General features: G+C 39.1%; 1 protein-coding gene and 1 pseudogene across 1 annotated transcript; one reads left to right on the top strand and one right to left on the bottom strand.

Annotated features, from left to right (window-relative positions):
• Positions 1 to 110,469: 110,469 nt before the first annotated feature.
• CA10 (carbonic anhydrase 10) lies at positions 110,470 to 488,104 on the top strand. The gene is made up of 10 exons (XM_060764005.2): positions 110,470 to 110,797; positions 111,796 to 112,448; positions 181,408 to 181,482; positions 269,312 to 269,454; positions 389,586 to 389,771; positions 445,255 to 445,350; positions 454,897 to 454,969; positions 478,463 to 478,617; positions 484,110 to 484,284; positions 487,330 to 488,104. Exons 2-10 carry the CDS (start codon positions 112,388 to 112,390, stop codon positions 487,350 to 487,352), a joined length of 987 nt encoding a protein of 328 aa, XP_060619988.1. The 5' UTR covers positions 110,470 to 110,797; positions 111,796 to 112,387; the 3' UTR covers positions 487,353 to 488,104.
• A 49,122-nt stretch (positions 488,105 to 537,226) lies between these two features.
• On the bottom strand, positions 537,227 to 537,583 carry LOC132766596 (protein yippee-like 1 pseudogene; annotated as a pseudogene).
• Between the last annotated feature and the right edge of the window lie 9,940 nt (positions 537,584 to 547,523).

Raw genomic sequence — 547,523 nt, 5'->3', positions numbered from 1 at the left:
ATAAGATGTGCCCACACCTGGTAAGATCTGGACATTACCTTAAGGTCCACATCTTTCCAGGTGTCTAATTACTGTGGAGTAAACTGGGAAACCCCAGTTTACTCTGCATTAATTCGCTTCATTTGGATGCCTCAGGTAAAAAGTGAGAAAGGTCCTGTCTGGAAGGGGCCTTAGTCAAATGCTGCAAAACAAAAAACAAACAAAAGCCATCCATAAGTTTGGACAAACAGAAGTAAGCAATGCAGGTTGAGCATCCCCTAGCCAGAAATCCCAAATGCTCCTAAATCCCAAATTGGGTGACTAAGGCAGTTGACACTTTTGCTTTCTGATGAGTCAGTGTACACAACCTTTGTTTCTTGCACACACACACAAATAAAATATTATATCAAATTACCTTCAGGCTATGTGTGTAAGGTATATATGAATTAGACTTGGATGCCATCTCCAAATGCAAATACAGGGACTCCAAAATCCATCAAAACTCCATATCCAAAGCATTTTGGATACCCAGCTTGTAATTGCAGTAATGAGAATGAGATAAATAAGAAGGTGCCCCAAATGTAAAAGTGCTGATGGCAGGTTTGTTGTAGTGTTTTTATCCATCTTAGAAGAGCTCAAAAGGTGAACAAGGTGACACTAACACTGTGAGGTGGCTTAGATCAAGGTACAATACAAACACACCACAAATCCTCCGAATCAGATATTGGAAAGCAGGTTTTCATTCTTTCAACGTTCTCTGGCTTCATAGAAAGAGAACTGTTGATATATTCATGTCTTATAAGGAACTTGTGACAGATAATAGGCTATTTGTTCTGAGATTGTTTTAGTAATAACTAAGGCATGACCACATTACACTACAATGTAAGCATTGTGGGATATAGCTTTACTTCTCTTTCAGTGTACTGTGACTGTTTCAGCTAGTTCTTAAAGTATAATATGGGGTCTCATATTTAAGAGTATTTTGTATCATAGCTAGTAGACTATAGCATTGTGATGTTCATTTCAAAACTGACTAAAACTCAGAATTGAAATACTTCTGGATGCGGGAAACTAATTGTGACAAACTATTTGGAAAGTTCAGAGTTGTACTTTATTTTTTTAAAGTTTCTTTTTCCATTGTTATACAGCCAAATAAAATAGATAGCGACAGTAGTGTTTAGAAAATTCAGGCACATATTTTCAAAGAGAGCTCTCTAGGCTAAGTTGCAAATTACTCTTTCAATTATTTCCATTTGCCATCTTTCTTAAAAACAATTAAATCAATACTGCCATTTGCTTGCAGCTTGAGTATTAAAAAATAACCAAAAACCTGAACAGGTCAGAGGTCTTTTTTTAAAGTTCCTAGTGGGATATCAGGTAGCTGAACATCATTAGCAATTCAGGAAGCTTCGCATATTAACTGGAAAAGCTGAATTATGGTACTTTTCTTAGGGTTATTAATCTTTATCAAGTAGTAGATGTTCTCACAAGGTTGAGTAAAAGAGAGGATAGAATAATTAATTGGATTTTAGATAAAGTAGCCTGATAGCATTGCTAATAATGGGGTTTGTATTGAACAGGAGCTGTGACTTTTTCCTTGATAGCACACATTGTATGTGGAGATTAGATATAAAAATTCTCTAGCAGTTAGATGAAAATATGATTTTTAAGATGGAATGGTAATATCAGCATTGGATTCTAATATTGAGACTGCATGTTAGGCTTCCCTGTGTTAACCATCACTTAAAATGGTATAAGGCAGGATAGGGATCTTTGGTCATTGAATTTTTCTTCAGCTACACTTTCCACCATCCCTTACCATTGTCCCTGCCAAGAAGAGATAACTGGGGTTCTAGGCCAAAAAGATATGGAGATCCAAAGGCTTTTCAGCCTTTGAAAAATTACTACATCAATGTATTCTTTCTATTTATATGGTACCTTGCAACATATTGGCTTGAGTACATCAATTGAAATGCAGAAAATATTTTCAAGGAAGACTATTTCTTTTTCTAGAAGGGGAAATTAGAACAACACTGCACATTATATTCACAAATGTGTGTTTCTGAACCAGTGGTTTAGTTTCTTTATATAACAGTGAAATCATTCAGGTAAAGGCAGATGATTAACCAGGTAAAAAGCTGAAGATGTCATTTAGGATGGGAAACAGATGGGTAGGAGAAGGTTTTGAAATGGTCACATCAAAAGACGTATAATCCCTCAGACAGTTGCCTTCGAGGCATTTCTGATTCACGGTGACCCAAAGATGAACCTATTATGATAAGAGGTTCTTTTTGGAAAGGTTTGTTTGGGGTAATGTTTGCTGTTGCCTTTCTCTGGGGCAGAAAAAAAACACAACTTGCACACATTGGGTTTGCATGCCAGAGTGGGGATTTGAACCCTGTTTTCCTAGAGTCCTCGTTCAGCATTCAAATCACTGTACTACAATGGCTCTAACTGGAGACAACTGCCTTATCCTTAGCACAGGCCCAGTGGACTGGAATCAATGGGAGAGAACTATTCAAGAAAGATGCAAACTAACATTTCAGAAGGGATGAAAAAGAAGGATCAAACCATCACTCCCTTCTTTCAGTCCCTCTACCAACAAGGAAAGAGAACCTAGGAAGTGATGGTTTCCAATCACATGTTTCATTCATTCATTCATTCGTTCATTCAATGTTTATCCAACCATTCTCATGATATAGATTATCAAGGCAGCTAATCCCTACCCAATACATAAAATTGTTTTTGTTCCAGTCTGGATCTACACTCGTTGACAGGACTAGATTAACATAACTTGTAAGTTGTGCTTTAGAGGCCCAAATCACTTAAAAATTTGAATACCCCCTACATGAACAATAAACCATAAAGTATTTTTTTAATTTTTCAAAATAGAACAAACTTAGGTAAAGGTAAAGGTAGTCACCTGACATTAAATCCAATCATGTCTGACTCTGGGGTGTGGTGCTCATCTCCATTTCTAAGCCGAAGAAAACTTAGTCATATGGAAAACAATGTTTATCTTTGTATAATTCCAAAAAATATTGAAATTTTCTCCTACTTTTTCTCATTGCAGTCTTTTTTTATTGTGAGAGCTTCTTTTTTTAACCTGCTTTAGCTGAACTAGTTGTAGTTTTGCACCATATGGTCCATGATAAATCCTACAGAAGTGAGTCCCATTGCATTTGTTAATGCTTACTTGCAAATCAGTAGGATGCTTTAACAAATTCAAATTCAAGTTACGTATTTTCCAAAGCACAGTAAGAGAGTAAAACACAGAAAAGAAAGAGCTTAAAGATCACATCCCCAGTTTATTTTTCATAAAGGGTGTCATGTAACTTATGGGCACTCAAGTTATGAAAATTGAAAAACAGTTCCTAAAGCATGTGATAGCATCAGATGTTTCCTGATTGATCCCCTGTTTCTACAGAATCTGTGCATTTCTAATCTATTCTGTAAGGCAAGTAAGTCAAAGTGTCTTTTATTCCATGAGCTTTACATTTCCCTCCCTGAAGGTTTTGCCTATATGTTCAAAAAGAGAGATGTGACTTTAGTTTAGAAAGAAATACCTTTGGGCTATGCACATGTACAGACCAGGAAATGGAAAAAGAAATCAATTACCCCAAAGGTCCAAGGAAATAGCAACTGCGCCAGGAATAATAAAAGTGCTTAGTCCTCAATTTATGAAAGCAATAGAATATGTGAATAGCCCAGACCTCATGATTCTGTCAAATGAGCAGGTCAAACTTCTCAGAGGGAGAGACATTCCTCGCAGCACTCAAGGTAGCTCTCTCCAAAAAGACAAAAAGAATCTGATTCAGCAGCAAAACTAGGAGCATCTGGGTAATTAAGATGAACTGTTTGGATCTCCAGAAACAGAATGACAGTTTTCAGTATTCATCCAGATGTGGACTTATTTCCAGTGTGTTGTACTTAAAGATGTCCTGGTTAATGAAATGTTACAATCTATAGTTTATATCAAACTATGGGAGCAAAAAGAATCACTCGTAATGTGTGCTTTCATGCAGAAATCTGTGAATTAGGTGCTTTGAAAGGGATTATAGCCTACAAAACCAAAGTTCATGCTCTGGAAAAACAAATTGCAGTTTTCCAAAGCCAGCACCCAAAACTGCCAAAAAGAAAACAGGTCATTTTGAATTCTCAGAACGAGCAAGGATTGTTTTTGAGGAAACCACATAAACTGGCAGGGAGAGAATTGTAGATCCTTTTGGGTTCAGAGCTAATCTGAGCTGAAGAAAAAAATGGGTGTGTGTGGCCCAGTTTACCTGTCCGAACTTATCTCCTACTATGAACCACCTAGGACCTTAAGATCATCCAGAGAGGCTCTGCTTGCTGTCCCCCCACCACCGCAATTGCAGTTGGTAGGTACAAGAGACAGAGCCTTCTCTGTGCTGGCCCTTCAGCTACGGAATTCCCTCCCAAGTGAAATCAGTTCAGCTCCTTCCCTCCTGACATTCCATGAAAAGGTGAAATCCAGACTGTGGGATCAGGCCTTTGCAGACTAGACCGACATGATGGTAGAGCTATGGTTTAATGGACTCTGATGGACTTGAATGGACTGTGTGTAGGATGACAATTTAATTCTGGTGATTGTTCTAATGTTTTAATGTTTTTATGATGTTTTTATAATGTTTTATATTGTTGTTATCTAAGATGTATGTTTATGCTTCTGTTGTCAGCCACCCTGAGTCCCTCTGCGGAGGTCGAGATAGGACAGGATATAAATGTCTGAAATACATACATAAATAAATAAATTTCTCCTTTGAGGGTGTGTTTCTGAGCACTCCAGATACATTTCTGCATCCAAACCCCAAGCATTTATGGCATTAGGCCTTCAAAACACATGAGACCTACAGGTTGAGACCCACTGATTTATGGTATCCCTAGATCACAAAGAGCACTGGCTGAGAAGATACCCTTGCAGTCCTGAGACTGACTTCCACTTCTGCAAAATTATTAATATTTAAGATATTCTTTTATGAACCACTGGATCTGGTTTACCATGTTTTCCTAATTTATTATATTCCTCACAGTTGAATGTAACACTCTACTACCAGAGTGCTACATTAACATCTATACTTAAGAATTCATGGAGGAGCCCTGACAGATTTTTTTTCCTGCTATTTGTGGATCTTTGGTATTCAAACTGATTTTTTTTTTTGAGAAACTCAAATTATTTTCATTCTTAGAATATCTGGAGGGAGCAGAGAAAAAAATTATAATGTTCTACCTCCCACCTTTCCGTTGCATTTTTATCTTTTACTAACTACTTCATTAAGTTCTGCATAAACTCCATTTACAGAATAATTGAAATGCCAAGTCTGTCTCCACTTGCATTTTTTAAACAAAGGTAAGAATTCAGAATCAGCTGTTTTAAAATTTATTAAAAAGAAACTGTAATCTATCTTGCAATGGCAGCAATTTTATTCCCATTTCATCTAATGGTTATGCTCGCATTTTAGTTATTAAAATTAATCTACTTCAATTATATTAGAATCAGTAGAACTGTGCTCTGGTATATTGATGGATAATAGCAATAAATGGGGGAAAGGATTTTGGAGTGTCGTGCCTGCTAGAAACAGCAACAGCACAGCGGTAATCATGTGATAACAGGAGAGGGAAGGAGAAACATAGACATCACCTTTTGGGAGATGGTATAATGAAATCACTGTCAATTACATTCCCCTAAAAGAGGATTACCACCTATATAACCCCCTCCCCCCATAGACATAAGTTTTAAGCAACCATGTTAAACAATAATTGCAATGGCTTCTAAATAGTAGAGCTGCACCGTAGGTCTCTCTTGAGCTATTCTGTCTCCCACTCACTGCCCAACTTTGCAGCACTCCATAATAGTATGTGTAATGATCTGCTCTAGAATCTTTCTTGAAAGTGATGTCTGGCTGGATATTATTTTGGTCTTGTCTTTTCTCTTTATGAGAATGGGGACAACACTTGCCCTTCTCCAGTTTGCAATTACAGCTTCCTTTCTCCAGGAATTCTCAAAGATTATGTGTCCTTGCACACAGCCCTATATCCCAGAATATCAAGGCAGAAAATCCCACAATATCTGATTTGAACTGTGTTATCTGAGTCTACACTCAGATTATGTGGGATTTTCTGCCTTGATATTCTGGGATATAGGAGTGTGTGGAAGGGCCCTTTGTTACTAGTTGTTCTGAGATTACTTCTTCAAGTGCTTTTAATACCCTTAGATGTAATTCATCTGATCTTTGAGATTTGGAATCATTTGCACTAGCTAGTCATGTATTTCTGTATCACCTCTTTACCTATTCTCTTCTGTATTCCCCCTGTGTGTGATGCTGAAGAACATCCAGTGTGCCATACCTAAACCAGCATTTAAACCCAGTGGATGAGCAGCATGTTGCCCCATTGTGCCTGTTACCACAATTGTTTTGAAGAAGGAGAATCTGTAACCCATGGGAATTGTAGTTTTACAAGACTGTCATCCTTTCTGCCAAAGAGTACTGGTTCCCCAGCAAACCATGACTGCCATGGAGCCATGGCAGTTAAAGTGGTTTAAATTTGCATTAATTCTACAGTGTAGATGTACTCCAGATTATGTAGAGAATAGGAAATATCAGAAAGCACTGGCTGAAAAATGACTTAATTATCTTTAAGCAACCTTCATTGATCTTATTTAGAAAGGGCTCACCTAGATCTCATTGTATTTTTGGCTAGGCACAAGGCAGAATAGTGGACAACCTCGTGGCTAATGGTTATGTAATGCTGCAGCATTCTAATCAATTACACTCCACCTGGTATTTATCAAAAGTGACTGTTTTCCTTTAGGTTATTTCAGATCCTTTTAGACATCCCAACACACAAAACACGCACGTGTTTCCTTTGCTGGTATTTTATAATTTTGCTCTTACTGAATTAACAGAAACCCTTCAGGATAGCTTAGATTGAAATTGCTTAGCAAGCACTTGTATAGCTGGGGTAGATCCAGAGCGCTACCTTTAAGTACCATCTGGCTAGATTTCTTCTTCTACTACTTTTTTGTACTATTAGAATGGATATAGGAAAGGACAAACAGAGGACATGGCATATCTGTGTGGTGAGAAAACCTGCTGCAGGAGCATTCCTATGCAGGAGGAACAGCTGATAAGACAAGGACACAACATGGGTCAGCAGCAAAAGTAACAGGGTGGGCAGAGAATTGTTTTGCTCACAGATTTCTTCATCTATAGATATCATATAAAGTCTCCTACCTTAAGCAGATTTACTTATAAGTAAGCACCACAGTTGAGTTTATTTCCCAGTAGAGTGTGCCTAAGACATTTAAACACTTGAGGAGGAATAGCAAATGGTGGCCCCATACCCATGCACTGAAGTTAAGCTTTATAGGACTTGGCATCAGCAAAGTAACATGGACTTCTGAGTCAAAACATCCTACAAGTTCCATTCCCATCCCTGTACATTAAAATAGAATAAAAAAATGAAAAGTGAAAGCATTATGTCTAAAATCAGTACTTGGGGCATCTGCCTTAGGACCTCATCACAAAAGCCAGGTGAAGCAGAGCTCTTTACCTGGCATCACCAAAAGGAGAGGGGCAACAGGGCAAATCTGTTCCCTATGCCGTAGCTCCCTTTTGGCAATGCTGTCCCCACCAGATGGAGAAAATTTCACTCTTCCGGAGAGGACCTGTGCTGACTTCATTGGAGCCTGCACAACACAGTGACGCTTTTACCCTGAGTGGGAGTAGGCCCTCCACCTGAAGTCACACAGCATCATGTGATGGCCAGAATGGGGTTCCATCCAGAAATCGGGGTGAAGGAGTCCAAGGAGGCTAAATTCCCCCCATCTGATGACGTCTTTAGATCAACCCTTCCTAATGATAGGGTTGATCTCACTTCTGAATAAACATAAGGGAACCAGACTGAATGAGCATAGACTTCAGAGCTAACCACTGTAACAGTCTTAAATTGACTTAAGACTGCTGGTTTCACATTTTATGAAGTTGCAATACTGAATCAAGAAAGGGCTATTCTTTAAATCAGACCAAAGCAGAGACAGTTTTTCCAAAATTGCATGCAAATTCAAAGGTTTGTAGGATATCAAGGCAAGGTGTCGAAGTCTTGAGAGGAAATCCTGATCATATGGGATTAAGAGTTAAACTCTTGAACTGGAGTTCTGCAAGATACTCTAACAAAGCCATACATACTGAAGCAGCACAATACTGCTGATAAGATATTTGGTATAGTTGATACCCTGCAGGATTATCTGAATAAGGCAGATGTTTTATTTTGTTTTTCAGCAGGGATTCCAAATGTAGCCTCTTTTGCACACTGGTCTTACCAGCCAGAACTGGCTGTCTCTCCTATATTTCAAGATTACAATTATAAAGAAGATGGATGCAGGTGTCAAGTAACTTTTTGATTTGCTAGCTCCTTCATGAGAGCTTGCTGAACCCTAAAGAATTTAAGTCTCACCTTGGGAGAAAGGCAGGATATAAATCAAATAAATAAATAATCTGAATAATATCCTGGATACGCTCTCCCCCATTAGACTTTCCTCTCTGCAATATTGTCGACAAGTAAAAGCCAAGGCTTGACTGCAGTAGATAATGTGTAAATATTTAAATCAGAGATCCTTACTGAATTTAAGATGCCATCAGAACAGAATCAGGAAGAATGAAACCCAGAGAGAGTTCCTGTACATTTAACATTTGTGTAGATTAAATTTCAGAAGGTGTTGTTAGTTATGCAACCAGGTAATTCATACCTTCTCAAATACCCTTTTCTACATGGCAAGTAAAGGTGTAGAAGCTGAACCCAGTTTTCTCTCTGAAAACCATAGGGCCTGATAGGCATTTGGAATGCAAACTGGCAGGGAATGTTGTATGTTGTAGGCTATATTCAGCGTAAAGCAAACATCTGAACAAATCTGGCCAGCAAGGATGTGATAGGATCACCACAGGTCAGAGTCAACTTGAAAGCACCAAGAATTGTTGCTTTCACTTTTCAGTTTCTTCCCAGCTAAACTCTTTTTAAAATCTAATTTGGAAAGTTGGCAGCATTACTTTCAAAGGGAATTTCTCACTAAACCTTCCTCTGAGAAGGGCTATGTGCCTGCAAAATAACTGCTAGTATTCTAGGTCTTTCACATGGGGTTTTGTTGTATGCTGCACTTCTGGGCTTTGGCAAGATAAACTAAATTACTTTTTTATTGTTTCTCAGAATGGTTCTGAAGTAGGGGAAACTCCTCAAGCAGCGACACAGGCTAGAGTATATCAGAGGTTCATCATATAGTTTTGATACTTCAGGAGAAAAACAAGATGGCATTATCTCCTAATCTATGCACATATGTGAAATGGACTGAGAACCGAAACTGAATTTGAATTCACTACTAGCAGAAGGAGAATGCTCTGTACACAATTAAGGCAAGAATTCTTAAACGTTTTCCACTCGCAACTCCTTTCCACCCAAGAAATGTTTATGTGACCCCAGGTATGTAGGCATATAAAATTGATATAAACATCAAACATTTATTGAAAATAAATCAGCAAGGCTTGCTAAACAGGCTGATTTTCCTTTTTTGTGGAGTACAGCTGAAGCATTTTCTGCGAAGTCCACAGTAAACATTGAATGCTGTTGCTAACAGATTCGTATGTATGGGTGGTGCTCAGAAACCTTTTACTATTGCCAATTTTTGTTACCCCAACATTGAGCTCTGGAGACCCCATTTGAGGTCTGGACCCACATTTTAAGAGGACAGAAAGCAAGTTTAATGACACAAGCCACATGATGAAGGGGATTGTGTGGAACAGCCTATGGACCATCAATACTGACCCAACGTATTCCACTTGGGTTGTCCCTTCGCTCTTGTGATTTTACTTTGATGACCTGGCTTTTGTAATTGTATGACCTGTATTTTAATGTATTAATGTATTACGATGCTATTATGTTTATCCTACTTGTGTATGAATTTCCTGCTGTTAGCTGGCCTGAGTCCCTCTTCGGAGGTCGAGAAGAACGGGTTATAAAAGCTCTAAATAATAATAATAATAATAATAATAATAATAATAATACCAAGCAGCCTGAAATAACGTAATTTGGCATTTTGTTCATTCTCACTCTATCTTCTTGAAAAATGTTTGGTTCCAGATTCTCCTGCCCCATGGATACCAAAAACTATGGATGCTTATTTCCCATTATAGACAATGACATATTAAAATGGTGTCCCTTATAGAAAATGGTGAAATCAAAGTTTGCTTTTTAAAAATAAATTAAAAATATTTTCAAGCCATGGATGCCTGAAACTATGGATAGGTTAGTCCAACTGTACTTTTCTTAGACAACTTGTGATAACCCTAAAACAAATGTATGGCATTCTACCAGGGCCTCCATAAATGACATGCTTTCCCATCTGGGTAGTTCAGGGAGTATATTGATTTATTTACTGTACTTAGACACCACCCTTCTCACCCCGAAAGGGGACTCAGGGTGGCTTACAAACTATAGTAATAATTCAATGCCAGATTCAGATAATAACAATATCAACAGAACACAATATTACAAAACTATAAAAAACATACATATTAATTAAAAGTGTTTCAAATGATTAAAACATAATAAAACATATTAAAACATATCAAACTTACATTGCATTGAAGCACAATTACAGATCTTACAATCCAGTGGCTTAAATGCCAAAACTCTGATAAATAACAGCTCAACACCCTCAAAACATGGTCACACACCACCCACCCCCACTTAAAATTATTCCAATCCATCCCACACTGAATGTCCTTAAGAAATGGCCAACGGGCTGATGAAAGATTTCCAAAAAGGCATCCAGCTGGTCCGGTCTATTTAACCCAGACCAGTCCATTTGGGGGTGGCATACTAATAAAAGTTCAAACTGAGTGATGGTAAGCCACAGCATCACTTCCAAGGGCAACAATGACAATAGTGGTTGAACAAGCCAGGGTGGAACACAGCAGCCAAGGGGGTGATGGTGGAGGAGGTCCCAAGACTGCATGTCTGATTTGAATGCTGCAGCAGCAATGCCAGAGGGGACGACAATAAAAAAGGTCCAATATTAGAGGCAGCCCAATGTAACCACTCAGCGGGGGTTCCTTTCTCAGCTGTTCTTATCAGTCTGTCCTGCAAGATTTTAAAGTGGCCAGCAGAATGGTGGAGAGTTGTAGAAGTTTATCTCTCAGCTGTACGCTAGGTATGTGTGATCCATTTTAAAAAATGGTTCAAAAGTCATTACAAAGCTGGGGGGCACTGGCACTATTTCTAAAGTCTTTCTAAAGTATACTTAGTAAAAAATTAATTTCTATAACAAGACTAATGAAATTTCATTAGAATTTCATTATAGTAATTGCACATAATTAAATGACTACAATTGGTGAAACTTCAGGCCTCCTATCTCCCTCATTTTTAAAGCTACTGAGGTGAAACTTGCTACAATGGCAGAACATGTTTACCACTGTTAGCCTACCAAATTTCAGGACATTTTACTTATCCACAGAATTTTGGAATTTTTTTCAATTTTTTTTTATAAAAAATATTTTAACAATAAAGAAAATATGTTGGTGCTGATTGGTGCTTTCTGATGCTGAGCGAAAATCTGAGAAATGCAGTTTAGGGCAGGGCCTTTTGAATTCTCTGGCATGGGGCTCCTCCCTTCCCAAACTACATTTCTCAGAGTTCTGTGCACTTCCCAAAATGCACTGCTCCCTCTTTTTCCCACTGCTAATGTTGAGAGGGCATTAATTTCAAAGAGGAATGGCAAGGCACTAATTCAGCTTTGGTTTTGTTTCCTCATCTTGCATTTAATGTGAAACTGTCTGACTTTGGGAGCCTTCTGAGATTTACAAAACAAAAATGAAAAAGTATGGGGTAAGTTTTGATTATAAAATATTTGATGTGGGCCATGCAAATGCTTTGAATATGGCTTCCGACATACAAAACTTCTGATTTTCTTATGATTTTCGATCCTTCTGATTTTTTTTCTGCACAAGTCTAATGTACACCTATCTTTACATCACCTTGCTTTTCTTTTATGAAACATCTTCTTTTATGAAACAAACTTCAGTTGGCTCTCACTTCCATGCTGCACCACACATTTTAAAGATGTTTCATGCTATAAACTCTCATTTAAGTCACAAGGTGAATGTGGGTTGAAGAACTGAACCCAAACCCAGCTCCATTTGTTGGGATATGTCAGGAATGGGCAATATTGTGCAGCTGTTTCCCATTGGAGTTCAGGTCCCATCAGTTCTGGACATTGCAATCAAGGTTAAGGAATGTTGTGAGCTACAATTCATCAACATCTGGAGAGCTACACAGTTTCCATCCCTGATGTACTTATATGAACTATACATTGGAAATATATATATATTATAGGTTCACAAATTATTATTTACATATTGGTCTGCTTATGCAATTTAAAAATACAATGTGGAAAAGCATCTTTTCAACAGTATTCAGGCATTTGAATGCTGGCAGTAGTAGCAAATTATATATTATGTATTAAATTGAGGGGAGGGATGTTTTTGTTTATGCACACATACACAAGCACACAGAATCAAAACGTGCAACAGCAGGCTTCTGACAGAATTTCAATAAAAGAAAATACCATAGTGCAATTGTCTCTGAAAGCAATGCAATATTTCAAATACAAAGGGCTCATAAATATGGAAGTTCTCTTAGAAAGAAACTCCAGTTCGTAAAGATGAAAAAGATATGCACGAGAATTCAAGAGGCTTCTTTGAAATGATCGTTCTAAGCTATCCAATATGATAAATTATACCAGCCTTAAAGTCTGCAGTTATTTTCCCTTGTTCTTTTCTCTCTTGCCTCTTTCTTCTTCATAACAGCTTGAGGAAAGTTCTATTTAGGGTTATGGGATTATATTATGAGTGAACGCAGGTCTTTACCACTATTGTCATTTGTCCCACCCACACATGATTTCTGTGATGTGGAATGGTCAAAGAATAAGTGGGGTCATCTTGCCAGCTGCACTGTGTGTTGTGCTAAACTGTGCATGGCATTCAATAGCTACTCTCTTCCTATTTTATTTCTTTCCCTTTCTCTTCTATCATCAGTCAAAACCAGGAAACAACTATAGCTGGTTGTTTGGGTCATACACTCTAAAGAAGCAAGAGATCTACTAAAATTAATCCATCTGTAAGACAATCTGTATTTTAATAAATTTTAAGACAAAGGTGACTGTGGATATTTATGCAAAGAATTTTATATACTGATCAAGATGGTATGTTGAGTAACACAGAACATACACCTGGTGCAAAAGAACATCTAAATGTCATTCCCACTGGTGGGAATGAAAACAGAAGAAGGGTGAATGTGCAATTATATTATATTGCATTATATTAAACTTAGATTTACAACTTACAATTTCTCCAAAGAGTTCAGTGATTTCTACTGAAGGGCAATTCCCTTTCCCAGGAACTCTAAGAGAAATAAAAAGACACTTGGTGAATATAAGGGCCAACTTCATTTTAAAAAATCGTATTAGCTTGGGGTCCCTGAGCTCAATCCATATTACTCTAATATGCTATCCTAAAAACTTTCAGGGTTTTTATCCATTTTCATATCATGCTATGAAGCCCTGGAATTTTTGGTTTGATGAGGCATCAGCATTCTTTACAAGATCCACAGTCTTTGGTAGAGAAGACTAAAGACCTTGTAAACCTATAGGTAAAGGTAAAGGTTTTCCCCTGATATTAAGTCCAGTTGTGTCTGACTCTGGGGGTTGGTGCTCATCTCCATTTCTAAGCCGAAGGGCCAGCATTGTCTGTAGACACCTCCAAGGTCATGTGGCCAGGGCTCATTGTAAAGCTATAGTTCCCATGATTTCATAGTATTAGGCCTGAACAGTTAAATTGATATCAAACTGCATTAATTCTACAGTGTAGATCCACCCTAAGGCATACAACTCTGTGCAACTCCAAGCCATTCACTCAAGTGAAACCTGTTAGCCCTTTCCTTGATTACATGACTCTCCCCTTACTCCTCATAATAACACTATGAAGGAAGTCAGGCTGAGAGAGAGTGACTGGTTCAAGGTCACCCATTGAATTTCAGGGGTGAATGTCAATAAAAGATTGTAGGATGGCTGAGGATGGAGCAGTTGAAGAAACAAAGAATACAGTACTAATTGTGTCTTAATTATTTAGCACCATTGTTATTAGTATGTTCTCTGAGACTGAATATCTGGGTCAGCTTTTCAGGGAACTGTAAAATGGCAGAAAGTGGGAAAGCAGAGGAGAAATGAACAAGCACAAAAACAGGAATGAGGCAACTTTCAAGGACAAAGGGCTACAAATAAAGCTTTGTTTAACCATTATCAACACCTCACGTGCTATTATGCATGGCCAACATCTGTCATGCCTTTGGCTTGTTGTTTCATTTAAATTTTATGATAAAAATTACACTTGATGTCTAGTTTGAGCTGTCCTAGTAATTCAAGCTTTAAATGAAGTTTGCCTGCGGGCCCACTGAATAGCGGCTAATGACAGCTTAATTAAGGCTGTAATTAGGCATTCATATTCTTATCACATATAGTGTATCTCATCCAAAGATCATTTGCTCACCTCCTACCACAGGTCACAGAAGATGGGTCTGTGTATGCAGTCTTTTGGATATTCCCTCCCATGCTGCAGTCTCCTTGATTGTACTTCTAAAGAATCTAGACACAAGTCCTTGGACAGCACAACTCACTCAACCATAAAGCTTTGTTTTCTTAATATACATCCCACCTTTCTCTGCCCCCCCCCCCATCAAAAGGGACTCAATGCAACTTACAATAAGAATGAATGAATCAAAAAGCCCACCTAGTAGAAACATTCCCAGGCAACTGGTCATAAATTAAAAGCCTGTCTAAATAAAATGTTCTTTGCCAATTGGTGGTAGAACTACAGGAGGAAAGTCAGTCTATCCTCTCTTGAAAGTAAGTTCCATAACCTAGGAGAGAAAAAATCAAGAAGAGTCTTGTATATATCTGCCCCAAACATGTCTCTGAGTGTGTTTCTACACAGGCCCTAAAATGTGGAAGAAACTGGGATAAAAGAGGGGATGGCTACATTGTGTTTGCTTAAAATCCTATTTTGTGCATATTCACATCACTGTATATTCCTCAAGAAAAACATGGGACTTTGTTGCTATATGCTTGTGTGGAATGTTCCAGTGCATCTGAACATTTTAAAATCCTGAAACAGCTGATGAGGGCTGTTAAAAAATGGTGCCACTGATACATAGGAGGCTACATAGAAGCACAGTTGGAAAGCAATTCCCATGAGAACTCTCTTCAGGTGTTCCTTTGTTCTCATGTTTATGAAACTAAACAGAGCTTGAATTTACACAGTGGGCACCAGCATGGCAAGCAAGTGACCCCAAAGTTTGACAGAGTTGAAGAGGGGAAAAGTCAGGAGGGTGAGGAGAGATAATGACAAGAAATCCGCTTGTGTGCACATTAGTATAGCTGCAATCTGTGCTTATGATGTCCAGCACATCTCAGAGTGCTAATTTGAAAAATATTAAAAGTAAACTTCCAGCAGATATCTCATGCAAACATCTTGCATATTTTTAAAAATTCACTACAGCTGAACCTGTTGGGATGCCAAGGGACCATTTGTTGGGACTGACAGCTTTGTGTCTGGACTCTCCTTAAGGTTCCATCGTTTTGAAACCGACTTCTTTGTCATGGATTATGAGGCTATGTGGAAAGACCCTGAAGGGATAGAGTGAAGGATCTTTCCTGAAGACTGAAAAGCCTGGATAACATGGCAAAACATAACTTAGAACAAAGTCAGGCAAGACTTTCTAGGTCACAATCAGCAGCAAACTGGGACCCAGTGAAGGGAACTGTTCAGCATTTGCCATATGCTGAAAATTTTGCATGGATAGGCTGTATGAGCATATAGACCAAATTTGTTTGCTTGTTTTTGCAAACATTGTCAGTGCACATGAACAATTGCACAATAATCCCAGCATATGGTCTGATTATTTCCAGGAGGCCTGTCAGGTTCTGTGAAGTCTTGCTGCTACTTGGTAAGGAACCAGCACAGTCCTGCTTCTGAAACCCTCAAAGGTTCCGGGATGAAAGTGTGATTTTGGGAACAGCCCAGATGCAGAAGGTTATGAACTAGTCATTCTTCATGGAATAAAGATAACACTTAGCATGCTTATCTACAACAGGGATGGCCACACATTTGCACACATTTGACCTGAAGAGTAAACTCTTGTTAAAGAAGCAGGATTCTGTTAAAAAAATGGCATCTACAACAAGTTTTGCAAAAAGATATTCTTCTTGTATGTATTCATTTAAAAGATCTTGGGTAGAACACCTCAGCATAAGACCAGGTGTCTGAGACAAGACCAACAGTAATATGCTAACAAGAGCAGGGAACAGAGGGGGACATCACATGTTTTGCAACTTGGGCTCATTTCTGGAAGGATATCAACATTGTTTAGGCTGACACGACTTGCAGAGAAGGGTGGCTTATTGTTTTCTTTTGAAGAGATTTCCTATTTCCTCTGTACACCTTTAATATATACAGTATGTCAATTCTGTTCTCCAAACAAAGCATGCTAGAGCAAAAGCAACATCCTTGAAGAGCCACAAGGATGATAAACTATAGGTGTTCTTAGTTTGAGCAATTTTCCATTCAAAAGAATGGGAGGTAGACAAGATTCCACTACTTCAACCTACAGATCTCTCACCACCATCACAGTGAGTTAAACCTGTTTTTTGGAAACATTTGCCATCTGACAAAGAAGGAATACATGAACCTGTGGTTATCCAGCAACTTTGCTTTTTTCTTGCTTGCTCTTCAATATCCTTATTGACGAAAGGAAACCCAAATGTGTTGGAAGGTAAAGGATACATGTTATCCTGAGACCTGTCTACTCTTCAGGTGGACAGGTCTTAGAGTTTCGTAATGAATCTCAGGTGCTGGTCCTTGTTCTCCAGTCCTCAGGGTGAGTAGAAAGAATCTTAAGTCCAAGAGAATTGCCATGAAAAGTCTGTACATCTATATGTGTTTTAGACTTGGTATCTTTTGTTTATCATCCCCATAATATGCTAGATATGATATGATAGAGCCTTCCCTTTGTGGCATTACAAGAGATAATCCTAAATATTAAGTTTTGACATGAAAATGTAAGGGTTTGTGGATCTGAATCTGGCATTGAATTATCTGAATCTGGCATTGAATTATTGCCATAGTTTGTACGCTGCCCTGAGTCCCCCTTCAGGGTGAGAAGGGTGTGGTATAAGTACAGTAAATAAATAAATTTGGGTTGTATCTGAGAACTGTAGTGTCTCACTCATTGTTTAAGGATGAGTTGGTCTCTGATGGCCACTGCCTCATTCTACTACACAACAAATTCAAGTGTAAATTCAAGTTCAAGTTCATGTTCATGCCCTTAAATTCGTTGGCTGATCACACAGAGATTGATTGGTAACATATATTAAAAGTTGCCCATGGTTAACCCCATACTGTTGTATTGTCTCATGATTTCACTGGTTGGAGAGCAATTCACTAACTTCAGTAGGAATTGGTTTTGAGCAGGCCCATTTCAAGCTGCCTCGTAGATTCCACAGAAATGAAGATGAAAGAGCAAGTAGACATGTTAAGCCATGCTGTTTCCAACTTAGCTCCAGAACAAGAACAGCCTGAGAAAAGAGATGGCACCACTAAAATTCTTCAAAGCATTAGAAGACAAAAACACTTTCTGAGGTGCATTGGCAGGCTCACATGCCCAAATCCCATGCAAATTAAGCAACAAGGAGGAGATGTATAAAACATGGCCTGAGTCATGCTTCAGCCATAGATCACTTCTCTTTTGAAGGAAGGAACTTTAAAGGTGTCACTAAGCCTAAATCCAGTTTTAGTCACAACTATTGTGGAAGTATTGTTTGTCAGCACCTACTTAACTCCAATTTATTTCACTGGAGTGACTCTCATTAGGACTAATTGTTTTACCAACCTCATTTCAACCTAATTGTTATGCCAAAAAGCAGTAAACCGGTTAAGCAAGCTTCTCAAAAACATAAAATGACTCTGCGTAGATAGAATTACCAATGTTGTTCTGGGAAAACAATGCAAGTTAATTCAGGACATAAGCCCCTTACTCACATTTGCTTAAATCCAATAAGAGTTTGCTGGTATACAGATCAAAATAAGTATGTTGAGGAAAACAGGTAGAGAAAATCAACATAGTCTTCAGCATTATGACTTTTAGATCTTTGCTGGATTGTGAACACTGTGAAGTCTTGTGGTACCCTAAGGACCAACAGATATATTATGGCTTAGGTTCTTGTAGAGTGCAAAGCACTTTATCCTCACAGTTTATGGCATGCCATTATAAATTAGTCATTAAACTGCCAAAAAATTCTTGGAGTATGCTGCAACAACTCAAACACTAAAATTAAAAAAACTCAATAGCCAAAATAGTCTCTTTCAAAGACCTCCTCATCCTGAGAGGTATCATTTGAGCAATTCTCTCATCCTAGAGGAACTTGGAAAGTGGAGAAGTTTTGCTTTGAACAATAATGGAAAATGCACTTTCCTAAGCATATAGAGCTATCTTACCAGTTTCTATGACAACTGATCCAACACAGACATGGACTGCCTTTTTATGTGATTGATTACAGAGTGGCATTTTTAACACTTACAAATTAGACATAAAAATAATGTAAGGATTTTTCAAAATATTATTTACAGAATTGCTCAAAATTTCAGCGTTTTCATTTCCTGGGCTTGAAAGGGTGGAAATCTGACGTTCTTTGCTTTAATAAATCTAGAGTTTAAGGTCCTCAAAGGGGTGAAACATCCCACTGTGCTATTTCAAAATGAGCTGAATGAGAAGAAGAACTCCTGATGGTAGCCAAAGATTACTGGCAGCAGCTCATAACATTGTTATCTATATAGTGCCATTGTCAGACACCGCAGCAACTGATAGACAACTGAAAGTGACAGGCTCTTGAGAATGAAAGCAAAAATGTGGAGCTAAATGGGGACAAGATGAGAAGGGATTTTAAAAGAGCCTAATAAATCTCTGTTGCAATATTGTGGCTGGTTCTAATATTGGAGCATTGCCTCTTCACAAACTAACTAGTCAGTGAAGCTATATGGATTGGCAGCATCAAAATGTCTCAGTATGGCATGCTCTTTTAGGGGACTAGTCAGCTATGACACTTGCTAGGCATTCTGCCTTCCTTTCAGGCATGTCATTCCTCTCTTCTAAGCAATCAGTCAGTATTCCATGGCCACAAAGTATTCTCAGACCCCATTAAAGTAGGTGATTTTTTTCCATTATTAGGAATAATATTGTTTTTGTAGAGCAGGAGGTTGCTGTAGACATGATAGAAATGATAGTAGTAATATTTTCCATTTTTATGGACTTAGGGAAACCTTAGAACTGTCTCCTAGCCTGCTGATGCCTCTCTTTTATGTACCGCTACACACAGTACTGATTTGGTTTTCAAGAGTCCCCACTCCAAAAATCATAGAATGACAGAGTTGAAAGAGACCTCATGGCCCATCTAGTCCAAGCCTTTGCCATGCAAAAAAGCACAATCATAGAATCCTAGAATCAAAAAGTTGGAAGAGACCTCATGGGCCATCCAGTCCAACCCCCTGCCAAGAAGCAGGAATATTGCATTTAAATCACCCCTGACAGATGGCCATCCAGCCTCTGTTTAAAAGCTTCTTCACTTTGAGGCAGAGAGTTCCACTGTTGAAAAGCTCTTACAGTTGGGAAGTTCTTCTTAATGTTCAGGTGGATTCTCCTCTCCTGTAATTTGAAACCAGGGTAGCAGATAACAAGTCTTCCTTAAGCCACCCTTTCACAAATTTATACATGGTGATCCTGTCTCCCCTCAACTTTCTCTTCTTTGGGCTAAATGTGCAGTTCTTTAAGACACTCCTCATAGGGCATTGTCTCCAGACCATTCATCATTTTAGTTGCCCTTCTTTGGACACCTTCCAGCTTGTCAATATCTCTTTTAAATTATGGTGCCCAGAAGTGTTATATATGCAACCATGTCTAACAATTTCCTCCTGGGATAGGATACAAAATAATACATAGACACAAATTTAACAATAGTAATTATTATTTTTAAAAGGGGGGGGGGGACTCAGCCTCTGAGAAAACCCCTTCAGTGACTTTAAAGTGGTCATTCTTGAACAAAATAACTTCAGAGATGGATCTCAATGTGAAATTGCTGGCATCACTTGTGGCTTGAATAGCAACAATGGTTTTAATAATATTGTAAGTGTTAATTCAGTACAAGTATATTTGTATTATCATTCAATTTTTTGTGAATAGCCACTATCAAGGAACAAGATGTACTCCCTTCATGTCAGTTCTCTCTGACATCATTGTACATTTTGTACATATCTATGAGTAGGTGTACAAGTTTATCAAGTTAATTCATTACTCACTACTACAGAGATAGGAAACTTCTGACTTTATAGACAGTTTGAACCACAATCCTCTGAACCTCATGTCATTGGCCATGGAGGCCATGTTAACTGGCAAACATATTCAAAGGACTTAAAAGATTTCCCATCTGTGCCTAAGTATTAGGGTTTGATAGGTTTGATTAGAAGAGCCGGAAAGTTGGAAAAAAACTTACAAATTTGGACTTCTGATGCAGTTTTGAACCATGCAGGAAAGGTGGGGGAAATCCAAATTTGAACCACCTTTTTGAAATATTATATAATGTTCAGATGTCTCTCAAGGTTATTTTAATTTTCACAACCATTAAGCAACTTTGGTAAAGCCTAAACGTTTAAAATCTCATGCTTTCTGCTGGCAATGCAAGGAGGGATGAGGTGGTCATGGCTAATCACAGCCATCTTTAACTGTGGTTTGTGAAGGCCAGGCCCCCAATGGTAGATTGCAAAAGGCCCTGCTGTTAAACTACATTTCCCACATTGCCTTGCTGCTCATTAGCCAAAATGACAGAAGGACCCAAAATAGCTGTCTGTAGCAGTCTTCGTCTAAATATAAAATAAATTGATTGAATCTACAAAGGTGTCTAAAGAAGGCAGAAAAGCAATAGGCAATGTTGGCAAAGTGAAGAGAACATAAACTGCTTAAAACACAATCATTTTACTTTTTCCTGATTGCCATGAACAAGGCACTGGGGTAGTCAGCCACAGCCAGCCAGCCCTTTACAGTCAGTAAGTAATGATAAAATAAAATGATTGATTGCATTTGCAAAAAGGAATAAACAGATGGATGTGTCTTGAGGGTCCCCTCCAACTCAATAGAGGATGGCACCTTTCTGCCCCAAAGAAGGGAGTCAGGTCAGTCTAGATGTCCCTGTACTATGATTTTTGTTCTCCACCAATTTAACACAGTTTGTGCCACACAAACAAAGTTTTTGGAGTAGAACAAATACTTTCAAAGTAAAGACCACACAATGAAACAGGAAACAACACTTTCAAATCAGGAACAGATGTTCTTTTTTATTTAAAAAAATTTATTTATAAAAACTTTGAAAATTTGCCAAAATACATGGAGAAGTCAAAGATTATGAAATTTGGTGAGCTAACAGTGGTCCATGTGTTCTACCACTGTAGCAAGTTTCATCAGGATTGGTCTAAAAATGAGGGAGGGAGAATCCCCTGAGGTTTTCCCAGTGCCAGTGCTATTTTTTCCTACTGCACATGCATTAAAAAGGTGATTCGGGAAAGTTTCAAAAGTTTTGATTTTTTTAAAAAAATTGAAAGTAATTTTAAAATAGAACCAACAGCACCCCCTACATCCAAAATGAGTTTTGGACTCTTTTTTTTTTTTTTGATCAACCAAACCCCATCTAGTCCATTCGCCCTTCAATAGTGTAGCTTCATGGAATCAATGGGGTTCACAGTGAGTATGACCTACCATCCTAGTTGGGATTATCAAAGAGGATTCGAGCTGTTGTTTGAAGCTTCCACATACCAGGTCAACTTTTCTCAAAATGGTCCATTTTGACTGGCAGCAGCTTTCCAGAGTTGCAGGCAGATAGTCCTTCGTGCTACTTGGTTTTCCTAACTCAGGATGTTACTGCATTATTTCTAGAAACTGTTCAGCTTCAATTCTCATAAGCCCTAGCCAGCAAAACCACAAGTCAAGGGATGGTGAGTATTTCAGTCCAAGAATGTCTGCAGGGCTGCATGTTCCCAACACTCATTCTTAGCTGCAGATCCCAGGGACTAAGTCAGAGACCTCCCGGATGCAGACTATAATCCACTAGTGGCCCAACCTCTGTTTAAAAGAGAGAATAGCCAAGGTCGGACTTCTTTGTCCTCCAGTCATTCCCTAGGGAGAAATCATAGTTTGAAGAATGTGATGCAAGAGGGAAGGAGGTTAATTGAGACAGCAGGAAATGTCATATACATTGGGCTTTTCCCATTTGCTTGAGCCTATCTGTTAAAATGTGCATATGGTGAAGAGTTAGCAAAAGGGCAGTAGAGGTTTTGATTGATTAGTTGACAGTATTTCCCTTTTCAAGACAAACATGTAATACATGCTCCACAGACACCTGAAGTTAATGATTTTTATTTGCTCCAGCTGCTTCCATTTTTACCAGTAAATGGTTAATAGATTATTTGATGTATAAAGAGATGCAGCAGGATGACTGTGATGATGCATGCAAGCAAACCTCTTTCCAAAATGAAAATGTTTTTGGAACCAATGCTCAAATGACTTGAGGAAGAGAGGGATGGAGAGGAGGGTCACAATTTGGATTCAGCACTCATAGATGGTGTTTGATGACCCTATCATTTTTTAATCAATGCGCATCCTTGAAAAACAGCAAGAGGGCTGTCATTTCTATAGAAGAAATTGCATAGGTTTTAAAGTAGTAAAAATTCAAGGTATTTCACAGTATGGCATTGCATCTTTCTTTGAATTTTGCTTGGAATACCCCCTGCCCCACAAAGCTGGGAAGCTTTCACTACAGGAGGAGGGTAAGAACCTCTAAATGTTGTTGAATGGCAACTCCTAAGATTCTTCCCCATTGGCTATGCTGGCTAAGGAGGTGCAGATTGGCAAAATCTAGACAGCCACAAACTTCCCACCACGATCCTACTGTAATCTTAAAGCTTGATGACAGTACTTTTTGGATTTTAATTCCCAGAATCCTTCAGCCAATATGCTGGGTGAACATCTTGACTTGGAGATTCTGGGAGTTGGAATTTAAACCTTTCCCGGGCTCTGCTGAAAGGTAAACCCACTTTATGACAAAGTCTAACAATCCATAAGAGTATCTGTTCATGAAGCAAGGTACATCCCTTGCCCATGGGCCAGTATGGAGAAAACAGATTAGGTCCCAGGAATATTGATGTCTATCTCTACCCAGAAATGATGAAGACAAATTGCTATGAAACAGGTTTATTTTTGTTATTGTTGCAGATTTTATTGTTGATGGTCATCTGTATATTCCCATATATCATCTATCATTATTATTATCAGCTTCACATGCATCGAGATATTACTTGCTAGAGTTTTGCACCATCAATGACTTGAAGTCTATTCAGCAATGAATCAATGAAATATATTCACATAATACAGGATGAATATCTCTTATCTAAAAAGCATAGGACCAGCAAACTGCAGACAGAAAAAAGTGTCACTGTCTCAGTCACCATGTGGACAATTTTGAATTTTGTGAGTACTTTGTATGCTGGAATTCCAGATAAGGGATGCTCTATCTGCATGTAATGTTTCAAGAAATTGCAGTGTTTCTAATTGTGCTGTTCTGATCTAATCTATAGAAATTTCATTCAGGCATGTTTCAGCCTGTTTTGGTATTGATGATAATGATTTATTTTACACACTGAGCATCATCATCATTGGATTCTTACATTTTTTGCCATAATGCATAACTTTCTGGTCCTCTCTGGCTTTGAAAGGATGTATATTATCAGGACCCGTGTTAAGTGTAGATTACATGGCGAGTGAGATCATATAGTCAGTAGTTCACTGAGATATATTCTCCTCATATAGTATTTAGTTTTATTTCCCATCATCACCAGTACACCAAAAGAGTCTGACTTTTTTGAGCCTTTAGAGTACTCCAGTTCACAGCTTAGAAACAATGGATGGGGACTTTTGAGAGCTGTAGTTCCAAAATGGTAATCTTCCCAGTCCCTCAGGGCATCCTGAACAGTATTTCCAAACTCAACAGGTTATAGTAGGACCATATTTCATTTGAAGAAAAAGAATAGCCATGCTAAGTGCTAAGTGCTGTTGTGTGTATTCAAGTTGTTTCTAACCTATGGTAACCCTCTCATGGAGTTTTCTTCATAAGAATTGTTCAAAGGAGATTTAATTTTGCTTTCCTTTGAAGTTTAAAGAGTGTAATTTTCTGATGGTAACCCAGTGAGTTTCCATGGCGGAACCTGGAATTCAGATCCTGGTTCCCATAATTATAGTCAAATGGCATTGCCACAAGACAGACACTTGTGGCAAGAGTCACTCCATGTCATCAGGTGGTGCGGGGAACCTGGCAGCCCATGCCCCACATCTCTTGACTCCTCTCCCAGCTGATACCATGGGGGGAAGTGTGGAGTGCACACAGAGCATAAGTGGAGCAAGCTACTTCCCCCATTGCTTGTAATGGCAACACAGGAAGCTGCTCTTGTTGACATGACAGCATGCACTGGCTTTGCTCTCCTTCACCCATGGAGCCACACTGGCATCATTTGATGGGAACCGGTAAACTCTGTTGGTGACCTGGGCTAAACTGGTACATGCCACCAAATTTAGTCGTTTGTGATAAGCTTGTAAGACTAAAATTGCTACACCATACTGGCTATCTATAAGTGTGATATCTCTATGCAATTGTCCTTACTTCATCATGATCCTGAATTATATTTCTCGCCATTGAAATGAGCTCACAATCACACAGCCTCCTTCTAGTCTTGCATATGTACTCTTTCTAATATATTTACTACTAGTCATCCCCTGCCATGTGTTACTGTGGCCCAGTCTGTGTTTTGTGTGCATATATATGTGCATATGTGTATATATGTGGTTTTGTGCATGCGTTGTAATGTATTTTTTATTTTTTGGATTTTATAAGTCACTCGTTGGCCTCATATGTGTATTGTGTCCAAATTTGGTGTGAATTCATCCAGTGGATTTTGAGTTATGTTAATCCTACAAAGGAACATTACATTTTTATTTATATAGATTGTAATTTGGAAAGTACCATAAGGTTCCTCCCCAATTATCCTCACAACATCCTTGTGAAGCAAGGCATTGTGATATCCATTTATCACATGGTTTATTGAAGCCAATAAAAGCTTTCACATATCCTGCCATTAACCAGAGCATCCAGAGCATCCAATCAGAGCATCCAGATCGACTCACTTATTACTAATACTGTATCATATTTCCTCCAACACTGATTATTCCCAGAAATAATTTGTTTTAAATCAACAACCTTCTTGAAGCACACCAAGAAATGTAAAAGTTATTCATAGGATACAAACTGAAATAAAACAAATTTAGTAGTAGTTGTTGTTGTTGTTGTTGTTGTTGTTTGTGTCTTCAAGTCATTTCTGAGTTATGGCAACCCGAAGATTAACCTATCACAGGTGTTCTTGGAGAAAATAAAATCTGAGGCTGTGAGAGTGTGACTAACCCAAAGATCCCCAATGGGTTTCCATTGCCAAGTGGGGATCTGAACCCTGGTTTCAAAGAGTCCCAGTTCAACACTGAAGCCATGTTAATCCATAAAACAGAATTTAGTATGCCATTTATTATGGTGGTGAAGACTCTGCTGTGTTCTTTCACCTAAACATGCTTGATGTGCAGAAAGTAGATCTTAATGCTGTAGGAAGAAAATGTCCCTTCTTGGTCATTTCTCTTTTTATTCCTGACACGGGGTTTCTGCATATTAATTTAATGGTGTTAAACAAACAAGCCATCAATTTATGGAAGATCAGAAGCAAAGCCCTTTTCAAATGTTTTAGCAAAATCTGTCACTAAAACTTTCATTGTACCATCCACCTTCAGCACCACCACCTACTTCAAATATTGATTTATTTAGTGAGGTCTGGCTTTGACTTATTCCCATAAGTGTCCTTCAGCCATAAAACAGTCTAACACTTCATCCACACCTAACTCAGCACCTTTATAAAGTCTGTTTTTCAATCTTCCTTCAGCCTGAATTATTGAGCTCAGGTAGGTTTGCATGGAAAATGTCAGTCCTGATTTTTTCTTTGTTTTAAAGCATGTTTTAATTAAACATTATGGCATGAAAAATGTCAAAACTGCCTTTCTGTAAATCCCCGAGACCCAGCTGTGATTAAACTGACAAGCATTTATTTATTTAAAACGTAGTCATCAGGGCTCTCTTGTGAGAGGCAAACCAGGAGGTTGGATGAAGAGTATTTCTGAAACTTAATGGTGCTTAGGCAACCAACACACATACAGGAGGCTGCAGAGTTGTGTTTCATAAGCTACATCTAGCCAACACCATCAATGTGTCCAAGGTCTATACTCCCACAAAGGCATGCCATTCCTGACCCATCCAAAATAGGTAAAGTCATTTTAGCTTCAGTCACCAGAGGCACAGCTGTCACATCCCGGCCAATGCCCATAGATTGCAACAAAGCCCCTGCAGATTTGTTTGTGGTTGAAACAGCATCTGAAACTGTTCCAATGAGTCATGATGGGAACATGGAACTATCCATGGTGCTAGCCCTTAGCTTGGATTTTTCTTCACAAAATCTGAGCTTGGCTTTACTAGATGGCTGCCTTGCTTCTTTCCTTGGATCTGTGCTAGAACCTAGATCTTTCCAGCTTAAATCACTGCTTCATGTCTTGGTGACAGGAGCTGGCCTGTCTGGTTTCAAACATCTCCTCACATTTTCATGACGTTTCATTGACAAGGATGTCATTAGAACCCTTTTCTATGTGTATCCATCTTTCAATTTTGAAAGAAGATCCTTTCAAATAAGGGTGGCAAAGATACAAGCAGCACGAAGACCACTGGTTAAAGTTTTATCAAGTCTAATTTGAAAATCCTTATGCACAGAGAGAGAGTTGTATGGAAATTGTTTCTTTGTGCAATGATTGCATACCACTGGGAAACTATTGATCTGATCAGTGGTTTTTATATTTAGACCAAATCTATGTCAGCATTGTGGAATGTCTATGAAATTATGAACATACCACTATGGATAATTCATATAATCAAAGACCAAGGCCAGAAACATCAACGCTCCCATAGTTACGGAGAACCACATAATGACACACAAGGATGTTTGTTTTCTATTGTGAAAGGCCTCTGTATGTGAAATCCCTCTTCCCTAAGTGAGAAGCTGTATCTCGCTTTCTGAAAGCATTTCAGCAATGACTCACAAATTACTAGGCAATTTCAGATTTTATTAAATGTTTTCCAAATGAGCCGATTCATGATTAATACCATTACCATGAATGCCAGAGGCATTAATAGTGATTAGAAGGAAAGTGTTTTTTTAAAAAAAACAAGCCATTTTAATAATAATAAAAACAAAAGCCAAACGTTATTTGGAGACACAGACATCCATCTATTAGTCAACATACTGTATTGCCACGTGATCAAAGCCTGTACATTGCAATATGAGAAATTCATTCCAGATAACAGAGTGCAATTGTATCACAGTCATACCATCATTTAAAAACAAATGAATGTTTAAAGTGCCACAGTGCCCCCAAATCCAAATGCTATCTAAATTATCCAAATATTTAAGGTGATAAAACATAAAATCATCTGTACATTATCTTCTTTTGGTGACCTACGTATCATTCTTAAATTGCACTCGTAAGCATGCAGGGTGGACTTGATATTTAAGGGAGCCTCTCGCCATGAACCCTTTGTTGCCCACTCATCCTAAAGAGTGCAGAGTGACTTATCTCTTTCATTAACCATTTTCCTCTCATCATCCTCATTCATAACATCTATAAGGAATGGAAAATTCATTTGTTTGTATACTGAAAATGAAGTCACTCGGTTTTGTACACATATGAACTGGAGCACCTTTGAACAACAGGACATGAATTTTCAAAAGTTGCAATATTTGGGCATTAATGTAAAGTGTCAAAAATTCATATACCATGACCCCATGGTATCTGCTGGCGTTTGATTTCAAGACTCCTGATGGATGCCAAAATCCATGGATGACTGACTCCTATTATGGTAAATGGTAAAATAACATCGCACTCTGTATATAAAATCCATGGCTACAGAATCTTTGGATATGGAGGGCCAAATATAAATTATAAAAATAAAATTATAAAAATATAAAAATATGCAAATTACAAGAAAGTGTATATAAATCTTCCTGCTACTATAGGAATAAATGCTTGCAAGAAACACATATGGAAATGTATATACAAAAATATGTAGAAATTATCATGCTAGACAGGGCAGGAATAATTTAATTTTTGGGAGGGGGCAGAGAAAAATGAGCCAAAGCACACTTGTCCAGGAAAAGTCTAAATAGCACAGGGCTTAGCATCAGAGGACGGTGGCAGTGGCACCCTGTAATGACCCTTTGATAAACACTGTCATGCTGCTCTGCCCAAAATGCTCTGAAGGAATGCAGTGCCACTCTGAACAGCATCTGGTTGTAGTGATGGTGCCTGCCTAATCTTCTTAGTAGGTGCACAAGAGAAAGAGGGCCCAGGCTAGTGGGATGTTTGTATTTTCCTCATTTGCAGGTGCCAAGCCTATAAACACAGTGGTGGCACTGAGCCTCAACTATATTACAGATATCCAAGGCCCCTCTGACCACAATGGTGAGAAAAACTCCCCAAAGTCTGGTTTGCAACATGGGATAGCAAAGGAACTGCCACACATTACAAACTGGAAAAAAAATCCTTCTTCATTTCATAAAGTCTTTACGCTTGGAAACTAAAATCTCCTGAAAACACACATTCAACTGAGTACATTCTACAGAAGTTGGAGTAAGTTACTTGTTACGTCCCATATAGGTTAGCAAGAATACTGTGTCAGAACATTAGGGCTGCCATTCTTATCTTAATCAACTACCAAACTCAGCATGTCGCTGTTGCTGCACTAAAATTCCCAAAGTTTCCCCCTTGTTTTTAGCCTCATTTTAAGTGTCTTAGAATGCCTTACTGTGTGCCTTTTGAGTTTACCATGCTGATACAAAGTGACAGAGGGTGGTCTTGCTTTGTGTGTATTCAATTAAACATGTTTCCATAGCTCTGTAGTACGTGCAGCTGATCTCACTTTCTGCAATGAAACTTCTCTACAGAAGAGCTACCTCATAGTATCTACCTGAGGGTTTCATTATACAAGTATGGGAACCCAAGGAGGCTGAAGGCCACCAGATGAGGGATCATGCAATGGCAGACAAGAGATACACATATCGCTCAGCAAGCTCATAACTATTGTGAGCAAAAGAACCGCACATCCCAGCCATGAGAATTGTATTCTATTTAAGTAGAATCTAATTTAACAGTGCTCAGGGAGAAGAGAACCTTTTTTTCCTAATCTGTTTTATCAAAATCCTACCCCAATAGACTAGCAATATTGCACCCTATACTGCCCTTTATCCCTAAGTTTGTCATCTAGTATTTGTACTTTATCCATTAGCCTTGTTCTCATAACTGATTTGCACCAGCCCACCCGCTCAAGGCCAGAATCTGCTACTATTTCAGGCCAATGTTGCTCAATGTTTGTTTTGTATTGTGTTATGTATCTGTTTGTTTTATATTGTTTATGATGCTGTTTTATGAATGTGTTATATTTTAACTATGTTGATCAGGCTTGTCCCCATGTAAGCTGCCCGAGTACGTTCGGGGAGATGGAGGTGGGAAACAAAAATAAAGTTATTATTATTATTATTATTATTATTATTATTACTATTTTACTGACACAAAAACACAGTATGTCACAGCAAACGAGATATATATGCTGGATTTCATATCGCAAAATCACAAGTCGAACGCTTCCCAATCGTCTAGGACTGTATGATGTATTTTTGAATGATGCGCACAGATCCAAGTAAGGTGACCTTTTGCAGCTGTCAGATTGTGATTTTGTCAATGTTTATTGTTTCCAAATGCCGACTGAGATCTTTTGGCACCGCATCCAGTGTGCTGATGTCCACAGGGACCACCTGTACTAGTTTATGCCAGAGCCTTTGCAGTTTGATTTTGAGGTCCTGATAATGGCTGAGTTTTTCCTGTTGTTTTTCCTCAATATGACTATCACCCGGTATGGCAACATTGATAATCCAAACTTTTTCTTTTCCACAATCATGATGTCTGGTGTATTGTGTTCCAAAACTTTGTCAGTCTGGATTTGATGCATCCCGCCCCCTCCCCCCAATGGGTGCCACCTTGTTGTGGTGGGGGGCTTAACTGCTCCAAGGATGCTGAGAGCTGTGCTGGCTGTAGTGTAACTACCAGCAGGTCCAACCAAGCCAGAGGGGCCTCAGCTGAGGAGTAGAACCAAGAGCACCTAACTCATTAGCCCTATGGAGAAGCAAACCAAAACAAAGTCTATACTGGCTCGGTCGATTCCCAGGATAAAAAGGACCGCGGTGGATGCTGCTGATTCTGGACATCCATCGACAAGTGGACTACAGAATCAAAATATAAATGAACAATCACCTAAAATACTCCATGATGGAGCTTCTTAAAGGAACATCAATTGCCTTCTGATATTGTTTTCCAGTGTGCTAGGCCATTATCATTGGAACCATCAAGTCCTGCAACCACTTCCTTTTCTGCAAGCAAGAAACAAATGAAGAGAAAGGGTGCAAAGCCTATGTGTAGGCAAGCTGTGTGCACACACATTATAGATGCATTAAGAAGAAATGGCGAATCATATATTTCTCTTTCTTTCTTTCTTTCTTTCTGTTATTTCATTTTGTATTATTTCTTTTGTTACAGCTTATAACAATACAGTAAACATTTTTTAAAAAAGAAAAAAGGAGAAAAGTTGACTTCCAATCTTCCTCTCAGCAGTTATATATACATACATATTAGTCATATCTTACTTAAGTCGATATCCTTTTCATGACAAATCCTTACTAATATCTTTCCCATATGTGTACACTAGAGTCACTAAAAAAATGGGTGGTGAATGCAGAAGTCTCAAAGTCAGTTTTTGCCTCCTCCATAAACTCTGTAGGTGGCTTTTAAGAAGCCACTGAGACTAATCTCCAGTTTGCCCACACACAGTATGGGAAGTATTTTTAAGCTTACAATTATTGTAATGCTGCATTCATTGTTATCATGCATGGAAGTATATACTCTGCGTACTGCAATGTGATATAATGTTATGGAGTATGCCATGGATGTTGACCTCCACAGAGTCCTTTGTCACCTGAAAGTTAGCTATCATGTGACAAAGCAGGCAAAGTAACTATGAATGCAAAAGTAATGTGAAACAGCAGCAATTGCCACAAAGTGTGAAAGAGTTTATTTATTTTGTATTGATGTTTATTTGTAATCTGTTTATTGCTGAAGGTTTTTAAGCAGAGGATAATTATAGAAAAACATATCTTATAAACAACATACACAATTTTTTAAAAAGTAATTAAGATACTGTGTGGGGAGAACTATAATCCACTCCCCACGTCCTATGAATTGTTCTATGTTTCAGCAACTTTCCTTCAGATGCAGTGTTCCCCAAACTCTGGTTTTTCAGGTATTTTTAGAGTTCAGGTCGTAGAAATCCTGATAGTTGGCCAAGACAGATAAAACTTCTGGGAGCATCCAAAACATGTAGAAGATGACAGTTTGGGAATCACTGCAGAACACATTGTTAGAGTCATCCCCTGGGGGAGTCAACACCTTCTTTGTTCAACACCTTATTTGCCTCAGTCTTCTCCCAAAGGGAGATTGGTGTTCAACCTGAGAAAAATGGAGCAGACCAAAGGAAATGCAACCCAAAATAAGTAAAGAAGTACCCCATCAATACCTGGCTACTATAAATGAATTCAGGTCTTCAGGTTAGATGAACTACATCCAAGAGTATTGAAGGAACTAGAAGAAGTCATTTCAGAACCACTGGCAATAATCTTTGAGAATTCTTGGAGAAAAGGAGAAGTCCCAGCAGACTGGATGAGGGAAAATGTTGTCCCTATCTTCAAGAAGGGAGAAAAAGAGGACCTGAACAATTACCATCTGGTCAGCCTTACATCAATACCAGGAATGATTCTGGAGCAGATCATTAAGGAAGCAGTCTGCAAATTGATTTCTTAAAAACACGTCATGCCAGACTAATCTTATCTCTTTTTTCAATAGAGTTACAAGCTTGGTAGGTGCGGGGAATGCTATGGATGCAGCAAATCTTGATTTCAGTAAGGCCTGCAACAAAGTCCCTCATGACCTTCTTGCAAACAAACTAGTCAAATGTGGGCTAGGCAATGCTACTATTAGTTGGATCTGTAATCCAACTAATTAGAAAGGGTGCTCACCAATGGTTCCATTTCATTCTGGAAAGAAGTGATTAGTGGAGTGCTGCAGAGTTCAGTCCTGGCCCAGTACTGTTCAACATCTTTATTAATGACTTGGATGAAGGTTTAGAGGCCTTGCTTATCAAGTTTGCAGATGACACCAAATTAGGAGGGATATACTCCAGAGGACAAGATCAGAATTCAAAATGATCTTAACACATTAGAGAGCTGAGCCAAAAGTAACAAAATTAATTTCAACAAGGATAAATGTAAAATGCTATACTTAGGCAGAAAAAAATGAAATGAAAAGATACAAGATGGGTGATGCATGGCTCGGCAACAGTCCATGTGGGAAAGATTTTGGAGTCTTCATGGACAACAAGTTTGAAAGACTGCATCTATTTGAAAGACTGCATTTCCATATTTGAAAGATTATCTGAAAGAGCGCATCTCTGTATATAAACCAACGTGAGCGCTGCGGTCAGCTGAAGGAGCACTCCTCTCAGTCCCATCCCCGTCTCAAGCACAGCTGGTGGGAAAGAGAGAGGGGGGGCTTTCTTTGTGATCACCCCCACCTCTGGAACTCCCTAAAGAATTAAGAATGGCCTCCTGCCTCCTCCTCTTCTTTAGAAAGCTATTAAAAACTCTAGCTTCACATGCAAGGACATGAGAGAAGCCTCCCACAGGATGATAAAACATCAAACATCTGGGCATCCCCTGAGCAACGTCATTGCAGATAGCCAATTCTCACATCAGAAGCAACTTGCAGTTTCTCAAGTTTCTCAAACAGTTCCAGCGCAGTTTATCTGTCCAACGTATCTCCCTCTATGAGCCATCAAGGATGTTAAGCTCATCCAGGGAGGCCCTCCTCTCAGTCCCACCCCCTTCGCAGTCATGACTGGTAGAAATGAGAGACAGCGCCTTCTCCCTGGTGGCCCCTTGACTGTGGAATCCCCTCCCCAATGACATTATATTTGCCCCCTCTCTCCTGATCTTTCACAAAAAAATGAAATCCTGGTTGTGGGATCAAGCGTTTGAACAATAGATGGATCAACCCAGAAGAGAATGTTTTTTAGTGGAATGCAATTGCATGGATCTGGATTATGATTTTGAACTGGCAAACTGATTTAATTTATTGTTTATAATTGTTTTAACTGTTTAATTGAATTTATTATTTTAAATTGTATTGTGTTGTCTTCTAATGGGGCCTGTTGTAAACCATTCTGAATCCCTCTTTGGAGGTTGAGGAGGACAGGATATAAATGCATGAAATAAATAAATAAATAAATAAATAAATAAATAAAATCACTCCTAACATGAAAAAAGCTTATGGAGAGGAGGAGGATTACGTACATCTATATGCACTCTCACCCAGCTGCTAAGATATGCTCTGTTAACCTACAGTTCATCATCCCTCCTTCCAACAATTTTAGCCCAATTTTAGAGCCTATTAATGACATTTTAAGGATTTAATAGGTTTGTAATTATGTGTATTGTGTCACATATGGGTTTTAAAGTTGTTTTATAATGTATTGAGTTGTTTTTTATTTGTTTGTATATTATTGGTGGCATTGAATGTTTGCCACTGTGTATTTGTTGTTAGCTGCCCTGAGTCCCTTTGGGAGATAGGCTATAAATAAAGTTTCATTCATCCATTCATTTAACAAGATGAACATGAGCCAATTACTATAGAATTGTAAATGTTACATAATGAGTCTTATTTTTGGTTTAAATATGGATCTGTAATGGTTTTTGGGTGGGATGGTTATTTTGTATGTTTGCTGACTTTGCTATTTTGTATGTTTGCTGACTTTGCTGTTCCCCACCCTGAGTCCCTTCAGGGAGATAGGACAATATATAAAGTTCTATTGTTATTCTATAACAGGGCCACCTGGAGGCACAGCAGATTAAACTGCTGAGCTACTGAACTTGCTGACAGAAAGGTTAGTGGTTCAAATCCGGGGAGCAGGGTGATCCCCCTCTATTAACCCCAACTTCTGCCAACCTAGCAGTTCAAAAACATGTGAATGCGAACAGATCAATAGGTACCATTTATGCTGGATGGTAACGGTGCTCCATGCAGTCATGCTGGCCACATGAACTTGAAGGACAATGCTGTCTTTTTGGCTTAGAAATGGAGATGAGTACCACTCCCCAGAGTCAGACACGACTAGACTTAACGTCAGGGGAAACCTTTATCTTTACTAAAAGCCAATGGCATTTTGAGCTGCATCAAAAAGAGTATAGTGTCCAAATTAAGGGCAGTTATAGTGCTTCTCTATTCTGCTTTGGTTAGACCTCAACTGGAATACTGTGTCCAATTCTGGGCACCACAATTTAAAAGAGATATTGACAAGCTGGAAGGTTTGTCCAGAGGAGGGCAACTAAAATGCTCAAAGATCTGGAGACCATGCCCTATGAGGAGTGTCTGGGTGTGTTTAGCCTGCAAAAGAGGTTGAAAGAAGACATGATAGCAATGTATAAATACATATGTGAAAGGATGTCATAAAAAGTGGCGGAACAGGCTTGTTTTCCACTGCCCTTGAAACTAGGACTCAGAGCAATGGGTCCAAATTACAGAAAATATACAGTTATGATTGGTGTAGGGCCACATGCATGAAAGAAATCACAGGTCTTTGCTAAATTATTACTTACAGGTAAGAGCTGTATGTCCAGGACCTTACTTTAGTGAGAGCAGTGTGGCAAGAATGGGAAGAGACTATAATTAAAGAGAGCAAATGGTAGAATTGTGAGCTTTTATTTGCACCATCGAACTGATAAGCCGTATGATTGTAAATTCCAAAGTGCATTAATATGAATAACTATGACCTGTGACTTTAGACTACTTGCTGTTGCTTCATCTGGGTCAAATAAACACCCTCAGCAGATACCTTGGTGATACACCTTACTGAGGCATTTTAGTCTTTTGTTCTGTTATTCTCTTCCCTGGTAATGATATGCAAGGTTTTAGTGCACATTTCTTATTCCACCAGGAGGGATATTAGCAAAGAACACATACTTGAGCTTGCATTGTCTTGCCCTACAAGTCGCTTTTATGAAAGTCGAATTTCCAAGTAATATTTTTCTGCTCAATGGAAGAAATTAAAAAAGAACAGTTTTATTCCTCTGATAAAAATAATGCTCTTACATCTTTCAGAAGCCTAGGAAACATCGTGTAGGGGTCAAAGTGTTTGACTGGGTCTGAGTCCAAGCAAGTCCTCTTTGAGTCACCCAATGACCTTGGGCCACTCTCAGTCTCACCTTCCCCAAAATAGGGAAAGTGAACAATATATTAAGATGTACAATACAGTACAATGCCTTCCTCCTGTTCTAAGAAAGGAAGGGTATGAGTGTAACTAAACAAACAAATGGACAAACAAATAAATCAACTTAAAAACAGGTTACAAACTGCTAGATCATGGAAAGCTCTCTCCAGTGGCACCCTGGTCTTCGTACAGAGATAATCATCATCCATACAGAACTATTATCATAGTCCGCTGACCAAGACTTATTTAAAAAGTAAAATGGCAATCACGCTCACATTAAAATTTGGTTGCACTTTGAAAAATGGTTGCTTCCATAAATTAATGTGTGTTTGTGGAGCATTACAATCATTGTTATTCCCATTAGCATGCAACATAAAAGGCTGCCATGTTTAATAAAAAGAGTTATGATTTTGATTATTTCTTGCTTTTCTTAACTAGCTTGTTATTGGGACTGCTTTTACACAGTATGTAGGTGGCAATGTGAATATTTTTATTTACTTATTTAATTTAACCTTGTACTTTATTTTACATATTACAACTGAAAGTTACTAAATCTTATTGTATTTTGTTGAATTTCATTAAAATTAATTTTTAAAAATAAAATAATAATAACTGTTGCTGCAGTTATTTCAGAAGGGAGCAATGGATGGGTGGCGTCTGTTGACATTCTTCATCTGGAAGTACATGCCTGGTTCTATGAAATAGTTCTTGGTTCAAACGAAACCTCTCAGATTAACTCCTCTGATTTAATTAAATAGTTTTCCTTCCAGGGCCCTTCCACACAGCAATATAACCCAGAATATAAAGGCCGAAAATCTCACAATATCTGCTTTGAATTTGGTTATCTGAGTCTACACTGCCTTATATTCCAGTTCAAGGCAGATAATGTGGAATTTTATTCCGCTGTGTGAAAGGGGCCCCAGTTGGGTGAGAGCTATTGAGGAAGAACTATAGCGATATGGGTTTCCCCCACAATGGGATTATTGGGCCCCAAAGAAATCAGATATTTTGGGCCTCTACTTCCACAGACATGCTATTTTCTCAACTGGACTGGAATTGTTCCAGCTGCTGAGGGAGAAAAAAAAACAGGCAGTTAATTCCAACCAACCATTCCTCTCATCCCAGAACATCAATTCCCAGGACAAAGAATATATATCAAGCAGAGTCAGCTACTGGTAAAGGGTTGCAGTCATGGGTCAAGCCATGTGGGGTGACATCAGAGAACATCACCTCATTGGGCCACCATTTCAGAGAGACACAGGGCAGACGTATCACCCTGTTCTTCGTGTTGTGATGGAAAACAAAGACAACGAGAGCCTTGTTTTGTTAAATAATGTCACCAAAAGTGAAAATGTAGGGTAGTCCTCTTAAGAGGCCACTTTAGACTTTCTAGATGAGAGGCAGAAATGACTAAGAAGAATATTCATGTGCTCATATGAGAGGTGAGCACCAGAGTAGATGTGACTGATGTGACTCTGAAGAGAGTGAAATCCTCTACTGAATTAAAGATACAGTAGAGTCTCGCTTATCCAACCTTCGCTCATCCAACTTTCTGTATTATCCAATGCATTCTACCTCCCATGTGGATCCACAGCTGTTTCAATACACTGCAATGTTTTGGTGCTAAATTTGTAAATACAGTAATTACTACATAATGTTACTATGTATTGAACTGCTTTTTGTGTTGATTTGGTTGGTTGAAATGCCTCTAGAACAGTGGTTCTCAACCTGGGGTTCCCAGATGTTTTTGGCCTACAACTCCCAGAAATCCCAGCTAGTTTACCAGCTGTTAGGAATTCTGGGAGTTGTAGGCCAAAAACATCTGGGGACCCCAGTTTGAGAACCACTGCTCTAGAACATGGCCCTATAGCCTGAAAAAACCCACAAGAACCTAAAGGAAATGTATTCTTGGGCATTACTTCCTGAACAGAAATTTCCATGTAATATCAAAAATAACACAGAAAGAATGAGGTTAAGCTCCTACAATGTGAAAAAGAAGAGCTCTTCAACATGTTTCAACAAACATTTTATTTGAAAAGGAACAATATGTGCATGTCAGGTGAACAAAAATAATTTGAACTTTCTAGAGCCCTCTTGAAAATGTCTTCCAAAACACATCAGGGATGAGGTGTCCTTTCATAACCTTTCCATTGTTTTATCATTTTCATTTTGTCTCTGTTTTGCTTAAGTAAAGTATTCTGGAAGTATTTGCCTTGCACCAGCCTCAGTTGGATTAGCTACAGCAGAATCCCGTTCTTTCCAACTGCAAGCTTTATTGCATCTTTTACTGGAAACAAGCTGCTACAACTCAGTATTGAAATCCTGTGTTTCTCCATCCCGCTTTTACCATTGCCTCCAAGCCAATGTTACTAAGAAGCTTCCAAATAGACAGGTGAAGGTACTAAACAACTGCAAAAAGGACCTTCGTTGTCAGCAGATTTGTTCAGTGAGGTATGCTTGTGTCTTCTTTCTTAATACCCACACCTAAGTATTGCAAAGCTAACTATCAATATGTGATCATTGCTGCATTGACCTCCCACACTAACTTCATGCCAGAGTTTGTTTGGATGTTGTTTACTGGCAGTGTGCATTTAACTGGATCCCATGGGGAGGGGACAAATAGAATGGCTCTATTGATATGGTCTTGGGTAGAGGAAGTTATGCCATGGGAGCACTGGAAGTGCCAGATAAAGTAGAGATTCTTGAGATCTATGTTGTGTTTTGTTTACACAATCTACAAACCCACCAAGAAAATCCAACAAACGCTACGTTCAGCAAAGGACAAGAGGGATCCTCTCACCTCTGCAGGAGTCTACCATATACCATGCAGTGTGGACAAGTCTACATAGGGACCACCAAACGCAGCATTGCCCAAACACGAATCAAGGAACATGAAAGGCACTGCAGACTACTTCAACCAGAGAAGTCAGCCATAGCAGAGCACCTGATGAACCAGCCTAGACACAGCATATTATTTGAGAACACAGAAATGCTGGACCACGCCAACAACCACCATGTCAGACTACACAGAGAAGCCATTGAAATCCACAAGCATGTGGACAATTTCAACAGAAAGAAGGAGACCATGAAAATGAACAAAATCTGGCTACCAGTATTAAAAAAAACGCTAAAATTACAACAGCAAAACAGCAGAGAGGAAACAACCAGGCACATCTTAACACTTCTCAACAGAACATTTTCCCAGGCTCAGGCAGGCGTTCAAATACTAATGAAGGTGGTCAGTTGAAACATTCACACCTAGCTTCAGCAGAGAGCTCTTTGCCCCACCCCAGTCATTCCACAGATATATGAACCCATTTTCCTATTTCCAACAGACCTCACTACCTCTGAGGATGCTTGCCATAGATGCAGGCGAAACGTCAGGAGAAATGCCTCTAGAACATGGCCCTATAGCCCGAAAAAACCTACAAGAACCTAGTGATTCCAGCCATGAAAGCCTTCGACAATACATTCATCCATTTGGACTTTCCTATATCTTACACACCACCTAGTGGCCCATTCAGGACTTGCAGTAATAATATGAAATAAGACATGTCTTAAGATCTGGATTCAAGGAAATTCTATATCATGATGGGGGAAAGGGACTTGGGGGATAAGAGAACAGTTTAGAAACTAATTTTTGAGAAGAAGGAATATTGGAACATGTCAAAATAATCCATAATTAATCAGCCATAGGATGATGCTCTGGATCCTTGAGCATCATCTCATCACTTCTCAGTTAGAAATGCCTTTATCATATTCCAAAATATTCATCATAGTCCATCACATTAACTTCTCTTCAAATTAAATTCTCAATATCTGGTTCAGAGAATGTGACATTTAAACAAAGCTAATGTCCTATGATAGAGTGTGCTTTCTTAGTCTTCTCTCAACAACTAGACATTGTGATTTATTTTGGTACCTGACAGTAATCTAATAATACATGTACACATTCAATATGATTTGAACTCAATATTCCAAGATAATTACTCTACCTGACTTGAGACTGATATATGCCAACATTAGAAACCTCTAACCACCTGAAAACAAGTCTCTAAGCAGAAAACCTTTGGGCCAACTCTCATCCTCATGGGTGATCTCTTGTGGCCAAGTATGATTATCTTCCAGGAGTAGAGTCTTGACAGTCCATAAGTGACTGTGGACACCAATTTGGTCTTTCACATTGAGGATACAGATTTCCAAATGGAAGATGCCAAATGGAAGGTACAATGGTCAACTACCAGAGCTTTCTGGTTCTTGGTATTTATACCTCATTTTTGTCGATTAGCTTTAAGCCCAACTTAAAATCTATTTTGTTGTCCACTGAAATTCCATTTTCCATTTGTAAGTTGAAATTAAAGTAATGCTTTGGGAGATAGTAATCTGACATTTGGACAACGTGGTCAGTTCAGTGAAGTTAATGGCAGAGAATCATTATCTCAATGCTGGGATTCTTTGCTTCTTCCAGAACACTGATGTTTGTCTGCCTGTCTTCCCAAGACAAAGACAATGCTAATGGGATTTTTCCAGAAGTCAAAAGTGACATTTGTAGATGATTTACTACCATCAAGAGAATACAAAAAGAGGTATTCCTCTTTTCCTTAGTGATCACTTCAACAACACTGCATATTCAAGTAAGGCAAGTAGCATATATATATTTATTTATTGATATCTGTATACTATTGTTCCTCAGAGATGCTCAGGGAGTGCACCTGGCTCCTGGATATTCATTTCACAACAATCCCATGTGGTTGGTTAGGCCTAAGGTTTCTGCTGCCTCCCCACTTAGAAAGAAAGCACTGTAAGAAAGGGCAGTATACATGAGAATTTCCAAGCATGCTGAATCAAAGCACAGATGGAGAGTTATCATGCTGTACTCTTTCTGAACCATCTATCAAAATGTTCATTGTTCATTTGTATGTTCAGGAACAAATTGATGATAAGCATGGAACAGAACAAACATCCCCCTGGAGCACTTTGATTCATTTGTCCAGTTCAGTTTTGTGCTGTCATACACATTTTTACATGCCATGCCAATTGTGCTGTGATATTCCATTAATTAGATGTCATAAAATCTGAAATGAATGTGAACTATCCAATGATGGCATGTAGAACAGGACTATTATGTTAATTTATTCATTTCTATATGCTGTGACTCTCAGCAAAGATGTGCCAGGCTAGTTCCATCAGTATTGGAAATGCAGGCATGCGGGCATACAAGCACATGAATGCATCCACACAGATTACTGTGTTCCTGAAACTTTGGGGTTTTTGTCTCTTGCCTTCATGATCCACAGTCTTTGTAGGATAAGAATTTTAAAATTGGTAAACTTAGTGGAATCCTAGATGGAAAAAGGGGGAATGTTTTTAATATTTATTCATTGAATGTATGGAATGGGATGAGATCCAAAGCCGCTTGAATTATGCTGATGATTTGCTCCCTTCCAGTATTATAAGTCCTCAGCATAGTGTACAAAACAAAATGAATGCAAAACAATGTTTAATAAATATTAATAGTCTAGCATTCCAAACCATTTGAAACATAGAGAGCCATATGACAACACTGAATTGGGCAAATACAAAATATTTTGATACTTGACACTGGACTGAAGACAGCTTCTGTCAGGCCTCCAAGGTGAGGGACTTTGGAAGGAATGTAACCCTATCAATGTAGGGAGCTTACTTGGTTCCAAATCAGGAACCCACTCCATTCACAGAATTGGCATAGAGTCAAAGTTCAGTTTCAGTGCCCAACACAGCTGTGTATTTTCTACTGCAGAATTTTTGTTGTTGTTGCTGCTGCTTTTAGCTTGTGGCTGGCTGTCGTCTGATTGGTCCACACATATCTGTGGAAGGACTTATGAATGAATGGTGAGAAAGAGGCGATCTTCTTTATCCTTTCCTAATCTTTCAATGTGTGGGGAGAGAAACTAAGATACAGGAAGTTCCCAAGTTACCAACAAGATAGGTTCTGTAGGTTTGTTCTTGAGTTTGTGTGTAAGTTGAAACAGGTACATTTTAAGTGTAACTCCAGCCATATATATATATATATAGAGAGAGAGAGAGAGAGAGAGAGAGAGAGAAAGGTTGGGGGGGAGGGAGGGAGGGGGGAGGGAGAGAGTGAGAGAGAGCACTCTCCTTGGGTAGCATAGGGAAGAGTTAACACCCCTGTGGTATTTGTTTTACTGTCTGTGCTCCTGTTCAGAAAATTTCACCTTAATTTCTATCCATGTGATGATTGGACTTTGAATAATTTGGCTTGTTGTGGAAACAAGGACTGGTGAGAAAACTTCAGTGGAAATGTCTTTTCCCCTTGATAACTCTTTCACGAGTGAATTTCCCTTCCGAGGGATAGATTTCTCTCACTTCCTGTTGTCTCAACCCCATTCTTAACTATGAGTTATTTGTAAATCAGATGTTTGTAACTCAAGGACTGGGAAAAATATTTCAAATTCTACCTTCCACAAAAACTGGGACATTTTTCTCAGGTCATATTTTCTTAGTTCATCTTAGTAATGAGATATAGATAGATGATAGACAATCTGAGATACACACACTGAAAAGCAAATCTAGAGTACTTCTCCAAAGTTTGGGTTGTTGTGAGTTTTCTGGGCTGTATGACCATGTTCAAGAAGCATTCTCTCCTGAAGTTTCACCTGTATCTATGGCAGGCATCCTCAGAGGTTGTGAGGTCTGTTGGAAACTAGGAAAATTGGGTTTATATTTCTGTGGAATGTCCAGGGTGGGAGAAAGAACTGTCTTCTATTTGAGGTAGGTGTGAATGTTTCAATTGGCCACCTTGATTAGCATTTAATGGGCAAACAGTTTCAAAGTCTGGCTTCTGACTATCTGAGGGAATCCTTTGTTGGGAGGTGATTAGCTGGCCCTACAAACTATCTTCAGACTCACTAAGAAAATCCAATAAATGCTACATTTAGCAAAGGACAAGAGAGATCCTCTCACCTCTGCAGGAGTCTACCGTATTCCATGCAGCTGTGGACAAGTCTACATAGGGACCACCAAATGCAGCATGGCCCAAACACGAATCAAGGAACATGAAAGGCACTGCAGACTACTTCAACCAGAGAAGTCAGCCATAGCAAAGCACCTGATGAACCAACCTGGACACAGCATGTTATTTGAGAACACAGAAATGCTGGACCACTCCAACAACCACCATGTCAGACTACACAGAGAAGCCATTGAAATCCACAAGCATGTAGACAATTTCAAGAGAAAGGAAGAAACCATGAAAATGAACAAATTCTGGCTACAACTATTTAAAAAAACCTTGGAAATCATAATAGTAAATAAAGAACAACACTCAAAAACAGGGAAATTCTGGACAAGGAACAATCGGGGACAGCTAATCACCTACCAACAAAGAATTCCCCCCAGGTAGTAAGAAGCCAGACCTTGAAACTGCTGAGCCATTAAATGCTAATCAAGGTGGCCAATTGAAACATTCACACCTACCTTGAACAGGCAAGAGTTCTTTTGCCCACCCTGGCTATTTCAAAGAAAAATAAACCCCATTTTCCTCGTTTCCAACAGACCTCACAACCTCTGAGGATGCCTACCATAGATGCAGGTGAAACGTCAGGGGAAAATGCTTCTTGAACATGGCTATTACAGCTCAGAAAACTCACAACAACCCAGTGATTCTGGTCATGAAAGCCTTAGACAATACATTCTCCAAAGTTTGCCCAGGATTTAATCTAATTTTCATTAATACATATATGTGAGAGAAGGCTTCAAGCATCCCAACCTTTTCCAATACATTCTGTCATTGACTTTCAGATAGTCAATTGTGGAGCACAGAAATGTCAAAGGGAGATCAGAGAGTGGGGAATGAGACCAACTGCTGAGTGACACTTCATTAGGAAGTTCCAGCTTATCACCAGGGGTTTGAGTCAGGATAACAGTTTCTTATCTTACTACATGTGTTAATTGGCGCACCTAGTGCTAGAATGGTTGTGTTTGTAGCAACCGGTTGGCAAATGGTCAAGGTTAATAATGTATTTGACACTCTCGGTACTTTATGTGTTTAATTTCCTTTTGGCCTCACTATTTATAGTCCTATGCTGAAGAGTTACACTGTACATATGCCTGCATTTTTGAATAACACCTTCATGTGTCTGATATGTGGGCTGTAGTTCACAAATGGTCATATTGCAATCAATCAATCAATCAATCAATTTATCAATGCTCTAACCAATGGTTATATGCATTTACACCAACAGAAACAACATCTAACAAACATCTATACAAACCACTGTAAAATCCAACAGTTAAAAGTACAAAGGTGTCCCTTATATAAAATGGTAAGATCAAGGTTTGCTTTTTGGATTTTTTCTTTGAATATTTTCTAGACATGGATGTAGTTTCCATGGATATAGAGGGCTGGTTGTACCCTGTACCCTGTTACTTCCCAGTAGTTTCTTATCTATGAGGCTAGAATCGGCGGCATATGCCAATCTAGCCCTGGTCACCCATGGAGTCAATTGGATCCCATCAGACGACGTTGTGCCAGCTCAGTGGGTGAATAAGGGTGAAAATGGCATGCCACCATGGCAACATGGGAGACTTCCTGTGCTGCCATAATCTTGGGGGGGGGGGGGTTGTTTCCACACACTCATGCTTTCCATGATGTGATGACAGACGTGGTGATGACAGACGTGGGTGCTGGATTCTCTATAACTCACAGCAGAGTGCCACCACCTCCTGCCTCAAGCCATCTGATGCAGTTGTGTGTTTCCTCTGAGCCACACTTCTAAAAAGTAATATATAGGGTGTTTTTTTGTTGGGGGTATATTCCCTTCAACCCTCCAAACGCCTGATACTACTACTGGGGCAGAAAAGGGTTGCAACATCACTGGAGGAAAAAGGGAAGTAGGGACAGGAAGTGACTTCTGGTCAATTCTCTTTTTTCTTTTTTTTTTCTTTTTCACATTATACAACATTACAAATATGCATCCCATGGGTGGGGATGTCAAACATTGCCCCCTGCCCGTTCAACAGTAGCCCACACATATTTTTGTCCAAGGGCAGTTGATTGTGCAGGCAAACAGTTTCTTTTTACCACAACCCATCAGACTTGGCTGTTAATATGAAATCATCCTGTTTCATGCTTCTGACTCCATTATGAACTAGGCAAGTGTGAGAGGTTTTTTTTTCTCTCCAAAAAGCTGAAGCACAATTTCAGAACAGAGTGATCTATACAAAATAATAGTCAGTAAGGGAAGAGGGGAAAATAAAGTTGCACATGGGAAAAACTCAAATCGAAGTGTAGAGCATGCTGGCTAGATGAACTCTGTTGCCTCTTAAATCAAAAAACTGCCACCTACGAAACAGCTATTATGCCACCTGAGATGTGTGGAATTGAAACCTTATCTGAAACAAAGCAGAAGGGGGGAAATGGCTGCATTGGCTGTGAGATGAAGCTGCTGAAAAGACTGGGAGAAAAACAATTTCCAGGGAGTAAGTAATGTCCAAATCATTATTAGAATCACGAGCTGGTAGAAAACACATGTGAAGCGAGCATGACTTACATTTACAGCAAAGGGGGGACCTATCTTGCAATAGGATGCTGCCATCAGTTTGTCATTTTTGTGGATCATGGGAAATTGTGTAAGAGAGTGATTCCATTTCATGATGTGAGAGTGAAGGAGGGGTGGCGTGTCATTTGTAGATCAGGATAGTGGGATATCCAGTAGATTTGTGCATGGATTCATTTTGGCTATTTGCCTTCGGCTTCTTCACTGCCATGGTTTTTTTCGACAGAGCCAGACCATGTGACTGCCGGTCGCAGCTCCTTCTGCTCGATTTGGGATCACGCGGCATGTAGAGAGGCAGTCATGTGCTCAAACAGGGTTTCCCTTTGAGCCCTACCTGTTGGGCCAATCAGAGTAGAACAATTTTTCTCAAACTGGGGGGCGGGGTCATGAGAGGCTGTTAGAGGGGTCACCAAAGGCCATCAGAAAACACAGTATTTTCAGTAGGTTGTGGTGGTTCTGTGTGGGAAGATTGGCCCAATTATATCATTGGTGAGGTTCAGAATGCTCTTTGATTGTAGGCGAACTATAAATCCCAGCAACTACAACTCCCAAATATCAATTCTATTTTCCTCAAATTCAACCAGTGTTTACATTTGGGCATATTGAGTATTTGTGCTAAGTTTGATCCAGATCCATTATTGTTTGAGTCCACAGTGCTCTCTGGGTATAGGTGAACTACAACTCCAAAACTAAAGGTCAATGCCCACTAAACCCTTCCAGTATTTTCTTTTGGTCATGGGAGTTCTTTGTGCCAATTTTGGTTCAATTCCATCATTAGTGAAGTTCAGAATGCTCTTTGATTGTAAGTGATCTATAAATCCCAACAAGTACAACTCCCAAATGAAAAAATCCATAACCCACCCACCCCACCCCCCTTCCAGGCCCACCAGTATTCAAATTTGGGCTTATTGGATTTTGTGCAAAATTTGGTCCATTGAAAGAAAAAAACATCCTGCATATCAGATATTTACATTACTATTCATAACAATAGCAAAATTACAGTTATAAAGTAGCAACAAAAATTATTTTATGGTTGGGGGTCACCACAACCTGAGGAACTATATTAAGAAGTCATGGGATTAGGAAGGATGAGAACCACTGGAATAGAAGTAAGCTATAAGATGCCTTACGTAAGCTGTGTCTATTTAATGGGGTGAGTGCCTCCATTGCTCAGTTGTGTCTTGGCTCTAGAGAGAGGTGCCTCGGCCTGATTGCCTTGCCGCCGCTCACTCTCAGCTTTCGCTTTTGGTTTGGCTTGACCTCTCTTTAGCATGTAATCTTTTTGATTTTCCTTTATTTTCTGGATACTTTATTTAGTGGGACTGGGAGCTGGAAAGTGTGGGTGGGTGTGCGGCATTTGTGGGTGGCTCTGAGTTTTGAGTCAGACTTTAGCCTTTACTAAAGCCTTTAGCTTCTTCTCTTATCTCTCCCCCGCTCCTCTGGCAGGCTTCATTCTGGCTACTTCCTGGAAGCATCAGAGGACAGAGCCAACAACAACAACAACAACAAACAGAAGTCCATATGATGAGATCATAACAGATTGTTCAAAGATCTTAGAAGCCTTTGTTTCTAAATGAACATGTTATCCATGGGGATTTCTGTTTAGAACCTATGATATTTCTATAGCAAGGGTATGTGTGTGATAAGCAGGAATTGACTGCATGTGATACTTATGGCATTTTTTTTTTTGGCCCAACAGCCCCTATATAAAAAAATTACTTTGAAATACTCTGAAGCCCAGAACTTTCCAGGGTATGTGTTCACAAGTGTGCTACCTGAGGGAGACCTATGCCTTGGGCTGGCAGCATTGTGCTTCACTGTGAAGGCTCAACTTCCCACAGGCCATTCCACTGCTGGCACCATTAGAAAAAGTTTGCCTCCCCTACCACTCTGGTCCTTGCCCTGACTTCCATAGAGCTGGCCCTGGCCCTGTAGCTGCTCCTCACTGTCACCCACCACTCGTCACTGCAGTCCTCTCCCCTCCCCGAGCCCTCATTGCTCAGGTCTGTGTTGAGGACTCTTCTCCATCTCCTGCTTGAGACAGAGGGGCCCTGGTCTGTGGGGGACCAAGACCAGCTGGGTGGAAGGAGAACAAGGGTGAGGCTTGGGAGCCTGAGAGGTATTCCTTCCTAGCCATCTTGGAAATCTGGGGTTTCCTTCCTATCCATGCTGGGGTCTGGAGTTCTTCCTTTCCTATCAATCTAGGGGTCTGGAGCTTTCCCTTCCTAGCCATCTTGGGTGTCTGGGGGTTTCCCTTCCTAGCCATCTTGGGGATCTGGGAGGGTTCCTTTCCTTTCCAAAGTGTATAGGTCTTTATAAATCAAAGCTAGCACCCTGAATTGAGCCCAGTAATTCATTAGCAACCAATGAGGATATTTCAGTGAAAGTGGAGCATACACGTAAAATGTTTGTGGGTGAGATCTGCATTAACATATATTTCAATGCAATCTTGAAAGGCATCTCCATATGCAGAACATTACAATAACCTAATCTAGAAATCACTAAAACATGACTGACAGCTAGATCAGAGCTTTCCATACTGTGTGTTGCAACTTGTTCATATGTTGGCTCCAGTGTGTCACATGAACACGACAACAAACATCTAGGTCTATATGAAATAAGCAATAAAACATATTTTTAAAAATATAAATGAACGTGTACATGAGATATGTTGTGTCCCATACATTTCATTACTACAATTTCTGTATGTGTCCATCTCTCTTATAAAGGATTGGTTTAAATCTCTGTTTTGCTAATAAACCTGAATTACCATAATGTGAAAGGATGCATGTCTAAAGAGCATATCAACAACATGAAAAGTTGTGAAAGCTGTACTATAGGTAGCATGCGAGGCATTATGCCACAACTTAACCCAAAGAATACAGACCAGCTAAAGCCTAGTATAGGGTATGAAAATACAGCTCAATTTCATACAGGATAGCAAGGGCAATTGCATAGTAAACAATAGTTCCTTAATGCAGAAGTTTCCCACATGCTAAAGTTCATTCCATGCTTAGATACAAGAAGGCCAATTATATGCAGGACACAAGCTATGTATCATTGGTAAAATATTATGAAGAATTGTACTGGCTGTACTATACGACTTCTTCTGAAAATGTGGAACTAATTTAATGAGTCTTCATCAATAGTTAGATGAAAATAGCAATTTCTATAGTTATCCAAAGGTCATAGATGAAAGATTCTGTACTCCAAAGATGCTGAATGGTATAGAAATTAATCTTATAAAACACAATGTAGCAAAAACTAAATATAAGAGAGATATGTAGTACAAATAAAGACATATATACAAGTATGTGGAAGGTGCCCATTTTGTATACGAATCAACTGGAGTTAATGAGGTGTCTTCATAAGAGAGCTGCTGAGTTTTTAGGAGGCTAATTAAAGACATAAGTCAGGTAAAGTGATGTGCACAATCATGGATAATGCAACGAACAGTGTAGGAGCTGATATATCCATGTGATCATTTAAGTAAATGTGGCAATAGATTGTAATAGATGTATCCAAAAGGCTTCTTTTTGAAAGAACCTATTCTGCAAGCAAATTCCTTCAAAAGGTGAGGCTGGATCCATTTGATAGGAAGCACCTTAAGGACTCAAGATAATGTTTATTCACTCAGTCCTTCACGTTTGCTGGAGTTATCGACACAGCACCCATGTGATAGTGAAGAACTGCAAATGTAAAAAAATTCCTATTTTTATGTGAGAGAACACCTGTCTAGAAATATCTGGCTCCTTCAGCAGAATTCAATGCCGTGGAAGTTGGCTATAGGGTCACATTGGAGGATCTAAAGATTCCTAGAGAATACATTTTCATCAAATCTGTTAATAATCAAATGTGTAAAAACACCCACACATGTACAGGACCAACTGCATTTTCAGAAAATATTCAGTAGGTGGATTATCTAAGTTATGATTTCCAATCTTCTTTGTCCACACACATATGAAACTAGTTAGAACCTAGATGCACCCCTAAAGCTGGTCACCCAGGACAAGGGACATTGAGCAAACTGGGACTCATACAATCCACTTCCTTAAATGACTGACTATAATCATGTGTGTTTATTATGGTGTATGGCCCATGTCAACAAACTGTTGTTTTCTGTACCCTGTTTCATTTTGACATCATCTTGCAACCATGAACACTGGGCATATATCCCTTGAAATCTAATATCATGCATATGTAAGGAAATGAACTGTAAACCATGAGATTCAATGCTAAAATAAATCTGCTGGTCGTAAAAGTTGCTACATGATTCTTTCCCCTGTTTCATGCAGAAAATTGAGCTGCATGCTTCTTCTTAAAATGCTTGTAATTTCCTGTGTAAGTTTCAATGTAAGGCTTATATTCAAGCAATTGGCAACTTGCCGGGAACACTATGCCAATTGCTCAAAAGAAGCCAGAGAGGCTTGTGGCAAACACACTTTCTGCCAGGTTTAAGTTGGGTTTTGTTTCATATGCCAATGGTAATTGCTTCCATCTTTAAAGACCCTCTGTTGACAAGCTTTAGGCAAGAATGAAAGTCATTAATATATTATTTTCCCTCTGAAGAACAATATATAGATACCAAACCATTGAGAACATGAATAATACTGGCAGTGCCAACAAATACCGTATAATTTTAGCATTCCTCTACCTTTTGCAATCAATCTGATCAATGTTTATTTCAGGCACAAAATAAAGAACAGTTTACTAAAGCTGAAGAAAAATGCACGATCCCATTTTGTGCCTCTCTGCTCCTCTGTTATGATGCTGGATTGCCACCTGAGCTATATATCCCCCCATTCTCGCCTCTGTTTTAATGTTCATTTTTTATTCTTCTCTGATAGTATCTGCTTCCTTGAAGCAATGATGAATGAGTTATGAACAGTGCTTTAATGTCACTCTGCACATCACAGCCAAAGAGACGGAGGAGATGCACTTCAAGGAAAGAATTACCTGCCACAGCAAAGCAATGCAAAGAGGCTCCTGACAAGTGAAATATTGCACAATTGGGATTAAATTCAAATCAAAATATCTGTGCATTATGAATACATGGCAGTGTCTGGGGGTGGAGGTGGAGGAGAGTGGAAAGGATAACATTCAAGATTTAGTTTACAGAATAAGTGCAATGTATTATACTATATAGGATGTGCTCCAAGGGAGGACTGGAGGGAGTAGAGCCAAAATTATGTAGTGCAAAAAGCAAAGCTGACTGTTGAGGCCTTTGAAGAAAGAGACAAAAAAACTATAGGACTATGTGATATTCAGTTCTACCCAAATAAAAAATATACTGTCGTGAAATACTTCTTCCTAGTATCTGGATACAACTCCAGATGGATGGAGTTTGGAATCTGATGGATGAATGTTCTTTAAATGGGAAAATCCTAATAGCTGCTTTTTTAAATTGGTTAAAATTACAATAAATAGATTCACAGAAGAAGTGAAGTGGTAGTTTAGAGAGGAAAGGGGATAATCTATGCAGTCCACCCTCCACATCCACTGGTGTAAGGGGCACAATACTCCCAGGAAAGTGAGAAAATGCAACTAAATAAATTACTATGTTTTTTCTTACCTGCAAGACCACATCTCTAAAAATTCCATCAACCTGGCTGCCATCACTTCTTTTATAAATTAAGAAATGTTAGTAATCAGTAATTCCCATGGACCTTAATAGGATATACTCCCATACAAGTATATAGGGATTTAACCCAGGTTTTTCCCCCTTGCTCCACTGCAATTTCTTGATCTAATAGGATTGCCAAGGCCTGACTTTTTTTACTTAAGATCAGAGACACAAAATTAGGCCCTGGTGATGTCATGGGAGAACACTCTAACAATATAACTGGGGTATGTCCTCCAACTGTCCAAATTTGACTGGGACCATCCCAGTTAATCTTCTGTCATCCTACTTTTTCAATAGTTTTTAATATGTCCCAGTTTCCCTCTCTTCCTCCTACCTTCTCCCTTTGTCCTCAGCTTACTTCTGTTACTGCAAAAAGCAACAATATTGTGCACTGAGCCGTAGAGGAGAGAAAGGATGATTGGCCACCTTATCACAAAGGTCATGCTTTGCCTGGCTTCTGGTGAGGAAATAGGAGCAGTAGGGCAAAACTGACACCCCATGCATGGTTCTCCCTTGCAACGCTTTCCCCATCACATGGGGAAAGTGTTGCCCTCGTGGGGAGGCCCTGAACTGGCTCCCCACAGGAAGAAACAGGAAGCCTCTCATGTTTCTGGGGAAAGCATCTAGCAATGCTTTTAACCCCTGGTTGGGGGTGGAGCCACAGGCAACATTGTCTGATGGCTGCTGTCTGGCTCCATCCCTGAAACTGACTCTAAGTATCCTAAGACACTTATTTTGAGCCATGTGAGGAGGTCATGAGGGAAAAGAAGAGAGAGGAGGGAGAGCAGACACAGGAAAAAACAAACTGCTGCAGTGTCTTCTACCTTATGTGTCCTTCCTCATTAATAGCATTTTAAATCGAGCAATTTAGAACAGTTCACACATAGTGAGATCCAGTCCACAGATAGAAAAACCCGATATGCAGATAATAATATCCAATAAGCAGATGAGATCAGATAGCAAGCCACTCACTGTCCATGCCTGGTGAGACTAGAAGCTAAAACACAATGTTCCCCAATCAAAGAAATCTCACCAGTTGAAGGATGACAGCTAGCAGTAAGCCACTCAAAGAAACTGACATGTTTTGCAAGAATAAAACATGCCTTCCCAGTGGGGGCCAGCTTTCTGCTGATTGAAGGAGCCGGCCTTGACATCACAAACAGCTAGGAGAGTTCCCTCCATGTGGAGGGGTGGCAGTCTCTGGCAGCCAATCAGAGAGCACTCCCTGCTTCCTATGCAGATTTCTGTTCCCCTATGGCTGACATGGGTCTGGTGAGCCATAGAACAAAAGGAGACATAGTTTTGGAGTGGATTACCATGTCTCAACCCTGAGACAAAGAAGGGCCCTCGCATCCCATGGGTTTTATTGTTTGTGTAATGGTCCTGTGCGTCCTTAACGAGTGAGTCTAGTACCCATGGCGCTAGTGTCCATTGTGTTCCATTTCTCCATATTGTCCAAGATGATAAGATTAGATGATCCGTGGGAAAGGGATATGGCAATTGAGAAAAAGAGTAGCAGAGCTCCCCCAAATTCACTCTATTGTTGGAGTGATGACCCAGAAGACACAGGAGGAAATGTAGGTCATAAAGTGTTGATGAAAGGTTACCAAGGTGGCTTCATACTCCAAAGAGTTATGTATATAAAATCATAAAACACAAAAAGATTAAACCCACACATAAGGACCTCACTATCTGCTGATCAGCAGATCCCAGGGGCAGCAATGGCTTTTGAGTGACTTGGGGTTAACCCAGGGGCTTGATAGTGAAAGGAAAAAAGAAGGAAAGGGGGGGGTTGTTTAGGAGCGGGGAGGCAGGGAACCTCAGCTGGGGGTGATGGGGTCCATAGGGGCAGGAGCCATCCACGGCAGCAGAGAGCGAGAAAGGAGAAAAGGCAAGTCAAAAAGATACAGAGAAGCAAGCATAAGTTAACTAGAGGTCTTTTTATTGGGTGGTACTTTTACAGTTCGAGGGAGAAAGGGGGTTTGAAACATTATCTCCTGAAGCTGGCTCAGCTGCAGGTACTCTCTGAGGCTTGTGCTGGTGATTCATCCAATTCATTATTTTTTACAGGGAAGGGGCTTGTTGCTCAACATCACTTTCATCATCTTAACTCCACACTGATATCGCTTAACCACACATGTCCCAGTTTTCATCTGCCTAATGTTGGAGGGCATGCTGGAGTACGTTATTAAGCATTATGCATTAGCATTGATCATGGCTGCTCATATCTTGTCATTCAAACATCCACATACTAGGTGTTATATGCTGTATTTTAGAAGAAATCAACAACAAACTACATCCGGATATTTTTCACCTAAGAAAATCCCATAAAATTCAGGGGATCGCCAGAAGTTGGCAAACAACTAGAGTGCAAATACATATTGCATCATTGACTTGTTTAGCCTCAACCTAAGGGAAGTCCTATTGATTTTGCTGGAGTGAATAACTAAATTAAAGTTACATTCTAATTTTAATTTCTACTTTGTGGTAAACAATTAGAATTGGTATTGAAAAGTACTTTTCCCAAAAGACACCCCAGGCATCCAACAACTGAAGAAGATGTACTGTACTTCTTTCCATTTGTAAAGCTCATCAGCCAAAAAATCTGTTTAGAAAAAGCAAAAGGATTACATTTGTATTACTAATTTTATGAGATTGTATCCCATTAGTGCCTGCAAGGAATAAGAGGGCATTTGGCACCTATTAAAGTACCAATACGTTTGCAGAAAATAAGGAATATATTTAAACATATCAAGTGTTTTGCTATTGTACAGCCTCTTGAAGTTAATTTTACTTCCACTGCACTTTAAGTGAATCTCTCTTTATTAAACACTAGTCTGTTTTGCTGATAGGAAATATCAGGGAAAGGGCAGGGATTGCATTTTTAAAAGTTGTATTGCCTGGTTACACCCTCTCGCTTTTCCTATGATTACCTAGAGGAAGAACAGAAATCACAGCATTCAAACTAACTGGCTCTATGAGCAATATGTAGTTTCCATAGCGTTACACTGCAACTCCCATCAGCTTTAGCCACCATAAACAATGGTGAGAGATGCTGAAAAGGACACATCAAATTTCAGTGTCCTACAAATTGCCCATCCCTGCTTTATGCCAATGATAGAAGCACACACACACAATTAACAACGGTGTCATCAAAATGACCACTATTTCTGGAAAACCATCACACCAGCAAGATCTCAAAATCAATAACAGCAGTTGGGCTGTTATTATATGCTTTCAGTCTCACTCTGACTTATGGTTGACCCTATCATAGGGCTTTCATGGTCAAAGGAAGTTTCTGGTTACTTTCCTTTGAAACTGAGAGAGAAGAATGTCATTTGCCCAAGGCCACCCAATTAGCTTTCAAGGCCAAACATAGATTCAAAACTCTAGGGGCTTGTCTGCATGACCAAAAAAAAATCTGTTTTGCACTGCTTTTTCCCAGTCTGTGTTGGCCCTGTCTTAACGGCAGACACATCACAATAAAATTGCCATGACAAACCACACATTTTTCCCTTCTGAAGTCACCTTGCTGTTACGAGGTGGTACACATTTCTAATCCTTGACATTCTTTGTGGCCACACAGCTATGGACATTACTTTTTTCTTTGCCATGCATTACAAGTACACATATTTTCTGTTAAGTAGGGGTGTGCTAATACTGATATACTGATATGCTATCAACGCAAACAAACCTTCTTTTTTAAAAAATAAAATTTAACCCAAGGAGGGACTACTTCCTGGCAGGAATGCTCACCTCCCACCAACCACTAAACCCTCTCCCTAACTAAACAGCAAAGTGATGCAACCTGGAGGAATGGCCACATGTCTAAAAGTCCAGGTTTTCTGTAAACTTTAGGGCAAAACGAAGGGTTCTTGAAATTGATTAAAGTCCAATGAAATGCCTTGCAACTGAATTCTAATGGACATCTTGCATCAGGAGCAGAACTTCTATGAAGTGAGTACAATGTTTAGTCAGTGTAGACAAGCCCCTAGTCAACAGCAGCAAAACCAAAATAGATTAGCTAGAAATAGATGGATAGAAGATAGAGAGACAGATGAGTGAGAAAACTTTTAAGCATGCACTGCCAATTCCCAAAGTTAAAATCCATTGATCACTTGAAGATCCTTTCTTAAGACTCTGGGGACAGCCTTTTTTGTGACCTTTCTGGATCTGGCGCAGTTTGGCTTTAGACAGGGGCATGGAACTGAGACAGTCTTGGTCGCCTTAGTTGATGATCTACGTCGGGAGCTAGACAAGGCGAGTGTGTCCCTGTTGGTTTTGCTGGACCTCTCAGTAGCCTTCGATACCGTCGACCATGGTATCCTTCTGGGACACCTTTCTGGAATGGGCCTTGGAGGTACTGTTTTACAGTGACTCCGGTCCTTTCTGGAGGGTTGCACCCAGAAGGTGTTGTTGGGGTTTCTCAAGGTTGTCTTGTGGGGTTTCTCAGGGTTCAGTACTGTCTCCCATGTTGTTTAACATCTACATGAAGCCACTGGGGGAGATCATCCAAAGTTTCAGGGTGCAGTATCATCTGTACACGGATGATGTCCAACTCTGTCACTCCTTCCCACTTGCTACTAAGGAGGCTGTTCAGGTCCTGAACTGGTGCTTGGTGACTGTGACAGTCTGGATGAGGGCGAACAAATTGAAATTGAATCCAGACAAGACTGGTCAGTCAGAAGGCCAAACAGGGCTTAGGGTTACAGCCTGTGTTGGATGAGGTTACACTCCCCCTGAAGACGCAGGTTAGCAGGTTGGGTGTGATCTTGGACTCATCGCTGAGCCTGGAACCCCAGGTTTCGGCGGTGACCAGGGGAGCATTCACACAGTTAAAACTTGTGCACCAGCTGTGCCCATACCTTGGGAAGTCTGACTTGGCCATGGTAGTCCATGCTCTGGTTACATCCCGTATAGACTATTACAATGCTCTCTATATGGGGTTGCCTTTGAAGATAGCCCAGAAGCTTCATATGGTCCAACGGACAGCAGCCAGGAGCGGTGCTCAGGGAGTATGCAACTCCTCTGTTGCGCCAGCTCCACTGGCTGCCAGTTTGCTACCAGGCACAATTCAAAGTGCTGGCTTTCGCCTATAAAGCCCTAAATGGTTATGGCCCAATTTACCTGTCCGAATGCATCTCCTCCTATGAACCAGCTAGGACATTAAGATCATCTGGGGAGGCCCTAATCTCGATCCCGCCTGCATCACAAGTGCATTTGGTGGGGACAAGAGACAGGGCCTTCTCAGTGGTGGCCTCTCAGCTGTGGAATGCTCTTGCTACAGACATTAGATCCCCCCCCTCCCTGTTAGCATTTCGGAGGAAAGTGAAGACCAGGTTGTTCAAGCAGGCATTTGAAAAGGCAGTGTAATGAACATAGGAATATGGAACAATTGGATGATGAAATTGGATCTTGATTTTAATTATGAGACGCTAATGAGATGTTTTATTGATTTATAATGATTGTTTATTATGCTACTGTTTTAATTGTTTTTAACTGTTTTATGATGTTTTGAGCATTGAATTGTGCTACTGTTAACTACTTTGAGTCACCTGAGAGCTAAGAAAAGTGGAATATAAATATCATAAATAAATAAATACTTTCAACTATCCAACTATCCAAGTCAGTGTCTTTTCTTCTGATTCTACCTTTTTCTCTGACCCTTCATCATAGTACCTATGGTATACCTTCCTTTGTTGGGAAAGTCTTAGGACCACAGGATGATTCCAAGTGAGGCTTCTACTGGAAAGTGAATTTGTCATCAGCAGGACAAAGAATCCACTCTTGTATTTACTTGCCCTCCTCCCACAGCAGCAGCTCCAAGCTAAACAGGTCTGTCAGTATGAAACTTCTGAAGCTAGGGGATCCAGAACCATCAGAGCTCCTGCTGAATTCAGAGCAGCTGCAAAAGGAATAAAATCAAGGCTGGAGTTGCCCTCCCCTTCACACTGTTGCAAATCTCTCAGATGTCCCTGATATTTTGTTTAGATGCCCTTCTACTCTATGGGGTGGAAGTTCAGGTGACAGCATATTTCATTTGGCCATCAAAAATCTGTTAATGAGGGAAGCATGGAATATCAGTGAAATGCTTTTTGTCTGTCTCAAAAGGAGCCATCCATCTGAAAGGATCACACAGTTGGCATCCTGTTAAGTCCAGTACCAGCTAGATTAGAAACCTATTCGATCAATAACGAGGTGACATCTAGGCCATTGATTGACTGGCATTGCTCTTGTCAGGGCTAATGACAGAATTTAGGCAAGTGTTAAACTATATAAATATAAAAATTATCAGAAAAGGAAGGGTTGGTTTTCACTGCATGCTCATAGTGAGGTACATACATTAGACTAGACAAATATAGCTGCATACTGCAGTATGAACATTTTTCCTTGTTATCCTCCAGCAAACCCCCAAGAAGGGGAAAGAGAAGCTGGGAAAGAGAAGCTGGGATTGCATATAATTTCATTCAACCATTTGTGAGAACCAAAGAGGTTTTCTTTTTCCATTTGAATGTATGTAAAGCAGCATATGGGCGCATGCAAGGATACTTTATGGTACACATCCAGGTGCTTTGGTTCCCATGGGTCCATGCAAGGGGCTTTCCCCATTATTGCTGGTCATCAAATTCCTGTTTTTATCATCATGGAATGTCAGTAAAAGAATATAATGAAGCAAGTTCATAAAGAGCCTGTTTCCTTCTTACTCATGTTACCTGCTTCCTATATCACTCATGCCCCCATTTATTTCCCTACTCTCTCATCCCAATTCACCTACCTTTTTTTCCTTTGCTTTCTTTATTTCAACTCCTCCCCATGAGATCAGAGTGAAAGATCTGGCTATTTGCCTGCAGCAAGCTGAACATTCAACAGATGAGGAAATGCCTGAGGAACTGCCTTCCCGGAGAAGGAGTCTCCAATTTCACAGAACTTCCACAGAACTTCACAAAAAAGAGAATACACCCTCCAGTTTGAACTTGGTTATTTGGATCTACAATAGTTATAAATTTAAAGGGGAGACAGAGACAACAACTGTGCAGAATCAAGTTCATCTTTGATGTATAAGAAATACAGTAGAGCTAAAATTGCAGAAGCATCTGTTTCTCTTTCTTTTGGAGGTTTTTTATATGTTTAACCCTTGGTAGCTCTCCATCCATCTTGTGTTTATAGGAAGAGAATTGTCCCTTTAAGGGAGAGAATCGTCCCAATTGGAGTTCTGCCTCCCTATCACACTCACATGTGAAAACTTAAGAGCTGGCAATTCATTCATCTTACATTCATCACAAGGTCAGTATTAATTTTTTCTAATCAGTGGAAGCAACAGTATCCAAAAACCAAGAGATCCCTTGCCTTGCCCAAAACCCCTTACATTAAAAGAGATGGACAGCAGTTTTAAGCCATCTCTTTCCATGGGATAAAATTATTCTGCCCCAAACCCCATATGATAAAAAAGACAGTGATCCAGGTTTAAACCGTTGTTTTCCATGGGATCCTATTGTTCTACACCAATCCCCATAGAATACAAGAGACAGTGATCCAGGTTAAAACGATCAAAGCCCATAGGATACAACAGACTGCTGACGGTTAGGAAATGAAACAGAATGAGAAACCCTTGATGGTTCCCATGCCACCAATTTTTAAGTTGTAAACATGGGATTGAAGTGTGATAAGAGGGAACTCTGAACATGATTGCTGGCCCATGTTCAGAGTTCTTTCCTTTCAGGACATCTCAGCCTCTTTTCAACCCTAGAACACATGATGAGCTCCATACCTCTCCATGCTAGAAAAGAGGCTGAAGTGTCCAACGAGGGGAAAATTTCTCAATGTAATGAGGTCATATTGCCAGAGTTCCCTCCTTTCAGGACACCTTTGCCTCTTTTTAACCATGGAGGGCTATTTATGACAACCAGAAGTAGTTTGACTCAAGTGATGAGCTCAGTGCCTCTCCATGATTGAAAAGAAGCTGAAGTGTCCTACGACTGGGAAATTTCCCAATGTGATAAGGTGGTAAGGCTTATGAATTAAATAAACCCATTAGATAATTATTGTACACTGGATAACTACTGAAGTCCTTATTGCGGTTTCGTTGTTTATAATTCTCTCCTGCAGTGCTTTGTGCCTTTATCCTGTCCACAATGTGTGTATTTTTCATAATAAAGTAACATCAATCAGAGCTTTAAAAGTTATTTTTTTAGTATTTATATATGGCAGACAGAACTGGGGTGTGGTAAGGAAGTGTTTTGGGACCCTGCACAGGTCTGGCCACTGATCAGCTATTGATGGCTTTGGCATAGCATTTAATTCATCTTCATCAAAGTAACTTGCTAAGCCCTGAAATAGCCCATCCAGGCTATAAAAAATCAGGAAATGGTGACAGGAGCCAGTCTGATAATATCTTATCTTGATTAAACATTCTGGAGCCAGGTTATCCAAAGATAGTAGGTGGCACAGTGTGGCATTAGCAGTAACCGTAATGTATGGACAGTGAGTGGTACTCATTCATTTAGTGGGAGAAAATTAAAAGTTGTCTATGGAGACATAATTCAGAAGGAAGTCTAAATCTTCTTGCTTTCCCATATGTGCTTAAATGTATCTCATTTTATTCTGCCTTGTCGAATGCAGTAAGATCCAGTGAGAAATGAGATTGCCCTTATCTGAATTGGCTAACTCTCATCTGCACATTGCCACTTTCATTAATTTTATCCATTTGTTTTTTTTAAAATGCCTTTATCAATAATAAAGAACCCAGCCAGAGGAGCTAGTTGCTCATGAATAAGACCTGAAGGCAAGTGAATAGAATTGCACCAGGTAACTAAGTGGAATATCAGAGACCAACTTAACTATTCTTGACAGTTGTGACTGATTAAATGCTTAACTCCCATATTTTTTTCTAATCTCATTCACAATGAATACAAAAAGGCTATCACAAGCCTGCCAACAATTAACAAGAGGGGAAGAGGTAAAGCACCTCCCCCACCTCTAGTGAAACAGTCTTTAAAACCATCCCCAGCAGACAATTCTCATGAATTACCAGCATCTCTAAAGCTCACGCAAGTGACATAGCTGACAGATGCAGGGAAGTGCCTGAAATGCCCTGAATTTTTTCAAGTCATGCTTCCATCCTGGGAACTGAGAGACAATTTGACAGCAGAATTCAAAGTCTTAATATTCTTAAATGGGGTTCTACAAATGAAAATTCAGAAAGATGGCTGAAATGTGTAAGAAAAATGACTGTAAATATTGTGCTCTTGATTTCAACTCTGAAATCCTTGCTGAGAGAGAAGATGGCAATGGAAAAGTATCCAGCATATGCAGTGTTGTTTCATGTATTGTCGAAGACTTTCATAGCCAAAATCGCAGTATTGCTATGAGTTTTTCAGGCTGTATGGCCATGTCCCAGCATTTTTCTGTCCTAATGTTTCACCTGCATCTGTGATTGGCATCTTCAGATATTCGGTTTACAATGAGGCAAGTGGAGCATATATATACCTGTGGAATGTCCAGGGTGGGAGAAAAAACCCTTGTCTGTTTAAAGCAAGAATGAAAGCTGCAGTTAGTAAGCTTGAATTAGCATTTGAGTAGCGATAAAGTTTGCAAAGTCAAACAATCACTGGCCAGCAATCCTAGGGCATGTCAAATCTTAGTTCCAGCTGGAAAAATGGAGGGATGGGGAGTGTCTAACTTGTCTGTCTCATTTTGTCATCATACAGTGGTGTTTTGAGGGATGCTCTGATGTTTGAGGAGGTGTCTTAAGATTGGATTTGAGAAGGAAAGGAGCCCATAGAAGTGGTGTCTTAAGAATGATGCCTTGTGTCTCCTCTAAGATTTTCCATTTTAAAAAGGTAAGACTGAGAGGGTGGATAAAATACTTTCTGTGTAATGACTGGAAACCTGGGCAGCAATGGGAGGGAAATGGAACAGGCAAACAGATGTGATAGAAAGACAGAACTTGAAATGGGACAATTGGCAATTGGAAGGAACTATTTCCTTTGCAGGACACTTGGACACCTACATGTCTCAACATTCATGTGATACACTTCTCGACATCCTTAGTCCAATAGTATGTAGCAAACACTGATATTTAATTCTATTACACGCATTGCATATCACTATACTTTAACTAAAAATAATAATACATATACCATAGCTGAAAACATTATAGAACTATTAGCAAGTCTTTACTTTTAAAACATGATTCTTACACCCTTTTTTCATAATAATTAAGAGTTGTATGCTTTTGACTGTGAAACTGAAAAGATTTTTTTTCTTACTATCTGACCCACTTTGGCTAATACCAAACATGTTTCTAATTATTTTAAAGAAAGGGATGAAAAATAATCAGAAGAAAACTGCTGCAGGTGTCTCTTATTATGCATAGCACAGAGTAAATAAACTAACGGTGTGTCTTGTGTTATTAATATTACTGGGGCGCTGCTAACCTTGGTGTCCTGGCCACGTTCCAGCTCTGGTAATTACATTTTGCAAGTAGAATTCCCTGTGCATTTAAAGGCAGGACCTCTAACTCCCAGGAAACCTGATATGACAAAAGAATTGTACTCACCTGCAAAGGAAAGAATGGCTAAATATTACTAGGCATGGCTGATTTCTAGTACAAAGCAATGATATACAGGTCAAAATGGGATGGCAATATATGTAAGGAAATGAGTCCATCTACATCAAAGGAGGGGAAACTACAATTCAGGTCTACATACAGGCTCTCTGACTCTCTCTGTCTTTTTTCTTTTCTTTTTTTCAACCTTTCAAAGCCAACATCCCCTCCTTTTTTATATTAAAAATGCACATTCATGAGACCTCCGAAGGCATCTGGTTGTCTGTGTCTGTTTTAATTAAACCCCCAAAATTCTCAAAATGACCCAGACAGGCTGCCAAGCACCAGAAATTTAAATTAAATTAACAAAATGACAACTAGATAGGTGCCTGTGGGAATCTGTTTTTCCAGCATGCTAAAATGAAGAGAAGACTCAGTTTTCAGGAGGAAGCGGGAAGAAGACAGGAAAAGGACATGGGATGGCTGGCCATTCACAAAAACAGACCTTACAGGAGGGAAATCAAGTCCACATTCTTCCCAATGCTTTTCTGCCCATCTGATGAAATCCTAAATAAAGAAAGATATATTATCAGAATAGTCTAAATCTCTTCTCCCTGATGTTGTAGTTTTCAACATATGCAGTACTTCAATTTTTTGCTGCCTTTCTTCCATAACAGAATTCCAAGGAGTAAATCGATACAATTGCTATTTAAATGTTTTCTTCCCTCCTATGCATGATAAAAACCAAACCTATTTGATGTGTTTTTGGCGGCTTTCATGGCCAGAATCACTGGGTTGCTGTGAGTTTTCTGGGCTGTATGGCCATGTTCTAGAAGCCTTCTCTTCTGATGTTTCACCCACATCTATGGCAGGCAAGAGGTTGTTGGAAACTAGACAAGTGAGGTTTGTATAAAAGTGGGCAAAACATCAGGAGAGAATGCTTCTGAAACATGGCCGTACAGCCTGGAAAACTCACAGCAACCCAAACCTCTTTACCTGCTGAAGGTTTGGAGGACCACCTGTGTTTGGCTCAACTTCCCCTACCTTGGCTCCTTCAGATGTTCTTACCCACCACTTTCATCTCCTCATCCATTGACCAAAGTTGCTGGACCTAATAAGAGTCACAACATCTGCTGAGATCCAAGTCGGAATGACTTCTGGCAACCACTTTGTGTATCGAATCTGCTTGATACTGCAACTTTCCCCAGCCCTGGGGATGACAAATGGCATTGGAGAATAAGAAAAAACAAAAAGACAACTCTATCATTTCTAGGCATTATTGTGGATATATAAAGTGGGTGAATTTTCTTTTCAACTACATACCAATCTCAGGCAGCGTGAGGCATCCAATTAAAAAACATTGCCAGTTCCTTTTGGACTTCCGGTGGACATGGCGACGGGATAGCCTCGTCGAGAGGGAGCTCCCGACGAGGACCAGCGTGGGTGGTTAGGTAGAGCTAAAAAAAGCTCCCCCCTTTGCCGGATTGAGTGCAAAGGTGTCGTGAACCCCAAGGACGCTTGAGGCCCCAAAGATCTCTCCCCCCTCAAGGAGGAGAAATCGAGAGGGTCCGAGCGGGAAGGGGAAGCGAGCCACCCCGCAAGGATCAAGCCGCGAGGCTTGTCTAACCGCCGCCAAAACCACTCAAAATAGAAGAAGAGGAAGACAGAAGAAACCCCGGCTGGGGAAAGGAAAAAAGAAAGACCCCAACCCCAGGTAACGGGAAGGTGTTCCCAAATTAATAATATTTGAAGGAAGGGAGGAACGGAGGGAAGAGAAAGACAAGGAAGGCTGAAGAAGGAACAAACAATAAGAATAAAGAATAAAGAACCAAAGAATAAAGACAATCAAGGAACATAAATTATATATAGGTGATTTGATAACTTGGGCAAATTGGACTGAATTGGATAAGAGGAAATTTGGCGAAAATAGATCAAATTAATGGAAAATAAGCTGATCTATGGAAATTAATTTTTATATATATACTATAATTTACTATAAAAGAAGTAAGGAGGATAAAGAGCCCCTCACGCAATCCTAGTGGAGGTTCCTTTTGGAACTAGAGATGGAAGAAAGAAAGATAAACAATACCGACCTTGACGCCATTATTGTTGAGTCTACTCCTGCCTTCTTTATAAACAATCTGGCTGCATGAAGCAAAGGAAGTGACGGAGCAGGAACAGGAAGGCAGGAGACTCTGGAGGACTAAGAAAAGAGAGGAATCAAGAGGGGTCGGAAAGGAGTGAAGGAGGAAGTGACGGGGCGGAAGGAGAGCTGGCGCCATTTTGGATCATAGAGAAAAAACGCTATAGACTGGCAGAGAAGGAATTTGTGCATTTGGAAGACAGGGAGAATTGGAGGAGCAAAGGAGTGGCGGTGCAAGCATAAGAGTCATAAATAGAAGTGACGGAGAGGAGATACGAGGACGAGAAGAAGACGACGACGGACCAGGAAGAGAAGAAGACGGCGACGGACTAGGAAGAGAAGAAGACGACGACGGACCAGGAAGAGAAGAAGATGACATCGGACCAGGAAGAGAAGTAGACGAAAATTACTATAATTGGGAGGAGAACTGGATGATAAATAACCATTGAAGGAACAAACATAAAGAGGATCAGATAAGTAAAGGACTAATCTAAAATTTTGGCGCTCCCAAGTGGAGGAAAAGAGTCTGTGCTTCCTATTAGAAAGTTTATATTTTAGAAATTTTATATTGGTGATAAATTGATAACCCATTGTAGTCAATATACTATTACATGAAATTGACTTTAGACAAGATAGTGTCATATCCTTTTTAAAAGGGGGAAAATTAGAATAAAATAAATAAAATTAATTAAAATTAGTGAAAGTATTAGATTTTAAATATTAGTGGGTAGATATATTATAAGTGAATGAATTAACTTTATAATTTGTTAATAATTGAATAATTGAAGACCTTTAAGAAGTAAGAAGTAAGAAATTGATTTATATCACAATTGGCTATGAAACTAAATTAAATTGATGGACTTTCGCTTTGAAAATCAATACTATAATTGATAATAGATGTAATTAGAATAAAGATTTTTGGGAAATAAGAGGCAATTGGGAAATGACAACTCCAGGTAAAGCAGAGTCAAGAAGAGGATCATTGGATATAAATCCTAAAATGGATAATCTTTTAAAAGAGATTAAAAAGATATCAGAGAAACAAGATACGTTGAAAACAGAATTGAAGGAGGAAATGAAGACTAAACATGAGGAGTATTATAAGAAACAAGAAGGAATAATTACTAAAATGACAGAAGAATTTAAAGTAATGAAAACAGAAATAAAAGAGGAATTTGGACAGATAAGGAAAGATATAACACAGCTGGATGGAGAAGTAAAGGAATTGAAAGCCTCTAAAGAGAAAATAGAAGGAACGCAAAAGGAGATGACACAAAAAATAAAAGGATTAGATAGACAAAGGGAAAAAATAGAACTAGAACAAGAAAGACTACTGCAAATGCAAATGGATTTTCAATTGAGACTCAGAAATATAATGGAAGATGACAAAGAAGATATAAGATTATTGATAATCAAAATTCTGGCAGATTGTTTGGAATGTGAGGGAGATGAATTAGAACAGGAAGTGGACCAAGTCTACAGGATATCATCATTTTATTCTAGAAGAAATAAGACAGATAGGGACGTGATAGTGAAATTTACAAGAAAGAAGGTACGAGATGATGTGCTCTATAATAATAATAAAAAACCAATCTTTTACAAAGGAAAGAAAATTGCGGTTCTGAAAGAATTCCCACAGGCAACCTTAGCAAGAAGAAGAAAATACTTTTTCTTAACAGAAGAATTGAAGAAAAGAATGATAAGGTTCAGGTGGGAAAGAAAAGAAGGGATAATGGTGACATACAAGGAAGAAAGATATTGGTTGACAACAGAACACAAGGCCAAGATTTTTTATGAAAAACTTATGAAAGAGAAGGAAGGAGATGAAGAGCAAGGAGAAGAGGAAGAAGAAGAAGAATTAGGAGAAGAAGAAGAGGAAGAGGAAGCAGAGGTAGAGGAAGGTGAAGAAAGAAGATTATCTACACCAAGGAAAGGAGTAAAGGCAAAAAAGGCAAGATATAAATCACCAAAGGATTATGGCTTTTTAGGAAAAGAACCAAAACCACAGAGAATGACACCACGGAAAAAGGAAGAAAAAGGAGGTCAGAGTTCGGAACAATCGGCAACTGAAACAATGGAATTGGCTTTTGGCGACACAGGATTGGGACCAGATAAGGATAAATAAAATGATGGAGAGACAAATAAAATGTTTTTCGAATAATATTAACGGTATGAATTCCCCCCAAAAACGGAAGAGAGTATGGAGGAGTCTGAAGAAACAGAATTTTGATGTAATAATGTTACAGGAAACGCACATCTGTGATAAACATGTGGCACACCTTCCGAATAAAAAATTAGGAAAGGAATATTATTCGGCCTACGAAAAAAAGAAAAGAGGAGTGGTTACGTATATAAAGGACTCAATAGATTCAGAATTGGCATTTAGAGATACAGAAGGGAGATGTGTGGCAGTGAAAACAATAATTGGAGATTCCAAAATATTGGTTTGTAATATATATGCTCCCAATGGACCGAAGAGAAAATTTGCTGAATTCTTAAATACTAAGTTAAAAGAAACAGAATTTGATGAACTGATTTTGGCAGGAGACTTTAATGGGGTCGTCGATTGTCAGATAGATAAAAGTTTGAAGAAAAAGAAGTTTAAGGGAGGGAAACTCCCCCAGAAATTCATGGATTTACAAAAAGACTTCGATCTTGAAGATGCATGGAGAATTAGAAATAAAGATAAAAGAGACTTTACCTTCTTCTCGAATAGACATCAATCCTGGTCAAGAATTGATATGGTTTGGATTACTAAGAATCTCTCTACTAAAGTGAAAGAGATTAATATTCTGCCACGAGACTTATCAGATCACTGCCCTCTGGAAATTGTCGTAAATCAAAAAAATTATCATAGAAAATGGAGATTAAATGAGAACTTAATAAAAATGGAAGATGACAAAGAATATTTCAAGAAGTTAATTCAGGACTACCTACAAACAAATAGACTAGATTCAATGGAGCCACGAGTGGTTTGGGATGCCTTTAAGGCAGTCATGAGAGGGCACTTTATTCAACAAGGAGCAAGAAGGAATAGAGAGAGAAATAAATGAATAAACGAGTTGAGGGCAGAAATAGCAGTAAAAGAAATGGAGTTAAAGAAAAACCCATCTAAACGAATAGAGAAACAATTGGCGACACTGAAACAGGAAAAAAATTACGTGGAGCTGGAATTCCAATCAAGACAGATGAAATTTCTAAAGCAACAGGCTTTTGAAAATGCTAACAAACCGGGTAAATGGTTGGCAAACCAGGTTAGAAAAAAGAGGCAACTCAACCATATTGCTAAAATAAGTACCAAGGACAAGGACTTGAAAACGGACAAAGAAATTTTGGAGGAGTTTCGGACTTTTTATACACAACTATATACAAAGGAGGATATAAAGAAAGAGGATATTATGGAATATATTGGACAAATGAAACTGGATAAAATAACAGATGAAGATAGAGAAGAACTGAACAAAGAAATAACAGAAGAGGAAATTGAGAAAGCCATTAGTAAAATGAATGCAGATAAAGCTCCGGGACCGGATGGATTTACGGCAGGATTTTATAAAACGTTTAAACAGCAGTTGATACCCATTTTTAAAGTTATAGCGAATGAAGCTTTAAAATCTCGAAAGGTCCCAGACTCCTGGAAGGAGGCAGAAATAACTGTGATACATAAAGAAGGATCACCGGAGAATGATATTAAAAATTATAGGCCGATCTCCTTGTTAAATACGGATTATAAACTGTTTGCAAATATCATGGCCACAAGATTAAAATTTTTTTTAAGTAAGTGGATTGGAGAAGAACAAACAGGTTTTCTTCCAAATAGACATATGAAAGAAAATATACGCAACGTTCTAGATCTTTTGGAATATTATGAGACCAATCATCAAAAAGAATTTGCCCTTTTGTCAATAGACGCCGAGAAAGCATTTGATAATTTGAATTGGGATTTCTTCAAGATTTTGATACAAGAGTTGGATATGGGAGAGAAATTTAATAATGCAATTAATGCTATTTATGAATTTCAAAAAGCTAAGGTTAAAGTGAATGGGCAAGTGACTCAAGAATTTGAAATTACGAAAGGCACGAGACAAGGTTGTCCACTCTCCCCATTAATTTTTGTTATGGCAGTGGAGATCCTGATGAAGAAAATCAGAGAAGATGAAAAGATCAAAGGAGCAAAAATTGGTAAATTTGAATATAAAATACGAGCGTTTGCAGATGATTTAATAGGTACAATTGAAAACCCGGAGAAAAATTTACAAAGTTGGATAAACAAAATAGAAGATTTTGGAAAGGTGGCAGGTTTTAAGATGAACATGAAGAAAACTAAACTTTTATTTAAGAATGTGAATAAGGAGAAACAAATAAAGATTCAACAACAGGTTGGAATTGAAGGTGTCAAGAAAATTAGATATCTAGGAGTCTGGATCACAGCCAGAAATGGACAACTTTTAAAGAATAACTATGAATTAGTTTGGAAGAAGGTCCAAAGGGATTTGCAGAACTGGGACCGGCTGAAACTATCTCTCCTGGGTAGAATATCCTTGATAAAAATGAATGTATTACCAAAACTCATGTTCTTGTTCCAGAATATACCGATAATAAGAAGTCAAACTCTGTTCAAACAGTGGAAGAAAGATTTAATGAAATTTGTTTGGAAAGGAAAAAGACCAAGAATTAATTATATGAATTTAATAGATAAGAAAACAAGAGGAGGATTGGGATTTCCCGATCTGAAGACCTATCATGAGGCCTGCGCACTGTCCTGGATTAGGGATTGGATGACTTTAGATAAAGAGAAGTGCCTAAATTTAGAAGGTCATGACTTAAGAGTGGGATGGCACGCGTATATATGGTATAATAGAGAGATGAAGGAGAAAAATTTCGGCAACCATTTCGTGCGAGCCTCCCTATTACGGACATGGATGAGGTATAAAGCTCTTTTCTATAAAACAACACCATTATGGATTTCAGCAATGGAGGCGCATCAAAGAAGACTACTAGGATGGAGGACATGGCCAAGATATAAGGATATATTAGTGAAGGGGACAACAGAGATGAAATCATTTGAACAATTAAAGACTTTATTTAGCAATATAACTTGGTTAAATTACCTACAAATTAAAGACTATTTTAAACAAGATCAAAAAACAGGTTTTGATTGGAACGAGAATATATGGGATAGAATACTAAAAACACAAAGGAAAACGGTTACAATACTATACAATAAATTGCTCCAGTGGATGACAGAAACAGAACAGGTGAAAACCTCTATGATTAAATGGGCGGAAAATATAAGAAGGCCCATCCACTTTGGGGAATGGGAAAGGATGTGGAATAAAAAATTGAAATACACATATGCTATGGACTTAAAAGAAAATTGGTATAAAATGTTTTATAGGTGGTATTTGACTCCGAGTAGACTGAGCCATATGTATCAAAATGTATCAGATAAGTGCTGGAAATGTAGTGAGCAAGTAGGCACCTTTTACCACATGTGGTGGACATGTAAAGAAACAACAAAGTTCTGGTCTATTATTCATGAGGAGTTACAAAAAATATTAAAGAAAAGCTTTAAGAAGAAACCTGAATATTATCTTCTGGGATTTACAGATGATGAGTGTAAACTGGATGAGAATGAAGATAAATTATTTACCTATTGCACAACGGCGGCTAGGATGGTTTTTGCCAAATACTGGAAGAATGGTGAGGTTCCGAGTATTGAAGACTGGTGGAAGAAAATTAAAGAAATAAGAGACATGGACGAACTAACTTTTTTGTTGAGAAGAAATGAAGGAAGAGTTTTGAGGAGGACAGATTGGTCCCTGATATATGATTATGAAAAGAAAGCTGAAAAAACAATGGGATGAGAATAGATATTAAGGTGAAGAAATATTTTGAAAAGATCCTGAGGTTGGAGTGGAAGTCATTTTAGAATAGTTTGAGTAGTTGTATTGTATGTATTAGATGGTAGTTAGATATGGTGGGTTTTTGTGTTTTTTTGTGTGTACCTCTCCCTTTCCTACTGTTCTATCTTCTTGTTTTTTGTTCCCCCTCTTTCCTTGTGTGGATTGTGAAAAACTTAATAAAAATCATTTCAAAAAAAAAAAAAACATTGCCAGTTCCTATAGCTCCTTTAAAAGCAACAGCAACAACAAATAGATTAACAAACAAAACAAACATATCCTCAAAAGTAAAGACCATGCTGTAAAAACCCACTCATCCATTGCAACCATGGAAGACAACAAAAAGTTCTTTCAGAACAACTCTGGTTCTTGTATTCAGCCACACACCATTATTTATCATTTCTGCTTACTTGGGGCATTGTTGAAATAGAAGATAGCACCATGATAAAGACAATAATGTTGAAATGAAGCACATGCTGAAAGCAAATAAAAAGTGGCTTTCTTTGCTAAGATAGTCCATAGCAAATAAAGAAGTGAAAACAGAGACTTCTTCCTCAGATAATGTTAGCTACTTAGCAGCAAGAAGACTTTTAAAAAAATATGTCTGTTCTATAATTATCTTTTTTATTTTGAACAAGGTCACTGGAAAATAAATGGAAAAGATTATTTTAATGAAGACAAAAATTGTAATTGATTTGCTTATAGCCAGCTTGAGGACAGTTTTAATCAACACAGGAGAAATGAAGCCATAAAGGTTAGAGAAAATGAGATTTATTTAAAGTTGTGTCAAGATGTTGACCATGAAATGCATAAAGATCCATTGCATTCTCTCTCTTTAAAATTCAGACTTTTTGAAGTTGTCTTGCCACATTCAAAATAACACAGCAAATTTCTTTTAGCATGAAACAAAAAGAGGACAATGAAGAATAACTCAGTGTCTTACTCCTGTAAGTCCTGATCCATCCAGTGGGACTTACTCCCAGATGTGTTGGACAGTATTGTAACTAAACAGCACAATACAAAATATGCTTTCTTGGTAGCAAGTTCCTCTGTGTTCTATGGGCTTACTCTATCTGAGACCTTTTTTCTTAAAAAGGCAAATTTTAGCCAGCTGGAAGAGTGTGATCATTTGCAAAAGTCATATTCAACTTGGCTAATGGCTACAGTTGTCTAAATCTCATTAAGGGGTGCATTCTGTACTATTTTCCAGTGGAGAAAATAGCACTTTCTAAACCTATGTGTGATAAATACAGAGAAGAAAGGATCTATTGCGCCAGAAGCATGCCTATTGGGAGTCTGTTGAAATGCAGATAAGTTGGCCTGCAATGAATCACTGTCCTTACAATGTGACTAGCTTGCTTAAAAACAGGTCATAGTTCAGACTATCACACTGTTTCTCCAGCAAAGATAGGAGACGCATCTGCTTTTTTTTCACTTTTGCCCAGGGCAAGTCTTGAACTGTAAAGAGCTTCCTCTCCTCCTTTCTTGTTGCTACTATATCTTATTTATATGTGACCATGATATTAACCTTTGTTCTCAGATCCTTTCCTCCATGTCCTACACAAGAGAATAGAATTCAAAATGAACAACATGAGGCCTTCGGGGCTTGCGTGCCCATTACATGCAGATGTCAATGTTGTATCTGCTCCAGGTTTTAGGCTGAGCTGTCTAAGGTGCTAAACCCTATGCCCAAAATAGGTTTAGCACCTTGAACAATCCTTTGAAGTTTGGACTGAAACTGAAAATAGGTTTAGCATGCCACTGACATCAGACCAACCAGCCTACACTGCATCAGACATGCAGAAGAGATCGCAACCACTACAATTGATTTATCTGACTTGCAAAGCCATGAGAGTTATTTTTCTCTGATAATGATCTGTTTACATGATGTGATGTTCTCAACTAGTGTGAGTTGGGAATAGTTTACTAGCTACAGTCTTGGAAGGAATCCCAAAAGAAAGTCAAATAACATCTCCATTAAGCTGCTTCTGCTTGGCTATCCTGCACTTTGGGGGGCGGGGGAGGGCTGAACTGTAACTTGGAAATCTAAGAGAAACAGGAAGTAAATTCCATGGTGGGATCATCAAAGTCACTTAAAAATGAATAAGACACCTGCTACCTGCATCTTCAGCTTCACATTTGGTCAACAGCTATTGTGTTGGCTTGTCTGCCTTCAAGTTACCTGTCAGCTTATGGTGATTCTATGGATTGCATGCAGTTTTTTGAAGCAAGAAATATTCAGAGGTGGTTTGCTAGTTTCTTCATCTGAGATATAGATTGAAATAATTCATACATTGATTAAAACTGCTTTATTAATTCTCCCTTATTTTAAAGATTGTGTAAGAATTATTGACAAACTCTTTGAAGTACTTTTAGCACTTGAAATACACTATATTGATGTCAGGAATTACTTTGATCTTTGTGAAAAGCATACAATTCAGCAAAGGAAGTTGAGCTCCCAGAGGCATGGAAGCAAGGGCAATGTGGCTTATTCTCAAAGCTTGGAGAGTCATTTTTTTAAGTGACCGATTGCCATTATGCAGTTCATCAAACCTCATTGATTGCTTTTACAGTCAGAGTTTCAAAAAGCAATTCTATACTTTCCTGTAATTAAATTACATGTTAGAAAGGGACATTAAAATCTGAATGCAACAAGAATTTGGGCCATGGTACAAAATGTATTTCCCACCTGTCCACCACATCATTACTGCAATATCAAAAACAGAACAAGCCAGAACTTGATGATAACATATTCCTCCTATACTATTCAGAGACCATATACCATTAACTAAAAAACACATTTTAAAAATGGTTATTCTATAGAAAGTGTGAAGTTGTGCCTTATTGATCACTGGTCAACACATATTTTGGTGTCTCAAATGTTAGACCCTTTTCTCAATATAGTTGACACCAGTTTTCCCCTATCAGCTCTAGTTTTTGAGAAACAAAATATATGCCACATACCAGTGGCCATCTGCTCACCCATAGAAAATCATGATAACCATATCTAAGAAAATAGAGCTGATGCAATCTATCCAATCCAATTTTCTGAATCAGCACCCCAGATAACTCCAGGAAAAGGCCTAAAAACCAAGATACCAAGAACTACTTGTTGGGCTGATGGAATATAACTGTATTTTGTGTGGTGGGGTTAGAATTAATGTGAAATAACTAGTCCCATTTTGCATTTTTTTTTCTTTTGCTGTCTCTGAATAAATAGCAGCCACTCATGCAAGTGCTTCTTGACATGGATATTCTCCAAACTAATGATGTTGCTTGTGGTCTTCAGGCATTACATTACCTTGGTGATGTGTCTAGCAGCTTCCACACTATTTTGGTCATATTAAAGAGTGCCCTGAGGTAACCTGTAGGTATATACACTGCTGTTTTCACTGGCCATAGTTCTGATTTGAAAAAAGGGTGTATCTGCAGTTAGTTTTACTCCTCTATCAAAATAACTCTATTACCAAATGTGACGTACTTGTTCCAAATCATGTCCATTTTTGTTAACCGTGAAACCATTACAAAATGGCAATCGCTGCTACTGAATTTCATTAACAGTAACAGAAAACTAATACACAAAGGATCTTGTAACACCTTTGAGACTAAGAAAAATACGTTTGTAGCATTAGGTATAAAATGAAGTAGAATGAGTTTACAAATACCTATGGTACAAATCTCTTTCAAATCTCTTGACACCAATTTTTCCCTATCAGCTCTAGTTTTTGAGAAACAAAATACATGCCATATACCAGTGGTCATCTGCTTACCCATAAACAAAATCATTATAACCATATCTATACTGATACAGATCAACATGGCTGTTACTGAACAGAAACTAAATTTAAATTGTGCAAGAAATTGCATGAGGTAGGAACAGAGGCTTCTGGTGTGAGTTCCTCAGAGTCACTAACAAACTTCAGAGGTCAGAATTCAGAACGGAATTTGAATCAAGACCGTGAAATTTTCCCATGTTATATGTATTGTCGAAGGCTTTCATGGCCAGAATCACTGGGTTGTTGTAGGTTTTTTCAGGCTATATAGCCATGGTCTAGAGGCATTCTCTCCTGACGTTTCGCCTGCATCTATGGCAAACATCCTCAGAGGTAGTGAGGTCTGTTTTCCCATGTTGTCAGTTCACATATTCCAACATTCCTCTTGTGATCCATTCTTAAGTTATGGGTAGTTTGGTAGAAATACTTAATCCAGCCCCTCCTTATAAATTCCATTCTAAGAACATTTATCATTTCTTCATGTTGATTAATGGAATCAGTTGTATAACAGAGAAAAGCAGGAACTGTTTAGACTTCAAGGCCATGTAAAATCAAGACAAGTGAAGAAGCAACTTTATACTGTCAGTCTTGCTTCCAGTTTATGCAAGTTGCTTTTTTTTTTTTTTTGTCTTTGCCCGTCTGGTTCATACACAAATGTCATGTACATTATTTGAATACAAAATTATGATTTCATCAGTAGAAAAAGTTCAAAAGGTCTTGCTTCTTGCTCTGCAGACTGTTGTGCTGAATAAAATATCAAACAGGCTCAGAAGCTATGGACATCTGAAGGAAGTCTGAGAGAAGGTCCTACAAACATCAATTCCTAATTAGGAGAGGGGGAAATACTGGATGAAATCCTCAGTTAAAATGATTTTAACAAAATTTGAAGAACAATCCATTCAGTTATTATTATATTACTGGTTTGAAACCCTCCACTGCATCAGCCAAACAATCACTAATAGTCCAAAGGATTGCTGGTATAAGTGTGGGATTATATCATCATTTATTCCACCATTCCCCTAAAATATATAGTTTCTGATAAGTTGTTTAATGATATTAATAGAATATTGGGTTCATGCAATTAAAATGTGGCCTAAATTAGGATTTCAATCTATGTAGGATCCAATAACGCATGTTGTGTGAAACTTTAATTCCTTGTATCTTGCAGTGAACTTAGAAAACATTGTAAAACTCCTGAACAACTTTTACTGTTAATGAAACAGTCAAGATTTTGTCTATGATGCTCAAAAATACATTTTACAAATGCAAAATTAGAAGAAAAAACTCAAAAACAAGTTTTATTGATTTTGGTATCAATATATTTCATTTTTGGACAATAATAGTAAATGTTTTCATCCAATGATATTAAAGATTTTTCTTCTTGCTGTTGTTAAATGTCCAGGTTCCACTGATTTGCTATTATGATGTGTGACCTTCTGTTGCTTTTTAACTACATTCCAGGACCCTGGGAATGTACACTTTTACATTTCAAAATTGAAATTAAAAAAAAAAAACAACTTCAGGCACCTGAAGTTCACAAGGAGGGCTTTCTCTTGAGTTAAGTCTTAACAATTAGTTTGCAACCAGGGCTGGATTGTACCAAGATGATGCCCTACAACAGTGGTTATTAACCTGTGGGTCCCCAGGTGTTTTGGCCTACAACTCCCAGAAATCCCAGCCAGTTTACCAGTTGTTAGAAATTCTAGGAATTGGAGATCAAAACATCTGGGGACCATAAGTTGAGAACCACTGTCCTACAGTATGTCAAGTTTGAGAGATTCCATAATATTATCCCACCAAAAGTTTATTGGTTTTATTTATTTTATAGTTATATAAAAGTTAGTTATATAAAAGTTGAATTTAGTCCACAAACACTCAGAGTCTCATAATTTGAAACCCTAATCTGTAATTTAAGTAGTTTGTAATCTCTAATACACTTTATTTATATTCTGCCCTTCTCCCCTAGGAGACTCAGAGTGGATTGCAGCATTTACATACATAGACAAACATTCAGTGCCTTTAGAATCACATGAGACACACAAATGTAAACAAAGGCAAGGCTTCTCCTTTCATTTCCGGCATCTGGAGGCGGTGTTCATCACTGGCTCTGTGAGGTGCTTTTCTCCATTTTCAAGCTGAAGAGACTGCATTGTCACCTCCTGGTCATGTGGCCAGCAAGATTGCTTGGAGTGTCTCTTTGCCTTTTCCCACCAAAGCAGTACCTATTAATCTACTCACATGTGCATGTTTTTGAACTACTAGGTTAGCCGGGAACTAGTGCTGACAGATGGGAGCTCACCCCATATCATGCATTTGAACTGCCAACCTTCAGGTCAAAGGTTCAGCAGTACAAGAATTTAACCTATTGTGCCACTGCTATGTTTGTATGGTATTTTGCTCAATATTGGCCAATGAAAATCAAGCTGTGTTCTAAAGCTTTTTCTCCTTGCCCTGCTGGTAAATTTTGGATTGGACTTTCAGAGAAAGGAAAACCAGATTCTGATTCTATTTGCTTGATATTTTTTTGAAAACCCTTGCTCCGCCTTCCAAAATAGGACACAAACAATGCTGCTACAACCCTAGACTGAATGTCAGTATTTCTTCAGACCTACTTTCTCATAAAAAACAAATATACAGCTAGACAGAGGACAAAAAAATTAGAGTGGACAGCCTTTTGTTTAAATAATACACTATTTTGTTTTGATATTATCCATTGCATAAACATGTCCTGTCCCTCAAATGCACACACACACACAAAAACCCAACTCGAATAAATCTCACTAAAATGCATGGCTGGAAGTTGGTCACCCTAGGGAAAATAACAAGGGTGTAGGATGCCATCTTTAACATTCAGGATTTTCAAACAAACCAAGTTATGATTTATATCAATATGAAAGAAATGGATGTTCTTATTCCATAGAAAAAGCAACTGCATTTTTTTTTACCTGCATGCTGCAAGTCAATTGTACAGTGATACAAGTAGTGTTCAACCAACCGATACATTTCAGTTCATTGATCATTTATTGGCAGCCCAAATGTACACATTTTTCAAGGTCACAGATGCTTGCCTGCAGCCTAAGGCAATGAGCCTGCAAACCCTCAGACCCCTTGGGCTTTCTTTTCTTTTTTTCCCTGTTGCCTTTATGATTTAAATTTTTTGGTTCAGTACAAGGCGACACCAAAAAGTGATCTGTATTCTCAAAGAAGGACTAGTCAAGTTGACCAATGGAAGCACAAACGTCTTCCTTGTCTTTATTCCCCCCTGAATCTTGTGGTGGCCATGAAGTTGATAATTTTATATAACACTCTTAATACACATAGCACTTTGCAAAATACAAGAGAAGCAGACTCATGACTGTTGGTGCCTAGTGTGTTATGGCTCTCATGTTTTATTCTTCAAGGCTACAATGGGGAACTTCCAGAAAAATGTAGGCCACATGGAACCTATTCCTTACTCATAAATACCACATGGCTGCATTTACTTACAATGCTATTGTTGCTGAGTGCCTTTAAGAGTTATTTCCCATTTAGTTGGCCCTAAGATAAACCTTTCCCATAGATTTGTTCAGAGGGGGGCTGCCTTTGCCTTCCTCTGAGCCTAAAAAAGTGTGACTTGTGCAAATTCACCCAATGGGTTTCTATGGCTGAGCAAGGATTTGAATCCTGGTCTCCAGAGTTATAGTCTAATGCTCAAACCACCACACCATGTTGGCTTTCCAATATCATGCTGTCCCACTGCCAAAAGCTATCTCATAGACTTTAGCTTTAAAACAAAACACATTCAACAAACATGTCTGATTTTGAAGCAAAGTTCTGCTTTAGGGCAAATTGAGGGGAATTTGGCAGCACAGTATCTAGCTGGGAAATGGCACTGAGAGTAGAAGGCAGTGCAAAAGAAGGTGGCATGCAGCCCGCAGGCTGTGTATTAATATGTGGTGACTTAAACAAGCTGAAAATCTAATGGACTGGGCTTCCATTCTTTGCTTTCCATTGTATAGCTGTTGGTCAACTTCTGCCTTGAGATGAAGTGAGACTGCTCTGACTATGCTACAAACAATCTGAATGTTCAGCTGAATGTTTAAAAAGCTTTGCATATGCATAAAGTTGGGAGCAATAATTTCATAAGATTCTGATTAGCACTGAGCTCCCTGTGAGACACTAGAACTATATTTATTCAGCCGAACACATTGAACTCAACATCCATGTGGGCATGATCCTGATTCTCCTAAGGTCTTGTAGAGTGGGCTAGAGTCCCCAAGAAAGTAGAAATAACTATCATCAGAGATCTCCCTATACATTGAAAAATGTGGCTCCTTCCATTCTCAGCAGCTAAAACTAATCTGTTTCCCCTGACCCATGATATTCCCATCTTGAGTAAGGAAAAAGAAGAGGAAGGGGAAAGGAGGCTGCGGATCGAGAAAGAACAACATACAACATTCATACAGTAAGACCATCACAAGACTTACTAATGAGAAATCCAACCTTCCATGTCACCATTATGCACTTATAGGCAGATCGGTGGTTTTCATTAACACCGTGTGAATGGAACCAACTACTGAGAGAAAATCTCAACAAAGGGGACACCACCAGCTTGATGCTCCAAAGCATTAAAAAACCATCTAGTACACAGGAGGGATAATTGAGACTGGGACAGCGCCTCCCCTGCTGAGAGCCATCTTTTTACAGCACTGCTTCACAGACCCTCCAAAGAACTAGATCATACTCTCCTTCCTTGCCCCCCCCCCCTTCTCTCCCTTCAAAGTTGTACCACACTGGTGAACATTTCTAGTGCTATTTTCCTGCAGGGGAAAAAGCAGCTCTCATTTGACAACATATGTATAGATTAACCTTTTCTTATTCTTGCAAAGCTTCAAAGACTTTTAGAGATTTACTTAAGAATATCTACTCAGACTTTGCCAACTCTTGGAATGAAGACTTATAAACTAGGCTTGAAGCCAGTAACACTTGGTGACTTCCAAGTCATGCCAGAGGGTTGATGAATTTGCTCTAAGTTTCTGTTTTCAGAAAGTATTCAAGTTGCTGAACATATTTGGGAGATAGGGTTCAGCACCTTGACCAGCTCCTTTAAACAAATTCAGGCTAAATCCCAAAGCAGGGTTAGCTACCCCAGTGGAAGTATTAAATCAAATAACTCTTGGTGGAGTTTCAAAGGCTGCAACAATGTGAATGGTATTTTCTCTTTTCCATTGAAAAGATGCAGATTATGTGTATCAAGATTTCCCTCAGGTTTGTCAATGATCCCAAAACCACGATGGAGGTTTAATGGCCCATTGCTCAGTTTTAATATAAATGTTTTGAATGTACAAGTTTCCAGTTTGCATCCCAACCATGTCCAATTAAAGGCTCTGTAGTGGCAAGACTGGAAATACCTTTAGCAAGAGATTTCTTGCCAGTCAAAATACAGAGAACACTGTGAGACATGGATCATTGGTCTGACTCAGGCATTTTCTTCAGTCCTCGAGAAAGCTTTTATGTAAACGAGAATATCAGATACGCTGATTTCATTCCCATGACAGCAACTTTGCCATGGTTTTATTTGTTCTCCCATTTCAGTTTATGTGTCCCTGCAGCTGTTTTTACATTATGCCTTTTCATTGAACATGCTGGAGAGGATTTTGCTTTATAATGCCTCTTCAATAAAAGATGAGCTGAAGATTTCTCGGTATGGACTTATACCTTATGTAATATGTACATCTTCTGCGCAGGATTCCCCCAGGGCCAACCCTACAGTTAGTAGAGTGAAATAGTCATCTCAGGTGACAGATGATGGGAAATGCAAAAGAGAGAGGAAAAGCCCACTGGCTCTTTCGCTCACTTTTTGGACAGTTATGTATCCCAGTGGCCTGTCCCATCCTAGCAAACTAACTTTCCTATCCTCTCATGAGGTCTGAAAGTGAGCTGCCAATCATCTATAGGTAGCATTGAAGCTCAACCTCAATTGATATTAATTGGTGTTCCTATTTTCACATCAGGGAGCAAACTCTTTTTGAGTCAAGCCTGAATTTTATGTCACCATAGGGCCAGGGAACAAGAAAATAAGTAATTGTTGTGATTCAACTCAACCATCAGAGTTGTCATTAGAGAAGCATGGGTATTTCCCTTAGTTTTATAAGAGGCATTTTATTATAACCCTTCTTGTTGTGTTTGTTGCTGCTGTTGTTGTTCTTCTTGTTGTTTGTCTTCAAATCATTTCCAACTTATAGAGACCCCAAGGTGAACTTCTCACCACCATTCTTTTGGAGCCCTCTGGTCATTTCTTATGCTCAGAGAATAGATCCGTGTGTGCCACTGACCTGTCCTCACTTCCAGCCTCATTTTTTATATGTGGTAAGGTGTGAAATTCAATTGCCAGTATTGAAATAACAGTCCACTACTAGTCCCATCACTTCCTGCATGTGGACTGCAGAATTATTCCAGGAAACAAAACACATGAAGGGAGAGCATGTTTGGGGGTAAAATCACTTAGAAGAGTGGTGGGAAATCTGTGTACTTACTTACACATTACAATTCTAATTATTGGTGGAGTTAATGGGAATTGGAGTCCAATAATATTTGGAAAGCCATAGGTTCCCCAGCTATAATCCAGATACCCTGTTTAACTGCTGTTGGAAAGAATTATAATGAAAAGGGATTACAGTCAATGAGTTGACACACCTTTCTTCAACTCATACTTTATTATGAGTGTGGGTACTTGTGTTTTCTAACCCAAGTGGTTTCCATAGACTTAGTCTATTTCATCAGATGCACACATTGTCCTAGTTTCTGGAGCAGCAGAAAATGAACTTGCTATATTTTCAATATGACATCTTTTTAAATATGTAGATATTGTTATCGTGATATCTTCTCCATGTGTTTCCTTACCTTCAAAGGCCATGGTTTCCAGATATTTTACCACTTTGGTTGCCTTTCTAGACATATTCCAACCTGTCAATATCTTTAAGTGTGCCCGGAACAGGACACAGTATTCCAGGTGAGGTCTGACCAAAGCAGAATAAAGTGGTTCTATTACTTCCGTCAATGTAGACACTGTATTTCTTTTGATACTGCCTAGAGTTGTGTTGACTTTTTAACTGCAATTTCACACAGCTGAATCATATTCCGCTTGTGTTCTACTAAGACTCTGTGATTCTTTTCACATGTACTGTTAAAACAGTTGTCTCCCAACCTTTATGGATGCATTTTATTTCTTATGCTCAAGTGCAGTACCTTACAATTCTCCCTAATGGTATTAATTTTGTTAGTGTTGGCCCAGCTTTCCAATTTGTTTAAGGTCATTTTGAATTCTGGTTTTGTCCTGTTCCTAATTTGCTGTCATCTGCAAATTTGATAGGCCTGCCTGTTCCATCATCCAAGTCATATATAGCACTGGATCCAGAACAGAACCCTGTAGCACCCATTAGTCACTTCTCTGCAAAGCAGTTGTTGCCAAACATCCTTTAGTTTCAGCTCATTCCAAATCCACCTAACACCAGCTCTGTCTAGCCCACATTTTACTGGCTTGTTTTCAAGAATATCATGGGGGACTTTATCAAAGGCCGTACTGAAATCAATGTGTGCTGTGTCCATAGCATTTCCTTCATCTGCCAAGCTTGTAATACTATCAAAAAGAGAGGGAAAGATAGGATTAGTCTGGCATGACTTGTTTTTGAGAAATCCATCTTTACTTTTAGTGATCACAGCATTCTGTTCTAAATGTTTACAGACCGCTCCATTTCACTAGCTTGAGTACTGTTTTCCTTCCAGGACAAGACTGAGGTTAAATAGTTATGCCCTTTCTTTGTCTCGTGTTAGTATTTTGTCATCATATACAGTGGCCCTGGCACTTCTTTTGTCCCTTTTGTTTTTGTTTTGCTATTGACATGACATAAACACCTTTTTATTGTATACTCTCAGTTAACCAGAACTCAAGTAAGTGGAACTCTCAAGCAAATGGCAACAAAAAAGTAACATTGCATACTGCTTTCACAAAGCTGTTTTTATAATACCATGAAAAAGTGGTACATTAAGGATTTTATCACACAGTCTCTGATGCCCTTGCAAACTGGTTTCTAAGGGTCCTATCACATAATGCAAGGTCCATTTTATATGTAACTGTTGGGCACCAGTAAGCACAGGATATGTTGCAAGTGTCTTTTGCTGAACTGAAAACAATCACTTGTCTTTCATTTTCCCACGTGCATCAGAGGCACAGAGTTTTTGCTTATGCAGGTCATCCATACCAGTGATGTGTCTTTTGAGACATGTTTTGCAGGTAGTCTTATCGTATTGTACTAAAGTTTTAGATCCAATCCAGCAATTTAGTCAAATACCTCCTATATATTCAGTTTGTTATATTTTCTCTTTCTCTAGATTAGTTTTTGATCACTATTTATATTTACAATTAGGTTACCATCCTGAACATTTCTGTATCAGTTTGGGACTGATTGACAAACCCTGAGGGTTTTTTTTCCCCTCGGGAAATTAGAAGATATGGTTCTTTTTTATATTAATCGAACTTTTGAAACACTACTCTTCAAAACATTTTCTTTCATCCAGTATATAAGAGAAATCATAAACATCAGCACTGGTTCAGTTTCTGTCTATAATTCCAACAGAAAAGAAGGATTAAAAAGGGAGATTTCTGGTGTTGAATGAGTATAGCTGTTCATGCCATGTGGTGTGTTTTGAATTCTTAAAAAAGATTTGCATAAAGTTTTTAATGCATTTTAATACTTTCAATCTTTTAAATTACACCATTTAATTGTTTCTAATCTCATATTTATATTTTATTCTGACTTTTGTGTTGTTTTTAACTTGTATTGTTTTTAATATGTTGTTAGTTGCCTTGAATCCCATTATTGGGGGAAAGATGGGATAGAAATTCATCATCATCATCATCTGAGTGTGAGCCATCTAAAGGTGGCTTCACCACAAGATTCCCAGATCTTTGAGTCTAATTAGTTTAAAATCAGTACAAAAATCCTACAATGTTTTTGTTTACTTTTGATAAGACACTTTCATTTGAAAGAGAATGCATTCATTCAGATTTAGTTTCCTTTGATGGAGAAGAACATTGCCTGATACTAGGCACTAATAGATTCCCTGTTGCATCCATAGACTTCTGAAAGCTGTATATATCTTTCAATATAGCTATTTGCTTGGAGATCTATACTCTTAGCCACAGTTTAATCTCCAAGTTGTGCATTTATTTTTCCTGTATTGCTCTCATCGATCTTCCCACAAGCTGCAGCACACATTCATAGAGGAAGGGAAGATAAATGAAGGATCAGAGGAGTTACTAGAAATATTGGAACATTAAAATTGCTGCATTATTGTTCTTTTCTCTTCCTTTGCACAGTACATCCCACTGCAAATATACACATTAAAGAAATCAACAACAAGGTTGGTGAATACTGAGCATCCCTGTGGCTTTTAGATTTATCTTTTCAGGTCACCATGTGAGACGACAGAGGAAAGGGAAAGCCAGAAGGAGAGGTCTGCTCTTGCCTCCATTTTCTGGACAGTGCTTAATGTATTTAAGACCACTTCCTACATTTCTCAGTTTTTAAACTATGTTGTATGTATTGCGGTCCACTATTCTGTTTGGTTTCTGCCTTTTAGAGCACTACTTTTAAATGTTACAGAGGCTTGAAAGGATTCAAAATTAAAAGCATGTACTTCAATGGAGTTATATGGTATATCTGATGGGTAATGAAAAAGAGAGAGAGGCGCAGCTAAATAGCAGCAGAATTTGTACAGAGTAACTGTGACCAAAGAGTGACTTGTGTGCTACAAAAAAGGGACATTTCTTTGCACTTGTAACAGTCCCTATGAGTCATCTACTCATCTGAGCAGCATAATCTATGATACCTGGAATATTGGAAGGAGATAGTAATCAACAATATATTAATCAAAAAATAAACTTATATGGTGGGAATTCATGTTGAATTGCGACCATATCTTCATAGAAGCTGATGCGTAACCGACTGACCTACTTAGGTGTGGTTGACCTGAGAATGTCCAAAATAGTTATTTCACAATCTTCAAATCTCAGAGCTCCATGGCATTAAGCCATGACAGTAAATGTTGTGTGAAATTGCATTAATTCAACACTGTAGATGCATCTACAACAATGTTTTGCATTTGTGATACACTAGAGAAATGTGAATATCCACCTTATCACATTGAGAAATTTCCCAGTCGTAGGATACTTCAGCCTCTTTTCAAACATGGAGAGGCACTGAGCTCATCACATGAGTTAAGCTACTTCTGGCAGTCATGTGTAGCCCTCTCTGGTTGAAAAGAGGCAGAAGTGTCCTGAAAGGAGGGAACTTCAGCAATCAGTCTCATCACATTGAGAAATTTCCCCCTCTGTAGGACATCTAAGCCTCTTTTCTAGTATAGAGAGGTACAAAGCTCATCACATGTTCTAGGGTTGCAAAGAGGCTGAAATGTCTTGAAAGGAAGGAACTCTGAACATGGGCCAACAATCATGTTCAGAGTTCCTACCTCTTATCACACTTTACTCCCATGTTTACAACTGAAAAACAGGTATGATAGGGACCATCAAAGTTTTACCATCCTGTTTCATTGCCTAACCATCAGCAGTCTGTTGCATCTTATATGCTTGATGCAGATCAATAGAACCCCATAGAAATCAACAATTTTAACCTGGATCACTGTCTCTTGTATCCTATGGGGTTTGATACAGAACCATAAGATCCCATGGAAAGCCATGGTTTTAACCTGTCTCTTGTATCCTCTGAGGTTTGGGCAGAACAATTTTTCCCACTGGAAGATAAGATTTTAAACTGGTATCAGTCTCCTTCGATGTAAAGGGCTTTGGGCAGGGCAAGGGATCTCTTGGTTTTTGGATATTGTTGTTTCTCCTGATTAAAAACAAAAAAGCAATACTGACCTTGTGGTGAATGTAAAAGAAGAATGTATTGCCAGCCTTAAGTTTCCATGTGTGAGTGTGAATGTGAAATAGGACTGCTGACGATATAAGAGGGGTGATTCTCTACTCTGAAAAGGATGGTCACCCATGCGTTCCCCTCTCAATGTGATAAGGTCATTAGATTACTCTAGGAGATGACATGGATAATAATGAGAATTGCTAAATCTCTAGGCTTTCACAACCCTAGCTACTTTTAGAACCCAAGTTTTAAAAACATGGTTCCAATCTTAACATAAAAAAGCATTTAGTCACTAAATAAGCATATTTTATTCATGCAAGTGCAAAAATTTAGACAGAAGTGTCTTTTTTTAAAAAAAAAGTAGAAGATTTATGGAAGCGGATGTAGTAGCGCATGTTAGGCACAGTGAAAGCACTTAAAACGCAATGCAGTGAGAATTCAGCAATGGCCTTGAGGCTATGAAAGGTGATTGTCAACCTTGAAATAAATAAGCTTGATGGGAAACATGTTGTGGTGGATTTGATTATAGAACAGGTTTGATTATAAAGCACGGAAGTGTTTGCTTATTTTAAAAAACTGTCCATACATGCATGTAGCTGTTTTCTAAAAAGGAATATACTGAGAGTACTGAAAATCCATTATAGCTCAGAGTTACAGGATGAGGTCGGGAAGGTGTGTTTTTGTTCCTAGAGGGATGAGTAAAGGATTGGCTGGGAGTTATTGATGAGTTCAGGGGCACAGAGCCAAAAGAAAAATCTGCTGAAAGTCAAAAGAGCAGGCTAAAGCATGGGATTTTGGTTAACAAATGCAAGAAAGAGTGTTAGAGAAATACTTTATCCATGGGTTTTCTAGGAGATTTCCCTGTCACTCCCTCTTAAAATCTCTTGAGCCACAGCTAGCAGTGGGCAGGGCTCCGTAGAGGGAACAGTCAGCACGGGAAAGATTGAACAGTCTCAGCATTTCTTATCTCAGAGCCATTGGATGTGGGTTGTTGTTTTGCGATTTTGCCTGTTACACTGCCTCCTCATTCTTCTCTAAATGCCTGAAGCTACACTGCATTTCCTTCCAGGGCCGTTGCAGTGTAGGGTGTCCTCCCACCGGCCATTATGTCCACAGGGCAGCTTCTTCGTCCCAGATGCCCCCTGTGTGGTGGGAAAGTTTCCCACCGTTTGGCTGGCAGGTCAATCGGTGGCAGGACCCACTCTGCCTCCGGATTGGCTAGGACTGGCTTCCCTCTTCACCCAGGCAGCCTACTTAAGGCTGCCCTGGGCCTTGACAGGAAGAATGCCTGCCCCTATTGTAAAGGGGGGGGGGGATGTCCAGTGGTTACCAAGGGTGATAAGTTAATGTTAACCCAGTATTGTGCCAGCAGCACCCTGATGTGTAAAGCGGTATCAGACAGCAGCGGTTGCTCGATTCTGATCCAGGACCTACACATGGCTGCCAACCCTTGTTCCTGTCATCAACAAACAAGTTGTGGCCACTTTTGATCTCAACCCTGTGTGAGCGTGTTCTTGGGTTCTGCTGTGGGAGGTGTATTGCCCATGCACACTCAAGTCTTTCTTCTTCCATTTTGTTTGATTTATTGCTCTCTTAATTCTTGGTTTCCCTTCTTTCTGTTTCTTCATTTCTCATTGCCCTTGCAACTCTTGGTTAAATATCATTTCCCCCTCTCCCACTCTCATTTTCTTCCTGCCGGCCCACAATTCCCAACTATGATCAGCTTCTCCATCATTCCCTAATTATCTTACTTATTGTTGTATTTCCCTCTCTCCTAATTCCCCACAAATTTTCTTCTCTCGTTTACTTTCTCATTCTCCCCATTCTTTATTTCTCCTACCTGCAAGTGGTAGTCAGAAGGTTGTCTTATATGTTGAGAAACTCTAATGAGAAATATCATGGGCTAATGAAAACTTTTTAAAGCAGAGAACCTGTTCACAGCCCCTTGGACTGTTGGGAGGCCAGACTATAGCTTGAAAAAATATGAATGAATTCCTATGGAGGCTGCACATAGCTTATTTGTCATGCATAAAATAGGAAAGAACAATACAATATTTAAAATGAAGAACAGTTTTAACCAACATCAACTTTCCAGTATTTCAATTGGAAGTGTAGGTCTGCTTTTGGCTGATGAGATAGTCAAGTTAATTAGGATTGATGTTAGTGTGTGCCTTCAAGTCATTTCAGACTTAGGGTGACCCTTAGTCTAAATTTTAGGAGGGGGCAGGTAAATGACCTTGGGTCGCATCCAGCCCATGGGCCTTAATTTGAGGTCTCCTGTTTCTGATCCTATTATTTAAAAATGTGCTTGGATTGTTTTGCACAGAAAACACAATTTTATGTGCAAGAGACAGCATTTTCTGTGTAGAAAATATATTGGGGGTTTTCTACAAAACAAATATATGATCATTTTCATACAATAAATTCCAACATGACAAATTGTGCAATTTTCAAAATCATTTTCAAGCAAGAAAAGGACTGCTAGGATTACTCCTTGCTTCCTTTGAAATGAAAATGGCAGAACAACTACATCTCTGCATTCCATGCTAACAGAGTCCTAAATCTGCTTGGGATTTCAGCCCAAACTTTAGAAGAGTTTTCTAAGGTAATAACTAGACTAAAGTAAAAAGATAAAGGTAGTCCCCTGACATTAAGTCCAGTCATGTCTGACTCTGGGGTGTGGTACTCATCTCCATTTCTAAGCCGAAGAGCCAGCATTGTCCATAGACACCTCCAAGGTCATGTGGCCGGCATGACTGCATGGAGCACCATTACCTTCCCGCTGGAGCGGTACCTATTGATCTACTCACATTTGCGTGTTTTTGAACTGCTAGGTTGGCAGAAGCTAGGGCTGACAGCGGAAGCTCACACTGCTCCCCGGAATTGAACCTGCGACCTTTCGATCAACAAGCTCAGCAGCTCAGTGATTTAACCCACTGCACCACCGGGGACTAAAGTAGCCCATCAAAATTGTTGGATTTGTATAAGACAAAAATTCAGTGATGGATCCACTGCATATGGGACTGGTAACTGGTTTTAGGTTTGAGAATCCTTTGACCTGCATGGCAACTAGCCATGTTGACTTGGGAACTCTGGATTTATCATCAAAAATAGTAGCTTTTCCAAACTCTTCCCACAGCAACTACATTGCAGGGCTTTATTCCAGTATCCTGTCCCTGACTATTCTCATCTATATTCATCACTGCATGCACATTCTGGGAATGCATATATGTATACATTTTCTTTCCCCCGGTCTGGACATCCTCTGTTACAGAGAGATTTCATGCCTCTTTAAAGTGTCTGGGTACAGACAGTTTAAAGAGGCATGAAATCTATCCTTAGCAGAGAATGTCCAGAACAGAGTGGGTGAAATGTACATACATAATGCATGCACGAAATTTAAAAAAGGCATACTTTAGAGAAAGATCTGTATAACTTAAAGCAATGGGCCAATGTGCCTTCTGTGTCACTTTAGGGCTAATGTCACACCATTCTGCTAAAGAATTATAGAAGTTGCTTCTCATTCTGGAAATGTTTTATCCAAATAGTACTTCTCCTTCTCAAATTGAGAAGTTGCCTGAGGTAGGAGTATGGGATTTGCTGCTATGAAAATTATTTCTCCCATTACAATGAAGATTTAAGATTAAAAGTGAAACCAAGGGATATGGAGAAATGGGTTTATTTTTCCCCCTGCCCAAGGGGACTGGAGCAACAGGTGATAATTCACTAAAAGGGGAAGACGTATTGCATATTGGTTATCATAGCACCAAACATTTCTCAACACTCATGAAATCCACCAGGAGTTGTTATATAATATGTATCAGTTCTTGATGTGACACACTGCAGAGATAACAAGGTACATTTTATATTCATGCCTTAAAACACTGCAATAAAATAATATACTTTGGAAATATGCAGACTTTTACCAGATAGCTAAAAAGCAAATATCTTTGCTTTACAGTGGCCTGTTTAAAAATGTATAGTTTCCTTTGTTTCCTCCTCCCTAAAAGTTTAGCTTTTAATGTTGTGGTTGAGAATGGTCTCTGCTCTTAAGACCAAATCTGATTCTTGTTCCAATATTAGTCCATGAACAGGTATAAAGAAAAACAGAAAAAAAGCATTTTATACATTGACATTATCAGAAACTACTAAGGTAGAGAGATCATGATGGTAGTATTGCCATACTGATACCATTTCATGCCCAAGAGCAAGAAAAATAATGATACCTAGACCTCAGATGATGCAGAATAATAATAAATCTATCTCTTTTTCTCAAGTGTCACCGAAATGCCCCTCATCTAAATGATCTTAAGACACACCATGCAGTTTAACAATATGTTGCTCCATGGTATGCCCACTGAGAAATCTGCTCTGTTTGCAACTTCCTAGTAGGAATAAGATTCAGCCAGGGGTAACATTAAGTTTTAGGAAAAAATAACTTTAAAAAATAAGTTCGGCAGTGTTTCATGGAAACATATATCTCCTCTCCAGTGAAAGTGCTTCTCCTACTTTAAGCAAGGCAAGACATCAAGCAGCAGATGTTCAGTATCATGAAAGAGCAGCAAAGCACATATATATTCATTTGGTTATTACTGCATTTTTCTGTCAAAGCTAGGGAGAGACAATTCTGTTATTTATTTATTTATTTATTTATCCTCAATCCAATGGATGACCAACTCTGAAATAATGAGGTCAGACAGAAATAATTGGGTACATTTAGGTCCCTTTATTTGACCTCTAACCATTTTATGATTCGTATCTGGGGGAAATGCTATTGAAAGGGAGGAGCAATTTGGTACAGATCTTAGCTGTGCAAGGTGTCTATTCATGACTACTTTTCCAACTATCCCTTGGGCAAAAACACTTGACCCTGAAGGCAATCCAAACTTCTGGGTTGTTCACTCAAGCTAGACATATTCTAGAAGGCAGACCCAGTGCATTCCCCCCCCACCCCACCCCCACCCCTTCAGCTTCAGGACTCTATAAGGTAGAGCAAAACCTCATGTCAGCCCTAAGGATAGGCTTATTTCCAGCTCCTGGACCCCAAGACTTCAGAAACCCAATCCAGAGCCCTTCGCTTCACCCAAATGGTGCCACGATATATGCCAAAATATGTAATTCTCTCCCCTCCCCTAATACCTGCCATATTAGACCTATTTAAAAACAATAGGTGCCGAATTCCATAGAAACAGTTTGAAGTAAGTAAAAAAAACTCTTCCATAAAAGGGGGGATTCTTACCTGACCTCAGCAAGCAACCAGATAAATGCACACAGCATTGAGGGCAGGAGGGTGGATTGACAGTAATGAGTAAAGAGGGTTCAAGAGCAGACAGGCAGGTTTTTAATAATCCCTCCCCCCCCCAAAAAAAAAAAAAAAGAAAAGAAGAAGAAGCTCATGCCTTGGTCAGCAGACATGTGCCCAGCCAATCTTTATCAGGCTTCTATTCAGGGAAGCTCTCCCTTTTCAGCCTCAACATCTCATACTGTGAACTCTAACTGGAGGAGACCACTGAATCAATTAATTATATATGGAATTAATATAGCTATCATAGTTAAGATTAACGAAGTCATGTAGATTTCTGCCTCACATGCAAAATAACTTAGTTGTCTTTGTGCACTGTAGTTTGATGTGGATAGGGAGAGGAGGATGACATACTCTGCTGTGACTCAGAGAGAGAGAGATCATGGAACATCCCTGACAGGATCTGAGTGCTCTTGACACTGGTGAGGAGCTGTATACCAGTGAGACCAGGACAGGATGAGCAGAGGACACACTTCTGCGTGTGTCTTCTGCTAATCCTGCCCTGGTCTCACTGGTCTACAGCTTCATCCTCCTTTAGTCTACTGCACCTCATTTTCTACAAAAACAAATTTCCAGCTACACAGAACCAAATGACAGCTTTCATAAGTGGAAGTGCTGTGAATGTAATCCCAGCCCATATTATCCATTTCAGGCTGAGAGTGAAAGCAAAGTGAACACTTCATTTGACCTCAGTAATACTGTCACATCTGATTGGCTGTGTGGCAATAAGATATCACCTTGATGGCATTCTTTCTTTTGATAGACTCCACCCAACCATTGTTATCCATAAGTGACAAAAGTATCATAGAACCATCGAATCATAAAGTTGGAAGAGATCGCAAGGGCCATCCAGTCCTATTCCCTGACATTCAGAGATTTGATAAGCAAGGAGGGAACAAAAATTGCACACATGCTCCCATTCAGGCTCACTTTGAATTCCTTCTCCTATGAATTATGGGTTGTACTTTGTAAAAAAAAATATCAAGAATAATATAATTTTATAGTGTGCATATATCATAGCACGTAAGAGTTTTTCCTCTGTGAGCCAGTACTTTAAAAACAGTTTATCAGTGGAAATGCGCCTCTGGCTATCCCTCTTCATCAAAAGAGAGGATAATCTATAAGGATAATTCACAGGATTTCATAGCAACCACATATGCTCAGCATTTCATGAAAAGACCGTAGAATAAAGGCAGGACTGGGGAATAAAAAAACAAGGCATGGGACTTTGTAGTTTTGACTGAAAAAAATGCCACTTTTAGAAATGTGTGTATATATTAAGCATAAGGACCAAAAAAGATGATGAGAGAGACCTGTAAAGGTTGCTCTTCATTGTTTCTGTCATCATCTGTTTTGGTCCGTATGCTGATCTTTATTCTGGCTCTTCTACCTTTAGTTGGAACGGCACAAGCAAAAACCAAAAATTGTGTGGCCAATAAGAATCCCAAGAGCTGGCGGGTCATTTGTGCCTCCCATGATACTTTACAGGACCACATGGGAATAAGAATGGGTGGAGCACAGGCAACTTGTGCTCCATATTACACCAAGTACAACAACAACTATGCATAACATTGACCTCTAGTCTGCCACTAACAGATACATGCACAAAGACATATCCTTGCAGGGACCACAGTCTCTAACATCCCATCTGCTCTTTCCCTTTAACCTTTCTGGGTGGCCCTGGAATTCTTGCCTCACTTCTTCACTAGTGGAAATCAAATATATTCTACCAAATAAACAAAAAGATTTATGCATGGTATTAATATAGTCTAGAATCAGACTTTCCTTGAAATGGACTGTGGTTCATCTTAGGTCAGAAGAGGAACTTTTCTTTCTTAATACACAGCCTTGACTTTTTTTAATGCCCTCTAGGCTATGAAGACCAGAGAGAGAATGCTATGTATTTACCATGCCCGAGGCTTATTTTGTTGATCAAAGGACTCACTTCTGAGATAAAGGCTTTGAAACAGATAATTATGGTGAGATTTGCAAGCAGAGCAGCTTGCAGTATTTCATGGAATTATGTTGGCATATAAATAGAAACCATATACACTGTCAGCTTATTGAGCGCATTGGTGCTGCTGTATTAATGATTGCAGCACTGAGCTGAAATATGGGCCTCCTTATGATACAATCTTTTGCTTGTCTGGAAAAGGTACACTCAGTTTCTTTGGTGAGGGCCATGCAAACACCCCGCCCCTCTCTTTCCTCCAGTTATAATAAATACTTTGCAGAAAGGAATTCCCTGTAGATGGCAATACAAATTCATTCCTTTACAGCACAATTCTAGCTGTCTCTATATCCTATTTAATTCAATAGGAGTTACACCAGATTATCAAATATCAGATTGCAGCCTCACATAGCAGTTCCTCGGGGATTTGGCACTATAAAGGAGGAAATCTACAACATAGCCTCCCACACTATTGGCAAAATACTTTCAAATTAATGGAGGGACAAAACTGTGGGTTATCTCCTTTAAGGGCTGGGCCCTGATATTTGTGACCATAAAAAAGATGGCACTTTTCTTCTATACTAGGTATAAAGTCTTGCAGGACTTACAGATGAATCCTTGGGCACAAATGATGCAACCATGTAATTTTAACAATCCCATGTGGATTGATGTGAAGCAGTTTACATGAATGACAACACTGTAAATGTTACAATTAAAATTTCATACTTTTTTGTTAGTGACCTTTCATTGCATTATCATGAAAGCTGCATCTTAGCCTTGCAATGAAGACTCTGCATTGTTTCCAGACAGCTACAGCAAAGAAATAACAGATCCTGGGGAAAACGTTAGCTAAGCTTCTAAATGTGACAAGGACAGATGACCTGGACAGAAGGACAGAATTTGCTGACTGAAGGAAAGAACATGGCTGCACATTGGTTCTAGTTGAAAGTAAAAATTGAAGCCTCTTTAAAAGGGTTTAAAGAGGCTTCTGTTTCTAAGAAGAGATTGCCAGACTTTTCAAACTCAAAGAGAGCAGAACTGTTTCTCCTATGTCTTAACTAAGACTGTATCCACACTGAAGATTTATGGGATTTTTCTAAAAATAATCTTTATTGAAAATTTTCCTTAAAAACAAATCTATCTATCTATCTTTGGATAGCGAAAGAAAAACAGATGATAGAGTAGAGGTAGGAAAGAAGAGAGAGAAAGGAAAGGAAGGAACAAAAGAAAAAGAAAAAATATATAGGAATTTTACACTACTCATTGCTATGGAACTCTGGAATTTGTAGTTTTGTGAGATTTACCTTTCTCTGCTAGAGAGTTTTGCTGCTACAACAAACTACAATGCCATAAGATGGAGCAATGACAATTAAAGTTGTGTCAGACTGCTGTAATTTGACAGTATTGATGTTCTCTAAGTTTCTCTGGGTGCCACTGAGAGTGAGGTTGCTGACACTGAGCTTAAATCCCAGGTAAACCTACTTCGCAGTATTTCTTACAATAACATGGTCTGTTCTCCTAAGTTGTTTAAGGCTTTAAAGCAAGGGTTAGAAATCTCTTCAATCTAAGAACTGAATTCATCTTCAGCAGCCACACTTCAGTAGATAGACCAAACAAAGGAATGATAAGCAACACGTGAAAAGAAACAGGCAAATAGGATTATTTGGATATAAAGACAACCACAGGCAAGGGGATCTAAGTAACGATAATCTGGAATTCTTGAACCAACTACATGTGATATCAGGTTTCAGAGCAAAAGAATATAAAGTAGATATATTTCTTTTCCACCTGGTGAGAGCAGTTTGTGATTACATAAGTCCAACCTATTTTAAACTTTGTTATGCCATACCAACATATGGATTTTTTCTTATTTATTCCCTTCTAATGTTCTTACAAGACCCAGCATAGTGTAGTAATATGAGCATTGGATTATGACTCTGGAGACCAAGGTTTGAATTTCTGCTCCTCTGTGAAGTCCACTGGGTGATCTTGAGCAAGTTATACTCTCTTAGCCTCAGGGGAAGACAATGGCAAATGTCTTCCAAACAAATATTGCCAAGAAAACCATTAGGGTCTCCATAGGTAGGAAAGAACTTCAAGGCATACAACAACAACAGCCTCTTGAATAAACTATTGTCTCAACACCCATGTAGTTCCTCATCTCCAATAACATATTAGAAGTCTGATTTGGGAATCTGCCATGATGCAGAGCTTGAAGACTTGGTGGTTTCAACAAGCCTTTGAGAATGACTAGTTCTAGCTCAGCCCTAGACACTCTTGAATATGGCCTTATTCTTCCTACCAATTACCCAGGTCACTTCTTCTAATAGGCCCTGGAAATGAACAGCCATAGACCCGTACCTATTATTGTTGTTGCCTGCTATAGCACTGCACTTAATTCCCGCCCCGTCCCCCAGAATTTTTGAGCTTGCACGAATCTCGGCCCAGCCTTTTAAATTGCCTTGAGCTTACTTTTAATATATGTGTGTTATGGTGACAATTTTTATGCTTATATTGTTTTGTTAATCTTATGGTTATGTTGTTTATTCTGTATGTATTGGTGATGTTACTTGGTCCCCTCAGGGAGATAGACCAGTATATAAATAAAGATTATTATTATTATTATTATTATTATTATTATTATTATTATTATTATTATCAGTACATAGAAGGCCCATGAGCCTGCTTTTGGCTATTGAGATAGTCAAGTTAATTAGGATTGTTTTTGTTGTGTGCCTTCAAGTCATTTCAGACTTAGAGTGACCCTATGTCTAAAGTTTAGGGTGGGGGCAGGTAAATGGCCTTGGAGGGCCTTAGTTTGGGGACCCATGCTATAGTTGTTTGCTAGTACTGGACCTTGAATTTAAGAACATCCAGTTGTGTATACATTAAAACACAGAAACAAAATGTTCTGGCTACTTCCTCTAACAGTTTCAATACAGGTGTCAAAAATATAGTAAGATGGAACCTTGGGTCCTTCCACATTAGACAATTATAGTGCAAGCCACTTCAGTTGCTATGACTTCATCCTTTGGAATCCTGAGATTTGTAGTATAGTGTGGGACATTTAGAATTCTCAGCGAGAAACTATACTGCTTCTTCAAATTACAAACCCAAGGATTTTATAGGACGTTGCCATCTCAATTAAGGTGGAATAAAGTGCTGCAATTTTGTTGTGTATGGGAACTTAGTAGGCTGAACAGCAATCACCCTGCATTATGTTCTAGAGGTCAGGCTAGAAATACTGAACAGCAGTATCTCGTACATTTACACGTGCCCCCGAAGGAAACAATGGTCAATGATATAGAACCCAGAAGGTAGTACTCCCTGCCCATCTAGTAAATCATACTTGAATGATTGCCTGTATTCCAAAACCTGACCTGAAACCAAAATAGATTAATAATAATTTCACTCATAAAAAATCCTGGAGCTGAGATGTCACAACACGCTTGAGCATCTTGCTAAGTCAGGAAAGACTGAATACGGGGTGATAGCTATTTATATCACCAGGGTCAAAAGTAAACTTTTTGAATCATGGATTCACAGCTATCTCCTTTAGAACCATGGGAACTACTCCCTCACTCAAAAAGGCATTGACTGCCTCTGAGACTCAATTACACATGTCCAATCTTGCCATTTTAAGCAGCTCAGATGCACAAAGTTCATCCATTCTTATGTCTGGTTTCACTTCTCCAAGGAGCTTGCCTTACCTTACCAGGTCCAACAATTCAAATGATAGGCAAAAAACTTGACAAGATAGCACTATAATATCCTTCAACTCTGATCTTGTTTCAAAAACGGAGTTCAAGTAAGAATGGAAAAATATTCTTTTATCTGCAAAATGTTTTGTAAATTAGCCACAGTGGGCTGCTGACTATTCCCTCACAGTTCTCCATCAATAGCTATATTGTAGAAAGTCTTTCACTACTGGATGAACTTCAGTGGATAATATTAAACCATGGTTATGGCAGTGAAGAAGCTTTCCCTCTTTCATTACAACCTTAATATTATCTCTCACGTTTTGTAAAGTTACTCCAGTCTTCCATGACCTTTTCCCTACACATCTTCCCTTTTGTTTATTAATTCTTCATTCCTGTCATGCCCCTATGGGAGGAATTCTCCTGCGGGAGAGTGCACCACAAAATAAGCTGCTACAAGTGAGCTAAGGGCAAGTCCAAAGGGAAGCAGCTCACTCCCACGTGAGAGCGTGCCAGAGGGGGAAAAACATGGGCTGAAAGGCAGGATTCCAAATAAGCACGGCCCTCCTCCTAAGAAAATTTGTTGATGATGTGCCAGCAGTTGAGTCTTGGATAAGAGTCAGCGAATTTCATGATGGACAGGGACAGCCAGTGGAAATACTATACCTTTTGCCAATTCTCTCCTGCAACTCTTGGCTTCTGCTGTCATGAGTTGCATTTTCCCATGAACTCCACTGTGTTCCCTTTGCATTTGGATGGCTTCCACATGAATCTACCTGTTCCATGGTAGAACTCTAACAACAACAACAACAACAACAACAACAACAACAACAACAACAACAACAACTTTATTTCTTAACCGCCTCTCCTCACATCTAGAAGCAGAACACAACATAGTTAAAAACATATTATCATAAAATATTCAGTAAAATAGGTATATTAAAATTTATTTCTATGAAATACACATATTAAAACACATAAAAAAGATTTAAATACAGTAGGTGCAGAGCATGAGTTTAAAATTCATCATTAAAATTGGTTGGGTAGATCTACCAGAAGGTATAGGTCTTCAATTGGCTCTTAAATTTCAACAGCTTATTTAGCTATTGGAGTTCTTAGGGCAAGTCATTACACAGTCAATGAAAAGGTCTGGGACAGTCAATGAAAAGGTCTTCTGGGTGATGGTTGCCAGTCAGATTCTGGCTAGTTGGAGTAGCCTGCCCAGAGAGGACCTAAGTGTTTAGGGCAGATTGTATGATGAAGGCAACCTTGTAGGTAGCCTGGACCCAAACCATGTTGTGCTTTAAAGGCAAAACCAACACTTTGTACTTCACCCAGGTACTAACTGGAAAGCAGTGGAGTAATTTTAGTATAGTTGTGATTTGTTCACTCCTAGATGTTCCTGTAACTAGGCTGACTGCCATGTTTTGAGCCAATTGGTGTTTCTGAACTTGGTACAGAGGTAGCCCAATGTAAAGCACAATGCAGAAGTCAAACTTTGAGGTTACCTGCATCTACACTACCATCTTTAGGTCTAGGAAGGGATGCAGCTAGTGTATCAGCCAAAGCTGGTAGTAAGGACTCCCGAGAAGACACCTTATCCATAGCTGAGGCTGTTTTTGAAGGCATGGAGAAATATATTTGGGTGTCATCGGCATACTGATAACATTCTGTCCCATTCCTATGATTGATCTCTCCCAGCAGTTTCATTTAAATATTAAAGAGTATTGGGGATAGAATGGCACCTTGTGGGATGCCACATAACAGGTCCTTTTTTGAGGAGCAGCTATCCCCAAGCACCACCTGAGATATATGACCAGAACCACTACAGTACAGTGCCTCCGATTCCCAACACTCCAGGCATTCCAGAAGGATACCATGGTCGATAGTATCAAAAGCTGCTGAGAGATATAGAAGCACCAACAGCGAAACACTCCCTCTGTCAGTGTGAAGACAGAGATCACCCACCAAGGTGACCATAGCAGTCTCAATTCCATATCCATGTTTTGGCTTTAAATGTTGACCCTCTCCTTAGAGAGACTTTTAGTAATGTCTGTTCTGTCATTGCACCCTGACATTTTGCAGTTTTGTCTATCTGAGCATTGCCCCTGGGGTTTTCTGGTCTTACACAAGGCAACCTTTAAAGGGAAAAAAAGAAAAGACATACATTAATTCTGCCAATACAGAATATTTATGAGTACTTATTCTATACTGTGATGTTTTCCTGTGCCAAATATTAACCAGGATTGACAAAACATCTGATATTAGTTGGAAAAGTCCTAAGAGATCTCTAGGGATACCTTAAACTAGAGATCCTTTTAGGAATGGAGCAAATTAATAGATGCCCCAGCCCTAGCCATGTTACAAATGTTCCAAATTGTTTTTTTACCATGGGCCCAATGAAAAGTTCTCATATGCATTTAGCACCACTGTAATCCTGACCTGAACAGATTGCTAAATTGAATGCATGGCCAGCTAAGTGTGTTGAACTAAATATCATTTAATATTCTCATAGTTACCATGGAGGTCATGAAGGTCTAAAATTCTCCAAATAAAAAGTCTCAGTTCCTCAGCACTATAAGTTGCAAAATCTTAACATGACCATTGCCAAGAACAATCTGCCAGGCATCATTATGGGCATATATGAGTCAAATTTCTTCACCATCTTGAGAGTCCAAAATTACAGGTAGACAATTGTACCTACAACATATTTGGCCAGTGTTTCTGGTCATTGTCATGGAATCTCAATGAATCTGGCAAGATGTCCTCCCTGTCTGTCAAGTTGATATTGATGCTGCACAATAATTTGGGTAAAGCTAGACAGTTCCCTCCCCAGGAATCTGTGGTAAGGACCAGGTTGAAATTCTCAACTAGAATTAAATTTTGGAAGTTTATTCTTTCACCCATCAGAAGTTCAGTGAAGTCTGACAGATTGCTGACATGTCTAGCAGCAACTGTAAGGTTGGAGGAAGGATGTAAGTTGCTATACCTCGCATATATCCAAATCAAGGGTGCAGTTCATGCAGTCTTCCAGATGAAGTTAAAATGTAACTCTTGCCTCCACTAGCTATTATATAAAATGACTAGCCATCCCCTGCCATGCACTGCTATGGCCAAGTCTGTGTATATGTGTATATATGTGGTTATGTGCATGTGTTGCAATGTATTTTTTTTAAAAAAATGGCTTCTTAAGTCTCTTCTGCTGTGTTTTCATGAGTGATGGTCACTCATTGGCCCGATAGGTGTATTGTGTCCAAATTTGGTGTCAATTCGTCCAGTGGTTTTTTGAGTTATGTTAATCCCACAACATTACATTACATTTTTATTTATATAGATAAGCAATACTAGACATTGCAGTCCAACAATATTGGAAGGGACAAATGATTCCCACTTCTGGTTTTATTTCTTCTTTATCTATCAGATTCCTTTTTTTCATGTCAGGAGCAACTTAAGAAACTGCATGTCATTTCTGGTGTGAGAGAATTGGCTGTCTGCAAGGACGTTGCCCAGGGGATGCCCGGATGTTTTACCATCCTGTGGGAGGTTTGTCTCATGAGAAGCTGGAGCTGAGAGATGGGAGCTCACCCTGCCCCCCAGAATTGAACCACCAACCTGTTGGTCAGCAGTCCTGCTGGCACAAGGGTTTAACCCATTGCACCACAAGGGGCTCCTATCAGACCCCATTATCATTGCTTTTTAAGCTGTAAGATGCTTTGGGTTTCAATCAATATAAAAACAGTGGGATATAAATAAATAGCAGGACAAGGAGGAAATATGACCCTCTTTGAACAGCTCTAGTAATGCATTAATTTGTGCAGAACTGATTGGTGTGAAGGAGTTGTAGGTCTGGCCTTGAATGAAACTGGGACAGCTTCTGTCAATATCTAATGTAATCAAACCTGGTCAGAATGAAGTTGGCAACTTTTATACAAGAGATTAAACTTCTGGAGAGAGGAATACTTGGTAACAAGACAATTGTGATCCATCACTTAGCTGCAGGTTTATGTGACATTTACAACAATTGTGTATATTTGGAGAAAGTTGGCAGTGACATCTTTATGTTTCAGTTATCAGCACTTCCATCTTACAAGCCCTTTTGGTACCTAGTAGCGTTAACAATGTTCCAGGGTTATGGCCATTTGTACCTTCCATTTTCTAAGTGTTACAATGATGGGAGAAGAACAAGGTTTTATTATTCCTTCAAGGTATTTGAAAACTACATAAACACTAAATTATGTACAGGAAATACATTTTTTAAAAATACAGACACTTGCTTTCATTTGAAGGGCTTTCTTTTTATTTTGCAGTCTTATCAACACTCTCCCGTTCACCCTTTTTCTGGGAGGAAAACAATACAGTACACTCAAGATTTCATTTCTATCACAGTTTCTGCTTATCTTACTGTGGGGAGTGGATTCTATTCTTAAATATCAGCAATTTCCAGCATTTAAACTTATTTTGTATTTCTATATCATTTTGCAAAAAGCCAAGGGTCCTATCCTTGCATTGCTTTGATAAATTACTACCTCTATTTGATTGTATCACTTTAGAGAAAAACAATGCTAGGAAGTAAAATGCAGACGCCCACCAGATAACTTTTGCTGGACAGAAGAGCTAGCTATTATGTATAAACATTAAATATATTTAATGGGTGTAAACATTTTAAAATGAATTTCAGTACTGTACAAAGTGAAGAGCCCTCAGTGTGTGATAAGAAATCCACACCAATAGAAATACATAAGGAGCCCCCGGTGGTGCAGTGAATTAAAGCACTGAGCTGCTGAACTTGTTGACCAAAAGGTCACAGGTTCAAACTCGAGGAGTGGTGTGAACTCCTGCTGTCAGCCCCAGCTTCTGCCAATCTAGCATTTAAAAAACATGCAAATGTAAGTAGATCAATAGGTACCGCTCTGGCAGGAAGGTAATGGTGCTCCATGCAGTCATGCTGGCCACATGACCTTGGAGGTGTCTACAGACAATGCCAGCTCTTTGGCTTAGAAATGGAGAGGAGCACCAACCCCCAGAGTCAGGCACGACTGGACTTAATGTCAGCAGAAAACCTTTACCTTAGAAATACATATATAAGAGTGAAATTTACAGTAAATATAATGAGATTAATTGGGGTGGGGGAGCATTTATGTCAGTACAAAATGTACTTCTCCATATCTTGGAACTTCCCAAAGGCAGGTGATATTTCCCTGTAGGTGGTGTCATTTTGGCTAGAAAAGACCACTGCTCAGAGAATAAATTCACTATTAACATATATAATTCAATACCAAATGCTGTTTGCAAGCTTTCTTTATTTTATAACATTTATTGTTGACCATCAGAAATGAAACTTGAATATACACATTTCCAAAGACAGAGATCTTTCCCAGTGAACTCTGACAGGCATGTAAACGAAACTGTCAGTATTTACTAGCATATGTCAGCGAATGCTGGCATTTACACAATGTATCTGGGTTTGTCATATTGGCATGTCATTTTTGCCAACTTTTGGATGTTCCCCATAACAAACACAGACTATTTGTAAGTTGTGTACAAAATCAGATTTGACATATATTTATTTTAGCTTCATCTTTCATGTGTATAATCCATCACCTTTCCAAGAAGCTCAGCATACCATGTATAGGGAGGGGCTAGTTGATTTTTTAAACTATTCATCAAAAAAAATTGGATTGTGATCAGTTTGTGTGTAAAAAAAACTGGCTCAGAATTACTGAGTTTTATGGTGACTCGAGATAGAAATCCTCATCTCTTGAGTTTCAACTAGAATTATGTTTAGAATACAAAAAAGTACCGGTAATAAGAAATAATATTTTTATCTTTTAATTTCTCACCTATAAAGAATAAAAGTTTTTTTGCTTTAATTTCTTTTTCTGTTAAAGAAATATCATTGCACACACATTTATACACACAGAGAGAGTTGATATCTTCACCATATTATAAATATAGAAAAATGAATTGGGGGATAAACAAGCTTTTACAACACTGACAACTTCCAAGAACAAACTCAGACTTGACGAGTAACTAAGACAATTAATCAGCATCTTTGTTCTTATTTTTAAAGGGCTTTTTGAGAACTCTAGTATACCGCACTGATATATTTTACTGAAAAGAGAAATGCAAATGACGTGCCTTTGATGCAACTATCAATAAAGAAAAAGATTTACCTTAGCATCCCTTGTACTGATGAATTCTCAGAAACTGTCTACGGTGATTATGTTAAATTTTTTATCAAATTTGGACTATTTACACAAACACTGAAGATAGTCTCAGAAAACATAACAATTTATGGTTTAAATAGTACGGGAATTTAAAGTGCCATAGATGAAACAGTAACAATTCTAATTACTAATATCTATGGAGTGTTTCTTATCTTAGAACTGCAGTACTTAGCGCTTATAATATTATGTTCTACAATGTGCCAGTGATTTAATAGCATTCCTTCATACTGCCTGTCCACTATCTTGCTTGGAACCTAAACTAAAATGGAACCCCATGTATCAATATGCAGTTGTTTCACACAGAGTTCAGAACTGATGCATGTTAGCTATCAAAATTTATAAGAAACATAAACAAAATAATAATGGGGAGGAATGTTTTATTGTGTCAGAAGTAACTTGAGAACCTACTGCAAGATGCTTCTGGTATGAGAGAACTGGCCATCTACAGAGACGTTGCCTAGGGGACACCTGGATGTGTTACCATCTTGCTGGGTGGCTTCTCTCATGTCCTGGAAACTAGAGTTGACAGATGGGAGCTTACCCCATCTCGCAGATTTTAACCAGCAACCTTCAGATCAGCAACCCAACCTTAAAAATCTTCAAAAGTAATGACTCTGGCTCTCAATAACTGGGATTTTCCTCCAAATAGCCATTAACTATTTTTGATTTAGCTCCTTATTTCCAAACACTGAACTCATAATTAAATAGACACCGATATTTGTGCTAAAAGAAGCAAGGGAGCAACCTAAAGTAGTGAACATCCATCATCTTGGCTCTTTAGTTAGGAGATGTTAGCAATATTCCTACTTCTTGGCAGGGGATTGGACTGGATGGCCCATGAGGTCTTTTCCAACTCTTTGATTCTATGATTCTATGATGTTAAAGAAAAAGGCAGAGGGGGGAATTCTAGATTCGAGAAGCAATTGGGAATTCTTCAAACATAGGTGGAACTGGCACTTATATCAATCTTGATCACCACATTTTCCATTTCAGAAGTGATCCAGAAGATATGGAAACATTGCTTTGAAATAGTTGATGAATCTTCCTTAAACTTCATCACCAATGTGGGAGCTTTTAAAAAAAGAAACCTAAAATGCTTATAGAGTCCCTTCTTTTAAGCATAATCTCTAGTTTAATGCTCACTTAATAATTCTAGACCTAATTTTAAAACAGTCTCAATTTCCAATTATTCTTCTTCACTCCCACCCCAATTGACATCTCATGGTTATGTTGGGTTATTTATTAGACTGCAAACTTTCAGACACCACCAGTTTTTAAAACAATAGTTTTGAGGAGCGAACATTAAGTCCAACTCGAGCATCAAGCTGAGATTCTACCTCTATGATAAATCCCTGTTGGGGTGTTTTATCTAGGGGCAAAGTGAGGAAAGTTATTCATGCCCAAAGTATTTTGGTCTGAAAATATTGGTTATTACAGATTTTTTTAAAGTGGGTATTATACAGTACCTCACTAACATAATCTGTTCTGCTTGTTTTTGTGAGTAGCTCTCAAATATGTGAAGAAAGTGGCTTTATTTTGAGTTTAAGTTTGATTAATATTAAGTGTATCATCTACCCTCTAGTTTCAGGAATACATGAAAGAGAAAGCTAATGCAAAGGTAAAATCAACCTTAGGCCAGTACAGCAGTGTTGCTTATATCAACAGTAAATTTTACTTATATTAGCTCAAAGGCAATTTTCAATACTTATTGAAAGCAGTGGGATTCTGCTGGCCTAAGCATGAGTGGAATTTAATCTTTAAATTTTGATTAGGTAGAAAGATGGTGCACACTTTCAAGCTACAATTTCCTATAATTTTCAAAAAGACGAAATCATCCTTTCACTAATCTCATCATAGTAAGTCTAAAAAGCTAAATTTGTATGAATCGCAGGTGTGGAGTATTTAAGTGGACTATTGAAAATCAGTGTTAAGTCAGAGAATGAAAAGTTTTTCTATCCCTTAAATTAGAGATCCCTCTTTCTGCACTCTGGATGGGCTATAAATAGGAGAAGAAGGCAAATCACTATTGAATCCAGAAAGCTCCTACTCACCAGCTGATGGATTAGAGCAGGCATGAGCAAAATTCAGCCCTCAAAGTGTTTTGGACTTCAACTCCTACACTTCTTAACAGCCAGTAGGCTATTAGGAATTGTAGGAGTTTGATGTCCAAAACATCTGGAGGACCAAATTTTGCCCATGCCTGTATTAGAAGAAGGAAGCAGATGTCATCATATGTGAAACCAAGCCTCAGAAAAGCATATTACTAGTAGTGGAGATACTAAGAATGAATGGGTCAGTTAAAAAGAGAATACTATTGTCCATAGTGGCCCAACAGGGCCTGCTCAAAATGCACATATAAACCAACTGTGTCTTCAATTTGGGACCAGCTACTATTAGGAAGAAAGGAATTGTTGCTGGTTTGAAAAGCACAATTGACATTTTATCCCATTTGCAAAGTATTTAAATAACATGCTGGATGGGAATGATGGACATGCAAAAATTGTGGAAGAGTCACTAGTTGACCCCCAGTGTGGAGGGCAGGATGAACGCAGACTGCCTACCTACTACTTAAATATGTACAACCACTCTGCTTGTGAAACAGACAGAAGAGGTCAGTATTTCCCTACCTTGTATAGCTGGAAAAGACTTTAACTTGGCTGAGGAGAGGATGATGAAAGGTCAAGAAGGAAGATGACTTAGAATGATGAAATCAAAGATTGGGACTTTAAAAAAAGATAATCAGATCCTCTGTTTCTTATAGATACTGATTGCAAGATCTGTTCTGGCTGCTTCACATTAAACCTAGAGACAAAGAAGAGATAACTTGATTTATTTTTAATATCAGCAGGTTCTCCCCAGGTGTATACTGTACTGCTAGAACTTTGGTTTGCTTTCTATCATCCTTATTTATCCTTGGCAATATAACAGGATGGGCTTAGCCTGACTTTGTACTAGCTGCATGCAGTATGCTCTCTGAGTTTGCTGTATGAACCTCAGGATCACACAGCTCAGACATTAGATTGTTTATCATAAACCCTAGGATAACAGGTTTTTATCCCATGTTCAGTACATCCTTCTTCTTTATTAAAATAATAGCCCACCTTTCTTCATAGGAGGTCAATGCAGCTTATGTGGCCCCCTCCTTACATTCACACAACCACATGAAATAGATTGTGCTGAGAGAGAAGAAATGGTTTGTGGTCTTGAGGTTAATGTCCAAGTGGGAATTTGAACCAGGTCTTTAGATTCCTGGCAGCATAAGTTGAACACTCTGTCACCTCTCTCCACACCACATACTTGGAAGTTACTCATGGTAATTTGTTCATACAGGTAAGACAGTAGGGGTGTACTCCAAAGGTACCCGCATCCTATCTAATGGTTTCTATAAAAGTAATGTTAACTTTCATCCCTTTGAACACATCCCATTAGGTTCAATGAGATTTAATTATGAGAAGACATGAATACTATAGGACTGCAGAATTTAAGCACCTGCCCCTGGTGGAGCAATGGGTTAAACTGCTGAGCTGCTGAACTTGCTGACCAAAAGATCGGCAGTACAAATCCAGGGAGCGGGGCAAGCTCTCACTGTTAGCCTCAGCTTCTGCCAACCTAGAAGTTTGAAAACATACAAATGTGAGTAGATCAATAGGTGCCTATTTGGTGGGAAGGTAACGATGCTCCCTAGAGTCATGCTGGCCATATGACCTTGGAGGCGTCTATGGACAATGCACCTCTTCGGCTTAGAAATGGAGTCAAGCATCAGAGTCAGACTTGACTAGACTTAATGTCAAGGGGAAACCTTTACATTTAATAAGAACCACTCATACCAAATGGAACAGTGTCATTGGTCATTGCAAAATTTCTGTTTATGTGTATTTATACACACATGCAGTCAGCCATCTATATTCACGAGGGTTAGGAGTGCAGGAGCCTTGTAAAAGTGGGGGGGGGGTGAAATAAACTTTCTTTTTACCCTAGAGAACACCTTTCTACATCGAAATGTCAGTGTGCTGGAAGAAACAAAGACCACCAGTATTGAAGCGATGGTCCTGGCCATGTTGTCTGGATGCCCGACCACCGTCTCCCAAAGCAGTTGCTCTATTTCAAACTCAAGAACAGAAAATTGAATGTTGGTGGGCAGGAAAAGAGATTTAAAGATGGGCTCAAAGCCAACCTTAAAAACTCTGGCATAGACACTGAGAACTGGGAAGCCCTGGCCCATGAGCACTTCAGCTGGAAGTCAACTGTGACCAGCAGTGCTGCAGAATTTGAAAGGGCACAAATGGAGGGCAAAAGAGAGAAACATGCCAAGGGGGAGGCGCATCAAGCCAACCTCGACAGGGACCACCTTCCACCTGGAAGCCGATGCCCTCACTGTGGGAGAAGATGCAGATCAAGAATAGGGCTATGGACCCACCGCCAGTACACCAATCTTGGAGGACCATCATCCTCGGACAATGAGGGATTGCCTAAGTAAGTAAGTACATCAAAGGGTCCTCCAATGCAACTCTATGATCACAGAGAATCACTATATTAATCAAAACTGTGAATAATCAAATATGCAAAAATCAAACCTGCAAATGTGAAGGGCCAACTGTGTGTGTGTGTGCTTTTATAATTTTACTCTATTTGTGTGTATGTGTGTTTGGAAGAAAGTAATAATTACACCGCATACTACAGTTTCTTGCCACTTAGTTTGATTGCCATGTTTTCAGGACTGTATGGAAGGAGATGTCTATTGGTGGAAGAGCAGGGATTCCAAATAACCTTTTCAGAGCAGTTACATGCTGCACCATTGGTTTTTTTTTTAATGCCAGGAGCTACTTGAGAAACTGCAAGTCGCTTCTGGTGTGTGTGATCTGGGAAATCGATGTGTCTCTGTGTTTAGCTGGTGCATTTTCTACAGCACCATGAGAAGCAGTTTTGAAAGATTTTAAAAAGTGAAGACAGGGAGAAAAGCGGGATCTAAGCATGTGTCTACACTATTCACTATTGAAACACCCTGAACTACCATGACACAGTGCTATGGAATCCTGGGAGATTTAGCTTGGCAGCCAACTACACTTCCTAGGATCTCATAGCATTGAGCCACAGCAGTTAAAGCAATTTCAAACTGCATTAATTCTACAGTGTAGAGCACGAATGGGCAAACCTTCAGCCCTCTGGGTGTTTTGGACTTCAACTTCCCCAATTCCTACCGGCCGTTAGCAATTGTGGGAGTTGAAGTCCAAAACACCTGGAGGGCCGAAGTTTGCCCATGCCTAGTGTAGAGGCCCCCCCCCCCCCTTAGAGGAGACAAGATGGGGAAGAGGCACCGCTCCTTCTTCAGCCCTGGACAGAGGCTCACAGGAGGCTGACTAGCAGGTGTTGGCGCTGCCGACGTTGGGCGACTCGAGTGTCGCTGTCCAGTCCGTTGGTGCTGAAGTCTCAGCCGGCGCTCAGTGCCTGGCCTCCTCCCTGCCTTTCCTCCGACTCCATCGGCTCAATCGAGAGAGAGAAGCTGGCGCCGGTCGCTGGGCGAGGCTGTCAATCAACCGACTTACAGACTCTTTCTGGTCAATGTCGCAACGAGGTTTGTCTGGGGTTCCCCAAATCACTAGACCTCTGCTCTGAGACATTCACAGAATCCTAGAGTTGGATGAGACACTCAAAGGTCACCCAGTCCAACCGAATTCTTCCGTGAAGGAACACACAAAACGTTGTCGAAGACTTTCATGGCCAGAATTACTGGGTTGCTGTGAATTTTCCGGGCTGTATGGCCATGCATTCTCTCTTGACGTTTCGACCACATCTATGGCAGGCATCCTCAGAGGTTGAGACGTCTGTTGGAAACTAAGCAAGTGGGTTTATATATCTGTGGAATGTCCAGGGTGGGAGAAAGAACTTTTGTGTGCTTGGGGCAAGTGTGAATGTTGCAATTGGCCACCTTGATTAGCATTGAATGGCCTTGCAGCTTCAAAGCCTGGCTGGTTGCTCCTTTTTGGGAGGTATTAGCTGGCCTTGATTGATTCTTGTATGAAATTTCCCTACTTTAGTGTTCCTCTTTATTTACTGTCCTGATTTTAGAGTTTTTAATACTGGTAGCCAGATTTTGTTCATTTTCGTGGTTTCTTTCTTTCTGCTGAAATTGTCCACATGCTTATGGATTTCAGTGGCCTCTCTGTGAAGTCTGACATGGCAATTAGAGTGGTCTAGCATTTCTGTCTTCTCAAATGATATGCTGTGTCCAGGTTGGTTCATCAGGTGCTTTGCTATGGCTGAGTTCTCTGGCTGAAGTAGTCTGCAGTGCCTTTCATGTTCCTTGATTCGTGTTTGGTCATTGCTGCATTTGGTGGTCCCTCTGTAGACTTGTCTACAGCTGCATGGTATATGGTAGACTCCTGCAGAGGCGAGAGGATCCCTCTAAAATTATGACAGTAAATAAAGAGCAACACTCAAAAACAGAAATTTCAGATGGCAGTCAAACAGAGCCAGCTAGCACCTGGGAAAAATGGAAGGAAAAAGGACAAGGGGCCAACCAAGGGCAAGGTGGATGGATGAGGGCAAGGTGGATGGATGGCATGCTTGAAGTGATGGGCTTGACCTTGAAGGAGCTGGGGGTGGTGAATGCCGACAGGGCTGGTTCATGAGGTCACAAAGAAGCGACTGACCAAATGTACAACAACACCTCCCAACAAGGATCCCCATGGCAACAACCAGCCGGGATTTGAAGCTTGAAGGCTATTAAATGCTAATCAAGGTGGCCAATTGCAACATTCACACTTGTCTCAAGCAGACAAGAGTGCTTTCTCTCGCCCTGAACATTATTCCACATATATATAAACCCCACTTTCCTAGTTTCCAACAGACCTCACAACCTCTGAGGATGCCTGCCATAAGTGTGGGGAAAAAGTCAGGAGAGAATGCTTCTGGAACATGGCCATACAGCCTGCAAAACTCACAGCATAGCCACACAAACAAAGCATTCCTGACAGGTGGACATCGAATCTCTGTTTAAAAAACCTCCAGAGAAGAGGTAGTGTTTATTTAATTTTTCGGGTGCAGTACACTGCCTTGAGTCCCTATATCGGGGAAAAAGGAGGGGTGAACATAAAGTGAATAAAACAAACGAATCCATTTACGCATGAGTAGTGCAGTGGTGGCAGGTTGGGAGAGGAGCGTGGGATTTCCCTTTGCGCTCTTGCTCGCTTGGAGAGCGAGATCAGGGATGCTAAAAACAAACAGAGGGAGAGAAAGAGAGATGTCCGCTATTGTTGTCGGAGGGTGGGCTTACTCTGCACATTGCGTAGATTCCGGAAAGTGTGCCAGACCTGTCTTTGACTAAACCTTACCACGAGCACCCCCAGAACCCAAGGGGATTTTCAAGAGGGAGAGAACGCCCCAGGCAACCCTTCCTCTTAACTGAGCACCGCTTCCCTCCCGCTTGGCTCCTCTTTGGTGGATCCGGGCATGAATGAGTCTTCCTTTTCGGTGCCTCAATGGGACTTCCTAACGCTGAAAGAGGAGGAGCCAAGGACTGGCTGTGGAAGCCTCCCCGATTGAATGACCGACCTCCGTGGCTCAAAGACAAGGTTCTCATCCTGACGGGCTTCCTGAAGTCCCGAAGCCCAGTCTGGGATCCCCTTTGCCAAGAGGGATTGATGGAGCCCTCCCCCCCCTCACCCGTGCAATGGGTTAAACCCTTGTGCTGGCAGGACTGAAGACCGACAGGTCGCAGATTCGAATCCGGGAAGAGTGTGGGTGAGCTCCCTCTGTCAGCTCCAGCTCACTATGCGGAGATATGACATGAGAGAAGCTTCCCACAAGGATGGTAAAACATCAAAACATCCAGGCGACCCCTGGGCAACGTCCTTGCAGACGGTCAATTCTCTCACACCAGAAGCAACTTGCAGTTTCTCAAGTTGCTCCTGACACGGAAAAAAAGAGAGGGATTGATGTCGGAAAGCTATCAATCCTGTTTGCCTTTGGTTGAAATCCTGCCACAACTCCGCCTGGCCACAGCCGCCCTTCTCTGGCACAAGAAAGCAAAACAAAAACACCTGACAGAGAAGGAAACCCAGCTATAGCCAGGCTAATATACTTTTGGGGAAATGCCCATTCTCTATTAGTAACATTTATCCGGGGGGGGGGGGTATTCCTAGGAAAATGGGTCTTACTTCACAAGGAAACACAACATAGTCTCGCCTCTCAAAACCTGGCTGTTTTCTGCCTGGGGGGAATCCTTTGTTGGGAGGTGTTCACAATGAAACACAACCTAGTCTTGCGCTTGAAAGTCTAGTATTTGAAACACTGCATCCTCATTTCATCTTCCTTTTCTCCTTTCCGCCTTTGATGCCCGAGAGGACGAGCGTGTGGACAGCCCTGGCACGTTCCCGTACATCGCACCCTACTTTTCTAATGCATCGACGCGCCTTCCACTTCCGGTTATCAAGTAGGGAGGGAGGGAGGGGCGGAGGACGCTTTCGGGGAAGAGCCCTGGTTCCCTGCTCAGAAGCCGGCTCCCTTGCTTCAGCTCAACGGAGCCTACTTTCCAGGAGACACAAAGAACTCTCCCTTCTTTGAAGTCCTCTCGTGCGGTTGTTGTTATTACCATGATATTGAGACCCCGCTTTTATGTCTTAGGGGAGAGACAAAACGTCAACGTTACCTGCATTCATTCAATGACTCAGTTCTCCCAGGAAAGCACAAACGGGATGCTAGGCATCAGGCTTGGGCTGGCAATTCCCTTCTCCTGCATCGGGTCGTCATCTCTACTCCCCAAAAGACAAAACACACACATACATAATCCAATGCAACTTTTTGGGGAGTCATGGGTGCGGATAAGTAAGCAAAACCAGCGGAGGAATCAAGCGGAAGGGAGGCTTTCCCGAGTTCTACAGACTCTTCCCAATGAGTTGAGGCGGAGTATAATGGTAGCCGGAGTATTAACCCGCCTGTGTTAACCTGAGTTCGCTCGCTTGAACTCCCCGAATATTTAGTGGGAGACGGCTATGGGGCGGGCAGGCTCTTTCCTTCCCACTCTCCCCTCCCTCTCCTCCTCCTCCTCCTCCACCATTCCTCCTTTCAGTCGGAAGATTCCGGACGGAGGGCCGCCCGCGCGCCGCTTGGGTCCCGGGCAGCACGCGCCGCCTCCCACGCGCCGCTCGCTCTCTCGCTCACTCACTCCTTTCCCTGGGCCCTCCGCCTCTGGCTCGCGCCTCTGCGCGCGCGGGGCTGCCTCGCGCCTCCCTCCCTCTTTCCCTCCCTCCCCTTTTCCTTACTGCCTGGCTCGGGCATCCCCTCAAGCGGCGCGTGCGATAATGGCGGCGGCCTGACCCTAACGAGGAACTTACCGCCAAGACGGAGTCTTTCCTTTTAAAGCAAACCACCCACCAACCCCCCGAGCTGAGCGGCCCCCTGGCTTCCCTTGTGGAAGAGGAGGAGGAGGAGGAGGAAGAGCCCTGAAGTGAAGGAGACCCAGGAGGGGGTAAGTAGGCGCGCTCGGCGCTTTAAAAAAGGCCCTCAGAAGCCTAGCCCTTCAGAGTGGCATGGGGCTGGCTCCCGGGTCAAAGCAAGTCGCCAACAAGGGCTTTCCTTTCCTGGGAGCAGCTCAGGCTGGGCTGGGAAGGGCTGGTTTTTGAGGAGAGATTAGAGGGAAAGGAGGCGAAGGGGGAGCGCGGCACCCATGCTGCAGAACTGATCCCACTCTGCCCCATCCCTCTTGGACCTTGTGAAACTATAGCACCCATTACTCCCCAGTCATGACAGTTCAAGCCGCATTCATTCGACAGTGCGGGCGCAAAGTGGATTCTATTTTACTCACACTGTGTGGTGTGGGGGGGGGGAGAAGGTGGGGGGGGGAGAAGGTAGAGCAACGTTGCCTCTGAGCATCCCTTGAGGTGCCTTCTTGGCAAAGGGAACAGTGAAAGAGACGCCTGTGGGAAAGAGAGATCTCTTCCTCAGGAGCAGCCGTCGTGATCCCTCCCTTGTCAATACCCCACCTTTCATTTGGGGGCGCCTCATGAACCCCCTTAAAGTGGCAGGCAAAGAGAGGCAAAAGGGACGCTTTGTTGGTTTGTTTGTTTTCTGGCCGCCCCGCGATGAATGGGCTCTCCCAGCCCCTTTGGGGGGGGAGAGAGAGAGGGAGAAGGGAAGAGGAAAGAGAGATAGTGTCGGCGAGGGGAGGAGGGGAAAATCCGTAGGTGAGGGAAGAACGACCCCTGCAGTTGCATTGCGGAAAACCTGCTTTGCTTTTGCCGAGGAATTAACGGGGAGGCTGAGCTGGCTTTTTGGCAAGGAGACCTGGCTTCGCGATTTCGTCCTCTTTCTCTCTCTCTCTCTCCACTCCTCTCTGTGTGTCCCCCCCCCCCCTTCTTTCCTGTGTAGACGTAGGTGAAAAACATCATGCCACAAAAGCAGGGGGGAGGAAAACAAGGGCTTAAATCGGTGGCGATGTTTATTAATCTCTTCGTGATCATTTTGTAGCGAGCGGAGAGGAAGAGGAGGAGGAAGAGGAAGAGGAGGAGGAAAACGCCACCGCCGGGATGGCGAAGCCCCAGTGAGGAGGAGGAGGAGGAGGAGGAAGAGGAAAAAGAAGAGGAAGAGGCCAAAGGAGTTTGGGGACAACTTGGCACTTCGGGTCCCCGGGAAGCGAGACTTTTCTGGAGAAGGAAGGGCTCGCTCCCTTGGCCCCCTTTTTCGATTCCTTTTCGGCCCGCGGTTTGCCTTGTTTTGGTTTTGGCTCCTTTTTTGTGGTCTATGTCTTGTTGGGAGATCTGGTGGATTTTTCTCGCTCTCCTGGAGGAAGGCGCCGGCGCTGGGGTTTGGCTCCTTGGTCTTGGCTGGAGGGCGAAGAAGGCAGAGGAGGAGAAGAAGAAGGAGAAGAAGGAGAAGAAGAAGGGATCTGGCTCGAGCTGCGCGGAGGAGAGAGAGCTCGGACATGTGTCAGCAGCACAGCCGGGGAATAATACAGGCTGCAAGTCCGGAAGGAGCCTTCCTGGGATTCGCATCCAAACTGCGATATTGATCTTTGTTGTTTTCTTCCGCCGAGGGAGGCACTTGGCATGAGAAGCAGAGGATGGAAATTGTTTGGGAGGTGCTTTTTCTTCTGCAAGCCAATTTCATCGTCTGCATTTCAGGTACGCACCAAAACATTGACATGCGGGAGGGGAAATGTGCTCCCTCTTGTCACTTCTTTTCCACCCTCCTCCCTCCCTCGCCCTCCCCCCCCCCCTTCCTTCCAAGCAGGATACCTTTTCAGACATGAACAACATTGCCTCCATTGCAGTGCGTGTGTATTTGACAAAAGCTGTCTTCCCAACGTCCTGTTTATTATTATTATTATTATTATTATTATTATTCAGACAACTGAATAGAGGCAGAGGCACCTTTGGAGACTTTTAAGCTGAGGCTGGATGGCCATCTGTTGGGGGTCCTTTGAATGTGATTTTCCTGCTTCTTGGAAGAATGGGGTTGGACTGGATGGCCCAGGAGGTCTCTTCCTGATTACCTGTGCAAAAAAATTCCTATCATGGTTTGTGGGAAGGAAGAGCAGTGGTGTGTTGTTCCCCCCCCCCCCGCCTTCTTTCCCTCTCATCCAGTATATTGGAAACCTGAGCTGGTTGCAGTACATTAACTGCTTGTTTCAGTACTCTTGGATATGACAGGGATTTTAAAGTTGCTCTAGTTCTTGCTCTTGGAAGGGCAGTTTCCTTTGATAGGGCATTTCAGTATTCCAAAAAGCAATGGTTTCTGCCTGGAGATGCAGCACCTGTCTCCCCGCCTCCCCCCCCCCCCACCACCACCACCACCACAGTCCTTACTCCAGGGGTGTCAGATCCAGATGGCAGGAGAAATTCTGTTGTGGTGCTCTTTGCCTTCCGACATTTCTCTTTCCTTGTTTTGCAAAAGACAGGTTGCCAGAAAGACCCTGTCCAATGAATGACTAGGCATGGCCTGGTGGTGTCTGGCCTTCAGGATTACAGCAATTTATTTTGAGAGAAAGCAGGCTGTTCTGCTTCAAAAGCCTTGGCTCCTTCACTAATTTGTTACATCACTCATGCTGGAATAATTGTGTGACAGCCAAAGAGCAACAGGGATGCCAGGATGCTAGTTTTAAAGTTTAGGGGCTGTCCCATGAGCCCTCATCCTAGCTGCTGCTTTCCTTCCTGACAGGATGGAGGATTCAGCTCCTTTTTAGCTTTCAAGGAACAAAAAAGGAGGACATCTGCAGATCAAAGTGGGGAAGTCCATCTGTGTCCCTCTCTCCCACCTGCCCCATTGCTTGTGTGCCTCTCAGAATTTTTGTCTTGAGTGGGACTTCTGCTTCTCACTGCATTTGGGAGCAGCAGCCATTCAGTTGCAATCCCTTCAGAGTGATCCTTCCTGCTGCACTCCAAGACAGCGGCAGCCTTTCAACTTTCCATCAATTTGGAGCTTTCCTTATTTGATCAGTAAAGCATGCTTCCCTCCCGCTGCCCCTGCTGACACCTCCTCATCCCTTCCCTAGAGTGGTGTCACTTCAGGTTACCCCTCACACAATTGATCTGTTGCTCCAATGACCATCTCTAAAATGTTGCCAAATTATTGGTTTGGCATTCTTGTACTGTAGGGACTCAGAATTGGAGGAAAGGAAGGAGAGGGTGAGAATACATTTTAACTTTCACTTTTTCTTTTTCTGATAGCATTGTAATACACCACTTCAGAAAGAAAAAAGTGTCATCACATTCCTCTGCAAATTTTCATCCTGGGCAGTGATAAATGCTGTCCTTCTCCTTTAACATTTAAGGACACAGCCTCCCCCTTCCTTTTTCTTTCCCGAAAAGTCCTGGCCTCTCTATTATTCTGACTGTTTCATGGGTAAAGTGGTGAGGTTTGCCCAGATCGGAATTTCCCATTGTGGTGGTGTAATTCCATTCAGATGTATTAATTCTGAAAGACCCCAGGTTGGTGGGAAGTCTTGGCTAGACACATGGGAGGCATGTGTCTCCTTTGTATTGTGTTCTTTTGTTGGTTTAGATTGCTTGTCATTGCAAAGGATGAGGGGTTACACTTATATACAACTCTGCCTGCTACTGGTTGGGGCAGGAACTGCATTAGGGGGGAGAATGGAAGGGATTTCAAGCTATCCAGAAGATGTGCATGTCTGTGCATGTTTATTTTTGTTTGAAATTTACTAATATATTAATTGTCCAAACCATTTGGCCCTGCTATTAGCCCTGCTTTTGTGCCAGCCTGAATTCTCAGGTATTACCAGTGAGGCATGCAAAGAGCCTCACTCATTGGAAGCCTCTCTCAATTCCTTAATTCTCATATACAGACAAGGACTACTGTGCGTCTGGCCAAGACTGTCATCTTCTGCGCTGCTGGGCATGATTGACACCACCTGTGCCCATGAGCTTCATCTGCAGGGCTTTGGGCTGTTACATCAGAGCCTGCGTAATCTTTGCTGGAAGGCTTCAGTCCCCAGCAGGTGGGGAAAGGAGGTGGTGACTAGCCTTCTTCTTACTCTTAGAATGAAGGCTTGCTTTGAAGGAATATTGGGTGGGAAGGAGACCACCCACTGCCCCATATGTTAAAAATGAGTGGCAAAAGAAGAAAAATACAAATTAGAATAAGGTAGTTGAAATAGCAACATAATATTTTAAGAAGAAAAATTGTTCATTGTGTAGGGGAGTTCTCTTTCAATTTGTCATTTTTACCAGGATTATTCAATCTTTCTGTAGAGTATAGAAAAATAAAAGTTGCAGTCTATTCCTTTTGCTTGTCTATACATGACAATTTTAATGTGCCAGCCAAATGAAGGGTGTTTGTTGTATGCATTTAACCTCCACCCCTCCCCTTTTCTTTCTTTTTGAGAACCCTTTATTTGCCCTTAGCACAGTCCTGCATATACTTACTCAGTAGTAAAACCCATGAACTCTGATGGGATGTACTTCAAGGAAAGTATGAGCACTGTATAGATTGCATACTTTTGTGTGTTAATAAAATAGCTTTATTTGTCATTGTACTATTGCACAACAAAATTGCATGCCTTCCCACACACACATGACAAAACAACACCTCTATCCTTCCACACACCTCCCCACCACCACACAGATCCCAGTGCAGGCCTGTAGCCAGGATTTCATTTCGGGGGGGGGGGGCTGATTTTTTTTCAGGGGGGTTTTAGGGGGGCTGTGAGTCAGAGTGAAAGAGGGTCTAGCCTAGCAAACCTTTTGTATCATTACCCCAATACCCCCATGCATATGGGATATATTGAGTATGGTGATCTGATCATGATATTAATAAACATAACTGTTTAAATAATGCACCAGTAAGGCCTTTTCGTGAACCACCATGAGAATTTCGGGGGGGGGGCTGAAGCCCCTCAAGCCCCCCCCCCCCCCCCCCCCGCTACATGCCTGTCCCAGTGCCACATCTCAGAATGTGATGGGCCACATCTCAAAATGCCCCTGTTCCTTCCTCTTTAGGTCTCTCTAAGGCTGGATCTACACTGCCATATAATCCCGTTTCTGGATCCAGATTATCTGATTTGAATTGGATTATATGAGACTACAGTACCATATAATCCAGTTCATAGCAGATAATCTGAATTTAGAGACTGGATTATATGGCAGTGTAGATGAGCCTGAGATGATTGTGTTTAGGATAGAATGTTTTCAAGTAGGTTTTCTTCTGAGATGTTCAGGTGATGAATAAGATGGTAAGACACCAAAATGAAGAGTCCTGCAATGTCTCTGTAGTTGACAACATAATGATGCCTTTTCTTTCAGAATATTTTTTTATAAAGGAAAGAGTTGGTATTGGTAATTCAGAGGAAATGGCTTTTTAGTAAGCGACAGAAATAATACCTTCCTCAGCAAGAATAAAAAAATAAGGAAAATATACCTTCATCAGCTGAATGTATATTGAAGTTAAAATGATGTCATGCTCCCCGGCATTCATTGGGTGTTTTTATAGGGTAGAGAAAATTATTTTTCTGACTGCTTTTGTGATTGTGATTTGGTATTAAATGGAAGGATCTGTGTCTTTTATCTCAAGGTTGTATAGATATATTAACGGGTAAAGGCAAGCTTGAAATGACTTTTGCCTATTTCTCTTCACTTCTTGCATACTGTTTGATCTCCAGAACAGAAATATTCCACCAGAGAGCCCAAGAATAGATTTGGAGAACATTTTTATTCAATATTATAGTCATTTAATCACAGCTTTCATGGCAAATAGCCTCTTACCTTGGCAAATATGCTTTTCATTCCATAATTGAAATTAGGATTGAAGAATATGCTGTTGCTAGTTTTCTATTATAACCTCTCGGTCTCCCTTAGGTTTGAGTAGGTTCTATTCAACTGAACAAACTGAGGCTTTACAATGTAAGTTAATAGCACCTGGAAAGATATAGGAGAGCACTTAAACTGTAAAGATGTATTAAGAGTTTTCCATATAGAGGAAGAGGGTAATCACATTATCATTTTCCCAGTCCTTGACTACTTATCATACCTCATTGATTCACACAGGCAATTTAGTCAGGGTTGTAGTTATCTCACTGAAATACTTGACTTGGTTGTATTGGTGAAAAATTTATTCAAGAGGGTTTTCTTAAATCCCTATATTATGTTAGAAATGTACCAACCTTTCTTTTAACCTATTTTCTGCTATCCTAAGAATGGGCATTTTCTATTTTCTATTCCTGGTTGCAAAAAGTGGACTTTTTTTAACTTTTACCTCTAGTTTTAAGAAAGCCGAATAACAACCAGAATAGGCCTATTGAATAAAATATCCATCTATGTGAAGCTGTGGCCATAATAATGCCTACTGAGGAAGAAATGTGTGCATTACTTTTAATACGGCATGAAACCTGATCTTTGATGATATTCTATGATTTCAGAGTCTCAGGCTCTAAAATGATGCTCTACAGTATGGCATTTGTGGTTGAACACACATAAAAGAAAGTGTCAAAATAAGAATGTTAAAGTGAGATGCCATCTGTCTGTGGCTCCTCAAGACCTTTAGATAATCGTGACACTGTGTAAAAGGCATATGGATTACCCTCTCTGCTTCTCTGGCCCAAATCCTTTTTGCGTGTAATGCCACAGCAAATTAATTAGCAGCAACACTCACAACTGTAGGTGGGATGTTCCTGATCACATAATGGCTGACACATTTCTTTGCACATTCATTTATTTTGCACAAGCTTTGAGTAATGTTTTCATAATGTTAAAAATGGATTGGCCAGGTGCAATAGAAAACATTAGCATCTCTTCTTAAACATTGACAGTAGGCAATATGGCTATACCACAGTTGTAGTCATTCCCATGAGTTATTTTTGCTTTGGACTGTAATCTCTCAGTACAACGGTCCCCAGATTCTTTACATTAAACTGGTGAATATAACAGTTAGTGTGACATGATGTGTGGGGTTCATACAAAGTTAAGTGTGATTTAGGTCTACTGAAATCATTGGGTATTAAGGATCATTAACAGTGCCTTTTAATTTCATAGTTTTTGAAGAGATACCTACTCAGTCAATGCCTTCTGGGTTACAACCAGAATTTGTCCTGGACATACAAGAACAGCATCCAGTTATTTTGCTGTGCTGATGGTACACAGATTTTAAAAATACCTCTATCTCACCATCAACTAAGAAGATCACAACCTTTTGGGGAGTCTTTATTGTCAAGGCTTGGTGAAAGTGAGGTCTTACTAAGACCTCTCTCTGACAAAAAAGGAAAGATTTCCCCTAGCCACATATGAGATTCAGAAAGGTTACAGGCTCAGTACCTCAGTTTCAGTAATTACCAAGTTCTTCTTGACTGTTTTATGACAATTTCATCAATCATTTTTCTGCCAGGGAGGAATTCACAGAGCTATGGTCTGAAGATGTATTGTTTCAGGAAGTCATAGTTCAAATGAACCAGGGTTTGCCCTTGTCAGAGGTAGTAACAGATACCTAGGATACATGAATCAATGCTTGAAATAGTACAAGCTACATGTTCAAAGCTTTGCCTTTTCCAGTCTCTAGAAAGTTCTCATTTTAAATATTCTAAAAATCATGACATAGGGAATGGGAATTTCTAGAGACATTCAAGGAAGTATTTATAGAATAATCCAAGGCTAATAACATATACAACAGTCCATTTCCCAAACACTATCATTTTACTGTCTTTATCTTCATTTTGGACATTTTACTGCAGCATCGTAAACAGCAAAAGGAATATCAGCAACAGCATATGATAAGGGCCACATTTCTGAAACTGCCTAGTGCAGTGGTTCTCAACCTGGGTCCTCAGATGTTTATGGCCTACAACTCCCAGAAATCCTAGACAGTTTACCAGCTGTTAGGATTTCTGGGAGCTGAAGGCCAAAAACATCTGGGGACCCCAGGTTGAGAACCACTGGCCTAGTGCTTCAGAATCAGTGCTAAACTCATTTCTTAGAAACTAGATCCGTACCTTTTGATGTCATCTGCTGATTTCAGTGGGACTTTCTACAAGAACATATGTTTAGAAGGTAGAGGAAAAAAGAAAAGAGGTTTAATATTCCATTATGTTAACCGGTGGTTTCACAACAGATATTGCTTCCTCAAAAATAAGGCATTGTCTTATATTTTTTTTACTCAGGAAGACACACTATGGCTTATTTTCAGGGGATGTCTTATTTTTATTAAGTATGGTACAACAATCTGCATTTATGGGATGATCTCTCTGAGCTTAGTAGCAGGCTGCTTGCTGAAGCTTTTCCCCTATCCCCTATCAGATACTCAAACGTTAGTCATGTAGGTAGGTCCATCAGAGATGGCAAGTTCTTGTAGCACTACATTGTATCCAGCAATGTGGAGGGAACATCCTCAGTTGTGTGTGTGTGTGTGAGGAGTGACTTGAGAAACTGCAAGTCACTTCTGGTGTGAGAGAATTGTCTGTCTGCAAGGACGTTGCCCAGGGAATGTCCGGAAGTTTTGATGTTTTACCATTCTTGTGGGAGGCTTCTCTCATGTTCTTGCATGGGGAGCTGGAGCTGACAGAGGGAGCTCATCCGCACTCTCCCTCGATTCGAACCTCCTACCTGACGGTCTTCAGTCCTACCAGCACAAGGGTTTCATCTATTGCACCACCAGGCACCATCTTAACTAGGCTGGAATTGATGCATTGCCAAATTTTAGTTGCAAACAATATACTTGAGTGATTTCTAGAGCTGGAAATAATCATGATGCCTGACCATTCAGGTATATCATTGGCTGGACAACACCTGTGATACAAGACCTTTAATTGCAGAAATCTCCATATTTTTAGCTTTTGGGAATATGTCACAGAAGTATAGTTTAATTATACTGCACAAGTGTATTGTAATTATTTTTATCAGACAATTAAACCTAAGGCAAGAGGCTATCTCAGCTGGTGTCTCACCAGACGGACAGATTAAAATCTGTTGCTTGTAACTATTTTTGAGTATTGTCTAGCTATCATGCTCTTAATTAAATTAGAACTTCAGACTTTAAAGGAAAAAAATTAAGAACACAGCTCACGAAAGCAACTGCTGAGTTCCTAATGGCAAAATTCCTTTATTCAACTAATAAGCAAGTACATTCACCTTAATAAAATAAAATAAAAAGTTTTATTTTTTAATGTCACCATTTTCATTTCATAGTATAAAACAGTTATTTATCTTAAACAAGAAGGAGCCCAGAATGGGAATCCTGAAACCCTCCATTAGTCACTTCATTCCATGATTTATTTATTTTGTGTCAAAAGCATTGCATAGAATCTTGTAAAGCAATGCTTTTGGGTTGGAAAGATTAGCCATTTACAAAAAACGTTGCCCAGGGGACGCTCAGCTGTGAGGAGGCTCTTTCCATGTCCCCATTCCATGATAATGAACAACCATTGATGAGAACTGTGTGGATTCAGTCTGTCAACCACCTCAATGTAATATTGTGTAGCATACATTTCACCAACCTGTCTGAAATTAGTTTGGCATGACTTGCAACATTGTTAGAAATCACTTGCCCATGAAACACATTTATTATTATATATCTGTTTCAGTTATGACTTGAAATAAGAAAAGAACTGGACTTTGCCAAACCCTCTTGGCTAATTCTGTGAAAAGTAGTCATATGTGAGCAGATGAGTGGTTATACAAGCTGGTGATAATAATTTTTGACATGGTGGGGGAAGCTGGATTTTTAAAATAAATGGTGATTTATTGAAATCATGAAGGAAGCACAGGGCAGGGCAGATCAGGGAAAAGACTGTCAATCACAGTTCAGGAAGTGCTGTGAAGGGGATTGCTGGTAAACAATGCAACAAAAACACAAATGTTGTCTATGAAAGCAGACAAGGTTCAGTTTGAATGAGAGAGGCCTTTTGAATTTCACAGAAAAAGAGCAGTCAGAAGGTTAAACTGAGGCCCCTTCTACACTGTCCTTATATTCCAGGATTTGATCCCAGATTATCTGCTTTGAACTGGATTATATAAGTCTCCACCGCCATATAATCTGGGATAAGCAGATCACCTGAGAAATCATAGATTATACCTGAGGTATAAGGATAGGGTAGAAGGTGGCTGACTCTGTTACGGAAAACCTTGAAAGAATAGAATATTCAGCAGTTAATGTGCTATTACTGAGTATAACAAATCTGCATGTTGTTGTTTTAATTGTATCTAGACATTTCAATCAATCTGGCTATGCCTACCATAAAAAACTCACACAACAACACAGCCATAGGTCAACATTTAAAGGGTCACTATGAGGCCCAGGAACCCAATCCAGAAAGGGATTAAAGTGGGGAAACAAGGGCAGACTGAGTGGCAGGACCTCAAGGGCTGGAACTACAGGACAAGCTTGGGAAAAGAGATTTATCAAAGAAGTTGTCAATGATTTCTGAAGTATTCAGTAAAAGAAAAACTAGTTTCCTTGAACATGCATGTTCAGTAGGCCCTCAATTTTTGTGGGTTATAGTTTTGCAAATTTGATTATTTATGAATTATTTGCTGCCCAGAGAAACAGAAAAATAAAGAGAAGGAGAATCTCAGTCATACAAAATGTTCTGGGTCATGTTCAGTGATCCAACAGCATGAGGTATGGTGGTGTGACAATATTTCCAAGGTGCCATCTTAAATCCTTGGTAGACTGGTGATTAACTTTTCAGAAATACTACTAACCTCATATTTGTTCTTGGCAAGATCGGAATTGTGCTGATGTTTGTCACATTCATAGACTCAAAAGAGATAGTTGGCCTCAGAGTTTAAAGTGCTTATCAGAAAGGAAAGGAAAGGAAAATCTGCAATGTATCTTTTTGCTTGTAGGGATCAGCAGGATCATATGAGGCTAAAGTCCCTGCTTTAGGAATTGCACACTAAGACTTCTTGTTCTTTGCTTGGTAATCTGAGCTGTGCTTTACTAGACCTTGGGAGTGTGGGGGTAGGGATCTTATGACACACCATGTTCATAGTTTTATTAGAAATGGCCTTAACAGTCATTATAGTGTTGAAGTCAATAATCTCTACTCTGGTTTCCCATCCCCTTCAATTTGGAACCATATAATTCAATAAGAATTACAAAAAATGAGAACAAACCATTTTTATGTGTGCATTGTGTAGAATGTGATCCTATTTCTTGAATAAGCTGCAGCAAAGATGGGCAGCATTTCATCAGTGAACTACATTTAACTCCCCGACCAATTGTGTGGCTCTTCCAAGCTACTCTCATTGACATCACATCTAATGGCACAGGTCATGTACACATTTTCCATTTAAGAACAAGGCATGTAGTAGGTTTTTGTGGAGGGGATTTGGGCCACAGTCTCACGTTCCCAATTTTTTGGGTTATTCTAATCATCATCTTTATTTATATCCTGCCACCATCTCCCTGAAGGGACTCAGAATGGCTTACAAAGGCACTTTAGGGTGCATATATAGCATACAACAGTTACAGATGGTACATAAGTATAAAACAAGTCACATCAAATCAAAACAATACAATTTTAAAAACAACAGTAGATAAAACTAGCTGCCATCAATTCACAAAGAATAAAGTTATACAATTATTTGATTTCTGGTTGTATTTTCTGTGTCTTATTTTGTATCTTATTTATTTTGTATTTTACTTGTCTTACTTTGTTATTTTGTGTCTTACTTTGTGGAATGTATCTTGGTATCTTTTAATAAGAAGATCAGAGTGAAGCCTCTTTTTCTACTCCAGGCCTAATCTGATATGTTGAAAGTCTGAAAAATGTTGATATTTGAGTTTTGAGACTAGAGTGGTCCTGCAATCCAAGTGATGGAGACCTTACCGCAAAATAGTGGTATGAGGTCCCCTACTCCGGCCAAACACAATTGTGGCTACCTATGTTAATAATACAGTACATTTCATTTAGTATATTTCTATCCTACTGTTCCTTCACAGAAATGTTGACCTACCTAGCATTTTCAGGTAATTTCCCACCTACTTCCCTCCATATGTGGAACTCCTTAACAGCCTTTCAACCTTTTTCTGAGCTCCAAAATAACTTAAACAGTTTAAACCTTCCCACAAACTGATCTCAATAGTTTGATGCTTTTGTAGTGATTCATGTAGGCATAGAGGCCTCCATTAGACCTTATTGCACTTTTGATATCAGTGAGCAGGGTAATTCCGGCGGCCCGTGTGAAAAGGTTGCTACTCAGGTTTCCTTAATTGAATAAATCCACTTGTATTGTAATCTTGCTCTTCTATTGCCTGTCAATTTACCAAGAGCTATTTTGGAACATATGTGCTAACTTGAAAAAAACCTAGAGAGCTGCATCATAAAACTCTTTTTCTCAAATCCTATAATGAAACTACTATATTATATTTCTTTGCTTTTTTAAAAATGCATACATTGCAACGTGGATTCATTGCTTTGTTCAGACCTCAAGCAAACAAACAAACAAACAAAAGAAATTGGGCTGAAGTGAATTTAAGACCAGAAAACAATCATAACCAGAACCAAGATTACAGAAGTTTTCCATTCCTATTGTTAATCTCTCTGCACTATTGTTCAACATTTGTCTGCATAACCCGAACCCATCACACACCATTATTATAAGGATGTAACAGTAGAAAGGAATATGTGAGCCTCCCTGAATTGCCTAAAGGAAGGCTAGAATAAAACATGCCATTCATTTGTACAAAGGTTGGAAATTCTATGGCCCTCCAGATGTTGATCAATTGTTGCAGCCTAGACTTCCTAGGGTTGGTGGTACTTAAGAGTCCAATGGCTGGAAAACTCACCATGACTTATGTTCTTCACTTACTCTGGAGTCACCACCTTCCATCATTACCTGAGAACTAATATAATAAGTAATTAAGATTTCTGCATGAGAGAATTTTTATTTATAGATTTTATACTATCTGAGATTATTCTGGTTCATACAATGCAACTGCCAGCAGTTGTTAGTAAGTGGTCACTTGGTATGGTGCTGACAAGTAGTAAATGGGATAAGAAAACCTGTGCATAGTGGTGAATCTATGATTTCCAGATTTGTATGTAGTCAGACAATAGCTGCAGTAGTCATATGATCTACATAAGTGTATGTGTTGGCCTTTAGTCATTGTTTTATACAGCAAACATTGCAGAGTTTTGTCCCATAGAAATAACTCTATATGTTACAGTAATCACAGCACGATGCCAGCAATGAAATAAACTGTTATCAAAAACAAATTATATTACTTCTCTTTCTCTTTCTTTCTTTTGATAGAATTATGAGCTTTTTAGATGAAGGGAATGTTGTGGGTGTAATATATCTTGGATTCAGTAACACTTTCAGCAAGGTCCCCTGTGATATTCTTACAAAGAATTTATAAAGTGCAGGCTAGACAGTAATTAAATTAGTAATTGATTGAACAGTCAAACCTAAAGGGTGTTACCAATGGCTCCTCTCCATCTGGGAGAGAGGTAACGAGTGAGGACCACAGGGTCTGTCCTAGGCCCAGTGCTATTCAGCATCTTTAGAAGTTACTTCAATGATGGGATAGAGGGCATGTTGATGATACCAAATTTACAGATGATACCAAATTGGGAGAGATGGGTAATATCCTAGAGGACAGAATCAGAATCTAAAATGACCTTAACAAATTAGAGTGTTGGGTCAAAACAAATAAAATTCTTTTTAACAGGAAGAAAACTAGGACACTCCACACTTAGGCAGAAAAAAGAAAATGTAATAATAAGTACCTGGCTTGACAATAATACATGCGGAAGGGACAAGCTGAATAGTGTGATGTGGCAGGTTTAAAAGCCAATGTAATTCTAGGCTGCAACAATAGAAGTATAGTATCTAGACCGGGAGTCCCCAAACTAAGGCCCTTGGACAAGATGCAACCCTCCAAGGTCATTTACCCATCCTCTGCCCTAATCTTTAGACTTAGGACTGCCCTAAGTCTGAAATGACTTGAAGGCACACAACAACAACAATCCGAATAAACTTGATTATTTCATCTGCCAAAAACAGGCACACACTTCCAGTTGAAATACTGGTAAGTTTATATTGATTAAAATTTTTGAATATTATATTGTTCTTTTGTGTTTTTTGCCTACAAATAAGGTATGTGCAGTGTGCATATGATTTTTTTCATGTTTTTTTTCAAACCACAAAAATCTGGGGGACCGTGAATCAGCCCCTCTGCTTTCTAGGCACCACAATTCAAGAAGAGTATAGACAAGCTGAAACATATCTAGAAAAGGGCAACCAAATTGTTAAAAGTTCTGGAAACAAAACCCTATAAGGAGCGGCTAGAGTGCTGGCTATGTTTAGCTTGGAGAATAGGTTGAGTGGAAGGAGTAAGCTTGTTTTCTGGAGCAGCAGATTTAAATGGTAGGAAAACAGATTCCGCCTAACATATTGGAGAAAACGTCTTGGTAAGAGTTGTTCCACAGTGCTACTCATTGCCTCATGGTCTGGTGGAGTCTCCTTTTTTAGAGATTTTTAAATAGAGGCTGGATGACCATCTGTCTAGCATGTTTTGGTTGATATTCCTGTATAGTAGGGTATTGAGCTGGATGGGTTGTGTGGTCTCCTCCTACCCCAAAATTCTAGGAAAATACATGACTGGATTCAGTTTCCATAAATAAAAGTACTCACATTTAATTTGTGCAATGAAAGCATCTGCTGAAAATGCTTTGAAGTAATAAAATGGATTTAGAACTCGAGGTTTGCTGTAGCAGAAATGGGGCATCTGTCTTCTAAAATAACATTTGAGGCAATGAGCAGAAAGGATGGGAAGAACAATAGATTCAGAATAAATGCTAACACTGTATGAATAAAACTATAATAACCCCTCTTGGTTTTGAGATGTATTTGAATACCAGTGCTGGGGTTTTTGAGGCCATGTGGTCACAATCCCCCCCAATCAAATTGGTCATACCAAGATAAAAAAAAGAAGAGGCAGTGATTATTGAACTGTTATTATTAAACCACTGTTTTCCTTGCCAACATTCTTCTTAAAAGTGACAAAGCACAGAGGTATGTTAAGAAACACCAGGTAAGTTTAGCTAGAGCTGATCCATTAAATCTTTGACTCAATGGGATCTACCTACGTATTTTTTAACATCCTCCACCTGCTTCAACATAGTTGTTGGAGATTTATGACTAGATCCCTATTTGCATTAAGAAATCCCACAAACCCATGAATGCAAAAAAGGTTTTTTTGACAAAGGTTTCCCTCCCCTCCTTCTCTCAAGTGGTCTGCTCTCAGTTTGTTTCTAGTTCTGTTTGTTTACCCCTCTTCCTTCAGTCTCCTCTCCTTCCAGCTCCATTTTTATTGCTTTTCCTTTGGCTTAATTAAGGACCCAGGGAAAAGCAGAGTTACATTTTCACTTTCAGAACATACCTAAGACAGTCTCTTTGAGCCTATTTTTCCATTGCAGATTACTTGCAAAACCCCAATGGCCCCAAATCCAGAATTCCTCAAAGAAATAGCCTTCATGATTCTTGTCTCTGATGTATGTAAAATATCTACATTCCACTTTTTCTAATTCCTTGCTTCCTAACAGTTCTTGTTGTTTTTCTCTTTAGAAACATAAGTATATAAAATTGTCTTCTACTGAATCATGTTATTAGACCATAAAGTACTTGTCAACTCTGACCTGTTTTACGCAGGATTCTTTCCTGGTACTACCTGGAGATTCTTGATGCAAATACCTACAATCTTGAAAGACTGGAGTCTGTGTGTCTCACATTTTGAGTTAGCCCAATTGTAACAAAGTCCCTGTGAACATTTGCAAGATCCTTTGTATACTCTTACTGTCTTTTTATAATTACTCTAGTCTTTTTCTTTTTCTTCCCACCTCCTCATGTATTTATTGATACTGTAATGCAGAGGTTCACAAACTTTTTAAACAGAGGGCCAGGTTACAGTTCCTCAAACTGTTGGAGGGCCGGATTATAATTTAAAAAAAATGAATGAATTCCTATGCACACCAAATATCTTATTTGTAGTGCAAAATCACTTAAAAACTATACAATAATTAAAATGAAGAACATTTTAACAAATATAAACTTATTAGTATTTCAATGGGAAGTGTGGGCCTGCTTTTGGCTCATGAGATGGAATTGTTGCCATTGTTGTTGTCAAGACCCAGGCAGACCAGCAATGCAACCGGCACAGTAAGAGTTAAATGAAGTCTTTTAATGTCTATTAACAAAACAAAAGGAGGCTCCTAAAGTCAGAGTTGTAAACACAAAAGGCTTGCAGTCAGCGGGAATGTAAACAAACTGGTCTCAGTCAGTCTTTGCTAGTAAAAGGAAAGCACGTTTAAACAGAAGCAGGCAGCTTGGATTCAGCAGTAAAACTCAGTCCGTTTCAAAGGCAAACAAAACAGCAAACAACAATCCGCTTGAAGAGCGGTCCAACGAAGGTTCCAGGGATTAGCAGAGGCGTAGTCAGGCAGTCCGAGGGTCAAGGCAAGGAAGACTCACGAGTCTGGTTCCGGCAGGGTTGTTCACACGATCAGGAAACACGAAGCTGCAAATAGAAGCTCACGGCAGGAGTTAAACACAAGGCACACGGTAATGCGACACTTTGAACTCTGCGATCAGTTTGTCCCCAAACTGCTCCTTAAATCTCGTCCGAGTTGCTGGAGTCACTTTCAGCTGCGTCTAATTCCACAGGTGAATCCCGGCTGCGCCATTGTTGCCAGTCAGTACTTCGGGTTCCATCCTGCAAGGTATTATCTGCAACCCAAGTATTATCAAAACCCTGGAATTCATCACTAGAGGTGGGAGCAGTAATCACATCCATTACTTCCTGAACTTTAGTCCAGTCCAGCTCTTCCTCTTTGCTGTCAAACTCCCCACAATCAGCTATGTCTCTAAGGCGTTTAGCAACAGATCCCACATCGCTATTCGAGCTGCTGGCTACTTTCTTTACACCTCTGTAATCTTCCAGCTCCATTTCCTCACAAGTAAAACCCTCAAAATCCTCCTCATCTGTAGTCTCTAAGAACAAGTCTCTAATCCGTTTCAGCTGTTGCTGAGCTTCTTCATCCTCTAAACCACGTTTCCTTCTACTACTAGTAGTAGGTGCATGAGACAGACGCTGAGTCTCAACAGTTGTTTTGTGCTTTCAAGTAATTTCAGACTTACGTTGACCCTAAGCAAGGCCCAGGTAAATGACCTTGGAGGGCCGTATCCGGCTCCCGGGCCTTAGTTTGAGGACCCCTGCTGTAATGGCATAAGCTGCTAGTCCAAATGGTGCTCTCTCTGCATTCAAACTAATTAGACATATTAATTAATAGGAAAATTGCTAAAATGACCTGTTGCTTCCTTCAAAAGCAAAATTACCAAATTGCAGCTCTACATCAAGGGACACCCACAGAGCAAAGTGTGCCCCTGTAATTTATTTAAGAGTGTGACACCATTACATCAAATCCTCATGTACATTCGAAGTTGGTATGTTGGAGATAGGACAGGCTAATTTGATGTGACATTTATAGAGGAAAAGTTTGCAACTATAGAAACATAGGACAAGATAGGGGCTCTGTGGGAAAAATGCTGCTGAATGGGTCACTATTATCATCAAGTGTCATTTTCAATCTGATGGAGTCCCATCAGATTGGCTCTTGGTTTATTCAAGAGTCATTTCAAAATTTATAATTTTGGCCAAAAAAAATTATACATGAGTTCAACATATACATTATATTACAGTACTTTTGGGCTCTATTTTATTTATGTTTGCATTACCACAAATGGGGGGAAGCTTCTCCCCCCCCCCCCCCCCCCTGGCTTTTCTCTCTATGGCTTTATTTGCCAAAACAACTTGACTGGTTTTGACTGTGGCCCTATATACGCTAACCATGTAATCCAGTTTCAAAATAGTATTAAAGAAAGTGATTTCACTCTGCAGATGATTAATAGAAAATCCTGAAATATGCGGCAGGGATGATTAGTACACAAACCACAGAGCACTGGTGTGTATTAAGTGTTTGGGTTTTTTTCACGTACTTTTGTAGGAGTTTGTTGTTTCCCTGCCACAGTTTGAAGCTAGCTTTAAACTGCATTCAATTTAGATAGGGTCTGTGATAGACTTGAGATGGGTGTGTGGGTGCCGTTTTGTACTCCAAAGCAACAAATGATTCCAACTTGCCCCACTTTCCCAAATGCCTGGATGGAAACAGGGATGGCAAAGAGAGGCAGCAAAAAGCAGATAATCATAGAGATAGATTACTTATCACTCTTTTTGCCTTTATAGTGAAAAGTGTTTTTTTTTTATAGAAATAGCATTAGATTCAATCCAGGTGCTGTACAATAAGGAAATACATTTAAGGTACACAATAAAGAATAATATGCTTGTGTAACAGTTGCCTACTATATTGTTTGTTTGTTTGTTTTACTATTTTGAAGATTTTGTCTAATTGTGTTTTTGCTGTTCCATTTTTAATCAGTTGTATTTTGGGGTTATTGATAATTTTTCATTTGTTTTTGTTGCATACATTTTCCCCAGAGCCTAGATTACAGACAACCAAATAATAAACAAATGCTGAGCAAATGGTGCATGGTTAAAAAAAATATCAACTAATGTGTAGGAGACAAAAAAAGAAAAAGTAAAAATTTAACATACCACAAACTGAGTCACTGACATGCTATGTATTTCCAAGCTATGTATTTCCAAGATGTTTCTATTCTGACTTACCAGCGATTGTTTTTCTTTGTCATAAAATTTGATGGGCTGAGGTTCAAATCCTAAGGATATGTTGCATTGAAGTCAAATTCTATTCATGCCCACAGAGGTTGGATCTACATTGCCAAATATTGCAGTTTCAGAATGTAGATTATATGAGTTTAAACTGGCATACAATCCAGTTTGATGCAATTAATCTGCGTTTTGAAACTGCATTATTTGGCAATGTAGATCCAACCTCTGTGGGCATGAATAGAATTTGACTTGTAGTTCAGTAATGATTTAATCAGTTCCAACAACAGAAACGCAATTCATGCATTTCTCTGTAACTTGGAAGGATTGTTGGGCTGGGTTTGTTGTTCACTAGTTCATTTAGCACTAAGTATTGAATAACAAATGTAGCTAATCCAAAGATTTCTCTTTGTGGGACACCTGAGATTGATTGGTGCCTAATATATTTAAAGTTGGATTTCCTGCATATGCTGTGGTTTCCAATTACAGACTCATCAAAACATTTAATGGTGCATTCTAGGAGTTGTTCAGCTGTCAACAATAGCCCTTTGAGATAAAGGCAGAGAGAAAAGAAGCAAAGCTTTGGCCATTTTTTCAAGTGAGTGCAATATAGAAGACTGTTATTAGAATGCTTAAGGAAGTTAGTCATGGAAGCATAAAATTGTGTGAGGTTTCCCTGACAGGTTTCTACCATTTATTCAGAAATATGATTCTAAGGCATTGGCATAATTAATGTGGCTGTACTGATATAAATATTTTTTATGATGGATAAGGGAAGCTTCGGGGGGTTGAAAAACCTAATAATGTCACCCCTATTAGTGACCTATTTTTGATAGACCAAATGCACAGTGCACAGTGGTGTACAACTGAGGAACTAAAGAGAGCTGCTAGTTACAGATCTGCAGGTGATTCTCAAAGGGAAAGAGTTATTTGTGGGTTTTATCTTGTTTCAGTCTTTTCGAGCATTGATGCCGTTCCCATATGTGATGGACTACAGATTCCATCATCCCCAGTCAGTATGGTTCTTCAGAGTAGAGTGAAATTCAGATTATTATTTTTTTGCTGGTTCCCATTTTCCGCCAGTCGATTGGCCTTTTGTCTCTCCAGATAATACTTACTTCATAGCTTAGCAGTTTTGTATATCGCCAGTGAATGGCCATTGTCACTTTGACTATATAAGCAACAGTGCTCTCCCTGGCTTATGAGAAGCAAAATGAATGTCAACACAGTGATTTGTAGGACTGGTCACTTACCATGTTTTTTATTACATGCAATACACCTCACTCTGCAAGGCTGTGGATTTGGGAAAACATGGATATTGTCTGGATACTTCTGCATAGATGAGAATAAATGGGAGCATTAATTTGAGTTCAGGCTGTAGAACTAGAATGGCTTTACCACATCTGAAAGCATAACATTATGAGATCCCAGGAGCTGCTTTTCTCCTCATACCCATTGCACATTCTGATGTTCTCCAGATGGACTACTTTTTTTAAAAAAAAAAAACCTTCATGTTCTTCAGGTGTAGGTTTTAACTATTCTTGAATGCTCTATTAACAGATGGTGCACTTGGCTCATTACGTTTCAACCTTGTGCTCTTGGGAAACTGCATAAATGCAAAGGAAATGGACTTGATAACAACCAAAGAAGTCTCTTTGGCTTCTAAAAGTATGACCATACACTTGCATCTTATTTGTTTGTTGTGTGTTTAGAATATTTATACTCTATTCTTCAGCCGCAAAGGTTCTCCGTATGGCTTACAAATTGTTAATTTGACAGTTCCCTGCCCTCAGGCTTACAGTCTAAATAGAATCCAACACACAAGGCAAAGGAAATGGCAATGTAGGAGAGAGGTATCTTGGTTTGTGTGACATGCTAAATATAAAACTTATCTATTTAAGGCTGCCTGTTCTCATCAGAATAACATTATTACTGCATGGTCTCTTCATTTAGGACATCCATGGATCTGAAGCATGGATGCTAAACTGACTGGGATATTTATGCAGATGGTAATCTCATAGCTTTTAGAGGTGCTCTTTTTCATGTTTCAATCAGTTTAACAAATTATATGGCGAAGTAGTGATGCCTATGCTTTGCAGCATCTTTTTGACCACATTGCTGGAAAGCCTGGCAATAGAATATGTACTCCTTGGCACACCTGAGTGCCTACTTATGTGACATTTCTCTGAAGGGCTCAAAATAATAATAATAATAATAATAATAATAATAATAATAATAAACTTTTTTTATACCCCACTCCATCTCCCCCAAGGGGACTCAGGGCGGCTTACATGAGGCCATGCCCATCAATACAGTAAACACAATATTACACAAAAGCATAACACAATATAACACAAAGCATAACAGAAATAAAAAACATAAAATGCAAAACCTAAATAATAAGCGAGATAGCAGTGGAAAATTGGACATTAAACACACAGAAATTGCACGGGCCAAATTTAAGGATAAAAATTTAGAATTTTAAAACACTGGGAGATTGGGCAATGGAAATTATTGGGAAGGGAGGTCCGGATTGAGGAAGGAATTAATTGCACAAACCATAAAATAAAGTGCTTCTGAGGTCATTTGTGCAAAATTTGGTCAGGGAGTATCTTACATTCAATCATTGAAGGCACATTGGAATCACCAGGTTTTCAGATTCCTCCTGAAGATTGCCAGCGCAGGGCTTGCCTAATGTCTCTGGGGAGTGAATTCCAGAGCTGGGGGGCCACCACAGAGAAGGCCCTTTCTCTCGTCCCCACAAGTCACACTTGTGATGCAGGCGGGAGCGAGAGAAGAGCCTCTCCGGAAGATCGAAGAGGACATGGGGGTTTGTAGACAGAAATGTGGTCACACAGGTAGGCGGGTTCCAAACAGTTCAGGGCTTTGAAGGTCAAAACCTGCACCTTGAATTGGGCCCGGAAGATAAATGGCAGCCAGTGGAGCTCCTTAAACAGGAGGGTTGACCGCTGTCTGTAATTCGCTCCAGTTAATAATCTGGCCGCCACCCGTTGGACAAGTTGAAATTTCCAGGCTGTCCTCAAGGGCAGCCCCATGTAGAGGGCATTGCAGCAGTCCAATCTAGAGGTAACTAAGGCGTGGACCACACCTTAGTTACCTCTAGATTGGACTATTGCAATGTAGAGAAGAGAAGAGCCTGTATTGCTCTTCTCTACTCTTGGTCACCAACAGCCCTGTAAGCAACTTGCATATATACATCCAGTTATTGAGGACTTGAACTCTCAAATCCTAGTTTGATTCTCTAACTACCATATCTGCCAGCAGAAGGATATACCTATCACACTTTATTTAGTTGAAAATGTCAAAAATTGGCTTGATACTTCATGGATGTTCTTTTTATGACTGCAAGATTTGCAGGACAAAGGACCTGAACATATTTTGAGGCAGAAGCCAAATGATGCACAAAGTTGGTGTTATTTTTAATAACTGTATCCCATCAGAATAGGCCTGACCATGTGATGTTGGAGATGGTGGACAGAACTGCCTCCACCATAGCATTGCCCAGTATAGGCTTTTCTTCTTAGAAACAAATGGCAGTTCCCTGAAGAGAGCAGAAAATGAAGGATGGAGGCTGAATCTTTCACTGATTTTCCCCTAAAGCCCCTTGTGACTTTCAGTGTGAACATCTAGGGGCAAGTTGCCTCTTTCCTTCAATCCTTGAAACTGAGCATGTATTTTGTCCTACAGAATCCAGTGGAAACTATTAAGAATAGAACCTTCTGCATTGCCCTGACTCTGTGTAAAAAGATCTGTCCAACATGGGGGCTGAGAAGCTTCTCTTTCCTGCCAGCATGCTCGCAGCATGGAGTCCCCATCATATGATGCAGGGCTACTGGTGGGGCTCCATTGGGCTCCATGCTGGCAGTGTGGCAGCAGCACAGAGGATCCCAGAGAAGTCAGGTGTACACAAAGCTGTAGGAGGTGAAGAGGAAGGAGGAGACTGTGGGAAAATGTCATGGGAAGGGATACCAAGACAAGTAGGGAATGCAGCATGATGCTGCCCCATGATTTCCCCCACTGTCCTCCACCCTTGTAAGGGGCATCTGATGAGGTTAGTTTGCATTGCAGGGGAACTCAGGAAGCAGATTTTGTATAATTGGATTGTTTTTGTATAATTAGGTTGTTTTTGTTTTTTTGACTGTCACAATCCCCTCCCTCAGCTGGAAATTTTGGAAGCTGTCATCCAAAAACAACATTTCCAAGCTGTGGTATATATTTGTTATATTATGAAGAAAGTCATTTAAATATATATGTCTATGTATCAACATGAGGACAAACTTACTGATTAAAGAAAAAGTCATACTCAAATACTAGAATTGACTGACATAATTCATTATCTCTGTTGTTCCTGAAAATTATATGTGAAATTTTAAAATTATATATTTTTTAAAAAATAAGCAGTTCTTATATACAATAATATCCCTTATTCGTGGGCTTGATGTTCATTGTTTTACTTAACCACACTGCAAAAACAAATTCCCTCCAGAAGTATTTGTGGGCCTCTCTATGTTTCCCAGTGCAGTTCTATGATATGCTTTTGTCCAAGAATAGTCAAAATATAGGGTTCGTTATTATCCATGGTTCAAGCATGGAAGGTGTGAGCACATATCCACCATGGATACTGGGGTCGTACTGTTTCTCATGACAATCCCAAACATCATTTTGATCCATGGAGGAAGAGAGAATTTGTTTCGTCACTGGCAACTATCTTCAGCTTCATCAACAAGAGCAAGCAAAACTTAAAAACATATATTGAAAATGACACCTGTAGTTATTTATTTATTTGTGAAGATGTGCCAGAGATTTATACATAAATAAATAATTTCTGCATGAATTGATACTTCAGAGGTATCTGCCATTTTACTCTTGAAGTGAGTGTCTTCCTTCTTTGGCTATGTTGACTGCTTTGCTCACTTTAGCCTGAGTGCCTCCAGAGATTTAGATTTCCAATCTTGCCAATTCTATCTGAATGCCACCTGGTTTATCGGAATCAAAGAGGCCATTAGAAACTCCATCCCTGCTATTCATGGCTCTTTGACAATTACAACAGATGGGTGCAATATATTGTAGCTAAAATGAACTTCTGATGCCCAGTGGGGACAGCAGCCCAAAAGGCATTACTCTTTTAAGATGAAACTCGAGTGCTTGTGCAGGACGTAAAATCAGAAGAACCACCAAAAGGCAGAGCACAAACAGATATTTGAAAATAATGATTTATTCTGTGGAAAATCCCCCCCCCCCCCCGCTCCCCTGGCGTGTCATTTCTATGTGCCAGGAGAGCTGGCCGAAGCCTGTAATTGAGGCTGGATAAGTTTTCATTCATTTTCTAAGGGGTCTGGGGGCTGAGGGGGAGGGGAGTAGAACCTCCAGAGAAAGTCTGGACACCCATCCAGAAAGCACACACTTTCTAGGGTGGGTGTGGACAGGCCCCCAGGAAAATTCGTGCTTTTAAAACTCCTGGGATAAAGGCTTGTCTGGATCCGCCCTAAAACACTGAAATAGAATTTGCTACCGATTCAGGTTGCATCTACATTGTATAATCAATGCAGTTTAACACCACTCTATTGCTATGACTCAGTGCTATGGAATCATGAAAGTTGTAGTTTTGCAGTCTTTACTTTTCTCTGCCAAATTGTGCTATGTCCTTACCAAACTATAACCACAAACCTCCCAGGCTTGAAAAGCATTGAACCATGGCAATTATTTGAGATTTAAGAGACTTAAATTACACACACATTAAAGGCACTTTTCACCAGTACCTGTAAAGAAATTTCATTGCTTGGCTGTTGAATATAGCTTTTTTCTTGATGTAAAAAAGGGAAAACTGGGACAACAATCACTGGTGGCATTTGCTAAAGTGCTCTTTTAGAGCAAATGAAGCTACAAACAGACCCCATTAAATTTCATATCTAAATATTTCAGAATAGGTAAAATAGTGATTTAAGCTAACGGCATGTTTTATATAGATCACATACAAGAAGCTAGCTACAGCAATTTCACAAAATACATTTTCTGAAATGAGTCTGAATATAATCATTATATGTTTGCAGTTACATTATAAAGCAACCCACTTGCTCAAAATGCTGTATTAAGACTTCAAAAACATAATTTTTGAGGAGCAGATTTGAAACTGTCCCATGTTGGAATGGAATCCAAAAAACTAGGGAACTGGATATTATCTCTGATATCTTAATTGACCATGGTCACCAACAATTCAGAGTCCAAAACTGTGTTAACTCACAGTTTAACCTACGTGAGTCCACACTTTGCCTTCATCTTTCATGTCCAAATTCAGTTTGGGATGATGGAAATTTATTGCCTTACTAAGTCTTCAAGTATTACCAAAGAAACTCTGTTGTGAGCTGTCAATGGCCATTTGTTCCTTATACAGGACAAGTAAACTGTAGTCATTATGCTAGGGTCCCAAGCCATAATGTACTACCCGACTTTGGGTGCATTATGCATTACACTGAAGAATTAATGCAGTATGACACCACTTTAATTGTTATGGCTTGCTGATATGGAGTCATGGGGATTGTAGTTTTACAAAGGACCTCATCACACTGGAGAATACTGGGGCTTGTAGTTTAGGGAGGGGCCTTTAAACTGCTCACTAAACTACAAACCCCAGAATTCTGTAGCAGGCAGAAACCGGATTTAAAGTGAATCCATCTTTAGTGTGATGAGGCTGAAGGTGTTTAGTCTTTGCCGCAAAAGAGTGCTGGTACCTCTCTAAACTCCCAAGTCCCAGTATTGTCTGAATTTGGTTCCATTCCTGACATGCAGGCTCCAACGGTTCTCAATGAAGACACACAGAAATGAGTACAGAATCAGTTGATCAAGGAAGGATGCCAGAGGGGAGAGAGAATCTGAGATCTGACATGTCTTTCTGTTAGTGGCTATCAGTATTATATGGTCTTTCAAAAATAATGGACTTTGCTCTAATTGACTTCAAGTTAAAATCCATTTTCTCATTGGTTTGCTGTACATTCATTACTGTCATGTTTTACAGCTGTGATTGGTGGGTTGTGTATGGCAGGAGTTTTAATAAAGTTTGACTGGAGAATCCTGAATTTTTTGCTGGCTGGTGTCCATCTCTCTTCTGCAGGCATGTTCTTTCCAGGCAAGGAAATGGATGTTACCTATGACAATGTCCCCTGATGGGTTATCTGGGTTAAATGGCCCCCAGGTGATGGGATTTCCTGTTCCCTCCTGAATTAGACACTAAGGAGCTGGAGTGTGGTGATGAGCTTTTGGATTATTTTAGATGAGATTTATTGTATCCCGGAATGATTGACTGCCAGCCAATATCTAATTCATTGTGCTAGCCTGGATATTTGCCTGGCGGATAGCTGATAAGGAAGTTCCTGTGTCATACTTGTGACCTATGCCCATAATGGTGTTTTGTAAAAAGGAGAAAGCCAGACAAGGATTCCCAGTGGGAATTTCCTGCTTCTGATCTCAGGTAGGGGCACAGAGAGATCATCCATCCAAGCTCCATTTCCAGGGTCTCTGACTTTTGGGTCTGGGTTTTCAGAAAACACCAGGATTCCATGATATTACACCATGGCAGTGTAAGAAAGTGGTGTCAAACTGCATTCATTCTACAGTGTAGATTCACCCTTTGTCAGCTATTCTGGAGCAGTGTTTGTTAAGATTTGAAGTGAAGCAAAGGGAGGAAAAATAGCTTCATGTTACACAGTGTTTGAGTTGAGACCATGCCTACATATATTAGACCCAAGACCTGCTTTTTAACATGTCATGGAAACTTTATTTGGCTGAAAACTTAGAAGTAAGGAGGTGCTTGTCTGATGTTGGGTTGGCTTTTGAAACAGCTCAACTCAACTGTGTTCATTACATGGCCTTGGTTTCAAATGTACGGAAGAGCATTCTTTCTGTTTCTAAAGTGTTTGAAAGGGCTATCTTTTCCTATGCTTCCTGAGCTGGTTGGCAAGTGACTTTTTGATGAATTATCTGGATAGAGAAGAGCAAAATGGCTATTTCTGACATGTGGTAGCAATTCCCATGTTCTCTGCTTTAAAATGATATGATGACTCAATCTGTGGGAGAAACAGAACTGCCCCTTTTGAGAACACATCTCTTCAGCTCTGCTATTATCCAGGAGGGAGGATTTACAGTGAGTTCTTTATGCTTTCAGTCTGCTAAAAGACCCGACTCTTCTATCCTCCTTCCCCCATTTCCCTGCGAACTCAAATGCCTATCTAGATATCCCTCCCTCCCTCTTTCCTTCTCTCCTTTTTATTTCCCTTCCCATCTTCCATTCTTACCACCCTCCTTCCTTCTTTCCACCCTACCTCTCCCTTTCCTCTCTTCTCCCTTATGTCCCTTCTTTCTTACCTAAGAGAGCCTCTACCCCCAGTCTTCTTTCCCCTCCAAAGCCCACCCAGCCACCCATCCAGATGTGATGGCAAAACAACTGAGAACTCCTGAATAAAACAGATAGTTTGCTTGTGTGCGATGGAGGTAGGAAAATTATCAATTTAATGTTAAACCTGAGTATGCCTGAGCTAAATAGTAAAGCTACTCTTTCAAACACTTGATCTGTTTAGTGGGATGAGGTCCTTGGTGCTAGATTGCAGTTAGAAGTAAACAATGGAATAAAACTTTACATCAGAAAGTATAGGATTTTATCCTAACTTATCCTAGTAAAGCTATACGTACCTTTTCTAACTGGTAAGGTAAACAGCTACTGCATCCTGAACCCCCTAATCCCCCAAAATTAACAGCAAAACATTGAAAAAAGGGGGAAATCTGAGAAGTCTGGCAAAACAGCTACCTCTAAAATAGCATACATATATAACCAATAATAAAAAGCATAAGCAGTGCAGAGACTGGTGAAATAAAAATAATTTGTCCCTTGATATATTTTGGAAGAATCTTGATATATTTTGGAAGGAGGTCTCTAAGGTGCCCATTGTTTCTTTGTTTATTTTTGAAATGCTTACTTGACCAAGTTTACATTTTACATTGTATGATGGTAGTTGTGAATAAAATATTTGCTGAAACGTGTTTTTAGTAAGGAAAATTATTTTGCCTGTATTATTTCTTCTTCTGGTTACAACTTTTCATTCAAAATAGAAATACGTAGGAACACACCTATGTTGGATGTTTGTAACTCAGGGATTACATGTATAGTGAAGACAATCCCTCTTAAATAGTTGCCTTGCAATATTTTTTCCAGTAAATTTATCTTAATAATAAAGGCAAGGAATATAACCTCCAAATCTTACATATTTACAACAAGACTTCAGTGTGATAAAATAGCACTCTTACAAGATACATGAAATACAATGATTTTAATATCTAAATTGCTGTAAAATATCTGACTACAGAACAGTTGACCTCTGAAAGGGAGTCTTGTTTATTGAGATTATTCCATTAGTGTTACTGTTTACACTGTGACCGTGTGCCAAACAGTCAGTCTGTTCTTCTCTTGCATGGTTTTGTCCATTTTGAAGGTCTTACAGCTGTGGAGTAAAATCTGTTATGTAACAAGGACAGAGTGAATCTGGAAATGTTCCAACAAAGCTTTCCACAATCTGTTGGACTACATAAGGTGTGTCCGCATTCCCTCCTGCCTCCCCATTTCTCCTGTGCACATACATGCACAAGCATACTTACACACTTTACTTTGCATCATTTTTCCACATCATTTTATGAGGCTAGATAACATTTGTCTTTCATTTGACAAAACCTTGTTTCTCCCTTTATAATTAATAGAATAATGTTATGAAGCATGCTTCCGTTTATATTTTTTGCGTAAACTTTTAAAATGCATAGAATTTCAATGTTAACTTTATTAGAAGGAGCATAAAGGGAAAATGGTATGATCCTTCTGACTTGTGCCATAAGCCTATCTCAGAAGTATAAGGTTTCCAATGTAGCTCATTGCTATTTCTTGCAAAATGTTACCTGGTTTGTGTTGTTAACAAGAGTTCCTGAGTATGACTGAGCCCAAATTAAAGGTTTGACACAACAGAACATTACTCAGGTATGAAGGCACAGAGAACACTGAACAAAACAGTTACATGGCATGGAATGAGCAGAATTCTTCTTTCTATAGGATGCAGAAATTACAGAGAAATCTCAGCCGTTTCATTGCTAGGGATCATCACCCCACGTTTGTGCTTAGGTCTCAAAATTAACTCTACAACCAAGATAACCTAAACCAATATATGGACTAAGTGCTGCAAAATTTTCAGAATGAATTAATTTTTAGATGCACACTTTCCGGTGAATAATTTGTTTAGCATCATTATCTCAACATGTATTGGCAATACAGAATTGTTTTCTGCTAAAAATGGTCTTATGAGAAAGATGTCATCTATCAAATGGTAAACTTACGCAAATGATCGACTATTTTCTGGTGCTAATCCCTCACTTTTCTTTACTCTTGTTCTCTCCCAGATGAATGCAGGTGTGTTAAAGACATGTTGAAGGTGTGCAGTAGTTTCTCTACCATATTTTTGTACCTGTAATGCTACTTGTCTTGAGGATGAACCTCTTTGATAGGGACACTTTTATATCTGTGACTCTCCATCTAATTTTGAATTTCCAGACTTCTTAATCAAAGGCTACAAAAAAAATATTCCGAGATTCTAGTGCAGGCTAAAAATTGCCTACCGGTGCTATGGAGAATTAAATACCCTAAGGGGTCCCAGATCCCATTTTATCTCAAAAGGTGAGCAGGATCAACCCTGGTTAGCACTTAAATAGGAGACTGCCATGAATCACAGGTGAAATCGACAATATTTCTGAAGAAGGAACTCCTCAATATTTCTTGTCTACGAAAGCTCATAGCTGTTGCCATTAGTTGACAGGCAACTTGAAGGCACACACATACACAAGGTTGAATATAGGGTTGTTGTTTTTTTTACTCTAGTTCCATTCTTGAAAAAAAGGTGCAATTATTAGCTTCCTTATATATGTTCTGCCAAATGTTTTATTGAACTGACAGGATTTTTTTCTGTGTTCTCAAGTTAGGATGCAAAAGATAACCTTTCCTTAGTATACCTGTCTGCTTTGTCTATGTTGCATTTTGACCCTAAATACTGTAACAGGAATACTGATCAAAACTGAATTTATCAAGCAAGCATCTATTGTCATTTATATAATAGTAATGCTGCCCAGGCAGAGATAATGAACTTAAGACGATTTGTAATTCAAGAACATTTTTCATGACTCGCTAATACAATAGAAGTTCTTGAAAATGAAACAGATGGAAATGTATTAAAGGGAAGACAAAACAAGAAAAAGAAAAGCTGTGCTTAATCAGTTTCTAGTGCTTTGCTATTATGCTATCTTAGACTTCAAAAAGATATACTTCCAAGTATGTGTTCTCCTCTCAGCTATTGAATATGCAGTGGCTCCAAGCTTTAACATTCTAATGACTTTAAGAAGCCTATAACTCTTACAAAGTTCCTTTCCCATCATCAGTCTTTCGTTTATTGAAAGGTTCTTTAAAAAATAAACTACAGCACCAAGTCTGTGTGCAATTAAATGAGAATTATTCATACTAAATGCAGTGCGATACAATTCTGAGCAAACCATATATAGAAGAAGTCCTCACAATACAGGCAATCCTTGAGTTACAAACATCCAACTTACAAACAACTCATAGTTAAGAACAGGGGTGAGACAAAAGAAAGTGAGAGATATCTCTACCCCTAGGAAGGGAAATCCACTCCTGGCACAGTTATTATGCGGAAAACGTATCTCCACTGAAGCTTTATCACCAATCTTTGTTTCCACAACAAGCCAAATTTTTCAAAATCCAATTATCACAGGGACAGAAAGGGGGGTGAAATCTTCTGAAGAGGTGTTCAGACAGCAAAACAAACTCCACAGGGTATTAACCCTTCCCTGCACTATCCAAAGCTTAAATATATATATTTTTGGCTGGAACAAAAATGTACCTGTTCCGACTTACATACAAATTCAGCTTAATAACAAACCTACAGAAGCTATCTTGCTTATAACTTGGGTGCTGACTGCGCTGAATACCACAAGTTATCAGATCACAAATTGTTTTCGTGGGATTATATTGACCATGTGGCAGAGTAAACACGTGTTCCACTGATTGCAGTACAAGTGATTCAAGCACATGCTTAGCTCTTTTACATCAAACTGAACTCAAATTACTTGAAATTAATATTGATGCTATGAATAAAGATGTAATTTCAAACATTTTCTAAGGCTAAATGGAAAGATAATGGTATGAAATTGGTTAATGACATCAAAATCTTGTTAGTTACAGTTTAGAAACACTGATAGTCAAATTAAGGCAGAAGTTGAATTGGCGATCAAAAATGAAACCATAGTCGATAGGAAGAACCTTTGTTACAACAATGAATGTTTTATAAAGGATGCTACTTTTAATCTATAACGCAATATAATGGGTTAGAACAGTGGTTCTCAACTTTGGGTCCTCCAGGGGTTTTGGACTTCAACTTCCAAAAGTTCCAGCCAGCTTACCAGCTGTTGGGAACTGTGGGAGCTGAAGTCCAAAACACCTGGAGGATCAAGGGTTAAGAGCTACTGGGTTAGAAGTTCAGACTAGAATGGTTAAAAGACAAGTTGAAATCCTTCTCATCCACCAAGCTCACTGGGTTATGTTAGGACTAGTCATACTCCCAGTACGATCTCTCTTATAAGATTATTGTGAAGAAAAAATGGTCAATGCATTTGAGAGAGAAATATTTACACATAGTAGGGCAAGGAAAACTGGGGAGAAAAAGCAAAATGGATAAACAATATTTTACAGTGACTTGAATGGTAAAAGGCATGGCTGGGTAGTTATTTAAGGCCATCATGGCAGTTTCTCCTAGATTCACAACCTAACCACCAGAATTGAACACAAAGGTGTCAGGCCATGGTTTCCACATTCCACCAGACAACCCTGAAGCCAGCTAGTCTTACATTAGACACAAACTCCAATGACACAATGAAAGAGAAATATGAAGTCCATAGTGTAGGTATGTCATACATGAAACTAGTTTTGTATTAAGTGTGCATCTGACCAGAATGCTCAGGAACACTGTCTCCTCAGGGTTAAAAAATTGCAACTGAATAGTTCAAGAATGGGAAGAGGATTATTTCTTCTGAAAATATGAGCTAGGCCACTGAGTGGAAAATGGGTAGAAATGGATCATCAGGATCCTTCCACTTTAAAGTGAAGTCAATCTATAGCCACCTTTGTAGAACTGGCAGACCTAAAGTTGGTAGAGCATGCACTGATAACCTCAAAGTTGGACTTCTTCCATGTACATTGGGCTACCTCTGTACCAAGTTTGGAAACTCCAGTAAGCTCAAAATATAGCAGCCAGATTTTTTACAGGTACAGGAGTGAGCACATCACATCAATATTAAAATCGCCTGACTGATTGTGAATTAGTTTCTGGGCAAAGTACAAAATGTTGGTTATTTCTTTAAAAGCCTTTCATTAGTGGCTCTCAATCTGTGGGTTCCCAGGTGTTTTGACCCACAACTAACAGAAATCCCAGCCAATTTAGGATTTCTGGGAGTTGAAGGCCAAAACATCTGGGGACCCACAGATTGAGAACCACTGCTTTACATAGTTTGGATCCAAGTTACTCACAAGATATCCTCCTCCCATACAGTTTACTCCACCCACGGGGGAACATTTACTTCAACCAGTCTGGATCAGACAGGCAACTGTGATGTAGAACATTATCACATAACCTTTTAAAGTGTCTTTAAAGCTGTTTGTCCTCTGGTGAAACTTTGTGTTACTGAATAACACAAGTCAAATCAGTAGTACTTGAAAGCATACTGAAATGCATTTTATATGTTGGCCGATCAGGACCAACACCTCAGAGGCAGGATCTCACTTCCAGTGGAGGGGGAAGTGGGGTGAGGAACCATTTGTGGATTGAGCTTCTGGGAAGAGAAGAAAAGCTTAACACTTTCTTTCTAGCTGCAAAAAAAAAAATACAGTTTGGAAATTTCTCATCACTTTAATTGCCATGGCTCAATGCTATGGAATTCTAGGAGCTGAAGTTTTATAAGGTCCTTAGCTTACTTTGCCAAAGGGTGTTGGCGCCTCCCCAAAGGCAGAAAAGGCTAAAGACCATGTGAAAAAACAAATCCTTTGATTCCATAGCAGTGAACGGTGGCAATTAAAATTGAATTGAATTGGTGAGAGATCCAACAAGGAAAGAGGTTTTTTTTTTTTTTTTTGGTTGGGCTTTTTGGAGGGCTTTTTTGGGGGGAGGTTTTTGTTTTTGTTTTGTTGTTGTTGTTTTTTTGTGTGTGTTTTTTTTTTTTTTTTTTGCAAATCCTCTATTCACCACCTCTTCCCCTGAATAGCAAAAAGAAATGAATTTGGCAGAATCATATTTTGGCAACATGGAAATGCATACTCACACTATTTAATAAACAGTGGTTTATAAAATACGATGCAATGTGGGGAGTGTCTATTCAACCTTCATCCAGCACTCATTGTGCAGGTTTATATGATGGGATGCATCATCTAGAAAGCATTTCCTAACATGTGTGATAAAATGTCCTTAGTTTTAGATTACCTTTTTGTTGGCTGCCCTTAAACTATGGAATCATGTGCCATAAAAGATTCAGCAGCTGAATTTTTAAAAACATTACAACATTAAAATGCATTTAATTCTCTTCCAGCAGGCCTAACCAGTCAATTATAACTTATTAATTTTAAATTGATATTTTAAGTTCATGTATGGATGATTGTAATATGTAATGCTTGATGTTTTAAATTTGTTTTTATGTATTTTTAATTGATGTGTTTTAAATGGTTTTATGTGTTTTAGTTATATATTGTTTTTTAATTTGTGTTGTACATCTCCTTGAGCTTTGAGGGGAGGTGGGTAAGAAATAAAAAAAGGTTGTCACCCTTGTCCGTATCATCATCATCATTGTCACTTTATCAAGCTATATGACAGCAAGTCTCTTTGTTCTGAGCCCTAGGGGAAGAAAAATTGGATATGAGTGCATCATCTATAAAAAGTATGGCAATCTCATACTTTGGGGACCAGAAGTATTTTGAATTTTGGAATACTTGCATTTACAAATTGAAATATTTTGGAGATGGGACCCAATTCTAAATGTGAATTTCATGTATGCCCCATAAACTCTTTATCCAAATAGCTTGAAGTTAATTTTATAGACAATATTTTAAATATATTTGTGCATGAAACAAAGTTTGTGTACATTGTACCATCGGAAATCAAAGATGTCACTATCTCAGCTTTCCACATGGGCAATTTTGGATTTTGGAATATTTTGGATTTCAGAATTTTTTGATAAGAAATACTCAGCCTGCATAGCCTATATTATTCATTAATCATCTCCAAACCAAGTACTAACCGTGGCTGACCCTTCTTAGCTTTCAAGTTGAGATGGGATCTATGTAAATTGTTGGATATCGGGTACTTAAATTCAAGGGTCGTCATAATGTATGTTTGTATGTGGCTGAACCTTAGTATAAGAAATGCTAGAAAGATTTCTTGATATGGTCATTACAGACAAAAACTTGCAATACTATTATGGTAAAGCTTACAAAAGTATTTGGAAATACTAGCATTATACATTGGGTATAAGATGGCATAGAAGCCAGTTTCTTACACATATCGGCAGGATTGTAAAATAATCAAGTCTTATTGGATAAAGATCATCAAGGCCATTCAAGCAATTACAGGAAACAAATTCAATTTGACTCCAAAAGAGGCCCTCTTGAATTATGCTCAATTCTGTGAAAGAAGAAAGAATGAAAATTTGACTGGCAATTTGTTAAGAGCTGCAGAAATGAAAATAGCAGGAAAGAATGACTGAGCCATCAATAGAAAATTGGTCCCAAAAATCTGATGTTGTAGTATTCATGTCAAAATTACTATCATACATGTGCATTTGGGGTGAGGTAATAACCATTGAAATGTTGCTGAAGAAATTGCAGTGATCTGTGGAATTTTGGAATTGGAAGCATAGAACTAAAATACAAATGTTCAAATTTTGTTATGTATTGAATGCCTTGTAGTCATGTAATGTTATGTTGAAATGGCAACTGTGGAATTCATTTTTAAATATTATCTATGTGTTTATATGGAGCAAGCAAATCGGCTAGAATGATTCGTTGTGTCCATTGTGATCGATTTTGTGCCAAGCAAACCAATATTCTGAACATTGCTTTCTTGGAATATCTTTTAAGTAAATTATTCCATGTCTCTAGTTTCCTTGACCTTAGTAAAGAAATGCCAGCTTCCTGCTTACTGGAAGCTCCTGTTTGGTCTTTCAAAATGGTACACAACAGCAACAGGGATCCTTCTAGAAGTTGACAGCTGTGGGACAGTGGGAGGATATGGAACTCCATGTGGTTTGTACATATGTAGGATTTACACGATCTGAAGAGAAACCAGAGTTGTAGTTGCACATTCATTTAGGAGTGGCTGACAGGCCAATAGGCCGGGATGCCTTGTATTCATATATGGTTTTACTGTATGAATGGGCAAGTGTGTGTGCTTTGTATGTTTTGATACAGTCAAAATTGACTAATCAATAAAAAATTGTTGTTGTTGTACATATGTAGAATCCTTGTCTAGGTTCAGAAGACAACATGAAATGAAAAAAGGACAGCTTTAACATGCTTATTCTTTGAAAAGATGCTTAATGAAATGATTTATCAGATTTTATTTTTGCAGTCCAAACTGAATGTTCTGATAATTTGGGGATAAGCCTCAGCACACTTCTTGTAATGGTCTCAGAAATACAGAGAAGAAGCCTACTTTGCATATAAGAGCCAGTTTGAGTGTTGGACTAGGACGCTAGAGACCATAGGTGACAGTTAGCAAGTCACACCATCTTAGTCTCAGAGAAAGGCAAAGGCAATCTCCTTCAAACAAATTCTGCCATAAAAATCGTGCGATACGAGGGGCTGCTAATAAGTCTTTGGCTTTACTCAGAAAGAAATTAGATAGAAAGATGAAACTTTACATTTATTCCACATACTCTCCACTGATATCAACACACTTCTTACATCGGTATTCCAAGTTCTGTAAGCCTTGCAAAAAGCAGGATTTTGGTTGTGCCTCAAAGCCGTCATCTGTAGCAGCCATGGCATCAGAAATGGTGTGAAATTTTGTACTATGTGGTTATGTAATTTTAATATCACTGCTTAATTGTTATGTAATGGATTTTATATCGCTGTTTTATATTGTTGTTTTGATACTGTTGGCATTGAATAGTTGCCTGTGTTAGCTGCCCTGAGTCCCCCCTCGGGGGTGAGAAGGGCAGGGTAGAAATGGTCTAAATACATACATACATACATACATACATACATACATACATAATACCCTTGAGGTGTTTCTTCAGGTTTGGAAACAGATGATAGTCGGAGGGAGCTAGATTTAGTGAATAAGGTGGGTGGTCAACCAGCTGGAAGCCTAGCTCCACCAGTTTTCCATGGTCGCTTGTGCAGTGTGAGCGGAGGCATTGTCTTGCAGGAACAAGATTCCTTTGGACAGCTTCCTGCACCTTTTGGCCTTCAGAACTGCCTTCAGTTGGTCCAAAAGTTCAGTGTAATACTTTGCATTGTTGATGGAACCATTTTGAAGGTAGTCCACTAGGAGCACACCCTCCTTATCCCAGAACACAGATGCCATTACCTTAGTGGTTGATTTTTGCACCCTGAACTTCTTTGGATGAGGAGAACTACTGTGCCTCCACTCTTTTGACTGCTCCTTGGTTTCATGGTCATACAAATAAATCAAGGTCTCATCCATAGTGACCAGTCAATCCAGGAAGTTCTTATCAGTCCGGAAACTCTGACAAATGGACCCAGAAGTTTTCACTTGCATTCTTTTCTGATCTGTTGTCAAACATTTGGGGACCAACTTTGCAGATAGCTTCTTCATGTTCAAATGTTCATGGATAATGTCACAAACACATTCATGAGAAATCCCCGTTATGTCTGCTATTCCTTTACTTGAAATTCGCCAATTCTCCAGTATGAGGTTGTGCACAGCATCGACGATCTCTGGAACAACAACCACTCTCGGTCGTACAGAACGTTCCTCATCATTGGTGCTGAAGTGGCCCATTTTAAATTTGGCAACCCAGTTCTTAACTGTAGAATATGAAAGGCATTGATCTTCCAATGTCTGCGACATATCACCATGAATATCCTTCATGGACTTTCCTTGCAGAAACAAGAATTTTATCAATCCTCTGCTCTCATTTGCTGTGAATATCGCCTTAGACTCCGCCATTTTGTTTTCCTGCATGCCTAGATCACTGTTGCCATAAGCTACGATCACAAAATTTTGCATATATTAGACACATAAGGCTTTCATGTGATGTAACATTTGTTTCCATAGAAACAAAACAAGAACACAAAGCCAAAGACTTATCAGCAGCCCCTCGTATAAGTTACTATAAGTTGGAAATGACTCGAAGGTTCACAACAACAACAACAACAACTGCATTTCATCTGGATGTAAGTCTGCAGGGAAAACAAGTGAATTCAGAAGAATCTGTGTACTAATTCCCCTCAAGGTAGACAAAGCAATTTTCTTTCTCAACCAAGGATATTGCCAGATTGTCAGGGATGGGATTCTTTTGGCATGGAAAATGCATTCTCCTCGAATAACAGAATAGCATCACAGGAACACAACTGTCTCAGATAACAAATACAGACAGGAGGGAAGGCATGAATATTTTCAAGCTCAGTGGATAAATACAACTGTGGACAGATGGGCGAGAAAAATAATCTCTGGGGAATAGTTAACAAAACTGCAAGACAGAAATGGGAGAAAATGTAAGGCAACGGGATGATCTCTCGGATCATCTTCTTATGACCTCTAGCCAGGGTGGATAAAGCTTGATTGTTTGTAGGGTGGGGGGTAAGGGACACCAAGCAGACATCAACAGTTTGAATTGGATATTTAACTCTTAAAAATAAATGTGTTTTCCCCTTTTAGAATGAGTTGGTTAAAATTAAATAAGCATGTTTAACCTGTCTTTGTAATTTCTTGAAACTAAACCAATCTCTCTCTCTCTTGAACACATCAAAACAACCTTGTTCTATTATTCGTTTGTGGTATTAACATAACAAAAAACCACTGGACGAATTTACATGAAATTTGGACACAGTACACCTAGCAGGCCAACGAGTGACCATCACTCATAAAACACAAAAACACAGTGGAAGGGGCTTTAAAAGCCATATATATATATATATATATATATATATATATATTATAACGCATGTGCAAAACCACATATATACACATATACTTACACAAATATATACACACATATACACATATATACACACACAAAACACACATATATATACAGACTGGGTCACAGCAACGTGTGGCAGGGGACGGCTAGTATATATATATATAGAGAGAGAGAGAGAGAGAGAGAACAATAGGTACATCACAATAGGCCCTTTACAATTACAGCATGTGTGCTGGGGTTTAGTTGCAGGAGCATTACCCCACCCTACCTTGCATGTACAGAATACCCCTTTATATATAATAGTGAAATCAAGATTTGTTCATGCTCTCTCTCGCTTTGATTTTAAAAAATATTTTCAAACCGTAGCAGGCTGAATCTGTGGATACAGAATCTGTGGATATGGTGCGTCAATTGCACTATATTATTATGAACTCAGGTTTGGTGTGTTGGTATGTTATAGATAGCAGGTTCCTATATATCTGCAAGAGAATCAAATATGTTCTCTTTCCTGTGTCCACCGTTTGCCCAGTTTTCATATTATAAATCTTTTATTAGCAGTTTTATACCTTGATGTGGTTAACATAGATCCCTTCTACACCGCCATATAATCTAGATTATCAAAGCAGATAATTTGGATTTTATATGGCAGCGTAGAAGGGGCCATAAGCTGTCCATGACATCTTCCTTCACTCCTGCTGAGTTAACTGAGGCTCCATGTACACAGTCATATAGTGCAGTGTTGCTTCTGTACTGGCCTGAAGCATCCAAATGATACACCCAGGCTAATGTGGGTGAATCCATGGTAGGCCTTTTAATCCAGTTTATACCAGGTTAAAAACACCTGCAAAGATCCTGATCTTCCATGAAGATCCGAATCTTGGTGGATGCAATGGCAGTGCCATCTAGGATTGCCATGCCCTGTCCCAAGCGCCATCCCCACAGTCATCCTGTGCTCCCCAGGCTCAGGCAATCCAGGGAAGTGGGATAGCAGTGCCTCCCTATCTTCCTACCCCTTGTTTCCTAACCAACATAAAGCAAAAGCCCGCTTACTGTTCAGGAGGCTTTCCAATCTTTGGATTGCCCTCAATAATAATGTGGCGTAACTTTGGAGAAAGAAGCCCCCCTACCCTCTCCAAAGCTCCATTGCTTCATCACTGAGTGTAATCTGGGGCACAGAAAGCCTCCTACTACAGTAAGAGGGTGTTCACTTCATTGAGGGTGGGCGGGGACAGGGAGGGTAAGGAGGCACTCCCCATGCCCAGCCATAATGTACAGGTGTTAGCACAGCTGAGCTTTATGGTCGGTCCCACACCAATGAAGTGGGCTTTTGCACACATGTGTGGCCAAGAGAGGTGTCTAACTGGCATTTTAAATGCCTGTTCATCCTGCTTTTTGTACCAGTGTGGAAGGGCTCTAAGAATGGAGACAACTTTTGCATTTTGAACTCAATTTGCAGGCATTTATGTAAACTGAGGACAAGGAAAAATGGAGGTGGGGGGAGAAAAACTGGGACAGGAAAAAGTGGGATGACAGAGCAGTGTCTTTGTCAAATCAGGAACAGTTGGAGGATATGATATATGAGTCTATAGATGAGAAATAAATAGAATAGAAAAGCAAATAAAGGAGGAACACAGAAAGGAAACCTAACTACCTGTCTGTATCTCTGTTTTTCCTTATCGGGTGTGGTTACTTATACAAATGGTTGCAACTTTCTATACTTCCAACAGGATTTATGCTTACATACGACTGTATGAATATAGGAATACTAGTTAGTGCTCGTGAAAGTTTTAATAGTAGTCTAGGATAATCAGCACACCATAAACATGAGAAGGTAATGTGAGGCTGTTAATGAAATTCAGTTTAATAAAAATATATATACTATTTGTGAGTGATTTATTTTTAATTAAGGTCTCTAATGTGTTCCAGTTTTATACCCATAATGAGTAAAGTTTAATAATCAATAATGAGCAAAGTTATTCACTAAATTAGCCCCATACCATGTAATGTTTGCTTAAATTAGCAAACATATCAAGATGTACAATGTATGTATAAAACTGTATAAAATAGTTCCTTGAATTATAAGTGCTCTCTTTGATAATAAATGAACCTGTTCTACTGGTTAGATTAACCAATTAATATGTTTAGTATGTTTACTTATGATCTAGCCATGAAAATTTTGCTTCAAATCATTCAATTCAATAGGCCTGTGGTTCTCAACCTTCCTAGTGCTGCGACCCCACATGTTGTGGTGACCCCCCAAACATAAAATTATTTTGTTGCTACCCCATAACTCTCATTTTGCTGCTGTTATGAATCATAATGTAAATACCTGATATGCAGAATGTATTTTAATTCACTGGACCAAATTTTACACAAATACCCGCTACATCCAAATTTTAATACTGGTTGAGGTTTTTTTTTGGGGGGGGGGGTGATTTTGTCATTTGGGAGTTGTAGTTGCTGGGATTTATAGTTCACCTACAATTAAAGAGCATTCTGAACTCCACCAATGATAGAATTGAGCCAAATGTGGCACACAGAATTCCCACGACCAACAGAAAATACTGGAAGGGTTTGGTGGGCATTGACCTTGAGTTTGGGAGTTGTAGTTCACCTACGTCCAGAGTATTGTGGACTCAAACAATGATGGATCTGGACCAAAATTGCCACAAATACTCAATATGCCCAAATGTGAACACTGGTGGAGTTTGGGGGGGAAATCAACCTTGACATTTGGGAGTTGTAGTTGCTGGGATTTATAGTTCATCTACAATCAGAGCGCATTCTGAACCCCACCAATGATAGAATTGGACCAAACTTCCCACACAGAACCCCCATGACCAACAGAAAGTACAGTGTTTTCTGGTGGTCTTTGGTGACTCCTCTGACACCCCTTTGCGATCCCTCCAGGGGTCCCAACCTCCAGGTTGAGAGGCTTTTCCCCTTTCAGGGAGATAAATTGTGATTAAGGTTGCCCTGGTGAGTCATCAGGGGAGTTTTTCTTCTTCCTCCACTCTGAGTGCAGATAGTAGGCATCTTCTCATGACTTTATAGCTACAACCTGTTAAGGGCTCATCACAAAGACCAGGCAAAGTGTCAATGAAAAAGGAGAGGGTCAGCGGGGCGAATCCGTCACCCCTTGCACAACTCCCTCTCAGTGACACTTTCCCCATCACATGGGAGAAGCATCACCCCTTCTGGTGAGGCCCTATGCTGGCTCCATTGGAGGCCACACATCACAGGAAGTTTCCTGTGTTGTGCGGAATGTGTCCAACATTGGTTTAATCCTAGTTAGGGGTGAGACCTTTTCCGGAAATCATAAGACATTGTGTGAGGGCCAGTAAGGGACTCCATCTATTAGATGGAGTGAAAGCATCCTGGGACACTAAATCGCCCCCGTCTGATGAGGTTGTAAGATTAGATTATTAGATTAGGTTGTTGAATTAGACCATTTCCATATTTGACTCCCAAACTGACCAGCCAAATGTCCATGGCAAAACCACAAAACAGCTCTAGACCTCAAAAAGAATGCTTTTGGAGTCTGCAATGACCAGAATTCTGTAGTAAAGGCTGTTGGGGTTTTGTGGGAGCTCTATACCAAAATATAAGTTTTCCGAGTTCTGAGCAGATCACAAGCAAAGGTAATAGTCTCCTGTTGATAATCTCCAAAATGTTATTGAGGGGCATGCTGACTGATACTGAAAAAAGCCATAGTGATAGTAGCCACCAGCATCCTTTTCATTCAAGGATTTGTCCAATCCTCTTTTAAATTTACTGGATAGATGGCCATTGCTCCATCGTGTAGTACAGAAATACTCATATTTTATCTGTCCTAAATTGCTTATGACTCAGCTTTATTGAATAACCCCAAGTTCTGCCATTATATGAAAGGTAAGAAGTTACCCTAACAAATTTCTTTACAATATCCTTAATTCATATATTTCTATGATTCCCTGCCTCAGTTGTCCTTTACAGAACAGCCCCTGTGGCCTTGGGGCCATGTTACTGGTCTGTGCATAGATAATACAAAAGCACAGATTATAGTGACTCCTATGGAAGTTAAAGATCTTTTCCCCAAGAATACCCCAAGATTAGGGGTGGCATATTTTGTTGAATATGGATAAATTAAACTGTGGATATCATTTACGCAGTTATGGTGATCTTATTATATTAATTAATACCATAAATTAAAAACTTTATATTTTGTAACATTTGCAAACCACTAAGTGGTTTCACAGCTCCCTGAGAATTTGCATGATTATTTTGTTTGGGACCTGCCTATCTTCATGACTGCATCTTCCCTTATGAACCTGCTCATTCTCTGAGATCTTCTGGGGAGGCTCTTCTCTCGCTCCCACCTCCATCACAGGCATGGTTGGTGGGGAAGAGGGAGAAGGCCTTCTTGGTGGCAACCACCTGACTCTGGAATTCCCTTCCCAGGGAGATTAGGCTAGCACCCACCCTGTTCATCTTCCACAAAGATCTAAAGACGTGAATGTTACACTGTGCTTTTGACTAGACAACTCCACAGATAACTTTGCCCAGCTAGGACCCAAAATCACATCCTCATACTTTACTACTATTATGTAGCCAAAACTATAATGCTTCTCTTTACATTGCCCCTATTCCTACTGTTGTCATTTGACTTTACACTTTATCCATCAGCCCTATCCTCACAATTGATTTCACTAATCCATTGCCCACCCATGCCCAGAAATTGATTATTAATTGCAGGTTTATTGGTTGTTGGTTTGATGATTACTTTCATAATCTGTTATAATGTTGTTTTATTTTGTTTTATGATGTTGTTTATGTATTTTGTATTTTAGTGTCCTATATTTCAATATGTTGATTGGGCTTGTTCCCATGTAAGTCACCCTGAGTCCCTCCAGGGAGATGGAGGCAGGGTACAAATTATTATTATTATTATTATTATTATTATTATTATTATTGCATGTTTGCCAGTTCTTCATGTATTCTAGAGCAGGGCTTCATAAACTTTTCCACTTGGGACCCCTTTTGGCCTGAAATAGATAGGTAGGTAGGTAGGTAGGTAGGTAGATATACATGCATATAAAATAGTTATAATAATAAAACATTTTACTCATAACAAATTAGCATTTGTAAGCCTTGCTAAACAGGCTTATTTTCCTTTTTATGAAGTACAGCCGAAGCATTTTCTGCAGAGTCCACTATAGACACTGCTTAACAGGTTCATGAAACTGTCTAAAAATTGAAGTTCAGAAAACTTTTGCTGTTGTCAATTTTTTCAGAACTCTGACATTGAGCTCCAATTCCATTTAGGGTCAAGACTCACAGTTCTATAGATGCTATGAACTGTACACAGTACTCTTGTATGGTTATATCACTAATATGTATAAAGGAATTATGGAAGCAGCAATTTAATCTTATATTCCTTTCCTAATAGACTACAATTGGGGCGTCCCTGGTTCACAACTGCCAAGTACTGTAATAGTGTCATCATCAGACTCTCCATAATCCATTTCTTTCCTGGTCAGTCACCACCCACTCAAAACCCATCAGTGATTGCAAGGGGTGGCACACTGGGAGTGCCACTGTGATCTCGCCCTCAACAAGACTCTTCTACTTCTATTTTCCACCTTCCAGTTTATCTGCATGCTTTTGAGCAAACAAAAAGAAGCTGCCAGTTAATAGATCTAGAAGGAATTCTACTTCACTGTTCAGGCTCTCAGTTCCAGGTTTCATTGTACTCGTCATTCATAAACTGTTTATTCAGTCATTCAGCTATTTTAGTATCTCTGTCACAGCATATCCATTGCAAGTATTAGAGTCTATAGACCAGATCTATGCCAAGAGGCTGTGTCATCCAGCTCTCCAAAGAAAGGATTCCCTAAAATACCTAGATTGTGCTCACATTGCTATCCCAGTTTACAGGTTGGCAAGTTCACCATATGTGCCGAGTCACAGGAGGGGTCTACATTATCTGTTTTTGCTGTAATTGCTTTTATTCCCAATATTACCCTTGTATATGTGCTAGGGCGTGAATTGGCTCATACACTGTCTGACAGCTGGATCCATGCCTCTACACCATGTCAGATTCTGTCAACTGTAAACAATAAAATAAGGGCATTTATAACTCATTACTGGGTGTGAATATGTGAATGCATGTGCAAATACAACCTCCCACTTCCCTGTTCCCAGTTTGTACTGCTGGCATAAGATGCAGTTTTTAATAATTGATATTCTGGACATTGTGTAATTAAGATAATTGTTCATTGAACTTCTGGTATTTCTCATGTCTTTCATGTGTGTGTGTCATGGATTTATAAAAAAAAATCCTGCAAACCTGCTACTTGCTGGGAATGTTTATGTGAAATTAATTATAATTTTATGCTTTAGGAAAATCATGAATATACTGTATACAGCATTTATTTTGTATATGTGCTTTTGAGGCCGGAATACTACAGAAAACTACTGCATAGTTATATTACACTGTATACAAGCAGTCCTCGAGTTACAAAAATCAAACTTACAAATGATTCATAGTTAAGAATGAGGGTGAGACAACAGGAAGTGAGAGAAATGTACACCGGGAAGGGATATTCACTCCTAAAAGGATTATAATTTTTTCAAAATCCAGTTTACACAGGGATAGAAAATGAGGTGAAATCTTCTGAACAGGGGCACAGATATAAGCTATGGATAGCATGGGGAAGTGTTAACACTTCTTTGGTGTTTGTTTTGCTGTCTGTGTTTGTATGTGCATATGTGCTCACATGTATGGAGTTACACTTCAAAATGTGTGGTGTTTGTTTTGCTGTGTGTGTATGTGTGGATAGATAGATAGATAGATAGATAGATAGATAGATAGACAGACAGACAGACAGACAGACAGTCTGGAGTTATACTTCAAAAATGTACCTGTTTCAACATAAATACAAATTCAGTTAAGGAATAAACCTACAGAACCTATCTTGTTTGTAACTTGGGGACTATCCGTACTATAATTATGAGTTGTACTTGTGTCCATGGAAAAAGCACTGAGTTTGAGGTATGTGTATCCTCCAATATATTACAGATTTAAAACTGTGCCATCAACATAAGACTGTGGTCAAGTTGGCAAAAGCTACGCTAATGTGGCTTTCTTGCCACAGATTGTTCAGAAGAGGTTTGCCATTGCCTTCTTCTCAAGGTGAGAAAATGTGACTTGCTGAAGGTCACCCAGCAGGTTTCATGGCCCAGTAGGGATTTGATCCCTTGTTCCCATTTTTGCCACCTCTCCCCTCCCCAATTCCTTATGTGTAACCACTGCATAGCAGAAAAGTACAGCATTATCCTCTCCAGGTTGGGAGTCACCATCATAGGCTATCACTCATGGCCGAGTATGATTGTTTTCCAAATGTAGAGCTTGGTGGTGAGTACGCAAATGACTGTAGAAATTGTAGAGGGTGGGAGCAGATGTCCAATGTAGTTATCAAGTGCTGAATCTTCCTGTGAGAACCTACCCTGAGTAATTGTTGACCAGAGCCTTAATGTTTGGTAGATAGCAGCGTCCTTCTTTGTTAGAATAGGTTGCTCAGATTGAAGAAATGCCTTTCATAGATGTTTGATCAGCCTGCTATGCCATCATTATCTTTCAAGTTCAGTTAATGGTCTTTAGGCCTTGACATCACCTAGTAATTCTTTGGGTAATGCAGCAGTCTAGAGGTTGTCATTTCTCAATAATGCCAAACCAGTCTCCTTGGGGGAACAAAACCGTGGTAGCATAGTAGGCAATGCTAGAGGTTGTCTTCTGGAAGTCCTGTATTATGATACATAGTTTTTGATTGCACTACGCTGTTCTGTTTATACATGATTGACTTCAGCACATTTTATTGCATGATCTGGAATTTTGGGGGATTTGTTTTTAAAACACATGGTTTCTGGTTAGATGTGGATTAGAGGTCACATTTGGAGGTGTATGTTTTTTAGACACCCCAACCTTGAGATAGTTTCCAGACAAATTATTGTGTCTATGTGGATGGTGCCTAAATTTCTGTGAAAAACTTGCATCAAATCTCTGCTACAACTATGGTCAAATATTTCCCTCTGTCTTCAGAGATGAGCTTGAGAGCCAAGTGCATGCTGTCAAAGGACAGTTAAAATGTCATGGGATAGATCACCTCCTTACTTTGGAAAGAACTGCATTGATGCCAGGGAAACTGTTCATGGTTTAATCTGTGACTCAATACAATTGTGAGTATTGGAACCTGGCCTAAAGAAAAGAGATTTTTACCAGCAAAGCTATCTTTTCTGCTCCATTAAAAGTATGTCTGCAAAACCTTGCAGTAAGAAACTGATTGGCATTACAAAGCTCTACAGCTGGAGGGAAGAAATAGCTTCATCAGCTTTGTGACTTTTTATGGCCTACTTTTCTGCTTTTATATTTGTGCTTGAACTCTACCTTTAGCTCACTGTATGTGCTGAAATTAGAATACCTTAGAAATGGGATCTGTAGCCAAGCTTCCATTAAGATGATAGACTATTTTATAAAGATCTGGAAATTGTTCTGGTTAGTATCTGTGCTATTTGTAGACTCCATCTGCTGCCATGAAATTTGACCATGGGTAATTGTGCTAGGTAAGAGATTATCAGGTTAAACTGAATAGCAAGTAGGAGTGTTAGGGAAGGTCTATCATTTTCCCCTACAGACCAACATAACAAATGGCCACAAAATTTAATGGGCCTGAATTAAACTTTTCTACCCAGTTGCTCACATCAATACGTATTCTAAGAAATTTCAAATTCTGACACAAGACCCAGGATTCTTTGATCACAAGAAAAAGTAGCCAGAGCAGTGGCGGGGTTGAGAGGGAGGAGAAAACCCTTATTTGAAGAGACACTTTACACTTAGCCATTTTCAAATGCCTGCTTCCAGAGCCATGCTTTTAACTGCTTCATAAAGATTATTAAAGTGGGGGCCAGTATGATCTCCTTGGGGAGGGTGTTCCAGAGCCAGGGAGCCACCATTGAGAAGGTCCTCTCCCTTGTCCCCACCAGCCGCACTTGTGACAACGGTGGGGTCAAGATGAGGGCCTCCCTGGTGGACCTCAGGGCCTGTGCGGTCACACAAATAGGGTAGATCCAAGCTGTGTATGCTTTATTCAGTCTTTATTGTTGTTATTATTCCTGTAATTACTAATATATACATATTGCCATAGTCCCCTTTCCTTGTAGCAGCCTCTGAAGAAGACCATAAAATATATTGTGACCAAGCCACTTTGGCTATTTGGAGAACTAAAATCTGATGTTATATGCACCAAGATACTCTCATTTACATCCAATTTGTTTGATATTTTCAAAATTCTTTTTTTTACAGAATTGCAGGATAAAAACTATCTTTCAGTTATTTTAATGTAAATGAATGGATTTCTTCATGGTCATTGGCTGCTGTTTGTTCCAAAGCACTAGAATTGTCAGGTCATACTGACCAGCTGGAGTTGAAGACAAAAATCAGTGCTCTGCTTATATGCATGTAAAAAGAAAAGCAATTTTATAATTCCAAATGGAGCCAACTAAGAAGAGTGCAATCTGTTATTCAGCAGCTTGGCAAGAAGAAAGCTGGTAGGCTATAAATGTATGCTGTTGTTTTAGGGCAGGAGTGGTCAACTTGTGTGCTGCTGTTCAACAACATCTGGATGGCCACATGCTCTCTAAGCATGTTTTAGGAGAAATTATGTGGCCTGACTGGTTCCTGTTGGCTCTACTTGTATATTTGGTTTTACTTTGTGTATTTGTAAATGAAACAAGGATACAGTATATGAAATGTCACAATATTCTTCCTAAATGGACTCTTATTAGGTTTTAGGTAGAGCTACAGTGACTCCTCTTACCACATTTCATTTTTTTATGATCACATCCCAGGTTATCTGTTCTGAATTGGATTGAGTGTCCACTGCCATATAATCTGAGATAAGCAGATAATCTAAGATCAGAACCTGGGATATAAGGACAGTGAATAAGGGGTCTGAGCTATCTGCTGAAAACATTTTTAAACAGCACAGGCACCTGCTAACTCCTTATATATTACCTACTTTTTCAGACATTACTGCAGAATATGAAAATGCCGTGGTTTTTCCTTGCTGTCCCTTTCTTATGTTTGTTACTTTGTTGGCAAACTCCAAAGCTCACTTTTGTATTAATCTTCAGAATTATACCTTTCTTGCAATGAGTTTCCTTTTACAGCACATCATCCATGCTTACACATTTCCTAAATGAAAGTGTTTTCATTCCCTTGTGGCAGGGTGGTTTTGCTCCCAGTAATATATATTAGGGGAAGTGAGAGAACTAAATGCTCATGAAACCTTAGATGATCAATCCTTGCTTGAGTAGTACATAAAGTATCCTAGGAGGATAGACACTGAGCTGATTCAAATATAGTAAACCATGATTCAGCATTGTGGTAAAAACGTCCAGCTTAGCATGGCTGCCTGTCTTTCTCTTCCGAAGTGGCAACAAAAATGAGAACAGAAGGTTTTGTATCCATATTTGTATTAGGTCCAGATTCCTAAATTATAATGGTATTAGAATTAGGTATTGTTTGTTTGAAACAAGCTGGTTCCATAAGCTGTATTTTGAAGTTGATAGTTAATATTAATCATGGTTGTCTGGTTAATTCCTTGTAATTAATAATAATGGGGAAAAATTTAGCCTTGTTCTCATAGCTGGGAAGCATCCCTGATCATTAATTTCCTATAACTGTTCCTCTCTACCTCTGTCTTTATATCTTAGTCACATGTATGTGCATTTGAAGCAGAAGTAATAGCTATGGGAGAATCTAAAAAGCATGATGAGGTCTGCAGTATCAAGAGCAAACAATTCTCCAGTTAGTGCTGAGGGCCATTTTATGCTCAAGACAGAATGGGAATCCTGCAGCATGTCCAAACAGAAGAAATCTGTATTGAGTCACAGCTTTTACCCATTCCTAATGTATTGATGTGGATGTGTGCATGTAATGCATAAAACAATTATGTGCATGGCTCATTTGCAGTTCAATGGGTTAAACTCTTGTGCCAGCAGGACTGCTGACAGAAAGGTTGCCAGTTCAAATCTGGGGATAGGGGTGAGCCCCTTTCTGTCAGCTCCAGTTTCTCATGCAGGGATATGAGAGAAGCCTCCCACAGGATGGCAAAACATCAAGCCATCCTCTGGGTAACGTCCTTGCAGACGGCCAGTTCTCTCACACCAGAAGTGACTTACAGTTTCTAAAGTTGCTCCTGACACACACAAAAAAATGCTAATCCTTTAAAAGATAGTTGTGATACCTTTAATTTTCAATGGATTTTCATATGAAAACAAATGTGAAGTACAACTTACAAGACGGAATAAAGAAATTGTCCTGAATATAGTGTAGTAAGATACTATCATATATATACTCATGTTTAATTTGACCCCATATACAAGTCAAGGGCAAGTTTTAGGGCCAAATTGTGGATTTTGATTTGACCTGTGGATAAGTTGAGGTTCATCCCTCAGGAAGGGGGAAATACCAGTGGTGCCTCGGGGTGGGGGGGGGGGGGGGAGAGAAAACATCCCTGGCCATTACTACCATTGTCCAGGTAATCAAAACACCAGAAGCTTTCATTATATGTCAATCGTCCATTGATTGATATATAATGAAAACAATTTACAACCGTTCTTCATGAAGAGAGAGAAAGAGGATCGGCGGACAAGATTGATGATCTCAAGAAGAGTATACCTGAAGCAAAGATGATTGGAAGCCTGAAACACTCCCCAACCCACCTCCCCTATGACCCCACCCTCTGTTCCCCATCTTAAAGACTCCCCCACCCCCACCCCACCCCCTTCAATACCTTGGATTTACCTCCCCTTTCCATTTTCCTTGCTCCCCAGTATTTTAAATCTTTATTTGTAATCAACCTCAATAAAATATTTTTTAAAAACACCAGAAGCTGTGATACAGCAAAGAGTTGATTGGTGCTATTTTTAGGTTCTCCTAGGACAGACTAAACTCTGATACAGTACTACTCACACTCACCTATAGAAGTCAATGCAGGGTTTTGGGTTGATTTTTTAATTAAAATTTCTCGACTTCTAAAACAGTATATAGGGCAATAACCACTAAAAATTAGGCTCTGTTGCACATTCATTATATTAAATTTATTCTCAGAAATTACTCCACCAGAATTTCTAGTTTGAATCTGATTGAAGTACAACCATAATCTTCAGCACTATAGTATCTTTAGCACCCTGTCCAAAGAACATATAATTAAAGATAGTGTCTAGATGATGAGCTTTCCATACTTCAGGAATTTAGACCTGATTTTATATTAGTTTCAGTAGTGGAACTGAAATCCAGGATTCAAATGTCTTCTTGGCCGTCAAAACTCACTGGTTAGCCCTGAGCAAGTATCTTATCCTCAGAGGAGGGCTTAAGCAACCCCCTCTAAACAAAACAACATATTTCAGGGCTACTATCAGTCCAAAACAACATGAAGGCACACAAGAACAAAGGAGTACAACAAACAATGGACCCTGATCTGCAGTGACAATTGATGCAATTGATGCAATTCATAGACAATTTTAAAGGCATCTAATTTATACCTTAGAAGAAATTCTTCTTGGGTTCTCCTGAGCAAGATGTAGAATAGATTGTATAAGTAACATTTTAATTGTTGGGTGCATGCATGGTAGTATCGCTGAGTTTAAATTTAATTAATGTCTTTGCCTACAATAGATTGGTTGGGTTTGAGTTCAGCTTGTGAAAGGTGACACTGAGAGTTTAGAGTATTAATCTTTGAGACCCATGAATATTTGAGGAAGGGACAGCTAACTCACTTTAATTGCAAGGAATGACAGTCAGGCTATCAACATTTTCTAGTTTTAAGCCATCATATGATGGAACATGCCTGTTCCTTCAAAGACAAAGGAGCTTTTCTAACCTTTGCCTTCAGGTATAGGAAAAAGTTAATTATAGACTCCAAAAGCATTTTTTAAAAGACAACAGTGAACATATTTCCCCCCTACACACAAACACTTTATCCAGAATCCAAAACTTTCATGGGGGAGCTCCTTTTCACTTCGCCCCTGTGAAAAGGAGCTCCCCCTATGAAAGGTTTTGGTTCTGGATAAAGTGTTTGTGTGTAGGGGGGAAATATGTTCACTACCCAAATGAGAATGTGGTATAAATGTCATCAGCAAAAAAAGCTAGTCACAGAGGTCAAATGTCTATCGGGGAAGCTGTGAATGTCAAAGCTGTCTGGAGAAGAACACATTGTATAGATATTTCTCTGCTTATGCTAGAAACCTTTGGCATACATTTGTGTTCAGTTTAAAAGGGAACATAGTTATAGTGAACATTTGAAAAAATGGTGGAATAGAAAGAAATCAGTGGAATAGAGCTTTCTAGATACAAACTCTATTGGAAGGATAGGGAATGGCATATTGGATGGGATGTTGCTCTGAATGTCATGCAAACTAGAAATGTCAAAGGGGACAGTCTTAGGACCTCATCATATGTGCCACCAGAATCACCACAAATCATGACAAATCCAGCGGTGCCTGATGTGGAAAAGCCATAACCCAATGGCCAGCATCGCCCAACTTACCCCAGGCCTTTTTGTGCAAAATCCTACACGCAAAAAACCCACAATTCTGGCTACAGAGGTAGTTGGACTGTTAGATGAAAGAGTATCTAACTAAAAGAGTATGGAGGTTGATTATGTTGGTGCAAAGAAAGTGAATGAATTTCTAGTGGCTCTACTTTGAGGCAAAGACACATGGAAGAGAGGTGTGTCTGAACTAATCCTTTAACAAAGAATCTGAGAAATAAAAGTTTCTTAATTGTTCATAAATTACCTGTAATTGAGAATGACCCATAAACAGACAGACCACAATCTTATTGATATTTTGGTCAGAAGACTTCAGGCAGCAAATAAAATTACAAACAGTAAAATAATAATGTTGCCAGAACTGGGGTGAGGAATGAGACATGTGCCATCACAATCTACTTGCCTATTGGACCGTACTCTGATCTGAAGTAGCAACAACCTGCTGCTGTAGGTTGTAGATGGTCAAATGGTGGAATGGGTAATTATTGCTGGTACCCAAAGACAAATCAACTTGCAAAATAAGAGCTTATCATCAGTTATTAAGGCATATTTTCTATAAGTAGTGGTAACCATTCATCAACTATGCTAATCACATGGAATAGGATATACAATCTCCAGGTGTGGGGATTAGTTCAGATAGTTGGTGTGATAAAGTACAGGGTGTTTCAAAAAGACATTTCCAATTTGAAATGGCTTTACAACCATGAATCACCCTTGAATTAAACAGTTACCCCTTGAAAGAGTAGGGCATCGAGTTTCAACGGATTCCTGCCAGATGTCTCCCCCAGTGTACAAACAGCCCTCAGTTGTTCACAAAATGGTGACCCCGCAACATGAGATCTAATAAGACATTGTCCATTTGCAGAGGGTTTTTTTATGTTTGTATCTGGCTTAAAATTGTTAGTAAAAGTTGATAATTTGGCTACTTTGTGTATAATTGTAAATTGTTGCCATTGTGAAATATACTGCTTTGAAATTGGGTCTATCATTTTGAAACACCTTGTGTTAGGATTTGCATTGATGCTATTATATATCATTGCCACCCACAAATACCAGATTTTGATATACAGCCTGTTCTATAGTATTATGGTTAATAATCTGAAATTTTGTAATTTTTTTAAAAAAAATGATATAAAGAAGTCCAAAGGGAAAATACTTTATTGTCAGTTTTTGTGCCAATATTTGTTAATGATGAAAAAAACTGGTTCATGATAGCTTATCTACCAGCAAATGAGGACAATGGATTTTGTGGCATCATTATCCAAGCCTCCCAAACTACCAGGAACCATGTCCTACTCAAAATCTTTTTGGAGAGAGGATTTGTTGGTTTGTTGTGAGATAGCTGAAAATATACCATTATGTTGATCTCTGTTGTTTTTTAAATTAATTTTAGTAACAGCTGCTACAGCCTTACTCATCTCAATTTTTCTTTTTAAAAAAAGGCATGCCAAAAAGCAACACTGATAAACATTTATCATGGTAGAACTAAAGCTACCTACAAGGGTCTGCTTTTTCACATATTTTCACACACTTCTCCAAACATAGTAAGGTTGTAGAGTGTGAGAGCTTGAACACAAGCTGGTGACTGCTAATCAAATGGAAAACAGACAAGATGTTAGCCAATGAGGGATGTGAAGCTAGTTTGTTGTGTATTTTGCACTACATGATGGAATACAAAGCAGCTACCAGCAATGTCTGCAACCTGCTGCTTCTCAAAATGTGAATGCCGTTTCAAGGTTTTTTCCAGTTTAGAGAGTAATAGGTGTGTAGATAGGTTAGTCTCTGTCCTGCTGCTGTCAATGCAGGACCTAGACATCCCACCGTTATTGAGGGGGAAGGTAGCACTAAGGTAATTTCTCCCTCCGTATTTTTGTGTTAAATGTTTTATAAGTGCCACAGTATGATAATATTTCAAATTACTATAGACATAGAAAGATCATGCTTGCCCTTCACTTCTAAACGTTTCTCACAGAATAATAATTTTCGGTTTCATTAGGTAACCCCCTTTGATTCACAGCCAATTTGTTGGGAAGAAAGGACACATTTTTGCTTCAGATGTACCTATGACAATGGACTCTTAGATACTGGCTAGGTAGTGTTGCAATGTCAGTGTTATAGCAAAGTAGGCAACCAAATCTAATTCAATTAATCACTTACATCTGAAACATTGTTAATCGCATATCAAGCCATACATGATAATTTAACAATAATCAGTGGCAGAAGATCCTTTACACGCTTGGGCTAACACAATGTGTAACTTTGTGTAACTGTCGGAAGTCTTGTTTTTCAAAAAAGAGAGGAAGAAGCAGCGTGATAAAGACTGCTTTTTGCACAGCTGATTCTCTATATCCATGGATTCAACCATCCACAGCTTGAAAATATTCTTTTCAAAAATCCAAAAAGGAAACCTTGATTTTGTTTTTTTATATAAAGGGCACCATTGTATTGTGCTATTATTTATAATGGTTTGTATCCATCAGTGATCCTGGAACCAAACCCTGGCAAATACCAAGGATCCATTCTATTATGAATTCTGTCCTTCAGGATGATGGCTTTTTCAGACCTTAGCTGATGTGAACCTTGCTTCCTCTTATCAAAGCCTAGTCTTTTCTAAATGCTAAAGATTGCTCAAACCTCCATACAGTGGTCCTTATTTCTCATGCCAGTAAGGTAATGCTCAAGATCCTGCAAGGAAGACTCCAGCAATACATGGAGCGAGAGTTGCCAGATGTACAAGCTGGGTTTAGAAAAGGCAGAGAAATGAGAGACCAAATTGCCAATATCCGCTGGATAATAGAGACAGGCAGGGAGTTTCAGAAAAACATCTATTTCTGTTTCATTGACTATTCTAAAGCCTTTGACTGTGTGGATCATAATAAATTGTGGCAAGTTCTTGGCAGTATGGGCATACCAAAACACCTTATCACTCTTCTGAGGAATCTGTATAAGGACCAAGTAGCAACAGCAATAACTGACCAGTGACCATGGAACAACAGACTGGTTCAAGATTGGGAAAGGCATATGGCAGGGATGTATACTCTCACCCAACCTATTCAATTTGTATGCAAAACACATCATGCGATGTGCGGGGCTTGACAAATGCAAGGCTGGAGTGAAAATTGCTCAAAGATACATTAACAATCTTAGATATGCAGATGACACCACTTTGATGGCCAAAAGCGAGGAGGAGCTGAGGAGCCTTCTAATCAAGGTGAAAGAAGAAAGCACAAAAGCTGGGTTGCAAATACAAACCATTGGTATGATTGCTTCCCCCCTTCCAAAATCTACACACACACACACATACACACACATACTTCATAACAGTGCCTACAATAATTGTTCCCCATTACACTGTTTCCTTCATGAGGAAACCATGATCAATAGAAGAAGAAAAAAGTCATCTGGTCTGAGCGATGAAAGTTTTGATTGTATATATACTCAAGTATAAGCCTAGTTTTTCAGGACATTTTTATGCTGAAAAAGCCCCCCTCGGCTTATACTCAAGTGAGGGTACCGGGAGGAAGGCATGGGGCTGAAAGAAGCCTTTCTAGCAACTGCATGCCTCTTCCTCTTTCAGCACAGCAACCCAGCTGGATCTCTGTGCTGAGAGAGGGAGGTTTGCGGCCTCTCCTCTGGGCACAGCAACCCAACTGGGTTGCTGTGCCAAGAAGAGAGAAGATGTATGCGTCAATTTATGTAATTTTATTAGTATCTATTTTTATTTTGAAATTTACCAGTAGCTTCTACTTTTCCCACCCTCGGCTTATACTCGAGTCAATAAGTTTTCCCAGGTTTTGCGGGTTTTTTTGTAAAATTAGGTCCCTCGGCTTATATTCAAGTTGGCCTAAACTCAAGTATATACGGATAAATCATTGAGAGAGAATAGTAATGCCCTTCATAATTCCTTGCTTATACTTCCTCCTGTCTTCCCCTTCCATCTACTTTATTCTCCAGTGTTCAGTTTTACAAGGCAAGCTGTAGTGAAAACTACCTTTAAGGCGGCCAGGCCGAAGCCTGATTGTCAGTAGCTGTCGTCTTGAAAGGCGGGCAGAGGCAGGAGGAGGAGTCAAGCCGACTCCTGATTGGTCAAAGCAATTGGGGAGGAGTTGGTTGAGAGAGGGAAAGAGGCTGTCAGCTCTTGACAGAGAGAGAGAAGTGTCTTGACATCGGACACAGAAGGAAGGGATTTTTAGGAGAGGAAGCTAAATAGTGTTCTGACAGGGAAGAAGAGTTTTTTTAGTGAGCCTTAAGGATAGGGAATAAGGTTGAGACAAAGGCTAGGGTTTTACTGTGTTGAGAGGACCAGTAAAAAGAGAGCTTTGTCTGCTTAGACTTAGGAGAAGTTTAAGTGAGCTTATTGCCCTATGTGTGAGACAGATAGGAGTCTGTTCTCTAAGTGATACTGTTTCTAAGAATAGAACAGTGTGTTTAAGGAACTCACAGTTAATAAAAGCTTTATTGTTAGTAGAACTAACTATTTAACCCAACTAAGTCTCTACAACTGAATCAAGTTTCTGTACCACTCATCCTATGAGTTGAAATACTCTTTAAGTTTAATAAACCTTTTCTAGTTCACTTTTAACTGGTGTCAGCTTCAGTCTGTCAAACACTTTTAGAGTCCAGTCAATCAGTAAAGGAGTTACAGAAGAACCAAGGGCAAACACACCTTACCTAAAACACATTCATACCTTTGGTTCCTCAGACCAATAAAGCTGAGGTGGTGGCGGCTAATTCTACCAATAACATCGGTCATTTATAATACTTTATCATCCCTTGCTTTGGTGGCAGAGGTGGGATTGTTTGACCACCCTGCCCAAGCTGTGTGGCCGCTTGATTGCTTTATACTGGTGGCAGCGGTGGGATTGTTTGACCACCCTGCCCAAGCTGTGTGGCCGCTTGATTTCTTTATACTGGTGGCAGCGGTGGGATTCTTTGTTCCCCCCTGCCTCAGATATCCTTTAAACCTCAATTTTAGTTGCAATGTGTTCAGATTCCCAGTGGAATCAGCAGAGGAATCACCATATCAAGATGCAGGAGACCATTGGGGAGTGATTATACCTTCATGCAATTTCCCTTGCTTCATGCATAGCTATGATATAATGAGTTTTCATGCACATGTTCCCTTTATACATATTTACTTGGATTTGGGTTTGTAAAACTGCACTGCAAAATTGTAAATATGGAAATGCTAAGTGTACAACAGTTTTGGCTTATATATTGATTCGGAAAGTATGAATTATCTGAGTTCACATTAAAATACAAACCCAACTAATTTCTCACGCATGCTGTAGAAGGTACCATGGTCACCCAGTGTAGAAGTATAAACTATGGGATGTTTTTACATATATTAAGAAAAATTGTACAAAGTAAAATTGCATTCAAAAAGCCAGATACTGATGAGGGGAGTTTCCATTGTCACATATTTTTCTATGTGCAGGGATATTTAATTTATTGATTGAAGGACCATTTCATCATATAACTATATTACTGAAATTTCTCTGTTTTAACCCATCTTGAGTCCCAGTTTGACAAAAAGGACAGGATATAAATTAATGGAGGTAGAGAAGGGTAAACCTGTCCCAGCAGCGGTAATAGCTACCTCGCAGTCATAAATTTACTACATACTGACTCCTAGTTGTAGAGGTCTGGCTCTGGCTGTTATCTTATAAATTGCCAGGAAAGTCTGAAATGTATTGTCTAATATAATAATGCATTTTATTTGAAGACATTTTAAAAGAGAAAAACTAATTATATGGTTTTGATTTATGGCACCACTTTAGATTCTCATAGGAAATGACTAGATGAATCATACTACTGAAGGCTTATGATTCTTATCTTTCTCTATTCCCTGCTTTTTTCCCATGTATCTGACTGTGCTTTATTCTAAATAATACATTGTATTTTTATTAAAGAGATAAAGACTAACAGATTTTGTTTACCAAGACAAGATGTAAATTCACCACAAGGAAAAAAAAAGATTAGCTTACTTTGTCTAGAGAATCCTTTGCAGTGGGGAGATTGGAAATGCAAATACTGTGTAAAATACTGAGCAGTCTAATCTGGGGTGCTACATCACTGTTTACATTGCTAACAGTAACCAGAAGTAGGAATGGCTGAAAATCCAGTTGGTAAAAGCCATCAACAGTTCAAAGCTGGACATTACAGTATTTTCATACTATGGAAAGAGTGACATAACAGAAGTGAACACAATTGCAGTTCAGTTGTGTGTGAGTTTACCTCACACACAACTCCATATTTAAGTGGACATATGGAGAAAGCATGCAAGGTAAAGTCAGGCTGGCAATTATGGGAGGGGGGTTGATTTGGTCTACAAATAGTTTATCTGCTTTTGGTCCAAAGTTCCTCATTTATTTCATGTCTCTCATAGAAGATGGCTTGCAAAGTTGCCAGTTTGAAAGGAATGGTTCTGTGGGAAAGTAGATGCAATTTGTGAGGAAACCTAATTTGAAAGAGGACCAAAATGAGTGGAAACTGAAACCGAAAGGAGCAATCACAGTAGCAAAGAAGCAGGAAGCAACCTTGCCTTCTGAGCAAGAGAGCCACAACACAGGGTTGTACAATAGAAAGGGGTCTCTGTCCTACTGCCAAGCTCTTCAATTCAGAGGAAGATCTATTGCTTGGTACATGATTATTGAGAGATCTTCCTTCAAGAATGTAAGAGTGAGCATAGGGACCAGTGATAGAAGAGAGCCCTGAAAGCATTCCCTTAAAAGTTTCCAAGTGTAAAAGACTATAGGTCCTGTGAAGATAGGGGCATTTTGGTTATGTAATCAACCATAACCTTTGTGGTTCCTTACATTATTATTATATATCATGAACAAATATGTTTGCAGATTTTGGAATGGCAGAACCCCGGAATTATTGTCATGGCTCTAAAGAAAATGGATCTGAAAATATATGCCAGGAACATCTGAATGTACACAATCTGTTTTTCTTTATATCTCCTCCTAAATAAAAGAATGACTCAACAAAGAAAAAACTGGTGGTCGAAAGAGAAATTTCAAACTGTCATGTTCAAGGAGGAAATGTGTTATCTATATATCTACATATGTATCCATCCACTGACTCCTTAAAAATAGTTTTTGTCTTAGTTATAGTACTCTCTGTGTGTGTTTATAGAAAACATACAGATATATGTGATTGGTTGTCCTGGTTGGATTCTTTATAATACTATTGGCTTCTTTCCATTTAAATGTTAAATGTTCCAAAGGAAGAAAAAGGAAAAGAAAAAGTCATGCTCATTAAGCAATTTCCTGAACTGAGATTCTAAATAATTACATTAATACTAAACTTCAAATTAGATGTCTGCATCTGTGGCAGACAGATGCCTGAGGGGTGATGCCTCCTTAGCATTAGTCTTGCTATATTTCATAACATTGGATGATTGTTCTGTAGAAGTTGACAGCCTTGTAAATTGTGCTGGTGTTGTGCTTATTCCTGTCTACTATCCTGACCTGCTGTTATATGCTTTTTGAATAGATTTGTGCCTCTTGAAATAAGTATGCCGTATCTGAAATGCTACCTTTTAGTGGAACTAAGGACCAATTGCAATCTGTGTGAGTCTTTTTGTTATGCAGGTCATGTTCTCACAGTTAGCTCTTTGATTCTCTTTTATTCCCAATCTTAGTTTGCCACTTTTCTAGTGTAGAGTCTTCAGGCAGCTCAAAACTAAAACCCAATAAAGTAACAATAAAAGATTCAAGTTAAAATCAATAAAATGAAAAAAGTGAAACAAAGAATTGAATTAAAGCCCACAAAAGAAATAGACATACAGAACAGCCCTACCTGCAGAATGTGGCAATCAAATGGCCAGAGCACGACTAGGCTTACATTGATGGGAGAGAAATGCAGGAAGGATTGCTTCTTCCTCCTCCTCCTTGTCACGCCATTCTTTTACAAATTCCAACCTTTCTTGGCACAGACCAGCTGCAAGTAGGGGGTTTATCTTGGGAATGACATCACATACAAAGTACCATCATGAAGGAGGAGGGAAAAGTCCTCTTCCCAATCCATACTCATTTCATCTTTGATAGCATGTACTCACAAAGTTGGGCTTCTTAAACAGATCTTAATTTTAGGGCAGGCTTATAAAAAATAAGAGACCCCAGCAGGTTTTTTTTTTTTTGTTACCTTTGCCCACTCTTTACAATGATGGTATATATTCCAAGCTTATTTGAGGAGATAATCTGTAATTATTTGCTTAGGAAATCCAGTCTAGCTTAGTGTTCAACAAGATGGGAATCCTTTATTCAAAGTTGTTGGGAACCAAAAGTGTTTTGGATCCACAGTTTTTTTTTTTTTTGGATTTTGGAAAACCTGTATTTGCAAAAAAAAATGTACATAAAAAGATATCTTGGAAATGGGAACCACGTCTAAACATAAAATGTATCCATATTTCATATATGTCTGAGACACATAGACTGAAGATTATTTTATACACAATTTTTAATGATTTGATGAATGGAACAAAGTTTGTGTATACAGTATTGAACCACCAGAAATGTAAGGTATATTAGCCACCCATATGGACAATTGCTTGTTTTGGAGTATTTTAGATTTTAGAATTCTATATAACTGGTGCTCAACCTGTATTTTTCCTTTGATTGGCTATGAAAAATGAACACCCAGTTTAAGACAGAAGTCTGTGTGACCTGGAATCTTATGTATAAGCTTTGAACGATAAAGTGAGGAGACACATTGAAATCCTTTATTGCACCAGAGACTTGGGTTGGTTGGAAATATTATTTGAAAAACGCACATACAAAGTTTTAAGAAGTTTGCAAACGATTTTTGTTTCTCTCTTTTCTGTCTAATAAGAGAGACTTACTGTTGCTACTGTGAGAAATAAAAGAGTGGGGGGCGGAGAGCCATGCCTTGCTGAACAGGCTGCCCAAAGCAGCAGGCTGGTGCAACTGATTCTGCATAGCATGGGTATCCTTTATCCAGTATTCTGAAATTTGAAATACTCTAAAATTCAAAATTGTCTGTCTAAGATAGTCAGATTTTCTTTCTGATAGTTCAGTGTATATACACTATGTTCCATAGGTAGTATGTATTAATGTCTGTGTGTGTTTAGACTTGGGTACCATCGCCAGTATGTATGATTATATACTTACTGTATATGCAAATACAAGTATTCAAAAATCTGGAAGAAAAATCTGAACTTAAAAAACACTTTGGGTCCCAAGAGTTTCAGATAATGGGTATTCTACTTTTATTTTAGAGAAATGGAAATCATTTCTTCAATTGTATTTTGTGAAGGAGTTGTAGTCCAAAACATCTGGATAGGAAGATAGTTCTTAAAAAGAAGTATTGTGTAATGTCTTTGGTACTTTTCACAGAATTTCCAAGATACAGTATCTCAATTGGTTATGTTGGTAAACTAGAAAACCTATTTTTATATTTATGATGAAGCTAAAGCAACTTGTTAGCAATGAGTAACTTTATGGGGTACTTTTCTGGATTGCAGTGACAGTAAGAAATAATTATCCTGTTACGTTAGTAATGAATAAAGCAAGTCCTTTTAAATAAGGTACACATGTTTTTCCAGTAAGCCCTTATTAAAAATGGCCACCACAATGTCTTTGCAGAGAAGCTTATCGAGAAAGCTGTTATGGCTTCCAATCCACTCCAGTTCAGATGCCCAAAATAGTTTGAGCTGATGTACTCTGCTCACACTGAAAAAGAAAATGAGGAAGGAAGGAGGGCTGCCTTTCTTTCTCAGGTTTGGGCAAGGGAAGGGTGATGTGGTGTGAGCATTCCTCACCACTGCCTCTTTTCACTGCCTTCAAACTATGCCCCTATTCCAGCATTGGTCTCTGTATGCATCAATCCAGAGATTTTTTTGGGGGGAATTGTCCATTCCCCTCAGCCCCAACATATACACAAGTATATATACAGAAGGCTGAATTCTTGTTCATATGTACTAATTTTCCAAGCTTCAATGAAACCCAAGAGGATCTGTGTAACATTCGGCAGACTTGGTCTCTTTGCATGCAGTAACCTAATATAATCAAGTTGTTGCACCCTAGAGCAGGAACAGGGCCCTCTAATCATTAATCACACCGCACCTTGAATGGAGGAAGAGTCCTTTTTTATTGAAGAATAACTGGAGCCAATAAAAGAGATGATTATAAAATAGGTAGAAGTCCAAAAGCAAAAAACCAAATAAAGCAGCAATATAAGCAGTGTCCAAACATAGGAATGATAACAATGACCAAAAAGCTTGCAGAAATAATCCCAATGCAGTGAATAACCAAAAGCCTTCAATAGAAAACCATGACTAGACTAGCCACTGCTAATCCACTTGAAAAACTAGATATATCCTTAGAGACGAGGCCACTTTAAACAGGAATTTCCAGGCGACTTGAGCTTCAGATGCCTGATCTGAAGAAGATTCTCTAAGGGCCCAATTTAAGTCCCAAAAACTGGTTTCTACCCCCCCCCCCCCCAGTTTTTGGCCTTAACTGCTGAATTCTTTCTGACCTGCATAAACATTGGGCCTCTCGACAGTTCTGGCTGATTTCCAGATGGTGACTGGTCTTATCTATCTCTTCATTAACTCCACCAGGTGTCAAGCTATCTTGCAAACTCAAGCCTGGAGAAGGGAGTAAACTTTCTTCCCTTGCTCTGACAGAAACTTTCTCATGAGAACTTAGCCTTTCCCCTGACCCCTCTTGGTCAGTGTCTGCAGTAACATTATTGTCCAAAGTGTCTCCATTTTGCACCTCATCCTCATTGATCACATCAGGCTCACTAACCAAATCAGACCCAGAAACATTAGGAGGGGAAAACACAATCACAGATTCAGGCTCAAACACTGGCTGAGTCCCAACGCAAGTGCCATAATTAGAGCAGATTACTTCCTATCTACTGAAATAAGGCCTGAGACCTGCCCCCCTTCTAAGATGGTGCCACTCAGAGACTACACTGAAATGAACAAGGGGTTTTACTTGTTTTTTTAAGTAACATCATACAACCACACTGCAAAATCCTTGATAGAAAAGCTGCTTCACTTTTGTTTGCTATTTTGCGTGCGTAGGAGCTGCCTGACTGATGGTCCCTCTAATCAACAACATACTCAATCTTCCATGGATAGCCGAAGCACAGAGTGACAGGACAAAATCCTGACATGGCAAATAAACAATCTTGTGCTTGTAGAAAAATTGATAGAGTTGGTACAGCCGCTTTAACAAAATTAATTTTTTTACTGAATTTTAGGAATTCTGACTGATCCACCATGTGTTCAGGGAAAGGCATACTGTTATGCAAGACTGTTTCTTTCAAATGTTGGTGAATTAGTCCTGTATTTTGATATTTGAAAGAAAATAATACACATTCCTGGTGATGAGTTCCATTTTTTAGTTCACATATTTCTTAATAATTTGGATGGAAAGAGCATGGGGTTTTTTGAAAACTGCAGGAGGAAGCAGAAGTGGTGGAATTTTCCATTTTGGCAGAGGATTAAAGTGCTTAGATTTTCAAAGCCTAGCTTTATACCTTTGTTTTATACATTTATATTTGTGCAGTTTAGAGCTTACTATCCCTTCTCCCCATGCTCATCTTTACAATTGTATGACAAGTGAATACACCATGGTCCTCTCAATTTTGAATGCTGAAGCACATGCTGAACTCGTAGAACAGATGGTTGAGAGTTTGGATTGGTTTAGTTTGGATAAATGCTTACCAGAATTTGTACATATCTTGATACATTTCACAGAAAAACTTGACATTTAAAAATTCATAATGAGAAGAAAGCAAAACTAGCAGATTTGTCTCTCCCTGTCTTACTCATTACACATTAATTTGTTTTTGATGGATTTTTGCCAGTAGATGGTATAATCTTGGAATACTCTTTTTTTGAAAATAGAAGCCTTACATATTTTTGCTGCCTGATCCATATTTTCTCCCTCCTTTAGCATATCGTTTAGGGCTGTGCAAAATTTCATTTGTAACTAGTTTGTCATATCTATTTCATAAGATTCGTACATACGAAGCGATATTAATAAACGCAGGCAGTGCCCATGCAAAAAATTGACCTATGACTTTTGGAAGATTTTTATAAGTCTCATAAACTGCTCCAGATCTCTGTCACCAATGCCATTCTCCCCCAAAAGGGCTGGGTTTGGTTCCCCTAAAGGGCCCCAATGAGGATGTAGAGGCCTGGAATGGAGGAAGAAGTGTATCTGTGGATGTTGTAAAAGGCCTCAAGACCATGTTTTGAGGCCTATTTTTAGCTCTGCTGCACCTAACACATTTTGCTGGCTGAAGCAGAGCAGAAACTGCATACCTTCCCTCCCAAGTCAGAGTGCCCAGGTCCATCCATACTATTTGGGCATGTCCTGCAAATTCATTTCCAGTATGGAAACATACTGTCCCTTTCCAAGACAGTGCAAATAAGTTAGCCGTAAATTAAACAATTTAAATAATTTAAATTTATTGTCCCTTTTATGACAACCAAAACCTGCTGCCTGAGGTGGCTGCATACAAATGGATTGAGGCATGGACTATGTTTTAGACTTTCTGTTTTGAAAAAGCCTTTCTCAGCAGTAGATATCAGTAGTGTAGTGTATCAGATATTCTTTAGACGAAGCAGACAGGCATCTTGCCATCCTATGAGATAGATATGAGATTAAATGCCATGGCCCCACTGTGCTGTGTGTGCATACATGAAACAGGATACTTAGTGAGGAATATTTCTCTGCCTGTTTCATTTTGATTTGACAGCGCTCTGTTTCAGGGGACATCTCCTACAAATACCTGGCTTCCTTGGTCCTTTTACAAGATCTTTTCCATCAAATCCATGGAAGAAGTACCACAGGCCATACTTCCAACTCCCCTTTGTTTGGAAAGCCATAAAACAATTCCTTTTCTTTCATTGAGAATGTCATGTCCTCATTGGTGACATTATGTCACCAATTCATGTCAGCCATGTTGTTTATTCATGGTTTTCTCCAGGAGTCAAATGTGAAGATGCCAAAACTAAAACAAGAATATCTCCCTGGGAACTAGCTTCCCAGTTTGCCTGCTTGATAGCATAGCTGATCCCTTTGCTCCTGTAGTTTAGGATTGGGCCTTATGGAACATTTATCTTTCTTCGATTATTTTAAACCTTTTTTAAAAAATTCATTAATTTAAGTCTCTTGAATTTAGGATCTCTTGCATCCTCTGGCATATTTGCTCTAACTTCTCTAGCTAGCTCAGTTACATTCCTAAGAGACTGTTAGCTTTGTTGTGTGTGAGTCCGCCTGGACTTCACAGTTGCTGGCACAGCATATTTAAGATTTGGTTGTTAGTGTTTTTCCATGTGAATTTTTCTTTTAGTATGTTTACTTTGATGCTTGTTGACCTGATAAGGGTTTTATAAATATAGAGTACCCACAGTATTGCTAGGTCACTGCCTCCTTTCTGATACAGCTGCACTGTGTCAGCCAGTTATTTAGCACAGACCATGATAATCTGGCTTTCCTGTTCAGTGGAAAAGCTCATAAGCAGATGAAAACAGATAGTTTCTCACTTCGTTTCCCAGGCAGTTGCCAGGGGAAAAAATTGAAGGTGAAACCTGCTTATAGATTTTGGTACACTATCTGTTAAAAATCTAATTGCCACCAAAAAAAGAAGCAAAATGTTTTGTTATTTTTATTCTTTTGCTTGCTTCTGCCTACCAGCTGTCAGAAGTGTTCAGGCATAGTGCAAATCAATTACAGACCACAAATGTTTCAGCACACAATTGGTGGATAGCTGAAGGATTTCCATAATGCTTTCAGGAAAGGATGTGTGAAAGGTCATCATGGCAATAATCCTAACCCCATCATACTAAAAAAAGACGGTTTCATCCTGACAAAAATACCCTCTTTAGGTATTTTTACACAAGAGGTACACTGTCTCCCTTTCCATCTCCACTGCCATCACCCTCTGTTTATAGATGCTTTCCATATAGGAGATGCAAAGACAAGTTTTAGGACCTTCCTAGAACATTTCTGTAAATTTTATTTTTTATTACGAGACATTCCAGGGATACTCCAAACAAGGTGGAAATTCATTCAATACCCCCTAGAGATAATTTTAAGGCATTTGGAATTGGAAAATGTTTTGACCCTGGGGGTGGAGGGGCACTGCAAAATGTGACCTGCAGATATTTCCTCCCTGTACTTTCTGACAATGCTTTAAATCCATATCAGGTCTAGGGCATGTACAGAATGCAAAATGGCAGCCACATTGCTAACACAGTTGCAGCGGCAGTGAGAATGTATGTGGGAAAGCAAATGAAACTGTGATGCCATTGCTAGTAATTGTGAAACTCTCCCCTAGGAATCTATTGGACATTTTTTCCTCTTTCTGGAGAAACATTATAAAGTAATCTTCAAATGTCTCCATCCACAAATAAGATGGATATGACTGAGGAACATTTGTGCAGTTAGTCGTGTGCATTCAGGGTAAAACTTGATGTGTTTCATGTCGTGGCTTTGGGTGGGCCCCCCAATCCGTTTCTACTGAACCTCTTGAAATTGAGAGGGCAGATATTTGTTTTTGGTTTTCAGGTGCCGAAAGATTTGTTTTCTTTAGGCCCATTATTTGGTACCTCACTTTCATCTGGGGAGTTGAAGGGTTCCCTGGCTGAGGCTGAAGACCCATCATGTTTGATGCCAGTGGTCTTGCTCCACAACCCAAAGCGTATGCCCAAAGCACCCGGGCCTGCCAGGACTTGCAGCTGAGCACCAAGTAAGCAGCGTTCCTTACTCAGCGCTCAACTGCAGGCCCTGTCCAAAGTGCCCAGGCCTGCAAGGGCCTGCACCTGAATGCTGAGTAAGCAGCACTCCTTGGCTGCAGGCCCTGGCAGGCCCAGGTGCTTTGGACCTATGCCTGTGGCAATCGAACTGAAAAGCATGTTCGGAGCTGGTACCCACTTCCACCTGTCTGTCGTATTGAGTTTATATTTATTCTAAGAGGGACCTTTCCATTGAATGGATGGAATGAAATGAAAACACAAATCAAATGAATGATGCAGATACCGGGCCCATGACTAACAGCTATAGCTTTTCATGTGCATTCTCCCTTGTATTCCTACCTGATTAAATTTTACATGCCCCTCAAGCAAAAGTGACGCAAGGCTTCTTAGATGAGATGTACATTATCGTGGACTTTGACAAAATGGTTGTAATTGTAGAGGTTTCTTCCCAATAATGTTGTTTGATTTTTAGTCTGCTCATTCTTATGATTTAGGACATAAGAGTCAACAATTGTTTAATATCACATACTCAGGTTTGAACTCTGTTTGCTGTAAAAGATACAGCATCTTGGTAATGTGAAATTGGTGCCTTTCGAAGATGTTATCAGTATGTGAGGGTTTCAACTCTTTGTTCCTATCACTAATGATTTAAATGTGTCCTTTGTTGTTAATTATTATCTGAAACTTTTTGAAATCTCCTAATACTTAAAATATGTGAGTGATGAAAGGTGAGGATGAGCCATTAGAGCACAGATGGGAAACCTGTAGGCCCCCACATGCTGTTTGATTCTGCCTTCTCAGTCCTAGCCAACATAACCAATGGAAAGAAATTCTAAGAGTGATGCTTTGGCAACATCTGGAGAGCCACAGGTTCCTCAGCCCTGCTGTAGAAGTTATTAAATTAATGAATTCCCATCATACATTGCATGCTCACATTTGGAAACATACTGTCCATTTTAAAAAACTTTACATTAATTTCAGCTCTGAATTTCAGTTCAAAACTGCATACACACAAAAAACCCACAATGATGGCATGATGCTAGTATTGGTACAGTGTTACATTAATAAAGATTTTCTTTTAAAAATAGGAGGACACTATGTTCTTTAACCCTTATGCCAGTGTTTCTGAACCTTCCTAATGCCCTGGCCACTTAATACAGTTCCTCATATTGTGATGACCCCCAACCATAAAATTATTTTTGTTGCTACTTCATAACTCTAATTTTGCTACTGTTATGAATTGTCATGTAAATATTTATTTATTTATTTATTTATTTATGACATTTCTATTCTGCCTTTCTCACCCTGGAGGGGACTCAAAGGACTCAAATATCTGATATGCAGGATGTATTTTCATTCACTGGACCAAATTTGGCACAAATACCCAATACACCCAAAAGTGAATACTGGTGAAGTTAGGGGGCATTGATGTTGTCATTTGGGAGTTATACTTGCTTAGAGTTATAGTTAACCTACAATCAAAGAGCATTCTGAACTCCACCAATGATGGAATTAAACCAAACTAGGCACACAGATTTCCCATGACGAACACAAAATACTGAAAGGGTTTGGTAAGCATTGACCTCGAGCTTTGGCATTGTAGTTCACCTACATCCAGAGAGCATTGTGGACTAAAACAATGATAGATCGTGACCAAACTTGGCATGAGTACTCAATATTCCCAAAGGGGAACACTGATGGAGTTTGAGGAAAATAGACCTTGATATTTGGGAATTGTAGGTGATGGGATTTATAGTTCACCTACAGTCTAAGAGCATTCTGAACCCTACCAACGATAGAATTAGGCCAACCGTCCACACAGAACCCCCAAGCCTTGAAAAGACTCATTGGCATGAGCCTCCCTCCAGCCTCTCACACACTCTCTTGCATGCACATGTGCACCAAGCAGCCATGTGCCAAGTATGCCTGTTGTCCCCTTGCTTCTTGGAGTCACAGAAACAGCCCTCCCCTTGGCTGATAGGCCAGCCAATTACAGTGGAGGGAGGCTTTTGGTGGGAGGATTTATCATGTTTCCAAAAAGGAAGAGAAGGACAGGTGGAGAGATCTTCACCCTTCTCTGTCAAAGGGGTTCCTAAGACCATCAGAAATATATGTTTTCTGATGGTCTTGGCAACCACTCTGAAACCCCCTTGTGACACCCCCCCCCAGGGGTTCCAAACCCCAGGTTGAGAAACACTGCCTTATGCCAATTACTAGAATTGTAGTAGCATTCTCCCTGGCCATAACTTACACATTGGAAAAAATCTGCATAGAACAACTCAGAGTTTGTTGTTGTTTGTACATTTATTTATTTATTTATTTACTTACTTTATTTGTATACCGCTGTTCTCAGCCCTTAGGTGACTCACAGCGGTTAACAACAGCAGCAGCAAAAAATCAATGCTAACAACCACAGGATATTTAAAAACAATTAACACAATAACAGATTAAGCAATTAACACAATAACCATTCACTGGCATCTCATAACTGAAAACATGATCCAAACTCGTCATCCATTGTTCCGTTCCTATATACATGCAATTTCAGGATTTATTTACTTATTTATTTAGAATATGTATACCCTGATCTTCAGCCACTGCTTTCCAATTGAATGGACTCAACCACTGAAGCCCTGAACCAGCAAGGCCCAAACAGGGCTGTTGGTGATAGGGTCTCTAGGAGGTTTCTTGTTCATAGGGTCACTTATGTTATTGTCCATCATAGTAGTTAACAACATAATGGTAGTTAACAACAACTTCATCCACAAAGGCTCTCAGAGCTGCTAACAAATTGTTAATTTGACAGTTGTCTGCCCTCAGGCTTTCCATCTACATAATTTGTTGTGCTTCAGTTGGAACATTACTAAGCACTTTCAGAAGTATTTAAATATAAGTATTAAACAAGCCATTTTAGACCATGCCTGGGAATTATGCAATTATCTAAGTGTTACTGAACTGCAATTTTCAATATTTCTAATCATTGGTGATGTTGGTAAAAGAGATTTTAGGAATAACATCTGATGGACCATATGATTCCTCCTAAGAGAAACCAGAATTGCCCCATTCCTGGAATGGCCTTCCACAAGCAGGTCAAGACCTTCCTCTGCCAACAGGCTTTTGGAGAAGGGTAAAGGGGGGAGGGGTCTGGGATTATAATTCCAATCCAGTATTCATGTAGATATGCCACTTTCCTCCAACAAAGGGATCCAAAGTGGCTTCCAACTTGTTAAAATACAATACAAAATCAACAGCATTTAAAACCATATTCTCTATTGGGCTGCCTTAGCACATCTTATTACACTTAGCACTGCCCAGTAAGGATTCAGTCTTCTCATCTCTTCAGCCTAAGGTTTATTCACGGAAGACTTGCTTGAATAGAAACATTTTCATCTGTTGCTTGAATGATGGTAGGAAGGGTGCCATTTTGATCTCCCTGAGGAGGGTGTTCCAGAGCCTCAGGACGACCACCAAAAAGTTCCTCTCTCTTGTTGCTGCCAACCATATTTGGGATGTTGGGGAAAGTGAGACCAGGGCCTCTCCTGATGATCTTAGGGTTCAGGTAGGTTGGTATGAAGATATGCAGTTAGATAAGTAAGTTGGATCTGAACTGTTTAGGGCTTTAAAGGTCAAAACTCACTAGTTTCATGCATATGATCAAGGGAAGAAACCTGCAGAAGCAACATAAGATGTTGTTCTTCCATTCATTTAGGTGCTAAAAATTAAGGAGTCATGTTATGGAGTTTTTGTTTTTTTGGTTTTGTTTTTTTTTTGTCGTGTCAGGAGCAATTTGAGAAACTGCAAGTCACTTCTGGTGTGAGAGAATTGGCCGTCTGCAAGGACGTTGCCCAGGGGACGCCCAGATGATTTGATGTTTTTATCATCCTTGTGGGAGGCTTCTTTCATGTCCCTGCATGAGAAGCTGGAGTTGATAGAGGGAGCTCATCCGCCTCTCCCCGGATTTGAACCTGTGACCTGTCGGTCTTCAGTCCTGCCGGCACTGGGGTTTAACCCACTGCGCCACCGGGGACTCCACACGGAGTTATTGTAAGAGGGAGGGAAGGAGTGCAACCCATAATTGACTCTACCTACTAGGGGTTGTTATCCCCTTGCTCTTCCAGTCTAGATGGACAGCAGCCAATGTCAAAGTTGGTTTCATTAACAGGAGCAAAGTTTAAAGTTTTCTTCGAAAACAGGAGCATGGTCTTTCTAATTTAGTTCCTCTGGGTTCTGTGTAAGACCATGATGAACCTTTTTTCCCTATCATCTGTCAGTTATGAGTGCAATGTCAAACACAAGGGATGCTGCTGTGGTCCTGTCTTTATTGCTGCTTTTTTTTTCTTCCTGTAGCTCAACAGAATTCACCAAAAATCCATGAAGGCTGGTGGGCTTATAAAGAAGTGGTCCAAGGAAGCTTTGTTCCAGGTAAGCATTATATTTCCAATCCAGTATTCATGTAGATTGTTATTTGTTTTCTCTTGGTGTATGTGGTAATTACTAAGATGTACTACCTTCTCTTATATTGAAAAGTACTGCTCTGTATAGTCCTATATGCTTTAGCAACAATGAGAAGATTGCACATTCATTGAATCATCACCATATTTGGATCACTGACAATATTTGGAAAGTCTTGTGGTTTTTCTAACTTGACATTGTAAGCCTTTGTCATATTGAGTCAGGGGAGAGATAAGAAACCCTGCTGCTGGCTTTAGCTATAGTTGTGTTCATCCAACCTGCACTGGAATCACTATTTAATAAAGGTAGAAGAGAAATTAGTTTTGACTAATCTACATTGATTATTCCAAGTCAAAGCATTGAATAGTTTATTGCTTCAGCTCAGGCTTTCCTTAGAAAGTATTTTGATTAAGTGTGAATTCTGCTTTCCTAAACAAGAGGGGAAGGATCTCTGAAATGGAATAACTTTGGAGGCATGTGCAATGTGCTGAATGCTGTAAATCTAGAAAGTAAGATACACAATCCCATTGTTCATCAGCTGTTTGGAGATGTATATCTCCATAGCTTATCATCTCCAGCAAAGTCAGCACCAAATAAAAGCTGGCTTGCATGTCAGAAACATACATTTGAGCCAATCAGAACATTTATGTTGCACATGATTTTTATATGGATATTTGCTTATACCAAATTGGAAAAGGGTTATTTCATTTCATTTTGGTCATGCTGATGAAGGGCTTACTACCTAATTATTTAGGAATATCACATCAGTGTCTGATTTGTTTAAATGACTCTGGAATCAAAGATAGACCAAAGACATAAAAAGGTCCACAACTAGCATAAGTGAAGATTTCATTCCAGAACTGATAGTTAAATGAAAGACAGCAGAGTTCAGTGGGCATTTTGTAATGAATAGAAATGATCCATGAATACATTACTCACTGAGATAGCTAGTTTTAACATCTGGAAATCTCTGTTTCTCTGTTAATCCACCCTCTGAAAAGGAACCCTGCAGATGTCAGACATTGAACCTGGGAATTCATCTTCCCATGGAGCAATGGCCTCCTTTCCACTGCACAGGATGTGTGCACTGTATTCACCATCCATTTCTCAACAGACTTAAAAGCCACAATTTTAAAATGTCTGTGAATAATATTGGTCCTATGAAAGCACATTGGAAAGCACTTTAATTGAACAAAAATACCAAAAAAAAATCCCCAACAATTTTTTGCAAGGGTACAGAGTAATCACAAATCTGTCTCATCAGTTTCAGACTGGAAAGCTCAGCAAACTAAAAGCTGTTCTCCAAATGTCTAGATGCATAAATAGAGTAGAAAGTGGAACATGCTAAAGCAATTCTGCATTCATGCTTCAGGTCCTGCAGAGATTTGTCTTTGACAAATACGTCATAAAATGCAACCATATGCTCCTTTCTGTTTTGTTATTGCTCCAGAGACTGACAGGCCACTCAGGCAATGTGTTCAGGGGTTTACTTGTTGTTGTTTATTGTTCCCCTTAAACCTCTGAAAATATCTCATGGATTTGCAAGAATATGCCCAAAGCGGACATTTCTCCTGGTCTCATGTTCATGTCACCAAACAGATTTAAAACTGTAATAATGGAAAAACGTTGTCTTTTGGTTAATTATTATTTAATCAACTGAAAGACTTGGATGTTTGCAATTGATTATGTAAATCTCCAAAGCTTTCAAATGGAGTGTTATATGCAAAGCTTCTAGCATTGCTTTATATGGGTTTGTGCTTTTGTTGCTCTTGCAAATGTCTCTGTTTCTATATTGCCATTTTTATTAATTGCTTTGTAATATTTTCTTTGGGATAAATTATCTTCTTCATGTCTGGATTTAGAAAAAGATATGAGTATAAACATGACAGAACACAGATATCTCTGGCTAAGTCCCTTATCTGAATGAAATATATGGCTAACTTGGTACATTACTAAGATCTGGTATAATGAAGGTATTTTCTTGATCTAGGAATAGCCTGGCCCTCTTTGGTCACATGGATTGGGGAATATAATGTATGGAATGTGTGCTTCAATGTCTTTGATTATGGATGTTCTTTGTCTGTTCACAACATTCATGGCCATGGCAGTTGGCTTAATTCTTTTAGCTTAATTCAGCCATAATTCTTTTTTACATCATGGTCCATTTAATGCTAAATCACAGCTTTAGTGCAGGGCTGGGGAATCTACAGCTTGTGAGCCAAATACAGACTTCCAGGCCACTCAGTCCAGACCTCCAGACATCCTGTGGTCCTACCTCCTTAACAATCCTATACTGGGTAATAGATATATTTTCTACTTTTTGTATGGAATGGAAGAAACATTCTCAACATTGGGGAAGATAAGAGCTTCAATACAAATATCTGCTCATCCCCTATTGCATATTGAACAAAGTTAAGAATCAGATCTGTCCCATAATTGTCATGGGCTCTATCCATTGCTGAAGTGCAGCTCCTGAATAGATTTCAGCTAGGGCAGTCAAGGAAAAGGGGCCCTACTTTGATGCTGTCTACTCTTTAACCAGCATGAATTTGGACTTTTTGATCCCCACCCCACTCTATTCTTTCTTAATCTTCTGAAAATATCTACTTCTGTTTTCCATAATAGCCATATTTTATTTGTTCTGCAAGTAATTTTTTTTAACAATGGTTCATTTTAAAAGCACAAGATTATTATCCATAGCATGAAGTCTGGTTGTTTCCATAAACTATTGGATGACCTCTTTGGGACTTAAAAAAAACGATCTGTGATGATAAAAGAAAAGCAGTGTTTCCAGTCTTCAATGAGTTTCAAATCTTCAACATGAGGAAAGCACACAATCTTGTGCATGTCATATGTAGTATGGAATACAGATGAAAAGAATACAATGAGACCTTGGTAATCATTGGGGTTTGGCTCTAGTGCTTCCCATGGATGCCAAAATCCATGGATGTTCAAATCTTATTATATACAATGTAGTAGTAAAATGATGTCAGTTATATAAAATAGCAAACAGCAAGATTTGTACTATGCTTTATGGGGGGGGGTCATATTTTCAAGTCATGGATGGTGGAAACTGGGGGTGCAGAATCTGTGGATATGGAGGACAAAGTGAATTCAGAACTGGTGACTAATGATTATTAAAAGCATGTCTCTCTATTGTTGAGGAACCATTAGGAGAAGAATCCTGTATTGCTAAGAATCCTTGCCATTCCAGACTTTTCCTGTGAAAAATCTACCCTTGATTGTTGTGCACAGAAAACGCTGTTTCCTGTGATGGAAACAACATTTTCTGCATATAAAAGTGTAGTAAATGCTTTTTTTCTTAAAAAAACAAAGTTTTTATTGGAAATTGTGCAAAATTATCACATGATACTGTGCAGAAAGAAATATTTTTTGTGGGAAAATATTTTCTGTACAGAAACTGCAGTTATATGCCAAAAATGATGTTGTCTGCATAAAACAAGCATGTGTGAAGGATAACACAATAAAGATAACATTTCCTCAATAATTTAATTGGATTTTTCAAGCCATTTTGGCTACTGCAAATATTTCAGAGTTGTTTCTCAAAATTCGCTGTTTCTTTTTTTTCATATGCACTTTAATATTAGCACTCCTTTTTAAAAAGTTCAATAAAATAGTACAAAAATGACTACAAAAACTGAACTTAAACATTGTAAACCCATTTTGTAGAGGTCAACAAAACATGTGTAAAGAGCAAAGGAGTCCATTCCATTGGAACGTGGCTAAATAAGATGTTGCATGCCTTGTTAAAAATCTTGTGGTCATTAAAATCTGTTATCATCCGGGACAGGATAATAAGAAATAAAAGTGGAGAGACTAGTCAGTGAGGAAAAAATGAAGTCCAAGTTGAGTAACACCTTTTTAAAGACTGAGAAATTTTCAAGTTCTCTAGGAACATGACTTCATGAGGCATTAAATTTGGGACCTGATGTTGCTTGAGAGTGGGAGCTTAGCAGAATAGCAGCTCTTGTTATTGGACCAATCCTTTCTGCAATTTGTTGTTGTTGTTGTTGTTGTTTATACCCTGCTATATCTCCCCAAAGAGGACTCAAGCAATTTGAGAAAACTGAACATGCCTTTAGCTTACCACAGATGCTATGACTTCACTCTTCTCAACTTGTGGATTGCCCCTCTTCACCCATGCCCCATACTTTATTTTTATTTTTTCTGGAAGAATTTTGCAACTCTAAGAATTTTGAATGTTGTGAGACTGGGCCTTTATCTCTGTGTGAGTTTGTAGTTGCACTTTTGATTATTTCTGCATTTTCATCATACATAAGCACGACCTCTGCAAACATTCATTTTGCAATTCCCAGACATTTTATATTTTGAGTATTCCTCAAAGGGAAGATGTATTTTTGATTGGCAAACTTTGTTTAAAGCTCCATGGGTATACATGAGCTTGAACTTTTGCAAAACAAAGGAAATATTGCAAACAGTAAATAAATGCTTAATTAAGAAGGAACATCTCTATCAGTGCCAGAAATTACCTGTGAAATTGGGCAATTCTTTGAATTAAAAATAAAATAAAAGAACCTAATGAGGTGAAAGTAGGAAGTTATGGCTTTGCAACCTGAGATCCCCTTGGGCTGCTCACTAGAAGTGGAATGGCAAGCAATTTGGAAGTGAAACGTTTGAAAGTGTTGTCGCGACAATCAAAGTCACTGCCCCCCAAGTTGCTGCCGATATGCTTTTAAATTATTGTACCAGCTCAACACATTTTAATACAACATCAAAGTGCTCTCAGCTATCTACAAACAGATCTTACCTATATTTAAAATGAGTTGAAAACTGGTTTGGAGTGAGTTTAGAATGACATTGTGCGATGATGAGCACTTTTACTTGTGATTATGGATCTTCAAATACATGATACAGATCTCAAGTAATAGTCCCCTTGATCTCATCATCCAACTAGATGGTACACAGTTAGGGGCGTGAGAAGAAACAGGAAAGAATAAAAATGGGATCAGATGCCACAATTAGTTCTGCATTTGAATTGAGATCCAAGATGGAAATTTCAGACTGAATAAATCATATCCGTATGTGTGTATTGTGTTACATTCTGCTATGTATGCTGGGACCCAGAAGCAATATGATTTCAAAACAGGAAAGCAGGCCGCAACTCATTGTTTTAGTGAAACACATAGGTTTCCCTTTGGCAGTGTTAGACTATATATGCATGTATCTCTTTTCTCTGTGTGCAGAGAACTTACTCATAGCTTAAAGTACCATTATTCCGTGGACAAACTGGGAAAATATACTGCTATAAATATATTTAATTTAATAGCTTCAGCAACTCAAAGTTGGATAATAGCACTTCATTCATTTTGGGTCCTGGATGGGTTTTGGTTTCTATGACAGTCTGCTCAGTCATATAACCAGATCTTACAACCGCATGGGAAGTAATGATGTTACCTATAACACATTACAATTAAAGATAATAAAGGCATTACAGTTCCCTTTTTTTTTTGGAAAAAAGATGGTTGTCACGATTACATTTTTACTGTGGTTAGAACCATTTATTCATTTATTCTAAAACTTTGGGAAGGTTTCAGTTTAAGTGGATTTGGGGACATTTTTTTTTTACTTTGAAAAATGTTTTTGTTTAAAAAACAGAATAAAAAGAACTTGTTGTTGTTGTTTATTCACTCAGTCGCTTCCAACTCTTTGTGACCCCATGGAACAGCCCACGCCAGAGCTCCCTGTTGACCATGGCCACCCCCAGTTCCTTCAAGGTCAAGCCAGTCATTTCAAGGATACCATCCATCCATCTTGCCCTTGGTCTGCCCAACATGTTTCTAATATATTATTCTTTAAGTAATGAGTAATGTGTTTCTTTTGCAAAGTATCAGTTAATACTCATGCTGAAATTTTAAAAATTCATGTTCTAAGCTCTGTGTATATTCCCTGAAGTAACTTACATTAGCATATCCAGCCTCACTCTTCTTTTCTGTATGTAGTAGAGGATTGCAGGCATTCTGGGGTTTTTTTTTCATACAAAAGTGCTATGTTGCTTTCTTTTCCAGTACTGAATTTCCTCTGGCAAATGCACACAAGTTTCTCATTCTCTGTATATTTAACCTCGGGCCATAAGAAGTCATATGAGTCCCATTGTTTGTAACTTGTTTGTGAGTCAGGTATGTGATTGTTGAAGCCATTACCTCACAAAGCCTGGCCTTCTGGCCTCTTTTTTGTGAAATGCTGACAGTTGACCTAAAATCATTTTTGTGAAGTGTATCAAAATACCTTTGAAAAGCAAATGCCACTCATGGAGTGCTTGACAGAAGTCTCTTTATTTACAAGCGAACTCAGGAGGTAGAGGGAATTGCAGTGATTTTCTTAGACTTGAGCAAAAAGCATGAATGTCACCTTCACATAAAAGTTATTTGGGAAGCACATGATCAGTTCCATCATTTGTTGTAATAGGGAAATCTAATCTATAAACAGTTGCATTTCCTCATTTTATATCCTATTTTTCCTCCTAAGGAAAGAATACATGGCAGCTTACGTGGTAAACCATTTTGTCTACAGAGCAGCCCCATCTGAGAAGCATATTCAGGAGTAGTCATGTTTGTCATGTAGCAAAATGCAACACAATGTAAAATCCACAAAAGGGTGATACTGTTATTTGTTAACCAAAACTACAAAATATAAACAATTGCATTTTCTCATACATAATATATGCATTACACAAACTTTCACTGGCTTCATCAACAGACAAAGGTGTTAAAAACCTATAGAAGAAAATGACAATGTTAAAGGCACAGGCTTACATTTCACTTTAGAGTTATACAGAGAGACTATAACTGGCCTTTGGTTCATCCAATTAGCTTCATTTATTGCCTTTTTTATGACTTCAGGTCATTTATGATGTACAGCAAAGCTAAATTCAACCTATTATGAGGTTTTCTTGGCAAAATTTGTTCATTGCTATTGAGAGAACTTACCTAGTGTCCCCTAGTGGGTTTCCATGATGGAGCAGAAGTTTTCATAATAATTGATATAAGTTTTCTTTCCTAGGCCATAGAGATGTCAACTGATGAAGTCAGATGAAGTACTATCATTATATGTTATTTGTAGTTGATATTGTGTTGTCAAAAGCTTTCGTGGCTGGAATCATTGGGTTACTCTGAGTTTTTGATGGTGTATGGCCATATTCCAGAAGCATTCTCTCCTGATGTTTTGCCAACAGCTTTGGCACAACCCCTGAGGATGTCTGCCATAGATGTGGGTGAAATATCAGGAAAGAATGCTTCTGGAATATGGCCATACAGCCCAAAAAACTCAAAGCAACTCTATAGATATTTTCCAATTTGCCTATGCATAAGAAAGATCCCTGCAAATACAATTTCTGTATCCTGTAGTTGTAATTCTGTATGTATATATGTGTGTCATTTAACTATGCAGATGCTAAAGCTATTTAGGGAATAGGGTTTAGCACCTTTGATATCAATATTATCTCCTGTAACCCCCCGCCCCCCGTGGAATCACAACACCAAAGTAATGGAACCACTAATTACAGTTGGGTCCCATATTAGCATAGGAGCATTTGAAATGTACGAGCAAGTTGGGTAGGTCTTTTAAATATAGGCTCAATCCAATGTTCCTGCTTATAGGAGTAGTAAAGGTAAAGGTAAAGGTTTTCCTCTGACTTTAAGTCCAGAGTGTCCGAATCTGGAGGTTGGTGCTCATCTCCATTTCTAAGCCGAAGAGTCAGTGTTGTCCAAAGACACCTCCATGGTCATGTGGCCAGCATGACTGTATGGAACGCTGTTACCTTCCCGCCGGAGCAGTACCTATTGATCTACTTACATTTGCATGTTTTCGAACTGCTAAGTTGGCAAAAGCTGGGGCTGACTTTGGAAGCTCATGCTGCTCCCCAGATTTGAGCCTGCAACCTTTCAGTCAACAAGTTTAGTAGCTCAGTGGTTTAACCCACTATACCATTGCGGGCTCCCGTTTATAGGAGTATGATGAGCTAAATAGAAAATTTTAAAAGTCCTCTGAATTTTTTAAAAAATATATACTAGCTACCAAAAGTCAACAGGATTGGGAGCCTGTTTAGCTAGTTTTTGAAATACTTTGAGCATAAAAAAAATCATATTTCAATACAGCAACCAGTATATTGTGCAGATACAAAACTGCATTATATTATATCAGACTCTTTACAGGACATGTTTCAATGCACTTTCTATTAAAATATCATTCAAAAGATTAGTCTTTTAAAATGCTTTTAAAATGCATATTCTTAATTAATTGCACCATTCATCTCTCTATCGTATCACTCTATCTTTCTTAAAATGCATGCATAATGATTATATATTAGGCATGCATGATCATAATCTGTGTGATTTAACAGCTGACTCAAGAAATATACTATAGCTGGGACCAAGAATTGGATCAATTTTATTTACTCAACAGTAAGAGATTGAGAAGGAAGACTTGAAGATGGAGCAAACTTGTTTTCTGCTGTTCCAGATTATAGGAAAAGAGATGCCTCCTAAACATTAAGAAGAAGTTCCTGATAATAAAAGATGTTGGATTGGATAATATGCTGCAGCAGAGTATGAGGGAGTCTCCTTAGGAGGTTTTTAAGTACAGGCTGAATGGCTATCTGTCGGGAGTGTTTTGATTGGATGTTCCTGCATGACAGGGGGTTGCACTGAATGGCTTTTGTGGTCTCTTTCCACTCTGTGATTCTGTAATTCTATTGTTCCAACTATGTTGGAATAGCTTCTTGTTTGAGACATGAGGCAGTCGTTATGGTTCATATATCTTCATTACAGACTCAAAATAAATGCATTAGTATTGTTTGTAAAGGTGAAATGTATAAGAAAACTTCTCTGGCTGTGCTATTATTACTGTTGTACAGTGTCCTAAAGAGAATGGCATCTGATTTGGCTTAACATTTGGAAACAAAACTTAAATTGATTACATTTGAAGCAAGTCTCACTAAATATATGTTTTTAAATACATATTTTATTTGTTAAATATGTAAACGTTGTTGAACTAAAAACAGTATTTGGTTACAGGGAAGAATAATGTATTTGATATTGATATTGCATTTAGATTATCTGAAAGACCATATCTTCTGATACAAGCCTGTCAGAGCATTAAGATACTCAGGGGAAGCCTTTCTCTTAGTTCTGCCACCATCACAGGCTCATGTGGTGAGGCCACAGAACAGCCTTCCTTGTCAGTGGCTCTTCCCACCTTCTGGAATGCCTTTCTGTTCGTAGCTGCCCCTTCTCTGCTGTCCTTTTTTCAGCAGACAAAGATGGTTTTCTTTTGTTTTGCGTTTAACATGTAAGCAGGGAAGCTTTTATGGGAATATCATATTAATCTTTTTTTTAAAAAATTAAATGATGTCTATGTCTTAGGTATAGAAAGATACAAACATTGGGTTGAATAAGGACCACTTCATTTAGCCTATGTTCTATTTACTTATCTGGAGCTGAAAGGAGCAAGAAGGAGGGAGCAACCTGATGTAAGGGCAGGAACCTACCTCGAGACAGCCCCCTGCAGCCTTCCCTTGGGTCAAGACTCTAGTTCTGAGGGAAGTTGAAAACTTTAGGTTGCTCCCCAGTCCATCACTTACTGAAATGTACACCTCCTGCACTCACACCAAAGCTGCATAACTTCTCAGAATGAAACCCTAAGGTTTGCCTTCAGGGTACTGTGTACTTCTTCCCAACACCTCCAAACTACATAATCTGCAGAGGTTGTTCCATATCCATAACTTACACCAAAATGGGTGTTAAGGTGAACAGTAAATTCTTGAGCTCTCCCCCAGTACTTGCTAGATGACAAGTGATCTATGCTTCTTGGCAGGGCATTGGACTGGATGACCCAGGAGATCTCTTCCAACTCTTATGATTCTGTGATTCTATTATTCTGTGACAACCTGTTTATAGGTGCCATCCTATGCAATTGTCAAAGTCCCCAGATACAGCAGAGGTAGGTGAAAGTAACAATGTAAAAGGAGAGAAGATTCCTAAACAGCCTTGAAGTGACCAGAGAAGCTTACAAAGGAAGGAGTGTGGTTCCCATTCAGAATTTGGAGAGGCAAGTGAGGATGAGGTGGTCAGGTTCTAAATAGTCTTCAAACCTCACCGTAAACATTTGCAGCATTTTGGAATTTGGTGCCTTTTTGCAAGGCCTTCTGGTTGCTGACCATAAAGGCCATGAAACAGGTTTCTTTCCTGCAGTGTCTTTGTCTCGCTGTGTGAAAACACATTGAATTTTAATTTTATTGTAAATATTTTGAATTGAGTAATTTTTAAAAATTGATTTTTATTAACAATATCTAGATGAAAAACAATAGTGAAAAAATGTTTTCTTTTACATAAAAAGTGAGGAAACAAAATATTTTTGAGAAAGTAGGAAATAAAGATAGAAGGAAAATGTTGAAGATGGAGTAATTAATAAAGTGTTTTTTTAAAAAAAGAAGAAGAAAATATTTGTTGACTTCTATCTAATCTTCGGTAGTCATTTAATCTTTTTTCTGATAAAATCACAAGTCTTTGTACTCCCCAGTTTCTCATATATCGTTTTGTGATCATCTTTCTTCAAATTATGAGGTTTATTTTCAATTGTTTGAAGTGATCTTTGGCAAGGTCTCAATTTGTTTGTTTTTTCAGTATTCCTTGGTTTGGGGATAGCCAGTAAGTTAATTTGTCGATGTTCATTATCTCTAGAACCTTATTTAGCCATTCTTCTCTTTTTGGTATTTCTTTTGATCTTCAATTCTTTGCACATATTATTCTGGCTGCAATCACCCAATAGTTGAATAATATCTCTTTATTTTTGTCTTTATCTAGGTCTAGCATTCCTAATAAAACGTATTCTGGCTCTTTTTAGATGTTTATTTTTAAAATCTTTTGCCTGTCTCCATGTATCTCATTTCAGAATTTTTTTTAGCTTTTGAGCAAGTCTACCAGGTATGAAAAAGGTACCTACTTGTTGTTTGCATTTCCAACATTTGTTTGAAGCATTTTTATAGCATTTTTATATTTTTGTGGTGTAATATACCATCTGTATATGAGCCAGTTTTCTCTTAAGTCATATGCATAGATATGTTTAAGTTTCTAGTTCCAGATTTTTTTCCCATTTTTCTAGTTTTATTGGGTGGCCTATATTTTCCACCCATTTGATAATACAATCTTTTATCTGTTCTGGATCTGTGGTCCATTCTAAAAGCTTTTTGTAGATTTTTGTGATTGTTTTGTTTTCTGGTTTCATAATTTTATCCCAAAAATAGTCTCTTTCTGCGAATCCTTTCTCGTTACCTTTCTTAAAAAGTTCTCTAGTTTGCCTAGATTGAAACCATGTAAAATTAATGTTGAAAGCCATCTTGGGTCCCACTCTGGGAGTTGTATTGAGATGTAATCTTTCCAAAGGTATGACATATCAATACTATGCAAAGTTTTTTGTTTAAATGTTGACTGCTGAGGCACTCTAAGCATTGCATAGTACAGTTGGGATTAAGAAAAACACAAATCATAACAAAGAAGCTGTAATGTGGAAACAGGAATAAAAGTAAGGCAAGATTAGTTCTTATCTATAAGGTGTGTATAAATGAAATGCTTCCTACACATGTGATTGCTGTAGTATGAAAAGTTTTTTCCTATTAGGCTACCCCTCCTATCTCAATTTGGAGAATCATATTTGTGCATTTCATGCTTATACCTATCAACACCATGGATTGTTTTGCAAAATGCCACAGGTGGTACTAAGTCAGTATTTTATTAGCGGGTTATCCAAGTGAGCTTGTTTGTAGCAAGTATATAAAAAGTAGAGGCATTTAGGAAGATACTGTCCTTTCTGAGGGAATTGCACTCATTTCTTCCGCTGGGAAGTGCATACTTTTGCTCACATCCGGTTTAATTGTCCTTTTCCAGAAGTTTTCTTCCAATGTTGAAGTGGTCAGTCCTATTGTGAAATCATTCCTGGTTCTTGAGGTCTGTCCATGGTGCTGAAATGATTTTTCCGCAGGGATTGCCCTCCATTTTTGTATATGTTAATAAAGAGCACCCAAAAGGAATGATTTATTATGAAGACATCTTTGCTAGAAAGCAAATATTGCTGCCTTTGGAATTATTTTCCTGAAGCAGTACCTTCACATTCATTATTAAGTAGTTTTAGAAATGCAGTCAAAACATTTGGCAACATGAATGCCATTCCTTGCATTTTGTTCTCAGTTACAAAAGATATCTCAATTGAGAACAAGCTGCAGATCCATTACCATCATTATGGTGGTTTCATGCCATGCTGATTATTATAATTTATGACCACATAGTACATGAAATGTTTTCCTTCAAAAGCACAAAGAAGGAGTGCCATTTTAAAACTTCCCTGATCTGAAGTCGATCTTCACTGGAATTGGAAGGCTGTTGAGAAGGACATGTGGTTTTGCCTTCTGTTGCTTGCTTCCTGCATAGACAGACTGATCATGGGGGGCTGCTATATGGATCACTACGCTTTGCTTTGATTCTGCTGTCTTGTCTCAAAGGCCCTAGCAAGCTTTTCTATGCTAATATCCAAACATGAACTTCAATCAGGGCATCTGCCATCATTCGGCATGTGGGACGAGAACTTTATTTGAATTAATTATCTTAAGATCAGTGCTCTGCTGCTGTGACACCTCTTCTTATAACGTGGAGTTTTCCATAAGATGGATGGTGGTAGCAGTAATTGCTCCCCTGGTGCTGTGATATGCCCTTCTGTAGTTAATTTTGAATTATGTACAGAAGCCAGAACCACGGGGCATGAATTTCACCCAGAGAGAGGAGCTCTCGAGAAAATGCAAAACAATATCTTGAGATAGAATGTCTATATTGCTTTCTCTCAGCTTCCTCAAAGGCACATACCTATTATGCCAAGGTCCATAATATGTCACCCAAGGGTTCATTTGGTTATGTAATTCACTCTACTCTTCCTTTGAGTGATACTGAATTTAATGAGTTCATAGGGTTGTGTGGTTTCTTGGAAGACAAATGGCTTCCTCTTATGCAACCCATATTTGCTTTTAACATTTCTAGATATTTACTGCCTACTTTTTCCCTAGCTTGAGATTTTAGCAAACAAGATGATTTGGTACATGTGTTGGCATGGGAAGGAACAGCATCTGGAATTGTATTAATGATTTACACTGGTATAAATACTATTGCAGAATAGGAGATTGTACATGGGTGGTATCCTAATCTGCATTGTTGCAAAAGTATTATGCTGACATAACTGTTGCGGAAGTAGCCATATATTCTAGATATCTCAATTTATCTTTGTGATTGGAGGATATCCTCACATTGAACAACTGGTGAGTGTAAGGCATTGCTTCTTGTTGCACATTGTGATCAATTTTGGCGTGTATATGCTAGTGTTTAACAGGATGTTAGCAAAATTTTATTGTCCTTCCCTGCTGTGGAAGAGGAATTATGTAAAGGCTGAATATGACTCATGGGACCTTACTTTGTAGCTACTGAAGACTCAGTACACCTCAAATTTAATTCTTTTAGCCAAATATTCTGTTTAAAAACTCACCAAAATAACTAAAACCTTCATAGGAATATGGCAGCTTGGATTCCCTGGACTCCAGCATTCCTCCCCCAGAACACCCAAATCCTCAAAAAGAATCATATTTGGGGCTATCCCCAGAATGGAAGAGGCTTGACTGCAGAGGGAGCAAGGCAGAGGGCGGGGAGTGCAAAGGATAAATGGTCTCCCACTACTCTGCAGTTGACCAGCTCTGGTTGATAGGATGGTTAACAATTGTTCTAGATTGGGAAAAAATGTGCACACAAATGAAGACAATATGTAGGTATGACCTAGGCCATCACTTCTCCATTTGATTCTTGTCTTTCATACCCAGTGATATCTAGTAGAAGGGGACTGGTTGACTGCATTCAGGAAGTGCTTATTTTATGAACAGATTGCCCTGGTTTCCTTAAGGGAAGTAGTAATGAGGCTGCTTCTAAGAAACCATTTTTGGATTCCTCTGTGGGATCACTGTATCTTTCAGGCTTCTCTTCCTTTCCTTGGGTATCATTTTGTTGGCTTCATTGATAGATTCACTCCATAAATTTCTTCTTTTGCACTAAGTAATTTATTGGCACTGGGGGCTAGATGTAGTTATTGCATGAATTGTTGCAAACCTATATGGTACTGAAAGTATAGAACTATTTTAACTCTGAGCACTGGTCTGTATCTGCATGTGGTTGTCTACCTGTGTGAAAAGAGCTTAATGTGTGATTAATGTCATGATCTTCACATCAATATGCAAAACAAATGTTTGTTGTTATAGGCTAAGGCATTACTGAGAAACAATTATAGTGGATTACTTACATATAAAATAATAGGATTTTTACTGCATGTCGTGCTTCTTGTTTGCTATGAGCTTTGTATCCTCTTAATTATATTTTACCAAATTTGGGATTTAGTGGAGCATTATGGCCTGCTACTGCTCATTTATGTGTAAAGAACAAAGCAGAATTACAGATTTGCATCTCTTCATTGAAGTGATGATTCCATATTAAACATTTATATAACCTAGACCATATTGGTACTAATTCTTGAAAATGTGGTTATTATTTTTTTTGGCATTATCTCGATATATTCCTACAATGATCCCTTATGTCACCCAAAGTGCCAACTTTCCTTGAATCCCATTAACATTACTGAAAGACATCAACATTCTAGGCACACTTACCTTAGATATTCCTTTGCTTGATTAGCAGGTTATTAAACCAAGATCTCCTTTTCAGCTGAGACTATGTTCTGACTACTATGACTTCTTTTTGGACCATGGCATGTTTGGATAAAAGTTGGACCATGATAGTCCCTACTATTGCTGCTGAATCTGAACCAGTGATAAGCCCTGCACAGATAGATGAGATTCATTTCTGGCTCCATTTTACCTCCCCAAGAACATGGAACCTCATTTATGTCTCTACCCAGCCCTTATTTGGGTAGGGGGGGAAGGGTAAAGGGAGAGGACACTGAGGACACTTATGCATGCCTACTTGCAGTTATTATCTGGTAGGCCCTTGTATGAGGGATATTGAGGACACATGCCACCAAAGAAATCCTGAATCACTTAATCACACCAGCAGTTGTGCAGGGGGTGTGGGGACCCACCTCTTCATGCTCCATTCTGTTGCAGCTTTCCCTGTTCTTCATCACATAGGGGGGGGGGGGGGGAGCTCTTGCTCAATGACTTGGCCAATCTTATGGAAAGTTTGGGAGCCTGCTTTTGTCTTCCATCGCCATTTTTTGGTGGTAACAGCACTCCAGCCACGGAGCTGCCCTGGAAGTAGTTGACTGGAGTGTGATGGGAGCCATGGGACTCCTTGGCTGAAGAATAAAAATCCAGCTGCCACTGACAAAAAAGGTATATGTGAAAAGGTCACCAGTCAAATAGGTCCCACTCAAACCTGAATTTTTTAACCTGTATAGATATCAAAGTCTATAGCAGCTCCTCATTCTCCATCATAACAAGGGGTGAAGAGGACTAGTGATCTTTGTTCTCTGTTTATCTATCTTTTGGCATTTTTCTATGTTATGTAGTCATTTGTCCTTGTCATCTAGCTATTTTTTATTTGTTAAATTTTAATGTTCAGGCCAGTTGGGCTAAACACAAAGGACATCAAAAGAACGCTGTGCTCTGCTATTAGTAGACAGTCTGCTGAACTGTTGAAGTGTTTAGAATTCTCTAGGGGGAGTCACGCTGCTAGGACATTTAATGTACTCTTTAAATGGCTTAACTGGGATATAAATTAAAATGAAGTAATAAAGGCAATGGGACCCCTGGAGAGAGTTCTCGCTTCTAGAAATGTTATGCTTTATATTTGCATTGGTGGGTGGTGGGATCTGAAGCAAGAAAGTCTGTCTATGATGTGATGAAGGGCTTGATCTAAAGACAAATGCAGTCAAATGGATAATTGTCTGCAGATATAAGGTGATTTTGCAAACAGAAATAAGCCAAAACTTGTTTAATTCAACATGAACTGAATTCTTGATTTAAGTGATTTGATTTACCAACAAACACAAATATGTATATAGACAGACAGATTTGATTTCAGTTTCCAATTTAAATATTCCACACTGTATATTTTATTAACAAGCATGTGTGCTATTTGGTTAACATAGAAAATGAAGCATAGTGGTTGACAACAACTAAATAGAAGCCTTTATTCAGCTTGGGTACATCATTTAAAACTAGTGAAGCAGGAATTCATTTTACATAGATTTTAATTTGCTGGTATCTGTACATTGTACAAAACCAATTCTTGGAACTCAATCCCTTTAAATAAGCCTACCAAGGATGACCTGTAAGTCTTGGGGGGTTTTCAGAATCAAGAATGGGTCAATACTGCTACTCCTTTATTTTCAAAGCATTTCTTCCACATATTGTTTGATTTGTAGAGGTATAGATGTACGTGGTTTGAAACAACACATTTTAGAGCACAAAGGATTGAGGGCATACAATTTATTTACAGTATTTAATACCGCTTTTCTCACCCCTAGGGGGACTCAATGAGAATGCATGACCCTTTTGTGGTGTAATTGCACCTTCCCTATTTCCAGGTCACTGTCTTAGGGCAAAGTAGTGATTGCAGTATATGACTTCAACTACAGTGTGCTGCCCACTTATTTGATGTGCCATTAGACTAAGTAGGATTTATGTCTAAGCAGATATAGTGGGTTCCTTGGTGCCCCCATGAATACAAAAAAATCACAAATGCTTAAGTTTCATCATATATAATGGCATAGTAATGGCAAAATCAAGGCTTGATATTTTTTTGGAAAATATTTTTAAGACATGGATGACTGGAATCCTTGAATACAAAATCCATGGTTATAGAGGACCAACAGTATGTATGCATAAGATTGCATAATCAGAGGGCAATCCTAGATATGCAAAATGTAAGGGGTTTAGGAGCAGAGGTGCCTGTCTGCCATCAGACACACCAGGAGTTCTTATGTGTGCCTCCAGAAAGTTCTACTACTGGTGTCATTTCCTCTGGGTTTAGACGAAATGACAGAGCAGGTCAGAAGAAGCCTTAAATCTGATGGATCAAAATCCATTGGTTCCTCTAAGACAGAGTTTCTCAAACTGTGCTCCTCCTGATGTTTTAGACTTCAGTTCTCACCATTCCTAACAGCTGGTAAGATGATTGAGATTTCTGGGAACTGAATTTGAAAACACTTGAAGGAGCATAGTTTGAGAAACATTGCCCTAAGGAAACCCAGGATTGTGTATCTGAACTATGCCACTGGGATCAAAAGGGATCATCTTCCACTACCAAATTTCAGTAAGAATTCCCTTAATATATCACTTGGAGGATGTAACATTCATAATCTGATATATTATATGAACCTAGGCTTTGTTGTTGTTTTTTAAAACCATTTTTAAAAAAACGTGTTCAAACGTGCTGTTTGATGTTGGTATCACATTGATTAATTGCATTTTTATAGGATGAATCTTTCAATGATTCCTATTGTTCCTAAACAATTGTATTGGTATCAGTTGCTACAAACACAAAACTGCAATGTCTGTGAATCCACACTAAAGACAGAATTTTTAAGTATTTGGTATTTTGGACATTAAGATTCAATGCTATGCAATATTGTAGGAATCACAGTATCCATTTATAAATTTATAAATTAAGACCTGTGCATAAATGATGTGTATTTCTATGACTTCAGTCCTTGAGATAGGCATAGTGTTTTGTAACAGAGTTTGGAGAACTTGTAACAAAATTAATAGTAGAGAATGAATGTTTGCAAATTATTTGTGCAGTACATTAGTTTTCTGGTCATTCTCGTCTATCTTTGAAGTTGCAGAATTAGCTATGGCAAAGCTATGGTTATTTGGAGGTCTGATTGTATCAAATTAAAGAACAGAAAATACAGATTTGCTAAATTCAATTGTGGTTCCTTAATTTGTTCTTGTCCCCAAATGAAAAACAATAACCTTGCAGGAAACTCAGGCCACATTATATAAAATAACAACTTGCCATAAGACTTTCACTTTAGCTTATTAACTGAAACTTTCCATTGGTTTAGCTGCTCAGGTATTTTTATGCACATTTCAAGGACTCAAGCTAAAAAGCTATTAACTCACAAAAACTGAAAGCTATAGAAAATAATATGGGAAAACGTTCTGCTCTTGGTGGCTGTGGGCTGACTGGAGTGGAATCTGCTGGGATTTAGTTCCAGGATCCCTCGTGGATACCAAAATCTATACATGCTCAATGTCATAGTAAAATGGTATCCGTTATACAACATGACAAAATCAAGATTTGCTTTTGGAATCTTTTTAAAAAATATTTTAAAGCTGTGGGTGGTTGAAACTGTTGATGAAGATGGATATGGAGAGCAGTCGTATATTCTATACTCTATAGCAACATAGTTTCAACCTTAGTCACCCTGTCATTAAAGCAGAATAAGACATTACCATCACCCCTTTGAACCACTGACTGCTGGTGGTTTCAACCAATCTTTCTGTCCTTTCTGTGAGGGAGGTTGGCTGAGAGAGAGTCACTTGCCTTACTTAACTGAGAATCAGGGTCTAGCAACATCTGTCAGCAACATTACCCTAGTTTATTATGGATGGGACCCTTTCTATATTGCAATGCTTTTCTTGAAATATATTACTGAAAAGGTGCTTATTTTTCCTAAATTAATGTGTTCATTGGTAATAAAATTATCCGGGTCACATGGTGAAAAGATGATGCAGAAGACATCATCTACCTTTGGTCAAAATTTAGTGTCATAGCTCTTCTGGGGGGGGGGGGGCAAAAAAGGAGGGGGAGAAAGATATATTATTCTTTATGAGAAACCATAATTCAGTTTCTTTTTATGACTCAAGAAGATGGGAAAGCTGCATTGTGAATGATAAAGGTTGCTTCTCCATCAAGATGTAGAAATAAATCAACATGGGGAGTTATGACTTATTTATGTTCCATAGGAAGAACCCTCATTGTTCTGGCAAAAGACAGTTACCTTATTTATGTTTGGATTTTTCTAATGTTTATTTTTTTTCCATAACAACTATTGTGATTTTTTTTAACCTTGGAAGGATGTAGATTAATGTCAAAGCAGTTACTAAAAGAAAGCCACAAGAAAATAGTATACAGATGAATGCTTCTGTTGGGTACTGTGTCTGCAGGGCAGCCAGTTTCTTTTTTGTTCTGGGAAATGCAATGAATGAATCATGAAGCTGAGTGTATTAGCAGAAAAGAGAATACACTGATTGTGTATTAGCAGGAAAGCAAACTGGACAGACCATGCTCACATTCTCTGCATGTGCATTGGAGGTAAGTGGAATGAAGTCAGTGGATGTGAGCAAGTTGGTACTGAAAACATATGCATACAAAATAGTTCTATCACAGAATTACTTGTCCTTATGACAAGTATATCATGTTATATTGTGGTATTTCAAATCTATTCATATACTTCTTTTGACCCTCATGATTATTGTATTACTTGTGGTAACTCTATTACCCATTATACAGTCCCAGGGCCTTTCAACACAGCCATATAACCCAGAATATCAAGGTAGAAAATCCCACAAGGTCTGCTTTGAACTGGGTTATCTGGGTCCACATTGCTATATATTCCAGTTCAAAGCAGATAATGTGGGATTTTATTCAGCTGTGTGGAAGGAGCCTCAGACTACTCCTTCCATCTCTCCTTACTTGTGTGACTTCTGTTGTGCTCTTTAAAATGAATCTGGTCAATTCTCCATTTGCTCTTGTCATTACTGGTGTTGCTTCCATCACCCCACCTTTTCTCAAAAACCCACAGGGTTGACTCTAATTTGACTCATTTTTTAATCTTTGTGATTAGTTAGTGCTGAATGGAAGTTGTTAGTCTCCAGTCAAATAGAATTGATGAATAATGATTTTGAATGCAGATAAATATCATATTACAAATTGATGGGCCTTACTTGCTTACTTTTTTTTAAAAAAAAAACTACCTTTCTCACAATATGATACCTAAGGTGATTCAGAAAAAGAACGCTGTTAGGACTTGCCTATGGGATTTAGACCAGTAAATTTCCTGGGGTCTCCTAGTGATCACCATAGCTCAGTATGGTGTCATGGTCTGGAATCTGACTGGCCTGGCTCAGGTACTGGTAAGGTAAGCCTTCAATAGAAGTGGACACTCTCCAGTATTTGGAGTAAGTTTGGAAGGGTTTCATCTGACATCATCCTCAAGGATAGCATCACGCTTTTGTGATTACCTGTGAAGCCTTGCTGAAATGGCAGCTGAGGCCTGAAGATAAAGGGGCTTGGAGAAGAATGGCTCTTGGTAGCAGGCAACTTTTGTGTTCTGGTTTCGGATACTGCTTCTGCTGATACCCTTTGTTTGGCTCATGATTTCCTGGCATTTCTATCTCATGGATATTAACCTTGGCTTCATTGTATCCTTGTTCTGGAACCTGTCTCTGTTCCCCCTTGATTTGTCTCCAAGAACTCCCAGTATTCCTGACTTTGGACTCTGACTTTGGTTCCTGTAATCTTGTTTAGGCCCCTGTTACTATCTTGAATCTTCAGCCTTGACTTCCAGACTGACTACCTGGTGTGGAATTTATGGACTCTGATTTCAGTTTGTGGAAAGAAACTCTAGCGTTTAACCTTGGAACCCAGACTATGAATCCTCAATTATTGTTTTTAGACTTTGGCTCATGTTTGTTTAAAGTATTCCTGGCAATTGAGTTTTGGACTTTGGTATTAGCTCATCCCTCTCTGTTTGAGGTTTCTATTTATGGTTTCCAGCAGATCTTTAAAGGACTTGATAGTTGCTGATCTGCTACAGAGTTACAAGGAAATTCCAAAGCAGGCTAGCAAAACCTGTGACCCTCCAGGTGTTTTGGACTTCAGCACCCAGAATTCCTGGCGATTTAAACATCGGGCTACAGCTTCTGGAAGTTGGAGGCCCACATACCTGGACAGATGCAGGGTATGCAGGCCTGCTCCGGGACTTCTCTGAAACTCTGTAGTGGACCAGAACTTCAGGGTTAGTGTGGACAGCTGAATCCATTCTAATTCAAACTGGTCCAGCTGTCCACATGAGCCAACAATACCATCCATTTTATTCTACAGAGAAAAGGAAATGGAAGCTACTGGGACTGCCTTTTATCACTGTGACAAAAGCTCTGGAGAACTTCTGGCCATCACTGGGTACCTTTATGAAGAAAAGAGGGAACACAGAGAAATATATTTATATGTCATCAATATAATAATAATAATAATAATAATAATAATAATAATAATAATACCCCACCCCATACCTCAGTATAATGTCTCCCAGGGGTTTAACGTAAATGTTAAAAAATATTTTAAAGGAACAGCTTATTCCCAAGCATCACCATCTGGAACCTTCCTGAGAGATACCAAAGCCACCGCTGCACAGTGCCTCCAATTCACAAAGGTCCTTTCAGGCATTCCAGAAGGAAGCCATGGTTGATGGTATTAAAAGCAGCTGAAAGATCTAGAAGCACCAACAGGGACACACACCCCTTGTCAGTGTTAAGAGGGAGATCATCCACTAAGGTGACCACAACAGTTTCAACTCCATATCCTGCTCTGAAGCCGGTTTGAAATGGATCAAGAATGTGTGTGTCATCCAAGACTGCCTGGAGTTTGCTGAGCCATTGCTTTCTCTATCACCTTGCCTGAAAAAAGGGAAGTTATTAAGGTCCAATGGATTCAGGTAAGGAGAGAAAGAAATAGGTTAGGTAACCTACCTACCTCTCAGCTGTTTTGTGAAGATCCACCCACACTAAACATGGCTTTCCCCTTTTTACAACCATGCCATTCAATTTGGGCCTCAGGATGCAAACTTTCATTCAGGCATACAACTGAGATGACTAGAACATTTAACAATTGTTTCACAACTTAATATAGCACTCATATTCTGTTTAAATGTCAGCTTGAGCTTGTTGTTAAACACCAGCACATTGAAGAAGTACATGTTCTTCAGTTTTTGGCATGTCTCATAATGGTGATTTGAAAAGCAGACAGACAGTTTCATAAGTGACTGTGTCAGTTTCAGACACAGGAACTATTTGCAGGTACAGTCTTGAGATGTAAAATAATAGCAGAGGAAGCATACAAAGTGGAGAAAAAAGAACCTTGCATTGAGCTGTTTTTGTTGAAGTTATCAGTAGATAACTGCAAAAGCACATCAGACTCATAGTGATGTTAAGCCACAGTTAATGAGATTGGGGTACATGTGAATTGGAAAAAGAAAGCTCAAAATTTCTGAGAATTGGGACCAAATAAAATGTTCATAGACTGTCCCTTGGAATTAGATTCTTGCATGTTCTGATTACTGTACTCTACAGAAATATTGTATATGTTTTTGCAAGGACGAAAGAGACCAAAGAGGACTATTACTATCTAATGACACATTGGTTCATAAGTCATAAATAATATTGTTTAAATTGAAGACAGTTGCTCAATATAATTCTGAAATGATAAAATCATAAGGTTAGAAGAAACTATAAGGGCCATCCAGTCCAACCCTGCCATGCAGAAGCACACATTCAAAGCCCTCCTGACAGATGACCATCTAACTGCTGTTTAAAGACCTCCAGAGAAGATGACTCCATGACGCTCTGAGGCATCTTAACAGCTCTTACCAACAAGGTTTTTCCCCCTGATTTTAGGTAGAATCTCTTTTCTTTTAATTTAAATCATCCTCTTACACAAATAAATTATTTAATCTAAGAAATTATGTTTAACAAGAATAATGAAATAGGTGGAATCTATCTGTCTGTCTAGGAGAATCATAGCTCTATGACCGAATTGTAGAGAGTCACAGCTTGTGCACGGTGTTAATTTCAAATTATTAATTTAAATATGTCTGTGTAAACAGTGTTTGAAGCCTACAGGACTATCATCAGTTACAAAGTAGCAGATGCCACTAACACATATGCTTACTGTCAATTGGTTGAAAGCTGAGAGTTTGCCCCTCTTTCCAGCTGTAGGAATGGAGTATCCAGAGCCCATACTGAAGCAGTTGCACAGGTGCCCTGTGGTAATGGCTCTGCATGCAAGTAGCTGTGTTCTTACGTATTCTCACTCCACTCACAAACAATAGATGCAGTGCCATTAATTCCAGCCCCCATTGTTTCTCTTGGCTTGAAGGCTGCTGCCCCACCTCCCTCTGTACTCTTTTGAAAGTTATCTGTAGCTAAGAATATATTCTGCATACAACTCATATGTCATTGTTGTGCACAGAAAAAAACATTTTCTGCTTAAACAATGCAAAGATTCTGTCCTGGTGCTCAAAGAACACATTTTTATCATTGAAATGATTTTTTAAATATTCTCCCATCTCTAAAGGTAAATAAAGTATAAGAAATTGAAGAATTGGAGAAATGCAAAAACCATCAAAGATTTATTTTTAGTCCTTGAAGAAAGAATTCCCTGATACAATGTTTTAAAAAATCAATACAGTGTTCACTTTATGGATGATGCTTTAAGGGAGATGGCATTGGGCCATTTATGCTCCTTCTTTCTAAGAACTGATACTCCATTAATTGGAGCATCAAAGCAGAAAGAAGATGCGGAGATTACAGGCAATATGCAGTCAGTTACTTAGTTTTTCAAAGTACACAAGTTATTAACTCAAAAAGTTGCTGAGGTCCTTTTTGTGACTAGTTTACATGGTAAGAATCTTCAGCACCTATTTGGAAGTCTGGAAAGAAAACACCAAGCCAGAAACATGACCTTTGATATTACTTTTACTAATATATGTTGATATCAGTTTTTCACATGGATCTTAGTGAGTAAAGAAAGCAATATATAAGGTTGACACCTGTCTATGGGATAGGATTTAAATTTTTCACCTGTAAACTCTAAAGAAACACCTGAACCATTAAGAGAGATTTCTTTGAGATGAATGGTAGGAGAACTTTGCTTACTGTCAAAAAGCACTGAAGGAAAGCAATTGCAACCATAAAGTTGGTCCTCTGTATGTATGGCTTCAATCACCCCAGGCCTTAAAATATATATTTTTAAATAACCAAATGGCAAAACTTGATTTTGTCACTTTGTATACAATTTTATTATATCATTGTATATAGTGAGATTTCAGCACCTACAAATTTGGGTATTCAAACCCCAGGGGATAACACAAGGCCATCATGCACCTGAAATACAGTTTTTATTTATAGATATAAGAAAGGATTAACATGGTCTGACAAATTACAGTATTTTCTCTTATTAAGGATATAAAAATCTATCATTCCCATTAAATTTCTCAGATTGTGCATTTTTATTCTGAACATGAGGAAGAACTTCCTGACTGTGAGAGCTGTTCAGCAGTGGAACTCTCTGCCCCGGAGTGTGGTGGAGGCTCCTTCTTTGGAAGCTTTTAAACAGAGGCTGGATGGCCATCTGTCAAGGGTGATTTGAATGCAATATTCCTGCTTCTTGGCAGGGGGTTGGACTGGAGGGCCCATGAGGTCTCTTCCAACTCTATGATTCTATGATTCTCTCCCAGATTTGTGTCAGGTTTTTCTTACACGGGAATTAATGACTGCTGTGGAGAATATTGTTTCCAGTGTACTGCTTTCTTGTGAATTTATAATGGATACATCTTTCTATGGATTTTTTGAAAGGTATGTCTTTTGAGTCATTTTACATTTTAAAAAATATGTTCACAGTTTTTTTTGTGTTTTCTTCTCTGAAATGCATTGAAAGACAAAGAAATGTGCTAACTTCCAAAGAAAACTGTTTACCATTAATGATCCATGGTAACTGTGTATATCAGCTTATGAATACTTGGGGTTTTTAAAAAATTATATGCTTAGAGAACTTACCTGTTGGGGACAAGTTGACATTACTAACCAGGAAAATATGTATATGGAAAGAACAGGCTTGGTTTTTGGCAAAGAAAAGTGAGTAATTCATTCATGTCCTTTTTACCTTTTTATTAGGATACTAGCTGTGCCCTGCCACGCGTTGCTGTGGCCTTTAGTAAGAGTTTTGAAGTCTCTGCCTGGCCTCTCTTCCTTCCTTCCCTCGCTCTCTTTCCCTCTCTCTCTCTCACACACTCCTTCCTTTCCCCTCTTTCTCTCTTTCCCCCTTTCTCTCTCTCACACTCCTTCCTTTCCCCTCTTTCTCTCTCTCTCTCCCTCTTTCTCTCTCTCTCACTCCTTCCTTTCCCCTCTTTCTCTCTCTTTCCCTCTTTCTCTCTCTCTCACTCCTTCCTTTCCCCTCTTTCTCTCTCTCTTTCCCTCTTTCTCTCTCACACTCCTTCCTTTCCCCTCTTTCTCTCTCTCTTTCCCTCTTTCTCTCTCTCACACTCCTTCCTTTCCCCTCTTTCTCTCTCTCTTTCCCTCTTTCTCTCTCTCACACTCCTTCCTTTCCCCTCTTTCTCTCTCTCTTTCCCTCTTTCTCTCTCTCTCACACTCCTTCCTTTCCCCTCTTTCTCTCTCTCTTTCCCTCTTTCTCTCTCTCTCACACTCCTTCCTTTCCCCTCTTTCCCTCTCTCTTTCTGTCTCTGGCATCCCTCCTTCCTCCCCCTTCTTTATGCTTGTGTGTAAACTTGAGTATTTTGGCCATAGTTGGCCATAGGGGTTCAGTGTGGCATGTTTGCCCTAATTCTGTCATTGGTGGGGTTCACGATGCTCTTTGAGTGTTGGTGAACTGTGAATTCCAGTGACTACAACTCCCAAATGTCAAGGTCTATTTTCCCCAAACTTCATCTGTGTTCATATTTGGGCGTATTGAATGCTTATGCTAAGTTTGGTCCGGATCCATCATTGTTTGAGTCCACAGTGCTGTCTGGATGTAGGTGAACTACAACTCCCAAACTCAAGGTCAATGCCCTCCAATCTTTTCCAGTGCTTTCTGTTGGTCATGGGAGTTCTGTGTGCCAAGTTTGGTTCATTTCCATCATTGGTGGAGTCCAGAATGCTCTTTGATTGTAGGTGAACTGTAAATCCCAGGAACTACATCTCGCAAATGACAAAATCATAATTGTTTGAGTGATGGTCACTCCTTCTGTTGTGAGACGTTGTGTTGTGTTGTGGAGCCTCCCCTTCCTCTCCCCCCCCCCGCCTTTCCCTTCCCTTCCCTTCCCAGCACTCGCCTCTTTTGCTGTTCTTCCGTCGTCCCTCCCTCTGGCCGGAGTCGTCCAAAAAGGCAAGAAGGAAGCGGGCGGCAGGGGCGCGGCTTAGGCAACAGAGGCTTTGTGCGGGGCCTAGCTTTGCACGAAGCCTCTCTCGCCTTGAGGGGAGGGGAGGAAGAAGGAGGGGGAGGAGGTGAGATTGGGGAAGAAGAAGGAGGAGGTAAGAAGGAGAAGGGAGGGGTGGTGAGTTAGCGGCGTGTGTGATTGTGTGGAAGGCAGGGGGGTTTGTTACCGGCGTTTGGTTGTGTTGCGGGGAAGGGATGGTGTGTGTGTTAGCGGCGTGTGTGTTTGTGTGTGGCAGGGAAGGCAGGGGGGTTTGTTACCGCCGTTTGGTTGTGTTGCGGGGAAGGGAGGGGGTGTGTGTTAGGGGCGTGTGTGTTTGTGTGTTGCAGGGAAGGGAGGGGTGGTGAGTTAGCGGCGTGTGTGTTTGTGTAGAAGGCAGGGGGGTTTGTTACCGGCGTTTGGTTGTGTTGCGGGGAAGGGAGGAGGTGTGCGTTAGCGGCGTGTGTGTTTGTGTGTTGCGGGGAAGGGAGGTGTGGTGAGTTAGCGGGGGGAGGGGTTGTTACCGGCGTTTGGTTGTGTTGCGGGGAAGGGAGGGGGCGTGTTTTACCAGAGCTGCGTTGGAGGAGGGAAGGAGTGTTTCAGGGCCGGAAGGGGTGGGAGGAAGTTGCGATGCGTGTGTGTGTGTTTGTGGCGGCGACGTGTTCGTGCTGGGCGAGGGAGGGAGGGAAGTGCCGTTCGGCCGTTCGGCCATGTGTGCGCGCGCGCTGGGGACTTTGCGGCAGTGCGCATGCTCAGTTGTTTTGCCACTTTGTGAGTGTGTTGTTGTGTTGTTTGTAATTGTGAGTGGATTAGTTTGTACCGAGTGGGTTGTCCTAGGGCCATGGCAATTTTGGTGCAGTTTCGTTGGGGGGGTTTAGAGTTTACCTGTCCGGTTGAACCAACCTAACAGATTTATATATATAGATTTTGAACTGTCATGAATACTGGCAGAGAGATCCACAAACCATATGCCAGATATATAGTGCGTGGGCTTAGCATTTCCACACACTTCTAATAATAACCCCACTTTTTGTATGTTTTCAGAAGATGGTTTCAACATTCTGGATAAGTCTAAATGTTTGAAGAAGGAACATTCAAAAACAGGAAATTACTACGTATTTTCAATCTCCAAGGAATGTCTCAGTGAAATTGGTCTTATATGGATTTCCTTCATCTGGACTTCTCCCATCCAATTTGTGGGTCAAGTTCCATGGAAATTCATTAATGATAATAGAGAACTCCCTTGTTTTCGGCCTTTTAACTGTAGAGAGAACAGGGGCAATTTTATGCCCTTTGTGTTATTTTATTCGGGGGGGGGGGTCTGTGGGAGAATTGAAGTTGTGATAGCAACACTGCTGCCTTTCTACTGGTTTTGACCTATATCTGAGTTTTCATTGGTGGAAGACAGCAAGGAAACATTGACAGTATTTGAACACCCTGTAATAAAGAAGTCATAAGAAGGAATGTAACATGATAACTATGCGGAGACATGAAGGCAAGTGTTATCATTGAAGAATTGGAAGAACAAGGAAGTACATTTGGGTAGGATCCAGAACAGACATGAAGTCAATGAAAATGTATAAGAGTCACAATGAGAGATATGAAAATGATACCACTCAGGTTCAATTCTAACATTGTACTGAGAGAACAAGTCTGGCTATGAGTGAGCTGGCTCCAGTTTAATCAGAAAATAAACAAAGGGAGCCTTTGTTCCATTTATAATCTGTTTCAAATTCCATATAAGAAGCTGTACAGTTGTTGACACAGAATCCAGGGAATGCATTTCCCTCTTTTCTTTCTACATGATTAGCATGATTTGGGATTTGCATAAGCATCCTTTCTCAAAACCTCTGAAAATGTACCTCATTAAGTCAAAACAAGTTATTAAGGCAACACTGTATAACCTCTCTCTGGACACTGTCAGCAGAGCATATACTGTTCAATAAAACATGGGCAGAGTTCGTTAAGACAACAGCTACCTTTTAACCCATTTGTGTGTTTGTGGCAATTAATATCAAGTCTGAGAAATGAAATATTTAATTTCCCCTATAAAATAATTATGGAATAATGAATTTTCACAGTATAGAGTACTTTTAAACGAATGACTCACTATCAGTGAAAATAAAAGCCAAGTCATGATTCTAAAATGGAAACTATCTATACTAATTCAACAATTACCAAAAGTGAGCTTAGTTGTTCGAAGAGTTTTAGATGCCAAAGGAGATGGGCTGTTTCATTTTTTGTTTTGTTTTCTTAGGTGTGGGGGAGGGGGTTACAATGCCACAATCTTTCAGCAGATTGAATTGCCATCAAGAAATTCTTCTTAATGTTTAGGTGGATTTTTTTTCTTGTAATTGGAATCTGTTGGGTTTGAGTTCTAATCTTTCAAAGTATAGGAAACAAGCTCACTTTATAGTCTACATGAAATTCTTTTAGACATTTTAAATAACTATTGTATCAGTTTTCATGTATGGATAGAAAGACATGTTGAAAATATTTTAAAAATATTGAACATTGTATTTTTCTAGTATCAGGAAATTTAGACAAGAAGGATCCTGGGCTAAGTAGAATTTTTGCAGTTTGGGATTGCAGTGTAAATTTAGCATGGGTTATTTTAAAATACAGTATATTCCGGGGTGTTGTGTGGTTTCTGGGCTGTATAGCCAAATTTCCTCCTGACATTTTGCCTTCATCTGTGGCAGGCATCTTCAGAGGATCTGCATTGGAAAGATATTTTTCTGTGTAGAAAATAATGTTTTATGTTCATCAAAAACTGTTTCATGTGCAGACAATGCTACAGTTAGGAGACCTTGGCTGCACAATATGCATGTTGTTGATCTGCACTGAAAATGGAATATTCTGCATAGGAAAAAGCACTTATTTGCGCATTCATTCATTCATTCATTCATTCATTGAATTTACGGTCCACCTCTTAACATGTAGTTGATTTGCACTGAAAACAGCTTTTTCTACACAGAAATGCATTCTGCTCAGAGAGACCTGATTTCTGTCCAAAACAACCACCTGTGAATTTTGCATAAATTAAGTCCTGGATTGTGATGAGACTTTGAGAAATGTTGTGGGTTTTGAAGTCTTTCTAGCACCAAAATTACATAAATTATTTGTTACTTAAATTGAGAAGAAAATTAGGGACAAATTGCATCTCTCCTCTCAATCTTTCCCATATATCCAAATCCAAATCTCTCAGCTGTTCAATGCTTGGTTTTTGCATCTTTTTACAATTTTTGTTGCCATCCTCAAGATGCATTCTAACATGTCTATGTCTTCCTTAAACTCTAATATTCCAAAATGGACATTGTATTCCAGGTGAGATCTGATCAAAGCTGAATCTAGTCTTACTATTACTTTCATCAAATTGAACATTATAATCATGTTGATGCAATATAATCTTGCAGACTAAGACTGGTCAAGTGAAGAAAATTTAAAAATGTAAAAGAATTTCTAAAAATTTGGAATCCATTCCATTTTGGGAAAGAAGAAAACAGACAATTTCAGAAAAAATGGGGAAATGCTATGTTTCCATACTTCACTAATTGGTAATCATTTTGTTACTTTAGGAACATTAAAAACATTGTGTATAACATTGTTTGGCATAAAACTATGATGTATGGAATATTTAAAGTAACATTTATTCAGGTAATAATTACAAAACTGAATCCTTCTTGTTTTAATTTTGTTGGAAATGGAGCTAAATTATCCTGAACAGGAAAGAACACATGAACAGTAATAAATGTCTTCAGTTTTGCCAATTTATGAGGAACAGAAAAAAAGAAAAAGAAAATAAACCATATCTACTTATCAAAGAAAACCATTTTGATTGTTTCAGTCCTTCATAATGTCAAAAACTCATAATGTAATAATTCATATCACAAGAATTGGGCAGGGGGGGGGGAGGAAACCAACATCGGGAATTGCAATGATCTGATGTTACATAAAAATATTTCTGCTACATTGCTGTTAGAAGTGATTTTGGGGGAGCAAGTAATATAAGAACATTTTGTCTCAAACATTTCATCATTCTATAAGGAAATTATTTTATCATTTAAAAAAAAATCTGGAAAGAACAGGAAGGACACAATTTTGGAGAAAGCATTTGATCTTTATAGTCTTCCTGTCCTGGGAAGGCACATGGCATTCTCTAAGGACTCTAATATCTACTGACCTTCTTAGATGTGAGTAATATATGCCCCATGGAAGCCCTGTAGTCCTCTCTCTGTGGGCTGCTATTGACTGATTGCCTGCCTGGTAGCCAAAGCAGCTAGGCGTCTGTCAGTGTCCAGGACTGTTATTTACTTATCCTTAGGGCTAAGCACTTGACACTAATGCCTCTAATTCTCCAGTCCTTGCTAGGTTTTCCTTTCAACATGCAGGAGTCTCTTCTCATCTCTCTTTTCCTCATCTGCATTACAGGTTGAGTATCCATTGTTCAAAATGTTTGAGGAGAGAACTGTTTTCGATTTTGGATTTTTTTGTGAATTTGGAAAACTTGTATTTGCATATATTTCATTTATGAGATATATTGTAGTCAAAGCCCAAGCGTAAGCATGAAATTCATTTATGTTTTATATGCACCTTATACATGTAACCTGAAGATAATTTTATACAACATTTTAAATAACTGTGCATGAAAGAGTTTGCACACACTGAACCATCAGAAAGCAATGCTATCACTATTTCAGCCACCCACGTAGATATCAGTCTTGTGAATTTTGGAAATTCCAGATAACAGTTGCTCAGCTTGCACTGTTTTAAATAATTTTCCATTGTGTTTAATAAAAGGTAAATCAGACAAGACTTTTTTGTGTTTTAAAAAATCTCTATTAATATAGGATGTTAATTTAACTTACCCGCTTTGAACTGGAGTATATGAGTCTACACTGCCATATAATCCAGTTCAAAGTAGATAATCTAGATTTTATATGGCAATATAGAAGGTGCTACACACAAAGAGGAACTGGTAGCCTGTCTTTCTATCAAGAAATATGGAGAAAATAGATATTCATGATGCTTGCATTTTACTATCTATATTCAGTACTTTCTCCTTAGCAAGTTCTCTTGACTATTTGGATGGATCTGTGGAATTATTTGCTTGAATGCTGTTCTTTTTCTCTTTTATTTATGCTCTGCTTCAGAGGAAAGGAATTTGAACCATTTTCTTCATTAAGTTTGCCAATAAAGGCATTTAAAACCAATTATAAGAATGCTACATAAATCCTAGATAAATTCATGGAAAACAGGACCATGAGGTCAGTTTGACAGCCTGCCAGTGGAAATAAAGCATGATCTATTTTAGAGCATATTTTAATTACAACCTAATTCAGTGTAATGCTGACCATCTTTCAGCTTCATTAAGTTCAGCGATACTTGTTGCCATTCCACTGTGATGAAGTATTAAATTCTGTCTTATGTGCTAAACTATTGATCAGCTGGAATGCATGAAAAGCCCTGTTACTATCCCTGGAAACAACTAACAAGTCTGTAAGTGACTTACAAAGGATCCAAGCTGAATCCCAGGCATCTAGTTTAAGATCCATCTGGGTGAGATGAAATGGATAAACTTTTAACTCCTCTTAACACTTGGTTTATCCAAGTTGCTGTCATTGAATGTTTTATTTGTCTTCAGCCAGATTTACTTCTCCTTCAGAAAAAAATGCTACAAAATATAGAGGAACTGAAATATTTCTAGAATCATATATATATCAAGGTATATGTAGTTTAAATTTCTAATTCTGGATTTGAAAACCCAGTTCAAGACTCCCTATATGCAGCAAGTATTGAATTTCTCCTGGAATATTTTTCATCAAAGCTTCTTCCAGTGTCAGGGCCAGCTTTTGCCTTCTAAGGCTCCTTCTCCACTGCCTGATATAATCCAGATTATCTGCTTTGAACTGGATTATCTGCCAGTATAGACGCATGATCTAGTTTAAAGCAGATAATGTGGATAATCTACTTTGATAACCTGGATTATATGGTAGCATAGAAGGGGCCTCAGTCACTACTTATGACCAGACCTTGGACAACCTCATATAATCCATGTTCTCAACATTTCATGGATAAAAACTGGAACAAGCAACATCAGAATGTGGTCAAGATGGCAAACATTATTAATGAAGAGAAAGCAGACATGCTAGGAGATACTGGAGCTGATGGCTTTTGTTTGAGCCTACTGGGAAGTTTTTGCTCCCTCCTTTTTTTTCCACCCTGCTGAGTTGAGTGCAAATTCGTTTTGCATTTTGAACTCATTTCACAGCCAAAGAAATATAATCTGAGAACATAAGGGAAAAGTTGGGGGAAAGTGAAAGAAAGATATTATAAAAGCAGCCCAAAAAGTGACAACACAGAAAATTATTATAACTGGCCCTGTTGGATTCTGGGAGTTCTTATTAAAAGGTAGCCTTTCAAAGCTCTGTAGTGGCAGCGGAAAGGATTCTCAGCAACCATAGAATTCAGGATTTCTACATTTGTGGTGTATCTAGCTGTTGCCATGCACACTCATGAAAGTGATACATTTCAATGGTTTGCATTTGTCAGCCATTCCCATTTCAGCAAATTTGAGAAAAGATGTGGATGGGCGATTGGAGGCTTCACTGGAAATGAGAAAATACTCACTTTGTAATATGGCAAATGGCATATGTTTTTTCCTATCCAGGCACCATTCTTCATAATATAATTCTCATTAACACATTCTGAATCAGGACAGGGATTCCATGGGGTGAGGTTTATACAACTCTATAGGCAAGTATTTTTTATGTGAAGATAACTGGCAAGAAATGATCACCCATTTGGAATGAATTCCTTTCCCCAATGCCAAGATATAAATGTATTGCAGTAAAATTTACTTTTAAGGTGAGATAATGCTGTGTAGCTATTATGGTTTGAGTTACTTTTATAATTATGGAAATGCAAAATCATCAGATAACAGAGAGAGAATACCACAAGGTTCAAATGATTACTTACGCTGCCATCTCATGCTTTTTTATGTGTGCTGATGTGATGTCCAACATGCAGAAATAAAATATATTTTGCACTAGGATGCTGTAGCAACCAAGTGGTGTTGTTGTTGTTACTGATATCATCTAATTTATCTATATAACATCATCACTGTACATGGTGTTTTAGGTAAAAGTAAAGGTTTTCTCCTGACATTAAGTCCAATAATGTGTGACTCTGGGTTGCAGCGCTCATCTCCATTTCTATGTTGAAGAGCCGGTGTTGTCTATAGACACCTCCAAGGCCATATGGCCAGCATGATTGCATGAAGCCCATTACCTTCTTGCCGGAGTGGTTCCTACTGATCTACACACATTTGCATGTTTTCGAACTGCTACATTGGCAGAAGCTGGGGCTGACAGTGGAAGCTCACACCACTTCCAGGATTCGAACCTGCAACCTTTCGGTCAACAAGTTTAGCAGCTCAGTGGTTTAACCCACTGTGCCACCGGGAGCTCCACTAGTAAAACATGGTGTTTTACTAGTTTTTAAAAAGCAACCAAACAGTTCCCTGCTCTCAGGTTTACACAATATAATTCAGACAAGACACAAAAGAGCAAAAAGATGGCAGTGTTGAAGAGGAAGTCCAGAAAATTTTAATTGCCCAATATCAGATGGCTAATGATGATTCTAAAAGGGCCAGTGAGATCCAGCATGCAATAAAAATGTCTGATGGTTAAAAAATTAGCAGAACAGATGGTTAAAAATTAAAGGACATGGTTGAAGGAAAAGGTCTCTGTGACATTTAGAGTTAAAAGACAACAGTAGCCATGAATACAACAGAGCTAATTCTGTAGCAAGGAGTAAAATATTATTTAATCAGCAGTACTTCATACATAACTCAATTAACTACTTTCACTCATCAGTATTAATGAGACCTAGTGCTTGGATTAATGTGCAAACGCTTCATAAAAGAGCTCCCAGTCTCCCAGAATTCTGTCAAAAACTTAATAAAATCCTGCCAATCAAATTCTTGTCTACATCCGGTGCTTTTGCACGCTGATATCACAAATCATCCTATACTCTCATCATTGTTTGCTAATTCTCTAATTATGCTGCTCTCTGCATTAAAAACTAATTAGTGCACAGTGTTCAAGGTGCATCATATCATATTTCTTCCAAAACAGAGGATGCAGATTCTTCAAGTAAGATACACCATTGTTTTGCAACAGAGGAAGGAACCTCCCCTTTCTTTTTGGTTTTTTAGTCTCACTTGTTACCTGCATGTCGACTTTCAGAGAAAATGATAATGAAGCAAGTCCCTAACAATATCAGAGTTCTGTCAGCTCAGTGCAGATTTTACTGATGTACTGTGTCACATTTTCTACAAATAATACACCACACCTTTGGGTCAAGACACATAGCATGTCATTTGACATTTGTTTCAAAAACATGCATACACTATCTTTAATTCTCCATGATAGATCTTGTCTTCGGCCAAATGTGCTTTCTCTCCTCCCTCTTCTCATTCTTCTTTAGCTCCTTCTGTTCCTTCACTTTTTCCTTGTTCTGTTTCCTGATATTTTACATTATAATTTCTGCTTATATATTTTGTCATGCCAAATGCTGGTTAAGAAGAAGGGGAGAAATATTGGAGAATATTACTTCAACATTTCTTTCCCATTCCTTCTGTTGTTTTTGTCATTTTGCTAGAGAAAAATAAAGATGGATGATCATGATGATAGTTGTGATGACGATAATTATAATAATTTTTCTCATGCTCAAATTAGCAACCAAACTTAAAGTAAAACTAACTTAGAAAGTGTTTTTCTGCCTTTAAGGAAGTATTTGCATCTTATTATGTACAGGGCTTCCGCTGAAAATATGTGGATTTGCAGAAATGTTTGATATTCTTGGCCTTAAGGACTTCTTCCAGCACCAAATGGGAGGTTGGGCATAACTTGCCTATGCAAGCCCACACTTGCCAGTGACAGTGTGAAGACATGCATCCTGGAAGTCACACTGCTGAGGGCTATATGCTTGATTTGGGGCCCTTCTACATTGCCATATAACCCAGTATCTGATCCCAGATTAGCTGCTTTGAACTGGATTATATGAGTCTGCTTCCATATAATCCAGTTCAAAACAGATAATCTGGGATCAGAAACTGGATTATATGGCAATGTAGATGGGGCCTTGGTCTCTCATCTCTCAATAATTTTGTAAGTACATCTTGTAACCGCTCAAAACCCATCCAAATACCTGAACTGCCAAGAAAAGTGAACAGGATCCTACTAGCTCTGGTGGCCTTCCAGGAATGACTGAAGTATGTGTGGTCTCAAGGTTGTCTTGAACATTGAGAGGAAGAGGGCAGCCATGCACCTCTTCTTTGTTACATTTTATTGTATATGTCTTCCAGTTAACTGTGGGCAGCTTTTCAACCTCACACCAATCTATGTGGTGAATTGGACTGAGACACAGGGACTTGCCCCAAACCAACTAAGCAGGTCTTGCTCAAGACTGCAGATATGTGTCCAGTTGTCATATCAGGACCTGATTACAGTGGTTATTAAATGACACAGAGCCAGCCACAGCAAAGCAGTAATTGGAGAAGTCCAAGCTTTCTAGAAGCTATATGTGAGCACTGAAGCATCCACAAAAATTTGGACCATATGCAGTATTCTTTGAAATCATCCATGAGCATTTTTTCCTGTTGTTTGGTAAGACTGTTAAGAGTTCAACTCTGTCTCAGAAGCTCAGATCCTAATTTTATGGTACGATTAGGTCCCAATGAAGAACTTCAACCAGCAAAACCAATAGAGAATAACCCTTTCTGTGTTCCTGCAGAGTCTGTGGATTGTCTGAACAGGAAAGAGTTCTGAAGCTAGTGTTCAGTACCATGGAACTCTGGAGTGAGAGAGAAATCAAGTCCTGAAGTGAGCATTGGCTTCAGAGGCATATGTCCATTCCTGTGTTTCTCTTTCATCATGACTTTTAAAATCAATTGGAGATAAATAGATGGAAGAAAAATATGTAGTAAGCTATTCTGCAAGGCTATCATTCCAAGAGAAAAGACCTGTCCAATTCACTTTTGAGTTATTTATGGTTCACATACATTTACAAATTCAACATAGGGCAGTGCTTTACAGCATTTCATAGTAATGTTGAGTTAGATAGCTTTCAGAAAGACTTGTTACATTGCAGAAGACTGATCAACAAAACTGAAATGTACAGTCTGGAAATATTAGCATGACATATTTAATTTCACATTCCTGTAGAAAGCCAAAATAGAGCTGTCACCGCAAAGTAACAGAAGATGAGAGCAGGAAAGAAAGAAAATAACCTGGAGTTTTGACTACGTGGCTAATTGTGCCTTTTAAAATGTGCTGATGATACAGGGGTTTAGCTGCAACTATGTTCACATTACAAACAGTCTAGATGTGTTTTGCTATAAAAACTGTACAAAATGAATATTTTAGCTGACTAACAAAACAGAACACAATGTATGGAAAGTAATTTTAAAAATACAAATCTTTTTTAAAGTGTAGTGTGTGAGAGAAAGATCACATTTTATATTGCTTGCATCTTCTCATTTTGACTGAACTGTTATTTCAGTCTTGACTGAACAATTATTTAACTTTAACTTTTATATAAATAGTTATATTACTCTATGGTACTTTGCCCCCTGTACAAGGAGAAAGGTAGGATAGGCATAAAATAAAATATTTTCATTTTAGACCAAAATGATGTGATTGACTTACCCAAATTCACCCAATCAGCTCCCATGGCTGAGCGGGGGTCTGAGTCATGGGACTCATTCACTTAGATTTACCATTCCTCAGTTTTTGTGCAGATCACAACATCTTCCCTAATTGCCTCCATTCATATGTATTTCAAGAACAAGTTGGCCAGTGTACCACTGTACAACCATGTTCCTCTCTCACATTATATGCCATATGGAATGAATCAGACCATTGGGTGGGGGGACAAGCAAGATATCTCATGCATCTCTGCAAGTACAGTGTTATTGTGGCATTGCTCTAGCGCCCATCTGTTCTGTGCATCACATGACCTGGAAAATGGAGTTTGAGTTGGGCAATGTGGCGTAGAGGATCTTTCACTTTTAATATTTTTGAACATCCTCGTTGTGCAGTCTGCATTTTTTCTGAGTTCAGAGAGTTATCCCAACAAGCTGTCTTTTGAGGGAGGCATGCACAACCTGTAGTTGTTCCACGAGAGCCTTCATCATTGTCTTCACCATAGCATAGGGCATGCAGCAGGGTCGAGTCAAACAATTGAGCTCATAGAGATGTACTTCTGGTTGAGTCTGAGAGGTTTTAATAGAATTGTAAGTGGCCCATCCTGGTTTCTTACATTTGTTCAGCTCGGGCTTCAGCTCATTCCTTTGTGTTAACAGCCTTCCAAGGTAGACATATTCTGAACAGTCTGAGGGAGCAAAGAGTACAGGCAGAGTACATCAACATCATCCAAGCATGCTATAGTGGATGTACAACAATGCTAATGCCTTTCAAACAAGAAGGTGATCCCATTCCACCTAACCTTTTTTCTGCTATTCCGTAAAAGGAGGCTGTAATTGGTTGGGCAAAGGTATACTCATCAATGGGCACAGATTTAATCACCTATTCTTCACCAATGATGTAATTTAAATCATGCACAGAGCCTCGGAACCCTCCAGCTTGCTTGGTGAGCTTTGTAGCAGAAGTTGGTCAATTGGATTAAAGATGAACACGCGAAAGATGAAGGTACTCTCAAACAACTTTGCAGATAGTGCTGCAGTAACAGTAGATGACGTTGACCTTGAAAATGTAGAAGAATATGTCTACCTCAGGATTCATTCGCAATGCTGTGATTACAGTTTAAATACCAAAACAACATCCTATGGAACCTTGTGATTGGCAATTTAGAGAGCAGTGTTATGTGTTAACTGCTCACCTTGCAGGAGCATTAGAATTCTCAGCCATAGAACTGTAGTGTCTCTCAAAATTATAAGCCTCAGGTTTCCATAAGATGTTTCTATGACAGTTAAAAGTAGAATTTATTTTTGAAATGTGAATTCATCCTTGGTTTTCTAGAATTCTAGCCTAATGCTGAAATCATACTAGCTCTACCTCATAGGCTATCCAGTCCAACCCCCTGTTAAATACAGAACCACTCCTCTACAGAATTACTGTGAATGGCAATGTGCATGTATGTGCTTTCAAGTTACCTGCTAATTTATTGTGAACCCATAGATTTCATACAGTTTTGTTAGGCAGGAATATTCAGAGGTATTTTTGCCAGTTCCTTCCTCTGAAATAAAGCCTATGGCACTTGGTATTCATCAGCAGTCATCACTACTAGCCAGGGCCAATCTTGCCTAATTTCCAGGATCAGATATGATCTGTTGTGTATAGCATGTTAGGCAGTGAATATCAATATCAAGAACCAAAAGTTGGGGCATTTTATTGTCTCTCCAGCCAAATTATTACTAATTGGCTACCAGCTCTCACCTGTCTAGATTTTCAAAAGCCTTTGGTAAACTTCTCAAACTGTGGCCCTCCAGCTGCTTGAGCCTCCAACTCCCAGAAGACCTAACGAGCTTGTTCAATTGTCAGTTGAAGGTCCAAACAGCTGGAGGGTCACAGTTTGAGGATACCTGTCTTAGACTCCTGAACAAAGTTTATCAGGGAAGAAGCATTTCTACATTAAACTGTGGGTCTCAATAATACAAGATATATCATTGCATGCTTAATCGGATAGATTTAAATGAGGGACAGATGAATCATGGAAGATAGGGCCATCAATGGTGACTAAGCAGGATGACTATATATCAAAAGCAGTATGCTTCTACATAATTTACTAAGGAGATATGGTTGAGATTGATGATACAGTGGTGGCCTGCCATTGGACATCCCATAAGAAATTGTCCAATATCTGCATATTGTTTTGGAGTATAGAAACATTTATTCTGATCTCACATGTCTCTTATGCTCCTATGGCTCAAAATCTGTGTATTCAATTGTAGCTAACCCAAAATTGAGACAATGCAGCAAACCTTTGGCATTATTGCACAAAGCTATTAGCATGAGTTTGCGGCTGCCTGGAAGTACTTACCAACCATCATATGACATTGTTTCATGCCCACCTCAAACCCATGTCAAATGAGTACCTTTCAAAAACAGTTTTGGGGGCAGTTTTTTAGATAGCTGAAAGTGCTTTGAATATGTGTTCAAAGTGTTTTCAGGTAGTACACTGATCCAAAAATGTTTCAGCAGTGAATTTGGGAACCGGTGTGTCATTATGGATGTGTTTGGGCATCACTTTGAACTGCTTCACTTTCCCATGGCCATGGTGCTAGTCGTTTTACTTCTGGTGATCAGACTGAGAGGAACTCTGGCAGCAAAGCCACAATTGTACTCTTTTGACCTATCAACTATCTTTAAAAAATTAATTCACAAAACCGATTGATTTTATTTCTAATTCCAGACACTGATTGGAATTTCCCTCTTTAATTGGGCATTTCTGTACTGTTTATTAACTTTCCTTTGTTCTCAAGTACATAAATGTTCAAGCAATATGTTGAAAGCAAACTGCTGCAAACTTCATCCTGAGCTGGTTTGGCAATGAGAAGGTGACCTGGGCTTTGCAGAATAAACAAACCAGGGAAGGGCTTGCAAGTGCAAAATGCATCTTTCCTCCTTTTTTTTAATTTGACATCATCAGTTCTGCAAAACAACTAAGTATCGCAAACACCAGACTTTACAGGTTTGCCAATAAGAAGTAGACATTCCCCTTTGGAATACACAAAACAGATAAAGCCTAGTACAGGCAGTCCAAAAGTTACAAACATCTGACTTGCAAATTACTCATAGTTAAGAACAGGGTTGAGACAACAGGAAGTGAGAGATATATCTACCTCTAGGAAGGGAAATCCACTCCTGTCAGAGTTATTATGGGGAAAAGGTATTTCCCACTGAAGCTTTATCACCAATCCTTGTTTCTACAAGCCAAATTTTTCAAAATCCAGTTATCACAGAGATGGAAAAATGAGGTGAAATCTTCTAAACAGGGACATGGACAGCAAAACAAGCACCACAGGGGTGTTAACCTTTTTCTATACTATCCAAAGTGTGTGTGTGTGTGTGGCTGGAGTTACACAAGTTCCAACTTACATACAAATTCAACTTAATAACAAACCTACAGAACCTATGTTGTTTGTAACTTGAGGATTGCCTGTAATTGAAAAATGTATTTCTCATTTTTAATAATATTTAAAGTTTTAAAAAAGGACAGTATTTGTGAACCTGTAAAAGTATTTAATCCCAAGTCTTGCAAGATTTTGAATTTATTAATATGTGCAGTTCTTTCAGAAATAAAAAAGGCAAATGGGGCAATACAGAAATTGAAAAAAAGACAAGCCGTGAGCTAAAACTTGCATATATATTTCTGTTGTTTAGGGGGCAAATAGGTGCAATAAGATGAGTGTCTATCCTGGCATGCTCCCACTCAAACTTTGATGGGTTTCCAATGCCAGACACATTTTAAGAGTCTTGATGATAATGCCCAGTTAATGAAATGTGTTTTTAAGGTGAGCTGCTAAAGTAATTGAATGTTATGAACAGAACTCTACCTAAGGCAGCTGTGTTTGACCTTTCAGGCTGTATTGGTACATTGAAAAGACCATTTAGTTGTCAATCAGAAAATGACCCACTATTATGCCTAGTCTACTTTTCTGGTCTCAAAGTGATGTGTAATATTTGTGTATTATGCACTAATGAAATTGAATAGCATACTTCTGGTTCCAATTATTATATTGATGGCACGCCTTGCCACCTATTCCAATTAGCTCCTCACCAATTGGGGCATTTGTAAAATTGTAGTCCCTATGGCTTTTTTTTTTTACTGCTGGCAAGAGACTGTTAGTCTCCTGCCTAGTTGAAGAAAACGGGAATTGAGAAAAGGACTAAATATTTTATCATTAGAAATGTTGCCATTTTCATTATTTGGTCTGTTATATTAATTAAAACACAGACAAAGAAAATAAAGATAAGAAGTATGTAAGTGATATTTACTGAATTCCCCCCAACAGCTATATATAATATAGTGCTGTATATTTTGTTTTGGTAAAAAACTATTTATTTATTCTGAGCAGGCTTTTACAAAACAGCTCTGAGAAAAGATGAGAAATGGGATTTAAACTGCCAGGAACTGTAGAGAAGTAAATAAGCTGTTTATTGTTATTAGTTTCCTGGTGTATTAACACCAAAAATGGCCGAATTTGCTGACATGATATGCTATTCCAATTACATTCTGATATGACCACCTAAATATGAACAAAGGAAACAGATCTTTTCTATGGAATGTGGGATCCAATGCTACAGATTAATTTTTAGCATTTGCTGGTGTTGCTTTTCACATTACTATTTTCATTTTTACTCTCTCAATAGCTCTTAAAATTTCCTCCTATGAGAAAAAGATTTAAAGTTGCTCACAAACTCTGGCAATATTCCCAAGGGTTCTGAATTACTTTGGTCCTCAGTGTATAAGAAAGACATGTCAATAGTGTTCTCACTGACCAAACTTTAGCTGTGGTGAGACACATAGGGGGGTCTTTGTTGTCATTAATTGCCATCAAGTTGACTTCGATTTTTAGTGGCCATATGAATGAGATCTCTCCATTATCAACAGCCCTGCTCAGGTCTTGAGTGTATCCTTCTGAAAAGTAGTTTACATCTTTTTCGTACTACAGGGTGCAGCAGCATAACTTCCTTTTTTCAAAACTTAATAAAACCCATTGTATGAATCAGGCATTTTGTTGGTAATTTCTTCCTGGATGTTGGTTTTCAAATCTTGTATGGGGTTTTTTGAAATCCCGTATTTATGTGAACCTTCCAAGGACCCTACAAGATTTGAAGACCAACATCCAGGAAGAAATTGCCAACATAACGGCTGCTATGCTGGCAAGAGTCATGACAAATGCCAGAAATTCATTTACTCAGTGTATGGAGAATGGGGAACGTCACCTACCTAATTTGATCTTCAAAACTATGCAAAACAAAACTTTAGGTATGCACCTACATTAAAAAAAAATCTGATTCATACAATGGGTTTTTTTAAGTGTTGAAAAAAGGAAGTTATGCTGCTGCACCCTGTATTATTGTCTTTTCTAGTGAGACATGTCTTTTCATAACATGGCCAAAGTATGACAGTCATAATTTAGTCATTCTAGGAAGAGTTCAGGCTTGATTTGCCCTAGGACTAGTCCACAGTATCTGTAGAACTGTTTTCCAATGCATTTCAAATGAGTTGATTTTCTTCTTATCTGTTTTTATTGTCAGGTTTCACAATTATACAAAGACAGTGACAATACAATATAACTGACAATTCTAACTTTGGTATTCAGTAATATGTTAGGATTATGTCCTTCATAGTTGCTTTTCCAAGTCCGAGGGGCACATCTACATGAAGCACTTATTGTGAAGATCTGGCAAATCAGCTTCTGTGGTAGCTAAACAATGCACAGAGCTGATCTAGGTTAATGCAAGCCAAAGCTGCTTAACCTGGCCTTGAACTGTGTTACTCAAAGTCATGGTTTGAGGACATGGGATGGCATTCACTGTCCTCTCTCATTCTCATTGCAACTGCCAGGAGGCATGATATAATGGTAGTTAGAGTCCCTCACTTATCACCTTAAATGACACTAGCCAGAGCAATGAGGCAATCTCTCACCCCTTTCCTCATTAATCTGGCACCCCAGTTAATGTCACTTTAAGTGACGCGTGAGTGCCACAACCCATGTTCTGTCTGCTGGCCACCATGACAAGGGGAATGGAAGGGAACGGTAAAATTGGCTATCTGCTGACACCAAACCAGGAGCTGCTGTACAATCAGGATTCCCACTCACCTCCCTAATGTCTGGGGTAGGGGGCAGGGGCAGTCTAAGCCATCCCTGGAATAATTGGCAATTGACCCCAGAGTAAGTGCTTTGTGTAGATACTACCCTAGTCGTCTTCTGATTTCTTGCCTGTAATTGCCATTCTGATTAATAATGCTGCCACCTCTCATGTTTTCTGCTGCTACTGTTCTAAAAATGTTAAAAACCTTTTCCAGGGTTCTCCTTTCTTTCCTGATGTAAAGCCCTAGAGACAAGTCCATAGATAAAAATAATCGAGGAGGAAGTTTTGAAGTCTTCCATCATAACCAAGAATCCTTGAGGGGAAGGGAGTGAGATGTTCAGCACAACATCCCAGCAAGGAAAAGCTGATTAATCTTTTGCACAGATTTCTTTCTGTTGCCTCCAGCTAGTCAGATGGAGTCAAAGAAAGCACACAGTGTCATCCACCTGTTGTGCAGCTTTTCCCAGTCCTATTTTCCCACAATCACAACTAGAGCTGAGAGTTAGAAATGAAGTTCTGGAGGAAATGGGGGTTACAATTCATAATTCAACTGAATAGTATAAGAAATAGAAACATTTGTATACTGAACCACATAATTACAAACTTCAATGCCATTACAAGTCAAAATGCCCAGGGAACTGAGAAATGAGTTTTTATGTCTCTCCTGGAATACAGTTCTATGCTCAAACCCAGAAGTGATTTAAATAGGAAATAAAGAGTATTCTTTCTTATGACCTTGGGGAACATAATTTAAAAACTAGGGGAAATCTGTGGCTATTGGAAATAGACAAAGGATTTCTGCTGTTCTGTGGATTGAAAATGGAAATATGACTTTCCTTCTTAAACTTGGCTTTAAAATAAATAGCCATACAGGCTGAGCAGAATGTAGCCATTGAGCATAGTTTATATTACTAAGCTACTCCAGGCATTTTCTCTGAAGTTAGATAAAAACTGATTTTAAGAAACAAGTGTAGTGTTACATTCACAGCACACAGCTTAAGCACAAACAATTTTCCATGGTGCTTTCACGGGCAAACTAAAGACAAAATTGTTTTGATTGCTGAATTGCCTTTCTTGAAGGCAGACACAAAGCCATTCCATATATATTGTTGATGGCTCAAGAAAGAACTTTTGAGTCCCCCCCCCCCACACACACACACACACACCTCAAAAGCTTTGTATTTGCTGTGCTGAGTCATAAAAGTTCATTCAATTTTGTGTATATTGGGGGAGGGGGAGTATCTTCTTTCTATAGAGAAGAAAAAGGGGGAGAAACAAGACTGACTAAGGCTGGTATTGTCTTTTTTTTCAGTCATCTTGAAGATGGCCAAATCCAGTTGAAAGGAAAACACTTGATATATTGTGAAGAGGAATTTGTGGCATTAATATGATTACTGACTTAGCTTTGGAAGCTTTGCATTAGCAGAAGTTTAAACAGAGTGGATAACACTAAAGAGAGCTAATCTTTACTTAATAAATCTTCAATGAACTATCTGTACAAAATTGTGTATGCAGTATTAAGGCAATTACTGTGTATTTAGGATATGTTCATATTTTACAGTTAACCATAAGGTACAAAAATCATATTCTCAGCTGAAGCAGAGTGGAAGAGGAAATGAGGTGTCGAGTTGTGTTCTTGTCATTGATGTGACAATTCCTTTTTTGGAAGTGATTGGAATTGTTTAAATGACTTTTTCTAGAGCTGATTGGAATTGTATAATGGATTTATGTGTCTGAATGTGGAAGAAACAAATGCACATTGATCTGAATTTACTGAATGCCATAGATCTTTAGAACAGAGTTCACAAACACTGAGGATAATAAATTGTTCCATTAAAATAAGTAGTGATCTCATTCTTTTTAATGGAGCTCAAAGGCCCATAACAGTATGCACAGTATGATAATCACTTTGTATCTATGCAGTATTAAATAGTTCAATATTTGAAGCTGGATAGCATTATCACGGAGCCTGACTGGAAATACAAACCTCTTTTTTTCATGTCAGGAGCAACTTGAGAAACTGCAAGTCGCTTCTGGTGCTAGAGAATTGGCTGCCTGCACGGATGTTGCCCAAGGAATGCCCGAATGTTTTAATGTTTAACCAGCCTTATGGGAGGCTTTTCTCATGTCGCCGCATGGGGAGCTGGAGCTGACAGAAGGAGCTCATCCGCACTCTCTCTGGATTCAAACCTGCAACCTGTCAGTCTTCAGTCCTGCCGGCACAAGGGTTTAACCCATTGCGCCACTGGGGGCTCCTAATACAAACCTTTGTATGCATAGATAAGCAATAACACAGACATCTCTTTTATTATTTCTGAGGCCTCTTCTACACTGTCATATAATCAAGATTATCAAAGCCCATAACCCACATTATCCACTTTGAACTGGATTATATTAGCCTACACTGTCATATAATCCAGTTTAAAACAGATAATCGGATTTTACAATATATGGCAGTGTAGGAGGGGCCTGAAGATGCCCAACCTGTCTATTCTTGCCCTCCTAGGCTGTTTTGCTTTTTAAAAAATATTTTTATTAGAGTATATTTTTTACAGTATCGCTAAAAGCTGTTTTGCTCTTAATAGTAGAGTTTGATACTTTCTCTGAGAGAGAGGAGATGATAATGCTGAAAAACAACAAAGACAATCTTAAGAACACAGAACAATGGATGAGAATCCCAACATGACTGTCCCATGCAAGCATCTTTCACAGCCCAGGAAACTGGGGCAGCCCTGATTTTGGAGCAACATTTGTAGAGTCTTCCCTTATGTGCCAGCCATTCTGATTCAATCTGAGTGGTATCAGAGAATGCTCTACAGGAATTCCCACATTGTGGAAATAAGAGGACTCAACCCTTTCAGTCACCCTACTTACTCACTGGTGGATTGATGGAGTAGTTAGTTGAAGAGGAAAAAGTATGTTTAGTGATTTTGATGTTGTTGTTGAAATGATCTATTTTGTACCTCTCAAGGAATGGAACAGTGTAAAGTCTGGCTTGCTTCAGAAAGCTTTCGATCATGAAATTATATATAGATGTTTAAAATCTGAGTGGCTAAAATGCATTCATTTGGAAAAAATGTATGCCAGAATAGTTTATTCAGTGGGGAAAATACAATTGACTTTTCACATTTGCAGAGTCACTTTTGCAGGTTTGACTATTGGCAGATTTGATTAATATGTTCTATCTAGGAATCTCTAGGTGCTCCAGCATAAGTCAATAGCCAGCTTCCACCATGGAGTTCTGCTGGAAAACCTAAAGATTCCTGGAGATTCCTGGATGAATTATTGGGATGATTTGGCAGGTTTGGAAGGAGAATAAGATGGAAGTCTTTGATTTCCATTGAACTATCACCTCTGAAATGTGTGCCTCTCAATCCAAGCCATCAAGGTTAGGGAACTAAAACTCAAGTGTTGGACCATCTTACCCTTTTCCCTACCATCTTTCCCAATCTTTTGGGATGGCCAACCATCCTACATTCTTTCCCCATCTTTCCATCTTTTAACTGCTTTTCCCCAACTTTCTCAGCTTTCTCCTGAAGACGGACTTCTGGCTCTATGGAATCCCACTGGAAATGGCCTTACCTTATGAGATAGGCTCCATGGGACTCATAAGCACATGGAAACAGAGCCAGAAGTCCATCTGACGAAATCCATAATATATCTAAAGTGACAAGGGTGGGTGGATGCAGAATGTTGCCCTTCTTGGTGGGCTTAGCCTCTCCTAGCTTGGTTTTTCTTCCACATCCATAACGTTTGCCATCTTGACCATGACCTGATGCTGCTTGGCCACACATGTCCCACTTTTCACATGGAAAAATGTAGTATATGCCGCTATGTACCTGCTTCTGGAAAAACATAGCTGAGCTTATGATGAAGAAGATACAAATCACAATTATTTGGCCCCATTTCTGTTTATTCTGTTAAAATAATGTTTGAAGGAGGTACAGGTCTGCTTTCGCTTGTTCTCCACTGAATGCTGGGGCCAAGAGAAACAACAACTGTTAGCTGTATCTTGGTATCATTATGCCAATCCCATTATTTGCTGTGTTTTTTATTTCCATGTCTTTACAAGCCACCTGTGCACAGTCCTTATCAAACACAAACAAAAGTTGTTCAGCTTTGAATAGACCAGGATTAACTTCAATTAAAACAATTACTCTAATGTTTGCAAAGAGCTTTGTACATGAAAAGTGCTGTAAAAGTGCCGAAGTGGAGTTTATTTATTAGACATCAGCTGGATTCTGGCACTGTGCAGCTATCAGCCTTTCCATAAAATGTTCTGTTGATAGTGTGTATGTGTTTATTTTATAATTGAGATCAATGGTGTAATTGAGATCAATGAAAAGCTTTTTCTAGGGGACTTGCAGGTTGTAATAAACCTAATCATCTGTAATTGCCAAAGCTACAAATCAGTACAGTGCATGCTTGGGATCACATTTTCATGTTTTGATTGGACCAGAGCCCACCATTTCATTGAAGGATTTTTCTCTTATTACTTTGTTGGCATGGGACTATCCACAACATAACCCAAGCCATGCCTACCTCCTCCACAGGAAAGAAACATTGCCCTTGCCTCAAGGAGAGGTCATAGCAGTGCAATTGAAGTGTTTAACTCTTCCTGTGTGCTTTTGGCTTGGCATATTATTCAAGCTGCACAAGAAGAGGCTATGCTACAAAGATTTCCAAACCATCCGTGTAACACTGAGAGGACATAGTGGCAAAATGGTAACACACTGGTCATTCCCTTTCATTTTGTTGAGAGTAAAGCCATATTCACACATTCCCTAATTAGTAAATAGGGCAATGAAGAAAGCATACTACATGCTCCTTTGTTATTGTTATCCAAAATCTTGGTATTTGTCCCGATGTGCTAGCTCCAATTAATTTGTTGGTCAAAAAAGGAGGGGAATTCACCCAGAACTGCCATACTCAACCTTTACAGACATTGACATTTTGTAAACATTTTGAAATAATGGACATGGCTCTGATTGGTACGTACTATGATTGGCTCACAGTGCATTCATTGCTGAAATAATATCATTCTGATTGGTACAAATTATGTCCACAGTCTTATTGGTGCAAAGTGTGTCATTGGAAACATAATAAAGCCCTGCATTGGAGGAGTTCTGGAGTCTGCTTTCTGTATCCAGACCACCCCTTTTTGTCTGTAGTTACTGTTTCAGACAGGCCCGTAGCCAGGATTTTGATTCGGGGGGGGGGGGCTGAGTCTGAGTGAAAGAGGGTCTACCCTAGCAAACCTTTTGTATTGTTACCCCAATACTCCCATGCATATGAGATATATTGAGCATGGTGATCAGATAATGATATTAATAAACATAACAGTTTAAATAATGTACCAGTAAGGCCTTTTCGCAGACCACCATGAGAATTGGGGGGGGGGGGGCTGAAGCCCCCCAAGCCCCCCCCCCCCCAGCTACATGCCTGGTTTCAGGAGAAAAGTTGTTTGTTGATACATTAGCAATATAATGCATTTTATATTGAGAGGCATTGAATTTTGCTATTTGCTTTGTTGTGAACCACTTTGAGTCCACCTAGGGATTGAGAAAATCAGTATATAAATGATACAAATAAATATCAGGGCTAGGAAAGGTAAGACTCTTTAATTAAACAATAATATCAATTCTGATCCCAGGGATGAGGCTGAAGTGGAAATTCTGGTTTATTGAGCCCATTAAATCAAGGTGGAGGAAAAGAAGTTGGCAGTGTTGCTCAGCAGGAGGGCTTTCCTACTTCTCAGCAAAGTAACCAGAGGTCATTTATTTGAAACTTCACTTTTTGAGATTACAGTTTCATATAACATATTCACTCTCCTCATATGCTTAATAGTGGCATGCATGGAGATCATGTCTCTGTATAGACACTCTCAAATTGTATGGAGAGCCACCATGGCTAGAGAAATCTTTCTCTTCCTGTAAGGAAAAATGTGATGAGGGAAAGGTGTTAGTTCTCATCCATTCAGGGAATTCCCTGGCAGAATGAATATTTCCAGTCCTTTCATCTGCTCTTTGTCAGAAATTAGGTACTGCGATAAAACATTAAATTAAATTTGAATTCCCATTTTCAGTTTTTCTTGCATTCGAAATGTTTCAATCTCACATCCTATGAAAATGAACTGAAAGAGAACACTGCCCTGTACCTACCCAGATTGAATCTCTGGAGACTTAAAGCTGTCTTAAAACCTGTTTGCAGTACATTGGCACATTCTGGCATACTGTCCCAAATGCATTCTATAGCAATTTGAGAGTGGAACTAAATCTAACCTGAGGCTCAGCCTCAGACTTTGAGCAGAGTGAATATTTAGCTTCCATTCCACTGCCAAAAAATGAAGAGGTCAGCATATTCACATGCAAAGTGAGATGAAGAAGAATAGGTAGGAACATGTGGCTGCTCATATGTTTAGAAGAAGAAGACGTTTGTCTATTTCATTCTGAAGTTCAAAAAATGCATATGTAAGTAGAAATGTGGTAAGCAGAGACATAATGGCCAAGCTACAGTGGGTCAGTATATAAAAAAAGCTCTTTTATGAGTTAGGATGAGAAGTGAGAAAGGGTGCAGTACAGAATCAGAGCATAAGAAAAAGGTACCCCAGCACTGAAAAACTCACATGATGTCTTGTTACATTAAAAATTATAGGTATTTAAATATTACAGTTATAGGATTCCACTTTTAACTGTTATGACTGTTTCCTATAGAATCTTGGGATTTATTTATTTATTTTCTATATTTATATACCACCCTCTCAGCCCAGAGGCAACTCGAGATGCTTTACAGTTGGTACCAAGACCATAAAATACAATTTCAATACAATAAACAATTGAATAATAACACCATAGCAGAATCAATACAATAGGTTTGTTCATGTGTACCAAAGGAGAAATATATTTCTGTATGTTTACATTCAGATATGCCAGCCTTTGAAGCACAGACTCTGCTGACATCCTCTTTGGCAAAGAGAATAAAAGCCTCTGATTTTGCTTTCAACCCATCTATGTCCTTTGGAAGCTAGACCTCTGAGCTCCAAACCTGCAATTTTAGCAGAAATGAAATTATCACACTGACCACATCAAGTATTCTAGGATGTTTCTAGCCTGCTTCAGAGACAGAGCCCCATGCCTGCCATAACACAACACTGTGTGACTTCCAAACATGGAAGCCTTCCTGTCTTGTCCTGGTTCCAGTGTCTGGTTCTGCCCAGTTTAGGTGATGCTTCCCCTATGTGATGGGATAAGCTGTACCACACCAGAGTGCCTGCCTTATCACCATGCTTGCTAGCGAAATGGCACACAAAGCACTTCCCCTGGTGATAGGGTCACATGCCACAGGACAACTATACTTCAGCTTTCCACATTCATGGGAAATCGGGGCAGAAGACCCCTGCATAATGTTTTTTTAAAGCAAGTATTGGCCTGTTTTTTTCCTGGTTGGAAATTGAGCATAGAATTGTACTGGAGGACCTATAAATGTTTAGAGCAGTGATTCTCAATCTTTCGTCCTCAGGTGTTTTGGACTTCAATTCCCATAAATACCAGATGTTAGAAATTGTGGTAGCTGAAGTCCAAAACACCTGAAATAGCAAAGGTTGAGAACCACTGATTTAAAGAGAACACTTCTCTAGTGCAATTATAAGGTCAATAGCTACTGGAGGTTGATGATGGGATCATTCTGATGAAACTACAGATGACTAATGAGAGGGCAGTAATCCAAAAATAATTAAATCCAGGAATGCTTAACCTGCAGATGTGGATAACTGTACTTCAGTGTAACTATTGTCTTTTGAGACAGTCCCAATGACAGAAGAGTTATAAATACTTAAACTGTAATCTATGATTTATCGGTTATATCTTTGAGTTTGAACTGTCAACATGTCTATTGTCTCATTGTAAGAACAACTGTGTGTTTGAAAAAAGCAAAGGTGGATTCTTACCTGTTGTTGTTATTCTTCTCAATTCAAGGCGCATGGGGTAGCTCTTGGCACCCTCCCTCATCCTCTCATCATATGAATAGGATGGGAGAAGGTGCTTTGGTACCCTTTCCTTTCTCTCATCAGATGGCAGAAAGGGTGGCAAATCGGAGCAACGCCACTCTTTCTGCAATCACATAGCAGAAATTAAGAACAGCAAAACAGGGCAAAAATGCCCCGTGTGAAGAGGGCCTTAATTGTACAAGGGTAGCTACTTCACTATTCTGGCCATTTTGAATATGTTGAAAAAAACATTTAAATTATCTCAGTTCACTTCCCTTCTTGATCTACCTTTCTGTTCTCTTTAGACATCAATCACTTTTTTGCTTTGGCCTACTTAAAACCTGACTCATATCATATCAATAAATAAATATTAATTTAAGCAGATATATACAAATATGCTTCTTTGGGCACAATGTATTCAAAATTCTGGTCACAGATGCTATATTTAGAGCATGTGAATACAAAATACAAAATATAGCCTGTTTTAGGAGAGTGCCACCTATGGCTCTCAAATCAGATTGAATTTGCTCAGATGCTCTGACTTTTTACTGGCTGAGTTTATGATTGAGCACCAATTACTAGTCACTAAAAATATATGTGCAGCCTATTGACAAAGACGCCTCTCCTTCCACAACAGATTAATCTAAAACATGTGTTCTGCAATACATTTCCCGCTCCATCTGAACCAAGCATTTTATTCTTTTCTACTTAATCTTTTGTGATCCTAAGAGGAACAATTTTATTATTGGCGTCTATAAGAAGGTCAATGAGTGATGTCACCGTGTTGTAGAATAATTCTGAAAATAAGATGTATTTTGTTATGTTTGAAGGTCACAAGTAATAAAGCCTCTGAGGTACTCCCTTCCTGGTGAGTCTTGCCTACAAAAGACTTTCCTTATATTTTACAAGTTCCCCACCCCCAAGAGTATTGCTGTTTGTTTCTATTGAGCTATAGCAGAATTTCCAAGTAAAGAAAGAGGAGCATTTTGAGAGTTTGAGAGCTGCAATCCAGCACTGCAACAATGCAAGACGCCAAGACACCAAGGTTTCCTTAAGTGTTTCATATTTAGCTAAGGTGTGGTGTACAGATAGCTTTATATCTTGTAGAGAAAACCTTGGCTTCCGTTTTGTTCATGTGGAATGTGTTTATGTGGAAGATAAATGAGAGCCATGTTATAATGGAATGGTAGGTAACAATCAAGGGCATTGTTGCTTACAGTGAATAAAATACAGGCACAATAACAAATAAACTAAATAAAGAAGGGTGTTTTCCTTGGGAAATTGTTCGGCCCAGGGATCCTAGTTGTTTGAGCTCCTTTTAAGTCAGAATTGTAAACAACAGTTTATTCTTGATATACAAAACTTGGCTTGTTTGGAAGCAATGAGTTATGAACTCTGTTTTGGTTGACATGTTAAATAAATCAGCAAACCCCATTCTGGCTAGGGTTTTTTTGTTTTGTTTTTGATGGTATACCACAAGAAAAATGTGTGGAGGAGTGCTTCTCTCCTTCCCAGAATTTTCCTTTGGAGCACTGGCCTGTTTCACTGCCTCAGGATGACAGAAGAGCAAACAGGGTTATGTTCCCTTCTTATTATGAAAGTCCTGCTGAGACAGGATGAGAAACCAGGGCCAGCAAAACATTGAGGCCCTCAGGCCTAGTTGGAAAGTGGAAAAATACAAATATGTTATTTTTGTTGAGAAAGATCCCACAAACACAGTACAGCAGGTGCAACATGGTTTAGAGCCAAAATATAGTAATGTTGGTGTAACATCAAAATGTACTTTAAAAATAGGGTTCAAATCCTCAATCAGCTAGGAAAACATGGAATGCCATTGAGCAAACCACACTCTCTCAGCTTCAGAGGAAGAAAATGGTAACTGCCTCTGAATAACACTTGCTAAGGAAACCCTCGGATAGTGTTGTCTTGAGCTAGAGTTGACTTGGAGCAGATAACAGCAACAAGAGATGAAGAGTTTTTGCAAAATTCTTGTTCTTATTGAGAGAGAACAAAAATATGTCAAAGACATGTCAAGAACAGGAACATGTCGAAACACCTTGTCAAAAAACATCTCCACCTTCCAGAAGAGTTTTTGACCCCAATAAAAGAACAAGTCAAAGACTGCTTCCCTCTCTTACCGACATTTCTGTAAATGTGGACAAAATGTCTCTATACAAAACTGCCATCTTCTTGTAAAGCTAAACAAAGAAGGATTGGCTGTTGGAAGAAAAAGGTGAAAGCAAACCATTCAATGCATCTAATTTTTAAAAGTGCTCAAAGCAAGCTTTATTTTTTATGTAGCTAGCATATTTTTGTACATCTCTGTAATGGCACACTTTAAAAAAAAAAACAAGACAAAAATGGCCAGGACAGAAATTCCCAATCAAATCAAATGTTGATTCATACCACTGGGCATTACATTTGTCTCATTATAAATAACAATGATGATGATGATGATTTTTTAAAAATTTCTTACCCACCTCTTCACGTAGCTTGAGGCAGGTAAGCTCATGATCTTAAAAAGGATGCAAAGACATTGACATGAAGTGCCCTGCTGTCTGATAGATTGGTATGAACCTTGATCTATCGTTGATCTATCAGTGGCAAGTTTTGAGTTTTTCCCTCCATTTTGGTAAAGAAATGTCCAGTGATATAAGTGCCCCACACTGTTTCTTATATAGTTGTGTTTTTTTCTCTATTGTCTGTCTTTGAATGGACTTTTTTCATGGAAACATGAATGCTCTTTGCATTTTGGATTGGTTTTCTACCCTTTGGTGTACTGGCATTAAGGGTGAGATGATCTATAATACCATTACTACAAAGACTTTGTTCATGCCATAGGATGAAGGTAGCCTTCTTTTCAATTAATTGTTCCAGCATAGCTGTCTCAAAGATACAGTGCAACTGGAATTCTACATCCCCCCCCCCCAGTCCCAACCCACCTGAAAAATCCAGCAAATCTCTTTCTAATATATATAGAGACCTTCAACAAATCTTATTTTGTTCTGTAGGGCAGCAGAATCAATTGAATAGGCCTTGTACTGTATATCTTTTTAGTAGGTGATGAGGCAGGAAATCCCCCCAACCCTTCTGAGATCAGTTATGTCAATCTGTGTAAACTTATTTTGTCTTCTCTGATATCACTGTTAATGTTTTTGCCAATTGGAAACTCTTGCAAATTAAAAAAGAATTGTGTAGCATCCAGGGAGTGTAATATCTAGGGAATCCAAACAGGTAACAAGCAATACTTGCCTAATTTTCCCTTCAACTTAACTGCTTACAGGAGTTCTGAGCCATATTTTCATCTGGGATACCCTCATCAGTCTTTGAATAAGATCAAGCACATAAAAGAAAAACAGTGGTTAGCAGTCTGTTAGTGACACATAAAATTGTACCTGAAAATGTGGCTTACATATGTACTTCTTTGGTCATAATGGATGGTAAAATTCAGCTTCTCTATCCTCTACAAGTCCCTCCTCAAGCTACCTGCTTATCCTCAATGCTGGGGGATAATGTGATGAGAATGGGGGGCAGCCAAGCAACCAGCCAGCTCTGTTTCTGCTAACACCTATAAGAAAGAAAAGACATAGCCTTGAACTTCCCAGGGGTCCTCCAGCGGTACAGGAGGATGATACCATTTTCCTGTAGCTGACTGTAGATATCTAGCCCACTTGTCTGGCTGTTGCTCTTCCTTGCCATGCTCTCTCCTGGCCACTGAATGGAGCCCAGGCAGCAAATAAGTAGGCTGAACATGTTGGATGGAGCAGGGAATTGTATCTATCCTTTGCAGAACTTTATCATCCACCAGTGCTATGCAGTATCTTGACCATAACCTTGAGAGGCATATACATATATTTTTGGGTTTATTTCCATTGTCCTCCTATCTTGATGGATATTTTAGTGACGCATTGGCAAGGCTTGAACTGAAAACCTGTTTCTTCTTTGCAACAGAAATTTTGTTAGTTTACAAGTTACAGCAAGGAAATCAACCTATGTGTTTCCCTAACTGAATCAAATCAGTAGGAAAATATATACATTTGAAATAAATAATTAAAGTGGTAGTTAATTACAGTAGCAGATTCTTTATAAATCACTGTCTTTTTCTTTCCAATTTAGTATTAATTTACTTCCTTCTTAATGCATTAAACATATTTCTTACAGTGCAATTAACATTTTAAGCTCAAACAAAATAAGTGTTTGCTTGTTAAGTATCTAGAAATATTTTTCAGATACATGCACACTTTATAATATGTCCTGAGCATATTGAGCATATTTTATCTTTAGCTCAGGGGTGTCAAACTAATTTTTACTGAGGACCACAACAGCGTTATGATTTTGTTCAAAGGGCCAGTTGTAATTATAAGACTGCATAAATGTAACTATGTTGCCCTATCATTGAAAGATTAATGGGCCACATAAAATAGTGAGTTAGGCCATATTCAGTTCACGGGCGTTGTATTTGACACATGTACCTTATCTGAAAATCTGAAATACTCCAAAATTGTCCACATGGGTGTCTGAGATGGTGAAGTCCTTACATTCTGATGACTCAATAGGCACACTTTGTTTCAGCACAAAACTATTAAAATATTGTGTATAAAATTGCTTTCAGGCTATATGGATACAGGGAATATAAACTATAAATGAATATCATCTATAGACTTGGGTCCCATCCAAGATATGTCATTGTCTTAGAAATGAGACCCAATTCTACGTATGAAATTATGTATGTATATCCAAATATTGTTATTTCAATATCCCATTATGTACTCATATACCCATACTAGTATTTCAAAATCTGAGAAAAATGCAATATCCAAAATACATTTCTGGTCCCAAACATTCCAGATAAGGGATGGTTAGCCAGTAGTTACCTGCAACCATTATATTAGGTCACCCTATGCTAATATGCAAAGTGGAACAATCAATCATGTTCAGTGTATTTAAATTTCTTACATGGATTAGAAATTTATTCATTGGCTATGTGGGCTGAACCAGTTTCTCAATCTTAAGTTGGCCTGAATTTGCAGCAAACTAGTATTACTTCAAGGTCAGTTTACATGGACAACAACATTTTATTCATCTTATAGTTGTCTCAATCCTGACATGTGAAATATGCTCCCTTCAGCAATGAAAGCACTTCTTCTAGGCTTCAATGTGATATACCAAAAATCGTTTCTTGCTCTGCAGATTTTTGACTGTTCCTATGTTTTGTTACATGTGTACAATCTTGGTTGGGGTGGCTTTGGCAGCAACGGTGGTTGGAGAGGTTGCTGCAATATCATTTTAAAAACATGTCCACTTCTTAAAGATCTTTAACCTGCAAAGTGGTGGGCAGTGGGAGAAGGCAATGGCAAATTACCTCCTCAGAGAAGAACTGGTGGACCCAAGCAGAAATAAAAAGTCAGATACCTCCATTTCCTAGAAAGTGATGGATGGAGGAGAGGTCCTTGACTCTTCCTCTCTGCCACTGCTTCCTTCATGGCCAAATAGCTTTCCAGCACAGCCCCACAAGGAAACTCTCTTCCTCAGAACAAGGTGCCAACACCATCTGGGCTAACTCTTCCTTCCTCATTGATCGCATGGTTGGCCACTTCATTCTGATGCCCAAGCATGCAACTTCCTCAGTGGGGCTCTTGGCCAAACCGAACCTGTTTGGCCAAGAAGGCAGCAGTAGGCAAATTACTTCAGAGGAAAAGTCAAAATAAAAAAGAGTGCAGATTCAAATTTGATGTGTGCACAATATAATTTCATTGATGCTAACAGGGTGAATCCAGGGTAGCTCCAGGACTAAGGGCCCATTTACGCAGCCATATAATGTGACATTGAAACAACACAGTAGGCTAATGAGAGTTAACCCAGAATAAACCTGTGATTTCAGGTTTATTCTGAATTAAAAAGTAACACCAGCAAAGGTCCAGATCTTCTAGGAAGATCAGAACATTTGCTGGTGCCATGGTTGTGGAGGCTGCTATTGGGGATTGGCTTGCACAATACCCAGTGGCAGTCTCCACAGCCATTCTCCACTCCCCAGGCTCAGCCAGCCCAGGAAGGCATTTTTAATGCTGGTTTGTATTGCATTTTGGCCAGTGTAAAAGGGCCCTGAATAATCTCTATTCCAGGTGGATTATTTTGATTGTGTAGACAAGTCCTCAGTTGTATCTGAACCTATGCCAAATACAACCTCTCAACAAGAACAAGTGCAAAAGTTTTCTTTTAACTCCCTGAGAAGATTATTGTTGGTAACACAGTGAATGGGATTGGAAATTCTAGAATGTTTCTGGACAGAATAGAGCAGCTAATGTTGAAAGTGTTTCTTTTTCTTTTTGTATGCTTTTGGTCCAAGGATAAATCAGCAAGAGCCAAGTAAATCTGAATCTTTCTACAGAACCTTTACGTTATTTACTTGAACGTCTTATTTCCTGCAGTTCCTAAAGTTAACTTTGTACAGGATGAAGTGATGAACTAACATTTCTATATTATTGCTGTCAATTCCCCCTGAGAGGCAAATGGCAAGTCTGCAGAGTCAGGCAATTGATGCATGGCTTGCTGTCAGGATTTCTAAGGCTCTGATGGGGAAATTGAAACAGCATGCGTCAAGGAATGAATCTCATGAGGACTCAACTAACTTTGCCTACAAAATATCCTTCAGAATAAAATGTGAAAATATGTATACTCCCTCTGCAATCTGGACAGAGACTAAAGGTGCTGTTCCCGTAAAAATGCCACAAAAATGACCACCTTCTATCTTTAATGAAAGCTTATATGGCTTTTTTACTTCAGAAGATGTATTTAAAGGGATCACCTGGGGTGAGAAGTACATGACCTAGTTTATATGGTAGATTTGAAGGAACCAAATCCATATTTCAATGTTAACTGGTCATCTGAGGCTTTCTTTTTGTTGTTAATTGCCAGAATTGCAACAGCAAACTCCAGCCTTGAAATGTGTAGTTTTGCTAACAAGTTTTTATTGATAGTAGATGTCATTCATTAAACAGCTCCTAAAAACCTTTCCTGTTACCACTGCGCTGTTAAGAATGTAGATTGAGGTTTTCAAGCCCAGTCATGCCATGCCAACAACAACTTTTATCAGCAAAATTGCATGGCTCTGCACTTCCCCAATGAGGAAGGTGACCCAGGTAGATGGTCTTTTTATGATAACAAATTATTGAAGGTGATTTCTTCATCACCAATTGAATGCAAAAGTCTTCTGAGAAATTCCATTCCCAAATAGATATTTTGATATTGTTGGCATTTTCTGTAATGTAACAATATGTCCACATTTTCAAATATCATATTTACTGAATTTTAGTGCTCACCATTTTAGACTAAATTACCTTCCCAAAATTAGGGTGTGCATCAGATTTGCATACTATGGTAAATACTTTTTTGGGTTCCAGGGTTTTGAAAACGTGCGCATTAGATGGTATATACAGTATTTGCATTGATGTCATGTAGTGTACTGTGCACATTATTTAAGCATGTTCATTAATAAGTTACAACCACTGTTTAAAAAGGACAGATTTTGGATAGGGCTGGTAAATCTGAGTTTTTCAAAGTCCTGACAGATGTTGAGAACAGTTAAATAATTTTTCATTCTGTATCTTTGAAACACTTGCAATGAAATGTGTCCCAAACTGAGATGCTTTTCCATGAAAACTGTCCAACTTTCTCATAAAACTGTTCAGTTTTCTAGAAGATACTTAATTTAATCTGAGAACTGAACTGAAACTATGCAGCTTCAGTATGGACAGACAATTGTGCAACATTCAGATTGTGTAGCTTGCATTGAGATACTGTTTCCAGATGTGTGTGTTTTGTGCGACAATGCTGTTGTTCAGTTCTTGTGGGTTTTTTGGGCTATATGGCCATGTTCTAGAGACATTTCTCCTGACGTTTCGCCTGCATCTATGGCAAGCATCCTCAGAGGTGAGGTCTCACCTCTGAGGATGCTTGCCATAGATGCAGGCGAAACGTCAGGAGAAATGCCTCTAGAACATGGCCATATAGCCCAAAAAACCCACAAGAACTGAGTGATTCCAGCCATGAAAGCCTTCGACAATACAATGCTGTTGTTGGTTTTTTTTAAGGAAAGCAGCAATGTTCAATAAAAAAGTGAATGATATGTTACTCCTCCCCAAAAAACTGCAATCTTTTGCACATAGTTACAAGACTTCAAGTGTAGATTTTGTAATGCAAAGCAGTGCAGTTTCTCAAATTGTGTACATTATGTTGTACCAGGAACAAACAAAAAAACCTGGTTTTACCTCTATTTTAATTATTTGAGGTGTTAGGAACTCCAAATTCACCCCACTTGGGGAATTATAGCACAATGAAGCATTAGGAAAAAGATTAATCTTTCTGATGAGAAAAAATGTCACATTTCCTGCATCACATTTTGTTTATTTTATTCAGTTACGTACTTCCTGGTATCATTAAACCTTTTAGCCACTAAGCCACAGCTTGGAAACATTTCAAAAGGATGTAGCTTCTCCTCTTGCCACAAAATTTTTAAACCTTGAGATTCTCTCTGGCAAACCTGTAATGAATGAAACAGAATCAACTCAAGCTTTTGTTGGTATTCTTTGAAGATACATTCTTCATCCTTTTCCAAAAAGCAGAATGATCTCTGCATATGAGGATTGCCCCAGGAGTCCACAAAATTAACTATCTGTGGGGATGGCTATCACTGTCCCATTACTACAGTGCTGTAGATGACGTAACTCTCCATATGTTGATGAATTGTAAGCCCTACCAACAGCCCTAGGCAGCACATTTCATTGTGTCAATCGGTGGTTCTCAACCTCTGGCCTTCAACTTTCAGAAATCCTAACAGATGGTAAACTGGCTGGGATTTTTGGGAGTTGTAGGCCAAAACACCTGGGGACCCACAGGTTGAGAACCACTGGTGTAGACTGTTGGGAGTTGCAGTCAACCAACATCTAGAGAGCTAAATATTTCCTACCCTTGCCTTAAATGCTTTATAATATAAACATTTGGTTCCTTACATTTAAAACCTTATTGTGTCTAGTGATATTACTTCTTCTAAGGTGCAGATTTCCTTTCAGAAATGTTCCTGTGCACATTATTGTAATTCATAACTCCTATGCTATTGGCCTTGTAAAATTAATGGGGAAATACATAATAAGAACATATAACATCCCATTCAGGTCAAACTTAAGATTGATGTAGACCATATAGTTAGGCAAGATATTATCTCCAAAATGTTGTGGGACTGCAGACAAAACATCACCAAATAATGATAGAAATTTTAGCCAGAGGTAATCAGAGTTGCAGCTCAGCAATATTGAGAAGGATAGAGCACACATTCATTATCTTTCTGTTCATATGATGCCCATTGCCCAGGTATGGCAATACATGAATGCCACTAAAGGGGGAGGTCCTCTACGGACCACATGAATTAGTTGGCTTTGCTCCTACTCCAAAAAAGAATGGTAGGGATGGTAATAATAATCAAAAATACACCCAAAAGTTAAAAAAAAATTTCTTGAGTGACAAAAAAGACTGATGAGGACAATGCTGGCCTGACCAGAATATTTTAAGTTTGGGACTAACTGCACAAAATGCACATGCTAGTTTTATTTTATTTGTTCTGGATGATAAGCTGTTTAAAATAATATTTCTGAATAGAAATATTATTTTGTGGTCAAAGATATTGTTTTAAACATTGAAAATGCTGTTTTCAGTGCGATAAATAAATAAATATACATTTTGTGTAGAATAAATTCCCAACTACAGCATTTTCTGCACAGCAACAACATATTTTCAGCAAAGAAAAACACAGACCGAGCCCCTAAATTAGCTTCCAGATAGCTCCAGCCAGTGTTGGCAAATGACAGACAGATTCTCACTCTCCTTTTTTACCCAACATTGAGGTGGGAGGGTAAAATGTGTGAGTTTGTGGAGAGTCATTTTGGAGAGGCATTTAATGACCCCATGAGGCATGCCACATGAATGATTTTTTTTCCCTTGAAACTCTATCTGATGGATCTTATCAGCCTGCAGTGGGGTCTTCCTCTTTTCCAACTGCTTTCTACTTTACCAAGCATTAGTATCTTTTCTGGTGAGGGGTGTTTTAGAATCATACAGCTGGAAGAGAGCAACTCGATGGTTCTTCTTATGAAGTGTCCAAAGTATGACAGTCTCAGTTTAATCATTTTGGTATCTAGGGCAAGTTTGGGTTTGGTTTGCTCAAGGACTTATTTATTTGTTTTTTAGCAGCCCACAATATATGTAGAACTCTTCTCCAGTATTACATTTCCATTAGTTTTATCCATATCCATTTTCTTTATTGTCTAGCTTTCATAACCATGCTTAATCATGATAAATACTATATTTTACCTAATCTACACACATTTCCAATTGTGAAAAGTTTCAAAGGTCATAATTTTAAAATGCATGAATTGTTTTGTGCACTCTCAGGTCTCCCAAACATCCGGTAACATCCCAAATGTGTGAATGCTTGAGGCGAGGTGCTTGCAACAAATAATAGGAAAGCAAAAAGGCTGATTTCATTAATACTGTCAAATCCAACAATTTTCCCCCTGCTATCAATATCCTCTAATGTGTATTTTCATTTCACCTCAGTCAGCCCTCTTTTTTTCCTGTCTGTGCCTCTTATTCATAGAACCACCCTCAAGAGTTTCAGAGTGAAGAGAGAACCTATAACATGATCTAACATGGTTCTTGCATGCTAGATAGTCTCTGTACATTTAAACAATTCACCCTCTCTTGGGGTATTCCATTAAGGAATACCAGCAAATAAATTTAGATGGTAACGCTCCTTTGTTCAAGCCACAAAAGTAGAATCCAGCATCTTTTCAGATTAAGCCCACAGTGAAAACTTCATTCTGAGTACTCAGATTGCTGTTTCATAACAATAAAATGCCTGCCTAAGGAGGTAATAGCATGCTGTTCAAGTAACTATGCTCTAGTTTGACCATACTGTAGTAATTACATTTTAGGTGGCCAGTCAGCATTATTTTTAGGATAACTGCAGGCAGATCAGATCTGGGTGTTCATATAAGTAGCATTCAAATGAATCTCCTAAGAAAGTGTTTCCTTGGCTTTGTATGTTTCTCTACAGTACAATAAATTGGGTTAAAAGCTTAATAGGTTAGTACAGAGGGCCCCAGACTGAGATGCAAATCACTGGGTTTATTTGCTTGATTAAGTTTCAATAAAAAGTAAACTCACTCCAATAGTCTGACCAATGTCCTCCATCTAGCTGAATATTGTCTATACCAGGAGAAAGACTCATATTGCCATTGCACCAGTTTTTAGTAAGCCAATGTTGAAATCAATTTGAGAAAATAGACAAAAGTGTCTAGAAAACAAATTTACATAGTTAATTTTAATTGTCCTTGTTGAGAGACTCGGTTGCTGTCAGTATTTGATGTACTGTCCTCAACACTACTCATGGCAGATGTTTCTGGTCCCCATCACTCTCCCACAGAGCATCCTTCTGATCCATACAATGCACTAGAAATGCCAATTTTATTAAAGCTTTTCACAACAGTGTCTTCTGTGATAAGGTCCCAACTCTTAATTACTCATGAGCACATCACTTCTAAGGTCAGTCTATTCGCATTTCCAGTGGGTGTCAATTGATGATCATCACTCATCATCCACTCATTATACAAATAGTTCAAGTGGTCTTCAAAGGGCTTGTTGACTGATACATCCAGTAACTACAGGATAGAGGTTAAGCCAATAGGAATCACTACCTCTGTGTCTTACTATCATGGAGAAGTTCAATGTATTGTCGAAGGCTTTCATGACCGGAATCACTGGGTTGTTGTAGGTTTTTTCGGGCTGTATGGCCATGTAATGCTTCTAGACCATGGCCATACAGCCTGAAAAAACCTACAACAACCATGGAGAAGTTGCTTCACTTCCTTGATAGAAAACTGTCCAAAACTAGCAGACCCTACTGTTTCTGTAGCTGAGTCTGCTCGTTTTGGACAGTCTTCTGTTCCACAAAGTTTTAACCCAATCCACTATGAGTTATAAGTTCATCCTACTCTTTTCCTGCATGTGTACTCCCTTAGGCATTGTTTTCCCTTTAAAATGATGCAAGGCACTAACTTCCTTCCATCAGCTGTAATGGCAAGCATTATGGTGCACTGCAGTTTGTCATGACCACTGGTTCTTATGGTCACACTGGATAACTCTTTCTGTGCAATAGTGCTGCTGTAGGTCATATCAAAGAATACAGCTGTCTAGTCAGCATTTCCAATTTGAACAAGGGGGTATGGTGTTTCTTTGAACATACACAAGACAAATTGATGAAAGCTTTCCACCTTCTCAGTGTAATCAGGTAGGACCTTTTGGCATAGTGTGGTTCTCCTTCACACAGACAGGTTATGTTGTCACATGAACTTTATAACCCAATTACGACTTGTCTTAAACGGAGTTGGGGGCAATGTTGTTTTGTGTTTCCCTCACATACACAAATACTTCCTCATCAATTTGTGGAAACTTGGCTGTTTTAGGACCTCTTGATGCACACTGAGTAAGCATAGTGTTCTGCAGCTTCTCTTTAATTTTCTACCAGTCATGCACCAACTTCTCATTTGCAGAAAACTGCCTCCCTGCAGTGCTATTTCCATGCTTCTCAGCAAAAATAATGACTCTCAGCTTCAACCCGGCTATATATTTGCCCCATTTCATGGTCAGCAGTAGTTCTGATGAGCACTTAGTGTGGAGGAAGGCAGCCTCCATGATGTAAAAAGGCCAACGTTCCCTCCATATGTCTTGTTGCCCTGCCCTATAGAACTTTACCACTCACTGGCCCCTTTTAGCAAGGATTCATAACTTACGTGGCGTTCCTGGAAGGGAGGTGGGAGACTGGATAGAAGTGGGCAGGAGTAAGTGAGTGCATGAGTGATTGAATGAATGTGTGTGAGAGTGAGTGCATGAGTGGGTGGATGGTCAGGCTTCGGACTAGCGGGTGAGTAAATGAATGAGCGAGGGAAGGGTGGATGGGTGGTTGAGCAGATGGACATTTTCAGTGGGGAAGCTGCCTAAATCAATGGTGCAACTATTATTTGAGGAATCCACTGCTCCATTGGTAACTTCTGACCTCCAGTTAGAATGCTCAAGTGTCAGGGCTTCATAGTTCTTAGTGTTTATTCCACATTTGAATCCCACCCATGGGAGCAAAGCGGGATAAAAATGAATAAATAATAATAATAATAATAATAATAAGTGATCAAATACAAAAGCCAGCATAGTGATCTTGTTTGTTGTATATTAATCTTGTTGTGTATCAAATAATAATTTTTAGGTTAGTTTTAAGCCCCATCTTTGAATCTCTTTTGTTGCCTACTGACATTCCATTTTCTGTTCTTAAGATGAGAATAAAGTAATTGCTTTGAGAAATAGTAATTGCACATTTTACTAGAGTAACATGTATGTTACTTTTCCTTCTCCTAGTACTAAAAGTTAGCTTTTGAATCTTTGCCATTCCGGGGGGGGGGGGGTGAGGACAACTCTATTCCATTATCTTGCTTTTTATGTTGGTAGAATTACTGTGGCCAATTATCTCTATATGACTAATTTATAGGATAAAGAGCAAGTTAGATGTGGTGTCATTTGATTTTTAGGCCTTTGATTCTTATATGTGACACCCTAGATAAAACGATATGTTCAGAAGCATGTTTGTTCCAGGCTTTAAAAAACACAAAGTGTCTACTGAGTCCTCCATTGTTGTCCTCTAGTAGATTCCTTAAAAGCGCTTTCTAAAAATGTTATTTCATTGAATATTTTCTGAGAATCATGCATGGTCTGTTTAGCCCAATTGCACAGCTTGTTCATAAGTCTCAAATTATTTCATATCAGCATTACTTATGGTCTTCACTGTATGCACCATTTCCAGCATAAGACATTTACGTACTCTACATGGGGTTGCTTTGAAGACCGTTCAGAAACTTCAAGTGGTCCAAAAGGCGGCAGCCAGTCTGCTCATCAGAGCAGCGTACAGGGAGCACACAACTCTTCTGTTGTGTCAGCTCCACTGGCTACCAGTCTGCTACCGAGCATTGAATTTTTGCCATTGAATTATGCATCATTTAGATTTTGCCATTTGTAAGCCACTCTGAGTTTCCCTTTGGGGTGAGAAGAGTGGGGTATAAATATAGTAAATAAATAAATTCTACAGGACATGGAAAATCAGTGTGCATGGAAGTGTGCCTTGTATTGTAATCAGGCAAAAAAAAGTGAAGTTAGTTTGTAGTCACTTTCTCAAAAAAGTTGGAAATCTTTCTTATTGCTTTGGTTAGTTTAATACTAATTCTAATTGTTTTGACTGTAAAAAAAACTATTTACACAAAATGTTGTGGATATTACCTTCTTAGCTTGCCACTTCCCTATCCATATCACAATTGACAAAATTGAATTAGTCAAGGGTACATCATGATAATGGAAATATGTTCTTCTTTCTTTTTTTTACATTCTGGTGTTGCCTTTCTGTGTGGATGAAAATAAAATAAATGGACAGCAAAGGCCAAAGGCTGCTCATTGTGATTTCTGTGTATATTTTCCACAGTTAATAATCTTAACTGGAGAGAAGAAACCTTAAAATTAAATGTTCTTATCAAAAGGGCATTCTAAGGACACTCTCATTTTCCAAACACAGCAGAATGTTTGGACCAGAGAGACTTTTTATCTTCTGTAATTCTGCAGTTTTTGCATACAGAAAATAACTGGAAAAGCCCCTCCCCCAAACCTCCAAAACCTTTAATTGTTTCCAAAACAGTCCCCTTAAACTGGCCTTATACTCATTTATGCAAACCCAGATGACATCGTTCTATGAGTAGAAAAAAGTTTGGAAGAGCAAATCACTCCAGAAGTATCAAGCACAAAAAAAAAAAAAAAAAAACCAGACCTAAACACATGGTGTAGGATAACAAGCCAAATGGAAACTTATATAAACAGTCACTAGCTATTCATACACATACACATAATAATAATGTTTATTCCTTACCTGCCTCTTCTAACAACTTAAGGTGGAGTCCAACACACTCAAAAGGTAAAATGCATACAACAAAACACATATATCAAAACACACCACAATATAATACATACACCAAAATACATAGCGTAATGATCAAAATACAGCGGCAAAAAAATTCAAATCTAAAACCCATGGTTCACAGTTGACTGGGTAGGCCTGTTGAAAGAGATGGGTATTACTGCGAGAAGATCCAAACCACGAGAAGATCCAACCAGTCCATACTTCAGGAAATAAAGCCCCACTGCTCACTGGGGGGAAGGATATCTCGCTGAAAGAGATGGGTATTCAGTTGTGTCTTAAATTCTGACAGCTGAATTAGCTGTTGAAGCTCTTCTGGTTGGTCATTCCACTGTCTTGGGGCAGCCAATGAAAAGCTCCAATGAGTGGTGGTTGCCAGTTGAGTTGTGACTGGTTGGAGTAAGCATCCCCCTAAGGGATTGATTGTATGGCAGAAGGGGATCCTATAGGTAACCTGGACCCAAACCATATGTGGCTTTAAAGGTCAAAACCAATATTTTCTACTTTGCCCAGAAACTAACTGGCAACCAATGGAGTAACTTTAGAATAGATGCAACATGCCACACAAACACACACAACTCTTCCTGAAATACAGCTAAGCCTTTGTGAGTATGAACCAAAAGAGCCTGTGTTTTTTAAACAATTAAAGTGGTTTTTTTAAAGTGCAACTACTGGGGAGTAGGGTTGTTCTCCCTGTCAATTCCCTGCCACACTTAAAATGACAGCAAGCCTATGAAGCAAGTATTTGCTTCAAGGGCTTTCTATTTGAAAATACCATCTTCAGCAAGTGGGTGAGGGCATTTTTCTTAGCAAAATGGCACCCTCTTTTGATGCTCCAATACCAGACTGGATTTTCTTCACAGCCTGACACTCTCACTTTACTACAACAGGAACTGAGCCTATATCCTAAGCAGTTATACCATTCATTGGAAAGAGTTCCATCATGTTAGGAAACTTTAAAAGTAACACAAAAACATGTGCCTCTACTTGTAAAGCACTAAAAATCTAATCCTTGCTTTAGGCACTAATGTTTGGAGCCATAAACCATCTTTATTCAAAATATTTTTTAAAATCCCATCTGTCTTTGTGAGCTCTTGTGGCACCTGATTTATAACTAGGAAGGAATGTGTAATTTCATCAGTGAAATCCTCATGTTGTTTTATAGCTGACAAAAGAACTCTTAACAGCCTTCCTTAATGTGATGCCCCAGAATCAACCATTGGTTTGCAACTGCAGCACTTCATATATTACCTTTAAAAATAAATGTGTGTGAGAAAAAAATGTTTGGAAGCATGTAAATCCTAGATTATCACTCATCACACAATCTTCACTGAACATAGCTCTGTTTTGGATGTGAATTTGGTGGCAAATCTAAGTTCACTGCTGCTTAATGTCAGCTCTGAAATAATTGGTGTGCTGAGTCACAGGTACCTGCATACAGAATTTATTGATACCTTTTGCATCCAAGTGAATAGCATACAACACTTATCAAAATGGCCAATTTACTTGAGCAAGTTGATATAAGTAGACACTAGCTCTTTCACATGTTCATGCCTTGCCCTATGGATCTTTTGCATTTGTTGTGGTGGAAAACAGTTTATTATTTTTAAGTTCCACTTGCTATTTAAATTAAAGTGGCATATAATAAGGAAAATAAAAGTCTAAGCACATTTTTTCCTTTTTTTTGTCATGTCAGGAGTGACTTGAGAAACTGTCCTAGGGAAATGAGATAAAGTGAGGACACTGAATAGGCAGAATCAGTGGGCAAGGTGACAGGGACAAGGCGTTCCTTATTCTCTTAACTGTTGATTCTGGGATTTGTAGTTTGGTGAGGCACCAGAACCCTTTGGCCGAAAAGACCTTATAAAACTACACTAGCATTGAGCTATGCACTTAAAGTGGTGTCAAACTGCATTAATTCTACAATGCAGATACTCCCTTTGAGTTGAGATTTCTGGATTTGTGTCAGTCATAAACTCAGTGTGTGTACTTGGGACTGCTCAGTCAATATCTTGGTGCTCTAACCTATAAAATACTAATGCTGATCTATCCCCAAGTGGTTTTTTTCTGTGACAAAAATAAGATAGGAATTGCGAAATGCTTTCCTATATAAGCAATTAATAGTGATTGATATGTTTTGTAAGACAGCTGAGAAGCCTTTTATAATATTTATGTGACTGTCATTTTTATCAGCATATCTCAGACATGAATCTACATCTAGACATGTTATTGAGAGAAGCAATATTAAGCCGACAAATATTTTCAGTCCTTTCAAGCAGCAAACATTGATGCAACAAAGCTTAATAATGAAAGTAATAATTACTGTGGCTGTTATTACCAAACACAATGCAAGAATGTAGCAACAGCTAAAATTGCTTTTAGAAAATTGGTAATCTATATTTTGTATTAAATATATACTTGCCACAGAGATCTATATTTCTGCCATTTGATATGGGGAAAACTCAGTCGGGGGAAAAAGTTATGAAAATAGTTGTACAGGGTATGGGTAATAGTTACTACAACAGTATAGTAAGAGTATTCCAGGAATGAAGAAGACTCAGTATGTGCAGCAGAACTATTGCATCAATGACACTTTTGTTCTGATGCAGGAAAGAGTAATCATAAAGTCACAAGACAGTATGTCTGGAAGAGAAGGGCATTCTATTGAAAGTGTCATGTGGCATTTTGTTCAAGGTGTTATACAGAATCATCACTCTGTATGTACTGAGACAGCCCCCTTGTACAGGCTATTCTGACAGTTTATTCCAACCTACCCCACTGACCATTCTGCAGAGGCATCAGGAACTTGAAGTACAACCCATCTAGATAGCACTAGGTTGGTGAAGCTGGTGTAGATTAGTTAAACATACATAGTAATGTAGGGACACACGAAGTGGTATAGTATCACCTCAGAAGTTAATAATAGAGTAGAATATATTGAACTGAAAATTGCATTCCATAAAAGATTGAAGCCTGTGTACTGATGATTCCCATTTCCATTGCCAACCATGGCATCCCGGTGTCAGAGCTTCTTAAGACTAGAATTATCAGGATTCTCCAACTAATATGGTCAATGACAGGGGATTCTGGGTCTATAATCTCAAAAGCGACTTTTCCAAGCTTTTCTATGTACCAATGAACTCTAGAGGTCAATGCCACACTCCTGATTGAATAATGTGCTCAAATAAGTATGTTGACTTGATTGATGTTTCCAAGTAAGAATTTTAATCTCATTCAGGACAAACAATGGTTTGGTTTATTTGTTTGTTCTTGTTTTGAAGAGATAACAGGCACCTATGTCTTCCCCATTCCTTTTACCCCTAATCAAGCACATTTTAGATCTAATCAGGTGCTTTAACATCCCTTTGATGTTACCTATTCAAATTATCCTACCTTTGCAAATGGTTGTTGCCCAGACTTGTATTAATTTGTTTGAACCTCTCACTTTGGTGAAATGTGAATGTCAGGTATGGGCTCCTAATCCATATTTACATAGATCCAGATTATACTACATGCACATAATTTGGTATATTGATTTGATAGTCATATTAGGACTCCTGGATTCAATATTCAATTCTCTACCTAACCATAGAAACCCACTAGTTTCATGCACAAAATTATAATAAATTAACATTAGTCTTTTGTATAAGATGTATGTGAAACATAAATGAATTTTCTGTTTAGCTTTGAGTTCTATCCCCAAGGTATCTCATTGTGTATGTATATGTAAATAAGGGTATTCTAGATTTTTAAAAATCCAAAAATGAAAACACTTCCAAGCATTTTAGATGATGGAACCCAAAATGCCTTTTTTGCTCAGTTTTTTAAAAAATCTCAGACAAAGATAGGAGCAGATAGAGCCCTTCAGATGTTGCTAACCAGTACATCATTCTTAGCCTTGACTAGTCTTTGAAGGTGTGCTGGGATTTAGATGGAGGGCTGCATGATTTTCTCTGCACTCCAGAATAACAAGGCAGCCTACCCATTTGAAAGCTTCAATACATTCACAACAAATTGCTTCTGAGAAAACATGTGTATAATTAGACAACACAACATCCTTGTAACCTTTCATGTAATGAAAGCAACCTTTCACATGCTCACAAACAGAGCATTAGCTGTGGAAGCCTTCAAATATAAAGATGCAAATAAAGTCGCTAGAATTGCACGTTTGGAGAAAACTGGGACTGCTTGGTGGAGGGGCCAACAAAGCCCAGTGAAGACAGTTTTCCAGATAATCAAGGCTGGGCAAAGTGACTAGGTTTTCACCTTGAAAAACCTAAAATGGAACTGTGAAAAAAAAATATAAAGGTGAAGAAAATATAACTGCAAAGAGCCATCTGCTTCTTCCTGTGTTCTGCCAGGTGCCCACTTAAGGGCCAATTCAGTTCTTCATTTTGCTCAGCTATATCCCTGTATTTTCATAAATATATAGTACAGTCAAAGGCTCCTTCTATACATATGTATAAAATCCACATTATCTGCTTTGTACTGGATTATATGGCAGTATAGACTAAGATAATCCAGTTCAAATCAGATATAATGTGGATTTTCTGCTTTGATAACCTGGATTATCTGGCAGTGTGGAAAGGGCCAAAGTTAATCCAAAATCAAATTTATTTTTTCCTAAAGGTTTTAGAGCTAACAATTTAAGTATTTAATGTTGAATTATTTAGAAACAGAGTAGTGGCAATCTGATTTTTAAAAGACTGCTTTAGCTGATATAAGAACAGTAATACACATATCCAACACAGGAATAGTACATGAATCCAAAATTTTAGTGTAGTCTGTTTCACAGGCAATATGCAGCATGAAAGCAGTTTTAGCTCTTCCTAGTCGATTAGCAGCTTTCAGCCCTCTCATTTCAGCTCTTTTTGTCCCTGCGGTCTAGGTCTAGTGCTACTATGCTAGCTTTTTTTATTCCTGATCTTAACTTTTCATTCTCCAGTAGCAGTTTATCTCAACATCTCTGTGCACTAGTTGTATGAACACTGTATCCATGGGGTGGATACATTTCAAGAACCTTGGGTTCTAAATTTTGATCATACAGTCAGCCTTCCACAGTGGTTGGAGTTAGGGGCAGGACTCCCATGAAAGTGAAAAAAGATAAATTTTTAAAAATGCGATTTGTAATTGAGTTTATTGTCTATTGGTATTATATACATCTCATATATATATATATATATATATATATATATATATATATATATATATATATCTCCCCTGAAAGAACACCTAGGTGTCTAGTCTGGAGACCATGCTCTATGACCTACAGAAGGGAAGGCTGAGAGGAGAAATGATAGCCATGTATAAATGTCAAAGGGTGTCATAAGAAAGAGGGAGCAGGCTTGTTTTTGCTGCCCCGGAAACTAGGACTTGGAGCAATGGATTCAAATGACGGCAAAGAACATTCCACCTGAACATTAGGAAGAACCTGACTGTAAGAGCTATTCAGAAGTGGAACTCTCTGTCTCAGCATCTGGTGGAGGCTCCTTCCTTGGAGGCTTTTAAACAGAGGCTGTTTGACCATCTGTTAGGGGTGCTTTGATTGTGCTTTTCCTGCACAAAGCACTTGTTTGATTGGTCACATGCTGCTTGAAAGACCCTCCTTCCCTCCTAACTGCCACTGCCCTGACCACAGAGGGAAAGAAGAGGGAAAGCCTGCTGGACTTAATCCCCTCTATACCTTTTACCTTTTTGTCCTATCTAAATTTGATTATAATATTGAGTGGATACAACTGCCAAATTAGCAACATGTAAGCAATTCTGCAAGGCTTTGTGGTTAAATGATAGGGCATAAATACTATAACAAATCAATCAAAATTGGAGGAGTGTGTATATAGCATTCATGATTGTTTCTCTGTCTGTCTCCTCTCCCTTTCCCTCTTCTTCTCTTCCCAAAATTTCCCCCTACATGCATGCAAAAAGAGAAAGGGCAAGAGATAGAGTGATTTCCATGACCCTATATCTCTGGGGATGTGTGAATTAGCAAATAATATGAATAAGGCTAATTATATGAGTCTTAGTCACCACATGCTGTCTCATTATGAAATGTTGGGGCATGAAATACCTACACAATAGATGCTGTACGCAAGAGTGTTCCTCCCTATGAGTCACCTTGTGAAAGCAGCTCCTGTACTACTCTGAGGGCACGTTATGTAGAGCAGGGACCGTCAAACTTTTTAAGCAGAGAGCCAGTTCACAGTCCCTCACTGTTGTAGTAGATCCTGTAAGTAACATTGCAAGCAGTAGTATAGTGCCAGAAGGGGAAAAATGGGTACTCGTGAGCAGGAGTCAGATGAGGAACAACAAAGAAAAAGGATCCGGGATGTACTTATGGCACCCACTGATGAGGACTCATTCGAGGGATTCTCTGGAGACGAAGGGTCAATGAGTAAGGGAGAGGAAGAAGATACACTGGATGGGAATAGGGGAACAAAGAGGGTTACTCGGGAGCAAGAATCGGATGAGGAGCAACAGAGGAAAAGGATATACTTACTCTCCCACAGATGAAGAATCATTTGTGGGTTTCTCTGGGAGTGATGGGTCAGGGAGTGATGAAGAGGGGGATGACACAGTGGACTGGACTAAGGTAAAAGAGATACAAGCTGTATGTGGGGAGCCAACGTCTAGTGATACATTTGTGGGGTTTTCTGGTAATGAGGATTGGCAATTGGGTAATACTTCTGAGTCTTGGGGGGATCTAAGTCTTGACAGAAGATGGAGAAGTTGCAGAGGTGGGAGTAGGAGTTCATGTGTGGAATCAAGAACAGCTGCAAGGGATAATGACGGGGCAGAGGTCAGCTCATCTTCTGATGATAATGTGTAAGATAAAAGTAGGCTCTGAAATGGGGAACCTTTGCAGAAGGCAAGGTGTTGGTACATTCATGCATTGGGTTCTTCTCGCTGCTTGTTTTCGTGTTGGCATTGGGTCCTGGATCTGCAGGTTGCTGTTACTATTCATGTGTGCTTTTGACTCGACTTGGATTCTCGTGAGTGTGGATTTCCCTTTCCTTGACTTTGGACCGGTTTGACGATGACGCTGCATTCGTGGACTTTGGAACTTCACTACTTCAGATTCTGTTTGCCATGACCCTGGACTTCGTTTGACCATGCTCTCTTCCTTGCGGCTTTCGTGTTTTGCTACCGTATGCATGCTGAGCTGTTTTGTGTGACTTTCGGAGCATTTTTGTTTAATCCGAATCTTTTCTACAGATTATTTCTGTAGTTTCCTATTTTGAACCAAGACTGTTTTTTTTTTTCCTTTGAGTGTCTCTGAGTCTTTTTTGTTGTTGAATAAACTCTGTTTTGGAACCAACTCTGAGTCTGGCCCTTTAAGGTTTCTGTGTCCCGACACTCACACTGGTTTTTTTTTTGGGGGGGGGGGGGGGGGGGCAGACTATAGTTTGAGAAAAAAATTAATGAATACCTATGCACACTGCAGTTATCTTATTTGTAGTGCAAACAAACCCATTACAGAACAATACAATATTTAAAATGAAGAAGAATTTTAACCAACATAAAGTTACCAGTATTTTAATGAAAGTGTGGACCTGCTTTTGGCTGATGAGATAGTCAAGATAATTAGGGTTGTTGTTGTTGTTTGCTTTCAAGTTGTTTCAGACTTAGGATGACACTAAGTCTAAAGTTTAGGACAGGAGCTGGGTAAGTGACCTTGAAGAGCATCTGGCCTGCCAACCCCTGGTTTAGAGAGATGTAGGCAGGAATTTTGAGCAGATAAGAGATGGGTTGATATAATGTCTACTTGGTCTTCTTCTCTGAGTTGATTTTCATATATTTAAGCTTGAAAATGAAGCCCAGCCATAATATAAAAGCCAATCAGGTTGTATTTGTGCAGCAATTATTCTTGGCTTCCATAATTACTGGTGCCTAAGATAAAATCTGACGCTAGTTTATTTAAAGTGGGAATTGAAACCACAGGGGGGGGGGGGGGGACAGCTCTGTGTACATCATTAAAGCAGACCATTCATTACTTCCACCTACTCGGCTTGAAGAGAATCATGATGCTAATGCTGCCAGATAACCACATGACCTTCTCAGCTTTTACATAAAAGTTAAATGTAACAACATAATGGCTCTGAGAGGCATACATCTTGAAGATCAACAGACATGGCAGGATGTAGTTTGGTATTCAAAAATGTGACTGGTCACAGAAAACTGTATCTGCTAATTGCTGCCTAATATGAGGCAGTATCATTGCAATGAGAACGAGAGACTGAACTTACTTGGGATCAAGGATCACCCAACTAAGTCTGCACTTTGTCTATCTTGAAGCTTGGGATGTCAGAGTGAACCTGCCAAAATGCTCATAGAGGGACAGATGGCATCATCTTGGACACAGCTATTGGTTGTGGAGCAATTGGGACCCCCTTATAGTCAGCAGCATCTGGGGTAGAAGCTATACTGGTGGAAGAGAAGCATACTAACAGAAAGAAGAGAGAGACAGAAAGAAAATTAAAGGGGGATACTGAGCAATAATAAGCAGCTGGATTGGAATGTCCAACTGCTTTTATAAGGGTGAGAAAGGAGGGAAGGAAGGGTGTCAACTGAGTGCTGTTCCAGTGCGCATACTTCAGTCCCTATCCAGTGGGAAAAAGAGGGACCACACTGGTTCTGAGTAGAAATACTCCTTCACTTTACACTCTGCATTGGAAAGGGAATTGTGCATGTGCACTGTGTGATGGCCGTTGCACCTGATCCATGTATTCATCTTGTAATCAAGAAAGGCAAATGGGCTCATTACTATTTCACTAACCCTGATTTAAAGTGCCAGAGGAAAAGGTCCTTGCAGATAGTCACAGCTGATAGTCCTGAAGTCATTGTAAATTCTAGGTTTTAACACAAACTTCAGCCCCCTTGGTGGTGCAACGGGTTAAACCACTGAGCTGCTGAACTTGCTGACCAAAAGGTTGGTGGTTTGAATCCAGGGAGTGGGGTGAGCTCCCATTGTTAGCCCCGGCTTCTGCCAACCTAGCAGTTCAAAAACATCCGAATGTGAGTAGATCAATAGGTATCGCTTCAACAGAAAGCTAATGGCGCTCCATGCAATTATTCCGGCGACAACGCCGACTCTTTGACTTAGAACTGGAAGAGAGCACCACCTCTCAGAGTCGGACCCAATTAGACTTAGGGGAAACCTTTACTTTTACTTTTTAAATGGATTGTCCATTGCCTTGAATATGTTTGGAGGAGAGAGTCTTTTAGATAGCCTCTTTATGTTTGAACTGAAACACAATGGATATATTGCCTGACTGATATGAACCTCACCAGCTGACACTGTCTTCATACATGTGGGAGATTTTCCTTTTTTCATTTAGGGAAGGAGCAGCCTGTCCACACTACCCCAGACAGCACATGCTTTCTGGGGTGGGTGACCAGATGTTCTTCTGGGACTGGCCCGGCAGAACATCTGGTGACCATATCCCCCTCCCCCAAAGGCCCCAAACTTACCCAGCCTCCAGTAGAGTGTTGTTGCAGATTCCCTCCTCCGCCCCCCCTCTCCTGGTGCATCATTTCTACATGCCGGGAGAGCTCCAGCAACACTCTACTGGAGGCCAGGTAAGTTTATTTTTCTTTTTAAAGGGGTTTGGGGGTTTTGAGGGAGAGGGTTGGGATTCCCACAGTTTTCCGGACTAATTTAGTCTGGAAAACTGTGGGAATGGTGTCTGTACTGCAGTCCAGACACAGGAAGTAGTGGGTTGATCCCACGCCTTCTAAGAAGACACGGAATAAACCTACTACAGGGTTTACCTGGTTTGTGGCAAATTAATTCGGATTGTCCAAAATGTTGTTTGGACTGCCCCTTTTTACTGCAGAAGTTTCCGCAATAAAGGGGCTGTCTATATCCACCTTCAGATTCAGCCAATATTGATTCAATGTGTTTTAGGTTGTAGCCCAGATTTTAAAGAGACTATTCAAGATGCAGAACCTTATCCCCCAGATAGGCCCACCACTTGAAATAACAACTTTAATGTCTGGATTAAACCCAGAGTGTAATTACCCCTTCTGCAGACACTGAAGTCACTAGATGACAATGAAGATTAATATTATTTATTTAATTATTTATTTGCTGTATTTATATATCCCCCCTCTCAGCCCGCAGGCAACTCAGGGCGGTTTACAGTCAACATCAAAGCATAGAAATACAGTAAAACAATTAAGATAATATAATACTATGTATACTATTCACATATGACCAAGGGGAAGGGAGACGTAGTAGACAGTTGTTACTGTTATACTTTGCAACAAATGTTGCCTTCATACTTTATTTGGGAGCCATAAACTGATTCTAATTTGCATATTTTTTTTCAATTTATGCATCTACAAAATTTCTCTCTCCCTCCCTGTCCCAGTCTCTCTCCCATCCTGTATGTTAAAATAGATAACTAACTCTGACGTTGCTTGTTTAGTCCACCATTTCCCTCCGTGATCTTGGCCCCACCAGCTGCAGCAGGAATGAGTCACCACTATATGTGTAAAAACATATGATTTTGATGGCAAATGTCTTTGCATGCACACGTCTACTCAGAAGTAAAAAACATAGAAAATAAAGATTTTCAGGCAACATTAGGATTTGGCATTCATGATACTGTTTCCTAGCACTCACAGTGCATTTTATGGAGTGGGTGGGATTACAAGTCAGTAGAATTTCAGTGGGAAGGAGGGAGGGAAGAGCTAGGAGAGAATAGAAAAGTATATAGCTGGTAAGGCAATAATAGATGAGAAACTCCATATAAAGACACAGATTCCTCCAGCTTTTCTAATTTAGACATATAGCTCTGCATCACCGAACATGTCACCATTTGTAGTCCTTATGCTATATATTGCTGCTAGTGACTTTTTATCAGGTTATGGACATACCAAATGGATGGAATAGCCGTTATTGCAGGAGTGGCTATATTGATGTTCTTCCCATTCTTGGTAATCTGTACTAAATCTGGGGGCCCATCAACACAGGTCTGAAAATCTGATAGACAGTGGGATAAGGGGGTGGGTTGTCTATAAAACACATACCTATAATGCACACTTGGTTGTGGAACTGCATGAAAAACATAATTAAAAGGATCACAGAAAATCCAATATCATGCAAAAATGTGCTGTTGCTGTATATCCCAGCGCTCCCAAAAAATTAGAGTTCCTTGCAGTAAGCTAGTGTAGATTATTCCAGTGTGTATCCTCATTTTAAAATCCTGAAACAGCTGATGGAGGGATGTAAACAGATGGAGCCACACACACGAGAGGAAAGCAATTCCCACGAGAACTCTATCCAACCATTCCTTTCTTCTCCTTTCCTGTGTATTACTGAATGAAACTGATCTTGAAATTATGCAGTGGGCAGCAGCATGCCACAGGAAAGTAACCCCAAGAGGCAACAGCTTTCAAGAGAGCAAACCTGAAGGCACCAGGAGTGAGGAGAAATAAAATAATTCAGCTTGTGCACACTTTATTATATCTGCATTACCACTCAACTTTGACAAAATGCTTATGAGGTGCAACACATCTCAGAGTCATTGGGGGAGGGGGGATAAAAGAAAACTTTTGAAAGATTTCCCAGGGTACCTTTTCAGTTCTCTTCAATTCACATTAACCAAACCTTTCTGGGCACCATGGGACCATTTCCCAGGACTAATAACTCAGTGTGTGGGCTTTCCTTAAGATAGCAGGATTTTTAATCCAACCTCCTTACTGGCTTTCTGGAAGGACCCTGAGTCTTTGTCAAAATTGCATGCCAACAAGGCTTTGAGCTGGAGGAAAAGAGTGTCCACCATTGCCTATGGTATTTCCACTTGTTTTCTTCTTTAGATTAATCATCAAAGATATAAAATCTTTCATGCCAGAGGGATATCTGAAGTTCCATAAGTGTAATGTAGCTTCCAGCATACCCTGTAACATCTCAGACAACATATTAAGATATCACTGACATTTTCCTCGATGACCTAAGACTGTGTATGTGGCATTGTAGCCAGAGTTGGAAGGGAGTCATTTTAAAAAAATATCATAATCTGCCCCTAAAGTAGTGGGTCAATTCTTACTGCCACCCTCTCCCTTCCAAAAAACACCCCCCATTTCACATCCATAACTTACACAAGGGTCCTACTGGCAGTACAGGCCCCTCTGAGGAGTCGCCCTGACACTTGGAAATGATGTATCAGGAGGTGGGGAGAAGGGGAGAAGTGGACGGATTTTCCTCCTCCCCCTCCTGAGGCATCATTTCCAAGCATCAGAAGGCCTCTCTGGAGCAGCCTCTACTGCCAGCAGGCCCCTGGAATGAGTTTTGAGAGAGGAATAGGGGGCTGATTGATCTGGAATAGCATCTAGCCACCCACTAAAGGAAAGCCTAGGGCGGTGGAAGGGGGTGGGATTCAAATCCAGAAGGAAGTAGGTTACTATAGTGTAGAAGGCCCCTCAGACTGGAGCTACACTGCTGAATATCCTAGGATTTGATCCCAGATTATCTGCTTATCCCATATTATCTGACAGTGTAGACTCATATAATCCAGTTCAAAGCAGATAATCTGGGATCAGATCCTGGGATACAGGGCAGTGTAGATCCAGCCTCAAAGGGATTCTTGGCAACTCTAAGCCAGGATGCAACAACCTTAACAGGTAATTCTGTTCTTACGTTGATCAGTTTTCATGCTCAGGAAGGCTTTTCTTTCCTGAGTACATAATCTACATCTGCAGACCTGAAATATTGCTTTTTGTGTTATTATCCCTAGATACAGCAAACAATTGTCATTTCAAAAGAGAGAAAAATGTCACATTGACACCACAAAGAAAAGAGAAAAATATATTCCAGATCTTATCTGACCACTGAATAGATTTTGAAGTGAGATAGAGAGTTTTGTTTACTCAGAATGAAACATTTCTTAAGGGATTTATCTCTCTATCTATCTTAAAAGAGCCATCCAAGAGGGTAGTTATGATATTCTGTCGCAGCAAAAACAAAAAAGTCCTTCACCAGTTTTTTAAAAAGATGGCAGAAGAAACTCAAATGTAATAGTACTATACAAATAGTGTTTATTGCATTAATAGTTATTATTAACAAATATAAGAACAGATTGTACAGTTCATGTTTATGCATCCCTGCATTTGTTAAAACAATTACAAAAAAAATCTTTTGAACATCCCTACCTTGTTCCACCTCTCTACAAAAAAAGAAAGAGCAATAACCCAGGGCACTTCCAGACAGCAATAAATTGCGGGTTTTAATTGGGGGCAAAAAATCCCAGGACTTCAAAAGAGGTCCACACACAGATCTGTTGGTCCCAGGATTTCTGCCTCTGTTGTCCACACTTGCTACTTTGTTGTGGGATTTAGAGGCTCCCAATATGGCAACCATGGGACTTGGGCTGGAAATTTCAGTGGATTGTTCTAAAAAGAAAACTTAAGATGCGAACATGCAAAGATGCAAATCTTTGTATAAATTCTGTTTCTGGGTTATGTAAACTGGAGGGCCATCTGTGTAGACAGGGTGTTGTTCCTGGATTATACATGTCTGTTACTGATTGCTCTTACTGTGAAAAGATGTACAACATTGACTAGGGGGGTACAACTTTGTCCGGGCCAGACAAAATGTGCCCTCCACGTGTTTCATGAAGTTTCTGGCATACCAACAAAGTTTTTGCATTCAACTCAACTGTCACCTTCTTTTTAGGAACTGTCCAATCAGGAACAAACATCTAAAACCCAAGAACAAACCTAGATTTAAAAATCCTGTGATTTCCGAGTGCGAGGACATACAAACATTGGAAGATTTTCAGCTCAAAACCTGAATATTCCCGCATTTAAAAATCTTGCAGTTTTTGCTGTTTGTAGCTATTGCTTCCATGTTTAGAGGCAACATCATCTGACCACCCTCCTGTTTGCTGCAGAAGCTCCTGGGATAAAGGTGTTGTCTGGGTGAGCCCCCATCTGAAAACATTTATGCACTTCATCCCACCTTTGCAACCAAAGGATATTCTATTGTAATGTTCTGACTACACAGGAGATATCTTTAAAAATGAAACCACGCATGGGTGATTGGAAATCTGAAAGAACCAATTAGCAGTGCAAATTAAGTGAAATGCTTCCATGAATTTGGTTTTACTCCCCCCCCCCCCCTTATATTCGACCCCAATATAGTCAACCCTCTGTTTCCATGGATTCTGGATCCACAACTTGAACATATTTTTTAATTCAAAAAGTAAACCTTTTGCCATTGTATATAAGGGACATCGTTTTACTATGCCATGGTGTATTAAGTGTCTTGAGCATCCAGGGTTTTTAGTATTGTGGAGGAGAGCTGTGTCCTTGGGGGAAAAAAACATTGATATTAACTCAGTATAGAAAACAAATGCCTTTACTTATGAGGTGGTTTTGAAACTTCCCTCATTTCCAACAGTATAATTGATGGAGAACACACATATACATTTTTAAACCTGATGCAACAACCATGGCTTCACCTATGCTCTCCTCCCTCAAATATTGCCTTCCTCCTCCTGCTTCTTGACCTGTAGCAGAGAAAACAGTGGCTACCCTACTATATATCTTTTCAATCTGATGTTCACATATTGACTGTAGTTGGAAGGTCTTTCTTCTCCTTTTTGGTGGTTCTTCGTCTTTAAACACACCTTTCAGAAAGAAGATAATTTCAAATCGTACAGTACCCTCAATAGAGTAGGATACTGTACAAAGAAAGCACATTCTTTATCAATGTGAAAATGCCACAACATGTATCCGTGTGGAGCTCTTGTTGTCACTCTGCTATCAAATATAAGCAGCACAACAGCAATACACCTGGGTTGGGGTGAAAGTGGGAGTCAAAGCCTCTTATGTCCTGCAGACCTTGTGGTTTCTACACTATTATCTATAGTTACATTTTGTAGTACCTTATGCTCAGATATTTTTCTTTCCTTACATAAAATATTTTCAGTTTGCAGAATGGGGGAAGGAGACTAAGTGGTTAACCAGTTTTTTCTTTCTTTCTTATTCTAATCTACAAGTTTTGCCCTTGTTATGCACTGTGAACCAATTTATTTCACTAATGGCACTCATTGTTTAATTGGCTTGCAAAGCCCACTCTCTTCTATTATTGGTAAGTGTGTTTGTTTGTGCTAAATCCAAATTGGATACATGCTGTTCAGATCTCTTTGAAAAATCATTAATTCCTCAGATTGCGGTAATGACAAAGGACAGCAAAATGGATTCTGATAAAAGTTTGTTTGTAAATGTGACTTGTTTACTTGCCATCTGGAACATTACAAAAATATAGAAATAAAATAAATTATTTATTTTCAATATTTTTGTGATGTTTCAAATGGCAAGTAAATAACTTAACATTTATGAACAATTATATTTTTTTGGAATCCATTTTGCTATCAATTGTTTTCAAATCATCAGTAGACAGAAAGCCTTCTTGTGCTCTTCAAAATGCTGCTAGGGAATTATAAAATTTTCAGTTTTAAGATATCAGGTAATAAGGCCATATTGTCAAGGATTAAAATGCAGAAGACAGTACGTTTACAGATTCGATCAAAGTGTTATCTCTATGAGTCTCTCGGTCCAGTACAGACATTGAGCATCAATGCTGAAAGAGCTGGAAATTCACAGAAAGGTGTACACCCAAGTAAAAATATAGTATTTTTTTTAAAAAAAACTGTTTTTTTATCTTCACTGTGCCCCTAATCCTAATGAATTTGGATGGCAGACTATACATTTAAAAACTTTTCAAAATAACAGTATAAAATCTTTAAAGCTTCTTTCTAAATTTGACAAAATACAACTTACATAGGTAGAAACAGAACTGGCCAAAGATTTTCTGCCCACACCCATTCCATAGTGTGAAAACCAGCATTTTTGCTTGCCAGCCCTGTCCTGGAGAGTGAGAAATGGCTTGACATATCTGCAGAAGGACAGCAGAGAAGAAAAAAGGAAAAACAAGTAGGAGACATTGCTGTTGACTGCCACAGCACTGACCAGACTTCATTTGTCATCTGAGAATGAGGAGAAATTGGCTGTGTGCCTGCCCAATGCCAAATTCCAGTTTCCACAAAGTTGGTTGTTTCAATAATGCCTGCCCACCCCCACCCCCCAAGGATCCTCAATGAGGATGTGTTTTTTTTCCTCCTTTAATTGCTGAGACATGAACATCAAGACACTTAGTCAAAAATCTTCAACTGCTGCAAGATGTTTTTGCATTTCAGGAGCTGTGAAATTTTAATCTACATCAAAAGGACTGTTTTGTTTGAAAAAAATGAAATAGAAATCAAACTATTTTATAAGTGCATTGATTATCATTTTGTAGTTCCTTCTTTAAGTGTCTTCTCAAATATATGCTTCCAGATTTATGCAATTCTTGTTTTTAATCACCCCCCCCCCCCCAATAAAAAGGTTTGGGGATAATGTTTTAAAAAATTCCAAGCTCTGACTGTTTCTGTCCCAGAATCTTTGAAAGACCGCTTATTAATCTTCATTTTAACAATGACTGGATATGTGGAGTGAGGAACAGTAAACTGCACCAAATACCATGCTTTTATTCTAATGCTCAAATATATTCCTATGTTATTTTTTTCAATCAATCAATGTTATTTGTATTAGAGGATAGTAATAGTGCAGAGGGATTTAATACAGGTACCAAATCCTATCTAATCTTGGAAACCAAGGAAGGTCAGTTCTTGATTAGTTCTTGAATAGGAGACTGCTAACAAATAACAGGAACTAAGGTTATTTTTCAGAACTGGCAAAACCAAGTATTTCTTACCTCCCAAGTATTTCTTACCTAAGAAAACCCAATGAAATTAATGGGAGTTATCTTAGGTTGACAGGCAATATAGGTTTACAGGTATATACACAAAAATAGTGCAAACCTTTCAAACTCCTTTGATTGTACTCATCCCATTTCCAGTTGTTGACTCTAATGTATTTTGGATTATCATTGAACTAACCTTTATGTGCCTGATAGATGTAGGGTGCTGCAGTATAATTTATCCTGATTCTCAATATTGTATATCCTCATCATTCATAGCTCTGCCTTACTATAAACCTAGTATAATCTTTCCTTCTTCTCCCCACAGAAAGGATGGTGAATAATGTCATTTATTTGAAAAATGTGGCAGTCCACTTTGTTGCTAGGTCTTGGTTACTAACCATACCTACTTTTTGGGTTGGGGTTTAGCACAGCTGGTAAAATCATCAGTAATTATAACCTCTACCAACTGAAAGGTTGCTAGTTCGAAGCCCCAGGTCAGCATGAGCTGCCAACTATCAAGCCCAACTTACGGTTGACCTAAGCAGTTCGAAAACAGGTTGTACTGTAATTAGAGAAATTAGGTACCACTAAAACAAGCTGGGAAAATGTTTTACGACACCATAAAAAGAAAAAAGACCAGAAAATGCCAATGATCAAAAAGGAAGGAGAAAGTCCTGATGGCTCTTCATTATAGAGGATGGAGCAACAGCACCCCTCTGTGGCTGGATTTCGAGCACAACCTTCCAAGGAGCTGAAGTCAACACAACACAATACGCCTCCTTTCTGTCTGTTCTGTCATGTCTGTCCAAATGGCACTGAATGTTTGCCATGTATGTGTACTGTGATCCGTCCTGAATCCCCTTGTGGAGAAACGGTGAAATATAAATAAAGTGTTAATATTATTTAGACCTACTTTTAGACTACTTTTAGATGATGAATCATCAGATTTTTAAGGGGGAACTTGAACCTGTGTCATGGTAATTTATTTTTATGTGGGCATCTGTACCTCACAAACATATCTGAGGATAAAAAAGTGGTGAGGCCACGTGGTCACTTGTAACACCCTTTATCTATTACTTTTTTCCTTGAGATCATGATATTCCTTAAGCCAAAATATTACTGTTAATAATAGTGACACTTTCACCTTTGTCATTTCTCTGCTACTTCAGCAAGCAGAGTGAGTTTCTATGCTCACCTTCTGCTTCTGCATTCAGAGGAAAGAGAAAGAGAAGGCCCAGCAAGGCAACGCAAGGGAAAGGAAGTGAAGCTACAAATTAAATTTGCAAGGGTTATTGCAAGAAGAGGAAAAATCCAAAGCAAATGAATGTATGCATGAGTGATATATTTCATAGCACATAGCTCATCTTTATTTGAATATCAACAAAACATCTCTTCTGTATATCTGTGGCTCAGGCTAGTTTGATATACCCTGTTCCAATTGTCTGTGGCTATTTTTTAAAAACTTACCACTCTGTTGATTGGACTTGGCCCCACGTAAGCCGCCTCGAGTCCCTTCGGGGAGATGGAGGCGGGGTATAAAAATAAAGTAGTTATTATTATTATTATTATTATTATTATTATTATTATTATTATGTGTTTTGTGACTAACATGTTTACATTTATTTTGCAATCATGAGCCTAATTACAAAGGTGACAGATAAACAGTTGTTGTAAGTATTTAGCAGGGCAAACACAGTAAACTATTGCAGAGAGGTAGTTTCGCATATTCAGTTCACAAGTAAGTGGCATAACCAATAGAACTAATTGGTGGTTGACTTTTTTGGCTGCATCATTGTCCTTTAAAAGATCATAGTGGGGTGTCAGGTTGTTGTTTCACAAGTTGCCACCTCAGGGACCCCAGATCCTGCTCTCGAACCTGCTGTAGTAGCCCCTACACCTTCACAGAGTTAGATGTCTAACTCTTTATTAATTTTAAGGTCCTCCAGTGTGTCTCTAAGGTGAGCCTCTGGTGGAAGTTGACTATAGAGTCATCTTAAAGGAGGTAGAGATTCCTAGAGAGAACATATTAATCAAATCCCCAAACGTGAACATGCAAAGGGTTGACTTGGGAGTGCATTTTTTTCTCTCTTCTCTCTTTATTCACTCATTATTTCCTACTGTCTATCTTCTTTTAAATATTCACCCTCTTTTGCTGTAATTCATAATATTTCAATAAAAAACTACTTTTTTAAAAAAGGGTTGACTTGGGAGTAAGGGACTTGAACACTTATTCCTCTTTGTGGTTTCATTTATATCAAGCAATCCATGCTTTCAGCACACCTTGGAAGTTAATTCAAAGAATGTATTGAGATGCTTTTTATTTTGAACAGGAACATGATAGTTTTATCATTTATTATAATTAAGGTTACTGGTTCTGCAAATGGAATGTATTATGTGGAGATCACCACACCTTCCCACACATGCATGTCATTAATTACAAGGAACAGGTTTCATTTTATCATGTTACTTACAAACTCTGAACTTGTATCACCACCACCCCTCCAAAAAGGGCTTCTTTTTACAATGGAAATTGCAAGCAGAAAGTTGCATGGTTTTAACTGTTGTTTTAATAATTGATATTTTAATTGGATTTTAATTGGATTTGTTTATTTTCGGATTGATATGTGTTGGCATCAAATCGTTGCCTGATTTAAGGCTGCTCTAAGGGGCGAGAAGGTCCGGATACAAATGTGGGAAACAAACAAACAAATAGTCTGGGACTTCTGCAGTGGACATAGGATTAACTTGTTACCACCAGCAGCTAGGGGTGCATTGTGCATCTACGTTAAAGAATTGTTGCAGTTTGACACCATTTTAACTGCCATGGCTCAATATAATGGAATAATGGATGCTGATGCTTGGTGAGACAGTAATTCTTTTTGACATGGAAGGCTAAAGACCTCATAAAATTACAGTTCCTGTGATTCCACAGCAATGGACCATGGCAGTTAAAGGGGAGGCAAACTGCATTCATTCTACATTATACATGAACCCTTGATCCCATGCTCACAGTCAATGGAAGTCAACTTGCAAATGGGGAAATATGTGATTAGGCCACAAATAATTTGATTCTGATACTCCCTACCCTGAGAAGCTGAGGAAGGAAGAAAGGTTAGATGGGTGCTTCTATGCAGATAGACTGCTCCCTCTCTCATCACAGGGACATTGGATACCAATTTTCCTGTGGGAAAGAAATAAGGTGCTAGTTGGGCACAGGCACATCTGATTTATTCTGTTTTGTTTTAAATTTGAGTTCTTCTAAGCTGTGCAAGCCTGCCCAAGTCATCCTATATGGACCGATGTGGCCTTACAACCTTTGAGGAAAGCCTGCCCTTCAGCCCTGTTCTGTGTAATGCAGGAATGAGAGGGGCTTTTTCAGACCACAGCTACACTGGGCAGGATACTCTGGTGCAAATCTGGTCTAGAACAGCTCTAGATACAGCATGGACTGTCACTGCGTTCTTCATGTTGCTGCTGTGCAAGTGCCTGTATGTTGCCTGTTGTGTCTGCTTATGTCAGAATAGGGTGCAGCATGGTCAGCAAGAAGGAGGTTGAATTGTAGTTGTGCAGATACAACCGGCAATGCCCAGATGCTTGCACACATAACTCTGTGGTAAGCAGTGGAGGCAACATGGAGGATCGGACATCCCATGTACTGATCATCACAGGCAAAGGCTGACTCTGTGGCCTGCACCTGGAAAGGGAGTCACGCCAAAATAGACCTGATCCAGCTCTCTGGACTGCTACCAAGCCCTGGGATCCTCTGGAATTTCCCGCAAACTCCAGAATTTTCCCCAACTTTGCCAATAATGGGCAGAGTCAGATTAAACAAAGAAGTCCTGGGAAACTCATCTGAACTTGCTATGTGTTGTGGAGACAGACAGCAGTGGATTAACAATGGGTCTGGGGTTTGGAGCCATTGTAGAGACCCTTGAGTGGCTGTTCTCATGCTCTAGAACTCCCTGCCTAGAGAGATAGCGATAAATCCCTCTCACTTGTCATTTTACTTGCAGGGAAACACCTCTTTATTTAAGCAGTTTTTTGACAACTGACTTCGCTTGCGACATTTGAAGCTTTTAACTAGATGGGGCTTTATTTTGCTTGCTATTTTTTTGTTTTAAAAATTGCATTTATGGTTTTCTTTGCTTCATGTTTTTGTATTATTTAAGATACTTCCTTGAATCACACTGTAGGCTAAAAGTGAGATTCAAATTGAATAAATATAACTAAGCTAAACTTAACTGTGATCTCAGTAGAAGATTATATTAAGAAAATCATGTGTATTGTTAAATAAATAATAAGGTGCTACAAGTACCTGAGCTGAAATTCCTCCTTCTGTGCATCTGTCTGTGCCTACTTAGAGGCCTGTCTTCCAGTCCCTGTGTCAAATATTTGTGTTGATTGCTGCTATTACAGTCACTCAGAGTGCTCTGCTCAAATACATGATGACTGGGTCAGGTTTTGGTGCAAACCGAACAGCACATCCCTGTTTTGTCTTCGTACCTAATAAACAGTATTAAGGGTTTTTTTTTCTAAGATCTGGTTTATGTCTGTACCAATTGCACATTTTTTAAAAAAGCAAAAGTAGTACAATGGTGCCCTTTTCTTTAGAAAAATACACACGCCATGAAATTGCATGAGATCCTCTTAGAGCTCTTTGTGATTCTGCTTTCTAATGTACAAGCAACCACAGTTTTTCTAGTCATTAGAGGCACTCTGGGGAAAGAAGAGAGGAAACATTCACTCAGGCAAATGGTGAAGGAGTTGGTGTATTATTTCTTTTTTTAAAGGAGAGACTGTATTCTTGGGCCTTCCTTCTTTTAACACTTCTCACCTACTGTCTCAGACTAAGTGTCTATCACACAATGCCAGTCTCTGTACTTATTGCATTTCTTCTTCTTCCTAAAAAAATCCTCTCATTCAGTAATGTCTCTCTCTCTCCTTTTCCATTACAGTTCCTTCCTTTTGGGGCTTGGTGAATTCAGCCTGGAATCTTTGTTCTGTTGGAAAACGGCAATCACCAGTTAATATAGAAACCAGCCATATGATCTTTGACCCCTTCCTTACCCCTCTTCGCATAAACACTGGGGGCAGAAAGGTAAGGTTTCAAATATTACTTTGATTATCGACATAATTGAAAGAGGTATCAACTTCTTCCCACATGTATGATGATGCCCTCCTCAGCATCGGTTTATATCTCTCCACATCATCTTTTCAGTGCTTCACCTTATAACCTTCCTGTTAGCAGAACCATGCTGCATTTTCTTCTGTGACTTTTTAATCATTGGCCCTGATTTGTCTCATGTCCTCTCCTTAACAGGGTGTATTCAGTATTAATATGTGTAAATTCTTACATAAAGCAGGTTGTAATTGTAGCTTATCCCTGTCGTCTAAATTTGTGTGCAAAAATTCCTGTCTCCCAAATTTGTTGTTCTGCAGAAAAATACTAAATCATGTAAAAAGTTTAAATTATACCTTAATATTCCTTCTTGAGATCATATGCATTTCTTTATATATATTTTCCTATGGTGGGCTTATTTGGAGAATTTTTTGAACAGTTTAGGTAACTAGCAGTATGTTTTCTTCTTTGTATTGTGTTCTGATTATTCAGATATTTAATTAATTAGGGACAGCTGCAACTGAAATGGCAAACTAACTTTCTTATATTTTTTGTGGACCTAACTTTCAGTTATGCTGGGTGGAAAGGACAAATGAACACAAGCAATATGTTTTCCTTTCATGTGTCTGAGGTGTCAAGTTTGGCAATAAAATGAAAATTGATCTCTTCCGTTTTGTGGGTTACAAGGAATAGATAGTGAAACCAATCACTGGAAAAGTAGAAATGTGTCTTCCTTTCCCTTGGCAATATTCCCTCCCCTCTCACCAGCATATAACAAGTCTGATTGGCTGCAAAGTGGTATGATGCATGCTCATTCACTACCTGATCCCATATTGGCCAGTAATATCACACTATTGGTGGAAATACAAAGGCTGTTTTGTTTTTTGTTGGACTAGTTACACCTCCTTCAAATTTTTTCTCACCTTCAAAATTTAGACAGTCGTTCAGCTCATATAATAACAACTAAATAAGAATGCATTTCATGATTATAATACCAGGCACTAACATTTCCAACAGACTCCAGAGATCACAGAACATAATGTTCTGATTTCATCTGACACTTTTAACCAGAGCATTTCATTGAAAGTCATTCATATATTCTGTTTGAAATCACTGAGCTGTGGGAGTCCAAGTGCTATATGTTTATGCTTGAATCTGTTTAATATCAGTGGACATTTATATGAGAAGCATTCTATCATGTGGATGCTGAGAAGAAATGGATTAACAAAACTGCAAGACAAGTTTCAACTGTGTTACTGCAATGTATGAGAAGTAAGATAAAATTCAATTCAGAGATAATTCTTATCACAATCATTTATTTCTTACTCACCTCTTTTTGTGGCTCAAGGAAAAGCACAACATAGTTAAAACACATAATCATAAAACATTATGTAAAATACATCTATTAAAATCTAGATATTGTTAATAAAAATCAATGTAAAAATTAATAAATCAAATACATATATTAAAATGTTGAAAATTCAAAGAGAAAAAATGGGAAGGCCTGCCAAAAGAGTTAGGTGTTCAATTGTCTCTTAAATTCCTCTTCTGGTTAGGCCATTCGACAGTCATGGGGCAGCTGATGAAAAGTTCCTTTGGATGATAGTCATCAGTTGGGTTCTGGGTAGCTGGAGTAGCCACTTCCCAGAGGACTCAAGTGCCTGGGGCAGATTGTACAGGAGAAGGTGATCTTGGACTCAGACCATAGTAGGTAATCTGGACTCAAACCATATAGTGTTTTAAAGGTCAAAACAATGAAAGTATATTGTACATGCTTTGGAAGAAAGTTGCAACTTAATCTCTTTCAGTATTTTTAAAAAGTAGTTAAATGTATAATTTAAAGAAGTCAGAGGAGAAGACAAAAGTAATTTAATATTATTTGTGTTTAAAAGGCAAGGCATGTGGGAGGTTGGGACTGCTGTGAAAGCTGAGTCATTTGGCATCAAGAATCATGAATCATGTCATCTGATTTCACCAAACAAATGGATCATTTACAATTTGGTGGTTAGTAGAGATGGGAAGGGCTGGAAAAAAAGCAGAAACACTGGGGGGCAGGGGTTTGGGGGTTTATTTCAGGGTGTTTTCTGGGTTTTTTTCATACTGGTATATCTACTAATTAAAATGTCACTAATGTGATTTCTATCAATTGTGCATATTGTGCTTTCGCTGTCCATTGCTGGAGCTGTTCAGATACCCACGTGGGCTACTTTAAAGTTATAGTACTAAATCTGAAATTGGTAAAAGGCACTCCAAATAAATAGCACTGGGTAACTATAGAGAGGTCAACAGTGAAATCGTATTTTACAGTGAGATCTGCACTTCAAATTTGGAACAAAAATGAAAATGAAATGTTTCATGAAATTCATATATTTAATTATATTTTATAGTAATAGTATATATTTCATGAACTTCACTGCCAAGACTCCACCTCTGGAAGACCACCATACTTGACCACAAGTGATCACCCATGATAGATAGATAGATAGATAGATAGATAGATAGATAGATAGATGATAGAGAGATAGATAGATAGATAGATAGATAGATAGATAGATAGATGAAAACCCTTTGAGGATTTAATTTATTATTTTAGAAGATGCTATTAAAAATTAACATCTTAATTAGTCACATCTGCTTGTCAGGGCACACCAAAGATCTTGTTGGTGCCTTGCGATAGCTGTGCATAGCCTCAGTCTTCTAAGATATCAAAAGGGAATTCAAAACTATAGCTAATATTGGTTGGTATGTTGAAAATGGGAGGGACCATTAACAAATTCATAGCAAGCAGCATTTAGTTGGAGATGCTACATTCAATTTAATGAAGGAAAGCATTTTGCAAATCTGATCTACAACCAAAACAAGGCTGCATTTGGCTACTTGGTGAGCTCAAAAAATTTCCTCACCCATCTCCTCATTTGTAGCCCTAGTGAAAATATTAACACCGAGATGGTATTTGAGCCCCTGATAGGCTGCTATCGGTTGTATGCAGTTTTCAATGTGTTTTATAATATTAGGTTTGGTCCAGATAGAATGGCATAGTGATCAAAAATTATTTCTTCAAAATCTGATCTTAAGAGGAGGGGGTGTACAAACACCAGAACTGTGTAGCTCAAACAGTAACATCTTTGTCAGCTGTAATAAATTAAAACAAAGACTTTAATATAGGACTAGGAAACTCCTGACCAAATGCTGTTGGAGTCTGACCGTAAGTTCCTCACAGCAATCTTAATGCATAGCATACTGTGTGAAGGAGGGATTTCTCATGTTCCCTCATTGTGGAAGGATTTTGAGATGAAACTGTGGAATCATTTCTCCCTTGTTTATTCTAAGGCTTCCTCTTATTACAAACAGGCTCTCCAGCTCAACAAGACTGTATGTTGCTGCTGGCACACCTAATTGGATTCCAAGATCTAAATATCAGCTTGAGATGCTTAATGAGTTTGCATGCAGATGAATGCCCCCAGAAGGAATACAGATATCGAAGAAAATCCACATGTTGCAATCCTTTTATAACAATGCCACCTTTTGTTTTTTTTATTATATGCACTTGAATATATATATATCAACATGATGTCTATTTGCTGATAAATTATCTCTTTTAATACAACCTCAGACTTTTGATAATATACACAACACATTCCCTTCTTCCTCAGAAGCAAGGAAAAGGAAAATAATACCACACTCTTTATTTTTCCCTCTCAACATGGTAGCAGCCATAAGTACCCTGAGAATAAGTAAAATCATTTCTTAAGAGACAAGTGCAGACCCATGCCAATCAAACAATAAATACTTTGTACTCACTTACTGGATTTGATAGGATTCTACAGGGTTTGTAATAGATTTTAGTCAAATGCAATAAAAGATTGACTGAGTGAATAAATGCCATGGGTCCCATATTCAGAATCATTTAAATGCCTGAAAAGGCTTTTCATAGAATCGTATTCAGAAGGGACTAAAAGGACCAACTATTACAATCACCTGCCCTGCAGGAGTCCATGTCTAAAGCACTCCAAAGAGATGGTCACCCAATGTCTGTTTAAAGTTTCCCACTGCCAAATAATCCATGGTCCTCTGAGGCAGTCTGTTCCACTGTTGAACTGCACTGCTTACTCATGAAAAAGTTTCCATGATATGTAGGTGGAATCTATTTTCCTGTAGTCTCTGAAGAAGCAGAAAAGAAGCCTGCTCTATCTTCAACATGATATCCCTTTAGATAGTGAAAGATAGTTATCACATTACTTACTGGGCTTATTTAGCCTGGTAAACTGTGAAAATACTGTCTGGACTGCAGTATTCTGCAGTCCAGACACCAGAAATAGTGGATTTATCTCACGCCTTCCAAGAAGATGCGGAAGAAATCCACTATCAAATTAATTTGCTACAAACCAGGGTTTTCCTGGCAAATTAATCTGGGACTGCCCAGAATGTTGTCTGGACAGCCCCTACTTTATTGTGGGAGTTACCGCAATAAAGCTACTGTCTGAATGGGCCCTCAGTGATAAAGTACATGCTTTGTAGAGGTGGAGCCCTATTAGAGACAACTTGGGGAGCTAGGTATATTTACCCTGGAGAAGAGAAGACTGAGATACTGTGGGAATACCCATCCCCCTCCCCCCAAGACCCCTTAGAAAAATAAAATAAGCTTACCTGGCCTCCAGTGCATTCTCATAGCAGCTCCCCCAGCATGTAGAAATGACACACCAGGAGAGCGAGAGAGGGAGAAGGAAAATCGCTCATCTCCCCCCCCCCCCCCGCTCTCCTGGCATGTCATTTCTATGCACTGGGAGAGCTGCTATAAGAGTACACTGGAGGCCAGTTAAGTTTATTTTACTTTCCCAAGGGGCCTGGGGGCTTTGGGGGAGGGAGGAGGGCCTCCAGACATTCTCTCAGGCTAGTCCCGAGATAATATCTGGACACCCACCCCAGAAAGTGTGCGCTTTCTGGGGTGTGTAGACAGCCTCCCAGAAATGTCAGCGTTTTTTAAATGTGCATGCTTCTGGGATAAAAGGATGTCTGGATCCACCCTGAGTCATAGGTTTTTGCTTGTTCATATGTAATACTCCTTTTGTACAACCATAATTATTCCAATTTTGCTCCACAATAGGTGTTGTATGCCTCTAAATCAATTTCTGACTTATGAAAATCCTATCACAGGGTTTCCTTGGCAAGATTTGCTCAGAAAGGGTGTGTGTGTTTTTGCTCTTCCTCTGAGGTTAAGAGAAAGAGAAACTTGCCCAAAGAAAGCCAGTGGGTTTCCGTGACTGAATGGGAATTCAAAGCCTGGTCTCCAGAGTCATAGTTCAACACTCAAACCATCACACCACACTTGAAGGGGAGATATGTGGGTAGAGGGTAAAGTGCAGGTGTATCACATTCAACATGAAAGGGCTTGTTTTGCCATTGGAGATATATCAACACAATTTCCCTCTGTGAAAATGAAAATGTAACCGATATAAGGTTTCTGCAAGCATTTAATCCTTGAAACTTCTATTTTTAATGAAGTGGAACTGAACATGGTCTGTAAAACTAGAGTCTGTTCTGTGTCAAATACATAAGATTTGCATACTGGGTTTGCATAGGGCAGAATAACCTAACGGGTTTTAAAAGAAATATCCTTGGTTTACTGAATTGAGTTTTATCTTATCACTAAAAATCAACTGCTTCAAGCATAACTGCAGTGCATAATATGAATTCACTTCACCTGCAGTTTTATACCCTATTAGCCTTTCATGGTTTTTCTTTCAAAAATATATATTGATATTATAATCTGTTGCTCTGCCAATATATGTTATTAATGGCTGTTAAACAGAACTCTTTTGGGGGGGGGGGACGTACTTTGCTGTTTACTGAAATTGGTGATATCACTGAAGTTTGCAATTGCATCTACGTGGTCTGAAATATAAGTTTGCCCTTCTTGTTGCAGGTTGTAGGTAGCCCAGGTGGTGTGCCTATGTGTTTTTTGTTTGGGGCATCAGCTCTTCATTCCACAAGAATGCGGTCAATGAAAGTCCCCAACAAGGGCAGAAAAGAGTTACAACTCATGTCTTTGTCTCTAAGTGTGTGTCTGTACACACATGAAACAACACAGCTTGAACAAGATAATCCTTTGCAATATGTCTAGAAAATCATATGCAAAAAAATGTTTTCTTCCACACAGGGGAGAAAACTATAGAAATTATTCATCCTTTTATGCAAGGTCAAAAAAATTGAGAAATTACACACCAATACAGAATAAATAAGCTTTTTTGGGTGGGTGGGAATGAATTCTCAATTTATATCAGCCAAAGGTAATATTGTTATCTAAGTTGCGTTTCTCTTGCTGGTAATGTTTTATGTTTTTAAGCAATGTGTGTATATATCTGTCTCACACCCTAATTTGACTAATCATAAAAATTCAATATTTTTGGTAAAACCTGTTATTTGATTTTAACCTGCTATGACCCAAACTTCAATGTAATAAAAGTTTGGGCCATTGGATAGTTTCTGCTTTAAAATTAACGTGATCATTAGGCTTGGGTAACCACGGAAAAATTTGGTTCTAAACTCGTTTTGTTTTTAGGGGGCCCTTGCGTTTCGTTTTTTTTAATAATTCCGAAATTTTCCTTTTAAAAATTTTGAAATATACGAAATTTCGTATAATTACGAATCGATTTGTTAATGGCGGACGCGATTGCGCAATATGCTAAAAAAATCCTCCAAATGGGACAGGGGGAACTTCTGAAGCTTCCCTCTCCCTCTGTTGTTGACTGTTGGTGTGATAAAACAAACAACAACTATAAAACTTGCACCAGACATGCGAAAATAATTACAAAATAATTACAAAATAATTACGAAATAATTACAAAATAATTACGAAATAAATTGAAAAAAATTGTTTCGAATCTAATTTACTCCTCACACTATTCCTGCATGGCTCAATATTGGATCGTAAGCTAATTTAAATACGAATTAATAACTAATTACGAAATTAACGAACGAAACCGCCCAAGCCTAGTGATCATGCTATCCACTAAGATTTAAATCATGTCTTGTTCCTGAGTGTGTTTATTTGGGGATGAGTGGCTGCCAGCCCCATTTTTGCTTGGAAACACAGTTCCCAGTCTCATACTCATGAATAGTGAAAATCACATGCTAATGTTGTGGACCAGAAAAGAATCTGGAAAAACAGACAACTCTTTTTAATGTGTTTTCCAAAAATGTTCACTGATACTGAGACCATTGTAAACTGATCTGAGAGTAATTCACTATTCACTAATTGGTTTTTTGTAAAAGAGGAGGAGGAGGAGGAGGAAACTACTCACCATTGCACTCTTTTTTATTTATGGTTTGCTTAAATACAGCATTTAACCTTTTTAGTTATATATGATTCTTTCTGTGCACATTTTTCGTCTTTAACTTTTCATGTCATAGATGCCAAACCATTTCATAGGATTCTGGGCATATTTGGGGGAGTTTGCAGAGTTCTTATACATCATCCCCTTGACCTCTTTGGTCTTCACTGTGTATATTAAGAATCTATTTATGTCCTGTGGCTATCCCCTGTGCTAGTACTTTCATAAAAGCTGAAGTGTGCATATATACACATACTTAATATGCAGTGCAAGTGTATGGCCTCTGTTTTCATCTCTTTCTCCACATCACGTTTCTCCTGAAATTCTGCATTGTAAAGAATGTGACTCACTTACCCTACTACCCAATTGGCTCACAGAATAATTAATTTCCTATCTGGCTGGGAAGACAACCACTCCTTCCCATTCATAGGACAAGAGACCCATTTTAAGTGGAGAATATCTTGATGAGACCCAAGGAGCAAGTGGATATTAGCTTTTCCCTCCCCATCCATTGCTTTGCGCTTTTCTTAGCATAATGAATAATCTAGCCCTTGGCTTAACATTAGTTGGAAGGCACCCACAGTTTGATTGAAAAGCCGTCTTCTTTTTGTCATCACAAAGAGCCATTCCACCTGATGTTGATGTTTCAGGGCTGAATAAATCAGTTTGCACTAGCCACAGGCTATTATTTAAACTCCATAATGTTGTGTGGGTAAATGAAAATTATTCAATTGTATCCTTTATAGCCTTCTTTTGAAAGAGCACATTCAAAAATGCAATTGCACAGTCATTTAAAATAATGCTTTTATAAATAATTGGTTCATCCAGCATATGTTGGCACAAAATAATTGCAATACTAGAAGTCTTCTGACTTAAAAGTAGAGATAGGGATAGACGGAGAGATCCGTCAAATGGATTCTCTTGACAGCTAGTTTCGATTCCATGCTGTTCAATCAATTCAGAGTATTACTGGCATTTTTTTTCTTTGAGAGTGTAATTTATGACAACTTGCCAAGCTTTGCTTTGGTGATTACTAAAAGGACAGATACTAGCATGAGCCATATTTCAACACTGCAGGAATATAAAATGAACTGTTAGAAATGGTCCAGGAGGAATGAATAGCAATAAGACATCAGTGTCATCTGAAAACTGATTTGTGATTGATTTTCAGAGAACTTAATAATATGCGGTTTTGATGTATAGTGTTGTGGAAAGTTAATATATTTGATACAAATGTCTAAAAGTTTAACAAATAAACATGCAAATGATAGATTCATGGTGTAACCTAAGTGTTATTCCAAGTCAATTTAAGTGTTCAACCTTTTAAACGGGAGCTGTCTTTTAGGAAGTTTCATTTAAGTTATCAGTTTAGTTCTCTATTCTAGCTATGGGATCATACTTTATCAACCTTTCTCTCCTTTTTTCCTGAATAACCCCAGTCCAAAATGAAATGGTAGTAGTTGTTAATATTCATGATATCCCAAGATACAAATAAGTTCTACCTATTTCACCACAGTTAGGTTTTGGGTTTTGTGTGTATGTGCATCAGGAGTGACTCAGAAACTGCAAGTTGCTTCAGGTGTGAGAGAATTGGCCGTCTGCAAGGACGTTGCCCATGGGATGTCCAGATGTTTTCAATGTTTTACCATCCTTGTGGGAGGCTTCACTCATGTCCCCGCATGGGGAGCTGGAGCCGACAGAGGAAACCCATCCGCACTCTCCCGGGATTCAAAACTCCGACCTGTCGGTCTTCAGTCCTTCTGGCACAAGGGTTTAACCCATTACGCCACTGGTGGATCCACCACCACAGCCCTCCTTTCTGCAAAGATCATAGGCTGATCCATGTACTTGTGTATGCATTTATATTTCCTTACTGCTCTAGTTGCTATGAAATAACATTTTCGAATCTTACATTTGTGCAGCAGATTATAGTCATCAGGGATGTTCCTCACAGGCATAATGAAAGAAAAGTAACAACAGCAGATACTTCTCTGTATTGAAAACTGTCAAAAAAAGTGAAATATGTATACATACTGGTGAAGTCAGTGTGATGAGCACACAGATAAACATGTGTTCTCCAGCATCCAGTGGTACAAGCTGAGCATCATCTCAAATTTCTTAATATGCCAAAATCCAAAATTGTCTACATGGGTGGCTGAGATAGTGACATCTTTGCTTTCTTGTGGCTCAATGTACACACGTTTTTCTTCATGCCCAAAAATATTTAAAATATTATATAAAACCACTACCATGCTACTATATATGTTTAAGGTGTATTAGGAAACTGAAATGATTTTTGTGTTTAGACTAGTCCCATCTCCAAGATATCTCATTATGAACATATGCAAATATAGGTAGTTCAAATATGAAAAATTCAAAAAACAATCAAAGCATACCTAACAGATGGCCATAAAGCCTCTGTTTAAAAGCCTCCAAAAAGGAGCCTCCACCACACTCCAAGGCAGAGATTTCCACCGCTGAACAGCTCTTACAGTCAGGAAGTTCTTCCTAATGTTCAGGTGGAATGTCCTTTCCTGTCATTTGAACCCATTGCTCCAAGTCCTAGTTTCCAGGGCAGCAGAAGACAAGCCTGTTCCCTCTTCCTTATGCCATCCTTTCACATATTTATACATGACTAACATATCTCCTCTCAGCCTTCTGTTCTGCATACTAAATATACCCAGCTCTTTAAGATGCTCCTCAGAGGGCATGGTTGTTGTACCTCAGCAGGAGTTCACCTTGCTCAAAACACTCACCAGGAAACCAGATGTGGGAATAAACAGTTTATTGATAAAACACATAGAAGAAAGGGCCAAAGGCACCTTAAGCAAACCAATAGAGTAAAAATCCAAATGTATATATATAAAAAGCAAATCCCAATAGGCAAAAGATAAATCCCCAAACAAGGGTTAAAACTTGGACATTAATCCAGAAAACAAGGAACAAAACAAGAGTTTGAATCCATACTCAGCACAGGTAGCAAAACTTGATTAGAAATCTTGGGCCTTAAGCTAGAGCATAACCAGGAACAAGGCAGGAGTTTCTCACCCAATAGCGTTGTTGCTTGATCTAAAAATCCTAACAGCTCTCTCCCTAATTTAAGGGCTGTAATCCATGAAGGCATTCTATTGATCTTGAGAGGGCTGTTTCTGCAACTCCTTCCCATTGCTTTGCTTGCACCTGGATTTCTTCCCATGCAGGAGTAGTCTTGTTTCTCTGTCTAAGTCCGCTTCTTTAGATGAGCTCATGTTATCCTCCCTTCCCTGCCTATCAGCTTCCAAAGCAGTTTCATTTTCACAAAGAGGAACAACAGCTTTCTCTAAAAGCCCCTCTGTTCTCCCAACCAGAGAACCATCCTGCTCCAACATCCCCTTTGTCTAGGCACCCACAAAACCATCAGGCCCTGCACCCCCACACCCTTCATCATTATCAGCTGGTTGAACTACAACAGTGGTCTCCAGACTTCTGATCATTTCAGTTGCCCTCCTTCAGACGCCTTCCAGCCTGTCAATATCTCTTTTAAATTATGGTGCCCAGAATTGGACACAGTATTTCATGTGAGGTGTGACCAAAGCAGAATAGAGGGGCACCATTGCTTTCTTTAATCTAGACAATATACTCCTTTTGACACAGCCCCAAATCCCACTGGCTTTTTTAGCTGCTGCATCACACTGTTGGATCATATTCAACTTGTCAACTAAGGACCTCATGAGACTGATGCCTCCTTTTCACCATCATTTATATGCAAACCGGATGGTATGCATGATGCCTCAACAACAACAACAACAACAACAAAACTTTATTTATATACCGTTCTATCTCCCTGAGGGGACTCAGAGCAGTTTCCAAATAACATAATCCATACATACAAGGAAAACAGCATAAACATAAAATTAACAAGACAATATAAGCATTAAAAACTACAATAGCACATATATATTTAAAATAATCCTACCTGTTCAAAGCAATTTAAAAGGCCAGGCCAAGGCTAGTGCAATTTTAGAGGGCCCAGGAAATTAGGTAGAGTCTATGGCTGTACATTTCCAGGGCCTAATAGAAGAAAGTAACCTGGGTAATTGGTAGAAAAAGATGTGGCCAATTTCAAAAGTATCTGGGGCTAAGCTAGAACTAGTCATTCTCAAAGGTTTGTTTAAACCACCAGGTCTTCAAGCTCTTACGAAAGGAGGAGAGGGTTTTATGTCTCTGAAATACATACATCTACATACATTTCTAACCCTAAATGCTCTGAAATTTGTACAATTGAAAACAGACTTCAGGCAGTGAGAAAATGCATACAAACATGAACATCAGGAAAAGTACATAAATAAATGTACATTATGGGAAATCTAAATGGAAATCCATATAAATATAGGTGTGAGAAGAAAAAACGTTTTACCAATCTGATATGAGCAAAATAATAGAAACCAGCAACAATGAAATCAATTGATCAGTTTTCACATGCCTCCAAGAAACAAGAAAATTCAAACCAAGTAATGGTTAAATTAGGTGTTACCTCACAGCATATTTTGAGGAAGGAAAAGTTTTTTTAAATATCCTGGCCTTCTCAGAGGCTGCAAAGGGCATCAGCATGAATATAATGGTGATGGTAGTAATAGTACAGTCCATTTTCCACATTTGCAGATTTCACTTTTGCAGATTTGATTACGTGTTAATATAATCTCTCTCTTGGAACAACTAAGTCCACCAGATCAATACTCTGGTCAACCTCTGGCAGAAGTTAACCATAAAATTGAGAGATTCATAGACAGAACACTTCTCTGGGCATTTTAGGTCTTCTGAAACAATTCTGTTAGAAGTTGACCTTAAACTCAGGCTAGACATCCAAGATATTCCTTAAAAAGTGCACTCTCGGGTAAGAAAATAGTGTTTTTTGTTCACAGTTTTTCCACTTTCACAGGGGAGCTGGCATCCCTAACAGCAGCAAATATGGAGGGAAAACTGTATAGCAGAGAACTAAGGAATTGTTTTTCATCTTTTCCTCCCTGCACTGTGCCATCACTCAAAAGCAAACCAGGAATTCTTTATTTGTTAAAAAAGAAGTTTTCAACATGAAGGCTATGCCAATGAAAAAGGTCTATTGTGAGATTGGGTGAGGTGAGAAGTTACAATGTGTCAAAATGTATATCTTTTCCCATGCATTAGTTATGCAGGGAGAGCCCGTTTGGTATAGATGTTTAAGGGATGGACTAGGAATCTGGGAGATCAGGATTTAAATCCTAATTTGGTCATGGAAATCCACTGGGTGACTCTGGGTACAATCTTCACCACATCAAAGGAAGGCAATGGCGAACCCTCTCTGAACTCATATTGCCAAGAAAACCCCATGGTGAGGTCACCTTAAGAACATCATTGGAAAATATCTGAACAACAGCCTATACATACTTATTCTTTGTTGCCTTGCAGTAACCGGAGATGATGATACTTGAGAAAATTGTGAATTCCTTCGTTTATCTAATTCTGATTATAATAATTTTCTAGGATCTTAGTAGAACAGAGAGGAGAAAACATTCAGAGATTAAGAGGCAGGAGACAAAATACCGGAGAAATGAATGATGATTAAATATTCAATGTTGCAGCTGTTCAAACAGACATTCTTCTGGTGTGATCGGTGTTATGTGTACTCTTTTGTGCATTGTGCTTCATAAAGAAAAATCGGTGCATAACAAACTGGAATACAAAAGGTTCTTACATCACTGTGTGTATTTTTCTTTAACCTAGAATAATCTAAATGTTTTTGCTTTACTTCATACACATACATTTTTATGTGTTGAAGACTACTGGTGCAAGACTTCTAGCCATTCCAGAAAATCTATGTTTCAAAACGGAAATGGGCTCTATAACTGCAATAGCTGGGGAAAATAACCATATTTTACTATCTGATTGAACTTGGCCACAATTTTGCTTCTTCTGTACTCTGTGGATATAATATCATGTCAGAAGATATGGTGTTTTCTACACCAAAAAACCTTAGATAATTTGTTATGCATTTCAGCTTACTTCTTCATCTAAAGAATTGACATAATAGAAGACTTAATACCAGTGAGTTATAGGATCTTCTGATGACACTAGATAAGGCACTGTAGTACAAAAAGAGAAACATGAGTAAGACCTAAAATAAAGCCATGACAAACAATTGTTTTTCCAACTATGTAAAAGCTATATAAGGCTTGAGCATTACACTTACATTTTCCTCATCCCATCTACCTCAGTGCTTGTGTATGGTCTTGTCATTTGTCTACTCAGTGAGGGAGCAGGTACTGTATGAGAACGGCAAGCAAGACTGAAGGGCTTTCTTTGCTTTGATAGTCTTAGGACCTCATCGGATGGGAGGGATTTAGCGTCCTATGATGCTTTCACCTCATCTTCTGAAAGGAGCACCACACTGACCATCACATGACATTGTGTGACTTCCAGCAGATGTCCCACCCCCAATTGAGGTGAAAGCATCACCAGAGGCTTCCCCCACAACACAAGAGGCTTCCTGTGGGAGGGCCACACTTCCCCCATGCGATGGGGAAAGCGTTGACGAGAGGGAGCTGTGCATGGAGTAACAGATTCACCCCACTGCTCCTCTACTTTTACTGCAATGCCAGATGAAGTGGGATGAGGTCCTTATAGACTTTTGAGGTTTCTTCTACTTCCTGATGTTGTGTGCCTTCAAGTCATTTCTGACTTATGGCAACGCTAAGGCAAAACTATCACAGGGTTTTCTTAGCAAGATTTATTGAGAAGGGTCCTGCCTTTTCTTTCTCTGAGAAATTGTGATTTATCTAAGTCACTCATTTAGATGGCTGTAGTCTCCAGAGTTTTCAAGTGCATCTGCACTATAGAATGAACACAGTTTGATATCACTTTAACTCCCATGGCTATGGAACCTTGAGAATTGTAGTTTGGTGAGGCAATAACACTCTTTAGGTTCTTGTAGGTTTTTTCGGGCTATAGGGCCATGTTCTAGAGGCATTTCTCCTGACGTTTCACCTGCATCTATGGCAAGCATCCTCAGAGGTAGTGAGGTCTGTTGGAAATAGGAAAATGGGTTTATATATCTGTGCAATGACTGGGGTGGGGCAAAGAGCTCTCTGCTGAAGCTAAGTGTGAATGTTTCAGCTGACCACCTTCATTAGCATTTGAAGGCTTGGCTAAGCCTGGGAAAATGTTCTGTTGAGAGGTGTTAAGATGTGCCTGGTTGTTTCCTCTCTGCTGTTTTGCTGTAGTAATTTTAGAGTTTTTTTAATACTGGTAGCCAGATTTTGTTCATTTTCATGGTCTCCTCCTTTCTGTTGAAATTGTCCACATGCTTGTCGATTTCAATGGCTTCTCTGTGTAGTCTGACATGGTGGTTGTTGGAGTGGTCCAGCATTGCAGATGCACTCCACTTGCAATTTGAGCCAAGGCCTACAAAATGTTTATCTATCAAACATTGCTACTGTCCATATCTTTGATGACTATTTTTCTAGCATTATGAGATAGATCTTTAATAAAAGCAGTGAGGGAGCCCTATCAGGCATCTTCTTCCTTTTGGTGTACAGCCTCCAGTTTTTTTTAAGGACATTGACTATTGTACTTGTGCTGTGGATCCTTCCTAGTTCTAGTTGTTTCTTCTTGTGATATTGTGTGGTGTGAAGTTTTGCTTGCTTATCCTCTACACAATGGGTGAATAGAAGCCAGTTCCATGTGGTAGAGAATATTGAAAAATATCAAAAATACAAATCAAGGATAAAGACTTCTGAAGTTTAGTGGCCTCAGAGGAAAACAGAAATTTCATAACTAAATCTCTTCTAGCAGCAAGGAACTGTCAGAATGACAAATAGGTTAGTGTTTAATATTAGTTTACATAGCAGGGCAGGGGAGAAAGAGAAGTTTGGGAGGGGAAAAACAAACAATAATTCATATTGGAATGTCTGTTTGTATAACAGCTTCCGACTTTCAAGATGACAAAAGTAAAGGAATCTACAGATAAGTCTGAAAGTATATCCAGTATCATAGATAACATTGTCTTGAAATCAATAGTGCTTTTAAAGCCCCAGAATCAATTCTGTCCTTCATCTTAACAGTAACTAGATATATGTCTGGTCAACTGAATGGCTACTGGTTGATGTTCTTATCTTGCATTGTAGGATTTTGTAGTATGCCACTGAATGTCACATTATTTTTGTGGTATCCACTTGATGACCAGATGAGAGATAGACGTTCAGAAAAGCATTGTGAGAGCTGTGCAAGGAAATAGTAACTGGTCCAAGGTCACTTCATGCATTAAAGCTAAGTCTCTTTGTTCTAGGTCTACCACTGTATACATGATTAGACCATCCCATGCGCTAGATCAGGCTTGGGGCCACAATTAGACAGGTTAAGCTTCTTGAGGCTAGTAATAGGTTTTTAGCACCTCACTTTCCTTCCAGGTAAGGTTTAATAAATTACTAATTAGGATTATGTTGTTTTTGTGTGCCTTCAAGTTATTTCAGACTTAGAACGAACCTAAGTTGACCCTATAACAGAGTGTTCTTGTCAAAATTTATTCAAGGAGGATTTATCTTTGTTTTCCATTTCTCCGAATGGGGGAAGAAAAAAATGTCATCCTGTTGGATCGATTCTACATGAGGGGGGGTTTGTGGACACCACAGGAACTTTTTCACAGTTTCTGGAAGATGTGGGTGGAGACTCTTCAAGGGGAACTGTATTTCTTTAATCTGCATTCTGATCTCGGCAGCCTTAGTTTTATGTTACAAAGATCCAAATCTTAGACCTGGACTCTTGATTACCTTCAACCTTCTTTCTCAGTTAAAGTGCAAGGAGCAAATCAGAGGTTTCCATTTCTGCTTCAGATTAACCAAGGTTTAGCCTTTTGTCCAAATCTTATTGAGTACTTAATTTGAAGTGTGTTCATATTTACAAGCCGTGGCTTCCTTTTTAACAAGATGAACTTCTTACAATATCATTATGCATTGGTTCAAATAAGCAAGGTTATGATTTGCCAGTATTTCTGTTGTTTGGAAATCATGGCAAGTTTTTCTGACTGTTTATTGTGGGAGGAAGAGAGGAAGTACACCTATCAACCTTCTTCTTGATGGCTGTAATAGAAATCCTATAATTTCCTATAATGTGTGCAATTGCGCACTAGTGTCACCATTTCTATAACACAGGGTGAAGTTTTCAGTGGATACTCCCACTTCGTGAGATTTCATAAAAATAAAACCATCCACCCATCCATTACATTGGAGGAGGGTGGTTTACTTGGATAGTTATGCTTTTGACTTGTTGCTGTTAACAAAATATCATTACTTGTTGTAGGCTTTTTTCCAATTATGTTGAAAGGGTTGCTATGAGTTTTCCAGGCTGTATGGCCAGGTTCCAGAAGCATTCTCTTCTGACATTTCACCCACATCTGTGGCAGACATTCTCAGAGGTTGTGAAGTTTGTTGGAGACTAGGCCAGTGGGTTTTATAATAATCATCATCATCATCATCTTTACTTATACCCCGCCACCATCTCCCCAAAGGGGACTCGAGACAGCTAACATGAGACCAAGCCCGAAAATGCAACACAAAAAATGAAATACAAAGCAATGAAAAATTACATCACAATAAGATACACAAAGTAACAAAATAAAATAAAATAAACAGTTGCAAAATAATATAATGAAAAAATAGAACACAATGGGTGGGCTAAATTCTGAAGATAAAAATGCTAAAACCCTGGATGAGATAGTAGTGAAAAATGTATTTGTGAGGGAGGAGGTCATAAGGGAGGATCATTGAGGTTAGGCTTACATTAAGGAGGGGGGGCGTGCATTATGAGGACAAAACTATAGATGGCACTGGCAGAAAAAGGATATATTGTCACTCTCCATAGATATTGCCTACCATAGATGTGGGTGAAAACGTCAGGAGATAATGCTTCTGGAACATGGCCATACAACCTGGAAAACTCACAGCAACCCAGTGATTCAGGCCACGAAAGCCTTCAACAGCACATTATACACTGAAAGGCTTGATTATTGGAAAAATATTTACAATAAAAGGGACTTTCATTAGAAACAAATAGATATATAAAAAGAGTCAATAGAGTGATGAATATGAATGATACTTAAGGGTCCTTCTACACAGGTCCAAACCCTGTGATAGGTTGTGGGTTAAACTGAGGCATCCAAGATTAATCTGGAGTAAACTGGGATTTCCACCTCCCCTTTCTAAAGCTCCTGACGTGTTCTCTTTACACATCACAAGCTTTCTCCAAAGGGCCTGAAGATGCAGCTGGACCCCTCTGGTCAGTTTGTAGGAAAAAAGGGGGCAGGGGGCTAAATAAAAGTCTTTAGAGATCTGAACTTATTCTGTGCAGAATTCACATGTTGTTTTCTATAAAAAACAGAATTTTCTTAGCAAAAAAAAGCTTTTCAGCAGAGAGAATAAAATTTCCAAACAAAAAGAATGCTTCTTGCACACACACAAAACCCATTTCATGTGCAGAAAATGCTATTTCCTGTGCAGAATAACCACATCCAAACTCCACACAGAACAAGCCCCAAATTATGAATAAGGTTTGAAAATGGCATAGTTTTCAAAAAAAATCTCACTACAGGAAAAAATGTGATAAAATTACTCATTGTTTCTCTCAAGAAGAACATTTGTGATAAATTACACTCATTTCATTCACTTTTTAAAATATTAGCTTTACCCCAGTCAATATGTCTCAAAACCCAGGTCCTCTTGTGGCTGGCTTGGGATAACGTAGCCATCAACTCTCTTGTCATTTCACACTGCACTTGGGCAATTGTGCAGTATTTAGTGAGTGAAATTGTAATGTCTTAGGAAAAACCTGTCCTTCCTATGTGTGGCATAATTGCTTTCAGCTTATTCAGCGTTTATTGAATTAGTATTGAAAAGATCATTTCATGCTTGGTTAAGTGGTAAATCCAATTCATTTGCTACTGAGACAAAGTAACAAATCTGACTTTAGCTGTTAATTGTAAGCAAAGGAGAAATTGAAAGGAGATGGCAAACAATGGTAAATTAACCTGTTCTTTTTTATCGATATCTGATCTTTCACCTGCCACATGTCGGCCAATGAGACCATTTTGTTTATTTGGTTTGTTGAACAATAAAGTTTAAGGACTAATCATGCCCAAGTTAAGGTTTGGGTATAGTTTTGATATCAGTGAGAAAGAGCTGTGCTTTTTTCTTCTACTAAAGAGAGAGTAGAAGTTGTTCAGGGATCATATTTATTTATTTATTATTATTATTATTATTATTATTATTATTATTATTATTATTTCATGTCAGGAGCGACTTGAGAAACTGCAAGTCACTTCTGGTGTGAGAGAATTGGCCATCTGCAAGAATGTTACCCAGGGGACACCCAGATGTTTTGATGTTTTACAATACTTGTGGGAGGCTTCTCTCATGTCCCCGCATGGGGAGCCGGAGCTGACAGAGGAAGCTCATCCCCGCTCTCCCCAGATTTGAACCTGTGACCTGTCGGTCTTCAGTCCTGCTGGCACAAGGGTTTAACCCATTGCGCCACCGGGAGCTCCATACCTATTATTAAAATAAGGAGATATATAATACCAATATAATCATACCATACAGAGCTATTTTTAATATGTAAACTGCACAGACTTTATCAATAAAAATACAATCCTGTTAGAATAATAGAATAATAGAGTTGGAAGAGACCTTGTGAGCCATCCAGTCCAACCCCCTGCCAAGAAGCAGGAAAATCACATTCAAAGCACCCCCAACAAATGGCCATTCAGCCAGGCCTGTAGCTGGAGGGGTGTTAGGGGTTGACCCCCCCTCCCCGAAATTTTTCAGGGGTTTACTCATGAATTTTAACTGGTAACCAAATCCCCATGCTAAGTCTATGAGATGCAAAAAATTAAGAGCCCCTCCAGAACTGCAAGCACTATCTCAAGCAAATATTGACAATTTATTCACACTGTCATTACTTGCAGCAATAGCCAAATTGTGTGTGTGGGGGGGTGTAGAATGCTCTCATTAAGGAGGCCAGACTTGGTGGAGGTGCTTGACAGGGGAGGAGCTGCAGGTTATTGAAGGCTACTGTGCCCCTTGCTGTGCTCTTTGCTTCAGCGTGAGCTAGGAGGCAGGTTTCAACGCCCCCCCTGAAATTTTCAACCCCCCCCCCCCAAATCACCAACCCCCACCCCCCTCCCCCCAAATTTTTTTTCTGGCTACGGCCCTGCATCCAGCCTCTGTTTAAAAGCCTCCAAAGAAGGAGCCTCCACCACACTCCAGGGCAAAGAGTTCCACTGCTGAACAACTCTCACAGTCAAGAAGTTCTTCCTGATGTTCAGGTGGAATCTCCTTTCCTGTGGTTTGAAGCAATTGTTTTGCGTCCTAGTCTCCAGGCCAGCGAAAAGCAAGCTTGCTCCCTCCTCCCTATGACTTCCCCTCACATATTTATACATGGCCATCATCATGTCTCCTCTCAGCCTTCTCTTCTTCAGACTGTTCTTGCCCATAGCTCATATTCTCAATTTTATAAACTTACCCCCTCAAACTTGAAACATGTTGTAAGACTGTCTCTCTCCTCTAAACCACATCAGATTTATTAATGTAATTAACTTTTTCCCAGCATTTTACAATCCAGTTCTCTAATGGCAGCATGTTCAGGAATTTTCATATCTTAATTCTTTCAATCTTTGCAGCAGTAATTGAATTAAAAGCCATTTCCACCTCTGATTTTCTAGCACAGATTCTGTGTCCTACAACACTGGACAATTGAAAGCAGGCAATTCTTTTGTGATATTTATATAACTACATTCCAAAATGAGTACAAAACACATTATCTTTTCTTATGCTGACCACACAGTCTAAAACAAGATCTATGTTTTTAAGCGTCATAGCTGTGCAATATACAACTTAATGCTTAATTGTGTAATGACTACACTTGGAACTGGACGATTTAAATTCAAACTTCTCCTGGAGAACTAATTCCCTGAATCTTGCTCCCAAATTCTTTTAATTTTGTCTTTTTGTAAAATATGGAAGATTACAGGTTATTTTTATAATCCAATGTTATTTTTATAAGTCTATTGTACAAGCAAGATCCTTTAACATCAAAAGTTCTCTCTACCTGTTGTAAAAATGGTGTTTTGTCCACAAGGGAGAAGACCAAAAGAAAAATAGATCATGCATTATACCCCCTCTGAGTCATAGCCTGATAAAAGATTATTCTGACTGATAAAGTCAAGGAATTTTGACAGGCTGTATTATTCACATTTAGATCACATTGTTCTTTTTTGTGACAGGCCTTGAAAATTCCCAGTTCTGTATTCCAGGAAAAGCTTCCATGTGCAAACAAAGAAATGAATGGTGAAATATTTGGAACAAATTTACATTTATAGTTCTCCCAGATCTTAGGGTCTGTAGACAAATGTGATTTTCCCAATATTTTCCTCCAATTCCCTTTTTAAATAACAGGTTAGCTGTTCCTCTTAACATTAGGACAGAAAACAGAGTGCAGACCTTAGACAGTAATATTAGTTCTAATGTTTTAATCTGCAAACACTAAAGTCAATTAATTCAGTATTCATAGTTATCTTTGAACATTAAATTCTTCGCTTTTATTTGGAAGTTTTTGTGCTCTAACCCCACCTACGTTCACTCAGACATAATTTTGGTGGTTAAATTGTACTTAAACTTATGTAAATCCCAATCTTAGACATGAAAGGTAAAAACACAACTGTAGTTATGACTCAGTGATGGGTTTGAGGTAAAAAAAAAACTGTTTCCTATTACTTAAAAAAAAAATCCACATTCACTTAATCCACACTTCCCAAAACTATCTACAAACAGAACTGAGTCTGGATACTGAAATCAACACTTTCCAGGATTCTACAATGTCGTTTGCAATTCAAAACAACTGCACGAAAATGAATATATTATAGGAAAGTAAAGAGAAATGACATCCAAAGTGAGCTTGTATTAGGAAACAATGTGCATGTTGGCAAATATGTATAAACTCTTGTGTCGTAGGAGATATGCTCATGAAAGCGCTGAATCCAGACTGATACAGAAATGGACTGTAAATTTGGGAAACATGTGAAACTGTTGAAACATTAAGTGGAAGATTAGCCATTCCTATTTGCAAGCAAAGTACAGAGATTTCAATCATTTCTTTTTTCTTTTTTCCCATTATTCTGTTTCAGTGGTGCCTTCCTTGATCTGAGTGCGGATAGCAATGAGTTTTAAATTGACATGTTGGTGTACCTGGGAGGATGAGTTATGCCCTTTGATGGTCTGCAGAATGTGGCTTAAATTTAATTGGTAATATCAATTAAAGTAGACCACTTGAATTCGCTGGATTGAGGCCTATAAAAACCGTATCTCTTGAATAACAGTTAAGTGTATCCTACCATTATTTATCTCTGTTTCTGTGAGAAATGAAAATTGAGTTTTGTGGTTTGCCCTGGAAGAAGAGCTTGTTTTATATCATTGCTTTCATACACCCATCTCTTGTGAACCCTTGCAGTATTTTGTTTCTCTGCACATCCCATAATGCTACTGTACTTAAGGGAGATTGTTCACAGCGGGGGAGTATGCCTGGCAATAAAGAGCTTTCACCCGTGATTAAAACCAGCAAAGCAAAGCTGAGAAACATGAAAGCTGTTTATTGTTAAGTACATCTCAGCATTACAACAGAAGACTTACTTGCCAAACCGAAAGATTTTCTTAAAATAAAATAGACAGAGATGGCTAGTTCCTATCAAAACTGAAGTTGCTCCAAGCCCCATCCCCTAATGCCCCTACCAGCTCAGCCTGTGGAATACCATCCTATCAGTCATGATAGATAGGAACAGCCTCTGTGTTCAATAGAACTAACCAAAAACATTATATTGACTGAAACCAAGGATCAAATCATGAACCTCCCCCGCCCCCAATACTCACACCCAAACAAATCAGGATACGTAGCAAGATCAAGACTGTCGAATTATCTTGACACGAAACAAGAAGTCCCTACAAACAATCTCCCGAGCAGTAAAAAAAAAATCAGTGATATCAAAGTAAATTACTTACAATTTGCTGTCTTGTCATAGTACCCAAATCTGCTGCTTGGGGCAACCATGTCACTTTTCCTAATGGCAACACTAGCTGTATTTGGGGCTGCTACACTCTTGATTTTGGAGTTCTGGAAACAAAGGAAGACAAAATATAGTTGGCTTCCTTCAAAGCCTCCCAGCACTGTATGTGACCAGCCATTACTAAGGAGAGAATCATGGACCCCAGGATCGTGAAGAAGAAGAAGAAGTTCTGTTGTTGTTAGTGAATCAGGAACCCCAGGATCATGAAGAAGAAGATGAAGAAGAAAAAGAAGTTGTTGTTGTTGTTGTTGTTGTTGTTGTTGTTGTTGTTAGTGGAGTGGGTATTTCATTTAACAGATATATATATGAGGGAAATGTTCAAGTATACAGGTTCCAAATACTAAAAGGGATAGAATAATTTCTTCTAGAATATGATTCTTTGCTCCTGTTATTTCAGCTCTTCTTTTTATTATCTCATTCTTCCCATTCTTCCCCTATCAGACTTGTTCTTTTGGTTCTTCACGTTTATTTGTTGTTGCACCATGTTTGTTATTGCTGTTGCTAAAGGTGGATTGTGCTGGTTTCTTCAATCACCATGGGGTAAACATCTTGAGATGGTAGACATTTTTTATGAAGGTCTCAGCACTGCATGACATAGTTTGCCATCAAGGACAATAAGAATAATGTTCTTTCCATCCCTATTCTACATATAGTCTTCAGATTTGAGAGAGCTTGGATGTATCTTAGGCATGCGAAAATCTATTTTGAGTTCCTCCAAACTCCATTTTCATTTTTTCGTATCCTTTTTTTCATAGTGGGTTATATTATTATTATTATTATTATTATTATTATTATTATTATTATTATTTATACTCCACTTTATCTATCCTGAAGAAGACTCAAAGCAGCTTAACATAAAAGCATCAGCATAGCTATTTATAATATACAATAATTAAAACAGGATTAAATATAAATAAGATTTTAAAATTCCCTGTTAAAAATCATTAAAACAAATTCAAAGTTAAAAACCACAGCACCCCCTGAATTGATCTTAAACACCTTCATCTTTAAAAGCCTGCCTAAATGAAAAGGTTTTAGCTTGCCACTGGAAGGACAGTAAGAAGGGGTCTATTCTGGCTTCCCTGGGAAGAAGGGAGTTCCAGAGGAAGGCCCGCTCTCTCATTCTCACCAAACAAGCTTCAGTTGGAGGCAAGACCGAGAGAAGGACCGCTTCTGAAGATCTCAGGGCCCAGGGAGGCTTGTACAAGGGGATGCAGCCAAATAACCTGGGCCTGAACCATCTAGAGCAGGCATCTTCAAACTCCAGGTGTTTGGGCCTCCAATTCCCAGAAGCCCTAACGACCTTGTTCAATTGCCAGGAATTCTGGGAGTTGAAGGCCCAAACAGCTGGAGAGCTGCAGTTTGAGGATGCCTGGGCTAGAGCTTTAAAGGTCATAACCAGCACTTTGAATGGTGCCTGGTAACAGACTGACAACCAGTGGAGCTTCTGCAACAGGGAAATTGACCCAGTAGCCAGCCTCAGTGCGCAAACTTTGGGGTTTCTCCCATTTTGGAATTAATGCAAATATTATGTAAACATGCAACAGGAAGATTTGCTTGGTTTTAACAACGTTCACCCATAGGCAATTCTCACCCACTTGCTCAAGCTGTATTTTCTGCAAACCCCCCCCCCCAAAAAAAGTCTGGATAATCAGGACTATGTCCCTTGTATGTTTTTAAATGTTTAAAATGTTTTTATGGTGTTGTTGGGCATTGAATTGGTGCCTCTAAACCGCCTTGAGTCGCCTGCGGGCTGAGAAAGGTGGTATGCAAATATAGTAAAATAAATAAATAAATAAATGTTTCCCTTGCATTTCTCCATCATTTTTTTATCTTTCACTTTTCTCCAGTTTCTTTTATCCTCCCCAAATAAACAACAACCAAACGTATCTGGTTGTAAGCCACAGTGATTTTATAGATGTGTTTGGATTCTGCAAAGGAAATTTGTTAATCACTACTGAAGCTTAGCAATGGCTAAAGCATCTTCAATCTTTCCCAGGCTTTCATGTCACACTACTAACATTTTAATTAGGCGTTTCTTTCCCTTTCTGTCCCCCATTTTGACTGACACTTCTAGAGAAGAGAAAAAAGATTTTTATTCTGTTCTGTTATCTGATGTTAACTAAGTGTGACAGCGCTGAGGTGTTTGTCTTTGTTGTTATTCCTGGCAATGGTTGCTTTGGGAGTATGGCACGAGAAGGTGTCTTTAAATGTAGATACCGTTCTAAGGATATTACTACTCTCGACAGATTTGCTGACACATCATTTATTCCAAAAATAATTGACAGAGTTTGTTCATTATTCATTTGTGACTCCATTTTCTTGAAGTTATGATCTGGGGGAAAAGACCTCTACATGTTGTGAGTAGGCACTGTGAACTATGCCCCAAGATATAGCTGGATAAACATCCCTTGCTATGCTCCCATGCCTCTGGGATTTAGTTTGAGCTTTAAAAAGAACAATTCAAGATGCTGAATGTATTTTATGGACAGAGTTCAACCTTGGATAGATCCTTAAAAGTCAGGATTAAAAATCAAAACATATTCACCACCTGACTGACAAGGAGGTCAACTTCCATCACTATGTGGATTCAGTTCTAGATATTGTTATCTAGGTACTGACCCCTTCACAATAGCTTTGTTTAGATGTTAACTGAGTATACCTGTGCCCCCAAGCTGCACCATCTTGTCATATTATTGGGAAAATCTAGGGTGGAAATGTGATTGCAATAACATTTCCCTTTTGGACTTTCCCAGTAAACACAGGCAGATCACATAGCAGGGGAAAGTCACAGCAACCCATTTCCACAGTCTTTTCAGCAAATGCAATTACTGAATGTCTGGAGAGGGTTTCACCATCATTCCTTCTCCTCCTCCTCCTCCTCCTTGAGTAACTAGAGGATAAATCAACAGGAAAGAGTTCATATGAGATTACATACCCACTTCCAAGAAACTTTACAAATTCCATACAACTCGGTTTGCCTCTCCTGAGATTCTTCAGAAATTCAAATGACGATAAATGTGTTTTGAGCCTTGGTTCAACTTCCACTTAAGTTGAAAATATAAAAGGCAACTCTAAGGCTAACATGATATTTTCCCATTGAGACAGGGAAGCTTCATGCCTCTGATTAAAATAACACTCCTAGAACTGCCTATCTTTGTTATTTATTGGTTGTGCTTCAGGGAAGCTCCCAAAGTTCCCTGTTGAAACCTTGTAGATTGAAGAATCAACTATCAACATGAACATGTTATGCATGCTGGAAAGGAAATACACTACTTACTTCAAGTGTAATACATAGTAGATACCTGTGAACATTTGATATCGCTCATGAAAACTTCACTTGCCTTAGGCAAATAACATTATTTCAGCATCAGAGGAAGGACAAGGCAAACCCCCTCACAACAAATCTTGCCAGCAAAATCCCATGATAGGTCCACTTTAGGGTCATCTTGAGTCAGAAATGGCTTGAAGGCACAGAAGGAGGAGGAAGAAGAAGAGGAGGAAGAAGAAGAAGAAATGTGACAGTGATAGTGATGATGATGGGAAGTTGTTGCTAGGCTGAGAGAAAAGGACTGATCCAAAGTTACCCGTTCATTTTCATGGCAGAGTGGACACTTTATCTGGGGGCTCATATCTACAATGACCACTTAATGAAGTTTAAAGGCAGCTTGAGAGTGCAATGTTTAAATGATGCATATTGCAAATGCATGCAGCAATACACATTAACGGCTTTAACCTGAGATAAGCAAAGTCGAGGATTCTCCAAACTAAAGCTTGTAATGTGCATCAGTGAACTTCAGTGTAAACCACATTGCATGAGAAAATCAATTAAAGGATGGGTGCTCCAGTGATCTGTACATGTGCAATGGGGTGAAGGGAGTTGGGGAAAAACCTGGAATCCTCCACTGCAGTGAAGATGCAGATACTGCAGATCCTGGAGCTGAAGCCAACCTCTGTGGTGTGTATAAACACTATCCAGATTTCCAACCAGTTCCAGGATTTCCCATGCAAACTTCTACATATAGAAAACACTTCCTCCTCTGCCGGTTTCACACCAAGCTAAGAAGTAAGTGTAAATGTGCCCTGGGTCTCCCAAATTCTAGTGTAACATTTTCATAGCTAACACATATTTCCACTTTTACTACTGGAAATTACTTCTGTTGTATTGGTTTGATTGGTTTAGGGATACCCGTAATGCAGATATTGATTAAAATGAGTAGGAACAATGGTGGAGACGTAATTACAGTTTTATTTTATTCCTACGGGCAATCCTTGTTGACCTATCTTAGATTCATTTTGCTAGTCTAAGAAAATGATGTTCTTATTCTCTTGTTTTGCTTTGTGCTTGAGAGTAATTTGGTTGGGAACCTGTACTTACTGTTGTAAGTCTGTAGGGCAGAAACCTTTCTTTAGAAGTCTCTTTTTAATTATTAGACAAATGTTCCAGCAATCAGCTATGCTAATAAAGCTCCCCATTTATATACTTTCAGAAGAACCCGTGTAGAGACAAATGAATTCATAAATAAATTTGAAAGTTAAGAGCTCTAATCAGCTACACCTACAGCCCTAATATTATCATCACTGGGACAAGCTCCTAATGGTTCAAGTAAAGAGCATGACAGAATACATGGAAAGGCAAAGGAAGAAATAAAGAGCTTCAACAGTTTCACTAATCAGATCTGCTTTAGTGCTAATTACAGTGTGCAGAAACAGTACAGTCATTCTGGATTGTAAATACTGCAGGTGGAGAGGGGTTGCTTGCTTTAATGCTCTCCAATACAAAATAGAAACTTGATATGCGCAGAAAACTAAAATTTCACAGAAGAGTCTTTTACCTTAGCCTCTGAATGTTATGGAAGCATTCTTACATGATCTACCACCTGCTGCTTAGAATGATGCAATTCAGGAAGTGCTGTACATGCGCTTCCTTTTTCAACAAGTTTAGATTAGCCTTAAGATATCTTCAGAAAACGCAAAAGCCTATCGTGGGCCTGAAAATGTATTAAGGGAAATTGTAATAGAGATAGCAAAGATCTAGATGAATGGTTCTGAATAGAGCTATCACTGTTAATGCAAAACCCTTACTGAAACACTTGCAACTTCAGTCTTAATGAGTCTGAACAACCATTATGCAGCGGTGACTACATTTCACACATATAAGTCAGTTATTTATGGTGTTACAATACAGAAAAGGTAGCGTTGATAGGCCAGGAGAAAAGTAATGGCAATGGAGCTGAAATGTATTGTGCTCAGTGGGTGCTGCATTCTAAAGGAAGCCCATTAGAGTTCAAGCCATCCTTTTTTAAAATTGTGAAAATTCTCTCCAGTCTTATCCAGAACGTGTGTTACAAAATGAGTACAAATTACCCAAGGAACCTGTTCAAAATGTTTCATAATAAGCATATATGCATAGCTGAAAACATCTGGCCATAGCCCTTCTCTACTGTGTTAAAGCCCTATCCAGCTGTTGATTTTTTTATGTATATAGAAGGAGCCTGAGACACATACTTCATTCCCTCCACCTTCGGTCCTGGCCTCCCCAAATTGACACAGCAGATTTGCCAAAAATGTATGGCTCTGTTCAAATGGATGCAGTTACAAAGCTACAATCAGTTCAGAATGCTGCCACAGAAAGGCTGCATTTCAGCTGCATGGAGCTCTGCAATTCTGATCAGACAAATGCAGTTACCATTCTTTTGCAAATGCAGAAGCAGAGGCTCAAACTCATGTCTCTTGCCGCTTCCACGCACTTACAAAAAGGAATGCCAGGACATAATTTAGGCTAATCCATTTAATCAGTAATCCAAAAGCAGAAGTTTTTATATCAGGAACACACAAATATAAACACATCTATGAAGGGGCATTGTTTGCCTCTCAGTGAAAAAACAAGGAAACATGTTCACTGTCTACTAAAATCAGTAGTGTATATACTTGCAAAGCCTTAACCTGTGTGCATTTCTCCCCATACATTCAATTTGTACAAAATATTGCTCAATATACACTTTTGATAAACAATTTTCACATTTAGATTTAGTTTTGTGTGTGCTTTCCTCTTAATATATTGTTTATCTGTTTTCTGTCCCGGTGGTGGCCTCTTGTCATGAATACAGATTATACTTCAGGGCAACTCAATGGTGAAGCAGATCCATTTCTTTAAGAAATTATATCAATTTTTTAAACGCTATTCCATATTTCCTCTTGCATACATGAACCCAGCATGGACATCTGGCAGCTCTCATTCCACATAAATAAAAATGTGTATTGTAGAAGTTTCAAAATCACTTTCCTTCCATAGTTAATTAATGAAATTATCCTGTGGTTCCTGCAATCCCCCGTGTCTCCTTTCTTAGGGATTAGAATGTATATGAAGTGTTTCCAATTTGTAGGCCATTGTTTTCTTTTCATATTTGTTGATATATTTTGGTTAGGACTAGAATATACTGTGTCTATAGGCTAAAGCCATTCTATTGATGTGCCATCTGTTCTTGGTAATTTATTTCTCCCATGTTTTCTGAATACAGCTTCAACTTCAGTTTTTAAAACTGTAGGTTAATCTTCAATTGGTTCTTCCTTGAATTAATCTGCCATCCTTTAATCTCTTTTATCTAGTTGTTCAGTGGATTTTTTCCATTGTCTTTTTATTTCTACTTGGTTGTATAATATGTTCTTCTGCTTAGTGTAGTGCATCCCATTCTTTGTTTAAGTTTCCCTTTGTTTTCTTAGATCTTGTGGAAGATATCCCATCTTCTTCCTTTGTATTATTTTTATACTGCTTGAAAACCTTAATCTGTAGCCATTGAGGCTTCTTGTTCTTCTTGGCTACATACAGTATCCTTGACAATGTGCCTGACTTCAGTTCCAAGTTGTTCTGGTTCCCAATCAAATAGTGAAAATCTGTTTCTTATATTATCTTAAAATTCTGTGAAGAATTTCTTCAATATGCATTTTGGCATAAGACTTGATTTAGTGTTCTTCTTCATCTATTCTCTATTTTTTTAATTAGGAATTTATGATCTGTGCCACAATCTACTGATGTTGCTTTTGGAGAGAGAATGAAACTTCTCTACCTTCTTTGTTTAATTACAAACTCTGTTTTGATGTTTGTATTGGCCATCAAGTGACGTCCATGTACATAGCCACTTCTCCAGTTGCTTTAAGAATGTGGTTGCAATGAACTAACCGTTGAACTTGCAAAGTTCAACCAGTCACTCTCCTGCTTCATTTCTTAATTTTAGGCCATTTTCCCCACAATTTTTGATTCTGATTTCTTTTTCACTCTTGTATTCCAGTCACATGTGATTAACAAAAAAAGTTCTGCGATCAATTTCCTCTTGACTTCAGTACAGAATCTTTCAAATTCTTCTTTTTCTGCCAATGTAGTTTGAGCATAAACTTAGATTATGGTCATAGTGATAGATTGTTCATGTTATTCCATTATATTTATATCCTTTAACTCACAAACAATGCCACCCCATTTATTCATATATTGTTATCGTTTAAGTAAAATACTGTGCAATTTTCTGACTCAAAATGTCCCCTTCCCATCCACTTTACTGTTCAACTGAAGTGTTTTTATATTCCATTTCTTATTTTACAATGTCTTATGCCATGCTTCTCTTAAAGAAATGGATCTGCTTCACCATTTGTCACTTCCAGAATGGTATTTAATCTGACCGCATACAGACATTTCATATGAAAGTTCTGATTTATACAATAAACACACCAATATGAACCCGACCTGGTAGTGCTGCTGCTGTTGGCTCAATCTACTACTAATTGTTTGAGGGCCACCCCGTGACTTAGCCAGCTATCAGTGCTATTTTTTTGCTTATTACTGATGTTTATATTAACTTATCTTTTACCAGTGTAAAAGGATTCAGTCTGAACCCTGTGTGAGCCAGACTTTCAATTAAGACCCGTACTGGAGAGTGAAAGAACATGTCCTATTCCGTTAACACTGAACTCATGCGTCAGAATGGGGGAAACCAGATTTTTTGCATGTCATTTTTTGTTAATGGAGGGCTAGTTAACATTCATGGTAGGCTCTGACAGCACTGAGCAGTGAGGACCCCTGATTTCACCTGGATTATGAGGCCAAATTTTAATGAAAACGAGGCCATATGGTAACTGACACTAGAGTTTTCTGTATGCTACTAATTGTCTATACAGCTTGGTACCTGGCAGATAACAGTTAAAGTAATTTTGGCATTGGGGAAAAATGAGTAGTGATTCTGATGTTTTCTATATAAACCTTCAAATTCCCATTTCATTAAAATTCGCCCTATGCAGCTGGAAGCACAGATTAGGATGTTTTGCCATCTGTGCAGATTAATGTTGACTAAAAGAGAGTGAGTGCAACAGATGAGAGAGCGCAGGGTTGCTGGGAGTAGGGGAGGGACTCCCCCCCCCCTAAAAAAAATCCTCAAATGTCTTTGACTGCCTTCTGCATCTTAACACCTGTTTCATTTCATTATCCTGGTGGTTCGATTGTTGTCATTGTTGTTGACATTGTTTGAGGCACATACAACCTTCTCTCTCTTTTTGAAAGGGCTTTGCATTGTTTTTCCAATATACCCAGCTTTTGCAGCTTGTAATTGTGCAGAATTAACACTGGATTTTGTTCAGAAGCAGCTGAACTGGTCTCTGATCGGTTCTGTCCCTTTCTGGGCAAAGTTTCTTCACTCCATCATGTTGCCAATCTATGGTAAGGGGGAGGAGAATGCCAGATGTGCCACATGCAGGAAATACTGGTCTTCCAGTTCCCTTATTCTTGATTAGCCTTTCATAATCATTCCAGGGGAGGCAACATCCTTGTTTATTGAAATTAAATTTTTAATCAAACCTATGTCACTACCGTGTCCTACAGTGTTCTAATTATCCAATTACATTAGACTCTTGTAGGGAAGAGAACAAAGGGAATACGCCATGGCACTCTGTGCACAGAAGCCAAATAAAGCAGCCATGGGCAACAATTGCTGAGGCTGGGACTCAGCGTTAAAATTGATGGATTTTTCCAAGCCTGCTAGAAAATTTGATGATAATGTTGATTATTTCTGGAGAGCCATTGAAAAGCAACCAGGTTGAGCCCAAGCCTTAGAATTATGCTATCTGTAGACTCAAGAGTCAAAATACATGATCAGCAACATGGTGCAATATTTCTGTTGCATCACTGTGCTACTTTTCGCAACAGAGAGGGAAAGGAAAAGCAATCCTGTATACTAATTATGCTCTGGGGAAAGTGGGGAAGAGATTCTGCTGATGCAGATACTGCATCGTTGGAATGGCTGCTCCTCTCTGTGCTTGCTCAGCCCAGGCAGGGAGGCTGAGAACATGCAACTGGGGGTTCAGTTAATATTGTCCAAGCCTTAGCACCACCTTGTCTAAAACCTTCCTATGTCTTTAAGAGCCATCTCATGCACAGATACAGATTTTACGGATGTGGTGCTGGTTCCATGGAATGATGAAGAGACTAAACTGGAAGGCAGTCAATGCATTCTTTGAATCTTATCTCCATCGTGGATGGGGAAGCAAAAGGGACACCCTCTTTCTGCCTAGGCCAAGAAAAGAGCCTTTTTTGATTGCAATGTGGAAGTAATAACACTCTGGAAGTAATGGAAGTAATCAACACAAAGCAGTGTTTCTGAAAAACACTGGAAAAACTGTAAATAACTACATAAATGTTTCTTGATTCTTATATATATACATTTGTGACTGTGAATCAGTGGCCCATTCATCTATGGAATAAGATAATCCCTTTTGAATTTCCATTTATTAGAATGAAACAGAAGAGTGTGTCTTTATATTTGGGTCTACCATTTTAGATAAAAGTATGACATCAATTTTTCATTTCTCATTTAAATTACCCCTTGGAAAGAGTGTTGTGTAAGGATGTAGGGAAAAATATATCTAGAATAAGCAAATAATATGTAAAATGAAATATTTGGCTACGTGCAAATGATCCCAAGCTTTTCGACTCTGATGCCAAATATAATGCCAGATAGTAGAGTCACAAAGAGACAGTACATGTGTAATTTCCCATTGACCAAGGATGGCAATCGTAAGCCTGTGGAATTCAAGTAGTCTTGGAATCCCTGGACTTTCCATCACACCCTAGAAATCCCCAATAATTTCTCCAAATTTTGAGCAATAATTTTCTTTGATAATTCTTAAAACATTGCAAATATGAGTGTAGGGAGTGTTTCTTATCCCAAAAGAAAACATCTCCCTTCTACTGACCCACCCACAAAAACTGACTGGGAAAGTCATAGTGTAGCTATGATCGTCTTGAACTACAGGAGCCAAAACATGGCAAATTGATTTTTGGTCTCCAGAGTTTGCCTCCTTTTGTTGTATCCAAGCAGCCCTACATTTGCTCCTCACTTTTCTTGGACATCCTTTCCTCGCCTGCTAAAATCTGGTGATGGGACTGCTGGGGAAGAATTGGATTTTAAAGACTGCCTTCAGCAATGAGGAAACACACATCTCTGCATTTAGGATTATTGGGAAAGGGGGTAATTTTGCCAGAGTTCTTCTGCTCAAGATTGCAACCCTGGCACCAATATTAGTACCACCAGAAAAGCGAGCTTTTCTCCATCATCCATCTGAAACTAGACCATAGCTTGGGAGGCAGTGAGAATTAGGCAGGTCTAGGAGGGAAAGAGAAGAGAGCGTTGGAAGGTTTTGGGTTTTGGAAAGTTGTATTTTTCCTCAAAACTTAATAAATGAATGGTAGTTAAATAAGAAATATTGTGATTATTCATGCACATTTGCTCACATCCTCATTTGACATAACTTTGGGCATGCAAGTATAGAAATATTATTTATACCCATCTGGGGAAAAACATGATCTGTAGCTATCTTGTTCTTCTTCCTTTGTGTCTCCAGTCCTGTAATGGTGGAGCATTTTGGGGAAATGAGAGGTTCCTTTTGTTCCCGCTAAGCTACCAAACCCACTTATATCTATTAGCATGGGGTAAGTAATAGAACTCTTCTCCCATTGTTAGAAGTAATTCTTCCAGAGGCTTCCGCAGTAACAGAAAAGAACTTTTGAAGTATAGTGTGTCTGCATTTGATGCATTCTTTGCATACAGTTAATTATTTTTATGAGGGTCGGGGTTTTTTTTAAGCCACAAAACTTTCTGCTAAGTAGATTGTTTATGAAGCTCATTAAAACGCTTTCAGAAGAATTGGACTTAAAACTTTCCTTGAACAGCAGGGGGAAATAATTTCTTTTCGCACAAATTCTAGACTTGTTCATTGTTCCAATCTAGTCTGCCTGAAATGATTAGTAGCATGCTGCATATGTGTGCGGAACGTTTCGAAGTGATCGCTTTATTTATTTATATAGTGCCTTTATGTTCATTCTTATTCAGATTTATTTTTTTCTGAAGTTGTTTTTTTCCACTTTAAAGGGGGTGGGTGGGTGGGAATTACCACTTTTTAATTGACCCACATTTGTGTATATGTTCAATTTCATTTTTAATTATTCCTTTTGCTATGTTTTTAAAGGCCTTTGAAAAGAAACCAGAAGAAATATCTAATTAAGCCTGCATCCCACACCCTTCCTTCAACAGTATTCATGAAGGCTGGGGAAAGTCATTGATGGTGCTGGGGTTATATATACTTGTCATTCTAAGTCCAGCTTGGAAAGGGAAATTATGTAACCTGAGCAAAATCTACATGCTCTGAAATGGGCTAGATCTACACTGTTACATTATGGTCAGTGTAGAGATATATGTGATACAGTTGGAGTATAGACTGTGAGTATAAAACACCTCTGTGTTTGCAGCCCAAGTTAGAGGGTGATCTGACTCCACTGAATTTCTGGCCCAGCTGGCTCTCCTTTCCCAACTTCTGATCTGCTATGGACAGACCTCACCTGGAATAGCTCAGTGTCCAGCTCTGGGCACCATAATTCGAGAAGGATATTGATAAACTGGAATGTATCCAGAGGAAGACAGCCAAAATGATCAGAGGTCTAGAAGTCAAGCCCTATGACGAGCAACTTAGGGACTTGGGTATGTTTAGCTTGGAGAAGAAAAGGCTGAGAGGGGACATGGCAACCATGTTTACATATTTGAAGGGATGTCACAGTGAGGAGGGGCAAACTTGTTTTCTGCTGCCCTGGAGATTAGGACACGGAGCAATGGATTCAAATTGCAAGAAAAGAGATTCCACCTTTAGCCAAACCAGAAACAATGAGCACGTGCACCCCAGTAGAGATGGATTAATACTGCTGCTTATTCAGTATCTAGGGTCATCTGAGTCAGATACCACAACAAACAGCAGTTGTTCATTGTGAAAATAGGGTAAGCAATGGATAATTATATTTCCTCCACTGTAGCCTGCATTATTTTTGGTGTCAGGAAATCAAAAAATCATCAAAATTATAAAAGAACAACGAGAACCATGTAGTCCAACTCTATACCATGCAGGAATACACAACAAAAGCACCCCCAGGAGATGGCCATCCAAATTCTATTTATAAACCTCACACAAAAGAGAATTCATTATCCTGCGTGACAGTCTGTTTCACTCTTAAACATCTCTTACCATGATGAAGTTCTCCCTAATGTCTAGGTGCAATCTTTTTCTTTGTAATTCAGATTCACTGGTTCATGCCTTTATTTCTGCACCAACAGACAAGAAGCTTGACCTAACTTCTATGTGACATCCCTTAAAGTATTTAAAGATGGCTATCATATCACCTCTCTGGGTGCATCTATAGTGCAGAATCATAGAATTAATGCAATGTACATCATTATAACTGCCCATGTCTCAATGCTATAGAATCATGGAAGTTGTAGTTTTACAAGGTGAATTTTTAATACTGTTTATATTTAATTCTATTTTAATATTAGCATATTTGTATATTTAAAATTGTATGCTAATGTTTTTATGTTAAGCTGCTTTGAGTCTGCTTTGGGAGAGATAAAGCAGGGAATAAATAAATATAATAAGAATAATAACCATGTCTTTAGCCTTCACTGCCAAAGAGTGCTGTTGCCGTACCAAAATACAACTCCCATGATTCCATGGCAGTTAAAGTGACGTCAAACCACATTAATTCCACAGTATACCTCTGTTCTGTGTATTTGTGTGGCACTCTTATTTCACTGTATTAAAGGCAATGAATGTTTGCCTATCCGTGTATGTTGTGATCCATGCTGAGTTTCCCCAGGGAGATAGAGTTGAATATAAATAAAGTGATTATTATTATTATTATTATTATTATTATTGTAGAAGTAGTTTCAGGCTGGGATAAACCATGCAGAATATGAAATAGATAAGCATGTGAACAGTTAACTGGTTAGAACAACCAACTGGGATCCAATTGCCAAGTTGTCCTATTTTCTTTCTGGGGAGAATCTACACCCAGTCCACTGCATAGCCAAATTTATTATAAAAGCTGCCCACCTGAGAGATATCTTTCTCTCACAAAACAGCGTCTCTTGTCATGTCAATGGACTTATTTAAAATAATTTTGTAATTTAATTTAATCTAAATTTATTATTCAATCAAGTTTTAAGTGTTAGGATAGGGATTTGTGTTTATTGTATCTTTGTGTATTTGTCTATTGTCTATTGTCTTTTACTGAGGACTAATCAATAAAGAAATCTATCTATCTATCTGGATGTTCCTCTCAGCCCTATTTTGCTGTGCTGCATACCCTGATCAAAGTATTTTTGCTCCACTGCATGCAAGAGTCAGTTGACACAAATTAAGTACCTTTACTGGCTTTTTAATATAAGATGGCTCGGGCTTTCAACAGCCCTTCAGCCTTATTTTCATGTGAGAATAAAATCAATAATTGTGCTGTCAGTAGAGGGTAAATATAAATGAATTACTTCGGAATAAATTATGTTATATTTCGCTCTAATGCTCTATAAACTGAGGAAGTGAATTGCACAGGAATAATAACCTGTTGTAAGGAATGGCTGATTCTTGGCCGGGAAGTAAACATGACAGGACATGCATGAATCTAGTTAAAATAGCATCCCTACGTTACATCTCCCTTTTCGGGTACTGTCTACTAATATAAAACGCAGGATATGAGCACAATGTCATCAGATCTCACATTTATGCTTTCCCACAAACAGGAGCCAAGGATATTTAGGTGAGGAGGTTTACAGAATAATGATGGAACACTTGGAAACTAATCAGTACTTGCATATATTCTTCTCCTCCAATTTTAAAAATGTGTGTAGGCGCCCCATTTTAAAATGCCTGTCACACGCCACATATTTTTCATCCTTGAGTGGGAATGAAAAAACCAAAAGGGTTCTTTTGTCCATTTTTTTCACACGTTATGGAAAATACAGTGTTTTCTGCATACATTTTTCTGTAGGTAAAATAAATCAATGTGCAAAAGGTAGTTGGGGGGGGGGGTTGTTCTTGCTCATGTGAAAAGGAAAGGGACCAAAGTTGGTGAAGGAGAAATATAGGGATATATTTCCCTCCCTAGATGACTCTACCGGAAATGAGTGCAGGGAGTCGGAAGATGAAGAAGAGAATGAAAAGCAGGATTACACAATTTATTATCAAATCTAGCCCTCACCTTCTGCACAGATAATTGTTCATGCATAAGGCTTCAGACCTATGTACACATTGTCAGAGGTGAACGCCATTTGACTCATGGGATTTAACTTCTGAACAGATGTACAAACTGCACAATAAAATTCAGCAAGGTTTTATCTCAGCATTTGAAAAATGCACATCCCCTTAATGATTTAGAGCAAGTTACATAATGACACATGAAGAACTGTCAAAATGCTATAGCAGAGACTGTGCCCTGTATTATTTATCTTCAGAAAATAGTGGGGAAATTCGCATCATACCTTGAATAGCTGTTGCAACACAACCACTTCTACCTTTTCTTAAAAAGAAGAATTATCCTTTTGAAAAGAAACGACCATTTCATATTATATGAAGGAACTAAAATATGCCAGACATGGAATTTTGTATTCCACATCCAAAATGTAATGAAACATAAAATCAAGAGAAAGTATTTCTCAAAAGCAAAGCCCAGTGTTGTGCATTGTTATGTGTGTTGGACTAAGGCTATGAGAGGTTAGAGTCCAAATACCAATGCAGCCATGGAGACCCGCTAGGCAAATCATACCTGGCCTTAGAAAGAGGCAGTGGCAAACCTCCTCTGAATTACTGTATATACTCGAGTATAAGCCTAGTTTTTCAGTCCTTTTTTTAGGCTGAAAAAGTCCTAAAATAATGTAAAATATTATTATTATTATTATTATTATTATTATTATTATTATTATTATTACATTTATCATTTTACTCTATTATTATTACATTAATTACTTTATTATTACTGTACTGCTATTAATACATTTCCATTATTTTACTCTATTATTATTATTATTATTACATTTATTATTTTACACTCTTTATTATTATTGGAAGGATACATAAGCACATTTACATTGAAGAAGGTTAGAATAGAAGATTATTAAACAGAGTTGGGCAGTCTTTCCTCAAATTACAGTTTTGTGTAAATATTCAAAAATATTTAACCTACTTATGCCTCAATTAATGTAATTTTAATGATATCCATTTTTATTTTGAAACTAGCCATCCCCTGCCATGCGTTGCTGTGGCTCAGTCTGTGTATATATGTATATATGTGTGTGTATATTTGTGTATATGTGCATATATATGTGTTTGTGTATATATGTGGTTTTGCGCATGCGTTGTAATGTGGTTTTTTGCTTTTTAAGTCCCTTACGCTGTGTTTTTCAGTGTTTTTATGAGTGATGGTCACTTGTTGGCCTTATAAGTGTATTGTGTCCAAATTCTGTGTCAATTTGTCCAGTGGGTTTTGAGTTACGTTAATCCCACAAATGAAAATTACATTTTTATTTATATAGATTTTCCAGTAACTGCTGCATTTCCCACCCTCGGCTTATACTCGAGTCATATAATAGTATATATTAGTCATATACTAAAACTGTTTTCTCAGGGTTTTTTTGTGGTAAAATTAGGTGCCTCAGATTATATTCAGGTCACTTATACTTGAGTATATTCCATATTCTTGCCATTAAAACACCAAGGTAAACTGGAGTCAACATCAAAGCACATAACAACAATACATAAGTTTGAGGGAGAATAAGCATCAGCTTAATTTTGCTTACTTGAATTTTGTGCCATAATATTTTTTAAAGATATTTGTTTATTCGTTATTTAAAGTATTTCTGTATTGCCTCCCAAGATTATGAATAAATAAAACACTGCCAAGATAAAAAAATTAAAGCACATTGAAATATACTTTATAAACTGAACCTCAAAGAAGAAGGCATTCTACAAACGGAGCCACAGCTGAAAGGTTTTGCAGGCTGAGTTATTCAGCTGCAAACTCTATGACTTGGGAACATAATGCTACAGAACAGAAAGTAAGATAGTGTAACCGAGACTATGAGATACATAATGTAAGGCCTAATATAGACACTTCTGTCTGTGAGAATCTGTGTGTATACCCTTGGAAAACCAGATATGGTATAACTAGTATAAGGGAAATATTCTGTACATAAGTAGGACTTTATGAATTATCTATATAAACCTTTAACAGATACTATGAAAAATATAAATGGTTACAGTGGATAGATGGCTAAATTCTAGTGTTTCAGATGATAATGTTTACCACCACAATGCAACACCTGTTAAAGAAATGCAGAAATAAAGACTCTTATGAAAGTCTTTATGAAAGTATAGTCTTAATAGACCTATTCTTGGATGTAATAAATGTATGGCCACTTATATGGAATGGAATGTACTGAAAATGCAGACCATGCAAAAGATTCCCTCTTATTTCCTCTAAACGTATATTGGTGCTATTATTAGTTTCCATTTTGACACTTATTCTGAATATGATGGATTTGAGGGCCAAACTGTCATATGCTGAGTGAGTTGGCTAATGAATACAAAGCTTTTTAAAAAGACTGCATGTATTAGGTATGTCTTACATGATTTGTCAGACCAGGATCAATGGGTTCTTATCATCTTCCATTGAAAAGTTTTACAATTTCTACATTTCAGCTATGGTGGACACATTAAATGCTTCCATCATGAAAACAATCCTCAGATATTCTTCAATTAGGACCAGCATGGATGGCAGAAGGAAACTCTCGAAACACTAAAGTGCCATTCATATGCATAGATTGCGCTACAGTGATGCATTTTTCTCCATATTTTTCTGTTTAGTTGTTTCATTTTTTTACCTCCGATAGCAATATAATTGCAACCGTTTCACAATTACCCTCTCTAGTCTACTAGTTTTCGTTTGCATTGATCTTTCCACATAGCAGCAGAGGAACAATGAACAATTTGATAGAAATGTAATTTAAATGCAATTATAATAAACTCAAATGGCTAGGGGAACACAGGAATAGAGGCTGGTACTGGAAATGATTTTAATTGTCTTTTTAATGAAACTCTGAGATTTAAATTGATGGTGTGACTTTACGGGAGACCAGTTCTCAAACCCCTTTCACATATTTTTAGTGGAGTAGCTGTCAAACTTTCTCTCTTCAGGGAACTATTTGCACAATTTTCTTCCTTGCATCTACTATGGAACTATGGCACACACCGGACCTTTCTGCAGCATGTTTTGGGCTACAGCCCTGCAAGGCAGTGGCCTGTCCTTTTCAACCTCACCATCACCATGCATGATTACAATGAGGACTTTGTAGAACTGTTGGTAGTTTGAGCTGCAGAGGCTTGTTTATTCATCTATTTTTTTTTCCTGCCGGCTTGTGGGCGAATCAGGTGGCAAACTACTTCCTGTTTTGTATTTCCTGATCTGGAAATGTTTCAAATTAATAGGAACTTGCCAGAGTTCTTTATAACCCCAATTGAGGGAAAGCAGCCATTTCCCACAGAATGATCTGTTCCCATAGTTACTTATCACAAATTTACCATTTATTAAAAGTATGTATGAATTGCTTTTCTGTCCATCAGAAATCCCAAAATCTGTTGTTTTTTTAAAAGTGCAAAATTATTTGTACAACAATATTGAAAGCTGGAAAAGACATGGAATTGTTTTATTTATTGAAATATTTCAAGACGGTCTAGGGATTCTTGGGTAGTAGCAAAGTGGGAGGAATGGTAATTTTGAGGTTCTGGAGCTCCTTTCCTTTCCCCATTTTTTTAGGCTTTCTCAGGAGGATGTATGTGTGTATATTTAAAAAGTATTGAATACTTCCTTCAATCTAAGAGCCATGTTTTCCCCATTTCTGATGTAAATGGTTTGACAAAAGTGATTTAGAACACTTCTCAGCCAAAATGTCTACACACAACAACAACTTATTAAAAGCTGATAATAGAACATCAGCAGTAGTGGGTGTAAGATTGACAAGGAGGCTTATCTGCCATAACAGTTTGAGTAACCCTTACCTAAAATGCTTGGGACCAGAAGTGTTCCATTTTTAAAGCTTTTTCCCCTGATTTTGGAATAGTTGTATGTACAGGATGAAATATTCTGGAAATGAGACATGTGTACAAAGTTACCTTTAGACAATGTATAGAAGGTACATTGTCTATACATTGTCTAAAGGTAACTTTGTACGCAATCTATATAAATAAAAATTTAATGTTCGTTTGTGGGATTATCATAACTCATATCATCACTCATAAACACCTCCCAAAAAGAAAACAGCGGAAAGGACTCAAAAACCCAAAAAAGCTAAATGATGATACAGTGCATGCATGAAAACAACAGCTCTCAGCATCCCCTAGACCAGGCCCTTTAGAGGAGGAGGATGCTCCAAATGCACTGCTTCCGAGCTACAAGCTTGCTTCTCCTTGGGTTTCTTTGAGAGTATCCCAATCCATACATATTTCCTACTTCCTATTCCTGGATGACAACTCCCAGCAATCCTCCAGATAGATAAGATATATAGATTAGATAGCGATAGATAGTAGGTAGGCAGATAAATCAGGAGGACTGCTGGGAGTTACAGTCCAAGAATAGGTAGAGAAGGAAGAAAGGAGAGAAAGAAAAAGGGAGGGGAAGGAAAGAAAGAGGTAGAGCAGGAAGGAAAGAATGAAGGAAGGGGTGAAGGAAAAAAAGAAAAGGAAGGAAGGAAAGAGGGAGGGGGAAAGGAAGGAAGGAGAGAAAGAAAGAAAGAAAGAAAGAAAGAAAGAAAGAAAGAAAGAAAGAAAGAAAGAGACAAAGAGGGAGGGAAGGTTGGCCAGAGCAACGCGTGTCAGGTACAGCTAGTAGTTTTAATATTTTTGTGCATGAAACAAAGTTTATGTATTATTTATTTATTTATTGTCTTACTATATTTGCACGATTGTACCTTAGACAAAGGCTTTCTGAAGTAACTGTCATTTCTTACAACTGGATCATGGGCATCTACATTACATTATTCCTTCTAGAGTCCTATCTTCAGAGCATGAGGATAGTACAATGCAGTGTAACCAAGTATAGACTTCTGCTGATTAAGATCAGCAATGTAGATGAGATGCTTTACAGAGCCAGATTGCTTTTCTGAGCTTTGTCCACATCTTAGAGAACTGTTTCCATTACCACGACCATATTTTTAAAATTTGGCAAGAAACAGCACCAGTGATCTATTGTCCTGGTTTGGGGGGGGGGGGGCTTTATAAAAATGCTACTTATTATCATTCCTTTATCTTACAACCAGGTTTTCTTATTTAATATTCACTGTATGCTAGTCCTTGAAGAACAATTAAGCATTGAGAAGGCTCCAAAAAACTGTCTCCCTTGTAAAGGTATTCCCCAAGCAAAACAAGGGATTGTAGTAGGTTTCATTTGATCATATTATACTTATGTGGCTTTAAGAGATTTTCCAATTTTATCTATTTATAAAATTACTTGGAGCTGAGGATTAAAGAGGAAGGTTTAATGCAGGAAAGCTGATTTAAGACTGAGAATCTTTCTTAGCAGCATCCATTTAAAAGTTAATCTTTGATCATCTGTGAAGCTGATTACCTAACATGTAAAACCTATAAATGGGCTTCTTTTTATTATGCAACCTAGAATAATTTTGTTTATCTACATGTGATCAATCATATCAGGATATAGGTTGGATTTGACCATAAAGCAGTGTTGTTTTATTAAAGACTCTACCCTAAAACAATGTTTTTATTTATTACTTAAATATCTCGGTATCACCCAAGGTGATGAAAAACAAAAAGAAGAGAAAGGATGAAATTACTTCATAATTTCTCTGAGTAGTGAAACAGGATCACAGTATCTTGAAGTCAAATATGGAACTCTTGAACCCAACCCTTCACAAGGATAGTATATATCCCACCCAAGAGGGATGATCATCCCACCCAGGGGCATTAAGTGATACTTTTGATCTTGGCCCAGAGGCTTACTATTTAAAGATTTCTGACACAGCATGTATGGGTGTTTTTTCATTCCTCTGCTTTAAAAACTTCAAATTGCTTCACAGTCAATTGTGTGCCTTTTCCTATCTCTTCTTCATAGGTATCATCATTATTCTAGGATATCTCAGCCTCCCAGCACACAGAACATGCATCTTATTTTGCAGAACACTCCCAGAGCCACTTCCTATCCCCTGTGGGGGGAAATCACACTGTATGCTATTTTTCCTCTTCTTCCTTTTGAACAAATCTCACAAGATCACTTACAGAGCCTGGCTGTCCAACCTGCCTGCGGGGCAGAACACTTGAAATGTTCTGGCTTATTACAGTGTGAAACAGTACCTCATGTTCTCCAACTATACGGACTGATGCTCTGCCATCCCACTTTGTCAGCTGTCCCAGTTTTTTCTCCTCCTCTCATTTCCCCTTTTGTCTTCAGCAAATTGAGATCAAAGTGCAAAAGTAGTTTGCATTCAATTAACTCAATGGAGGAGAGGAGGGGCAGAATCTTTTCCATTCCCAGTAGACTCATTTTGTGACAGCCTCTCTTGGCTTGCCTGTTCTTCCTCATTAATTACTTCTGCCACATTGACCATATTCTGATGTTGCTTGGTTGGAAGTGTCCCAGATTTCACCTGTGAAATGTTAACGTGTACAGGAATATGAGCTCTTCTTACAAAGTAGATTGGAAGCAGCATGCTGGTCTCTAAGCTGGCCTGACACTTCAAAGTAACACCTCCAAAATTACTTAAGGCAGGGGTGATCCTCCATAAGTTTTGGGGCTGCATTTCCCATCCATTGTAGGCATCGCAGCTGGTGGAAAATGGTGAGAGTTGTAGTTCAGCATCTGCAGAGCCACCTCTTGGCCAGTCCTGTCCATAGAGTATCCCCTAATGATGAATGAGAAGCACATTCCCATGTCCTCCTGTAGTGGATCTCACCTCCTGTGCCTGCACTGAGAACTAATGACAAAAATGCCATATCTCTAGAGGAAGCATTGCTATGAGAAAGACAAAATTGCTATGAGAAAGGCAATCATGAATTAGTTTCTTGGCTGAACATTATCTATGAAATAACACCTAACATCTTTTGGTGAGGGCAGATGGTCAGGAAAGTTACTGAGACTGAGGCATGAGCATGTGCACTCCAATATAAAAGTCTCTGAGCACAATGTTCTTTTCAGTGCAGATGATAGGTTCCTGGGACAAAGTTCAACTGATCATCAAAGGCTCAAACACCTGCTGGCCACCTATGAAAGAAGATATTCATCCTTTGCTTCTGCTACATAATGAACCAATAAATGTGGGCATAGCATAGGTAGCTTATTAAGCAAGACCAGCCATCCCCAACTCAGCCCTCTCAGGATGTATTGTACTACAACTTTCATCTTCCTTAGATAACATGACAAACAATCCCTGACTGCAAATGCTGGCGATTTTAGTTTAATACTTCTGGGAAGTACCAAGTTAATATAAGCTGAGATCATATCTGTGAATTTTTGGTTCAAGTTGCAAAATCCTTAGGGTAAAAGGATATAAGTGAAAAATAAGAGGACATATCTCTATTTCATACCATCTCTTTGTCTGCACAAACGACTATCTGAAATGCTATCTGGCTCAGGATACAATCTCACTCCTCTTGATGTCAACAGCAAAATTCCTGTTTGTTTTAATTGAGCTGGATTTCATCCTAAGCCTCCAGCTTTATCTACTGTTGTTTATTTAGCTATTGTAAGTTCTTCTTTCTGCTTAAAAAACAACCACAGAAGGATTGGAAGGATGGGAGAGAAGCCATATTCTTTAAATAAATCTCTGTCATTTAGTCTTAAGATTGTCTTTTCACGTGTCCTCTTAATATCCTGGCAGGGATTCATGTCAAGAATTCATTTTGACTGAGATTTGTAATCAAAGACACGCTTGGCTTATGAAAAATTGATGCCTTGTGTCTTGTTGTTTTCCCAAACAGGGAAGTCCGTGACGAGGGGTGCGGAGCTTAGTTACGACTCAGTACTTGCTTGCACAGTTTTGCTTCTCTAGGGACTGGAAGCAGATGCAATCTGGTAAAGCATAAAAGACGTAGAAGAAAATTTTCAAATTAAGTAGAACTTCAAACAGCTATTAAAAATTCATTTTAAAATACCAGTCTGACAACAATGTACCCTCTAGAATTCATTAATAAATTTCAAGATACTTAAATCTTTCCAAATCAGAGGAGCCTTTCCTTACTGTCCTCATTATGATAGGGGCCACATTATATTATCACTATCTCACAGTCAAGTCCAGTAAAGCAACTTTAGTTTCCTCTTTATTCTTTCTGTTGTTCCTGTTCTTTAATAGATCCTTCTATCTAGCACTCTGTTACTTCCCAATATTCATTAACTTTAATAACAACAACAAAATCAGCGGGCTTCCTTCTTTCAGTCCTTCCTTCTTTCATCTTTTATGGACTTTTCTTTCCCAGTGTTTGTTCTTATAATAGCATTTAAGACCACAAGATACTATTTTTATCTTCTCATTCGCAGAGCACCAATTGCTTTTGTTGCTGTATAAATAGAAAACAAAAATTATAGACACTGATGAATGGACAAGAAAACAGACCTCTGGATAGAGTTTTGGAATCTATCTCTACCAGCTCAACATAGAACAAATCCCAGTAGATTTTTTGTGTGTAGTACAGACACCTCCAGTGTGTAAGTGAAGCAGAGTTTGGAATCTGTATCAATTTTCCACTTGATATCTGCAACATACATTCAAAATTTCCAGAAGCTTCATATAATTCTAATTATAGACATCTAAGCCCTAAACCCATTAATGCTAGTGAGGTGAGTTTAAAAACCTCATGAGTTTCAAGAACCGCAGGTCAAATCTGACCCACCATGCCATTTTAGGTAGACCATGAGGCTTTCAGTGGCATGGCAACATAGTTATATTTATGCAATCTCACAGTTACAATGAACCCTTTTGAAGGCAATCATAAGGCTGATGTGGCGCTTGAGGAAAATGAGTTTGACACCCCTGAACAAAGGTCTCATGGCTGAGCTATGAGTAGTGCAAACACTGCAATATTGCCTGTTCAAAAGATACCTGCACAAAGGTTGAAACTAGTACAGTTATCAGAGTAAAACTGTAGGAGAAGTAGCCAGGTCGTAGGACTCTGAAAGAAAGCAATGGATACAGAAGTGTTAAAGCAATCTTTCTACCGATTGTGGGTGCATCTGTGCTGTTGACTTAATGCAGCTGGACATCACTTTTACTGCCAGGGCTCAGTGCTATGGAATCATGGGTGTTGACATTTTGCAAGGTCTTTAGCCTTCCATGCCAAAAGTACTGCACCTACTCAAACTGTATTAGTTCTACAGTGTAGATCAACCTTGTGATTTTCTTGTAAAGTATATTTCATGTCAAAAACAATACATAGGACCGGGAATCCTGTTATTGCCACAACACATTTGGTTGAACACTTAGAGATTTACATAAAACAGGAGTGGGCTCCACATGTGATTGGGACAATTAGGAGTGTAGCATAACAGATGTTTGGATAATGTGCAACATCCTGCATTCTGGGAGCCTCAAACAAGCATATGGCTGATATTAAATCTTTTGCTTTCTAACCCTTTCCCAATATCAATTTTCTTGTTGTTTTTGAAAAAAGCAACACATAGTTCATAATTCTAGCTAGAGGTCAATATGAAAGGCTTTCAATATGTTTTCAGATCCCTTTATCTCTAAGTTTTATTTACATGCAAAATAAGACATAATACGTGAACCCAGGCTAATGTTTCCTTTAGCTGGAAAAGTCTTGCTTTTGAGAAATAAAGACTTTGAATTATCTAGCCATGAAACCTTTTCAGCATATTTGGCTTAAGAGGGGCTTGTTATGGTCTTGGTCACAAGACATTTCTGTTCATTGGACTGAATCTTTGGATTTATATTGTAACTTTCCATTTTCCCTATTCAGGAGAGAGAGGGATGTTTAATATGTTCTGAACAATTATAAATAATTGTTCTGAAGAAATCTATGTGTTGATGTGGTCTCTCCCCACTTTATGCAAGACACATTAACCTTCCCAGGCAAACCACATTAAGGCTTATCTCTTATTCCAGGGCTAAACACACATTTTTGGAGTCTAAGTTCCCCTTTTGTTTGTACTACATTGCTACCTTTTCCCCCCAAATACAGTTTTGTTCCATCTGAAGTTTCTTGTTGTGTGCCTTCAAGCCATTTTATATTTATGGTGACCCAAAGAAAACTATCTCGAGGCTTATTTGCAAGATTTGTTCACAGGGGGTTGGCTTTCTCTTCCTCTATTACAGCTCTTTCCTGTGCTGTATACCAGTTTTCCCACTATCTTTCTGTAAACAATTTCAATATAAAATCACAGCTTTCTTTTCAATTCAGGTTTATTGCTTTAGCAATAAATAGCAAAATAAAAGTTTCAATAGTAAGTGAAAGCACATTCTATCTTTATTAAATATATTAAACAATATATAGAAACAATTAAAAGACATCAATGTGGAAATAAAGGCTTAGCTGAAAGATCAATGATTCAGTATCTAATAAATTGCAACCTTATTACACACAGAGAATGTGACATGACCAAGGTCATTCAGTCAGTTTCCATGACCAAGCGAGGCTCCAGAATCATCATTCTATGGTCAAAACACTACACTTTTAGACAACATTAATCTCTGTGCTTCTGCTCACTCAAAATGAAATCCTAATTGCCTTCTTGAAATATTTGAAGGAACTTCCATTTTCTGCATATGGGCAAGGGATATGATTCAGTATGATTTGGGGTTGTCAGGCTTGAAACAGCAAGGGGGAGTCTTGAATGTAATAACTGAGCAAATAGGATGACCATTAGGAATTGTTGGTTTCAAACTCCATAGTACACCTCTCCTGTGGCCAAACTAAGGTTGAATCTCCACTGCCATATATATGGTAATTCAGTTTCTAAATTCAAATTATCTGCTTTGAATGGGATTATATGAGTCTACACTGCCATATAATCCTGTTCAAAGGAGATAATATGGCTTCAGAAACTGGATTATATGGCAGTGAAAGATGAGGCCTTAGAAACAAAAGCATTGTTGGATACCAAACTGAACACCATTTTGGGTTCGGATTGTCCATATTGCTCCATGCCATTCATTGTAAGTTTCCTACTCTTCCCCTTTTCTCCCAGTGCTGTTACTTCTTCTTTCTTATTTCCTTTTATTACTTAAAATCTTCTCAAAACTTTGCTTTTATTACCACTTTCATGTTGAGTTTAAGAATCTAACTTCTTTTTTACTATATGGAACTCCTAAAACATCATAGACTACTAATGGTTCTCCATCTTTGTCTCTGAAACAATTCTTTGGGCTGTTTCTAAGCAGTAAGAATTGTGTCAACACTAGGGTGGCTTTCATTATGTCAATGGGAAGTAAGTTTTCCCTTTGATAAATAGGTTTGCTATCTACCATTTTGCTGCAACCCTTCCTACACTTCGTTTGGCAAAACTGAATTGTTTGTCTATATTTTTGGTTGTTCTGCATTCACTTCATAAAGTTATTCATCAAGGTGATTCATAAGGGGCTATTTATAACTTTTATGAATAACTTGCCAGTTCACTGCTAAGCGTGATATTCTTTCCAACAACATTTGTACCCCATCCTTCTCAACCCCCGAAGGGGGACTCAGGGTGGCTTGAGTCCACCCAGCAACAATTCAATGCCAACACATACTGAATACATACATAATACAGGGTTAGTCAAAATGCATAGGCCAATAAGCCATTCAATTGAATGGCTTATTGGCCTATTCATTTTGACTAACCCTGTATATCACAACATTACACATTAAATTAAAACCATTAAGTTAAAATCTATTTTAAATTATTATTAAAAGCCATGTAGCCAAATCCAATCCAATTCAGCATTCCAAGACTTTGTCAGAGCCTGTCCTAAAGCCAGCATCACATGAGAGCTATCATACCACAGCAGCAGGCATATACTGCCCTCAGAGCTGCCCAAAACCCTGCTCCATAGAGGTTGACGAGGTTTATATGGTGCCTGGGGAGAATTGCTTCCATTCCCTATTCAATGAATAGAAATCATCTCCTCATGATACTCTCTTTCTATAACTATGGAGGTAGGACAACAATTACTGTGTGTCCTTTTCACCTAAATTTTGCCTATATTTCTAAGTCAGGGCCCCCACTGGATCAATTACAGCACAAAACTTGAGATCCTTGCATTTCTGTTTTTATTATACAATGCACATGCACATAGATATGTACTTTCATGCAGTTGTGACCAAAGGCATTTCATAACACTGACAAAGTGAAGCAACAAAAAGAGAGTGAAAGGAAGGCAGAACAATGAAGATGAATAGGCAAACATTTTCTCAAGGTTATGTTGCCATTAGGAAAACCTTTGTATCATCAGTCAGATTTAAAGACAATTTATGTTCTGACAATGTTTTTGTGTTTTTCTGAGATATACTAAGGTAGCAAGGAAGACCTTGGTTTCCTTTTATGCCTTTGTTTGTGTAAGTGAAGGTAAGGCATGGAATAAATCAGCTTTTCTTCCTCATCATCCCTTGACATGTGGTATTTTCATTAGTTTGTGAATTTAATGTTAGTCATACCTGCATTATCTTCATGTGTCACAGCGATCAGTCACGAATCATTCCATATATTGCTTTGTACCAATCTAGAGTTTTTCAAAGTTGACACTAAGGACAGTGTATCTGTCAGTTTCCCTTTCTCCCTCACTTAGATTTCGCTTTCTATAAAACCCTGAGGAGAAACTGAGATTTTGATCACCAGTCAAAATTATATTATTTCAAACATTTCACTACAGTAGCGATGCGGAAACAGAATTCATACAATGCCACATGCTGCTGTTACCTTTGCCACTGAACACATCTGTATTCACCTTCACTTTATTCCTGTTCTCACACACACACACACACACACACACACAAACTGATCAGTCATCCAGTAATTTGGAGATCATTAACTTCTACAAGTCTGAGGGTCAGTTTAGAATGTTGTTTACTCACATGCAAGTGAGGAGAAATGAGGGAAACTGAAGCTGAAGGAAAATTGTCTTCTGAGCTCCTGATACACCTGGAAATGGGATAAAGTGCTTAAACACACATGGGATGGAATCTGTCAGATTCGCCCATGTTGAATTGTTGCAGTGACATGGAGGAATGGGCGTTCCTTTGAGCAGCCTCCTGTGCTCTGCTTCTTTGACAATTTTTTTTCTGCATGAGCCGGGAATAGTATTTTTTTCAAAAAAAATGAATGTAATCCTAAGGAATTGTAAAATATCACCACTTTGCTTCCACTGCATTTTCTCCTTCATAGTAATCCATGCTTTTGCTAGCTTTGTAACTTTTTAATAACTTTTTTTTGCCTACTATAGGAAATTAGAACAGTGCTTTGGGTCTCCTCTAGAGTAATGGGATTGAGAGGGAAAGTAAAGGAGCCCATAGAAGTAGTGTGTATCTTAAGAACAGTGCCTTGTGTTTCCTCTAAGTGAATCGCTAAATAGTTGGAGGAGGTGATCTTGTTTAAAAGACAAAATACCATGCAACGAAGATGATTTCTCCTGCTTTTCCTCATTTTCTTCAGCTCACATAGATAGATAGATAGATAGATAGATAGATAGATAGATAGCAGGCATGTAGCCGGTGGGGGGGGGGGCTTGAGGGGCTTCACCCCCCCCCCCCGAAATTCTCATGGTGGTTCGCGAAAAGGCCTTACTGGTGCATTATTTAAACTGTTTTTATTCATATCATGATCTGATCACCATACTCAATATATCCCATATGCATGGGGGTATTGGGGTAACGATACAAAAGGTTTGCTAAGGTAGACCCTATTTCACTCAGACTCAGCCCCCCCCCCCCCCGAAACAAACTCGCCCCCCCCCCTCCGAATCGAAATCCTGGCTATGGGCCTGATAGATAGATAGATCTTTGAGTAGCATAGGGAAGGGTTAACACTCCTGTGGCATTTGTTTTGCCATCTACTCAGAAGATTTCACCTCACTTCCTGTCCCTGTGATCACTGCATTTTGGAAAAAAAAAATGCATGTTGTGGAAACAAGAATAGGTGATAAAGTTTCAGTGGAGACATCTTTTACCCACGATAACTCTTCCAGGAGAGACTTTCCCTTCCGAAGGGTCAATTTCTCTCACTTCTTTGTGCTTCACCCCCATTCTTACTTATGAGTCATATGTAAGGACCTCATGATATGGCAAGACATGGAATCAGTCATTTAATGGCAAGACATGGAGTCAGTCATTTTGCCTCACTTCATTTTGCTTTGCTGGCCAGACGGCGATCCCATGGAGGGAAGTGAGGAGCACACGCAGTGCGCACAGCTTCCCTCCACCACCCAAGCCTGGACCTGGCAACACAGGAAGCCTCCCATGTTGCCTATGCACACTGCACGTGCACCTCACTTTCCCTCCATGGGATCGCTGACCAGCGAAGCAAGGCAAAATGAAGTGAGGCAAAATGACTGACTCCGTGTCTTGCTATTAAGAACAGCGCCGCCGCTGGCCACCACCCATATGACGAGGTCCTAAGTCAAATGTTTGTAACTCGAGAACTGCCTTTAGTTGTCCAGGTACATTTCAAATATTGGGAAGGAGGCATTTGATTCTATTCTTGTTGCTTTGTAAAATCATTGCTGGTGTAGATTTCCCTAACCAGAAAATGAAAAATTGGTAAAAATAATATGGAATGAGGGAAGTTCCATGTGGCCCAGAAAAGGACTGGGGTTTTAAAAACAGCCTTTGCTCTGCATTTGGACTATCAGCTGCATTTTGCCAATTACTATATGGATTAAATGAAATTAATATATGCAGTATCAAATTACACTATATGTGTCCTAACATACAAGCTAGAAACTTCTCCTTAGAAAAACCAGCTACAATATTATCTGTTTCTCTCTCATGTAATAGCTTCTTAAATAAACAAATGTACACTTTGCTCCCCATCTTCTCCAGAAAAAAATTGCACTTATGATCAAAATATGGTGTTCGCAAGTAAATCAATACATTGGTTAAACAATTAATACTTCCTTCCCCAGTAAAAAGACATTGATATTAGTTGTCCCACAGGAAGCCCCCTTCTCCCCCACAACATTTATTTCAGCCAACAATTAGAAAGCTGTATGAGACCTTCCTATTTGAGAAAAGCCTTTATTGCCAAGAGTGGATTAAATGCCATGTAGCAATCTCTGTAATTTTCACAAGGGATGTTTAAATTGGTCTGTAATTCAAATGGAAATTCTACATAGGCTAGAACAGTGTCTTTCAAACTGTGATTCTAAGAACTTTGGAAAGGGTACTGTGAGGTCCTCAATTAGAAAATCTGTAATGGCAGCAGGCAAGCTTCCCTAAAACAGGCATTGTCTTCCATTCTCATTTGCCGATAAAATGTGCAATCACATTTAAGTCCTGTCAATTCTCCACACCCAAACTTGCTGTCCATGTACACTAAGAATACTGATTAGGATGTGACTTATAACCTTTTGTAATTTTTAAAAGTTCTTCAAGCAATAAAACAGTCTGGAAAAGAGAGCCTCACCTTAACATTGGCTATATCTAGCCTCCTCCCAAACATCCTTCGGTAAGCTGGTAAGATCCTGCCTTTGAAGAGAGGCATCCCAGCTGTTAATGGTTATTTAATATTTGGTTTTTAACACCTCTGCTTTTTAAAGAACTTTAGGGGGCAAGAATTTATTCTTTGCTGGTGTTAAATTATATATTTTTATATATATTAGAAATATACTGCTTTGAATTATATAACAGAAAGATAAGGCCATGAATATTTTTATTAAAAGTAAACATTCTGGCTAAATACTGGGGTCACATGTGGCTTGCACTTACTTGCATAGCCCATGTAACCCCCCTTTTGTTAAACAATTCAGCTGCAGTTGGAGAGTGGGAACTAAACCTGCAAAATCTCCATTTGAATGCCGTTGCCCCCACTCTTTATTTAGGCTCTACATAAACCTTTTCTTAGACATGCAATGACCTTCTAGTTACTTCTGCTTTCATAAAAATATGTAGGTCCAACTTACAGATATATGACAATATGTAGTTGAAAATTGGTCAGGGTTGCCCTGGTCCCTGCATAGACGGGCTTCCCTGACTAGAATTTTCATTCAGTTTACAGCTGCATTTCTCAACCTGGGAGTCAGAACCCCTGGGGGGGGGGAGGGGTTGCGAGAGGGTGTCAGAGGGGTCACCAAAGACCATCAGAAAGCACAGTATTTTCTGTTGGTCATGGGAGTTCTGTGTGGGAAGTTTGACCCAATTCTATCATTGGTGGGGTTCAGAATATTCTTTGATTTTAGGTGAACTGTAGATCCCAGCAATGACAACTCCCAGATATCAAGGTCTATTTTCCCCATACTCCACCAGTGTTCACATTTGGGCGTATTGAGTATTTGTGCCAAGTTTATTTATTTATTTATTTATTTACTTTACTTTACTTGTATACTGCAGTTTCTCAGCCTAACAGGCGACTCAACGCTGTTTACAACAAAGGTACAACAGTCAACAATATACAATTTAAAACCATAAAAGCATAATACACAATACTGACACAACAATAACAACCCAATGCATCTCATGACAAAAATCGTGATCCAGTTTCGTCGTCCATATTACCATTCCTGTAATCATCACATTCATTGCACCGATTAATCAAATGCCTGTTCGAACATCCAGGTTTTTAATCTTCTTCGGAACACCTTCAGCGAGGGGGCTGATCTTACCTCCATGGGAAGGGCGTTTAGTCTGGATCCTTCATTGTTTGAGTCCTGGTGCTCTCTGGATGTAGGTGTATTGAGTATTTGTGCCAAGTTTAGTCCGGATCCATCATTGTTTGAGTCCACGGTGCTCTCTGGATGTAGGTGAACTACAACTCCAAAACTCAAGGTCAATGAGGAAGAACTTCCTGACTGTGAGAGCCGTTCAGCAGTGGAACTCTCTGCCCAGAGTGTGGTGGAGGCTCCTTCTTTGGAAGCTTTTAAACAGAGGCTGGATGGCCATCTGTCGGGGGTGATTTGAATGCAATATTCCTGCTTCTTGGCAGGGGGGTTCTACTGGATGGCCCATGAGGTCTCTTTGATGCTATGATTCTATGATTCTAATGCCCACCAAACTCTTCCAGTATTTTCTGTTGGTTATAGGAGATCTATGTTCCAAGTTTGGTTCAATTCTATCATTGTTGGAGTTCAGAATGCTCTTTGATTGCAGGTGAACTATAAATCCCAGCAACTACAACTCGCAAATGACAAAATCAATCCCTCCCAACCCTACCAATATTCAAATTTGAGTGTATTGGATATTTGTGTCAATTTTGGTCCAGTGAATGCAAATACATCCTGCATATCAGTTATTTATATTATGATTAATAACAGTAACAACATTAAAGTTATGAAATAGCAATGAAAATAATTTGATGGTTGGGGATCATCACAACATGAAGAACTGTATCAATTGGTCACAGCATTAGGAAGGTTGAGAACCACTGGTTTAGGGACAATTCTCTTCTTCCCTCTGTACAGCATTCGTGGTATCCACATGTGCCAACAAAAACTGATAGGGCTACCAAGTGAAAACTGGAGATATTTGTCTTTAATGGTTATGCCGAAAGGTACAGGAGCGTTTGTCCCATTTTCAATTTGGCAACCCTACATGAATGTAAGAGAGGCTTGAAGAAGGGCCTGGAATCACAAGTGATGCCCTTTCCACCGCTCAGATTGGATTATTTGGATGAAATGCCTGTCTTTGAAAATTGGAGCCCCACAAAGCTGTTGAGTGATGATTCCCCCGGCTGAAATATTTTTCTTTCACTTAACATAGTGTACAAAGTGAAACTGTGTGTAATGTTTGTACCTTATGAAACTGAAGCATATTAAAAATAAATCACTCATGGATCATATGCTACTTTTTAAAGGCAGAAATATGCATTTAAAAGATTTGTGCTCAATCTTAAGCCTGCCTTCCAGCATCAAAGATCAATGTGTCGTCTGATTAAATTGTGCTCTATAGATTTCTCCAGTCAAGTTCATCAAAGAACACATTTCTCTTCTTCTAATGATGCTGAACCTAAAGTTCTTCTCTGAAGTACTTTAATTTTCACTTGGTCATTACAAGAAGACAGTGACTTAATGAACTGCAAATAGAAGAAGAAAGTAGCATAAATCATTTTTGTATCCCTTTTTCTGTTGTATTAGCATAGCTGCTCTTTCATCATTAGAGTGTCTACAGTGATTTCTCCATGCATGATGGTGAGAATTAAATTATACTATATATTCTGCAACCCAGTGTGCCAATAAACACTTAAAATCATTACAAAGAAAGCAATCGTGATAAATTAATGTCATGGAAGTGTAATATTTTATAAACTGCTGAAACAGGTAACAATGGCAATCCTATTATGATAAATCAGGAGATGAAGAATCAGTTGGAAATATGTAGGAGCAGCAAGTTGTTACAAACTGCCGGAGGGCTTCCCAAGCCAATTGACAAAGTTACTCCCAAAATGAATAAATCTCTTATAGGACGTTAATACACTGAACAGATTTCAGAGTCTCAGAGTGTTAGTCTCCTGCAAGATATCTGGAACTCAAATATCGGTAGAGTAGAGTCTTGCTTATCCAATCTTCGCTCATCAAACGTTCTGCATTATCCAACACAGTCTGCCTCCCACCCGGATCCACAGCTGTTTCAATACATTGCAATGTTTTGGTGCTAAATTCATAAATACAGTTATTACTAGATAACGTTACCATGTATTGAACTGCTTTTCTTTCCATTTATTGTAAAACATGATGTTTTGGTGCTTAATTTGTAAAATCATAATGTAATTTGATGTTTAATAGGCTTTTCCTTAATCCCTCCTTATTATCCAGCCTTTTCACTTATCCAATATTCAGCCATTTGCAGTTCATAAGTCTCTACACATACTACATTTTATTCCCTTGTTTGCTTTTTTTTTTAAAAAGCCTGCAATTAACTATAGGGCACTGCAAATATATCTCTATGCAGTGGCTAAATATGAACTGTGAGTAAATAATTGAAGATTAAGTGAGAGTTGATCTTGGGATAACAACTCACTCCAGTCATGCAAGCCAGGCAAGAGACTACTGAGATATGGATAGCAGTAACTTTCCTATATTTCACAAGTGGTTCTGACACTCCTACAAGAAGTAAAGTGTGAGTACCAAGTGATAAGAACTACTGATTTTGTGGAACAGTGGGGCCTAGCCTTCCTTCATCACTATGATAGGGGTCATGGCAAGGAATCGTGATTTAATGGGAGAAGCTATGTCCAACCTGAGTTTTCTTAATTACAGCATGCCCCTGCATCTGCGGGGATACATTCTTGAACTTACCACAAAAACAGGAAAGTGTGGGTTATATCAAACCCTATAGAAATGAATGACTTCCACGAGAAGTGACTATAGAAATGCCCTGGAGTACCTAGCAAATTCCTAGAGAAACATCCTTGTAGAAATTTGTTAGGTGCTTTAGGATGATTCTACGCTAACTTTCAGCAGAAACATAGGGCAAAACTGCCTGGATAACTTAGACTATTTCTAGATATGATATATTTTGTCTGATGAAGGTACGTGAAACCACGTCCAGCAGGGTACTAGTCCAGCAGGTGTGGGGGTTGTACTATACTAAATAGACTTTGCTTCCATTCATTTCATTGAAATGTTATAAAACCAGCTTCACTGGATTAGGTATCTACTAGAATACTACTGAGCTGTTCTATGGATATGGTCTATGTGAACATTCCCATTGAACAACTGCAAATCGGGACTCCTGCAGTATTGAGATTTTGCACACATATAAAACCGTAGGCTTCTTTGAACAGGAAGAAAGACAGACAAACCATGAATGTGCTGGGGAGAGATGCAATGCTATCCATATTTAAAATCATGGGATTCTTTGCATGGAATGAATACCAACAGGATGTTGAATGTTATTTATTTTGCAAGCATAGCTTTCTGTTCACAATATTACAAACATAAAATGCAACACAATGTTCTGAAGATAAAGTCATGCTTTAGGCAAAGCTGCTCTGTACGTCCTGTGAATTTTCAAATAGAATTTTTTTTAAAAAAAAAGTCATCAGGCTCACTTCCATAAAATAGACACAACATGAAGGAAATATGAACATAGCTAGCTCAGTCCTCATTTTTAAGTTATCAGGAAGTTGCAATATAGCTAGATTCGCAACACAGTTTTACTAGAGCATTTGGAAGTAATCCAGTTTAGCCCTATGGATGTCATCCAGTTCAACTGGCAGCAATCCAGATATTTCACTTGGCCTTGGTCCTAGATTTAGTTTTGTTTATATTTCAGTCTATGGGAGACATGATATGCCATCATTCAATCTGAAAGCCATCATGCATGAGTTAACTTTCCTGTGTATGCTTTAAACTGGCAGAGCCTACTACACATGCTTCAAGATCTCCCTGCTTATAACCAGCCAGAATTAACTTCAAATTAGCAAAAAGAGTAACCGTATGAATGTCCTGTGCCTGAAGGCAGCAAGTGATAGAGAAGGCAAGCTATAATGGGAGATCCATTACATGTAAATCCAATCACTCCAGGTCATTTGCCAGTAATCAAGGAAGCTCACCAAAGCTAGAAGGCAGGATAGAAAGATTTCAACCATTCCAGAATCCATCATGAGAAGCCAGCATCCAAGTCAAAAAAGAAATAGAAAGAGATATGAAATTAAGTTAATGTAGAGGTCAAGAATCCAAAATACCAGTAAATCCATGAGCACAAAGAGTATTGAAAGCTTAGTAGAACAAATGGTTGCAAACTACAAGAACTCCTAAAAGCTTTAGAGGCATTTCTTCCTGACCTTGAGCCACCAGGTGGTTCACTGTTCAGCAATTCTAATTTAGGCTTCTGTCAGATAGCAGCAAGATTTCAGCCACTCCAGAATCCATCAAGAGAAGCCAGCAGTCATAATAACAAAAGCAGAAAGGGAAACAGATAATCTCCTGATACTCCTTCTGTTCCTACTGTCATGCTGTAAAGAATGGAGGTCCCCAAATATGGGAGCTGGGGACTACCTTTCTGAAGTCCCTAGTCAACTACATGTGTCACTAACTGCTTAGATTTGGTGTGTGTGTGTGGGGGGGGGGGGTGTCATCATCTGAAGGCAGAGACATTTCAAGGAATCTGCTCCAGATTCCTGAGATTAAATGCAAAGAGTTTTGATGTAAAGGTGTTTTACAACCCATATGTGAAGACTTTGGAATAGTCTGATTTATCCATTATGAATTTTTCAGTGGTAATATTTCTTAAGGCATTTGGCCCATCATTGCAGCAAAGTTGCATCATTTGAATATTCCATTTTGCTGAAGAAAGCAGGCAGAAAGGCGCGGTAGTATCTTAGCTGTACTACAAAAATTACACATTAAATATATTTATGATAATATGAGTCAAGGTTCCATCACCAATATTACATTGGAAGCATAATAGGGAAGGTCTGGTGTATCCTGTAGAGGGTATAGCTGACTAGAGGTTCCCTACCCATAAAATAAAAAACCAGGACTATGGGTTTGGGGGAAAACAGGACTCTGTGTTGAGTCTATTTCCTTGTAGACCCAGGCCTAAACGTTGGGATGCAGTAGTTGCAACCACCGTATATCACCCACCTCATCTGTAACAGATAGAATCTGTGGTTTGTTGTTGTTCATTCTTTCAGTTGTTTCCGACTCTTCATGACTTCATGGACCAGTCCATGCCAGAGCTCCCTGTTGGTCGTCACCACCCCCAGCTCCTTCAAGGTCAATCCAGTCACTTCAAGGATACCATCCATCCATCTTGCCCTTGGTCGGCCCCTCTTCCTTTTTCCTTCCATTTTCCCCAGCATCATACTCTTCTCTAAGCTTTCCTTTCTTCTCTTGATGTGGCCAAAATACTTCATCTTGGCCTCTACTATTCTTCCTTCCAATGAGCAGTCAGACTTTATTTCTTGAAGTATGGACTGGTTGGATCTTCTCGCTGTCCAAGGCACTCTCAGCACTTTCCTCCAGCACCACAGTTCAAAAGCATCTATCTTCCTTCGCTCAGCCTTCCCTATGGCCCACCTCTCACATCCGTAGGTGACTATGGGGAATACCATTGCTTTAAATATGCGGATCTTCGTTGCCAGTGTGATTCTCTACTCTTCACTATTTTATCAAAATTGTTCATTGCTCTCCTCCCAAGAAGTGTCTCCTGATTTCCTGGCTGCAGTCTGCGTCTGCAGTAATCTTTGCACCTGGAAATACAAAGTCTGTCACTGCCTCCACGTTTTCTCCCTCTATTTCCCAGTTGTCAATCATTCTTGTTGCCATAATCTTGGTTTTTTGATATTTAACTGCAACCAAGCTTTTGCACTTTCTTCTTTCACCTTGATTAGAAGGCTCCTCAGCTCCTCACTTTCGGCCATCAAAGTGGTGTCATCTGCATATCTAAGATTGTTAATGTTTCTTCCAGCAATTTTTACCCCAGCCTTGAATTCCTCCAGCCCCGCACATCGCATGATGTGTTCTGCATACAAGTTGAATAGGTTGGGTGAGAGTATACAACCCTGTCATACAACTTTCCCAATCTTGAACCAGTCTGTTGTTCCATGGTAAGTTCTTACTGTTACTACCTGGTCCTTATACAGATTCCTCAGGAGAGAGATAAGGTGATTTGGGATGCCCATACTCCCAAGAACTTGCCACAATTGATTATGCTCCACACAGTCAAAGGCTTTAGAATGGTCAATAAAACAGAAATAGATGTTTTTCTAAAACTCCCTGCCTTTCTCCATTATCCAGCAAATATTGGCAATTTGGTAAGTTTGGTAAGAATCTGAGTTAAGTGGCAAATAAAATCAGGAATCATTCCAAAACATTATAAATTGAAAGTATGCCCCTCAAAAACATCTACGCAGGGGGAGCTATGAAGACCAAGTACTACATCCTACTGCTTGAGCTGGCTGAACCTGTGGTATTTCTTTACAACATTCTGCCTTCTTGAAAATCCAGATAAATAAGCTGGGTCTCAGGAGTTACTGCCAGCAAATGCTACTTTTTTTTTTTGGCGTGTCAGGAGTGACTAGAGAAATTGCAAGTCGCTTCTGCACATGCAGCAGAGAAAAGCATGTGTCTTTTGGGCATGGGCCCAATGCCAGAGACATTGCCTCTGAAGGGAGTGACATCAGTGTAAGGAGAGGTCACCGCTTTGGAAAATACAAGGGCAAGGGCCTCTTTTGCTGCTCAAATGAAGGGAGGGGATTGTCAACCTTTAATAGTTTATTACAAAGGTGCCAACATTTATCCTCTTCAAAGTTATTGTCCGAAAGATGCATTTCAAGAGAGGATAAAAGATGATGGATCCCAGAGAGCTGTGATCATGGACCTCATCATATTGACACACCCCCTCTCCGTTTTTTTCCATTTCACCGGCAATCATCAGCAAAACAAAGGCACACATGATGCTTCGCAGTGACCCATGCACCCTCAATATGATGAGATAGTCAAACCCAGCCTTTTCTCAAGTGGAGCCCCACTTGACTTGAAAGTATACAAAACAGAGGCTTGGATTTAAGAGAAGCTGTAATAAGTTTATTGAAGTATAGAAGTTTAATGGTTTCAATGTTTCTTAACTCCTAGAGGTACATTCCTTTAGTGGTTACATTTATAATCTTTCATATAACAACTCTTAAGAGGACTATTCTTTCCATTAGACAGGTTTTAAACTTATTTCCTTAACAAATCACTCCAGGTACTAGCCTATTCTTTCCCTCTGTTATCTCTGTTACGGTAAAGATTCTTACAGGGGTTCTCTTCCCTTTTTCCTTTTCCCAAACTCTAACTACTAATCTAAATAAGTCAACTTGTCCTATCTAAACTACACAGGTTAAAAGCCTAAACCTTCCTGATTCTCCACACAGTAGAACCAGCTTTCCCTGCAGTTCTCTGACCACAGACTGCCTATTTAAAATGCCTGCTCTTGCCAAGTGGCAGTTGGCTCCTCCCCTTTTAACATGGCAACCCATCTCAGAGTGAGCTAAGCTGACCACTATCCCCTCTGTTATGCTATTTTAAATACTTACCCCTTTAAACACCTACTTATAATTATACATGACTGTAGGTTAAAATTCACACTTCACCACAGGGAGCATGCATTGTCATTTCCTCCATCAGATGGGGGGGGGGGAGCCCAAAACCACAGGTAACTCCATCAGAGCTACCCAAAACTCTGTTTATCTTTCTTGGTTGGCAAAGAAGGTTCTTGAGATGATTACTTGCCACTTCAGTCATCAATGGGACAGGGCCATGGTCTGTGTTATGTGACAGCACCCGTCAGGATTCATGACAAGTTGATCAAGCTGGTTAGGGCTTCTGGAAATTGGAGGTCTAAACAAGCTGGAGGCCACAGTTTGAAGATGCCTGAACTAGAAGTTTCTACAGGATAATTGAGACCCTAAAGTGTATTATTTCAAGACCAGAGTCTACACCAGACATGGGCAAACTTTGGCCCTCCGGGTGTTTTGAACTTCAACTCCCACAATTCCCAACAGCCAGTAGTCCAAAACTCCTGGAGGGCCAAAGTTTGCCCATGCCAAAGGAGACTACTTTTGCTCCTCACCAGGTCCTGAGACTGAATGAGGAAGGAGCATGTTGTTTGATCAGTATGAGCCTCTTCAGTAGAACTGGCCAGTAAGTGTGCCTACTTACTTTTACATTATTTACTTCCTTGGGTTTGTGTCTACACATTTACAAAAGCAATGGGGCCAGGCACTGAACTTGAGCCTGGAGGAAGCACACAGGTCAATGATTGTGGTCCAAATGAAAGTAAACAATACATCATTAGCATAGCAGCCTTGCTGTGTGTGACAAGTAGAAATGAACTCAAATGATTTCATGAAACTTATGAAATAAGATGTTATTGCAAATGACCTAGTTCCTCTCCCCACTCCCACACAACATAACACTTTCTAAAAATAATTCTGTAAATTATTGACTGTGCTAGGATGGAGGATGGAGCCAAAATCTGGAATTAATTAGATTCCAGCACTCCTGTGTACTCTTCCCACAAATTCTCAAAATTGTCCCCAAGGGTATTCTTTAGTGCCACAACTAACTCATTTGATCAAGACACATCCTCCTTTATTCTATCACTGCAAGATAAGGTCCAGGTTATTTATCTTTTGTTGTTGTGCATTTTCAAGTCATTTCTGACTTATGGTGATCACAAGGTTTTCAGAGGCAGAGAGGGTGTGTTGTGCCCAAGGTCACTCAGTTGTTTTCATGTTTGAGTGGTTTTTTGAACTCTGGTTTCTAGAGTCATAACCCTCTCACCTCATTGGGGTTAAGAAGATGGTGATCATTATCACTGATAGTCCAATGCAGGCACCATTTCCAGAAATCATTTCAGATGGTTACACTGTGGCCAGGGTCCAACTCTGCCGAGTGAAGCCTGGAACTGCTGTTCTCTCCACAGCTGACAAACATTTAATCTAGGACTGGGGTTCTCTTGTTGGGCTTTTAATAGTTTGTAATTAGACATTTCTCTATATGGGGTAGTCACTGCTTCGCTGAAAGAAAGGTATTAAAATCACATTTAATAATGATAATCCAAAGTATTTAAAATCTCAGTGATTTACTCTCATGCCATTTTTTAATCGTAGGAACTGGGCAGATAGCCATCATTGCTCTGTCATGAGAGATTTAGGATGTAATGCATGTTTGCATTTCATGGATCTTCATGTACAGTGTATAAGGGCATATTAAAATTTGTTGAAAAGGCACTAAAAATAGAACCAACTAATCCCCACTTTATAAGCCCTTGTGATGCTTTATCTCTCCCCCCCCCCCCCACTTTCCTCCTTCAAACACAAATGTTGTCATTTTATGCCGTTATAACAACAGCTTCCCAGTGAATGCTGATTGAGATTGGCAGAATCAAGAGATGAGACGAGAGGGCCATTTTTCACTTAACCTTTTCTCTCAATAGCAATGCCATTTAGAGAGGGCAGAAGGATGGGGGAGAGATGTTTCAGTTGATGTATGATGACTCCTCTACAGTGTCTATCACTTGGATCCATACATCTTCTTAGGAAATCTACTGCCACTTATCACAAGGGCTGGAGGACCAATTTACTTCCTCTTTCCTCCAGCTGCACTCCCTTATAGTATCTCAAATAAAACACTAAGAGTACCCTCTTGAAGAGTATCTTTTCAGGAAGTGCAAGGAAGAACAGAGTGATAGAGCAGGCAGAAAAATGAATTATCTGCATGGTCTCTATGATCCAAGCCTTCTTCCCCTGCGATTGTAGCCAATAGTTCCCAATCTTTGGTCCTCCAGGTGTTTGGTACTTCAGTTCTCAGAAATCCCAACCAGTTTGGCCAACTTTCAAGAGTTCTGGTAGCTGAGGTCAAAAATGCTTGGCAAACCAAAGACTGGGAAGTATCAATGAGGACTGAGGGTGCTGACCATGGCTGGATGTGACCAAATTATTATTATTAAATGAAATTAAGAAGGCAGAGAGATTGCAAGGGATAGGATTGATAGATGAAGGCTGGTAGAACTTAGGTTTATTTATTTATTTACTTCATTTTTACCCTGCCTTTCTTACCCAAAGGGACTCTTACCCAAAGGGACTCACAACCCCGGCAAGGATTTGGAGTAAAAACCAACAATAAACAGTAAAAAATATCCCACAGTTAAAACGATTAACAGTTTTTTTTTTATTGATTTATCACAATTATTACATACTGTTGCATTTTATACATCAACCTCTTTAACATGTTGTTTTGTTGTTTTGCTTTGACATTTCCTCCCCTTTTCTCTCTTTTTTTTTTCCCCCTATTTTCACCTCAGTGCTCCCCTCCACCCGTCTCAAGCCACATTTTTTACATTTCATCTGTCCAAAATTTCATTTCTTCTTGTGACGGTAATTTTCCTTCCTTATTTTTTAATCCATTTACCACAAATTTTCCCCATATAGCATCAAAATCACTTTGTTTCCATATACCTTTTTTAACCTTTAATATACATGTCAGTTTGTCATTTAATGCTATTTTCCATGCTTCCTTGTACCACTCCTCTATTCGTATATTCATTTCTTTTTTCCAATTCCTTGCTATGAGCAGTCTTGCTATAATTAGTAAGTTTGTTATCGCTTCTTTATCCTCCTTTTTCAGTTGCTTATTGGTATATAATGATAATAAGGCTATACTAGGACTTTTGTCTATTTTCATATTCATTATACTTTCTATTTCTCTAAATACTTTCTCCCAAAAATTATTTACATATTTACATTGCCACCACATATGTATATATGTTCCTGGTTCTTTACATCCTCTCCAACAATTTGTTGAATTGTTTTTATTCATATATGCTATTCTTACCGGTGTTAAGTACCACTTCCATATTAACTTGTAATAATTTTCTTTAACACGTATCGATAGGTTTTTTAAATGTCTTTGTCCCCATAACTGTTGCCACTCTATTTCACTTATTTTTATCCCTAAATCCTCTTCCCAAATCTCCTTAAGGGTACTCTTTTTCATTTTCCCATCCTTCATTTCAATTAGTATCTTATAGATTTTGCTAATTATACCTCTCAAGTTTTCGTGTTCTTCTACTGCCCTTCCCTTCTGTATTATTTGTTCAAATTGATTGAGTTGGCTTCCGTTTCTATTATTTTTTTTCCAGTTTATTAACCATTGTTCTAGTTGTATACAATGAAACCATGATAATTTTATTTCTTTAAACTCTTCCAACATCCTTTCCCTCTTCATTTCCGCCTTCATCCAATCCCCTATTCTATCTAAATTTATTTCCCTTACCTTTTTATCCATTGCTTTTTTTAAATTTTTTGGGAATTTCTTTTCCATCACTATTGGGGTTATAATTGATCCTTCCTTTATTAACCTCCCCTTGTATTTATTCCATACTTTCAGTATGTTGCTCAGCATTGGGTTTCTAATTTCCCTCAGTTCTTTTCTAGTAAGCTGTTTAAAAAATATATTCCAAGTTTCATCTTCCACTTTTCCTGATTCATTACTAAGCCAATCTATTCCCTCTTTTTTAACCATTCCTTCTATAACCAAATTTAATCTACTTGCTTCATAATATTTTTTTATATTAGGTAGTGCTAGTCCACCCTCCTTTTGCGATCTGTACCATAACTGTTTGTTTAGCCTGTTTCTTTTACTTCCATTGCAGTACTTATTAATCATTTGTTGCCATCTAATTAGCTCTTCTTCTGTGATTTGAAGTGGTAACATTCTAAATATAAAATTTATCTTTGGAAGTATTTTCATTTTTACTAATGCTATTCTTCCAAACCAGGATAAATGTATACCTTCGTACTCTATTAACTTTTTCTGAACTTCTTTTCTTAAAGTTACTACATTTACTTCCTCTATCTCTTTTAAATCCTTAGTTATTATTACTCCCAAGTATTTTAATTTATTCTTAATTCTTATTCCCATTTTTCTCTGTTCTATAAATTTTTTTTCTTCTTCTCTTGTATAATTGAGTAGCATCATTTCTGACTTGTTCCAATTAACTTGTAATCCCGTTGCTTTCCCAAATATCTCCAAATGTTCTTTTATTCTATCTATTTTCTCCACTATATTTTCTATAAATAACAATGTATCGTCAGCGAATAAGCTCACCTTCTGTTTCTCCTTTTTTCCTAATCCTTCTAAATTTTTATCGTTCCTTATATTATTAGCAAAAAGTTCTATCACCATAGCAAATAATATCGGGGACAAAGGGCACCCTTGTCTAGTTCCTCTAGTCACTTTTATTTCGTTTGTCACTCCATCATTTATAGTTATCACTGCTGAATTCTTTGAATAAAATTGTTTTAGTACTCCTTTTATTTTATTTCCCATTCCAAATTTATTCACTATTTCCCCTAGTGTCTCCCATTCCACACAATCGAACGCTTTAAAAATGTCTAATGATAGTATCCCTGCTTTTCCCTTCCCCTCTTTAACCCAATGAATTTTATTTAGTGCTCTCCCTATCAAATTTGACATTTGTCTTCCTTTTATAAACCCACACTGATCTTCTTTTATGTACTTATACATACATTTATTCATTCTATTAGCTAATATCGCGGACAATATCTTTGCATCCTGGTTTATTAATGATATGGGCCTGTATGACCCTGGGTCTGTTAAGTCTTTGTCAGGTTTGGGTATTAATATTATTAATGATCTCCTCCATGAATCGGGTATTTTATCTCCCTTCATTATTCCATTATACAATTCCAATAATTTTGGGGTTAAAACTTCTCTAAAGCTTTTATAATACTCTGTCCCTAGACCATCCAGGCCTGGGGCTTTTCCTACTTTTAATTTATTAATGACTTCCTCTATTTCTTTTTTCTTAATAGGTTGGTCCAATAGCTCTTTATCTTTCTCCTCCAGCTTACTCTCCCAATTTTCTTCCACGTATTTCCTGATTGCCTCTATGGGACATGCTTTAGTTTGATATAGATTTTTATAAAATTCCTCAAATACTTTCAATTTCTCTTTCATAGCTCTACATAATTTACCTGTTTTATCTTTTATCGTGTTTATCATTCCTTCCATTTTCTTTTTCTGTGTTGATTTGGCTAGGATCTTTGAATTCCTATCACTAAACTCAAAATATTCCCTCCTTAAATAAATTAAATTTTCTTGTACTTCGTCTATTTCCATTTTATCCAATTCCTCTTTTTTTGCTCTTAACCTAGCATAAATTCGTGTATCTCTCTTTATTACATATGCTTTTTCAATCTCTTCTATTTCTCTTTCTAGATTCCTTTTCCTTTCTTCTTGCCTTCTTTTTAAGTTAATTGTCTCTTTTATACATAACCCTCTAGTCACTGCTTTCATAGTATCCCATAGGACTCCTTTTGTCACCCCCTTTTCGTTGAAGCCCCATATTTCTTGCCATTCTGCTTGCACTTTATCTACTATCTCTTTATGATTTAGTATTCTTGTGTTTAACCTCCACCTTTTCATTTTATCATAATCACATTTCAACGCAATCTCAATTGAAACCAAAGCGTGATCCGAAATCTTAATCATACCTATATCAGCATTTAGCACTTTACTTGTCATGTTCTTGGAGACAAAAATATAATCAATTCTTGTATACACCTTGTGTACCGATGAATAATATGTATATCTACTTTCATTCCCTTTTACCAATCTCCACACATCCTTTAATTGCCATTTATTCATTACTCTGCTTAAATCCGTTGTTTCAATATTTCTAGCTTTTGATGCTATCGTAGTTTTATCCTTCTTCAAATCCATACAGCATGCTGTATGCTGTATAAAACGATTAACAGTTAATCAGTAAAACACATTAAACAGTATATGAATTAAAAACATATAAGGTGAATAATTCCATTCGTCCGATAAAATCTGATAATCCTTGGGTTGGTGGTATTTTGCAGGTACTGTTCTTATGATTAGTACAAACAGTAATAACAACAATCTTTTATATCCTGATGGAAGTTGGCGTTAGAGATTATTAAATTAAATTAAGAAGGCAGAGAACACAGAGAAAAATATAATACAATACAGAAAATTTGTTATGAGATTGCAAAGGAAAGAAATTATTAGGTATTGGTGAGTAGATTGGTAGTTTTTGACAATAAGACTTTGCTGTTTGCTGGAATTCTGAAAGAGAAGAGGGAGAAGAGATAAGATAAGAAGCTAAAGGCTTTAGTAGAGGCTTAAGGGTGACTCAAAGCTCAGAGCCACCCTAAAAGAAAAGCACACCCACAAATGCCACACGCCCGCCCACCCGTACTTTCCAACAACCAGTCCCACTAAATAAAGAATCAGAAAAATAAAGGAAAATCCAAAAGATTCAATATTAGAAGCCAGGTGAAGCCAAAAGTTAAAACTGGGAGTGAGCAGCAAGGCAATCGGACTGAAGCACCTCTCTCTAGAGACAGGATGCAACTGAGAAAATGGAGGCGCTCGCTCCATTAAATAGACACAGCTTGCGTAAGACACACCACAGCTTTCTTCTATTCTGACTGACCAATAGGCAGGGCTCACAGGAAAACCCTGTGCAAGCATGTAGCAGCCTCTCTGTGTGCCATGTGATCTCAAGTAGACCCGAAGGTAGCTGCTACCGGAAGCCAGTGGTCTGACTCGGTAAAAAAAAAGTGGCAGCAGAAACCTTGCCATTACGGTGTCCGAAGAAGCCAAAGGCAAACAGTCAAAACAAATCTATGCACAAGTTTAATGATTACCTTCAAAATAGCATGTACATACACAATTGAACTCATTTTAGAAGAGATGAAAATGCAGAGAGCTACATTTTCCTCCATCAGCCAAAACCTTTGGGAATCAGGCTGAAAACCCAAGTCTGATTATTTCTGTAGTCACCTAAATTTTGCAAACTTAGAAACAGCTAATGTTCAGAATGAGGGCAGGGCGAACCTTTTGCATGGGCAACAGATTGGGAAGGTCAATATATTATATACACCTAAAACCACTGGGAAGTGGTCCACCTTTCTGCTGCTACTACCAGGCATCAGAACATTCAGGATCTCCACGCTTTCCCCTGCTATTTTAGCAGGGGAAAGCATGGCTGCCTCAGCAATGCTGTCTGGAGGTGAATCAGAATCATATTCCAACATATATAGAAAATCCTAGGTTGGGGAAGGTTGCCCTAGACCAGAGAAAGGGTTAGATAGGTTGGATCAATGGAGAGAGAGAGATGTTGGTATGCCTTGAACCTGGCACTGCTACGGTTTGATAAATTGTTGAGTTTGGCAGGGAGAGGCCACAGTACTTACTCTGTATGACAATGACTGCATGATTTCATAGAATATGTAACATTTTTATTTGAGGATTGTGTTTTTAAGATAAATAGAATATGTTCTTTTTATCCATCCTATAGTGCTAAATATTCTTACCTAAACATGACCATTGAAGTTTTAAAGCTTGAGTGAATTGCTTTTATAGATGTTTAGATTCCATGCCTGTGCTTTCTTAGTCACTTTACCTCTATGCCTATTTGTCTCTTTTAGCTATTTCCTTTAAATAATAATAATAATAATAATAATAATAATAATAATAATAGTTCTTATCAGCCTCTCCTTGTGGTTCTATGTGGGTTACAACATCAATCCAGCTATCTATTTTCTTTTCATATAGATCACAATCTGATAAGTTCAAGAACATTTTGAACATAGAATGCCATTAAAAATAACTTGGGATGAAGTGATGGAAATAGGTGTTTTCTAAGACTATAGAGGGAATTGTTTACTTGCAATTGGTGCAACTTCATTTGGACACAGGAGAAGTTTAAAATTAAATTATGGGAAACTATCCATCTTTATGATGGCTGTATGCATATTTGAAGAAATGGCATTCTATTGGTAAGCAAGTATGAACATAAATGCAGCATTCCCAAAGATTTGCAAAGACCCATCTGTAAATTATTATTACTGGAGGTAAACCTAACCAGTGGAGATCGCGTTTCCTGAGCACTCCTTTTATTTTTCTCCATAGGAATGTATGGCAACCATTCATGTATGTGGATGGAAAGGGGAGTATTCCAATTCAAGCAGAACCAAAAGTGGGTGCCATGACCCAGAAATCCCTTGCTTTATATTACTATCTGCCAGCTCTCAACCAGGTGTCAGATGTGTAGGAGAGACTCCAGTGAAAGAGGCAGGGTTTATAGGGACACTCATAGACAGCATTTTTGTGAAGCCCAGGCTTCTTTTATGCTCTTGATGAATCCAACACTGAAAATCCAAAACCTATCTACAAAGCACCGTCTCAGGTAATTTATTGCTTAAGCTGCTAGACAGTGACAAGATGGTGCAAAGCAGTTATATGTAAATGTGTACAGGTACATTTCTGATACACCATTTAAAAACAACGAAGTAGGTTGTACACCTCAAAGGATTGAAGAAATGATGTATGAAAAGGAAACATAGAAGTAGGAGGAACTTGAATAAAAACCATTCATTCTGACTCAAATGGCTAATGATAGCTATCAGAGGAAAAGAATCGGTGATCTGGCCCCATACAAAGGGTGCATCCTTTGGATGAGATGCCCCACTATCATTACAGTTGATTTCCGTGACTAGAAAAGAGCTCTGCTGTCAGTCATTGTTATAAGCATTGCCCTAGATTGACAGATAGAATATCCTGTAAAGGAAATGCTGTCTGCTTGCTAATTTCCAGTTTAGCATATCAATTTGCACATGATTCTTTAGGACTTTTATCTGCATTTCACAAAAGGGAAAACATATTAATATTCTGATGATCTTTTTTGACATCAGAATTAGAATGCATTTGACATGTGATTTCCCAAGCATAGTTTCCAGAGTTCTTAACTTACAATAAGAACTCGTTTCTAAAGCTGTGACAAATTTTGAATACATTGCCTCCTCCCTTTCTCCTGTTCTCATGCTTTTAATGAAAAACAGATGACAAACAGCATGGTACAGTTGACTATAACTCTAGAGAGACTAATACCCACTTGGCCATGGAAACCTACTGGATAATCTTGCGTGAGTCACACATTCTCAGCCTTAGAGGAAGGCAAAGACAAAGACAATTTTATTTATAGAGCACCTTCTCTCCCCAAGGGGAGTCGGGGCAGTTTACACATAAGAAAGGCAGACATTCAATGCCCATCTCAAATACAAACATTTCAAAAATAAATGAAACAATGCAAAAGTAATGACCATCAACTTATGCCAGAAGAGAAATTAACAACAAAATGAAAACCCAGTATGAATAATTGAATAAACACAATTATAGTAGTAATATAAATTAATCATTAATACATAAATCCTGAAAATGGCAATTAAAATACATAAAAATGACTATCATGGTAGTTCTTTCTCATGTATCATAGTAGCAGTGGAATACAAATTAGTTAGCCAGCATTCCGGTGGAATGCCATTTTCATTTCTTTAGGAAGTGAGTTCCAGAGATGGAAAGGGATCACAGAGAAGGCCCTCTCTCGTTCCCACCAACTGAGCTTGTGATAGGGGTGGGACCGAGAACAGGGCCTCCTCTGTTGGCCGCAGATCATGGGATAGTCTGTATAGGTAAATGCGATTAGACAAATAGCCTGGACCCGACTGTTTAGAGCTTTAGAGGTAATGACCAGCACTTTGTATTTAGCTCCAAAGCGGAGTGGCAACCAGTGAAGCTGCTGCATCATGGGAGTCGTGATCTCATGATACAACACTCCAGTTGGCAATCTGGCTGCCGATCTCTGCACCAATTGCAGCTTCTGAACTTTCTTCAAAGGCAGCCCTGCATAGAGAGCTTTGCAGTAGTCCAAACAGGATGTGACCAAGGCATGGATTACCATGACCAATCAAATGTCCCATACATTTGTTTGAATGGCCCTTAGCCCTGATACCCCATGTCCCAATTCTTCTTTTTTTTTTACAAAAAACCCCCAATTTTCTTTCCCAATCAAAGCCAAAAACTGCAGTTTTAAAATGAACCAACCCAGAAGCCCATTCTCTTAGTTTTTACCCAACCCCAGTCAATATGCAGTCATTTCCAATTTGACCCCCCCCCCCCACACACACACACACACAAACCTACCTTTATTTATTTATTTATTTACTATATTTATACCCCACCTTTCTCACCCCGAAGGGGACTCAGACCTTTGCCTGAATGTTCAGGTTTTGCCATCTCTCACAATCAATACACACAAATTTAAGGATTTCTTAATCAACTTGTCATTTTGGATGTGAATTATAACTGAATCCAAAGATCTCGCTCCAGTGGATTTGAACATTTACATTGTATGAATACAAATGTTTCTCTGGGGAATATGCATTTTTCCAAAAAGAAAACTGCATCAAACTTTTGAAGTAAAAGCAATAAAAAGATTTGTAGCACTTAGGGCTAAGGCTAGGGCGCAGTTGCTCTTCAGTGGACTAAGGAGAAAGTGAATGTCCTTTATGGTTTCATTATCTGTTCCATAGCACTAGAAACTCAACATCTGCAGTAGAGTTACAATATTAGTCAATAGTAGTGGTGATAAATAATTCCACTTAATTCCTCTGTACAAAAACTTGAGTCCCTGTTACACATCCCATCTTTCTGGTTGTTTCATCACCTAGTTAAGACATTTCTTTTGGAATGTTTTTCAGAGAAAACCATTTTACCTACTAACCCTCCTGCCATTGTGAATGAACACATGCTTCTTTTTGCTCATTGCTGCACCATCTTTTATTTTGGAGTTATCCCTCCACTGAATATGGTTCATTTATTATTACTAACATTTCCCCCATTCTTGTTCTACCATGACCTCAGGGAAGAGTTTTGAAGCTTTGCTTTCCATTTCAGAATACCTTCAGTATGCTATATTTTTTATTTATTTATTTATTTATTTCAAGCATTTGCACCCTATCCTTCTCACCCCTGAGGGGGAACTCAGGGCGGCTTTACAACCTGTATATATTGTATATACTGAAACCTGTGACTAATCCTTATCATAGCTAATGAACTTCTCATAGCTAATGAATGTCCACAAAGTCCACCTCTGCCATCTTATCATAGTGTAAAGATAACCCTCTACTTTCAAAGGGTCTACTATCATACCACCAGCTCTGGCAGGCTTTACCAAGCTTGTAAGTATTGTTCTGATGCATATCTGTAGTGTAAAAATAGCCTTCGGGCTGAGAGTGGCGGTCAACAAATGCAAATAATAATAATAATAATAATAATAATAAAAAAGAACTCTTGGTAAGTAAGAAGGTGCCTGTCACTACAAGGTGGGTGATCAGGAGATTAGCTGAGTACTAAACACAGAAACAGAGTAGAATATGCCTAAACCAATGAACTCATGGGTTTTCAGTGTGCAGTTAGTGAAAACAAGCCACTTCAGAGGGAGAGGAAACCCATCCTTGAACCTATCACTTATTGCTATGTACTTACTTACTTAGGTGATTCCTCATTGTCCGAGTATGATGGCCTTCCAAGTGTCAATACACAGCCTTCACAGAGTGAGGGTCCCAAACAGTGGCATGGTTAACATGATGATGGTGGCTTCTCAATCCGTTGCAGCCCTCTTCTGCCTTCACAGCCATTATAACATGTACCATGTTATCTTCTGCCTGATCTGCCATTGCGGTCCTCAGATTGTGCTTGGTCTGGAACCTCCCTTGTGGCCCCTCCTGGGAGTGCATGACTTTGACAGTTAAGCCTGCAAGTTCATTGGAACACGTAAGCCCCCTCACCATGACAAGGTGACAATCCATCTATTGTAAAACCAGTCCATTATAAGATCCTTTGTATTTGAAGAAAAATGAAAACTACATTTAATAAACATGTACCCATAATAAGTATTATCATCACCTACTGGACTAGGAGCATGACTAAGAGTGAGAGGGAAAGCAATCCAGATATGTGTCAAGATAGAACAGAAGTCCAAGATGACCTCCTTCTGAAGGACATGACTTAATATCTACAGTGAAAATATCTCTTTCTCTTACTATTCCTCCTTTCATCCCCCTCCCTTCACACACACACAGCATTGTTCAGCAACCTCTTGCCAAATACAAATACTAGAAGGCTCATGGCAGCCTGCAGTCTAGCAGATTTATTGTGGCATGAGCCCTTGCAGACAAGACACTATTTTATTTGGTGCATGAAGTAGATGATCTTGATGTGATTCCATTTTAAAAAAACAACACAGGCAAAGTATGAGATTTGTGAGCTGTCCTGTCCTTGAAGTAAATCCAGAGTGCTGCCGTTTAAATCAGCGCTGTTCGGAATTCACACAAGTGCGAAGTCATCTGCTGCACACCTTGCATGCCAAAGTATTCTGGAATCTGAAGCAAAATACTGTACATGAAAAGGGGGCCTTGTTCAATACCAAAAGGATTTCTTTGCCATAAATTATGAGACATTGCATTTCTATTTTAGTCTTAGAGGCGTGTCAGGAGACTATGTAGCTGTCTGTACTGTATTGACAGGTTCATGTAAAATTCAGCACTGCCTGTTACCCCTTGGCAGCTATTCTCTGCAAGGAAGGCTGTGTCAACCCTCATCAGCGCAAGCACCAGCCAATGAAACACGTGCTTTGGTGCTCCTGCAATTTCCTCTTGTGCTGGCTTGCTGTGTGGGCACTTCAACCTCCCACTCAGACAGATAGGCAGCTGTTGCAGGAGGGGGGAGCCTTCCCACTGGTACTAAAAGTGGCAGATGTTTTCTGTACTCTGTGCAGAGCAGTGACAGTTTACTGAAAACAAAGCTGTGAGACAAGAGGAGGCATGGATTCCCAAACACGTCCTGCATGGGTGATCTTGTGCTGCTGTGAGTTGCCTGCCATCAGCAGCATAGTTTGGGACAAGATCAGTGGCCCTCTGTTCAGAACAGAGAAGAGGATATATAAAAGAGAAATGCTAATTTTTACCAAAGCCATCCCTGCCCACTTATCACTCTGAGATGACAGTTGTGTGTGTGTGTCTTGCAGGTTGCTTTTAGGAGGTATTCCAGTGGTTGTGAACATTATTGTTGGAACCCAGTAACAGATATTCTTATTTTTTGATGCTAAAAATGGGCGGATCTACTAAGTTATCTGCTAAATCATAAGGATTTGCTCCCAATACCCACAATTTCATGACCAACTGTTTCAGATGGCAAATGTAACAGGCTGAAAGATGTAATCAACTAAGACAAGTCTTATAGTTCAATATTGTCTCCATAGAGTAGCCGGAAATATGTCTCCCTAACAGAAGACTGAACCTGGGGCCATTGATCTACCACTGAGTTATATGCTTCCATTCTTCTCAAGTTAGAAAGTACTTCCTGGGCTAGTTACAGTACCTTCAAGAATCAATCCTTTGGCAGTGAAGTGGAGCATAATATGGCTATGTCTAACAAGCCAAAGTCATCTTCACAGGGTAAAAGTGTATTGGCCAAAATTAGGAGACTTTTTTTCCTCAGTAAATAGTACTGATTTGTCGGTACATGAGCATGAAAGTCACAATACAGGTATGTGGCATTAGGTATGAACATTTGTGTCTTGAGCATTTCCACTTTCAGCTTTATTTTTATTAATTTAAAGTAGATTCCCATTTCTATATCCATTTATTTATTTATTTGCCATATTTATACCCTGCCTTTCTCTACTCCAGCAGGAGGACTCAAGGAGACTTACAATGGCATATACACAGTGACTCAAAACAACAAATACACCTTTAAATGTATTTAAAATTGTTAAAATACATTCAAAGTAAAAAACACACCATCCAGAGCTCAAGGTCTAAGGCCATTCCAAGGTCAAATTGCATATAATTCTGTATTTGTCATACTGCATTGCCCTAATTTTCAAAAACCTGCTCCCAGAGCCAGGTTTTGACTTTCTTCCTGAAGGATAGTAGGAAGAGGACTGATCTGATGTTGCTAGGAAGGGAGTTCCACAACCGAGGGGCCACCACTGAGAAGGCCCTGTCTCTTGTCCCCGCCAGCCGTACTTGTGAGGCAGGCGGGACTGAAAGCAAGCCCTCCCCAAATGATCTTAGTCTCCGGGCTTGTTCATAGGAAAATATACATTTGGAAAGGAAACCTGGGCTAGAACCATTTAGGCTTTATAGGCTAAAGCCAGAACTTTGAATTGTGCTGGCTTTTGCTTATAAAGCCCTATTATTGTATGCCTATTTTAACATAGGCATACAGTGTGTGTGTGTGTGTGTGTGTGTTGCATACAATGTTATATTTTCACTAACATTTCTTATACAGCCTCTGACTTCTGTTTGAGTAGGGCATTTATTTAGTTCTGAGGATGAGTTTTGGTTTGGCCCATAAGCTTCAACATGTTATGCAGTGTTTGTAAAGCATTATATTCCATTTCTTCACCCTCTGCTTCCTTGTTCCATGACTAGCAAAAGCAGAATCAACTATGCAGACTGATATAATTGGAGAATGAAGTCTGCAAAATTCAGCTATACCAATTACTTGTGGACTTTATGTAGGCTACAATTTTCAGTATTCTTAGTATAAATTCCTACTGAAGAACATGCACATGTACACACATTTATTTAATCCAACTTTTTCAAAATTAGCAGTGAAACATTCTAAATGGCTACTTAGAAGTAAGCCTTTTTAATCTTTATTCCTGATCAATGTGAAATCCTATTCATGTCTACTTACATATGAACACCATTGAGTTCAGTGAGAATTTCTCCAGGTAAATGGGGATAGAATTTCAGCCCGATTTTTTTTATTTAACCTTTAGACAAAATTCTCTCTGGTGTTCCCACCACAATTCTGATTTGATCCATGCCTGCCTTAGTTTCAGTACCTTTCTCAAACTATTTTGAGTTTGCTTTTATGTTCACCATGTTTCAGCAGAAACACTTCCTGGATTCTATGCTGACTTTGCCCTGTCCCCCTCCCCACTATTAAAGTCTGTTTTGACGAACTATAAACAAGTAAGTCTTGAATGGCAGACTGAAGACTGGTAATACAAATATTATTTCTCTGGCATATAATCACCTGGATGAGATGGCAGGCTGGCAAATGCTATTCCTGTAGTGCTCTCCCAGCACTCTTCCCTTATGAGACACTTGGATAAATGAGCATCCTGTTTATATCACAATGCAATGACATAGGTCAGCACACAATTCAGAGGCTAGAGTCTACCAATGAGACCCCTGTGCAACCAGGGCATTCCCAGTGGTGGCAACAATGACAGATAAAAGAGCTGATGATGGATCGGAGAGCTCGGTCATCCATAGCGGAAAATGAGCGCTTATCATGTGCACATAGCATAGATCAATGAAATGTTGACAGTCGAGTGCTATGCATGTTTGCTTAGAGATGCCACTAAGCTAAATGGGGTTTGCTCCCAAGTTTGCAGCAGATAGTGACCTTAGACTTTTCTTCTTCCTGTCCCCACAAGTGAAAGTATAGGGATTCTGTTCTATAATCATATGCTTCAAAGTTTAGAAATGGAAAACCTCTGAGAATCTCCCAGCCAGAACCAAACACATTGGTTTTCCTGTCTTAGAAAATAATCATTCTATGCAGTAATAAAAATCCTAAAGTTTAGTCAATATACTGAATATTCTGCCACACCCACTCATATCTCATCCTATATATTAATAATACACTTGTTTTTTAATGCCACGTGTAATCAAAATGGCACTGTCCAACTTCTCAACCGACATGGTTGTCATTAATACCAGCAAATCAAATGTTACTGAGTCATGTGTCTTTTCCACTTGCATGTGTTTGCAGCAGAATCTTTTTAAACATTTTTGATCCTACATAAATATTCACATATTATTTTTAAGGGAAACTTTCTGTAAAGTTCAATATTATACCAATGAGGCAGAATTTCTGTGACATCTCGGCACATGTCATGGCTGGTGGCACAGTGGGTTAAAACCCTGTGCTGGCAGGAGTGAAGACTAACAGGTTGCAGGTTCAAATCCGGGGAGAGCGCGGATGAGCTCCCTCTATCAGCTCCAGCTCCCCATGCGGGGACATGAGAGAAGCCTCCCAGAAGGATGATAAAACATCAAAACATCTGGGCGTCCCCTAGGCAAGGTCCTTGCAGATGGCCAATTCTCTCACACCAGAAGTGACTTGAAGTTTCTCACGACAAAAAAAATGGCCGAGCATCGGGAACTCTTGAAGAAAGAAAGCTTCAAAGACTGTAACTTTTGATGAGATGTCAATAATAATAATAATAATACTTCATTAATATCCCGCCATCATCTCCCCAAAGGGACTCAGGGCTGCTTACAAAGCTCTCCAGGGTGCGCATATAACATACAACCAGTAAAAAGAAGTCACATAAAATTATAAAAACAACCCCCCTCCGTCAACACATGTTAAAATCAAAACAATACAATTTTAAAACAACAGTAGTTAAAACTAACTATTGTCAATTCACAAGTGTCAAGTGTCAAGTGTCAGTGTCATATTGGCCCATTCAGCCTACTCAAGGTCAAAGGCCTGTCTGAACATCCATGTTTTCAGGTTGGAATGGAAGGATTGAAGGGTGGGGGCTAATCTAATCTCTTTTGGGAGGGTATTCCAGATGCCCAGTCCTGTGAATTAGTGGCTTCTGCCTCAGATTTCATATCCCCAGAAGACCCCAATCCTTACATAATAAGGTCATGTAATAGAAAAAGCACTGGAAAAGCTGAAAAGGAGCTTCCAGGCAGTCTCACTAAAAGTACTCCTTGCTCTTCCTTGATCAATATTTGGATGATTTCTTGATATTCAAACAGCAAGATAAGTTCTGTAGGCTCGTTATTAAGTGGAATTTGTTTGTAAGTAACTCCAGCCATACACACACACATATTTTGGATAGAACAGGGAAGGGTTAACACCCTGTGGAGTTTGTTTTGTTGTCTGTACCCCTGTTAAGAAGATTTCCACTCACTTGCTATCCCTTGATAACTGGATTTTGACTTGTTGTAGAAACGGTGATTGCAGATAAAGCTCCAGTGGCAACACCTTTTCTGCATGATAATTGTTGCAGGAGTGGATTTCCCTTCCTAGGGGTAAATTTCTCTCATTTTCTGTTGTCTCAACCCTGTTCTTAATGATGAGTTGTTTGTAACTCGAGGACTGCCTGTATTTGCTGCAGGGTTGCTCTCCATGGCTCCTGAACTATACCCACCACCTCTGACTGCTGCTTGCAGTACTGCCCATTGTCCTGAATCTGCTTAGTTCTGGTTCAGTTTCTGCAGACTGGCTCATGTTTGCCCCCTCACTTAAGCTGTTCTTTACAGCAGATGATGGAGCAGAGTAACAGGAAGGAAAAGTAATATTTTGACTGACAGTGTTTCCAGAGACAACTGATTGCTCTGAATAAGCTATCCCATTTCAGTGAGGATGCTCCCACTTTCCACATGGCATTCTGGATTTAAAACATGTATGGTGTTTGGTTTTAAAAATTCTGAGTATTTATTTACTTACTAGCTTGGGGACCCGGCGTTGCCCGGGTTATTAGAGAAAGTGGGTATTGATGGTTCTGTATGCCAAGTTTGGTCTTTATTGGTCTTTGGATAACGGCTGCATTATTTTCAGGAAGTGAGTGAAGGTACTTGAAGTCCCATCATCCATGGGCCATCCTCCAACAAACAGCAGCAGGATACAGAGTGGGTCATGGGGGCTCTGTGTGCCAAGTTTGGTCTTTATCAGTCATTAGATGAGGGTGGCAGTGGTGTCCGTAAGTGAGTGAAGGTACTGCAAGTCCCATCACCCAAAGTCCATCCCCTTTCAAACTGCAGCAGGACGTAAAGTGGGTCATGGGGGCTCTGTGTGCTAAGTTTGGTCTTGATCAGTCATTGGATGAGGATCACAGCAGTCTCAGAGCATGAGTTAAGGTACTGCAAGTTCCATAATCCATAGTCTCCCTCAAACATCACCAGAATGTTGAGTTGGCCATGGGGGCTCCCTGTGCCAAGTTTGGTCTTTCTTGGTATTTGGATGAGTGTCACTGTGGTTTCAGGAAGTGAGTGAAGGTACTGCAAGTCCCATCATCCATTGTCCGTCCTCCTCCAAACAGCACCAGGATGTAGAGTCGCTCATGGGGGCTCTGTGTGCCAAGTTTGGTTTTGATTGGTCATTAGATGAGGGTTGCACCAGTCTTGGGAAGTGAGTGGATTTACTTGAAGTCCCATCATCCATAGTCTGTTCTCTCCCAAACCTCACCAGAATGTTGAGTTGGCCATGGGGGCTCTGTGTGCCAAGTTTGGTCTTCATCAGTCATTGGTTGAGGGTCTCAGTGGTTTCACTGAGTGAAGGTACTCTAAGTCCCATCGTCCATGGTGCATCATCCTCCAAACTGTACCAGGATGTAGAGTGCATCATGGAGACCCGGTGTGCCAAGTTTGGTCCTTATCGGAAATTGGATGATGTTTTGCAGTGGTCTCAGGAATTGAGCAAAGGTACTTCAAGTCCCAAAATCCATGCACGATCCACAGTCAAACCTCACCAGGGCATAAAGTGGGTCATGAGAGGTCTATGTGCCAAGTTTGGTGTTGTTCAGTCATTGTTGAGGGTCGCAGCAGTCTCGGAAAGCGAGTAGAGGTACTTCAAGTCCCATCATCCATGGCATGCCCTACTCCAAACCGTATTAGGATGTAGAGTGGGTCATGGGGGCTCTGTGTGCCAAGTTTGGTTTTGTTTGGACATTAGATGAGGGTTGCAGCAGTCTTGGGAAGGGAGTGGAGGTACTTCAAGTCCCATCATCCATGGTCTGTCCTCCTCGAAAGTGCACCAGGATGTAGAGTGGGTCATGGGGACTCTGTTTGCCAAGTGTGGTCTTGATCAGTCATTGGCGTGGGTCGCAGTGATCTCAGGAAGTGAGTGAAATGATTGCAAGTCCCATCATCCATTGCCAAATTCTTCCAAACCAGAGTGGGTGATGGGGGCTCTGTGTGCCTATTTCGGTCTGTATTGGGAGTGTTCTGACCCAGGCCCCGGCCTTTCCTTTCCTCTCTTTCTCATCTCGGAATGTTGGAAATGAGGCTGGCCAATCAGAGACCATATGCAAATTTCCTTCTGTCATGCCCCGTTTCTGCCATGAATCCTCTTCTCCACCAGGGGCTCCTATTGAATGGCCAATCAGAGACCATATGCAAATAGCACCACAGCGGCAGCCAATCAGAACGCTGGCACATACATTTCCGCCCTCCCTCCACAATTCCTCTGTCCTATCCAAACAAACACTCTTCTTTATTATATACTAGCTTGGGGACCCGGCGTTGCCCGGGTTATTAGAGAAAGTGGGTAATGGCGGTTCTGTATGCCAAGTTTGGTCTTTATTGGTCTTTGGATAATGGCTGCATTATTTTCAGGAAGTGAGTGAAGGTGCTTGAAGTCCCATCATCCACGGGCCATCCTCCTACAAACAGCAGCAGGATATAGAGTGGGTCGTGGGGGCTCTGTGTGCCAAGTTTGGTCTTTATCAGTCATTAGATGAGGGTGGCAGTGGTGTCAGTAAATGAGTGAAGGTACTGCAAGTCCCATCATCCAAAGTCCATCCCCTTTCAAACTGCAGCAGGATGTAGAGTGGATCATGGGGGCTCTGTGTGCCAAGTGTGGTCTTGATTGGTCATTAGAAGAGGGTTGCAGCAATCTTCGGAAGGGAGTGGAGGTACTTGAAGTCCCATCATCCATGGTCTGTCCTCCTCCAAACTGCACCAGGATGTAGAGTGGGCCATTGGAGCTCCATGTGCCAAGTGTAGTCTTGATTAGTCATTGGCGAGGGTCTCAGTGGTCTCAGGAAGTGAGCAAAGATACTGCAAGTCCCATCATCCATCTCCAAAGTTTTCCAAACAACACCAGGACGTAACGTGGGTCATGAGAGGTCTATGTGCCAAGTTTGGTCTTGATCCGTCATTGGATGAGGTTTGCAGAGGTCTCAGAATGTGAGTGAATGTACTGGAAGTCCCATCATCCATGGTCCACCCTTCTCCAAAACTGCAGCAGGATGTAGAGTGGGTCATGGGGGCTCTGTGTGCCAACTTTGGTCTTGATTGGTCATTAGATGAGTTTTGCAGCAGTCTTGGGAAGTGTAGGTACTTGAAGTCCCATCATCCATGGTCTGTCGTCCTCCAAACTGCTCCAGGATGTAGAGTGGGTCATTGAAGCTCCATGTGCCAAGTTTGGTCTTGATCAGTCATTGGCGAAGGTCTCAGTGGTCTCAGGAAGTGAGTGAAGTGACTGCAAGTCCCATCATCCATTGTTAAATTCTTCCAAACCGCACCAGGATGTAGAGTGGGTCATGCTGGGTCTCTGTGTAAATTGTGGTCCTGATCCATCATCGTTGGCAGTTGTAATGGGCTTAGGAAGGGAATGCAGGTATTGCAAGGCCCATCATCCATGGTGCATCCTCCTTCAAACTGCACCTGGATGTAGAGTGCGTCATGGAGACGTGCCAAGTTTGGTATTTATTGGTAATTGGATGAGGGTTGCAGTGGTCTGAGGAATTGAGCAATGGTACTGCAAGTCCCATAACCCACGGTCCATCTCCGGCCAAACCACACCAGGATGTAAAGTGGGTCATGAGAGGTCTCTGTGTGAAGTGTGGTCCTGATCAGTCATTGGATGAGGTTAACAGCGGTCTCAGAATGTGAGTGATGGTACCGCAAGTCCCATCATCCATGGTTCATCCTCCTCCAAACTGCAGTAGGATGTAGAGTGGGTGATGGGGGCTCTGTGTGCCTATTTCGGTCTGTATTGGGAGTGTTCTGACCCAGCCCCCGGCCTTTCCTTTCCTCTCTTTCTCATCTCGGAATGTTGGATTTGAGGCTGGCCAATCAGAAACCATATGCAAATTTCCTTCTGTCATGCCCCGTTTCTGCCATGAACCCTCTTCTCCACCAGGGGCTCCTATTGAAGCTGGCCAATCAGAGACCATATGCAAATAGCACCACAGCGGCAGCCAATCAGAACGCTGCCACATACACTTCCGCCCTCCACAATTCCTCTGTCCTATACAAACACTCTTCTTTATTATATATACAGATATAGTTTGTATTTGCCATATTTATATCCTGCCCTTCTCACCCCAAAGGTGCATTAAAAATAACCACTAAAACAATTCAACATTAAAATTATGAAAATCACATAATCCAATATCCAAATCCAAGGTCGTTCCTGTTATCATTATAAGTACATTAAATCATTGCACCATTTCGCATTTTCACTTATTGCATTAGTAGATTATCCAAAAGTTTGATCCCACATCCATGCTTTCAGTTTTTTTCCTGAAGGCCAGGAAGGAGGGGGCTCATCTAATATCGCTACAGAGGGAGTTCCACAATCAAGGGGCCATCACTGAGAAGGCCATGTCTCTTGTCCCCACCAGCCTCCCCAGAAGATCTCAATCTCCTAAATGGTTCGTAGAGGGAGAAACATTTAGATAGGTAACCTGGGCCAGAGTATGTCCCTTGAAAAATAGAACCAGGCAGTGATAACACATGGTGTGTAAGAAATTCATTCAATTTGGATTTCAATATATAGGTTTCTAGGTTTGCAGTTCAGTTTGGAATCACATCCCTCATATTAAAATTGGTATATGTGGCAAAATATGCACAAACATGTTTCAAGTAGAAACTCTTATCTGTTTCAAGTAGAAACTCTAACGATGCATTTGGAAGAGTGTACACAAAAATGTATACATCTGAAAAATGTGTAAGAAATGTACATATCTCAAAAAATGTGAAAGGAAACATATAAGTAAGCCATAAGCTGCCTGTGTGAAGAACACCCCTTCATGGGGTTTTGTTATCTATCAGTTTTTTTATTGTGTCTGCACTATTTTTTATTTAACACTAATGACCAAACTCTAAACTGAACATTTGAGGTGAGGCCAGACTTTAAACAATTAAGTGAAAAGACACTGTAATCTTAGTACACTTTTTACTCTATAGTTGAATAGCCATCAATCTCACATCTCTCTAGCAAATGTGTCATTGTAATTAAAATCCCGTAGGACAACTGTTAAGATCAACTGACTTTCTTTCTCTCCTTACTTTGTTGAAATTAGATCTTAGACTTCAATGCAATGTATTTTAAAATTAAAGACACGTCATTGCTGGACTTCTCTTTAAACAAAAAAAAAGTTGTCCTATTTTTCTGCTGTGTATACAAGTAATGCTACATTGCAAATCCAGTTCGACTGATGTCTGACTGATTATGCTGACTACACCATAATTTGTTCATTGCACTTGCATCTTAATGAGTTTGCAAGAGCTTTACTATCCATTTAGCTGAAGTGCTGAATTGAGATGTCTATGTGTGCACATTTAACAACATATATTTCAACCTTGTTAATAAAATCTATCTGTTAATCAGTTAATCTTACATTAGTCTGATACAGCAAGTGCCGGATGGAGAATGGGGGAGGGTACATGGAGGGATCATCAGGAAAGGAGCTTAGCATTTCTGAGCACAGTTGGGAAAGTCTGAAACTCTACCCTTATAATGACCTTATAAGTGTCTGCCTCATGCACTTGTCTTCTATAAATTGTGCCTTGCTGTGTCCTTGATGCCAAGAAGCTTGTATGTAGCAAGACATTTCATAGATTGAGTATTCTGTATAAGGGAAAAGAAGCCCAATGTGTTGGATCTAGATTTAGGGACATGCAACTGAAATGGCAGAAGGAGAAAACACCTCCACTTGATTTTCTAAGAAGCACCCTTTTCATCCTTCCAAGAATATATCCCATGCATTCATTGTCCTCTATTTCTCTATTTAGTACTATTTATTTATCGTGTCAGGAGCGAACCAAAACAGTTGTATTGTGTTAAAAAAACAAACAAAACACAAAGTTTGCAGGCTTAGTATTCTATTAAATGTCCTTTGACCAGTAGTTGGCCACTTGGACTGCCTCTGGTGTTTCTGCAAGAAGGTCCTCCATTGTGCATGTGGCAGGGCTCAGGTTGCATTGCAGCAGGTGGTCTGTAGTTTGCTCTTCTCCACACTCGCATGTTGTGGATTCCACTTTGTGGCCCCATTTCTTAAGTTTGGCTCTGCATCTTGTGGCACCAGAGCGCAGTCTGTTCAGCGCCTTCCAAGTCGCCCAGTTTTCTGTGTGCCCAAGATGGAGTCTCTCATTTGGTATCAGCCATTGATTGAGGTTCTGGGTTTGAGCTTGCCACTTTTGGATTCTTGCTTGCTGAGGTGTTCCAGCAAGTATCTCTGTAGATCTTAGAAAACTATTTCTTGATTTAAGTCATTGGCATGCTGGCTGATACCCAAACAGGGGGCGGGCTGCAGATGTCACTTCCTTGGTCCTTTCACTATTGGTTGCTACTCCCCGGCGGATGTCAGGTGGTGCAATACTGGCTAAACAGTGTAATTTCTCCAGTGGTGTAGGACGCAGGCACTGAAGAAGGGGCTCAAGGGACTACTAGGTGGAAGAAAAACCATGGCAAAGTCTACTGCTTACCAACCAAGTTACATATTGCTAATTCTGGAGCCAACTTCTTGTCAAGGTTTGAGGGTTTGATAGACGTTTTTATCTTCATTGTGAGATCTACACTGTGAGATCAGTTTGAAGTTTTATGTTTATCTGACCTCCAAACTTCATATTTGAATACAGAAAATATTTTTATTGTTAATGTCAAAATGGATGAGTGAATGCAATAACAACATATACAATACATAGCCTGATCCACCAATCTCTAGCTTAAGTTACATTTCTGCATGATTCATTCATAAAACTGGATTTGGGTACTTGTGGGAATATGTTCTGAATAAAATTGTATAAGCCAGATCAATGGCTGTTTTAAGCAGAGTACACTCTTGCTTACTTTGCATTGCTCTTTACATGTATACATGAAGATGGATCAGAGTAACCATCCTCAACCTGCTGCCTTATGTTGTGAGACTGTAACTTTCATCATTCTCAACAGAATAGAATCAGGGCTCATAGATGCTATTGTCCAAACTATCTGGAGTTCAAAATATTAGCTTTAAAAAACTGGATGGAACTTCAATACCTCACCCCACCACCCTGCATATTGTACTAAACATCTATTTGAAAATGAAGCTTGATTCTCCTTTGTAAGAATTAGTAATCAAATAGAACACAAAAACCCTCTCTCGCATTAAAGTCTTTCTTGGAGAAATAAGAATGATTTGCTGATTGCACTGGCTCTATATATAACATGAATTCCTGAACATGTTGCTCTCTCTGTTCCACCGCCACATCTCACTAAATATATCCACCCAAATTGTAGAAACACATGCATATTTATAGACAGCAATAATTTTTGTTTCCTTTCTTTTATTCCTATGCACACTGGTATAATTAACAGCTATCAGTCAATTTGCTGTGAATCTGATCATAATTAGCAATTTGCTTTATAATAACGATGTTGCATATTGCTAATAACTGCAGCCAAAATTGTCAAACTATTGCTCCCATTAATTCCGTGTTTGTTTTTAAGGAAAATTATATTATACGAATTTAGTTAGTTCTGCAGACATATGTTAGGTTTTTTCTTCTTCTTCTGGCACCTGAATGTTTCTGCGCTGTTTAGTGGGATTTGTTGCCTGCTACAGTAATTTGTTGCCTAGGGAGAATGTAACCAGTATACAATTCCCACTTTAATTATCATTTGTTTGCCATCATTTCATGAACAGCTCCACAATTTGGAACAATTTGTAGTGATTTTTGCAAATGGCAGTAGCAATATTTACATAGTTGCTTGCATGAAACTTTCCTCCTTCTGCAACATTATATTGAAAAAACAGAGACCTAGTTTTAAATAAGCTATTGTTAAGTATTGTATTTGTTTTCATTTGTAAGCCTCCTTGAGCCATAGTTCTGGTGAAGAGATGGGTTATAAATAAAATTCACCACCAGCACCAGTGTCATCATCACCATCCTCATGCTTTTGCACAATCCCAAAAATTACAACCACTACCTTTCCTTTTCCTGATACCAAGGTAGCACCATGAGTGACCTACATACCAGGAACCCGCAGAGAAGCACAGCAAAATAGAACTTTCTGGGCCAAGTGCCGAGGAATCTCGCATATCATGACAACATACAGGGCAGCTTCCACAATCATCTTTCTTCCAAATGTGTCAACCAAATATTTTGCCATTATTGGTTTGAATGATGGGAACTTTATGGCAGCACATCTGGAGAGCACCTATCCTTTACACTACTCCCTATATTACACTGTTTTCAAATGAATGAAAATGGTGTAATATAAAGGGTATTGTGGAAATAAAGGTTTTATGGAAAAATCACACCCATGGATCCCACTCTTGTAGAAGGTGGTGGATCATATTGTCACTATTTGGAGCCCAAACTATTATAAAATAAAGCCCTTCAAAATCCTTCTGATTTCTGGGGGGGGGGGGTGCATATGCACGCCTTCAAGTAGCATGTCAGCTTATTGTGACCTCATGAATTTTACAGGGTTTCTTCAGCAACGAACACTCAAAGATGCCAGTTCTTCCCCCTGAAAATACCAGAATTTGATATTCATAGACCATTTTTCATCCATGTATTAACAAGGCTGACCCTGACTACCTTCTAAGACTAGGTAAAATGTGATGCATCATCTGTTTCCACACATTCAGTATTGGATTAGTTGACCATTTATTCAAGGGCTGAGTAGGATTTTTTTTTTACTGTCCAAAAAAACCACAACCCTGATTGGTATGTACATTTACCCACTTCTGCTGAGCTTTGGGGGCAGAAGTTTTAGATGGCGTCATTGTAAATAGATTAATGGGTCACTTGACAGGGATGTTTATGAAATTTGTAAAGAAGATGTGTTGGGCATCCCAAGCTAATATTGTGGTGATTGGCAAGCCATGAGGCTTGAACTTAGGGTTGAGGACCCACAGGGAGGAGAAGAAGGATTGCTATGTGGGGTAGCTTGCATCACTTCCCCGAAATTGCACAACATGATGAGGGTGTAGTTCCATGAAAAATCTTACACTTTTTGTGGTTTAGGAGGGATGGGCGAGAGGTCTAATTCCTCCTTGTGCCCAGAAAAGGCTGGAGTTCACCAGAATTACACCTGCCAGCTATCTCCAGAACCTCTAGGATTAGTCCCACAATGTCATGATAGTCTGTTTTCTTGGTAAAGTGACCTTTGTTTATTCAAGCAGTGGTGTCTGCCTCTTTCTTCAGTCTCTGCTCACAATCTTCCACCTCCTACTGGGAAGTCATAATCAGGCTGCCTTTGTTTGTCCTTACTACAATCTAGGTCACCTACACAATAAAGAAAGGAATAATCCTGTGTAGTAAGAGGCTGCCAGGCTTACAAATGTTCTCCTCCCATATTTTCTCACCCCAGTTCCTCACTAATTCCAGGCACATAACCAAGTAAACAATTAAAATAAACTGTGTTTGGTCAAATGTGACTACATCCTGTAATGTAAGGCCGACCCCTTCAATTCCATCCAGAAAGGAAAAAAGAAAGAAGCCAGATAATTTTACCAACTGTTTCAAATGGAAAGGAATCTCCCTTTTTTCCACTAACAAACTCAGTCATTTTAAGAAGAAGAAATGAAATGAAAGTGGAAAATATCACTATCATTCTTTCCAAAAATTATGGGGGATAAGGATTATTGAAAAACAATAAATGTAGTTCTGTGGTTTGACACAAGAAGGAACAGCATAGTCCTTTACCCTATTTTTGAGGAATGTTCACCCTCATCCCTGTGAGCTTTGGAGGAGTGCCTTTGTTCAGGAAAAGTGTGCCTTTCCTCTACAGCAGAGTAATCACTGCCAACTCTTAGTCCCTCTCATGCAGTGATCTGAAATCTAAATAAATAGGCTGATAATAGCCACCTGCTACATAGCATGTGATTGAAAAGATTTTGAGGGATATGGCAACTGAAATCGGCTGTGTAATGAAGGTCATGCACATTTCTAGAGATGGTGAGCTGTTAAATAGTAGTTAAGGATATACGAGGAATTTTATTCTGAGGTTTGACAGGCTTGTCTGCAAATATGCACTCTGGCCTGTCCAGTATTTTCACTCTGGAATCCTCGTTGTTGCCAAGTGGCTACAGCTTCATCTGAGAAAGTAAGCAAAGATAGAGGTAGCCCCCATTTTAAAAAGAAAAGATCATAGAACAAATGCATGGGCCAATCATGGAGGCAGAAAATAGAGACATCCACTGCTGCAGTTTTTATAAATCTTTAGGAACAGTTGGAGGCTGGTTTAACAAGATCTAGAGTGCACCTAGAGAGCCAATGTTTGCACTCATAATTTCATAAACTAGTGCTGGTACTTGAATACTCAGAAATAATTTTCACCAAAATCGAGCTGTCTAGGGGCCCCTTCTTTACTGCCCTATAACCCAGGATTGTATTCCAGATTATATGGCATTAAATACTCATATAATCCAGTTCAAAGCAGATAATCTAGGATTAGATCCTGGAATATAGGGTAGTGTAGATCCAGTTTTATGTAACAGCCCACCAGTGGCATCCAAACTGATCCACTATGAGGCTTAACCTTTAGACCAGTGAAGATAAGCAATTGCCCATTATTTTAATGGCTTGCCAGGATTTAGAGATATTAAAATCAATATAAAGGATGTCCTCCTAATTTTAGGCATGGCAGTCCCACTTATTTATTTATTTATTTCATAGGCTTCTGTCCTGCCCTTCTCCATACAAGGGGGACTCAGGGCAGCCTGAGAAGAGTAGGAACCGGCTATCTGAAAGGAGAGGTTTGCCACAATATTGATCTGACCTAAAATAAAAGACACACATAAAACAAGGAGGGGATTGCCTTAAGAGAAGGAAGTTCTGAAGTTATAGGATTCTGATACTCATGAATGGGATATGTCCCATGAGCTGCTATCTAAATCCTAAAATATCTCAGGGCTGTAGAAGCAAGGAGCAAGATAGATACTTTTGCACTTATTACAGGCATGTCTTTGATATGTGCTTCGCTGCAAGTGGCTTTCCGATTTCCACGAGAATAGAAGGCAGAACAAGGGGTGGGAGAGAGGGAAAGATGACAAGAAACCAAGAAGAGATGGTTCCCAAAAAAAGAAAAGCTTTAAAAAGACAAAAATAAAATGAGGATTGGGGGGTGGGAGAGGGAGGGAGGGAAAAACCATCAGGGAGCCTGATTATAATAGAATTAGGATATGGTTTTGAGGTATAGTAAGAAAGATAACTGAGCACAGATTATTTTGAAGAACCCAGTGCTTTCTAGGATAGACTATAAATTTAGTCTTCAGAAAGATCCCTGCCTATTAAAAAAGCAGATTATAATTCTAAAACAACACTTTGTAAATTTTGTCTTGTTTCATTTCTGAACTGTTCTTGCAAAAATGGCGTTGGACAAAGCCACCTCATTTAAAACAATGAACTGGATCTTAAGAAAGGGCTAAGACTGATCCATTAATCAGGGATGGATGGCTGTCCGTTGGTCCACAACCAACTTGAGGTCACTTCCACACCACTACTGATGTGGCACTCAATTTCTTTTCAGTGTTGACCTTCATTGTCCTTTGTACTTCACAATTTGCAAGCCAATGTATGTTTTAGAATTCTTATTTGCACAATTCCACCCATACTTACGCCAATAAAGTTGATGTAGTGGGGCAAAGTGCCTGAGTCCTGGAACTGCAAAATACTTCAGTTACTCTAGCTGCAGAAAATTAATTGAAAAAGAGAAATAGTCACAAAAGGTGTACAGTGATTGAATGCTCAGGACAAAGAAAGGTCAGAACAAAAGCCATGAAACTGAAAAACGGAGTTGTGCTGCAGGTTCTCTCAATTTTCTGTAGTAGACTGAACAAAAATGTAAAAACAAAAAGAGTATTTGACCTATTTTATATTCTACAGACTCATTCCACTAAAATTACAAAATGTGAATAAATGTATAGCCAATGTAATTCTTCTCTTGAATGGATACCATGGCCTCAATCCAGCTTCTGGCCCCAAATAGAGCTGATCCTTTAAATCAATGGGAATGTAGTAAGTCAGAACTTTGGTCAATCCATGTGTCTACTGTAGTTGGGACTACTAGTTAGATTTAAGCCTTGGTGATTCCAGTTTAAATAAGATGAGCTAGGCATTCACTCCTTACAACAAGGTGAGGCCACTGCCATGGGACCCACATTTCATCCCAGCAGTGGCCTACACCTCCTTTTTTTCCTGTCAGGAGCAACTTGAGAAACTGCAAGTAGCTTCTGGTGTTGGTTGTCTGCAAGTGGCTGTCTGCAAGGACATTACCCAGGGGATGCCTGGATGTTTTACCATTCTGTGGGAGGCTTCTCTCATGTCCCCACATAAGAAGCTGGATCTGACAAATGGGAGCTCACCCTATTCCCCAGATTTGAACTGCCGGCTTTTTGGTATAACCCCAATGTGCCATTCGCAGCGGGCTGCACCTCCTGATTTTGCAGTTAAAATGATGTCAAAATCACCCCTAGATGTAACTGGGTCTACTTGTAGTTTGGCCTCCTAGGGGTTTCAGTTGATTTTCAGCCAGAAAGGGAGGTTATGAGGTTACCCAGGCAACTAAACCACAGTATTCCCCAAAAGATACCATTTTAATACATTTGTCAGCTTGTGGGTCTGCTGAAAACTTTACATACTTGTTCCACTGAATGTGTGTGGCTTACCGACTGTTCAACCCAGGCCTTTGATTTAGACAATGGCCAGTTCCAAGGATGCTGTGTTTTGCTTCTCCCATTGCTTTTTTGGATCCTGTTTCAGCATCAATGATTGAAATGGCCAAACGCCAATTAATCTTGCTCAGTTTCAGAGTCGAGCTAGGGTTGCCAAAGGATGAACTACACATTAATTACCTTCCTGCCAATATGCAAACACCGTACAGAACTGCAAAGCTCACTCTTTGGGGAATAATCCTTTAATCACACTCTGTGTCTGCACATTTTACTTCTGATTTGTGATGGAATCAGTGACTTCAGTTCCAGACGTACTAAGAAGCACTGCAGCACATAATTGCATATATGTGTGCATATACATATGCATGTTCCCACCAGCTAATAAAAATGCTTTCATGATTCCTTTTATTTTACTTGTCATCTGTCCACAAAAAAACTTCAGTGAAGTTTGTCTTTTTGTTAAAAATTTATGGAGGAAAAGACAGAAAATTTTATCCAAATGTTGCCAACAGTCTGCAAATTCAAATGGGTCTGATTATGCATTTCAATGCCCTTGCAATAGACTAACATGCTCATAATAAAAGACCAAATCTCTAGGAAATGCAAGATGGGTGCATTTGAGTTTGTCCTGTAGAGATGGAAAATTATTTCAAAACCATTTACGTGGATTTACCATTTCATCCATTCCATGCCAGTTCTCCATTGTTGTTCATATGGAAGAGGTATCCTGTTCACTCTTTAAGGGGGGCACATATAATCATTATATCATGTGTGTGTGTGTGTGTGTGTGTGCGTGTGTGTGTATCAACATCTATGTACATGGTGTTTGACGTGTTGTTTCTGATGGTTAATTTAACAGTTCCCTGCCCTCAGGCATACAGTTGAAAAAGACACCACACACAAGGAAAAGGAATTGCCATTGGGGGAAGAGATTAAGTTCAGCATATGTTTGCTTGCTTAATTCATTGCCAGTATGAGATTTGAAGCAGGGATGTTTAGTCACAACCCATTGTTTATTCATTTTATTCATTTTATATTTCAATCCAGCAATAGGGTTGGCCTTTGTGGATGGGAGAGCTGGGAGAGGACTCTCAGCATCAAGCTGAAGGGACTCTGAGCTGAACTCATAGATTTGGCATTTGCTGAATGTGCCATCAACCATGTGCTAGTTTTTTCCCATTTCTTTTCAAAATTCCATTTGATAATTTACCACAAAATTGAATTCTAGCAGTTAGGTATAAAGGGTGATTCTTTTTTCAATAACTATTTTGATGCCATTCATCTTATATAAACATAAACAGGCAAAATAATTTACTTGGAGGAGACACTATGGAGCATATTAAACATGACAAAAACAGGTTGTAACCAAAAGTGCTTTAGATTTGTAATACATGTGCTTGCATCTACAGCAGTGTCTCACCTATCCAACATAAATAAGCTGGCAAAACGTTGGACAAGCAAAAATGTTGGATAATAAAGAGGGATGAAGGAGAAGCCTATTGAACATCAAATTATGTTATTATTTTACAAATTAAGCACCAAAACATCATGTTTTAAAACAAATCAACAGAAAAAGCAGTTCAATATACAGTAACATTTTGTAGTAATTACTGTATTTATGAATTTAGCACCAAAACGTTGCAATGTATTGAAACAGCTGTAGATCCGGGTGGGAGGCAGACTGTGTTGGATAATACAGAACATTGGGTAAGCAAAGATTGGATAAGCGAGACTCTACTGTATGTATATAATGAGATTGCTTGGAGATGAGAACCCATCTAAATATGAAATTCATATAGCCAAAACAAAATTATTGATTGGGAGAAAGGAAGAGGAAGAGGAGGAGCACAGCTGATGCAACTCTTGGCTGGTCTACTGAGTGCCAGGAATAAGCTCCTAAGCCAATCTTCCCCAGGAAGAGGGTTCCACAAAGAAGGATGCTGCTGCAGAAGAGGCACCTGGACATCAGGTAGTGCACATGCTTCCAGGTAATCTTCCTGGAGATTTTTGGATATACAAGGGGTGGTAAATAGAAAAGGAAGCACCTCATTAGCTCTCTAGGAGCCAGACCACAATCTTTAAAAGATAATACTATTGTTTTGAATCGGGGTTCAAAACCTTCAAGTAAGCTACTACAGCTGCTAGAAAGCTAGCCATGTGCTTTACCCTTGAAAGGCCTCTGGTTGTCAACCAAGCATTTTTTCGCTTTGCTGTCTCTTCTACTTTTATCTTGTACCTGTCTCATGGAGGCAGCTTTGCTGTAATTAACAGGTGCTCGGAGTGCTCTGTCGGCATGCCTTCTGCCATTCCCAGCAGGTGAATAAGATTCCCATTTCTCTTACTTCCAGCTTGTGTACAAATAAAAAGCACACATCTTTTCTGTGTTTGCTCCATTTGGCAGAAGTTACTTGACAAATAACTGTGTAATGAACCCTTTTCCAGATGTGTAATTTTTAGCCTTATGTTTATGAGGCAATTACTGGAAGCTGGTTTAGTGCATGAAACATGAACTGCAGCCATCTATCTGGAGATACAAGAAGAGGAAGCACGGTACACATTGACAGGGAAACATTGACAGCTTGGTGTGTTTTTTCTAGAGGTAAACTTAAACAGCTTGTGTGTAGAAACTCCCAACAGCACACTGCTGAACCTCACCACTTCCATTGCAACATTGATATGTTCCATACATCGACCTGGAGCATGCACATGAAGGAATTGTTTTCACTGACATATTGAGTCAAAACAAAGATCCAAAAAGAATTAAGGCTAAAGTTACATAAAAGACGTGGCCCTGAATGCAGAGGTAGCAAGATCATGCCCATTCACCTTGCTACTGAGCTCTGCAGATGCAAAGCGGAAAACATGCTTGAAACCTTATAAAACTGTATTTGTAGCATCTATTAGTATCCATCTAGCTCTGTGTTGTCCACTTTATATCTCTCTTATCTGGAGATGCCAAGCCTGGGGCGTTTGTGACAAAGCTTGTGCTCTACAATGGAGAAGGGGTTGACCAGGATATTTTGCTGACTGATGCAAAGACGTTGGCTTTCTTTCCTGATTACATGTAGATAAGCTGGCTGGAATGGGAGCCAAATGTTACAGCAATGCTGTTCATTAAATATCTGCTTCATCACACCTGAAGTAACCCAGATTCTTGTAGGCGCCAATAATAGATTGTATTGTTGAAGGCTTTCATGGCAAGAATAACTGGGTTGTTGTAGGTTTTTCGGGCTGTATGGCCATGTTCTAGAAGCACCACCTTGGCCATACAGCCCAAAAAACCTACAACAACCCAAGGATAGATTCCTATAATGGCCCCACAGATTCGTGTGGGTGCCATCACATACAGCTGTTCACCAACAGAGGGAAATGACTGAAGAGACGACAGCATATGCTGCCTGAAACAATTGTCTCACTCTGTCTCTGCTATTGGCCTAAAGCCAGGATAGGATCTGGGTTTTAGTTGTGCCCAATACTGCATAATCTGTTCTTAATAGCTTCTTTTCCAAAATTGAACGTTCTTTTTCTGGAATTTGTCAACAGCATGACAGTCTTTTAGAAAATGAGAAAGTTCAGCTGTATTGTATTTTTTTAAAAGCACACACACACAAAGTTTGAAAACTTGGCATTATATTAAATGTCCTTTGACAGTACCTGGCCACTTGGAGTGGCTCTGGTGTTGCTATAAGAAAGTCCTCCATTGTGCATGTGGCAGGGCTCCGACTGCATTGTAATAGGTGGTCTGTAGTTTGCTCTTCTCCACATTCGCATGTTGTGGACTCCACTTTGTAGCCCAATTTCTTAAGATTGGCTCTGCAGTGCCTTCCATGTCGCCCAGTCTTCTGTGTTCCCAGAAGGAAGTCTCTTTTTCAGTACCAGCCATGACTTGAGATTCTGGGTTTGAGACCGCCACTTTTGGACTCTCCTTGCTGAGGTGTTCCAGCAAATACCTCTATAGATCTTAGAAAACTATTTCTTGATTTAAGGCATTGGCATGTTGGCTGATATCCGAACAGGAGATGGGTCGGAGATGTCAGTGCCTTGGTCCTTCCACTATTGGTTGCTACTTCCCGTCAGATGTCAGGTGGAGCAATACCGGCTAAGCAGTGTAATTTCTACAGTGGTGTAGGGCGCAGACACCCTGTGATAATGCGGCATGTTTCATTAAGAGCCACGTCCGCTGTTTTAAGGTGGTGAGGTTTGTTCCACACTGGGCATGCGTGTTCAGCTGCAGAGTAGCAAAGTGCAAAGGCAGATGTCTTCACTGTATCTGGTTGTGATCCCCAGATTGTAGTCAGCTTTCATATAATATTATTTCCCCTTCTTTAAGGCCATCTGGTGTTAGAAAGCTTTGCTTCCTTGTCCTACTCCTTAACCTAGTCACTCCCCAAATCGTATTTCAAAATCATTCATCTTTTTTTCAGCTGGTACAGTGTTCTGCCCAGATCTCTTCTCAATATACTTATGGTCCCAATTGGAAAGACCCCATTTGCCTGCAATAACAAACTGTGGTTATCTCCAAGTGGTGATCAGAGATAACTATGTGATTTCCCTAGGAAAAGGCACCCCCAAGATTAAGTATCTCCACAGGTCTGATTAGACCTGGGAGTGGAGATATCTTTTGATTTCATTTGAGGATCCAACATAATATATGTGCAATCTAGTCATTACATATAATCAATGTAAATAAATAATATTGGTTTCTCTCTTTGTGGCTCTTTGACTTTTTATTTCTGCAAATGCATTGTCATTATCTGGAAAACCCACCACATTTTGCTTGCTTTGAAAGCAGGAAAGATATGTTTTCTCTCTTTCAGCTACTTTTGTTGACTGTTTTTAAAAATTCTGTATAACTCTGTTCTTTCTATTTATCGCCTTTATATGAGATACCCTCAGCATCATCAAAGTCTTCTCACAGTTGTAGGCCTGTGAAGGAGATAAAATACATTTACTTTTCCTTACAAATAGCCCAAGGGTCTTGTTTGTAAATATCCTTTTATAGCTAAGCAGCATGGATTCCATTTTTCTGCAGGTTAAACTATGAATGTCAAATACTCTTTCCACAAAGTAGGATTATGCTAACGTTGGGCCAAAACCAGCCTCCTTTTTATTTCCTCACAACAGGAAGAGAGAACATTTGGTACTTTGGGGGGGGGGGGTAGAAATAAAAAAAATGGATATGGAGTGAACTCACAGTAAAGACAAGGTGGGCTTAGGATACTTGTGGCAGGTGGGGATCCACACTGTAGAGCAAACTCATCTGTTCCACATCTTCCAAATAAATATGTGGATTAGAAAGAAATATGCATGTTTGTCTACTCACAAAGCTGTCCAGGAGCTACCTGTTGATCAAGCTATCATTAGTCCTCATTTCAATAACTGTGTTTGTAGCTAGATAAATATCTCAACATTTCAGTCACTCAGTAGTGACATAGCTAGACTGACATACAGACTGATAAGGGATAGTAGATAAAATAGTTGCCTTTCTTCAAGCCGCCAGACCCCATTACTCAGACTGCCACTGAATCTAATGTGGCATTGCTTTTGTAGCTGTAAAGGGTACACACTCTCAATGGGCCCTAAAATGGAGATCACACTGGATACCATAAAAATGTAGAGGATGCTGGCCTCTTTATATTTGTTTAAGTTTATACTCTCTGCCACCCATTATATTACTTCCAAAGGCCACCTTCTTTATTGAAATGTATGAAAGGCACACGGAGACATCAGTTGGTTCAAAACAGGAAAATGTTGAGTTGTTGAAGGTTTTTCAGGCTATATGACCATGTTCTAGAAGCATTCTCTCCTGACGTTTCCCCTGCATTTATTGCAGGCATCCTCAGAGGTTGTGAGTTCAGTTCCAACAGACTTCACAACCTCTGAGGATGCCTGCCATAGATGCAAGCAAATGTCAGGAGAGAATGCTTATAACCTGAAAAACCTTCAACAACCCAGTGATTCCAGCCACGGAAGCCTTCGACAATACAGGAAAATGGCTTATTTATTTACTTAAACAAGCAAAATAATCTTAATGACTGCAGTAATGTGCTAGGCTCTTCTTGGTTACAGAGATGGTGATTCAAACTTGAATTGCTTTAGAACAGATTCCACACTTAAACTTTAAACAGAAATCTTTTTAAATCCTTCTTAAAAGTTCCCTTCCTACTCAGCACTCTAAACTTTAGAGTCTGATTAACTATAGTTCCTTAAAGAGGAAACTATTTAAAAACCACAAGCCGTTCCCGTCACCATTACACGTCCTTCCTCTCCACTCTCCACAACCCTCACTAACTTAAAATGGCTTCTGTTTTCTTCTTGCTTTAGCTTTGGCTCCAGCCATCTTCTTCCACTGAGCTTTTTCCCTCCAATTTTTAACAGTCAATCAGCTGTACCTCTGGCTTTAGAGACTGTCTGGTAGCTCCATTCCCTCAGCTATGCTCCAACAACATGGCTGGGGCCTGGTTTCTGCCTTTTAAACCAACCTTTATGCAGCAACCCTTTCACACCAACCCTTCAGAGTAGGATAATCTGTTATAGAAGCATGGGATTTAGCCGTGTTGAAGAATCTCTTCTGGTAGTGTCATGGTCTCCTAACTATAAAGGCTTTCATTGGATTATGCTAAGCTGCCAGTCATCCACGCCATTCCTCACAGTGCTCTCTGGACCATCCTCCAAAAATTCGGGTGCCCAAACAAATTTGTTAACATCCTGCGGCTCCTCCATGATGACATGATGGCAGCAGTCTTGGACAGCAATGGCTCCCAAAGTGACCCATTTAAGGTGGAATCAGGTGTCAAACAGGGATGTGTTATTGCCCCAACCTTATTTTCCATCTTCATCGCTATACTTCACCTTGTTGATGGGAGTGGAAATAATCTATCGGACAGATGGCAAGCTGTTTAACCTCAGCAGACTGAAAGCCAAAACCAAGGTTACAACAACGTCTGTTATAGAACTCCAGTATGCAGATGACAATGTTGTCAGTGCACATTCAGAAGAAGACCTACAAGCCACTCTAAACACCTTCACAGAAGTATACGAGAAGCTCGGCCTGTCATTGAACATCGAGAAAACCAAAGTGCTCTTCCATCAGTCACCAGCCAATCCTTCTCCAATGCCAGAAATACAGCTTAATTGTGTAACATTAGAAAATGTTGATCATTTCCGCTACCTTGGGAGCCACTTTTCCACAAAAGTCAACATTGACACCGAAATACAACACCGCCTGAGCTCTGCGAGTGCAGCTTTTTCCGAATGAAGCAGAGAGTGTTTGAGGACCGGGACATCTGTAGGGATGCCAAGGTGCTTGTTTATAAAGCTATTGTCCTCCCAACCCTGCTATATGCCTGTGAGACGTGGACTGTCTACAGACGGAACATGAACTCCTGGAATGATTTTATCAGCACTGCCTCCGGAACATCCTGCAAATCTCTTGGGAAGACAAGCGGACAAATGTCAGCGTGCTGGAAGAAGGAAAGGCCACCAGCATTGAAGCACTGGTCCTCTACCAGGCACGTAGCCGGGGGGGGGGGGGGCTTGAGGGGCTTCAGCCCCCCCCCCCCAGAAATTCTCAGGGTGGTCCACCAGAAGGCCTTACTGGTACATTATTTAAACTGTTATGTTTATTCATATCATGATCTGATCACCATGCTCAATATGTATCATATGCATGGGGGTATTGGGATAATGATACATAAGGTTTGCTAGGGTAGATCCTCTCTCACTCAGACTCACCCCCCCCCCCCCCGAATCAAACTCAGCCCCCTCCCCCAATCAAAATCCTGGCTCCGGGCATGTGCTCCGCCATCAACTCCACTGGACCGGCCACATTTGTCCGGATGCCCTGCATCTCCCAAAGCAGTTGCTCTACTCTGAACTCAAGAATAGAAAACGGAATGTTGGAGGACAGGAAAAGAAATTCAAAGATGGGCTCAAAGCCAACCTTAAAAACTCTGGCATAAACACTGAGAACTGGGAAGCCCTGGCCCTTGAGTGCTCCAGCTCGGGGTCAGCTGTGACCAGCAACTCTGTAGAATTTGAAGAGGCACGAGTGGAGGGCGAAAGAGAGAAACGTGCCAAGAGGAAGGTGCGTCAAGCCAACCCCGACTGGGACCACCTTCCAAACCAATGCCCTCACTGCAGGAAAAGATGCAATTCAAGAATAGGGCTCCATAGTCACCTACGGACCCACTGCCAGTACACCAATCTTGGAAGACAATCCTACTCGGACAACAAGGGATCGCCTAAGTAAAAGTCCTCACATCGAGTGCCCAACTAGTCATTTACATTAAAAGTTTGTAAGAAGCATGAAGAGCAATAAGCCTGTATAGAATTTGCAGCTCAAGAGATCCCTGAACCACCAGCAGTATAGTTACTGAGAGAGTCCGGTAACAGATCAAAGAAGATATTGAGAAACATGACGGAACTTCTTAATTAATTTCTAATCCTTTCCCAGCCTTAATCTTTCTTCTCATAGGAAGATCTGGCCTTATATGTTCCTTGTGCACATGTTTTTTTATAGGCAGCGTGTGCTGCTTAGATCTGTGATTACTTAGAAGCAGAAAGCCAGAAGGTCAGCTGTTTATCAGAGGCTGATACTGAAATACTTGCCTTTTGTGCAGAATACAAGATGACTTCTCAGACCTTAGTATTAATAATGCAGCCACCTCTAGAGGGGAAAGGGGAGATTTGGCCCACTAGTCTATGTTTGTTTGATTTTTGTTGTTAAAAATGCAATGTGATTTTTAAAGAAAAAAGACTTTCAGTAATATGCAAATGTCTTATTTATTTCATAAAGTTATTTTATTTGGCAGCATAATTTGTGCAGATTGATCCTTAGTGTACAGTGACCACCAGTATAACAGGTAAGGTCAGTACGTACCTTTCCATGCATTGTAATGAGGATCTTTATTAAGATTTGAGACTCCTAAATATGTTCATAAAATACATAGAGTTAGAAGTGAACAGTGAGCGAGATTGCTAAATTTGCTGGTGGCACCAAATTTCAAAGGGTAGGATCATGTCTGATTGGGGTAGCAGGCATCAAAATGACAAAGGAAGTTCAATGAAAATGAAGCATGCTCTCACAATGTTTAGTTTTGCATACATGTGGAAACCCTATTTTGTGAGCTTTCTGTCTAAAAGTACCATATATTTCCTACAGAATGTAGATACTGTATTTTAGTGCTGTATACAGGGAACCATGAACAGGCCCTTTCTCACTGCATCAATTATAGCAGTTTCATACCTTTAACCGCCATGGCTGCATCCCAAGAAATGCTGAGATTTGTAGTTTGGAGATGCACAGGAGTAACTCCCTGAATAGGAATTCCAAATACCTCTCCCTCAAAAGCAAATGTCATGAATGCATAGGTTATTGCCATTACTAAAGTGGAATCAGAGTTTTACAAGTGTGAATAGTAAGTATGACTAGACCCCGGGTAAACCAGTATCATAACACTCAGTAAGGAATTACGGGTCAGCGTATTTCAGAATTGTCTCTTTTTTGGTCTTACCAATTTTGTTTTACCAAATTACACCCCACCTCTCTTTTTGGGGATTAGTTTATTTTCTAGTTTAGGCATTCTTTGAACACCAGTCTTTATCCTTTGAATATCCAAGGTACAGAAGACAAAATGTCAGTCTGTTACTATTATAACATCATTTATGTTAAAATATTGTTGACAGGTTCATTTACTGTTTGGAAAGCAGACACACACATTTGATTATTATAAAAATTCCTTCCCATTTAATTAAGCACACAGTGATCTAAAGAGAATGCCAGTGATTCAGGTTTTCTGTTTTCTTTTGAGTCACTTCTGCAAGGAATGTGAACAGATGGTGGATGAAGATGCTTTCTCATTTAGAATCCAAAAAAAACACATAAATTTCTTATGTACCAGGAGAAAAGCAAAGAAAATGAAAAATTCTTCACCATCATCATCATGCATGTAGTACTTAAGCACTGTACAAAACAAGCAACTGTCTGAAGGGAAATATCAGTTACTTCCCATTTCAGGCAGGATGACAGGATGGCAGACTATGGCTGCAATTTTATATTTGGGTTGCATGGCATAAATCTGCACATGCAGAGTCATGCATTGATTCTGCTATCTGTGCCTTGTGAGAAACAGCAACATTGCACAACCAAATATTCAAATGTACGTGTAACTGTGAGAATACTATCAAGAAACAGTGTGCTGTAGTGGTTTGAGAATAGGACTAATGACCTCATCACACAAGCAAAATTGCCCATCCTATGACAGTTTCACAGTTCAAGGATGGATCCCGATGGATCTCATTAGACAATGTAGATCTACTTCTGGCAGGGTTCTGCCCCTGAACTGAGGTGAAACTGTCTTAAAAGAGAGCAACAAGAACATGAAAGGCTTCCCGTGTGCTCATTGTGAAGAATGAGGGGAAACCAGGAGGCAGCGCTTCTTCCATAGGATGAGGTAAGGGGTGACACAGGGTGACAGGTTCCCACGTCCCATGCTGGATTTGCTACAATCTATGGTGAACCCCCCCCCCCCCCAATATTGCCCACAATTTCTTTTCTTTTCTTTTCTTTTTTATTATTATTATTTTAATTTTTTCCACAATGTATAGTAGGTATGTGGGGCGGGGGGGGGGGGGGGGAGAGAGAGCTAGGATTTATTCATGTTATTGTTAGTAATTTAATCAATTAGTTTCATAGATTTAAACTAATGTCTGAGAATTCAAAAAAAAGGGGGATGATGAAGGGAACAGGTAAGGGACCTTTTAAGACATTATGTTGCATTACATTCTGTTTTTGGTCTCTATTACCCTATCATTCATTATATACACTACTAAAATTTTGGGAAAGTTTATGTTTCTTCTAAGTCCTTTAAACCTAAAAATCATGTCTTCTTATGCTGGATCTTTGTTTCCAATTGGTTATCTTCTTTCCTTTCCTGCTTAAAGATTCCTCTTAGTTATTTCTGTTTGGTTTTTCTTTTTATTGTCAAACTGTTTTTAGAAAAGTATTACCTAACCTATTTGTTAGTAATTTAGTATTATATATACTTATATTGTATATATTTAATCTACTATGTATCTGTTTCTTTCATCCCCACGGCACAATCTAGACTCACTACAATCTATGGTGAATTCCCCCCACTATCATCCACAATTTTGACTCCAAAGTGATGTCCTTTGACTCCAAGAGATCAAGGTTCAAATTCTTGCTTGACCATCAACATGTAATAGAGTAAGCATAAGTCAGAAATGACTTGAAGACATTTGCCAACAACAAAGAATATTATTATCAAATCTAGCAGGAGCAAAGGGGTAGGCATTGTCAAAGAATGCACATCTGTATGTGCAGCAGTACCACATATACACCTCCACTTCTGCAACCTTGAACCAAATATGGACAGAGGAAAAATAGTTGGGTCTGTCTAATTTTCACTTGTGTACCATCTGTCATCCTACTGCGCAGATATAGATTATGTGGGTATCCTGGGAACCATTTCAGACATATAAGTGTAGAAAAAGTACAATATATTCTTCCTGTTCCACACACTTCTGCATTGGGGAATATATGCAAGATCGATTTCATATAAGATGGAAACCCTGAATTAAAGGGAAAGCAACCCTTTCCCTTTCTTCTGTAGAATTTCTGATTGTAGTGAATAGAGAAAAACTCAGCAGGCTGTGTATATGTAATTAAATTAACCCCCTTTCCTCAAAGGTGAAAGTGGCAGTAGAAACAAAGGGTTTGGGTTCTTTTAGATTTTGGTTTACCAGAAAATGCAGACTCAACTTTTTCCACTTGTTGCTCATCTGTAGCTAGAAACCTATTGATATGTGATTTGGTTCCAGGACCTCCCATTGATATCAAAATCCGGGAACATTCAAACTAAAGTCCCATTATATACTATGGTCTAGTAAAATGGTGTCCCTTATATAAAATATCAAAGTTTGCTTTTTAGAATAGTAGGAGAAGAATATTTTCAAGTCCATGGATGGCTGAATCTGTAAATACAGAATATAGTCACCAAACGGTGGGCTAGAGGAAACATCTTCTGAATTAGTTGTAGCCACTAACCACTAACCGCATTGCTTGTTAATTTTTTGTTTAAATAACCCCTTCTATTGGTTTCACAACATCCTTTTTAGCCCTTGGCAATTAAAACTACTGTGGCAATAACACCCAGCAGATTTAGGTGCAAACAGTGCTATCCACCCCATGGACATCTCTTTTTCTGCATCCTGACCATGCTCTCTACAACAATTTTCCTCAGCTGAAAGTATGTCATTAGCAAGGCTATAATACTGCATAGCAAAATATAATATTGCAGAACATAGTGTTATATTCCCCAGATTCTCCCGGAGTGAATATCTAGAAAAGAACAATAGATTACACAGTGGTATAAACTAAATGCATGAACTCAGTTGCTTGCTGAGGCAGTTTGTGTCCTACTTACCAAGACTTTCATAGCAAGCAATTCTGTATTGTCTCTGCTTATTAAAAACATAGTGCCAGGATCAATACAGCAATATTTTTGCAGAAGCAAATTGAATTTATTAAACTGGTTTGGCATTTTAAAGATGATTAAGTGCTTTGTTTATTGGTTATCTCTGAAAGTTCAAGAATATTTGGCATGGGGAAAAAAGAGAGAATAAGCTCTAAGTAAAATTAGAAAATTGATTTTTATTTTTATTTTTTGCCATCACAAAAATGAAAACTTGTCCCTGTTTCACAATGTAGATTAAAGTAGTTAAACAGTCCACAAGGTTTCTTTTTATTATCAAATCACTTTATGAAAAACTTGAAACTCCTCTATGGTGTAGCAAAGAAATATGAAGGCCAAGCTATATTCTAAACCACCCAAATTGGGCAGAAAACAGGGATAGTGAAGGAATTAGGAATAGAATACAAGGTGAGATAAGGTGGTAGCAGGAGCGGGAAGAACTGATTTGACACGGGGGCATTTGACAGGAAGAAATAAAAGGATAAGAGGCCAAAAACTAATCAGAATTATATAGCTGTCTGTGGAATAAGAGGCTGTCCTAGAAAAATTAACTTAATTTGTACAGGATGCAGCAGCATAACTTCCTTTTTTCAAAACTTAATAAAACCCATTGTATGAATCAGAATTTTTTTTATAATGTAGGCACATACCTAAAGTTTTGTTTTACATAGTTTTGAAGATCAAATTAAGTAGGTGACGTCCCCCATTCTCCATACACTGAGTAAACCAATTTCTGGCATTTGTCATTACTCTTGCCAGCATAGCAGCCGTTATGTTGGCAATTTCTTCCTGGATGTTGGTCTTCAAATCTTGTAGGGTCCTTGGACGGTTCACATAAACACAGGATTTCAAAAACCCCATACAAGATGCGGTTCCTTCAACACCAGATAAGATACAAGGGGTGTAAGAGATGTATGGAAATTAAATATCTGTAACCAAGGGAGTATAACAGTGGTACTCAGCCTGTGGACCCCCAGGTGTTTTAGCATACAACTCCCAGAAATCCCAGCCAGTTTACTAGCTGTTAGGATTTCTGGGCATTGAAGGCCAAAACATCTGGGGAATCACAGGTTGAGCACCACTGGAGTATAAGATATTGTTCCAGATATGGGTGCTGTTCAAAATATGGATGCTGAATTCATTAGGCAGATGAAAGGGGATACAGATAGAGCAAGAAATTTGAAAGAAAGAACCACATACAAATATTTTCAGTATCAATAAAATGTGTACTCTTGTCAAGCATACCTCTCCCAGGTGGATTCTGCAGAAAATTGGGCCATGTTATATTCTTTGCACTTCTCTTTCTTTAAAGATAAGGTTTTGAAAACTGATTTACATCTTTTCAAAGTGATGTTTTAGGAAAGTTTAAAGCCTCACTGGTACCAAGCTGAGAATAGATGAGCTCTCCAAGGTTCTATTTCTGCCTGCTCTGGTATTCTTAGAATAGAAAAAGAAGAAAGGCAGAAGAAGAAAAGCACCAGCCCTTGATTGAGATACACACACACACACATGCACGCACACAAAGTGTGACTGCTGTTGGATTTCACACTTAGGAGTCAAATGTAGTAAGAGCAATCACATTGCTCCACTGAGGACAGAATTTAGTGTATATGCTTTATCCCCGGCTCGGTTTCTTCACCCTGATAAAGCATGAGGGTTGGGTTTGAAACAAGGTTATAATGGATCCACAGCTGCTTTCTCTTTGATATCTGCTAAATATACATCTCAGAAAAGTTAAATTGCAGCTCTGTGAATCCCCAACCACTTATGGTCAACTATTACACCAGAATAGCAACTTTCCTGGGATCTGATTAAAGACAGTGATGAAGAAAAGATTATTAAACAGCCCAAAATGTCATCTTGTGCAAAAAAAAGTCGAGTTCAACTTCATAGGAACCTCAATTGCAGACCTGTGATGAGAAAAACATAAGAAACAAGGATTTAAGGACATAAGAACGGTTTATACACAGGTGAATTGAATCTAGTACAATGTTCTGTCCCCACTACTTGCCATCATGATCATTTGGGCCACTTTCTTTACAAATTGAAGCACTGACTTCTTAAATATATTTGCTTTGGAGTGGGGAGGATTTCACTTAGCTTCTGTAGCTAATTATTGACAGCAGACACATCCTTAACAAATTAATGGTGTTCTGTGTACCAGGAAATCAGTTTAATAGATTTCTAGGGCACCTAGTCAAGTGTGGGTTTAAAAAAAAATGAATAAAAATAATTCATAATCCTACTTTCATGTAGGCACACTCTCACACATAAAGATCATACGTGGAAAATAAACATGTAAACCTATGTTCATATACCCAGAAATGTACTCTTAAGAGGTTTAATAAGACTTACTCCCAAATGGTTTCATAAGGCATCTAGTATATTTGGCAACCCCTCGCCTCACGAAATTTTATCTATAATCCCCAATTTCTAGCTTGCAATAGTTTAGAAATTTAGATGAGCATTTAAAACAACAGTACAGGTTAAAAATGCCTTTTCATTATTCAGGTTTTTTTTCACTTTCATGGAGATCCTAGATACCAGCAAATCTGAAGGGCTGACTGTACTGATAAATCATCTTTAATGTCTCTTACAAACCAGTCAAAAGGAATGTTTCATCTGTACTGCCTTTGCCATTCACAAATGATTACAAGTTTGAAAGAACAGAAAGTGATATTCTGTAACCATGTATCATCCATCATGTTTGTTGTGGTTGTGGGGTCTTCTAACTGAAGCGGGGAGACCTGTAAGTTGTACTAATCATCTATACAGTCTTGTCCTAATGATATGAACCTACAGAAAGTAGGATGCCATTCACTTGGAAAAGTATTAGGAATAACTACTGCAGGCTCCACTAGATCTGTTCTGCTCTTCAATGTAGCAAATAATAATAATAATAATAATAATAATAATAATAATAATAATAATGCTAGATTAATTTGGTAAATATGAATATAATAAAGAACTTTATTGTCTCTGAAAGACAGGATGTGGCATATAAACCTTACAATGCAACAGGACACATTTCATGTCTTTAATTGCTTATGGAACATAATTATCTGTTGACTGGCATGACCCCATGATCCCACTATTAGGATTCTGTTTCTTTCCCTCTCTTCTCCCTCCCCCAACTTTCAGCATGGCGTATGCATTATTGAAGCCCATTGTTTTGATCACAGGCAATTGACATAATGTGCTCATTAGCCAGGAAAGTTCGGCTTCACAATTTCCAAGTTTTCTTTCTCCAGGTATATCATGGATTAGTAATCGGGCAAAGTAAAAACCCAGATGCTTCTTGCAGTGGCAATTAGGATCAGGAGTAAAAAAGGCTTGCAGAAACCTTTTGCTTCCAGAGTGGTTGGAAGCGCATCATGCTTATGAAACTGGGATACATTACATGGGAATAGCTTACCTTCTGCTAATTAACAGAATTCCTCTTTCAAATCCTTCAGTCTCAGTGAGATGAAAAGATTATTTAAATTCCGCCATTTATCATTCTTATTTGATCGGTTTCACACAGTCTCCTCTCTCTCCCTCTTTTTTTTCTCTTTTTAATCAAACACGGATGGTGCTGTTAGCACTGTTCCCTGTTGTTCTTCAAAGCTAAGCAATTACGTGGCAGCTCTTTGCCCAGTTAGTGGCAGATTATCAACAACTCCCATTATTTCATTTCCAGTCCCATTCTTGTTTAAATTCAGTATTGTATTTTAAAAACAAAAAAATGTGTTGTGCCAAAAAGCATCACTAGTAAAATACTATTCCTCTGGTAGCATTCAAAAAAGTCAAAGAGGTAGGCGAGGATTATTCAGGAGTCTAGGGAGCAAATTCACAATTGTTTCAGATTGCTGATACTACTGCCTTTGCAACTGCAAGTCACAGATTATAGAGGGATCACTTACCCAAAAGATTATGTTTCCTCCTCTCCTTCTTGGCACAAGGAAGTAAACAGCAAATGTAATAACAAGAATGCAATGTGCTCACAGTGCTCTCTGCTGGATGTAACCAAGCACTACAAGTTTAATAAAATGGTATTTTGAAGTGTAGATTACATACCACGGGCACTACCTTTCCTTGGCGGTGGGATTACATGCTCCTGTAAAGCAGAAGGTTGTGCTGATGGAAGCAATGCTGCTCAAAGGGACCCCCATGTTAGACAAACTTTTACTGAGGGATTAGACTAAAAAGTGACAAACAGCTATACTGCACAGGAGCAATAGTGGTGGGTGACACTAGCAGAGGATCTGTCAGAGACAATGGCAGTGGCGCCATAGCTTGTTAGTACTGCATAGAAGTATGCATGGCAATCCCCTTTTGAAGATCTTTTAACCAGGAAAATCCCACAATGAAACAGTCCCAATGAATCAGAAAATCATAAAAGTTGGAAGAAACCACAAGGGCCATCCAGTTCAAGATGATATTCGCAGGTCAGATGGTGCTCAATAACCTACTGGTAACAGCAGAAGACAACTACAAATATCCCTGTGGCTAATGATACAATTAAACTCAAACTGAAGGAATGTTCAGCTGTTGACATGATCAAAGGTGAAAGGAAAGCTTATAACTGGACAGCAAATTTTAGGGTGAAGCATAAATCAGGGAAAACTAAATGCAGCTAAACAAGAAATGGAACATATAAACATTGCAATACTTGGGGTGAGCAAGCTAAAGTCAACAGGAATTGGATGTTTTGATTCAGATAATGACACAGGTTTTTACTCAGAAAATGTAAATCTAATAAGAAATTGAGTGGTATTTATAGTCAGGAGGAATGTAGCAAAAGCAGTCAAAGGATATAATGCAAAGTCTGGCATAATAATGTCAAAATGATTCCAGGAAAAGCCCAACATAATAATTTTAACCTAAGTTTATGCTCAATTCCCAAAGGCAAAAGAAGAAAAAGAAATTGAAAGATTCTATGCTGGAGACTAGAAGGACATTGATCACACACCAAAACAGGAATTCCTGGTAATCATAGTTGACTGAAATGCTAAAACTGGAAACAGATTAGAATCAACGATTAAAGGAAAAATTGGCCTATGAGAAAGAAATGGAGCAAGAGACTTACTGGCTGAATTTCATGAGGCCAACAGGTTTTTTTTAATCACAAACACATTCTACAAGTAACCAAAAGAGGTGACGATATACATGGACCTCACCTGATTGACAATATAGAAATATTTTTAAATGCCCAAAAAAGTATTTAAAAAACAAGATAAAAATAGATTTTGAAATAGCCAAATGGCAGATTCTTTAGTATAATGATAAGGACATTTTTGTTAGGTACTAGTTCCATATGGTGTGGTGTTGGAAGTTATAGGTGGTAGTTCACGGTTGGGAATGGAGAGGTGGCCTGACAGGGGAAATAATGCTTGTGTTTTGATTGCTGAATCTATAAGATTGTATGTTGTTGTTGTTTTCTCATATATCACAATAAAAATGTATACCAAAAAAGACAATATAGAAATCAAATAGACAACATAGTTGGAAGCTGAATATGGAGAAGTTTCATTCTCTCTGCAAAAACAAGCAAGGAGCACATTGTGACACAGGCCATGAAAAGAACACAAAACCAATGTTCATGCTGAAATACAACCTGAAGAACATTCCTGTAAATAATTAAAATAATGTGAAAAATCGATTTGCATTATTAACCCTAATTTACTGGAAGCCAGAAGAATTGAAGACGACAGACACATTGTCAGGGAGGAATGCAAAAAGACACTATCTACAACTAAAAAGAAAAAGACGGATTAAACTTTTCCTGCAATTACAGACAGATGCAAAGCAAAAGTTAAAAGGGCCAGAAATAGTCAGATCCTTGAGAAACAGTCAGATCTAATGGTCTGTGTGCACGGACAGAAAAGCTACTCTAAAATCATCAGTGCAGAGAAATAGAAGGTGACAAAAAAAAAAGAAAGAATAAGAGACCTCTTCCACAAGATTTTAAAAAATCAAAGGGAAATCCACATCAAAAGTGGGAATGCTCTATGACTTGCGAGGAAACAAGTTACACAGACAAGTAGAAACAGCTATACTAAAATATGTCAAAACTATCAAACTTTATGCCAACATTATGCTTTAAAAAATTCAAATACAATCAAATAGATGCTTCTGGGTCCTATTTCTTAAGGATTGGAATGAATATTTGTGGACCATTTGTCTATTTTTCATATTAGTTGACAGATTTTAGAACTAAAATAGATTCTGTCTCTCTAGAATGAAGCAGCTTTAATGATATGACATCTGTTCCTGGTGACGTATTTCTCCCAAGTACTCTAAAATTGAAGGTTCATCTTCATATAGTTCTTTTTTAATGAATATGTTACTCTTTCATATCTCTTATACAGTTCTTCCATGTATTATTGCTATTATCTTTTTATACGTACATTCATAGTAGTGTCACTGATACCAAACAATTAGACAGTAATTCAGCCAAAATGAAAATATTTGTTGAAAGCAGAGACAGATAAAAAAATGATCTAAAAATGATCTAAAAATGATCTAAATTATGAAGCTGCTAAGGCATTGCCCATTTTTCTATAAGTTTGGACTCCTTGCTCATCCTGTACTTTTCTTATTCTATGGATTACTACAAAGGCATCACCTCACTGTCAGTGGTCATCTCTGAGACTGGAAGGAAGGGGATGTGTGACATAATATCATGTTAAGCAAAGTAAACGAAGCGATCACATTTACAGTAGAAAAAGAAGGGATAATCGGGGGGGGGGGAGAGAGAAATAGTAGTCAAGAGCCGAATAAAATACTGAACTCGCCAATCTTGAAAAAGAGTCTGGACTAAGTTCTGGAGGCAATTCATTTGCTTATTTTGGATAAGAAGGTTTTTGTTCCAACCTACTGGACTTTGTTCATCATTTCATCAAAATGCTAGATCGTCATGATGTTTTGTTTCATATTGTTGAAACAATAGAATCCAAAATGTTGCCCCAGTTTTAATAGAAAGCTTTTTTTCATCAGAGAGACAAGTCTCACAGGAAAAAGAGAAGTCCTCGTATTTGCATTTAGTCTATGAGCTTCATTACTGACAAACTTAAAGAGCTCTCACGCTGAGGGACTGGCACCAGAAGAAAGATCCTTCAAAGTGTTCACGTACACAGTGCAGTACCGAGCTAAATAAGGTATGAAATCCAAAGGGCAGAGAGCAGTCCCGTATTTTTTGCTAATAGTTGCTCCTGCATTATTCCTGTTTTAATCTACAGTATGAATTTTAATGAGAACAGAATAGCAGCAGTTAATGTCATTCAGTAGCCTGCTTTTTTAAAATAAATAGGAACATTTTTGCAGATTGCATTTAGCCAGCATTGCAACGTTGTATGAATAACCTGTACTCTTTCAGTGCATGTAGTAAACAGAGAATAATTATGTAAATAGATGTGGGCTGAGAAGTTAGACACAATTATAGTATTCTAAAGGTGGAAGAAACCCTCAAGACTTATTTAATGCTTATGTTCAAGGCTTTATAGAAGCTAGGCATAATGGCCATGATGTAGGGCTAGTTATTACATTGTTGTGTGAATCAAGTTACCTCCTCCCAGTGAATATGTGGTTTATAACAAGTTTGCTATGAGCCTGATTATCCTCACAATATATGTCCATATTTGCCCCCAAACAATATGTTGGATTGCAGCATGCATGCTATTTCACTTATCTGGCATGCCACAGACTCAAATCCATCAAAAGTGGGGTTCTTGCAGGCAACTCAATGGAGCTAGCAAGTGAAGACCTTGCAGGGTTCTCATCTGCTGCTGAGCTTGGTTCCTATTCTTCATGGACAAGATTCATGTCCCCATTCTGAAATTTCTGTGTAGTGGTAATTGTACCAAACAGTGGCTGTCCTGTATTTTCCAAGGCAGATACTGCCTTCACCATGGCAGGAGCATTGATTGATATATTTGGTGTTTCTGAGTATATAACCCACTTTCACATATATAGTGAACTTGATAATTGTTGTCAAATGTTGAAGAGAAGAGGACAGAGAGAGAGAAATGATATTTTTCTTTGATTGCTTCCCCCATTTTATCTTAGACCAGGGGTCCCCAAACTTTTTAAGTGGAGAGCCAGTTTACAGTCCCTCAGATTGTTTGGAGGGGGGGCACTTTCATTGTGTGAGGGTGTGTGTGTTGGCTGTGCCACAAGCTTGCTACCACACACATGTTCTCACCACCACTGCCACTGCCCATGCCACCGCCCTCAGGTCCTTGCCACTATCATATGCATCCACAAACATGCCACTGCCCATGCTCATGGACCCGTGCCACCACTGCACATGCGCACTTGCTGCCACCACTGTGTGCCTGTGAACACTGGCTGTGCAGTGTGCATGCATGTGTGAGCACAAGGCGGTTGTGGCAGGGGTGGGGGGGAAGACTTTGGGGGGGGCAGATTGAAGGGCAGTGTGAGCACTTGGAGGGCCGTCTCAGGACATGACCTTAGTTTGTAGGTAGGTCTGTGCAAAAGCAGATATTCCTCGTGGAACCCCTACATTAAGATATGTACAGTCAGTCCTCCACATTCACAAGCTAGACATCTATGGATCTGATTATTCACAAGTTTGCCACTACCCCTCTGTCTGCCTCCTTCCCATATCTACATACAGTTATATATCATATTTACACAACAAGCTTAGGCTTTGGAAGAAGGAAGCAAGAGCGATTGCAACGACTGCCAGCAAATGCCTCAGACATCAGCTGCTCTGTAGGCTTTGGGAAGTGCTGAGCTTGAGAGACCACTGGCCCTACTTTCCCCAAGCCTGACATAGCTGTGCAAATGGGAAGAAAGCCATGTGAAGAGAATGAAGAAGCAATTTGTCACTTTTGGCTTTCCCGCTTGCTCCAGCTCCCTCCCTCAACTGCCCTGGTGCCTCCATGTATGCCCTGGTTGCAAGGGAAAGAACTGGGGAGATTGGGTGAGCGGAGAACTCAAAATCTTATCTGAAGCTACATTTGAAATGTACACTTCCATTTTGCAGTCCTTGCGTCTTGGTTAGCTGTGTGACTTTTTGCCATGCCAATTTTTTTAAGAAACTGTCTCTCTAGTTAGCATGCCTATTTGAATAAGTAGCCCTGCAGATCCATGTATTTCAGTTTTAAAGCATTTCTGTAGCTTTCCAATTTAGCCCTGCTATTGTTATTTTGCAAAATAGTGTAAAGGATATCATTGATGGCCTGCAGTAGGAAATATGTGCTGGTTTGCTTAGATTTTTGCTGACACTTATGCCGCTGATTTAGAATAATACAATCTGTGCAGATGAAGGCACTAACAGCACAGCAGAATGTGCCAACACAGGAGAACATGATTACCCATCCATCCTAACCATAACAAATCTCAGTTATATTTCACAGGGAATCTTCTTAGATGGTCAAGAAATTTAAGGAATGCATTAGTTCACATCTTTAAACTCAAATGTTGATGCTTATTTCAAATATGAATTATAAGCTTTGCTTCATCTCCAGAGAAATCCCAATGACTTTATGAATGACTTCGTGTATTACTCATGGTCCCACCATCCTCACAGGGTAATTTGGTGGGAATTCAAAGGAAGGCCTGCTCGGTGAATTCTCCCTACTTCTGGAACTCTTTTCCCAATAAGGCTTCACTGTCCGCCGTCTCAGTGACCTTCCATACACAAGTGGGGATTTCTCTATTCAGACAAGCTTTCAGAAGTTTTTAAAACAATATTATTATGCTGAAAACAAACTATACAATATGGCCATTTATATACTAGAGATCCAGGGCAATAACCCACATCCAGTTTACAGAATCTGAAGGCAACATTCCCCAAGATGACCAATTAATTAATACTTTGTTGTGAAAAGGCAGGTAAAGTCTGGCATGTGGAGTTCAAATAGTTTTTTGTGACTCCAAGTCCTGCAAAAACATCTGCCCCCAAATGCCCTCTAGGAAATACTATAACATTTTATTTACATTCCTTCGCAGGACAGTTTACGCTCATAAGAGGCTTTTTCCTCAAACAGAAAGTGACTAATGTTTACATCCTATTGTTTACAAAATGGTATCTCCTGGGCCTAATATAGCCTGGGGCCTACAAACCTAACAAATTCTCCCACACCCCTAAGAAAATGTTTAGCACACTTTAGAGGCAAAAGCTGGTTTGTTTTTTAATTGTAGTGATGGGGTCCAGCCTTTTAAGGTCTTTTGATAGACTCATGTGACATTTTAGCCTTCCGTAATTGCCCATCCCTGCTTTAAAGTTATGTGGCAAAAAACATAATGAAGTAATGTTTAATATTATACTGTCCTTTTATACATTAACATTAAATTTTTCATTTGAATAGTTAAGTTTTCAGTCATTTTAATTCTATAGTTGGTTGAAATTCACAAGGTGGTATGTTTTTATATGTGTGTGTTTTAGATCTCAATTCATTCTAATTTCTATAAGCCACATAAACTCCAACTTTTGGAGAAAAGGCAAGGCGTCAGTATATGTGATGATGATAATAATGATCAGGCATGTTGTGCAAAATGTGTTTTCAGAAAACACAGGTGTGCATTTATGAGTTGGAGGCTGTTCATAAAAAAATGTGGGGTACATCCATTTGGCAGCATTTTGTGCTCTCAAGTTGGAACTGGAAACATTTAGCACATAAAAGCAAGCAATCTGTTCACCATGAGATAAAAACCTATTTTTGCCATGTAGAGTGCACAGCCTGCATTCCTACTGTCCTGACCCCGTTCTGTGTTGCCACTCTGTTGATGTCCTTCAGAGCCACATTCAGCATCTCTGAATACAAGTAGAAACTTGGCTTTCTTAAAGATGCAGAGATATTTTACCCTTATTTCTTCCCTGGGCAATTTCTGACAGCACCAGAAGGATGTGAAAGTAAAGGAAGAAAAAGAACAATATTGAATACAGAGCACTGGCAAACCTTTTTATGCATGCTGGAGAATCATTTGTGCAGCATAGAATACTGAAATTACACAGTTTCAGCTCTCAAACACTCAATAATGAATAAAGCCAGCAGTTGGAGAATCAGTTGGAAGCCCAAGACCTTTCCTTAATAATAGCTTAGAAAGCAATATTTATAGAATCAGCATATCCTAAAGGTGTATTACTGGCCAAATTCCAGCAACCCAGTGGCAGACAATTGCTGCCTTGTGGGGACATACTTCCCCTTTGCTCTCTCCACCCCACCATTGCCCTCACCATCCAAATGCTGCATAGGAATCTTCAGAACCTTTGAAGAAAATGCTATGGGCAAATGCGTAGTAGTGATGAGAAACAATATTAGAAAAATGCTTGCTGTGGCTAAAAAAATTGAGGAATGTCAAGAAAACCTTGCGACATCAATTCTGGACTGATTATGTAACCTCTGTTGCTTGGCATGTGTTCTGACCAAAATTCATGTGCTGTTGTTTTTGTACACAAGACAGCATTCTCCTCAGCATTTTTATACCGCAAGTAATATTCTTGTGATGCTTCCTAAATAGAAAATCCTGTTTTCTATAGAAAACAGCCACACATGTGTATTTTGCGAAGAATGACTGCCAATTTGAGAACAGACTTTGAAATCTGAATGGTTTGTGAAATACTTGCTGTGTGAAGAAAATTGCAAAAACAACTCAATACCTTCTTGAAGAACACAGCTAGTAAAGAATGAGGATGAAGGGGCAGGAAGTCCTTATAGGGAAGGTGGAGATAGATAGCAGAGAGAGAGAAAAAGAGAGAGAGAGAGAGAGAGAGATCAGGTCTGAAGGTTGCTAAAGAGGAAAGCATTTTCCTTGCAAGAAACCCCTGGATTTTGAAGGGTGCTTGCTAAACTGACCCAGGGTGGATCTACACTGTAGAATTAATGCAGTTCAACACTACTGTAAGTGCCATATCACAATGCTATGGAATTATGGGAATTGCAGTTTTACAAGGTCTTCGACCTTCTCTTCTAGACTTCTGAGGCCTCGCTAAACTACAATTCCCAGAACTCCATAGCTTGGAGCCCTAGCAGTGAAAATGGTGTGAGATTTCCAAAACAAATGCATTACTTTGCACAGAAACTATTTTCTAGAAACAATGGATTTTGTTCAATTTGCATTTTTTTGCATGAAAACAAACATTTCCTGAAACACTTCAGGTTGTTGAAACACTAGTTGTAATCCCCACCCCACCCCCCCACCCTATCCCCACTGTCAGGGGGGAAAAAACCCTGCATAAGGCTCTCACCTCCATGTTATTCTTCCTGGCCAGATTTCTTGAGTACAAATTATTTTGGAGCCAGGAAGTGAACAGCAGAAAATAGTTCAATCATCCTAATTAACAGAGCATCTTCACAAGAATTTTTCTGACTTTCGTTTATCATCCATTCAAAATTATTACAATTCCAGCTGAGTCATTTTTCACCTCAAGAGAAAAAAACAGGGGTGGTCTAATGCAAGATTTGCATCCAACAGAGTAAAAATGGATTTTGAATATCTTTCAGAAGCAAATGGTATGTTTAGTAACATGTGCCATTTAAAAAAAACAACAAAATGTCTGCTCAAACAGGTCATACATTGTCTACATTTTTTCTAATTAATTTACAAGGAATAGTTAACAAAAGTAAAAGCAACCCCTCATTGAAATATTACAGCAAATTTTAAAGGCTAATACTAAGAAAAGAAACTAGAGAACAAAAGCAAAATTGTTCTCCTTTCCCTACCTCATCCCAGGTCTGGGCATGAATAAATCATTTTGTATGACATATACAAAATCTCTTAGGCTGGATCAACACTACCATATGATGCAGTTTGAATCTGCATTGTATGGTTTGACTGCATTGAACTGCATTATGCGGGTCTGCACTGACCATATAATGCAGATTCAAATGGTAGATCCAGCTTTATTATGATCTGAAATATAAAAGAAACCATCAAACACCTGTGACATAAAAATGAAGCAAATTTTTGGTGATTGGCTTCAACTTCTGTCACAATGTCTCTATGATGTGACTTTTCTTACAGGGAAATGTGCAGCAAAACAAGACATGACGGAAAAGATGACACTGCAGCAATGTTAGTGATTACAGTGCCAATGTGCTACTATAGGATATAATACGTATGTAATTGCCAAGGCGCTCCCTTCAAATTAAAACTCAACAAAGCATGCCCTTGCTATCCTTTCCTCTAATTGATACAAATTGTCCCAATTTACTTTTACTGTTTGGATACAACTTGTAGGTTTTTTTAAAAAAAAAATACTGGGGAAATAGGATTCAGTTTTACTTTTTTCTCAAAAAGAAATGTCTCTTTGGTCAAAAGTCACCTCGAATAAAGGAAGATCTCCTTTCTTGATTGCCAGACTTCAACATAGCAGCAATAGAGGTTTCCTAATGCTACTCCACTTTAGCTTTTTAAAAATGGGGATTCCTTTCCACAACAGAACATTAAATCTATTTGGCCAGAATGTTGTTGCAATACTACACTATCAGTGACACTTTTTCTAGGGTTGTGCAGAAGTGGTAACATAAAGCGGACCATATTTGCTGGCTCCAAGCACTTCTCCAGTATCTTCATAGATTCTCTCAAGAGAATATAAAAACCCAAGAAGAGCTATATTGGATCAAATCAAAAGTGTATCTAATTTCATATTTTGGTTCATATTGACCAACCAGATGCCTTAGTCTGTATCTGCATTGCTATGTAATGCAGATTGAATCACTTGTATATGGCAGTGTTGATCCAACCTAAATGGGAAACAGGTGTATGGGTATACTAGAGGTTATCTATAACCTTTGTGACTGGTAGCCAGTGATAGTGCTATCCTCTATGAATTTGTATTTTAAAAGTAATCCAAGTTGAGATGTAGTTGCTATGCTATACAGCCTGGTGCAAAATTTCCTCATAGAGAAATTGCTCTAACCTTTTTATAATTTTAGTTGTCATAAGTCAAAGACATTTTGATCTCACATACAAAGCGCCAAGCAACTTCCTATACTTGTCTCTTTTTTGTCAAGAAAATTAGTACCTTGGGTATGAAAGGAATCCAGATACCTCTTTCAACAATAGGGGATCAATATTCTGAGGTTCACAAAATAGATACTTTCATTTCTGCATGACTCTGTGCTGTTGACTTCTGACCTTCATTTCCCCCCCCCCCACCACCACCACCACCACAAATGGAAATGCTAGAACAGTGGGGTCAAACTTGTGGCCCTCCAGGTGTTTTGGACTTCAGCTTCAAGAATTCCTATCCATAAGACAAGCTGTCTAGTGCTTCTGGGAGTTGGAGGCCAAAACATCTGGGGGGCCACAAGTTTGACTCCTCTGCACTAAAAGGATGTGTGATTGCACTACTTCTTATCTGATGGACCTCCTTTCCATTTCCAATTAAAATTGTGCCTGCTCTTCTAAGAGACAATAGCTTCTTAGGAAGCGTTATTAATCTCATAACTCCTCTGTTACACCAGCTCCACTGGCTGCCGACCTGCTACCGAGCACAATTCAAAGTGTTTGTTTTAACCTTTAAAGCCCGAAATGGTTCTGGCCTGGACTATCTGTGTGAACGTTTCTCCTGCTACGAACCATCATGAAATTTGAGATCATCTGGAGAGGCCCTGCTCTCGATCCCACCACCATCGCAAACACAATTGGTGGGAATGAGAGCCAGGGCCTTCTCAGCAGTGGCCATCCCTGTCTGTGGAATTACCTCCCCAGAGACATCTGATTGGCCACTTTCCTCCTATCCTTCAGAAGGAAACTCAAGGTTTGGTTGTGGGACCTTGCGTTTGACCATTGAATAGCAGCTAATGAAAAGAAGACATAAGCAACTTGAAGTGACAATGAATTGACCTGGACTCTGATTTTAACTGGCGCGTTTTAACAACTGTTTATTTAATGTTCCATTTTTAATGAATTTGTTGATTGTTTTTATTATTGTGATGGCACCGAATGGTGCTTGCTGTGAAGCCGCCCCAAGTCCCCCTTTGGGGGTGAGAAGGGCAGGGTACAAGTATATGAAATAAATAAATAACCCCAACTTTACATTCATGTTCTGCCTCCAGTGAAATCATTTTGTATCAAAAGTTAGGATCAGGATTAGAGTTTTATATACACTTCTTTTATTTCCTGATCATAATGATAATTACAGTGCCCCCTAAAAATCATTTTTCCTAAAAAGGGCCACAATACTATCAACCAGAATATAAATCATTTCTGAGTACAGCAAATTGCTATGAGTTAAAATCGACCCGAAGGCATGCAACAACAGCATCATCTACCTTTTCTCAGAGTAGCCTCCCTTTTATTGCTGGTATAATATGAGTGTGAATACAACACAATTGTACAGCTAGGTTTTACAATACAAAAACTTAATCCTAATGAATCCCAGTGGTTGGGGCCCTCGATGATAGGAAAACAACTGTAGGATCTTCTATCCAAGATCAGGGTTGATAATAACTAGCAAAAGTTGATTTTTTGTAATTATATTGCAATTATGCCTCTTGAGAAAAGACGGCAGACAATTCATGTAAAACAACAATTTCAGACAGGTTTTGTTGGCAGAATCCCTCTGTTAATCCCAATTATACCAAATCAAGGAAATAAAGAAAATCATTTTTTTCAGTGTTCTCAATGGCAAGGGTGCTATAAAATTCCGTATCTTATGAACAACCCTGATGCAGTCTTTTCTGATACTTGCAGATTTTATCCTTAAACCACTGAGCTGCTGAGCTTGCTGATTGAAAGGTCGGCAGTTCAAATCTGGGAAACGGGGTGAGCTCCCATTGTTAATCCAGCTCCTGCCAACCTAGCAGTTCAAAAACATGTGAATGTGAGCAGATCAGTTGGTACCACTTCTGTGGGAAGGTAACAGCGCACCATGGAGTCATGTTGGCCACATGACCTTGGAGTTGTCTACAGACAACAGCAGCTCTTCAGCTTAGAAATAGAGATGAGCACACCCCACAGAGTTGCACATGAATTGACTTAATGTCAGGATAAACCTTTACCTTTCGCCTCTTGTTGTATATACCTGTGTTGTGATTTTGTTGTTATATGCCAATAAAGACTATGTGTGTGAAAGTGTTTTGATATACCAAATCCATTGAATGTAAAGAACTTGTTAGGTTAACACTGGTGAAAGTCCTATAGATTCAATTGATCTATTATTGTAGTCAGTAAAATGGGTGTACTCAGTAATCTCAAGAGGATCCCTCTATTTTTTAATCTTGACTTCTGTACTACTTGTTTTTATATATTTTTTCCCAGTGAGAATAAAGAAGTTGAATTTTTGATATGTTTAAATACAGTGTAAATAATTTATCCTTTCATTGAAATATTCTCCTTTCTTAGACCTGGAATTTAGTAATGAAGCCATTTTTTAAGTCTCATATAAGGAACACCTCCCCACTCTTACTTATTTAGAGAGAAACTAATCACATTTATTGGGTTCTTTCCATACTTGTGCGTAAAATGAGTATATGTCACATATATTACATGAAATATGTATAGTTTTAAAAACAATCCAATATATAATACAGTGCTCAAAGCAGAAAAAATGAAGCCCTTAAGGGTTTGTGAATTTCCTCTAGATCAACTAGAGAGATTTAAAGGTATGTGGCTGAAACTGAAACAAGGTAATATTTTTCAACTTCATGCTGTTTTTCTAAATTCTGTTTTGTTTAGGTCAGTGGGACAATGTATAATACAGGGAGGCATGTTTCTCTACGTCTGGACAAAGAACACTTGGTCAACATCTCTGGAGGGCCCATGACATACAGTCATCGCTTGGAAGAAATACGGTTACACTTCGGCAGCGAAGACAGCCAAGGGTCAGAACACCTACTGAATGGACAAGCTTTCTCTGGGGAGGTAAGTCAAATATGTTTAATACATTAAAAAGAGAAAAAGAAAATGAAAAGATACAGAGTAGAGGAGAAGAATGGGTTTTAAAAATATTTGTTATTCAATGTGTGGTTGAAGTGTTGTTGAAGGCTTTCATGGCTGGAATCACTGGGTTGCTGTGAGTTTTCCGGGCTGTATGGCCATGTTCCAGAAGCATTCTCTCCTGTTATTTCACCCACATCTATGGCAGGCATCCTCAGAGGTTGTAGGGTCTGTTAGAAAATAGGCAAGTGAGGTGTCTATCTATCCATCCAAACCTACACCCATGCTTTGGATTAAAGGCTTACCCAACAATATCAGTTGATTTACATTGTAATGCCAAAGACCTGTCTTTTAGGCCTGGGTAACAACGGAAAAATTTGTTTCTAAAATTGATTTGTATTTGGGGGGTTTTTTTGTTTCGATATTTAAAATAATTACAAAATTTTCCTTTTAAAAAGTTCGATATTTACGAAATTTTGTAAATGGTAAAAAATTAACGAATCGATTTCCGAAACAATAACGAATCGATTCGTTAATGGCAGACGCGACCGCGAAATACGCTAAAAAACCTCCAAAACCTTCTGAAGCTTCCCTCTCCCTCTGTTGTTGACTGTTGGTGTGATATTATAATTTTTTTTCACTAATTAAACCATAAAACTGGCCCAGACATGCGGAAATAATAACGAAACGACCTCAAAACAATAACGAAACGAATACAATATCGAAATACGAAGCATTTACAAAACGTTTTTGAAAATTCGTTTTTTTTAATAATTGCTCCAGAATGGTTCGTTATCGTTTTGTAATTGAAAAAAATTAACGAATTATTAACGAATTACGAATTAATGAAACGAAACCGCCCAGCCCTACTATCTATCTATCTGTGGAATGTCCAGAGTGGGAGAAAGAACTCTTGTCTGTTTGGAACAAGTGTGGATGTTGCAACTGGCCATCTTGATTAGCATTTAATGACCTTGCAGCTTCAAAGCCTGGCTGCTTCCTGCCTGGGGGAATCCTTTGTTGAATGGTATTAGCTGGCCCTGATTGTTTCCTGTCTGGAATACTCCTGCTTTTTTAGTGTTATTCCTGGTTCTTGTTGGTTTTTTAAAAAGATTTATAATTCCTTCATTAATCAAATGAAAAGGACTTGGAAAATTAAAAACTCAAAAGTGCTAAAACGAACTAATTTCGTCTTAAATTTGGTGGGAAGAATTTTTAGAAAATGAAATGAATACAGATGAAAGCATTCAAACACTTCAAATACTTCTAAGAGATGTTCATATTTTTGGTCAAAATATTTTTTAAAAACCCCAAATTCTAAATTTTGTAACTGTTGTGATGGCACGCCCGAGCCTTTGGGAAAACTATAGTGTCTGGTTTTACTTGGGGGCTACCTGTATACCTTCTGATAAGATCATGACCCTTAGCACATAGAGGCACTTTAGGCAAGGTGAAAAGATAACCAAAACAAGTTTACTGAAAACAAGATGAATAAAGAGTTAACTCCACCCGGGGCTATTATAAGATAACTTGAAACAATACATTACAAAAGGAGATTTTGCTGGTTGCTGTCATCTCTCTGGAGTCTTTGAAAGTTTCCTGCCTCTGGTGCAAAGCAATGGTTATAAACTGTCTCGATCTTCTTTCCTGTGAAGCTTAAGCTGGTCCAAAGCTTCTGTTGTCCCTAGGACTGATAGTATATGGATACTGCTGAATGCAGGTGCTAAGGATGCCTGTTTTGAATTGCTAGGGCCTAGGATTACCAGACAATTTCCAAGCCTCTATTCCCTGTAGCTCTGTTGCAAAAAAAAGAGGAGTCCAACAAGAGAGCTCTGCATAGGCAAATGGAATAGACCAACTAACGCTGGCCTTTAGGGGTTTTTATGCTCCACCCAAAACGAATACAAAGGAAGATATCAACACTATTGGGAAAACCTATAAGCAGGAAGAACTGAAGCAAAGGAGAGGAAAGGGCAGAGCTAAGACTTCACAACTGTAGTACACTGGATATATTCTATATATTTGCTGGATATTGGAATTTTACTTGATATAATATTTACTTTGACATTTTTAGGGAGAAAAATCACCCTTTTATCCTTGCCTGGCAGTGGGACAGGCATGTAGCCGGGGGCGGGGGGGGGGGGGTTGAGGGGCTTCAGCCCCCCCCCCCCCACCAAATTCTCAGGGTGGTCCACAAGAAGGCCTTACTGGTACATTATTTAAACGGTTGTGTTTATTCATATCATGATCTGATCACCATACTCAATATATCCCATATGCATGGGGGTATTGGGATAATGATACAAAAGGTTTGCTAGAGTAGATTCCCCCCCCCCCCCCATAAACTCAGCCCCTCCCCCTCCAAATCAAAATCCTGGCTACGGGCCTGAGTGGGACTATGTCTGGAATGTAAGACTCAGGAAGGAAAAAATCATTTAAAAATAGAGCACTTCTGTATTATTTGGAAACCTGAGATTCTTTGAAATCATATTAGGGTTCCTTAGTAAGAAGATGCAATGATGATTTAGGAGACAAGCATCTTTGAGAGTCAGCTTGCTCACCACTACAAATCTCTCCCTACAATCACAATTAGAGGAACATGTCTATTCTTACTGTCATTCCCACATCCATTAAGAATATGCCCAATTGGCCTGTCCACTGCATCAACTGAGCATGTAACCTTTAATATATTCCAGTATCCTCTACGGAATCCAGCAGACACTTCTGTGCAGGCAAGCTGATGTAAAAAGGTTTCCAAAAGAGAGAATTATTTAAAACCTCATTAAGATAAAGACCCAAGGATAAGCTTTATCCTGCTGTACAGCAAGGGACCTCTCTGACTTCAGAGGTCCCTCATTTTTGACCACAAAAAAAATCTCCATAATATCTAAATATTTAATAGGTGTGTCTATCAGTTTATAGGCTTTTCTTCACAAACACATACATAGGACCAAAAATAAAATAAGCAGGCATGGACATCTCTCACTTGAAAGTCAGAGAAATGAATAGGAATATTTATTTATTTATTTTTATTTCCTATATTTATACCCCACCCTTCTCTCCCCTAAGTGGCACTCAATAGAGATTAGATCTGTAAAAATATTGCTAAGATTAGGTCCATTTGGGAGGGAAAGGCAAGTTTTTGGTGGAGATAGTCATATAATGTAACCAGTGGTTTTCAACCTATGTGTCCCCAGATGTTTTGGCCTTCAACTCCCAGAAATCCTAACAGCTGTTAAACTGGGTGGAATTTCAGGGAGTTGTACACTAAAACACCTGGGAACCCACAGGTTGAGAACCACTGATCTAGAAAGTATCAAAGGCAGGGGTATTGAGAAATCCTGACTGCTAAGCTGTAGAGGTACAAAGTTGCATCTACAACCGTGATGGTGAACCTATGACACTCGTGTCAGCACTGACACGCATGGCTATTTTTGATGACACGCAGACATAGAGAAGTACACCTTATAAGAGCCAAACTCATTCCATCCTTAAATTTGAAAAAGGCTCTACAAATTTAATATCTGAATATTTGAGTATTGTTCACTCTATAACTCAGCATGGATTATACATTTTTCTTATTTAAACTATAAATATTGCCATTTTTTTCTTGAAGTGACACTCCACCCAAGTTATGCTCAGATTTTTGGCGAATTTTGACACACCAACCGCAAAAGCTTGTCCATCACTGATCTACAATGTAGAATAAATACACTTTGACTTGAAACTGCCATGGCTCAAAGCTATGGAATCCTGGCATTTGTAGTTTGGTGGTCATGATCATGGTGATCACTCATGACCAAATATGATGGTCTTCCAGAGGTAGAGTCTTTGTGATGGGTCCGTAAATGACTGTGAATACTTATTCTGGATCCACGTGGTCTTTCACACTGAAGACATAGATTTCCAGATGGAAGATGATCATGACAAGGGTTTACTTGACGCACCTTCCTCTTGACACATTTCTCCCTTTCACCCTTTATTCATGCCCCTATAAAATTCAGTTATAATGCTCAAGTGCCAGGGCTTCCTCGTTCTTGGTGTTTACACCACATTTTTAAAGATTAACTTTAAACCTTTCTTTAAAACTCTTTATGGAATCCTGGGAGTAAGAGCATACTGTTAGCTCCTTGTCCAAAAGATTATAGAGATCATTTAGGTCATCCAGGTTTATTTATTTATTATTTACTATATTTATATATCACCATTCTCAGCCCTTAGCCCTTAGGCGACTCAGGGCTGATTCGATGCCCAAAAATACCATAAAACATTTTAAAACATTAACACACAATATAAAAACATAACAAGAATACTAAAAGCATACATCATTTGCCTCTCCTAATAAAAACATTGTCCCATCCAGTCATTCCAATTTCTATGTCTTTTACCTTGCATTTTCAAACGCTTGCTCAAACAACCAAGTCTTGACTTTCTTCTGAAATGTTAAGAGGGAGGGGGCTGATCTAATGTCCCCAGAAAGGGTGTTCCATAGCCGAGGGGCCACCACTGAGAAGGCCGTCTCTCATCCCCACCAAACATGTTTATGACGCGAGTTAGGCCTCCCCAGACAATCTTAAAGTCCTAGCAGATTCATAAGGGAAGATGCATTCAGACAGGTAACTTCTTTCCTCTCCAACAGACTTCTTTCTGACTGACTCAGATTATTGTATTCTGCTCCCCTCTGCCTTCTGTTGAGGACTTGTACATATCAGAATCCATTATTTGGGCCCACAACCTGCCTTCATGGTAGGCTAGGGTGAATGAGATCCTGACATTGCTAGGGCAATAATTATTGCATAATTATTGCAACTCTCAATAACTTACATTTGAGGAAAGCATCATGATAGCATTTGTAACTATAATTGCAAATATAGTAACTACTTTACTGTAATTCACTGATATAATAATAATAATAATAATAATAATAATAATAATAATAATGTGACATACTGTGCTTTTGTGTCAGTAAAAATAATAATAATGTTATTTCTTGCTTCATGGCTCAAGGCGGATTACAGAATAATTAAAACACATAAACATTGCAAAACAGTATAAATACACATATTAAAACATCTTTCTATAAAATGCATATTAAAATACACAGAGATTAAACAAAGGACATGTACAATGGACGGCCCAACCTCTGACCATCCACTGTACCAATGCCACCAATTTACACCGGTCAGCCTGACTGACCACCGGAGTTAGCCCTCAGAGCCACTCAAAATTGGAGGGAAAGCTCTGATATAAAGAGAGTTCAATCAGGCCCCCTTATTATATTTGTACACAGAAAGACACACTAACTGTGGTGAAGTAAATAAAATGGATTTATAACATTTATTTAGACTGGAACATGAAGGTTTCTCATATGTTATGAGAGGTACAAACACGTATTGGTTACAGCAGGTTGTCAAGTTGTTTCTTTACAGTAAATGGTTCCTTCACAAAACAATATTCACTCACAGGGCTTTTCAGAACTCTCAGTTCTCCCGATTAGAGGATCACAAAACACCAGCACTCTGTCTCCCAGAGGCTATTTTCAAAACTCAGCACTTCTCCCCGAAGGCTGCTTCTAAGTTTTAAATCCTTCCTCCTGCCTAAAAACACTTCCATCCTCTCCTACAGACTTCTCCCTGACTGACTCAGATTACTGCACTCTGGCCCCCTCTACCTTCTGTTGCTATGCAAATCTCTCCAATCTCTCTACCAATCAGGCACCACTACCATATAGAGAGGAGGGCGCGCACACATATAAGGAGTGTGCGCGCCCTTCTCTCTTCTGGCTTAGATAAGACTTATCCTTAAGGCCTAGAAATCCTAACACACCAGCCCTTCAAGGTAGGCCCAATCCATTACAACATGCATTTAAACTTTCCAAGCCATAGTTTGAAAGATGGAAACCTACAGAACAAGCTACATTTCCTTCATTAGCTGGAATCCACAGTATGCAGAATTCCAGCAATTTACACATTTTAGCAAGTATTCCTCCTTCAAACCTTCCTCCAGTGCTTGATCATTATGGGTGTTTATCTGACAAGGGACTTGGGAGTAGGCCATTTCTAATTCTCACTTTGTCTCCGTGGGATGCTAACTGAACAAAATACTTCCTAGATAAGACTCTGTATGAGGAAAATAGTGCTATGCATGAGACCCCTGTCACTTTCTAGAAGCCAGAGCTTCATATCCAGAAACTCAGTCAAATAATACGTGTTAGTGCTCAGTTATATATTTGTGAGCAAGAATATTGATTCAACACACATTACTCTCTGAATCTGATCATCACTACTGTCAACAACTATCTTGCTACACATTATGCATTTGATGAAGTGGGATCAAGTCCAAAAAAAAACTTTTGCCAAATAAGACTTGTTAGTCTTTAAGATGCCAAAAGACTCTTGTTGTTTTATCTGACTGGGGCTATATAGACATATAATAAGATGGAGGCTGTCTTTGAATTTAATTTCTGGTTAGCTGTAACTGGATATGTGCCAGCTTTAGTAATCGAATTCCTTTATTGAACAAGTCTGTGATGTCTCTCCATTGAAGGATAATGACCACAAACAACTCTATAGAACTTTAAGTGGGATTGGAAACTTCATGACCTTTTCCATTGTTGGCTATGAGATAGGAGCATAGTCACAAGACTTCTCTAGAGAAAAAAGCTTGGGAAGTTATAATTTGTTACCAAAATAATATATAAATAGTCTCCCAATTGTCATGAGTAGATTCTCTCTTCTCTCTCTCTCTCTCTCTCTCTCTCTCTCTCTCTCTCTTAAACCAGGCATTGAGTTGGGCTTCTAACTATGGACTTCTGAGGATTCTCAAACAGCCGTTAACCAACGTTAGAATAACTAATAGGGAAAACAAATAATTATATAGACAAGCCCTTGGAGCTTGTTTTATTCCCAGGTTGCCATTGATGCCTTGCATGTGAAAAATAAAAGAAGAAGGGATGAATGAATGAGTGAATGAAGTCCAGGTTTCCTCTTATTGAAGTTGAGATATGCAAATAGCCACTGGCTCTCAGCTTTACATTCTGGAAGTTCTGCTGCAAAACAGCACAGGTCATTTTAAAGTATTTTAGCTCAAAGATAGGTTTACTATACTTCACTGCTTATTAATGTAGAAAATTAAATATTGAAGGAAAAACATAATAAAGGGAATATATGTCTCATGTAAGAGCAAATCCTCTGCAAAGTAAAGATAAATGTTCTGTCCCAGCAATGGAAGTCAACATGGCAATGCATTAAATAAATAGAGTACAAATCAAGACACACCAGCATTATGTTAGGAAACAGATGGGCTTAATTCAAGAATGGCTCATTTTTAGACAGCTTTATGGTACTGGAAACCTTTCTGAAATATGTTTACCCTTAAATATATCTATCTGTTGATACAGTGGTTACTCTAGCACTTCTGTGGTGGTGTATTTCATAGTCTTGTTACACAAATACACATTCACTGGGGTTAGGGGCACAGGACTCCCGTGAAAGTGAAAAACCATGAATAAAGACATTGCTATTGTTTTCACCTGAAAGAATACAATATTTACTAGAATCTAATGGTCACATTTTGGCTAAATTATATAGCTAAAACTGGTGTGTGCATTAGATTTGATGGTGCGTCAGAATTGCATATGTAAACTCATCTGTGCCCCTCTGTCGGGCTGAGGCTGATGAACTTGTCAGCCCCAAACAGCGAGGCATGGCTTCCCAACTGGTCTCATTCTCCAGGCCTTCAAAACTTCCCCCTCAGTTTTGCAGTTGGAAAGTCTCTGCCTGCCTGTCAAGCCAATAAGGGGGCATTAGATAACAAATCTCTTTCTTTTGCTTTTTTGCAATGCACACCTTCAAAACTGAGGTGAGCATTATAATTGATGGTGCATTAGAATCAAGTAAATATGGTACCTCTCTAGGAATTTCTAGGTCTTCCAACATGACTCCATGGCTGTGATCTAAGCTGGAAAATGACCATAGACTTGCACCTAAGGGTATAGAGATTCCAAGAGGCACCAAAATATGTGCTGGTCAGTGCAGTTAGCCAGCTAGGTCACAAAATAGTTTGTACACAGCAGGTATGTGATCATGTGTGAACTAGTGTCAGTTTTAACAACTACCGTAATAGCAAAGTATAGATTAATGTAAGCAATTTTTCAAATACTTAACAAATTACATGTGATATGTAATTGATTGCGTATACTCATAAGTGAAGGAAACATTAGATTTCAGTTAGAGGTCAGAGAAAATAAATAAAATAAGTTGATTTTTTTCCAATTCAAGCTTTCACACCCCTTGCAATCTTTTCACTGACCCCCAAAGGGTCCATAGACTTTTGGTTAAGAACTCTGCTCTAGAGTTTGGACGCAGGTCAAGAATACGAATACTCCCAAACACAGTCTGTCCTAACCAACATGCAAGCATCAGAGCATGTCCAAGATCCATGTCATCTTAGAAGGATATTATCTCTGAGAAGTGTAGGAACTGAGTTCCTTTCTAAATCATTAGCATCCATTGCTTTTGTCTTCATTTTTGCCTCAACAAAATGCAGTGGGCAGCTTGAATTTACATCCATTTAAATACATCTGTTCATGCATATTCAGTTCAAATATAGTGAATAACTATGTATGAATACATGTATAAAATTAGGCAGGGCAAGAAGTTTGAATCAATTAGTTGGTGGAGTCAATGAGTTAAATCATATTTGCACATTCTAAATAATATTATTTTACTTACTAGTGACTTACTTGTATATTGTAGTGATTTTATCACCCATTCCAAGAGCAACATTTTCCAGTTAATTAGGCAAAATGCAAACAGGAAAGACAACATTACAATTGTTAGCTTCCAAAAAAAAATAAGGTGGACCTATGCTATAAGGTAGACTTATGCCTCTGTATGACGCTAATAGGGTTTAAGGACCTCATCACATTAAGGTCGAGAAGCATGTCAGCACACAGCCGACACAAAGTCCCCTGGAGCCCATCAGATGACACAGAGCTATTTCCAGTGGGGCTCCATTGGACTCCATGCTGGCAGCATGCTAGCAGCAGAGAGAAGCGGAGCCCAGAGAAATCAGGTGTACACCCGACTCCTCATAGAAGAAACAGAGAGGAAGCCAGGGACAGCAGGGAAACATCATGGGAAGGGATCACATGATGGTAAGGAAACACAGCATTATGCTGCCCCACAGTTTCCTTTGCTGCCCCCCGGCTTTTCAGCATCAATATGGTCTTCAGACATAATATGGCACTTCCAGATATGTTGAAGACTGAAATCATGCTGAGTGACAGCTAGGTAGTAGTGGGCATACTAAATTGAAAATGAGGTAGGTTCTCAAAAATCTTTGCTTCACTGGTGAGTCAGGAGGTGGGATTTGAATGGATAGCAGGAAATAAGTGGGAGTAAGAGACTGTTTTAGGTGTATGTGGCAGCATAGGATTAAGTATGGAAGAGGCAGAATGAGTTTCTGTCAAAACTTTGCCTTCACATCTCTGAAACCTCTTTTGTCTAAAAGAACACTGAGCATTCATGTTACACGGCTTAATTGTTAATCTTTTGATAGGTGATTAAAAGGGGTGCAAATGCAAATATGAACTAATTACTGTGCTCGGTTCCATTTACTTGATTTCATCTTCCATTAAAAATTAGTATTTCAGGGGCCAAGTACCCTAGAATTAGATATGCCCACTCGCAGATATAAAATGAGTGCCTCGTTGTGTTTGTATGAGTGCAGAAGGGGGAGGACAAAACAGAACTCTTCTATTCAAAAGTGTGTGGAACAGACCTCAGTAAACAAACCTGCTAAACTTGAAAAATCTGGGGGAAGAATAAAAGTGTTTCTCTATAGTCACTATAGTTTCTCTTTATAAGATTCCTGTTTACAGTCAATACCATCTCTCTGTTGAGCTGAGTTATAGAACTGAGCATTAAACTTCAGATTGAAACACAAATACACCTCTGCCTACATATATTTGAATAGGATATGACCCTTATTTTGCGATATCTTTGAATATTTATATTTATTTAAAAAAATAAGAAAAAGGCTGAGGGTATATATAGTTAAATGCAACAGTCTGAAAAAAGGCAAAGACAGGCATGCAATCTTGTCAAGAAACAGTAAGACTGATGTGCAATATTCACTGTGTTAGGAGACATGTCTAGTGTGCAAACTAGGAAACTGGGCTTACACCATGAGTGAAAGCTTCTATTTAAGTGGCTTCTCTCTCTTCCTTATGCATTCAAGCAATTAACAACAACCCCTGACATCTGTTAGTTGGCATGAATAATTTCGCAATATGAACCAACTGTGGCCTTGAATGGGCTTCCTACTGTGTCCTCTAATGGGTTTCAGAGGAAGAAAATGAACAGTTACTACATCTTGGTCCTCTGAAATATTAGCTAAGTTCTAAAGAGCCACTTCAGGCACACTGCATGATTTGGGCATGACCCGTTGGATTTTAAAAAGTATGTAATAGGGATCTTTCTTCCTTCCTGTAGTCATCTTTCGTCCCTTCTTTTAGCTGCAGTTGTCTTTGTTATATTACAATCTGCTCTTGATGATGGCTTCACTAGTTGAGATTAATATGCCCCTCATCCTCTTAGAAATTATTGAGAAAAGAAGGGCAGTTCCTCCAATTATTCTCAATTACTTTGTGAAAATACTGGTTTTGATTACAATATAATGAGATGAGGGAGTGCAAACCTGTGACCTTTAATTTTTGATCACAAGAATTTAAGCAAAGGAATAGCACAAGATTTCCTGCCATTGGACCTGGGAACACAATTGGATCCATGTATGCATCACAACTTCTGCTAATGTAGTTGATACACAAAATAATGGTGCCTTATGGACTAAATAGCAGCTGCATCTGTGCCAAAAATACTATAGGAAATGCTTATTGATTACTTCATTATCCTCTTGTGCCCCCAAGCCTCCCCCCTCTTATTCAAGGTTGTGGTTATGATGCAAGGGTGGCTCAACCCATTACACAAAGTAAGCACTTGCAGTATAGTTGATTTTGCCCAGGGGCGCTCTTGAGGTGCTCTTTGGGGAAAATAGACCTTGACATATGCGAGTTGTAGTTACTGGGATGTATAGTTCACCTACAATCAAAGAGCATTCTGAACTCCACCAATGATTAAATTGAACCAAATATGGCACTCAGAACTCCCACGATGAACAGAAAATATATATCAATGATTGGTGGGGGAGGGGGGGGCGCCAAAATACTGTTTGCTTACTGTTGAAAATTACCTAGGGCCACCTCTGTTATGATGTGTGTGGTTTTGGGAGGGGAAGAGAAAACAGGGCATTGTCCCCATATGAAAATTTTCCTCCCCCATGAAATGTTCCTTTAATTCCCAAATTTCTAGTATTACAGTGACTTAAAACATTAGTTGAGCATACACAAGTACAGTTTAGGCATTGAAAGAGGCGGGCTAGGCAAAACTAAAAAGAAAATGTGAACACAGCAAATTCAAGAGGTTTGGGTGCATCCAATTTTCAATGCCTTCCGCTCTGGAGTCCTAGAATTTTCAGGTGATTAAGGAAAGATTCATGGAAAGGGAATAATTTTCATTTGGCAAGGCAGTGCCTCCTACAGTTTCATCCTAGGTTTTAATTATTTCCAAGTGCATCCCACTGACATTCCTCAAGACATTGGTGCAGCTATCCAAAGACTGTCAAGAGCCTGTGTAGCTAGTTTTTGTGTCACCCAAATGGTGGCCAGTGAGATTCTCCAGGGCAATAGCAAAAAGGAACATAGTCCTCCGTCCCTTGCATTGTACCACCTGCCTGCATAGAAAATCAGTATTCATCCTGGCAGGTATACATTAGTATAAGCTTACTATATTTCCAAAAACACCTTTTAAAAAGTTGACTTCTATAAAATAGATTTGGCTAAATCAGTGAAATCTGCAGACCCATTAAGCAATTGAATGTTTATCTTTTATACCATGGAGTATAAGGGGCTTCCCCTTATAATAGTAACCCTGATACTGTATTTTCTTTATGAAAGCTCTGTGGGAAAGGATTGGTATGTATTTTTTCTAGTATGCATTTGCAAGCTGTTGAAATCAGGGACTGGGTTGACACTAGGACCTCTTCACACGGCCCGGGAAGGGGGGGAGGTGCCATTGCGCCGACAGTCACCTGTAAAAGGTAAGGAGTGCAGGGTTATTTGTGGCACCCCACATGTCCTTCCTCCTTCTCCCATCATATAGTGGGGATGGAACAAGGCGTACCGGCAAGGCGTTATTCTATCATATGGGAGAAAGGGCAGCAATGGGCAGCAACAGGAGTTGCCTTGCCACCCTTTCCACCATCATATGGGGGAAAGGAGAGGAAGGACACTTTCCTCCCCATGGTGGAGGAGGAAGCACCTTCTGATGCTTCCCCTCCACTTTGGAAAGAATGTGGGCAGGGTCTGCTGGGCTTTGTCAAATGACACTCGGCAGTACCTGTCCAGGCTCTGGCCAAAAGTGCCAAAACAGGGCTATTTATCCCCATGTGCAGAGGTCCTAAATGCATCTCAGATGGAAGGAATTCATCTTTAAAAAAAAATCCTTGCCTAGAATTGATATTTCACACCATTATCCTGATTCATGGCATGGGGAGGGGATGTTGATATAAAAAAAACACTAACTGAATCTTTTGATGCACCGCACTCACCATGTTCTTGTCTGCTTTTCCATTTCGTTGATACTGTAGTTATACATCTTTTTAAATATTGGCTTTATATGTCAAGTAATAAGATGAATGTCATGGTGGAGCCCAGAGTCCTGCTGTTGTTATCACAGTGGTGATTGAGAAGAAAAATTAGATTTCATGTAAAGGTTTCATTGTGCAAATAGAATTATGGGATAGCTAAGCTCCTGCGGACATGAAGCAATTCTGCATCACGTACAGGCAGCTTTCATAATACAGATATTTGTGTTTTCATTCCCTTGAATTACAAGGGATGGTGAACCAAAGTTAGTGGCTTTTAGGGAAAGATATATGTTTCATATTTGAGGATTAAGTGCGCTTTTTATGAGAGAACTGATGAAACTAGAAAACCTGGCTCTTGCAGTCATAGCAAAATGGAAATATCTTCATTGCTCATTTCTTCATAGAAGCATATTTCCTGATTACATTTTCCAAGTTTGGGAAAAAATATTTCAAATTCCTAAGAATCAGAAGCACACCATTAGTTTTTACTTGTACACTGAGCTGGAAATGTATTTCTTGAAGTCAACAGTACAGTCAGATGAGAATGTGGAACCAATGTGCGATAAATTTGTTTTTCGAATAAGTAAAAATGAATTTAAATGTAACATGCTGAGCTGGAGGTATGTTGACCACATTGGCTGACTGCTAATTAGTGACATTTGTTTGAAAAAATATTCAGTAGATCAAACTTTAATTTTAGTAACCAAAACAATTTCAGTGATAAAGAATTTAAGATATATCATGTGTATTTCAGATTGTAAGAGTTCATGAAAATATGTAAATTTGAACTCTGTAGGTGTAAAGGTATATTGTGCATAGGAATGCAATAGCTTCCTTTCTCAATAGGATGACTTTACTAAGGCACCAAAGAAGCCATTGGCACCATTACAATAGTGTTAAGATGCTTCTCAAAGGGCAGTGATCTAAGTCCTATTCAGGCTTTTTTCATCCATGGAAACTCAGTGAAAGAGAGAGATACAGAAGAGAGTCAGATAAATGCCTTTCCCCCAGTGTTGTAGCTTGCACCAGCCCCTCTTAAAAGCTGTCCATTTATTGCGGAACAGCTTGAAGAGGGACTTAATTCAAGGATTGAACACCAGTAAATGAAAAGAATCATAGAGTTGGAAGAGACCTTGTGGGCCATCCAGTCCAGCCCCCTGCCAAGAAGCAGGAAAATCGCATTCAAAGCACCCCCCAACAGATGAGTTTTAATTCCTGGGAAAGAGATAGTATGTGTTCTGCAGACCTTCCCATAATGTCAGAGTAGCGTTGAGGAGGACCTAGGTTAGACTCAAAGCATAGGGCAAGGCAGCCCTAAATATCTGCTTTATCTCTTTCTCTCTATATATGGAGAGACAAGGCTAAATCTCCAGAAGAGTGAGTTTTAACAGACCAACAATCTGAGTGAGATTAATGCCATGAGTAACAATTATTTCAATGATACCCCTCCAATAATTGTTCACATATTCCCTGTGATATGTGTATGTGGACTCAAGAAAGGGCAACTACAGTCCACATTTGTGGCTTCAGCTTTTGTGAATTTTAGTTTTCATGGATTCAGTTAAAATGTTATCTCTAGGAATTTTTACGACCATCAATGTAACTCCTCCAGAAGTTCACCATAGAGCAGTCCTGCATAATCTGTGCCCCTCCAGATGTTTGGGATTCTAACTCCGAGAAGCCTTAGCCAGCTTGTCCAATGGTCAGGAATTCTGGGAGCTGAAGTCCAAAACACCTGCAGGGCTACAGGTGGTGTAGGTTTGCCATAGAGTCTTGCTAGAAGACCTGGAGATTCCTAGAAAAGGGTCAGAAGTCTTTCAGTGGCAACGCCAACTCTTGGGGAAAGTTGGGTGTCAGCCGTGCTGCCTGCAATTTCTACCTTCCTCACCTCACACTTTTCCTAGCACCGCTTGAAGCCATTCTCTTTTAGCAAGTCTTTGTTGTATAGTCTGTGAAAGGAAATTGTATTGCTACATTAAAAAGCTAGTGAAATGGTTTGAAATAGCATGCTGTCATTTAGCAGAGTGACTCCAGAACTACACCTTCCTAAATTGCTTAAGTAGAGAATCAAGGAGATCACAAATTGATGTGCGGTCTTTGGGGTCAGCATATTTTTCTCCGGGTTCTCTGTATGAAGCAGCTTCAGCAAAATCCTTCAAGCAAGAGCCCTGCCACTGCAGGGGAGATGAATCTGACATGACACTTCAGAGACCAGGAGGTACTATCTGACACTTTAGAATTAAAATTCTAAGAAAAGACAGTACTTACCATTTAGATTGAATGTTCCTATATTCTCAAAGAGCTTCAAATGCATTTTCTGAGTAATCCCTACCAGTTTAAGTTGCAACAAGAGGAACAAGTGGCAGTTCATATCACTTTGGCAAATTTGCAGAAACTGATAACAGGTGTGAGATTATTTAGCTCCTGCGGTGCAAAATCTCAAGTGACTGTCTAACTGATAATAGTCAGTTTGATAAGACATTTGTATGAGAGCATTTGGAGAATTTAGATTTCAACTTCAATATAACTACAGGGACTTTAACGAAAAACATTTTCTTCTATGTGATCCTTTTCTTCTGATTACAGAAAGCACGTCCGGAATAGCAAAAGCAGATTTAGACTTGGCTTTACAGTTGTGAGCAAAACTAGAGAAAACTCAGTAAGGAGTACTGGGTTGTCTCCAAAATCTCTAAATGTGTTCACAATTGATGTCATCCTATGAACTCAAAACCCCAGTACCCAGGCCTGCAGCTATACTTGCACAAAATTTCATTTGTGTTGAGAATCTTAATGATGAAAGCATCCATTTCCTGACATTGTTCTGAGAAACGATGTACCTTGCTACAGAAATTCACACAATTTGCAAGGTTTGAAATAAGAGAATGCACAAAAAAGTATAGACTTCCTACAAAAGAGACAAAACTTCAGTTTCTGAATGTACTAAAGTAACAAAATATTTGAGAGATTGGGGAAGGCAAACGCTTGCAGCACAAGATTTACAGACCTTTTATTTCCACACATTGTTTTCCTCCTTCATATTCTTTAGCATGTTTTGAAGAAGCAAAATCCACATTCAGGTATGTACACATTTTAAAAGTTGAAATGGCTAAAATATTTATGTGTCGCCTATCCTTGGAAAAATAGGGGCATACAGGCAGGGAACTTCTCACAGACATCCATCAAACATTCATCAGGGAAGGCAGGGGCACCTCAGTGGGCCTGAAATATCCTTTGCATGAGTATGCAAGTAGATATGTGTGACATGCCTTACAGTGAAGATCTGGAAGATCAAAGGAGGGAACGATTCCTCCTTCCCCTCTTTTGTGTCATGGATTTGCTTAAAGAGCCTTCTCTTTGAATCTCTACCAGCGGGTATTGACAATAGATGGATGACCTTAGAGCAGTGTACTGGATGACCTAGAGGAGCGTTTCTCAACCTGCAGGTTGGGACCCCTGGAGAAGTCGAGAAGGGGATGTCAAATACCATCAGAAAACACATATTTCTGATGGTCTGAGGAACCAAGTTTGGTCCAGATCCATCATTGTTTGAGTCCACAGTGCTCTCTGGATGTAGGTGAACTACAACTCCAAAACTCAAGATCAATGCTCATCAAACCCTTCCAGTGTTTTCTGTTGGTCATGGGAGCTCTGTGTCCAGGACTGATTCAATTCCATTGTTGGTTGAGTTCAGAATGCTCTTTGATTGTAGGTTACCTATAAATCCCAGCAACTACAATTCCCAAATGACAAAATCAATCCTCCTTCAACCACAACAGTATTCAAATTTGGGCGTATCGGGTATTTCTTCCAAATTTGGTCCAGTGAATGAAAAAACATCATGCATATCAGATATTTACATTGCAATTCACAACAGTAGCAAAATATCAGTTATGAAGTAGCAAGGGAAACAAGTTTATGTTTGGGGGTCACCACAACATGAGGAACTGTATTAAGGGGTAATGGCATTAGCAAGGTTGAGAAACACTGACCTAGAGATTCATGAGGAGATGTTCTTTCATGTCAAAAAGTAGTATTTTTAAAATTTCAATTTCTTGATTTTTATGTGGAGCAAGTACTCTTAAGCCCAGCAAATGTGGAGGACTGACTGTAGTTGCAAAATGTAATTTCCCCATAGAAAAGAATGGCTGAAGCTCAATGCATTGTTTCTTTAAATGCTGACAAAGGTAGACCAGTTCTTTAGGGGTTTTTTGTTTCACTTGTTTATTTGTTCAGCTACCAACTGTTCTGTTTATTCAGGGGATTCAAGAACAGGCTGTCACATAACAGATTCAAATTCCCTTGAGGTACCATAATTTTAAACTTTGCCATTACAAAACAGAAAGGGATTCCCCCTCCCCTCTTCTCCTCCACCCACTTCTCAGAAGAAAAAAAAAACATTCCTCTGGCATCCCCTCTTTGAGGCATTTATAAGATACTGACAATTTCAACCCCCAGTGCCACTTATAAAGTACTTATTTCCCCTGAATTGTTTTAGTGGCTAAAGAAATGTGTTTACTTGCTTGAGGGATGATTTGTCTTTAATTAAACAGTACGGTACCTCCAGGGACAGAAAATATCAGTGTTACAATAACTCTGAGGTAACTTATTGAATCCTCCACTCCATTGCCACTTTCTTTTCATTTTTATATTTGGCCTCTAAGGTCCAATTCTAATATTTGCTGCTCCAGCGACTAAACACTGAAAAAGATTGTTGTGTCCCAGTGTGATAAAAGAAGCTATTATAGAATCATGGACTAAATGTATTGTGTGTGTGTGAAGTGAACCTTGGTCGGATCATGTACCAGAGAAATTGCACTAATGTTCAAATATCAGTATCAGCCAACCATGTGAAGGTAATCCAAAGTTTGAGGTATTGGTTACAGTCTGTGGAGTCTGTATGATAAGGTGGGGAAACCTCCAACTTGCCTCCCAACCTTTTCCAAGGCCCTCCTTAGACTGCGTCAACTAGAGAACATCTCACTTAGGTCCTTTTTATATCTCTTAGTAGGTCCCATTTTAAATAGGATATATCCCCCTCTTGAAAGGTTCATATTAGTCCATGCCCACAGACTGAGATGACATCTACTGCATTCAAGATCCATAGGTTGTTCCTTCTCATATTAGCTGTACCATTCTGACAACCACGAATTGTGACTTTGCAGGTCCTCCAAACCTGTCCTCACTGGGTTTGTTCATAGAACATTATCACTACCATGATTGCCACAGACCCAACATTCTCTTCAATGATAGAGAGTCTAGGAGCATTTAGAAATAAGGATTTTGCTTTACATGCTGACACCTTTATGTCTCATCACAACTGATGCCTCTCAGCTACAATGAAAAGCCTATGGGCTTTTCCAGAGCCATATCAATAGTAGTTCTCAAAATGCAAATGATCATAAAAGCATTTGACAATCTAGATACTGTATGTTAAGGTGATAACTTTCCATATCAAGAACACATGATGCTGAGCAGTGGTCAGGTTGTCCTTAGAGTTCTGGCACTAGTGAATCTTCAGAGGGATTTCTGCCATTGCTGTTCACCAGCTAGGGAAAGAATACAAACTGGCCAATTGGGTCATGTGCACTGACTAGTGAAAGCTCCACCCAAAATGGCTCCAGATGACCTTTTCCACTGGATTTAACCAGAAATCAATCTGTTTGCCTCAGTCCAAAGTGTTTTTCGTTGATTAAGTTTTCCCCTGCATGCTTTCACTCTGTTTTCAATCTATGTAAAAGTAAAATATCACAGCAACAGTGCTGGCAATTTTCTCCTGGCCCATCATCACTCAATCGCTCCACTACTGTTCATATTCCACTGGATCTTTCGGTGGCTGCTGAGAGTTCCAGATCTTCTCTTCCTCAATCAAGGACTGATTTTTCATCAAGACTTCCTGGTGCACCAAAACCATGACCACCCAGTTTAGCTGTTCTCTAGATGTTGTTAGATTATCTTCTATTTCAATCAGTACAGGTGGATTTGTTTTTTCTAGCCTACCACAAATCTCCAAAAGAATGTTATTGACATACATTACAATGCATTCTGAAGTTCTTGTTCTCTTGCCAATCAAGTTTTGTTAATTTCCTTTCTGGCTTTGTCAACTTTTCATTTTTATGTTTATGTCTTTTCTGTTCTTCAACATCTTATTATGAACAATATGTTGAACTTGTAGCTATGCTGATATTTTAGGTGCTTTCTTTGCCCTTAACCAGCCTGATGAGGAAGCCTTTTCAGCCTGTAGCAAAACTGAATTTACATCTACCTGGTTTCTGTGTTACCTTTTTTTGGTACTGACTACCTTTGTTGAATGGGCAGAAAAGCTGAGATTGGAAGCCCTGATATTGCCCTTCCATGGATATGAAGCAAACCTTAAACTAGAGATCTTCTTTCTGCAAAAAAAAAAAAACCTGTCTTTCTTTCACCTGCATCAATATATTATTCTACACCCCCCCCCCCTTTTTTTTTTTCCAATTGCCTCAGTTAGAAATCACACAATTCCTTTTTTGCATCTGTCAGGCCTTTTACCTGAAGTATTCTGCTTCCTTCCATAGACCACGGAAATTATTAACGTGTAATCAGAGGCACATAGACAACCCTCCCCCCCCCCAAAAAAAACCCCTCTCATTTGTGTTATCCCAATGCATGCTGACCAAAAACAATTTACTTGTGACACCATAATTGATGTTTTAATGGTTGGATTTTAATTGTATCTGTTTATTTTCGGATTGATATCTGTTGAATTGCTGCCTGTTGTAAGGCTGCCCTGAGTCCCCTTTGGGGTGGGAAGAGTGGGGTACAAATGTGGAAATAAATGAATAAATTTAGAGAATCAGTTGGTTCCTAAGATCCTCAGCATTTCTCCATCTGCAGGTTTGTTCCACAGAACAGTGTTGCATAGGTATGGCAAGTGAAATGCAGTACCAGTCCTTTACATTCATGAGAAAATTATTCTTGACACTTCTACCAACACTGGGTTAACAGTGTTGTCCCATTGACCAGAAACTCACACTACACCACTCATGAATCAGATTGTACTTCATATGTGTAATGTACATGTGTGTGATGTACAATGAAGAAGAAAAGGTTTCTTATCTGTAACTGTGATATTTCATGTGGTCATCTATACATTCACACAAAGTGTGAATCCATTTAACCCTGTGCGGGTGTCTATTCTCTGCTACAGTAATGACTTGGTGCATGATTGTTGCTTTTGTGCACACAAGCAGGAAGGCAGTAGCCACATCCTAGCCAGAGGCAGCCCTAGGTAATTTTCAACAGTAAGCAAACAGTATTTCCCCCCAACCAATCACTGATATTTATTGTCTGTTCGTCGTGGGAGTTCTGTGTGCCATATTTGGTTCAGTTCCATCATTGGTGGAGTTCAGAATGATCTTTGATTGTAGGTGAACTATACATCTCAGTAACTACAACTCGCATATGTCAAGGTCTATTTTCCCCCAAGGGCACCTCAAGAGTACCCCTGGGCAAAATCAACTACACTGCAAATGCTTACTTTGCGTAATGGGTTGAGCCACCCCTGATCCTAGCCCTGTGCATTGGGGAGGTGAGGGGCCAATCTCACAGCTCTAAACATTTAGAATAGATTTCTGTGCAAATGCAGAACTCATAGGTGTGAATGCATGGATGACCTCTTGAAGAACTGCAGTTAAAGATAATAAACCTGTTCTTCCAAACTAAAAAGGATGGTGTTCTTTCAGGCCATGCTGAAAGATATTTTCTTTTTAATTAAAATAATTTGGAGGGATAGTGAAACTTGCCTACCTTTCCCACACTTCTAAAATCAATAAAGCTTAGATTTCAAAACATTTTTATTTTTGTAGCAAACCTCTTTGATAACATTCTGCAATATAAAAGGAATTAATACAGTGTTGTAAAAGGCAATGCATTTCTGCCTAGGAAAACATTTATGATATCAAGATAGGGTTATGAATTAGGTAAGTGTATGTGTACATTTTAATGCAGGCAAACACTTTACAAGGAAACTTCTTTTTCTTTTAGAATTATTGCAGTAACAGCAGTCTTCCCTCAAGATACACAGATCTTGAAATGCTGCACTAACATTGCCTTATCCACCAATTAAATGGGTTTTCATCCCATTAAAGTGATAAAAACATTGCGAATTCATTTTTCACTATTTATCTTCAACTATCTTATCACCTTTTTATTTTCAACGTTCTTATCTTTCTGCAAACCAGTGAACCTTGATACATATCTATCTACTGGAGAGGATTGATCTAATTGTTTTTTTAAAAAATAACTTCTTCAAAGCAGAGTAGAGTAATGCCTCTTTTAATAGGCATTTTATATTAATATGGTAGAAGACGTGGTTTGGATCCCAAATCCTGTAAGCAGAACTCCACTCATGGGGTCCTCCTACTGGAATAAATGTAGGTGAGATCACTCTTTCCTCTTGCAGCCCCAGGATGTGCCCTTTATCAGCTATTATTTGGAGGGCTCAGGAGCTCTCTGGAATAGCATAAGTATGGCTGTCAGGTAATATTTATTTCACCACACGATCTTGATCCCTTCCATAAATGAAAGGATCACTGTGACAGAATAAACATTCCAGATCTAATCCATGTACAGTTGGTCCTCCACATTTGTGAATTTGACTTTTGCAAATTTGATGACGAATTTGATCAATATGGTCTCTGTAGTTCCTCCAGCATGACTCTGTGGTCAACTTCGGATTAAAATAGTGAGGTAGGAGATGTGGAGAGCTCACCATAGTGCTGCTTTTTTGAATGTCCACCTGAAAGCAAACTTTGGCCTGTAGAGTTACCAGTAACTACTGGTATATAACTCCAGTGTTTAGGGCCAGGAAATTCCTACTCATGAAGTAAAACCTGGGTGCCTATTTAGATCAAGATGGCTAGCCGCATTCATACATCTGTGAATGCATGCATGTGGATGCATCTTCAATTTTTTAAAAAACTGAAAAACTTGAAAAACTTATTAATTTTCACAAAGCATATTGTTGAAATATTACACTTTAATCTGATATAATACATTATCAGAATATGTGAAGTACATATGTCTCTGTAGCAAAAAAGTACCATCCATATGGAAAACTATTTGAAAGAGAGGAAAAATCAAATTCAGGTATCAATCTGATTTTTCTGTCTCACACACACATACCACAACACCCCCATACACCTGCTGTCAGAAGTAATACCATTTAAAGTTAGGTTTATCATGATCATGAGAAATATTTCCTGTGACCATGAGAAATAGGCCAGATACAACAAATGGCATAATGGTGTATGCTACAAGCTCTTATAGCTGTTTCGGTTTGCAGCCATTAATGAGCTCAGCTAAGATTTCCTCTGGGTTTGGTTCCCATTATTCTGAGAGGTAGGAAGCAGGAAGAATGGCAAGATCCTAACCTTTGGTTTCAGTGAGTTTTACTTCTTAGCACCCGTATTTAAGGTGCATACTGTACCTTAAACTCTTTAGTTTCATAAGCTGTCATTCTGTAATATATAAAGTGTTTGAGTGATTACAATTTGACACCAAAACAGCAGGATCTCCATGTGGTTAGTTTCACTATAGGAAATAGATATCCTTAAATAAGCAGAAGCAATTCCCAAGGTTTCAAGCAATTTCCAGTTTCTCACAGAAAAGTACTAGAGGCTAGAGATAAAGCAGGGAAATAAATCAGTTCCATTCTGTGATTGAGAGTGCTCAAAACATCTTCCTGACCAACTACTATTTATCTTAAATCTAAGTGCTTTCTCCCATCTAGTCAATACCTTGAAACTTTGTAAGTCAGCATTTACATAAATTCCATTAATTCATTGGGTTTACTCTGGTTGGAGATAACAATTAGATTTGCATCAGAACAATGGGTTAAACTTTCAGTGGGACTTGTGTGGATCTTCTAAACCTCCTGCCATTTCAACAAATATCCATCCAAAACTGTCCAGAAGGGACTTCCAATTCCTAGGACATAATTCTGATTTCATGGAAATGGTCATAATATGGCCTGCTGAAGATCATAAAGATCAAAAATGGTCTTCCAGCAATGAGTGTACCCCCTCTGGCCTAGAATGAATTTGGTCTATTACACATAGATTGATTTTCATGACTCTTCCAAAGAAGTAGAACTGTTCTTTCACTACTTCATTTGTTTTGTGCACAAGATGTTTTGCCTTCCTGTGCATGCTTCTTATGTGTTTAATGATGCTCCAAACAGGAGTGAACAGGAAAGGGGGGTTATTTAATCAGAATGACCTCACTGATATATGATTTCACAGAATTGATGATAGATTTTACCTAGCTATAATATGATTGCAGCTTTTAGTGAATAATTTTCATGCAAAAGGCCAAAAAGATTATGAAGTCACGAAGGAGAACACCCCAGGAACACCATGTTCTTACAGTATATGATTACAGCAAAAATAAACTGCCAATCACTAAGGCCGCATTTACACTACCATATAATCCAGTTACTGAATGCAAATTGACTGCATTGAACTGGATTACACAGCAGTGTAGACTCGTATAATCAATTTAAAGCAGTTCAATCTGCATTATGAGTCTATACTGACCATTATCATGCAGTTCAAACTGCATTGTATGACAGTGTAGATGGGACCTAAGTTCACATGCTGCTGAATCTCATTGCAACAAATTTTCTTTTCAAGGTAGTTCTTCAATAGCATATCCAAAAAAAAATGGTTGGAGTAATAAATTCAACAGATCTGACCATGTCTCACCTATTCCATGTCCAAACAAAATTATCTAAATAAAGGTATCACCTTAACAAAAACTATGATATATCTTAAGGCAGGATTGGGAATCAAGTAATGCTCTGGGCAGGCATGTAGCCGGGGGGGGGGGCTCGGGGGGCTTCACCCCCCCCCCCCAAAAAAAATTCTCATGGTGGTTTGCGAAAAGGCCTTACTGGTGCATTACTTAAACTGTTATGTTTATTCATATCATGATCTGATCACCATACTCAATATATCCCATATGCATGGGGGTATTGGGGTAATGATACAAAAGGTTTGCTAGAGTAGACCCTCTTTCACTCAGACTCAGCCCCCCCCCCCCCGAAACTCAGCTCCCCCCAACCCCCCCCCCCCCCCCCGAAAAAAATTCACACCCCCCCCGGAAACGAAATCCTGGTTACGGGCCTGGCACTGGGTGATATTGAACAGCAAGGCGACCACTATTCCTAGATAACATAACCAATTGTGAGAACCAGAAGAAAGTGCAGTACAATATCTACCACCTCATCACATTGAGAAGGGAAAGTATGGCTGACTGTTTCTTTAAGAGTAGAGAATCCTCCCTCTTATATTGTCAGCAGTCCCCATTTTTCATTCTGCTCCCCATCATACTGACATTCACTCTCACATGTGGAAACTTAAGAACTGCCAATACTTTCATCTTACATTCATCAAAAGGGCAGTATTAATTTTTTTTGTTTTTAATCAGGAGAAACAACAATATCCAAAAACCAAGAGATCCCTGTCCTACCCAAAGCCCCTTACATTTAAGACTAGTGCCAGTTAAAAACCATTTCTTTCCATGGGATCCTATAGTTCTGCACCAAAGACCATAGGATACAAGATACAGTGATCAAGGTTAAAATCATTTCTTTCCATGAGATCTTATGGATTTGCATCAAGCTCCATAGGATACAACAGACTCCTGACAGCTGGGCAATGAAACAAGACAGGAAACTTTTGATGGTTCCCATCCCACCTGTTTTTCAGTTGTACACATGGGAATAAAGAGCAATAGGAGGTAGGAGCTCTGAACATGATTGCTGGCCCGTGCTCAGCCTCTTTTCAGCCCTGGAACATGTGGTGAGCTCTGTGCCTCTCCATGCTTGAAAAGAGGCTGAAGTGTCCTGCGAGGGGAACATTTCTCAATGTGATGAAGATGATTGCTGGAGTTCCCTCCTGTCAGGACACTTCTCCCTCTTTTCAACCATGGAGGATGATAAAGGTGGTTAGAGGGCTGCACAATTAGATTTAAATGTCAATACCCACTCAAAAATTTTGGTCAGTAGTATTCGTCGTTCTCAGATTAACCACATGGATCTTCTCTAGTCAGATTTGAGATTGTCCAAGGCAGTTATCATTTCTTCCCTGGAAGGATGTTCCAGCAGCTATAGGTTATTTCAGATGAAGAGATAGGCCTGACTCAGGGGAGAAGGCTCAATCTTACAATCTTCCCAGCAGAACAGAAATAATTTGCTTTTGTTGTGCCATGTTAAGACTTCTAATGTCAGTAGAAGCATGAAAAGAGGGGCATTCCATGTTCTTGCAGTTGTTAATCTTATTTCCCTCAAGTTTGAAATTTAAGGCAATCAAAAGTTAAAATAATAACCATGTAATTTTTAAAATGTAAAAGGCCAATTTTAAAAAAAACTATTTAAAATAGACAATTTTTGGAAACACTTTAAACAGTACAGTTGAAAACAATACAATCCCATCTCTCTCCTCTTTTCTAACAACCCACCACTTGTCAAAGTCTATCTGCATGAATAAATAAATACTCCACTTGCTGATGAAAGGAGTGTGCTAACGGAAGCATTACAACCTCCCTAGGGAGGGAGTTACAAAATCTAGGAGGTAAATAATGAGAAGATGTTGATCTTCGGGCCCTGTTTATTTCCCATTCCTCTGACCAGTGGATAGAATTAGCAGAAATGTATTTGAGCTCTAAACTAGCAATTTATCTCCCGTAAAACCGATGGAAGGAGAAGAATAAGAGTAATTAAGTCCCTGGAAGTAGATGGAATGGAGAATGTTGATACCTCTTCCCTTGTTTCCACTACTATTTTTTTTCTTCCCCCGTAGGAACAATATTGGAGGCTGGCTAAGAAGAAAAAAATGAGTGGGAAATGATTTTCCAGCCGAGAATAATATTTGGGACACAAGAAAAAGTGCCCAAACTGCTTCCCTAGTACTTGAGACATGCATCAATAAGAACCCTTTGAGTTATATTTCTCTATGCAAAAGATAAGTGTAACTGGTATCAATAAATCACACATTTGACAATTTAGCAGATAGTATATTTGCAAATTGAATATGCCTTGTCAAGATACTCCTAAAAGTGGTTCATACATCTGCTACAAGTGTTAATGCTAACTTCATTGGAGCGTTTACAATATTTTACAATACATTTCTAAGGTTTGTGGGATATTGTACTATAGTAATTACCTCAAAATGTCTCTAAGCATCCTTTAAATATTTTGTAATTTCTGTTGAAACTACAGTTGCAAATGTATTGAACCATTTTATTAACTTGACAATGTTTAAGTTACACAAAAATGTTGCTGGATTCTAGATGGTAGATCCTGCAGCAATAGTTGAAAGATGTTTCCTCATCACTCCTACCCCTTAAATACTGTTAGCAAAGCAAAAAATAAGCCATAGTCCTTTTTATTGTAACTTTCTCTTCACCAAGTATCATTGATTTCATGCCCATTGTAATTTTCATGCATCCCTGCTGGCTTTCCATTTATAGAATCAAACTATACGTTGCATTAAATGTGCATTTGGCTCTAATATAATATCTTGTTTTGCCCTATGAGTGAGGAAATTTATTTGTGTAGCCTGGGACTATGAATGCTTTTTTTACAAATTTCTTCCACAAAATGAGGATATAAGCATTAATCTCTCCCCTCTACAAATGCCCCAACAAATATCACACTGTCTTTTGCTATGAGATGGGGAATTCATTTTCTCTAGACTTCTAGTGGATATTGGGGACTTCAACCACCACCATCCACATACACACACACCTTTGCTTATAACAAAACAGTTTGATATGCTAGAAAGCCAGTGATTGTGTCTAGGATTGACCAATATTAGTGTATGAGGAGCAATCAGAATAATTTATGGCCTCATGAACCTCCACAAACTCTCATGAGACTTGGATAGATCACGAGATTTTGATCCAAGATCCTGGCAGTGAAGTCTTACAACTGACTTCCCACTGCAAGATACTCAGTGAGGCCAACTCCTCTCTGGTTCAAAACCATCCCTCAGTATCCAGTGTTTGCAAGAGGGAGGCATTTTCTTCTTTCTGAAGATGTTGCCTGCCCCCTACAAAAAAAAAGTCAAGTTATCCAGTACCTACAGCCAGGCAAATTGTTTTGGCCCATGAGGCAGAAGATACTACAAGAACTATTAATCCTTCTGAAATAAATTACCTAACGATATCACTATGCTGTTTTGTCATGATTAGTCAGATCACATTGCCAACTGCCATGGCTTCTCTGTGTCTAATGGTGCTATCATCACATTCAGATCATGAACTAAAGTAGAAAGAATTTCAATCTTAATTGTTTATGGTTTGACCTCATTTTAGTATTTTGTAGGTTCAAGTATCCTGACACTGCTTTCAGCCTCAAGTCACCTTCAAATTCAATTTGAGATGGAAAGTGTGAGGAAGAGATTTCTAAAATTTCATGCACACTGAGCTCATAGTACTTCTCCCATTCAATGTGACAGATGTAAGCATGCAAGATGAAGTGAATGAATGAACAAACAAAATGCAGACAAACATTAATTTAAGGGTCATTTCTGTTAACAACTGTTTGTTTCCTTTTCACAGTGCTGTAAAAAGGAATTTACACAAAATGAGTGTTTTAATCAGAATTATGCTCAGTGAAACTTCTTCCTACATATGTCCCTAAGTCTACAATCTGTGCACCATTGAAATAAGTGTTCTGGGTGAATAAGACAGAGCAGCAGGCTGGGCATTTAAACTTTTGGACTAAAATTGTTTGAATAAAGTGTAACTGACTTCACTTCAGTGATTTAAATTTAATCCCTCCACTTTACATCAGTGGCAGTTGGTGGCTCCCATGTCATTTGGGCAGTAAATTATCTCCAGGCTCTAATCTCAGGAATTATCTGATATTCTGAAGTCTGTGTCTAAAATATATTCTGCACCTTGGATACTTCCTTGAAGAGATTCAGCACATCTCTAGCACATCTCTAGCAATTGAGGTGTTTTATATATCTCAGTTGAGGCATGATCCTCGACTTGTGCAAGTAAACTGGGCATTGGTTCCTTCAGTTCAGCTGCATGTATTACTCATTCTCATCCTGGGAATAGAAATCATGGCATTGGCCAAGGCAACATTTGCCAATAGAAGGCACAATAGCTAGTGAACAAAAGAGAAAGACAATAGTGAATAAACTTGGGATCCCCAGGTGTTTTTGGCCTCCAACTCCCAGAAATCCTAACAGGTCATAAACACTGGGATTTCTGGGAGTTGTAGGCCAAAACATCTGGGAACTCCAGGTTGAGGACAACTGGTATAACTGGATTGTTTCCAGGAAATGCATGGGGTTCCTCCTGGTCTTTGAAGACTCTTTTGAGCTCAGTGGTGTCTGCAAACAACAGAATGGGAACATGATATAATACAGCCAGCAGATACATGATTGTGCTAAACCAAGCCCAAATAAAAGCATCTGCAGCCATCAGGAAGATAGGTGGTGGTCACAGTATTCCATGTGAGTCATCTACCTAACTGGTTCACCAATCCTCTATGCCTAGATTTGCAGGATTAATTGGGAATCATCCCTGTTGAATTCCAAAATGTTTTGCAGTTTCTAGTACTCATAGAATTGGCATCAGAATTTCTGAATTAAACTTGCATCTGTTTTCTCTGCCTGGTGTTGCCTCATCAGTTGTAAGACTACTGTGAGGAAGAGTTTAGTAACAACAAAAGAAGCCACTGCACATGCTGTCAAACCGAACTTTGAAGAGAGAGGCACATTGAAGACCAGGATTTTTGCCAGCAGGAATAAGGAAGGATTGGTCTTAAACAACTTAACAGATACTGGGCATGTTGCCACCAGATGCACGGGGAGAGGAGAAGAATCTTTAAATTGGGTCACCATTAATATTTGCTTCCCATGTTGGCCCAATGCCCAGCTTGCTAAGTGAATTCCTTGGGAGTTCAGCTACCTTTGTGCATCCCAATTGGAGCTCCATTAAGAGAAATGACAACTCACAAGTCTTTCCAATAATCTGCATTCTGGGAGAGGGGGAGAAGAGGCTTCCTCTGAGTGAATGGGGCTGGAATCAATCACAGACAGCATCTTCTGATGGAAAGCCGCTTCTTGTTGCTGCCTCCGGGGATTCATATTGTTTAGAGGCTGGACTCTGAACTATTTCTAATATTCTGACTGAGTTCCCTCTGCCCCTTTTGCCTGGTATCCAGAATTAATATGTTATAAAAAGTTCTTACTTCTCATAGGTAGCACTCTGTTTCTCCTTGATGTGCAGTTTTTCTCTGAATCCCTGCTATGAAACCACATTGATTTTCTTACATTGCACACAGAGCTTATGGGATGTGGGATTTGCTCCTTAATTAACTAAGTCCTAGGTACATGTTTATAGCCACATGGGACAATAATAAATATACCAAAGCTGCTATGTTCCAGCTCTGCTATCTTGTCATGCCCCATAAACCCTGGCTGACAACTGATTTTAGCAGATTCCGTATTCTAAATTTTGTAAAGGCAGGAACTTTGGTTCCATGATTGATTGGAACTAGAAAGCTAGGAACATGGACGTCCTTTCACTCTCATGCAGGGATGGGAGGACACTGAAAATTTTTATTTCTCCCACATTCAAATATTTTAACCCTCAAGAGTTCTCCTTAAATATAAACAAATGCTTCAAAAATGCACATTTTAGTCATTTTTTCCAAGAGCAAACTTTTAGCAAAATCCTTCCCAGTCTGCACCAGCTCCACAGAATACATCCACCTATTTTCAGCAAGGGAAGAACTGTATTATACATGACTGCTATATAGTTATTAAAGATGAGAAACAACTCAGAAAACTTTACTAACATGGTCAAACTCACATAGATTCAAAGTCAGACCTTCATTAATAAAACACTCAAAGCCCCAGTCTGGGTCGAAGAATCTGTCTGTTTTGATTCTTCCCACATGCAGGTGATTTGATGACCACCCGTAAAATAACAAAACCATGCACAGAAACTTGAGGATTAAACATGGGAACAATTAAAAATAATCAGTAAAAAAACATTAAAAGCATATTAACATACATAAAATCCTACACACCATCCTCAGCTCAATCTTTAAAATTTACTTCTTTAAAAGCCTGCCTGAAAAGAAAAGTCTTAGCCTGCTATGTGTCCCTAGAAAAGGTGTTGCAGAGATGAGGGGCAGCCACTGAAATGGCCTTCTCTCATGTCCCCTCCAACCATGCTCGCACTGGTGGTGGGTCCAAGAGAAGAGTTTCTCCTGAGGATCTCATGCCCCAGTCAGCCAAATTGCTTGAACCACAGCCATATAGGTTTTTATGAATCATAACCAGCCCTTTGACTTGTGCGCAGAAACAAACTGACAGCCAGTGGAGCTGTTGCAACAGGGGAATTGTGCACTCCCTGTAGCTACTTTTGGTCAACAAGTTGGCTGTAGCTCTTTGGACCAGCCAAACATTCTTCAGTGGCAGCCCTACATATAGTATGTGTTACCATAATTCAAATGGGATTTAACTAAGGCATGTACCACCATGGCCCGGTCTGCCTGTTTAGTTCATTTCCTCCACCAAGCCAGCCAATAAAGCAATCACTTCCTAATGTAAGTCTTCCAAAAAGATTAAATTGTCTTCTTTGAACAAATGAACACCATCAACAGTGAGGAGCTTTGCTGCTGAAAAAGGATGTTTGTTTGTATAACCCTTTTTGTAAAGCACTACAGATATCTCTATTAACCATCTTCCAAGCTCTATCTCCAAAGACACCAGGGAATCTCTTCAGTAAATTTGGCATGGCAAAATATTCCACTAAACTCCTCAAGCAAAATAGGTTACACACTATTCCAATTGAGACACCCCATGGTCAACAAATCACTCAAGCCCAAGTGAGCCCCAAAGTAGCAACTTTTGACTTGGCACATCGCCTAGTAATATGACCATAACACTGCCAAAATGATGTTTAATAACACTAGAAGAGGAGGGGGGGGTTATAAATTTCCCTCCAGGCACTAATGCTTATAGTCAACATAGTGTTGCATAGTGTTGCAACAGTCCCCTTTGTAATGAAACTAAGGGTGTCATCGAGTATATATGGTATGCTTGTGAATACAGATGAAACAATGTGTTTGCATTTTAAACTGAATTGACCTAATTAGCTCTTATGGTTTGTTTTTATCACTTCTATACATTGTCCAAATGAAAAGGCCATTAAAATACATATATTCATAGAAATTGAATTCTTAAAAGGTATATGTTAGAAGATACTGCTTGCCAAAGAAATGCATTTATTCCGTCAAATTGTGTGGCTGATGTGATTGTTTGGAGAAATGCACACAGCAACTCATCAAAATGTTCTTGCAGACTTTTTATCCAACAATTGCAAACTGATGAAGAAAGGAAACTGAACAAATGCTGTTTTTTTTTTAATTTTTAAAGTATTCAAGAGTTGCAGAAAGTAGAACAGAGTGATTAATCCATTCCTACCTGTGCTTATAGGAAGAATTTTAGTAGACTGGCTTTACTGATCAAATATAATAGAGAATGAATTAGAGACCTTCAATTTTGCTTTTGTGAGAAGAACATACCAATTTTGGAAGAGCTTCACATATCCTGATATTCTGGGTAAGATGGAACTGAACCCCTTTCTTATGCCTTGATCTGAAGTGGAGAACAAGGTTGAGGCTTAAAATTACTTAATTAAGGTTCTTGAAACTTCGGCCCTCTTGCTTCTGTGAGATGGACAATACTATTTTGGAAGATCTCCACACAGATTATCCTACAGTTCTGGGAAGATGTTATTTCTCCTTTCCTTATACTTGGGTCTTGGAAGTAAAAGGTTGAGACACATAATTACTTTGTGCATATCTACATAGGCACTTTAATTTGAAGTGAATGGGAATCAGCTCCATGGCATTTAAATGATGCAAGCGATCTTGACCCCAGTGTGGGACACAACTGAAGCCCCACACTTCATAGACAGTGTAGCCAGCTCAGCCAGGTCTGAATTAGAGCCATGCCCATTGTTTGCATGTGCTTGGGCTGCCATCCCACTTTCTCCACACTCAACAGCATGGGAAAACAGAGAGACACTTACCTATGATGTTTTTGAAGCTCAGAGCTCCAGGGAACTTGGGGCCATTTGCTGATTTAAGCAAAGACATCCACTCAGTCCTTCATTTCACCTCTCTTACTCCAAGTTGCAAGTGCTCTGAACAATGGCCCCAAGCTCTCTAGAGCTCTGAGACTGCTCTCTACATCACAGGTAAGGGTAACTGTCCAGCAGATCCAGTCCCATCATTGACATAATTCAGGAGGAGAGTAATATGAACACCAAGGCAGAATGCTTCAGACCAGCTCCAGATTTTGCTTCCCATGTAGATGCACCCATAAGAGAAGTTCTTCCAATTTCAACCTTATTCTTCAAGAAGGAAAAATAAATATGCAAAGAGCTCTTTTTTAGCCTTTAAATACATATCAATACTTCTATTGCTCACTATATATATATAGTATTTTTTGTGAACAAGAGGCCCTTCTCTATGTGTGAATCTAGAACATTGATCTTTTGGGAGTTGTGTTTCTAAGACTCTGTTTGGATAGCCTCAAACATAGAGTGCCTTCCCCTTTAAAATCATTTTTGACATGAAGAGCACAAAGGAAGCAGCCACAGGGTCCATTGCTAGCATGTTTACCTTCTTAAAAAAATTCCTGTACAGTGGTTACAGGAACTCAAGGAAATTCTGTAATCTAGGTAACAACCCGGTACTAGTTGTTACCTAGATTAATCTGTAAAATAAAAAAACTCTCTTTCTCTCTTTTTTGTCTGTATTTGGGATGGAAATGATCTATTAGATCCCTAAAAGAACTACCTGTGCTTTTAATTGGTTTGATCCTCTTTGCTATTGTCCACAAGCCAGTATTTATGCAATTAAGTGCTAAGGTCTGGTTCAGCCAACCTCCTGTAGCCAAGTTCACTTTTTTCTGTGGCTTCCTTTACTCAAAAATATTCAATCTGGACTCTGTCAACATTTATATAATATATATAACCCTTAATTTCAAATGATTCCATGTTCATTATTTATTGAACTTGCACAAATCACTGTTGCTTTGCCAATTTGAAAAATGTTCTGCATATTTGGCACATTTCCATAAAGCAGCAAAAGGCGGCTGCACCTGGCAATGCTGCTGCTTTTTTATTATTATTTAATTGCCCACCAAGCTCTCATTTAGAGATGCGCCTGTTGTTTTCTGGCCCACAGGCACAAGCAACTCACTGCATTATTGGTCATCCTAATCTTTAAATCTGCTGTTTAAAGAAGGGCAGGGACACATGAGGAGAAATATTCTTCCCTTGTGTCAGAAACTGAATAATAATATCCTCAAGGAATTCCAACACTTTAATAAAACATTCATTCCAGATTGCTGTGGGCTATTTTTAATCATGCTGTGCTTCTTCAAACATGCCACCACTTGAGCCCAAAGCCGTAGACTCTATGCTAATATCACCCCATGTCTTTCATTCCCAATTGTTTTAATACCTCATTATTGTTCTTCATCTTGGTGGAATCCAGATGCCTGACAGACTTGTGGCCTTGCTTTCAACCCTTCAGTGGCATGCAATATATCCCCTTATCCTGTGGCTGTGTGATACATGTATCATCAAAAGTACATGACAGAAGTCAAGCAAGCTATGTAAGACGAAAGAGAGTAAAAGAATAAGCCAACTGTGTCCCACATCTTCAGCATTTGTTTTTTGGTACTGTTGTTGTTGTTCATTCGTTCAGTCGTCTCCGACTCTTCGTGAAAAACTCCATTGCTGAAAAAATTGTTCCAAAGCTAACACCACAGTCCTACAGAGGCTTAAGCAGGCTAAAGTCACTAAAATCAGTGGATTGTAACAACCACTTATGGTATATTAGACATCCTTGTTCTGGGAGAATGGGAGTGATATAATGCAAGCAATATATAAATGTATCCTCCATTCTGCCTGAATCATTGAAATGTCTCCACACATCAACCAGATACTGGGGCTCAGGAATCGTTCCTGCTCACTTGGATTGTCAAGACCTAAGGTGACATTTTCACAAACACCGCCATCCTTGTAGCAGTTTCCTATCTCATCCCATCTTCTACACTTCCATTTCTATTTTCTATTTGCAAGATGTCACGCACAGAAGATGCTCAAAGATGAAATGTATTCTTAGTGATTTCTTTACAAGCTGTGTTGAGCAACACATTACTGCTGTAATTGCTTACAACTGACTCAGTTTCTTTTCATATGTTAACTAGGTATATGTTAGCCACATTAGATTAATTAATCCGTGACTATACTTTCCACCTTCCACACTGAAAAGAGTGGGAAACGTTTCTGAAAGCGTGACAATTCCTGTAGATTAAAAGGAATCTTATAGAATTAAAGAATTTAAAAGAGTATTGGCAGAGGCTTTCACAGACAGATTCACAGGGGTGTTGTGTGATTTCTGGGCTTTATGACCGTATTCTAGCAACATTTTCTTCTGACGTTTAACCTGCATCTACATCTGTGACTGAGATCCCTTGTAGATGTCACAGATGCAGATGAAACACCGGGAGAGAATGCTGCTAGAACACTGCCATACAGCCCCAAAACTACACAACACCCCAATAAAAAGAGTGTTTTCCAGGTTATATGGTCAGCTTCACAGTGACTATGTGGAGGTGACTTTCCAAAATTCTAGCCATCTGTAACAGACTAATATTTAATGCTTGTACTAGCAAAATTCTTGTAATTATCACAGTCACTCTGGCAATAAATGGTTTAGCATTTCTTTATGAGCTTTTGTTTTTCTTGTGCTTACCTTCTTATGTTAACTACTATTTCTTGTGGCAGAGTCATGACCTTAAATGTGTCTAGTTTGCAGTTTATTATTTATTTATTTACAGTATTTCTATACCGCTTTTCTCACCCCAGGGGGGACTCAAAGCGGTTTCTGAAGTAGATATTCAGAAAGCATGCTCTCCAGATGGATACGGTTGACACTACCACCCTTTCCCTGCACCGATCAGTCGAGGGACAAGGGATGGATTGTATCCATGTTCCCTCTTGTACTACCCCATGCCTGCCACAGAGCTCTAAGCATATAGTTGCCTGCACAACCAGGATCAAGAGATCAATCATCTCCTTTTTGATGGTTATGCAAGTGCCCTATTCTGATAGCTGTAGAGGTGACCATAATAGCTGGGTGCTCAAATGGAGCTCCATGGCAGGTTGGGAATGGCAACTGTAGCAACATGGAGGTGAAGTCCATCATATATACTGAATTTGGGGCTGCTCCAAGGGCAGATTTACCCTGAGCTAACCTGCCTAGTGTAGTTGTCCCCTTTGCCGCTTCCTCGGTAATCACATTTTCTTTTTCATTCCATCTGCCCTGGAAGATTAAGATCAATTTGACCTTGGGGAGACAGAAATGTTGTTTTCTCTTGCACCCTCATCATTTTTATATCACAACTGCTGTAATGTCGGCCAGATGTTGATAATGGCAACAGTCAAACCAGAACATCCAGAAGGTATTCAGGTCAGTGAGTGTCATAACTAGGGTCAGTGCTGAATGTTAGATGCTACAGTGTCATTTCTCAGATGGACTGACAGACTTCTTTCTCCTGAGTGCCTTGAATTTCACATTTGAAACTTCTAGGTTTCCCCTAGGTATGAGAGGTTGGAGGAACTCCTCATAAATAGCTGTTTTTTTAATATATATATATATATATATATATATATATATATATAAGCCCCTGAGCATGCCTAAAACAGCTCTTTGAATCCTGTCCTGTGCCTTGAGGCATGTTCACCCCATTCCTGTCTGTATTTACTCAGAAGTTGGGAACTTGCTCCGAAACAGGTGTGCATAGAATGAAAACAACAGTGGCCATGTATCAGTTCTATCAGATGCTGATCAGTGGCAGCTTATAACTGTCCAGAACTAAAGTAATTATCCATTGATGCCATGGCAAAGAGTTAAGATATGATGTCAGCCCTGTTCCACTGAGGCAAGCAGAAAAGGTTTCTCTTTGCTTTAAAAATTAAGCTGCTTTGGTTTATTGACAGCTAGTCATTCATAGGTATAATCTTAAATGGGGTTGACAGAGTATAAATATCTGCTATAAGCTTAGTCCGCTCCCTTCACCCTCCCATGTAGTCCCTAACTTATCACTGTTAGTAGAGCAAAAGAAACGTAAGTCATTCTGGCTTTGTTTCTTCAATGGCAAGATGAAGAACCTTACCACCGCAGATCAAGATCCAGTATGATGCCTGTCACTGAATATGTGCCTTGAACCCATCTCTATCATCACAGATCAGCTTTGGGATCACAAACTGGCAGTTAAAGGTTACGTACGCATATACTTAGGAAGTTATGCAAGGAGGGAGTGAAAAATTCCTAACTCAAGTGTTTATATACGTCATTGGTTCCCAACCTTTTTTTCAGGGGCCACTTGACCAGGGACCACTCTCCAACATTAGTACCAAAAGGGTTACGAATCTGTTTTTGGTCAACTTTAGATTCAGTTTGGTTATTTGGGGTGCTGATTCAGAAAATTGCATTGAATAGACCACATCAGCTCTAGTTTCCGATACAGAACATATGTCATTGTTAGCAACAGGGAAGGAGAGACAGGTGACACGAAAGGAACGGAAATAAAATAAAATATTTATTTATTTATTTATTTATTTATTTATTTATTTCATACACTTGTGCCCTGCCCTTCTCATCCCCAAGGGGGGACTCAAGACTGCTGATATACATTGTAGAAGTAATGCAGGTTGTTACCACTTTAAATGCCATGGCCCAGGGTCCTTCCAGACAGGTCCTGTATCCCAAGATCTGATTCCAGGTTTTCTGTTTATCCCAGATTATCTGGCAATGTGGACACATATAATCCAGTTAAAGCAGAAAACCTGGAATCAGATCCTGGAATATAGGGCCTGTCTGGAAGGGCATTGCTTTGGAATCCAGGGATCTGTAGCTGATAAAGCACCAGCACTCTTTGATTAAAAGCTAGGGTCATATCTATACTGATCTTTTGTCCTCCCACACCGAAATAACGAGACCACACAAAATGCTTGGGTTAAATATGGGCAACTTTATTAACGTTACCTAATTAACTTAAACTGCTTTAACTATAACTGAATTTGGTGAAGGGAAGCCGAGGCAGCGTCCCTGCCCGTCCACTCCTCGGCAAGCTGGGGAAACATTTTGGTATCCTTTTAACAAAATCTGGGCAACCTCAAGTACAAAGTGCAGGGAACCAATCTTTAAAGTAACGAAGGCCATAATCTCCCCTCTCCTTTCCAGGCATTTCCTTTACGTCTCCTGCCAAAATGAACCTTCTGAGAGTGTTTTGTTAATAGCCTCTTAACCTTGAGAGGGGGTGCCTTGTATGTATCTCCAATAATAAACTCTTGTCTACTTGTTTACCGTGAAACCCTATTTAAAACCGCACCATCCCAATTTGCCCTGTGACAGCACAGGGTAGGCGAAAACCCCCCCTAGAACATGGGGGGGGATTCCTACCCGGCCCCCTAATGGCAACCGTTATGCTGTGACAAAGAGGGCGGGCGTGGTGGGTCGACGGTTGCCGACCGAATGACTTGGAAGGGCGGGCCAGGCCGACCTGGCTCCGCCCCTTTCTGCTGGGGCTCAGCCGGAAATGGACTCTCCCTTCGGCAAAGGGGACAACTGGCCTTCCCTGCCCAGCTTCGCCGGGCAGGTAAAGCCTTTTATCCCCTCCCCTTGGGAAAAAAGATCAGTGTAGATGTGACCCTAGTTTTGAAAGTATATACTATCAACTTCTTTCTCTCAGTTAATCTCTAAATTCTGATATTCCGGACTAACATGGCCATGTCTCAGAATTCCAATTAGATGAGTTGTGTGCATTTCTGGAGCATTCTTAATTTGATTTAGGTGTAAAAATTGAACATTGGGACTGGAAGAAACATAACTACAATCACCAACCCTTCTTTTGCTACCTTGTACACATTCAAGGATATATATATATATACAGACCTATGCATGTTCTAACTGATATCTTAGGTCTGGGCTTACAGGTGAGGTTGATCACATGATGTCTTTAGAAATTGACTCTTTCTTCTTCTGCAATCCAGCTGGTGGTCATACAAAATTTATTTCATCAATTTACCAACCACTATGAAAGGAAATAACTGCTGGGAATCCAATAATTAAAAAATAACAAATGACAAGGAGAGATATGGATTAATTAACAAGAGAAGCATGGATAATAGCATCACCGCAATTATTTACCCTCAAAAAGAGAGGAGCATTGTCCAGACTATTGGGGTAGGTTGTTGTGCATAGTGAAAGAGAGAGAAATTGTTTTTGACTGCTTAGTTTTTGCTATTCATTTATTAATTTATTTAAAATATGTTCATTCCACCCTTCAACAGATTTGATTTCAGGGCAATGTACAAAAATGTATAAATAATGATGCTCAAAATAGCGTGAAGTATGTGTATTAGAAGGACCACCTCTTTGTATGTGAACCGCCATCTTCATCTGTTGCAGTTGTCTCCCAAGATTCTGCTCGTACTCCCAGTGACAAGGTAGATACAATTCATAAAGGGAACAAGGTACAGGTACTTTTTGGTAGAATTATCTTGTTATAAGTGGTGGGGGAAAATATCAATTACAAATTATAAAATACAATTCAAAAAATGGCATCCCCAAAAAGTATAGCATGAATAAAAATCAGCCAGCACATAATGAAGAATCAATAGTTGAAAAACAATTAATGATGAGTCGAAGGCTTTCATGACTGGGTTGTTGTAGGTTTTTTGGGCTGTATAGCCATATTCTAGAAGCATTCTCTCCTGATGTTTTGCCTGCATCTATGGCAGCCATCCTCAGAGGTTGTGAGACTATGTCTCTCCTCTTGGGACCTTAGGATTTGCTTCCTTAAACAATTTTTCAAAAGACATTAAAGTAGGCATAACAGACTCTTGATTTTTTTTCTCCTTTTCTATCAGGGCTAAGAATGGCAAAAAAGTTATCATTCTATAAGGAGTATCCCTCTCCCATCACAAAAATCAAACATAGCACAGCATTTACAGAATTGCAAAGGCATAAAGCAGGGAAGGTATCAAGTAATGGTCCAGTTAACATTTTGATAGAATGAAACATAGAAGGCTGACTTATTTTACATCATACAGGTTGGCTGTCAACTCTCCCTGATTCCCCAGGGTCTCAGCCAGACAGGAAAGGGTTTTTCCTATTACTTATTATGTCTTTCAGCAAGATACACCAAGGAACTGAACTGGGACCTTCTGCATGCAAAGCACGTGCTCGTCCACTGAGCTGTGTTCCCTCTCTGAGAGCAACACAACTTCCCTATTGAACTGATTTACTTTTTGGCACAGTCAGAGACAGTCAATATAATTCACTCAGGGAGAAGTACCATTGTCCTTGATGTTTACACTCATCAGAGGATCACCTCCAATTATGGGATTCAGTGGAGCTTTAGAAATGTGCAAAATCTATTTGGCCAGAGAGAGCAGTAGGATGAAGAAATGAATAGGTAGGTACACCAGGACTATGCAACCTGGTGCCCTCCTGATATCTTTGACTTTTTGTTGTTCTGTGCCTTCACATTACTTCTGGGCAGTTAAGGCAAACTGTCATGAGGTTTTCTTAGCAAGATTTGTTCCAAGTGGATTTGCTTTTGCTTTCCTCTAAAGCTGAGAGTATGCCTTGTCCAAGGTCACCCTGTGAGTTTTCATGGCCAAGTGAAGATTCAAATCCTGATCTTCCAGAGTCTTTGTCCAATGCTTAACTGAAATAGATTACCCATGAGAAATCATATATTTATTGTACTGCTGTCCTTTTTTAAAAGTCATTGCCTGTCTATAGCTTCCCAAATTTGGTTTATAATTTATTTCAAGTATACTTTGAAACATAGTTTCCCGAACATGGTTTATAATGTCAAAGAAACTGAGCTTGAGAAAGTTAATTTTTGGACTATAACTCCATTAGCCATGCTAGCTGGGAGTTTCTGAGGATTGTCATCCCACTTTACCATAAAATAGTAATTTCACCTTGTTGAACTGTAGAAGTCTTGTTTGGTAACAGGAAAAATGTAACATAGTTTATTCTTTGTAAAAATGCTTCTATATTGGATTGTTCAGAATTGTTGTGTTTCAAACATGTAGTCTTGGGAGGCTGAACAAGGAAGCATTTTGGATTTCTTTTTGACAGCTTGAATAAGAGTAATTAATCTTGGTTCTGTTGCTCTCTACAGAAAGGAGGGGTTTATTCCTCTGAGAGGCCAAGAAGGCTCACTTCTTCTCTGGCAAATTAATCTTACAAAGGGAATCTTCCAAAGAGAATCAATAGCTTATAACAAGAGCTTGGAAGCTCAAGACCAGAACTAAAAGGGGATTTTCCTTGCAGTCTTTACTGTAAACAATGCTCTCAGCAACGAAGTATGTTTTCTTATGGGTGGAACATGCCATCAATATTTAACTGAAAATATCCTATTGATCTTATGCAACCCCATTTTGATTGCCTGTTGTGAAAGTCATGACCTGGAATGGCATTTGTTTTGATTCCAAAGTCACAGTGTCTGATAGAAAGACATATACCATATATTTATATCTGTGAGGAGACAAGAGGAATTGGCCTATTGAGGTTAGCACCATCTCCAGTTGGGCATCATTCTTTGTTACTATTAGGCCATCATTTCACAATGTATGGTTTCCTGGCCACATGTAGGGAAAATAGATTTTTTAATAGCAAATAACTTGCCTAACTTTATTTTGTACATGCGAGCGTGTTTCATCTAGTCTACATTGCAAATGTTGGGTCAGGTTGCATTTTGTTGGGATATATATATATATATATATATATATATATATATATATCCCTGGGGGTGCATTAAAAAGTTACTTGTTAGTCACAGTTTAGCTCAGTTCTGGGCAGTCTAATATTGTAGATAATGATTTGATGGAGTTCCTCTTTGAGGCAATGTAAATTCAGGACTTTGGGGGTCCACAAGGTAGGATAGGCATTTTATATCATCTTGAATCAGTAGTCACTACCTGGAGCTATGGGACTGACAGAAGGGAGTGATTCAGAAGTATGTCAACTAGGAAAGCAGTGAACCATTCTTCTCAATGTGTCTCCTCACAAGTTGAGCAAACAAGTAGCTCAAGATATATACCCTGACAGCTGCTGTCATTGTTGTTTTTGGGTTTGATTAACAGGTGGCCCCAATTCATTCATTAATCTCTTATCTTGCAATTTGTAATGTCTATGCAAATGATGCTGATACAAATATCTGCAAGATCTTATTAAAATGACTTATGTCATTCCTATATTTTCAGCTGTTCAATTCTATTAGAATTGCAGAACCCCAAATACCTACTGCATAGTGCAACTCCATAAACTGAGTGCATATTCTTAGCTTTTCCACATATAGTCTATTTCCACCAATACTGATATTCCTCTGAACTCTTTGTCTCTATTTTATGTTCCTGAATGTGTTTGCACAAGTATTTAAAAGAAAATTGTCCATTTGATTTTCAACCATTTTAACTGTTGCAGTCAAAGCTTTTCTGACTCCCCAATAAATTTACAGCCCAGAGAGTGGCAATGGAGAGTGAGCAGGAACACATGAAAAGGTGAATACAGACAAGGAAATATCCAAAGAGGCTATGGCTCAAGTTTCCAGACTCCTTCTTAATAGATATTTAAATGCTTCAGGTTGGTCCTGCAGCTATTAACATATGTACTCCCTAGTTTAAGTGTATTATTCAAATTCTGAATTAAAAATGTATTTGTTTTATAGCCAGAGGGATCTTGTAAATATTAAACATACCAGCCAGGATATTTATTGTTAAAACAAAATGTATGAAAGCAAACAAGGCATCTCAAGACATAATACATTCTGCCATCCACACTTCTCTTTTAAATCAACATTTTGTCAGGATGAGCATCTTTACTGATCATAGCTGTGTTAGGAACAGCGGGGAAGAATGATGAAGTATCAGGAACTGTGTCCCAAGCTTCTGAGGCAGAGCAGCAGAAATGCTGGTATTGTACAGCAAAGCAACGGCACAGAGATCTTTTAAGGGAGATTTCTTTCAAATGATAATGCCATTTTCACTACCACAGGAAAGAATGGAAATTACTTTCTTGATGTCAGAAAGAACTTCTTGAGTATTATACTGAGAAGTCAAACTTGGGGCTGGTTTTTTTGAAAAGAAAAATGTTTTGAAATTTACCACCCATTAAGGATACACATGTATTTATTTTTACAATAGATGTGGCTTCCAATTTCCCAAGTCAATTGGGACACCTTCTAATTTCTCTGAAAGCCTCCCAACTTCATCCCATGTGAAACCCAGAGTGTATCAACATTTTGCCATTGTAACAGTATGATATCATTTTAACAGCTACAACTCTACAAAATTATGGGATTTATAGTTGGGTGACAGATTTGAAATTATCTGGTAGAAAGCTCTAGTGTCAATACAGAAAATCCACAAAATATGCTTTAAACTGAGTTATCTGAGTCCACACTTTCATATAATCCAGTTCAAGGTGGATTTTATACAGTTGTGTGGAAGGGGCCTAAGATATCCATACTGGCGCATAATCTGTAATGTGGTTGAGAGATTAATGTCTGGTAAAGGTTTCTCTGTGAAATAACCTGGCCGGAGATCTTGGAATAGCATTTGAAATGGAACCTGAATATCTACCCTATAACCTATTAAATCCTGTTTTACAGTTCTTAATCTAAACATAATAAAATATGAGTGGATGCATTTTGTTGTTCTGTCTTCCTAAGAGAAGCTACCTGCACCTGAAGCTAAATTGGTGCAGCCTCTGCTGTTTGCACTGAACGGTCGACCTCTCTACATATACGTCAGGCAGCAAGCACGCTATAGTCACTGGAAGTAGAATTGATTTCCCACTCTCTGAGAGACACTCAAGCCAACTCAGAAACTGTGTTCTGAGATCCAGGTTATTTTCCTGTGCAACCCTTGTTGGTTTTGGTTCTCCAGCTTCAGACAGCTACCCTAGCTCTCAACTTCTGGACTACTTGTGGCTTCCAATTTCCCAAGTGAATTACAACTTTTGGAAGAAAATAAACATAAAATGTGCCTTTTACATATTTGGAGGCATCATATATTGAATAGATTTTTAAAGTCATAGATTACTGAAGAAATGACATAGAATCATGGATGAAATAAAGTAGATATGACACAGGTAGCATGCCAGCTCTCCTTTCTATATCCATTAGAGTGGAAGTATTTTGTTGTATTTTACATGTGACTTTGCATTAGGTTTAGATAGGGGTTCCCCTCACACCTGTATTACTTTAAAATAATGTTTAAATGGTTATTGTTTCATAACTCCAAGCCCAGTTGTCCCACTCTCTACTTGTGAAACATACTTAGTGTTCTATCATCTGCTGTCCACTGCGGGGCCCTGTCTCGTATGTTGAGGTGGAGGAATATATACTGTAGAAGCTTGTGGTCCACTCTCCAAAGAGCTAAATCCCTCCAAGCACATATATTCATACATATTTACACTTTCACGAATACTCTCACTCCCCAATGCATCCATGATCGTGTAGATACAGATATGAATGTAGATGACTATCCCAGAGCTCCCATGACTTTGCACTAGTCATTTTTTCCATCTCTAGTTATTACAGCATTACATTTCTTCTTCAAATTGGAAAGGGTCTGGTGATTGTGTAAACCTGATCAATTTCTTCCAGATCCATCATTTTTGTATTCCATAAATCTTGAATGGCAATTTCCTCTTGTTTTGAATAATCACAAATAATGAAAAGCTCTTCTCTTGTTTTGGCAAATTCAGTTCGGGTTCCTCATTCTTGAAATAACAGGTGATCATCCAATTCTTCTTCATTCATGTGGAGTGGCCTGCCACTGTTGTTGAAGGTTTTCTTTATCTAGGATCTATTGAGGTTGCCATCTCCTCCTGCTCGCCCAGATTTTCTCTTTCTCCTTTGTTCTCTGATCTTTCTTTTGAATCTAGGTCTTTTCTGAATCTCTCATAGAAATCTAGGCCTTCATGGCTGATGTTAACCTTTGTAAGATATCATGAGTCCTCTTAGGTTTTCCCATCAGAACCTGCAGTCTTTCTTCTTAAGTGTATCTGTCAAGAAGAAGTAATCTCATCTTTCCTTTATAGTCTGAGATGAAGGTTCTCTTAATACTGCAATCCTAGTATTTCCTACTTCAATTGGATCTTTGGTGTGGGCTTGCAAAACTTGATCTTGTATTATTTTATTGTAAACAACACATCTCTTGGAAGTTTATTCCTTATTGCATGTTGGTATTGGACCTTAAAGGTCCTGTGAATTTGGGTCTCAGCCATTTACTCTGGTCTACCAAGGATTCCAGCCACAACTTTGATTGCCATATCAAGTTCCTGTACAGATACCAGTATTCCTCTCAAACTCAAAGAGAATTATCTTTACAAATAATCTCATCTTTGGAGTTGCTTTGAATTTCTTTGCAAATCCATTTACATCTTTTGTGCTTCTTCAATTGTCTTTATTTTCTGTTTTTACTGTTCCTGCTACTTCAAAATACCACTCATTGTGCCTGCCATGTGTTGCATATCTTCCTTTGTCTCTTATTGCCCTTTCTGTTACTTCATCCTGTGTAATTCTCTTGTCAATCCTGGCCTCCAATTTTTTTCATTCCATCTGTAATGGTTCTTAACTGGGTCAAGATTCCCCTCATTGGATCTTCTTCTTATGTGGGAGATCCTATTCTGGAAACTTCTTTCTGATCTTTCTGATCTTTCTGATCCGTGATCTGATTGTTGACATTGAAGTTATTTCTGTAGTCAAACTGTCTTTAAAAAAAAAAACCCAGGCGTCTAGTTATCAAAGATTTGTTGTAATGCCTCCTTCAACCACTTTCCCTTTTAGTATGCTGTTGTTTATAGCTTATAGCTATTCTTTGTATTTCAAGTTGAATTTCAAGCTCTATGGGTTTCTCAATGGTTTTATCTCTATGGTTCATCTCTATGGTCACTTTCTGTCTTATTTGCTGTTTGGAATTGGTCCAGAGGCTCCATACGATCCCAGGATATAATGGCTATCAAGTTCTTAGGTATGTTAAACAATTTTAATTCCCACAGTTCTTATAGCACAATCTTTAACAAATTAGTTCACTTTCACCCATTGTAATTTGTCTTATTAGGCAGACTTAGAAAATTCTTGAAGAATAGGTCTACTATTAAGATTTTTAAAGTCCTTTTTTAGCTCTATGATTTCCAACAGAAGAAAAAATGCAGTTTACCTCTCAGAGATGTTTTTTGTTCATGAATTTGTTCATTTTACAGCAGATTTGAGAGCATATTTGGTTTGTTTTTTCAGAAATACACTATTTTGAGAGGTGAATCGGAACTGTTTCTGCCTGTGTCTGTTTGCATGACAGCGTCACTGGGGTGTGCACTGTCTCCCCCTCCTCTCTACCCTTCTCCTCTTTAAGTGGGGAAGGTGAGATCCTTTGAGTCTTGAGGGGTTTGCATCTGTCCTTTTTATTTCTAAAAAAGTATTTCTCAACTCCATATGGTTGATAACCCCCCAAGGACATCTCAGTGTTCAGCCAGCTCCATTTTCTTAATCAGAAGTCTGACGTGTCTTTCTTTCTTGTTCTCACAATCCATTTCCTTCAATAACTTCTTTTCCCCTCTCCCAATCTTTTTTTTCTGCACTTCCCCCATCCTCTCTGGCTCATGATAGTGGGGAAGAATAGGAGGAAATAGAAATACTTCTTTTTCTCCATATATCTCCTGACTACCATGACATCAACCAGTTATTACTGTTTTTTTCTTTCCCTCACGGGCCATTTATTTTAAAAGCTGCCATTTTAATACCATGAATTACCACTGCTGTAATGAAACAGGAATTGTTACAATCCCCATCTGCTGAGTTGATTTAGAGGAGTTGGCCTTTCATTACAAATGGTGTTTAAATCTACTTGCCATGAGATTTTAAGTCAATTTTATTATTAAAATTTCTGATGTATTTAATTACTATAGCAAGAATCAACAGCAATTGAACTACACAGGAGGGTGGGAATGCATGTCCTTGGAACAAAAGTGGGTCATTATGTGATCATGTTTTAGAACATAACTGGAATCAGGATAATTACTTATAGCCAATATACAAATAACTCCATTTATGTGATTGCATAATACTTCATTCAGGGTATTAAAGGGGTTTTTTAAAATGAAGTGTTAGGAAATGTGTAGGTCATATTAATTTTCTCTGACATTCACATGCCTTAAAGATATATTATTATATTGTGCCAGTTTCAGAGAAGAGAGCAGAAAAACAGTGAAAAGTCAGGCATATTGTACTGAAAACAAGTAGTACCAGGAAATGATTTATATATATGTATGTATATGTGTGTATATGTTTTTCAGAAGTTCCCTTATATATTGTATAGCAGAGGTTCTCAACCTGTACATCCCCAGATGTTTTGGCCTTCAATTCCCAGAAATCCTAATAGCTGGTAAGCTGGCTGGGATTTCTGGGAGTTGTAGGCCAAAACACCTGGGGACCCACAGGTTGAGAACTACTGCTGTATATATTATATAATTCAACCTCTTGTATAGGTTGAGGACATATTTGGGGAGGCAAAATTATGGGTTTTGATATGACACAGGAATAAGTTGAAGGTTATCCTACAGAGAGGAGAAAACATCTGTGTAGCCCCAGGGGTCAGCTGCCCCTGGGTGCGACCACCATTTCTCCATCAAGGCATTAAAAAAGGTCACATGTGGTATCATGGTGGAAAGGGAAGGGGGGGTCAGTGCATTGTTTATGTAGTTACTCCCAGAGCAAACTTAGCTTTCACCTTGACCACTCCACTCAGAAAATGGAATGGTTTATTTCTGAAAAGCATTGAGGTACAGTATGTACATTGACCAATGAATAGATCAATCCAGATTTTGGGGGTTGGTTTCTTAACTAAAATTTCTAAACTTATACACAAGTATAATGAATACCTAAAATATTGCCAGAATTTACAGGGAATGTAAATATTATTCATTTTAGGAGGGAACATTCAGTATCCTCAATCAGTGATGTCTTCTCTCTCTAGTGCCTCTGACCAAATTACAAACTTCAGGATTTCATAACATGAACCACAGTAGTTAATGTGGAACTTTCTTTGATATCTCCACCAAGTTATTGTCTTTTAAAACTTGACATTAAGAATAATAATAATAATAATAATAATAATAATAATAATCTTTATTTGTACCCCGCTACCATCTCCCCAAGGGACTCGGTGCGGCTTACATGAGGCCAAGCCCAGACTACATCAATAAACAAAACATCAATAAACAAAACATCAATAAAACAATCAATAAAATACAAATTATATAAATCACATGAACAAAAAAAATAAGAAATAAACAATCAACAGTGACATATAAACATTTAAAACCAATGGCCAGGCCAAATGTAATAGGTTAAAATTAAAAATAATGCTGACGTGAACAAGGTAGGATATAACTGGGATAGGAGAGAAATGAGGGAACGCAGTCAATCCTAAATCAGTGGTAAAGTGCATTTTGAGGGCATGTTACTAAGAGTTCTTTTCTGGGAAGGCACACTGGAACAACCACATTTTCAGGTTCCTGCTAAAGACTGCCAGTGTTGGGGCACGTCTGATGTCCCTGGGAAGTGAGTTCCAGAGTTGGGGGGCCACCACCGAGAAGGCCCTCTCCCTCGTCCCCACCAATCGTGCCTGGGAAGGAGGTGGGAGCGTGAGCAGGGCCTCCTCATCAACATCAAGTCTTCACATGTGAACTAACAAATTGTTATTAGGTTAGGAGTTATTGGGTAGCTGTGAGTTTTTCAGGGTGTATAGAACATGGCAATACAGCCTGAAAAACTCATAGGAACCTTGTGATTCTGGCCATGAAAGCCTTCAACAATACATTAAGAGTTATTGTTTCTTTTCAACATTTTCTATATATAATATGATCAGTCTTATACCTGGAGAGATCTTTTAAAAATATTAACACAAAAACATAGATCAGCTGTTCAAGAGATGAAGTGAGAAACTTGATTTAGTACTTCCCAATTCCCCCTCCCATGATATCAACCATGACACCCAAGCAATTCCATGTCCTTCCTTGCTGCTCTTTTCTTTGCAACATTTACCTTCTCCATCGCTTTCTAACAGCTAACATTTTGTCTTTCTGTTTTTCTATTTTTATAATCATTTTAGCAAATATTGGTTCAATATTACATTCATATTCAAAATAGCCTTATATTACGTGCACCTGAAATTCCCCACTAAAGACAAAAATAAAAAAGATTGAATACACCCTATCTCTCTTTATAAAAGAAAAATTAGAAATTCAAGTAAAAACAATGCCAAGCAAAAATATTAAAATTGACTTCCCACTGACCAACCCTGTGACATTTCTATAAAAACATATAGTCATCTTCTCATTAGTAAGTAATATTAAAAATCTCATTTTCTAACCTATTACTACATAATTACTCTATGTAATAAAATTGGAGGGGGGATCTGTTCTTGATTTGAAAGTGTTTCCTGTTTAATTGTGTGATACTTAAAAAACTATAGCAAAATGTACTGCAAGATGTCCCACAAAAACAGGTTTTGCATTTTAATAAACCTGTTCCATGTTTTTATGATAACCCGACTGAGGAAATGACACTTATAATCCAGTAACAAAAATCATATTACCTAGTGTTATTCCCAGTCTTCAAATTCCACAAAGGTTTTTTTTTAATATTTCCTCTCTTTTCTATAAAACTCATTAAAGGTTCCCAAACTTTTGTAATGTTTTCTAAAATTTTCACCTTTATCACAGTAACTACATAGTTTGTTCATTTTTGCTATTTCAACTATTTTAACAATCCAATTTTCTCTTGATAATAAAGATGTGATCTTCCATTTCAAAACATAGAGAAATCTTGCAATTAGAAACATACTAACTTAAAATGTTAAAAAATAGATCCATTTTTATTTGTAAAATCTCTCATATGGAGCCTTCAGTCAATTTCATAAATAGAGGGGGGGGAGGGGAGACATACAAACAAAACAGCTGTTGTTGGATTCTTCTTAACAGATACATTTTAAGTGTATCTCTCTATATATATGTGTGTGTGTGTGTGTGTGTGTGTGTGTGTGTGCGTGCTTTGGATAGCAGAGGGAAAGGTTAATGTCTTTGTAGCATTTGTTTTGCTGTCGGTCCCCCTGTTCATAATATTTCACCTCACTTTCTACCCCTGTGACAATTGCACTTTGAAAATTTTAGGCTGTTGTGAAAACAAAGCTAGGCAATAAAGTCTCCATGAAGACACCTTTTCCTCATAAATCTTTCAATTTCCTGTCCTAGAAGCAGATTTCTCCTCACTTCCTGTTGTCTCTCCCCCACTTTTTTTTAATTTTTATTTGAAAATAACATTCAAAATACCAGTTTTTTCCCCAATCCCGCCACCAGCACACCCCCCCCCCCCCCCCGGGAACAAATAAATACTTTAGCTGTGTTTATTACAATTGTTCAATCATGAGAATAGTTTTGTTCAACACCGTATATTTATCTTTCCCCTTTATTCTATATATGAGACCCTTCCATTTTGCTTTCCATGTCTTTTTGCTTTGACCCGTCATATAGTAACTTTTCCTTTCGCTAATATAATCTTGAAGAAGGTAATCTCCCCCACTTTTAACTAGGAGTCCTATGAAATTGGAATTATGCAATGTAACAAAATTGGAAAATGATCTGTTCCTTGTTTGAAAGTGTTATTTCTTGTTTAATTGTGTAGTACTTACTTTGAAAGTTGTTGTTATACTCCAGAAACTCTTTTTATGGCTGCCACAAACTATGTTGAATTGGTTGAGACGCTATGAGATATTCGTTAACAGCTATAGCAAAATGTACTTCAGGATGTCCCTCCCGCAAAAACCAAGTTTTTCCAGTTAAATAAAGGTTTATGTTTTTATGATAGAACCAAATAGAAAATGACATTTATAACCCAGAAACAAAAATCATATTACATAATGTTATTGTAAGTTGGAGACTGTCTGTGCGTGTGTGTATGTATGTATGTATACCAAATAACCTTGTTGTATTTGGCACGTCCACAACACATTCTTGGTCTCTTTCTACATCTTAGTTTAGTTGGAGTTAGATACTATCTATACATCATTTTATAAAAGTTTTCTTTAAAGTCAAAATTTAAAATGTCTTTTAGTCCTATAGACCCTTTTACCCCATGTCTCCAACTTAATATTTTAACCAATATTTTGCACCCATTCAAGCACACATTCTTTGACTTGTTCATCTTCTCATTCCATTTTAAATCAATGTTTATACAATTTCCCAGTGATATGGAGATCATCAGTGCATAGATTTATCTCAAACTCAATTTTATCATTTTAAATTACTAAGTCATTTTTCTAATCAATGTTATATCTTTCAGAAAGTTGTTTGTAGCTATATCAATTAAAGTCAATTCCTTCTTCCAATAATTCCTGCTGTGTTTTGAATCTGTGCTGTTCCTAATATTGTTTTTATATATAGTGTATTTTCACTTAAAAATAAGTAAAAATAAGTGTCAAGTTTTCAAAAATTTGATGACATCGCAACATATCCCACACACTTCACAAAACATATGGATATTTCACAAGATATGTACAAATAAATTAACTAACACAAATAATATCTCAGTTTAAAGAAAACGTAAAGTTTAACGACCATTGTGTGAGACTTCCCTGTCAAAGAATCTGGAATAAATATAAACCCAATCTCCAATAAGAAATTACCAATATGGATCTCTGGGCAGGAAGCTTTGCAAGCTGCAGAGATAGTTTGCACTCAGTTAATTCCTTAGGGGTTGAGAGAACGAAAGGACAGAATCTTGCCCTTCCCTGTAGGTTCAAGTAAAAGCAAACTGCTACAGCCTCTCCTAGCTTATATTTTGTTCCTCTCTAATAACCTTGGTCATCTTGACATCTTACATTGCATAGTCATGTGTGTCCCAGTCTTTATCCGTGAAATGTTGAAGAGTATGAGGATGGCTAGATAGACATGTTAAAATGACCATAATTGCATTTATAAGGGAGAATCATTCAGGGAAAAAAATCTCATTACTGGTCTTATAATTAAGGGTATGCTAGCCACTTGGAGTGCCTCTAGTGTTGCTATAAGAAGCTCCTCCAAGTGGCCAGGTACTGGTCAAAGGACATTTAGTATAATGCCAAGTTTTTTAAAACTTTGTGCTTTTTAAATACATAACAACTATACCCTCGGTTCGCTTCTGATATGATAAATAAAATTAAGGATATGAAAACTGTGTCTTGGCTTCATTGTATTTCCTCAAATCCCACCTCATTCTTTCTGTTATTTGTATTAAGCTGAAAAACGTTTTAAAAAATTCTCACTGAAGGTAGATCAAGCAGAGTTACTGCTTTCTTGTCCAACATTTCTCGGCGAGCCCTTCCCTGCTCCCAGCCCAGTCAACAGACCTTTATTTGTTTCCATGTGGAAATTCATAATGCATTTTTCATATTGGTTTTTTTACTAACATATTCATTTTGTATTCATTCTTTTCACATTGACAAAAGCATGTATGCTTTTCAATGTGTGTATGCATTTTTAACCACGTACAATGTTGAATAATGTATACATGGTGCATGCATATTTTACTTGTCCAAAATGCTCAAGTAATACATTTAAGAGGCAAGGTGTACTGTATCTGTGCTAAAAAAAAATCAGGAGATGCATAAAGGATACTTTCATTGAGAATCTCAACACTAATAACATTATTTTCTATCCTTACTCAGAAAATGTAGTTATAGTAGCAGGTCCAATAACCACTAAGCTACACATTTCACACAGGCATTGAAGTGACTCTGGGTGGCTTCCTGATTGGTGGTGCATTTTAATCTGAACTTTAAAAAATTGTCCAAGGTGCTGAACCGTATCACCAAAGTATGTTCAGCATGCCGGATAGCTCATTTAAAGTGCATCCTAAAACCTTGGGCACATTTGCTAAAACCTCCAGCTGCCACTGAAATATGGTTAGCATTCGGTTTGGTAATGATGCTGATCTCTCAAACACTGGTTTCAGGGCATCCCGTCTCTATGCTGATTGAGGAAGTAGGAGCCAAACAATGTCTATATCCCTCCTTAGCAGATTATGTATTTTAATCAGATTTGCTTTCTGTCCATCAGCATCAGCAATAGCTCCATATCTGAAAGTCAGTTGAGAAGAAATATTCAAACCAAAGATCAGAGCTTCTTTCTTCTTGAACCCATTGACTTGTAGAATAAGTGCTAGTGAATAATAATCAAAACCTTTGCTACTGAATCTGAAAATGCCAAGAAAGGTATGGTCCCAAAGACTTAAGATGTGCTTAAAAGTTCAGCAAAATCACACACATATCTAATGAACCTGTAACCTCTTGTCACCTTTTAGTAGGAAAATCTCATTAATTCTTTACAAAGCCCTTAGAAGACAGACCACACAATAGGATTGTGTTTCATGCCTCCTCCAACTCTGCTGGCTGTCAAAAGTCTGCAGATGATTTAATTGCCTTTGACATTTTTACTTCTTCTGTCCAGTTTAGTTTGTTTGCTCGCATAAAAAAATAAACCGCTTTGACAAATGTAAAAAAGGTCAGGCAGTATTTTTCTTCTCCACTAGATAATAAACAAAGAGGAATTAAGACACTGCAAAAGTCAGCATGGTTATAGTGATTGGAGCATTGGACATTGACTATGGAGACCAGGTTTTGAATAGCCACTTGCCTGTGAAACCCACTGGGTGACCTTGGGCAAGTCACACTTCTTAGAGGTAGGCAAAGACAGACTCACTGTGAATAAATCCTGAAACCACTGGGAAGTCTTTCTCTTCAGGATGTCATAGGTTGGACACAGCTTGAAGACACAGAATAATAACAAAAGCAATCATTTCAAAGTAAGAATCATACAACTCAGGGATGTCCAGTGTTTTGGCTTCCCTGAGCCATTAGGAAGAAGACAACTTGTCTTAAATATGCTAATGATAGCTGAGTTATAACAAAATGTTGATCCACCACTGGGGTATTGATTGCTTATCTAATTGGGATAAGCAATTGAATCTCAGCCAATAGATTTGTCATGCCCCCATCATATGCTTACAAACAAAAACTAGATAATCCTGCAAATGTTAGATTTTTGCTCCTTCTATTTATTTCTATGTTTATCTATTGATGTACTAATCCCCACTAGCAATATCTATTCCATTTGTTCATACTAGGTCTTCTAAGAGGTTATAACAAACAATTGTTCACAAGAATTCTTCCATTTCCCCATGTGCTTTTGACTTAAGTGTTCCCTTAGTTTCCTGAATTTATAAGCAACTGATTTAACAACCTACAGATTTAATCCCAAACAAATTCTTATGTTGTTCATATATTTAGATTTCTCTAATTGGTTACAATTGCTCAACATTATTTTTGAATTTTGAAAAACTTTTCTCAAAGCTTCACAGTGAAGAACACAGTTCACAAATTAAATAGTGATTTTAAAAACAACAACCTGGTGAGATGGCAGAGTTTTTGTATGAACAATGCTGATGTGAAGGATAAATGGGGGGGAAAACTCATTAACAGCTTTGCAGATTGGATTTGTCCTTCACCACTATGCTTGCTCGTAATAACCCACAGTTTTTGAAGCTAGTCCAACATATAGCAATGGTCATGCATAAAATTATTTTGTGTGACTTAGTTTTATTTGAGCTGCTGGTCAGGGCTGAAATTTCAACCCTTCTGTATCGCCTAAGTGGAACAATGGAGCTGGAATGAGCCCTGGAACTGAGCAGGAAGGTAAACAGACAACAAACAATAGCCTTGGCCAAAGGATCTATCAGACCCCAGCACTGATTTCAGTCCAACCTGTTCATAGCAGTGGTTGAGATAGATAACATTTAATTCAAGCACCAGTATTTTGTAGAACTTCTGAGTTAAGCAGACCATAACAAAGTGTAAATGAGCAATATCTAATGCATTCATAGTAATCCTGAATTCCATGTAACCAGCACAGAACGTAGACAGAGATTGTTTGCTGATGACTTCTGGTTGTTAGCCCTGGTGATGCAATATTACAGTGGCATTTCTAACATAACACAAATGACAAAGCTCAACAAACAATATCAGCCATAAGGAGACATCAGCTGTTGTCAAAATAATATTGATCAGGCCTGCTAGAACAGGTCAACATCCAGCTGAATCTTCCATTCTTATTTTATTCCACCAGGGCTACCATAAAGAATAGTGGATCAGGAATGCAAGGAATGAAGTTTTGCTCTGTTTGTTTGCTTTTCCCCCAAAATATGAACAATTATGTTATTGGTCAGTGTTGCAGGTTTCGGGGACTGTTGGATGAACCAAGCCTGGTATATTATTTCTTTGTCAAGCAGACTAAATCCATATAGCAAGAAGCCTGGCCTGTCAGTAAACTTCATGACTCATCAGAAATTTGAACTGTGGTCCTCCTATATTTTAACCTATGTTTTTCTGCATAGAAATGACATAGATGTAATTATAGATATGGCTACTCTTGGTTCAGCTTAGTTGCCTGCATTTTTAAATTCACCTTGATGAGATAGCTATGAACTCTTCTAGTGGGAGGTGTCAGAGTATGCTTCTGCATTACAAAATTTCCTGCTGCATCAATTTCAAGACATTATTTTCTTGTTATATGCCTTCAGATCAATGCTGACATATGGCAAACCTTTCATAGAGTTTTCTTAGTGAGACGTGTTATTCAGAAATAGGTTTGCCTTGCTTTTTCTAAGGCTAAGAGAGAGTAACTTTCCCCAGGTCATCTATTGGGTTTTCATGGCTGAACAGGAATTCAAACCCTGTTCTAGTCCAGGATTAATATTCATATCAAATTTGAATCATTTCTCAATCAATTCAAGCAAGAGTGGGGCATGTGTGCCATCTCAGATGTTGTTGGACTACGACTCCAAGCCACTGTGACCAAAAGTGATGGATGATACAAGATATGAATGTCCAGAAGTTTCCCATTATATTTCCCAGAGGCAGAGGAAGAAGGAGGGTGAGGGGCCATTGGTGCTTCATAGGCTGTGCTTAACTTGGCATATGTCAAATTGCAAAACTCTAGTTACTACATACAGTTTTGAAGCCTGGTATTAGTTTTCTTAGTATGGCTTCAGGCACTTTGTCATAATCTGGGTCTACCAACTTTAACTAAATGTGTCCTGAATGCTTAGAGCTTGTAATGCCAGTTTTTCTGTCTCATACACTTGTGCAAAAGATCCAGCTTCAGATGTCTTTCCTTAGAGCTTGGAATACTGAAGTAAAGGTATATTCCTAGAATTATAGCAAGTAAGCTAGCTACGATTGCTGCAGGAGAAGGCTGCCAACCTCTGCAGTGCATTTCACATTGTAATGCAATAAATTCACTTCTTGACAATGGAGAGGAGAAACAACTGGTGTGCTGCCAGTGCAAGCCAGATGGTCACTGTGATCATTAAAATCATGTGGGCAGGAAAACCTCCAGGAAGGGGGGGAAAGAGCTATTATGAGATTTACAAGCTTGGTGGAGATTGTATTGTAAACAAATCTGCATGTACAAAGAGTGTATTTGTCATTTTAAAGGCTAAGGGAGGGTCTGATTTTCCAGTGTTTAATCTTCATTTTCCCCCTCTATTCTTAGGTTCAACTCATCCACTATAACCATGAGTTGTATACAAATGTTACAGAAGCCGCAAAAAGTCCCAATGGCTTGGTGGTAGTTTCCATATTTATGAAAGTAAGTATAGCACAATTTTATGAATTTTGGATTTTATTCCCCTTGGAAGAAATTAATAGTATTATAGTTGCTGCCATTTGCTCAGATGCTGCTCTGGGTCTGGTGACAGTAACATCATACCTCAGGGCAGATTTTCTAATCCAGTCTCTTCCAGATGTGGGAGTTGAAAACTAACACATCTGGGGGATGCTAGATTGTGGAAGGCTTCTTAAAATGAAAATAATCACTGTGCCTAAATATTCCCTGCAGAAATCCATTTCCATTCTTTAAAAAGTACACAAAGGAGTATTTCTTTTTCCTTTGTCTGTAATTCTACAAATGCTCTTACAACAATTGATGTTGTGGGGGGGGGGGGTTGCTTGCTTTTCTTCCTTTGCTCTCTTTTCTCCTCCTCTTCTCCCAAACCCTTTAAAAATAGCTTTAAAATGGATTTTATGTTTGGTGTACATTACCCGGGTATCTGTATATGCAGGGAACAAATGAAGGGTGGAGATACTTCTAAGTACAAAATTATTATCAGTGATGGTCACAAATAAACCAATAAGCAACTACATAATCCCAGTTCAAAGATAGACAAGTTATTTGAAGGGAAGTTTGCTGTTCACACCCATTTATGTGTCCTGTTATCCCTTCTAAGAAACCTATTCTGAAAGTGTTCAGTGTGATTCACTTTGAACTGGGGTAAATTTGGCTGTGTGGGGTGTGTATTGTTCAGAGTCTGTGTATCACCCTCACATCTCCAACCCTATTTTCCAATTTGTTACAGGCAGTTTTGCAATGTTAAATAAGCCAAGGAGCAAATGTCAATATATCTAAAGATATGTATTTTGATTTTTTTTTGGGGGGGGGGGCTTTCATAATAAAAGGAGTCAAAGAAAAAAAGCACAATGACTTCAAATAAATAATTGGGTAACTAGCGATAAAACTGTGCAAATCCTTATGAGAAATCCTTCCACCTTGCAGCTTTTAAAATAATAGTGGAGATTTTATCTTCTTACAGATGCAGTAATTAAACATTTTCAATGTATCATTGTCAGTGTATTATCTGTGCTGGAAATAAGGTTGTGATTAGGCTTTTCTATCTAAAATATGTATTGGTAATCTATTCTCCTTTCTGTAAATCAGAGAATTATCTGTCATTCTGTTTGATCTATAGACATAAATCTGAATTTAAAATGTATATAGACCTGTATCCTGTTAGTGACATGCTCAGGTATAAGCATTAGTCTACTTTAGCCCATGTATGCCTTGTTTTTGTCATTGAAGATATTGATATTAGCTTCCTTCTTCCACAATGACTAAGCTCCTGCCCCACAACTCATTGTTAAGCTACTGTAGATCACTTGCATGGCTTTTCAGTGCCTGGTGGAGAGTTCAAGGTGATTGGAAAAGTATCTGGCTATGTCCCTAGACACGGAATGATTACATCATCCAGTCAACCCATCAGAAAACATAAATGGATCTCTGTAGGTGACATCATCAATCTTCATCTGACTATAGCAGTGGTTCCCAACTTTTGGTTCTCCGGGTGTTTTGAACTTCAGCTGTCACAATTCCTAACAGTTGGTAAGATAGCTGGGATTTCTGAGAGTTAAAATCTGAAATACCTGGAGGACCACTGGATTATAGGAACATAAGCTAATGCTTCTACAAGTCCTGTCCCACACTCTACCAAACACTGAATAACCATGGGGGACTGAAACAGTCCATGGTGGTGAGAGGAGAAGCATAGTATAATTGTACTTATGGAAATTTTATGTAGCACTGTGCTGTACAGGCTCTTGGCCATAGTCCTCTGGCAGTAGTCCTGAGGATACTAGGTAGATCTCCCTAGGAGTAAATGGACTCCTCACAAAGTCCACTATCATACATTTTCCCAGTAAATTTCCCTAATCATCTTGGAAAGCACCATATATATTTATGATGCTATATGTACATAAATAAATAATAATAGCAATTATAGAAACAGCACATGACAATGGACTATGTACCTCATGTCACATTACTTCATAGCACACACTCCTGACAGACCTGTGCTGAAAACCCAGATCATATCCAAAAGCTCAAAAGAGTTGGCCATCCTTTCCCTGCCATTTTTTTCTGATGCCGCTCCTTCAACCATTTTTCCACAATAATAATAATAATAATAATAATAATAATACTTTATTTATACCCCGCCATTATCTCCCCAAGGGACCCGGAGAGGCTTACATGAGTCCAAGCCAAACAACACATCAATAAAAACAACAAGGAATAAGCAAAATAAACAATACAATTAATATAATTCTCACATAGACAATAACACACAAGGATTTAAAAACCTATGCACAGTTCTCAAATTTCTATTTGCTGTAGTTAAGGGAAATTGCTGACATTAAGCAGAATCAAAACATGATGAACAGAGGAAGAATAAGTAAATATTCTGGCTAATCACAGCAGTGTTTTTTTAATCTGGTTGATAGCTGGACCCACATGCTCTTATCAAGACTGTCTGGTAAATAAATACAGTGACTCATTTGTCACATTACAGGTTGTAAATCAGGAAGTCCTTAGGGCCCAAAAACATTGGCCTGGACTACCCCGCAAGTTCCCCCAAGCTATTAGATTTTTAAAAAATGTGAATCCCCCTCCCCCCCCCCCCAAAAAAAAGTTCTCACATGCTACCAGAAGTTTAAAATCCCCCAAATGTGCTAATATCAAAACCAGAAGTGCCACACCATCACTTCTGGTCATATTAGGCATGCCAGTATGGACTGCCAAGGGGGCACAAGGAAAAAATAGGCCTCTAACTCCTGCACAAATAAAGGGGGAGTCTTCTATCACAGCCATTTCTCTCATTAACTTAAAATATGCTGTTTGCTTCTGGCCTTCTGATATGACTGGACACTGCTTTTGTTGTTCTCCCTTAACATTTTAGGAAGCTTAATTCAATATGAGTATGCAAAGGTATCTTGTAGCACCTTAGAGACTAACTGAGGGAACAAAGTTGATGGCATAAGCTTTTGTAGGCTGTTTCTTCTCCCTCTGTCACAGGCATATGAGAAAGGAGGTTCAGTCTCCAAAAGCTTATGCTATCAATTGCATTCTCTTAGTTAATCTCTAACTAAGTATAAGATTCCTTTTCAATTGAGGAAGCTGTTTTACTTTCTTGGAATAGCTTCATAGGACAATATCCATGCCCCCCCCCCCCCCCCACACACACACACACACACACTCACACACACCAAAGAAGCTGAAAAGAAAACGTCTCTGATCAACACTTGAAAATGAAATCAGATCTCAAATGGCATTCAGTCCTAGCCCTGTTCTTCTACCAATAGCTATAATATATTTCTGCCAAGAAGAGTACACAGAGTGATGGGAAGTTGTGGCCAGGAATTGCTACTCCATGAATTTTGAAGACCATCTTAGTGCAAGATGCAATTTTGTACTGAACTATTCCTGTACAGCTTATTGCTTTCTTATGTACTCCAAACCCCAGAGTCAGAATGTCAAGTGCTGATTAATTCCTATATACAATTTATAGCCAGGTTCCAGTCCTGCAGTGTTCCCTTGAATCATGACCCCAACATGAAAATTTAACCAACAATCGATATAAATAGAGACAGAGACCTGAGGAGAATACAGTTCAAAAAGTAGTAGTAAAGAAAAGAAAGAGAAAATATTGATAGATTGACAGAGAACAAAACATTTCCAAAGCTAGACTACTGCAAGCACAGAACTTAGAATCAAAATAAGAATGCAAGCCCATATACAGTTATTGTTTCATCTTTTTTTTAAAGCACTTTAACTAGAAAAACATTGTTGTTGCTTTTTTTTTCTTTATTTTGACTCTGAAAGAATTGAGAAAGGGTGATGCTGCTCTATCTTTGTTGTGTTTAAGTAAAAAAGAAAAGTGGTATGGACAAAGCTCTAGAGTGTTGAAACCTTTCCTAGAAGCATGAAAATATACTGATACACACTGCTCTGTCATTAAATCATGGATTGATATGTACACACAGATCAGTGAACATCCAGTGGGCAGCATCTTGTCAGTGACATACATGTTCATAAATGTGGACAATCCATGTATCTAGAAACAACTTGTAATTTCAGGATGATAACGAAATCTCTTTTATTGAGGCACGATAGCACGTATAACAAGGGAAGAGCTTCCCCATGAGCAACTGGTACAAGATGCAGATTTAGCATTAGAGTGTTGCCTAAAATGGGCAAGAGAGCAGAACTTTCTAAAGGAAGCATCTGGTTGTTAGTTGGCACCTTCGAGGCTTAGACACATGCTGTCCAACACTCAAGCCATTGCCAAAACATGAAGAGACATGAAGAAACAATGCCAGTATTGTGGGAAACAGCATGTCAAAAAAGAGAGAGAAATGTCTATATTTTGAGCAGCTGTGCAAAGAATGTACAATTTTCAAAGCCAGTATAGGAGTATGCAGAAAACCCAGAGACAGGCAGGTAACGTACAGGAGCACAATGATGAATCTGGATATGTGGTGGATTTTCTGAGCCTGACTTTGGGATTTCCAATCTGTAATATCCCTGTAGAGGGAAACACTGCTGCAGTAATGCCTACTCTGCCACACTTTTTGCTTATACGCTGTTGAACAGTTTAATTTCAACTGGATTGTGGGGAAAGCTGCAATGCCTAGCCAGAGACACTGGTTGAAGAAAAGACAGACATGTAACAATCCTAGGCATTGATTTAAACCACTGCTAGAGAGCAAATATGTGAAACTATAGAGTAGAATCAAGTACAACATAAAATATAGTGTATGAAGTAAAGACAAGTGAGCATGGCCCACTAACTGTGGAACCAGTTAAAAATCCAGAGTATTTAAAAAAACACTAAAAGAACCATTGAAGAAGGAATTGGCCAATCTACAAGTGAGATACATAATTGCTTATGTAGATAACTGGCCAACAAAGATGTTAGATCTGTTTCTGAGTATATTTGAGCTGCTGATTCCAAAAATGGCAACAGTTCAGATCTATCAGCTCTAGTTTTTGAAATACTGATTATATGACATAAACCAATTGCCATCTCCTCATCCATAGAAAACCATGATAACTGTATCTAAGATACTAGAGGCAATGCAGTCTATCCAATTTGCTGAATAAGCACTCCAAGGAACAGGTCTAAACACCAATACCAGTATAAATACCAGTAGACATCAGCCCTACCCCAGAAGTATTTCAGTCCGGGTGTTTTGGACTTCAACCCCCAGAAATCCTAGCCAATTTACCGGCTATTAGGAATCATGGGAGTTAAAGTCCAAAACACCTGGAGGGCTGATGTTTGCCTATGCCTGGTGTAGACTGAGCTAGAGAATTGCCATGCCTGAAAATCATAGGGGAAAGAGATCCTAAAAAAGAAGCAATAAGAGATCACAACAAAAAGTGATTATACTTTTGGAGAGGTGCAGGTGAGAGAGAAATAGTAAACTAAACTCTGATCAAATTAAGCTGCAACTAAATTGAGTGCCTTACATTGGTAATTTGTTGACAACAGGAGATCTGAAAGATTATTGAAGGGAAGTAAAACCAGTTCAAATGATGCAAAGACCTGTGCATGTTAAGGGTGCACAAAGATTTTTGGGAACAGCCAAATACTTAGCGAAGTCCTGCAATGAGCTAACAGATCAGTGAGAGCCACTCTGACAGCTGACACACAAAGATGTCAAATAGGAATTATCAGCAAGCATTTGAGAAGATTAAGAACACATTAGACAAGAATCCTGTACAAGCCCAGGTGAAGAGCTAGTATTATAATGTGATGCATCTGAGGCAGAGCTAGGAGCTGTCCTATTACAAAGCAGCAGCTTATTGCATTTCTAAGTAGAGCACTGTCAGGAACGGTGCATGGATTGAAAAAGAACTCTTGGCTGTACTATTTGTGACATTTTCATTAATTCAGATTTGGTCAGACTGTGCATAGCCAATCAGACTATGAGCCACCAGAAATCCTTATCTGCCATATATTGTAGAGTGTCCCCAAAAAACTTCAATGAATGTTAATGCAAATACAAATCTATGACGTGCACATCCAGTACCATTCAGATAAACATCTTGTACTGGCAGACACTTTAAGAAGTGCTTATCTGACGACAACCACTGAAGATGGATCAGTAGAGAAAGATGCAAAAGGAATGAATATGCTGCAGTACTTTCTCAGACCAAATTCTCAGCCAAACTTACAGGCAATACAGGAAAATATAGCTCAGGACAAAAGTCTACAAATAGTTCGGTATATTTTCCTGGAAAACAAGCCGGAAGTCAAACATGGACTACCAGAAACAATATTCTGCTTTTCAGTGAGAGAAGAGTTTAGTGCTCAATGTGGTATTCTTTTTAGGAGCAATAGAGCTATCATCTACTTCTATCATCTACTTCTGCTTCATTGACTATTCTAAAGCCTTTGACTGTGTGGATCATAATAAATTGTGGCAAGTTCTTGGTGGGATGGGCATACCAAGCCACCTTGTCTCTCTCCTGAGGAATCTGTACAAGGACCAAGTAGCAACAGTCAGAACTGACCACGGAACAACAGACTGGTTCAAGATTGGGAAAGGCGTACGGCAAGGCTGCATACTCTCACCCAACCTTTTTAACTTGTATGCAGAACACATCATGCGATGTGCGGGGCTGGATGAATGCAAAGCTGGGGTGAAAATTGCTGGAAGAAACATTAACAACCTCAGATATGCAGATGACACCACTCTGATGGCCGAAAGCGAGGAGGAGCTGAGGAGCCTTCTAATCAAGGTGAAAGAAGAAAGCGCAAAAGCTGGGTTGCAGCTAAACATCAAAAAAACCAAGATTATGGCAACAAGAATGATTGACAACTGGAAAATAGAGGGAGAAACCGTGGAGGCCGTGACAGACTTTGTATTTCTAGGTGCAAAGATTACTGCAGATGCAGACTGTAGCCAGGAAATCAGAAGACGCTTCCTTCTTGGGAGGAGAGCAATGTCCAGTCTCGATAAAATAGTGAAGAGTAGAGACATCAGACTGGCAACAAAGATCCGCCTAGTCAAAGCCATGGTATTCCCTGTAGTAACCTACGGATGTGAGAGTTGGACCTTAGGGAAGGCTGAGCGAAGGAAGATCGATGCTTTTGAGCTGTGGTGTTGGAGGAAAGTGCTGAGAGTGCCTTGGACTGCGAGAAGATCCAACCAGTCCATCCTCCAGGAAATAAAGCCCGACTGCTCACTGGAGGGAAAGATACTAGAGACAAAGTTGAAGTACTTTGGCCACATCATGAGGAGACAGGAAAGCCTAGAGAAGACAATTATGCTGGGGAAAGTGGAAGGCAAAAGGAAGAGGGGCCGACCAAGGGCAAGATGGATGGATGGCATCCTTGAAGTGACTGGACTGACCTTGAGGGAGCTGGGGGTGGTAACGGCCGACAGGGAGCTCTGGCGTAGGCTGGTCCATGAGGTCACGAAGAGTCGGAGACGACTGAACGAATGAACAACAACAGAGCTATCATTCTGGCAGTACTTTTCTCAGACACTCTTCACATCTGGGAATTGAGAGCTTCAGAGAGCAAGAGAATGTATATCTTGGCCCAGTTAAACATGAAGTGTAAATGGAACAATGTGAGATCTGTAATTCATATGGAGAAAGATATGAGGTGCCAAGTTGACCTTGAAGAATAGTGGGAATTGATTTGTTCATATGGCAAGGGAACAGCTACGTATCTCATACTACTGACCAATTTTTGGGAGATAGATCCATGTCAGACATTAGATCTGACACAGTCATAAGAAGGTTCAAGAGTCATTTTGTATTCTTTGGAATAACATCTATTGTATTCTGTAATAATAGACCACAATTTGTGTTGGTAGATCAATTCAGAGCATTCCAAAACAAGTGGGAATTGGCTCATCACATATCTTTCCCCTCCTACTCCCAAAGCAAGGGTAAAATCAATCTATCTGTGAAAGTAGCTAAGAGAAATTTGACCAAAGCCAGGAAAGCAGGAACTGGTGCCTGGATCATAGGAACACACTTTCATAAAATTTGGATGGGATTCCAGCACAAAATGTATGACAAAAGACCCTGCTATCAATGACGGGCAATTTACTTCATCAAGAACAGAGTTTTTCAAACAGTATGCCACAATATGTTAGTCTGTTGGCTGCACTGTGTAGGTGTGTCATGAACATGTAACAAGAAATGATAAACATTTTAGAAATGTATATTATCTTCCAAATCATATAATCTATCTATCTATCTATCTATCTATCTATCTATCTATCTATCTATCTATCTGGAAGGTTTTCATGAGATGTGTTCCCATATACTTTGTTATTACAATTTGTATGTGTGTGTCCATACCACTTCTAAGGGGTTAGTTTAACCTATGGGTTACCAGCAAAACTGAATTACTGCGTCACAAAATGATGCATGTTTAAAAAGTGAAATATGAAATGTTTGGAAAGATCTGTTCTAGAGGGTTACAGTCCATAAGCATAAATGCATACAAAACAACAATCAAGACACTTCTCTTATTATAATAAGTCAGCTAAAGACTTACTCAAACTACATATAAGGAAAAGAAACCAAACCCCATTTATAATGACCATTTAATGTGGTTTCAAATAGATATTGAAGAAAGTGGTTTTGCTGTGCAGATGATTACGTAGGAAATCCTGGAACCAGTTTGAGACCTGGAAGTTAATAACACAAACCACTGAGGTGTATTAAGGGCTTTCTTTTGCACACTTTTGAGGGAGTTGCATAGTCACCACAGGTGACATTAAATCATCAGTGTAGATGGGGCCCTAGTGACACAGACAGAAGACACCAGGTGAAGAAACAACTACCAGGAAGTGACACACCAGTGGCAAAACAAGGCTGGGGGTAAGAAGACTGTTAGGAGCTGACTGCAGACTTGCTTAAATAAAGTTCCTTATTTTTGTTATATAGGCAGATCTTCATTGTATAGATCTACTAGCATTTTGTTCCATGATTCCCCATGGATACCAAAATCCATGGATTCCCAAGTTCCATTATATACAATGTTATAGTAAAATGGTGTCAATATATAAAGTGGGAAGGTCAAGCTTTGCTTTTGTGTTTTTCTTTCTAATATTTTCAAGCCTTGGGTGGTTAAATCCGCAGATGCAGAATCCATGAATACAGAGGGGCTATTGTAACTTCTGCTTCAGTCTTACTGACAACTAGAAGTAAATGAAACATGCACAGGCTGAATGTTGTAGAAACTCAGCCTTTGTGTGGAAAAGAAAAATTTAATGACAAGATGTGCATCCGGATTGTAACCTAAAGTTCCCAAGCTTTGATTGCTTTCTCTTTGTTTTGTGTTGAACTTTAAAAGCCTTGGTGAAAGATACTGGCAGAAATTTGATTGGAGTGCCGCTCTCTTCCCTTGAACTATAAATGTTTGCCAATTATGTTGCTGTACCTTTATTCTCCCCCTCCCTCCCCACACCATTCCCTTTCACCCTAGAACAAACAGACTATATTCTCAAGATAAGATGTTTGTGATTCATTTTTGACAGTAAATTATTTCCCTCACAGGTATCTGAATCATCAAATCCATTTCTAAATCGTATGCTAAACAGAGACACCATTACAAGAATAACGTATAAAAGTAAGTTTTTGACTTCCAGATGAAAATAGCTATAAAAGTGTCATGAAAATAGCTATAAAAATGTCATGAAAATGCAGATCTATCATCGAGGAATACCTAATATTTGTGATACTGCAACTCATAAAAGAGGCTTATTCTCTGTACATATTTATCTTAAGTTAACCAATAACAGAGAGTTCAAAATTTAAGTTTGCAAGTTTTTTTGAGGTGAAGGGGAAATGAATGATTTTTTATTTCAATATTTTCAATTTTTATATTAAAACAGTATTTTTCATTCTAAGTCCTTGAAAGTGTTTAACGTTAATTATTTAAAAAATAAAACCAAGTAGGAGGTATAATTATAAAAAAGGTAAATAAGGCTTCCCCATTTAAATACACACACAACTGGTGGAGGATCTGTGTGTGTAACAGAGTGGCACACAATGTGTGATCATCCTGGTTAGTTAGAGTAAATTGTAGATGTAACCTCCTGTGCACTCAGGTTTGCTCCCAGGTTTCTCAAAAGCATTTGCGTTCCTTCAGAATATATGTATGTGACATATATTTATGTGTTTTTTATCTGCAAATGCCACAAGTCTTTTCTGAAAAATGTATACAAGAAATTGAAATCAGTATCAGGATGTTCCTTGTGGCTTAAGTGATAGGTGCAGCTTCATTCAGATATCATCTCAAACCAGGCTTTGATAATCCAGAACATGCCATTCTGCTTACTTGTTCCCTTGCAGAGCTGCTACTAGACGTGATCAGGGTCTTGAATCCTCACACTATCCACTGGAAATAGGCCTTCCAGAACTCTGCTTTGTTTCCACCAATGATTGCCAATGCCTGGGATTAAAACCCAGATTACCTTCCAGCACTGGCTTCTATATCAGTTGCACAGTGAATCCACTCTAGACTTTTGTCTAAAAATAGCTACAATACCTTGAACTGCTCCTTTCAAATTTATCCTAAAATCCAATTAACTGTCCCTGTGACTTGGGAGCCGCCAGCTATAACTGAATGGCTTCATGGCATGATTTAAAAAAGTATTTAATAACATTTCAAAGATAAGCTCTATCTAGAGTTTGTCATGGCTTGGAATTAGCACTATACATAAGGTTAAGGTAAAGGTTTCCCCTGACATTAAGTCTAGTCATGTCCGACTCTGGAGAGTGGTGCTCATCTCCATTTCTAAGCTGAAGAGTTGGTGTTGTCCATAGAACCTCCAGGGTCATGTAGCCGGTATGAATGCATGGAGCAGTATACACATTTTGCCAATTTGGACATTATCATCAACTATGACAAGGAGGTGGCGGTTTAATGCCCATATAATGACTTTAGTGTAGCCAATCCAAATCCATATTGTGGTAATGCCTTTATGGAGTAAACCCAAAAGACATACATGTTCAAGATTTCAAGAGGTCATCATTAGGCAAGATGCGGTGAAAATATGTGGATGTGGGAATATGGGGAGAGACTTGAGTTCTGTTGCCTGCATGTTATCTTGAGATGTAATGCAGAGGAAAGGGCTGGGGACACCTAAATGTGATTCAGCCTGTGACAAATTGGTTCAAGGTCTCATGCTGAGATCACAGGAAGGAAAACAGTATCTCTGTTCCAAAAATACAAAAATTCATTGTAAATCCAGAACTGCCTCTGTTTTGCCAGTGGAAACAGCATATCGTTTTTATATTAACAAAGCTAGGGATAATTTTGAATTACTTAAGGAAAGTAGGTCAAGGGAAGCTAAAGTGGAACAGGTACCTTATAGTTGAAGGTTATGAACTCTTATAGAATAAAACCTCAATTTTAGGTGGGAGAAAATCCTCTTCTTTTAGAGTACAGTTGCTCCTGAATTACTTAATTTGATAATCTCTAAAGAATACAGAAAGCAAAGGTAGCTGTGTTGACAATAAGAAAAAATCCAATATGTGGTAAGTGTTTCCTGACTCTAAAATGGGGCACTTCAGATTAATCAGGTTTCACATGGAATAGAGAATCTGTGTTAGAGAACAAAGCAAAGCCTTTTAGTATGTGGTCTTCAGTACCAAACTCTCCTTGGATGGACATCACATTGAACTTAATCACAGAGTGCGAGCAACACATTTGAAGAATGAACAATTGTTATATGATATTCACAGATGAGTGACTGCGGACCTTAATAGTTTGGCAGGTTACAAACATTAGCAGGCACTGGTTAATAGAGGGCATGGAGATGGAATAGAATCAGTATCATCAGCCTTTATTTTCCTTCATAGCTGACTAACAAGAGGATTGAACTAGATCTGTAGTGCCATAAGGAAGTCTAGAACCCCAACTGATATCAAATAGCAGCAGTGGTAGCTATAGGAACTAGTTTGCAAGAGAGGGCAGCCAGCACTTGAAATCTTACATAGTCTCTATTTTCTTGTTGTCATTTACTCCCACTCTCTTGCTTTTTGTCATGTTTGTATGTAGCATGACTATATATATATATATATATATATATATATATATATATGAGAATAATACTACTTGATTGGTATAAGCTGATCCAGCCTCAATCAACGTCACCATCAACAAAGCCATCCAGGAGCTGGAGGAATAGTTCTGCCTAAAACTATATTATTATCAGGATTCACTGATATATATTCAAATAGTGGGGAACTTGGAGCATTTGAAAAAAGAAATGAACAGCAAATCCATTTGGGACACTCATAGTAACATATTCAAAAGCCTATCATTTTACTACAGAACAAATGTATGAGCCATCCCCATCATAAACTGGAATATCAGTCAGGCTCTCATTCAATTCAAATAGACTCTGTTTGTATCTCCTAGGCTGATGAGTCAACAAATGCCTGTACTTGAAGGAAGTCCATTGACATCAAGCAAACATTACTCTTTATAAATGTTTGAGGGCCAATTTTCATACATATTAGTCAGCTCTAGCTATCACTTGAAAAAGGAACACCTCGTCCTGTGGCAGATGGGGAGGAGTGGAAAATTACATTGGCACAAGCAATTTCCTTGTACACATACCCACAATGAACCACTGGGAGAATGAACAGCTCTCTTGGAGTGGGACATGGGGAGAGGTAGCAGCTAGGAGGGGAAATGAGTAGGCAATATGGTGATGGTATGAAGATAGCAAAAGTGACAACTAAGGGGCAAGGTGACAAATGTCCTCAGGTAGTAGAACATCTTGCATACCACAATTATGCAAAAGAGCTATAATGCAGATATTTTATCTGATAAAGTTATGGAAGAAAAGAGATAAAAAAAAGTTACGAGCCAAACATTGTGATGAGTAGTGTATGATCAAGTTATTAGACTGGAGCATCAGCATTGGAATGCAGCTAGAGTAGAGTTGTCAGAAACAGGCTGTGGTACATAAGAAAGAGTTACTTTTCTGCAGTAAAACTATTGATTAGAAGCATTTTGGGGACAAAAGGGGAATGCAAAGAAGTTGCAGAAAGTAATTCTGCAGTTGGCCTGGGTGATAGATTATATTGCCATTCTTTGTATATCAGAAGGGAATCTGTGGTAGTGTTAAGCAGCTGGGTTTTTATAAACCCTCAGTTAACACACTCCATTTGTACTGACAGTACTTAGATTCAGTTCTGTGGAAATCAGAAGGGCCATTTGCTTAACTGGAGTAAAGAGTGTGAAATAGCTTCAAAATCAGGAGAAGTTAATAAAATAATTGAAGCAGTGTTTTTAAAAGCATCACAAGAGACACAGCGCAGAAGATGGATCTGGAGAATTCTAAGAGTCAAGAGCCCTCTTTGAATTTCAAAGTGGGTTTTGGATGAATGGCTTCTTCTTCTGCTAGCAATTGCTTCTTCTGCTAGCAATTCTACACAAACCCTATCTTTCCCACAATAGATCTGACTGCATTGAAACAACTGTGCAATTGATATTGATCATTCTAGAGTTGTTATTCCAATATTCAGTTCTTCAAAAGCCAGGAAGTGATAGCCTGACAATTGTAACTTTATCTTTTTAAGTATCTGTGCTGGATTTTCAGAAGATACTAATTCAGTCTTCCACAAAACAACACCTGTCAACTAAAGCCTAGTGTTTTAAGTCCTGTTCACACAACTGAGCTTTCAATCCCCATGGACTGATGAAACCAGATTTGGCCACGGTAGTACATGCCTTAGTTACATCCCAGCTGGATTACTGTAATACATTCTACATGGGGCAGTATCTGAAGAGTACACAGAAACTTCAGCTGGTCCAAAGAGCTACAGACGGGTTGCTCACTGGGACTGGCTATAGGGAGTGGACAACCCCTCTGTTGCAGCAGCTCCACTGGCTGCCAGTCTGTTTCCAGGCACAATTTAAAGTGCTGATTATGACCACATCTCCTTGCACTGACCTGCCCAGGCCCTGAAATCTTCAGAAGAGGCCCTCTCTCATTCCCACCTCCATCTCAAGCTCGGCTGGTGGGAACGAGAAAGTGGCATTCCTTATTGGTGGCTGTCCCCTGGCTCTGGAACTCCCTTCTTCCCAGGGAAACCTCCCTGCTGTCCTTCTGGTGGCAAGCTAAACCTTTTTATTCAGGCAGGCTTTTAAAGAAGAAGGTTTTTAACATCATGTCAGGGGCTGCTATGGTTTTTATATTTTTATGGATCTGAATTGTTTTTAATACTAATAATGTTTAATACTGTTTTAATATTTGTATAATTGTATATTTTAAATTGTATTATAATACCTTTAACATTAGCTGCTTTGAGTCTCCTATGGAGAGAAAAAGTGGAGTATTATTATTATTATTATTATTATTATTATTATTACTGATGGGGATATCTGCCCTGTAAGCTAGATGGATGGATGGGATCCTTGAAGTGACTGGATTGACCATGAAGGAGCTGGGGGTAATGACGGCTGACAGGGAGCTCTGGTGTGGGCTGGTCCATGAGGTCACGAAGAGTCAGAAATGACTGAACGAATGAACAACAACAAACAAGCTAGATACAGCCTTCTTAGGTTTCCCGACTGAACTTGAAGCATTTTGATCATACACTGTCCCTAAATTCCAGAATGGAAAAGCTCTTATCTTGGATCAGCAGCTGAATGTAGATCAGAGTTTTCCCCCTCTGAGTACAGAAAATGAATAACAATTTACATGTAATAAATCTTTTAAATTTGGTGATTCCGAGTAAACATATGTAGAATTGTTTTGTGAAAGTTTTAACTGTTTACTTTGAACCAATATCCTGTTCAGAAGATACAAGATCCCCAACCAGATTTGGGATATAATTTGGGGTATTTACCTCAATAGTCACTTAAGAACTGAATGTGACACTCAAGCCCTTTTCAGCCAGGTAGCGCCCCAACCAAAGAGTTTCCAAGGTACTGAAGTTCAAAGCACCAGAAACCTACATCTGACGTGTTCTCCTGGTCATGAGGCACATTGAGACAAGTGATTGCAGCAGGTTCCCAAGGGGTCTCTCCAGCTGCCTAATGCTCCCTTTGACCAGGATTACATTGCAGATGTTATCTGCAGCACTTCAGTCTACAGCACTCAGAAGCACTTCAGTTGGGATACTACTTGGCTGAAAAGGTAGGGGAATGCCATTGTCAGACATAGTTAGGCTGATGGAATTCTATCGTCATAATTGCACTTGATGATGCAGGATCTTGACCATGGTGTGTGAATACACCAGCTATGTCTATCCAAATATGGTCTTGGTAGTAGGTCTTGGTAGTAGGCGACTCCCTCCTTAGAGGAACGGAAGCTGTCATTTCCAGACCAGATGGGATGGCTCGAGAAATATGCTGCCTACCGGGGGCAAAAATACACCATATCACTCAGAGGCTCACCAGGCTCCTCAAGCCCTATCACCGTCCTCCCCTCATGTTGATTCATGTAGGAACCAATGATACTGCAAGGCATACGTTTCAAAAGATCACAAATGATTTTCGAGCTCTAGGAGAAATGCTAAAAGAATGTAATGTACAGGTGGTCTTTTCATCCCTCCTCCCTGTTGTAAGACACGGACCCACAAGAGCCAGAAAAATAGTACAGGTCAATGACTGGCTTAGAAAATGGTGTCAGGAGGAACGCTTTGGCTTCCTCGACCATGGCCTGCTTTTCCAGGAGGATGGCCTACTGGCAAGGGATGGGGTGCATCTCACACAAGTAGGAAAACACCTTTTTGCTCACAGACTCGCAAACCTCATTAGACGCACTTTAAACTAGGTCCACCGGGGGAGGGGGACAACAGCCTTGCGAACACTACTTTACCCATAATGTCTGGGAATCGCCAGAAGGCTAAACGGAGGGCTGCACAAACACAACAAGGACCAAGTACCAAAAGCACAATAATCCCAATTAAACAGCTCAAGGGAAGATCCCAGGGGCTCACATGTCTTTACACTAATGCACAGAGCATGGGAAATAAACAAGACGAACTCCAACTTCTAGCACAACACCACAAATATGATATCATAGCCATCACTGAAACCTGGTGGGATGACTCCTATCGCTGGAATGTAGATATCGAGGGGTATAACCTCTTTCACAGAAACCGAACAAAGGGGAGAGGAGGCGGAGTAGCCTTATATGTCAAAAACTCTTATGCTGCAGAAGAAATTCAAGACAGCAATCTGGGAAACCAGCTTGAAATCATCTGGATAAGAATCAAGGGAACTGGGACTCAAAAAGATGTCGTTGTAGGCGTCTACTACAGACCCCCAAGCCAGGAGGAAGATCTTGATGAAGTCTTCTGCCAACAGTTGACCAAACAGGCACAGAAAAGAGATGTAGTAGTCATGGGCGATTTCAACTATCCCGATATTTGCTGGAAAACAAACTCGGCCAAGAGTACAAGGTCCAACAAATTCCTCGCTTGCCTTGCAGACAATTTCATGGTCCAGAAGGTAGAAGAGGCAACAAGGGGATTGGCTACTCTTGATCTCATCCTAACAAATGCGGTCGAAGTGGTAGGATCCTTCGATGCGGTCGAAGTGGTAGGATCCTTAGGGGCAAGTGACCATGTGCTCCTGCAATTTGAGGTACAAAGGAAGGCCGAAACTAAGACAAGTCAAACCCGCATTTTGGACTTTGGGAGGGCTGATTTCCAAAAAATGAAGGAAACGCTGAGCAGCATTCCGTGGACACAGATACTAAAAGACAAGGGAGCTACGGATGGATGGGAATTTCTCAAGAGTGAAATACTCAAGGCGCAATTGCAAACCGTGCCAACAAAGAGAAAAAATAGGACAAGTGCAAAGAAGCCAGAATGGATGTCCAAAGAACTTCTAACTGTGCTAAGACACAAAAGAGACATGCACAAGAAGTGGAAAAAGGGAGAAATCACCAAAGAAGAATTCAAACAAATAGCCAACACCTGTAGGGAAAAGGTCCGCAAAGCTAAAGCAAAAAATGAGCTCAGACTTGCCAGGGACATTAAAAACAATAAAAAGGGCTTCTATTCTTATGTCAGTAGAAAAAGGAAAAACAAGGAGGCGATAGGACCTCTTCGAGGAGAAGATGGGGCAATGCTGACAGGGGATAGGGAAAAGGCAGAACTACTTAATGCCTTCTTTGCCTCGGTCTTCTCACAAAAAGAGAGTCTTCAACCTCAGCAAGATGGAGTGGATGAGGGATTGGAGGACATCCAACCCCAAATTGGGAAAGAAGTCGTCCAGGAATACCTGGCCGCTCTTAATGAGTTCAAGTCCCCAGGGCCAGATCAACTACACCCCAGAGTATTGAAGGAACTAGCGGAAGTCATTTCGGAACCATTGGCAACCATCTTTGAGAGTTCTTGGAGAACGGGAGAAGTTCCAGCAGATTGGAGGAGGGCCAATGTGGTCCCAATCTTCAAGAAGGGAAAAAAGGACGACCCAAACAACTACCGTCCAGTCAGCCTCACGTCGATACCGGGCAAGATCCTGGAAAAGATTGTTAAGGAAGCGGTCTGCAAACACTTAGAAACAAATGCAGTCATCGCTAATAGTCAACATGGATTTATCAAAAACAAGTCATGCCAGACTAATCTGATCTCTTTCTTCGATACAGCTACAAGCTGGGTAGATGCGGGGAATGCCGTGGATGTAGCGTACCTGGATTTCAGTAAGGCCTTCGACAAGGTCCCCCATGACCTTCTGGCAAGGAAACTAGTCCATTGTGGGCTAGGCAAAAATACGGTGAGGTGGATCTGTAATTGGTTAAGTGGACGAACACAGAGAGTGCTCACTAATGCTTCCTCTTCATCTTGGAAAGAAGTGACGAGCAGAGTGCCATCAGCAAGGTTCCGTCCTGGGCCCGGTCCTGTTCAACATCTTTATTAATGACTTAGATGAAGGGCTAGAAGGCATGATCATCAAGTTTGCAGACGACACCAAATTGGGAGGGATAGCCAATAGTCCAGAGGACAGGAGCAGAATTCAAAATGATCTTGACAGATTAGAGAGATGGGCCAAAACTAATAAAATGAAGTTCAACAGTGACAAATGCAAGATACTCCACTTTGGCAGAAAAAATGAAATGCAAAGATACAGAATGGGGGACGCCTGGCTCGAGAGCAGTACGTGTGAAAAAGATCTTGGAGTCCTCGTGGACAACAAGTTAAACATGAGCCAACAATGTGATGTGGCGGCAAAAAAAGCCAATGGGATTTTGGCCTGCATCAATAGGAGCATAGTGTCTAGATCTAAGGAAGTAATGCTACCCCTCTATTCTGCTTTGGTTAGACCACATCTGGAATATTGTGTCCAATTCTGGGCACCACAATTCAAGAGAGATATTGACAAGCTGGAATGTGTCCAGAGGAGGGCGACTAAAATGATCAAGGGTCTGGAGAACAAGCCCTATGAGGAGCAGCTTAGGGAACTGGGCATGTTTAGCCTGAAGAAGAGAAGGCTGAGAGGAGATATGATAGCCATGTATAAATATGTGAGAGGAAGCCACAGGGAGGAGGGAGCAAGCTTGTTTTCTGCTTCCTTGGAGACTAGGACGCGGAACAATGGCTTCAAACTACAAGAGAGGAGATTCCATCTGAACATTAGGAAGAACTTCCTGACTGTGAGAGCCGTTCAGCAGTGGAACTCTCTGCCCCGGAGTGTGGTGGAGGCTCCTTCTTTGGAAGCTTTTAAGCAGAGGCTGGATGGCCATTTGTCAGGGGTGATTTGAATGCAATATTCCTGCTTCTTGGCAGGGGGTTGGACTGGATGGCCCTTGAGGTCTCTTCCAACTCTTTGATTCTATGATTCTATGATTCTATGACTTGAATGTTGTGTGGTTTCCAGGTTATATAGCCATGTTCTAGCAGTATTTTCTCCTGACATTTCACCTATATCTGTGGCTGGCATCTTCAGAGGATCTGATGGCGGTAAAGAAAGTCAGAGGTTTTCCTCTTTGAGTACAGAAAATGAATTGCTTTATACCATCAACAGATCCTCTGAAGATGCCAACCACAGATGCAGGCAAAACATCAGGAGAAAATGCTGCTAGATCATGGCAATACAACCCGGAAACCACAGAACAGTCCAGTGATTCCAGCTGCAAAAGCCTTCGACAATTATGAGACTTGCTTGTTCATTCTTCAAAACATTCACCAAATATTCAATTTTCAAAATTATTAGTTTGATGCTAGAATTTGGCAACCAAAATTTGTTATCAAAATATTTAAATTCAGCTGTTTTTAGTGGTTGTATGATCATACTGTTCTGTGATCCCACTAGAAAACCATGTTTGGGCCATAGGATATAACTGATCTCCTCTTCTGAGGTTAGATTTAAAGAGAGCTTTAACTTCAACGCAAGGGGTTCAAATTTAAAAAACCTTCTGCCCACCTCAGCAGAAATGCCATAGCACTCACACTCACTCTCTGAAATCAAAGCCCTAATTTCAGATTAGGAAAGAGTTAGTTTTCCTGGGTGATAGATTAGGGTCCTTGGGTATGTTGGAAAACATTTTGGATCCTCGGGATATAAAATCCTCCAATTACACCCAAAACATCCCTATCATTGGGTAAAAATGTATATCAGCTTTTGAGCTAGTGTAATTAATAATAACTCTCGATTGCTAACAAAGGAAGGAAAATGTTGGGAGGTGGAGGTGGGGGGAGGGCTAGTTTCCTCTTAATAATAGAAGATAAACAATTTTCTATTGCGGTGGTTCTCAACCTGTGGGTCCCCAGGTGTTTTGGCCTACAACTCTGAGAAATTCCAGCCAGTTTACCAGCTGTTAGGATTTCTGGGAGTTGAAAACCAAAACATCTGGGGACCCACAGGTTGAGAACCACTGGCTTAATGGTAAATGGTGACTTCCATGCCAGTCCTTGTGTTGTAACATCAGTGGGTTTAGACTGATTTTAGACTGAATTTTAAATAAGCTATCGGAGACGCTGAAACTATTTGGCAAAAGGGTGCCTCTTTTAAATTTCAGATTAAAAAACGGAACAGATTCATAATTCTCATCAACATGGAAGCCTCCATTTGCCATTGCATTTAGACTCACTGCAGCAGAACTTAAAGTACGCTGAGTCGTGAGCATTAGAACATTTTGAACTGGCAGAGTACCAGTTTACATCATTTATAACTTGTGGTAGGTTTTATCAATTCATTACTCAAAAGTGTGAAAAGAACTTGGAGGAATCATTTCTTAGATTTCCTTACCATCATCAGTGAGTTTCCATGTCTCTGTTTCCAACTTTTCTTTGTAATGTGTATTAGAAACAATGACGTGCCTACAAGGGTGATGTTGGCTTCAGAAGTACCTTCTGATCTGCTTTTGTCAGGCCTCACATGGAATACTGTGTCCCATTCTGGGCATCACAATTCAGGAAGGATATTGACAAGCTGGGATATGTCTAGAGAAGGGCAACAAAAATTGTATAAGGTCTGGAAGCTAAGCTCTATGAGGAGCAACTTGTGGAACTAGGTATGTTTAGTTGGAAGAAAAGTTGAGATGTGACATCGCAATCATGTCTAAATATTTGAAAGCATATCTTAATTAAGATGGAGCCAGCTCGTGTTGTCGAAGGTTTTCATGGCTGGAATCACTGGGTTGTGAGCTTTCCAGGCTGTATGGCCATGTTCCAGAAGCATTCTCTCCTAACATTCCGTGAGTGAAATGTCAGGAGAGAATGCTTCTGGAACATGGCCATACATCCTGGAAAACTCAGAGCAACCCACTGGAGCTGCTCCAGATACTAGGAAATGAAGCAAAGGATTCAACATATAAAAAGAGATTCCACCAGAACACTTCACAATGGAATACACTACTGCCTGGGAGTGTGGTGGAGTCTTCTTCTCTGCATGTTTTTAAATAGAGGCTGGATGGTCATCTTTCAGGATTGCTTTGGTTGTGTGTTTCTGCATGGCAAAAGAGGGTTGGGCTGGATGGCCCTCATGGTCTCTTCCCACTCTGTGATTCTACTTCAGTCACCTGATGTTTCCATAGTCTTTTTTCTTCATATTAAAGAGTATAGGAAACTATGCACCTCACTGGATTATGTTTTAAATACATTAATATGTCTGTTTCTTGTAATACAGGTTTTAAGTTTATTATTGGTAAAGAATATCTATTACATTTATTAATATAGACTTTAAGTTTATTATTGGTAGCAGTAAAGGTTATTCACAGAATAGTTTAAAAGAACAGCAGCAAAGTAGAGATTAACAGATATGCAGAGCCTGAGGACTGCATTAAAATGCGGATAATGCTAATAAAGCAGAAATGATATAAGAGAAGTTCAGAAGTTCAGAATTTGTCCTCAGGCAAAGGAATATCAGACAAACAATTTAAGCAAGGTAAACAGTGGTTGTAAGAATATTGCTTGAAGCCAAGCAGTGTCGATATACATATTTATAAGGAGGATATAGGTGGCCATTGTATATCAGAGAAGATTCAGAGAACATATTCATGATGCCAAGTGACTCTCAGTATTAAGAGTAGTTAATTAGACACACATTAATGAAGGATAACAAAGGTATCTTTTGATATCCCAATAACAGATGACAACCAAGCCCATTCTTGCAAGTGAACCTGTCTAATAGGAGAAGTGGAAGTTCTGCCTGCAATCAATGCTCATTTTGCTAGCATTGTAAGGCCATGACATCCCAGCCTCTGGCAAAACACTGGCATTGGCATTACTGCCAATTTTAGTTGAGACCTGCTTTTCTGTGTGGACTAGGGATAGTAAAAGACTATTATAATTGCAGTTTTCTTCCAGATGTGGAGAAAAAAAATCAGACAATCAATTTAAGCAAGGTAAACAGTGGTTGTAAGAATATGGCTTGAAGCAATATTCCCTCAGTATGTTCCCATGTTTTAAAGGCTAGGCTTATTCGAAGATTTAGAGCAATGGTTCACAATCTTTAAGAGACTGTGGATCATTGAGATGGGGCTGGGTTGCAAGGAGGAGACTGCTAATGGGGCTCTGGAAGAGCAGCCTCCTCAAGCCCAGACAATAAAGGAAGGATCCAATGCCCCCTTCTCACCCCTCCCCTTTCCCCAGCATTGGACTATTCCTTCCTTACCTGCCCTTGAGGAGGCTGCTGCTAGAGCCCTTCTTGTAACCCAGATCCCCATTTCCAGGTCTGGGCCTGAAAATGGGACTCTTGCTTTCAAGCTCAGGCAAGGAAGAAAGGATCAAATGCCTCCCTTCCCACCCTCTCCCTTTTCCCAGCATTAGATCCTTCCTTACCTGTTCTTGAGGAAGCTGATGCCAGAGCCTTGTTTGGGCTTCTTGCAAATCAGCCCCCTGACACCTAGGCCTGCAAGCAAGGAAGGATCCAACAATGGGCAAAGGGAGGAGGTAACAAAGATAGTGTTAGATCCTTCCTTCCTTCCTTCCCTAGGCTTGACACAATTGCTGCCAGAGCTCCATTTGCAGCCCCAGCTGTCAGGGAAGTGGATTGCAAGGAAGAGATTGCAAACAGGGTTCTGGTAGCAGTAGCCTCCTCAAGAAGAAGGAACAATCCAACATTGGGTAAAGGGAGTTGGGTTGTATCCTTTATTCCTTACCTGCTCTTGAGGCAAGAAAGGAAGCCCGGCTCGCAGGTTGATTGTAAAGAGAAGACTGAAGCCCAGAGGTCAGTGAAGACATGAGCCAAGATAGCTTAATCATAACTGGCTCCTCATGAGGAAGCAAGGGAAGGGAAGGAAGTGCATGGGCTCTCATCTCTCTTTTGCTGGTCCAGTAGGAGAGGAACACTTTGAGGCCCCTTCCTCAACAGCCACACAGTGTCGACTCAGGTTTTCTGTGAAAGACCACTGATCTGGAACCACTGATTTAGAGGGTCTATTCCGTGTAGTATTGTCACCGACCCAAACCAGGTTAAGTATATTTGAGGCGTGAGTATCATAGGTGAGCTAATAACTGGGTTCAGGCAAGGGTAAGTGCTTTCCAGATCTTGTTAGACTGTGACTCCCACCAATGGCTTTGGTGGCTACTGCTGTTGGAACTTTTTCTAGACTTGGGGAGCTAATCCATCTTTAAATACATTGTGGCTAGTCACTGCTTGCTTTTCCTTTTTTTTTTTTTTTGTTGCACTTTTTAGGACATTATCTTATTTATGGATAGTTTTTTAAAAAAAAATGAAAACTTGAATTCAGTCAGTTTTCAGTCTTTATCTAACTTCTGCACTGGGAAAGTCACAAAGTTGATTTCTGGATAAAAGCATAGACAACACAGTTATTTTGCCCTGAAACATTCACAATATTACTGATGGACTAAACAACAGTGACTACCTGTGATGAAGATGATTATAATTATAGTAGTAGTAGTATCATCCTGCTTTGAGACTGAAAGCAGTTTACAATTAAAGATATACAAGATATATGAAATTTGAAGTTGACTTAAACTATTTGCAGTATTAAAATAATTTATTTTATTTAAAAATAAAATGTAATTTTAAAAGTTAATGTTTTTTATGCTTGAGAAAACTCCAATTAATCCTATAGTGAGGGATGCTGAGAGTTACAGATCAAGAAAATCTGTAGAGTTTGCAACATTACCAGCCATGAAGTTTGAGAGCGGGAAATGAACACTAGGTATATAAGCTCAGATAGCGTGCTGTCTTTAGTGATATATGAATCCTAAAGAAGAGTAACAAAAATTAGACTGAATTGGTCCTATATTATTTTGACAAAGTAGGGCTGGGCCTTTTCAAAACTCCAATACATAAAAGTCCATTCAACAAAAAAAAGGAAAATTCATGGACAATGCTGAACAAAAGGGGCCAGTGGTCAGACTCAGCCTGGTTTATGTATTTAGTGGCAATCTCTTTGGTACTGAAATCAGCAGAGGTTTTATTTTCCTTTGGAGGATGTGACTTCAATGTTAATGGACGCGTCACATTGACTGCAGCTGTTTATTTATACTAAAGCGTGGGCATATGGCAAAGCAAGTGGAGCAAACATGTGACAATAAAAATATGTATGTGTGTGTGTGTGCTTTCAGAATTTCTGGCTTCTCATTTTCAATTCTCTAGCAGAATCTGTCCCCATTTAAATCCAGGCAACCACGCTCAAAAATAATAGGGAGACAACTAGGAGAACTTGGCCTTTACAATTTGAAATGCCTCGTTTCAACTGAGCCCTTTGATGCTGTGCATCACTCTCTGTGCTGCATAAATAATTAACAGGTAGGAAGAGGGGGAAAGAGAGAAGATAGAACCATGGTGAGCCAGAAATCTGTCACTGGCCTGAAAAACAAAAATCACCCTGAGCTTCAGGTAATTGCCACAAAATTGTGGTTGCCTCGTCAATCTTTATTGCAAGTGTGGTTCAGGTGCATTCGCTCATCTCTAGCCGTTAAACTTAACACTTTCCCGGTTCACTAATGCTACAGGAGATCTTTGATACTTTAATTGGTCTTGGAAAGGAAATCATCCTGCTAGGCATCAGGCCATGAGGTTTGAATGTGGAAAAAGGAAATCAAGGTGAAGCAAATCAAATAAGGGAATGTCAAACATTGTTATTTTTTTGCAATGTAAAGACTATATTTACTTGTCACTTCTAAAACTGTTTTGACAACTGTTTTGGAATATTTTGTGTCATGTAGGTTATATTTCAGAAGGAGAAACTGGCAGAACTACCTTTGAGTTTTCCTTGCTAACAAAACACTATAGAATTTATGTGGTTTCCATAATAATAATAATAATAATAATAATAATAATAATAATACAGCCAGAAGAGTGTCTACTGTAGACTCATCTTATTATGTTTCAAATAATAATAATAGCAATAGCAACAGTAACAATAACTTTATTTATAACCTGCCCTATCTTCCCGAGATGACTCAGAGCGGTTTCCAACAAAGGATGGCAAACATTCAATGCCATCAAACAATGCAAAATGAAAAAATAGCCCCATGAATAAAACATCTATAACAAATTATAACACCTACTCATGAAGTCTAAATAATTAAATAAAACATATAAATCCATTAAACCTACAAATTAACAATGCTAATCCATTTTGAAACAATGAACAACAGTTAAAATAACATTGTTATATCATTTATCTGCCTCCAACAAGTCAGAATAAGGTGCCGTGTTCATAACCTTACAGCCAACTTCAAGTTTCAGATATATGCATTCTATTGGTGCATGTAGATTTGTTTAAAATGAATATTAAAATGTGTTACTAAGAAGTAACACATAAGGGCACACACAATCTGGCCATCAGTCCAGTTCCACATTACAGAAGTATAGTCTAAAATTCCATAAGTATTTACAGACACAGAAGGATGTTCTAAAACAAAAGTAATTAATTGCAATATATCTAGCCAGAAGAGAACCATTGCTGGACATGGCCAAAAACTGTGTCACATTAATTATTTCCTTTTTCATTGGAATGATAGAGTGCCTCCCTAGGGAAAAAGGCAAGTATGGCATTTTATGGTTGAGGGGAAGCTCTAAACGGTTTGGGACCATCCTACCTGCGTGACCGCATCTCTGTTTATGAACCCACGCGCTCACTTCGTTCATCCGGAGAGGCCCTGCTCGCATCACAGGCGCGTCTGGTGGGGACGCGAGACAGGGCTTTTTCTGTGGTGGCCCCCTGACTCTGGAACACCCTCCCCAAAGATCTTAGACAGCCCCCTACGTTGGCAGTCTTTAGAAAGAACTTGAAGACCTGGCTGTTCTGATGTGCCTTTCCAGAATAGGAAAACTCCAACAACAAGTCCCAGAAGCACTTTATTAGAAATTAAGATTGCTGGCACAGTGCACTTGCCCTATAATCCTTACATATCACCTATCACAACAGCACTTTTAATCTGTACCCATTACTCTGGCCCGGCCCAGTTTTATTGTGTCCTGGTGTATTGTTTTATTGCTTGTTGTTTTAATATTGCTTTAACTGTTTTTAATTTGCTTTAGGTTGTGTATTGTTATGTTGTGTTTTGAGGCCTTGGCCTTTGTAAGCCGCATCGAGTCCTTCGGGAGATGCTAGCAGGGTACAAATAAAGTTAATTAATTAGTAGTGACCAATGAGGCATTTTTCCAGGTTCATCTCCTGGCCATTGATGTGTACCAGTAGATGGTGAGGGTTCTTGCCCTTCTGCATGGGAAGAGTTCAGTGACTGAAGCAAGTGCTCAGCAGCTGAAAGCATCAGGAACCTGGTACTGCCACACAATAGGCACTGCCAGTTTTCCCTTTGCAAACTGCCTCTGCTTCTGAACTGCAATGTTCCCATAGCCTTCCATCTAGCGAATTACCTCAGGCCACTACCTTTCTCATATTGTCATGAAATCCATCCAGCTATTACTTCTTTGAACAGCCATCAAGGAGACTGAAAACACCACTCCCTCCCCTTCTCCTCCTCTTTCTGTCTTACTGAGGTCTATAAACAAAAACTTTGACAACAGGCTTCAGTCCTTGGAGAGTTTGACTTTGATTTGTTGACAAGTTTTGCTGTACCTTATTGGATATGTTTCCTTGTGTACAAGGCAGACAAATGAAAGAAATGGCAGGGTCATGTTAGTTCTCATAAAATGTCCCCTAAAATAGTTGAAAAAAGTGAAGCTTGTTCCAATGATTCCTCTATTAACAGTCCAGGGAGAGGAAATATTAAGGGGGACTGGTTGCAGGAATCACACAACTCCCTTGCTGCACTTCTCCACTGGCTGCCAGTATATGTATTTCCAGGCAAAATTCAAAGTGATGGTGATGATTTATAAAGTACTACTTAGCCAGAGTATCTGATAAACTTCATTCCCCCATACTAGCCAGTCTAGACACAGAAGAAGAAACTGGAGAAACCCTTTGTCCATTACCAACACTTGTACAGTTGGTGGGTACATAAGATGGCCTTTTCATTGGCTGTTCCTAGGCTCTAAACACCCTTCCTGGGGAGGTTGAAATGACTCTTTCCCTGATGCACTTCCATCCTCAATCAAAGACTATTTTATTTTATTACAGCAAGCTGAGCTTTTATAACTGACCGTTTTTAAAGAAATATATTTTTCATGGAATGCTGGATTAAACTGTACTGTTTTAAACTGCCTGTCCTAATTTAGAAGTGTATGTTTTAGGTGGATTTAATATTGTAATACTGTGAACACTCCAATATAAGTCAGTCTCATGGATAAATCAAGACAGATTGGGAGAGAGCAAATTACGGAATTTGCTATGACCTGTCAATAAGTCAAGGGTAAAACTTAAGCAGCACATAATAAACAAATATTTTTATCTCCTTTAAAAGGGCATAAGAGGGAATATGCTTAGGAAGAGCCTGCCCTGTTTGTCTGAAGAGTTACAATTTCAATGGGCATAATTTGCATTTCTGTTTTGAAAATGTCCACATCTATACAAATATAGAGAGGGGAAGGAATATAAATGAGGAAAAAGAATGAGAATGCGATCTGAACAGAGGGATGAGGGAGAAGAGGAGGAAAAGCAACCTTATAGAGAACCGAGCATGAAAACAGTATCAAGAGGCAGAGTTGAGAAGTCCTCCTTGGCATTAGCAGAGTTGGTGATTTCCATGTGCAAACTCTTATTGTGAGCAGTGCACAGTGGCTTCAAGTTTCAAGTTGAGACAGGAGACAACAGTGCAAAACACACCATGAGGAAGGTGTTCTTCATTATACCCTACCTCTAGGGAACAGAGATATTGACTTATGGGAACAAGTCCCTTTTTTGACAGTGCTTTGTGGTCCCCCACTTCTAGGACACAGAATTACTGAGCTCCATGTGTTTGAGTCTCTCTTCGGACAGGGCACAGAAGGCTATTGCACACAACACTCTCAGGCTTTAGGAGTGGGTGGGGTGGCAGTTGCAAAGTGCACCACAAGGAAAACATTAATGATCTTTCATTTCCAGGGGGTAATGCAAGCCTGAGAACACTTAATAATGTGTACCTGGAGTCTACAGCCTGAACAATTAGCCCTCTTGGCCCTTACCCGAAAAAATTATGATTGCTCCAGATGTTTTTTCAGGGACTTTTGCGAAACCTGTGCTGTTGGGGATGTTGAAGAAGGAGATTGCCAAAAGATTACCCAACAAACAACTCCTACCACAAGGGAGGCTCTTGGGTCTTTTTGGTGTCCTTGGCTTCCTCCTTCCTTCTCCCTTGAGTAGCATTGACCGATGAATAAATCAACCCAAGTTCTCAAGGTTGATATTTTTACTAAATTTTCTTGACCAATAGTTGAGTACGCAGTAGTTTCATCGTGCTTTAATATTCAGTATTTGTATGTTTTAAAGAACATCGTATTTATTTTTATTCCTACACTGCTTTGTTTCTCGAATGAAGTCCAGTTAAGTCCAGTCAAGGAAATAATGGAGAAGGTTTTGGAGAGAAAATGGTTACTCAGTAGTGAAACAAAAGCATCATGTGCAGAAAATCCCAAGTTCACACTTTGGCATCTCAGTGGGAAAAGATTGTAAAGCCATGAAAGACAACTCTCTGTAGTGAGATGTAAGAGAGATACAGCCAGTCAGAACAGGCTGCATTGGGATAGACAATTAATCTTTAGCTGGTATGAGAGCTTTTCACAGAACAGAGAAAAGAGTCAAGACTTGGCTTTTTGAGCAGGCATTTGCAAACACAGTGTAACAGATATAGGAAAATGGAATGGTTGGATGATATGATAGGACAATGTTTTAACAAGGAGACCCTAATGATATATGTTTTTATTGACTATGTTATGGTTTTATGTTATCTTAATGTTTTTAATTGTACTGTAATTGTATTTTATGGTCTTGATACCGACTATAGACTGCCCTGAGTAATCTGCGGGTTGAGATAGACAGTATATAAATGTAGTAAATAAATAAATAATAATACATAAACAGACAGTAGACAAGTAAATCGTGGCTTATTTTCTCCATCCAAGAATGAAAAAAGTCAAAGGGTGAGATTACAAAAAATTGTGCACATTTTTCTGTAATGTTCACAGATCTGGGGGGGGAGGGGGTTAATTATTTTTTGTATTGTCTTTTATTTGGAGAAACAGTTATTTTTCACGAGCAACAAAAAGACATGGCTTTTTGCACTTGCACCAGGGCAAAAATCTCATGTAGGTTGACAGCTTTTTGGACAGAGTATCTCAACATGTCAAGGATAATAAAATATCAGGATGTTCTTTTTCTCTCTCTCTGACTGTATCTTTGGCAATGTTTGCTTTGAAGTTTCTTTTGACTGTCTAATACAGGAGACCCCTTGTTGTCAAAACAATTGATTTATCATTACAAGGACTCTTGCCCCCTTCCCCTGTCCCTTTGCTGCTTTAGAAATGGCTGGCACACTGCCTGGTGTAATTCCCACTGCAGAAAGAAGAGAAAGGATTGCTAAAATGAGGGAATTATGCAAACTCACTTTGATGTCCTCTAACCTGCACATAGTTCCTGCATTTATATATCATTCTAATCCATAACTGAGCACAATGTGGATGATCTGCTACAACCCCTTGCCCGGTGCATTCCCATTTCCATGCTTTCTCCCATATATTTGAAATGAAATGAATTTCTGACTGCTCGCCCTATGTGGTGAAATGCACATAATTTCCAACCTAACACCTGTTTGGCTGCTCCTTTCCCTAAATTATTCTTGAAGCCTGACTTGCTGCTTGAACATTGTAAGAGGCATGTCAGTGTTTTATTTTAACCTGGGTTACAAGCATTGGAATATAGTACACCCGCCATATTATACTAGTGTGTGGATCTGTTTTCCTTCAATAACTTCAGGAGCAGGTAATGGTATAGGCCTTCCCAGTACAAAAACCCACCCACAACAAAAAAAACAAATGGGAGCTGATCTTGGTCCCTACTCTGCTTTTCAGCATCACAGTTTAATCTTTTTATTAATTCCAACAAACAAAAATAAAACCCTAATTCCCTGAAAACTACCACCAGTTACTTCTCCTCTAGAGTAGAGAGTAGAAATAGCTGTAAAGAAGCATTAAACCCAAAGATGAATGGAGATTGAAGCATGCCAGGAAAAAAGAGGAGTTTTTAAGGAAGCCCAGGAGAGAAAGCCCTTACCTGAAAGTGGGGAAGCCTCCTTAAAATGCCATGATGCAGGCCTGGTAGAGAAAGCGTGCGCACCTGCCTGCAGCACCTCTCGTCTAGAGTAGAAACAGCTGAAATGCCTAAAATGACAAAAAGGGGAGCCTGGGAAGCTCCCCCCCCCCCCCCCAAATAATTGGCCGGAAAGAAAATGAATCTTTCGGCATCACAGAGCAAAAGAAGATATCTGCCCTCCCAAATTTGGGAGGCTCCCAAAAATGGATCAGGGCCCCACCGAAACGAATCAAGGTTTACCTGAAATGCACAAGCCTACAACATGTCAATGAGGGATATGTCCTATGTCACTCCTGTGTATTCCAAAATACATGGGTAATAGCAAACTCTGGGTTTTGACTAGACTGGGTCCAGAAAGTATTTTGACACAAAAAACATATTTTTTTTCACAAAAGTCCCAAAATATAGAAAATATTTTTAAACCCTCATATTTTATCTCTTTTCCAATGAAGGAAGTATGTGTTCCCATCCCTCTTGATTAGATATCTTTCCAGGACTTCAGAAAAGATGCACCTTTTTCCATTTGATTTGTCCTAATTTAACTAGGTAGCTTCCGCTTTCATTTGTCGTCACTGTTTTCAATCAATTTAATTGCTTTGCACAACTTTCTTTATTTTCTATGCTGATTTGAAATGATTTCAAAAAATAATTCTAAATAAAATAGAAGAACCAACAATACTTTAAACCTGGGGAGAACATAGCATCAGATACCCTATGACAAGTCAATACCTCAAGTCTTACAGAAAACCTACCTTGTAGATTTGTTGTGAAGGAGAGTCCCATAACAAATTAAGGGCTTTTCTATAAAACTACAGACAGACAGACAGACAGACAGACAGACAGATGTCACACTGCTAAGATAACTTTGGAGGGTTCAGTCTCCTTCTAATGATAGGCTGTGACCACATGGCCTCTTCACCTCGAGGTCTTCTACAAAGGAATGACTCATTAATTAGCAAGGAAAGTAGGATGTGATTTCTTATTTTACATCAACAACAAAAAAAGACTAGGAAGACCAGACATTTGGTTGAAAGTGCATTTTCTCATTGGCTGGAGCATTCTGAGTGAGCTCTCAGTGCCTTCCGCACTCCCACTGCGCACACTAAAGGGCATTAGGCTTCACTGAGCAGCTTTATTATCATACATTAACCTTAACAAGGTAGAACAATCTTTTTCTGCAGTGCAAGGGTAATTAAGTCTAAACACTCTTGGCCTTTCCAGGATGTGTTCAGCAAAAATAACAATGGTTAATCAAGCTCCTTCTCTTTCCCTCCTCTCCGAAAGGATAGTGAGTCTATCTAAAGCATGAAGCTACACACAATTAATACATGGGTGCAATTTTACTATAATTTTTGAACTCATATTCTGGCTTCAGTGATGGGTTATCTTCTGTGCATGCTCATGCTGTAGATACTAAAAAGGATGTAAATGCTTGTTTATGGCTTTGGTTGATGTAGAGAATCTGTGGTCCTTTAGACAGAGTTGGGCTCCCACTCATCAATGTTGTGCTCCAACTCCCATCACCCCTGACAACATGGCCTTTCACAAGCAATGGGACCTGTAATCCAACAACATTCAGGGCCACCAGTTTGACTGTTCCTGCTTTGCATTTTATGGTTGAGATCAGAGTTTGAAAACCTTCTTAGCCATGAAAACCCACTGGGTGATCCTGGGCAAATCAGTCTGTGATAGGTTCACTTTAACTGGGAAATAATTTGAAGCCATACAACAATTAAACAAATGCTGGCTAAGAGATTGGGCTGTGAACCAAGATGTTCCCAACTCACTTCTTGTCTCTGCAAATAACTACCTCACATCCTTTGACCATTTGCAGTGTTGGAATGATAGCATTGGCTCATTGTGATGAGGTAATGCAGATACAGTGGTTTGTGTGCAGTAAAAATTCCAAGTGGCAGATTTACCATTGGGGCACAGTAGCTGCCAGAGTCTGTTTCAGCTCAAGCAGACAGAGCCAACTTGAGCTGAAGTCTACCCTGCCTTCCTCAGGGTTAGCATCACCACTCCCTGCAGTCTTCCATCAGTTGCCAGCCCCATTCTCTGCAGTGATATTTGGCTGCAGCTGCCATTTTTAGTTCTATGATGCAACACAACAGCATGCCAGTATAGCATCACTTCAGTTGTTGTTCTGCTTAGGAGCACTGCATTCTCTCAAATTTGAAATCCTCTTCATCCATTAGTGCTGGCAATATCCAGGGTGAAGGGACAACTGCTAAAACATTTGTCCTGTGTAGGCCATTCAATTATCTTTAGGTTCACTGAATGTATAAACCATGCCTCATGTTCTGTTGTTTTCTCAGTAGTTTGTGGGCAAACATATAAACATACCTTACCTGACATGAACCTGCACATAGAGTACTTTTAGTCCTAAATCCAGTTGCCAGCCTGAACTAGAAAAAAATCTTTTGAATCAATGCAAACTTGATAAGCCAATGTATATGTGTTTAATTGATTAGAAGGGCCTGCTTTAGTTGGATCTAACAATTGCATATTCACCTTGATTTTAATGTTATTTGCATAAATACTAGAATATATGATTGATAGTTGTTGGCTTCTCTTAGTTGTATGGGTCAGGAGGCAAATGTCTATGTCATAAGCACAAATTGATCTCTGGATTTGTAAAATTTGAGCGGTTAAATTACATGTTCATCAGGTTCTTTGATTCAACTGATAAGCCTTTAAACCAGCTTATCTAAGCTTGAACCTAAATCCAGTTGTTAACCCCCAACTAGAGTGGACCAATGCATCAGCGAAACTTGCCTGAGCATTGATTAATCAAATTCTCTTTGATTCAGTAGGGATACTTTTGTTCAGATCAACAATTGGAGTTAGGCTTTGGCACCCTTCATGTGCAATGATTCCTCTTAAATAATTCAGTGTCAGCTGGGAATGATGGCAATGAGTCCAACACAAATTGAAGACATTAAGAAGCCTGGTTTACTCTGTTGTCAATAACAATAATATCTTGTGACCCTGAATGTTATATTCTGCTGTTAATTTTTCTCCTATTTATTCTATAGATGATGCATACTTACTGCAGGGACTTAATATCGAGGAACTCTACCCCGAAACCGCTAGTTTCATTACATATGACGGGTCCATGACAATTCCACCCTGCTATGAAACAGCAAGTTGGATACTAATGAACAAACCTGTCTACATAACAAGGATGCAGGTAAAATGAAAGACACTTTGGGATATATGCCCTGTTAGAAAAATACATTTCATTCTTACCTTTGAAGTGTCATATATAAAGCCAAAATCTATATAAATAAAAATGTAATGTTAGTTTGTGGGATTAACATAACTCAAAAACCACTGGACAAATTGACACCAAATTTGGACACAAGACACCTATCAGGCCAACAAGCAACCATCACTCATAAAAACACTGGAAAACACAACAGAAGGAACTTTAAAAGCCAAAAAATAAAAGAAATACATTACAACACATGTGCAAAACCACATATATATGGTTTTGCGCATGTGTTTTGCATATATATATGCAAGCGCACATATATGCACATATGCACAAATATATAAACACACAAAGCACATATACACAGACTGGGCCAGCAATGCATGGCTGGGGATGGCTAGTAAACTATAAACATAAAGACAGTGCTGACCAATTATTTCAGGTATGTGAACTTCAGACATCCTTCAGTAGCTTGTATATTTGACATCCAGAGTAGACATTTCTTTTTCAAATACTTTTCAAGAGAAGTGCTTGGGGAGGAGTTTTTGCGGCTGTTGTCCTTATGGCATTTTATTTGCAATATAACAAAACTCATTTTTCTCCTCCCCAAATTCTGAGTCTATCTCTTCCAACTGGCTGCACAACTTAAACCCTGGGCAGATTGTTTCTTTGATCAAAATTTGCCTTGCCTGACAACAGTGTGCCTCTTCCACACCTCCTTATTGCCTGCATTGCTCTTTTACCATCCTTGGAGTGGCAATTGCTTTCCTTTCTTCTCTAGCTCATGACCATAAAAACCTTTCCTACCTTCCCATTCTCTCTCTTCTTTGTTTGTTTGTTTCCTCCAGAACTTATATGGGCACTTTTTCTTCATCGTCATGTTCTTCTGAGCGCACACTGGAAAGGTGATGCTTTGGAACTAGAATTTCCAATGTAAAACCCTGCTGTGGAGCTATGCTAAAGCTGTTGTACAAGCAGTTAAACATTTTTAGAGATTATGTTGCTACAGCTCATATGTAACCAAAAGAGAGGGCTGTCTGCAAGTACATGGCCTCTTCTATCATTTTTGACTTGGTAAATAGGGAAACTGATGATAGCATAATGGGCATGCTGAAGCCCTCGTAGTTTGGATCCAGTATGACTATGCTAGCCATTAAATTCTCTTTGAGTTGGTTGAACATATAAACTATGCTTCATGTTCTGTTATTCTCTTAGTAGTTTGCGGGCAAACATATAAACATACCTACCCAGACATTAATTGGCATATATAGTAATTTTAGTCCTAAATCCATTTGTTAGCCTCAACTAAAACAGATTTTTTGAACTATGACTATCCTAGCCTATGTGCTATGCTAAAAGTGTGTAAGATCTTTGTCCCATGCTGGCTGGGGGATTATGGGTATTTCTATCTGCAAAGTAACTTTTCCAAACTATTCACTAGACACCCACACACACACAGAAAGGAACTTTAGATTCTCCCTTCATAAGCAGGCAGATGGGGAAACACATACCTGAGCCAACCAGTGTTTGAAGCATACAGGCCCTATAACAATTTTTCAAGATTACTATAAGTAATCTGAACTGATGTTTTGCTAAATATGTGATTTTTTTTTCCTTTGAAAACAGGGCTACATCTTAGCCTGTGTATGTTCTCTTTGGTGTCAATCTTGTAAGACAGCTCCGTCGCTTTAAAAAGACATTGCATAGGATGTCACTGTCACTTCCTTCTAGAACTTCCAAAAGTGCCTCCAACCTTAAAGCACTTATCAGGCAAACTGGACTTAATTCAATTTGAAATGCACTAAAGTGCTTGGAGTTCCTTTTTAAAAATATTAAATGATGATCATGCAAAAAAAAGTTTAATGTATTGTGTGTCCAATGGTGTAGTGATTCAATGAATTTTCACTCCAGTCTCTTTTTCAAACATTGCAGTAACTTAAAAATTCAGATGAACATTTAGAAGTACAGTTTAGATATCCAAATAAATCTGGCAGACGGGGTGACCAAGTGAATTCAACATCGCTAATCGATGAATTCTAGATTTGAATTATTTGCAGTTTCCCTCTTTCTCTCCAATACTGGAAATGTGGAGGCAAATACTGGGGGGAGGGCACAGTTCTTATTTGGTGGTGTAAGCCTCCCCGCTCCATAAGTGATATCCTTGATTTTAACCTTTCTGCAGTGTTTATTAATTTTAGTAGATAGAATGGTTCTATATGAGGTACACATGTAGCCTATTATTCCCCTAGAATTGCATATATTAGTGGATGGCTTCTATTTTAAAATGTTATTTAAGGGAGCATCAACTGTCCCATTTCACAACCTAGTTTGCGGGTGTTGATTTGATGGAGGGGTTGACAAAGTTTAAGGATGAAGCAAAACACACTCAATCACTGGGAGACAAGTGGGATATGAATCAGAGATGAATAGGGGGGGGGGGCAATCTTTGCTTTGTTCTTAGAGTGCTTAAGAGGAAGTGTCTCCCACTTCTTCATTGTATCTTCATTTAGAATGCTGCTTTTTATTATCCTTTTTGGGAATCTTTCCACATCAGGAGTAGCAGAAGATGTTAGCCAAAGCTCTGCTCCAACAAAGTTACCAATACAATTGTACTTTGGTTGTTTTTTAAAAACAAGCTGAAATATTTGCCTTCATCGTAAGTGGCATTTAGGAAAGTTAGATATATGAGCAATAGAAGATGGGGCTGCCAGCATGTACAGCTCGTTTAAGTACTGCTATGCCCCAAATGAGACTACTGTCTTACTACAAACAACCCCTGAAAATTATAACATTTTGTTGTTGCCATCCTCCTACAAACTTGGAAGGAAGCTTCTGTTCCCCACACCAATTCAGGGAAAACTATCCCACAAGAAGGTGATCACAGTCATGTCTCAGTTCCCCCAAATGGAAGAATCTGTATGGACAGTAATGAACATTGGCAGGCGGTTAGTTCCATATCAGTGGGGTGTTGAATCCTCTTTGATTTTTAATCTGTATATTAAAGGACGCCTTCAAGGTGATAGACCAGGTATGGGCAAACCCAGACACAGGGGTTGTTTTCTCAGACCCTCCTCTCTCACACCAGCCTATCATTCTTTCCTTCGTCCTTCCCTCCCTCTTTCTTCTTCCCTTCCACCCTTTCGTCTTTCCTCCCTCCTTCTCTTTCCTTCCTCCTTCCCTCCCATACTTCCCTTTCTCCTTCCCTTCCCTCCTTCTTTCCCTTCCACCCATTCATCCATCCTTCTTCTCTTCCCTTCCTCCCTCCCTCCCTTCCTTACCTCCCTTTCATCCTTCCTTTCTTCTCTCTTTCCTTCCTCCTTCCCTCCCTTCTACCCTTTCATTCTTCTTTCCTTCCTTCCCTTTTGTCTTTCCTTCCTTCCTCTTTCTTCCCTCCTTCCCTCTCTCCCTTTCTCCTTCCATCCTTCCCTGTCGCCCTTTCATCATTCCTTCCTTCTCTCTTGCCTTCCTCCTTCCCTTCCTTCCATCACCAGGCAGCCTGTCCTCCTAGAAAGTTTGCCCATGCCTCTGCTAGACCCTACACCCACTGTATTTTCAGTGTCTTTGATAACTACCTTTAAAGGCCAGACTGAAGGGGACATCTACACAATAAAACTCATGCAGTTTGACTTCATTTTCACTGCCATGCCTCAATGCTATGGAATCCTGAGATTTGTAGTTTGGTGAGGCATCAACACTCTTTGGTAGAGATACCTAAAGACCTTGTTAAACGGCAGCTCTCAGGATTCCATAGCATTGAGCCCAGGCAGTTAGTGTCAGACTGCACTTATTCTACAGATGCACCTCAAATCCAGGGCTGATTAATCACCCCACTGACATGAAAACCAGAGCAGCTGGAGGAGGCAGTAGTGACATTTAAACCAGCATACCATAAATAATGAATGGTGGAGATATGCATTAACTAAGGAAGGTAACAATATCCAAAGAAGCTTTTTTAAACTGTGTTTCCTAAGTGTCTGCTCTTCTGTGGGGAAAAAATCCATGTTGTTTGTGCAGAAATACCAGTAATTGCCAGTTACAACACTTTCTGCTCACAAAGCAGCATTCTCTGTGCAGAAAACAAAGACTGGCATCCTGTTAAATAAATTACAATATGTGACAGCAGTTGGACTTTGGAGGCACTCTTCAGTACTTCAAGCCACTGGTCAACTGCAGGGGTGCACCCAGGGATCTTTTGGCTGATTGTGCCCATTCAAAAAGTAGGCATCAGATACCCATTTGGAGTGGAGGCTGCCACTTTTCCCCAGCTGCAATGAGAATTATACTTGGGTGTACCTTGTACAACCAATAGGTAGACAAGAGGTTGAAGATGTGCCCAAAGCAGCCCCCCTTCAGCAGCTGCTAAGAAGTGGGAAAGAGGAAACAGCCTCATTCCCCATAGATGATGACATAAGTCATGGTGGAGATTTGCATTCTTGACAGTATGTTTAATAGACAATAAGGCCTTGTATAACACGAAAAGTGCTGGTTAATTGAGCAATGGCATCATGTGGACTTCCCATAAAAATTAGTGAACAAAAATAGTAGTCTAAACAAAGGGCTAGTGTGGATCTGACACCACCGACACATGTGTAATACATAGTCATAAAGCATCACCACACTTGTTAGTTCACAAAATATGTATGATTTTATTTATTTATTATTTATTTACTTTGTTTTTTATCTTGCCTTTCTCCCAATGCAGGGACTCAAGCTGGCTAACAGCAAAGGTGTCACAATACAAATTACAAACAGAGCAAATTCATTAAAATGTGAATGTGAAAATTAGAAGACAATTAAATATTTTGTGTCGTGAAACGTAAAAATTAAAATTCAATTAAAACTACATTTCAAAGCAGCACAGCCCCGCTCTTATCCCACTCTCCCCTATCCCCAGCAGCTTGCCTCTTATCATTCCCTAAATGACTGATGGCAAAGGTATGTTTTCACCTGCCTGCAAAAGGCAAGCAGGGATAAAATTGTTGCTGCATCTATGAAGCTTTAAGTGTGTAACACCTTCTGCTGCAGTTCTTATGAGAATAAGTTAATATCTACAGTCAAATCTGGGAGGATTGGAAGATTAAAGTAGAAGTATATTGGATTCACAAAATCTTTGGCAGTTCTTATAAGATCAAGTTGACTTATACAGTTTCCACTGATCAAGGCAATTCCCTGAAGATCCTCACTCATATCTTCCAGAAATAGATAAAAATTAGACCAAGTGAGCAATTGCATTTCAAAATACGTGATTTGCATAATATTTTAAGGAATGTAAAATTCAGTTTTGGGAATAGTATGGAATGTTTCAATATTATTTTTATATGTGCAAAGTAAACATAACCCTGTAACAGTAAATGGTCAAGGTATTGTTCATTTGTTTCTGGCCCCAGGTTATAGTTGACTCCTATGTTCATGTCCTAAATATCAACAGATGTAAATCATGCCATGTGGATCTATTTGTCTTTGTGCAGATGCATTCGTTAAGATTGCTAAGCCAGAATCAGCCTTCACAGATTTTTCTGAGTATGAGCGACAACTTCAGACCAGTCCAGCCTCTCAACAATCGATGTATTCGAACAAACATCAACTTTAGTTTACAAGGGAAAGATTGCCCAAACAATAGAGCACAGAAGCTACAATATAGAGGTAGGTACCAGACTGTGTGCACATTGTAGAAAGGAATGTTTTGCCAATTTTGTAGAGCTATCATCTTGCAACCACATATGTGAATATAAGCTGGGGGTTTCCATTTCACTTGGGAAATAGATCCTCTCTGGGTTTAAACCAAAAACAGAAAGAAACTGTCTGAAGTGCTGATCCCTATCTTCCAAAATTAGGTTTAGCACCTTGAATAACTCCTTTAATATTCAAAATAAAATACAGTTTTATTAAAATTCAAAATGAACAGATCTGATTCACCACTATACTGACATGGAAACTAACAGCTGCAACTATATACCAGATTATGCATCTATCTAGACTAGGACTGTCAACTCTGACAGATACCTTGATCTCAAGCAGAGAGGGACCTTTTTAATTTGAAAAATGTGCTTTTCTACTGAACTCTGCTTCTTTTTCTGAACATTCTCAACAGGCCTCTAAACATTTGGAAAAATATGATGGAAAAAATATAATGTGACCTGAAGGTGACACAAGAAGTCATATACTTAGGTTGGATTGAAGGACTTCTTCAAACTCCTTCAAATCCAGTTGCTAATCCTAATTGAAGTAGACCCATCAAATCAATGGGATTTACATGAGTGATCAGAGGTTTACTCAATGGGTCTGTGCTAGGTGGGAATGAAATTTAGGTTTAGGCCAAAGAGTTGAGTACAAACGTACTTAAAAAGCTGAATGTCTACATCAGGTAAACTATGTTTTCTGAAATTACCTCCATAACATATACCATGGGATAACTAGATAAATTCTTCCTTGAAGTACTGGCATTTTGCAAGCAGAAGTCAAAGGCCATCTGCCAGTTATGTATAACATACTTTCATTGGCTGAATTTAAAATTCAAGGAGAAATGAAAGCAGCAGCACATCGATAGCAAAGAAAGTCAAGTTACTGCATCCTGTGTGTTTTAATTACAATCCTATAAGAGGTAGTCCTCCTTCATGTCCCTAACCATGTAATGGTAACAGATTGGAGAAATAATCATTCAATCATTAGACTGCAGAAACTGGACATCTACACTCTGATGCGACAAAGTTTGGCATCAAGTCAGTTATTTGACAATTACGGCATCATAATTTCTAATAACCTAAGCATGGAAAAGAAATTTGTTGCGGTGGTGTATCCCACAAAAATATCAATTTCACACCTCCCAGGACTGGTAACAGGAAAAGCACACTTTCCCCCACAGATCCACACATTTCTGCTTTACTTAATCAGGAAGAATGTGTGAAATATGTACACTAGTAAAGTTGTGAAAAAATATGCATAATGTGCAGCAAAATAAAAGTCTCACAACCCAGTTTCAAACTGAAATGGGACAAGAATGCCAGTGGGATTCTAAAAAGTGCAACAAAAGTGAAGCTTTATTTATTTGGTGTCAAAAGGATTGCATAAATAAATTAGTATAAAACTGATAAAATAGAAGGAATATAAGCGGCTAACTAATTTTAGACCAAAACCGGGCAACAGCGACCATAGCTTAAAACAGTTCTTCCTCTGTGCATGAGGCAGGGCATTGTGGGCAAGCATACAGGTGCTGTTTGTTCTGCTCCACAGTCGCACAAGGTGGAGGGTTGTTTTAGGTAGTGCCCTTTAGCCAGGTTGTCTTTTGATCTGCCAACACCACTTCTGAGTCTGTTCAGGGAAGTGAAGCTGATGGTTTTTTTATATCACCAAATAAACCCTGGAAAAAGACAGCTTTATTTTAAAAAGAAACTACACAACAAAGCAGTTAAGAGGAGAAGGAGAAAAAGGAACAGAAAAATACAAAAAAGCTATAAAGTGATGTTAAAGATATAAGCACACGTAGGCTTCCCTTACACATTTATTATGTTACATTGGGACAGGCATGTAGCCGGGGGGGGGGGGGGCTTGAGGGACTTCACCCCCACCCCCACCCCCCGAAATTCTTATGGTGGTTCGCAAAAAGGCCTTACTGGTGCATTATTTAAACTGTTATGTTTATTCATATCATGATCTGATCACCATACTCAATATATTCCATATGCATGGGGGTATTAGGGTAATAATACAGAAGGTTTGCTAGGGTAGACCCTCTTTCACTCAGACTCATCCCCCCCTCCCCCCGAATCGAAATCCTGGCTACGGGCCTGCTTTGGGACCATTGTGGGAGTTGGAATTTTCTTCTTCCTTCAGCAGTTCCTACCCCACAAATGTACTGAACATCCAGGTACAGGATAGTTTTAGGTGCACATGATAGTATCTTTATGACTGTCATCCTGTCTGGCTCAGCATAGCATAGGTCCACATGTAAATGTACACTAAGCAGAGGCATAATAATTATTTATTTATTGGCAGTATTTATATACCGCCCTTCTCAACCCTGAAGGGAACTCATGGCGGCTCACATAAGACCACCACCTTTGACTGACTGCTTTATGGGAGAAGGCAGGATCACAAAAACATCTCCCCATAGCCAGATGTGAACATGAGTATTTATTTTTCAGCTGATTTCCAAAACTCTTCCAGGTGTTTTGAATTTCATTTACTGGAATCCCTGAATTTTGGGAAAGGCAGTTGAGGTTTCTGGGATTTGAAGTCCAAAACACTTGAAGGACTATTGTTGAGAATCACTGATTTATTGGACTATATTTCAACTTCCTCCCAAGATGTTTTCCAAGGTGGCTAAATGATATCAGCACTGCGATCCCACTATGTCCTCCAGAGATCTCAGTCTGCTGTAATCAGTTCATGTCCACCCATGGGGATGGAGCCAGATGCTTCTCCAGTCCTGCCTTTTCCTATAAATATAACTCATTCATGTACAGCCGCATGACTGGAGAAGCTTGGGGATCCATAAGAAATCAGCAGACGTCGAGCAGTTATTTCCAGTACAGAAACCAGCCTGGGAGCTTTATAGTATTCTTAATAGAGGATGAGGAGGGGAGGAGGGAGGGACTATTTCTTAATAGCTGGCCTAATCTCTGTGTTCGAGGTGCTGCATAGAAAATGCTTTTGTCATTGTGGAAACCTATTTGTTGTTGTTTCTTTCAGTAAATGAATGGCTCCTCAAGTGATTAAGAGAAAAGCAGGAAGAACTCATAACCTCAGTGGAATGCTACTACTGTGAAATTGACGTGATTCAGAATGCCCCAGCCTCATTCAGTTTTTGGTCTTTGTACTTCATAGATGGCAGACACGCAACTGTGCTCCTACACAAAAGGAGGTCAAGTTGGGAATTCAGCTCAATGAAAATTATTCATATGACCGGTCATAACAAACAAAACAAAACAAAAATGGACAATATCTCCTGTTAACCTGATTACAATTTTGATACTGTTTTCCTGAAACTACTATAGCTCACAAACAAAAGACTTTTCAGACTTTGTACATATCCAATTCCTCTGCTGTTCCCCTCCTCTCTTCCTTCCTGTCCCATCACCCTCCCCATTAAAAAAAAACGGTGGTTCACTACCACATCCAAGTGGATTTGTGTTCTGTGTGCCAAGTAATCCTTGGGAAGCTCTCATTATATCACTCTCATTACTGGTTACTGGCAAAGCAGAACTAGAAGATTGTAAGGGAAACTTATTTCTGGATCATGATCCTTCTGTTTATTTAATAATGGACAGAAATGAGATAAGTATTGTAAATAGATCACTGAAGAATAATAAAGGAAATTGAAATATTTTCCCCTCATCACATATCTGTAGTAGGAACTGCCAAGACTGAATTTAATCCATTTTTCTGTTTCTTGTTTTTCAAAGATCATACATTGTGTTTGGTTACTGTTAACAATTCAATAAATGTGTTCAACAAATTAATTTACCACACTTGTTTTGGTTTATTTTTTTTTCTCCCAAAATTGAAACGGTTTTACATTAAACACACAGGGCCCTACATTTATTTTGTTTCGCTTCACTGAAAACAAGAATACATGTAAATAAAATAGCGCAACTTTAATCCCAGTATATGTATAATCAAAAATAAAGTTTATTATAAAATACTATAAAATGGCTTAAACCTCATCCAGGCTATAATTAACTGAGCCAAAAGTTCTCAGAAAGCTTTGCTCTTTTTCTTTCGCCCCACATTCTTCATCTAGAAAATGAACACCATATCAACCAATTTCTCCAAATGTTCTCACCAGTCTTCTTCCACAAAGCCTTGCAACAATGCTAGGTCTGAGTGGAGAATTTCAAGGGGCCATTTACACACATCATTAGATCATGGCATGCCCCTGGAATGAATGTCGGCAGCTAATATTAATTTATCCATATTCTGAATAAGCACATTCTAAACTATTAGACTAAATCACCAGCAACATTGGTTTCCTGCATTGACTTGTTCAGGTTCTTTAACCTTCTTCCCCCCAATGTGAATAGCAACAAAGAGTTTAGTAGAATTATTTAGCTATGTATGGAAGGCCACTAAAGGGAATCAAAATCATATCTAGTCTGTGTTGCTATTCCTATAGAAGAGAAGAATATGTTGACATGCCCTCCATACTTTACCTTAAGCTAGGCATTCCAGCTTGAAGATGAGTTTACTTTTTGTAGGCTGCGTAGGGTCACAGTGTGGAATTGGGATAGTGAATCATGATTTCATAGGCACTGTCCGATGCATTCTTGAGAGATGCACAACTGCACACCAAATCACAACAGTTTGCATATCTGAGCAAGGAATCTCATCATTCCATCAACGTTCTTGCATTGTTGGGGAACTATGACACCCCTAAAAAAGAAGAGTCTCCTTGAGAAAAGCCATCTGGATATGATCCCATTCTGGACAGCCCTATAACTACAAACCTCCTTGTCACTGTCTGAAACCATTGTTGAAGCCTACCAACTTATTCATGTATGAAGTCTATGGTTTCTCTTGAAATCTGATCAAGTCAAAAGTAGTTGCCTTTGGGCTGGATATTTTTAAAATATTTTAATGATCGTTTACTGTGTTTGGTTACTGGCAAGAACTCAATAAATGTGTTTCATAAATTAATATTTGCTTGTGTGGAATTTTGAATGTAAGAAAGCAGTCACTCTTTGTCCTCCCAAACTTTTTTATTCCATCTACCACACACACACCTACCTTTAATAGAATATGGCTGGTATTCTGCTTGGTACTTGTGTCTTTATAAATGGCCTTATGTATGCACAAAAGTCAGTGGTTTTTCAGCATTCAGATTCACTTAGGGGGTGCTATGAAGGAAGTAGGAAGTGTGTTTAGGAAAAATAAACAGCCGTCTGGCTGAGGCTGATGACAAAATGATGGAGGCCTAGCAGAGCTGTTGGAGCTGGAGCCCTTACTCATGCTACTACTATTCCTTCTTCTACTATTCCTCTCTTGGAGATAGGTTAGTTTCTTAATCTACTGGTGAATCTAAGATACGATTGAATTTAAGGTGTATTTTTGAAGACCCTTAAATAGGAAGAAGTGCATCATAGATTCCGTGAAATGTGGTAATTTTGAAAGAAATAGCACAGTCCACATTTGAATTGCCTTTTCTGCCTGGCACAGATTTCTAGAACATCTGATGGGCAACCTAACCAGTGTTACAAAGCTAAATGGGCTCTTGCACATGACTATCCACCTACTTCCATCCTGACCCTTGTTATTTTGGAACATATTTAAGGGAAGAAGCCACAACAAAGAACAGCCCTTTGCTTACATCAGACATGATCCTCAGTTTGTTCTGACATCCATTTTGGCACCAGTGTCATCTACATCTCTGCCAATATGCAGACAGCACAACCTGTGCTTACTCCCACTGATATCATAATTGGCTATACAGACCAGCAGGAACCAGTGGAGGCTGGAGACATATGTGGGTACATGGAACTTAGGCTGAAACACACTGTGAAATATGTCCAACCAACAAATAAAGGAAATATTACTTGTACACCCTGAAGATGTGACAATTCAACCTAAACGTTTGAGCTGGTGTGGCAGTTTACAAAACCAAAAAAAGTTGCAGCAAATCTCTTAACCTAATCCCACTTTAGCAACTGTCATTGTGTGATTGGGCTATTGAAACCACTCAGGCATATTTTCTGATTATTATGTTCTTCACTGTGAGGACAACTTTTTTTCATTACAGACAAGCCTGTGACAACTATTTATTTATGGATAACTGACTACAGGCACACACCGCTTATAAAGAATTGTTTGGCTTTGCATATGAGCGCTGGCAACTTGTCAAGTGGGCACAGGAATCCTTTTTTCAGCCTAGGCCAACTTCCAGTTTGGGAAGGCTTTCCAGAGGCAACACAAATTAGGGGTCAGTGAAGGGGAAGGAAGCTTAAAGTCACAAAGTTGGCCAAAAGCATAGGGAGAAGATGCAATTCTTACCAGTATAGTCATTCTCTTACCATGCATACACATTATTATATTATGCAATTTTTGCATAAAAGTGGGGAGCAACGTTATGTGATTTTAAAAAAAATGTGCTATTACTTAACATTTAGAGAAAATAAAAAAAGAGGGAGCAGTCCTTGAGTGACTGCTTCAACCAGCCAGTTCCTGACTTTGGCTCCTCCCCTCAGCCCACATTCCTGTCCTTCTCTTCTTCTCCTCCCTCCCATTCACTACTGGGAAGCAAAGCCTCATGCCAAGGGTCTGGGGTGGAGTGAGCGGAAGAACAGTTGTAGAAAATGAGGACACATAGTTTTGCCTCCCTGCCCTCTCCCCTTGTGTCTTGGGCTTTTCATTGAGTTGAGTGATAAACCCGGCTTTCAGATTCAACTCAATGAAGAGCCATAGGCACAAAGGGATGAGCACCACTTACTGCCATTGATAAGACTTGCCTCTTCCTATGCTAGTCATGCATAGACAATGTGCATGTGGTGAGAATTCTAGGCTTGCGACCACTTGTGAATCCATTGCTGCTCTGTTTACCTTTTAAGTGGCATGAAAAACAGAATTATACCATGGGACGATTATGTGATAAAAGTATAGAAGCCAATTTTTGGTCTGAAAAAAAAACACGGTGTGACAATTATATAAGATTGCATCTTATAATCATAGAATTGGAAGAGACCACAAGGACCATATAATCCAACCCTATCCTGCCGTGCAGGATTTCACATTCAAAGCACTCCCAACAGATGACCAGCCACCCAGCCTCTTTTTTAAAACTCTCAAAAAGAAGAAGAAGCCACCATCCTCTGAGGCAGCATATTCCACTATTGAACAAAAAAAAGGAGTTTGAATTGTTTGAGTCTCAATCAAACAAACTTTTGCATGCTTGGAGATGTTCTCCCTTCTATTCCTTCATTGAGTGCCATCCCTATATTCCTACTTGCCTTCACAAACTGTGTACCGCCGATTACCGAGTGTCTGATGAGAGTGGTGATTGGAGAAGGCACTCTTTCATAAAATATGGATGGCTTGCACTCCACCTGGAAAGTAACAAATCTGACGGTCTCCATTACGCTTTACCCTTTCTTGCCATTTACACTCATTAAATAGAGAAAGAAGTAAGAATAACAAGAAAGTGGTGTTTTTCCCACTTGCAGATATCTAGCCCATGTGTGCGTTAAAAAGGTAATACTGAGCATTAGTTAAAAGAACGCCACACTGGGTAGGACAACCTTCTTGTAGTACAAATAATGTGCAAATTGGAAGTCATCATATTTTTTGTCTGATTTGAAGATGTCCAACATGATATGTGCACACACATACATATACATGAACCGATATAAGTTCATTGCTCCAGCCCCTGAACACCTGGCCAAAAAATGTGAGAATAAAGTGGACTTTTTTCCTGGATGTGCTAATGTGCTAATATCCAGGGGGTTTTTTTGAAAGCGGTTACCACCTGCACACTTGAGCCTAATTCTGTAAATCGGCTATAGATCCAGCCTGAGTCATAATGTCGAACTATAGGAGATGACAAATTCAGCTTTAAGTAGTGGGATTCTGTTACATGATAAAAGACATCTGTTCATTATACCATGAGTTTTTCTCCCTTCCCTCTCTTGAAAATTAACATGTTTTGTTTTGTGATTAGTCATTGAGAGGTAAACAAGGGCTTCCTTTTCAAGTCATCCAAATTCCATCGATAACATGCTGTCAGCTTCTAAATATAAGGTCAGTTTTATGCAGTCATTTCCCCAGCAATAAGTCCCGATTTGGTTTGTACTTGGTGAAAATCATTACTCATTATTATATTTTCGATGCCCACAAATTTATTAGACACTGCTAATAGTTGCAAAATGGGAAGGATATTTTCTGCTTTGGCACCCTTTCCCTCTCCTCATCTGATGGCAGAAAAGGTGGCAATGCACAGCAATGTACAGGGTTAGTCAAAATGAATAGGCCAATAAGAAAATTAATTGTACCCGAATTGGCCTATTCATTTTGACTAACCCTGTATTTGGCCCTCTGCCCTTTCTGTCATCACACAAGGATTTGGGGAGGAAAGTGCAAGTAGCTCCAACACTTTCCTCACTATGGTGGAGGAAAAAGCACCTGCTGGCACTTCACCTCCACTTTGGGAGGAAAATGGGCACAGCCTGCCATGCATCATGTGATGGCGCACAGCAGGTCCCATCCAAGCCATGAAATAAAGTGGCAAAACAAGGCATTTTGCCCCATGTTAAGAGGTCCTAAGACAACCAACTAACCATCTTGTCATTGTGTCCACAAAAAACAGGTTGACAGATTTTTCTATCCATTGCCACTGAGACTCATAAAATTGAGTTTAACTGTGTTATATGGCAGTGTAGTTGGGACCTGAGCAACCATCACTGCATCAAACTTTACCAGGTGTTGGAAATTCACAATGGAAAGACTTTGTGTATGTAAGACTGGCAACTACAACTGTATTCAAGCAGGGAGATGGCATGGGAAGTTTTCCCAGGAGTTCTACTGCCTGTATTTTGCTATGTCAGTACTACTGGGTCTAGATGAGTTTACCTATCATTACATTTAGAGAATCGGTGTGGTGTAGTGGTTCAGTTGCCAGTTCAGCCACAGAAACCCACTGGGTGACCTTGGGTGAGTCATACACTCTCGGTCCCAGGAAACCCCATGATAGGTTCACCTTAAGTTTGCCATAAGGCAGAAAGGACTTGCAGGCCAACAACAAGTATTACTACTTCTTTCTGCAAAGTTTAGATTTCACTTCTTCTGTAAAGTTTCTCATGCACACACACAAAACAGATGATTGGCTTTCCATTCAGAAACCACCAACATCAAATTAAAGCTGAAAACTTTCAGCTCTCAAACATGTTGGCAAAAAAAGGTTTACTGACATCACTAAGTCATTAGGATGTCAAAATATTAAAACAATGAGCAGAGATTTACTGTGTGTTTGAAAATGGTCTGAAAATGTATGAAAGCATTGGAGGACACAGAAGCATGAAGACAAATGTTTGCAAAATATTTACAAACCCAAAGGAAAAAATCCAGAGTGTTTACTTTCCTCCCCACTTCCCCACTTTAAATATATACCCATTTAATTACAGAATAATACAAAAGCATGAGCAAGTTGATTTCAGTTCTTTGCTTCCTTTCAGGCATAATTTGAAGTGTGACAGCAATGACTAATAAGCAGCATTTTTAGACATTGGGTGCCAACGTTTCCCCAAACTGAGGATCCCAATCATTAAACATTTATGCTGTGCACCTCTCTGCCATGACAAAGCTCTAGAAATGAAATTTGGTAAACATTTCATCCAAATGCCATTCTCCCATCTCCAGTGGAGAAAATGTTCCCAAAAAACAGGTTTATTGCTTCTCTTCTATTTTAATTCACCCACTGCAGGATGTACACAACAGACTTTCAAAGAGAGACGATCTCTTGTTACAGAAAACACAAGGTGGCATTTCACATTGTTTCTGAAATATGTTCCCACAAACAGTCCTAATGGTTTCAAAAGGCTCCCAAAAAGGCTTGCTTTAAATGCACCAAATGAAAATACAAATAAGGCCTGAACTTTCCCTAGAAGCCAAGGTGACAAACTGAGACTGTCATGCTTTGGACATAGCATGAGATGACAGGATTCACTAGAAAAGACAATCCTACTTGGAAAAGGAAAAGGCAGCAGAAAAAGAGGAAGACTGTATTACATATGGATAGACTCAATCAGGAAAGTCATGGCTGCAAGACCTGAGTATCATCTGACTTGGAGGTCTCTCATTCAACAGGTCGCTATAAACCAGTAGTTCTCAACTTTCCTAATGCCGCGACCCCTATATACCGTTCCTCATATTGTAGTGACCCCCAGCCATAACATTATTTTCGTTACTACTTTCATAACTGCAAATTTTCTACTGTTATAAATTGTAATGTAAATATCTGATATGCAGGATGTATTTTAATTCACTGGGCCAAATTTGGCACAAATACCCAATATTCCCATATTTGAATACTGGTGAGGGGTTTTTTTTTGGGGGGGGGGGAATTGAGTTTGTCATTTGGGAGTTGTAGCTGTTTGGATTTATAGTTCACCTACAATCAAAAAGGATTCTGAACTCCACCAATGATAAAATTAAAACAAACTTGGCACACAGAACTCCCATGACCAACAGAAAATATTGGAAGAGTTTGGTAGGCACTGACCTTGAGTTTGGGAGTTGTAGTTCACCTACATCCAGAGAGTCAAGCTAGGATGGATCTAGACCAAACTTGGCACGAATACTCAATATGCCCAAATGTGGACACTGGTGGAGTTTGGGGAAAATAGACCTTGACATTTGGGAGTTGTATTTGCTGAGATTTATAGTTAGAATTAGGCCACACAGAACCCCGTAACCAACAGAAAATACTGTGTTTTTCTGATGGTCTTTGGTGACCCCTTTGACACCCCCTCGTGACCCCCCCAGGGGTCCCGACCCCCAGGTTGAGAAACACTACTATAAACCTATTTGACAGCAATTAACAACAACAACAACAATTTGTGGTCTACCAGTGCTTTTATAGTTTGTACAAAGGCAAGTGGGATATGGGGAAGGTTTTCCAAGTCTAGCAAGCTGCACCCATGGTTGGAATACTGTTGGCTAGCCCTGACAAGAGAAGACACACTGTATCAATTGTTGAATGGAGAGTCAACATGTAGGTGAACTCAGCTGATTCAATGGCTCTATTATACATGGGGCTAAGAATAGGTCTCAACATCTCAGTTCAGACAGTCTCATTAAATGTTGACACTGCCTCTGTTTTGAACTTTGTTTGTTTATTGGTGGAGAATGGAAGCTAAAATGAAACAATACACAATATAGTTACAACTGGGGATGTGTACATCTGCTTGCTTCTGCCACCAATATCCACTTTCCCACCTTTGCATCCACCTCCTTCAAAATTCCACATGTGTCATCAAGCAAGATCAGAGAGTGGTTAAGGTGATAGTAGTCAAGATGATAAAGATTATGAGGAAGAAGCTGGGAGAGGCTGCAGAAGTTTACTTTTACCTAAATCCACTGATAAGAGCAAGTTTCCCCCATCCTCTTCCTCCTTTATGAGTGGAGTGCAAATTATTTTTGCACTACATTGTCAGTCTGATTCAATTGAAGTAAGCTGATGACAAAAAGGCAAAGTGGGAAGAGGAGAGGGAAACTGGGACATCTTTAAAGCAGCTGAAAAAGTGAGCTGAATCAAGACAGATGGGGAATATGCATGCCAAAGCTCCATGCATTTTTTATTTTGTTTTGTCATTTTGTTTTTATGGGCAACTGTCTGTTCTTTTCTTACCTTTTTTCCCCTTCCAAATACATGAATATGTGTGCACATGTTTTAAATTGCATCCATTCCTTGAATGTGTCCCCTACAAACTAAAGCATGCTTAAGTTGTGAAATGTATGTGTTTATCGATACACATTTTTCTCAGTAGCCATCTGTCAACAGGAGGACTCCAGAATGCAAATTATTCCCACCCACCCCACAGTCCTCAGGAAGTGAGGGCCAAACTAAGCCTACTGAGATTTAGATAATCAGCTTCTTCTCACATCCTTAACTACAATGTCAGTTTTCCGGTGCATAAGTGATGGCAAAGATAATTATGTCCCAGAATAAGCTCCATGGAGCTCTCTGTCAATTAGAAGCTCATCTTCAAAAAAGAACTAAACCCATAAATATTTGTAAATAGGCCCTATGGTTACTTCCCCAACAAAGAGCCTCTGAGGCCTCATTTGTGTTTTGTTAATCACTGAATGGAATTTTGTCTTCTGAAAGTTGTCACCATCTGCTTGATCAAATGAAGCAATAAACTAATACATATATCAGGACCAGAACTACCAGATGTCTTAAGAAGTTGCTTCGCACATTAACTGAGATCATCACAATTATAACTAGATGCCACCAAGAAGGATGTAGATGTTGGCAACATTAATTTGTTTATCAGCATGTTTGCATTTCTAGTATAATCTCATATAGTCTAAATCCACCTGCATCTGAGATGAAAAGTATCGACCCTCAATCCTCTGAAAATTCACACACACAAATGCACACTTTTTCACTTCCCCGGGGGGGAAAACAGCACAGGACATTTCTAGCTACATGGTCTTCTGTGGATCAAAATAGATTTTAAGTAGAATGTGGATTATTTTCAATTACCATATTTTATTGATTAATAACACTGTCCAACACACCTTTTGGTGCCTCAAATGTTAGTCCTGTTTCTGGATATGTTTGACCTACTGATTCCAAAAATGGCACCAGTTTCCTCCTATCAGCTCTACATTTTGAGATACAGAAAATGTGTAATCTAGTTGCCATTTTTTCACCCATAGAAAATCATGATAACCATATCTAAGAAACTAGAGCTGATGTGGTCTACCTAATGCAATTTTCTGAATTAGTGCCCCAAATAACTCCAGAAACAAGCCTGAAAACCAAGACACCAAAATTGTTTTTTTATATGGCTGTGTAATTGAATTTAGTCAGTGATGTGTGTCTCAGCAATCAGGCTTGCAGAGTAAACCTTTGATTACCTTCTAATAACCAATCACAAAAAAACCACACTAAATGCAAATTAGAGTACACAAGGAAAAGCATGTGCTATAACAGACCTATTTCATCACTTAAGGGAATGTAACATGTATCAGTATTTTTCTAGTTTGATCTTCTAAACTGCAGCTGCTGCCAATAGTTCAGTTATTAGGAAATGTAGTACAGCAAAGTGGAGTGTGCAGCCATCCAGATGAGATATTGCATACCTTTCACTATTGCCAAATCAGGCAGGACAAGCATGGCTAATCCTGGTTTCTCTGCTAGTCTTAGCATCCCAGATACCCCTTCCTCTGGTCCACATGTCACAGCTACAACAATTACTTTGCGCTCAGTTAACGCAATAGGAAAAGAGAAGGTGAGAAGTCAAAGTCCTGCCCTTCCTATTATGGTCAAGCAAGAACAAAAGAAGGAGGTGCTGAAGTTCTGTGAGGTTTGCTTCAACCACTGTTGTGATTCTAATTGCTTATTTTGGGAAGCAAACAGAGGCTTTTCCATTCAATTATAGTTTGGCTCTCCATATCCACAGGTTGTGCATCCAGGGATTCAATCAACTATGGCTCAAAAATATTCATGTGTGAAATTCAAAAACCAAACCTTGATTTTGCTGCATGCCAAGCACTACATTGATGTGTACCCTGCTGTACTCTCCTACTGTTCCTCAGATTGTCAGGCCCTATCCGACACTCGTGTGAGATGTTTACCATATGTTATATAGGGATGCCATTTCACTACATCATTGTATATAATAAGATTTGAGCATCCACTGACTTTGGTATCCATGAAGGATTCCTGGAACCAAACCCCAACAGATACTGATGGCCCAATATATAGCACTACCAGATCTGTGCACCAGATTTAGTTTAAAGCTGTCATGGGGCAGTTCTACACAGACACTATAATCTAGTTTGGAAGCTGATTAAAGCAAACCTATTTTACTATGCAACACCTGCAGAAACACCCCTGGAACTGGTTGAGCCTGGGATGGTGACAGAATATTTCAGATCAAAAAAGAACCTAAGAATCATAGTATCCATGGCTAGATAACCACCGGGACAATGGAAAAGGCTTTTTTTCTTCTTAACACTGTCCTCTGAGATGCTGATCCATGTCTGTTTGGGATCAGCGCTGGACCATGGGAGGACAGAGGAAATAAGAACAAAGGAGTGGAAAGAGAGAGGTCCTGTGGGAATAATGCAGTTTCCTCTTCTGGAGTACATTGTTTCCCTTCCAGCCACTTGTGTTTCAACATTTTTAAAGTACTTCAGTGCCATCTATGTCTTGAGGAGCATTCTGTATTTTCTGGTCCCAAGATCAAGCTCCACATGAAATATACTCTTATTGGCTAGGCTATAGCACATTCTCTGGTGAGCTTTTTAAGTGCACTGTTTCTGGCTTGATGCACACTGCAGCACACATTGGAGGTGTACGTTTTGTGGACACCTCATGCTCAAGATAGATTCTCCTTCCATTTTCCCAGAAGTCAATAAATCTTGCAGAGAGGCATTTCTGATTTGAAAGTATTTCTTTCCCACTCAGCCACTTATAGGTCCACTTGTTTTTGAGCTGTGTATAATAAACCTCATATAATAAAACTTATCTTTACTGGCTTTCTTATTTCTACTACTTGCTTCGCATTGGCTTAGTAAGCCATTATGTGTGAAAGCATATGTAAATTATGTATATGTGTGTACACATGTGAGCATGTCAGGGCTGCAAAGTTACATAGGAGAAGAAACGTTGTGGACTATTTACTTATTAATAAAGTAATAATACACATAATTATTCAGAAGTAACTCCCAATGAATTCAGTGGGAACCCAATACAACAGGATAGGAAATATGTACAAAATTCTTGCCTAAGTAAAACCATTGGAATACATGGATTTCTCTGTGACTATCATGTTGTTTCCAACTATATATATTTCTTATTTTATTTAATCTTATAATCTCCTAGAACTAAAAGCATCCTAAGTTATTTTTCCCTTCACTCACCCACCCCCTATGTGTCCACCCCCATTTTATCCTAGAACCCACTCTGTAAAGTAAATGAGGCTGAGAAGTGACAGCTAAGTTAAGGTGACTACATTCATGTTATGGAAGAGCTGGGATGTGACCCCTGCATTATCCAAAAGAGGTTGGTAGAAAACACAGAGCCCCTACAGTGATCATTGATCTGGATGAAATGTATAATTTTGAGTATGGTCTAATGAAGGAATTTTCATTTTACAATAAATATTGTGTGTGTATGTGTGTGTGTGTGTGTGTGTGTTTAATAATGCTATTTGAATACATTGTGAGGTGACATGAGTCATTCAAAAAGACATGTTAAACAGAAAAGAAGCAGAAAAGAAAGAAACCATGTTACAGACAGTTTGATACTAGGCCTGGGTAACAACGGAAAAATTTGTTTCTAAAATCGATTTGTATTTGGGTTTGTTTTTTTTTTTGTTTCGATATTTAAAATAATTACAAAATTTTCCTTTTAAAAAGTTCAATATTTACGAAATTTCGTAAATGGTAAAAAATTAACGAATCAATTTCCGAAACAATAACGAATCGATTCGTTAATGGCGGACGCGACCGCGAAATACGCTAAAAAACCTCCAAAACCTTCTGAAGCTTCCCTCTCCCTCTGTTGTTGACTGTTGGTGTGATATTATAATTTTTTTTCACTAATTAAACCATAAAACTGGCCCAGACATGCGGAAATAATAACGAAACGACCTCAAAACAATAACAAAACGAATACAATATCGAAATACGAAGCATTTACAAAACGTTTTTGAAAATTCGTTTTTTTTAATAATTGCTCCAGAATGGTTCGTTATCGTTTTGTAATTGAAAAAATTAACGAATTATTAACGAATTACGAATTAACGAAACGAAACCGCCCAGCCCTAATTGATACAATCAAGGAAGCCACAACCCTAAGTTAGTACAGCATGTGCAGGTCAATTGATGATTTGGAATGTAATCCCATGAGGGGGGAAAACATCATATTACCGTGGTGTTTCCCATCTGTGCTCCTCCAGATGTTTTGGACTTCAGCTCCCATAATTCCTAACATCTGATAAGCTGGCTGGGATTTCTGGGAGCTGAAATCCAAAACAGTTTTTGAGAAATACTGCATTAGCAGGCAAAATGTCTCAGATCCCATCACACATTTTTGTTCCTTCTTGCCTTTTCTCCCAAAATCATTCATTTTCAGATATATTACATGAGGAAATGCAAGTCCTGCCCACTTCATTTAAAAAAAACACACAATGGGGGGGGGGGGAAACTTTGGAGATAGACTTTCCCTTCCAATTCCACTATTCCCCAGTAGACCTGAAGTAATATTCTTATATACACCATTTTAGGGATATAGACTTTCCCTTCTAATCCTGCTATTCCGGAGCAGACCTGAAGTACTGTCCTGAGAAGATAGACAACACTACTTGAGGATATAGACTTTTCCTTTGAATCCTGCTACTCCCTAGTAGATCTGAGGCACTGTTCTGAGAAGATAGACACCACTTCGGTGATATAGATTTTCCCTTCCAATCCTGCTATTCCCAAGGAGATAGGAGGCAATGATTTGCATCTCCCATTCATCTCATTCCTCTCATTTTTATTGCTCTCCCAGTTTTATTGCTCTCCATTTGGAACCATAACCAATTTCAAAAACCAAGATTATAATGAAAGAGAAATGACAGGAAAAACAAAATGGTGTTATTTTGAAATTTAAGTATTTCTAATGATTACATTAATTTTAAAAATGACCATGCCAGGCTCATGAAGCAGGATTTTAGGAGATACGTGTCAATGTTGGTAGGAGACTGCCCATAAGAACTCCCATTATTCCACATAGCTGAATCAATTCAACACGGGCAAATTTAACAGATCCTATTCTACGTGTTTGTCCTCATTGCCTCTAGTTTCATAGCAATTCCTGAGCACAAAAGATCATCTCTGCCTGGGTTCTTTCCACCACCCCACCCACATTTCTAGACCCTTCAGAAATCCTTTATGTACAAGACACGACGAACTCAGAGAGGAAGTACTCTACATCATATGATTGGTTGTATTATACATTGTTAAATTTCTTCATTACAGGTGTTTACAAAGGAGGGGGTCAACATGGGATACACATCCTTCAAATCTTTTGGACTCCTCCCATTCATAGGGATGGTAAATAACAACAAAAATAAATCATGCTGTTTGCAGGCACACACACAGTGGTTATTGGGGTTTTCACGCTTTTTTAAACCTTTCCCAAATGCAATACATAAATCTCAAAGTTTCTCTGCTTTAAAAAGTATTTTTGTGCTGATCAATCTACTGCTCTCTTGTTGACTGGTCACACCATTATGTTGCTCAGCTACTCATAATCTGAATTTCAATATAAATATGGAAGGATGCCATATAGAACAGCAACTCTCAATATTCTTCTCAATATGACTACACAGGCTAAGGTTGTGGGAGCTGTGTTTGAAAAACATCTGGAGGGCCACTTAATTCCTAATCCTGGAGTACAACATGGGTAGTATTCAGCAACATACTTCTACCTTCAACAACAACTTTTTACTCACTTAAAAAAACCCCATTGAGTTGTCTTAAGAACTCATTAGTCTGTATCGACTTGCAACATCCGTTTTCCACTTCTGCGACCTTGGATCCCTATGAATGGCTAACTGTGGCATATTTAGGAGCCAATTTTCTGCACCAGTATCCTCTGGAGACCGTCTAGGCTGCCAAACATGCCAAGATGGGAGGTGGGGAGAGACAGAATTTCTATCTATTTACCCACAATCTATTTAAATAGGTGAATTGCTGCTCCCATAGGTTTCTAGATGGAACCATTTATTCTATCTCTCTCTCAATATATCTTTATCCACCAAAGGACAAGGACTTTCCAGGAAATCTGGATGGATTAAGGGCTCCCAAGTGAATAAGGAGGGCCAGGGCCATGCTCTGCCCATCCCTGATTTATGCATATACCGTTTGTAGTTAGAGTTAGACTTGAAATTGTGTATCTATGTTACTTCCTTACTCCATTCTTCTTTACTGTGGCAGCCTTTATTCCTTCAGTCATGAAGCTTTTTCAAAATATATTATTGGTCTTCTGCATTTCAATGTTCTTTTCCCTGCTATTGATGCTGTTGATTTTTAGGAGCATTCTTCTTTGCCTTCACTTTCCTGTCCCATGTTTACCATCACTGCTCTCTAATCCGACTTGGAGTGGTGATCTCCTTACATTTATCAATGTCCTGATGCTACATCTCTTCAATAAGCAAAGAGAAACTGACATTAAATAGTACTGTTTGGTAAGAGGCTCTGTCTGGGCACTGATTTTTTGTTAACTTAATGTTTAGTCTGGATTATACATGGTTTTTGTTTGCTTTTTCTTATCAGGAAATGGCACTCTACCAGCAGGGTCAAGTAAGAAAGGTATTATCGCTGTGCCTACCAAATTTCACAGTATCCTCCAATACACAGCCCTAGGCTGCTGGTATGAAAGAAAGCCAAAGTCTCTTTCAAACAAGTGTCTCTGCAGTGTCTGCAGAAACCTGACATCACATCAAGCTAAGATAGATGGATGTGCTGCTGTTACATTTCCGCATGTGCCAGGAGAATGAAATCTAGCACAAAAAAAGCTCATTACAATCCACCAGCTAAATCAGGAAGAGGCCAGCAGAACTTGTGATCCAATGTGGGTCTTGGGATATACAAACAATGTAAATCTTTTGTTTGCTCCATTGTTTCCTGTGCTCATTTTAGCCCAAAGTGGCCTGCACATATTTAAGCAACTATTGTCAAATTTCCATAACTGGTGCTCCTCCTTAAATGTACAGCAGCAAAAAACCAACAACAACAACAATCCACTCTCAAGTACTTGCCAAAGAAAGATCCCCAATCAGAAGTATCAAAAAAGGAAAGTGGACAAGACAGCTGAAATAGTTACTATACACTATACATGTATATACTATACATGGAACCGAGACAGCCTTGGTCACCTTAGTTGATGATCTACGCCGGGAGCTAAACAGGGGGAGTGTATCCATGTTGGTTCTGCTGGACCTCTCAGCAGCCTTCGATACCATCGACCACGGTATCCTTCTGGGACGCCTCACTGTAATGGGCCTGGGTGGCACTGTTTTACAGTGGTTCCGGGGTCCTTTCTGGAGGGTTGCACCCAGAAGATGTTGTTGGGAGACACCTGTTCAACCCCACATCCTTTGTCTTGTGGGGTTCCTCAGTGCTCAATACTGTCTCCCATGTTGTTCAACATATACATGAAGCCGCTGCACATATCTTATTTTTAGAGCAAAAAACATGAAAGATCAATGCAATATTTAAAATGAAGAACAATTTTAAGCAACATAAACTTGCCAGTATTTGAATGGGGCCTGCTTTTGGTTGATAAGATGCTCAAGCTAATTTGTATTGTTGTGTGCCTTCAAGTCATATTAGACTTAGGGTAACCTGAAGTATAACATGTAGTGGGAGGGGGGATGACCTTGGAGGGCCACATCTGGCCCGCACGCCTTAGTTTGCAGACCCTTGGTCTATAATGAACCTCTGTTTGACAATCCTTTGTGAAAGAATAACACCTTTCAGAAAAGCAGTGGCATGCCCTAGGTCAGTGGTTCTCAACCTGGGGTCCCCAGATGTTTTTGGCCTCCAACTCCCAGAAATCCTAGCCAGTTTATAGCCCGAAAAAACCTACAACAACCCAGTTTACCAGCTGTTAGGATTTCTGGGAGTTGGAGGTCAAAGACATCTGGGGACCCCAGGTTGAGAACCACTGCCGTAGGTGAAGAGATGGGTACCCAATCAGTTTGTGAGAAAGAAAGCCAAAAAAAATGAGGAAGGTGTTTTCAGAATCTCCTCTTTTCTTTGAATCTGACATTAAGGAATACAATGTCACACTTAATGCCAATGAACCTTTCCCTCCTTTTTTATTTAATTGCATGCTTTCAATACATTGAGAAATATATTTATGACTCTGTTAGTTGCATGCACTTTAGTTGTTTTCACAAGCAAAACGGAATATGAGAAATTGTATGCAGGGTAAAATGAATCTGTCTTAGGAAGATGGTGTTGATATAACTCATGTAGGGCAAAACGTTACGTGTTCCACCAAGACAAACGCTTTCAGTGAGTTTGGGTCATATTCGATTAAATCATCCAGAGCTCTTAAAGGAAAGAACCCTCCTCTGAAATACATTTCAAAGTATTCCAATTTCACAATTTACCTTTTAATTGAATGTAGTCTGTACATTCACCACAGAAATAATGTTCTGCAATGTCAGCACTTTTCCTAATGTTTAAAAACGAAGTGGGCTATCTATGACATCGCTGAATTAAAAATGTCCCTTTTAAGTGTTCTATTAAATTTGAAAAGATTGTTCATAGGTATTTAACAATGAACATTCTTCCATGAAAATGAAACTGTCAACACTTTTTGAATTATAATGATCTCAATGTTAAGGTAGTCCAAACTACAGAAAACCTACTGACTAAATGGGGTGTACTACAAAAGTATTGGTTTTCCATTCAACAATTGATCCAAAATGTTGGTTCCAGTCAGAGGTAATTTTCAATGGTAAGCAAACAGTATTTTGGTCCCGTCCCCCGTCCCCCCCCCCCCCCCAACCAATCACTGATATATATTTTCTGTTCGTCATGGGAGTTCTGTGTGCCATATTTGGTTCAATTCCATCATTGGTGGAGTTCAGAATGCTCTTTGATTGTAGGTGAACTATACATCCCAGTAACTACAACTCGTATATGTCAAGGTCTGTTTTCCCCCAAGAGCGCCTCAAGAGTGCCCCTGGGCAAAATCAACTATACTGCGAATGCTTACTTTGTGTAATGCGTTGAGCCACCCCTGGTTCCAGTTATCACTAACTAATAGAATTCAGACTAATGTTTCTACATTATAGGTCAGATTATTCATTTCCCAACTTTGTGATCTGAGCATATACGTTCCCACTCCACCCCAAGCTAAAAATGCTCATGCAAATAACAATACTTTTTATTTGTTCATGGTATATATTAATCATCTAGTTATTTTTACATTTCAGAAGATTTTTGTAAAATATGTCCCATACTTTTTTAAAAAAGTTAAAGTGGTTCCCAGTCCTTCACAAATATATCTGTTGATCTCTATGGTTGAAAAAATATATTTCTTTTCTGTGCTTCTTTGTTTTATGTTGAAGGTATGCAAACAGTAAGCTACCATATAAATGTGCAAGGGCTCTATAGGGGCACCCACAGTTTATACATTTCAGCTATTTTAAAGTATCCAGTCATCTATTATAGGCATCTCTGCTTTTTCAAAAAAAAAATGTGCATATAACATTTTGACTGCCAAAATCCTATCATGTACCACTCTATAATTTGGGAGCTTAATATATTAATTGGAGATAATAAAAAGAAATAGGACCTAAGCATATAACTTTAAATTACTGAATGTAACTGAGTACCACCTATAGAGTAAAATATTAAGCACTAATATGAGCAGTTAAACCTGTCAGTATCATTCAGAATCATTAAGAAATTACTTTAAGTTCCTATCTGGGAAAAATGCCAGACTTCCAGAATGTAAATAGGATAAGAAAATGGCCATACGACTGTAATCAAGAGTATTATATATACGACCTTGAACATGAATAGATCTCTTAGCTGAGACAAGTATTAGGTAAAGGCAAAGGTTTCCCCTTAACATTAAGTCTAGTCATGTCCAACTCTGGGTGTGGTGCTCATCTCCATTTCTAAGCCGAAGAGCCGGCATTGTCCATAGACACCTCCAAGGTCATGTGGCTGGCATGACTGCATAGAGTGCCATTACCTTCCTGCCAAAGTGGTACCGAATGATCTAGACACATTTGCATGTTTTCAAACTGCTATGTTGGCAGAAGCTGAGGCTAACAGCAGGAGCTCACCCCGTTCCTCGCATTCAAACCACTGAAATTTTGGTCAGCAAGTTAAGCAGCTCAACGGTTTAACCCGCTGTGCCGTCGGGGGCTCCATGAGGCAAGTATTATAGTTACAATATACCTGGACCCAAGATGGGACTATGGATAAGATTTTTGTTTAATTGGGTAATGTGGCCGAGTAAGCAGAATATCAGGGGCAGGCTATTTCAACCTCAATTGTGCCAAAGAACAATTCAGGGGGCCCCAATAGCACCTTCCTTACAGGAATTGGATGCAGTTCTGCTCCAGAACACTTGAAGGGGTGTTTTATCACAGATATAAGGGAGATGAAGTAAGTTCATGCTATAAGACAGAAGTATTGGAATCTTGTGGCAGAGAAGTGGTTGCCTGGGGAATAAAATGGAAAAGAGCTTGTACCACTCAGAAAAACAAACTGATAAAAATGACAGAGTTGTAGCACTACCATTGCACACAGACATTGGAAACCATCAGCTTGCAGAGATGGATTTCTCTGGAAGCATATCATAAGCTAATAGTGAATGAAATTCAAGAAGGATAGCTCAGCAAGATGTTATGAATAGTGTCAAAGTACATAAAACTTTTCCTTTAAGGAACTCAACACCAATATCAATTTGCTGTATTTATAAGTCTACTTTAGCTGTCTATCCTGTCTGCTGATATATAACTCCAAAGTAATAATTTCACGGGCTTACTGCCCCCCTCCATTGCCCTCAATCTTCCAGAGATAAAAATTCTCTCCCTTCCTCCCTCCTTTTGGCTGAAGAAAATACTTATTGAGCCATGACATCGAGGTCTTGGAAGCAGAATATATTGTATAACATATTTAAGAAAAAATGAAAAGGGTAAATACAAAGAACTTCACAATACATAAAGGCAGTCTGTTCAGTAAATTAAAAACACCACTTACTCTATGTAAGACATTAACTCAGTAGGTAGTCATGGGCATATCATGTGAGTCCATATTTGAAGCAAGTTTGGCCCTTTCTACACTGCCATATAAACCAAATCATCAAAGATAAGCCACATTATCTGCTTTGAACTGGATTATATGAGTCTACACTGCTATATAATCCAGTACAAAGCAGATAATCTGGATTTTACATGGCAGTATAAAAGAGGCCTTAGTTACACTTAAGTCAAGATGAAAGCAATGGGGCAGGTTAACCAAAATTTAAAGGAAGTATTTTTGTTTGTTTGTTTGATTAGTTGATTAATGTTTGCTGAATTCCCCATGAAATAACAAGACCAGTCATGGAACTTAAAATTGTTTTAATTTTAATTAAAATTGATATATAAAAATTAATTCAAATTAATATATAATACTGATGTTGTACTATGCTAATAATATATTGTATGTATGTATATCTTGTAAGCCGCTCTGAGTCCCTTCAGAGTGAGAAGGGTGGCATATAAATGTTGTAAATAAATAAATAATAAAATAAATGCCGTCTACTTTATTTAGACTATCACCTGTTTAATTGTTATCCCCTAAGATGTGCAAAAGGGAGCAACTTAATGTGGGAGCAGCTCTTCTGCATCTTTCCCTGAATGAAACACTTCAGCCCCGAAGCATTTCAAACTTGCAGATGAGCATTCAATCATCTAAACCTCTAGAACAGCCATGGGCAAACAGCCAGTAGGCTGTTAGGAATTGTGAGAGTTGAAGTCCAAAACACCTGGAGGGCTGACGTTTACCCATGGCTGCTCTAGAACCTGTTCTGCATTTGGTTATCCATTCCATAAATATACCAAACCCCTCAAATACTGCACACATGAAGCACCCCATCAGAAAAGTCCAATCCATGTAAAATATGCCATCTGCACTGGCAGATAGAATGCAGGCCTAATGTGACAGTTGGCTACTCATCCCCATTCCCATGCCTATCACTGCATCAAAGTGTGGAGGAGAAAGAGGAAGGGCAGCAGAAGCTTGCAACTCCTGCAGCTCCACCATCACCCCTTTGTTCCATCATGGTGATGCTGCTGAGATCTCTAAACATTGGAGGCCTGCTGCAATGCTGCTCAGCATAAGGAGAGATATGAACTAGGATATGAATTTTCCTTTCTCACAAAGTGGGACTCAAAGCATCTCAGTATGCCAGAGTTTAGTCTATCTAACAATGGGCTCCATCCTTCAACACCTCCCCCCAAGCCAAATATTAATAAATATTGCTCTAACGTGTTATATCATTGCTCTTACTACAAAAAAAATACAGATATTCCATACAATTCTATTGCACTACATTCCTGCACACTGATATCTATTGTTCTCTCTTCTTTATGGCTCTTATAAGGATGACTAAATGGAAAAGCACAGCAATTTTACCCTTCAGAGAGTGGATTGATAAAATATGGGAGATGGTATCCAAAAATTACCTGTTAAATATGGGAATGCAATCATCAAAATGGTCCAAATAGATCCCTCAGTAAGTGTCTCCTGTGCTTTTCTTTCATAAAATCTCCAAAGGAAAAGAGATTGTTCCTCAAGCAGTTTGAATGACTCCCCTTATATTGACGATGGAACGGCACTGTTTGCTTTTGTTGATTAGTTCATTTATTTTTGTGTTATAATCTATTTTCCAGTCCTTCTGTGCTTCTTTATCGCATTTGTCATTTCCTAAAACTTAATAAACACAACATGTTTGCTCTGGAAAAAAAACAGATTGTGGTAATTTGTAATGAAATGCATCTCTCTGCAGCTTAATACTGATTAATTTGAACTCAACACCTGCAGCATGTAGCTCTACAGGGAAATCCAACGCACCATAAGCTCTCCGTATATAAGACACCAAGAAAAGTTTGTATCTGCTGCCCTGAATGTCTTTGCAGAATATGGCGTCCTTTCACTTGCTGATAGCTTTGTTTTATAAATGGATGGTACCAATATGGCTACATAAAGGATGGGATGCTTGTTAGGAAGCATAGTGTCTTGTCAAATTCTTCTCAGGCTGCTCTATGTCCCTCTTTCCTCTGCAGGATTCATCTTGCTTCTTTGGAATTCTACTGACAATGGCCACGTTGGCCCCTTCCACACAGTTGAATAAAATCCCACATTTTCCGCTTTGAACTGGAATATATGGCAATGTGGACTCAGATAACCCACTTCAATCCAGATAATGTGTGATTTTCTACCTTGATATTCTGGGTTATATGACTGTGTGAAAAGGACCTTAGTGTAGTGCAGAAGCATCCAGTTACATGCCAATTTGCTCTTTGACTTCAAGTCATATAGGATTTAAAGACACAATAAGGTGACCCTATTGTGAGGTTGGTTGACTAGGACTGAAAGTTTGTAACTTGCCCAAGGTCATCCAGGGCCCTTCCACACAGCCCTATATCCCAGAATATCAAGACAGAAAATCCCACAATATCTGCTTTGAACTGAGTTATCTGAGTCCACACTCAGATAATGTGGGATTTCCTGCTTTGATATTCTGGGATATAGGGCTGTGTGGAAGGGCCCCCAGTGAGCTTCCATGAGCAGCTGGGAAATCAAGCCCTGATCTCCAAGGTTGGAGTCCAACACTCTAGAACAAGAATTCTCAAACTTTTTCAGTATATCAGGGATGGACAAACATTTTTGTTACATTGTGTTTTAAAATTTGGCAGATGAGTTGGGCCAGAGTCAGATGGATGGATAATGTTTGTGTGAACTAATTGGAAAAGATGAATAAATTCCTATGCACACTACACGTATCTTGTTTGTAGTGCAAAAAAAAGGAAATAAAGAACAATACAATATTTAAAATGAAGAACAATCTTAAGCAACATAAACCTAACAATATTTCAATGGAAGACCCCAGGGGCCATCCAGTCCAACCCCCTTCTGCTAGACAGGAAAAGCATAATCAAAGCACCCTCAAAATATGTCCATCCAGCCTTTGTAACAATACCAGCAGCAATAATAATAGTAATAATAATAGCAGAAACCCCAGGGGACATCCAGTCCAACGCTCCTTTGTCATGCAAGAAAAGCACAATCTAAGCAACCCCAACAGATAGACTAGATAGCGGTGATAGGGAAATAAGGTTTTGGAAGCAAAGCAGGTGAGAGAGAAAGGATCTGGATATTGAGGAAGGTGAGGAAAAAAGGCTTTTGGCAGGGAGGCAGGCAGAGTAAGGGGGAAGAATAGGAAAGAGGAGGGAAAGCTTGGAGGAGGAGGAGGAGGAGGAGGAGAGAGGAGGAAAGTGTGGAGTCCCTCAGTATGTATTATCAAAGGCTTCCATGGCTGGAATCACTGGGTTGTTGTAGGTTTTTTGGACTATATGGCCATGTTCTAGAAGCATTCTCTTCTGACGTTTGCCTGCATCTGTGGCAGGCATCCTCAGAGGTTGTGAGGTCCCTCACAACCTCTGAGGATGCCTGCCATAGATGCAGATGAAACATCAGGAGATAATGTTTCTAGAACATGGCCATATAGCCTGAAAAACCTACAACAATCCCTCAGTATGCTTCACAGAGCCCCAAAGCTCGATGGAGCACAGGTTCAGAACTACTGCTCCAGAGGACTTCCAGGAAATCTCAAATTATGTCTTTAATATTGTGCACCCAGCTGTGGACATGTAGCTGGATATTTTCCCCAGAACCTCACTCTCTATCAGCCACTAAATACTCAATAATAAGATGGGTTTGTGTGGGTTGGACCATTGTCCCATGAAGGAGGTGGTAAATCCCTCTCTGTGACAAGAAAAAAGCCATACCCCAGTGTTACCATGGCACATCTACCAGCAGAATGTAGGCCAAGACCAGCATGCCCAGAATCTGCATTTTTTATTTATCAATTATATTTCTATCCTGCTTTTCCTCCAATGGGTTCAAGATTGGAAACATGTCTCTCTTCCTGCCTGCTTTGTTCTCACAGCAAAAGCAACAACCCTGTCTGGCTAAGAGAGTAAAAATGGTCAGAAGCCAACCAGTTACTTTCACAGCTAAGTGGAGACTTGAACCTGGTGGAGGGAAGATCCGAACATTACAGCTGCAAGTCCAATTATATTTTATGGTAACACTCAAGTCGGATTAAGGGAAATTGAATCAAGTCACAGAACATATCATTCTAGCACAGCAGTAGGCAACCTGAATGCCCTCAAAATGTTTTGGACATCAATTCCCATAAGCATTAACTGTTCTGACCAGCCATCAGAGATGCTAGAAGCTGTAGTTCAAAATACCTGGAGAGCACCAGGGTGCCTATGCATCTTCTAGAATTCGGATTTCAGATTAGAAATGAACCTTTATATTGTCAAGCATTGGCATCTTTCCAAAACTGAAGCAGGAGTACTCAAAAGGGGAGAGAAGAAATAAAAACTGTCATGAAAAGTGACTGAAAGTAAAATTCAAGAAACAGGATGGGAATATGCAGGAAAAGGTGAAGGCTGGAGATAATGGATACCAACAGATAATAACAACAGCCTAACTAAATAATTGAGATAAAATTTCCAAAGGCAAAAGAATAAATCTTTGTATGTAGCGGGTAATGCAAGCTTTTAATGGCGTACAGAAGTTGAAACTGACAATTTGGTTTTGCAAAGAAGGTCCCTGGAACACAGCTATAGAGAAAGGAATGAAAACTTCAGAGCAAAGCTAAATGGATGACAAGGTTGTAAATGATTTCAGCTTGCCGGTTAAATTACCAGGAGAAAATAAAGCATTTGTAGTTACTAGACTATTCTCTGGTACATCTGATGCATTGTTAGAGGGGGAAAAGAAAGCATTTTAAATGGCCCTGAGTTATACATATGCTACTAAATATAATGGAGAAATGGTTTGCAAAGTTCGGTAATTAGCAGTCTTTGGTGTGTTTTATTCTTTAAAGCTATCCCTTCCACAAATCTTAAGTGTGCATGCTAATATTTCCTTTTGTCTACTCTACTGGTGATAAAACTGATGTGAAATTATTGACTCTGACCTTACTTCTAGATGAAGGTAGATTGCTCAATAACCTTACATGATTTGGGGAATTTTATGGAGGACCAGAAAACAGCTTCCATTTGCACCCCTGTTTTCCCTTACCATCACTTCTGCTATCATTTTTTCTTAACACACCTTTCCAACCTGTGTATTTTCCTCAAGCAATACAGCATTCAATAAAAATGCCCTGAAATGTTTTTTTAAAATTCTATATCTCATCCCACTTTATGATGCTGTGATTCTACCTCATCCATCCTCATACAAAGACACCTAGGGCAGCTCTTTTCTATTGATAGGGTAACCAGTCAATAATGAGCAAGGCTGTAGTTACCTAAGTAGACTTCTCTCCCTTTTAATTTATTTACTGATAAAAAAAGCACCCCTCCCACTTTTTGACAATGCATGATCATGTGTGCATCACTAGGACTTTGGGGGGAGGGGGTCCCTATCTTAAATAAGCCAGAAAGGGGTTATTTCACCTATTTTACATTGTGAATACATTGGACAATGAGATGGGACAATGTTTTTATTAGGAGATGCAAATGATGTATGCTTTTAGTATTCTTGTTATGGTTTTATTTTATGTGTTAATGTTTTTAAATGTTTTATGGTGTTTTGGGGCATCAAATCATTGCCATTGTAAACTGCCCCGAGTCACCTAAGGGCTGAGAAGGGCAGTATACAAATATAGTATGTGTGTATGTATGTATGTATATATATATATATATATATATATATATATATATGAACTGGATCCAGAATTTGGCTTCACAGTAGACTCTAGTAAGTGACTCTAAATATGCATCTACATGGTAGAATTAATGCACATTGAGCAACTGTAACTGCCATAACTGTATGCTATGGAATCTTGGGATTTATAGTTTGGTGAGGCATCAGCACTCTTTGACAGAGAAGTCTCAAGACCTTGTAAAACTACAGCTTCCATGATACCAAAGCCTTGAGCCATGACAGTTACAATGGTGTCAAACTACATTAATTCTATCGTGTTGGTGAACCCTTAGGCTTACCTGTCTAGAGAGATCTGGAGAAAGACATTCCCTGCTGCAGATGTTGTGGGTGGGATTTTGAGGGAACATTTAGCTTTTCAGTGTAATTTTACTTGTATTTTATTGCAATTTAACTGTATTCTTTACTTTTGTACCCATGACACCATTTTTTTTCAATTTTTGCATTTGCCTTGTTTTTAAATTCTATTGGTTCATGTCATGTTACTGTTAGCTGTGTTGAGTCGCTATGGGGAGAAAGGTGGAATAGAAATAAAGTAAATAAAATAAATACACAAATGTAAGGATATTATTGATGCTGATCAAGAGTGAATTATGCCCTGAAAGCTCCAGAGCATATCTTCTAGGTTGGTGGGCAGCAATTTGGTACTTGGGATAAGGTAAGGTCACTAATCCAAGACTGGTGAGAATGTTTACTACTCTCACTAAAAGTTAAAGTGGCAAGTGAGTCTTATGCCAGGAGTGTGAATGGGAAAATGTCTCCCAACATGGCCAGAGGTGAAAGGCTAGTTTACGAGTCAGAGGACAGCCACCTCAAACAGTAAGAACATGCAGATGGATTCTTCCACTTAAATGACTTCATCACACAGGGCTTTTTCAGTGTCTAAGGACACTGCCCCACCAGTCCAGTAAAAGATGGACACACTGCCCATCACATGATGTTGCTGGAAAACCGGAGTGGATGCATCATAGGAAGCTTCCCTCCAAAACATGGGAGCCTGCCCATGTTGTGCACAGATCCATTTGACTTTGGTGATGCTTCATGTGTGTGATGGGGGAAGTGTTACTGCAAGGGGCAGCACAAAAGAGGTGACAGATTCACCTTCTACCCCTCAGTTTGCTAGTGAAACTAGGCATAGTGGGATGCTTCACCTGGCTAATGTGATAAGGTCTTCAACAAAATATTTTTAATGGGCTGAGAATTTTGCATTATTTCTGCATTTTTTTTACTTTATAGAAAACCTCACTATAAGTGCAAAAGTTCTCCCATTGCTATGAACAAAATAAGTTGTGTACAACAACTTCTGATGGCATTGCAAGCTCAGGGGTCTAATCTTTTAAGACAATTATTTCTGATCCACTAACTCCCAAGGGTCCCTTACACAAAAGAATCAGTGACTGCAAAGAGGATGTTGGAATAATTTATTCATTCACTTATCATTTTATCATAAATATGTATATCCTACTTTTCCACAAATCAGACCTGAGGCAGAAAACAATAAAAATAAATGAGGAAAAAACCAATAAAGCGTTTAACAATTTCCTTTACTGTATATTCATATATGTAAAAAGAAGAAGCTAGAGGATGAAGATAATTGGGTGGAATGGGAAGGAGGAAAAAGACAAGCCCTGGGCTTCATTTACAAAACAAAATAAAACAAGAGGTATGCAAAACATAAAGCATGAAAAATTGGGTGCACCAATTTAAGCAAAGAAAAAGTGCTTTCTTCTTTAGCAAAGCCACCATTGAAAAGTCTGCACTCTTCAGTTCAATTTTTTTAAAAAACCAGAATATTATAATTGAGGATCAAATATTTGGTTCAAATAAAATACTCCTAAAGCATGCATATGTAATTGAAACACATTTTGCAAACTTGGTACATTTCCAATGGCTGTCTATTTCCATATTCACATTCATTTCCCAATTGACACTCATGTTGGTAACATTCTTGTGCACAACTTGGCATTTCAACTAAATGCTATGCTACGGGTAATGACAACCGGATTGAACTATGACGACGAGATTGACTATGATTCTATAAATATGACGGAGCGGATTTTTAGTATAAGCTAGATGTATGTATTAGTGATGTTAATTGTTGTTTGATTCTTTTGTAAAGTGTCTTTTTTGTACTGTACACCGCCGCGAGTCGCCCTAGGGCTGAGAGCGGCGGTTAACAAATGCAAGAAATAAATAATAAATATACTGGTGAAGCAGGTAAAGAAAGGGTTGGAGAGAATGAGAGAATGAGTGCACAGCTTGGTTATAGCCTCATTCGAAGATAATATTGCATTTTCCGACATTACGCAGATTTCCTTCTCCAATTGACCACAGATTGCTCTTCAGCCACCCCCTGGACACTCGTAGAACCACCTATTGACTTGCAGAGAAATTAGTGTGATATTAAGTTTGGCTTTCCCTTTCTCCTCCTTTCCCCCTTCTGCCTCAATTTATTCTAATACTTTTTCTTATGTGCTAATTACTCTGACTGGTGATAGCTGAAGGGAAAAAAACATGTGTGGCAACCACTGATCTTCTCGTAACAGTGAGCAGATTTCATATATCACAGCCCAGTCTATGTGGATGCTAGTGTCTCCTGTGTGCTTTCTCAAAGCCCAGGGAATTTTCTCCTTTTTTTAATGCCGTTGCTGCAATTTTTCATGCTGTCACTTCCAAGCATGCACATTGACAAGAATGTCAAGAAGTTTGCTTCCGTGCATTTATTTTTTTTCTGCCTACAGTTATTCATAGCTTGGGCAAATAATGAGAAAGATGATTTATCCTTGAAGGTGCGCATGACTTCACTGCTGCGAATGCATTTAAATTCATGTAACAGCATAATTAGTGGCTGTTCTGTGGTGAAGAAGTTGCTTTTATGGTCCATTGTTGTTCAACTCATCTCGACCTTTGGTTCTGGTTGCGAGCGGCTCCATAGATCATGCTTTTTGTACAAGGATGGTGCATTTTCAGACCAATGTGGCCATAAAAACTTTAATTAAAGGTTGTAAAAGACCCAGAAATCTATTTGTTTAGCAGTAGCAGCTTTTGAATTGCCAGGGCAGACACTTTCTTGCTGTAATTGTGAGACTTTGGCAGCAACTTGATGAAATAATAATAATAAAGCTTTCAGGGAAGTTTTAATCACTCACTCTTCAGAAGTCAGAACTAGAGAGAAAAGTCATGGAAAAGCTGTTGCCTCTTCCCAGCCATCGTAGCAAATAAACCAGACTAACTCCATTTTAAACTGTTAAGTAGGAATGAAGGTATGGATGTTACCTGGCTTTGGAGATCTGCTAATATATGTAGAAATGTTTTTTTCAACCTGAGAAAAGGACAGGATTTTTTTAAAAAGCAAATGAACTTTGCCCAAGCCGTCTAACAGTGAAAGGAAATGGATGCATTTGAATGAGCAAATCAAATAGATCCAACTCATATCAGTTCCATTTGTATTTCACATCAGTCTTTGTATTTAAACACCCTCGATCATTATGTTCACACCTTCTCTTGCAAGCACATTGTGTATACGCATTTTCCCAATACACATAGATTTGTGTGCCCTTTTCTAATATATCAATTTTGTATACACCTTTTGAGCAGGGATATAAATATTTGCTGAGTGTATCCTTGCATGAGAGGACAAATAATGTCCAAAAAAGAAAATAAATATTTGCAAGCAGTTCTTGTGCATTATTTGCACATACCAAAAAATTTATGTGGATTTCTAGATAGTGTTTTGAGGGCAAAAGTATGTGCCATTTTTTTTTCATGAAAAACATATTTTTACACCAAAAACACGGTTTCAAGAAAAACATAGTTTCTGTTGCAAATTTGTGGGGGGGGGGGGGGGTGCATAACATACACACAGGCACTTTTGCACAAACATACATACAATTTTCATCCCAAAAAACATATTTATTTCTGTGCAGAATAATTTCCTTTAACACTTCGGAACTGAGAAGTAAAATGCTAAATCTCTGTATTCTGCTTGATCCACATTTCACACTGGACACCAGCACCCTTTCCCTGCACTGATCAGCCCAGGGAGAAGGCATTAACAGTTCCCATGTTGCAAGAGCTAGCACCACACCTAGCTGGCCATGGAGCTTTGCCTGAGCTCCTGGCTATTGTAGGTGCCTCTGCTGATGCCAGAACAGGATGCCCATGCAACCAGCAACAAAGAGAAGAGTGATATTGTTTTTATTCTACTGCAGTTACATCAGTCCAGTAGAATAATAAAATCAAGATATTGACAGAATAATCCATTTATTAATAACTGAAAGGCTGCAAACAGCTGGAGTGTTGCTATTAAACAAAAGATGGGAGCCGATATTCTTTATTGCAGTTATGGATTTATAATCTAGGATTATGGAACATAACTGCTCTGAATGCAGTAAGGCTATATAGCCATAATTGTAGTACTATTGCCAATTATGCCCCTCCTGAACATAGTAACAGCCAGCAGTCACACTGTACAAAGGAGGTCTATTTAGCTGCCGATCAGCACGTAAGGCATGTGACATTTCCATCCCTTTCTCTCCAGTGAGCAAGACTGTGACAATCAGAAGCAAGATCCCAGAAATGTCATCCTCCTTGCACTTATCTGGCAGCTGAAAAGACCTTCTTTACCCAATGTGGCTGGTGGCTCTTAAGATGGGCTGGGGAGGTCAAAGCAAGTAGCCAAGGAAGAATATCAGTGGAGGACTTTTTCAAAAATGTAGATATATAACAGCAATTTCAGAAATTGTTCATGATACTGTATATATTGGAGAAGAGATTGTGGTATTGGAATGGTAAGAAGATTCATGTTACATATTTGTTTTGGGCTCAGAAAGGTTAAAAGGGTTAGGAAAAAAATCTAGAGATGTGCCTCTTAGAGTGATTTGGTGAAAAAAAATCAGTAATGAAGATGTAGAAATCTGTCAATGCAGTTCAGTTGCAGTGTGAATAATAATGGAAAAGTCTTGGAAAGGAGATAGAGCTATTGCTAAAGGACAAGAGAGAAAAATTCTTAGAATATATCCAAATGGCCAAGCTATCCAATGGCATATAGGGAGGAAGCAACAAAGATTTTGTTAAGAAATGGAGGCTTGCATTTGGATATCTAGAAAAGAAGACAAAAATAGATTTCGAAATAGTCACAAGGGACATTTATTAAGATAGGATAAGGATAACATTTTTGTTTGTTTGTTTGTCTGTCTGTTTTTTGAGACATTAGCTTCATACTGGGTGGTGCCAGAAGTCATGGGTGGTGGTTCACTGGTGGGGAGGGTGGGATGGGAGGTTCAGGGGAATGGCATACTTGTGTTATGTGTATTTGATTATCTTTAAATGTTTTTCTTTCTCATATTCTGTATGCCATTAATTCACTTAATAAAAACATATTTAAAAAAGAAATGAGCTTAGACTTTGTAAACAGACTTCTCCCTGAGAGAAAAAAATCCTTCCTAGATAGGGTTGCCAAATTTTTGAAACAGCAATATAGGATAGCCTTCTCTCTTGCCAGGCCAGCTCAAGATTGGATGCAAATCTAATATTTGATAGCTTTAGTATACTTGGAAATTGAAGTTTCGTCTGTTTTGTAGGAAATCTATACTTTTTGTACATTCTCTTATTTCAAGGCTCCGATGAGATTAAAGATTTGACAGAACAAAAAGTCCTTTTCCCAAAAGATGAAAGAAGAAAAAAGGCTTCAAAACCATGCATATTAATTAATCAGTATTGCTCAGTATAATAAAGGTACTGCTTTTATTGTAATGTTAGTAAACGTGTTGATAATTGTACTATAATTTCACAGCTAAACATGTTTTTGTAGTGGACCAATCTATCTAGTTTATCTGAATGATAACAAACAGATATTTCCTCAAATACAAGAGTGTACAGTGGGGATAATTTGCATATTCATAATCTGCTATGGTTGTATTTCAACAGTTCGATTATAAATGTGCTACAGTTCATAACTTGCCAGCAAAAGATTCTAAGATGTGGAACACGGTTTTGGAAAGCTTTGATGGACAGGTAACCACCTCCAGTGTTCCGATCTAACCACTATTTAATCTAACCACTGCGTAGCATCCTTATGAAGCTGCTGAACACTTTCAACTTCCACAACGGAGATGGATGTTCAAACCATCCATTTGTATGATGAAGTGGTTAGCTTCCGAAGAGCACTGTTAATCACTCCTCAAAGCCCGTCCGACTTGGTGGCCAGCCTTTCATGAATCATTTGATCAGGCAACGCCATCTTCCAATATTCAACCGGATGCAGCTGCTCATTATCAAGAAAAATACCTTGAGAAAAAGCAGGAAAGCATAACAGAGGCTTAGATGAAACTTGAAAATGATTAATGTTCACTTCCATTCTTTGCTGTGCTCCTTTAGAGACACACTAACAAATATACATGTAATTAAAAATGTAGGCACGGTTTGAAATTCAGATTCATTTTCTGCTGCTGGTTTCCTCTCCTCCCTCCCCCAGCTTTCTCTTTAAGCACAAATTCAGTCCATTAAAGCTTCATTTCTTTGCCATCTTTTACTTTCAGGTACAAGACAGGCATGAATATTTTAAAATACCTGAGCATTAATTTTAAGGTATGTGAAGTGCTCAGAATTGTCTTGGCTATCAATCTATGCCTAATATAAAGTATCATCTAAGAACCCATGTACCTTGAGTTATAAACATACCCTCAGAATCAAATGTATGGCCAAGAGTAAGTCAGGTAGGCATACTTCTTCAAGAGAGGAGCAGGTTCTCCATTCCTTCCTAGAATCACACATTTCATGTGTAGGTATTTCTGTGCTGTGAAAGCCCCCTTTCCTCCTCTCCTTTATTATAACTGACATTCTCTTCTGGAGAGTATAGTAAAGCAGGTGCAGTCAGTTGGTTACATTTTAAGTTGGATACAAGGAATGAGAAACAGAAAGGGTCATTTTGACAGAGGAAGCCGGTTACCTAAAACCACACAGCAAATCACACAGTCTTTGGAGTTAGAATCATAGAGATGGAAGAGACCACAAGTGCCATCCAGCCCAACCCCCTGTTGTGCAGGAAAAGCACAATCAAAGCACCCCTGACAGATGGCCATCCAGCCTCTGCTTAAAAGCCTCCAAACAAGGAGCTTCCACCACACTCCAAAGCACCCTTTCTACATTGTCATATAAAATCCAGATTATCTGCTTTGAACTGGATTATATGGCAGCGTAGACAATCTAATTATCTGCCTTGATATTCTGGATTATCTGTCAGTATAGGAGGGCCCTGAGTGTCACTGTTGATCAGTTCTTATTGCTTTTTTAGCTACTACATCACATTTTTGGCTCATGTTCACACTGAGTTCCCCGGCAGGCAATTCTTTGGCATCCTTCCTCTAAGGTCCCATTAGAGGATTTGTCTACATTAGGAAACAAATGTAGGTCCCTTCTACATTGGTAGATAATCCAGGTTATCAAAGCAGAAAATCCATATTATCTGATTTGAACTGGATTATCCTAGTTTACACTGCCAAATAATCCAGTTCAAAGCAGAGAATGTAGATTTTTATACAGCTGTGTAGGAGGGACCTCAGACTCACTTTGAATGAAAAGCTGGCTGTCTTCGTGATGCATAGCTACTTCCAGTGAGGGCCCCTTTACACATGACTAAATCTTGAGAGGAACTGAGATATTAAATCCCTATTCCTCCTGGGATTTAGTTCCCACTCCCAACCCCAACCCTATGCTTTCCCCTCAGCCCCCCATACGCCCCCTCAAAAAATTACCTGAGGCCAGCTGGTAGTGCAAGTCCCTCCAGAGAGAGCTCCTGGCCCATCAAAATGACATGGCAGGAGGTAGGGGATGGAAGGATTTGTATATTTGTATATTTTTAAATTGCTTTTTATGTTAAACCACTTTTAATCCACTTCAGGGGAGATAAAGCGGGATATAAATATAATAATAATAATAATAATAATAATAATAATAATAATAATAATTTTCACACAGCAGGAGCTCTCTCCGGAGGTTTATCTGCTTTGAACTGGATTATCTGAGCACAGTCCCCTCAGGTAAATTTATTTGGGAGAATGAGTGGCTGGGAGGGAGGGTGGGGTGACATCCCACTCATTCGGGCTCTTAGAGCCCAAAGAACCAGGATCACTGTGGGGATTGACCCCTGGGATTGCAAAAGCAACCCTGGGAATCAATCCCCACAGGGCCCTCACCTGGAAAGATCTCTGCCTTACCTTAAGGTCTTGATCTTTCCAGGTATCAAATTAATCCAGAGCAAACTGGAAAATCCAGTTTGGACACCTCAGGTAAAACATAGACAGGTCCCACATTTTGGGTCTGTCTGGAAGGGCCCTGAGTATCCTGGGTTTTTCTGGTTCCGTAGGTTCTGCGGATCCTGGGTTTTTCTGGTTCCGTAGGTTTTTCTGGTTCCGTAGGGCCCCACTCTGTTATCAGAAGCAGCTGAGATGGTCAGGAGCTCTGTGGCAGCTAGAAGCTTATCAATACAGAGGAGAAGAGATGTGTACTACCTCACTGGAACAGACTGTCCCTCAGCCCTGTGAATAATGGTCCGGATCCAAGGGTTCTCCAGAGCATATTTATACCAGGCTAAACTGCTGAGTGTAGATGATCCCTTAGACTTTAGCAATGAAAGTACAGAAGTTTGCTTTGTAGCAAAACAGACTATTCATTTCAAGAGTTAGGTTTCATCCTTAATGCCCCTGAGGTCTGCTGGAAACAAGAAGATCAAAAAAGGATATGTTTTGATTCTGCATGTTGAAAAAGCTGGGAACTCCCTTGAAGATTCAAAACTGTCTTTAATCAACACAAAGCTTACCAGCTCCTTTGTAAATAAAGACCCTGTTGATAATCAAAGGAGAAACAATCCAATTTCTTACAGTCACCTGCTTTACTTGCTCCAGCACCTGAAACATTTTCCAGGTTTCTTGGCGTTATTGTTGTGTGCCTTCAAGTCATTTCTGACTGATGGCAACTTCAAGGTGATCCTAACCAAGGGACTTTCTTGGCAAGATTTGTTTGGAAGGGGTTTAGCATTGCCTTCCTCTAAACCTGAAAGACTGTGATTTATCCAAGGTCATTCTGTGGATTTCCAGCAAGGATGAACAAGGAGTTGAACTGTGATCTGCCAAAATCATAATCCAGCACTCAAACTGGTACACCATGCTGGTTCTATTTCCAGGCTTATATGAATGTAATCAACTATTATGTCTTTATGATAATGAATAATGCCTACAATTTTATCTCTTCTGCAGAGAAAACAAATATTTCTGGCTTAATTTTCACGCATCTTGAAGTGTTCATGGGAAATTGGATTTTTGCATGATAATCAAGGAGCTTTGCACAATTTTCAGGTAGCTATATCTGAGTTGTATGCAAGCTTGCTGTTTCTGTTCTCAAGATTTCTCTTCTCTGGTGCTTTCATTGGAATTTGGCATTCTAAATCCAAAATGACTTCAGATTACTCAATCATGAACAATGTTTCTCAACTTGGTTTGAGGTTATTACGTTGTCAGATGTGATTAATGAAATTAATATTGAAATTAGTAATGGAGTGTGTGCAAGAACTATGAATGGTACAACAGTTTTTCAAAATTGACACTCAAATATACAGTGGAAAACAGTTTTAGCATTGAAAAGAGGCTTTTTTTCACTGCAGATTTGTGAATAAGTGTTGTCTTCTATCTTGTTGTTTTTCTTTCTGTCTCAGGTTCAAACGCATTATTTTCCAACTTCCTTTTTGCATTTATTATATTATTATTATATACTGTTTTTCATATTTGTATTGTTTGTATTATATAAATGCTATTAGTCATGTTGAGCCCTTGAGTGGAGAAAGGCAGGATAAAATTACATTATTATTATTATTATTATTATTGTTATTATTGTTATTATTTTAGCTGGATTCTAGTATGGTGTCTAGGGCCTGTTTGGACCATCACTCAGCCTAAATTCCAAGCTTTCCTTATTAAAGCATGTAAGTCTCTAGCCCTTGTAGAAGTTGATACAAAGCAAAATATGAAAGCACTCTTCTGTAGAATTGTTCTGCATAAAACAAGTCTATCCCTTCCTTTCAGACATCAGAAAAGGGACACTGAGTAGCCTGGGTAGTATAGCCATGCATTGCCAAGACGTGTGAGGCAAAGGGCAGAGTAGGAAGAGAAGGAAACTGGCACAATGCAAGATTAAAATAGGGGCACCTTGAGAGAACTGAGGTGAGACTACAAGCCTCTCTACATTAGCCACTTACCTCAAAGTAGGTGAGAAGTCACTGCATGGCATCTATATGATTTTTGGGCCATGTAGGAAGACAGTAAAAGAGGAAAGGGATGGGGGGGGTGAGCTTCAGAGCCCTTCCACACAGCCCTATATCCCAGAATATCAAAGCAGACTTGGATAGCCCAGCTCAAAGCAGATATTGTGGGACTTTCTGCCTTGATATTCTGGGATAGAGGGCTGTGTGGAAGGGCCCATAGAGTGCAAGAAGCAAGAGAAGCAATGCAAGCAAGTAAGGCCAGGGGAGAGTGAAAGAGAGAGGGGAAATGTGTGCTGCAAGTGGCAGAGAGCAAGAAGCACATGTAGTGAGGTGGCACAAAAATCAGCATTTTCTGCACAGTGGAGGAGATGAATCCTGCCCTTCCTAGTAAGCTCAAGCAAAAGTAAACTCTGCAGCTTACTCCTAGCTTATGCGTTCTTCCTCGTAAATAATGTTTGTCATCTGGATCACCCTCTGATGTTGCTTGGCCACACACACCTCAAATTTCATCTGTGAACTGTTGGAGGATATGCTTTACCTGAGAGCAAGTTCAACTGAACTCAGTGAGGCTTGCCTTCTGAATAGACGTGTATAGAATTGCACTGTTAACCCATCATTCAAAAGGCAATGAAAGGGTCAATGTCCCCACTTGGAAGCTTACAGGTCTATTTCGTAGCTTGTCCACCAAGCAGTCAGTTCTGTTTTAAAAAATGCAGAAAGGCTCATTTCATTGTTGAAAGGGACATTATTTCTCAACACTTGAATGCCTCTTTGGCATTTTACAGATCGTGCCTTCATTCTAAACCTCTGGCAGGTTTCCCCAGCCCCCCACTAAAACTATTTTACAGCTTTTATATATTTCACGCTTTATGCATTGCTAGATATTTAACAGCTTCAAGCATTTTAAAAAGCTTATCTAAACCAAGTGTTTTGTCATTTTAACTTCCCTTTTGCTCTTTATAATTTTTTATGTTTGAAAACTTCCCCTGGATACAAATGTTTAACTGTTTATCCCCTTCAGTTTTAACTTAATTATTTCTTTCAAACTATACAGGATTCGATATGTATGGGATGACATTGCACTTCAGTAAAGTTCTGGGCACCACAATTCAAGAACGATATTGATAAATTGGGATGTGTTCAGAGAAGGGAGACCAAAATGATCAAAGGTTCAGAAGCCAAATCTTAGGAGGAACAGTTGAGGGAACTGGGTATGTTTAGCTTGGAAAAAAGAAGGCAAAGAAAGGACAAGACAGTCATTTAAAAATATTTGAAAGGATGTCACACTGAAGAAAGAACAAGTTTATTTTCTGCTTCTCTGGAGACTAGTACACAGAGCCATGGGCTTAAATTGCAGGAAAGGGAATTCTACATAAACATTAGGAAAAAAAACACCCTGGTGGTAAAAGCTGTTTGGCAATGGAATACAATGGAGGAGATTCTTTCTTTGGAGGTTTTTAAGCAGAGGCTGGATGGCTGGATGGCCATCTGTCAGATGGGGTTGGACTAGATGGCCCTTGTGGTCTCTCCCAACCCTATGATGCTATGATTCTATGATTCTATTCTCTGTTATGGATTGGACATTTCTGGATATGGTCTGGATGTTCAATAGTAACTACTGGTCTTAAGTAGGGTACAGGGCGAAGCAGGCTGCTATAACCCTCCAAGGGTCTAGAAACACTGAGAATGTATCCCAGTCCTTGGTGCTAAAGGGCTAAAGGGAGATGAATTATTGGAAATGCCACTACTATAAACTTTATCTTCATTTGAGACCATTAGCTGAAACAATCTTCCCCTATGTCTTCAAATTCGGAGTGATCTGGGTATTTGTCAAATTTCTTTTGAATATCTTTGTCTTTTCTACTTAGAAATCTAATTCTCAACCACATTGGTTCAATAGCTTTTCTAAGGACATAGTGTTATTGACAAATTTAGGGTAGTTCGTTGATATTGAGATCTGGAACCCGGAAACTGAGTCCATGCCTGGCGAGACTTAAAGCTAAAACCCAGAGTTCCCCAATCAAAGAAATCTCACCAGTTGACGCAAAAGCCACTGAGGTATTTTATTCAATTTGGCCAGAAAGGATGACAGCCAGCAGTATGTCACTCAAAGAAACTGACATGCCTTTTTACAAGTAAAACACACATTTTATACAGTTCAATCTTTTGCCTTTTGCATGGACACCCAGCTGGGGCCAGCTTTGCACTGATTGGTGCAGCCGGCTCTGACATCACAAGCAGCTGGGAGGATTTCCTCCATGTGGAGAGGCTGCAGCAGCCAAAAGCCAATCAGAGAGCTTGTCCCACTTCCAGTGCAGATTTCAGTTCTCTAATGGCAGGCAGGAGGCAGTATGGTCAGGAAAAACAATGAAAAATGTGGATTTGTGAATTGTCAATAGTGTCTCAACCTTGAGACTTACAAAATGGAGCCATCAGGTCCCTGAAGATTATTATTTTGGTGATTGTTTCATGAATGACACTTCAGATGGATCTGGTGCCCACGGCGGCTATGTCCATTGTTAACCCTTCAAACATGCTGTCCAGAGTGATGGGATTAAGGAATCTGTTCCTGGGGAAAGGGAAATGGTAATCAGGAAAAGCGGTGGCAGGCCCTTCCAAACTGCAAAAAGTGTGTCAGATGATAATGAGCCCTTTATGTCCATATGGCCACCCAAAAAAAAGTTAATCCAATTCAGGGTCGAATCATCCTTTGTATTATTATTTCGGTTTCTTTTACCCCGCCCTTCTCACCCCGAGGGGGACTCAGGGCGGCTTACTCAGGGCAGCCAGTTCAAAATGGAATCGATTGAAATGGATTGTTTCCAAAGATGATGGGTGTTTGAGTTCTTTGTTAAGGCGAAGACCAGGAAAACACAAGGGGAATTCCAGGTCAAGGAGTGCCAGTGAGAAATCACCAAGATGGTGGTGGTGGCTTCATGGCTCCAAAGACATTTCATATAATCATAAAACATAAAAAATGAAAACATACACATAAGGGATCCTGGCACTACCTGATCCGCAGATACTGGAGGCACCTGGTTCTGGATACTGAGGTTTTGGGAGTATGGTGGTTGAGCCAAGATTGGCGGGGCATGGCGGGGCATGCACAGTGGGAATGGCTGAAAGAAGCGAGAGAAACCCCGCTCAGGACTGATGGGGCCGCACAGTAACCGGGGTAGGTTTTTAAAGTAAAGGGAAAGGCAAAAAGAGACAATAAAGGATACAGTGAAGCAAGTATGAGGGCAAAAGGACACAGGGGTCTCAATTTATTAAAGGTTTACTTTGTAATTCATAAAAAAGGGTTTGAAGACAATGTATCTTCTGGTGCTGGTGGCTGCTGCAAGTCTTCCTTGGTCGTACTCCAGCAAGCCATTAGGACTTTGGACTCCCAGTCATAGTTCATGAATTTTGCTGAGCCGGGGGGGGGGGGGAGTCTTGGCTTGACATCAATAGTACCTACAGAAATTCACAGGAGGGGGAATGTAGACTGGCAAAATAATGTCAGCATTTCCCAATTGTGGTTTAAAATGTAACTCAAATAGAGATGGAAGATGAAAATAATTCAAGGCCTCCAGTGCAGCTGTTGTTACCTGAATCATTCCTCTCATTGTTGTCACACATTTCAACAAGAAGGATTTCAACGCTCCAAGTGTCGAGGCAAAGGCCGATGTTTCAATTAAAGCTTCTAAATCTCGTGTCTCCAGAAAAGTTCAATGTTGCTGCTGCTAATCTCTCTTCCCTCAACATGCTCTGAAAAGCTTGATGGGTCTGACCTTCAGTCTCTTCCTCTGTTTCCTCTACTTTATCTCCATTCTCCTCATGATTCTGGAAATATTCACTTTGGTAAAAGTTCATGTTCTTAATTTCCCTAGGAAATTTGCTATCTACACTGTCACAGAGCAATAGAAGCACACCTCTTTAATAGGAGCCCCCTTGCATCTCCTGCTCCCAGACTTTTTACCTGCTCAATGCATTTTATATTCCACTGGCAGGTTTTGGAAAGTAAATATAATGGTTTATGGTATGGCAAAAGGAAAGGACTTCCCAAAACAGGAATATGAAATGTGAAGAAAAGGGAGATTATGAAATCCATGGGGAGGCATCCAAACATTTTGGAGCTCCTCAGTTCCTTAACATCCAAATGCCTTCCCAGGGACAAATTCATTATTTTAGTATAGACAACTGAAATAATTTAGAGCATAAAGGCAACTATCCCATGACATGCATGGGATGTGCATGGTTTATAAAAATGGAAAATACCATAAAACTCAGAAATGGTCACTAGAGGTCAGCCACTAGAAGCAATGAAATGAAATGTGTTGGATGGACTAGATATAAGCATTAATGGGGAGCCAGGAACAAACATAGAGGTCATCCAGAAGTGATGTGAATGGAGATTTTCTTTGTGTTTTGATTTTACCTGAATATTGATGGTTTTGCATCTAAGTTTTTTCTTGAACTATCCCAAGCACACTCCTGCTATTCTTCCTCCTCCAACTGATCCTGTGTCACAGGGAGACTCAGGTAGAATTTCAGACATTGACTTTCACCAGTTTCCAATGAGATCTTTTTAACAAAAATAATAATACAACACATTTTATTCAGAAGTCATAGGACTTTACTACACAACACTCTAAAAATGGGTTGTGGCATTGGAAACCTGCCTTACTGAGAATGAAAGTACACCAAGATAGCTGCTTTTCTTATCACATCAGTCCTTTCTATAAATGCTTTCAGAATACTGAAAGCATTTTAAGCCTATTACAGTAGCTAGGATGTAACTTCTCCCAACCCGAAATGCTATGGACTCAAAGCTATGGACTCCTGGGAATTGCTGTTTGATGAAGCATCACCACTCTTTGGTAGAAAAAGCTAAAACACATTGTAAAACTACAGATCTAATGACTCCAAAGCATTGAGCCATTAAAGTGGTGTCAAACCACATTAATTCTATAATGTGCGTAGCTGCAGCATCAGTGGGTGATATTAGGCGTCACACTATCTCAGCTTCAAGAGAAGGCAATGGCAACCCCTTTCCTGGCACAAAAATCCTGTGATATGTTCAACTGAGGATTTCCATAAGTTGGAATAACCTGAAGGCACACAGCAATAACAACACTCCCTTGCATCATCCGTACCTCCATGTTTTGCTGCTAGGATGTTATCTAAAATGTCTGCAACTAGATATTGTCAACCCCTGGCTCACAACTCATGAGCTCCAAATCTAAGTGCAAGCAAGCATGTAAGGACCATTGGTTTTCCTTAGCAATTCAGGTCATTTGGAGGCAGCTCTGTGTTTTGCAATGCCAAGAAAAAGCATTTCAGCTCAGTTTGGAGAAGACATTCATTGGGAACCAAGACTGATATTCACCAGCTGAGCTCACATTTAGTGTGGTGTTTTCTTTAGGTTAAAAAAAATCTAGCAGTCACTTGTTTGGGTTTGTTTTGGCTTTATAGATGTGGTGTCATTTTATCACAGTGGCAGCCACCCAAACTCATTGCCACATCATTGACATCAAATAAACAAAGTACATAATATTGAATTGATGGAAATAAAAATAAAATGCTCCACTGAATTTGGACGGGCACATTATTTGCCTTCTCTGATAAAGTGAAAGCAATTCAGCCAATGCTTTCAGTTGAAAAAGGATGATGGCCAGGCCGAGTGTTAGTCTTGGCCTTAGAGCCAACTTGCACTTCAGCCATAAACACTCCAGGCTGATTTGTTGAAACAGATCTCCACTAACCTGGAAATTCTTAACCTGGGCTCCATGCACCCCTTGAGTCCCCTAAGGGCCTATGGGTGTGCTTCAGGTGGTCCAAACTGAGTCCTAAAATAAATTGTATTTTCCTGCTACTTTGGATTCCAATCAGAGTGAATTTTAATGTAAAAACTTAGCATTTTCATGTGTCATTGTAATTTTTCATTCCAAAGCAAATAAATTTCCAGTCCAAATAAATAATGTATATGCAAAGCTCTGGATGTGTATGTTTATATGCATTTTGAGGGAGAGGCGTCCATATCATTCATCAGATTCTAAAAGGGGTCTGTGACTTCAAAAAAGCTTAAGAAACACTCTCTGGCACAATCAGTTTCCTTTCCCCTATAAATAGATATCTACACCAGGGCCAGCCTCATGAAGATATTGGGATTGAATGGGAGAGTGCATTGTTTGTGTTGGTTATATGCCTGTCACTTTAGTCATAACTCTCAAAATGGCTTGCAGAATGAAATGTTAATGTGATAGTCTCTGGGTAGCTCATGGTTCCTAATGGAAGTAGAAATGGAATACTCTGTTGGTAGGCATTTTTTGTCTGCCCTTTACAAATATCCACAAACACATCTCAACAAATATGTGTTGAATTCAGGTTAACTGTCACCTATACACTGTTTAAATCAACCAACTGACTGGGGAGATGCTATAGCCTCAGCCTGCAAGTGAAACTTTAGCACAAGGATAACATTTTTAAAAGAAAATTGATTTGATTTGATTGCTCCAAATCCAAAGGACAAAAATTTGCAGAACTCCTAGCCACTCCAGGCTACACTATAGAGCGGGTTATAGAGAGAAGACTTCCTCAGTATTTTGTAATATAGTATGAGGACAGGCCAAATGGGAGAAGCCCAGGTTCTAATTCCTGCTCCAATGCAAAACGTACAAAGTGACCATGGTTCAGGTGTTCATGTTTAGCCTTGCTCACCTCACCACGTTGTGATTAATTTATTTACTATATTTATACCACACTCTTCTCACTCCGGAGGAGACTCAAAGCAGCTTCCAAGCAGGCAACAATTTGATGCCGCATAAACAGAAATACAAATAAAATCAATATACACATTAAAAGCAAACATTAAAGCATCTCAACATTAAAACCAGTTATTAAAACCATGCAATCCAAAATCATAGTCCGGAGCCATTCCAGTCATAATTGCACTATTCCATATTCACTTATTGCACTGAATAATTTACAAAAGGAATGGTGAAAAGAATATACTCTGTATACCCATGTATAAAACTAGAAATGTTAGTTTAAAAAAGCTTCCCCAAAAAACATGAGTCACCTTATCCATGGGCCAGTGTAAGTTACTGTATCTTCATTCTTTTTTGTTTCAAGAACTATCCCCCCCTTCTCTGGGGTCCCTTCCACAGAATTGAATAAAATCCCACATTATCTGCTTTGAACTGGGATATATGGCAGTGTGAACTCAGATAACTGAGTTCAAAGCAGATATTGTGGGATTTCCTGCCTTGATATTCTGGGATATAAGGCTGTGTAGAAGGGCTCCAAGTATAGAGCATAGTCTATCTCAGAAGAACATAAAAGAAATGTCAACTCTCTCTATTTTCTCTGCAATGGTGCCACCTCTATTTTTTTCAATGCCTGGGCATTAAATTATTGTAGAGGCTGGGTGGTTGACCTCCTGAGTGGCACTGGTGCTCTTGCCTCTCTGCAGAATGACCCTTGACTTAGCCACAGGTCATATTAAAATCCATAATATCGGCTTCAAAACCTGCCCTCGACTTTTACATGATGTTGACTTATACATATGTATACAACAATCAAGTAAACCATGGTTCCCTAATCAGAACATATTCAGAGAGAAGTCCTATTGATTTCAGCAGAGCTTGTGAATTTGCTGAGAATTACCATGAATGAAACTAATCATAGTATCCTGCAGTCACTGAGTATGAATGTGGACAGTACACTAGCCTCATTGTGTATTCTGAATCTGTTTTTCTTTTTAATAAGTACCATGCTTATTTCACAAAATACGATAGAAAAACCAGTGGATACATCATGTCTACCAAATAAATTCAAAAGGTGTTTACATTAGTGAAAATTAATTATTAAGATCCTGAAGCAACACAGGTTATAAATAAGGTATGAGCACTGGGTATTTATTTTCATAAGCCAAAGAAAAATATTCTGGGGGGGAAACATACCATACATGGCATAGCAACAACATATTTTTATTAACACAATGTCTCTCCACCTGCGTGATGTACTAAAATTTCATTTGAAGTACAACTGAGCATCAGGCACGGACACAGATCAGTAATGCATTTTCTGATTTCTGGGAGATTTAGTCAACATGACTACATAGTGATGCATTTATGGTAGGCAAAATGTATGCAGTAAAGAAATTGCCTGAAATGGTGTGCTCTAGAAGTGCCAAACTATCTTGGAAAATTAGATATGCAGTAAAGGTGTAAAGAAAAAGGGAACTGTACAAAAGAGTATAGGAGCGATAGTAATTTAAGGTGTTTACATTTCAAGAGCAGCTAGGCTGTAATCATAAAAGACAACATAAGCAGATAAAATCCAAATGAGTGATGATAGGCACTATCGAAAGAAATGTAGGAGGATAGCTTGTCAGAGTCTAATCTGGTTGCAAGGATTGGAATGTATGTTTTAATTCACATTTTTATCAGGATTTTTTATGATATAAATTTCCTCTTTTAGGATTGGAACTATACATTGCTATATACTTTCCAGCATGTCCATTAGTACATCACCAAAACAAAGAAGACAAGCAACACCAATAAAAAGAAGAGATGTCCTCAAATTTGCATTAAAACTGTGTACCTAAATTTAAATTAATGCAATATGAATACAAGATAACTTACTTGAGCAGGGAAGCATGTGAGCAGATAATTCAGCTATCTGCTTGTGTCTGCTGCCAAACACTATTGAGGCAGATCATCTTGGAGTTTCATGTTTCCCTCCAAATGACACCATCTTTGATTCACCTCGCCAACTGCTTTCAGTTTCTCTCCCCTTATTCTCTGACAGCTTTATGAATATATTCTATATAATCTCATTCTGATTTTAAAAACTCAACTCTGTGCTGATATCAGCCAACTTTGCAAGTGTACAGTAAACTTAGCCCTGAAATTATCATTAAAGGATTTTTGAAACCTGCATATTTCAACTCTGACTATAGAGAAAATTGAGAAAATACTGGATTTTTTTCATTTTCCAAAAAGAACTGAATGCATATTTTCTATGTTCCCCACACCCTGTAACAGAGCCTAATCCAACTAGCAGAGCCTACTAGGGGTGTGCAAGATATTATGTTGGTGTATTGGATTCTGAGAATTCGGTTGCTGAATCCATTAAAACAAATCTAGACAATAGGCCAACAAGTGATTGATAGATATATAAATCTCTAAAGTTTCCCCATTCGCGCCAATGGATCGAATCCTTTGGGAACAAAAACAGAAAGCCCCTCCCAATTTTGGGAATGTCCCAGTAAACAGAATGGGGGGGGGACCAAAAACGGGACCAAAAATGACAGGGGTTTTTGTTGAGTCGAACACACCTAGAGCCTACCACTTAATAAATCTTGATCAAGTTAATCCCTCCATAACTATTTTGTTTACCTTGAAGCCCTTTTTTTGCCAAAAATCCTACATCAGGGTTTTAAATATTAATCCCTTTATGTGGCGTTGCATGCTTTTTGTTCAATGCACCCTTGTGCTTAATGGTATGCTTGGCAATAATGCGACTAAAGGAGCACTACTGCCGATTTCAAGAGGTGAAGGTGGATGGCTGAGAGACTGCTTATACAATGGAGCCAAAAGTGTAACTTCACTTCCATGACCTTGAACACAAATGCAGAAATGGCACATGAGACAAAAACACCTCTCCTCTTCTATATGGGAATCTATATCTGCATAAGATACTAACTGGATTCTGGGCTTACAGTGCAATTCTAGGCATATCTGATTGAATGGAAGGTGCTCAATGAGACTAAGTCCTGATTGTCCTTAAAATCACAACCTAGATATATTATAAAAGTAGGTTAACAACATAATTCCCATCTAATTCTATTTTATTTTATTTTATTCTTGCTCTCCAGCCAGCCACAGGAAGTGTATTGGGCTGATTCACAAGTATGTGCGTGAGTGTTGGATGGGTCTGGTTAAGGTAATGCCATAATGTGGATTTGTTTTTTTTTTTCCCCTTGTGGACCAGCATAACTACCTTCCATTTTTGTGTCTTTCCTTACTGCACTGTAAATAAATGCAAAGAAGTACAAGAGAGAGATGTTTCCATCTGATTCTGTTTTAATGTTTGTGAGCTGCCTTGAATCCCAGTTGGGGGAGTGGGGAGGAGGCATTGTTTTAAGATTGTAAATATTGGAGAAATCAAAAGTAAAAATGGGGACATAGTAAGGGGGATGCTTCTTCTGTTTCCTCAACTTCGGTTTATTTTTTGCCATCCAGTGAACAGCTTGGACCAATGAGAAGACAGTTGTTAAAAAACAAATGAACTTTCCAATGCTGGATATTCAGCTAGCTTAAATAAACTCGGTTTTTGACAGTGAAGCCTTGCCCTGCTGCCTAGCTAAACTGGTCCAGTTTCTATGAGGAATGAGGAAATGATCAAGGAAGGAAAACAAACTCCAGGGAAGGATTTAAAGAGCCTAGTAAAAGGTTCTGGAAAACAAGGGAGCTAAGTTATGTAGAGCCCAAAGGAAAGGGTAGGTGCATCGTGTTAGGGAATTTTGAAGGCATGTCTGCTCTTTTCACTGGATCATGGAAGGAGAAGAAATTCCTTTCTACCATGCACACACAAGGTATGGTCCAAAGCCCATATGGAAAGACTGGACATTACACCACCCTCTAGATCAGGGGTCCTCAAACTAAGGCCCTGGGGCTGGATACGGCCCTCCAAAGTCATTTACCCGGTTCTCACTCAGGGTCAAACTAAGTCAGAAACGACTTGAAAGCACACAACAACAATCCTATCTCATCAGCCAAAAGCAGGCCCACACTTCCCATTGAAATACTAATAAGTTTATATTTGTTAAAATTGTTCTTAATTTTAATTATTGTATTTTTTTTTAAAAAATGCATTACAAATAAGATATGTGGAGTGTGCATAGCAATTCATTCCTGTTGGGTTTTTTTTTAATTATAATCTGGCCCTCCAACAGTTTGAGGGACTGTAATCCGGCCCTCTGTTTAAAAAGTTGGAGGACCCCTGCTCTAGATGTTGGAGTCTTATTTCTAGACCTTACTTTCCATAGAGAAAAACAGAACCTCCACACCAAGGTTGTTTATGGGTTTTTCAGGAGTTTTTTTTTTCTAATAAACTGCATAGTCCTACATTGGTATTGACAAAGTAGTCTCTCCATATGTATCTTTCCTAAGGGAAAGCAACAGAATCCAGCACTTCAAAAAAGCTAGCGATAAATATTTATCAGTCACCGAAGGGATTTCAAATTCACATGCCTTTGTTCTATGTAAAAGTCCCCTTGAGGGAAGAAATAATTTTGCAAACAGTTCAAATGGATAGTAGTGTGACACAACATGAAGGAAGTCTGTCAGTATAACCCATGTGTTAGTGGCATTAGATTAGTAGTAATTACAGGGGACTTAATGTGGAATTAGCAAAGAAAGACTATTGCTTGATTTTCTTCACTTCCTGAAGTAGGTCTTTCTGCAATGTAGAAGTTTTCAGACTTTTGGGAAATGTGAGAGATAGCAGTGGATCTCTTCAGCTCAATAATCAAATTAGCAAAACAGAAGCTGAACAACAACCAATTCCATGCCTGCATCCAACACCATGTATAATGTTTAGTAGAGAAGGAAAAAGGGTTGGTTTTCTTTCTAAAACATGCAAAGTAGCTTTGTGAAACACATAAACTTACAAATACTTTAAACACAGAGTCTGAGGGAGGAGAGAAAGAGAGGGAATGGTTGCACTTAGAAAAATGCAGGAAAAGAATGGGCGCAGAAAAGCAAATGAACAAGAAGATACTACAATGCAAACTAGAAATTAGTGATTATAGGTATGCAAAGATTGCTCGCTGGAATCCTGTTGGCTCATTCCAACTAAAATGGATTCATTAAATCAATTGAGGGATGGTGAGTTAATAAATAGGCAAATCCCAGTTATCCAGTGGCTCAACCGTGGAAGCTGTTTTGTGCTGTAGATGTCTGTGGTGCTATTGGTAGAGTGGCTAAGAATGGCCCCTACCCACCCCCTAAGTTGTGGTGCAAAGAGTACCCTCCCATCTCCAAGCAGTTAGTTGAAAGTTTTGCTCAGCAGGACTGGAAGAGTCACTCTGTCATGTCACTCTGAAGTGCCCCACTTGACCATGCAACAGACCTCCATTGCCTTGAGATGCTCCTTCAAGTTCCAGGTGAGTTTTGGAAGAGTAATTGCAATGAAGACAAACATTCCATAATAAATACAGAGGAATTATAAATCTATTATTTTAGGCTACAAACCTATAACTGCAATTTGCAAGCTACTATAAAGAAAAATATAGTTGTTGGGTTTGTAAAAAGACATTAGCGTACAGGAGAATAACATGACTAGAGTTTTAAAAAATATGTTTTTAGCAACCAGTCATCCTGTCTGGGGAACTGTGGCCCTGTAATTCCCAAAAGTAATTATTAAAGTTTTGATTAAGGGTATGATTGTGAAAGGGAAACATAAAAGGCAGACCAGCTCCTTCTGATCACTATTGTAATATCAATGTTCCCTTAACATGCACAAAGAATGTCATGAACTCCTACTCAGGCAGGTCCCAAATATCACCGCCTCCCACTGGTCATGATCTATTTAAAACAGACAAATTCACACATGACATATGGAGAAGGTGTCAAGAGAAGCAGCCTTCTTCTATCCACTGAGGTCAGCCCGAGGCTCACAGCTTGCCTATGACAAAGGCAGTCTGTTGCGCTGCCGCATTTCACAGGTAGGATTGATTCGCAAGCCATCTGGGGTGCCATTTGAGGGAGATCTACAGTCACGCCACAAACAAGGCATCGTGAGAGTCAACAAGCTCAAACCTGAAATCATTGTCACTGAAAACATGAAGCATTAGCCATTTGAGCTGAAGAAAAGGTTCTGACGGGATTTGTTTGCTAATATAACTATACTGTCATTCTCCTCAGATTGTAATGTAACCCGGCTGCTTTTTTCTTTCATCTTTTTTCCTTCTGTCATCATATTTATACGTCTTAATAGTCATTGTTGCATCTGTTCTTGCCTTGTTGTGATTTTACATGTCTACCATGTAGTGAGTTAGTGTCATTAAGAAGCAGGGCATAAATATTGGCTGGCATTCTGTTAGTCTGATACAATGTCAGTAAGTACTCTGTGTTCTCATTTGTTATTGCGGGACTATTGCCACAACCATAAATGACCCTGAAACCCACCTTATAGCTAAGTGTCCATACTGAGTTATGGAGGCATGTGCTGCTGCTGAGCAGCAGGAGGTGTGTGCTGCTGATGATACAGGATGACATGATTGGTCCGCTGCTGCTGAGAGCGAAGCAGAACCCCTTGAGGGTTCCTCTTTCCATTCCTTATTGCATTGTTGCTGATTGACATGAAGAAACTGGTCATGCCATCCTACAGTGCCCCATTCAGCAGATACTCCAGTCACTCTGGACAGCTGGCTGTCTTTTAAGATGGATTTCAGGGGTCAGATGAAAACTGAAAGCCTAGTTATGAAATGATGACTACATAGAATCATAGAGTTGCAAGAAACCACAGGAACCATTCAGTCCAAGTCCTTGCCATGCAGGAGCACCCAATCAACACACTTTAAAAATTCTGTGTATGGGAAGGTTTTTCCCCAAAAGTCTTGTTAATATTCTGCAAGTCTATTCCCACAGGTCTCCTAGAAAATGTCAGGGACATGTGATGAACAAAAAAGCATTCAGAGCAGAAGAGAATACACTGAAAGGCCAAGATAAAAACTCATTAGTAAAAGTAACAGCGCTCTATGCAGTCATGCCGGCCACGTGACCTTGGAGGTGTCTACGGACAATGCCAACTCTTCGGCTTAGAAATGGAGATGAGCACCACACCCCAGAGTTGGGGGGAAACCTTTACCTAGTAAAAGTAATGTTGTAATTGGAAAATTATTATTTTTATAAAATGTCCATCCAAAACAACTGTTCACACATATACAAAAAGAAGGGAATATAAAGAAAGAGAGAAAGACAAGAGAAGGCATGAGGATGGGTGTGAGGACACCACAAAATTCCACTACTACTGTGGAGGTTTCAAAATGCATGGATTTTCTGAACCACCCCGACCAACATTCTTGTTGCACTAATCTTGTATAAAGCTTGTTCCATCAATGAATTATCCACAAAGAAAGAGCAGTGTTCCAGTTTACTCTATGCCAATGTCTATGATTATGTGGGCAAGTTCAGTAATTAACTTCCTTCTTCTTATTTCCAATTGCTCTCAAATCCATGTTCATATTTCCATCCAAGTGGTTTTGCAGTTGTCACAATAAATATCTGCTACTGCATGGAAGCCCTTCAAAAGAACTCTCTCTTCTGCAAGACCACAGCGCACATTGACCACTGAAGTAAAGGGATAGGCTGGTCCCCTGCTTCTCTGAAAGGACTTGGAAATTAGTTCATCAAGGTTGGCTAAATGCACTCTGCAGTGGATATAGCTATATGTTCGGTGACAATTTGACAAATAAGCCTGGAATATTTCAGGTTTTGTCATCTTTACCATCTCTGGTGTTCACTCTGATCAGGGGTGGCACATGAAGTATTACAACTTTGCTAGGCATGCTAGCCAAAATCAGAATGGAAAATACAAGCACACACCATTGTTTGATGCAAGAACTTGGCCCTCACACACAAATGTGACCTGCAGCCAATTGTTGTAGCATGAAGGATAGAAACCTGAAACAGTTTAGATTTCCAGCCAGAGAAACAGACATACTCTCATCCAGAAAATATCTCTCTGTTCTTTCTTCTCTCAGATTCTCTCTCACATCTAAGCTTCCAGCCAAGAGTGGCTATTGAGAAAACACTAGGTACCCAATCCCTTAGGTTTTCTTTTTGAGAAAGGATGCTATTATTGTTGGAACCTTTTCAGTTTGTGTGTCTTCTAAATATGCTGCTACCTTCTATGCGCTACATGTTGTTTTGGGTACACAATGGCCAGAACTCAGAGAACTGTTTGTTTATATGTATAGTATGTAAAGTTTAAGAAAAAACTTACGGTCTCATCACATTAAGAGGGTTAAGCATGGATGACCCTCCTTTTAGCATAGAGACTCATCCCCTCTATCATTAGCAGTCCCGTTTCGAGTGTTGCCTCCCCATTATACTCACACTCACACTCACGTGTGGAAACTTAAGAGCTGGCTATACATTCATCTTGCATTCATCAAAAGGTCAGTATTACTTTTTTAAAATCAAGAGAAACAACAATATCTGAAAACCAAAAGATCCCAAAGCCCCTTACATTAAAGGAGACTGACACCAGTTTAAAACCACTTCTTTCCATGGGATAAAATTGTTCTGCCCCAAACCCCATAGGATACAAGAGATAGTGTCATGGATCTGACTTATCTGGGAAAATTGGTATGTGACCTACCTTGAAGGGTTGGTGTGTGAGCAGCCATTTTGTAGAACCGGGAAGTTAGACAGCAGAAAAGCCGAGGGAGGCACTATTTGCATAGGAGTGGCCTGATTGGCCAGGTGCAAATGAGCAGGTGCTAAAGCATGAGAGATGGGCGGAGTCAAGAGTGGCAGTTAGAGGAGGCCAACTGAACATTCTTTTTCAGTTAGCTAGGGATCGCTGATGTAGTTGGCTGTTATCAAGGAGCTGGGAGAGAAAAATTAGTAGTAGAGAGGTTTTAAAGTGCAAAGTAGTCAGGGTTTTCAGCATCGAGTTAAGGTGTGTAGTTTTTGTTTGGGAAACAGTTTTTAGGAGTAATATTATGAAAGTTTTATGAAGGAAAGGCTAAGGAAATATGTAAACAAAAGCACAGAAACTATGTTTAAAGTAACATCTTTATGAGAGAAGAATCAATAACTATCATTGTAACCATCAAGCATTTATACTGCATATATACTCTTGAGGAGCCCCCAGTGGCACAGTGGGTCAAACCACTGAGCTGCTGAACTTGTTAACTGAAAGGTCGCAAGTTTCAATTCGGGGAGCGGCGTGAGTTCCCGCTGTCAGCCCCAGCTTCTGCCAACCTAGCAGTTCAGAAACATACAAAATGTGAGTAGATCAATAGGTACAGCTCCGGTGGGAAGGTAACGGCGCTCAATGCAGTCATGCCAGTCACATGACCTTGGAGGTGTCTACGGACCATGCCAGCTCTTCGGCTTAGAAATGGAGATGAGCACCAACCCCCAAAGCCGAGCATGACTGGACTTAATGTCAGGGGGAAACCTTTACCTTTTCCTATATACTCTTGAAACCATCATGCTTATGTAACTTGAAGGATACAAATAAACCAACAGTTACGGTTTCGCCTTAAGCAGAGTCTCACTCTCAATCTCTAAGCCTCAGCTTAAATGACCACAAAACGGTGACAGCAGAATTAAACATCCTTTATATTTACTGGTGGAATATCTACACAGGCTGGCGGCCTGACTGTGATGTCTTGGCCTAGCTTTTTTCCCTCCTCTGTTTCATTTCCTTGTTTTGTTCTCCCTTTGGTGTGGACTTTTCCATTTGTACTTAGTTTTAGGGGTGGATCTTAAAACCCCCTAGAGGCCTGGCTCAGTTGGTTTAGCCTTTTTGCCTCAGAACTTGTCTGAAAGGCTTTTCCCCCCCCCCCCCGTATTCTTCTGTATCAGAGTTTTAGAAGAGAAGGCCAGAAATTGTCTGGGTTCCTTGGCATTCAAGCATTCTATAGCACATATATGCGACATAGTTACTATAGTTTGTATATACCAAGAATATACCAAGTATTTTACCTCATATTTTACAAATATAGTCAAGTGTTTATTATCAGTGTAACTAAGTTCAGTCAACAAACTTCGTCTTGTATTATTTTATTTTGATTCACCTTTCAAGAACCCTGACTGAAGTTAACTTTGCCTTTTGTTTCCAGTAAACTTATTTGGTTAACTTTAATCCTGTCTCAAGAGTTGTTATTTTTAAAGAGCTGAAGTACATCAGAGAGTATACCGATAACCACCAGGAATATCCAGATATATAGTTTTCCTTTTACCCCAGTGTGCCATCACACTGACCCTTTTTCACAGATAGTAATCCAGATTATAACAATTTCTTTCCATGGGATCATATTGTTCTTCCTCAAACCTCATAGGATATAAGAGACTGCTGATGGTTGGGCAGTGACATAGGATTGGAAACTTTGATGGTTCCCACAACACCTGTTTTTCAATTGTAAAAATAGGAGTAAAGTGTGATAAGAGGTAAAAACTCTGAATAGGACTGAATCTCTCCAATCCTGAGTTACTGGGCATCGGCTACTGCAGCAGACTAATGTTTCCACCCCTTCTCACAGGTGACCTCCAAGGGAACAATAAGAAGCAGGGTCTTTGTCACAACTCCTCCTTTCACCACTAATCACTAATAGGAGAGGAAGGTGGAAACATCTGCTGTGCCCTGATGCTTATGGAGAACATGCTTCCATCACTTTATAAGCCAAAGAACTTTTACAATCCTTATGAATTTCCTACAGTGTTGAATATAAGGGGGTTGTGAATATGAATCAGTTATGAATACATAAGTTACACATTAATAACTACTATTTTATAATCCAATCTTAACTGATATAGCATTTGGAAAAGTCATTTTTGATGGACCAAAACTTCTAGAAGCTCCCAGCTGGCTTGGCAAGTGGATTCTGAGGTTTATAATCCTACACTTTAATGTAGGTGTGTGTGTCTGTGTGCGTGTGTCACTTTGCCTCCACAAAAATTGCATGAATCATTTGCTGTAAAATGCCAGATATAAAATGAAAATGAAAGAAATTTTTTTAAAAAATAGAAAACCAATATTCCAGCTCAACCTCTTATCCAATTCAGTGTTAATTAAATTAAAATAACATTCAGTCTGGTAGTGATCAATGTCCACTGGTGAGAGTGGAATCAACAGATGTGAGTCCTTGGGTCATTACAGTAAAAGCTAATTACCACTATTTTCTCCCTTTCCTGGTCTGTACACACCCCCTTATTATCCTATGGTTGGGAAGTATTTGGAATTAAGGTGGGCAAACAGAGGGATTCTTCTAAACTTTCCCCTGCTGTTTGTTATTGTTCTATCAAATCATTAAGATAAGAAAAAAAGATGGATTGGCCAGTTAATGAGAGTGAGAAAGGATAGAAAGGAAGAACTATTTTTGCTCTAGAATGGAAAACAATTATTTAGAATAGGTGTGGTTAGGTCAGCTGCGTAAATAGCATTGGTGGGGAAAGCCCATGTGGTGCATAGTCAATAACCCACCAGCTGCTGCTTTCTTGCTCCTGTGTTGCTCGTGCCAAGACAAACCCAGATCAACATGCTTCAGTGCAGGCTGAATGTCAAAGCGAACTCCAAGAGCGTAGAAATCAATAGCCCAATGATAGTTCCCACTCAAGCACAGATGGAAGGGAAGCCAGAATGCAGGAACATTCAATTATTAAACCAACCAATACTTGTGAAGAATTCTAACCACCATTTAACTTTTCAGAAGCAGAATCTTGGAGGTAAAGCATTCATCCAGTCTCCCAGAGAGAAAAATGAAGGTGTTCTTACGTTTAATTATAGAGAGTTCATCTTTTTACTGCCCAGAAATGTGCATCATATAGCTAGCAGTTGCTTTCCCCATCACAATCCCAAGCAGAAAAATCATAGCAGTGCCATTTAGCTTTCCCTCCAGTGCCACTCATCAGTGAGCTGCTCCTAGAAGGCTGACATAATACTGAAATAGTCAACTGCATTGGTAGAGTTCACCTGTGTATGGGTTTCCCACAGAAATGGGCATTATGCTTGCATGGAGATGTTGCCAATTTCAGGTGAAAACTCATGTGATTGGGTCTTTTAAATATTCTCCCCAATGGATATTTTCTAGGTATATCTGGGAGAAAAACTAGAGTTTGGTTTAAAACCTCAGCTACATTGCTAGTCATGATTACTCAAAGGGAAGTATCTCTCCCACAGTGAACCTGGTCAATGTTTTCAAAGCTTGGGTTTCATAAACCCATTTTATTGTTTGTTCGTTCAGTCATTTCTGACTCTTCGTGACCTCATGGACCAGCCCACGCCAGAGCTGTCAGCCGTCACCTCCCCCAGCTCCTTCAAGGTCAAGCCAGGTCAAGGTCAAGGATGCCATCAATCCATCTTGCCCTTGGTCAACTCCTCTTCCTTTTTCCTTCCATTTTCCCTAGCATAATTGTCTTCTCTAAGTTTTCCTGTCTTCTCATGATGTGGCCAAAGTACTTAATCTTTGCCTCTACTATCGTTCCCTCCAATGAGCAGTTGGGCTTCCTTTCCTGGAGGATGGACTGGTTGGGTGTTCTGCCGGTCCAAGGCACTCTCAGAACTTTCCTCCAGCACCACAGTTCAAAAGCATCTATCTTCCTTCGCTCAGCCTTCCCTATGGTCCAACTCTCACATCCATAGGTGACTATGGGGAATACCATTGCTTTAACTATGTGGATCTTCGTTGCTAGTATGATGTCTCTACTCTTCACTTCTACTCATAAATCCATTAGGTACAGTTTAAAGAAAAGCAATCTGGTGGCCAAATTCTCTCACATTTGCTCAGATACAGTGATGACATCATGCACTTGCATGAGCTGACAATCACGACCATTTACATGCCACATAGACAAAGTCAGCATTCATGTAATAGATTACATCTCCCTTTCATTTCATGAACAATGAGGCTGAATCTCAGAGATGAAGTGAAGGATGAAATGAAGTCAGGAATCATTCTAGACTGGAAGGACCATATATAGCTCTTCTAACTTAATTAACAATATATTCTTAGTTGTCATTTCAAAATTATATGCGGAGCTAGATTAGTCCTTCCTAAATTTTCTACCCTCAGGATACATCTACGTTTATTTATTTGTATGTTCCCACAAAATTTCTATGCATTGTAGAGTATTCTGAGGACCGTTTACCCTTACAGCTCCATGAATCCACTTTAACTGCCATGGTTTCATCTTATGGAATCATGGGATTTGCTATTTAGGGAAAGGTGCTTAGCATTCTTAGCCAAGAGCTCTTCTATGACTTGCAAAACTGCAAACCATGGGCTTTCACAGGATGCAGACATAGCTGTTAATGTAGAATCATAGTGCTGCAATTGTTTAGTATGAAAGGGTCCCTAGACAAAGTTTGAAAAATGTAAATTTTGAACTGTATCACTTTCAGAATCTCCAGCTAGCACCGTCATACAAAAATTCCCTTCAAAATGAACTGGAACTCATATGCGCACATACGGAGATTCCAATGTGCACACAAGCAGATTTCTTATCTCTTCACCCAACTGTTAATATTGGAGATAATATTATAAGAAAGAAAGGAATGGTTGCAAAGAGTTCTAACTACTTTCCAATTGTGCTTCGTTTGAGCCACCTGTGTGTCTGTGGCTCATTTTTTTTAACAACCAAATCAGCTATTTCGGGCTTTTAAAACACATGCACTGGAGCTGGGGGATTGGAAAGAAATCATCTTTTGCATGGCTGCAAGGATATACAGTCATGCAAATGTGTGCATTGGGGGGGGGGATTGGGTTTTAAGTGCACCTTTTAAACCAATATTTTCCTGCTGTTAACCCAATTCAGCCCACACTTTCCCCAAACATCATTTAGCCACCCCACCCGACCCTTTTATCCCAATTACTTCTGGGTTTTACTGCATGTGTAGAAGGGCTCCAAGTCAGGAGAAATGAAAAGAATTTTAGTACAGGAACTCCATATGAGATAGAAATATAGTGGACGATTCTGTTGCTAGCTATCTACATGATTATGAGAAAAATGACAGGGAATCTAATGGAATTGGAATTAATTTTTGTCCAGGTAAAGACTGGAACAAACATCAGGACAAAGAGAGGAATACTCAGGGAACCCTCACTATGTGGCTCCTCACAACTACACAGTATTTAGGTCAATGTTGATGCAATTCGCTTCCAAGGAGAAACACTACCTTGGAAGAAGAATTCTGAAGCAGATATGTTTTTCAATTGATTACTGTAAGCAATGGGGTCAAGGCAATGTCTCAGCTTCCCAAGTGCTCATGGCATCAACATCAGAGAACCCAAATAGACAAAGTGCATAAAGAGCACGATGGATTTCCAGGTGTTTTTCAGAAGTAGACACTTGAGGTGCAGGAGCATCCAGATGTAATCAGTCTGACAGCATGAGGAAAGGAGATGGAAGGGGAAAGGTGAACTCTTTCTGTCATGGCATTTCCTCCATTTTAAATTGCCTTCAGCTCATATTAGACCTGAAACAGAAACTCTACAAATATCAGAATGCACTTACTTGGTATAGTGGCATGAGTTGACTAAGACTCAGGACAAATGGATTAAAGAGCCCACTCAGCCATGGAAACCCACTGAGTGATCTTGGGAAAGTCACACATTCCCAGCCTTGGAAGAAGGTAAAGGGAAACTATCCCGAATCAGTCTAGCCAAAAAAAAAAATGATGTCATGGGTTTGCCTTAGGGTTGTCATAAATTGGATATTACCTGAATGCACAGAACAACAATAACAACAGCTGTTACACAACCGTGTTCTTTATTGTATTTGAAAATAGAACATCTGAGGCCTATACACACACAAATGCTGGTAGCTCATGAAGTCTCAGTCCTTGTTCCTCCAGAACGCTAATAGTTTTTGGCTGAAATTTGGACACCTCTTGACGCTAACTTTAAAAAAAATCATTATGTTATATTCTTCTCTTCAAATCCTTTCCAGAGTGCATAAGATGATTTACTCCCTTCATAACATAGAACATAACAAATCAGAATTCATTAAGACTAAAATAGGAGGCTTGAAAAATGACAACCACGGGTGCTAATTACCCACCAAATTTTGGGCAACTTTCCTTTTTAAAAAAAAGAAAGAAAGAAAGCTGTGCAGAGCATTCATAATTACAACTAATGTGTCCAAAGCCTGCAATAAAATTGAAAGAGACATTTCTTCACTAAGCTGAGCAGTTGTTAGTCTTTTTAACATTCCGATCACTTTTCACTGTCTGAATGAACATTAAAGCAGAGAAAGAAACAACTGCTCCAGAGGAAAAGCAATTCAGTTGTGGCTGAAGGAAAAGAGTGGAAGGGAAAAAGCTAGAATGTTTGCTTTTGTCCTTATTATACGTTAAGTTGTTTACTGCACTGTATTTTACTGCAGGACTGCATGAGCATTGTACACCCTCCAAACAAGATGCAATTAATGAGAGCTCTCCATAGGATGGACTAGAACTTATACCAGTCACCGTTGGAAGCTGCGAGTTGCCTTCCAGTCTGTTTTGTCACAGTGAACGCTTGGCTATGAGACACAAATGACTGAACTGAGTTCAATCAAGAAGCAAACCTGTGCATTGGTGGAACCAATTTAATAATTCAGTGGAGCTTTAAAAAGGAAAAGGGGGAAATATTCTGTAGTTTAGCATTGTATTTATCTAGATTTCTTCAAAGTTCCATTCGCTTGTGGGCCTGGAGAGGGTCAGTGTGAAATTCTAAATTCTATGGGACAGAACCACATAACTATTCTAGTTCAATAGGCTTGGTTTTTTTAAAAAAACACAACTTTAAAAAATCTCCTAATCTTAGGCATTGTGAGATAGGGACCAAAATTGTCTTCCCCATTTCGTTTTCCAATGTAGCTGGTACACTGGAGGTGGGCAGTGTTCCCCATTGACAGAGTTTGGTACCAATACTGAGCACCAAGCTATTGCTTATTCTGACAACTAGATTCTGGACAGGAAGAGAAGGAGCAATCCATGGGAAAGCTAAACCCATTCTGAGACCTCAAAGATGAGCTTGTTTGGAAATAATGTTCAGTACCTTGGATAGCTCATTTAACATATGCAAAACAAGAAGAAGAAGAAGAAGAAGAAGAAGAAGAAGAAGAAGAAGAAGAAGAAGAACTTTATTTTTCTACCCCGCCTTCATCTCCCCAAAGGGCCTCGGGGCGGCTTACATGGAGCCAAGCCCAGGCAGCATACAGATTAAAAGCAAAGACAACAGCAAATTACAAATTAAAATAGCACAAACAGCCTAACAGTAATAAACAAGTAACAAGCAACAGCAACCCAATTTTGGAGGGGGGAAGGAGGCCAACATACAAATTGATTAAAGGGTAAATAGTTCAATAAGGTGGATAGGAACTTAAATGGCACAGGAGATATCATGGAAACAGAACAATTAAACAGGATCAGGATAATCTCAGTTTAATTTACATATATGAATAATGATGTAAGATAGGAAATCACGTTAAATGGTGAAAATAGATCACGTTACAGTCATTTGTAATGAGGGTCATCAGTTGAAGGCACAACGAAACATCCACGTCTTTAATTCCTTACGGAATGTGGCCAGGGAGGGTGCCTGCCTAATCTCCCTAGGGAGGGAGTTCCAGAGATGGGGGGCACCATCGAGAATGCCCTCTCCCTCGTCCCCACCAATCGCATCTGAGACAGGGGCGGGAGCAAGAGAAGGGCATCCCCGGAAGATATTAAGGACCATGTGGGCTCGTAGGGGAGGAGGTGGTCGCACAGATAGGCAGGTCCTGAACCGTTTAGAGCTTTATAGGTGGTAACCTGCACCTTGAATTGGGACCGGATCCAATTTCAACCTGTTGGCCCTCATCCAGCCCATCACAGCGGCCAGGCACTGGTCCAGGACCCGAGGGGCTTCTTTGGATTTTGGTGGAAAGGAGTAGTAGAGTTGCATGTCATCTGCGTAGAGATGGCAACGTACTCCAAAATCTCCGGATGACCTCACCCAGCTGTTTCATGTAGATATTAAAGAGCATGGGGGAAAGAATAAAACCTTGTGGGACCCCACAAGTCAAAGGCCAGAGGTCCAAGCAGGTATCTCCCAGCTTAACCAATTGGGTACAGTCCTCCAGAAAGGACTGGAGCCACTACAATGCAGTACCCCCAAGACCCATTCCGGAGAGCCATCCCAGAAGGATACCATGATCGATGGTATAGAAAGCCACTGAGATGTCCAGGAGAACCAACAAGGTCACATTCCCCCTGTCAAGTTATCTGCGGAGGTCATCCACCAAGGCGACCAAAGCCATCTCGGTGCCATAACCAGGCCTGAAGCCAGACTGCAATGTGTCCAGAAAATCGGTTTCATCCAGGAATCCCTGGAGCGGAGAAGCAACCACTCGCTCCAGAACCTTCATTGACACAGAAACTACCCGTTGCTTGGGATTTTGGGAAACCAAGAGCAAGTAGCCCAGCTCCTATCAATTTCACTTTGTCTGAAATAGAAACAATGGGAGGAGCAACAGTTTGGGAGATAGAGGAAGGAAGAACTCAGAACTCCACTTCTAAAGCTAGATTTCCGTCCAAGAACAAGGATTTTAAACAAGTTTTGTCAGTCTTCCCTTGATCCTCAACCAAGCTGCTCACTGCCTGTTGCTGGTGTAAGACTTTGTCTAGCTTAGCAAAATGTTTTACCATAGACATGCTGCAGTTCAAAGCATGTTACTAATGAGGCACTTTTAAA

Source organism: Anolis sagrei, chromosome 2 (assembly GCF_037176765.1).
Source record: "Anolis sagrei isolate rAnoSag1 chromosome 2, rAnoSag1.mat, whole genome shotgun sequence".
Classification (NCBI taxonomy): domain Eukaryota; kingdom Metazoa; phylum Chordata; class Lepidosauria; order Squamata; family Dactyloidae; genus Anolis; species Anolis sagrei.
Note: the sequence above shows the minus strand (reverse complement) of the source record. Positions and strands in the feature narration are given on the sequence as shown.

Excerpts from the sequence above, each read along its gene's own strand:
- CA10 (XM_060764005.2), top strand. The coding sequence starts at position 112,388 with ATGGAAATTGTTTGGGAGGTGCTTTTTCTTCTGCAAGCCAATTTCATC. Across the intron at positions 112,449-181,407 it reads TTTCATCGTCTGCATTTCAG|CTCAACAGAATTCACCAAAA; the intron begins GTACGCACCAAA and ends TTCTTCCTGTAG. Across the intron at positions 181,483-269,311 it reads CCAAGGAAGCTTTGTTCCAG|TTCCTTCCTTTTGGGGCTTG; the intron begins GTAAGCATTATA and ends TTTCCATTACAG.